The sequence below is a fragment of the Leptonotus elevatus genome, chromosome 18 (assembly GCF_054856555.1).
Source record: "Leptonotus elevatus isolate MCC_2025b chromosome 18, RoL_Lele_1.0, whole genome shotgun sequence".
In the NCBI taxonomy this organism is placed as follows: Eukaryota; Metazoa; Chordata; class Actinopteri; order Syngnathiformes; family Syngnathidae; genus Leptonotus; species Leptonotus elevatus.
In genome coordinates, this window is record NC_141256.1 from 15,874,489 (window position 1) to 16,284,554 (window position 410,066).

At 42.5% G+C, this 410,066-nt stretch overlaps 30 protein-coding genes, 1 long non-coding RNA gene and 2 other non-coding genes across 60 annotated transcripts; 13 read left to right on the plus strand and 20 right to left on the minus strand.

The window, feature by feature from the left end:
• Nucleotides 1–8,422: 8,422 nt before the first annotated feature.
• rnaseh1 (ribonuclease H1) lies at nt 8,423–12,958 on the minus strand. 2 transcript variants are annotated; one of them, XM_086061889.1, is made up of 9 exons: nt 12,873–12,958; nt 12,060–12,170; nt 11,250–11,377; nt 10,953–11,138; nt 10,674–10,773; nt 10,546–10,604; nt 9,391–9,471; nt 9,139–9,263; nt 8,423–8,660 (listed from the first exon to the last, which is right to left on the minus strand). In XM_086061889.1, the coding sequence occupies exons 2-9, from the start codon at nt 12,122–12,124 to the stop codon at nt 8,565–8,567; spliced, it is 840 nt and encodes a 279-aa protein (XP_085918015.1). In that variant the 5' UTR covers nt 12,125–12,170; nt 12,873–12,958; the 3' UTR covers nt 8,423–8,564. The 2 variants fall into 2 exon arrangements, with proteins under 2 accessions (XP_085918015.1, XP_085918014.1); XM_086061888.1 differs by lacking the exon at nt 12,873–12,958 and having other exon boundaries at nt 12,060–12,537.
• A 391-nt stretch (nt 12,959–13,349) lies between these two features.
• hivep2a (HIVEP zinc finger 2a) lies at nt 13,350–69,584 on the minus strand. 4 transcript variants are annotated; one of them, XM_086060611.1, is made up of 16 exons: nt 69,280–69,584; nt 55,969–56,023; nt 27,378–27,434; nt 25,777–27,028; nt 23,728–25,505; nt 23,385–23,651; nt 23,065–23,233; nt 22,735–22,813; nt 21,097–22,657; nt 20,862–21,019; nt 19,308–19,483; nt 19,096–19,197; nt 17,554–18,232; nt 16,449–16,560; nt 16,173–16,286; nt 13,350–15,461 (listed from the first exon to the last, which is right to left on the minus strand). In XM_086060611.1, exons 4-16 carry the CDS (start codon nt 26,783–26,785, stop codon nt 14,934–14,936), a joined length of 6,732 nt encoding a protein of 2,243 aa, XP_085916737.1. In that variant the 5' UTR covers nt 26,786–27,028; nt 27,378–27,434; nt 55,969–56,023; nt 69,280–69,584; the 3' UTR covers nt 13,350–14,933. The 4 variants fall into 4 exon arrangements, with proteins under 4 accessions (XP_085916737.1, XP_085916739.1, XP_085916736.1 ...); XM_086060613.1 differs by lacking the exon at nt 69,280–69,584 and adding an exon at nt 62,743–63,084 and having other exon boundaries at nt 21,097–22,654; XM_086060610.1 differs by lacking the exon at nt 69,280–69,584 and adding an exon at nt 62,743–63,083.
• On the plus strand, nt 68,767–78,635 carry aig1 (androgen-induced 1 (H. sapiens)). Its single transcript, XM_086060614.1, has 6 exons — nt 68,767–69,115; nt 72,043–72,198; nt 72,428–72,529; nt 75,643–75,758; nt 75,837–76,003; nt 77,258–78,635. The coding sequence occupies exons 1-6, from the start codon at nt 68,975–68,977 to the stop codon at nt 77,275–77,277; spliced, it is 702 nt and encodes a 233-aa protein (XP_085916740.1). The 5' UTR covers nt 68,767–68,974; the 3' UTR covers nt 77,278–78,635.
• A 454-nt stretch (nt 78,636–79,089) lies between these two features.
• Nucleotides 79,090–81,011, minus strand: adat2 (adenosine deaminase tRNA specific 2). The gene is made up of 6 exons (XM_086060615.1): nt 80,799–81,011; nt 80,565–80,669; nt 80,162–80,312; nt 79,967–80,073; nt 79,826–79,898; nt 79,090–79,748 (listed from the first exon to the last, which is right to left on the minus strand). The coding sequence occupies exons 1-6, from the start codon at nt 80,877–80,879 to the stop codon at nt 79,720–79,722; spliced, it is 546 nt and encodes a 181-aa protein (XP_085916741.1). The 5' UTR covers nt 80,880–81,011; the 3' UTR covers nt 79,090–79,719.
• A 586-nt stretch (nt 81,012–81,597) lies between these two features.
• Nucleotides 81,598–86,118, plus strand: pex3 (peroxisomal biogenesis factor 3). Its single transcript, XM_086060981.1, has 12 exons — nt 81,598–81,802; nt 82,159–82,290; nt 82,375–82,456; nt 82,564–82,607; nt 82,693–82,814; nt 83,590–83,656; nt 83,748–83,802; nt 83,866–84,004; nt 84,883–84,953; nt 85,040–85,162; nt 85,276–85,372; nt 85,673–86,118. Exons 1-12 carry the CDS (start codon nt 81,730–81,732, stop codon nt 85,754–85,756), a joined length of 1,089 nt encoding a protein of 362 aa, XP_085917107.1. The 5' UTR covers nt 81,598–81,729; the 3' UTR covers nt 85,757–86,118.
• A 13,578-nt stretch (nt 86,119–99,696) lies between these two features.
• On the plus strand, nt 99,697–102,314 carry atf3 (activating transcription factor 3). The gene is made up of 4 exons (XM_086061223.1): nt 99,697–99,856; nt 100,667–100,907; nt 101,010–101,117; nt 101,202–102,314. Exons 2-4 carry the CDS (start codon nt 100,671–100,673, stop codon nt 101,520–101,522), a joined length of 666 nt encoding a protein of 221 aa, XP_085917349.1. The 5' UTR covers nt 99,697–99,856; nt 100,667–100,670; the 3' UTR covers nt 101,523–102,314.
• A 480-nt stretch (nt 102,315–102,794) lies between these two features.
• On the plus strand, nt 102,795–120,103 carry flvcr1 (FLVCR choline and heme transporter 1). Of its 3 annotated transcripts, XM_086061262.1 has the most exons (14): nt 103,290–103,406; nt 105,608–105,772; nt 110,260–110,482; nt 111,960–112,860; nt 112,972–112,996; nt 113,297–113,441; nt 114,174–114,314; nt 114,769–114,836; nt 115,588–115,691; nt 115,944–116,054; nt 117,041–117,146; nt 117,291–117,405; nt 117,486–117,544; nt 118,511–120,103. In XM_086061262.1, exons 4-14 carry the CDS (start codon nt 112,316–112,318, stop codon nt 118,586–118,588), a joined length of 1,497 nt encoding a protein of 498 aa, XP_085917388.1. In that variant the 5' UTR covers nt 103,290–103,406; nt 105,608–105,772; nt 110,260–110,482; nt 111,960–112,315; the 3' UTR covers nt 118,589–120,103. The 3 variants fall into 3 exon arrangements, with proteins under 3 accessions (XP_085917387.1, XP_085917388.1, XP_085917386.1); XM_086061261.1 differs by lacking the exon at nt 103,290–103,406 and adding an exon at nt 102,795–102,954 and having other exon boundaries at nt 111,960–112,996; XM_086061260.1 differs by having other exon boundaries at nt 111,960–112,996.
• On the minus strand, nt 105,559–107,053 carry nsl1 (NSL1 component of MIS12 kinetochore complex). Of its 2 annotated transcripts, none has more exons than XM_086061272.1 (6): nt 106,846–107,053; nt 106,392–106,474; nt 106,186–106,318; nt 106,018–106,072; nt 105,898–105,953; nt 105,559–105,809 (listed from the first exon to the last, which is right to left on the minus strand). In XM_086061272.1, exons 1-6 carry the CDS (start codon nt 107,017–107,019, stop codon nt 105,588–105,590), a joined length of 723 nt encoding a protein of 240 aa, XP_085917398.1. In that variant the 5' UTR covers nt 107,020–107,053; the 3' UTR covers nt 105,559–105,587. The 2 variants fall into 2 exon arrangements, with proteins under 2 accessions (XP_085917398.1, XP_085917397.1); XM_086061271.1 differs by having other exon boundaries at nt 106,186–106,319; nt 106,384–106,474.
• spata45 (spermatogenesis associated 45) lies at nt 107,773–111,815 on the minus strand. Its single transcript, XM_086061786.1, has 3 exons — nt 111,804–111,815; nt 110,099–110,495; nt 107,773–109,780 (listed from the first exon to the last, which is right to left on the minus strand). The coding sequence occupies exons 1-3, from the start codon at nt 111,813–111,815 to the stop codon at nt 109,722–109,724; spliced, it is 468 nt and encodes a 155-aa protein (XP_085917912.1). The 3' UTR covers nt 107,773–109,721.
• Nucleotides 120,104–120,258: 155 nt separating the features above from the next.
• Nucleotides 120,259–128,770, plus strand: LOC147158879 (uncharacterized). 2 transcript variants are annotated; one of them, XM_086061269.1, is made up of 8 exons: nt 120,259–120,497; nt 121,869–121,969; nt 123,151–123,435; nt 124,191–124,631; nt 126,709–126,722; nt 126,915–126,980; nt 127,246–127,332; nt 128,041–128,770. In XM_086061269.1, exons 2-8 carry the CDS (start codon nt 121,894–121,896, stop codon nt 128,113–128,115), a joined length of 1,044 nt encoding a protein of 347 aa, XP_085917395.1. In that variant the 5' UTR covers nt 120,259–120,497; nt 121,869–121,893; the 3' UTR covers nt 128,116–128,770. The 2 variants fall into 2 exon arrangements, with proteins under 2 accessions (XP_085917395.1, XP_085917396.1); XM_086061270.1 differs by lacking the exon at nt 120,259–120,497 and having other exon boundaries at nt 121,739–121,969.
• Nucleotides 128,610–133,780, minus strand: LOC147158880 (cytochrome P450 2K1-like). The gene is made up of 9 exons (XM_086061266.1): nt 133,437–133,780; nt 132,448–132,601; nt 132,221–132,370; nt 131,626–131,786; nt 131,367–131,549; nt 130,797–130,935; nt 130,507–130,691; nt 129,924–130,065; nt 128,610–129,082 (listed from the first exon to the last, which is right to left on the minus strand). Exons 1-9 carry the CDS (start codon nt 133,641–133,643, stop codon nt 128,892–128,894), a joined length of 1,512 nt encoding a protein of 503 aa, XP_085917392.1. The 5' UTR covers nt 133,644–133,780; the 3' UTR covers nt 128,610–128,891.
• Nucleotides 133,781–134,703: 923 nt separating this feature from the next.
• LOC147158881 (cytochrome P450 2K1-like) lies at nt 134,704–139,526 on the minus strand. Of its 3 annotated transcripts, XM_086061264.1 has the most exons (9): nt 139,217–139,515; nt 138,160–138,322; nt 137,932–138,081; nt 137,307–137,467; nt 137,046–137,228; nt 136,693–136,831; nt 136,254–136,438; nt 135,334–135,475; nt 134,704–135,103 (listed from the first exon to the last, which is right to left on the minus strand). In XM_086061264.1, the coding sequence occupies exons 1-9, from the start codon at nt 139,421–139,423 to the stop codon at nt 134,913–134,915; spliced, it is 1,521 nt and encodes a 506-aa protein (XP_085917390.1). In that variant the 5' UTR covers nt 139,424–139,515; the 3' UTR covers nt 134,704–134,912. The 3 variants fall into 3 exon arrangements, 2 of the variants coding, with proteins under 2 accessions (XP_085917390.1, XP_085917389.1); XM_086061263.1 differs by having other exon boundaries at nt 137,932–138,322; nt 139,217–139,522; XR_015090848.1 differs by having other exon boundaries at nt 134,957–135,103; nt 136,734–136,831; nt 137,932–138,322; nt 139,217–139,526.
• A 724-nt stretch (nt 139,527–140,250) lies between these two features.
• Nucleotides 140,251–144,013, minus strand: LOC147158882 (cytochrome P450 2K1-like). The gene is made up of 9 exons (XM_086061265.1): nt 143,734–144,013; nt 142,727–142,889; nt 142,511–142,660; nt 142,219–142,379; nt 141,786–141,965; nt 141,233–141,374; nt 140,966–141,150; nt 140,602–140,743; nt 140,251–140,519 (listed from the first exon to the last, which is right to left on the minus strand). The coding sequence occupies exons 1-9, from the start codon at nt 143,938–143,940 to the stop codon at nt 140,332–140,334; spliced, it is 1,518 nt and encodes a 505-aa protein (XP_085917391.1). The 5' UTR covers nt 143,941–144,013; the 3' UTR covers nt 140,251–140,331.
• Nucleotides 144,014–144,613: 600 nt separating this feature from the next.
• vash2 (vasohibin 2) lies at nt 144,614–156,709 on the plus strand. Of its 2 annotated transcripts, none has more exons than XM_086061267.1 (9): nt 144,614–144,800; nt 145,701–146,100; nt 147,902–147,990; nt 148,102–148,158; nt 148,783–148,857; nt 151,236–151,473; nt 151,600–151,743; nt 153,739–153,863; nt 155,309–156,708. In XM_086061267.1, exons 2-9 carry the CDS (start codon nt 145,795–145,797, stop codon nt 155,376–155,378), a joined length of 1,104 nt encoding a protein of 367 aa, XP_085917393.1. In that variant the 5' UTR covers nt 144,614–144,800; nt 145,701–145,794; the 3' UTR covers nt 155,379–156,708. The 2 variants fall into 2 exon arrangements, with proteins under 2 accessions (XP_085917393.1, XP_085917394.1); XM_086061268.1 differs by lacking the exon at nt 144,614–144,800 and adding an exon at nt 145,122–145,281 and having other exon boundaries at nt 155,309–156,709.
• Nucleotides 150,246–150,318, minus strand: trnat-ugu (transfer RNA threonine (anticodon UGU)). Its single transcript has one exon. It is a non-coding gene; the product is annotated as a tRNA-Thr (tRNA).
• Nucleotides 156,710–157,735: 1,026 nt separating the features above from the next.
• angel2 (angel homolog 2 (Drosophila)) lies at nt 157,736–170,109 on the minus strand. Its single transcript, XM_086060416.1, is given in 10 exon segments — nt 157,736–158,841; nt 158,843–158,922; nt 158,991–159,124; nt 160,045–160,162; nt 160,248–160,392; nt 161,844–162,271; nt 167,945–168,014; nt 168,094–168,326; nt 168,407–168,864; nt 169,903–170,109. Coding segments are annotated over 10 exon segments (1,773 nt in total). The 5' UTR covers nt 169,929–170,109; the 3' UTR covers nt 157,736–158,760.
• Nucleotides 170,110–170,474: 365 nt separating this feature from the next.
• Nucleotides 170,475–173,006, plus strand: LOC147158886 (phospholipase A and acyltransferase 2-like). The gene is made up of 4 exons (XM_086061299.1): nt 170,475–170,615; nt 171,700–171,820; nt 172,018–172,316; nt 172,569–173,006. Exons 1-4 carry the CDS (start codon nt 170,598–170,600, stop codon nt 172,662–172,664), a joined length of 534 nt encoding a protein of 177 aa, XP_085917425.1. The 5' UTR covers nt 170,475–170,597; the 3' UTR covers nt 172,665–173,006.
• Nucleotides 173,007–173,419: 413 nt separating this feature from the next.
• galnt14 (UDP-N-acetyl-alpha-D-galactosamine:polypeptide N-acetylgalactosaminyltransferase 14 (GalNAc-T14)) lies at nt 173,420–223,252 on the minus strand. Of its 2 annotated transcripts, none has more exons than XM_086061578.1 (15): nt 222,858–223,252; nt 215,841–216,010; nt 193,455–193,553; nt 187,757–187,824; nt 186,569–186,634; nt 184,039–184,160; nt 181,621–181,708; nt 180,890–180,974; nt 180,711–180,814; nt 180,498–180,624; nt 179,577–179,669; nt 179,267–179,350; nt 178,390–178,534; nt 176,778–176,900; nt 173,420–175,324 (listed from the first exon to the last, which is right to left on the minus strand). In XM_086061578.1, exons 1-15 carry the CDS (start codon nt 223,041–223,043, stop codon nt 175,166–175,168), a joined length of 1,719 nt encoding a protein of 572 aa, XP_085917704.1. In that variant the 5' UTR covers nt 223,044–223,252; the 3' UTR covers nt 173,420–175,165. The 2 variants fall into 2 exon arrangements, with proteins under 2 accessions (XP_085917704.1, XP_085917703.1); XM_086061577.1 differs by having other exon boundaries at nt 179,267–179,353.
• A 1,323-nt stretch (nt 223,253–224,575) lies between these two features.
• LOC147158888 (AN1-type zinc finger protein 3-like) lies at nt 224,576–232,256 on the minus strand. Of its 3 annotated transcripts, XR_015090801.1 has the most exons (7): nt 231,597–232,256; nt 230,215–230,255; nt 228,937–229,167; nt 228,139–228,204; nt 227,851–228,051; nt 226,160–226,712; nt 224,576–226,084 (listed from the first exon to the last, which is right to left on the minus strand). XR_015090801.1 is itself a non-coding variant. In XM_086061036.1 (6 exons), exons 1-6 carry the CDS (start codon nt 231,662–231,664, stop codon nt 226,558–226,560), a joined length of 762 nt encoding a protein of 253 aa, XP_085917162.1. In that variant the 5' UTR covers nt 231,665–232,256; the 3' UTR covers nt 224,576–226,557. The 3 variants fall into 3 exon arrangements, 2 of the variants coding, with proteins under 2 accessions (XP_085917162.1, XP_085917163.1); XM_086061036.1 differs by having other exon boundaries at nt 224,576–226,712; XM_086061037.1 differs by lacking the exon at nt 231,597–232,256 and adding an exon at nt 230,712–231,545 and having other exon boundaries at nt 224,576–226,712.
• Nucleotides 232,257–232,464: 208 nt separating this feature from the next.
• btbd9 (BTB (POZ) domain containing 9) lies at nt 232,465–239,137 on the minus strand. Of its 2 annotated transcripts, none has more exons than XM_086061035.1 (11): nt 238,995–239,137; nt 237,972–238,177; nt 237,459–237,822; nt 236,452–236,719; nt 235,979–236,198; nt 235,794–235,913; nt 235,611–235,720; nt 235,339–235,528; nt 234,952–235,059; nt 234,788–234,866; nt 232,465–233,989 (listed from the first exon to the last, which is right to left on the minus strand). In XM_086061035.1, the coding sequence occupies exons 2-11, from the start codon at nt 238,157–238,159 to the stop codon at nt 233,798–233,800; spliced, it is 1,839 nt and encodes a 612-aa protein (XP_085917161.1). In that variant the 5' UTR covers nt 238,160–238,177; nt 238,995–239,137; the 3' UTR covers nt 232,465–233,797. The 2 variants fall into 2 exon arrangements, with proteins under 2 accessions (XP_085917161.1, XP_085917160.1); XM_086061034.1 differs by having other exon boundaries at nt 234,767–234,866.
• A 1,845-nt stretch (nt 239,138–240,982) lies between these two features.
• On the plus strand, nt 240,983–246,348 carry LOC147158890 (uncharacterized). Its single transcript, XM_086061312.1, has one exon. The coding sequence runs from the start codon at nt 241,049–241,051 to the stop codon at nt 245,777–245,779; it is 4,731 nt and encodes a 1,576-aa protein (XP_085917438.1). The 5' UTR covers nt 240,983–241,048; the 3' UTR covers nt 245,780–246,348.
• Nucleotides 246,349–247,823: 1,475 nt separating this feature from the next.
• On the plus strand, nt 247,824–259,219 carry LOC147158891 (uncharacterized). The gene is made up of 5 exons (XR_015090733.1): nt 247,824–247,904; nt 248,419–248,470; nt 252,548–252,706; nt 256,157–256,255; nt 257,530–259,219. It is a non-coding gene; the product is annotated as an uncharacterized LOC147158891 (long non-coding RNA).
• A 1,293-nt stretch (nt 259,220–260,512) lies between these two features.
• Nucleotides 260,513–266,702, plus strand: LOC147158892 (visual system homeobox 2-like). The gene is made up of 5 exons (XM_086060731.1): nt 260,513–261,023; nt 261,497–261,587; nt 261,952–262,075; nt 264,222–264,402; nt 264,930–266,702. Exons 1-5 carry the CDS (start codon nt 260,567–260,569, stop codon nt 265,199–265,201), a joined length of 1,125 nt encoding a protein of 374 aa, XP_085916857.1. The 5' UTR covers nt 260,513–260,566; the 3' UTR covers nt 265,202–266,702.
• Nucleotides 266,703–266,788: 86 nt separating this feature from the next.
• On the plus strand, nt 266,789–288,035 carry acss1 (acyl-CoA synthetase short chain family member 1). The gene is made up of 14 exons (XM_086060729.1): nt 266,789–267,256; nt 267,573–267,669; nt 268,391–268,590; nt 271,228–271,403; nt 271,472–271,624; nt 273,102–273,249; nt 273,334–273,471; nt 274,571–274,663; nt 277,797–277,909; nt 278,275–278,401; nt 278,468–278,595; nt 286,402–286,465; nt 286,540–286,655; nt 287,392–288,035. Exons 1-14 carry the CDS (start codon nt 266,926–266,928, stop codon nt 287,602–287,604), a joined length of 2,097 nt encoding a protein of 698 aa, XP_085916855.1. The 5' UTR covers nt 266,789–266,925; the 3' UTR covers nt 287,605–288,035.
• On the minus strand, nt 287,620–298,321 carry abcd4 (ATP-binding cassette, sub-family D (ALD), member 4). Its single transcript, XM_086060730.1, has 19 exons — nt 298,011–298,321; nt 297,810–297,934; nt 296,448–296,575; nt 295,901–296,040; nt 295,709–295,825; nt 294,212–294,337; nt 293,545–293,595; nt 293,343–293,437; nt 293,152–293,273; nt 292,272–292,363; nt 292,110–292,199; nt 290,891–291,096; nt 290,697–290,788; nt 290,583–290,619; nt 290,465–290,514; nt 289,419–289,471; nt 289,205–289,281; nt 289,010–289,125; nt 287,620–287,974 (listed from the first exon to the last, which is right to left on the minus strand). The coding sequence occupies exons 1-19, from the start codon at nt 298,052–298,054 to the stop codon at nt 287,879–287,881; spliced, it is 1,857 nt and encodes a 618-aa protein (XP_085916856.1). The 5' UTR covers nt 298,055–298,321; the 3' UTR covers nt 287,620–287,878.
• Nucleotides 298,322–298,657: 336 nt separating this feature from the next.
• LOC147158895 (sphingosine-1-phosphate phosphatase 1-like) lies at nt 298,658–304,728 on the minus strand. The gene is made up of 3 exons (XM_086060969.1): nt 303,756–304,728; nt 302,133–302,222; nt 298,658–301,211 (listed from the first exon to the last, which is right to left on the minus strand). Exons 1-3 carry the CDS (start codon nt 304,407–304,409, stop codon nt 300,660–300,662), a joined length of 1,296 nt encoding a protein of 431 aa, XP_085917095.1. The 5' UTR covers nt 304,410–304,728; the 3' UTR covers nt 298,658–300,659.
• Nucleotides 304,729–305,504: 776 nt separating this feature from the next.
• On the plus strand, nt 305,505–325,564 carry LOC147158896 (voltage-gated delayed rectifier potassium channel KCNH5-like). The gene is made up of 12 exons (XM_086060968.1): nt 305,505–305,626; nt 306,580–306,703; nt 307,811–307,917; nt 308,019–308,147; nt 310,352–310,467; nt 311,252–311,644; nt 311,725–311,817; nt 312,446–312,875; nt 317,152–317,351; nt 317,425–317,677; nt 319,375–319,571; nt 322,337–325,564. The coding sequence occupies exons 1-12, from the start codon at nt 305,554–305,556 to the stop codon at nt 323,267–323,269; spliced, it is 3,048 nt and encodes a 1,015-aa protein (XP_085917094.1). The 5' UTR covers nt 305,505–305,553; the 3' UTR covers nt 323,270–325,564.
• trnat-ugu (transfer RNA threonine (anticodon UGU)) lies at nt 306,792–306,864 on the minus strand. Its single transcript has one exon. It is a non-coding gene; the product is annotated as a tRNA-Thr (tRNA).
• Nucleotides 325,565–325,664: 100 nt separating the features above from the next.
• On the plus strand, nt 325,665–345,474 carry l3hypdh (trans-L-3-hydroxyproline dehydratase). Of its 4 annotated transcripts, none has more exons than XM_086060970.1 (7): nt 325,665–325,713; nt 326,653–327,137; nt 327,494–327,663; nt 327,961–328,083; nt 328,173–328,310; nt 329,057–329,178; nt 345,081–345,474. In XM_086060970.1, the coding sequence occupies exons 2-7, from the start codon at nt 326,660–326,662 to the stop codon at nt 345,244–345,246; spliced, it is 1,197 nt and encodes a 398-aa protein (XP_085917096.1). In that variant the 5' UTR covers nt 325,665–325,713; nt 326,653–326,659; the 3' UTR covers nt 345,247–345,474. The 4 variants fall into 4 exon arrangements, with proteins under 4 accessions (XP_085917096.1, XP_085917099.1, XP_085917097.1 ...); XM_086060973.1 differs by lacking the exon at nt 345,081–345,474 and adding an exon at nt 344,849–344,867; XM_086060971.1 differs by lacking the exon at nt 345,081–345,474 and adding an exon at nt 342,061–343,375.
• Nucleotides 327,453–370,574, minus strand: daam1b (dishevelled associated activator of morphogenesis 1b). 6 transcript variants are annotated; one of them, XR_015090788.1, is made up of 27 exons: nt 370,445–370,574; nt 347,456–347,773; nt 345,500–345,589; nt 341,975–342,046; nt 341,023–341,117; nt 340,605–340,938; nt 340,415–340,525; nt 340,233–340,336; nt 339,814–339,880; nt 339,613–339,730; nt 338,152–338,290; nt 338,025–338,083; nt 337,758–337,945; nt 336,876–337,172; nt 336,689–336,796; nt 336,393–336,422; nt 335,164–335,261; nt 335,008–335,092; nt 334,817–334,923; nt 334,031–334,119; nt 333,760–333,928; nt 333,477–333,584; nt 333,345–333,405; nt 333,122–333,253; nt 331,388–331,558; nt 327,929–330,264; nt 327,455–327,789 (listed from the first exon to the last, which is right to left on the minus strand). XR_015090788.1 is itself a non-coding variant. In XM_086060963.1 (26 exons), exons 2-26 carry the CDS (start codon nt 347,654–347,656, stop codon nt 330,052–330,054), a joined length of 3,246 nt encoding a protein of 1,081 aa, XP_085917089.1. In that variant the 5' UTR covers nt 347,657–347,773; nt 370,445–370,574; the 3' UTR covers nt 327,454–330,051. The 6 variants fall into 6 exon arrangements, 5 of the variants coding, with proteins under 5 accessions (XP_085917093.1, XP_085917089.1, XP_085917090.1 ...); XM_086060963.1 differs by having other exon boundaries at nt 327,454–330,264; XM_086060964.1 differs by lacking the exon at nt 370,445–370,574 and adding an exon at nt 356,340–356,546 and having other exon boundaries at nt 327,454–330,264.
• Nucleotides 370,575–371,863: 1,289 nt separating this feature from the next.
• Nucleotides 371,864–397,561, minus strand: ppp1r13bb (protein phosphatase 1, regulatory subunit 13Bb). 5 transcript variants are annotated; one of them, XM_086061693.1, is made up of 19 exons: nt 396,885–397,561; nt 396,537–396,658; nt 390,508–390,655; nt 389,081–389,200; nt 388,493–388,563; nt 386,650–386,751; nt 384,727–384,895; nt 383,612–383,811; nt 383,238–383,402; nt 382,911–383,103; nt 381,583–381,717; nt 379,703–379,830; nt 379,138–379,597; nt 377,337–378,112; nt 374,650–374,781; nt 374,446–374,579; nt 374,140–374,306; nt 373,787–373,986; nt 371,864–373,398 (listed from the first exon to the last, which is right to left on the minus strand). In XM_086061693.1, exons 2-19 carry the CDS (start codon nt 396,543–396,545, stop codon nt 373,357–373,359), a joined length of 3,351 nt encoding a protein of 1,116 aa, XP_085917819.1. In that variant the 5' UTR covers nt 396,546–396,658; nt 396,885–397,561; the 3' UTR covers nt 371,864–373,356. The 5 variants fall into 5 exon arrangements, with proteins under 5 accessions (XP_085917819.1, XP_085917820.1, XP_085917818.1 ...); XM_086061694.1 differs by having other exon boundaries at nt 383,262–383,402; nt 384,727–384,901; XM_086061692.1 differs by having other exon boundaries at nt 384,727–384,901; nt 396,885–397,559.
• A 602-nt stretch (nt 397,562–398,163) lies between these two features.
• Nucleotides 398,164–401,050, minus strand: eif2b2 (eukaryotic translation initiation factor 2B, subunit 2 beta). Its single transcript, XM_086061697.1, has 8 exons — nt 400,631–401,050; nt 400,012–400,132; nt 399,338–399,489; nt 399,028–399,191; nt 398,830–398,925; nt 398,621–398,758; nt 398,482–398,548; nt 398,164–398,353 (listed from the first exon to the last, which is right to left on the minus strand). The coding sequence occupies exons 1-8, from the start codon at nt 400,800–400,802 to the stop codon at nt 398,196–398,198; spliced, it is 1,068 nt and encodes a 355-aa protein (XP_085917823.1). The 5' UTR covers nt 400,803–401,050; the 3' UTR covers nt 398,164–398,195.
• Nucleotides 401,051–401,187: 137 nt separating this feature from the next.
• On the minus strand, nt 401,188–404,990 carry tmed10 (transmembrane p24 trafficking protein 10). The gene is made up of 5 exons (XM_086061698.1): nt 404,697–404,990; nt 403,786–403,906; nt 403,634–403,707; nt 402,929–403,055; nt 401,188–402,734 (listed from the first exon to the last, which is right to left on the minus strand). The coding sequence occupies exons 1-5, from the start codon at nt 404,877–404,879 to the stop codon at nt 402,613–402,615; spliced, it is 627 nt and encodes a 208-aa protein (XP_085917824.1). The 5' UTR covers nt 404,880–404,990; the 3' UTR covers nt 401,188–402,612.
• Between the last annotated feature and the right edge of the window lie 5,076 nt (nt 404,991–410,066).

Here is a 410,066-nt window from a genome sequence, read left to right on the forward strand (position 1 = left end):
GAATAACCTATTTGTCTTAATGTATGAATATGTGAAAGAGTAAGAACATATTTTTAATATAAAATGTGTAAAAAAAAATACAAAACATTTGTTGAGTTCATAAAAATATGTAAAACTAGGAAAACTGCACAAAAATTTTTTTTTAAGCAATTATAAGTTGCAATGTATATTTAAATGGAGAAAGATGTGTGGATAAAAATTCAGAAATATTGCTTTGTGTAAAAAATATCGAGGACAAACAAATCCTTTTTTTTTTAAAGTACGCTATAAAAATGAGAAGAAAATGTTTTATTGTATTTTTTAAGTAGGCTACCCAAAAAGTGCGGTTAAACATTCTGCTGGACACCTTTTGAGGCGTATAACATAACACTTTTCATTTTTTTTTACTGCAAAACATAAAATTAAAAAGATGCAGGGATTAAAAAAAAAAAAAAAAGAGAGGCAAAACATGCATATTTGCGCTATAGAATAAACATTTGAAGAAAATTCAGTTGTGTAAAAATGTGGCCAAATTAAGATTGCGTTCTGGAATCTCGTATACAGCCGACAACCATCGAGCTCGTGTGCGTGCGCGCGCACTATATGGCGGTGCGGTGTGAAGAGGCGTCTCATACTGTTTAGTATTCAGACTGACACTCAGCCTGTCTGCTACAGTCTGATGCAGCGCTCCTATACTCTCACACTCCTCACACTCTCACATACACTCTCTCGATCACGCGCACACACACACACACACACACTTGCAGAAAGGCACACAAATGGCGCGCACACACACCGTTGTTGTGTCTTGCGACAGCAGACAGACGGAAAGCCAGCAAAACAAACACGTGCGCTCACTCGCTGGCGTGGCGTGCAGTGCCACGCCGCATCAATAATACAAAACAAACGCAGGCAAACCGATTTCATACAGCCTGTGTCACATTACAGTAGAGACACACAAGCACACGTGCGTGTTATCTTGCAAATATTCTCTCTCTACGAAGCAATAAAACATTTACAAGTCTAATCGAGCACTTGTAGACAAACAATCAAGTCGACAAATACACTCCCATTCGCATCCATGGAGGGCTACGCTAACATGCTAACAACGACGGAGTCCGTGACCAAGCTGTGCGCAGTACCACGTTGCACCACAACATGTCGGGCGGCAGCACTGAGCTCGACTGGCAAGGACGCAGCGTGATTAACAGCAAAGATGAAGAGGAGCGCCTTCAGCGTAGCAAAGTAGCACGTTTGACAGTTTTCATGGACGCAGTTCCCACAAAGCAGAGAAAATATGTTTGCTTGCAAGTACAAACGAGCGCTCACTCGTTTATCGTTGGGGTCACGTTCCAAAAAATAGCCACAATAAGTGAAATCCGTGAAGTAGTTAGCTGTATTTTTTTTTTTACATGTATTAAAAATGCTTTAAGGCTGTAAAACTTCATACACTTTTTCTCAGAGAGACATTTATATTTTCTCACAAACATCCCTCGTAACGTTTAGAAGGCGGGAGAGAAATTCCGACATTGTTTGCGATTGGCTGGCCTTAGTAGCAATTCAAGGACAAGCGTAAAAAATGAGTTGCACAACCTATAGAGTTGATTTTAATATCATATATAATGTCTTGAATGTTCATATTTAGATATAGATACTACTGGGCAAAATATATCGTTATTCTACCGATATCGAAATATGGGCAGCGTCAAGCCGTAGAAATATTTTGTATACAGCGCACATATTGTGTTTTACAACAGTACTTAACCATATTTACAATTTCATTGGATAAAATCACAAAGCTCTTGGTAAAAAATGTGTTCCTTGACTGACACTATGTTTTTGTGGATCCCAAAAAAGGCAACTGGGTGGGCAAGACGCGGACCCCTATGGCCCACATGATATGTAAATAAACCATTATTATGCCATCCACAGTCTTTTTGTTGTTGTTTTATAGTCACAAAAAGCTAATTTCCTCAACGTTTGTTTTTAGTGAAATTAAGTCATGTTCTACTGTTGATTACGAAAGAACAGAAAAAGCTACAAACAAACTTTTTTTTTTTTTTCTGGTGAAAGAAGAAAGTCGAGTCTTTACCTTTGGTAGGTTCGGTCAAAATGTTCCAAAACAGCTGGCAGTGAGTTAAAATGTCAATTAATAGAAACAAGACTCGTTAATTAGCGATTTTGGTCACGACAATCCTGCTGAGCGAGTCCGACTGCAACAATGCAAAACAATCGATAAGTCCTCTATATCAACTCTACGCAGGCACATTTTCACCATAAAAAGTCCAATGCTAAATTAATGCCAACCTCAATTTGCTAAAGTTGTAGCGACTGTCCGTCATTGTCATATTTGACAAGCCCGAAAACTAAAAATGTGACATTTTCATAATTGACTCGAACCGACTGAGCTCGTATAATGTGCACTTTGAGATTTATTTTCTAAATGTAAATCACGTAACACATCAAATCTATCATTCTTATTAAATCCTGTGATCGATCGTCTTCGACATTAATGAACAAAACACGGCAAGAATCCACACTCAACAGCCACTTCATTAGGTACGCCATCCGATGAGAATCTCGATTTTGATTGAGATTGTCACATCATACCGAGAGGCGTTCCCAATATTTTGGCCACATTGTCAGCGGCAGAAAGTACTGTAAGCGTAACAAACACAAATAAATATTTGGAATGGTCAAAAGTCAACACTGGTATCTTTTGTTTAAAAATAAATATAGATTTTGTGTGTGTCCCTAATGAAGTGTCCAGTGACTTCAGGTCAGCTGACAGGCGTCATCATGTAAACAAATTCATACTCAGAGTAATAAAAACGCTTCTAAGTAGATGATTTTGGACACTCGAAAATAATCAATAGCATAAAAAAAAGACAGGCGAGACGATGACGGAAATATTACGCAGGTGCCGCATTGCACGTGCACGTCTGATCGGCAAAAAGTGGCGCCAAAGGAGGACGCCGCGCTGCCAACATTGTCCCCCCCGTGGAGGCGCGTGCGCGCCGCCGACAACTGTCACCTCAACACGCGCGCGCGCGCGCGGAGGCAGGCAAAAAAAAAAAATGACAACGTGCGGAGGCGAGCCGAGGAGAAGGCGCGCGTGCGCGCTGGGGAATGACGACGGAAAAGCAAAACATACCGGAAAAGACGCGATGGCGACTCTTCTTCTTCTTCTTCTTCTTCCTCTCGTCGGAGTCGGAGCGTGTGCACGCTGCCTCGGCGTCTCTCCACTTGCTCTCTTTCTCTCTCTCTCTCTCTTTTGTCGCGCGCTATCTGGCCATGCCTTCACTGGAGGGAGGGGAGAGGAGGGAGGGGAGGGGAGGGGAGGGGAGGGGAGGGATGGGAGGGAAGCCAGACAGACGCGAGGAGGAGGAAGAGGAGGAGGATGAAGATGGGACGTTGAGACACTGCAGAAGAAGAAGATGAGGAGCAAGGTTTACCTCCCTGGCGCACTCTTCCGTATCCTCTTCTCGCCTCCGCTGGCGGCCGCGCGCACGCAAGCCAAATGACGCAGCGGGGGCGCGCAAGCTCGTTCGCCACGCTCACCCTGCGCGCGCGCGCGCGCATGCACGCGCCTCCCACTGGGAACAAAGAACAACTTCCTGTCCACTTTTTGTTTGGCTAAGATGACTTGGGCGAATGTTACTTTTCAATTTGATAAATGGGAATTAAGGTCACTTGCATTAGGTACACCCGCCTGCAATTAATAGCCAGTTTGTTTTGTTTTGTTGTTGTTGTGAACTTCAGGCATCCACTCTTTGGCAATGACGGAGAAGATGTGGCAAATGATGGAGCCTCTGCTGCTCGTCCCACAAATGGATGCTCCTTACAAATGTGGCAACAAAATAATTGGACTCAACTTTATTCATAAAGCAGTTTTCGACAACTGCTGCATACAAAGTGGTCTACCAGGAGTACAAATTAATTAATACCAGAGCTGGACTGGCCATCTGGTATTCAGGGCAGATGCCCGGTGGGCCGGCCTCGCAGTGCTTTTTTAATGATCATTTTACCACAAGAGACTGGCCCACAATTTAGAAGGACCTGCAGTCCGTTCCTCCATTTCCAATGTACATTAGATAGCAAACTGAACCATCATCAATAAACATCAGTGGCAGAAGTATGTTAGGTAAGAGTTGGGCCGGTGGCCCAGGTAAAAATGCCGGGGCCGATTTTATGTGTGCCAGTCCATCCCTTCGAATACAATAACTGTCACCATTAATCAGTACAAAGTACAGTAAAGATGTCATACTTGTAAAATATATTTCAAATATGATATACGACTCTCCTCTTTTGCCATCTTTTCTCCTTCCCATGTACAGTCCAACATTTTCCACATCTCAAATTCCTTCCTCACGCTTCTACTTCCTCATTATTCATTATCCTCTTCCTCCCTCCCTCCCTCCCTCGCGCTCCTCCTCCTCCTCCTTCCTCCCTCCACACATCTGCTCAGCGGCTCGCTCTCGCCATCCGAGTCGTCTTCCCCGTGACCGCAGCCTGCAGTGATCTGAGGACACGCGGGTAGAGCGAGCTTTAAGTGAACGGGCTGACCCATTTCGATTGGGTAAAAAAAAACAAAAAAAACACAAAAAAAAAACGCGAGCGTTAGCATCACCGCATCACTTTTGCATTCGTCACTAGCCGCTGGATTAGCATCACAAACACTTGTAGCATATCAACAGTGTCATTTACAGTTGGGAACTATGCTGCCCCCTAGTGGTGCCGCTAAAGGTCATCATAATGCCATAAGCTGGCAATTAATGAAGAATTATCAACTGAGCTGTTGACTGAACATATTTTATTTTCATCCATCCAATGCATCACATCCCACGACTCGTCGTTAGTCAATACGCGCTCGTCCCCGGCGTCTCCCCTCCCTGCGGCAGCTGCGTCACGCTCGCACGCTTCACGGCCGCTTATCTCATTTGTGCCGTAGTGACGTGTTTACCGCACAGGTCTCTACACTGTGTAGGTGTTTGGTTGTCCCCCCCCCCCTCCCCCCTCCCTCCCTTCCTTCCTTCCTTCCACGGCAGCAGCAGCAGCCCGGAGCACGTTGCAGGCTCAGTGGGAGAAAGTCAATTAGAGCGAGGCCGAGCCTGGCTGGCGGCGGGCGTACGGGAGCCAGATAAGAACGGCGAGATGGCGGCTGCCGAGCGAGCGTTCGCCCGGCAGGGTGCATGGGCGGGGAGCGCTGAACTTTGACCTCTGCATGCAGACAAGGAACGTCGGCACCGGCCAGCCAGCCGGCTCTTTTTTTTTTTTCTCTCTCTCCCCTCCTACCTTCCATTTACAAATGAACTTTCTCAAAATAAAAAACAAAGCATATTTTTTTTTTTTCTTGCTACAAACTTACCAGGGCAAATTTGGCAAATATCTTCTTGATAAATTGGGTCCATGCCAAATAATGAGCGTGGCGAGATGCAACCTGGCCATTGGAGTCAAAACAACCGTAATCATAAGTTGAGGAAAAAGTCAACTCACGGGAAGCAAAACATGCCTTATGGGGACATGGACACATTTGTCCTCTTTGTGGCTCTGAAGTGCTCAATTTGATTCAGATCAGGTGTTTGACCGTTTGCATAACATTCCACTTTGGCGGGCTATTGTCCATCTGCACCGGAAAGCGGCTAAATATGCCTGAAAGACTTTGAAATTCATCCTGTTGCTTTCCCGCCAGGACATGGGAACAGCTGTATGAAATTACGAATATAGTTATCGTCAAACGCATATTTTAGTTGTAAAGTTACGCGGTGGTCTGACGTGGCATTTCGGGATGAATCCTAATAGCACCGACGACCCTGACGCCACCCAACGTTTGTGGGTTACTAATGACCCAAACAGACAATCCGATTTTCATTTTTGTTAGTAAGAAAATCTAAGTTTCCGATGTCCCACGGAGAGAAAAAAAAACGTGAGTAGGCGTCCTTCCTGCTTTCCCGTTATCTTGCTGGGATTCAAACTTGCCACAAAAGTCAAGATGGCCGCGGGCCGGCTTTTGCAGAGCTCGCCAAAATGCTGATTCGCTTCGGCGGTAATGAAGCCCCGCATGGGCAGAACCTGCCAAGTTGCGAGCGTGAATTGGACCGGGCCGCGTGGAACAAGACGAGGCCCGACCGGGCGGGGTCCGTCCGACTGTGTCGAACCCCTGACGGATGCTGCGGGAGCCCGGCAGAAGCTTCGCCGCTTCCTTAAAGGTCGGATGATCTCCATCATGGCATTTGGATTCGTTCTTTGTTTTGTGAAGTTGAAATGATGCTGTTGCCGCGGTAACGCTCGTCACAATCACGATGAACGGTTTTCTGGATTTGATTGGCAGTTAGTACATAACCGTGGGACAATTGTACATTCCGCCATTTTATGCTTGTGCCTTTCAATATAGTAGTACAAAGATCATTTATTTGTTACTAGGGCTGGGTTTAAAAAAGTCGAATAATTGATAACGAATGGATTTTCCTTTTCGAGCCCAATATCGATTCATAAAACTATTGAATCCATTATTTAAATATCTTATTTTTCCCCAATAAATAAAATTACTGTTCACATGAATTTAAACGTATTTTCTTAAATTGATCTTTGACCTTTGAATGACACATTTAAGCATCAAACGTCACTTTTAGGAAAAATGAAGGCCTTCATTTTAGGAAAATCACATGGCTTGAAAGGTTCGAGAATTTGAGACACCCTGGCAGCGTACGAGTTGTGAAAGAGTACGCAAAAGCTCCAAATGTAATTAAAAAGATGCCTTACCTTGAAGCGCTTGTCACGAGAGTCAAAGGAACATTTTAAAGCCTGCGAGGAGGAGAACAAATATTGTCAAGATGGCAATTTGCTATCTATCAATTCAAGTTGAGCAGATTCCATAGGTTAAAGCAACGGTAAAAATTTGAAATCATTAAAAAAAAAAGAAAAAAAAGAATAACTCTAACCAAACCAAAATGTCAACTGGTGGCTGATAGCGAGGTTCCGCTGGATTTTGCCCAGTGCGGCTCAAGTCGTGTAATCAAACTCAAAAGTGAATTTTTTTTAAAATGTCTGCCGTCACAAGTGAAGTTTTGTGGCCGCGGGTGCTGAGGACACGGCGGCCGGCGTGCATACTCGCAGCCCCCGCGCCGTGTCGGCCGGTCGCAGGGGGGCAGCGACCTCGGCAGAACATCTCGCTCGGAAAAAGTGGGAAAAACTTCACGCGTCCGTGCTTGACTTGACTTCCTCCACTTTCCGCTTGTTCCTTCCCTCCAGCGGGGCCGCCACCGCGTTTCCACGCAAGCGCGGCGGCGCCGTTGCTAACGAGGCGGCGCCGGTGAGGAGGTGAGCGTGCACAGATGAACTCCGACCCGCGAGAGCCGCTCTTTCTCCCCCCTCCCTCAGACTGGTTTGCCTCCGGCCGGGTGGCCGAGATCTGCGCTGGCTGCCAGGAACGCGCTCGGGTCGGAACGCGCAACCCGGAGGAAGACGGGCAGAGTGGAGAGAAAACAAATTTGACATTTGTTTACATCCAACCAACAAAAGCATGAAGACAAACAAAGGAAGGAAGCAGTGCAAGGAAGGAAGGAAACAAGGAAGGCAACAATGGTGCAAAAAAAAGGAAGGCAAAATGGGAGGAAGGAAACAAGGCAACAATGAGGGAAAGCAAGATGGAAGGAAGGAAGGCACAATGGAAGGAAGGAAACAAGTGAGCAAGTTCACAATGAAGGATGGAAAGAAATGTAAGGACAGAAGAAAGGAAGGCAAAATGGGAGGAAGGGAAAAAATGACAAAAAAAGGGACAAAAAGTAAAAGGAAACCAGGAAGGCAACAATGAGGGAAGAAAGGCAGCATAGAAGGTCAAAAGTTATTTCACAAGGAATGAAGAAAAGGAAGGAAAGACAACTATCATGCAAGCAAGAAGGAAAATGGAAGGAACAAAGGTGACAAGTGATAGAAGGCAACGTGGAAAGAAGAAAAGTCACACGGAAGGAAGGCACCAATGAAGTCAAAATGGAAGCAACACAAAAGGGGGAAGGCAACAAAGACAAGAAAGGAAGGCAAAATGGAAGTTTAGGCAACAATGAAGGAAAGACGACAACACTGCAACAAGGTCACGTGGAAGGAAGGCGAAAAGGAAATAACACAAGAAAGCAGGCTGCATGGGAGGACTGAAAGAAGGTGATAAGGAAGGCAACAAGGTCCCTCCATGACTTGATGTTCATCTTTCCGAGTGTCGAAAAGTAAACAGGCATAAGGTAAACCCTGAGCGAGTTTAGGGCGCCCCCCGGTGGACAGGAGAAGTCATTACTTGCCACAAAATCCCTTCTGAGAGCTTCTCCTACACAGACGACACTCAAGAGTCGTTCCCATCTACTTTCCAGTACGTCCTCATCTTCTCCTCCCGACAGCAAAATTATCCCGATCGTCCTCACGCGACATCGCAAACAAAACAACTAAGACGGAAGAAGAGGCGGAAAACAAATTTATTGTAAAACAACTCCAAGACAAAGCAAGAACATTGAGGGAGAACGACGAACCCCACGAGAACAAGACGGCGAAGACGACGAGCACCTGCGCAAAGCAAAACGCGGTCGCGCCGGCGCCGGTCAGTCGCGCTCGCGCTTGTGCTTGGCCGCTCCTTCTCTGGACAGCCTGTCGGCCTCCTCGTTACCTTGGTAGCCCGCGTGACCCGGGATGTGCACCTGCGAGAAGAAAACACGCTTTCAAGGACAATTCCATCCAACAGAACTATTTTTGAAATGTTGGCACTTTTGTCATCTGAAGGACGGTCAGCATATTAAATGCGCAACAAAAATAAAGCTGCCTTGCATACGATCACCTACGTGAAGTCACGTGCCCCCTTTTTTAAAAAAGTGAGACAAAATGGCGGCGGCGTATCGTGGTCACCCTACAAGTGCTTTGTTGAGATCAATTCAGTGACAAAAATAAAACGGCGGCTCCACCATCCGGTTTTTGCTGCATTCAAAAATTTCACACAAAAGCAGCCAACTGTACGCGCCCCTTCGCTGCTTCCCATAGGGCGGCCATTTTGTCATTTGCTGTTGACTTGAAGTGACATCGCAATGGCAAGATGGCTTTGGACGTCAACATCTGTCCGGAACAATAAAAAGAGCCGCAAAATGGCAGCTGGTCTGTTGCTGGGTTCGAGCGGAAACATACCCAGACCACCTCCAGCCCCTCGTTGAGGAGGTCCAGCTTCTCAAAGTCGTCCCTGTTGGTGACGGCGCCGCCCGACTTGAGCCGCCAACCGTTCAGCTTCCAGCCCTTCACCCACTTGGTGATGCCTGAACGAAATATCGACACCCTCAGCGCATAACACAAAATCATCGGCAATATTTGGAACCGTTTCGAGCGTGATGAGAAATGAGAACGGTTGCGATTAAATGCTGCCGCGTGTTCTGTGGCGGTCACCGTTGATGGTGAACTTGCTGTCCGTGTAGACCACCAGCTTCTTGACGTTTTGTTCTTTGGCTTGTTGCAGCGCCATGCACGCTGCCTGGTACGCATAGAAACAAGCATTTCAAAAGGAATACCTTCGATTTTTTTTTTATTTTTTTTTTTAGGTAAAAAAATATTTGGTCATATTCATATATAGATTAATATTTTGTTTTTGTCCATGTTGATTTTTTTTATTTTTTTTTATCTGTCTTGCCAATGAACCGAATACATTTTTTCATTCGTTCATTTTGTATTTTCCCCAATGCATTTCAATAGGCGTCAATTATGCAAAGATTTTCGGGGTCCGCTGTATTATTTTTTTTCTTTCTCAGAATTTGAAAACGGGTGATTCCTCTTTGAAATCTTTTTCACTTCCTGAGCCTCAATAAATCTACAAATGCTGCAAACTGCTAAAAAAAAAAAACTTTAAAAAATAAATAAATTTTTCTGACAAGTAAACAAATTAAAATTAAGGTTGTCAAATTAATTTTGAGTTAATTTAAAGTTCCTTTAACGCCACCATTTTTTTTAAACACGCGATTAGTGACCGCCCCTTACTTGGAAAGCCTGTACTGGGGGAAGTCGCAACGCAGCAGACACGTCAACATTTAGCAGTAATAAATTGAATAATAATGCATATATTTGACTGGGGTCAAGTTGTATTTTACAATTTAAAAAAAGTGCAGAATTTCACAAGTTACTTCATGTTGAAGATTGGATAGCTCTTAATATGAAAAGAAAAACGCAAGAAGCTGTCACCAACATCTTACGAATGCAATTATGCCACCTAGTGGCAGAAAAATAACCTCAACACAAATCAATATCACAATTTTTGTTTTACAGTGCAGTACATCTTATAATTTGAACTCAATTTTATTATTAGGAAATTATTGTATCAATGACTAAAAGATGCAGCCCTATTTCTATTATTTATGTTAAGAGTATGACAACTTAGAAAAAATATTTTATTGTACATTTAGAACAGATGTAAAATTTGTGATTGAGTTAACTATTGAAGTCATGCGATTAATTACAATTTTAAAATTGTATCGCCAGACACCCCTGATTTAAATAGTAATTGAAAGTAAACTCGATTACCTGTAGTAGCCCATCCCTATATTCCATTACTTGCCTGGATTTCTGCACACTGGTTGGTTTGTCTCCCCTGCACTGGCTCGGCAACATTCCTGAAAACAACAACGTTTTATTATTATTATTATTATTATTTTAACTTGGGTGCTTGAGTGTCTCCTCACAGAGGATGCTGAGGGCCCCAGTAGACGCCGATGCCGGCCCGAGCGCCGCGCTTGCCGTTGTTGGAGCAGCATCCGTCCGTGTAAACCACCACGGCGTCGCCTGCACGCACAAACCAGACCATAATAATCGCAGTCAACGCAGCCCAGTAAAAATGGATCTGTGAAGTCGACTTATCGCCGCCAAGAACCGTGAACCAGTTCATCTGTGAGCACAAACATCAGAATGCGATAGCGTAAGACACAAGCGCAACTTAGCACAAACATACGCAAACACTTTACCCATGTAGGTGAATCCATCGTTGGTGGCTGAAGACGAGCTGTGAGTGTGTTTGGTGCGTTTGGATGGCACGACAGCCTCCTGCTGCCATACCGCCTCCTCCGCCACGTGACTTCTCTTCTTACCTAGCGGGATGTATTCCAGAGGTTCGGGCCCTTTTTTGGGAAGCAAATACACATTGGGCTCCTCTGCAAAAAAAAAAAAAAAAAAAAAAAAAAAGCCAGTGAAGGAAACAACTTTCCCTCCAAAAATGGAGTGGCGAGATGAAGCAGAAGAGTGGAAGTCCTCCATGAACGCACCCGCTTTGGGCAGCTCCAGCGCTGCAGACGACTCCCCTCCTCGAACAAAGGCCCATGCGTGCTCCTTGGCGCCAAACTTCTTAAAGGAAGCAGACGGGAATTTTTCCACTTGGGCTTTACACTCCTCCCTGCAGAGACAGCATAAATGAGAAATATTCTACAACAAACTCCACGGCTGCAGCCATAAAACGAATTTACCAGCACGTGTATTAGCACATCGAATAACCATATTATCACCTTAAATTGTCCTATCAATCTTTGTCTCAGGTGTGCGGGAGGAAATGATCTAATTTCACTTAGTTGGCTCACATAATGTAACTTTATCTATTGATGCAAGTGATGTATAATTTGATTAGCAGCGTTGTGCATCCCCCATTGCCATTCATGTCTCATGTCAGCTTTGTGACCAACTAAATACATATATATATTTTTTTGTAAATTGAGATTAACTCACATCATTTCAGCATTATGTACTTATTTTTTTTATAGTTTTTGTTTATTTGGAGGTGTGCTGTGTGATTTTTTTTTTTTACCCAATGTAAAAGTACACAAATGTCTTGTCTGTTGTTGAGGTTCATGGAAATATCAAAGAGGAGTCATCTGTGCGCCGAATTGAGGAAAGAAACTATGTGCTTTTCAAAAAGTTTCAAATAAACATTTAGCCGCTGTCTTACTTGTCCGCACTTGAAAAATGCTTAAAATGCGACAACTCTTAACGGAGTATGGCAAGTGCCAGCTCCCAGAACGAAAGCCCGATGGGTTACATTTCCTCGAAACACGAGTGACATTATTTACTAAATCGTCTCTCACCAGGTGTCGTAGACACCAGGTTGGAATCCTTTTCTCACGGCGTAGAAAAACTTTCCTTTGGCCATGTCGTCGGCGGTTGTGTCACAAACGCTTCTTGTCAACGTCACTGCCCTGAAAAGACGAGCTAGTCTCAGCATAACAGTCAGCGAGCAACCGGCCGAACCACGCAGGCGACTGCCATTACAACGTTGACGCAAAGATGCGTCGGCGTGTGTTTTGCAGCAGGTCCCACTAAAGACAGCGATTGCTATGAATGCTAGCTGCTAGCTTGCGCAGAACAACTCAAGCACGACACGCGTCAAAACATTTTATGTTGGGGGGGAAAAAAAAGTGAAGACAAAACGGCAGTTGTCGCTCTAACGCATTGTATGGCTCTCCGTAAAAGAGTTGTATTTTAGACAAACAAAGTAAAAGTCGAATAGATGACAAGAAAAATTTAAACTTCTTCGTGCTCATAGGTTTAGCAATAGGACGGGATTATTATGGCGCCACCTCGTGGACGGGAGGCATCCCCATATTTAGCTCACAAGGGACACAGACAAAACTGCATTAACAGGTATTTCACCAACAAAGGAATATTGAAATCTCAATTACTCTTGAGATTGGTCTGTCCAGCATCATCCATGTCAATATTGTGTAGCTCACTATTCATTAGATACAATCATTCCACACACCCTTGTTCAAAGAGCAGGTTTTTGTAACGTTAAACGAGACCAATATATATAATTTCAAAACCTTTTCCGCCATTAATGTGACCTTTAACTCATACAATCAACTTAAAAAGAGATCTTATCGAGAGGGGAAGACAATTACTTAATTTGTCGGTGTTGTGCTGCTAGGTTAGAGTCGCTGGGTTAGGGTTAAGGGTTCGTCGCTCAGATGATTTCGTAAAATAGCAGTCAGTTAGTTACGCAGATGCTGGTACTTCCGGTCCCAGATCACAGGAAATTCGTTTATTTCTTAGGTTCTCTCTTTAAATTTAAATATATATATGTATATATACAAATATATAATACTGTGTGTGTGTTTTTAAATGTAGTGGCTTAACCTGGTGGAATTAATTTCATAGACAAAATTTATCCCAAGGCTAAAATGGGTAAACATTGCCATCTGCTGTCGTTTAGTTGTAACTGCACATCCATGGGAAAAAAAAATTGAATAAAAAAATAATAATTTCTGTGTGTAGTCACGGTTGAAAGTTCTTAATTGTGTTTTAAACCCTGTTTTTTTTAATGAAGATGCAAGATACTAAAAGTAAAAAAGAAATGAAATGATATTGAGCACCACACACACATTTGCGCCATTTGCATTTATTTGAAAACAACAGTTCATGTTCGTTTGCATGTCATCGTACACACACCCACGCACGCGTTTCTGAGTATTGTGATTTATATGACACCAGCACAACACCGATCCTTCTTTTCATAAGCGCGTCACGTCTAGACACTCACCTGGCTTTCACCAGGTAGAAAGAGATTAGAAAAAAACACACACACACACACACTTTCTCTTACAACTGAATATTGACGCCATTCAGATAATTTGATTGACGGCAATAATAAATAATAAAAAAATTATTTTTTTTTTATACAAAAACAAACTACTCACGCTTCGTGTACACTACATGTATGTATAAGTATGTACGTATATGTACATATGTACATTTACACGCTCATTTTCAAGCTGATTTTGGAAAGTTTGAATGAGGAAGGGAATTTTTATTTTGTTTAAAAAAAGTCAGGCTTGACAGCCAACCTGTTTACCCGGGCTGGCGTGGTAGCTTTAAAGTGCCTCGTTGTTGGCTGTGAGTGCATGTCGATCATGGAGAGAAGGCAGAAGAAGGAGGTGATTTTTTTGTTTTTAAAGTCATACGTAAGAAGGCGCAAGATATTTTGCCAGGTCGGTATAGATGTATTTGATTGAGGCGATCTATTTTCCACTTGACAGCGACTTTGAAACATGCAGAGGGGGGCGGGGCTTCAAGGATGTCGTCGTAGCTTATATGATGTAGAATATGGGCGGGAGTTGGATTATTGTCCCTCCCGACCGCCAGGCGGCGCTGTCGAATTCAGTTCATGCTGAAACATTGCTTGGAAAATATTCGTGAAACTTTCACCACGAGAAGAAGAGCAGAGGAAAAAAAGGTCTGAATGCAAATGTGTTGATTATATATCGTGAACGGATGAATTCATACGCAGGCTAAATATTTTTGACATGTCCTCGTGTTGTGAATATGTATCGCTGAGGTCAGCAAGAAAAGCATGCGGGACATAGAAAAAGGTGGCCACCACAGAAATAAGAAAGAAAAATGTACAATTTATCAAACATGGTAACAATATTCATCATCATCATCATCATCATCATCATCATAATAAATAGCATGATTCAATTGCTGCTATGGCTGCTGTACACAAAAAAAGCATTTTCACTCCTATAAAAATATGTTTTAGTGCAACCATACATCAGGATCAGAAGAATTTGTCACTTCACATCGCTTGTCCACACTGGAAGGTGCCAATCAAAACAAAAAGAGGGGGAGGGGCGGGGCTTGAAGTTGATCAGGTGACTGCTGAAATGAACACAAGCACCCAGCAAAGGCACACGGGGCGGATTATTATTATTTTTATTTTCAGTATTATTGTTGTTATTAAAGTACCACTTGACTGCCTTGAAGTTGGCCCCCGCGCTCGCACACGCGCGCACACGCACGCACACACACACATCGTTTTGATAGTCTTTAAATAAAAACATCTCCCAACATGAATTTTGCGAATGTGTGTCTGCGAGTGTGTTCATGTTTGTGTAACTCCAGAATGACAGCGACGCGAGTAAATTGTGCAAAAAAAGTCGCGTCGTCGTCATTTTGTCGCACGTCTACGAAACGTCTTTGCTCGTCTTTGTGCTTTGCGGGGGGGCGTCCGCGGGCGCCGGCGCCGGCGAGGGGCAACGTGGGGAGGCGCTAAAGTGCTGAGACGCCGGCGGTACGGGCGAGGGCGGTGACGGCGAGCGCCAAGGTTGTCCTTCCTCTAGTGAGGAAGCGGAGTGCGGCGGCCCCCCAAGGCGGTGGTCCCGCCCCCCTCGCCTCCCGTTGGCGTGTTCGTGGTCGATGCGCAGCGAGGCGATGGCTTTGGTGCACGTTCGGATGCTTTCCTCTTGTTCTCGTACGACGACCTCCCCCGCAACAGGAGGCGGAGACCCCGACGACGGCCCGCCTACTTGTCCTCTGGCGAAATTTGCAGACGTCTCCAGGTTGTCGGGGTCCTCTGACGAAGCTTGGCGCGACGGGAGGTGGGGCGAGGCCTGCTGCGCCCCCTGCTGGCCAAGAGGAGCACCGAGCGACGTGGGCACGGCGTGGACCATCTGGATGCCGCCGATGGGGACCATCGGGAACGGAGAACGCACCTGAACAAAAAAAAAAAAAACACAATTCACTCTCATTACAATGTAACAGGAATATGGTGAAAAATATGGTAAATAAGATATGATTATAATAATTATGTATTTCTTGTAAAAATAAAATCAACTATATTCAATAAAATATCAAATAAAATAAAACGTAAAATATAAGAATATAATTAATAAATATTATAAATCATAAAATGTCCATTTGTTGAAATTAAATAACATGCAATATGTCATAAAATGTGGTCTAATAAGACAAATGAAATGAAATATGGTAATATTGAATATGAGTAATAAAATATAGTCTTAAAAAAAACATAATATGGTGTACATACAATGAGCTCTTTGCACAAATCCACGAAGGAAGAAATAGATTTGTGCAAAGAGCTCATTAAAATGTAAGCTGAAACGTGTGATAAATAAATATTTTAATATATAAATGATAAGGAAAATAGATGGATGGATCTTTTAAGACCAAATTTCATAATTACATTAAATGTGTGATAGAATAGGATAAAAGTTATGAGATAAAGTTATTTGAAATATGGTAACATTAAATTAAATATATGATGGCATATAAATAATAGGCCGATATAATACAGATAATAAAAATGTAATACAATAAAATAAATTAAATCTGGTAGATAAAAAAAAAAAAGAAGATATGATCAATTTAAATATAATATGTAGTGTAGCACATGAATGACGTACCTGCAATTGTGAATGGAGAGGGAGGTGACTGAACAAAACTTGATGGGGTGGACTGGACTGGTTGCCACGGTTACCGCCCTGTTCTCGCCCCCCTGGGGAACCTGGAACACATTCCTGGGAAAAAATAAAATAAAAATCAATTCCCAACCAAAGAGAAAACGTTGGACAGTGTTTTTACGTGGAATGGCCAGAAGAGGGCGCCAGAGTACACGTCAATTCCCACAAAGGAGTGACTAGAAATTGAAAGGGTCAAAAGGTCAATTTATTTGGGATTACCGTGTCCATTTCTGCGCTGGCGGTTCTGCGACGTCCCCGAGGGCCTAAATCCGCCTGACTCAGCAACCCGGCGAGATGAGCCGACCGCAGGCCTCGCGAGCCGCCCTGCTGACTGCAAGAAAACAAGGGACGAGATGATGGCGCATCGTAACTTGAAAGAAGAACTTGATTCTTTTTTTTTGACTGACAAAATACATTTTTGTTCTTGTAAAGACTCCAACTTTTTTTTTTAATTAAAAAATATGATTTAATTCTCAGAACATTACAAGTTTTTGCCCTAATTTTTTTTATCATAACACTCAAAAATAGGACTTTATTTGATTAATATTCCAAATTGTCATCTCGAGGAAATTATTTTTGTTTTTGTAATAAATAAATAAAAATTCCACGCAAAAAATATATATGGCTCTTTTTCTCTCAAAACACATTGTAACACTAGAAAATAGAATTTTTTTCGTAAAATTTCCGACTTGTCATCTCATCAAAATACGATTAAAAATGTTTTTATTAATGGAAAATATGACTTTATTCTCCAAACATTACGACTTTTTGGTCTATAAAATTGATCATTAGAATCGAAAATAGGACTTTTTTTGTACGATTCCAACTTTTTATCCCGACAAAATACAGTTTTGTTCTTGCACAGATTCAGATTTTTTTTCTATAAAAAAAAGACTTTTTTGCCCTAAAAAATGATCATAACACTCCAAAATAGGACTTCATTTTGTAATATTCAGACTTTTCAAAATACGTTCTTGTTCTTGTAATAATTCAGATTTTTTCATTTAAAAAAAACTATTTTCAAAACACTAAAATTTTTTGGGCGACACTCGAAAGTCAGACTTTTCCCTCCTGTAAAATTCATACTTTTCATCCTGACAAAATGCATCTTTGTTTTTGTAAAGGTTATGACTTTATTCTTGTTTTTTGTTCTTTTACTTCAACTTATATTTTATACTTGAAATGTGTTTGATGTTTTTCTATGTTTATATGTTCAATAAACCAACCCAACTTGTTTTCTTGAAAAAATCCAACTATTCTCACAGCATTACAACCAAAATTTGGAATCCGCTTTCTGAAGTGGTTTCGAACCCGTCTGTCTCACCTCTGCAGCAGGAGGTGCTGATGAAGTCCTCGCCGAGGCGAGTTGGGACGTATCATGGCCTTGTGGCGTCCCCGCGGCGACAGGTCTCGCTTCCCGGGAGACGTGGGGCGCGGCAGCAGGGCGAGTAGCGACAGGTGCCCCCTCCGAGGCGAGATCTCGCGGCGACAACCCCCCACGTCCCGCTTGGGTGACAGGTGGCGCAGTGGCGAAACATCCCGCCGAGGCGACGGGCCGCGAGGCGAGTGATCGCCGTGCGGCGAGAGATACTGGCGGGCCGACGGCGACGAGCATGGCGAGGCGGGGGACGGGCAGCCCGAGTAGTCCGGCCCGGGGGACGAGAGGCGGGAAGACGGCGAGGGGAAATCCTGGGACAGATCTTCCTCCAGGTGGGGCGGCGCCGGCAGGTGCCCCGACGCCTCCTGCGGCGTGATGCGGATGCTGGGCACGGTGGTGAAGTAGCCGAAGAGCGGCGGCGACGGCTGCGAGGCGGCCGCCGTGACGGGGGCGCCGTACGGGCTGGCCGAGCGGGATGACGTCCTGGGGGTGGAGTCGCCGTCGTAGTCGTCGTCCTCGTCGTCTTCGTCGTCCACCTCGTCGCCGTCGTCCTCAGAGTCGTCGGCGTCGGAGAACTGATGATCCGCCAGCGCCTTGCGTCGCATGCCGGCTTCCTCGCCAACGTCTGCGAGAAGGAAATGGGATGAATAAATATCATAAACACGTCAATAACAATAAATATACAATATAAATGAATACATATCCTTACTATGGTAGTAATTATAAGTAAATAATATAAATATCAGTAAATTAATAACACAAAATACAGAAGGCCTAAGAATAAAGATGTGTTTTGAGATGAGTTTTTAAAATGGAGAGAGAGAGAGACAGACGGACGGACGGACGGACGGACGGACGGACGGACGGACGTTTCTAGCCTTTTCCATAGTTTAGTAGTAGATCAGCCCCAAGGTTAGCTTAGCACTAAGCTAGTAGGGGTGGGAATCTTTGAACGTCTCACGATTCCTTTCCGATTTTTGGGTCTGCGATTCGATTCAGAATCGATTTTCGCTAAAGAACGATTTTTGATGCAAAATGATTTGATTGATTTTTGCTTCAAACCCTCACCCTGGAGGTTAAAGTAAGTTCTTTTAAACCAAAAAGGAAAACTTTTCCGCAGGTCGACGCGGCTGCGTTAGCTTTGGTACACTGCGATATGTTTTCTAACAAGTCAATGAGGCTTCCTAAAGCGCTTTGGACAACATATGATGTCGATAAAACACCATATAAGTTTACTCCATTTACTAATATGATCAAATTAGATTTGTCATTTTTTGGACCACAACGTGTTTTTTTAATAGCGCATTCGAGTTGATTCGGGATTGCTACTCACAAACTCTGTTCATACCATAACATTTGCATCCTCTGTTAAGAGTGTCATGTACCGAAAAACACGTCCGACTTCCAGGACGTTGGCATTTCTCGCGCTCCAAAACGTTGGCAAAAAAAAAAAAAAAAAAAAAGTCAACGTGTGAACAGCGCGCTTACCCGCATCGTCGGCCTCGCCGTCGTCCACAGAAGACGTGGACACGCCCAACTCCAGACACTTCTTCAGGTGAGCTTTTGATTTCATGTGCTTGGTCAGATTCCCTGCGCGCGCACACACACACACACACACACACGTACACACAAGCCTCTTTCACAAAAACTGCCAGCGAAGCAGAAAAAAAGGAGAATATCTTGGGCGAAGCAATCCCCACCTTTGGTCTTGAAGGCAAAGTTGCAGAACTTGCAGACGTAGGGCCGCACGTCGGTGTGCGTGCGGATGTGTTTCTTCAGCATGCTGGGCTTCTTGCAGCGAATGCCGCACTCCTCGCAGATGTACTTGCCCCGCCCCCGCCCCCGCACGTACACGTAGTCCTCGTTGGACTTGTACCTGCGCGGGGAAATACGGGGCATACATGAGCACGCTGGTTCTTTTTTTTTTCCGTTCCTGGGTTATAAGTGCATTTTTGTTTCACAAAATCAGTCACATGTGTTCGATTAACCGTATCGGTATCGGTGCGTTGTCACAATCAGCAAACATGATGCGGTCGCTAAAAAAGGGGGCCTGACTGCAAAGTTTTTCAGTTCTTTCTTCGGACGTGACACTTATTTAAAGATCCAACCGGCGGCAGGACGCGTGTGTCACCAAGCAAAAAAATTCCCGTCTGTTGTTGGTCAAAATGGAACATTCTGGACAATGTCCAGAATGTTCCGACGGCGTCTGACTCACGGCGACGCGTCCCGTCCGGCAGGTTAACGCCGCATGTCAGGATCCGCTCGCCTTTGGAAAGACGAGATGTTTACGCAGCTGCGGCCGCTTAGCCAATGAAGGGAAAAAACGCCGGCGTCCAAACGGGTGAAAAGTCCACCCGAAACGTCCTTCCCAACACTCGCTTGACCCACTTTGTGATCCCGATCCACCAATCGAGAATCGCGGCTTTCACGCGCAATTACAAGTCGCCATGTTAGAACCGTGGACCCAAGTCAAGGTGACTACTACTTTCCCCAAAACACCAGCAGGCTCCTTAAAGTGCTAATCACGCGTTAGCTTGTGACTCGTTAAGGCTGAGGTCAGCTTATTTGAAATCTTCAAGCAGACTGTAGACCAGAGGTGGGCAATCTCGGTCCTCGAGGGGCCGAAGTCCTGCAGGTTTTGGAGGTGTCTCACTTCCAACACAAGCTGATTCCAATCAACAGGATCGTTATCAGGCTTATGCAGAGCAGCTGTGTTGGAGAAGGGCAACATGCAAAACCTGCAGGACTCCGGCCCTCAATGCCCACCTCTGCTGTAGACTCAAGACCAGAAGACTGGTAGATTTTCTGGCTGATGTGAGACAACGTGGTCACGCGCAAGTTTTTAAACTTTGGTGCAAATTTAGGTGACGTGGCGGCCGTGGGAACGGATCGACGTCGTAAACCGAGGACGCAGAAAGCTGCCGTTTTCCGAGTACGGAGACACTCGTGAGAAAAAAGCTGGTGAGTGAAAAGAACAATGGCGGGCCAGCTGTCGTTGTGAGCGTTTTTTGTGCTCGTGATATCTTTAGCAGACTTCTTTCTGGCCGATTCACGCAGGCACAAAGAACAAGTCTCATGTTGAGCTGGAAAAGTGGATATCTCGCTTTAAACAGATGTCGTTCAAGTTCACCCACAAGTCACTTGTGCTACTTTTTGGATTTGGGGTCGAGATCACTTTCGGGTTTTTTTTAACATCGCTTTTCATCTCAATCGATCGATCGATCGCAGGAATTCGATTGGCGTGTTGACCGCACCCGCCTTCGAAGATCCTGATGCGAGTCGGCTCGGCGGCAGTCCGTTTGATCGACACGTCCTTCTCCACGCGCTCCTCCTTTGGACGCTCCCACAAGGCCACATCCTTCATCTTCCTTCCAAAATGGCTGATATCAACCGGCATCAGTTCTGGTTTCAGCTGCAGAAGGAAAAGGTGCGTCAATATCGATTCGTCTCACTCGATAGTCGATTTTTTTGCGTGCGGGGGGGGCGTACCTGATCAAACCTGAGCTTCCACTCAATGGACGACACCAGCTTCCCCGAACTTGGCGGCGCCATGGCGGCCGTGGCGTACAGGAGGTCGGCGTTCCTCCGCTGCTTGGACCGCAGCAGGGCCAGCGTGGCCTTGGTGCTGAGGTTCAGAGGGTTGGGGTTGTAGGAGCTGACGCACCAGGAACTGTAGATGGAGCTTCCTGGGTCGGCTTGAGCGCTATTCGGTTTGGTGTAGTTGAGGAAACACCAGCTGACCCTGCTGTTGGTGCGCAAGCTCGGGAACTGTAAAAAGTGCTGGGGTTCGGACACGTCGGCGAGCAGCAGAGTTTCTCCCGGGCTTCTCAACTGAACCGGCAGGTTTGCTGGGACCTGACTGGCCATAAGCTGCTTGCCGGCATCTTCTGCATCATCATCGGAGGAGATCATGGACTCGGGGCTGGCGCGGGACTCGTCCACATCGAGCTCCTCGGGGGAATCTCGGCCACACGACACGGGCGAGGACTCCGTGACGATCTGGAGAGGAGGGGTAAAGCTTTCCGGCCGGGGGACGTCGGGCCGGTGGTGGGCCGAGGAACGGATGGGAATCGCAATCTTGTTGGGAGCAGGGAAGTCTCCCAGGGGAGGAGAAGAGGACATCCTCTCACAATCGTCGAAACCGGGTCCCTCCTCAAGCTTGCTGGTGCCGGTGCCGGTGCCGCTCAGCTCCACGGCGCTCAACTCCTTCACCATCTGCCCAAACATCCTCTCCTCCTTTACCCTCTTCTGTTGCTTGGTGTCGATGGAACGCTCCAAAGAACTGGCAGGGGAAAGCATCCTCTTGCTGCCTCCGATGGCGGATCCCGAGGCATCCGTGGTGGAGACGGTGCCCGACGTGAGCGAGAGAGGAATTCCTGTGTTGGGGCCACAAGCTGAAGACTTCCAGTGAGGGGAGCGCAACATCGTTCCGTCTGTCTGTCCCAGGAAGTGCGATAAGTTGAACCCTGCGCCACTCGGACCTCCGCCGAGACCGCCGGGTGTTTCGCTGACACTCACATCCAGCTGGCTAACGCTGGTATACATCACGGTACCGTACGATGGCACATGGGTTTGGATGCGCACGGGAACCAGCAAAGGCAGAGAGGTGTGGGAGCCCAGGTTCTGGGTGGCGAAGATGGGTTGGATCTGCTGCAGCTGCCCGGCGGTGCTGTTGGACGTCGGCTTAGATGAGAGAAAGGCCAGGTTTTGCTCTTGGAATACGGCGGGATTCATCGGAGAACTGGAAGTGTCTGATTTTCCATTGTGCGGCGCCTGATCTTGGAGCAGCTGCTTGTGGAGTGTTGCTTTCCCAGATAAACTACTCGGAGATCGGATGTGGAGCTTCTGAAGTTGCTGCTGGGCCTGGAGGGTCAGCCGCTGTCTAGAAGCCTGACTGACCTCTTGACTCCAGAACAGAGCCGACTGCTGGTAAGAGAGGAACGGAGGAGCACTCGGATGCTGTTGGACGACCTCTCTGTTGACCTCGTGACCTGAGTGTTCTCCTTCAGATGACGAGCCCTGGGTCTGGAGGCGATACTGCAGAGACCTGCTACAAAGAGAATATCTCTTTGCTCAGCAAAAATTGTAGTTCGAATAGAGCAAGCAGTCTGTCGAGGACACTCTTACCCGCCGTAGTGAGGTTCATCCTGCGGACTGTCCTCACTGATACTCTGCTGGAGGACATGCTGCTGGTGAGCTCCTACAACTGAGGGGGAATGGAACCTCGTGTTAATGGGACGGAATCACTCGAGTCACTGACTGGAGTCGGACTTAAGTCGCCAATGTGCGACGATGTTGTAATTGAGAAAGACTGTATGACTTAACCCAAGTCATGACTTAGTGAGGACTCCACCTTCATTTTTTTCCACAATAACTTGGGACTTGAGACTTATTCAGGACGTACACTTAACATTGCTATTACGAGCTCACAGTTGAACAAACATTTCTACAACTTACCGCCAACGGTATTGCCAGCTCTTTGGGTTCTGCAGGCCACGTTGCTGCTTCTCTGTGAGGGTCCGGTCAAGCCAAGCCACATTCCTTGCTCCACACTCTCCTGTTTGATTGACAGCTCAGAACCTCCTGGTTCTTGGAATACTGCCTCTGGGTAGACACTCAGGGAGGCCTAAATATGATAAGATGTGGAGTGGATGAGTAACTGAGTTCTTGGTTGATCTAAGTACAATAGCCCTTTTTGACTGAGGAGTGTCCCGAGTTTTAAAAGTTTTCAGAGAAGTTACCAATGTTAAAATCGTCAAGAAGGAAATTTCTGTTACCTGTCGGACAAGAAATCCACGGCGGCGCTCCTTCATGGCGGAGGCGCTGGTGTAGAGCTCTCCCTGTCTGGACGACGACAAGCTTCCATAGTCGAAGGACTTGCTGCGCATTTCAGGAACTTCTGAGGGAAGAGTGTACGGCGCCTGTTCCGACGACGACCTCCTCATCTCCCTCTGCTGCTGGTGGCTAGAATGACCACTGCCGGGCACCGTCAGAAACTCAGATGGTTTAGCTCCTCCGCCGGCGCCCGGATCCTCCTGTAGGTTCTTTGCAAAAACAAGTGCGTTTTATTAATGGTTTTGGTGCGGCGTCTTGAACTTACTAAACTTAAAGACGTGGTACCGGTTTAGTGGGTGACACTGTCTTGAGGCCTTCGTCTCTGTCAAAGGACATGGAGAAGGAAGAGGAGTGCGACAGATTGCTCTCCTGACTCGGGCTACGAGACAGGCTGGTGCAGGTGGACTCAAAACTGGATTCTCCAGATGAATGCTCCATGTCGGCAAGGCGCAGCCTCTTCTTCTTGGGCGGCAGCTTCTCTGAGGGCATCTGGGAGAGTGTGTCGCTCCTCTGCGGCAGTTGGAACTCCTCCGCGTGCGTCGGATGCTTCTCCGCCTCCTTGGCCACCAGAGCTTCTGCGTCTTTCTCATCCGTTACCCTGATCTCGGGAACTTGGATGTTTGGCTGGCGGACTAATTTGTGCGGGATGTGGTAAGGCTGTCCGGGCGAAGCTGCTGCCGATGAAGACGACAGGGAGGCCAAGTCGCTGTCGCTCTGCGGCTGCTGATCCATACTCTCGGTTCTCGGCAGGGCCGACTCTGGACTCAAAGCATCTTCAAAGATATCCGAGTCAGACTGTTCCGAGTACTGGCTGGACGGGGCCGAAGGATGATATCCCGGCTGCTCGAATGACTCGGACTTCTCGAAGGAATTTGGCCGGCTGAGGGAGTTGGTGTGCTGGATGACCGATATGACGTTTCCGGCTGCCTTCCTGCATTCCGAGTCGGTAAACAGAGCCACGTCCTCGGAGCACATGCTTGGGCAGGTATCAAAGCTGTCTGACTGGCTGTGAGCACTCTGAAGAGAACCCTTCCCTGTTGGAGTGCCTCGAGACCCATCCAAACTAACATAGTCTCCTGCCATCTCCACTGAACCACTGCAGCTACTGTCACCATGGTCAGGACTGTCCTCCTCATCCCCAACACTCTTCTCCTTCCGCCTTTTTCTGGTGGCTATTTCTGACATGCTAACTTTAGTACTATACGGGCTATAGACAACGGGCTCCGCAGCTCCTGAAGTCCGTTCACTACTCAGCTTCTTAGCGAGAGATGAAGTGAAAATTTTGGCCACGTGTCCAGAACCCTCAGCATCTCCCGTGTGGGCTTCATGGGCTGAAAGTTCAATAGCTGCCTGTCTTTGGAGTCGACGGAGTCCCGGCTGGTAAAAAACATCGTCCGACGTCATCATCTCGTCAAAGGAATGGCTGCCTCGGATCCCCGGGGGAACACTGAGGTTTGGGGGAGAGGATGTTGGCATGGAGTTGCTCCTGATAAGAGGCCCTGAATCTGAAGGAGGTTCCAGAAGTCCTGGACTGCTCTGACTGGGTCCAGTTGAATAAAGTTTGGGATCCCTGGACATTCCTACATCCCCACGTAAACAGATATGATCCTCAGAGATCTTTGCTACTGTGACAAATTGCCTGGATCTGGAATTGGGTCGGTAGTACCAAGTCCGACCGAACATGAGCTCCTTATATGTTTTAACATTCGCATTTGGAGGGCTGATCTGTTGTTCTGCACTCTCAGAACGTGAAAAGTAGCCTGAGTCTGTGCTGCCTTTGCTGTGAGGACTGAGGAGGTTCAGTGATTGCGTTGCAGAGCACTCAAAATCCAGGCCTTTCTTGTCATTCAGTCTCAGAGCCAAACGTGGTTTGACTGAAGGGGTGTCATCCAGTGAACGCCCTCTTCTCCCTGCCAGAGACGTCATCATGTGGTGAGAAGCTTTTATGTCCTGAAAGGGCGGACACCCCATCCCTCTGGACTTGGGAACAATCAAGATAGGCACTTTGATGGAGCCCACGGACAGCTCTTCAGCCGAGTCTGCGTACGCTGGTTCTGCACCACCTACATAGTGACAGACAGGCACAAGATCACCTATGTCATATATGAGAATGAGACTGAAGACCATCAACACTGTTAAGAGGATCTATGCCGGAATCGAATGTGGTTGAACAACTGCAGAAAGTAAAACATGTACAAATCTAGAATAAAGGTTTGTTTTATATTACAGCTTTTGTCTTTACATAAATAGCTAAAGCCTTTCCCTGGTTTGTGGACTTCAACATTGGTGGATTACCATAGCATGGATAACAAAGACATAAATATTCTAGATTACCTGGACTCTTGTCAGCTTCGAACGAGATTTGCGTAATGGATCCGTCTTTGTCGGTCAGTATGGTGGCTCCTTCCACTCCTTCCTCATCCGTGTCCGTGCTCTGCTCGCCATCCGAGTGGACCTCGGCATCGCCCCCAGCCTGATCCAAGTCGCCGCCTCGGGAACCGGCCAGTTCCGAAAATGGCACCAGTCCGGCCTTGATAGCGTGAGCATGGGACTTGCGATGCTTGTAAAGGTTGCTCTTAGTTTTGAAGGAAAAGCCGCAGGGCACACAAGGGTACGGCCTCTCGCCGGTGTGGGAGCGGATGTGCTTCTTCAGGACGCTGGGCTTGGCGCAGGCTCGGCCGCAGTAGTAACAAATGTACTTTCCAGGCTTTTTGGGTTTTTGCTCCTTTTTACCGTAGCCCTCGTCTCCTGGGTCAGGACCCGTCTGGGAATACGGTACAAAGGAGCTAGGTAAACTTGGAGATTTTTGCCGGGGGAACCTCCCGGCCCCCGCCCCGGCCCCGTGGGTGTGAGTATGTCCCGGGTGTCCCACGGAGTACAGTTCGTCTGACGGCAACTGTCCGGCAAAAGGCCAGGCGTGTGCCTCGAGTCCTGGTTGGGGTTTGGCTCCCGAGTGGAAGCGTTCAGTCTGCGGATGCTGAGGGTATGGTTGGCCCAACTGGTAGGAGTACCCCCCCGGAAAGCCCTGAGCCAAGGGCCCCTGGGGGTCTTGAGATGGCGGCGGGCCTCCTATTGCCCCGACCGACGAATGTCCAGATAGCAGCTTCCCAGAATTCCCGGTGATGGCGTAGCTATGTTGGGGTGCTGATGCCACGTTAGCGCCGCACGGCAAACCCTCACGGTGTCTCGCTGCCGGGTCATCAAAAGTGCCTCGCTTGGCGGTGGTGGAAGGCTCCGACGCCCACTTCCTTTGCAGAGGCATCTTCTCCTTGGCCGCGTCCTTATTTGGGCACTGCTGCCTGCCGCCGCCGCCGCCACTGGCAGCAGACTCGCGAGCTTCCATTTGTGAGAAGCGGGAAGGAGACAGGAGAAGGGCGATGGGCACACGACTCCTGGAGGCTTACAGAGTCCCAGCGCCGTCGGCCATCTTAACCCAACATTTGGTGGTGGCCATTGCGGAAAAAGTGGAGCAAGAAGTGTAAACAAAAAGTGGGAACTTTAGTAGAAAACATCAGACGTCTCTTCTCATTTCGTCTCGTTTATTTTGTGTCCAGTTCACTTGAAGGAAGACACTTCTGGGCCTGATCTGGATGGGGACACAAAAAGGCCAAGTGTGAAAAACTGTACATCAACCTTTATACACTAAATCCCCGCTATTCACACAAAAGTGGGTCTGAGTCGTTGTTTTTGTGCCCTTTCTGAAATGCCATATTACACCACAAGATGGCACCAAAGCTCTGGCTAATATAAAAGTAGTGTTTAGGTGTCACCTTATGGCATCTATAGGCACTACTTTCCTATTAGACCGGTTTAAGCGCCCTTCTTGTGGTGTCTTGTGGGCCTTTCAGTTTTTTCACGCCAGTTTTTCAGCAAATTCGCGAACAGCCAACCTCCAAAGAAGGCGACGGCTCCCCCCCTCAATGCCAAATACTAACTTTTCAAGTTGCTTGTCGATGACGATCCACGTCCGCGCCTGGAACGCTCGCTCGCACCTGCAACACAACAAAAAAGCCACCGGGTGAGCGTCATACGCGTTGCAGCCGTCATAACATACGACAACGCAATGCAGCGAAGACTCAAAACGTCGTCTCTGCTTTATTTTGATTATTATTATTTTTTTTTTCGCATCCAACTGTGCTTTTTTTTGCCTGTTCTGCCACTTGGCCCGCCTGAACCCACCCTCCCTCCACTCTGTGACTCACTAGAGCACAGCATACCCACGCTGTTCCTAAAAAGACACAAAGGCCGATATAAATAGCTCAGAGGAAGTGACGCGGGAGTATCATTGTGTGTGTGTGTGTGTGTGTGTGTGCGTGTGCGTGCGTGTAGGTGTCCAAAGAAGTTGAAGAGCAATGATCAGCATCTTGGTTTAGTGCCCCCCCCCCCCCCTTTTGGGGTGCAGCTCCCACGCACACACAAACAGGAGGAGAGAAAGCTGACACCGCAGTACATATTTTGATAACAAAGATAAAGGAAGTTTTACAAGATGTTCTAACAAAGCACAACTCAGCAGGTGTATAACGAAGAGCTATTTTTAGACACTTCCCTCTTTTTAGGCCGATTCAATTCCAACAAATAGCTTACGGCGCCATCATGCCGTTATGCCGGACGATAACGCAATGCCAACATATGACGATGACGCGGACCAAATGGTGGAAACTGTGCCGTGTGAATGAATGATCAACAACAAGGCTCGAAAAAAACAAATCGTTTCGAAACAGTTTTGTAAATCAAATGACTTCAATTGAGGAGCAAATTTTCGAAATTTTGTGCAGCAAATTTGTTTTTGTTTTTGCGGTTTTATACCCTAAAGCAAGGGTTTTGATGAAACAATAAAAATGACAAATTAGTGAACAATTGTTTTTGTTTTTCACACAATCGACAGTTGTTAGCTCTTCACATTTCATATAGCAGCAAATCGTATTTTCTTGTTTTGGAAGCAAAGCTAAATAAATTGATAAAAAAAAAAAAGAAAAAAGATCATGATAAGTCAAAATCAAAACTCAGGACTCTGTTGTGAAAGTAAACAAATAACTTTCCTGATATAAACATTTTTATACTTTTATTTTCTGCTGTTCAATGTTGGATGTTCTCGTGCTGTGACACGGTATGAGCCAGATGTTTGTTGAAAAGTGGCCTCCATCACCCAAACACCTAAGATGCGTCAATCTTGGGTTAGCTTAGCAATTAGCATGGCTTCTCCCTTGGTTAGAACGATACTTGCCAGAAATATAGCTTATTCGCCACCACAGAAGCGCAGTAGCTAGCCAAATCGCGTTGCTAGCTAGCTAGTGCGTGAGCAACGCAGCCTAGCAAAACATTTGAGAAGTCTTGGTGGTTAAATCTCAGTTTTGCTAATCAACGCGATTAATGAGGGGCAAAATGCTAATTTGGCCTCGCAAACTGCTCATTTCGAGCCTCGAACTCGCTAACTGACAAACAAACCAAAAGACTGTTCGTCCGAACACGGTGAGAACTTTGCATGAATGTCTGATGCGGTCTTCTTGAGGTCAATCAGGGCCGGTGTGCGCGAACGTTTAGCGTGCTTTCCACATTCGCATTGGCAGGAAGTCATCAGAATAGCCTAACACGCGAAAACGCACACGAAAACCAGCAGGTCGCTGTCAGAAAGGAGAGATAAATGATAGTCATCATTGCAAATCTGTTTCCTGTCGTATCTTTTACTGCATTGCGTGTGTTTACTCGTCGATGGCAAATCTGATACGGACAGACAACGGACGAGTTGCCAGTGAATAGCAAGCTGGGCATGCATACTAGACAAAAAATTGACTGGTCGCCAATGTCAGAGGACAAATGGGGATTGGTCGCCGGTCAATGGTGACCAATCATTCCATGTTGTTCTATGAAATTGGTGTTTCTTGGCTGAGAGCATTTTTTTTTGTCCAATCAAATTTCAGGCTATTAGTTACCATGTCAATCTTATCTCCCCGTGGCCTTAAAAATGTGCATTTCTGGTCAGTATAATGTATTTTATTGACATTTTTAAAATGTTTTTGTCATGTTATTTGAGAAATATTTATTATAAAGTGCTTCAGGTTGGATACCATTTTTTTCCCAGACCAATACCAGTTAAAGTCTTCACTCTTTGAATACCTCAAGACCTTGGGTCAAACTGCCACAGAATAGCGCCAACTACTGCCGAGGAGGACTTACTGAAAGACACTTGGACCCAAATCACACTGCCAACACAACAAGGAGGAGGGGATGTCAATCCCCAGACCATAACCCAATAAAGTATGCATTTTTACCTCCTGCCGGGAGGAACCCTAAGAAACGAGCAAGAACTGAAAGAGGCTGCAGTAAAGGCCTGGAAAAGCATTTCAAATGGAGAATGCAACAGTCCAGCGGGACACAGGTTCGATACAGTTATTGCTCGTAAAGGTTACGCCTCCAAATATTCAACGTGATTCATTTGAAGTTCGTTGAATAACGTCTGTTCCAATACTTTTGTTGCATTTTTGCATCGTTTCGATGGTTTGTCCAATTGCGTTGACGCGATCGCTTAAGTGGGCGAAGTGCCCACCGAAAGCTACAAAACGCACGGCTCGCAAGCCAGAACAAAGAAGGGAAGTTAATGGCCTCCTAAATGGACCAATCAGGATAAGCTTCATGTGACACACACACACACACACACAAAAGCAGGGTTCACATTTCCGAGTATGTTGTCGGACTTTGTGTGGTCAGGCAACGTTTAAATGATTAAAAGGCGTTACTAATGCTTTCCATTCACTGATTAACTTCTTTTAGACAGCAACGATGGGAGAAGGGGGGTGTGGGGGGGGGGGGGGTTCGATGGCACGAGTCAGCAAGGGGGCGACGGAGGGCGGCTGGCACCACGTTCTGGCTTGGCTCTCTTTGACGTATTGTTTCAGTTCATGTTCCAGTTTTGCTCCAACCGAGTGTGTGTGTGTGTGTGCGTGAATGGCTTATGAACGATCATGTGGCACGCGATCGTAATAGAAATGTGAAGTCATTTCAAACTTTGACACATTTGGACGATTCGATTCCAGAAAAGAACGGAGAAAAAAAAAAAAAGCAGAATGTTACCGGAATGAAGTGCAGTTGTTTCCAGAAAAAAAAAAAGGAGGCAAAAATATTTGTAGGAATGCTGAAAGTCCTGGAAACCAGGAGGTTGCGGGTTCAAATCCCACCTCTGACTATCATATCAAGAAATGCATTATAATTTCACTGAAATCAAGTGAGCTCAGTGGTTAGAGCAATTGTCTGTCACCACATTGAACCAGGGTTCAAATCCTGCTTGGACGAACTACATTTGAGTACAAATGCAATTTTGAAGAGTGATTATTGTCAAATTCTTTCACAGCTTTTATTTTTGATGTCATTCAAAATTCAAATTCAATGCTAGCTTTCGTTATGCTGAAGTATTTCAGTAGCACGTCACAGACTCCTCGATTGCAGCAATGGTCCAGCGGTCAACGGTGGAGGCGAGGGTTCGAATCCCACCTTACGCAGATTGCAGTTCACATTTCCTTGCTTTACTGCAATTCATCTTTCAATTGACTTCATAATGCATTCAAATCTTAGCATTCAGCATTTTCCATGCAATTTCTCCAGAAATTGCACTTTGTCGAGCATGTGATGAAGTCATATTTGCTCAGGAGAAATAGAATAATATTACCGCCACCACAAAAAAAAAAAACATCCTATTGCTATTTTAAACAGAACATGTAAAGTCAAAACCGAAATCGGATCCAAATGCAGCACATCAGACTTCACTTGCGCTCTTTTTTCTTCTTCTTTTCTTTTTAGAATTGCGCCTGTTGGCCACTTTTTTTGGCTTTGAGCGAACGTCTCCTCCTGCAGAGGAGAATAAAAACACGGAGCGGCGCGAGGGCGGGAGGAAGACGCTCATCATGACAGTTTGCCAAGCGGGTGCCAGGACGGCCTCAAATAGGCCAAACGGGCTTTTGAACGTCGTTCCGCGTCACAAAATCAACTTGCAAGTCTTGCAAGTTGCCAAGTAGCAGATTCGTCACAGTTATGTAAATACAACTAAATGATTAAATACAATTAAACATTCATTGCAAATTATTTTCTGGGGACTCCCCAACTTTAGAATCATTATCCTGAAATATTCCCCAAATGTTACATAACTCTAAAAAGAGTCATTAATAAGTCACCACCAAGTCATGTTTTGTTTCAACGCCCGGCTGTCAATCAGGAGTGCGTTACCGTGGAAACGCATGCCACGGGAGACTCAAAACAATGGAGGGAAGAAGAAGAAGAAAAACAAGTAGAAGAAAAAAGATGAATCGAATGAACTTTATCTGAACTTGGAATGAGCACGCACACACACACACACAAACACACACGCACAACTCAAGACTGTAGACGGCACAGGTAGGAAGTCAACTACACGGTTGGATATTTTTGTCCGACAAATGTATACGTGAGAGTGCGTGCGTGGGAGGTGGCAGCACCAGCAGCTGTGAGTGTGTGTGTGTGTGTGTGTGTGTACATCTGTGTGTGTGTGTGTGTGCGCGCGCGTGGGAATAGGATGTATTCGGTTTGCCAAGGTCACAGTTGCCGAGCGCTTGTTATAAAAGCTTCCGTTGCGCAATCCACGCATGTTCCGGGGCGTAAGCGTTTTAAAAAAAAAGATAGATTCGATCGCTCGCTCGCACTTGAAAAAAACCTCAAACGCAGCATCAACGTGCAAGTGGGGCGATTCATCGATCTTTAATCGGGAGCACAATCTTGGTTGCAACTCATAAATGAAGCCGATCTTCAGCGATTGTTTACATTTGCTGTGCTGCTTATCTAATCGCCACTTTCTCAACCAGTCAGCCAACCACCAGGGGGCGATCACATGGTTGAGGCTTTTACGACGCTGCTCATGCCTCCAAAGAAGATCTCCATGTTTTGTTCTTTCCCGGAACAAAAATGCTGAATATTACGAGAAGGCCCATTTTCCAGACAAAAGGCAGAAAATTACAAAATGAAGTCCAATTTTCTCCCGAGTGGTCACAATATCCATCCATCCAATTTTTCACAGCACTTAACAAGCACGGGAACACATTTTTTGGGGGGGGGGGGGGGGGGGGGGTGGGGTAGGTCAAGAAAAGGGCACTAAAGGTCAAAATTATGCATACAATTAAGAAAAAACATTCCTATGTAGTTATCTTTTTTATTTATTATTATTTTTTTTTTATGTATTTACAGTATATCAGCAGTAAATAATGATGCTACAATGGATATAAAAAGTCTACACACCCCTATTGAAATTGCAAGATTTTGTGCTATTCAAGAATGAGAGCAAACCATTTAAAACTATTTAGTTACTTGTAGTACACAAAACAGAGTGGAAGTAAAAAATAAACAACTGATGACGTGGTTGCATAAGTGCACACACCCTCCTAAATATTTAATAAATACCAATCGTATTGGTCAAATATATTAGTCAGATGAAGGGTACAAAAAATATCAGAAGTTAAATCAAAAGTAAATTGGTCAAAAATTTATTTAAAAAAAAATCTGATTATTTAATTCATCCATGGCATAATTGATAAAATAATTCATTTAATTAATAATTAAAAGCTAGTCCTGGAAATCAAATGAAATTTCAATTCCCATCCTTCGTGATCGGCCAGGTCAGTCATAAACAATTCCAATTCAAGCGCAACATTTCATGCTCCGTTCAGGGCTCAAAACACCTGCTTGGAATTCTGCCCGTCAGCTCCACCTGTGAACATTCTCAGGCATTTTAGGTTCACCCCAAAACCTCACCTTGTGAAGTCCATAGAGGGAGAAAGAGCGGCAGACATATTTGCTGCTGCAGGGCGTCGAGACGCAAGAAGGATTATGCAACAAGACACAAATGTGGCTTGTTTTCACGTAATAATGTTCCAGGCTTGGAATAACTTCCTGTTAAAACGCTGCGTGTGCGTGCGTGTGCGTGTGCGTGCGTGTACGTGTGTGTGTGTGAGAGAGAGATTGTGTTCTTGCTGTCCTGCCAGCTTGGAGTTCTCACACACACACACACACACACACACACACACACACACACACACACACACACACACACACACACACACACACACACACACACACACACACACACACACACACACACACACACACACACACACACACACACACACACACACACACACAAAAAGTGACACAGCAAGCGATTGAACCGGTTGAGAAATTCCATGCACATGCGGCGTGTATTGTGTCGTATCTGCATCTGTCAGGGGAGCTGCGGGTTTCCATTTAGGAGAGCACGGCCGTGGGGGAGGACGGGGACGAGGGGGGCGGAGGTGTGCGCTGGGTTGCGTGGGGGTGAGGTGAGGTGAGGTGAGGTGAGGAGGGAAAAAACAGCCGTCCTGTTGGTGTAAATTGCCAGTGGAAAAGAGAAGGCAGTCATATTTTCCACAGAGCTGCTGGGCCAGCCTTGAAACTATTACGCTCACTGTGTGTGTGTGTGTGTGTGTGTGTGCGTGCAGCTTCATTAGATTTTCCACAACAGTGTGCAGAATCCTCCAGGAAGCACGATGGACACAGGAAAGGGTGCGCTTGTTTTGCGGACGCCGGCCGGACGTTGGGGCTGTGTTGGGAAACACTCCCCCCGGCCGCCAAAGTGCGACTTCTCGTCACAAGGTCGTTTTGTTTCAAACGGGGGACTCAGATGAAAATAGACGTCTTGTAAATTTGACACAATGTTGTGAACAAGGCTACAGAATGTAAAGAGTTACAAAAAATTGCCAAGTGAAAATCTGTGGAATAATGTGGGCGTGTCCACTAAAAGCCCCCCCCCCCCCTCGCTCAGCTGTCAACTGGCAATCATAAACCTAGAAAATTGGACGGCAATTTGTCTAGCATCTTTCATATGACCACAACAATTAGAGCCTATTGTGACAACGAGGCACTCTAAAACAGCCATGCCAGTGCGAAGCTCCTTTCCACAGACTGACTGTTACAACAATTACCCCCCCCCCCCAATTTTTTTTCCAAATCCACCAATTTCACGCAGGCCAACAACAAGCAAGGATAGTTAACAAAAACTAACATCACAAAATAAAAAATAAAATAAAAACATTTTCGTTAAGGAAATAAAATTAAAATGCTCACTGAAACTACATCTTACATTAAAAAAACAAAATCCTTAATTTTTGTCAATTACTATCATACAATAGCTTCTTTAAAAAAATTACTATTTATTTTGGTATTTCCAAGGTCGAACAGTTTAAAAAACTAAAACTAATACTGAAACTAATAAAAACTAACCTAAAAATTACATAAATTTTTTCCATGACATGCAAGCACTCACGGTCGACAACAAGGCACTCTAAAGGACTTTAAAAAAATACCCCCCCCCCACCCCCCTTCTTGTTCATCCTCCTTTCTCTGCACGATGTGCACTCAGGGCCAATGATGAGGCGCTCTAAAGACATCATTAACAGCCCGAGTAGCTTTTTAAAATGTTTTTCATTTGACGGATGACTGAACTATATCAAAAAAAGATATTGTACAGTGAATGAGTGAATGATTCCAAAACAGACTTTGTCCTTTTGTGGTCCACGTTCGCACATCTTCTGACTCGCCTCATTAAAAAAAAACTCCAGACAGAACCCAGAGGTTCAGACTCAGAACAATTGAAGGGCATCGGAACGAGCACGTCAAAGCGCTCCTTATTGGAATCAGGAATCATCCGTTGGTGAAAAAGAAGCGCTCCTTTCGCCGATTGTCAGGCGCAAGAAACGGCGGGAGGAGCTTGATGGGAAGCAGCGAGCGTCCCAGACGTCCGATGACATCACGCTCGGGCAGCAAAGAAAAATGAGGACTGCTGTGATTTTCCACCCATAAACACCCTGAGATGTTTAGCTGGCTCCGTGGGGGCGAGACGCTCTCTTCGTGTCATTCCCACGACGTCACAATCGGGGCCTTGACACGCGCGTTGAAATCGTGATGTGACGGCTCCCGAAAAACAAAAAAAGCTCAATTTTGTTTTTTTGTTTTTTTGTTTTAGCTCAGTCACTGTCAGAAAAGGCCTCCAGACGTACCCAAATACATAAACGAGTCACAAACCGCCTCCGTTCCTCACAAATCCAGAGCCAACGAGACACGTCTACAACCGGCTACAACCGGCTACAACAAGCTCGAAACATCTCAAACCGGTCAGAACAAGCTAGCACCAAATAGCACCAACCTGCTAGTCCGATCAAAATTCTTTCTTTAAAAAAAAAATATATATATACATTTAGCAGCATTTTACAACTAGCTGGAACCAGTTAGGCAGATTCATCTAGGCCCATCCAGAACCAGGTAGAACCATCTCCCAGTTGGAAGAAATGAACCAAATAGAACCTTCTGGTCCCGTCTACAAGCAGTTACAAGCCTCTATAGACCAAACCTACCGGCCCTCATGGACCGAATTGGGACACCACTGATCTCGGCCCATGTGGTACCAAGTAGACACGCCTACCAGTTGGAAGAAGCTAGAACCAAAAAGGAACCTTGCGTTCCCATCTAGAACCTCCTACCAGATGGGAAAAGCGAGACTCAAATAGAACCTTCCTGTCCCAAGCAGGCAAAACCGTCAGCAAAACCCTCTTAAACGAACTAGACCACAATAGAGGTCTTCTGGTATCATCAACAAGAAGTGGACCACTACAGCATCAATGACTTAAACCGGTCCAGCAAGACCATCTAAACTATCCAGAACCATCCGGTGACATCCAGTGTCGACTAAACTCGTCTGGACTTATCTAGAACCAAGCAGACCCACTGACAAGCAGCACTTCTGGAGCGATCCAGAAACCAGATGGACCCATCTACAAACAGCCCGGCCTCATCTAGAACTGCGAAAGAACCATCTCCATCGGGTCACGCCTTTTCGGCATGCGATCATCTTCGTTATCGTTATCGTCATCTTTAGCCTCCTTTCAGTTTCGAGTGTGTGTGTGTGTGCGCGTTGCCACTTCCGTTCATCTGCATACCCCGCCAACCCCCCCATCCCCCCCCCCCCACGGCTTCCTCACGCACCCCCTCACTTCCTTTCCGCTCAGCTCGTTTGTTTCTCAGGCAGGCAGGAAGTTCTGCTGGAGGCCATGTTGCCCGCCGTTGCATCACACGCCAGATTGCCGGCGTCCCGCGGAACGTTCAACAGCGGAAAAAGAATAAAAACGTTACGTTGAAGAGATGTCGGTCGGGACTGGCGCTTCTCAATAAAAAGAACCAGAACCAGAATCTGGACTGGCAAACATTCTGATCCAGTGTGTGCGTAACAGGTGTTGGAGACAGTAGTCATTCACCTGCCACCTACACACACACGCAGAGACACACACAGATGAGTGCTGCCTGCTCACCCACACAACGCTAATGTTTCCCGCCCCTCACATCCGACGAGCAGCAGGTAGGTAGGAGGTGTGCGCGTGCGCGTGTGCGTGCGCGTGCGCGCGTGCGTGTGCGCGTGCAAGACTAACATCGACAAGCAAAAAAGTCTTGCGAGCACAGATGGCCCCAAGGAAATCATCCCTCTCTCGTTCACTTTGTGCCTGAAAAATCCTCCCAAATTTTCCCCGCCACATGTGACACATCGCCGCCTGATGCTGCGTTGCGCTTCCTTCCTGCTACTTCTTGTTTTTAGTTTGGCCAGAATAGGACACGAATGCTGGCAATCGGAAAATATTGTCTTGTTGTGAATGTGGCCGTCAAGGCTCGTGTATGTGCGACTGGTCAATGGATTGGCGACCGGTCAATTTAACACGACTGCATTACGACGAGGAAGTAGATGTTGGAGGCGTGAAACTCAAATTTCCCAGTTTTCATGAATGTAGCAGTATGCATTGAATTGCACTGTAGATAATGGTACAATAAAATATGAAATTTATGACATTAAAATGTGAAAATTATGACTTTAAAATGTGCAATTTATTATGTTGAAAAATTACAAATGTTACATTTATAACGTTCAAATGTGAAATTTATTATGTAAAGAGTGTTAAATTTATTAAGTTAAAATATGAAATTTATTACATTAAAATTTGAAATTCACTACTTTAAATGTGAATTTATAATGTTGAAATATGACATTTATTACATTCAAATATGAAATTGATTACGTTAAAATGTGAAATTGATTACGTTAAAATGTGAAATATGAGATTTTGTATATTAAATTGTGAGCGATTAGGTTAAAATGTGCAATTTATTTTAATGTACTATATAAAGTATCATGTTAAAAATGTGATATTGTTCACTTACTGCAAAAACAAAACAAAAGTTATGCCCTTTTGCTTGAAAGCAACCAAATAAAATACGTCAGCGACACACATTTTAATCATGCAAGTGTTGGAATGAAGTCAATGATCTTTTCTTCAGTGATTTGGCGCCTCGCCTCCATTTTGTAGCTTCCGTTTGCTCTTCTTCATTTCCACGTCACTAAATCACATCTGACTTTTCTATTCCGGCGCCTCCTAAATTTCCCTTTTTTTGGGCCCATCAATCTTTCTTTTTTGGCGTCCCTTTCCTCCACCCGGGGGTCGCGACCATTCCTCACCTTCTGGCTTGCTTGAATTAATCACACCGGTCGCTAACCAACCTCCGCGCTGTTAATTAATCAGCCTTAATGAACAGTCTCAACTTGTTGAACGTGTTTGGCTCTTAATTAGCCGGCTGGCCCGCGGGCCCGACAAGACCATTAGGTGGGACGAGGCTGGCGTGATGAGACAACCTGGCGCTCTAATGGGACTGCTCAAATATTTATCATCATATTTATAGGCCGGGAAGAACCACGGCGTTTCAAACCGTGCCCGACCGGCACCCGCGATGCCTCGTAAATTCGACTTCCCGAGAAGTAGCCCTCAGGTGAGATTCAAACTGGCAACCGGCAGCCATGAATGTTATTATCAAGATTCAATATAAATGTTCTGCTCATTTCTGTCATTCTTCGCGGCTCATCAGGAAAAAAACTGATCTTCATGAAAAATGTATGATGAAATATTATCGTGATATTACAATCATACATCAGCACCAGGAAAATTGAACGATGGACATAGATGAGCTTCATTCGAACCCCAAAGGGAAATTCTAGATTTACTACAAATATTTAACGCAATATATATTTTTTTATATTACTCGACCAATTAATCGGTAATCGGTATGTTTTTCTAAAAATCTATATCAGCATTGGCCTAAAAAAATCCACATTGGTGGGGCTCTAATGATAATAATAATAATGATAATAACAATAACAATAATAACACTAATAAAAACAATAATAATAATAATGACCCCTGTGAGGACAAGAAAATGGATGGATGGATGGATAATGATAATAATAATAATATTTGAGGCAGCAAGACTCCATTACCCAGCATGCCGTTTGCTCTTTTGGCGACAGAGGAAATATGCTGTGTGACAGATTGTGTGTGTGTGCGTGTGTGTCATCTCTCCATCTGCTGTCAAGAGGTCATCATGTGCGTGCGTGTGTGTGTGTGTGTGTGTGTGTATCTGACAGCATGTGTTTCCCATCTGGTCCCGCCCAATCCCTCAACTCTGACTTCATTCTGACCTGCTTCCTTCCTTCCCTCTTTCATTCTTTCTTTTTTCACTCCTCAATCATCTTCATCATCATCATCCTCATCAATAGTGACGTGCGCGTGCGTGCGTGCGAATGACTTCTCGAACGCGCGGCCGGCGTTGGACAACGAGTGTCGATGATGTCATGCCGTTGTCATTCCCGCGGCCGATTTGCTCGCTCGTACTGTTTGAATTTCTTTTCCCGGAATTCCTCCGCGGCCCTCCAATCTTGTCAGGATCATCTCGCTCGCTCGCCGCAGAGAATTCCGCACACATGTCCGAACTGAACAGCACAACGATGAGCTCACTTCCCATTTTTCTTGACTGAGAGGTGGATTGGTCAGCAGGTCAACGTTCATAAACAGGAAGTATTTCAAGACCAGCCAATTTTTTTGCTGAAGATTATCGACTGTTAAATCCTCTGTCATCCTGCTTTTTGCGCCTACAGAAAGCCAATAACACAATTTAACACTTGAACGTCATCTCATTATCTGAATGCGGGAAGCCGCATCAGCAGCGTGCGCTTTGCTGACTCGGTATTAATTCCACCAAACATCTGCGCCTCGCCACCGGCGACGCCCGCCCAGTGAAGAGTCAGCATCCAAAGGTCAAAAAGTCATTAAGACAGTCAAACTTTTGACTGACTCGTACGTGAGTCAGCACACACTTTCTGGTAAAAGAAAAAAAAAAAAAAGGAGGATGGCCTGATGGGAACCGCATCAACGTGCACATGCACACGTGCACACGCGTGCACACACCATACACACACGTTTTGTGAGCCGTTTTACGGTTTTGGCGGTTTTAATCTTTAAATACATGTAACGAAATGCAATGTCTCCTTTTCACAAAACATCAGCACAACTCACGGTACCTGGTGTCGAATAAAATGTAAACAAAAGTATTGGGGCATGCATGAGAATTTATTTATTTATTTATTTATCTACTTGTTTATTTAAAGTGAAAATTGGAGGGGAAATATTATGGGACAGAATTTAAATTGAATTGAAAACTGAAGAAAATTTGCACACAATTTTTGGGACATTCACTGTAAATGAAAATGGGGGAAAAAATTTGGAGATTGGACAAAAATATACGGACACGAATGAAAGTTATAAACCACTTAAAATTTTGAGGAAAAAAAATGCTTTGGAGCAGAACAGGAAGTGAAAAGTGAAGAAAATTTGGACAAAAGTTTTGGGACACACACAAGAAGGGCAAATGGGGAAGAAAGTTTGGGGACATTAAAAGGAAGTGAAAAAAAAAAGAAAGAAAACTTCTTCGGACATCCTCAGTAAATGAAAATATAAAAAGATTTCAAATTTGCGCAAAAGTATTGGGACTCACAAAGGAAGTGACATGTCAAGAAAATTTGGACAAAAAATTGGGTAAATGAACAGAAAGTAAATAAATAAATAAATAAGCTTAGCTTGAACAACAACAAAAAATTTGGACACACAAATGAAAAATGAAAAACATTTGGACAAAAATATTGGAACACCCATAGGAAGTAAAAATTGTCAACAAAAAAAGTGACATTTGGACAGAAGTTTTGGGACAGCAAATGGAAGTGAAAAAGTGGATAAAATGTGAAATTTGGACAAAATGAGTGGGAAACCGAAAAAAATGACGAGCTCAGTCACAGAACAAATTTAGCTAATGATTCAAGAATAAGAACTTTCTACACACGCTCCCCCCCCCCCCCCCACACACACACACACACAAGCTGGCCTCTGAAAACCAGATTGAGTATTTTCGTCGCCTTGCGTCAAACTAACGCAACTCGTGAGTGTTCGGGTCGTAAATTTAGACGCCTGTCGATGACAGCCGCAGTGGACACGAGCAGAAGCCGACCTCAGCTGAACATCTGGAGCCCTGCGCACACGCGCACGCACACACAATGCCAAGCATGGAAGTGAATGAGAGTGAATGAACGCAGAAAAAAAAAAAATTGTCAGGAGGTAAATCATTTCATAAGTGAAACTTGCGTGCGTGTGTGGATGAGTGTGTGTGTTTCCGTGGTAGGTGACCTCCTGCCTGGAGAAGTTTAGATTTGGGCCCGGCGGTTTGAAAGCAGCAATGATGGCGAGAGTGTAATTGAGCTGCGGCAAGAATGTTTGTTTTACGGCCGACTTGAGTTCCATTTCTGCTTGCGGTCGCGTTCAAATTCGTTCCTCCTCCACGCTGGAGCGTTTCGCTGATTTTTTTCGTTTTTCGAGTTTTGGGAATGCAGAACAACAACCGCACCTGATCGTTAATATTATATCAATGGAAAAGTATTTACAGTAATTCCCCTCTGCATTGTTGGGGTTGAAATCTGCAAAACAGGGATATGAATTACGGGCCTACAGTCTTAATTAAACACATTTAATGCATTAAGAGTGAGTGGGAGCAATTTATAATACAAAACTATTGTGCAATGTAATAACACTGTAATAACACTGTTATTACACATCCAAAAATCACGGCTGCGGACTCACTTCACTGCATGGCTCGAGTTGAACGTCGATGCATTCCCCATTCACTCCATCAACTTGATTTGTTATCTTCATCTTAACTACGGCAACATCTCATAATTGAGCCGAGATTCGCCACCTCGTCGTTATCTTGTACTCCACACCGCCATCTACTGGCACCCGCTTGTAATTGCAGTGGCTTCCCAACGATCCACTTTCATGCCGACCGTTGAAAAACGTACTTGACTAACGTATTCGCCGGTGGTAGTTAACAGATGACAACAGATGACGTATGCGCCATATTTCCTTTTTGTCCCGCATTGATGCTTCCTAAAAAAAAAACGCCGTCGAGCATGCACTGTGCATTGTTTGTGCTTGGTGGGCATCAATGTGTAAAAAAAAAAAAAAAAAAAAAGTAAAAAGAAAAGAGTGCTTTTGTGTGGAGCATTCTTGGCACAAACGCACAAGCTCGCTCTCTTTCACGCTGGCGTTTATGAGGCGCACATACTTCATCACACCCACTAAATCCACGTTGCACAACCCACGCCGATGCCGACAGCCCAGAACCGCTTTTAGTCGCCATCCTACTAGTCTGCTGCTTGGCCCATTCACTTGTGCACTAAAAGATGCGCTATACATAATTTAAATATTTTAAAAAAAATCACATGGCTTAGAAGTAAATACAAAATACAAAAATAATTTTAAAAAAAATCAAAGTAAAAATTAAATGTGATTAAAAAATGAAAAACAAAATCCATGTTAGAAAAATCTAAATCTCAGCAATCGGGTAACATAAAAGCTGCCAATAGCAGCCTTGAATACGTAAGGGGGGGGGAAATCTGACATAAAGTAAGCCCTCCACACCAGTAGTTGGCGCTGCAATGCATAAATGCAGTGTAGAAATACACTTAAAATAGAAACAAAAAAAGTTTTAAAGAATAAAAATAATTATAGAATATATATAAAAATATAAAACATATGAAAATAAATACAGAAAATATATAAATATAAATACAAATATATATAATAATAAATATAAAAAATGTATAATGGAAAAATACTAATACGATTTAAGTACAAAAATCTACTTCAAAGTAAACTTTAAACTAAAAAATAAAATTACACTTAAAATAATCACAAATGTAAAACAAAATAAAAATGAAATATGATTTAAAAAATACTAATAAAATGTTTATTAGAAATTTTTTTAATGTTTCAAAATAATATTATATTTCTTTTCATACTTGGACCCAAAAGAGTCAATCTCATTTGACTGCGCCAACCATCTCGCAGCTCATTGGCTGCCATCCATCAAAACATCAAAGACCCGCTAGCCATGCTAACAAATGTTGCTGATGACATCACTTGATGAGAAGTTGCTGCCACATCACCACGGCAACCGTCAACAGATCTCCAGAAGCACAAAACGTACGCAGCGAGAAACCAATGCTCAACACTATCGGACTCCGGAGAATGTTTGCAAGAAGTAGGTCACCGGTGGGGGAGGTTCGAGAGGTGCGGAGAGGGAGTGGGGGGCAGTGTGTGTGTGTGTGTGTGTGTGAGTTTAACTCTCACACACACACACACTAACCGCAGAGGAATTTCCTCGTTTCATATAAAACTGATAATGGGATGTGTCCCAGCGGGAGTGGAAAATCAGAGGTGACTTACGAGCTGCATTCCAACCTCACACACACAGTGGACACTCCCTGGGCTAGCGCGCGCACACACGCTCACGCACGCACGCACACTCATATAGTTTACATGAGAGAGGAGAAGGAAGGCAAAAGCGTTTGGCAAAGTGCAAGCAAGTTTCCACGCGCACTCGAACGCTACGCCATCCATCCTTCATCCCGCCATCACGCGTCCGGCTGTTTGCCAGGCGACCAGGGCCCATCGTATACCGGCACTTCCTGTAAGCGTGTGTGTGTTTGCGTGTTTGCGTGTGCGGCCCTGGCACGGATGGCAGAACAGACGGCGTGATGGCGTGATGCTTTCTACCTGCCGGGAAGAGAGAGAGAGAGAGAGAGAGATGTGTCGGAAAAGATGGACGGCAAGGTGATGCGGCCACCTGGACCTTGTGTGTGTGTGTCCCTGTCTGTGTCATCTTGCGAGGACCATATTCCGTGTTTTTACACTCATTGTGGGGACCACAGGTCCCGCCACCCCCGCCAGAGTCCCCCCACCCAAGTAGATTTCAAAAATCTGTGGGAAACACAGATGCATATACACAAAATAACACACAGCATACATGCACACAAATGTACACACAGACAGATAAACACACACGACAGACGCAAACAATATACCTCACGTGCACAAACACACACGCACGTAAACACACCTACTCACACGTGCCACACGTGTACACACAGACACACAAATACCCACAAATCACAAATGTACACACATGGACAACTGCAAAAATACACAACACATACACAAGATGTGCACAAACAGGGTCACACAAGCATGCGCACACACACGCGCACACACACACACACAGGAAGTCGCGTTGGCGCGCCAAGTGTGTTAAAGCATTTTTCCATTCACAAATTCTCAGACAGTGAAGTGTGCTCGGGCCTTGGCCCTGCTGTGCACGTGAAAGTGTGTGCGTGTGTGTGTGTGAGAGAGAGAGAGAGACCGAGCGAGAGAGACAGTATAGATGTGTGTGTGTGGACTATAATAATAGAGACTTGTCACACGCTGTCAATAATGTCTGCTGTGTCACCACGACAACACCGGTGGTCCCCCCCCCCCCCCTCCCTACTTACTTAGTAACACACACACACTATAGAATAGTCTAAGATGTCTAGACTGACTCAAAAACGAATTCCCTCCTTTTCCTCCATCGCCACGGCAACAGGCAAAGCCACCTGTCGGCTGACTTCCTGCCCCCCCCCCCCCCCCCACCCCACCCCCACCCCACACACGCACACACGTCACAAAAGTTTCAACACCTATCACGCACCTTCGACATGTTGCCATGCGCTTCATCAAGTTGTGTGTATGCGCGCGCGCGCGCGTGCGTGTGTATAATCATCTCAAACGGGTTAACAAACCTGCAAGAAAATTCCCTCCTTTACCTCCATCGCCGCGGCAACAGACACGGCGACCTGTTGTTGTCTCACTTCCTGTCTCTTTTTCATGTCACGCACACTCGCACACTTTCACTTCCTGTCCCCAAAAAGCAGCCGTCAATCAGCCACTCTTGCTGTGTGTCCACTGTCCAGACACCTTCTCTCGCCGTCTATGTTTACATGTGCTTCACCGGCCCGTGTGTGTGTGTGTTTTGTGTGTTTTGTGTGTGTGTGTGTGTGTGTGTGTGGGAGCCCTAGAGAAACACTCCTCTTGCCACAGGAGTAAAGCCCAGGCATGACGCAGAGCCAGAAATAGACAGAGGGGGCCCCGAGTGGGGGGAAGCGCCCGGACGCCGCTGCCGGCACTTTTGCAGCGACCCGATGGTACACACACACACACACACACACACACACACACACGCACACGCACGCACGCACGTCAAGTACAACAGGTTTGACAGAAATCGACATTCCCATTCTAATGATGATTTGTACTTCATTACACAAGCTTGGATCCTATTGTCACTCAGAGAGAACGAATAAAGATTGATCTTTTGAATAGCTTCATCAAGGGTAGCATTGTAGACGAGTGGGTGGGAAGCCATTTTTTCTATTATAGTTTGTTTTTATTTATTATATATTATATATTGTTATACAAAACACATCGTTATAGTTTTGTTTTGAATACTTTCAGTGTTGTTGTTTTTTTTAAATATTATTCATGGTGTATTTGTCAAGTGCAAGCTGCTTCATTGTGGTTTGGATTGTAATAGCTTTAGTATTAGTTTTAGCATTTTTTAGTGTTTGTTAAGTACAAAATGCTTTTTTTTTTTAAAGTTTACTTTTCAAAAAACGTATAAGTATTAGTTTTTCGAAAATATATGAAGTATTTGTGAAGTGCAAAATACGTTGTTATACTTTAGTTTTTAATAGTGTTAGTATTAGTTTTAGCTTTTTTTAATAAATGGATTATTTGCAGAGTGCAGAGCATAAAGTCACCTACAACCTTTGGGGATTTATCATTTTAACCTGTGCTTTATGGTCGACCCACAACTCACACCCAGCTGCTCACTAACTAGGCCACGCCCTTTAAAGTACACAGAGTACAGTATTGACACTTTTTAACGGCAGTTTATTTATTTACACTCCTTTATAATGTTTATTTTGTTTTATACAGCACAGTGCTATTTATTTAGATTTTCCCAACAATTTTATTTTTGTTTATTTTATAAAAAAATGTTTGCATTTTGGAGGTCTGGAATGAATTAACATTTCAGTTGATTCTGAAAGGGAAAAGTCATTTGAGGTAGTGTAGCTGTTGCACAATAAAGTGTGGGGTTGATGTCCCAATACTTTTGTCCAGAGTGTGTACGTCGTTACGTGTGCGTGCGTGCGTGTGTTTTGCATGAAAGCGTGCCTGTGTGTGCGTGGGTGTGAAGCACAAACACAAAAGCCGTCGCTTGTTTATTTGCTTTGGCGACGCCAGCGAGTTGCGAGTGAGCGAGAGGGACCACTGCGGCCTCCAAGCCACAGGGGGACACACACGCTACACTCTTATGCAACACACACACACACACGCGCACACATATGCAATCACACAGCTGTGCCTGATCCCAGCAATGTAAGGTGTGTGTGTGTGTGTCTTTTTAGTAATTTTATTGCAAAACTTTGTGCTGATTGTTTTTTTGCTGCCAGTTAACTGTAACTGATACATTGTCACAAAGTTGGTGGGCATGCATGCACACACACACACACACGCACGCACGCACGCACGCACGCACGCACGCACACGCACCAAGTTGCTGACGTCCGCTCTTAAAAGGTTAGTCTGAAGTTGGCATGGATCCCGACGTTCATTAACGAGTCAAACGTCTGAACACAAAAGGTTAGCTTGGGCGCTAATTAGCGAGATCAGTGGCAAATCAAAGCGGCAGTTTTAGGAATCTGGGACGCGTTCCAGCTCGGGTAAACTGTGTACTATGACATGACGATGTTCTAGTATTTTTCTACGTCATTATTTATGTGTAATATGTTCTCTGTTGCTAGAATGAGACATTGTTGTTGTGGTAACATTCCACAGTTTGCCTATGTTGCTGTTACCATATCTATGTGTTTTGGTCTATGTTGTAATAATGTTTTCTGTTATGATATCTATTTTTTTTATTCTATTTTGCTGTAATGTTCTATGTTGCATGTTTTTAGAATGTCCTGTGCTGCTACAATGTAATCTTTTAATGGCCATTGTTATTAGAACATTGCTTCCATGTTTTATGGTCTAAGTTATACTATAATGTCCAATGCTTTTAAAATGTTTCCTTTTTTTTGTTTTGGTCTAGGATGTTATAGTGTCCCACAGTATGATAATACAGAGAGGTGGCAAATCCAGGTCCAGAAAGTAAAAACCCTGCCACAGTTTGGCTTTAGCCCTAAGTGCTAGCTAGCTAGCTCCCTAGCAGGTAAATGAGCACCATGGGAGCTAGCTAGGGCGCTTGCTCGCTAGCACCTAGGGCTAAAGCCAAACTGTGGCAGGGTTTTTACTTTCTGGACCTGGATTTGCCACCCCTGATAATACTCCATTTCCATAATCCATATTGCTGTCTTATTATCGATGTATTGTTGTCTATGTTGTCGTAACGTTTTCTGTTGTTATCATAGATATTTATAAAGACTTAGATGTCTCGTCTGCGCGGCTGGCCAACGGAATTGAAAGTCCGCAAATGGCGGCCATCTTGCTGCAGTAACCTCGCTCCGCCTCTCTCATTCATTACTGTGTTTTTAATCGCACATGTTCTTTAAATGAATTTACCAAAAATCAACTGATTATCGAGCAGTTTAGTTTATAAGCGTAGCGAGTATACAACATACAGTACTTGTTAATAATTTGTAATTAATTGTGCGAAAGCAAACCGTCAAGTTTGAAGCAAGGTAACAAAGTTTACGTTTGTTCAGATCACTCACCTTCACTCGCAGTCAATACAACAGGCCAGACTGCCTGCCTGTCACAAGATGGCCGCCTGTGCGGCGGACGTTGGAAGTCTTTATAGATATCTATGGTAGTTATGATGTCTATGTTTCACATTCTATTTTGCTATAGTGTTCTATGTTGTTGTAATATCCTATACTGTTCAAATGTTCTGTTTCTGGTCTATGTTGTTTCAATGTCCTTATAATGTTTCGATCATGTTCTTTTTGACGATGCTAAAATTAGCCGTGTCCGACGTTCTATATCAACTTGCTGAAGTCAAAATGCGAGCTTGAGCGTGTGTCGGACGGACGGCCTTCCCCTGCCGCGCTCTCTTGTCTCTCCATGTGCGAAACTCGACACTGGATGCTGCGGAGTCTCTGGGGGTCTCCCGGGGAAAGGCGGGGGACACATAACATAACGGCGGCTTTTCCGAGTCATTTTAGCACCGCGGGGCAAGGCCGCGCCAGCTGACAAGTGGAGACATAAGAAGATTTTGTTTGGGATTTTTTGAGGAGCCGGAAAGCGACGGACGACGCGAGTCAGCACGTGAAAACCAGAAGCGTTCGAGTACTTGAAGGCTCGGAGTGCATTAAGAGCCGCTGCCCACAATCCTGACTGGTGACAAGACGAGCTCACGTGGTGAGTCATCGCAAAAAGCAGACAAGCGCCAACGGGAAACGCAACTTCTCAACTGCTGCGCTGGGGAAAAAATGCAGAGGAAGCGCAAGGATGCTTGTGTGGTTTGTGGATTTTTTGCCATGTGACTGTGGAAGCAGTTGATTTTGGAAGAATTTGACTTTCGAGATGTTGCTTGTTTGAAGTCTGGATTTCGAGGCATTTGACCTTTGGGGTGTTGGACTCTTGAATTTGGCGTTTGAATTATTTGATTTTTTCAGGTGTCTAACTTTTGAGTTGGTTATTTGAGTTTTAAAAATTGTGACTTTTGAATGTTTGCTCTTTTTTTTCTTTTTTTTTCTTTTTAATGTTTGCCTTTTGGACCAACGAACATTTTAGTTGTCTGACTTTTGAATTATTTGACTGCTGTTTGACTTTCAAGGTGCTTGAGTTCTGAAGCATTTGACTTTTGAGGAGTTTGACTACAGAGGCTGAACATTTGAAGTATTTGGCTTTTGAAGCATTTGACTTTTGAAGCATTTGACTTTGGGGTATTAGAACTTTGAAGTGTTTGACTTCTGAAGCATTTGACTTTTCAGGAATTTGACTTTCAGAATGCTGGAGGCTTGAAGTCTTTGGCTTTTGAGGCAATTGACTTTTGGGGAATCTGACTTTTTAGTTGTCTGACTTGAACTATTTGACTTTTGAGGCAATTGACTTTTGGGGAATCTGACTTTTTAGTTGTCTGACTTGAACTATTTGACTTTTGAGGTGTCAAACTTTTATTTTGTTTGAGTTTTGAATTATTTGACTTTTGAGGTGCTTGACTTTTCAAACATTTAACTTTGGAGGCATCTAACTATTGCGTTGTTCTACTTTTGAATTATTTGACTTTTAAGGTGCCTTAGTTTTATTTTGTTTGACTTCTGAATGATTTGACTTTTGGACCATCTGACTTTTTAGTTATCTGACATTTGGACCATTTCACTTTTTACTTGTCTGACTTGATCTATTTGACATTTGAGGTGTCTAACTTTTATTTTGTTTGACTTCTGAATTATTTGACTTTTAGGTTGTTTTACAGCTGCCAAATACCTTCACTTCCAATAGCGATCCAGACCTTTCCTTGCATCATTTTGACTGGTTTACCACTCTGCTTCGTCTGGCAAAAGTGTTGCGTGCAAATATTCCATTTGAGAATATCCACAAGAAAAAGAACATTCAAGTGAATGAGACCTTCAACCAAAAAGTTCCTCCCATTTCTCATTCCAACATCTTGAGATCTCTTTTCCACATTCCCAAAATTTGCACCTTTTTTTTTCTTCCAAATTTGGCATGACAAAATTCCCTGCATTCCTGACTGCTTCTGCTAACTTGGAGGAAACAGGAAGTGGCTGTGCCAAACATCGCTATCCATTTAGCGATTGTGCCAGTGCTCGGTTAACTCATTAGCGCGCTCATTTATCTCGTTAGGCTTCCATTGATCCGCTAGCTGACGGCCGGCCGAGCGTGATCGATGTCAGCGTGATGTTACGCAAGCGTGTTAACTGCGGACTCAAAGTCACTCCAAGGTCAGCCTCCCTGTTGTTAGCAGCATTAGCAGGGTTAGCTACAATTCAGTCTAATGGAAGCTGACAACCGGAAAGGAAAGGCAGCGTACGGATTAAGAATAATCTTCGTTGTCTGCCCGTGTTTACATCTTGACTTGATTGCGTTTATTTTGTCGGTAATCAAGCTGACTGCGGCTTCGTGAGGACCAATAAAAACGTGGTGATTTGATGAGTCACGCCGCAATTAAGCCACAAAAACAAAACAACCTTGTTTGCTTTCACCATTTTGGAAGCCGTCAGATAAAATAAGTGTGGAAGATCAGTTGAAGCAACTTCTCTTCCTTCATCCCTTCTCTTTTCCCTTCCTTCCCTATTTTCCCATCCTTCCTTTCCTTCCTTCTTTCCTCCTTCCTACTTTTCTTCCTTCCATTGCCTCCCTCCCTTCTCTTCCTTCCTTCCTTTGCGTTCTTCCTTCCATCCTTTTCACCTTCTTCCTTTCCTTCCTTCATTCTTCCCCTTTCTCCTTCCTTCTTTATTTTCTTCCTTTCCTTCCTCCCTTCTCTTCCTTCCTTTGTTCCTTTTCCCTTCCTTCCTTCTTTCCTTGATTCCCATCCTTACTCTTTCCTTCCTTCTCTTCTTTCTCTTCCTCCCTTCATCCATTCCTTCTCTATTTCCATCCTTCCCCATTTCCCATCCTTCCTTTATTCCTTCCTTCTTCCCCTTTCCTCCTTCCTTCTTTATTTTCTTCCTTTCCTTCCTCCCTTCTCTTCCTTCCTTTGTTCCTTTTCCCTTCCTTCCTTCTTTCCTTGATTCCCATCCTTACTCTTTCCTTCCTTCTCTTCTTTCTCTTCCTCCCTTCATCCATTCCTTCTCTATTTCCATCCTTCCCCATTTCCCATCCTTCCTTTATTCCTTCCTTCTTCCCCTTTCCTCCTTCCTTCTTTATTTTCTTCCTTTCCTTCCTCCCTTCTCTTCCTTCCTTTGTTCCTTTTCCCTTCCTTCCTTCTTTCCTTGATTCCCATCCTTACTCTTTCCTTCCTTCTCTTCTTTCTCTTCCTCCCTTCATCCATTCCTTCTCTATTTCCATCCTTCCCCATTTCCCATCCTTCCTTTATTCCTTCCTTCTTCCCCTTTCCTCCTTCCTTCTTTTCAACCTTCCCTCCCTGCCTCCCTCCCTTCTCTTCCTTTGCTTTCCTTCCTCCTTCCCTTTTTCTGTTCCTTGCTTCCTTTCTCCCCTCCCTCCCCCTTCCCGAGATCTCGCTCGCACACACAGACGAACAACCTCTCACACTCTCACTAACACACACTAACCCTGACACCCTTCCACTCACCGACTCAAACACACCCTCATGCACACTCACAGCACTACCCACTCACTCTCACCCACACACTCATTCGCGCACGCACGCACGCACGCACGCACGCACGCACGCACGCAGTTCCCGCTCGGCCTCCCCGCTCTGTTTCCCGGTGACGCAACGACTCCGTGAGGCTCAAGTGCACAAAAATCCCGTCCCGCTCTCGCTACATTATGGCAGCAGCGCTCGCCATCAAATATGCATCCAATTACGTAACAGCCAGCAACTGTTATGCAACTGCGCCGCCTGTCCCCGTCTACACCCCCAAGACCACCGCCGCGACCCCTTTCGTGCGGCGCCAGATGGGGAACGCCACAAAAACATCCTCAACGTGCGCGTGCAACAAAATCTGGAGCAAGACGGATGAGCGATGGAGGAGATAAACTCGAGTACAGGAGCTTGATTTGTGCTATGACCAAATCATCTTTCCCCATTGAAATGAATGGGAGTGCCAGTAATCCGTTCCAGCTCCTCCCACCCTTCCCCCCAAAAAACCCAACACATTTTGTAATGTGTTTTTGTTGTGTAATATAGTGAGAGTTCATTTCAACATCTGTCAAGGTGTCAATCTTTCAGGGTTTTTTTCCCACACTTCTTCATCCCAACAACACACACACGTGTACACACACACACACACACCAAAATAAAAGCCTTTGGCTTGCCTTTGGCCGTGGCCACAAACCAAACAGGAAACCTTCAAGTGCTGACTGCTGGTCCAGACTGAGGATGAAGATAAACCTCCTAAGTGTTGTGCTTGTTTGTGTTGCTGCTTGTGCCTCACACACACCACAAATGAAAATCACACCACACAATTTAGTCAGAAATCATAGAAAAAGTCAACACAAACGCTGATAATCAATTATTTAATAATTTCAAACTGACCAATTGTGTAAAAGGAATCAAGGAAGTGCACTACTTGGCAGCGACCTGCAGGGGCGCCATTGCTTACACTTGTATGCACAGGACCCGACTGATAGGGATTTATTGAGGCCGATTTCGATATTTGACCTAATAAATTTACGGTAATCAATTAGTTGGCTTCTAACTTCTATTTTAGTCCTTTAAGTTTATACTACTTTATCCTTTACTATTTGTTTTAACTTTACAGCAGTGTGAAAAATCGGCCAGTTATTTTTCTTCATCTCATGTTTTCATTTCAGTGTAAATATATATATATATATATATATATATATATATATATATATTTTTTTTTTTCTTTTTTTTTTTAAAGCCCATAATGAGCATTTCTTTAACATCAAATGTCCAAATGGAACATCTCCAAATGGACTTTTGATTCTTTATAAAAGGACTTATCAGAAGATATTTGCATAGATATTTTAGGATCCTCACACGCTCCGCTGGGAATAAGATTAGATGTAGGACATACACACACACACACGCAGGTATGATGACAACAAAGTGTGAATAAATTAATTTGTGCTGTCAATGACTTGAGAGGAGGAAAGACAGAGCAAGACCTCACGCTGTCAACCGGCAGAAGAAAGAAGGATTTTCAGGACTTTTTGAAGTTGTTGTGTTTTGGGATAAAACAGGACACGAGGAAGAGGAGGAGGAGGAGGAGGAGGAGGAAGGACACAAGGAAAAGAAGAAGTATTTTTGTGTTAGCTTCCAGGCTAGAACTTGCTCGTACATGCTAATGTGACAAGCGGCGGCAGCTAGCCAGCGTTGCTAGCGTCTTAGCGCTAATACCTCACATCGAGCTTATCTTGTGTCAACGGCACACATACACACAGAGTTAGCGCTGATGGCTAATCCGAGCCGCTACACCAACCAGGCCCAAGCTGCTTTTTCCCTTCTTCTTTTTTTTTTTTTTACGTCTCCAAAAATATGTCAGCGGGCGTGAGATTAAGATTAGCGGTCTGAAGATGAAAACGCTGAATGTAGCGGGAGCAAGGCTGACATCCAGAAGACGCTGGAGGACATTTTGGAGGACAAGGAAATTTTCTCACAATTCAAGGCTTGAAAAAAAGCCGTTTGCTCATTTTTCCACCAAAACGCATTCAATAGCAAAACTTCAAAAAAATCACAGTCTTCCCGGTAATTGAACGGCGTAGACTGTCTGGAAAAGCTTTGTTGGGCTACGCAACTCAAACATAAGCTAGCTAGCTAGTGTGGCTAAACAGTTAGCTAGTGGGGACTCGCTATTAAGTCAGTAATCAATTGGATGAGGAAAGACGGAGAAGTCATGCTAATTGCTAAGCTAACACGTAATGGTTAATCCACTTTTCACTGAAATCTTAAAAGGTCAACTTTGAACAGCAAACGAGCGCGGCCTGCCTTTGTTTTTGCATGGCTGCACCTGCCGGAGCTCGACTGCCATTCAGCATGTCGACTTCCTGCGTGAGAACAGGAAGTGATGTCACCCAGATGACAGCCCTTGCTTCGCTAAGTGCCTCCAAATGACGACTGCTAATAACAGCCTTCCTTCCCGGTCCTCCTCTTCCTCCCGTCAAGGCCGAAGCTCCGCGCCAACTTTCTGCTCTCTTCCTTGTCTTCCTCCGTCTGGCCCTCTCTCGTATCATTTCGGACGGGCGCAAAGCCAGCGAGCCCCGGCAGTGGCCCGCCACCTGTTCCCCACCAGCGGGGAGATGATGATGACAATGAAGATGATGATGATGATGATGATGGTGATGATGGTGAGGAGGAGGCGGACACGTGGAGGCAAGAAGGCGAAAAAAGCGGGAGAATGAAACAGGGTGAACATGAACTCACACACACAGTCCAACACACACTTACTCACTTCACACACACATACAAACGAGTGCATTCTCGCAACCACTCCCTCTCTCACACTCAGGCAATCAAATGAGGCACTGCTCTCATGCTATTACTGACGCATATACTCTCTCACATCCTTTAACTCTCATTCAACACACAGCGCTTTCACACCTGCACACTCACACTCACACTCATGCTATCAAATGCGCACACACGCTCATGCACTTGCCACATGCATACTTTATCACTCTCACTCTCATACGCACACTAATTCTCTCACACACACACTCATTGAAACAGACACACACGTACATGCACTCGCATTGACTCACTATCATGCAAACTCAGGTCGCACGCTATCCAACATACACTCTCACACATACACACACAACTACTCTCACATTCACTAACACACACACGCTCTCTCACAACCACTGACTCTCACATGCACATGCACTCACAACCACACTCACACACTCTCACATTCTCTCTCTCTTTCACTCTTGCTCGCTCACTCTCGCACAGTCTCTTTGTCTCTCCCTCTCTCTCTCATGCACTCACACACAGTCGTATAAACTCACACATACTTTTTGTGAGACTGCAAGGCTGTACAGGAAGTGTGTAGTCTAACAAAGCCTTCATTTGCATGCCAGATGACGCGGAATTGATTGTGTACACGCACACGCGCGCATGCGCGCGCTCACACTTTTCATGTGATTTGAATGTGGGAACAAAAGCCCCAGCAGTGGACACGAGTCGGCGTGGAGGAAACAGGAAGCGGACAAATTGCTGCGGTCTCAGCAACGGTCGCGCGCCACACTACACCAGTCAAATGATGCACGTCTCTTATCTCACACACACACCTCGCCGCCTTGCCTCCTCACCTCCTTCTCTGACCGCCGTTCCTCCTCGCCACCTCCCCTCCTCGCCACGTTTGCCTCATGACATCACAGGTCACCACCTCAACTCCTCATCTGATAACGCGCCTCCTCACCAGCTTGACACCTCCTGCCCTCACCTTCTTAACCTCTTGTGGCCTCCCCTCCTCATCTTATCACCTCCTCACTTAATCAGCCTGGCCCCATCTCGCCATCTCGCCATGCCACGTGGCGGAAACAGGAAGCGGACAAATTGCTGCCGTCCTTGTACCACGCTATACCAGTCAAATGATGCCCATCTGTTATCTCTCACACACACACACGCGCATGCACACACACACACACACACACACGCCCGCGCGCACTCACGCACACAAACCATGTTATTTTGTCAAGGGCACAGCTTGCATCCGTGCTATCAAGCCGGGATCACCATGGCAACTAAATATACACTTTGTCTGCAAATCCTGCCATTTTTAACGAAACACTTTCTTCATTTCAAGAGACTATTGTGCGCGCGTTTGTATCTCTGTGCATGTGTATGAGAGGGTGTTTGAGTGTATAGAGACGTGAGTGTGTGTGCTCGTGCGCGCGCGTAGCTGTGAGAGAGTGAGTGGGTGTGTGGACATGAGTGTTGTGAGAGAATATGTGTGAGAGTGTGCCGGTGAGAGAGATAGAGAGAATTGTGAGAGAGTGATTATGAGAGTTGGTGTGAGCACATGAGATTGTTGAGTTGAGTTTGAATGTGTGAGTGTGAGAGTGAGTGACTGAGTGAGAGAGAGAGATGGGAGAGAGTGTGTGTGAATGAGTGAGAGAGTGAGAGAGAAAGAGATTGAATGTGAGAGAGCGAGAGTGGCAGAGAGAGAAAGTGAGTGAGCCTGAGAGTGGGTGTGAGTACATGAGGGTGTTGTGTGAGAGTGCGCGTGTGTGTGAGAGAGAGAGAGTTGTGTAAGAGTGGCTATGAGAGATTAAATGTGTGTGAGTGTGCATGTGTGTGTGAGAGAGAGAGAAAAAAAGAGAGAGAGTGCCTGTAAGAGAGAGTGAGTGTGAGAGAGAATGTGCGCGTGTGTGTGCGTGAGTGCGTGTGTATCCCACCCCAAAACAAAACACAAAATCATCCATTCGTGTACGAGGTGACATAAGAAAATAAAGATGGAGCAGATGGAGACATGCAGTGTGGATGCCGGCGCCATGGCAACCGCATGCAGAGTCGCAACACGCAATCGTTCACATTTAGCTCTCGCTCTGATTGGCTGGCCGAGGCGCTCGAGCAGGAAGCGACTGACACGCACGCCGTTGTGTTGCGTTGCTTTGATCCTACCTGATTGTAGTCCTGTGGTCCGGGCCCAGTAAACACATAAAGCGGGTTCCAGTTGCTGGAAGACACACACAGTCAAAATATTAGGGACACAGGTCAGCCATTTTGGTTTAAGCTACCGTTTTGCCACAGAAAGTTGGGAACAAATTAATAAAAATCAGGACGCACAAAAAAGTCTCCAGGACCCAAGCCAGAGAAGGAACAGGAAGTCGGCCATTTTGGTTTTGGAGCAACCCTTTCAACCAAATTTCTGTACGAAGGAAGTCCGAATAAGGAATACGCCCAAATGAGCCCTCATCATAAGCGATGATGTCACTTTGCTAAGCTTTTCAAAAGTGGGCGGAGCTTGCTGTTGAAATTGGACCATCATTTGGAAGATCTGACATGTAAAAGAGGTCTTTAATATCGGATTCCATTGGATGGCGTGTCGAAGGAAGTGGCAAGTGAAGGACTTTGTTTAGTGGGATGAAAGAGAATTTGATGTGAAACACACACACACAGAACACAACACACAACACACACGCCCGCATTATTTTTACTTCCTCAGCTGATCCTGACCTCGCGTTTCTACAAACACTTTGTCTTCTCCCCTGATGCGTTTTTAACAAATAAAATAATAAAATAAAAAACACACAAGGGACATTCTGCTTCACGTCATCTTTTTGTCATTTTCGCCCACTGGGACACGACAGCTTTCAATCTCCTGAAAGGTTTTCAAACATCGTGCACGTGTGCACGTTATGCAAATGAGGCCAGCCAGCCTACAAGGACACATCATTAGGTACGCCTACGAGCTAAGTATTTTGTTCAGCTATTTAATAATCGAATCAAATCTTTGCTTTTTCCAACATCGTCTCGTGACTTTCGACGTTTAAAAAGTCGTAAGCAGAAAGAAGGCCAAGATCTTGATTGATGTTATCACTTCCACGAATGACTTGTGGCGGATGTCTCGTGTTTTTGTGTCAGCCGAAAAAAAAACACATTCATTCAATTTGGCATTCAAAATTATTTTTGTGCAATAAAAAAAATAAAATCAACAACATAAAAAAGGATTGTGTGTTTTTCATGTTTTTTTTTAATGTTTTTTGTTCTGTCATTTTGTCTTGCACGCGAGTTCAGCTTGCGGCAAAGATTTTTTGAGAGATTTTTTTTTTTTACTTCTCAGTATGTGCAAGTTGCAAATACATGGAAGAGATACACCCCCCCCCCCCCCGCGCCCCCCGAAATTATCAAAAGGGGTATTGTACATAATTGACAGTAATTTTTTTAAACTTTTTTATTTTTGAAAACAGAACAAAGTACAGAGATAAAATAAATAAATAAATTAATTAATTAATTAAATAACAAATATGATATCAAATAATTTAATATAATAATACAATACAATATTACCCCAAAAAAAAACACACACACACAAACTGCTTCAGAGTACATTTAAAAATAATCTTCACGATGCGCTAAATAATATGCGAGCGCTGTTTGGTGGCAGCGACCTCAACTCGCGGTGCAATAAGCTGTTTCATGCCGCTCCCAGTTCCAGTTTGCTCGAAAAACTAAACCGAAAACAAAGAGACAGCAGAAAGGCTATCTTAATGCTAACTAGCATCTATTTTGCGGTGCTTTTACACTTGAAGCATTCGATTGAAACGAAACGGTTCCGCCATGAAGACAGGCAATATAAAAGCACTCAAGTCATATATTCTTTATCCTCCGCGGAGAATGGCTCGGAGATTATTCGAGACGTTATTACGAAGTGTCCCCCTGCAATATGATTGGCTGCTGCAAAGAGGCAAAGGAATCTTCGTACAATCCGTATTCTTTCACCCCGTGAGAACAACGAGGGAAAGGAATGCAGGTGTGCCTAATATTCTGTCCGCGGAGCGTGCGTGGAAATAGATGAAGTGCTGAGAAACTAGGCCAGTTTGGGGAACGCTCCGGCTGTCCGCCCGCCTGCCATTTATCGCAACAACGCGCTCTCATGGGACGCGATATAAATAGACGGTCTGCCGCACTTTTTCAAAGATTTCACTTTCGTTTGGAGGGACGGCGAAGATTCATGTGGAAATTCCCGCCGACGTCCTCCTGAAACTGTTCGCCAACGTTTCGCCGAAGCTTCAGGAAGTGTCTCACGTCGAAGGGAAGCGAAACGAGAACAGGGACGTCTTTTTTCGACCGCACGTGCGCACGTGCCGGGGGGGGGGAAAAAGAAGCCAAAATGATTTTGTTATCGCTTGACAGCTCTTCCTGCTTTTCCTTTTCATCCTTCCTCGACTGCCTTGTCAAAAGCTTTCAAAGCAGCTTTTCAAAGTTTCTAAACTGTGACAAAAATAACACTGCCGTGTGCATGCCAGGCCACTAGTTGGCGATGAAACCCCCAACAGAGGCTAAGCATAAATCTTAACAAAACACAAAACTTCAGGACGTAACGGATCTCTCAAATGCAAACCTTGTGGTGCGTCCTTGTTTTATGGAAGGTATTTAAAAATAAACAACTGATATAGTGTGGTTGCATAAGTGTGCACCCCCTTCAAACTCTTGTTAGATGAAGTCAGCACACCTGTCTGATGAATCTCAAAGTTTCGGCTGTTTTAGTAGGCTTTTCCTGGCATTTTTGCAGTCACATCTTATATGTACATGTAACTAACTGATTTACTTAGTATCTAAAGGGAAAAGCCTACTAGAACATCTGAGCGTCATTTGGGGTTGGTTCATCAGAGGCAGGTGTGCGCTGACCTCCATTTGAAATGAGTTTGGATGCAATTGATTCATTCTGGACACAGCCAAATCCCCTGTATGTAACTAAGTAACTATAATTGAGTAACTGTAATGACAACAAAGTAACAGTCACCAGTATCTATACCTGTAACTAAAAGTAACTCAATAGCTGTAAATGTAACTAAGTAGCCGCAACTAAGGCTAACTGTAATGAGGTAATTGAGTAACGTCAAGTAAATAAATGTAACTAAGTAGCCGCAACTAAGGCTAACTGTAATGAGGTAATTGAGTAACGTCAAGTAAATAAATGTAACTAAGTAGCTTCAACTAAGACAAAGTAAAATAAGCTAACGAGATCACATTAAAAGGCGGAAAAAGTTTAGAAATGGCTTATCTTGGTCTCATGTGCTTGTCTCACAAAACGTCAGGGGTGTGTAGACTTTTATCATCACTGCATGTGTGTGTGTGTGTGTGCAACCATGTGCGTGTGTGTCAATAATTCAGCCAGTGGCTCTCGGGTTCCTCTCCAGCTCGCTTACACGGCGGCCAAAAGTTTGCCGCGCCATTGAAGGCCAGCGAGATGAGTTACAGTCGGCCTTTGTGGCGTCCGCGCCGCCGCCTGGAAACTCTTCGCTCTGCCAGCAAGTTTTTTTTTTTTTTTTGACACGCCGCTTCTCAGGCAAGACGCACGTGCGGCGTTTGTGTCGCTAATGGATCGTTTACGCATCATTAGCGACACTGATAAGACTTTGTGCTTTTACAGAAGCTTCACAAATGCGTAACTTCCTTCGTGTAGCGGTCGCACAAGTTTCCAGAGCTAATGAGTTCCTTATTCCTAGAAAGTACATTTTAAATTATTGAAAGTCACCCGAACAATACGCACAGTTTGAACATTAAGACTGCGCTTAAAAATACTGTAGGGAGGAAAAAAATTGTGCTTAAATAATTAAATTAGAAGTGCAACAATTCATTGGTTAATCGACACCTAATCGATTATGATCTTAATTGACAACTATTTTGATAATTAACAAAATGTTTAGAGACCTTGCTAAGCTTAAGTCTGCCAAATTCTTGGAGTTCCAGCTTCCCAACGGTAAATATTCTCCGATTTGCAAACACATGCTTTGACTTTGGACAACAATGTTCAACATTTTTGTGGATTTTACGATGGGTGTCATGGAGCAAACCAGGAACTGATGCATCATCAATTGCATTTTATGCACTTTCAATTTGAAAGTATGTCCTGTTTTTTTTAAAAAAAATATTTAATTTCAATTTGATTCATTGATTAATTAAAAGAAAATAATCGACCGATCAATTGATTAAAAATAATCGTTAGCTGCAGTCCAAATAATGGCATTGAATTTTTTTTTATTATGATTTGGAATTGGATTTTAGTTTAAAATAACAGCTCTAAATTGACCTTTAAAATAAATAAATATTTGTGTAAATAAATACTGCAGTATTTCAACAAAATATGGACTATTTAGTACTATTTAGTGTTTAGTATTTAAAAAAAACATTTTTATAAATTTGATTAATTGAATAAAATAATTGACCAATCAATTGATTGAAATAATCGTTAGTTGCAGTCCAAATAACGGCATTGGGAAAAAAATCAATTATGATTTGTAATCAGATTTTAGTTTAAAATTACAGCTCTAAAATTACCCTTTTTTCCCCAAATATTTGGGTAAATAAAAACATAACAAAAAAATACAATATTTAGTATAGAAGAAACATGTGCCATGTTAAGCTAATAAATATCATTCTTCTGTTTTAATTCTTCTTAGTAAGTCACAGTGTCCCATCTCTGGTGAGCTATTTTTAGAACAGACCAACGGGCAACTCATGTTGTCCCTGGGGCTAACTAGTACCTCGCTGCATCTGCGTTTGCAATATCTCACCTTGCCCCGTCTCCCACTCCTCCTTCATTATGCAAAGAGGAAGCTTGTTTAGTTAACTTTGCAAGCTGCCAATCATTTAAAAAAACGAAAAAAAGAAAAGCTCATTACTAGTGACAGCCAGTTCTAGCGGCGATTGAAACTTTGACTGTTTAAAACCACGTAAACTGTCGGTAATCAGCCATTGCCTACATTTGGCATTACAAATAAAACACGTGCCGATCAGAAAAGTTCATGTATAGGTAACGACACCCGGCAGCACGTAAGACTGTCGGATTCCCGCCGGGTCGGCCACTTTCGACTTTTAGCGCGCCGCAAAAGCCTTCATTAGTGGCTGTCGCCATCCCCGCCCATCCAACCTCGCCGCCATTTTCCCCGCTCCTTATTGTTCTGCTTTACGGCTCGTTTCACATTTGCAGCGACAGAGAGGCCACGCAGATGGGACGGGACTTTTTTTTAATTTATTTTTTTATAAACATCCCACCGAGATTTCTCATTGATGATTTTTCACTGGAACTGCTTGTGTGTGCGTTAAATTATTATTATTTTTTTTTAATAGTTATTCTCATCGTGATCAGGGCTGGGCTGTAAATCCTCCGCCCCCGTGTTTGCACAGTGAAATCATTGCGCTGTGGGTATATTTGCACTTTTTCAACATTTATTTGCACTCGTCCCAACAAGATCTTTTCTCTTTGTATGTCCTGCGCTACTGACTCTGCTCTTTAGGCTCGACATTTAAGTATTAATGGTGTAATCATTAAGGAAAATTCATATATTATGGTTTTCACATGTTAAAGCAGTTCATGGGTATTTTTTTTTTTTGTCATTTGTTAAAACTGTCAAGAGTAGACTGACAATAGTATTAATCATTTTTGAAGAAAAATAAACAAATTAGCCGTCTGTGGCGAAAACAACCAAAAAACAGCAGATAAAATGCCCAAATGTTCTTATTAATCTGTTATGTGTGATGGAGAATGATGTCATTGCGCCATTTGTGTTTCTCGGGCCAATATTTATTATGTTAATTAGGCCCACTGTGACATCACAGTAAGGCACAGAGATATTTTAAGAGAATTGATGACTATGGATTGACTTGGCTGTTAAGACATTAAAAAAAAAAAATTCTTCTGGGGTCCATGCACATTTCAAAGATCTAAGAAGGCAAAAAAACTGATTATGAATAAAAAAAATTATATCATTCAACATCCATACTGCAGTTTCTAGCAAATGTGCTCCAATTTGTACAAGTAAATCAAAAGAACTACAAAAACATCCATGAAGTATTTACATCGCTTTGCCCCCCCCCCCCCCAATCTGGAATAAAATATTTTTTCTCTCAACAATTTCTCACTCAACACGCCATACCGACAACAACCTTTGAAGAATGTAGCAAACATAATAAGCAAAAAAAAAAAAGAAAAAGAAAGAAAAAGTGGCTTGAGTGCTGCATGGCCGTGCGTCGGAGTCTCCCCGACTGGGGCCCTTCTCTCGACAGCAACACGTCATGGAACATTCCCGGAACCAGCCAGCGCACCACCCACCAGCCTGGCTCCTCATACGCTCTCTCGCGGAGGAAACAAACAGCAGCACAACACTCACAAAGTGGCCAAAATTCAACACTTTTCCAACGTGGACGCACAAACACTCACAAAAGTGCATCAAGCAGAAAAAAATGAGAGCAAAATGGAGGAAATGCCGAAACGAGGGCGTCATAAGGTCACGGGCAGCCTGGCAGCACTTGACAACAAATGATCGAGCGGCAAACGATCACCGGCGAGCGGATGTCAAGCGGCCGACGCTCGCGCCCCGAGTGCCGGCTCGGCTTTCTGCCTCAGCCCGCTCTTGCCCGCGTCTCCGCCGGCCTGCGCGGCGGCGACGGCGGCGGCGGCGGCAGCAGCAGCAGCAGCAGCCCGCCCGCCCGCGCTCCGCGCTCGGCCGTGCAAATTCCTCGGGCTGTTACGCAACGCGGCTAATCTGCATGCAAGGCAACGCGTGCCCGCCCGGGGTATTCCCCACTGCACCGCCGTGAACCCGCCAGCAGCTCGGAACGGATCGTCCGCCGTCAGCCGAGCAAGCCTCGAACGCGAGCAGGAGTTCGGAGGGCACTCCGGGTGAAAGGGGGGGGGGGGGGGGGGGGGAGAGGGAAGGCGGCTCTTACCTGCCGGGAGCGGGGATGACAACAAGCCGCCGCGGTGACAGGAGGTCCCTTCCGGGGCTTGACACCTCTCGGTTCGCTTGTCGGAGCTCCGGAGGTCGGACGAACGGGGCGGAAGGACGAAAGGCGGCGGCGGCGGTGGTGGGGGGGGGAGGTCGGAATCCGAGGAGGAAAAGTTGCGCGTCAAAACGGAAGAAATCCTTCCCGACCGGATTTCTGGTGCCGGAGCTCCGCCGCCGCAGTCAGCCACACGGCGAATGCGAGCGTGCGTCAGGGTGAAATCCGGAGACACGCACACGCACGCGAGCACGCACGAGCACGCGCACGCTCACACGGGGTTATTCCGAGCGCCACTTCCCAGAATAGAAGCAGCGGCGAGAGGGAGTGACAGATAGACACTGCGTGCGCGCGTGCGCGTATACGTCGTGCGAGTGCGTGTGTATGGTTGTGTGTGCGTGCCGTGCGTGCGCGTGCGTGTGTGACGTCATCGGATCCCCCAGCGCGCAACCAGGGCAGAGAGAGGGGAGGGGAGGGAGGAGGAGCACTGGCCGAGGACGACGCTCTGTCTGCCGGCTTAGAGAGAGCAGGATTCCCCGGTCACCTCTGGAGCGACCTGTCTGCCTGACTGACTGTCTGTCTCACTGACTGATTTGCTTCGTGTCTATCTTAATACACACTCACTGGTCGTTCCAATCCAAATGTATTTCTGAAGCAAAAACAGTTGACTAAAATGATTTTGGTAACGTTCATGGCAATATCATGACACCGATTTTGTAAACAATGTTTTTTTTTTGTGCAAACATGTCATGCTGAGAATTACCTCGATATTCTCTCTCTGATTCTTTAGATGAACATAATGGCTATCATGACCTCCAGGGGCATGACAACGTTTGCCCCATCCAAGTGGGCATAGCTTGCCAGAATTCCGCCTAGCAACAAACACAATCAAACGAATTAAACTACAGCAACATTTTCATTTTTAAAAGGGAAGTCACGTCAAAAATGTTCGCTATGATATATGCACCACTAATGCAAACATGGCATTCTGATTAATATTGCGTTTTGGGAGTTAAGCATCAAAATCCACCTTTCACAATCTGCGTCTCCGTGGGGGTCGCCATTGTGGAATGAAATCAGATCGTTCACTAAAATCAGGGTGACTTCACAACTCAGACCTCCCACTTCAAAATGGCGTCCCAGTGCACTGCTCCTGCTCGGAGGTCGTAAGAGTCCGACTTCCCTCGTTCCTCGAATGCAGCATGAGCCTGTAAGCACTGTGATGTTATTTTTAAGTTTACAGCGAGTGACAAAATGGCCGCCCCTTGAAATGGATCGTGTTTTTGGGGGGGTGCATGATATTGTTACTGTTAAGTTTGAACAGTCGGGCAGAGTCGTATGTCTTTCATGGAAAAATGTTCCACGAATGTGTCGGCTATCTGCCAGCGTGACTTCAGCGTCAACTGATCCATCCTGTCAACGAGAGTCGGAATCTCATGTTTGGACGGACAGTGGGTCAAATATTCAGGTCAGGGGATTTCCAAAGGCATCCAAAGATGAGCTACTGGGGCTTTGGGGGGGGAGAGTTCCCCGGGGTGGGGTCTTCCAAAAATATGCAGTCTGGTATGTGGGGCGAAAACCCGCCGCATGTCTCAGGATAGAGCGCAAAGACGTTTGGACGTCTTACAGGAAAAAAAACTTTAATAAAAAGGAATACAAATAACACATTACTGATAAAAAAAAAAAAAACAACAACTATGAAATATAATAACAAAGAGAAAGAAAGAAACCAGTACATACTGTAGTATTTGTGTTGGATGTGTGCCTTTTGGGGGCGTGGCCAAGTGAGTGACGCAAGAGCTGCAATCGAGTGCGAGTTGTGCCTTACAACAGCTCCTTGTGCTTGTTCTCATTTCAAATGTGTGCGTTTAACTATTCGTCCCATTCAACTAACGGCAGCTGTGGCTCTCCTTGCCCACGTGTGGGCATTACATGACCTTGGGTCACTTCATTATTTTTTTCACTTCCCTAAGCTTCACTTGTCACTCCAATTTCTCATCCTAGCGTCTTTTCCCCAAGTCAGCATATCAAAACCAAACTTTCCTCTTTTAGTCGCACCTCGTAAACGAACTGCGGGGTGTGTGTGTGCGCGCGCGTGCGTGCGCGTCACATTGTGGTCCAATGAGCTTTTGTGGCGACAACCTTGTCATTTTCCCTACAGCGCACTGCGAAAAGCTAGGTGCTGCGTACGCGTGTGCGTGTGCTGGCCAGCTCTAAGTGGATTAACGTCTGCCTCGGCCTATAAGAGGCTCATCGGTGCATGACCTCGTCAGCGGTGACGCCGTGGCAACGAGCGCCATGGCGACGGCGAGGCGGCCATTTGCATATCTGCTTTCCATATACGCAGGAAGGAAGGTGAGCGTGGTGGTTGCTCAAGATGACGGCGGCTCAAGCAGTCACTCTCTCCCGCCGCACACTTTCCTCACACACGCGCCTGTTTGGTGCGTTTTTGCGCCACCTCCCTCCTTTAGCTGAAGCGTAGCCGCGTTGCCAGATGTTGAGTCATGTGAGTCATAAGTCTCGCTGGCCTCAAACGAATGCAGCTTGAGCTGCTGTTCTCATTGTCGACTTGGACGCACAACAAGCGCCAAAGCAGGAACTTGCTGAGCTGTTAGCGAGGCTAGCGAGGCCCAAACCTATCACGTGCTTTGAACAGCCAATCAGAAGACGGGGATAGTGCCGATAAGATCAAGGGTTAGCTTGCTAGCCTTTGGAAGATGAATTTGAAATGCAATGGGTAAAAAAAGCATTCTCTTTGCTAGCATAGCTCAGTGGGCTAGGATTTAATTGTGAAGGCCCTGAGCGGGTTACATTGACATGACAACATGTAGATGCTGAAATCTAATTGGACCAAAAAAAAAAAAAAAGATAAGACAGGATATGACTTTGTGCTGGATGCTTGAGGGAGTTTGAAGACACTCAACAAACAACAACTCTGTCACCAAAGGTGGCGCTACACAATCTTTTAGCTTCAAGTCAACTCCAAAAACTTTTTTTTGACAATAATATGTTCTATGCAGTCCCACTAGTCTAAATATGGTATTCTGGTGGATATTGTGTTAATGGAATATGAGTCAAGCAGCAAAATCCAGCCGTTTTTATCCATCTCAGGGGGCGGCCATTTTGCCGCTTGCTGTCGACTGAAGATGACATCACAGTTGTTCAGAGCTCAAGCAACAACCAATCACAACTCATCTGTTTTCTGAAGCTGAGCTGTGATTGGTTGTTACCTGAGACCTGAGTAACATTGATGTCATCTTCAGTTGACAGCAAGTGGCAAAATGGCCGCCCCCTGAGATGGATAAAAATGGCTGAATTTTGCTTCATAACTCTTATTCCACAAATGTAATATTATTCAGAATGTCATGTTTAGCCTAGTGAGGTCACAAATAACATATTTAAGGCTGACTTCCACTTTAATAATACACCTATGACATCATAAAGCATATAAACAAGCTATGCTAGTTAGTGCTAGCATGAAGACAAAGGGACACCGTTACATATTACAACTTAAAATAAGTTGTGTTTTGTTACCATTATTTTTAACATGTTAGCTTTATTTTTCTATTTTGAAGTGGCTAAATATATTAATTAAATCCGTGAATAAAGTGAGTTGCAGTGTTTCGGGTACACATAAAGTTGTGTGGGGAAAAAAAGTGCACGCTTGCCTAAAGTGTCGTCACTGCAAAGACGTTGAAAGTGTGAGAGAGAGAAAAAAAAAAAAAAAAGAAGGAACAAGTGCTCACACAGCCGCAAGCCTCGGGCTCTCGTCCTTGAACGCAACACAAAAGCTCTCCTGTGACAGCTCACGGATGAATAATGCTTACTCATACACACTCGCGCGCGCGCGCGATCCCGACCACACCTTCTGCAGACTCCCACGGATTAGCGGTGGGCGGCTCGCCTTCGTTAACATACTGGGATGTTTACGCATTGCATAACATCTTTCCATGCACTAATCCATCCGTGCTGTCTCTTTAAACTTGCCTAACACGCACGCACGCTCTTCTATCGAGGTGTGGCGCGGGTATTACATAACTGCTGGAGGCTAAAGTTCAAACTACCTGTGTAAAAGGGCATCTTCAATTCGACTCAACATAAAGAGGGTTAACAGCACCCCACTGTGGCCACTGGTGGTACTGCCCCAATGTGATCTGAGGTGAGGTCACCAAAGGTTACATATTGATTGCTTTAACATTTGAATGACGTTTCTTTTAGGATTGGGCGACATGAGCTTAAATAAAATCAAGATAATATTTAAAATTTAGCTCCTCTCTATTTGCAGCCATGTTAGCAGTCGACGCACTTTCAACTACAGAAACCTCTGCAAAAAATCATTTAAAAGTCGTCGTGTGAAGTAAAATTATTTCACACAAATGCTGATATAAAAAAAAAATAGATAAGAAAATAGATTTATTTTCTGTTAAGAAAAAATCTACTCTGTATTTTTCTGTATGTGTGTTATCTACATGTGTGCGCCACACTGCCCCTAAGAGGCCAAGGTGGGCACAGCAGGAATGGCACAAACAATTTGAGCAGTAAAGGGAATTTGTGCTAAAACACTATTAGCGCATTAACTTCCTATTTAAAATCCAAGAATGTCTAAAAGTACAGAGTCAGTGTTAAGTTTGTTAGGAGTTCCAAAAAGAAATTCTTCAGTGAAAAATTGAAACTAGCAGTGTGCGTCAGCCAGGAGTGGGCGGGGCTTAAATGATGATGTCATTTCCAGACGGCGGCGGTCCAAACAGCGAGCATCCAGGGTGTGTTCCGTCTCCGAGGACGTGTCTCGTCATGGTCGTCGTTGTCTTCGGCTTGTCTGTCATCTGATGGCGCTGTCGTGTTCCGTGGCACGGAACCACAACACAAGAATTCGGAGGCACTTGGGTCACTTTCAACTTCCTTTGTCACTTGTTGACGGGAAATGACCATCTGGTTCCGCTCCGCCAAATCCACAAGAGGTTCTGGTTCAGTGCCTCGAAAGTGTGAAACTTCCATTGGACTGATCCAAGCGTTGGGACTTGACAACAAAATGGATGACTTCCTTGGACTGATAAGATGGAAAATGTACTTTTTGATGCCTTGCATACAAATATAGCGCTACCTAGACTTACACGTTTCATTGGTTCTGTGATCAAGTTCCTAACCAATTTATACGTATTACCGGTATCTTGAAATACCAATGAACAGTATTATAGTGTTTGTACTGCCCCCAGGTGGCCAAGGCGGGAACACCAGCAGCACTTACGTTAATTGATGCAGTGCGAGACAACAACGGTTTTCTTGTTTTCAACTCTTTTTTTAAATTTAATGACATGATTACAGTATGTTTTTCTAAAATACAATATATGAGGTTCTATTTTTCCTGGCTAAAATACACATTACAACAATTTAGTTGTTTTTTTGTGAGGGGCCGGAACGGATTAATGGCATTTCTATTCATTTAAATGGGAAAAGATGATTTCACACACGACCGTTACAAGTGTGGCCATGGGACAAATTAAAGTTGTATGTATGTTTTAGTTTAACAAGAAGGCAGAGGCTCTCCTTTTTTTTATTGACAAATATTCATAAATCAGTCATTCCAGGTTACATGACTTACACATTCTTTGCAACACAATATGACAGGAAAAAAAGTATCAAATGACAATTAGGAAATTTAAAAGACAATAAATGGAAAAAAGAACAACAAAATTGAGAGAATGATTATGTTATGATTTGTTTTAATTCATAAATTCTTTACGAAAATTTACAAAATAAACGAGTCACATTTTCAGGCTCAGTGGTAGATTGTGTAGTATTTTGAAGAAAACCCCCCCAAAAAAAACACGTGGCGTTATTTTTCTATTTGCCGAAAGCTCTTCGCCTTCCTCGGATTGTTAGTCCCTTTTTTTTTTCTTCCTCCAGCTCAAGCATCATCATCATCCTCGCGATCCTCATCGTCACAAGCACAACGCGGAAGCAGATTCAAAACTCGCAGGGGGTGGCGGGGGGACAGCCAGGCAGGCAGGCAGGCAGGCAGGCAGGAGAGGCACGGCGGGGGCAGCAGGCAGCAAAGACGCACCAAAATAAAGTGCATCAGGCACGATCAGGCGAAACGAGACGTGCAGAGGAGCGCAAAAGTGCAGCGAGAAAAGGGCGAAAGGGAGCCGAGAGGTTTGCGGGCGGCAGGGCGGGCATCATGGCGCTTATTCCGTCGCAGGTCCTCCGCGTCGCTATCTTGTTGTCCTACTTCTCCATCCTGTGCCACTACAAGGCTCTGGACATGCCGGCGCATCAGACGTACGGGGGAAGCTGGAAGTTCCTCACCTTCATCGATCTGGTGAGCCCGAACGCATCACCTCGGCTAAACTCGGCTCAGCTCGGCTCGGTTTCGGCTTTTGACCCGGCTAGCTTAGCCTCATGCTCAATTAAAAGCCCGCTTGTTTCGCCTTCTCAACTCAACACATTTGAGTGGAGCAAAAATTTACCATAGTTGGTTCTTACCTCGGAGGTGCTGGTTAGGTGAGCCGAATAGGAGCAGGTGTGGCGGGGAAGGATGTGGCCAACGCGCCGCCTCCTCTGATGCCATGCTGCTAGCGAGCTAACATGTTAGCCACATTTCTTCTTCTTCTTCGTCTTTTACCTCACGTGTTTACTTTTTTCTTGATCTATCACATCTTCTGATGATGATACTTTTTTTTTTTTTATTATGTAGTCTTCCAGCTCCACGTTGGGTTAAAGCTCATCGCGATTGTAGCATCGTAAACAAACGGTGAATGTCAAACAGGACCATCCAAAATGTCACGGCTAAATTAACAAGCGCACTCAATTGGCCACGTGACAAGCAGTGTTAATTTTGTTGGGAAAACATTTTCGTCATTTTTTTTTCCAAATGGAACAAAAACTAAAAAAGAAGCCATTCATTGAGACTATAACGATAACTAAAATTGACTGACAATTTCGTCAATGACTAAAACGAAAATTAAAACAACAAAGTGACGAAAATTCACACAATTCAATCAGAAGGAATAAAACTCAGAAAGTGTTCAGTGTTCACTGCACTTTATTTAATGCTCAAACTCGTTTACAGTCATTGTGCAGCTGTAAAATTAATCTCAAGCAATTGTGCGCAAGTTATGAGACGGCATATTGTCAGTTCAACATGTTTCATTGAAACAATTAATAAGGACATTATTGTATTCAATGTGTCTTGCGTGTTAAACTGCAGTTACAAATAGATGTTATAATTTTCTGGATAAAAGTTGAAATGTATGCTGAAGGAAAATAAAAAAATATTTAGTCGACTAAAATTGCTCTTCATTTTCAGTGACTAAAATTGGATTACAACTAAAATACAATCAGATGACTCAATTATGACTAAAACTTTAATACATTCTAGTCAAAAGACTATAACTAAAACTAAAAAAAAATTGGGGTCAAAATTGACACTGGTGACAAGTTTTTAGGGCAAGTGATGCTGTTTGAAACATTGGAAATTTGAAACATTGGGGGGGGGGGGGGGGGCTTGAAAGATTGAAAAGTACAAAATAAAGGTTGTCAACATAACATAGGAATAAAGAAAATGAATGAGGGTCAGTCATATTTTCCAATAAAATGACTCCTATTTCACAAATTCAGCCAGCGTCCGTAAACTTCTGAGCACAACTTTGAGTGATGTCAACTTCGATTTGGGGTTTTGACAGCATAATGATTAGTGCAAACAAACTCAGCCTATTTGCTTGTTAGCCTGTGAAAACAATGCATGCTCTCACACAGACGGCACATCGAAAAACATGCCAGCGCACGGGAACAAGACGTCGATTGTTTTTATCTCCACTGCGCCTCCGCCGTGCTAAGCTAACGTCTGGAGGACTGGATTTCATTGTCGGTGCCATTGCTCGGCGAACCTCGTAATGTTTTTTTTTCTTCTTCATATTTTGTCATATTTTTTGCATGAGGTCTTTGTGGTTCTTTGAAGTGTTGACGGTTGTTGCCAGCAGCAGCCTGCAAACACCAAAAAACAGGAATTGCAACATGACATCTGCACGGTTCTACGCCGGGGTTGCTGTGTAGCAAACGTAGCGACCTGCAATTAGCTGCAGCGCCATTTTGACCCAGCGGGTCCGATTACTCGCAAATCAGTTTCTACATTTATTGATTGGCAAGAAAGAAGAAACCACGCGGCGACTCCTTGCTGTGTCGCTAGCTCAGCACTCACTTGCTGTGCCTTGGGCTCAATTTGATGCTAAACGTGAGGCACACCTTGTGAGTACAGGATTTGATCGTTGAGTCACCTGAGTCGTCCCATAACCAAAAAGGCATTTTTCTAACGATTACTTTAATAATTGATTCATCTATTGTTTTTTTTTTTTTCCGAAGAATCGATTGATTGGATTAAAATAGTGTTTTGTTTTTAACCCTTTATTGAATAACAGGATGTTATGTCAAATTGACAGCAGAGAAAATGTACAAACAAATTGTCAAAAAATATTTGTTAATTAATTTGATCATCGATTAGGGCAGGGTTTAAGAAAATCGAATAATCGATATTGAATGGATTTTCCTTTTTGAGCCTGATATCGATTCTTAAAACTATAAATCGATTATTTTAATATCTCTTTTCCCCATAAATTCATAAGAAAAATGTAATTTTAAAGCAGGATTTTTTTTGTATCTTACTGAAAATGTTCTCATAACTTCGTGATTATAGCGCGTGATACTTTCATCAATAAACTCAATCATTTAACCAGTTACTGCCTCTGCAAAATTTCATTTGGAATTTAATGTTTGTGGAGTTATTATGTCCTTAATATTTAAGAAGGGTTGATGTTCCATAAGTAATCAATATCAGATTGAATTGAAATGAATCGAATCGGGAAAAATCTAAATAGAATTGAACTGAACTCTTGTGAATCGAAATCGAATCAATTGAGGAAATGACAATCGATACCCAGCCCTATAATCGATTAGGTGTCGATTAATCAATTATATGTTGCATCTCAAGTTTAAACCCTAAATGTAACCAAAACTTTGGTCCTTGAAAACATTGTCATCTCAAACTCAAGTGACATTAGCCTAAAAAAGTAAATGACTTCAAGATGATTTTATTTTGAGAAAAAAAAAATGTACAGGAGGTCACCACTTACTACTTTCCCTTTTCTGCCATTCATTTTGTTTTTTTCCACTCTGTAAGTTAACAATGCAGAATCCATTTTGTATCAATTACTCAAATAATCCATTCTAAAATATTGTACTATTTTGCTGCAGGTGATCCAGGCGGTGTTCTTCGCCGTGTGCGTGCTGATCGACGTCTCCAGTCTGCTGACTAAAGCCGGCGAAAACCGGGAGCAGGAGAGGCAGCTGAGGAAGCTGATTGGCCTCAGGGACTGGATGATGGCCGTCCTGGCCTTCCCTGTTGGAGCGGTGAGCGCACAAATGCTCAACGGCTGACATGTGGAAAGTTTCTTCCCCCTTTTGTGCCCCAAATCTCATTATGCTTGACTTTTTCCGATGATTTTCAGGCGTAGAAATTCTGAATTGCATTGGAATCAAAATGACTTCCCGAATTATTGAAGTCATCTAATCATCTAATCTTGTTGGTTTTAATTGTTCGTATGCATTTGTTGATGTTGTATTTATTGTGTGTTTTCAGTTTGTGGTGTTCACCTTCTGGACCTTGTACCTGTATGACAGAGAACTGGTCTACCCTAAACTGCTGGACAATTTCATCCCTCAGTGGCTCAACCATGGCATGGTGAGTCATTCTTTTTATAAATTTTTTATGGGAAATTTTATGTATCAAAAGTATCGATGACTGCCCAAGAGTTGAGTCAGCGTACTAATATTGGTCTAAAAGTGGTAATTTATTTATTCTTTTTTTTACCTAGGACTGTGCAATTAATCCAAATTCAATTACAATTTCAATTGTTACACTCCACACTTACAACATCATCTTAATTATAAAAAATATATATTAATACTAATTTTGAGTTGTTTGTTTACATTTAAACATTTGCACCTTCAAAAAAAAAAAAAAATTTTAATAAATTTTGTCTCATCCAAAAGGAACTTGCATTATTATAGGGTTTCAAAGATTTTTATTTGTTTAAACATTTTCTCGGTTTGTACCCCAAAAAATAAATGATCGTCTTAATCGTGATTTCAATTATTTTATTTTTTACTTTTTAATAATTTTAATTATTATTTTATTTAAATTTTTTATTATTATCATATAATATTTCTAGTTTTATACCAAAAAATAAATGCTTAATCGGGATTTCAATTATTTTATTTTTTACTTTTTAATAATTTTAATTATTATTTTATTTAAATTTTTTATTATTATCATATAATATTTCTAGTTTTATACCAAAAAATAAATGCTTAATCGTGATTTCAATTATTTTATTTTTTACTTTTTAATAATTTTAATTATTATTTAATTTTATTTTTTTATCATTATTATATAATATTTCTAGTTTTATACCAAAAAATAAATGCTTAATCGTGATTTCAATTATTTTTTACTTTTTAATTATTTTTATTATTATTTTATTTTTAAGGAATCTGGGTAGGGCAATCATTTTTAATGGTTAGGGGAAGGGGCTAGGAAATGCATCATGTCCCCACGATGGTACAAAGACGTGTGTGTGTGTGTGTGTGCGTGCGTGCGTGCGTGCAAGGTGTCTTCCTGCTCTCCAGAAAGTGACGCAATAGGCAAATGGTTGCTACGGTGGTCTTGCCAAGGACCAAAACAATCAGAACACCACCAACCTGCAAGTGTGTGTGCTCATTTGGTGTGTGTGTGTGTGTGTGTGTGTGTGTGTCATTTCTCTTGTAGTAAATATTTAGCCGTATTCCATGGTATCGATGTGGAGTGTTTGTACTGGCTGCCGTGGCAACTGTGTGATTATTCCCATTGCTGGAGGGAGCGGTCGGGTGATGTCAAAAAGAGAGCGAAAGGCAGGACTCGATTAATAATAATAATAATAAAGTTGTCGTTTCATAATCCTCAAATGTGCTTAAATGTCCTCACTTCCACTGTGAAAGGAGTTCCAGCAGGAAGGAAGTCGAAGGTATTGCACTTGAGCGTGGATGTCGATTGTTGAGCGTGAGCATGCCGGCCGCCGCCGAGCGCGGAATAAGCTCCTTAACGTCTGCGGCGAAATGTCAACTTGAGAACTTTCCGAAAAGCGAGTTCGTGCGGAGTTCAAAGCTGTTTTAACATTTTTCGCTTAGCAGCCGTCGATGGCGGCATTCCTACACTTAAAGGGGAAGTCTAGTCAAAAACTGCTTGTGAACGTCACATGACCAACCAAGGAAGACAGGTGAGCCATGACGGTCGCTACCTGAGCCCTTCGGCACCGCGATGTCATTTTCAGTTGACAGCAAGTGGCAAAATGGCCGCCTCCTAAAATGGATGAAAACGGGTGAATGTTGCTGCTTAATTCATATTCCACGAACGCAAATATTCATCAGAATAACGCGTTTAGAACAACTTATTTGAGTTCGTGGGCTGCATTCAATTTGATCTCATGAGTCGAACCACTATAGATAATAGGCTATTAATGATGACTATTCAAAATTCTTCCCATTGTTTAAGTTTAAATAATTACACGTACTTTATGAAAATATTTAAATGTATTGATTATTATCTTGGTGCATGTCATGCGCTGTAATCTAAAATGTCCTAATACTACTAATAATAAAAATAAAATAAATTAAAAGTGCAATTTTAAGATTAAGTAAATTTTTTCATTCACATAATTGCAAATGAGGATTATGTTGTCTGATAATATCACTTTAATAATGGGATTATTTCTTCTTCTTTTTTTTTATCAAGTCAAATGCTCTGCCTGTAATTCATATATTGATGCCTTCTTAAAATAATTGCCTTAGGCGTTTTTTGTTTTTTTTGATTTGTCAAAAAACACAAAAAAAATTAACCATTTGCATCATGAGGAGATGATTTGGGCAGAAAATTATTTTTGCACAAAAAAAAAAAAAGACTTTGATGATATTTATTGTTCTTAACAATAAGGGACACAAAAAGTTTTTTTTAAATTCATTATATATATATATACTTCTGGGCCCTACTGTATACTGTACCTTTTTATAAAACAACTTGTTAACCTCTCGAAATCCTTTTAAATTGTCATAAGTGACCTCAGCTGACTCCAGACAAACCAGAAACATATTTAAAAAGTAGAAAATCCCATTTTGACCAGACAGTGTGAAAAGCTGTCATTTGTCCCAATTTTAACTCCAGACCACAGGATTGAACCACTGCTCTCTAAAGGGGTGGGTGGGGAAGGAAGATGGCTGCCTGGGCAAAACCACTGACCGCAATGGGCTAGGTGTGTGCGTGTGTGTGTGCGTGCGTGTGCGTGTGTATCATGTTGGGAGGCAAAGGTATCATTTAATCCCCCTTGAAGGGAGACGTCGGCCTTTTCTCTGGTCGGCACTCCGGGATGTCGTCGTCGCGACCTTGTCAAATCCCTGCAGGAGGTCTTTTTCGTTTTTGTTTGTGCAAAAAAAAAAGCAAGAATGCGTTTTGGCGCTTCAAAAGTCGACACAATGACGCCTTTTTGAAGCATGAAAATGACAACATTGCGCAGGAAAAACAAACTCCACTTGCTTGCTTCAACTTTTGACTTTTCGGGGATATTCCCTCTTTCGGGCCCAACATGGACTTGATGAAACGGATCAAGTTGTTTTATTTCAGGATTGTGGGGGTTCTTGTGTTCTGTCCGTTTTCGAGCAGGAATGTCTGACGAAGCTCATGTAATGATAGCAGCCGTCAATTATAATCTTTGCTATAAAATGCGTGATCCCCCCCCCCCACCACCACCCCCCCCCCCCTCTCAGCACACCACCGTGCTGCCGTTCATCATCATCGAGATGCGCACCACCCACCACCGCTACCCCAGCAGGTCGTGCGGCCTGCCGGCCATTTGCTGCTTCGGCGTGGGCTACATCCTCTGGTACCGCCGTCCTCATCCCGCCGTGTCCTGTGCCGCCACATCTCATGCTGACCTCCTTGTTTTGGTGTGCGTGCGCAGGACTTGCTGGGTGCAGCAGGTGACGGGCATGTGGGTGTACCCCGTCCTAGAGCGCATCACGCCGCTCGCTCGTCTCGTCTTCTTCTCTACGCTGACTGCCGTCATTTGCGTCTTCTACGTGCTCGGAGAAATACTCAACAACTACATCTGGTACCAGCCAAACTCAGGTACACACACACACACACGGAAAAGTACACTCAAGCACTCACTTACAATGCACACAGGTACACACACACACAGAAAAAGTATATAAACAGGTACACCGATGGAAAAGTACACACAGGTATTTACACAAGTCAAGATAAGCACTCACACACAATGGTGAACATAAAGGCACATACACGCACGGACATGTACACACATGGACAAATGCATACAGAAAGGTACACACAGAAGAAGAACGATACTTCTGCACATAGACACGCAGAAAGGTATACACACATGTACTCACACACAAATTTGGAAAGATAAACACACACAGAGGTGTACACACACGGGTACTCATGCGCAAACAGGTACACACACAGAGAAAAGGTACTGTATATAAGCAGGTACACCGGCAGAAAAGTACACACAGGTATTTACACACCTGCAAGTAAAGCTAAGCACTCACACACTATGGTGAACACGCAGGCACATACACATTTTTGGACATGTACACACACTGACTAATGCATGCAGACGGGTACACACACACAAGAAGATACTTCTGCACACAGAAAGGTATACACAGATACTCTCACACAAATTTGGAAAGATAAACACACACAAAAAGGTGTGCACACACAAAAAGGTGTGCACACACAGGTACTCATGCGCAAACACAGGTACACACAACAGAAAAAAGTATATAAACAGGTACACTGAGGGAAAAGTACACACGGGTATTTACACACCTAGAAGTAAAGATAAGCACTCGCACACAATGGTGAGCACACAGGCCCTCGCGCAAACATGGACAAATGCATACAGTAAGGTACACACATACAGGTACTTCGCACACAGGCACATACATACACATACAGAAAGGTATACACAGAGGTACTTACGTACACAAACTTGGAAAGATAAACACACAAAGATGTACACACACCGGAACTCACAAAAACATGGGCCTTTAAATACACACATGCTCACAGGTCTCTACGTGCAGAAAGGTATACACACATGGGTGCTTACTACTCACACATACATGGAAAGGTAGACACTTACAGATATAGGTGTACATACACAGGCAATTGTCACACACATGGACAATTTCACACAGACAGACGATTACAAAAACACATGGACAGGTACACACACACACAAAAAGATACACACTCAGGTACAAACACATGCACAAATGGGACATAAATTGCTCAGGTACAAACGTAACGCAAAAGTACACACACTGACCAAAATGTTCTCTTTCCCCACAGCAAAAGTCAAAGGTGAGTGAATTTTAGTCGTGCGTGTCAGTGGAGTCGCGCATGTGAGGTCACATGTCGAGCTCCGCCCACCAGGAGAGCACAAGGACTGAAGCACTGTGACCTTTGAACTCCATCCATTAACACCAACAAGCCTGAAAATGGGAAACTAGACGCGCACCTTTTTTTTTTTTTTTTTTTTTTTTTTAATCTTGCCAAAGCAATACACACACAGCACACACAGTTACAAGCACACAAAACAAAAATAGGTCAAAATTGTTATTCATGAAAGCATGTCATGTTAAAAGTCTCTTGTGCTAACTGAAGTACACACACAGAAAGGTGCGCACACACCTTTTGGACAGGTCCAAATGAATATTGTCGAAAGCACATTGAGTCATATGTCAAATGAAAGGTCGCGATGAGGGCTACGCAGTTGCGACGTTCGTTTGTCATGATGTCCTCACATGTTGATGGGCTGACTCAAAAACATCACCGCCATTTTTGGGTGGAGCTCAGTCAGAAATCAGCATGAAACCAAACCGCATGGACTCCACCCGTCCGTCTTTTTCTTGTTTGTCCTCATGGATGCTCCCAGCTGACTTTTAGAAGAGAGACGAGGCACACCCTGAACTGGTCTCAAACGGGCATCTTGAGCACATGCAAACCGCACAGAAAAGCCTGAGAGGAGATTCAAACCCAGAACCTCTTGACTGTGAGCCAGACGTGCTACCCACTATCGCACCATGCCGATCACATTTCCTTGTGGCTCATAGTCTTGATAAGGGCTTTCCAAATCTCGTTACATTTTTTTATGTGCAGCGGTGCTTTGAGATACGAGTGACTTGACTTATGAGACGAGTTGTGCGTGTGGTCAACTTATCTCGAGGTACCACTGGACTCTTCTGACGTCGCAACAATGTTGAGCTCCGATCATGCTTACAGATTAGCATAAATTCGCTTCATATTTATCTTCCCTTTGCATTTTGTTGCGCGGTGGTGATCGTCATTGATCTGCAGGGGGCGCCATTGAGGTTTCTGGAATGCAGCGCATTGACTCATATTGCATAGGTTACATATTCGATTACAGTGGATGACATATTATAGTTTGACATTGTGGGAATGCTTTGGCAAGATGATCCAAACAGGTCAAGTTGTAAGTTTTAGATGTATTTATTTATTATTTTTTGGCGTGTGGGGGGGGGGGGGGGGGTGTACTGTTGCTTGGTGATGGCAAAAAAAAACATGCATAGGATGCTGAATTCTGCACATAAACCATATTTATATTTATCGGGTCAGGTTCTAATGTTTAACAGAATGCTGACCAAGTTACTGAACTCAAGTTATGATGGGTCACATGAAGAACTTGAACAATAAATCCATAAAGTTTTTTTTGTTTTGTTTCTTTGTCGTCTTTTCTGTCCGTTTATCCTCCCTGGATATTTGATTATGGACACCATCATCAGTGTGTGTGTTTCCAAAGGTGCTTCAAAATGTAAACATCTGACTGAAAGTCAAATAATTCAAAACTCAAACAACCTGAAAGTCAGACCATTTCAAAAGTCAAATGAATCCGAAAATTCAAATGCCCCAATAGTTGTATGCCTCTAAGGTCAAACACCTCAAAAGTCAAACAACCAAAAATGTCAGCGATATTCCAAAAGGAAAACACCTCAAAAGCCCAAAGCCCCAGAAGTGAAACATCTCAAAAGTCCAGCACCTGAAAAGTCAAAACACCTTATAAGGCAAATGATTCAAAAATTAATTAATTCCAGTCACACAATCCAAAAGTCAGACTTTAAAACAAAAACAAAAAGACATTAAAAAAAATAAGTAAAAAACTGTTAACAAACACAACAAAATGTTTTAATTCTCGTGCCAGCACCCAGCAAATTGGTGGAGCAAATAACATTTGTATTTTTTAATATTTATTTCAGGCTTAAAAGAAATGACAAGAATAAACATAAGTCAACATGCCGTGTAAAAAAAAAAAAAAAAACGTGCAAGGAGCAAAAATGTACTGTCTACATTACAATACAAAAGAAGAAAAATGTTTATTTTCGCAGATGCTGTTGTCTCACCTTTCCCAAATGTGACATCTCACATTACTTTGCTTGTTTTGAAATGTGACAAGCGCGTGCACGCGCTGTCTCTTCTGAACAAATCTTCGCTTCCTCTGTGAGGTGACATCCAAACGTTCAAATACTCTGCTATATTTGCATAAATTTGCATGCTAATGAGTCGAGGTGCGTTTGCTGCCACCATTTTGCTTTTATGTGAGTGTGCTCATTGAATCCGAACAAACGTGAAAGCTGCAGTCAAATTGCAAACAAAGGTGCAAATTAATCCGTTTGCGCCCCCTGCTGGCAGGATACATGAAGCGTGCCCTTTTCAAACATGCCATTTGACAGTTTTGATTTTATTAGAAATCCTAATAGAAGACATACAAAACATTTATGAAAATAAAATATGCTTTACTCCTTCCTCATTTTGGGTTTGGGTGCTGAAAGAGAAAAAGAAAATAGTTTTGTTTGTTTTTAAGAAAGAATTGTGTCTGGTGTCCATTTTATTTATGCTGACCGTTGGGATTTTCCTGCTTGTAGAACGTCTTGAGCATCTCAACGGCTTCGTCCGCTCTGTGGCCTGCGAGGCACTGCACACACAGACACTGCAGAGTCATGGTCACGCTCGCATACGCGCACGTGCGAGAATGGTAGTAACCTTGAAGGAGGTTCCCGTGCACGTCAACTCAGCTGAGGAGACGTCCAGGACGGAGCCGCAACCTCCGAAGCGCTCATTCCCGCAGCCGTACGCCACCACCGGAATGTCCATCACACAGTCAAGGGGGGGAAACACACGCAGACACACTCCAGCCAGCCTTTTAGTGTTTTATGACACACAACTTGTGAAGGATACTCATAAGACGGAGCGCGGCTGCGCACATGATGCACGGCTCCACCGTGACGTACAAAACCGTCTGCTGGCACACGCTCCTTGCATCCCGGTTGCCACGGTGACACCAATCCAGGAGCTGGTCCAGGGCCACCATCTCTGCATGCCGCGTGGCCTCAAACACAATCACACGCACAATAGGTCAATCAGCCAAATGTGGGGATTTTTTTTTTTTATCTCTTGTGGATTTTAAAGCGGCCTCTAGTTGAAACTGAAAGTCACATCCTTGCTGACATGCACCGTTTACACCAACAACATGTCCGCCAATAGAGGAGCTATTTTATATGTGCACAATCCCAATTTACCTTCGTGAATGTTTCCAAGCTCTCTGTGGAAATGTTTTACAAATCAGAGTAACTCTGCTTACATTTTTGCTTTCGTTGACTTCGTTCCGTCCTTTCCCGATCACTTCGTCCTTGTAGACCAGCAAACATCCCACTGGAACTTCATAATTGTCCAGAGCATCTTTTGCCTGCACGCTCGCGCAAACACAAGATTAATATATACAATGACTGTCACTTATCCCTCTCACACATTGTACACACCCAAATAAGTACTCGTTAAGTGACTTAACGTTTACAGAGCTGATTAGTCAATTCACCATGTCAAAAGCGCAGTCCATCCACTTTGCGACTTCCTCATCAGTCGGACAAAAAGTAGCATTCAAGCACTGCTCCACCATTGTCAAGTCAACCTCGCATAGTGTTTCTAAAACCAGATTGTTGCAGAATCTATATTTTAAAAAATAAAAAAAACGGTCTCACGTTTGTGTGTGCCCTTTTCACTGACTTTTCGTATCACGGAAAGAGGAAGATACAATGGGACGGACCTGTTTCCTTTTTAACTTACGACAGTTTGAAGGAGAACGGCGATCGTGTATTAAATTATTCAATTTGCTTTCACCAGTTGTTGAAATGATAAAACATACATTTTACATGTTCTTATATTTTTTTCACGTATTCCGTTAATGGGATTGTTTCATACCCGGAAGAAGCATGGAAGGGGAAGATAAAATTGGACGTACCTGTTTGACGATTACAATTCTTCACGAACTGTAAAACGATTAAGTTTTTAGTTATTTTTTTTGTTTTTATAACCAATGTATTAATAGCAACTTCTTTTTCGGTTTCTATTTGTTGTTGTTGCTTTTTCTTTATTGAATAATTAGTGGTGCCCATTTGTTATAAATATATTAGCCACAAAGTCAGCGTATTGTGTTATTAAAATCACTTTTTAATTTCTAAATACAATTTTAAAATATATATATTACCTTTTTTAATCTGTTCTCTTTTTGTTAAATTCCCCCCATTCTAATCACCCTGCTTTGCCACATCCAATATGGCGTCGATGTCCGCTTTACGTACACGACTTCCGTTTACGCTATTGACAGTTAGCATGCTGCTAACGTGGCTTCGCTAAAGACTTGAAACTCGTGAGCTAGCCGTCATGTTGCTCGAACAGTGCGTCCAAAGATAAATGTACGGACTGTTTCGGGGACTTTTACGCCGTGGGACATTCCTCAGTGTGCGAGGATGTTTTCGTCCATTTGGAATTTTGTGAAGCGTCACAAGAGGAAATTTATCTTCACCGGAACTGTAGTTGGAGGTACACTAGAAACTGTTAGCCTGTGTGCTAATGCTACACTGTGAAATTCACTTGGTAAATGAGTAGCTAGTCTTCTTGACTTTCGGATATAGTCCAATAGTACAATATTTTTTATTGTTAATATGTGCTTAATGTTGTTAATTTTCCTACCTAAATCAACATACTTTCCTGTGACATGTTCCTCAACGTCCTTGTTGTGTTAAGATAAAGAGTTAAGCCTACATGACATTTATTACTACTTGTTTGGTCTATAACTGACATAAAATATAATATTTTTTTGCATTATAATTGGTCAATATGTCATATTTCTTTTTTGTTGTCAATTTATGATACTACCTACTTTGCCCTCCCACCAGGTGTGTACTTCTTGGGCAAATATGCCCAATCCAAGATCAGGGAGCTCCAAGAGAAGGAAGCCACTGAGTACATCGCTCAGGCCAGACGTCAGTTCCACTTTGAGAGCAACCAGAGGACGTGCAACATGACCGGTCAGGAAGTCAACACTAACAATAAGAATACGGAAGTAATAGGATCAAATAAGATGTTTTTTTGTGTGCGTGTGTATGTTTCAGTTGTGTCTATGTTGCCTCCGCTGAGAGAAGCCATCGTCAACCAGCTCAACTCAGAAAGCCTCACCGCCATCCTGAAGACCAGGTCAGTGTCACTCAACTTCTCTCTCAGTTAAAAGTCAAGTCCTGTGAAGTTTATTCATATAGCTCTAAGACGTGCTGACGTTTTCTGTCTGCTCCTTATCCTGACAGGCCGGCCAATAAAGTGGAGATCTGGGAGGATTTGAAGATCATCAGTAAGTCACACTTTGACCTCTCTGCTTGCGTTCCTTTATCGTCATGACCTCATTTGGCATCCGACGTCGGCGTGCTCTGTGGCAGGTTTCACGCGGAGCCTGGTGGCCGTGTACAGCACGTGCATGCTGGTGGTTCTTCTGAGGATCCAGCTCAACATCATCGGAGGTTACCTCTACCTGGACAACTCTGTGGGCAAGCCCCCCGCGGTGAGCAACGTTCTGAAAAGCTTCTAGAACACAAATTCTCAAACTGGGGTTGTCAAGCTGTACAGTTAGTTTAGTGGTCTGCAATGGTACCTGCCTTTGTGTTGGACTGGTGATATAATTTATTTCCTCAAAAGTAGGCAAATTTTTAATTCCCATGGCTTTTTGAAATAATTTCTAGTTTTTGAAAATTGAGCATCTGTTTGTAAAGAAGAAAAAAAACAAGTTTACAATTATTTTTTAAAAATCTGAAAAAAATATTTGTAATTTTTATTATTATTATCATCATTTTTTATTATTTCCAAAAACAAATGTTTTCGATACTTTGGAAACAATTTTTTTTTGTTTTGTTTTTTAAACACAAAAATCTTTTGATTTTAAACAAATGTTTTTATTAAGATTTTTATTAAGAATTTTTTTTAATTTTTTGACCAACATTTTTTTTTTTATATTTTTTTTTTAAAGAATGGTTTTCGGATCTTTTGAAAATGTTCTTCTTTTTTTTCCACCCTATTTTTGAAAAAACCACATTTATTTCAATTTTTTTTAAGGGTATTTAAAAATGTTTCTAACTAAATGTTTCTTTTTTTTAAATGACATGACCCATGGTTTACAACTTTCTTTCTTTAAAAATACATTTTTAAATACATGAATTTGTTTCTTAAAAGTAGGCTTATTTTTAATTCCTATGGCTTATGAGAGGAAACAAAAAAATTGTTTTGTAGTTTAAAACATCTGCCACAAGCAGGTTTGAGCGTCTGTGTGTTTGTGTTGTCAGACTCTCCAGGCGCCACCAGAGGTCCAGCAGCAGTACTTGTCCAGCATCCAACATCTCCTTGGCGACGGTAAGGACACCATTGATGAGCAAATGTTTTTAAAAGATACTTTCATATATAAATCCAGAACTAATGAAGCTGCGTCACTCTGCCTGTGCAGGATTGACACAGTTGATCACCGTCGCGAAGAAGTCGGTGCAGAGCTCTCTGGATGGGTAAGACGAAAACAACTCCACTTCAAGAAGATTTCTATTCTAATTGTGCGTTTGTGTGTGCAGCGTGTGTCTGAAGCAGAGTTTGAGTCTGCTGGAGTTGGAGCAGCACGTGAGTTGGATCCGAGCCGAGGTGGAGTCCTGTCCCTGCCGCCCGCTCTCATCTTACATGTTGGCTACCGACGACAACGCCCTCGCCGACCAGGTCCACACACATGGCGGACTTTGTTCATTCTCATCCGACATTGCAAACCCGAACCAGTTCCAAATGACTGATGAAACGCTGCATCTGGAGTCGACTAGCTTCTCTTCTCTTGTTTTTTATTTAAAAAAAAAAAGTTTTTTAAGAATGTTTTTCAATATTTTTCAATATTTTTGTAAAAATTCTTCAAAAATAGTTAATATTTCCCCCCATTTTTTTTAAAAGATATTTATATATATATATATATATATTTTTTTTTTTTTACAAATAGTTTTTTTTTGTTTTTTGCAAAAATAAATATTTTTAATAAAAAATGTTTTAAAAAATCTAATTCGAAAAAGTTTTTTTAAAACCTTTTTTAAGAATGTCTTTCAATATTTTTGTAAAAGTTGTTTAAATATAGATTTTTTTTTTATTTGGGAAAAAAAAGAAAATTATTTTTGTAAGGATATTTGGGGGGAATTCAATTTAAATAACTTATTTTTCAAAAAAAAAAATTTGCTGATACATTTTTTTCAGTTTTTTAACAAAAATACTTATTTAAAAAAAAATCTAAATAAAAAAAAAACAATAATTTAAAACTTTTTTAAGAATGTTTTTCCATATGTTATTTTAAAATAGATTTTTTAAATTTGGGGGGAAAAACTTTGAAAACTTGAAAAATCGATTTCCCCCCATTTTTGAAAAATCGTTTGAAAGGATATATGAAAAAAAACAATTTAAATATCTATCTGACCCCCCCCCCCCCCCCAAAAAAAAATTGCGATTAAATCAATTATCCCAATGTAGAAGAGGCACAAACAACAAAACCAGATATAGCAAATGTTTTATTAACTTCATATATAGGAGGGTATGTAATAATGTGACGGCGTTGCATTCAGGCTTGCGGTCTGACGGAGAGCGACGTCCTGACCATCCGACTGCTCAACGAGACCAGAGACCTGCTGGACAGGTAGCCATCTTGCCACCTTCTTCTTGACGCGCTCGTGCCGGTCAACGCGCTAACAAACACGCGCGGCGACGTTGTCGTGTGTTCAGTCCAGACTTCAGCGTCGTGTTGACTGCGTGCCTGCAACGAGGATTCTCTCGTCTCTTCGACAACCTGGCGCAGTTCTTCCACCCGCCGCCTGCTGACTCCGCCCACAACGCCGACCCTCACAGGTTTGTGTGCGTGGCGAGATAATGCCCCCGATGAGTTATCGGTAGTTTCTTTACAGGTTGTATTAACGCGTAATCCTGTGTTTCTCTGTGTGTGTGCGTGCGTATGTGTGTAGTCTGTCGTCCGTCAGTCTTCCGCTGGCCAAGATCATCCCCATCATCAACGGTCAGATCAACACCATCTGCAGCGAGACACCGGGACACTTTGTTCAGGTCATCATCATTGGTGTCGGGTAGTAACCAAAAAGGAAGGGGGGGAAAACAAAAATAGCATACATTTAAAAATAAACATTTTGGCTAACTGAAATTAAAAGGGAGAGCGGGAAAGGTGACCTTTTAATCTCACACCCGACAAAAAGTTAATGTACTACAAAAACTAAAGCAAAAAAGCATTAAAAAAAAAAAAAGGAAGCTCTCTCTTAATCACAATTGACTAAATTTAAGAAGTGAAATAAAAACTCAAACTACTGCAAAATCCTAACGTATGTTGTTTTTGTCTTGTCCTTTTTTTAGGAGCTTCTGATGAATGACGACATGAAGGAGTTTGCCACCAACGTGTACGACAGCTTCAGCACACCGCAGGAAATACACAAGTAGGATGGGAAGGACGAACTATCATGTTTTTATTTTAGTTTTTTTTTTTATAATTCCCAATGACTCACGTCAGCCGAGCTGGATTATCGCAAGCACTGTTGCACCATGGGAAATGGAGTATTCTTTTAATGAAGGGCTGCTGTGTTTTGACGCTCCGACAGAGGCGGCAGGTAAGTGGGACGCACGGCCACCATTTTGGTTCTCGTCACGCGACGCGATTTTTTCGAACAAAATGGCCGCATTGCCGTGAACTGCTCTGTGGCGTTTTAACGGTGACGATTGTTTACTTCCTGCCGTGACATTTGTCAGAGACTCCGAGCGGGAAGAATAAATTAATTTCATTAAAAGAGAAATATTATTTGTAAGAGTTTCCAGGTGTCCTAATTTATGAGAGTTGTTTGTCGGAATCCACAAACTATAACTAGAACATGGTTTTGGGGAGCTCGTCTTACATTTTTCTCCCCTGTGACGCAATCAATCAATCAATCAATCAATCCGCTTTCATATATCGTTTTCGTGGTTCTGTTCTCAAAAGAAATCCGGATGGGATTTTGGCTGTATTTTGATGTAGTTCTGATTGTTGCCCACAAGGTGTCGCTTTTTTACTTCAGACTTCTTTTGGCGAGAACGTTCCAGAAGTCCTTAGCCTTCGTCATCATGTTTGTGTTGGAGCATGTAGTAGTCGGTGAAACATTTCCGCTTCTCTTCATTATTAAGATGCTAAATTCCTTTTTAAATGGTCAATAAATAAATACGTTTCAACTAAGATTATCCAATACGTAATGGCTTTCTACAGGGGTTGCTATTTTTCATAATGATGGCACGGTTGGAAAGCCCCTTAAAAAAAATGCTGATTCAGGATGATGTCATGGCTAGATTAAAAAAACAAACAAAAAAATAACATTTTTAAATTAAACATGATGTAATTATGATACATTAGGTTTGACACCCACACATTCACAAATTCGACAACAAAATTGCAATTTTTAAAAATTAATATTGGGGTAAAAAAAACTTAAGATTATTTATTATTAATCAATATTAATATTTTTTTAATTATCTGCGGATTTTCACTATTCACAGGTCGACCCAGTTCCTATTCCTGAATGGCAGGTGGCCACTGTACCTTAAATATGCCGTAATATACTACATTTGATTTGTATAGGTATAATTAAATATGATGTAAATGTGCAAAATTAATTATTAATTACTTATAACCATGACGTAAACTTCAATTCAGCATATGAAACAATAGATATGATATGCTACATTTGGTGTATAGGCGATAAATATGCAGATGTGCCACATTCAAAGTCTATGATTAAATATGACAAAAATATGCGACAATAGCGCCGTATGGATATTAAATATGTTAACTAAGCATACAGAACATTTCAATGGAAAAAATTGCACTTTTGTATATATATTATATATATATATAATTATGACACATTTGGTGAGTCATCACAGCAAGAGTTTCCTCTCCAAAACAAATCCCGTTTCCTAATCAAAGCTTTTCAGGGCGTGGAAGACAGACAGACAAAAACACGTTTAACCTGCAGGTATTTTTCCACAAGAGAAAAAATAATCCTTTTTAATTGTTGCGATTACATTCACGTGTCATCATCATCATCCTCAGCAGCGATTCTGCTGAGATTGTTGGCCTGGCGTCCAGTCAAGTGTGTCACCTGTACAAATATTCCGCATGCGTTTTCCGACGTTAACTTTCCATGAATTGAGGTTTCGATGCAGCGTCGTGCCAGTCATAATGAGGTCGTCGCTTTTGCCATGTTAGCTCCTAATACGGACATGTTTTATTAACTATTCAATGTAATACCACCTTGTTTCCTGTCGATTGCCATTATTTTGAGACGTTATGGTTATTACTAGGGCTGCAAATATTTTATTAATTGATTATTGGTTATTTTGTTGATTAATTTACGAATCAGAGTTTAAAACCATGCTTTAATTTCCATTTATTATTAATTGACGGTGCGGAAAATGCACAAACATAAATTATGATTTATTCACCGGCTTGTTACGTAACATCCGTCAGAAAATCGACAGAAATGTTAATGATTGTTTTCCAGAGTAAAAGCAGTTTTTTTGCAAAAGTCTGATCTTGGTTCAACATCAAGCTAATCAGAAATCGGAGAAGATTTGTGTTAAGTAAAGTCTGCAAACGATTAACTCATTCATTTTAACTCAGCTGGCATTGAATGAGTTAATTGATGGCCAAAATAGTTGTGGATTGATATGATTGTCGATTAGCTATCAATTAATCGTTGCACCTCAACCATTATGATTATATATGATGCTAAACTTTTGGGTTATAGCGCTGCTCTTTTACAATCATGATGTATTTCGTCATTATGATTTTAAAGTCGTCCGAGCCTGTCAACATCAGCTAACAGGTCGACAAACACGAGACTGGTTATTTTATTGAACATTTAGAACAGATATAAAATTTGCGATTAATCGTGAGTTAACTATTGAAGTCATGCGATTAATTACGATTAAAGCATTTCATCGCCTTTAGTTTTATTTTTTTCCAAAAATGCTTCATTTCAGTTTTGTTTGTATTAGCTCATTTTTAAGTATATATAAAGTATTTGTTAAGTACAGGATGAAGCAAAAAATGTCACTGAGTATTGTGTAATAACATTTTCACTTGAGTTACTTTTATCAACATAAAATCGAGTTTCAGTCACATTTAAGGATTTTCCCTTTTTATTTTATTTTTTATTAACAAAAATGTATTTTCAATTTGAGTTTTTGTTCTTTTGTTAGTTAGGCGCATATAGACAAAATGTGGACTGGTCGCCTGCCAATGACAAACTATGGATTGGTCTCCACTCAGTGACAGGCAACATATAGACAAACACAGGATTGGTCACCAGTCAGTGACAGGTGATGCTTTTAATGTCATTAGTGCGAGCGTGTTTACTGTTGTGCTTGTAATCCCGGTGAGTCACAAGTACGGGCAGACGCGTGGCGATGACATCATCCGCCATCATCCGCCATCACCCTACTATCCCGCTATCCCAACCCGCACACCCCCGTTCACGTCGTGCACGAGTGCCAACGCTATCGGCGGCTCCCTGCATTATTGAGCATCCCCGTGCCATCGGCTGCCACGCGATTGGCCGAGAGCCGCCTCTGCTGATTGGCGGAGGGAGGGCGTGGAGTGGGGTGGGGGCAGGGTCAATCCCTCATTAGGTATTCGGGATGATGCGGGCTGAGGTCACTCGCACTGAACGCTGCGATGATGTCATCTCACCTGACGCGCGGAAGACTGCTGTGTTCTTGTCCTCGTCGGCATGTAAACAAATGCAGCAAAGGGGGTGTGGCCACATGCTCATGATTAATTGATTGATTGACCAATCACGTTCCAGGTGACGTCATGTTTTTTTTTTAAGGTGACGGCATCACTCGAGCCGGATGTTTTTTATGTCATGGTGCTGAACAGAGGGCACCGTGTGTGCGTGTATGGGATTTCATTAACAGTGTGTGTGTGTGTGTGTGTGTGTGTGTGTGTGTGTGTGTGTGTGTGTGTGTGTGTGTGTGTGTGTGTGTGTGTGTGTGTGTGTGTGTGTGTGTGTGTGTGTGTACAGTGGGTCAAGAAAGTCTTTAGTCAGCCACTGGTGATTATTTGCGTACTTCATATTCGTATAGTGATAAAAAAAATAGTAATAATAATTGGGGGGGGGGGGGTTGATGTTGTACTATGTTCCCGATATGGTCATTGTTTTCCAAAGTAAAAACAGATGTCTGCAAATTATTTTGATTAAACACAGAAGATAATCAGTCTTCTTTCACGAAGGACTACAGAAATCAGGCAACAATGACTGTTGATATGCTGAAACTAAAGGATTTGGCCCATTTTAAATTAAAAAAAAATGGCTCCAAGCTATTTACTCAATTATTGAAATAGTTGTCGATTAATTTGATAATCGATTACTCAATTAATCGGTTAATTTTGACAGCTCTAATAGCTACACTTCAACTGTGGTCACAGAAAAATCCTGGAAATCACATTGTAAAAATTTTTAAGAATTTATTGTAAATGATAAATATTTGGTCACGAACGCCCGTTTTGTGGTCGGAAAACGAATGGCGTCAAACTTAAAAAAATACAACTAAACATTGACGAAAGTGGTTTGTCATCCCTCATCGTAGTCGTCAATAACCGGGTCAGTATAGATTGACGCACTCCTTTTTTGCTCCTTGTGGCAAAATGACATCATTACAGCAACCGAGCAGCGTCCGCTTTGCCCGCATTTTCCTCGCCGCGCACCTTCGACAATTTGTAACCTATGCCGACCACGCATATAGCATATAGTTCACAAGTTTTGTAGTTTCCTATGATCTGGGAGGGTCTGTGAAGGCAACTGGGGTGATAAGATAGGAGCCAGACTTGTAAGCTACGTAGCAGTTAGCGTGGTCGCTATTTTGGCCTCCTCTCGGCCAATCAGAGGTGGCAAATCCAGGTCCAGAAAGTCAAAACCCTGCCACAGTTTGGCTTTAGCCCCAGGTGCTAGCTAGCTAGTGCTCGTTAACCTGCTAGCTAGCATCAGTGGCTAAAGCCAAACTGTGGCAGGGTTTTGACTATCTGGACCTGGATTTGCCACCCCTGCGGCCATTCGTAATCTCTTATTTGTTCTCATTAACGTGTTTGCTCACCGCGTGGCCTGATTCCTTCTGCAACGCGACATACAATAATAACTTGGACTGCCTCTCGCGGCAGGAGCCAGAGGGCGGCCATCTTGCGTTGCCGCCGTTACTGTCAACTTCCGCCAATGAAGACGCCGAATATCGTTGATGTTTCACAGTAGGGACGCGACTCGACATTTTTCTTCCTCCAAACACGAGGAGTTGTCTATTTGTTGGGTTAAAACATCTTAAATTTCCAGTATTTTATTTTCACTTTCTGTCTCTCACAATAAAGTGTACCTATGACGGCAATGACGGCCATCTGTCATCGTTTGAAGTGGGAGAACTTGCGCAATCGCTGGCTGACTAAATACTTTTATGCCACTCTCTATGGGTGCTTGTGTGTGTTTGACGTGTAGACGTGCGTGTCTAAACATGATCTAAAAATAGCCCCACACACACGGCGGTGCAGAATTTGTGACGCCACGCCGGCCCAGCCTGGGAATCCTGGGACATGTTCCATTCCCGAATGTTCTCTTTTCTGTTCTTTCTCTGAAAAAAAAAACTGAAGCTGTAAAAGTACAAATGCTTGCCCCAAAAAAAAAAAATCTAAAAAAATCTGACAATTCAATAAATCATTTTCATCAATTCCCGTCAAAGGTTTGTCAAGTGGGCTGGAGGACGGAAAGTATTTGTGTTGTAACGCGGCCCGGCGCAGAGGCTTCCCTCTGGGTGGAAGTCCACGCCACGGGGCGTGAATGGCATCGCCACGGCAACAGCCATGTCAACATAAATATGGGACAGTCGTGTGGAATGTTATCGTGTTCCGCTTATAGCGCGTTCGCGGTGCACGCAAGGAATCGTGGGAAGCATTTGCGTCACCTGACGTCCATTTTTATAGCACTTGCAACAATAAATGACTCGCTTGTTCTATGATGTGACATTGGAATGTCGCGCGTGTGTTTTTTTAAGAAGCGCCATTTTAAATAGGACTTCTTGTCAGCAACATATTGACATGAATTGTTTGTTTTGTTGTCCACAAACCTTAAATACTGTCAAACCTCAGTGTTTGTAGATTCTAGTTTTTGTGCGATTCCGTTTTAGAAATGTTTTTTCTTTTATATTTTGCAGTGGTTTTCATACATTGACTCGCTTTTTGTACCAAAAAAAAGTGTGACTTTTTTATATTCATTTCCCATAATTGGAATATCCGACCAGTCCGGTCACACAAGTCCTCTAATGCACAGTTGCATATTTAATCTTTTGTTTTTTGGCCGATGTTCGATTCTGACGGTGTGAGCAAAAATATTACGGTATTAAAATCACAGCTCGAAAATGACCCTTTTTTTTTTAAAATATATATATTTGAGTAAATAACAGCATTTTTTCCGTTCATTTTTTAAACAAAATATAGAATATTCTATAACAAAGAAAAAATACATGTTAACCTTCTCTTTTACTTAACTTAACTCATTCACTCGCAGCCATTTTCACTGAAGCAACCCCCTTCGCTCAAGGCTGTTTTACTGGATTTGGACTGATTTTGCAAGGCCAACAGAATATTGTGTTCTATTGCCCTTTAAAAAAGGAACCTACCAAAAGATAAAATAGTCTCTTTTTTTCATCAGAAAAAAAAGTACATTTGTATCTGTTTCAGTTCTGCAGAAATTAGCATTAGAATATAGCTAAGTTTAGTTTCGAACTGTGGGTAAATGAGCTTGTTTTCAACACGGCCCTGGTTGATCTCTTTTGGCTCTGCTGCCACCTCCTGGCCGTTTGTGTAATTACTACCCTTTCTTCAACCATTCTTTATATAATATAATACGCCTCTGGGACACTTAAAACATTTAAAATAGAATGTAGTTCTACATTTTTTGAGAGCAAATTAATTAATAAGTCACAGTGTCCCATTACTGGTGAGCTATTTTTAGAACAAACCTGTGGGCTACTTATGTTGTCATTGGGGCTAACTTGTACCCACTGGCACTTTTTTTTTTTCCTCAACGCAAATAATAAGGCGTCCGTGTTTGCAACATCTCTTTCGCCTCCTCATAACTGCTCGCCAGACAAAGAGAAAATAAGATAATTGGAAGCAATTACCTTCGAAGAGGCAGCTAGCTTGCTCAACTCTGCAAGCAGCCAATCCTATTGAGCCCTACTTAATGTCCCCTCAAAAAAAAGAAGAAGCCCATTACAAGTGATAGCCAGAATTAGAGGTTATTGAAACCTTGATTAAAAAAAAAAAAAAAAAAACCACAAAAAAAACACCCTAAACCAATTGGCCCATTAAGTAAGTAAGCAAGTCGTCCAGACTATAGTACAAAAAAATGGTGACTGCTGATCTTAAACATGGCTCCCTTTCTTTTGAGTGATAGACTTGATTAAGTCATTAGTGCAGTATTCTGATTAAATTCATTTTATTTTCTGTATTTCATATGGTAAAAAAATGCATAAAATAATTTTCAAATTTCAATTGTGCTTTATCTTCTTGGCGGATTCCAGTAAACATTTGACGTTGACGTTCCCATGATTATGCACAGTCACTTTGTCAGAAATCTGCCGGGGAGATTCCACGCAAGTATGAAAAAGTACGCAAGGCGCTTAAAATAATCATGTGACGTGTGTTTAATGTCAAATCAATCAACACTAAAATCACGTCAACATTTCAAAGGCCTTTTACGATATTGTGATGCACACAAGCTCCTCGTTGTGTTTGGTTCTGTGGAAGGAGGCGGGACTTAAATGCTCAAGTTTCCCAACCCGTCCGTCTTCATTCTCGACTTTAGTTATAGTGCAATATGTCAGGAATTCGAATCACATGACGCCGTCGTGCAATTTGTCTTTTCCCAGCTCGAATTTCCATTGTGACGAAATTCATGGAACAACTCGAGCATCTTGCTTGACAGAAAGTTTCATCCGCTATTTGATGCATTAGTTTAGGAGTACAATGGGTTGATTAAAATGCTTTGTCGTTATTCTTGTATCTCGTGACATAATTGGTTGATTGTAAATGGCTAGCGTCTGGTCGAAAACCTTGTACCTCCAAAATTGTTTGTTCAACTTTTAACGTGACATCATCAAAGAGAGAAATACATTTTCAACACTTTAGATAATTGGTCGATCATTTGTAACACCCACATGTGACCAACGGAATATATTTTAGAAAAAATATTGAATTTAAATCGTGACTTATGAGGTTCGGCCCGATGCTAGCAAAGTAGTCATATCCACTATTTACAGGGCTGTGCAATTAATCGAAATTCTATTACAATTTCAATTATTACACTCCACAATTACAAAATTGGCATAATCGTAAACAAAAATAAAAGATAATTAATACTAATTTTGAGTTGTTGTTAAATGTATATATTTTCTTTCTTTCTTTTTTTTTTTTTCGAAATAACTAATTTAATAATAATAAAAAAATCTTGTTGGGCTTAAAAGAAACTTGCATAATGATCATGTTTTTGTCTTCATATTTTTTTACGTTGAAACGTTTTCTTATTTTGTGCCAAAAAACGAATGATCGTCCTAATCGGGATTCATATTTTCTTCATAATCAAACACCCCTAACTATTTATATATTTATATGAACTCATTCACTGCCATTGATGCCTATAAATGTCAAAAAATCATTTAAACTATTTCTATTAGTTTAAAAAAAAAATCCCCATTTTTGTTAACAAGAGTATGAAAACCTAAACATTTCAAAAGAAAAAAGAAAAGATTATTAAAAATTAGGGCCGTCAGGCAATTACATTTTTTTATTGTAATTAATCGAATGACTTCAATAGTTAAGTCACGATTAATCACAAATTTTATATCTCTTCTAATTTTTGTTCTAGGTTTTCATACTCCTGTTAACAAAAGTGGGGGGGAAAATGTTAAACTAATAGAAATAGTTCAAATGAGTTTTTGACGTCTATAGCCGTCAATGGCAGCGAATAAGTTAATATTTATATTAAAGTATTTATATATTTATATTCAGAAATATATATTTTTTTTAAATGCAAATTAATCATTTCCCTTGTTTAAAGAAACGGTTTCAAATAATGTTTGCGTTCCATTGGCCAGCACGCTAACTGTCGAAGGTCCCGGGCAGATTACATTGACATGACAACATATAGAAAGCTGAAATCTGATTGGATAGGGGTGAAAAACAAATCATCCACATACTGGAAACGGCGCAGCCAAAATAAATGATTAGACTGTTGGGAATCATGCAAATGAACAGAACAAAAAGTCCAATGTGCGCCTTGCTGGCACTCGCTTCCCGCCACTGTTCAAAAGGACAAAGCGGCGGCGTCGAAAAAACTGGCCTCAACCAGAAAAACACGAATGCATGCTCACATGGCTCTTGCTTCTTCTCGTTGTTTTTTTTTTACGACGTATTGTTTACAGAAAACAATATTGGGAAAATTACAAAAACATTTTTGTTTTATTGGCCCTTTGCCAAAATAATCCTTCTCGTAAGCGAATGTATGATACGAATGTTTTTATCGCTATTTTTTGTGCTCTCGTCGTGGCAAATTTAAACAAAATAATAATTCTAACCACATGTAGCATTTTGAATGTTTGTATGTTAGGATTGCAACTAATGATTATTTTAGAAATTGATTCATCTGTGAATTATTTTGTTGATTATTTGATTCATCAAATTAAAAAAAATAATAATAATATATATATATATATATATATATATATATATATATATATATATATATACACACACACACACACATAATTATTTAATACATATAAACGTTTTGACGATTGTATTCCAAAGATTAAAAAAAAAAGTTTAGTTTTGATTTAACACAAAAATGATCGATCCGTCCGCTTGGATCGGTCATTCGCTCGCTCGCTCGCTCGCTCGCTCGCTCTCTTGTGCTGCACATGCATTGTGAACCTTGGGGGGTGGGGGGGGGATGTATGGAAGAGCGGAGTGAGGCGGGGGAGGATTTCCCGGATTAGCCGTGATGAGAAAGAAGAGGAAGAGGAGGGATGGGTCGGTGTGGGGGCGTTGGTGGCGGAAGCGCCGGCACTTCCCGGAAGAGCTGACGTCACCGGCACATGACTTCATCCAAAGGGTCTCTGGTGTGCCGGTGAAATAATTATACGGCACAGACATTTCACTACATCGGAGTACAATAATCAAGGAATACTGCATGATAAATAAATTATCAATTATGTAATTCTTCTGGCAGGTTGGTCACAGTAAATTCAGGGGTTATTTAATGTGGCTCGTCGTCATTTACGTTGGCATGACTCAAAATATAGATGTCTAATTTCATTAATTCATAAAAAAACAAACAAACATTAAATTATTATTTTTTAAATTAATAAAAATAAAAGCTAAAATGTGTTCATTGCATTTGTTGTGGATATCTAAAAAAATGATTTTTTTTATTTATTTTATTTTATTATATTTTTTTTAATATAATTTGTTTCTTACTCTATGAAATAGATCACCTGGCTCTATGTTGAAAATTAATACTTGTAAAATTCGTAATTTCATATTAAGAATTTTTTATTTATTTTATTAAATAATTCCTAATTGTGGCAGAAAGATAAACAGCACCTTTAAAATACTACAAAACAAATAAAAACATTTATGTTGACAGTGATGAGTACATATTTGTATGACATGTGATTCCCCTCCCCCATATTGAGCAGCTCTGTTGCCGTGGCAACACTCTCACCCACAAACTTCTTTCATCGTCCTCAAACCCAAACAAAAAAATTATGGCATCAAACTTTCACTTTTTCTTCTGCCAAATTTCTCGACAGCGTCAACAGAAAGAAAAAGTTGAAGTGAGCGCGGTGTCATAACGAAAGCGAAACCGTGTCAAAGTTCACCCAGCCGCCTTGCCGGCGCGTTTCCATGACAGTTAGTTGCCATCGATACTTCACAATACTACAGGTGAGCCGTGATTGGTCGCTACCTGAGGCCTGAGCTACTGTGATGTCATTTTAAGTCGACAGCAGGTGGCAAAATGGCCGCCCCCCCTGAGATGGATAAATATGGCTGGATTTTGCTGCTTAACTCATATTCCACAAACATTGCGCAATGTTAATTAGATTACTGTTTGTTTGCACTAGTGGTGCTGCATAGAACTTATTGTAAACAACATTTTGGGATTGACTTCCTCTTTTAGACAAACAAAAACATGAAGTAAGTCCTCCTCGGCAGTAGTTGGCGCTATACTGAGGCAGTTTGACACAAAGTTTGTCACAAACAAAGGTCTTTGCTTACAATTTGTTGTCATTGTTTAAATGAAATTTTACTTATCAAAAATACTCGATGTATCAGTACTGAGTACTCAATTAATTCATACTCGTACTGATAGCGGTCTGGAAAAAAAAAAAAGTGCTATTGAACATATCCCAGTGTGTGTGTGCGTGTGTGACACTGCAGCTAAATGAAGACGACGTACATCAGTGTGTATTAATAGCACACACACACACACAACGCGTACACGCACGCTTGTCGGGATCTAATAATAAATAATAAAATGGTCAAGCGTGTCACTTTCTTTTCCTGATGCGACCGGTTGATGCTAGTGGAATGGTGGGGGGGGGGGGGGTGACGTGGGCTGCGGGGAAACACCTGCCTGCCTCACACACACACACACACACACACACACACAAAATAAGGACGGGCTTCTCAGAGGAATTAAACAAACTTCCCAAGAAAAGAAACACGCCGACACTCATTCCAGATCATTCCGACATACTCCAATTTTGATCATATTACTTTTTCTTATAAGAGTACATGATACATATTCTAACTGTATTCATAAAAGGGTGTGACTGCATTGTCATAACTTAACAATTATATTCTTGTGATATTTTGGCCTAACGAGGATATGAATTAGAATCTTGCCTGTCTTTGCTTCTTTTGTGTCTGAATTGAATTTTTGGCCGTTTTACGACTTTTTATGGTTGTGTTTTTATCCGAGTGAGTCGGTTTCGCCTCACAATCTTCTTTCACTTTGTCGTAAAAAAAAAAAGTCGATCAGTTCTTGTCAACAAAAGTGGGTCAAGTTTATGTATATAGCCCTTAATCACAAAATAGTCACAAAGAGACATGCCCACAGGCGACAATTATTAACGACATCCCATGATCAAAAATATTCACAAAATAGTCACAAAGATATTTCACAGCAAAACAAACATTTTTTTATGCATTAATTTGTGTTCTTTAATTAATTTTATATATTTTATTGCATTTATTTAAAATATTTTTTGTACATTTGAAAATTTTATTTTTTAAATGTTGATATTAAAATTTACTACTCAGAAGTTCCCTAATGTGTGCTAAAATAAATTCACTTATGTAATAATGAAAATAATTGTTTTGAATTTTGTTATATTTTCTACTTGATGTCATGGAAAAGAACAGGTGCACAGATAGAACCCCTGTGGTGCACCTCCTTTGTAAATAGTTTCACGCGTTATGTTTATTTTGTCATTTAAAAAAAGATCTAAAGACACATTTATTTCAGAAGGCCTTCTAGAATCTTATGTTTTCTATTTTGGTGACGATGACATGGTGATTACAAACCTGCACTTTTTTTTTTACTTTTGTAACTTTTTTTTATAATAATTTCTTGTTCCTTTGTTTAATTAGTGTCCTACTAAGAAAGTAAAATGTGTAATACTGTTGTTTCTATTTTTCACCTTGACCGTTCAAAAATATCCTCACACATGCCTGAGACCAGTTGAGAAACTTCCAAATGACATCACGCCGTGACACAAGGACATTTGTCAACATTTCGTCTTACTCGAAATGCTTTCGGGGTCAAAATGCCAAACTACTTCCTGTTTGGGGTCATCACTCTTTCAGCACTTCCCAGCATGGTTTTATTTTATTTATTTATTTTTTTACCTGTACCTTAAGCATTTACTTAGGATAGTCCACTGGTGTGGCTGCTTTAGAGTGCCTCATTGTCTGCCCTGAGCGCACACACCTCATGCAGAGAATGGTCTTTTTTTCTTTTTTCTTCTTTTTTTTTTTTAAGTCTGACTAAACAATCATGACCTGGTAGGACGTAACCCAGCCACCGGAGGCTTTAAGCAGAAATATTTAGTCAGCTCAAGCATGTAGTCAATGTAAATATCATCAAGATGCTACATGAAGTAGCATTCTTTTTTTTTTTCCAGCTCAAAGTACTGATATTTGATTAACAGTTCTATCTAATTAAGCAGAAACGCCCACAGCATTTGACAGAATGTTTTTCCGCCATGTTAAAGTTTCGTGTCATGTTTTTTTTCCAAGACTTATTTTTTTCCACATGACCGCAAAAAAATAAATAAAAAAAGCAAAGGTGCTGAGTCAGCGCTCTCGCATCCTAATTGTGATTGACATCAATCAGGTGAACATCACCTGAAGCCAACGACCCAGTTTACTCCTGCCAGCAAAATGAATAATGAAACATAATGAATAAATATCATATGAGGGTGATGTCATTGACTGGATCGTGCGGAAAAGGAGCGACTTACTCGTAAAAACGTGGCTGCCAAAAAGTCACAAAATGGGCAATTAGGGCAGAATATTACAAAAAGCTGGAATAAATGTAAGGTGACAATGTTGAAATGTTACACTAGTAAAGTTGTCATTTCTTCAGCCAATGTACTTGTTGTATTACAAGAATGAAGTGATTCTTTAGTGAGTCTTAATGTTGCAATTTTAGGAAAATATAACATTTGTGAGAACATGCCTTATGAGAGTATGAAATTGTACTCAGATAAAAATAGTTTTTTTAAAAATTGTAATTTTTTAAATAATTAAATAATGAATTTAATATATGTTTAGCTAAATAAATTAAAAAAAATTACATTATGAGAATAAACTACAAATACTAAAAGAATAAATGTGTAAAACGTAAAAAAAGTAGTGCCGCAAGAGAAGTAGTTTTCAAATACTATTTGTTGTTGAAGTAAGTCCTAATTATATGACACAAATATATATTACATTGTAATGATGAAAGATTAAGAATAATGCCAGAATATTCCAGTAAGAGTAATAACCAGTTATAATATGAGGGGGGGGGGGGGGGGGCAGTTACAAGCGTTAAAATAAAAATAAGTTGTAATGCTAATATCTACTCGTAGTTTCTTCCTATAACAAATACAAACTCCAATTTATTTCTGTAATCTTCCAACTTTTTGTTGTGTCTCTTTAATTCAGCGCTGGTTCCTAAACGTGAAACCTTTGAGCGAGATCAGAGAGAAAGAAGAGCAAAAGAAATGAAAGGAGCTTCTCGCGTTTGTCTTGGATTGCATCATGACGCAGCGATTTACACGTCACTAAGCCCCGCCCCCGGGTGTGTGCGTGCGCGCGCATATAAGCGTGACGCAACCGCGAGCAGCTCAGCTCACACGCGCACCAGCCGGCTGGCGAGACCTCGCACACACTTCGGCTACTCGATCGCACTCAAGACACACGTAAGTTGACTTTTAAAACGTTTTTCTTGTTTGTGGGAGCGCTTTTGTTTGGCTTCAATGTCGTAGTGAGCCATAAAAGAACGAGTTAAATAGTAACAATAATGGCGATCACATTTGAATGTATTTATGACTTAGTTAAATCGCCTTGTTTTCAAGCTAACCCAACTTTTTTGGTGTTTTGTTTACGTTGGAGCACATTCGGTATTTATGTGTCCTTAAATACAGTGAACGTTATTCTATGTAAAAATCGGCTTCCATTATTTTCATCATTCAGACCTATTTCTTCCTGAAGGAAAATGTTTCTTTTGAACTGTCATTTTTTAAATTATATATATATGCATGTATACTGTATGAGTAATAACAATGTTCACATAAAAGTTGTTGTCCTTCTTTCTACTCCCTTTTAACATGTCAACTGTGGTGAACTGTCATCTATTAATGATCTTTTTAGATCTTATGTTTCATCATTCAGTCAAGCTATCACTTTCTCTTTTTAAATTAAAAGCAGTTTCAGTTTCAGCACTGATGAACTGTTGATTGGATCGATTTTTTATGTTGACATTAAAAGTTGAACAACAATAACTTTTTACTACCTTAAAAAAATGTCTCATCAAGTTTTATTTTGGCAAAACAGTAGGTCCTGTTTAAATATTAACGCCTTGCTTAAACAGGGGGAAATGAACGACTAACTAACCCAACGATAATAACTGTATACTATAATCTTTGTATGTGCTCAAAGTCACGCGACACACGTGATCGGTCACCATGGGCCTCGATTTCCGGCTAAATGCGACTTTTTGCCGTTTGCAGGGTCATGCTGCATAACTCTCGTCCAACGCTGGCCGACGTCAGCTGCTCGTCGCCGGTCCGGCGCCTGTCCCCGGTCCCGCATCCGTCCCCGGTCCCGCGCTTGTCCCCGCCGGGCTCGCTGTCCTTGGACGACTTGAGCCACTTGACGGGCAGCGCCGACCGCGAGCTGGACCGAGCCGGCTGCGCCGACTTCAGCTCGGACGGCGCCAGCTCCTGCTCGGATCTGGGAGGGAAGACGCGGGTGAGTTAATTTACAGACGCCAAAACATTTTGAATTTGTTCGGTGGCATATCCAAACTTTTTCAATAAAGTCATTGCGGCTATTTTGTTGTCATGGCAACAGCTGTCGCTCAGCGAGGCGGACAGGAGGAAGCGAAGGCGGGAAAACAACAAAGCCGCTGCCGCCAAATGCCGCAAGAAGAAGAAGGACAAGACGGACTATTTAATGCTGGTACGTTCAAAGTTTGTTTGTAATTCCGTTCGTAGCGGAGGGTTTCAGTCAACCTGACCGTCGGCGTCCATTTTGTTCTGGCAGGAGTCCGAGAAGCTGGAGAGCGTCAACACCAACCTGAAAGCTCAGATCAAAGCTCTGAACCAGCAGAAGCAGCACCTGTCCTACATGCTCAACCAGCACCGGCCCACTTGCATCGTCCGCACCCACATCGGACACACCCCCGACCACGAAATGGCCGACCTCTTCGTGCGCCACCTCCAAGACGGCCCGAGTTCCGGCTGCGCACAAACGTCCCTCTTCGCCATCGGCGACGCCGCCGGCTCCATCTTCGCCGCCGCCCCGGAACTGGACGCCGGCAGGCTGCTCGGCCTCGATCACGTCGAGTGTTCGGTTTCCATGTGACGAGCGGGCAAAATCTCACCTGAGAGGTACTGCGGGTCCTCAACGCTGCTAAGGGGGGGCGCACAATCCCAAGCTGCTGATTGGACGACGTCACCTGCATCACAAACTTGACTTTTAATCGTTGTTGTCCGATCCAAGGCCAAGCTGGAGCACTTTTTTTTTGTGTGCCATGTCCACTAGATGGCACTGTGACTGTTGTACAAATACTTCCTGCTCAGCGATGCACAAAGAAGCTGAGCGAGAAAATGTTGTTGTTTTTTTCATGTATTTATTTAAAGAATGACAGTAAACTGTCAATAGCGTATGCTACGCAAAATGCTGCTAAATGTTGTTTGTAACCTCTCAGGACTTTACAAGCGGCGTCCCGAGTGAGTCGTAAGGATTCCGACACCATAAAAACTCGACGTTAGCGACATCTCAAGTCTGCTAGCATACGAGCTAACGGCTACTGTTTGTGATGTGTCGACAAAATGTCTGATAAGGCTACATTTCTAAAACAATGGTTTCATGCGTGTGTGTTACTGGGTGGCACCTCACGGGTTGTGTGTGTGTGTGTGTGTGTGTGTGTGTGTGTGTGTGTGTGTGTGTGTGTGTGTGTGTGTGTGTGTGTGGTAAAGCTACACAAATATGTTTTGTTTTATACCACTTTTGTACTATATGTTCGGTCATGTGACCATTGGAGCTTTGAGCCAATATGTTCAACATGTAGCAGGTCAGAGACCAGCTTGTTTTTTTTTTGTTTTTTTTTAAACTTTGGTTAATAAAAAGTTGTATGACAAACAAGAAACAAGACAAAAAGTTTTGAGTTTTGGTCATGGTGGATTTTTATTATTAGAAACCAACTATTAAGATTGGCAGTACCTTAAAATAAATCAAATTGTTTTGCCTGAAGCGGGTGAGAATTTGAGTAGTTTGTAGCGACTCAGGCCATAGCGACGTCATTTCCTGTTTCTTAACTCAGTCCTTTTTAAAGTGGAAGTCGACTTTAAACATTCCTTGACAATAATATGTTATATGTGAACCCACTCGTCTAAACACGACATTCTATATAACATTCATAATGTTACATTTGTGGAATATGAGTTAAGCAGCAAAATCCAGCCATTTTTATCCATCTCAGGCGGCGGCCATTTTGCCACTTGCTGTCGACTGAGGTGGTCTCGGGAAACAACGAATCACAGCTCAGCTTCAGAAAACAGGTGAGCTGTGATTGGTCGTTGTCTGAGCCCTGAGCAGCTGTGATGTCATCTTCAGTCGACAGCAAGTGACAAAATGGCCGCCCGCCTGAGATGGATAAAAATGGCTGGATTTTGCTGCTTAACTCAAATTCCACAAATGTAACAGTTTTGGGGGGGTTGATTTCCCTCTAAAAGAACTCTTTCTACCTGCAAACTCTTGTTGGCACGTATGTGAGTGAAAGCAAGAGGAAAAGGTGAGTCACATCAATTGTTTGTGTTAGCATGCTAGCACTTAGCTGTAGCTTGTAGCCTCTAATCACCGACAACAGAGCCAAGGACCAATATCGCTACTCTGCATGTTCTAGTACATTCTGAAAAGTGGAAATTCGAGTCGCGTTCTCTGTCGAATTTTGGTCAAATCAAAGCTCGCATTCAACTAAACTCTCGCCCCACCCGATCCTCTGACACCTGAATTGCGGCTTGTATAACTTGTCAAACTTTTGTCTTCCTGTTGCTGGCAAACATTGACAAGGCTGAACTTGGCACGTGGCTAATATAAGGTCAAAGGACACGCACACGCACACGCACAGCGTGCTTAGTCATTCTCTCAGCGGCGACGATGATGCAAGTCAGCCACAAATGGAGGCAAGGCGCCTGAAGCAACCTCATTGTCACAAGGTTCAACCTTAGGATGGCAGCGTAGCAGGTTAGCCATCGTTTCCAAAGGCTGACACACCAAAAACTAAATACAATTTTAAAAAAAAGGAAGTTGTGCGGGATTCAACTGTAGAAATAGAAGAGGTTGTCATCAAGTCATATGAGCAAGCTAGCTCGGAGGCTAACCAGAGTTCCTGAAATGAGTTAACGAAAAAAAAAAATAGAAAAGAGATTTATTAGTGAAATTGCTTTAAACATATGCTAATATGAAATGGCTGTTTGAAGACATAGTTATGATGTTAGCATGCGCTCGATGCTAAAATATGATACTGAGATTTACGACCGAGAGGCTCAATTGCCCCTAAAATAAGACAAATGAATGACATTTAATGCGTTCGCATTTAAACCACAAACGTAACTAACATCAAACATTTGTTCGTTCTCTTTTACACTTTTATGATGTCAGCATGCGTTAGCTACGAAGCTCAAATGTGTTTCCAATAAGGTTTATTACCAACATTAACTTACTTTAAAAGACGCTTAATAAATCACATTTATTTTTACGTTTCAAGCACAAACGTTTCTACTAACTTGAAACATTTGTCACGGCTTGACGGCATTAAAAAAAAATGTTTTTAGCATGCGCTAACTATGATGCTAAAACATACTTCATGGATGCGTTATAACTGAAAGAATCAAAATAATTAATGTTGTAAATAAAGTTAAATTACATGAAGCTAAACATTTCAACTAACACGAAACACTTGTAGAAGACACACTTTACTTTCCTGAGGTTAGTGTGCGCTAGCTAGGATGCTAAATACACTTTCAAGATTTATCACTGCGCTCAAGTAAACATAATAAATGACATTGAATTTACATTTGACACACAACAACTTTAATTCAACATTTGTTTGTTGTTACTTGAGCACGCCGCACGTTTAGCACGTGCTAGCTATAATGCTAAAACATGCTCTTGGAGGCTTTTGGACAAAACTTTCAAAAATAAGTGTTGTGGTATTGTCATACTGTGTTTAATAACAGAAACTGTTGAGTTAACAATAAAAGCACCTAAAGTAACTTTCTGCCAAGGTTCTGTTGACCTTTTGGCTGCGCTAACTTCCTTATTTTTTTTGACGTCTGCAAGAAGAAGATGATGACGATGGTGCAAAGAGGAAGTGTCACTGCAACGTGACCGAGGTCAAATTAAGATACGTTCATCAAAATTATTATTATTTTTTTTAAATAATTTATCTTTACCTTAATTGTGACACAACTATCTAATGTTAATGTACTTTTATTGAAAATACGAATTTATAAATAGGTGTTACGTATCCTTCCTCGCATCAATCTAGTATTTGGAAGGTTTTATTAAAATAATCACATACATTTTATAAATGGATGTAAAGCTTGTATCCAATCTTGATGTTTTATGATTAAAAACGGTAAGGTTTTATGAATAATTTTGATTTTGTATCAGCTGGAAAATAAATGATGTCGTAATTGCCATAAAATGAAACTAATACAAGGTCTTCAAATTTTTATTTAGGCAATAAAATACAAATAAAATCCAGATATCCAATCAAAATTATTTGCAGATTTAAAAAATAAAATCAGAATTTTTCAGGGAAATTCACTCAGGAGCGCTGTTATTTTCATATTCCAGTCTTTGGCGACCTCAAGCGGTTTAAATGTAAATTAATTACATGTAAAATAGCTTTATTAACATTTCTACGATCTTATTTTGTGAAAAAGTAGAAAATGTAGATTAACTAGTTTTATTTGTTGACTCTTCATGTATCCAGGTAAAATCATTAAAAACAGAATCTTTTTGCAATGCTAACCTGGCAGCAGACAACTAATAAAAGGTCTTCGAAATTATATTTAGACAAAAATACAAATAAAGTCCAGATATCCAATCAAAATTAATTGCAGATTTTAGAAAAGAAAAATCTAATCTGAACTTTTCCCTAGGGAAATTCACCATGAGTGCTGTAATTTTCATATTTCCGTCTTTGGCGACCTCTTGCGGTTTAAATGTAAATTACATGTAAAATCACAAAAATTACGTTTGCTCAGTAGACCAGCGATTATATATTGTTTTTTTCAGTATTGTTTTATGAAAAAAGGATTTAAATATCCGTATTCGTCTGTCGGCTTTAAAATTCAAAAGCTTAACCAAAACGACTCAAAGAACATGCTGAAATACAAACTTTTATTTACATGGGTTTTATTTTTCTACATATCCAGCCGAGGCCACGGCGTCCTGCACGTCTCGTCGGACCAACAGCCGCTCCCCGCTGCACTGGGCGGAGTTTGGCGAGGGAGGCGGGGTTTCTTCCGATTGGTTGCTGCCAAACACTTCCTGGTGCACCGCCAACGACGCCTGACTGGTCTTCATGCTGATCAACTCCAGTAAGCCTTCGGCCTGATTCTGAAGCGTGCGGATGGACTGAAAGAAACAACACGCACACACACACACATTGTTTGGATGTGTGTGCGTGCATGTTGTCTGTGTGTGTGTGTGTGTGATATCATACCTTGATGGCTTGCATGGTGTGTTCTGTCAGTCCAGATGGCCGATGTGGCAGGATCTCTGATCACAGAACACAAGTAGGTTGTTTTGTTGTGTAGTGTGTGCGAGTGTGTGTGTATGTTACCTGTCAGAGTGTCTGTGAGCTTCTGCTGAGGTTTGACTGCTTTTCCTTTTAAATCCTAAAAAAAAAAAAAAAAAAAAAAAAAAAAAAGAGGCAACGCCAGTCATTTGAAGCGAAGGTATGAAGCAGGTCACATCTCCCCGGGAGGGAGGAAGTGCAGGTGACACCCACCGCAAGTTGCCTCTCCATTTTGAGGGCATGTACGGCCGAGCGCAGGATTTGCGGGGGGAGCGTGCGTCGCTTCTGCGTCATCCCCACGATGGCGCCGTCCAGCTCGTCCTCCAGCTCGGCCAGCTTGTCCACATCTGAGACAGAAAGATCGTTTAGTGCGCCCGAAAGGCAATGGTGCACATATTGGCGGTTGTTCACCGTCGTCGTCGTCGTCGTCGTCGTCGTCTGGAGCGTCGTCCCACGTCTGTCCATTCACCAACACGCTGGCTTGAACGGCATCCTCAAAATCCTGCACACAAAATGACACATTAAATGAAGCTGAAAACTTTTCATGTCGTATTCAATTGACTGCTTTGTTTTATTACATTTTATTTTAATTTGAGTATGTGGGCATTATTTGCTTTCCTCTATACCGTCTATTGTCATTCGGACTGTTGTCAATAAAGTTGCGTTGGTTTGAGTACCGTTCGTTGACGCCCGTCATTCAACAGGCTGTCTCGTCAACATCCGGGTATTTACAGTTAACTCTTTTCCTGCATCCAACGCTTCCACACGTAAGTCATTAAAAGTTTCTTTTCGTTGCCTTGCCTACTGCAAGTCACGTAGTTTGGAGCGAAAACTGACGTCGTTTTTGCGAGCCACGCGCGTCCTAAAACTCACCGCCAGCAGCTGCTCAAGTAAACGTTGCTTGGTATCTTCCGGAATTTCCGTTTGTTCGTCCAGCGCGTCGTTTAAAATAGCTTTGTACTGATTTATCTGTCCGATAACTTGTTTTTTGGACGTCACCCGCACTCGGAAGTCTTCGTTTGTCTCGGATCGATTTTGCGCGTCCATTTTTGCCGCCGTGTTTTGTTTTGAACGGCGGACTTCCGGGGTTGTGTCGCATTGAAGGTTCCGTGTAGGAACGTTGTACAGACTTGTACTTTTTCCGCGCATCAAAAAATAAAAAATAAATATATATATATATTATTATTATTATTATTATTATTATTGTGAAGTCTAACGAATACAGCAAAACACCAAGACAAAGCGCGGTCCTATTCGCATTACCAAGTCTTCTGCTCCTCACAGACTTGAGTATTCAAGTATGAACTTGATAATAAACTAGGAAACATTTCTCCAAAAAGAGGCTTCAAATACAGTACAGTAATTGTTTAATGCCGTTCCCAGTTTAACTTTACTGTCAAACAAACTACACATAAAAACAAAGAATTACATCTTGTGTTTATAAAACAACCACATAACGTTGTTTTAAGTCTGCTGGCATAATGTCAACGCATAATGAGAAAGAAACACAACTGAAGTTTATTTTTAGAGCTCTTAAAAAAATAAAAACAATGCTGCATATAAAGTAGCATACATGGTGGAGTAAAAATCATCAGACTGTCAAAAAATACCATTCTGTTAAGATGGAATCCGGGGGCAGCAAATACAATGAAAACTGCAGGGGCCCAAAATTGAACCCTGTGGAACATCACCATATGACATAGTGTTTAATTCTTTACATCCTATTTTGTTATGTAGCAATATGTTTTTGTAAACAGAGTACTATATTCTTTCTTCAATAACACATGGCAAAAAAATGTTATTATTTTTGGGTGGGTGGCTGGAACAGATTAACTGCATTCCCATTCATTTGAATGGGCAAAATTGATTTGAGATACGAGTTGTTTGTATTTGAGTGAGCATCTCAAGTGTTTGAGGAATGCTTGCTTCTTGGAATTGTTATGACAGTGACATTTCTGCTTTTGTTGCGACAGGGACAAAAGAGGAATTAAAATGTCGGAGATGAGCACCTGCATTCAGTTGAAGGGTTGAATGTTGTAATTGTATGCGTGAGGCCCTGGTAAGGTGTGTTTACTTTTCATCTAGGTTGTCTTTCATCTAACATGAAACGCCTCATCGTGAGAACTGCACTTATTTAGAATTACAGATACTCGGGTTAAAATTTGAAGTTTTGGTTTGACTGAATTTAAAAATCCCGTTTTGATAAGTGAAAAAAAAAAACATATATTTTTTAAAACAACAGCCAGCTCGTTTTTGCTCAAAACAGCTTGTTCTCAGTTTTGCTAACATGTTCTCATTACTGCAAATTAAATCAGGAGTTTTGACCGTATCCATGTTTTTGTCTGCATTATACCGCCCCCATGTGGGCACGGTGTGCACACCAGCATTCACGTCTCAAATCAACTTTGGAATTTGGAAAGATAATGAATCAGCTCCAGCGTGTGTGTTTTAATAAGCAAAATAGCACTCAATATTGTACTTTATAAAATCGTATAGCCTACCAATAGTAATAACATAATTAAATAGGTATAGGCGCCAATATCGGGCATTTTGACAAATATTGGTATTGGCCTTTTTTTCGGACGGCAGATAAAAAGTAACTCTAAAAGATTTTTATTACTATTTATTTAAATTTTCAGTTAACTTTATAAAATATTCTGCTGATCCAGGGAACATTCAGAACATTTTGTTCTGTTCGACATTAAAACAAAGAAATGTGAAAGTTTAAGATTTCAGGTATTTTTTAATTTTGGGGAAAAAATCAACGAGAAAGATATAGTATCTACTTGTTTAAGTTTCCATTTTACTTTTTAAGATTTACTGATAACCTTGGGAGCCCCCAAAACATTTCATGTATAAATTTAAAATGAATTCTATTGTCTGTTTTAAAAAAAAATCTACATTTGGAAAATTCTGAAAAATTGTTCAATAAACAGCCTTCAAGACATTACAACAAAGTCAAGATTGGCATTTGTATTTTAAAAATTTTTACGCCAATTTTATTTCCCCCTTTTTACTAAAAATGAATATCGGCTTCAAATATTGGTTGTCGGCCTTCCTGGCAATTAATAATCGGTATCGGCCCTGAAAAAATAATATCGGTCTATCGCTATAATTAAACAAGCAAAGAATTCAAACGTTTTGAGCGTCATGATGATTTCATTGCAGTTGCTTCTGGTGTGACGTGGCCACCGGGGGGCAGTATAGAATCATCATGCAGACACAAACAAAGATGACTTTTACAACTACTGCAAGTGACCCAAAGTTATCCCAGTACTTCTGACCAATGAGCATTTTTAACTAAATTACCCTCTTACTACTTTTATTATATAAATAGCATCATTATGTGTCACATTGCTTCAGTTTAACATAGGGTAGAGATGATTTGATTAATTGGAGTTTAACATGGCTGTAAAAATGTAATGTAAAAATCTAATCACATTTGTGGGAAAAACATTTTTTAAATGTTATTGTAAGGTCCAGTCCTAGATTTAAAAAAATAATAATTACACCCGCACATAGCAAACAACACCATATCAGTCATGGGGCTTGGGGCAGAGTAATCAGATTACTGTTGTAAAAGTTATGATGGTAGTCTTTCTGACGCATTATAGTGCATATAGAGCCACGGGAGGAATGCGGCTTAGTGTGATGTTGTTGTAAAGGATCAGCGTGGCGGCGGCGTGTGAACGGGGGGGGGGGGGAACGAACGCTGCCACGCTGAGGAAAGTTTGTGTGCCAGAGGTCAGTCAGCGTGCGGCGTTCCGATGCGGAGAGTCGCCGGTGCTCCACGGCGGCTGCGAATCATCTGGAGGAGAGACCAAGTGGTTAAAAATCCAGTAAGAAAAATCTGAATCTGAAGAGATTTAGTGTCGGGGGAGCAAAGTATGAATTTTGGAGAAAAAAAACTCAGCAAACAGGTGTATGGCGTTTTCACAACAACAACTGGAATAATAGCACATTTTGAATTGTATATTGCCTCAGGAACTTCTTTTGTGTTTGGACCTCGTTTAGTTACAGTTTGGCGACGTTATCGCCACAAAAATGTCATTTTTGATTGAGATTTTTTGCCTTTTGTGACCTCACTGACCTCACTTTTGTGTTTCTCAGGGAATGACAAGGTGACACTCAGAGCTCTCTTCAAAATGGCGTCTCTGAGGGGGGCGGGCGGGCGGCGGATGCCCCCTGCCTGGCATCCCCCGTTGCGGCCCGCCCGTCATGGCGGCCAAGAGCGCCGGGCTGGACCGCAGGTGCGCTCGATAATGTTTCCTCTGGACTCGTTCCCAGGCGCAGCGGGCGTCCGACTCCACCCGGCACCACGTCTCCCGCCGCCCGTCCACGTCCTGGAGCGCCTCCGCCATGTTGCGCGTGTTTATTTGGGAAAGCTGCCGGCCCAGATGGCGTGTAAGTGCAATGGGGACGCTGGGGTTGCCGTGGCGACGGGAAACTTGAGGAGCCACGCTCCAAAGATCTTGCGTTGGGAACGACTGGCCACTCTGCTCTACTTGAAGTAGGTGTTCTATCTATTTGTCTATTTTATTCATCAAATTCATTAATGAATCTAAAAAAATGATCACCGGATAAATTGATTATTAAAATAATCATTACTTGCAGCTACACTACTCTAAAATAAAACTAAAAAAAAAGGGTCATTTCACAAAACGGTTTGAAGAAGCTTCCAAAGAAAGGAAAAAAACAAAGCAAATTAATTGAATTCGATTTTGAGTGAATGGGCAAAACAAAAATCCATTGAAATCAGATTTTGCTCCTGGACACGAAACCTTCTGAATGTTGTCGTTTGTGAAGACTTGCGTGTTCCTGTCATGCGCCACGCCGCCAAGCTCCCAAGGCCTCGTCGGCGATCTCAAAGGATTCTCGTCACATGAGCCAGTCGGGAGGCTTTTCTCGGTCGAGATGCAGATTAGGATTAGTGCATTACAGCTAAATGATGTATACACTGACTGGCCACTTTATTAGGTAGACTACACAACAGGGCTGGGGGGGGGGGGGGTCGTATAGTCTGTGTGAAAAAATGATCACCTCAGAATCCTGCAGGATAATAAAAAATATCAAATTGACTGCAAAAATGACACTGACATTGCGATGGATGAATGTATTGTGATAGGCCTATATTTAAATTACACAATATATTAACAAAGGAAGAATTGAATGTCACTGAGGCGTGTGTGGCCTTTCAGAGCATTTAGTTTAAAAAACTCCACGTTCTAACTCAGCAATTTTATGTACTGAAAGCCCAAGAGCTCATTAGAGCTGCACCATAACACAAAAATATGCAGCATCCAATACTTTGAGATTTGAGATTCATTTTCTTCTACTTTTCTTCTCTGTTGTTGTATTTTTTTGTTCATACTTTGTTTTTCATAATTTTTATACTTATCTGCCTTCCTGTTAATTTTTGTGTGCAATTTTATGGACATATGGTCATTTTCTGCTTCTCTTCTTCCTTTTTTGGTCATTTTATGGGTATTTCCTTTTTCTTTTCTTTTTTACATTATTTGACTTTTTTTGCCAGCAATTTTCTGACATTTTTGGCAATTTTATGGACATTTTACTGTCCTTTGCGAGATTTCTTTTGTTTTGGGACATTTGACTTTTTTGTTGTTGTTTGCAATTCCAAAAATATTTAATGCAAATTTTCTGCCTTTTTTTTTGTTTTTGGACCTTTTAGGTGACCTTTTTGAACATTTTCTTTTCTGCTTTTTTCTTCTTCTCAATTCTCTGACATTTAAGGCAATTTCATGGTCATTTTATGGTAAGTTTCTGCTTTTTCTTTTGGGACATTTTATGGACGCTTTTTTAAATGTATTTACTTTTTCATACATATCGTCTCTTTTTGATTATTTTTTAAATAATATTTATTTATTCTTTGTATTTGCCTAAGTCATTAATTAATTTGAAGAATATTTATATTTAATATGTAAAAAAAAAAAAAAAATTATACTTTTTTTTTTTTTTGCGCTCCACAGGAAGCCACAGAGGATGGCTAAAGAGGCGCATGTGTCTCCAAAGCCGCAGGTGCAAGACCCCTCATGCTCTAAATCATGTCCACTTTATTTGATCCATCCTCCATCAAACTGTGCGCGTGCGCGCGCGTCTGCTACGCATCGTTGGGTGACTCGTAAGCCAAGCTCTCCTATTGGCTGAGGCGGCGTGGGGCCATCCTCCTCCAATAACAAAGGATAAAGGCGCACCTCCTCTACCGGGAACTTGTGTCTGCTCACTCGCGGGACCGCCGTGACGAGGAAAGCATGTCCCTTCCTCTTCGTCTCCTTCCGGCGCACTAGAACGAAAGCAAAAAAAAGAACGAAAGTGAGCTCGTGCGATGGTGGCGGCGGAACTGGTGCAGGAGCATGTTCGCGCGGATGCCGCCTCGCCACCCGACCGCATCACCGAGCTGGAGGAGGGGGCGCTCGAACCGAGCCCCGGATCCGGCGGCGCCGGGGACGCGGCGGAGGAGGCTGCGGACGAACGCGACGCGATGCTGCCCGACGGAGAAATTCAGCCGATGAAGAAGAAGGAGGAAGATGAGAATGATGACGAGGAAGCGGAAGTCGGGCGCGCCGAGACCAAACTGTACTGGCACAGGTTCGCGGTTCTGGCCGTGTTCAGCCTGTACTCGCTGGTTAACGCCTTCCAGTGGATCCAGTACGGCATCGTGGCCAACGTGTTCACGCACTTCTACCGCGTGAGCAACGAGAAGGTGGACTGGCTGTCCATCGTCTACATGCTGGCCTACGTGCCGCTCATCTTCCCGGCCACTTGGCTCCTGGACCGGCGCGGCTTGCGTCTGACGGCGCTGCTGGGCTCCGGCCTCAACTGCGCCGGCGCGTGGCTCAAGTGCGCCAGCGTGGGCCGCGACCTTTACCCCGTCACCATGGTGGCGCAGGTGGTGTGCTCCGTGGCGCAGATCTTCATCCTCGGCCTGCCCTCGCGCGTCGCCTCCGTGTGGTTCGGACCCAAGGAGGTGTCCACCGCCTGCGCCACTGCCGTGCTGGGCAACCAGGTGAGCGACGGGCGCATGCGCAGCCGCACGTGGCTGGTATCCAGAGGGACGACTCCTTTTTATATACTTTTTTTTTTCCCCCTTCCTATTTTTTATTTTATTTAAGTTTTCCATACTTTTCTGTGGTGAAGTTGCCAAACTATTTTTATTTTCACTTTACAGCAAGTTTCAGAAAAATACAAACTTGGGGTGTCTTGCTCAAAGGTTCATGTCAGGTAGTGTCTTGGCATGTTAACGGCTTATCTGTGTGACTGTCACATAAACATTGCCTGCGTGTGTGTGTGTGTGTGTGTTCCACAGTTGGGCGTGGCCATCGGTTTCCTGTTGCCTCCCGTGCTGGTTCCCAACACGCCTGACGACGTGGAGCTAACGGCGCACAACATTAGCGTCATGTTCTATGGCACTGCTGCCGTCTCCACCGCCCTTTTTGTTCTCACCGTCATTGGTACACACACACACACACACACACACACACACACACACACCTTGGTGGGAAGTAGCCAAGTCGATTTTCTTTCCTGGTGGCTCTACTCAAGTATTTATACTTTTACTTTTATCAAAGTATTTTTTTCCCTTCCAAGTATCTGCATGTGTAAGTCATGTGTCATTATTAGGTCATGTCCTACTTTCGGCTTGTGTTTATATTACATGAAAATATAAGATGGGAACTTGCTGTTCCGGTTTTCCAGCCTTAACAGTCAAAATGTGAGAACAGCTTTCAAATGCTGGTATTGTACTATGCTCCGTGTGTGACTATTACGTTGTACTAAAAACACAAAAGTGTGTATGTGAAATCCTATTATATATTTTATCTACTAACTAAGCACAATGTATGACATCAGCACATCCGGCTTGCCGTTATTTGCGCTTGGAACATTTTTTTTATTTTTATTAAACAAGTCAAAAGCTAACCAATGTCACATGTTTACAGAAGCATAGTCCGCTAGTGGTTAGCATGCCTGCCTCACAGTTCTCGGTTCTGGGTTTGAATCCGAGCTCTGACCTTCCAGCGTGTAGTTTGCTTGTCTGGGGGCGTTTTCTTCATCGAACATTACAAAAACAATAATTGAAGGCAAACTAATTACTTAATAATTATATTTAAAAAAAAATAATTAAATACATGAAAAATGAATAATTGTGTTTGTACATCCAAAATACGATTGTGTTCTTGTGGCAGTGATGAAGGACCGGCCGCCGCTCCCACCCAGCCTGGCGCAGGCCGTCCTGCCCGAAGGCCCGCCCCCGGACTACTCGTACCGCCGCTCCATCGTCAACCTGATGAAGAACAAAGCCTTCATCCTGCTGCTTATCAGCTACGGTGAGCCAAGGCCACGCGTGGGCAGGCAGATCGATTGGATTGATCGATCGATCGATGCACTTTGGTAGCTAGTGGGCAATTGTTGAATTTGTTACAATGCTTTAAGCAATTGATAATTAAATGTGGAACGGCATATATAGACAGACAATATAACAATACTCACAGGCATATATTCTTTATCTTCTGGGAATTTTTTTTCCTTTTTCAATAGCTTATTGAGTCACTTATGGTAGTGGTGAAACTCTTCTACCGGAAGGAGCCACCATGAATTAATCGTTTCATTCTCGACATTCTAAAGATGTCATTACTTTGTTTTTATAAAGAGCAATGTTACAAATAACTATTTCCCTTATTAGAAAAGATGAGTAGATTCTCCCGAGATGCTTGTACACGTGCTAATTTTGTGTTAGCATTTGGGTTGAAAGAATCTTTTTTTTTTTTCTTTTTTTTTTAGGTATAACCACGGGCTCCTTCTACTCGGTGTCGACAATCCTCAACCAGATGATCATGGCGTGCTATGAGGTAGCACATAAATATGACGTCTACCGTATCTCAATGTGTACTGTAAAAACAAGTGCCAAAATACGGAATCTTTTTTTTTGCCATTGTGACCATTCTGATTTCCTGCAAAAATGCTCTCAAAGTTAATATTTGTCGTTTAGGAGTTAGGTTCTCAGTAGTTTATAAAATGAAACAAAAAGCTTTATTTTTTAGCAAAATCAGTGTACTTTTGAATGTCAATTTTATTTGTATAGTGCATTTCATATGGCAAGCGTAAACTCATTGTACTCAAGAAGCAAGATGGCAATACATTTAGAAGCATATTAAATCAAACAATACAACAAGCAAGCAAAGAAATTTCAAGCTTGTGAGAAGAATGTTTTAATTCTCAGTGAACTTCGAAAACCAGTTTGTCTTAGTTGGGGGGGTGATTGATTATTACGGTGTCATGGAGCACTACAGAAATCAGTGAATAATCTTCAATACAATAATCCCAATTTCCCACTGACAAAGCCCCGAGCACTGATGGATTTCCTACCGAATTTTAAAAAAAATAATATGAAAATTGGCACCACTACTTGTATCCGTATTCATTGAATCCTCTGAATTTGGTTTATTAGCACCTAATCTAACAAAAGACTGCAGTTTATTACTGTTGAGAAGCTGAAATTCGCAGGGTTTGGACAGTTTTCACTTAACGATTCATTGATTCATTCATCGCGCACACATAGGAACACATTTTTGACACAATTTTATTTTCTGTGTTGGTCAGAACCAAGAGATGAACGCGGGGAGGATCGGGCTGACGTTGGTGGTGGCTGGCATGGTGGGCTCCATCGCGTGCGGTCTGTGGCTGGACCACACCAAGACCTACAAGTGGGTCTCACATGCGCACATTTCATCTGGTGTTTAAGAACCTGCAAAAAAAAAAAAACTTTTAAAATATAAAAATAAATGCCTGATATCTTATGACAATCAGCTTTCCTATTTTGATTTCATCAACAACGAAAAAAGCCAAATTCACTCATTCCCTACTCACTAGTCACTAATAAGTGTCTTTAGTGGACGTTTTTAGGAACTATCCAGGCCCACTCCCAGTGATTGCGGTTTTGTTCGTCTGCGCTGCAGGATGACGACGCTGTTGGTGAACTGCTTGACGTTTGTGAGCATGCTGATCTTCACCTTCACGCTGGACCTCAACAACATCTACGTGGTCTTCTTCACGGGCGGCCTACTCGGGTAAACACCTCCTCATCGCGCAAACTTTCTTTTTCCCACATCCTCGCGTCAACTAAACTCGCGTGCATTGCGGATGGACACAAATATCCACCCGCAATTTTGAATCTAGTTTAGTTCATCTCATATATTTTATTTCTTCACGTTCATGTTTTTATAATGTACGGAAGCGTATTGCATTCACTTGGGGGAAGAAACAACTCCTGTTTTTCTGACGAATTTTTTGGGGGAGCTTTTTTTTTAGTATTTTTTTTCTCTTCATTTTTTTTTTTTTCTGTTTTACTGGAAAAAATATTATGTAAAAAAAATATTCAGAAAAACAGGAGTAAAAATTACTCAAAAAAATGATTTTTTTAAAAATTAAAAACAAAAAACAGGAAAAATATTATTCTGAAAAATAGAGCTGGTGTTCTGTTTTTTGGAGTAATTTTTTTTACCTCTGAACTTCAAGTGACTTGTTGCAGACTCGCTAATAGCGGAAGCGGACACTTTCCCGCATACCTTCATATGCAATAAGATGGTCATGTTTACTTGCTGGCTCTCAATAAAGGAATGAATGTGTATAACTGCATTGTGGTTTGTTCTCTAATCTCTGAGGGAAAACCCTTTTTAAAAAAATATTCAGAAAAACAGAAACAAATATTAAGAAAAACAGAGGAAAAATACTAAAAAAAAAAGGGGGAAAAAATATTAAATAAAAACAAAAAATAAAATAAAAACAGAGCTCCCCCCAAAAATTAGTCAGAAAAACAGGACTTTTTTTTCCAAGTGAATGCAATACGCTTCCGTAATAATGTACAATAATATATAGTGCTGGTTTTTTTCGTACAGTACCACAACGGGGCAAAGTGACCTTAACTTTCTGGATGGAGAAACTCGATGTGAGGGTGGGATTATGCAAATGAGCCAATTTGTGATGTCACAGTAAAGTTTGCTTTTTCACATTTGATGGGCGGGCATACAAAAAAATCACGGGTTGTGTTTTGTAGCTTCTTCATGACGGGATATCTTCCTGTGGGCTTTGAGTTTGGCGTGGAGATCACCTACCCGGAGTCGGAGGGAACGTCGTCCGGACTCCTCAACACCTCGGCGCAGGTTTTTAGTCATGTTTTGTTCAAATAATAAATGCGTATCTCTGCGTGATTAAAAAAAAAAAAAAAAAAGTCTACACACTCAAAATGTCACATTTGGTGCGATTTACTCGGGCTCAATTTTCATGGTGATATGTTGTGTGTGCAGACATTCGGGATCCTTTTCACGTTGATTCAAGGGAAACTGACCACCGATTACGACGACCCGTTGCCAGGAAACATCTTCCTATGCGCGTGGATCTTCTTGGGATTAGTGATCACTGGTACGCTGTGTGTGTGTGTGTGTGTGTGCGTGTGCGTGTATCTGATAAGAATGCCAAGCATCCCTGTGTTGTCATTCCAGGCTTCATCAAGTCCGAACTAAAACGACACAACGTCAACACCGGCAAAGACCGACAAGCGGTAAGCATTCCTTCACGCCTCTTTCATGTGCCGCGCAAAAAAAAGAAAAAGAAATAAAGTCACAATGTCAACTAGAGAGCAGTTTGTGCTCCCTTGTGGAGGCATTCGAAGGGTTCCTCAAGGTTGTCGATATCAAGGACGTATGACATCTTGGTTGCCTGAAGATCTCTGTCATTTGGGGAGAACCTAAGCTAGCTGCTACCAACAAGCTAACCTTAGCCAAAGTGAGCCTGTTGGTTGAAAGTGACCGAAGAGTAATAAGGGCTGCGCAATTATTCACATTTTAATCGTGATCATGATTTTGACAGCCAATGAAATGGTTGTCTGCGATATTTCAATTTCAAATATGGGCTCTGCTACGCCGCTAATCCCGACCAGAATACAGCCAACCACCAGGGGGCGAGCGCAGGTTTGAGGCTTCATGAAGCTGCCTGAATAACAAGCAAGCGAAATGGAACCACTCGTGTTGTCGGGACCTTACTAAGTATTCTTAGAAAATGACTAAGGTACTTTCAGAAAGCTTAAGAGTAAAAAAAAAAAAAGGTGGGGGGGGTGGAGAGCACCCTGGCGCGTGTGTGCCAACATTCCAGTCAGCGCGTATCCCAGGATGCAACCTTAAGATGCCACGATGGACTTTGCGCTTTTGTTTGTCTCCCGCCTGTTGAAGGACTCGTCGACCCCGGAGCGGCCGAGCGGCTCTCGTTTTCCTCTTGAGACAAATGTGGCAACTCGATCGATTTCCGCCAACCAATCAAATGGGCCTCAGGTCACCCGCAAAACGTGTTCATCCGTTTTCCATTGCAGTTACGCTCGCTTGTCTCTCGTTGACTGGCAGGCACGTTCACAGCAAAATCCATTTGAGAGCATTTTTAACGGATCTTTTTAAGGGACGACCAGGTGGCTAATATTTTTGGAACCCTCCCGTTATGTTGCGGGTCAATGAAAGTTGCCGTTTGTTCCTTTCAGCTTCCTACAAAGTGTCCGTCAGAGAAAAATCCCAAGCTGGAAGCTTCTCTCAGCTTTGCCAGGGAAACGTCACTGTAGCCAGGACGTCCCGACGGCCCGCACGACCCCCAGGCGGCCTTGGAATTCTTTTGTGCTTTCTTTCTGGACGCCGGTCGCACCAGTGGACGGTTGGTGAGCGCTGACTTTTGCGTAGTTTACTTGAATGCATCGCTTCCCTCGGTTTTCTGGATGAAGGACGCGCGGCAAAGGTGAGGGAAGCGGACGGACGGAGTTTTGGGACTGGTCCACTTCAGTCTGGTCATTCCAAGCTTGATGCGTTAACATATGCAAAGCCTAAACTCAACTTTATTTATACAGCACATTGACAACAATCTATAACATAAAACAAGAATAAAATGATTATGGCAAGAAAGTCAGCAGAGCTGTTGAAACAGGCTGCTGATTCACAGTCTGCTTTTCTGGAACGATACTAGTACGCTTTTTGTCCTCACTCAATTAAGCGCACTAGTAGAACGAGTACATCTTACAAATTTGGGGAACAATTCAATGAGACTACCTCAATGTCCAACTGGTAGGCAAAAGTGATACTAGTAATGGAGAAAATGTTACCGCTAAGGCAGTCGTTCTACTGGTGCGCTTAATTGTTTTTCTCGTGAAGACAAAGTGGTTACTAGTACGCACAGACTTTAAGCTGGATAGCAAGGATGTTGCAGAAATGCGACGAGAGTTTTTCATACACACAAAGTCGATGTACACATCTACTACGCACAACTTTTTATACTTGACTCGGCGTATGTGTATGTGTGAGAGAGAGAGAGAGAGAAAAGTGGCGATCGCCATCTTGTGGTGACTTAAGGAAAAAATGAACCAAAAAAGTGCAGCGTGATGACGTCGTTGAGCTTGTTTCATTTTTATGGAGTTTTCTTTTTTTAACATTTTTTTTGTACGTTCACGAATAGTTTGGTGTCATTTTTTAATAGAATATGAGCTCCCTAGTATTTTTGCATGTTAATATGCAAAGTTTTATTGTTCTGAAATTTGTAGTTTTATTTATTAGTGAGTTAAACGCAATAAAACGCCACATTTTAGGATTTTTTTTTTTACTTAACATATTTAATTTTGGCATTGAGCGAGTAGGAAGTATTTCTTATTAGGTTTATTTATGATACATATTTGAATGTTTTTTTCTTTTCATGAGAATTTGAAAAGATTTTAAATTGTGTAACACTTCTGACATGTTTCAATCTGTCTGTTACTGACACTGGAATCATAACACTGATATAGTTCATTTAACATATGTGTAAAATTGATCTAAAAAAAAAATCATCGTGTGCATTCCAGCACACACGGCATCCAAGTTACTGACTTAACAAATAACTCATAAATATGTGAACATTCATTTATTAACCACAATGTGAGTGGTGGAAACGGACGGATGATGTTATTCAATTTCAATGTTTCCATGTTGTTGCCTGTCAACTGCTGTGGGGAGTCACTTACGTGCTTCCCAACATTTATTTACCTTTTATTCCAAATGACTACTATTACTATGAAGCATTTGTGTCATTAAACTACGAGCGATTTGATGGTGAATGTCTTCGTGTCACGCCTCATTTGTTGCAATCTCACAAAAACGTCAACAAAGACCGTGTATTGATTTTGAAACAGGATAAAGCCGCCATGAAGGGAGGCTGATAATTGGGAGTCAAATTTCAAAATAAGACGTTTACAAACATTTTACTTTTACTTTGGAAAACACGCCGTTTTTTCTTTTGAATATGACGGATCACGCTATAGCAACTGGATCGTTATCAATTTGTACATTTTCTGCATGTCCTTCAATTTAAAATACGTTTAAATGCGGCTTGCTCATTCTGAACACGGCTTATGAGACCAGAACGAATGTGTGTGTTGGAGGATGGATTTTTTTTCCACCATTGAGGAACTTATGACATAAAATCAGAAGCTCAACTTGCTCAATTTGAAGGTAAACCACTTCCTGATTATTTTATTTATATCAAAGTTGTGTAAACCGGAACCTCCACTTTCACATCTTTGACACTCTGCTCACGCAAATCACAGGGACAACGATGGCTAACGTTAGCGTGATTAGCAATATTAGAAGCCTCACTCACAACTCGCTCTACGTCCTTTTATGGTGTTATATGTTCGGTGAAAATTTGGCAAAATGGCGATGCTTGCGTAACACATGCGAAAAATCAAGAATAAATACACTGTATATGAATGAAACTTTTTTTGTAAGTCAGCAGCACGGTTAGCAGCCTGTGAAAGAGCAACAGATGGCGTGTGCTTATTATCTAATGGGTACATTCAATTAATACTAATCAAACCGATAAATAAAACATCTATTTTGTCCTGTTGGAAATTCTCTGCTATTCAAAACAAATAGTTTAAATATATAGTAGTAATAATAATAGTTAAAAGAGTGTGCTGTGGTCATCAGGAATCGAAATCTTTATATTTATGTTAAAACTAATTATAATAGTTTTGCTATATTGTAGCTTAATTGGTATAGCACGTCATTAGGTTTCCAAAGTGATGACAGTTCGAATTCTGTGTCGTTGGGCAAGACAGTGAACCCTAATTTGCTCATAGTGCAACTGATGTGTAAACGGTATCACCACCAGTATCCTTCCGCCAACAAAATAGGTCCACACAAATAACTACATCAATGTAAAAATAAATCCTCTTGCAGTATTAATTGGGGGTAGGTTTGCAAAGTGTGCTCTCTCTCTCTGAGGCACCGCGTACTGCACGTGCTTCAAAATGGTCGCATTATTTTTGTTCACCACTAGTTGGCACTAAATAGTAAACTCTCCCTTTCATGTATCAGTCGAAGAGGCTGTTTGTTGTGAAGTTTGCTGCTGCCATCTGGTGGCAGAGAGCATGAAGCTCACTTGTAAGTAAAACAATTTTACGGAAGAGGGTTAGGGCCAGTGAAGACAAAAAAAAGGGTTGGCAGGATTCTCACTTTATTTTCTGAATTGTGGCGGGAAAACAGAAAGTCAGGATTCTGAGAATAAAGTGAGAATCCGCCCAACCTTTTTTTTCTCTCCACTGGCCCTAATCTATTCCGTAATTTTTTGCTAGCATTGCAAAGCCCCCCCCACCCCCCCCAAAAACAAAGCAAGTAGGTTAAGGTTAGTCTTTTTTTCACTTCCGCTTTGGACGAGATTGTGCTGCGATAAACAAGATTACAGAGCCGCTTCTGCCGCTCGGCCGGACTGCTTGTGAAATAATAGTTCTATAAAAGGATAAATGCAGAACAACAGTGATGCAAATGTGTGCGTTTTGGAGGGTTGGACTTTATTCTTTTTCCTCCCTTCATTTTTAACAGGTGACCACAAAGAGGAAATAATGACATGAACCAGAAGCTCAACTTGCTCAATAAGATGAACACACAGGACATAATTCTTATTTTTCTGCTTCAATTTGAAGGTAAACAACTTTCTGATTCATGGATATTATGTTGACGCTGTGTAAAAGTTGTGTAAACGTTTTCTAACATGAAACTTTCACTTTGCTCATGTATGTCACAGGGACAACAACTACTTTTAGCATGGTTAGCATGGCTAGCAATATTAGGAGCTTTACTCATAACTCGCTGTACGTGTTTCATGACTGCGCTTGAAAATTGGGCAATAGCGTGATGTTTAGGTACATAGCACTTGCAAAATATATATATATATATTTTTTTTAAATCTAGAATTAATGCACTGCATATGAGAACCAAGCTCCTTTTGTATGTTCGTGATCGAAAGTTAGTCATTAGCGCGGTTAGCATCTTGCGAAAGAGCAACGCATGACGTGCGCTTATTGTACGAGCGACGCACGTCAGGGGTCATACACGAAAACGCTGGTGCTCTGATCCAGTAGGTAAAAACAACACTTCAAGAAATTGCATTCATTGATTTGAATCATATCATATCTGATAACTAAAACTGAAACAAAATATTAAAACTTGTGTCTTCTTCACAGTAAGTACTTTAGTGTATTTTTTTTTTTTAAGAAATACAAATTTGTGTCTTTCTTAAACACCATTGTCAAAGTGAATTGTTTCATTTTATAAACTGTGATGAATTTTTGTGTAACATTGCAAAAGTAAATCAATAAAATTACTTAAATATTAAATCCAATGAAATCAATGTTAATATTCCTCAGAAAATGTCATAAAGTATGTTTTAAAATGTTACGTATGCAAAGCGGAGTCATTTGCTGGACAGATAATAAGTGTCAAGTAAAAGTAAGCTCATGAGTCTTCTTCGCTTGAAGACTTCCATACATTTCCCCGCCGCTCTTACGAGCCGCTCCCCCTAGTGGCCTGCCAAGTAATTGCTCAGTAAGTAATGAACAAAGGGCGCCGTTTTAGTGGCTGTATATTAACTACAAATATCGCGATACTTGCGTAGGCGTATCGATAACCTATCGGGAGACAAAGTATCACGATTGATCGCGATATCGATATATCGTCACACTCCTAATCCGTATAAGCTTCTGCCAGTGAGCTGAGCCAATATTGCTGACTCGTGCTAATAACGGTAGCTAAAGTAGCAGAGCTTATTATTGTGGCGTTGGTGAGCGTGTAACTTCATTTGTCCCCCCTCTGTGGTGTCTTGCAGTCATCAGTGGCCAGGCCCAAAAGGAGTTTGTCAGGGCTGGTGACGCGCTCATTCTGCCCTGCATGCAGTCGCCCTGTTCCAGCATAAAGTGGCTGTTCAGTCGCAACGGGGAAACGCTGATGCATGTGGTGAAAAACAACAAAGTTGAGAGCAGAAGTCAGCGCCTCCGGCTGATGGACAACTGCTCGCTGCTCATTGAGCGAGTGATGGAGGAAGATGCTGGTTACTATGCATGTGAGAGAGATCAACAACGGATATATGAGGTTTATCTGACGGTGCTGACATGTGAGTTGTCTTTTAGCACATCCAGCTAGCTTTTAAGTTTTGCAAAATTGTGGCTCCGTCGGTACTGTTGGAGCGAGTAATGAAGTGACTCAAGTGTTGACAATTTGAATCCTGGTTTAGAGTGCCTGCTATCGAAGTGCCCTTGGGCAAGACACTGAAGCCTAACTCATTCACTGCCATTGACGACTATAGACGTCAAAAATTCATGTGAAGTATTTCTATTAGTTTTTTTCATTTCATTAAATTTTTTATAAAAACCTGGAATTTTTTTATTGTACATTTATAACAGATATAAAATTATCATGCGATTAATTACGATTAAATGGCCCTTTATTTTTAATAAAAATAATAATAATTAGGCCCGTCGATTAATCTGTTCTAAATTTACAATATATTTTTTTCTAGGTTTTCATACTCTTGTGTGGAAAAAAGTGGAAAAAAATGTTAAACTAATAAAAATAGTTCAAATCAATTCTTGACGTCTATAGCCGTCAATGGCAGTGAACGAGCTCATTTGCTCCCAGCGGTCCTGGCAGTGCTGTAGCCTGGAAACCAGACTCATCGCTTTAGCAGCAAAGTCAGTCGCTATGAAGCACATTTCTGGAGCGGGGAAAACCTGACCTGACAGACAGTGAAAAGATCCAATCAGCAAAGAGCGGATGTGATAAAAACGGGAAGGATGTGTTGAAGAGTATGAAATATATATTGTGTTCATATGTAAGTCTGTATTGGTCTCATATTGTATTTCCCTGCAGTGACACCTCTGCAATCGGATTCAATGAGTGACGGACGCATGTTCCTGATGTGTTCCGTGGCCTTCTACTCAATTCAATGCGATTCAAGATTCCTCCGCTGGATGGACGAAGACGGCAAGGCGCTTCCCTCAGATCGGGTTCAGCCAAGCGGTTGCTCGTCCATTCTCACGGTATCTCCTGCCAGCCGCGAAAGGAAGTACACGTGCCAATTCGTGGATGGAGGCCAAGTAAAGTTCGAGGCCCAGTACACAGTCGCGTCCACGGAAGAGAGTACGAGAGGTCCCGGGGGTCCCGTAGGTTCCGGGGGTCCCGGAGCGACGTCGCTTGGCCGCGACATGCTCGTCATCGTCATCGGGGCGGTTGTCGCAGCCTTGGTGCTGATTTTCATCATCGTGGCCGTCATCCTTGTGAAATTGAAGTCGAAAAGAAACGCAAGCCAAGGTACGATCATCATTCGATAATCGGTATTCAAAAGGTTGCATGGATTTTAAAAAAAAAAAATCTTTTTTGGGGAAAAGGTTTAATTTCACGAACAATTTCAACCCCCCCCCTTTCTTTTAAATCGAGAGCCTTTTTTTTTCCCCACACTAATGAAATTGTATTCAGTTGTTATTTTTGTACATTTATCTAATTAAATTCATGTATTTATTGTAAATAACATTACAAATAATTTAACATTTTATTTATACATTTCTTATTTTGCATTAAGTAAATGGTTAATTGTAATTAAATAACATAATTACATTTTTGTATGAATGAGTTTTTTTTGTTTTTTTTAAGTTAACTCTTTGACTGCCATAAACGTTATAAAACGTTTAGCATAAACCTAGGGAAGGGCGCCGAGGACGTTAAAAGACGTCCCCTATGTTTTTTTTTTTTTTTTTCAAAAACGGGTGCAGGAAAGCCTTGGGCAGCTGTGCTGAAAGAATCAGGCTGATCTGATTAGTCAAAGACTCGTTTTGGCCCCTAGAGGGCAGCGATGACTCTCTTTGCACAAGGTTGGATGGGCCGCCCACCGTGGGCGTCAGTAGAAGACGTGAGGCGGAGCTAGAGTGTTGAGGAGACAATGGCTGATCCAAGCCACAATGGCTTGACCAAGCAACCGGTTACAAGCAGCTCAGCTTGAGCATTTTTTTCAAAGACGGAAAGCATCAATCAATACTAAAAAGCGCATTGATGTCAACGATGATGATGACAACGAGCTCTACGCCAAAGTTGGAAGCTTTGGCGTTATGAACACGTAGTAAGCCTCACGGCTAAGCGCGGCTAGCGCGGCTAGCGCTGCTAAGGCCGGAAAACGCGCACAATAGCCGGCCGGGTACTTCTACACAATCGGACATTCGATCGGGCGATGGAGAGTTGGCATCGACCAATGCAGATTGATGATGATGAAGAAGATGACAACGAGCTCTACGCCAAAGTTGGAAGCTTTGGCGTGACTGTTATGAACAAGTAGTAAGCCTCATCGGCAAAGCGCGGCTAGCGCGGCTAGCGCTGCTAAGGCCGGAAAACGCGGAGCTGCACAAGCGGACATTCGATCGGACAATGAAGAGTACCCCGAGTCCAATGCATATTCATCGGAGGAGCGGGTACAGTCTGATCACGGAGAAGACACTGTTTCTGGACTACGATGCCACCATGAATGGAGTGGATAAAATGGATCTCCTACCACCCGGTATAGCAACTGAAGGACACGGGGAAGCGAGACGTAACACCACCGTAACGTAACCGTAGCATGATCCTGATATTAGACTTGACACACACTGCAGTATATACTTGCTATTCCCCGGAAAAAAACGGCCTGCAAGAAAGTGGCACACGCGAAGAGGCAATCTGTTGTGCAAATGCTGTTACGTCTCTTTGCACGCAGGAGAGTGTTACAAAAAGAAAAACTGTCGTTGAAACATCCACATATTTGTAAATAGCACCACAGTTGCACACATTTGTAAATAGTTTGCCAAATTGTTGTCAAATTGTTACACTGTTGAATGTAAATAAACGTATTTTGCTATCAAAAAACACTTTTTCATTCTTGGTGGTAGTGTTTTATAGAAGTAAAGCACTATTTAGGTGTTTGTGGCATCATTCATGGACAAAAAGAAGTGTCAAATTCACTAGAATGCATGAAATAATATCGTTTCACTAAAAGCTTGATTTCTCCGTATTTGAGTTCAAAACAAGCGAAATCGGATGAAACTAACCATTTTCTATTGTTGATTACTAAAGAACGGAATAAGGTAGAAACAAACTCTTTTTTTCTGATGAAAGATGAAAGTCCAATCTTTCATTTGGTAGTACGTGTGTTTCCATAGTCCAAACAGAACATTTTCTGTGGACCTTGAAAATCAGTCAAAATGCTTAAATCGGCTGGCACTGGCGGCATCCCTTTTCTGAAAACGTCTGGCAGTCAAAGAGTTAAAGTGCTTAAAATCCGCAGTTTCCTTCCGCGCCCTCGCGCGTATGAAATCATCCTTTCTGATGACTAATCATTGCACTTGTTCTCCTTTTTTTTTTTCAGATTTCCCCAAACATGTAAGTTAGTCCACCCCCCCCCCCCCCCAAATTCTTCTTGCGTGATGAAACGCAACAAAGCGCATTTCAACAACAGCAGTGTCAGCTGACAGTTGCAAAAGTTTGAGAAAATAATTTCGCTATGGCGTCCACTCTATTGTTTGTCAATGACTGGCGACCAGTTAAACTTGACATTTTCTGGCTGTTCGTCAGGACGAGAACAACGCGACCTACGCGAGCGTCAGTTATGACCGCAAGACGGAAGACGCCAAGTCCAAGGTGAGAATATTTGCGTTGCTACACTGCTGCCTTGAGATAAGAGTTAAATTCTAAAGCTCCAAACGCTCACACTTCAAATTTCCTCATTGAAATGGATGGAAATGCCATTCATCCCTTCACCTAAATTTGCCGCCATCTAGTGGTGGGGGTCTGAAGCGCACTTGTATCTCAAGGCACAGTTATTCTTCGTCATTCTTTTTCTTCCACGTCGCCTGTCAGTTGACAGTTCATGGCCGATCAAGTTTTTGTCTTCTCGTTTCAAAAGGACGAGTCACCGGAAGAACCCGAGAGCGGCCTGACGTACAGTACAGTGAGTCACCAGAAGAAGAAGGAAGCCGGCGCCAAGAAACAGGCCAGTAGTGCCGACTCGGTCTCGGCGTAATCTTTATCATCCCCGAAATCCAAAAGAGGATTTGTTGCTTTCATCAGCTTGCTTTTATTTTGCCGTTTTTAACGTGATAATCAACTTATTTTGCTTTTCATTTATCCTGATTTCATTTTGGGAGTCTGTCTTGATTTCCCTCATAAACGGGCTAAGGGAAATTTGCATAAATGTTGCCGAACCTTGAAACACGTGCTCGTCAAACACATACGAAGCAGCGACGCCTGCAAACGGAGCAGACGACAAAACTCACCGATTATATTTTCTCCCAACAAACAAAAGCAGAATTCCCTGTTTTATGTCAATTGACTTTTTCTTTTTTTGGTTTCTAGAAATATTTAGAGTGTTCATAACTAATCGTAACTCTAATGCTGCAACAATAATACCGCACAACTTTTCCCTCCAAGGGTTGCATAAAAAAATTAGTCAGCCAGTTTAAAACGTTTGTTTTTTTGTACTACATGCTAAAACTAATCGATGGTAGATCTGCAGCTGAATCCGTTTTTTTTTTCTTTTTTTAAATAGCATCGCGCACCACGTCAAAAGTATTTATTGTCAGCATATGCTGCGAAAATAATGTGGGTGGGCCGCAAACGGCCCCCGGGCCATCGTTTGAACACCACTGCTGTATCCCATAAACTTGGCTGGCCTTTAAAAGCGTTATTTGTGGCTGTGCAGGTCCGCGAAGAGGACGAGGACGCGGTGACCTACGCGGCCCTCAGGATCTCGCCTCAACAAGATGTCAGCAATTGAAAAAAAAAATAATAATAATCAACGGGAAAAGTCGTTATCAACATTCACACACACAAGTTTGTTTTACTATCTTTGTGGGGCCATCTCATTGGCATAATGCATTTCCTAGCCCCTCCCCCTAACCCCGACCCTCAAAAATGATTGGCTACCCCTATTCCTTACCCTAACCTCAACCGTAACCCATTTCAAACCGAAACCCTAAAACCAAGTCTTCACCCTCGAAAAGAGGTCTAAACTTGTGGGGTCCAGCAAAATGGCCCCACGTGGACGCACCCACAGCTCTGTGAAATACAGAAAGGTTGTCCCCGCTATGTAACAAAAACAAGACCACACACACACACACACACAATTTTTAGGGTGTCATTCAGGTGGAAAGACAAGTCATTTACTGGCTTATTTGCCAAACCGATACCTTTCTATAGATTTGGCCACAAAACAACGCACGCCATTCAAAAAGGCAGCTTGGCCGAGATCAACAATCATCAGGTAAATCATTCAGCATATATAAAAAAATCAACTTTATTCATTTTAATAATACTTGTTTGTGATTTATAAACCAACTTGACTTGACATCCTGACCTCCTCACCTGGCTGGCGGGCCACAATCATTTTTACAGCATGTTTATTACGGCGATAAAAAGGCATTTGATTTGTGCACATTTGGTCCTTCCTCAAATCTGGCAAATATTCTGTTATAGGTTTGCAGCTGAACAGTTTGAATGCAATTCATAGTCTTTCAGATTGTACTATCATTTATGAGAAATCAATTTTGAGGGCTAGCCGGCAACAGGGACGGCGCAAAGCTTGTGCGGGGCAGGGCACAATGTGCCCCCCACGCGGGGGGTCAGGTCCAGCTCGTCCTCAGTGACCCCCGGGGGTGGCCGGAAGCGGAAGTGCTGCAGCAGCGTGACGAAAAAGATGAAGAGCTCCATGCGGGCCAGGCTCTCACCCGGGCAAGCCCTGCGACCTGCAGCGCATCCAGCAGAGGGCGTTGCCATCAGCAAAAATTTTTTTAGGGCATGACTTTCCAGTTTACTTGCATTAAACTACTCTCTATACATAACATAGCGTAACAAACTATAAACATAACTAACCAACTATGTCAACCAAACAACTGGAAACAAAAACTAACCGCTAAGTGCCTACACAGTTAAGCTACTAACTGAATAACCAGCCAAACAATTGAAACACTAATTTTGTAACCAAGCAACTACATCACTGTGTAACCAAGTAAACAAACGGCAAACTAGAACAAAACCAAACAACTAGTGAACTTAATAACAAAACAACTAATGAAATGACTAACCAACCAACTAACTAAAAAAAAAATGAACCAAAAAAAAGCTACCAACAAAAGAAAAAAGCACCAAAACAAACTAACTAAATGACAAAATAACAATAATCAAGAATTAACTAAATAACAAAGAAACTAAAACTAACCAACTAAATAACTAGCCAAACAAAGAAACTAAGGAAAGAACCAACTAAATAGCCAAATAACTAACCAGCGAAATAACACACCACCAACTAAAGAACTGACCAAACAACAGACATTAGCCAAACAACCAGCCAACTAAATAACTAAATGGTAGTTAAATAGCTAAACAAACTGAAACTAACCAACAACTAACTAAATAATGAACCAAATGACTAAATCACTCATTACACAACCTAACTAAAACAACAAGCAACTCAATGATGAACCGATCACACAAGTAACCAAACGGCTCACTCGTCTCCAGCCACGCGGGCCCTCAAGTTCTGCCTAGCGACAAGTGACGGCGCAAATTTCCCGTCGTGTGACGCACCTGCCGAGAAGGGCATGAAGGCGTCGGGCTTGGCGAACTTTCCGTCCTCGTCCAGGAAATGTCGAGGATGGAAAGCGAGCGGCTTCTCCCACTCGCTCTCGTCATGCAGGACGGACGTCAGGAGAGGGCACACCGTCGTACCCTGCCGGGGTGGGAGGAGCCGTTTAGCAGTGGCGGGAAGTAACCAACGACCAATACTTTTTCTGGTATATCTACTTGAGTATGGATTTTTCTGACCAATTTGAAATACTTTTACATATTTACCTTTGAGTAATAGAGAGTTGTCTTTTATTATTGTGCCAACTTATCAAATCAGGGCTCATCATCGACAATCGACAGCAGGTTTTCAAGATTCTACTTTAGAATTTAAGAGAGAAAGAGATTTCTTTTTTTGGTGGAAAACTTTTTTTTTTTTCTAATTTTTTTTTCTAATTTTTTTTCTTTTTTTTTTCTAAGAGCTCAGTATTGTTCATTCGGAAATGTCATCATCATTGCTCTTGATGGAAAACTTTTAATGGTGGTATATCCTCGCTTCAAGAATTATTTAGGATTAAAAAAAAATAATAATAATCCATTTGCTGACCTTCTTGATGAAGTAGCCCCGAAATGTGACGTCCTGGCTGGTCCGATGAGGAATCGCCGTGGGAACAATGTCGGCCAGCCGCTGCGTCTCGTGGATGACGGCGTCGGCGAAGGGCAAGTTCTTGCGGTCCTCCGCCTGGACCCGACGATCTCCGATCACCCGCTTCAGCTCCTCTTGGACCTTCTCTGCGGGTTCACAAGACAACAAAGAATGAGGCAAAACTTCAAATAAGTCAACATTCAATTTTAGGCTTGGATAAAAAAAAAAAAAAGCACTTCTGCTCTTGTTACCTTGTATGTCGGGATACTTGGCCATGAAGAGGAGCGCCCACCTGAGCGTGGTGGAGGTGGTTTCTGTGCCCGCCGCAAACAGGTTGACAATGGTCGCCAGAAGGTTCGAATTGTGGTAGTGACCCACGTGGCCGGAGTCCTGCGCATAAAAAGGAAAGCTCAACGTAGAATTTGAGATCTTTCTGGGGTTGGTGACCCCGGGTGCGAAGTAGGTAAGGTCTGGTCGCTGCTGGATTTCACTTTCCTTTCCTTTCTTTGATCCTTCCTCGGGTCTCCTGACAACCTCACGACTCTAGCTGGATTCTGAAGTATTCGGTTTGGGCGGACGGTATGGGATTTTTAATATTTTATAATTTTAGGTGAACTAATGAGTTCACACACACCCACATACAAAATAAAAAAAATATTTAAAAAATACAAAAAGAGAGAGAGAGAGAGCAATGATAATGACATGTCAAATCGGTAAAATTACCGAATGAGCAATACTGAGCTCTCTCTCGGGGGAAAAAAAGTCATAGAACCCCGATCGAGCCAATAGGAAGTTATTCTCAATACGGAACGTCGTCGTACCTCCAGTTGCCGCTGTCGGACGAGGAAGGCGTCCACCAAGCCTCGGCTGCTCTGCGGGTTGAGAGTCTCCTTCAGGCCCCGGATCAGTTCCGTGGCCTGCTCGCGGTTGGCCGCCACGTGACCGCGCAGCTCCTCTTTCGCCGAGGAGAACCACATGCCGAGCCACGGGAACATGTTGTACAGCTGAGGGAGAGCAACTTTCTATGAAATGCATCGGGTCCGGGTCGCCAGCATGGAAATGGACGGCGTTTGGATCGACCTGCAAGGACGGACTGCCCAAGAGCTGAAAGTTTCTGCATATGCGCTGCACCATGGCCGTGAAGGCGGGGTCGTCGTACCGGAACCTGCTGCCGAACACCAGCGAGCAGATGATGTTGGACACGGCGTAGTTGAGCGGCTGCTGCGGGTCCAACGCTTCGCCTGAAACGAGAACCGGCACGATGACAGAAGGCTTTCACCGCAAGACACCAGCTCGTCGCCATTCGCACCTTGGGCTACGTTTTGTTATGCCGGCGTTTTTTGTTGTCCTTCAACTACTTCTACATTTCTCGACCGATTCAAACCATTCCAACTTCAACATGTTCCAAAAATCCCAAAAAAAAAAAAAAAAAAAAGGAGCAATGATGATGACATTTCCGAATGAACAATACTGAGCTCTTAAAAAATAAATTAAAAAAATTAAAAAAAATTAAAAAAATAATAAAAAATAAATTTAAAAAAAATATATATAAAAAAATAAAAAAGAGTGACAGATTCAACTATTATCAACATTTCTCCAACTCCCACATTTAACCGGCACCGTGACAGAAAACTTCACTACAAGAAGACGTTCCATCCATGTTGCTGCGCATCACCTCTGAAATCCTTGAAGACTTCCAAGAGGTGCTGACATTCCTCCATGATCTTTTCCTCGCACGCCTTCTTTCCCATCCCGAAGTCCCTCAGGTTGCTCAAAGCGAAGCGACGCATCTCCTTCCACGAGTCTCCGTTGGTCCAAGTGACGCCTCGGGTGCGCAACACATTTTCATTCGCTTGCTGCTGTGCTCTTATTTATCGTTGCGGCGTGCGTGTTTTTGTTTACCGTGCTCCACCTTGTGACCTTCCAGAGTTTGTCGTTCTCCAAACTCTTCGGCGCGCTGGACCAGGGCCTCCTTCACGGTCTTGAATCCGGCCAGAACCACCACCTTTTTGGGGCCCATGTGGAAGGTAAACACTGGGCCGTACTTCTTCGACATCTTGGACCAAAGAGGTGCGGTTTTTCAAATGAAAAGGACAAAAAGAGGAAAACAAACGTTGGACTGATTGAAAGTCAGTCCTGGTCAAGTCGACTCAAACGTATAAATGAAGCTCTTTAAAAAAAATAATAATAATAAATAAATAAATTAAAAAAATAATAATAATAAATAAATGAAGCTCTTAATCACAAAAGAGTCTCAAAGGGTTGACAGATATTAATGACATACGCTGATCATTCCTAACGAGTATTATAAGCGCACAAAGAATCCCAAATTGACTAACGTGTGTTTATATTATGCTTAGTGTACTTTTTTTGGGAAGTGTCGCTTGAGCTGGAAATTGCTGCGTGTGACTCGCTAACCAACCATTACTGTTGCTAACCTTTAACTAGCGGGGGTGTTGGAAAGACACCAAAAAAAATGGTGGAGCCGGAGCAGAGTCCACAATTGTTTTAGGTTTGTTTTATATTGTGTTTCTGTAAACGCGCTTTGTGACAGCTAAGGCTGTTTGAAAGCACCATATAGATTAAAAAAATGACTTCTTATTTCGAGTATCAGTACTGCACTCGCAACTGCGGCTGATAGCAGTGTTGGTCGCCCTCTTGTGGCCATTTTACGAACAGGAACTAGAAATTAGAATCGAATATTGTCATTAATTCCATGCATTTTTTGGGGGGGTGGGGGTCATGTATCAAAAGTAGTAAGTACTAGTGGTCGGTGACTAGATGGTTGAGTACTCGACTTGAACTGGTCGGAAGGGGGGGGGGGGGGTCAAGTACGTGTACGTGTACGTGCCGTGTGAATGCGTGCGTGCTCGCGCACGATCGTCTCTCACTTCCAAGAGGGTCCAGTGCGGTCCGCGCAGGTTGAGGTGGAGCAGGTTCCCGAGCAGCGGCAGCGGCCTCGGACCCGGAGGCTCCTGCCGCCGAGGCTCCGGCGAGCTGGAGGCCGACGACCAGGCCACGTAGGCGAGGAGAAACACGAGCACGGAGCCCAGCACGAAGCTGGAGCTCAGCGGAAGCAAAGCGCCCGGAACGTCCATGTTTTTTTGGGGAGGCCGATCGAGTGACGACGACGACGACGACGACGACGTCCTCTCTTGACACCTTGGAAAAGTCCAACCCACAGCAGGGCGGGACGCCGCAAGTCCAACACTTCACCCAAAGCACGAACCGTTGAAGATCGATAGTATCGTGCTTGTGACGTTCACGAACGAATTGAGTCTTTTGAACGGCTCTTGGCTATTAACGATGGGACTCGGGAGTCTTTTCTTTTGCAGGAGAACTTGCGGCTGACTCGGAGAAGTGAGCGGCTCCAGGCAGGCTCGGTTTTGACAGAAGTGATAGCTCAAAACAGCGTTGGTGCTTAAGTGCTGACCCATGTGTGGCCAATGAAGTTCGAAAGGGAAATAACAAGCTTTAAAAAAAAAAAAAAAAAAAAAATGTCCATAAGTAAAAATGAAGCAATGTTTGACCGCCTCATCCTCCAACATTGTTTGCGCGATGCGGCAACAAATTCGCTCAAGGCTCCCGCGGGACTTGGCGCTACTTGGCTCCCAGCCGGCGAGAATTTGATCCGCGCTCGTAACTCAAAACATTCATATCTCAAGTTACTCCATTCAAACAAGATGTCAGCAAATGAAAAGAACATCGACAAGAAAAGACATTATCATGTCAAAGTTAAGGAGCACACACACAAAATGTTTTAGGCTGTCGTTGAGGTGGAAAGACGACTCATTTTATAATTTTATTACTTAGGGTTGTGTTCCCGGCCGTTGTTATTCTTTAAATAAATGTGACTTTTCATACGACTAAATCCCAGGCAGATGAATCATGGTTAATGTTTAACACGGATAGAAACATACACCGCGATTGATTTTTGACCCGCGTGCGACTTTATGGACTTTTACTCCATGACAAATTTAACAAATCATCAACCTGTTAAAAAGTAGAAGAGTAAAGTACGTTTTGAGTCAAAAGACCCGGCTGGGAGACTTTGTCTTGAAATTGGCACACATTTTGTTTTAACAAATGCAAATCAACAATGACATCATTGTTATTTTTTTTTTTTGAATGCATACACAATTAAGCTGACATTACAAATGCATTGAATCAACTTTATTCGCTAACAAAATCAAACAATTTTCGGTAAACTCTAGTAACATCATACATTGCTAGCATCTGCCGTACATTTAAACATTTGTGCAAAGATTGCAGAGTCGTGGGGGGGGGGGGGGGGGATATGCAGTTATTCGTTGTGCGATCATAAATGATCCGATCAGATGATTGCAAACAAATAACAAGTTCGTTCGCTAGCCGGCAACAGAGACGGCGCAAAGCTTGTGCGGCGCGGGGCAGAGCGTGCCCCCCACGCGGGGGGTCAGGTCCAGCTCGTCCTCGGTGACCCCCGGCGGTGGCCGGAAGCGGAAGTGCTGCAGCAGCGTGACGAAGAAGATGAAGAGCTCCATGCGGGCCAGGCTCTCACCCAGGCAAATTCTGCGACCTGCAAGCGCAACCAACCGGCAAAAGATTGTTTTTTAAGGGCATTACTAAACAAACAACAAAGAAACACACCAAATCACTAACCAACAAACAAACCAAATAACTAACTAAATCACTAGCCAACCGCTTGAACTAAAACAGCTAAAAATCAGAAAACCTCCCAACTGCGCGGGCCCTTCAATTTCTGCCTAGCAACAGGTGACGGCACAAGGCTGCCATTGTTCGCCGCACCTGCCGAGAAGGGCATGAAGGCGTCGGGCTTGACGAACTTTCCGTCCTCGTCCAGGAAATGTTGAGGATGGAAGGAGAGCGGCTTCTCCCACTCGCTCTCGTCATGCAGGACGGACGTCAGGAGAGGGCACACCGCCGTGCCCTGCGGGCACAAAACAAAATTTTTTTTTTAGCAGTGGTGGGAGGTAACCGACTACAAATACTTGGTTGCTGTTTCCGTTTTGCAGCAATAAGAATTAGAACATAGCTAAGTTGCATCATTATTCACACAAACCTGTTGAAAAAAAAAAAAGAGTTTGTTGCTGCCATGTTGGCCCTGGTTGAGCTCTTATACTCTGCTGCCACCCGCTGGCCGTTTTTTGTAATGACTACCATTGCTTTTAACCCATTAAGGCCGGCAGCGCGTGATGTTGGAACATTTTGACGGCTTTGTAACGGAATGGACGACGAATAATTACCACCGAGGTTATTACAACCGGTAAATATATTTGGAGTTATGTACCCGCAGATGCGACATTTGTTTGTTGATTTTTTTTTTTTTTAATATTGAAGGCTTATAATAAATTTTGATTTGATCAATTATTTTAAATATTGTTGAATTTGCAGGAAATCTTCAGGTTTTCAAGGGGTGACTCAAAAGTCACCCTTCGCTTTTAGAGGCATGTTTTGTCAGGCGCTTTAGGCCTTAATGGGTTAAGCGACCTCTTCCTGTCAGAAGCTGTATCAAAGCTTTCTGTATGCTCTAGCTAGCATAAAAAACGTATAAATACGTTTTTGGGAGTGAAGGACAAATTATTAAAAAAAACACATTTATACGTTTTTGGGTTTAAATGAGTTAAGTACATTTCAGAATCTTTTTTTACTTTACAGAATCCTGTGAAAGACGTCACTTCATGAGGACTTTTACTTTTTTTGCCGACCTTCTTGATGAAGTAGCCCCGGAATGTGACGTCCTGGCTGGTCCGGTGAGGGAGCGACATGGGAATGATGTCGGACAGCCGCTGCGTCTCGTGGATGACGGCGTCGGCGAAGGGCAAGTTCTTGCGGTCCTCCGCCCGGACCCGACGATCTCCGATCGCCCGCCTCAGCTCCGCTCGGACCTTCTCTGCGTAAAAGTAGTGAAAGTCGGCGTAACTCGTAATCCCGTTCGTCCCTTTTTAGTCACAATTGGTCGTCGAAAATCCCCCAAAAAACTGAAAAGTGAATGATTATTCAGGTGTGTCGTGACTTTGATAAGACGCAACAAGAACTCCACAGGTGACCTGAACTGCGAACCGCGGTCCAGAAAAACGGATGGACAGACGTTTTTCGCCAAATGCGCGTTTCGAACCGGTCCCGTTTTTAATGTGAAACTTCTACCTTGTATGTCGGGGTACTTGGCCATGAGGAGCAGCGCCCACCTGAGCGTGGTGGAGGTGGTTTCCGTGCCCGCCACAAACAGGTTGGAGACGGTGATCAGAAGGTTCGAATTGTGGTAGTGACCCACGTCGCCGTTGTCCTGCGAACAAAAGGAACTAGAACACTTTTCAGGCCCGAGTCAAGGAACCGCGATCTCGCTCAGCGGCCCCCCCCCAACCTTTTTTTTCCCACCACGGTTCATACAAGTCCACAACTTTCGCGGACCGTTGGCCCAAAGTGGTCCACGGGCCTGTGGTTGGGGACCGCTGATCTGGCTAATTGTGAGCGATTCTCAATACGGAACGTCGTCGTACCTCCAGTTGCCGCTGTCGGACGAGGAAGGCGTCCACAAAGCCTCGGCTGCTCTGCGGGTTGAGAGTCTCCTTCAGGCCCCGGATCAGTTCCGTGGCCTGCTCGCGGTTGGCCGCCCCCAGAATGCGGAGCTCCTCCCTCTCCGAGGAGAACCACTTGCCGATCCACGGGAACATGTTGTACAGCTGAGGGAGAGCAACGTCATTTGTTCCGCGTCAATCAACACGACGTGGAAAAATGGGACGTATGGCGTTGGGATCGACCTGCAAGGAGGGACCGCCCACGATTTGAATGTTTCTGCTGGTGCGCTGCACCATGGCCGTGAAGGCGGGGTCGTCGTACCGGAACCTGCTGCCGAACACCAGCGAGCAGATGATGTTGGACACGGCGTAGTTGAGCGGCTGCTGCGGGTCCAACGCTTCGCCTGAAACGAGAACCGGCACGATGACAGAAGGCTTTCACCGCAAGACACCAGCTCGTCGCCATTCGCACCTTCGGCTACGTTTTGTTATGCCGGCGTTTTTGTTGTCCTTCAACTACTTCTACATTTCTCGACCGATTCAAACCATTCCAACTTCAACATGTTCCAAAAATCCAAAAAAAAATAAAAATAATAAATAATAAAAGGAGCAATGATCATGACATTTCCGAATGAACAATACTGAGCTCTTAAAAAAAAAAAATAATAATAATAATGATAAAAAAAAATAAAAAATAAAAAAAATATATTAAAAAAATATATAAAAAAAAAATAAATAAAAAATAAAAAATTAAAAAGAGTGACAGATTCAACTATTATCAACATTGCTCCAACTCCCACATTTAACCGGCGCCGTGACAGAAAACTTCACTACAAGAAGACGTTCCATCCATGTTGCTGCGCATCACCTCTGAAATCCTTGAAGACTTCCAAGAGGTGCTGACATTCCTCCATGATCTTTTCCTCGCACGCCTTTTTTCCCATCCCGAAGTCTCTCAGGTTGCTCAAAGCGAAGCGACGCATCTCCTTCCACGAGTCTCCGTTGGTCCAAATGACGCCTCGGGTGCGCCAAACGACTTCATTCATTTTGCTGCTGCCGGGGAGAAACTTTGCCGTTTTGCCGTTTGCGTTCTTACCGTGCTCCAGCTTGGTCTCCTTGATGGTGTTCAGTGGATCTCGTTCTCCAAACTCTTCGGCGCGCTGGACCAGGGCCTCCTTCACGGCCTTGTAACCGGTCAGAACCACCACTTTTTTGGGGCCCATGTGGAAGGTGAACACTGGGCCGTACTTCTTCGACATCTTGGAACCAAAGAGGTGGGGTCGATTTCAGGGCACGTAGATTATGAAGTATACAAATAATATGATAGCGATTAACAACTGGTGATGCTCTGTGATTGTGTACTTTTTTTTTTTTTTAGTGTGTTGTTGCTAACTTTTAACTGGTGATGTTGGAAAGACAAGAAGTCGGAAAGTGCACGAATTAGATGGCCCAGATTTAGACGAGTTCTGCTTTAAGGACTAGAGCAGAAACCAGATCTAAGATTTTGTTCCTAAATTAGGTTTTAGGTCTTTGACATCAGAAGTGGGGCAGGTCTGAATTTTTTTACATAAATCCGAGGTCAAGTTATATTTTTCAAGTTCAACCAGTTTTGAGATCAGGCCTAGGGCAGATTTAAGTGTCTGTGAAATTAATCCTGGGTCAGATTATATGGTTTTAAAATGAGTCCATGGTCGTATTATGTGGCTTTGGGATGGTTGCTAGGTCAGGTTCGAAACCTTCTAAAATGAGGCCTAAATTAGGTCAAAGGTTTTAAACATTAGGCTCAGGTCAAATTCTACGTCATTAAAATTAATCCTAGGCTGAGATTAGCCAAGGCCAGTTTCAAGTCCTGACTGAGCAAACAGTTTTTGAAAATTGTCACGGGTCAGATTCTAAACATTTGAGACCAAGTCCTGGTCAAGTTTTGCATCTTTGAGATTAAAAAAAAACAAAAAAAAACTCAAACCTATTTTACGTTCATAAAACTACTTAAAACTAACTTTAATTAGGCTATAGTTAAAATGACAACTTGTATTTACTGTATTTCTCTATTGCTAAAAACGACCCGAATCAAAACAAAACTAAAGTTTAAAAAAAAATAAAAGCGCGTGCGTGTGCGCGCGCGCGCACCCGCGTTTTCGCTCGACGCTCACCTCCAGCAGGGTCCGGTGCGGTCCGCGCAGGTTGAGGTGAAGCAGGTTCCCGAGCAGCGGCAGCGGCCTCGGACCCGGAGGCTCCTGCCGCCGAGGCTCCGGCGAGCTGGAGGCCGACGACCAGGCCACGTAGGCGAGGAGAAACACGAGCACGGAGCCCAGCACGAAGCTGGAGCTCAGCGGAAGCAAAGCGCCCGAAACGTCCATGTTTTTTGGGGGAGGCCGATCGAGTAACGGCTAACTTCGCGTCACGTGTTCATGTGACATCGCAGTAAGTCCAACCCACTAAGCAGGGCGGGACGCGACAAGTAAAAAAAAAAAAAAAAAAAAAAAGTTCTGTGGCGTTTATTTGGAAAACGTTATTATGCGGGTCTTTTTTACGTCACTGTCGTAATAAATTGATGTAGACTTGCAAACATCTCCACATTGATTTGGGTTATTGTATTGATTTCTTACAAGATAAATATCAATATGCAACACTTTTGTGTCAATCGTAGACTAGCATTTGTTTGCATAGTCTGTAATAATAAATAATTGTGTAATAGTAACACTATTATTTTCCACAACAAGCTATTTGAAACGCTGTGAGGCAAGAGTCCCGGTGGTGTAAATAAAATAATAAAATCATAATTTTATAATAATAAAATGATCATGACTTGTGTAAGAACGGTTTGTAGTTACTACTGGTAACACAAGCAGACTGAAATAATGTAATAAATGTATTTGTCGTGATGCAAACACAGTATAAATAATACGTTATAAAAAAAAAAAAAAACAATATTTACATATATACAGTATTGTTTTTCGTGCTGAATCTTAAACTATTTTTCCTCATTCTTGTGTTTTAGCTTTAAAATCAAGTACCAGCCTGGCTACTATAAACTAGAGAATTTAGTTAGTGTGTAACCGATTTAGAAATGGATATATACTAGAGTCTAATTTGTTGAGTGACCATGCTCATAACTCAAAACATTTGTATCTCAAATCCACTTGAATCCATTCCTGCCCCCCCCCCAGAACAGAAGCAAGTAACATTTTCTGGGTTTCACCTCGAGTTATTTAATAACTGCAGCTTGAAAATCAAATCATCATCTTCAGGTGCAACTGCGGCGCTCTCACGTGCGACCGAGCGCTCGGAGCTTGTGCGCGGCCGGGCTGAGCGTGAAGCCCACGCGGGGGGTCAGGTCCAGCTCGTCCTCGGAGACCCCCGGCGGCCCCCGGAAGCGGAAGTGTTGCAGCAGCGTGACGAAGAAGATGAAGAGCTCCATGCGGGCCAGGCTCTCACCCGGGCAAGCCCGGCGACCTGCAAGCGCAACCAATAAATGGCGCTGCCGTGAGCGAGACTTCTCCGGCGCGCGTGTGTGTGTGTGCGTGCGGTTTCCCACCTGCAGAGAAGGGCATGAAGGCGTCGTTCTTCGCAAACTTCCCGTCCTTGTCCAGGAAGTGGTCGGGATGGAAGGAATGCGGTTTTTCCCACTCGCTCTCGTCGTGGAGGACGGACGTCAGGAGGACGTAGACTGCGGTGTCCTGCTCGCAGACGCACGAGAACGCGCAAGATGTTTTAGTCCCAACAGAAAGTTCTACTAGAGAAGCTTCCCGGCCCGACGGAAAGTTTGAGCCTTGAGAGACAGTACCAGTTCCAGACACAAGTTTTCTGGTCACCCCAGAGGTGCTAACCTCGAGAGACGACGGTTCTACTCCTGAGAAAAGGTTTCAGTCAAGCGAGAGAGAAGGTTCAGAACTTCTTACCTTCTTGATGCGGAACCCTCGGAAGGTGACGTCCTGGCCGGTCCGGTGAGGGAGTGCGATTGGCGCGATGCTGGCCAGCCGCTGCGTCTCGTGGATGACGGCGTCGGCGAAGGGCAAGTTCTTGCGGTCCTCCGCCTGGACCCGACGATCCCCGATCACCCTACGCAGCTCCTCGTGGACCTTGTCTGCGTAGGGGGAACCGGGCTTTTTAGGTTCTGATGCAGAAGACTCAATCGTTTTTTTCTTTTTTCTTTCTTCTGGTCTCACCTTGGATGTCAGGATACTTGGCCATGAGGAGCAGAGACCACCTGAGCGTAGCGGCCGTGGTGTCGGTGCCGGCGGCAAAGAGGTTCTGAACTGTCCACATCAGGTTCTGGTCGTGGAAGTGACTGTTGGTGATCCCGCTCTCCTGAATGCACCACCGCACCAGCCATTAAAAGATCACGATAAGACATATGGACGGGATTGTGATGATGTTACAATAAGACTGCAAATTCTGTGGTCTGATGAGACAAGATTGAAATTGCGACTAGTCAGGGTTGAGGAAAAAAAAAAAAGAATGCTGCCATTTACTGGATGAAAACCTGCCACGATTGCATTCTTGACCTCAGACTGGGCCGAAGGTTTCATCTTTTAAACTCCGGCACGCAACCAAGATATGAAAGGCGCGGGTTCAGAACAACTCCGTATCTGATTGAACATCTTTACAGTCGATCTATCTTTTTTCGGCTCTTTGCAGTTACTGGAGTTGGAACGAACCCTTCGGGGACATGCACTATAGTCTTTCATTTGAACCTGCGGCACTTTTTTGTCTTTGCACCTCCAGGTGTTGCTTCCGGGCGAAGAAGGCGTCCACCAGACTTCTGCACAAAAGTGGATTCAGGCTTTCTCTCAGCCGGCTGAATATCTCCAGATTCTTCTTCCCGTAGTCGGCCGTCAGTTGGAAGAATTCCTTGTTGGGCGGCAACTTCCTGCCGAGCCACGGGAACATGTTGTATACCTGGCGAGGAAGCGTTAACGGCAAAAATGCGGATATAGAGGATGTAGAATACAGGAAGTGCAAATTTGCGATTATATAGAGAGACCCGTGTATTTTTATATTTTTTTATAATTATTATATATTTCCAACCAGTACAGGGTGTACCCCGCCTACTGCCCGAAGCCAGCTGGGATAGGCTCCAGCAACCCCGCGACCCTTGTGAGGACAAGCGGTACAGAAAATGGATGGATGGATGGATTATATGTTTCACTACCAGGGCAGACGGTGAACCTGCCAGCTGGATTTTCCGATTCATTCCATCGACCATGTTGGTGAACTCGGGATCGTCATAGTCGAACCTGTTCCCGTACACGATGGAGCAGATGATGTTGGAGACGGCGTAGTTGATTGGCTGCGTGGTGTCGAAGGCCTCTCCTAGAATGAATAAGAAAAAAAGACCTCTGCCAAAGTCCAGAGACTGACTCATCGAACCCATGTTAAGAACCACTGGTCTCGAGACAATGGTCGGATAATTCATAGTCGTGGCGTCCCATTGTACAAGAAACCTTCGAAGTTCCTGAAGACTTCCAAGAGGTGCTGACATTCCTCCGTGATCTTGTCCTCGCACGCCTTCTTTCCCATCCCGAAGTCTCTCAGGTTGGTCAAAGCGAAGCGTCGCATCTCCTTCCACGAGTCTCCGTTGGCCCAAATGACGCCTCGGGGTCGAGCGCAACGTCAAGGAAAGCAGTTCCCGGAGAAGGCGGTGCCGCGCGGTGGCTCACCGTGTCCGTCGTTGTACTGCTTGACGATGCGCAAGATGTCTCTGTCCCCAAACTCGTCCGCGTAGTTGACCAGAGCTTCCTTCACCGTCTCGTAGCCGGCCAGGACCACCACCTTCTTGGAACCCAGGTAGACCGTGAAAACCGACCCGTACTTCTTGGACATCTGAAGATATGGGAGAGAACTCGGAAGGTCAGTCGGTCCATTTGACGGTATTCGGCAGAGGCGGGAGTAAGAGTTTGGGGAAATTTTCTTTTAACGATTTGATCCTCGGTCCGTTGTGGTGAAGAAGGAGCTGAGCCGAAAGGTCGATCTACGTTCCTGTCCTCACTTTTGGTCACGAGCTGCGGGTCGTGACCGAAAGAACGAGATCCCGGATACAAGCGGCCGAAATGAGCCGGGCTCTCCCTTAGCGACAGGGTGAGAAGCTCGGCCATTCAAGAGGGACTCGGCGTCGAGCCGCTACTCCTCCACGTTGAGAGGAACCAGTTGAGGTGGCTGGGGCATCTGGTTCGGATGCCTCCCGGGCGCCTCCCTGGGGGAGGCGTTCCGGGCATGTCCTACCGGCGGGAGGCCCCGGGGACGACCCAGGACACGCTGGAGAGACGACGTCTCACGGCTGGCCTGGGAACGCCTTGGGATCCCGTCGGGAGGAGCTGGCTGAAGTGGCTGGGGGAGAGGGAAGTCTGGGCTTCCCTGCTAAAGCTGCTGCCCCCCGCGACCCGACCCCGGATAAGCGGAATTGAAGACGGAACGGAACGGAACGGAACGGAACGGAATGGAACGGATTTGATCCTAAATGGGTTGCCAGGTTTGTACGCAATTTAGAAAGAATCACATTTTACGAGCCGCATGAAATCCAAATCAAACTCAGGTCCAGTCTTTCGTGAAGTTGAGCTAAGCAAGTCCCAAGTCTTAAAATTTAGTTAAGTTATGCGACTACAGCCCCCCCCCCCCCCCCCACCTCTGCTCTTTTTATAAACACAAGGAGCGAAGACTTGGCACGGACCTCCACCAGGGTGTTGTAGGGTCTCTTGAGGTCCAGCTCCAGAAGATTCCCCAGCAGAGGCAGCGGTCTCGGGCCCGGAGGCTCGTTGGCGCTTTCCTGCCGTCTCAAAGCGGACGAGAGCGCGAAGACCAGCAGCAGGACGGCGGCGGCGGCCAGCGGGGTTGCCAGGCCGCCGCCAGACTGAAGAAGCTCGTTCAAGATTCCCATCTGTGCAATGATGACGCGTGACGCTGCACAGCAACACAAAAATTGTTGAGATGATGTGAAACTTGATACAGTGGGAAGGAGGAGGAGGAACGTGATGATGGTGGTGGGGGCGTTCTTGTTTATCCGGTTTTGTGGCTCACATTTGGCTCAAAATCTTGTTTAGGTCGATGTGAGCGTGTTCACGCACACGGGAGCGCGACATTCCAACTTAAGTTCTGAATTGACTTTGAAGTCAGACAAATGCTGCACTAATCTACCGCATGCCAAATCAGAAGCATTTTGGCATTTAGAAAATAAATGTAGAAATCGATTGAGAATACTGTACACAGAGAACAGTATTTAATTTGTCTTTTTAATACACTTTACATCCAGCAGGAGGTGCTATAATGCAACCGAAGAACTGTGCAATTTCTCTTCTTCCTTTTGTTATATTATTTTTAAACGTAGTTTTTCCATATTTGTGTATGTTTACAACTGCGTGTTGCAATCAGTTAAAAATTCAAAAAAATAAACAAAAATCATTAAATCAACAGTTGTGACAAAGTGCAACAGTATCCTTTCCATTGCAGATGGAACACTTGTTAACGCCGAACGCCTCCGAACTGACCAATAAGAGAGCAGCGTCGGACGGCGATGCCCCTTCGTCCCGCCCCTCATTGTTGGCTCGACCAATGGGAAGCCAGCCACACGACACTAGCTACTCGGTAACAGTGAGGAGTGAGCCGCATCGTTTCCTTTCCTCGCCGGCGGTTTAATCACTGGCGAGGGGGAACGAATCAACATGACGGCAGGATTGCGAACGAGGTAGCCGATATTGAGGCGCCGTGGAGGCCGCTGAAGGCGAGGAAGGCTCACAAGAGGTAATTTTCCCCGTTTAAGAGCCAATGGGCCCCGCAGTGTGACAAGTGAAGACGAGCAAGGTCGTCAAAGCCGAGAAAGATGTCCGGATGGGATTTTCAAAGTTAAAGCGCTCATGTGCTAGATTTTGTTCTCTTGAATTGATTGACATTCCGTTGTGACTGATTGTTTGTTATTAGATTTATTTCTGTTCCTTAATAATTTGGTTCACGTCGATAATCCCAAGTGTATATTTGTTGGCTACAAAAACTTTACTCTGAAGTCACATGTATGGCATTTTCGGTGATAGCGGTGATGTAAACACGAGTTTGACAACAGTGGGGAAGGAGGGGATGAAGTTGCAAAGGCTCGCTGCACCAAAACTAAATGAGAGTGCACTCGAATGGCTAAATAATTATTTTCTTTTTGCATCTTTTCTTTTACAACAATTAAAAACCACTACCTGTTTTTAACGTCTTTCGCGTGACGCCGGCGCACGATGTGGTGAGTTTGAATTGACGATATTTCAACGGATGTCCTAAAAATAACACCCAAAAAAAACATTTTAAAGTCATGCTGCAGAAATGTTGCACGTTTAACAAACGCGTGCTGTGTGTAAGATTACTTAAAAAGAAGGAAATAAGCAACTTTGTATCAGAGTAGAGTGGCCAGACGTTGTTTTCTGGGGGACTTGTGACGTCATCGACACAGTTGTCGTGTTGGACCACTTGTCCGTCCCCCAACTCTATTTTTAAACATTTTAGGGCTTTTCCCAGTCAGTTTCCGAGTGTTTGGACTAGTTTGTATGTTTTCTAATGTTTCGGCTCCTACTGAAGTTGACGTTTTAATGTTGTCTCGAAGTGTACTTGCATGTAGAAATGTGTTTTATTGCGTTTGTTGATGTTTACTTTTACTGTTGCTAGGTTTCTCGGCATGCGCTCATCAACGCCAAGCGCCATCAGGAGGATCCGGCCGTAGCGGGACTCGCCCGTCATCCTCCTCTTCCTCATCCTCCCCATGACCGGCCCCGACCCCCCGAGTCGGGCGGCCGCCCGCCCGACCAAGCTGAGCCGCCACGGCCGCTCGAAAAGCTCCAGCGCCCACTGCCTGCTGCGTCGGGCCGCCCACGAGGAGTCGAGCGAAGGCAGCAGCCCCAACCGCGAGGAAGAGGAGAAGGACGGGGGGCTGCTCTTCTACGTCAACCGCGCCGGCTTCCCCGTCGAGGGGGCCACCTGGGAGAGGATGTGGGCCCACGTGGCCGCCGTGCACCCCGAGGGCCACGAGATGGCGGACGCCATACGCAACGCCGCCTACCTGCCCAAGGTAAGACCAACACAAAAGACACTTTGAGGCTAACACGAGCGGGGGGGGGAGAACGAGCGCATTCTTTTTCCCGCCGGCCACAGCATCCGAATCAATCAAGAACAATCGGCCATTCATGAGAGCGCCAATGCGTCGAGGAGGCGGGCGTAGCCAACTAGACAGAAGTAGAACCGCACGCGCACGTTGACGCGCGCGCGCCAGGGTCAAAAGCTTACCGCCGCAGCAGCCTCCATCTTGTCGGCCCGAAAAGCCGCCGGCGACGTCTGTTTGAAAACCTTGAGCTTCTCGCGCGAATGTGACGTCTCCCAAGTAGCATGAAACCACTTGAAATTCTCTTCAATGTTAACAAAAACATGATTACTGATAGACTGGTGGGTTTTTTTTTCAAGGCCGTTATTGATTATTAGTAAGCAAGGAAGCCGATATTTTAAGCTGATAGTCATTTGCAGTAAAATTAGCGTTAAAAAAAAAGAAGTGTTAACGTGTTAAGATAAATTAAAAAACGAAGCAAGTAAATAGTTTCCTAAAGTTTTTGACTGTAAATAAAGTTTTCCAAAATTTCAACATAATTTCTTAATTATTATTATTTTTTTAATTATAAAAGTTCCCAATGTCAGCAAGCATAATTTTTTTTAAAGTGGAAAACTTTGCGGTTTTGGCGCTGGTTTGATCTGTAAAAAAAAAGTAAAAAAAAAGAGCCAAAATAAAAGCAGATGTTCACAAATGTCAAAAATCTTTTTTTTACAAAATTAAGAAAATATTTGTAGATGTTTTTTGCGCTAATTCCAAATCGACCCTTGTTTTTTCTTTAGCACATCAGGTTTCTGTAATAATAATATAATATTCAATATAGGAATATATTTAGTCATAGTTATGAATTAAGGGTTAGGTTCATCAGCAGATGGACTTTTTTTTCTGAAATGTCGTAGTTTAAAATCCGTAAATATGGTCAAATCGGGTATTACGCAAAGTTTTATAGGTCAAACAAAATGAAAATATCTCAAGAAGCTGATGTGCTAGTCAAAAAGTAAAGACTTTTTTTTTTTTAAATCAGCATCTAAAATATTTTTTGGCACACATAAATAAATCCACCGCCGATTACGCTTGTCAACAGCAAATTTGTACAATTTCAATGTATTTCAATTTGAGGTGTAATAAGGCCGCAATGTATCAAAATAAATAATTTGATAGTCGTTTAGTAATCAATTATTAAGTCATTTGACAATCGATGAACTATGAATTGAATCCAGCAAATATGACACAAGCCTTGACCATGTAAATACTGAGGAACGCGCGCAGTGGCGGCCATGTTTTAATGTCCCACAGCGGTGATCTCGCCTGCGTGGCCCGAATCGCACAAAGGAAATAATCCCTCCAAAACAATCTGGCCAGCGGATAATCTCCGGGTGCCAACTGGACTTTTTCATGGGCGTGGCACGCACCGGCCGTTTTATTAGGGACGGCCTTCCTTTCGTTGCACTTCCTGTTTGCCAGGCGGCCTGAGGACAGCCAGGCGGGATGAAGAGAGGAAGAAGAAGAGGAAGAGGGCGGACAAAACAGGAAGGGAGACAATTTAATCGGTGGTGGTGGGGGGGGGGGGGTGGGGGGTCTGCTGCAGCTGGACTGGCGGGAAGTGTGTGTGACTCACAGTAAACATTCCGAGTGTCATTTAGTCAAGGTTTGCACGTGCATAAAAAAAACCCCAAAAAACAATTTGGTCTATTCAGTTTTGGAGCTTCTGAATGATCTCAAGCAAAAGTCATGATAACTAACGGCTCTCGTCTCTTTTCTCCCTCGGCAGCATCACGTCCCCCCGCTGCCCACCTTCAAACCGGCAATGTCGGTGCCAGACTGGCTCGTGGTGGTCCAGAATTTCATGAAGTCTCTGCAGTATCCTTTTTTTTTTGGGGGGGGGGGCGAACGAGGGTGACAGATGGTCCAATCAGTGCCCGCACGCGAGCAGCAGGATACGAGCGGATGCTTCTTAACTGCGCGCGCCAGATACAACCACACGGGCACGCAGTTCTTCGAGATCAAGAAGAACCGGCCTCTCTGTGGGTTAGTCACGTTTCCATTCACCTGTTTTTAGCCATCTCAGGTGGCGGCCATTTTGACACTTGCTGTCCACTGACAATGGCATCACAAGGTTGCTCAGGTAACGACCAATCACGGCTCAGCTTGCAAACAGCACATGACCAAACGATGAAAACAGGTGAGCCGTGATTGGTCAAAAATTCTCAATTATCATAATATTGAGATTAGTTTTTTCTAAAAATAAGTTATACATTTTTCAATATTTCAAGTTTTTTTTTTTTTTAAATAAAATCAAATTACAAGTTATACCTCTTTTGATGTGGGGGAAAAAATCTAGTCTTATATTTTAAAAAGTAAAACATGTAATTTAACAAATGATTCATTTTCTGAGGGGAAAAATTTTGATTTTTGGAATCAAAGTTGGAATTTTACCACAAAAAAAATAATTTCTTAAATTTGAGTCTTAACAATGAACTCATTCACTGCCATTGACGGCTCTAGACGTTATAAATTCATGAATGCGGAAAATATCTCATGAGCTGCAAAATAGCTCGTATCTGTTCCCAACGTTTCTGGCCTGAACAAGATGAGAGGCTGCTCGCATTTTTCAACATCGCCCTCCTGGAGTTCAAATTTTTTTCTTGTCAGCTTGATGGAGACGGCGCGGGAGATGGTGCGAGAGTCGCTGCCAATCAAATGTCTGGAGGCCGTCATCCTGGGAATGTATCCTTTTTCACCCAAACACCTGCTGCGCCGTCGCCTCGCCCCCAAAATGCACGCGGCTTGACCCCCGACTGAACCCCGAGTCTCCACTTTCCGGCCGAACAAACGGCCCCCCCCCCCCGGTGAACTTGTCACGCACGCAAACGGGGTATGAGGTCACATGTTTTGCATGCATGTGAAATCTCGCTTGACGAGCCATCCTCGATCGTTCTTAGCCAACCCTTGTTGCTAGGCAACAAGAGCTCGCTTCAAAGTTCACCGCGCCCCTTTTACCGACACACACACACATGCGCACACGCACGTGCACAGATTGCTTCATTGTTTTCTATTTCCAAAGGTTGAGTTGTGATCACCTCCCGTTAGCAGGAAGCACAACCCACAACAACGCAAATGGCAATTTGGCCACACAAAGAGATTTGGATTGTTTAAAAAAAAATAAAACAAAAGTTTTTGATTTGCGTACGTGCGAGTCTCAGCAGGCGGCCTGACTTTTATTTGGCCCACAGAAGAAAGTTGTGGAGGATTAAAGCCTGTTCACACTGCACTTAGTTATCATGATTCCCACCATGGAGTAGGAAACAAGTATTTTATTTCTTATTTCATTTACTTATTTACCGTAACTTTTATTTATCCAGCCTCGGACAGAGAGAACAGATTTTCCTTCGTAATGTTGGCCTAAAAAAACCCCAAAACACGGCAAAATAAAAACAATGCAAATAAAAGACAACAATTTGTACAGTCAAGTACAAACATGTCACAAAACAAAATGATAATACAATCATAAATGACGTGACAAAATTCCTCCAATTAACATGCCCATGTCCATATTTGGCGCTGACTGCTAAGCAATCCAACAGGAAGTAGATTGCTGCCTTTTCCTGTTGATTAGGACGGAAGTTTAAATGCAACGGAAGGTCCATGACGAGGAGAAAATGTGATGGCGTGTGGGTTTCAGGTGGGACGGAACAGGTAATCCGCTCTGTAGTCCCTACCTTGATTTTTTTTATTGATTTTTTGCAACCCAGTTTATAAATAATAATAATAATACAATGGGCTACTATTGATGGCTTGTTTTGCTTTGTCTTGTAAGGTTAACCAACTTAACTAGGGTTAACTAGCTGGTGAGTGAAATTGGTTTAGAACGCCACAGTACATATACAATGTTACAATGAAATGCTCAATGGTGTTTGGAAGTGCAGTGTGAAAGGGCTTTTTACTCAAACATGCTCAAAAGAAACGGCAAAAATGCCAGACAAACATTTGAACAGTATTTCTTTATTTACAGTTGCTGCTTCTTGGAGCTCTTACGTTCAAAGGAAAAACATCAAATGCCTTTTGTGTTCGTTTTGAGATGTGAAGTGTGCAATTAAAAAAAAAAAAAAAATGTTAGGCCCCAGCGAGAATTGAACTCGCGACCCCTGGTTTACAAGACCAGTGCTCTAACCACTGAGCTATGAGGCCTCTCGTCCCGTAATCTCCATTCGTGTCCTTTTTGAGTATTTGCGGTGGGGTCGAGTTTTTTCCTCTTTGCTTTTGTGAGTTGCTGTGAGGGCAAAACCTGTTCGAGTGTCGTTTCTCTGCTGTGTGACTGTCCTGTGACGAGTCAGCGAACCTCCCGCGAGGCGCTTTCATGAACGAGCCATTCATTAGCCACGACACGGATATTATCGTCTTCACGTCTGCTTTAGACGTTCGTTACTGAAAGCAAGAAGGGCTGCGGCATAAAACGTTATTTCGAGCTGCGAGTGGTTTGCTTGTTTTTGGGTTTTTTTCCCCCCTCGCGAGTGGTTTGCTTTGTGTAGCCCAATTCGAGCTAACGCTACGATGACGTCACTCACACTGGAGCCAGCCGGCGTGATCCCGCGACAACTGCAAAACACGCAATAATTCAACAGTGTTTTCAGAACATGGCGTCAAAACACTGCTCTGAATAGATGACTCGCTGATATGAATATATGATTAGATAGCCGATAGGTGTTTTCACATTTCTGTAATTCGGAATTCTTTATTATTGATGCTTTTGTAATACTATTATTGATCATGTTAAATCATATTTATATTGATGGATCCATTCCGGCAATCTACCTGTGTTGTTTTGATACATGCAAAAGAAAACCTTCACTGTTGACATGTTGTGTAAATTCCAATAAAGTAAAAAAAAAAAAAAAAGGATAGATAGATGGATAGATGAGGCTTATTACGAAATAGAATAAAACAAGACGCCAGATTAGATTTGTTGTTCCCTTGTTACGTGACATTGCCAGCATTTTACAACTTTGCCGTCCTCCTGCTGCACTTTGGTCTATGATAAACTTCTCCTCGGTCGGCGGTGACGCCGCTTTGATTTTGAAGCCAAGTCCTTAACATGGGCCACGCAGCTACCTGACCAACGGCCTGACGTCGCTGGAGCGCTTCCCCATCAGCTTCAAGACGCAGTTCTCGGGCCACTGCTTCCATCACGTGGTTCTGGGCGTCTACTGCAACGGCCGCTACGGCTCGCTGGGCATGAGCCGACGCTCGGACCTCATGGACAAGCCGCTCAGCCACCGCACGCTCGGCGAGCTGGTGGCCGACTTTGAGAACTCCTACAAGCGATACCAGCACAGCCTCAAGAAGGTACCGTGGCCAAGCGCTCACTTCACGTCCGTCCCAACTTCTACTAACCGTGGCCGTAGCTATTTTTTTTTTCGTCAAATTGCCAAGATGCTAACGCGCTAACACGGTTGCGCGTTTGTTGCTCAGGTGAAGATCGGCCTGTACGTGCCTCACGACCCCCACGTGTGCCAGGCCATCGAGTGGAAGTACCTGCTACTCAACGCCGCCAAGATGGCCGCTCCGGAGATGAAGCGCGAGCTGGAGAAGCACGGGCGAGACATGAGGATGAAGGTACGAAAGGAGTGACCTACGTAACTGCTGCCGTGCAGCCAGTTTCACGCGCTGTTATTTGACACTGACATCACACGCACGCGCGCTTCGCAAGCACGGCAGCGTCAGCTGTCGCAAGCTTTGCTTTGCTCAATCCCCAAGAATGACATTTTTTTTTATAAATATACTTTAGGATTTACGTGTGCTCGTCTAGTCGTATCTTTGTAAGCTTTGCCGTGTTGGTAGTGGCTAAGGTTAGCATCGTTTCATGTTTTGAGTCATAAAGAAAACAAAGCAAAAAGAAATACATTGATGAATATGCAAGTCAAACTTAACACGTTTTGCTCTGATAACTTGCCTCGTCTCGAACAAGCTTATTTTAGCTAAAGAAGTCAACAGCAACAAAATAACAATAATATGTTTAATATTTCGCTAGTGGAATATGAGTTAAGAAGCAAAATCCAGCCGTTTATATCCATCTCAGGGGGCGGCCATTTTGCCACTTGCTGTCGACTGATGATGACATCACAGATGCTCAGGTCTCAGGCAACGAACAATCACAGCTCACCTGTTTTCTTTTGGGGGGGGGGGCTACCACGTTGGTTGAGCTCTGTTGTAGGTGATTAGAGGCTACAAGCTACAGCTAGTGCTAGCATGCTAACACAAACAATTGATGTGACTCACCTTTTCCTCTTGCTTTCACTCACATACGTGACAACGAGTTTCCAAGTAGAAAGAGTTATTTTAGAGGGGAAATCAACCCCCCAAAAATATTTGTGGAATATGAGTTAAGCAGCAAAACCCAGACATTTTTATCCATCTCAGGGGGCGGCCATTTTGTCACTTGCTGTCGACTGATGATGACATCACAGATGCTCAGGTCTCAGGCAACGACCAATCACAGCTCACCTGTTTTCTGTAGCTGAGCTGTGATTGGTTGTTACCTGAGACCTGAGCAACATTGATGTCGTAGCAAGTGGCAAAATGGCCGCCGCTGGCTGGATTTTGCTGCATAACTTCATATTCCACAAATGTAATAATATTCAACAGAATGTCATGTTTAGACACGTGAAGTCACATATAACACATTATTGTCAAGAAAAAAGAAGAAGTTTGACTTCCACTTTAATGAAAACTAACGAAATAACTAAAAATAAAAATAAAATAAAAAATAAAATAAAATTAATTTTAAAAAAATTGTTAAAATAAAAACGAAAACTACATTTTTATGTTTACAAAACTAATGAAGAATAATTATAGTCCTTGTCAATTAATTTAACATATGAGCGGCTTCATACTTTTGTCTTTCATGTTCTTGGCACTTAACTCAGCCCAAAACATGACATTAGGTAACAAGTTACGATCGTGCTCTCCATTTTGCTGCATGTGTGGAAAAAAAAAAGAACATGCAATGCATTGTTTGTACTTCAAAGTCTGTGGACTGTAAACCCATGTTGGATTTGTGGATGGTTGTTAGAAAATAGTTTTTTTTAAATTTTATTTTAGATTTATTACACAGTATTTACCGTTGCGATTTACAAAAAAAAATGTGCACAAAAAATATTTCATCAAAATAAAATAAGGTAAAGATGGTATATAAACAATAATAAATAATAAACAAAAAAAATTAAGAAAAGCTCAATTAAAACCAAGCATTAAAAAAACCTAACATTTATAAAAAGTAAGAAACCTGCTCTGAAAATTTATTAAAACTTTTTAAATATATATATTTTTTAAACCACTTAAAACAAACAAAATGAAAACTATTACAACCCGGGTGTTAAAGTAACAGTGCGCGCACACACACAGGATGACCCACTTATCGGAACCGACAACAGCTGTCTGCAGCTGTTGTCGCTGAGCCAGGAAAAGCCGTCATGCATCCCTGCTGAGTCGGCACTTTTTCTTCTGCTGCTGACACGCGCGCACACACGCACACACAAACATGTTTTTTTACGTGGCTTGGTTCATGTTTGCGGCAGCCGACCAGTGACGATTTTTCGTTGTGACTTTCAGATCTTGAAGTCGTCCAGCGCTCAGTCGCCCATCAAGGAGCGAAGCCGCGGCAAATCCGTGTCGCCGCGGCGCCACCGGCAGGGCGGCAGCCCGCAGCGACGACCGGCGCGGCGCAGAGACAAGTCGTGAGTTTGCCGCGCGGCGATGCCGGCAAAAATGAGAGCGTGTGCGCGCGAATGTGTGTGCGCGTGAATGTCAAGCCGCCCGGCAGAGGCGAAACATGAGCCCATGTGGCCGACAGCTGCGAGTTCGAGGCGACGTGGCACCGCAGCAACCGTTGCCACCTTGGATTACTGTGTGTGTGCGTGTGCAAGGTCACATGACTGCAGCAGTAATTCCACAAGTCAAGTTTGGAAAGAGTGGACACATTATTTTATGTTTTTTCGTCTTTCTTTTTTTCTTTCTTACTTGGATTACTTTCATTTTTTGTCTTTTTTTCTTTAATTATTTTTTCCCTTTTCTTTCTTTTTTTCCATTCCCTTTTTTTCTTTCTTTTTTCTTTTTTCCCCTTTTTTCTTTTTTCCCCATTTATTTTTTCCTCTTTTTTTATATTTTCTTTTCCCTTTTTTTTTTCCTTTTTCTTTTTTTCTTCTTTTCATTTTCCCCCTTTTTCTTTTTTTTCTTTTTTCATTTCATTTTCCCCCTTTTTTCTTTTTCCCCCTTTCTGTCTTTCTTTCTTTTCCCTTTTCCTTTTTTTCTTTTTTGTTTCTTTTTTGTTTCTTTTTTCCCTTTTTCTCATTTCTGTCTTTTTTCTTTTCTTTTTTACTTTTTTTCATCTTTTTCTTTTTCCCTTTTCTTCTTTTTTCTTTCATATTTTCTTTTCCCTTTTTTATTGTTTTTTCCTTTTTCTTTTTTTCTTCTTTTCATTTTCCCCCTTTTTCTTTTTTCATTTCATTTTCCCCCTTTTTTCTTTCCCCCCCTTTCTCTCTTTCTTTCTTTTCCCTTTTCATTTTTTCATTTTGTCATTTTTTTACATTTTTCATTTTTGTTTCTTTTCCTTTTCCCCCCTTTTTTCTTTTTTCCCATTTTCTCATTTCTGTCTTTCTTTTTTCTTTTCTTTTTTACTCTTTTTTTTCTTTCATCTTTTTCTTTTTTTCTCTTTTTTCTTTCATATTTTTTCCCTTTTTTTATTGTTTTTTCCTTTTTCTTTTTTTCTTCTTTTAATTTTCCCCCTTTTTCTTTCTTTTTTCATTTCATTTTCCCCCTTTTTTCTTTTTTCCCTTTCCCCCTTTCTCTCTTTTCCCTTTTCTTTTTTTACATTTTTCTTTTTTGTTTCTTTTTTCTTTTCCTTTTCCCTCCTTTTTTCTTTTTCCCTTTTTTTACTCTTTTTTTTCTTTCATCTTTTTCGTTTCCCTTTTCTTCTTTCTTTTGAATTTTTTCCTTATTCCCCCTTTTCCCTTTTTTCTTTCAATTTTTTTGTTTTCTTTTTTCTCATTTTTCTTTTTTTTTAAGAAAAAAAAGAAAAATTTAGCAAATTGTAGTACAACATCTGCGATATAAGACGGTATACATAAAAAAAAAAAAAAAACGAAAATGGAATGTGGCAAATTTTGTGTTGTGTCTTTTGTAGGCCGGCGTGCGTGGAGTCGAAATCTCCCGAACTGAGCACACTGACCGACTGCTACCAAATCCGGATCTGACTTCGGGATCCTTCCGGACTTTCCCCACCGTCTTCCCTTCCGCGACGATGTCAACCGTAGCCAATCACTCTTGACTCCGCCCACTCCCCCACGCAACTTTATGCAAAGCGTCCAATCACGGGAGACTTGGTGACGAGCTTACCCTGGCGCCGGCACAAATCAAATCTCCATGACGATCATCAGTGACAGAAGCGCCGAGGAGGACGTCGTCGACGAAATGTAAATACTGGACATGGTGCTGCTTCTTTGCTTGTTTTTTGATGGTTGAATTATTATCATCAATCAATGACATATGAAAAGGTGCGTCTCAAGAAATAAGACAGTTGTGGAAAACTGAATTCATTTCTGTAGTTCCATTGAAAAAGTGAAACTCATACAGATGAACCCATTCACTGCCAGTGACGGCTTTTGACGTCAAAGTTGAATTTTGACCGGTGAACACGTTTTTCAGGTATTTGGATCTTTCAGTAGCAAACTAATGTTTGTTTGTTTGCTTTAACAGATAAACAATTAAGAATCAGGCCATGGTCAACTGCATGGCTCACCCTGAACGTCCGACACAATTTCTTTTTAGACCTCTCTTACTCAAAAGCTGTGCTGATCTCAAATTCAAAGTTCACGGGGATCTCTTGGTCATTACAAAACTCAAGATAAACAATTGAGCTACTGAAAGAAATGACGTTTGTGGAGATAACATTTTCCATGATGTAGCATATCCAGCGTACAATGTCAACCCCGTTTTATCTGACAAATTATTTGAGATCGAATGCATGGAAACATTTTTTTTCACATTTTCAAGTTGAAGGTTTGACATTCAGTGTTGTGTGTACAGCGATTGTTGGATTTGAAAAACGTTTCTTTCATGAATGTCTTGAAGTTTCTCGGCGATCAGTGCACACACGTCCGCGTTTTCCACAACAAGCACAAATGCAGCGGCGCGGGTTTGATAGGATCTCAAACATTTTCGAGGCATCCTGAAATGTCAACGTCCTGAGCTTTTGAATACTGTAATATCAACTTTTTCATGTTTTCACTCATCGAATGTTTTTTTTTCTTTTTATTGTAATTGACATTTGAGTGTGAAGCGTTTGTATTCCGACGAAGGCCTTCTTATTTAGTTTGTTCAAAGTGGCTTGTTATCAAAAACAAGGATGTTTTCTATTTATAGTACTTGCATTTTAAAACAAAAGACGTTTAGTGTTTTAAAAGTTGAACCAAAAAAAAAAAATCTGTGAATTGTGTGACCCTCCCTCCTTGCTTTTTTTGCCACTACAGAACCCCCCCTCCCCCCCCCCCCCCAAACTGTTATGTCATCTGGCTGATACCATGACAACGCATGTCTTCTGCAATCAATAAAATGGCTGTTCTTCTTTGTGGGTCACTTCATTAGGCACACCTCGTCACATTCCACAAAGGCGTAGCTTAATACCCACCATGTATAGCTGATTTTATTTTTTTTTGTAAATAACTATTTATAGTAATAAAACACATAATAAAAACATCATGTATAGTAAAGTAAGGGTAAGGGTAAGGCGGGGGTTTTGTTTTTTAAAAAACAACCATGTATATAGTAAGGCGTTTTTTTTAAACTACCATTTAAAACTTTTTTTAGGGGGGGGGGAAGGGGGTCGAAGGACAATGTATATATAGTAAGGTGTTTTCTTTCTTTTTTTTAAACAACCAACAAGGATTATTTTTTAATTGTATTTTTTTATAAATACGTCCATGTATATATAGTAAGGCATTACTTAAAAAAAAAAAAAAAAGGCCATGTACAGAAAGGCTTCTTTTTTTTATTTAAACGACCATTTGTAGTAAGGCTTTTTTTTTCTAAAAAAAACCCGACCATGTACAGTATGTTTTTTTTTTTAACAACCATGAAAACAAAAAAAAAACAAGAAAAACCACCATGAACAGTCAGTTTTTTTTTAAACGACCATGTATATAGTAAGGGGTTTTCTAAAAAAAAATAATAATAATCGACCATGTACAGGCTTTTTTTTTAAACGACCATGTGTATAGTAAGGCGGTTTTTTTTCTAAAAAACACGGCGTTTTATTTTTTTTAAACGACCATGTATATATATATATATATATATATATATATTAAAAGAGTAAGGCTTTTTTTTCTGAAAAAAACAACCAAAAAAAACAACCATGTAAGACTTTTTTTTTTCAACAAAAAAAAAACCAACCAAGTACAGTAAGGCTTTTTTTTAAACGACCATGCATATATAGTAAGGCGGTTTAAAATAAATAAATTCATTTTTTTTACCCCCCAAAAATGCTAATTTTTAGTAACAGGCATATTTTTTAATGACCACATAAAAAAGGCATCCATTTAAAAAAACAAAAATACAATTTATAATAAGGCTTTTATTTTTTTTAAATGACCATGTATATAGCAACGCTTGTATTAGAAAAAACTGGCAAATGTAATGAGCACTTTTCATGAGTCGTTGGACAAGGCAACCAAAATATGGGAAAAAATCTCAAAAAGTGTTTTGAAGGAGGATGCGCAAGGACGTCATCACTGATAGCTGATAATCTGCTTTACCGCCGCGTGTGCGCGCACGGCAGATTTGTAGAAATAAACCCTTCATATTTCACGTGTGCAGCAGTTGACAGATCAAGAAGCAGCAGCTTATGATGATGCATGCGTCTTTAAACCCTTTCACAATTTGTGCGGCCAAATCCAAAGAAATGGGAACCAATCTGCATTTTTCTTCCCATGATGCACTGCGGCCGCTTCATCCGACGTGCACACGTCGTTCTTCTTAGCATTTTGTTTTTTTTACAAATGTAGATTCATATCTGATAAATGTACAATTTTTTTTAAACATTTTTCCCTGTCCATATTTTTTCGGTATATCAATAGTCTACTTATGATTCTACTTCTTTTTTGAATACAAATAAAACAGCTAAAAACTAAAACAGAAAACACACTTAACAAACACAAATACTTTAAAAATAAAACGAAAAACTAGAAAATATGACTAAAGGACAGCTAAAAAGTACCCCCCCAACAATGCTTAAATTTTTTTTTATGAAAATGAAAACACAGTTTAAAACGACAACCAAAAACAGCTGATGATGAAGGCACCATGTTGAATGAGTGAGCTTAACGAGAGAGAAAAACAAAACCGGAAACGACAACCGTTTGTCCAAACATTGACATTGAACTTGATCAAAACATTGCTTTAATACATGATTGTTTACCAAATCAATAAAAATGTAGAACTTTTTTTTTCTTCCAAAACATGATCCTGCTAGCAAACACTGTCCTTGGTGGAGGTAATCCCATCGCCATATTGAAAAAAGAAAAAAAAGATTTGCTTCAAGTATTCCAAACCTTCAACGAGTCCTTCGTCCGCTCGTCCGCGTCACGAACGCCCGCCGACGAGCCATCGGAAGCGAGCGAGCAGCGGGATGTGGTCTGACGAGTGCTGCGCGTTGGGCAGGCCCGTCCACTCGGTCCATCTCGGGCCGGCCCACCAATGACAGCCTGCCCAGCAGCTGGAGGCCCCGCCCACCAGGAAGGGACTCTGCGTACGCAACATGTGACGTCAACGCGGCTCAAAGCGGGCGTGGCCGCGAGGGCGGGCAGACGTACCGCGCGGCGTGTACAGGATGTAGTCCACCATCATGGCGCAGCGCGAGTGGCACGTGGTGACGGCGGCTCGCCCGTCCGGCGGCAGGCGAGGCGGGTAGCACGAGCGCAGCGGCACGCGGTGCTCCAGGCACCAACTGGACACGCAAACACACACTTAAAAGTTTCACGACTTCAAAACGAGGGATGCTCGTTGAGCAACAATATATTCATCACGATTACTTTGCGAATAATTGAAATGACCATTAGGACGATTTTTTTTGTTTTTTGGTGCAAAACAAGAAAAGGTTTTAATATAAAAAATTGGAAGACAAATACATTTATTTGAAACACTATTTCTTTTGGCCCAAACTTAAATTAGTTATTTAAAAAAAAAAGTGCAAATATGTATACATTTAAAAAACGTATTTTTTACGATAATGCCAATTTTGTAAATGTGGAGTGTAATAATTGAAATTGTAATTCAATTTCAATTAATTAACCAGCCCTATTCAAAACATTTGAGAAACTTTTTTGCAACTTTTTTTGAAAATGTACACCTTTCTTTATTTAAAAAATATGACAAAATGTAAAAACTAGGGATGTCGGGCAATTACATTTTTTTTTAAATCATAATTAATCAAGAGTTATCTCACGATTAATCACAAATTTGATCTGTTCTAAATGTACAATAAAATATTTTTTTCTAAGTTTTAAAACTATTGTTAACATAAAAGTGGAAAAAAAAATTAACTAATAGAGAGATTGCTTTTAGTAATTGATATTTCATAATAACTTATAAAAAGATGTACTGTAAAAAAACAAGTGTGATATTGATTTGTGATTTTTCTGCCACTAGATGGCATAATTGGATTTGTAAGACGTGGGTGACCGCTCAGTGCATTTTTCTTTTCATAATAAGAGCTCTCTCATCTTTAACATGAAGTAACTTGTGAAATTCTGCACATTTAAAAAATTGCATAATACAACACAGTCTCCACAAATATTTGCATTATTATTACGAACTTTAAAATGAACTCAAAATGAACGCACTCATTTTGACACTCGTACTAAAAACCTTTTCAAATCCTCCTTGGCGACCGCTCGTTCGGCGACCGCTCGTTCGGCGTCCGCTCGATCGGCGTCCGCTCGCTCTGCCGCGTCCTCCACCGTCAGATGGGAGATTTCTTGTTCAACTGCGCGCAAATGACAAGACGGCATAAGTGTTTCTTGAGAGGCGCGAGAACGTCGTTGAAGTTTTGGTGGGCGGGGCCGACCGACCGGCGGCAGCGGCGCGGGAGGACGAGGACGCGGCGGAGGTGCAGGTGCTCTCGTACTGGCACTGCTGGCTGATGCCCAAAGCGGGAGACCAGATGGGGCTCTCCAACAGACGCTGGCCCCGAGAGCCGTACTCCTGACCGGACACCTGCGCACGCACGCACGCACACACAATTGGTATTTACAAGGGATAACACAACACAAAACTATACACCATTTTCTCATCTTTCCAATGTGATGCCCGCAAGCACCAGTTAGCCCCAAGGACCACACGAGTAGCCCACGGGCCTCTTCTAAAAATAGCTAACCAGTGATCGGACATTGGGAATTCCTAGGAATGTTGAAGAAGTAATCATTTGAAAATGTAAACACTTCAAGAAAAGTTAAATCATTGTTAATTATTGCAATAATTCCTTCATGTTTTCAGTTCACGTTGATGAATTTCATTATTAATAAAATATAATTGAAGATAATTTGGTCAAATTTCAGAAGTGTGTATCAAACTGGTAGCCTGTCGCATTTACCCAAGAAGTAGCTCTAAGTATCAAAAAGTTTGGTGATCACGGCTCTAAACGACAACTTCCAAAAACACACACATTTATTATTATTATTATTAATATGTGTAGTAGTAGTAGCAGTTATTTTTAATATATATATATTTTTTAATTATTCAACTTTTTTTCAAATACTATATATATATATTCAACTTTTATTTTCATCATTACTGTTATTATTATTTATTCTATTTAAAAAAAAGAAAATATCCAAATATAATTGTGAAATATAATTATAGTCATAATATTAATTTATTTATATGAAAAATAAATTGCATTTTTGGAAGTATAATAACTTATTCCTAATATATGACTACTTTCTGAAATAAACAATATTTTTTTAATACACAGTACAACTTTTTTCTCTTACCTATACAACTTTGAAAAACATACAGCTCTGTTATTTTAACTTTTTTCAAAATATTTTTTTCAATTATTATTAACAATTAGTATTTGTATTTACTCATTTATTTTTACAGAAAATATTTTGGGACTATATGACTTTTTAAGAAATATAATAATAGCCATCATAAATAAATAAAAAATGCAATAATAAATATGTTATATATATATTATATATAACAAATAAAAATAAACTAATAAATAATTTTCTGAAAAATGAACAATGTATAAAGGTTGTACTTACTACCAGTACTGTAATAATTCAAGGTAAAAACTTTTTTAGCAAAAAAAAAAAATCATATTTACAAAAAATTTTTTAGAAAATGTTGGTATTTGTTTTGATATTTTTCTGAAAACTTGCATTAAATAACATTTTAAGAAAAAATAGTTCTAAAAATATATATATAAAAACACACATTTTGGAATCCAACCTTTTTTAGTAAAAAGTTTCGAGTAAAAAGCCAGTTTCAAAAAAAAAAAAAATTCTTTGTAAATTGCAAGTTGTGTTTTTTCTATTTTGGTGAAAAAGGTCAATATGAAAAAGCTTTTTCGTATACTTCTAAAAGTAATTAATTAATTGATTAATTTTTATTATTAATTTTTTACGAATATGTTTTTTCCAAGTAGGAGAGTTTGTTCGCACCGCGCGGATGGGAAGGTGACGATAGTCGAGCCGTCCGGCCGTGAGGAAGGCGAAGAGCGGACTCCACGGTGTGGAGTTGAAGTCCCCGCACAGAACCACCGGGCGGGCGGCGCCGTCGGGGGGGCGGGCCGAGCGTCCGATCTCGGCCAATAGGATGGCCAGCTGGGCCAGTTTGACGTCGCCCCGCCGCGGGTTGTACAGCAGGTGCGTGTTGGCCACACACACAAAGTCGTCGGCGTCGTTGCCGGCGCCGCCCGTCGGCCGCAGCAGCACCACCAATCCCACGTTGTCGCGGTCCAGGAGGGCGTCGCCCGGTCGGAAGAACTCGACGGGATTGGACGAGAGCAGGGACAGGCGAGACGACTTGAAGGCCACGGCGCAGCCGTCCGGTTTCGTCCCCGTGCGCTTCTTGTACACGCAATCGTAACCTAAAAAAAAAAACACACCGCAAAAATTTTAATTCACTCGCTCGCAACAATAAAAATCTTTTCCTACCCTTTAACTCATTTACTTTCAAACCAGTGAAAAATGATTTTTTAAAGTTCGACATTCGAAGGAAGAACATTTCCACTGCTACACGAAAAAGTTTTAACTAGGGTTAGGGTTTCAAAGTAGGGTTTTAAACTAGGGTTAGGGTTTCAAAGTAGGGGTTTTAAACTAGGGTTTGGGTTTCAAAGTAGGGTTTTAAACTAGGGTTAGGGTTTCAAAGTAGGGGTTTGAACTAGGGTTAGGGTTTCAAAGTAGGGGTTTTAAACTAGGGTTTGGGTTTCAAAGTAGGGTTTTAAACTAGGGTTAGGGTTTCAAAGTAGGGTTTTAAACCAGGGTTAGGGTTTCAAAGTAGGGGTTTTAACTAGGGTTAGGGTTTCAAAGTAGGGTTTTAAACTAGGGTTAGGGTTTCAAAGTAGGGGTTTTAAACTAGGGTTTGGGTTTCAAAGTAGGGTTTTAAACTAGGGTTAGGGTTTCAAAGTAGGGTTTTAAACCAGGGTTAGGGTTTCAAAGTAGGGGTTTTAACTAGGGTTAGGGTTTCAAAGTAGGGTTTTAAACTAGGGTTAGGGTTTCAAAGTAGGGGTTTTAAACTAGGGTTTGGGTTTCAAAGTAGGGTTTTAAACTAGGGTTAGGGTTTCAAAGTAGGGGTTTGAACTAGGGTTAGGGTTTCAAAGTAGGGGTTTTAAACTAGGGTTTGGGTTTCAAAGTAGGGTTTTAAACTAGGGTTAGGGTTTCAAAGTAGGGTTTTAAACCAGGGTTAGGGTTTCAAAGTAGGGGTTTTAACTAGGGTTAGGGTTTCAAAGTAGGGTTTTAAACTAGGGTTAGGGTTTCAAAGTAGGGGTTTTAAACTAGGGTTTGGGTTTCAAAGTAGGGTTTTAAACTAGGGTTAGGGTTTCAAAGTAGGGGTTTGAACTAGGGTTAGGGTTTCAAAGTAGGGGTTTTAAACTAGGGTTTGGGTTTCAAAGTAGGGTTTTAAACTAGGGTTAGGGTTTCAAAGTAGGGTTTTAAACCAGGGTTAGGGTTTCAAAGTAGGGGTTTTAACTAGGGTTAGGGTTTCAAAGTAGGGTTTTAAACTAGGGTTAGGGTTTCAAAGTAGGGGTTTTAAACTAGGGTTTGGGTTTCAAAGTAGGGTTTTAAACTAGGGTTAGGGTTTCAAAGTAGGGTTTTAAACTAGGGTTAGGGTTTCAAAGTAGGGTTTTAAACCAGGGTTAGGGTTACAAAGTAGGGTTTAAAACTAGGGTTAGGGTTTCAAAGTAGGGTTTTAAATTAGGGTTAGGGTTACAAAGTAGGGTTTAAAACTAGGGGTAGGGTTTCAAAGTAGGGTTTTAAACTAGGGTTAGGGTTTCAAAGTAGGGTTTTAAACTAGGGTAAGGGTTTCAAAGTAGGGTTTTAAACTAGGGTAAGGGTTTCAAAGTTGGGTTTTAAACTAGGGTAAGGGTTTCAAAGTAGGGTTTTAAACTAGGGTTAGGGTTTCAAAGTAGGGTTTTAAACTAGGGTTAGGGTTTCAAAGTAGGGTTTTAAACTAGGGTTAGGGTTTCAAAGTAGGGTTTTAAACCAGGGTTAGGGTTTCAAAGTAGGGGTTTGAACTAGGGTTAGGGTTTCAAAGTAGGGTTTTAAACTAGGGTTAGGGTTACAAAGTAGGGTTTAAAACTAGGGTTAGGGTTTCAAAGTAGGGTTTTAAACTAGGGTTAGGGTTACAAAGTAGGGTTTAAAACTAGGGTTAGGGTTTCAAAGTAGGGTTTTAAATTAGGGTTAGGGTTACAAAGTAGGGTTTAAAACTAGGGGTAGGGTTTCAAAGTAGGGTTTAGAACTAGGGTTAGGGTTTCAAAGTAGGGTTTAAAACTATGGTTAGGGTTTCAAAGTAGGGTTTTAAACTAGGGTTAGGGTTTTAAAGAAAAGTTTTAAACTAGGGTTAGGGTTTCAAAGTAGGGGTTTAAACTAGGGTTAGGGTTTCAAAGTAGGGTTATAAACTAGGGTTATGGTTTTAAAGTAGGGTTTAAAACTAGGGTTAGGGTTTCAAAGTAGGGTTTTAAACTAGGGTTAGGGTTTCAAAGTAGGGGTTTTAAACTAGGGTTAGGGTTTCAAAGTAGGGTTTAAAACTAGGGTTAGGGTTTCAAAGTAGGGGTTTTAAACTAGGGTTAGGGTTTCAAAGTAGGGTTTAAAACTAGGGTTAGGGTTTCAAAGTAGGGTTTTAAACTAGGGTTAGGGTTACAAAGTATGGTTTAAAACTAGGGTTAGGGTTTCAAAGTAGGGTTTAAAACTAGGGTTAGGGTTTCAAAGTAGGGTTTAAAACTAGGGTTAGGGTTTCAAAGTAGGGTTTTAAACAAGGGTTAGGGTTACAAAGTAGGGTTTAAAACTAGGGTTAGGGTTTAAAAGTAGGGTTTTAAACTAGGGTTAGGGTTACAAAGTAGGCTTTTAAACTAGGGTTAGGGTTTCAAAGTAGGGTTTTAAATTAGGGTTAGGGTTACAAAGTAGGGTTTAAAACTAGGGTTAGGGTTTCAAAGTAGGGTTTTAAACTAGGGTTAGGGTTACAAAGTAGGGTTTGAAACTATGGTTAGGGTTTCAAAGTAGGGTTTTAAACTAGGGTTAGGGTTTCAAAGTAGGGTTTTAAACTAGGGTTAGGGTTTTAAAGAAAAGTTTTAAACTAGTGTTAGGGTTTCAAAGAAGGGTTTTAAACTAGGGTTAGGGTTACAAAGTAGGGTTTTAAACTAGGGTTAGGGTTTCAAAGTAGGGTTTTGAACTAGGGTTAGGGTTTCAAAGTAGGGTTTAAAACTAGGGTTAGGGTTACAAAGTAGGGTTTTAAACTAGGGTTAGGGTTTCAAAGAAGGGTTTTAAACTAGGGTTAGGGTTACAAAGTAGGGTTTTAAACTAAGGTTAGGGTTTCAAAGTCGGGGTTTAAACTAGGGTTAGGGTTTCAAAGTAGGGTTTAAAACTAGGGTTAGGGTTACAAAGTAGGCTTTTAAACTAGGGTTAGGGTTTCAAAGTAGGGTTTTAAACTAGGGTTAGGGTTTCAAAGTAGTGTTTTAAACTAGGGTTAGGGTTTTAAAGAAAAGTTTTAAACTAGGGTTAGGGTTTCAAAGTAGGGTTTAAAATTAGGGGTAGGGTTTCAAAGTAGGGTTTAGAACTAGGGTTAAGGTTTCAAAGTAGGGTTTTAAACTAGGGTTAGGGTTTCAAAGTAGGGTTTAAAAATAGGGTTAGGGTTTCAAAGTAGGGTTTTAAACTAGGGTTAGGGTTTCAAAGTAGGGTTTTAAACTAGGGTTAGGGTTTCAAAGTAGGGTTTAAAACTAGGGTTAGGGTTTCAAAGTAGGGTTTAAAACTAGGGTTAGGGTTTCAAAGTAGGGTTTTAAACTAGGGTTAGGGTTTCAAAGTAGGGTTTAAAACTAGGGTTAGGGTTACAAAGTAGGGTTTAAAACTAGGGTTAGGGTTTCAAAGTAGGGTTTTAAACTCGGGTTAGGGTTTCAAAGTAGGGTTTTAAACTAGGGTTAGGGTTTCAAAGTAGGGTTTTAAACTCGGGTTATGGTTTTAAAGTAGGGTTTAAAACTAGGGTTAGGGTTTCAAAGTAGGGTTTTAAACTAGGGTTAGGGTTTCAAAGTAGGGTTTTAAACTAGGGTTAGGGTTACAAAGTATGGTTTAAAACTAGGGTTAGGGTTTCAAAGTAGGGTTTTAAACTAGGGTTAGGGTTACAAAGTAGGGTTTTAAACTAGGGTTAGGGTTTCAAAGTAGGGTTTTAAACTAGGGTTAGGGTTTCAAAGTAGGGGTTTAAAGTAGGGTTAGGGTTTTCAAAGTAGGGTTTTAAACTAGGGTTAGGGTTTCAAAGTAGGGTTTTAAACTAGGGTTAGTGTTTCAAAGAAGGGTTTTAAACTAGGGTTAGGGTTACAAAGTATGCTTTTAAACTTGGGTTAGGGTTTCAAAGTAGGGTTTAAAACTAGGGTTAGGGTTTCAAAGTAGGGTTTTAAACTAGGGTTAGGGTTTCAAAGTAGGGTTTTAAACTAGGGTTAGGGTTTCAAAGAAGGGTTTTAAACTAGGGTTAGGGTTACAAAGTAGGGTTTTAAACTAGGGTTAAGGTTTCAAAGTAGGGTTTTAAACTAGGGTTAGGGTTTCAAAGTAGGGGTTTAAAGTAGGGTTAGGGTTTTCAAAGTAGGGTTTTAAACTAGGGTTAGGGTTTCAAAGTAGGATTTTAAACTAGGGTTAGGGTTTCAAAGTAGGGTTTTAAACTAGGGTTAGGGTTTTAAAGAAAAGTTTTAAACTAGGGTTAGGGTTTCAAAGTAGGGTTTTAAACCAGGGTTAGGGTTTCAAAGTAGGGTTTTAAACTAGGGTTAGGGTTTTAAAGAAAAGTTTTAAACTAGGGTTAGGGTTTCAAAGTAGGGTTTTATACTCGGGTTAGGGTTTCAAAGTAGGGTTTTAAACTAGGGTTAGGGTTACAAAGTAGGGTTTTAAACTAGGGTTATGGTTTTAAAGTAGGGTTTAAAACTAGGGTTAGGGTTTCAAAGTAGGGTTTTAAACTAGGGTTAGGGTTTCAAAGTAGGGTTTTAAACTAGGGTTAGGGTTACAATGTATGGTTTAAAACTAGGGTTAGGGTTTCAAAGTAGGGTTTTAAACTAGGGTTAGGGTTTCAAAGTAGGGTTTTAAACTAGGGTTAGGGTTACAATGTATGGTTTAAAACTAGGGTTAGGGTTTCAAAGTAGGGTTTTAAACTAGGGTTAGGGTTTCAAAGTAGGGTTTTAAACTAGGGTTAGGGTTTCAAAGAAGGGTTTTAAACTAGGGTTAGGGTTACAAAGTAGGGTTTTAAACTAGGGTTAAGGTTTCAAAGTAGGGTTTTAAACTAGGGTTAGGGTTACAAAGTAGGGTTTTAAACTAGGGTTAGGGTTTCAAAGTAGGGGTTTAAAGTAGGGTTAGGGTTTTCAAAGTAGGGTTTTAAACTAGGGTTAGGGTTTCAAAGTAGGATTTTAAACTAGGGTTAGGGTTTCAAAGTAGGGTTTTAAACTAGGGTTAGGGTTTTAAAGAAAAGTTTTAAACTAGGGTTAGGGTTTCAAAGTAGGGTTTTAAACCAGGGTTAGGGTTTCAAAGTAGGGTTTTAAACTAGGGTTAGGGTTTTAAAGAAAAGTTTTAAACTAGGGTTAGGGTTTCAAAGTAGGGTTTTATACTCGGGTTAGGGTTTCAAAGTAGGGTTTTAAACTAGGGTTAGGGTTACAAAGTAGGGTTTTAAACTAGGGTTATGGTTTTAAAGTAGGGTTTAAAACTAGGGTTAGGGTTTCAAAGTAGGGTTTTAAACTAGGGTTAGGGTTTCAAAGTAGGGTTTTAAACTAGGGTTAGGGTTACAATGTATGGTTTAAAACTAGGGTTAGGGTTTCAAAGTAGGGTTTAAAACTAGGGTTATTTCATTTTTTTTTTTTGGTCACACATTCCCCACTTTTTTGTAGAAAAAAAACTTATATTAAATGTTTGTCAGCAATTTAAAGATTTTTTTGGGGGGGGGGGTTATGAACATCATGACTGAACAAATGTGTTTTTTGAAAATAATTTTTTGCTCAAAATATGTATTTTTCCCCTCCAAAATCAATGTAGGATTGTAATTTTCTTTCTTTTGAAATGTATTTGTGCTCGTATAAAAGTACCTCGTGCTTGGAGCGCGGGCCTGATCTGATTTTCAAAGTGGTCCTCCTGAACTTCCTGCAGACACAGCACCTGAGGGGACAAGTGCACGAAGGTCAAAGTTCAAGCTCAAGTATGGTGTAGGTTACCTGAGCCTGCGTGGCGGTCTCACGTCGGCGTCGTAGTGGCGCAACTCGGCCAGCAGGTTGCGCAGCCGCAGCGGCCAGTGCAGGGCAGCGGGCGGGCAGCTCGGGTACAGATAAGCGTTGGCCTGCAGCAGGTCCTGCGCCAGGATGTTGTACGACATCACCGAGAAGTCAAATGCTCTGCTACCGTGGCGCCGCCCTCTTGCCGCACCGCAGGCCGGCGACGCCTCCCAACGTCTGGGCAGCAGCGACTCCCAACCTTTATTGGGCCGAGACACAAATGTGACTTTCAAGAAAAATTTCACAGCTCACAAAAACTCAAAAAATGTTGAGCATCACTTTGCATTGGCGCTTCACGAAGTGGTGACTGAGTTCCCGGCGGAGGAGGCTCCCCGACAGCTTCCTCTGAGGCGCTCGGCTCGGGTTTGGACCAGCGGCATTGCCCGCCTCCGTCTTTGAACGCACTCGTATCCTTTGGAGTCCTTGCCACGTTTTTGCTCTTAAAATCTCTGCTCAAATCTCTCCCAGGTCGACTAATGTCCTTTGAGCGAGATTCCCACCCGGCGCCGACTCCTCCTCCTCTGTTTTCATCCCCATCTTTTGTGCTCCTCTTCTCCTCGGCGCTCCTCCTGCGTTTGGAAGGTGGCTCGTGGTCCATCAGGAGGCCGGCGGAGGTGGACAAGCGGCGAGGACTCGTCCTCCAGGGAAGAACGTTTGTGAAGCAGACGACGCCCAGCCGGCAGACAGCCAGATGTTGGGGAAAGACGCCACTCAACTGGCCAAGAAACATGGCGCGGCTAGACGCAAAGAGAAGACGATTACAAACACAAATTCATCTGTTTGTTTGTTTTATGGCAGATTTTTTTTCCCATTTCCCCCCACATTACAACAAATGACAGCAATAATTAATAATTACATTAACGCACATCGGCCCACCTAAAAAAAGATTTAAAAAAAACACTAAAAATTAAACAAAACACAATTTTATGACATGCCCGAGATGTGTTTAAAAGAATAAATTATCACAATTGCACAACGAAGGAAAAGTAGAAGGAAAAGGAAGAAAGTTCAACATCGATCGCTATTCGATGTGTAACATCAATCATGTTCGCATTTTTATTTTGTCTTTTGGCTACTCACATGTGGCGGTCTGTGAAGGAGACATAATCGATTACAAAAATGGATATTAAAAAAATTACGAGTAGTTAGTTCTAGTGCGGATAAGATTTTTTTAAATGACAATCCGTTCCGGTTGTGAAAGTAAACACCGACTGTCCTTGACATTAGACGTCATCGCTACGTAAGAAGAAGGCGTCAGAATACACTGATGCGTTTAATGCACCTTAGAGCTTTCTGGTAAAATGTGTGCATACAAATTAACAATTATTTTAGAAAATACATTTTAGTTATCGAGGAATAGTTACTGCAAATTCAACAAACTTCTTTGTTCTACACAAACCAATTACGTACGGGCTGAAATAAGCAAATACATACAAACCGAAAGACATTGGACCTTGCACCGAAAGTCGCCTCTTCCTTCACGTCAAGTGGAACTTGTAGTTTTGTGTTCAGTTTTCACACATTGAGAATCGTGTATAAGACCCGTAAAAGGACTACAAACATGTCAGTGAGGCGGAAATAACGTCCCGGCTGAAAACAAATGTCTGTCGCTCTCTATTTTTTTTTCCTCTAGTGTTATAATTTTGCCAGTAACATTGGCAGTATATGTTATGCTTTATTTTGCACATTTGAATCGCGATTACGCGTTGGCCTTTTTGTAACTATCGAATAAAAAAGTCGACGAAATGTCTAGAAAGAATGAGGTTGTGACTTACGTGGATGCGGATCTGCCAGCTAGCATCAAGCGCGCCGGTTACCTCCTTTCCAAACAAGCATGTCAGATTTTCTGCAACGACGTGTTCAGATGTTGCTTTTTTTTTTTTTTAATCCACATCAGCACGATGGAAGGAGGGATTGATTTTGACGAGGGGTCCGTGGCGCCCCCTTCGGTGGACCTTGGCTGGCCGGCTGTCGCTATTGCAAACCCCCTTAGTTTACTTCTCACGCGACTGTTATTTCTCCGTAATTATGACGAATGACAGCGACGTGACAAGGAAAAGTATCTAATTTGGTTATACTTTTGAGTACCCTCTCAATTGCTTAAATCTGTATATATATATATATATATATATTTTTTTTATTATTATTTTTTTTATTATTATTTTTTTTTAAATACCCTGATTAGAAATCATTATCTTGAACCTGGAAGCAGAATGGGAAACAAAAAAAAATCATACACTCAATGAAAATAAATAAATACATAAATAAATAAATAATGGAGTTGTGTGCTTTTGTGCTTAAACTTTTTTCTCTCTCCTCTACCTCTTGTCTTTCAAGTTGCGTGCATGCGTCAAAGTGTCCAAACCTGAACTGAACACTTACGCACACACTGCAAATACACACACACACACGCACCCTTTTCACACTAACATACGCACAAGTCAACCTCAAGCCATCAGAGGAGTCCAGCATGGACCGAGAGGCGCAGGTAAGAAGCGCAAACATTGAACTATATTTAAATATTATTTAAAACAGGATTAATTATAGTTTCAGTTGAACTGAGACCGTCGTCGAGTAATAATTCACTTGCTACATCGCATTAAAAAAAGAAAGGAAAAAGAAACACTACTATTTCGGAGCAAACGATCAAATACATACAATGACGCTCATTGCTTCATTTGTCGATGAATGGATGTTACACACGGCCAATAAGGCAATATAGGTAAATGCTAATGGAACCACGGCCTCCAGGGGGCGCTACAAAATGCGCTTGCAGGTAATCATAACGACGTCATCTAATAATGTAATATCACAGAATGATCCACTATTAAACACTATCAAATCTTTTTTCTTTTTTTTTTAACCTGGTCACAAGTTCATAAAGTATTTGTTGCTGTTTTTCGCCTGATTGCTACAAATGCATCTTATGGCTTTTCAAAGGAGGAAGCACCAATTGACTATAAGGAGCAAACAATATCTAAAAGCAGCATCACCACTTGAGTCATTTTTGAACTTTTTCAAAAACAAAGAAAAAAAAAACAGTTGGATCAACAAGAAGTGTCCAGTTGCTTCTATTCAACCTTTGAATTGACGTGAATACAATAATGTATACTTAAGGCGGTACAACTATGTGTTTGCTTTCCATTTGTTGAATTATTTGACTTCAAAAGTAATGATTAAGCGCACATTTGTAAAACGATTGAAGGCAAACAAGCTATGTTTCTATGACACTGGTATTATTTATTTAGCTATAAAAAAACTAAAAAACAACCCTGAATCGAACTCCAGTCCTTTTCTTTTCAGTTTTCTTGTTTGGGGGTCATGAATAATGTTTACTATTAGTTGACTTCCTCACCCGATTTAGTTTGACCAGCAGATAACAAACACGCGCATACGTTTGTCATGAGCGGACATATTTGTGACTTTCCTTCCTGTGAAGTAATGCAGTGCAACCTGCTTGAGCACCGGTTGAGGCGTGTCACATGCGTCGTTTACCGTCGTCGGTTGTTGATGAACACAATCATGTCTAATAATATCCCAATAAAAATGACAATGACGTGTCTCGAGCGCAGATCGAGGAGATCGCGTCAACGGCCAAATTTGGAGATCTGATCGAGTTCTCGTACCCCATCGGATACTCGCACTGGGGCGTGTACCAAGGGGACGGCCATGTGATCCACTTTGCTGTGGCGGGTAAGCAATTCAAGAGTTCCCGGGTGTCTTGAAAACATGTCTTACTTCTTACTTGCAAGGACAAGTGCTACCCATTGAGAAAAAAATGACGAAAATACTCGTCGCTGGCAGTAAACGTTCGGATTCCAGTTGACGACTTAACATAAAGGCACCGAGAACAATTCTCTGAAGACGTTTCCTGTGTGTTGGTTGCGCAGAGGAGGGCCACATGATGAACAACATCCGCACCTCCCTCCAATCCATGTTCCCCCTCTGCGGCGACCTGCTGCTGGGCGCCACCCGCATCCGCCGGGTGCCGCTGGGCGAGGTCACCGTCCCCAGCGGCGTCCACATCCTCCTCTGCAACAACCGCCACGCTTTCAAGCCGTCCTCGCTGGAGGAGATAAGGCGGCGGTGCGACGCTCTGGAGAACGAGGAGCTCAACTACAACCTCTTCTGGCTCAACTGTGAACACTTCGCCACATTCGTGCGATACGGGAAAGCCGTCTGCAACCAGGTACGCGCGGCAGGGCTGCCTTTTGCTAAGCCAAATAGATGCTATGTTAGCATTTCTGTTAATGAGCTAACAATAGCATATCATTACTTTATGGCAAATACAAAAGGCGACGCTAACATAATATAAACATCGCAACGCAATATTCAGATAGCAGATGTAAATAGAGCTATTTTTCAAAACTTAAAAAGGTGATTTGCAGATATTTGATATTAAAAAAAATACAGTGTACATTAACAGGTCCTCTCTCCACAGATTCCAACCAAGCCCAAAAACGTAGAGACCGAGTCAGCCACTAAAGCCTTCCAGGACATCGTTGACTCCAAAACCACCGACAAAGACACTTCCTAGTCTCTCACACGCACACAAACTCCCAACAGATATACACACAACATGTATACAATTTTATAAATAAATAAAAAATAAAGTCATAATAGTAAAACTGCTGACTTAAAAAAAACAAAAAAACAAGGATGAGTACGTTTCTAAATAGAGGTGCAGTGATCCATCAGATGGAGCTGTGTATGCCACTGGTTGCTGCTTTTTAATGACCATCAGCGCTACCTACTGGACTGGAGTGGAATAATGAGGTTTTGCCTTGTTTGGCCTTGACAGAGGTTTTAGTTGTCTTTTTTTTTCCCACTGTCACTCATGTGTGTACCAAATAAAGTGGCCACTGTGCTCACAAAAAAAACACTTTATATCCACGTTTTTGTTGTTGTTCGATGTTGTATCTTATGGCGTAATAACAAGCTTGTAAAGCAGTCCAACCTGCTTGAACACGTGTCGGACTCGCTAGTTGAGGTTGAGGCGTGTCACCCGCATCTTCTATTTGTGTTGTTGTCGTACACAATAATGTCGAGTGACACGTCGAAGAAAATCAATAGCTTCTTCTGCTTTAAAAAATGTTTAGTTGCCACAAAATGGCACCAAAGTAAAAAAAGAAAAGGAAAAAAGGTACATTACTGCCACCTACAGGACTGTAGTGGAATACTTCCGGGGAAAACGTTGCCGATTGTTTGGCCTTGATGGAATTTGAGTGTGGACCTAATAAAGTGGCCGGTGTGCAGAGCGCATATGGAAAAAAAAAATCCAACAGCGATGAGTAGGTTGTTACAAAACTTTATTGAGGAAAATAAGCCATCACCCAAGTCCTTCCTGTCGTTCACTTGTTACCACACTAAAATATCAAAACGCAGCTCATCAAAATACAAAGCGTGTGTGACACAAAACATGCAGCGCAACACACAGGAAGAGGTCATGACCTCACTTCCTGTGCAATCTTCTCTCACAGTCCGTTACAACATGCATATTTGACACAAGCTCGCTCGCGCTTACCCAATACGCACACGCAACCCAATCTGCCAACATTAGCACACGTATGCCGGCCGCCATCTTGGGAGGGTAACGATGGCAAAAACTGTATTAAAAACTGTTTTGGAACATTGCGACTGTGGCAAAAAAATAATAATACATCGTGTAGTAGAGCTGATTGATTGTATTGATTAATTCAGGACACATTTTTAAAAGTGATTTTTAACGATTTATATCGTTTACAGGGCTAGGTTACAAAAGCAGTCACTGTTGAATTAGCTTTTTTTTTGCTAAATCAATCAAAATTTTATTTCTATTACTATATTCAATTTACATTTTTGTAAAAAATAAAGTAAAAATCTAAGGATAGATAATCCAACCCTATACTGTAGTTGTGTGTGTTTTGGGTCAGCACACTACTCAGCAAGCAGGTGAGTCGCAATCAAGCTTTACTACCAAAAGATGGCGCTCTCGTCCTCCAGAAAAAAAGGAGCCAACAGAAGACGTCACACGCTCTCCATTTAAAACAAAACATACTTGAAATTTTGAGTGTCATGCTGAGATGTGCACATTCAATTAATAGACAACAACAAACTGATATGTGCTTTTTACAAACAACACATAAATAAGACACAACTTTAGGTACACTTGCCTTGTATTGCACACCTGGGTCGGGGGTAGGGTTCTAATATTTTAATCACCTCATTTAGATACACGAGTCAACATTTTTACTAAATTGTGCAGGTGTACCTAATGTTGTGTCCGCCGGGCGTAGCCACTAAACAATAAATAAGACAATAGAAGAGTTTTAAGGTGCACTTGGTGTCTCTTGCCCACAAAGCCGTCACGGCGAAGGTGGTCGTGAGGTCGTCTCCTAACCCGAGGGTTGTGGGTACGAGACCAGAGTATGCAGAAATGTCCTTGAGCAAGATACTGAACTTCGAGTTGCTCTTGATGCCGTGTCGAGTACCATGAAGGTAGAAATGCCCTCGAGCGGAGGTTCTCAAACTTTTCGGGTCCAGAGGGAAATTTATATATTTTTTGTTGTGTTGAGATAAAAAAAAAAAGTGACATCTTTGCAAGAACAAAGACGCAAGTTGCTGGGATAAAGAATGAAGAAGACGAGAAGGCCTACTTTTCCAAGATCAAGTCAGAGTATCCATGAAAGTTTAACGAGGGAAGAGAAAATAGATCTGCTGTTTAGCATGAGGTCATGACCCTTCCCATCGCCTGATCGCCATGGTAACAATCTGATTTGAATCACATTATGAGATAGACATTGTAAAAAGAAAAGAAGATCAACCTCAATTTTTAAGTTCAAATCAGAATGAATAATTCAATATTTGAATCACACAGAACTAAAAACGAAAATGTTTCCGCAGGTTGTCGCGGGAATATGCAAATCGATTTCGAAATCGTCATTTGCTGATGGACCCTCATCTTGCGAAGCGCCGCGTGCATTTCCCGTAGCAGTCTTGAGGATTTGCAGCCAAGCGGCCCCCAGACCTGGTTTGGGCGGGCTTGCGTCTGCGGTGGGGTCATGAGAAGGGGACGTCCCATCGCTGCGTGGAGGTGCCCGGCTCGCACGGGCCGATGACCAGCATGCGAGACGAGTCCAGCCCGTCCAGCGCCATGGCCGAGTCCAGGCAGAAGCGAGACGCCACGTGCTCCAGGTGGGTGCCCGACTTCTGCCAGCGCTGACACGCACACACACACACACACACACACAACAGATTCAGACACACTTCCTGGATGGGCGGAGTCACACAAGCTAAACAGGAAGTACTTACTTGCGGTCAGCCCCATAACAACGACAGAGCAAAAATGTGAAAATGCATGCGAACAAACAAAATGTGTGAGAGCATATGTGGAATTCAGCACACATCTTTAAGCGTCCAGATTTATGCACACTGTTACCTCTCTCACATTAAACTGAAATTTGTTTTAGACATGAACAAAATGCTCTCTCATCCTTGCAAGTACCACTCTCACATAGGGAACTTGAAAAGGGTCAAGCAAGCCAAATGCTCTCACACACTGCTAAAATGCTCTCACATTTGAATACAACACTCTCTCACAAAAGTGAAACATTCTCACTCATTAACAAGAGAAACACTCATACACACTACTGAAATGCTCTGGCACTCACAACAACTCTCACACGAAGAAGTGAAACATTCTCACACACAATGAACTCTTACAAACAAACAAAAAAACACTCATACACAACATACATGCTCTCACAAATTACTGAAGCACTTTCACAGGCACAATTGTAAACCACACTCACACCGAGAGGTGAAACATTCTCACAGGGGTGAAATTCAAACTAGTAAAACACTCATGGCAGAAATGCTCTCACACACAAAATGCTTTCACAGGTTATTGAAGTACTCTCACATTCACAAGTGAAATGTTGTCATGGTTTTTCTTGCACATCATGATTGACTCATATACAATGACGCCATACAAAGTTTCCTGCGATTGGCCAGCGATTGGCCAGCGATTGGTCCCTGCCTCTCACTCGAAACAAAAATAGATGGATGAACACATGAGATCTCACACTCATACACATACATGCACTAAACAGTTGCTGAGGTGTTGCTATCAAATTTCGGCGGCCTCCCTCTTGACAGGAGTGACTCCCCTGCCTGCTTGTTCCACTGTACTCCCCCTACCCAACTCTCATGCACACACCCCCCCCCCACTCTCTAACTCTCTCAGGTGATTTATGACTTGTCAGATTGCTTTCCGCTGCAGGGGCTTCTGGGACGTCGTCAAGGTGCCCACTGGTCAGGTAATGACAAGTGTGTGTGCGCGCGTGTGTGTGAGTGAGAGGCAGATGTGAGAGAGACACAGAGAGTGAGAGAGAGAGAGAGAGAGAGAGAAGGCGAGAGGGCGCTAAAAAGAGAGCAAGTGAGACAATGATGAGAATGAGAGAGGGAGAATAATGTGCAAGAGATTGAAGCAGATAGCAAAATAGAGAGAGAGGAGAAAGAGAGATACAAAACTGCAGATATTGGTTTTGACCACTTGGGGTGGCTACATTCCACACTGTTGCATCTGCAACTTTGAATGTGCGCGGCTTTTAAAGGCGGGGCCAGGCCCGGTGAGTGACGTGGGCGTCAGCCAATCAAAGTGTGCACATACTTGCTTGGCATCGTCCACATGGCATGGCAACAGCAGAATCTGCGACGCCGGGAAGGTGGCGGTGACGGACACGCATTTGTCGGCGCGCTGTCGGATCTGCTGGCCCGCAGTGTAGATCCACTCCTGCGCAAAACAGTCACAGCGTGTTTGATTTTTTCCTCCCCTATTTCACCGTTTTTTCTTTCCATTTTTGTTGATTTTCTTTAGTCTTTTACATTTTTTTCCGGTTATTTTTCTCTTCTTTTCCTTTTTGTTGTCTTTTTCTTCCTTTTCCTTTTGTCTTATGTTTCTTTTCCTATTTTTCTCCTTTGTTCTTTTAGCTTTTGTTTCTTTTTGATTTTCCACCATGTTCTCTCTTCTATTCTTGCCATTTGAAGTTTTCCTTTTTTCTTTTCTTCTAAGTTTCTTTCTTCTTTCTTTGTTATTTTCCCTTATGTTCATTCTCTCTCTTTTCCATTACAGTAGTTGTTTTTCCCTCTCCTTTTTCACATTTTTCTTTTTTTACTTTTCTATTCCGCTTTTGTTGATTTTCTTCGGTCTTTTTTCTCTCTCTCGTTTCCTTTGACTTCTTTCCGCTTTTATCTTTGTTGTCTTTTTCTTCCTTTTGTTTTTGTCTTGTTTCTCCTTTTGTTCCTTTCCAACACATTCTCTCTTCTTTTTTTCCATATTTTTCATATTTTTCTCCTTTGTTCTTTTAACTTTGATTCCGTTTAGATTTTTCTCCACGTTCTCTTTTCTATTCTTGCCATTTGAAGTTTTCCTTTTTTTAAATTTCTTCCAAGTTTCTTTGTTCTTTTCCGCTTTCCTTCTTTTCCACCCTTTTCTCTCATTTATAGATTTATTGACCCTTAATTTATTCAGGCAGGGCGAGTGAGAACAGATTCTCATTTACAAAGCTGGCCAGCTTGAAATATGGATCTTCTCATCACTTTTTCGACAATCTTTCTTTTTTGCACATTTGATTTATTTTCTCTCCACTTCCCCCCCCCCCTTTTCTTTTTCTTGTTCCTCAACTTCGTGATCCTTTTCGAATAATTGCCCAGTGAGCGTTCAAGAGAAGCCAAACATGCGCCGTAACGAGGTCACTGCCGCACCTGGCTTGTGTGCGCAAAGGCCAGTGAATCGAATGTGGTCACGCACGCACGCGCGCGCGCGCGCACAGATGAAAGTCATGGTTAAATAACGAGCATGTTGTCAGACACGCTTACGAAACGTTCCTTCATCACTTTGGCCGTAAATGTGTTTATTAGCATCGTGATTGACGCGCGACCGTTCGTCTTGGCCACTTAATGGAGACGTCGCCAAACGACGACATTGGCTACACGACCTCAATTACGCAATAATCACACGCCGACGGCCTTTCAATTTGCGCTATGAAACGTTTCATTTTGCTCGAATTGAGCGGGAAAGCATGTTTTGACAGTTGTTCGTTTATATTTGTGTTGTTTTTTTATGCAAGCAAGACAAAGCGGTGACCATTTTCACTTTGTTTGCTTTGCTATTTTTGTTATTATGCTTGTTTTTTGTTATTCTTCGTATTATATTGCGGGGCCAAACTTGACCCGTTTGAGAACCACATTAGTGACTTTTTTGTTGTGTTTGCGCTGCGGACCTGATTGCGTGCGTGGGCCCCGTCCGCGTCCACGCAGGGCGCCAACATGAGGACGGGCGTCTCCTGGCCGTCCACGCGGCGAGACTCCAAGCAGTTCTGCCGCTGCCGGATCGGGCCGGACTGCCAGTCCGAGTCGTCGGGGATCCTAACGGACCAAACACCACAAGTTTTTGGCAAACCAGCACAATTTGTTTGATATTCTTCTTCCTACCTACTGAGCGTCTAATTTAGCCGGACGATCTCACATGAAGACAAGAAAAAGGAGCAGAAGCTCATCAAGTCCCTCAAGATGGAAAACGACGCAGGTGGACTTTCAAGGCTTAATACTTTGACGGACTTTCTGCGGTGATCAATTTTAGAAAGTCGTTAATTCAATCTGCTATCTCGCCGCCACTTAATAAGACCTCAAAGGTTATTCCTCGTTTGGCGGGGGGGGGGGCCGCTCCCGCGAGAATCGCGTTCTTCATTCCATTCAGGGGATTAACACGCAAGTGTGTGTGTGTGTGTGTGTGTGTGTGTGTGTGTGTCCACCTCTAACTCATTAGTGGACGTTTCTATTCGGCAACTGGAATCAGCCAGACAAACATATTCAACACGGCTTGCCTGTGAACATTTCCCAAAACATTTGTGCTTATATTGTCACAATATTCTTGAAAATGCTTGAAAACAGCTGCTCCCTCTAGTGGCCAAATATGTGGATTGCGTGTACAACATAATCCAAAACAAAATTGAAGAAATCCAAATGGATCAAAGTAGTAGAAGTGACGAAATGAAACAATATTGGGCAAAAGTATTGGGACACATACAGGAAGTAAAAATGGAAGAAAATGCACAAAAAGTATGGTAAAGAGAACGAGACGGCGAGATGGTTACTGACTTGAGTTGCGGGTAGACGTGCTCCAGGTACCACTTGAAGGGTTTGCACTTGAGCTTGCGTCTCAGCTCCACGCGGCCGCCGATGCTGCTGACCACAAAAAGTCCCGTCAGACACAAAAGCTGCCGTCATCGCCGACCTGCCGGCAAGACGGCGGCCGGCGATGCGTCAGAATGTCATCGCGCCGTCTGCGTGCGGCTGATAAACGCTGACATTTAAATGGCGATGTCTCGCCCAAACGCAAACCAAGCAGCTTGGAGGCCTGCTGCGTGATCGGGAACGTGCGCGAGTGATTGCGCGTGTGCGTTCTTACTCTCCGTAGGATTTTCCTCGAGCCGCTGGCCGAGCAGAGTAGTAGAAAAGGCGAAAGTCGTCCATCCAAACTTCAGCTGTGCGCCGAGTGTTCCTAACACACACACGCACGCACGCACACGGTTTACTACATGCCTTTTTGTTTGTTATCACATATGATACACTGCGATACGGATGAAAGTGCTAAAAAGCTTTTCTAATAGCCTTTATGCTAACAGCCTTTGTGCTAGTAGCCTTTGTGCTAATAGCCTTAATGCTAACAGTGTTTGTGCTAATAGCCTGAATGTTAATAGCACTTAGGCTAATAGTCTTTGTGCTAATATGCTAATATGTGCTAAGAGGGTTTGTGCAAATAGCTTTTATGCTAACAGCCTTTGTGCTAGTAGCCTTTATGCTATCAACCTTTGTGCTAATAGCCTTTATGCTAACAGCCTTTTGTGCTAGTAGCCTTTATGCTATCAACCTTTGTGCTAATAGCCTTTATGCTAACAGCCTTTGTGCTAGTAGCCTTTATGCTATCAACCTTTGTGCTAACAGCCTTTACGCTAACAGCCTTTATGCTAGAAGCTTTTGTGTTGGCAGCCTTTATGCTAACAGCCTTTGTGCCGGTAGCCTTTATGCCAGAGGTGGACAATCTCGGTCCTCAAGAGCCGGAGTCCTGCAGGTTTTGGAGGTGTCTCACTTCCAACACAAGCTGATTCCAATCAACAGGATGGTTATCAGGCTTATGCAGAGCTGATCACATATCAGCTGTGTTGGGCAACATGCAAAACCTGCAGGACTCCGGCCCTCGATGCTCACCTCTGCTTTACGCAAATGTTTTTTTTTTTTTTTTTTTTGCAAATAGCCTTTACGCTAATAGCTATTTTGCTATTAGCCTTTATGCTAACAAGCCTTTATGTTGCCGTGTTTGTTTCCGTACTTGATGTACGTGTTGGCGTTGCCCTCCGGGAAGACGTAGGGATGTTTCTTCCGGAACACGTGACCCACGCGGCTGCACGGAATAATCTCCAAGCTTCCGCCGCATTGCCACACCCGGAAGGAGATCTCTACAAGCGCAAAGAATTCAGAGATTTCCTTTTTTTTTTACTTGGTTACCTGCTTAGCATGTTTGCTTGTTACCTTCCCGACTCACCAAAGTTCTCCCCCCCCCAGATGTCCATGGCCGTGTCGTACTTGCCCCAGTGCTTGAACCACGCGCTGTCGATCACGAAGAGGCCGCCTGCGATGATGGGCGTCCTGTCACATGGGACAAACGTCAGCGTCCTGCTACTTGTTTGTCTTTGTGTGTGTGTGTGTGTGTGTGTGTTGTACTTGATTGGCAGGGTGGGGTCAGTGCGGCGATCCTTCTCCTCGGGTGTTAGCCCCTCCCACTTGAAATGAAGACTCCAATCAAAACCTGATGAGGGGGGAAAAAAAAGGGAGTTAGTTTTATGTCAGGTTTTACATTTTATATCTAAAACCTAGATCAGGATCTAAATCTTTGAGATTAGTCCTTGCGTTTGAGATTTGGGTTCAGTACTTTGAGAAATGGCCTCGTTTGGGTCTGAAGTCCTTAGATCTTCAAAACTGAGCCTTAGTCAAGTTTTTTAGCGATTCTAAGATTAGTCCTATGTCAGGTCTTAAGGTTCTATCTAAAGAGGTCAGTCAGGTCTGAAATCCTTATGGTTAGGCCAAGATCTGAAAAAAACCCGAGCCTTTGTTAGGTTTGAGTGATTTTGAATCCTAGGTCAGGTTTTAGGTCTGTGATGAGGTTTTTGATTTTGAAGATGAGAACTAAATCAGGTTTTTAATATTTATATATAAGATTTAGCTTTGTTATTAAAACTGGGTCAAATGTGAGTCCATGAGCTGAAGACCAGGTCATCGCTTTCGGTCTCTGAGATTCGTTTTAAATCAGGATTTACAGATGAAGGTTTGAAGTCATTAAGATTAAGGCCTTGGTTTGAAAGGTTTAGGCCTAGATAAAGTCTGAAGTCTTTGCTCTGGGTCACATGAGGTCCACGTGAAGATGACCGGAGTAGTTTGGTGTGGTGTAGGCGCACCTCCTCGAAGGTCAGCAGAAGCGGCCACGTAGGCGAACGTGTCCATGTTGATGATGTCGATGACGGGGCTGACCACCCTGGTCGGGTCCTGAAGACGAACAAACACAAAAAAGGACTTACCGATTGTAAAATGGTATCGTCCGGGTACCGCAGTATGCAAGCAATATTCATCTGGAGCTAAAAGGCCGCTGGACTTCCCCGAGGTTAATAAAGACCTTGGCACGCGATAAAAGATCGTCTTTGGAAAAACCGTAGCGACTTCCCAGCTCGCTAGCGCCCCCCCCGTTAACCTTTAAACGAGATCCCGAGTGGCCGTTAAAAGGAGGACGTGGCCCGGCTCCAAAGTCGCCATGGCGGCGTCCCGTCGGCTCTTCGCGGGGATGAAACGCCTGCTGGAACCGGCGGCTTTAATGGCGGAGCGTGCCACCATTAGCGCGGTCAAACGGCCGCCAATAATATTAGCCGGCAGGTGGGACGGTCGCGGGCCGTTAGCCGCAGGGTGCGTGCGCAGAGGACGTCGGCTGTGTGGCTGTGCACAGTCGGCCTCGAAAACTAGTCACATGTCTGTGCTCATTTGTTATTGTTATTTTTTTTTTCATTTAATAAATGGTTGCAATGTAAACGCCTAAGATTTGTTTAACAAAAAACTCATTGTTACCTCCGCCAAGGAGCTACTTGGTTGTCTAATAAAAAAAAATAGCTTAAGTTAAGGACTAGAGCAGAAACCAGATCTAAGATTTTGTTCCTAAATTAGGTTTTAGGTCTTTGACATCAGAAGTGGGGCAGGTCTGAATTTTTTGACATAAATCCGAGGTCAAGTTCTATTTTTCAAGTTCAACCAGTTTTGAGATCAGGCCTAGGGCAGATTATTTTTATTTTTTTAAGAGCTCAGTATTGCTCATTCGGAAATGTCATCATCATTGCTCTTTTATTTTTTATTATTATTATTTTTTTATTATTATTATTTTTTTGTGTGTGTGTGTATGTGTATGTGCGTGCGTGCGTGCGTGTATTTGTTAGCTCACCAGAAAACCTATTAGAAAAAAATCTTATACCGTTCACCTAAACCGAACACCAGGAGACCCGAGGGGACCAAAGAAAACCAAGGAAGGTGAAATCCACGGGGACACGGACAGGCCTAGGGCAGATTTAAGTGTCTGTGAAATTAATCCTGGGTCAGATTATATGGCTTTAAAATGAGTCCATGGTCGTATATTATGTGGCTTTGGGATGATTGCTAGGTCAGGTTCGAAACCTTCTAAAATGAGGCCTAAATTAGGTCAAAGGTTTTAAACATTAGGCTCAGGTCAAGTTCTACGTCATTAAAATTAATCCTAGGCTGAGATTAGCCAAGGCCAGTTTCAAATCCTGACTGAGCAAACAGTTTTTGAAAATTGTCACGGGTCAGGTTCTAAACATTTGAGACCAAGTCCTGGTCAAGTTTTGCATCTTTGAGATTAAGGCCAGGTCAAATCTGAAGTCTTTGAAATGAAGCCGAGTTCAGGTGTGAAAAATCTTTGTGGTATGTTTAGGCCAGAATAAGACGAGGTCAGGTTTTCCTCGGATCATAATCCTCGAGATTAGTTTTAGATTAAATGACATGTTTTTTGAGATTAAGCCTCAATCAGGTCTGAAGATTTGAGAGGTTTTATGGTCTATAAAATCAGGCCTAGGCTGGGTTCTAAATCTTTGAGATTAAGACAAGGTCCGGTTTTAGCATTTGGAAAATGTGGTCAATGTTTTCTTGTCTCCAGGAAACCAGGAAGCAGAATTACAATTTTAAGACAAGGTCAGTTTTGGTCGTTTTAGATCTTTTAGATTGAGCCTAGGTCAGGTTTCTAAATTTCTGAGACTCGACTCGGCCTGGTCAGGTTTTAGTGTCTTTGAGAGTCCAAGTATGTTTTTTTTTGTTTTGTTTTTTTACATCCACACTGCTGAGACTTATTCCTAATACTTTGGTGAGTTTATTTATATCTCGAGCAACAAGGTCAAATCAAATATATAACATATTGATCAAACTTGATCATGCAGAGACGAGATGGACTTTCGTCGTATTTTGGGCCCGGACAACGTCTGGGTTTTTTTTGGTTCTGGCTGCAAATTCCCCTCCCCTGCTGTCCAGACGTTACAACATTCAACACGCCGGGATCAATAACGCACACATTTATGTGAATACAAATTGCAGGCCGCCACCCCCCCGTGTGATTGATGACTCTTTCATCACACGCACACGCACTGAGAATGAATATGGACGGCGCACTTTGAGATGGATGCCTCCGAGTGGAAAGGTCGTTGATATCAGCAAAAAAAAGAAAAATCGCGCTCAGGTTCGAAAGGGAAACTTAAGACGGAGACGCACGAAGAGGAATCCACCGGAGGCGCGTTTCGTGACCAGAAGAGGAGGAGGACGTCCCCCACCTGTTTGATCCTGTGAAGGAGGGGGGGCAGCCAGTCCTTGTTGACCTCGCAGTGGCTGTCCAGGAAGGCCAGGACCTTCGCGGTCGCCGCGTCGGCGCCGCCAACTCGCGACCGGATCAGACCTGACGCACGCGGAAGACAGTTTGCATTTGTTTTCAATTCAGTTCAGTTGCATTTCAGTCTGTTGGCTTTTGTTGACTTTTTATGTTTTCATCTATGGAGTACGTGACGAGTGCAACTTCAATGTTTTCATCGCTCTCAGACGCCAAAGACTTGCAGGATTCCGCTTTCCATATAGAGCCACCATGTCACATGTTGAAAAACGAAGAAGCTGATTGGCCGAAGAGGAGATGTGTGGACGTGTAAGTCTCATTCATTGAAGTCGTTTCTAAAAAAATTATTTTCCATGGCTGTTGCCATGGCGACGCACTGTTAACCATTACAAATTATGCTGATTTTGGTGGCTGAAATTTTGAACATAAACCAGGCCTGGGAAAATTACATATGTGAAGGTTATTGTGCCATTTTCTAAAAATTCAAATTGCAATTTTCCATTCGTAGTTATTTCAAGCTCTAATTTGAAAATGAATTTAGACTTTGAAAAAAAACTGAAACTGAAAATATAGAGAGTTGAATTTTCTGTGAAAATAGTTTCGGAAAAACTGATTTTTTTTTAAAATCATTTCAGATTTGGCGTTTGACATTCTGATTAATATTACATTTGTGGAATATGAGTTATGCATCAAAATCCAGCCATTTTTTTTTTATCCATCTCAGGGGGCGGCCATTTTGATGTCGACTGAAGATGACATCACAGTTGCTCAGGTGGTCTCAGGCAACAACCAATCACAGGTCACCTGTTTTCTGAAGCTGCGCTGTGATTGGTTTGTCTCCTGAGACCACCTGAGCAACTGTGATGTCATTTTGACTTCGGCAACTCGTTCTCACGACAGGCTCTTCTTGCGATGGTCCACATTCCAGTCCTCTTGAGATACGGCAGAAGATTTTTGTTTGTATGGTTTAATCTTTCCCCATCTTGGTCAACGTCCCCCAAAGCAAAAGAAGCTCAAGCCGCTCATCTCCGAGCCCGCACTCAAGACTTCCTGGGAGAGCGAGCGCCTCTCCGACTGGATGCGACCTTTTAACAAGCCCCGGCGCACTGCACGAGACAGGAAGTGAGTCAGCGCTTCCTGTCTCGGATGTGCGCGTGTCTGAGTGTGTGGGTGCGTGTGGAAATGAGCTTGTTAGGTAAGACCGTCTTCGCTTCCATTTGAACTAAATGCTCCGATCAATATTCACTGACATGTAACTCGGCGTGTGCGTGTGTGTGTGCGTGCGTGCGCGTGTGTCAGTGACATTGTCAGAAGTTTCCCTCGGTGCCGTTGGGCCGAGGCTTAGCCAATTTAAAATCCCATTTCATCCTCAATAAGGCTTTATTTTCTGGTTGGGCGCACGCACACACACACACACACCGAAACAATGAAGAATGGGCGACTTTGTACATGAAGGTGTTTTTTACAACTAATGTTTGTGTGTGTGTGTGTGTGTGTGTGCGTGCGCGCCATGCAGTATTGGCTTAGCGTGTATTTATGAGCACTGAAAGGACAATCGAGAAAGAAGACCTGAAGTCATAAAGCGCTAACGAGCCAAACTGGTAAATTGGCCGTGTGTGTGTGTGTGTGTGTGTGCGTGCGTGCGTGCGTGTGTGTGTGTGAGAGATGTAATGAAAGCGGGCAGCGACACCGCGTCGGACGCCTTCCCGTCGTCAAAGAAGGTGAACAAGGAAGGAAAAGGGCAAACGTACGATTTGAAATATGTTGCGTGGTAAATTCCAGTCTTTCCTTGGAAAAATAACAATTGTTGTAATGCGTATTTTAATGAGCACAGCGAAATATAATCGAGCAATTTTTTTCAGCAATACGAGTCCTTTTGACGATTAAACCGAATCGCACAGGATGATGTCATTGCACAGTTTGTCCACTAGAGGGAGTGCCGACTCCAGTTCATTCGGTTCCAGTTAATTTCTAAGCATAAAAACGTTTTCACGCCCTTTTTAGAATTTGTAGCGTTTCCATTCAGTTTTATTTTCGCATTTCTTTAAAATTTAAAATGAGTGGATGGAAACCCAACTATTGAGTCTTTTCTAACTTATCACTTCACTAATCATAAATGGGATACTTTTTTTTTTTTTTTTTTTTTAAGACTACCGACTAGTCTTTATTACTTGAGACACGCAACGATGACATGTTTTTGTTTTGATGTTGTGTTATTGAAGCTCGATAACTCTGTCAACAGCAAAAATATGAATTCATATTTGTGTTTCTAGCCGATCTAAACTCAAACAATTCCCTGCTTGGAAACGCAAATCTCTGTTTGGTGCGGGACGGTCACATGATGAGGCGTGTGAAAAGGTGACGCAACGCATTCGTACATTTTGGAGGAACGCGTTGGTTAACGTCATCATCAGCCATTTATTTATATTTATTTAAATCTTTTCTAAAGCAACGACATGAATGAGGAAATCGCGTACCTTCTCTCTTGCTGTTGTGCAGACATTTGACTTTGGGCAATTTGGTGAGAAGTTGACAGTCACTCCCTGAAAGAACACAAAACACAACAACATGAAACACACAAAGCGGCGCGTGTGGGAATGAATGATTAAAATGAACGACAAGACGAGGGTTCGGGTTGGTGCGCGTTTGCTCGTAAACGAGTCTTGTTTTGTTATCATGGAAATTCCTGCAGCGTGCATCATTTTCATTGTTTACACGCAGCATCTATTATTGACAATATTTTCCATTTTCTCTCATTATTGCTGCACTCAAACTTGTTCTACTTCCTTTTGCGGGCTGTCCTTTCGTTCCAGCCGGAAGGACGGCGAAAGGAGCGGACGCGTCCCCGGGGACGAGCGGTCGCAGCTGGATGGCCGCAAATTAGACGGCTGACTTTGCACCTGACACGTGCGAGCAAGCGACCGTGTGTACTTTTGTATCGAGGCGCCTCGAGATACGAGTTGGATTCATTCCTGGACAATGCTCAAGCTCAAATAATCATTCTCCATTGAAATGAATGGAAATGCCATGAATCCGTTCCAGCCTGTATTTTTAATGAGAAAATTTTCATTTTGTAATATTGTTTCTTATTAAGAAAAAAATTGTGTAATGTACTTTATATGAATATTAGAGGTGTCAGGCGATTAAATGTTTTAATTGTAATTAATCGCATGACTTCAATAGTTAACTCACAATTAATCACACATTTTAATTTTATATCTGTTCTTAATGTACACGAAAATTAACACAATATTTTTTTTTTTCATACTCTTGTTAACATAAAAGATGAAAAAAATATTAAATAAATAGAAATATAGCTGCATCTTTTAGTCACATTTCATAATAATTCATAAAATTGAGTTAAAATTAAAAAGATGCCCTGCCCTGTACTGTAAAAAACGAGTGGAATATTGATTTGTGCTGGTCATTTTTCTGCCACTAGATGGCATAATTGCATTTGTAAGATGTTGGTGACAGTTCAGTGCATTTTTTATATTTTATTTTATTTTATTTATTATATTAATCTTCACTCATTTTGACACCCCTAATAATTGTACCATAATGACATACCGGTAATGAAATCGAATTTGAAAGAATTCAACACTTTCAGTTGTGTAGCTCATTCTGCATATAATGTATGTGCGTGTGTGCGCGTGCGCGCTCACCGTCGTCGCTGAAGTCGTCCACCAGAATGATCTCATGGATGAGATGAACAGGAGTTCTGTTTAACACACTGACAGAGAAACGCATGGCGTCACACACACACACATCTTACGAATCCATTCCGCGCGTGCGCGCGCGTGGGTGCGTGTCGTTTGAGTGCAGACAAGGAAAATGTCAGGCTGAATTCCCTCCTTGGAAACGTGTTGGCTTTCTGTCGCCCGGGAAAGAGAAAATATTTCATTAAAAGCTGAAGATTGAGACATCAAAAATTCATAAGTTGCACGCCGGCAAAATGAGAAAATGTCGTTTTGTACGAGCACGGCTTTTATTTTCAATATTTACACTCGGCTCAGGCCGCCGCCGGCAGTTGAGGGGGATGACGGCCGAGATGACGGCCGAGATGACGGCCGAGATGACGGGCTGAATATAATAAGTGACGTTCACGTCACGCTTTTCATGCAGTTGAAGACAACAAATTCTAATTATAAGCATGTTAAGTCAAACTTTACTGGGTTAAACATAAACAAGCCAATAAAAGTGTCGATATTAGGGCTGGATGTCGATACTCATTTTCTGAATCAATTTGATTTATAGATTTTTTTTTTGTCGATTTGATTTGTATTATTAATTAAAATAATTGTAATTTTATACATTATAATAATTTACTAGTGTATTTTTATAGTATTATTATTATTTTTGCACCTAGCAATTTATTTATAATTTTAAATTTAATATTAATTAATTTTAATTTATTTATTTATTACTAATTAATTTAAATAATTTTAATTTTATAATTATTTATAATTGTAGTTTTATTTTAATTTTGTATTTTATTTTTGAAATTCAGTTTATTGTGTATTCTATACAAAATATGTCTTTTATGAACAAATTGAAAAAATACAATAAAAATATGCCAACAATATCATGTAATTTTAAGGAAATTTGCTATACTGGGATATATATTGTAGGTCTTTATAACGGTCGTTGTTTTTTGGGGGAAATTTGATGCATCAAAAGTACTAATGGTATCGACTATCGACCATCCCTGATCATAAGCGAGCATCAGAGCGGACTGGGAAGAATCGGAATATCAATCAGCAACCGGTGTTATTGATCAATTGCCGTACAGATTTTCAAGCCCACCGTCTGTCCTCATCAGGGATGTTTGCGAGCGACCGCTGCTAGAAATACAAACATAAGAAGCAGAGGTCAGATCTTAACAAGACAAATAACAAGACACGCGGAGTTGAAATCTTCATGCTATCAACACGAACGAACTTTCACTCATCTGAGATGAATCCAAACAATCGTCATAACGAGGCAAAAGATGGCGCCCACTGTGGCGACCCACGCTTGACTTGAGCGAGTTATTTTATGTATTTTTTATTTACCGCCTGCCTGCCTCCCTCGACCCCTCCCAACATTTAGCCGGCGTGCAAGCAAAGGCCAGACAGTCCATGGCGGCTAACAGGACGGCAAAGTGCTGATTTGGAACAAATCAGTCGGCCGCTTGCTTTCCCAACCGAGGCGCATATTTTCCAGGAGGAAAATCTGACGGCACGCTCTCGCGCTCGCTTGCACACACACACACACGCACACACACACACGAGTCGACTTGACGACTTTCAAACTCGGCGATGACATTTAGAGCTCGCCGTCGCCGATGATGTGCTTTTGGAGTAGGGCGAGGCAGAAATGAAGTGTTTTAAGTTGGGCGGAAACTAACAATTATTTTAATAATCAGATTCATCGGTTGAACATTTTGGATGAATTGATGAATTTTCCTCCTTTTATCCCAAAAACAGGACATCATTTCAAAACAATAAAATAAACATAAATTGATTAGGATTCAGTTACTGGTCTCTCAGAAAATCGGCAAAAATGCTGATCACTGTTTTTCAAAGTAAGACGTTTGCAAATGCCTTATTTTGAAAAGAGAGTCTACTTTCACGACGAACTACACAATTTTTACTCTTGAGAAACAAGTTCTGACAATGTCTACAATTTCAACAAGCTTTAAAACGATTAATTAATTAGCAAAATAGTTGTCGATTCATTTTGATAATCAATGAATCACTTTAATTGTTGCACCGCCACCAATAAGTTGCCCAATAAATAACATGTTCAAATATCCATTGCTTCTCAAATTGTAACTAGCAATGCTAAGTGTTAGCGTTGCATCGCGTGCCACGAGTCGCTTTGCGCGGACCTCATGTCCGGAGAGCGCGGCGCCGGCGCCGATCCCGCCGCGGCGCCATCACAAATCGAGCGGTGACCTTCTGATAAGAGAAAATCATCGCTTTCAAGTTGAGCTTGTTTGAGAGGACAAGCATGAAAACGCGACGCTAATCTCATCGCTCCGCTTCTCCCACCCTGCCGCCGTCGCCTCTGATGAGACGATCAATTGTCAGATTGCAGCTTGATTAAATATCGACAAGCGCGCCGCGCCCCCCCGCCTCTCCAAGAGAAAGCGCGTCTTTTATTAAAAGCAGGATGCCAACGTGCGGCGGGAATCAAAGCCAGCGCGCGTCCCCCCCCCCCCCCCCCCCGGAGCCGCAACGTGAGGTTTATCCCGTTAAATTGAAAGAGACAACGCAGGTTTTATCTTTTTCTTTCAGCACACCGTTACTAAATGACTCAATTAAAACATCAAAGGATTAGATACATGCAAAAAAAATGACTTAAAAGCACGCCAACTTCTCAAGAAAGTTATAAAAGAGGACTTTTTCTTTGCTGATTTTAACTACTTTTAAGGGATACTTTTACTCTTGAGACATTTTCAGCAGTACAATTTTTGTCTATAATTAATAATGTCATCTGCGATTGGCTGGCAACCAGTTCAGGGTGTACCCCGCCTACTGCCCGAAGCCAGCTGGGATAGGCTCCAGCAACCCCTGCGACCCTTGTGAGGACAAGCGGTACAGAAAATGGATGGATGGATGGATAATAATGTCATTATTTTTCATGTACAATTCATTACCTTTTAAAAACGAATGGTTCTACTCGCTGTCGACTGAAGATGACATCCTCAGCACAGGTGATGATGTCATCATCAATCGACAGACAGTATTATAATGTCATCTTTTTGGCTGCTGAAAACGGCTCAATGAGTCAAGTATCCGTTTAGGGGAGAAGTTGTGAGTATGTGAATTGAAATATTGAAATGTTTATGCTGGACACACTGCTCTGCATTAACTGCAGTGATGTGAAATATAATAATAATAATAATAAACATCCATCCATTCATTCACTCACTATTTGGGTCATTATCCCAGCTGGTAGAACCGGAACTGGTTGCGGATAGTAAACAGTTAAATAAATAAATATAGCAAATTCCTCGCGCTACGTCGTTTTGACTTTGCGGCACCCGTGCCTCGTCCGTAGCGCCTTCTTTATCGTTAATTTCCCGCACTAATCACGCCGTTTTAAAGTTATTTAAAGTTGCGTTGTTGTTGTTGTTGTTGTTGTTGTTACCTCCAGCAACGAACGTCCGTCAGCCGGTCGGTTCGCCATCAGGCGCGTCACATTTCCGTGTTTAAGTCCTGAATTAGCTTCCTGGTCTTCTTCTCTTAAATTACTGGTGGATCACATCTCTAGCGCCACCTACGGCGGCGGAGTCCCCTCTCAATATTCGCAAAAGAAGAACAGATGGATTTTCAGTAAATTCGCTTAAAAAAGTTAAAACAATTGGATGGAAACTCCGAGAACTGTTTCTTAGTTTTTATTTATTGTCCATCGCGTTCACAAGACCGAGAAACCCAAAAGTGAAATCAATACATTGTGGCTACATTTAAGTGAAATATTAGAAAAACATGATTTGAAAATATCAGTCAATCAGACTTACTTGAGTGAAACTTTTATAACTGTACATTAAGGGTGGGAATCTTCGACTGTTTCACGATTCATTTCCGATTTTTGGGTTTGCGATTCGATTTAGAAATTGTTTTGATTAAAAATGATTTGATTGACAATGATTTCTGCTTCAATTTACAGATGATACAAAAATAAAAAAAGAATCGTCATGATCTACTCCAGTCTGGCTCGCTAATGCTAATTAGCGCGCAACTTGCGGCACTTTCAGCCCTCAAACGAACGGCTATTCATACAAAACGCTTCAGGAATGTTTACAGAGAAGCAACTTAACATTACTTACCGGCATATGCTCTTCCTACGCTGCAAAAAAACCCAACTTTTATTGGAATAACTTGATCGGGATTTTTGTCCTTCTACTCTCTAATGTGGCTACAACTTAACGCGCGGAACCACACTGCCCCTAAGTGGCCAAATCGTGTACAACATGAAGAGCGCTCCCAATAAAGGCACACACAACCAAAAGGGCAAGACAGTTTAAAATAATTGAAATAAAATCGATTTGGGGGCATTTAAGATCGATTCTGAGTCGTACTAAACGACAATCGCGATTCTATACTGTACATATATATAATACAGTACATCCTGTACATATGTGCGTTTCTCTTCGTGACGTTCATTAGCGGAGGCGCCGAGTGTGGAAGAGAATCAAACATCTTGCTCCGCCTCAACTCATAAATTATGCAAATAGGAAATGTTCGGGCGCCGCACTGCAAAGGCAGAAAATAATAAATATCCATAAAAAGTCATGATTACAAGAATAAATGTCTTCAAGAAAACTCTCTCTCCCCCCTCTTGCTCGCCCGCTCGCTCGCATTCAATTTGTGTTTGCGCCAAACCCTGCAAACTCACCAACTAAAAATAAAAGCCGGCAAAAAAAGAGTTTCAGCTCCCGAGTCAACAAGACGCGCGCGCACACACAAACTGAGAACGTGAGGCAGAGCAAAGGGAGTTGCGTGTCCCAGGGAGACAGATTGTCTTTTAATTGGTTGAAAACTGCAGAGCTTTAAGAAGGCCTGCAGGGGAGGACGCAACACGCGCACACACACACGCGCACTGCACACACGCGCACACACAATGTCCTCTGTGATAGTCAGGAGTAGTCCGTCCCTGCACACTGGCTGCTATAATGAGCTGAACTCAGGCCAGTGCGCGTGCGTGTGCGCGTGTGCGTGAGAGAGGACCTGCTGATACCATCAAAATGAGAGAGAAAAGAAAGATGGTGCACAGATTGGGGGTCAGGCAAGTATGTGTGAATGTGTGTGCGTTAATTTGTCTTTTGCTTTGCTGACGCAGACACACACATATACACAATAGTTTACAAAATACTGTATATATATTGTATATATATATATAATACAATTGTTCGTGGATTTTCATATTCCCCACAAACGCTGCGTTCAACTAAATATATTGTTGACAGAATTTTTAATTAAATTTTTATTATTTCATTTGATACATTCCATTTTACATTCATACTTTCACGAGAGCAGACTGATTATCTTTTTGGTCAAAAGAAAACTTTTGCAAACATCTGCTTTTACTTTGGAAAACCAGAAACTGAACCCATTTCATTGTTGTTTTAAAAAAAAAAAGTTGTAAAATTTTATCCGATTATTCGATGGAATTATCGATTCTGAAAATATTCGATAGCTGACAGAACCTAAAAGGATCAAATATCCTGGCATAAATAAAAAATGGATACGAGAACATAAAGTTCCAACCATAATCCACCGATTCATCGGCGGGCGGGCCCTATTCTTTACAATAAAAGTCAGAATTGAACCCTAACATCCAAATGCGTGCGTGCGTGCGTGCGTGCGTGCGTACCTCCTGACGGTGCGCAGCAGGGTGGAGCGTGCCTCGTTGTAAAAGGTGATGACGATGGAAGCCGGCGGAAGGTTGGCGTCGTAGTGCAACTCGCTGCACCTGCGCACAAACATATGAAGTAGAGATGATGACATTTTTTAATCAGACGAATCACATGGTAACATTTTTGATTAATCACAATGAATCGCTTCATTAAAAAGCCTTTTTTAATCGACATTTTTTGCCTGCTAAATTTAAAGAGCACCTGTTATGTGTTAATTCTTTTGAATTCTTTCGGCATTTAATGTTACGAGGACGTCTTCACACACGCTCATCCTCTTTTTGTAATCAGTTAATTATTTGCATAATTCAAAATGGGGGGGGGGTGGATGACCCCGATAGTTTGACATGAACAAATATTCTGAATGTCACTTTAATACTTTTTTCAAAATTAAATCATTCACTGCCATTAACGGCTATAGACGTCCAAAAATCATTTGAACTATTTCTATTAGTTTAACATTTTTTCCACTTTTGTTAACAAGAGTATAAAAACCTAGAATTTTTTTTATTGTACATTTAGAACAGATATAAATTTTGTGATTAATTGTGAGTTAATTATAATTTAAAAATGTAATCGCCTGACGCCCCTAATTTTTGATCATCTTTTTTTTTTATGTCTAGGTTTTCATACTCTTGTTAACAAAACAAAAAAAGTTAAACTCATAGAAACAACTCAAATGAATTTTTGACGTTTATAGCCGTCAATGGCAGTGAATGAGTTAATAATGCGATGAATCTGCTTTAAAGCATGCTTTAACTTTGACAGCACCGATACAAAGCACTACTTTTTCCCAGGCAAGTCTCTCACGCCCACACACACGTGCGCACACTCGTTCTCCCGAAGTGACACACGCGTGTTCACACCGCAGAACATGAATAATAAATGAGCAGCCAGCTCATTAAAATACCGCCGACAACAATGTGGAAGTGGAGGCTGCTGCCGCTGGGTCAGCACACGTCTTCGTCTCAAAAAGACACGCACACGCCCACGCACGCACGCACGCACGCACGCAGCATAAAGTCGACCTGGCCTTTACCTTGCGCCCGATGGATGGCTGACATTTTGAAACAAACGCAGCTGTCTGCCTCGCTTGTGGCCTTTCGACTCGGCGTGCGTGCGGAAAGTCTCGGTGACCCGCCGAAGCGTCCTTCAGCCCGACAGGAAGTGCGAGCTTGCGTAGCGTGAGCGCCCAGCCGTGAAATCAAACTATCAGGAGATCATTAAGCGGCAATTAGTTTTTGGGAGAAAGGTGGAGGAGGACGGAACAACGCGGAAGGTTAACTTGGAACGAACTTGAAACTGTAGCAGGTGTGGCAAAAGTACGGTACACGGGGTCACAAAGTAAGACGCAAAGTATGCTCGAACCCTTGAAGCAACGGCTTGAATACAGCAACCATAAATGCAGTCACGTATTCTTTATCCTCTGCAAAGAGCGATGAATATTAGTGCTGTGCTGCCTCAAGTGGCCAAGGCATGTCATTACTGTATGTTTTTATGAACTACAGTATTATGATGTGCTATTTTCCTTCATTAAAATACACCTTTCAAAATGTTTGATTTTCATAACATGTCCATTCCTTTCAATGGGGAAAGATACATGACCCAAAAGCAACAGGAAGTGTCCGGAATTAAACAGGAAGTGACCCAAAAGGGACCGAAAATCAACAGTAAGTGACCTACAAGTGTCTCAAAAGCAACAGGAAGTGCTCCAAATTGAACAGGAAGTCCCCAAAAGTGCACCAAAATCAACAGAAAGTGCTCCAAATTGAACAGGAAGTACTCAGAAGTGCACCAAAATCAACAGGAAGTGACCTAGAAGTGTCACAAAAGCAACAGGAAGGGGCCCAAAATGAACTGGAAGTGACCCGGACGTGCCCTAAAATCAACAGGAAGTGCCTCAAATTAAACAGGAAGAGACCGAGAATAGACCGAAAATCAACAGGAATAACCTCAAATGGAACAGGAAGTACTCAGAAGTGCACCAAAATCAACAGGAAGTACCCAAATTGAACAGGAAGAGACCCGGAAATAACCCCAAATCAACAGGAAGTGACCTCCTTTTTTCTTCTTCCTCATATAACTTTATTAAACAATTTCAACAGAGTACACAAACAGGGAAGTGACCTACTGGTAACTCAAAAGCAACAGGAAGTGTCCGGAAATAAACAGGAAGTGACCCAAATGTGTTTCCTTGATTCCTTCTTTCCTTCCTTCCTTTTTTCCTTTTGTCCTTGTTCGCTTGCTTCCTTGTTTTTTCTGTTTCTTTGTTTCCTGCTACCTTATTTTTTATTCCACTGTTTATCCTCCATCAACGACGTCTACATTTCACGAGGGATTCAAACCATCCGACTTCAACATGTTCAGCTCGTTGTATATCATTGTAAATAATAATGATGTGGTATTTACAGCCGAAAAGCTGCCATCCTCATCTTCCTCATCCTCATCTTCCTCATCCTCCCCTTCCTCTTCTCCTTTCATGGCTTCTTATTGTCTCGCAGCCTCTCGCCAAGAAAAAGACTCGACTCGCTCTCCGCTGTGTACACGCACACACACACTCACTCACACGCACGCACACACGCATATATATTTCTCCTATCGCATCCCATCATGCACCTCTGTGCCGCCATCTCCACTTTTGCTGCGCTTGATTTATGCAGCGGCTCCAGCCCAGAGCAGCGATCGGGAGATAAAGGCCGACCTGCAACACGAGCGCGTGTGCGTGAGCGCGCGCACACACTCGCGCACACACAATGGCAAGGCGCAGATGTACAGACAACATTTGTGCTGACAGATGACTGATGTTGGAGCTGATACGAAACACGCTTCCATACTCTCCGAGTGTGCGCTCTTCATGCCCGGAATGAAGAGACCGGAAATCACTTGTGAGGGGAGGAGGGAAAAAAACAGGGACGAGGAAGGTGAGGACGGGATGAGGAAGACGAGGACCACGTGAGAAAGTTGAAATACGAGAATGAGTCAGCCAGATTGAACGTCGGTCGACACGCCGAACGGCTTTTCGACGCCAGCCTTCTGTCAGCCATCCACAAGAACGTTTATCCTTTCATGCATTTTGCCAGCTGATGCAATTTGAATGGACGCTAACGTTAACGCTGAGACGCTAAGTGCTTCGACGGAAATGGAGACTTGACAGCGATCTTGCCGCATATGAGGCCTTATCATTTATTCGCCGTCATCTATTCTTTATCCTCTGCACAGAAAAAATATCTACGTTAGTGCCATACTGATGTGCTGAGTGTAGATGAGAAGTGGCAATAAAGGTTACTGCCCCCAGAAGGAGAAGAACAATATGTACTGAATTGAAGCAGAATGTATTACAAAAAGATTGAGTTCCTTTTAGTTCTATTAAACGACACCATAAAAAAAAATAAAAAAAAGTACAATATGACGAAGTTTTGATATGACGTTTTTGTTTAAAGAATGATTTGACATACAACTGCTCTGAGTTACAAATGAAACTCGTACCTCAAGACACCAATGAACTAGCGACATTGAAATCTTGCTAGCAGTCTTCAAAGCGCAAATGCTGCCTTCAAACGTCATTATTGAAATGTAAACAAACATTCCAGGATAAAAAAAGATTATTTTTTTTTTTTAAAGAAAAAAGAAGATCCCTCCTCCCTTGGCTTCTTGTTAAGTCCGCCCGGCTTCCCTGTGGTGCAAAAAAACCCCGTTTGATTTTCTGTTTGAAGAACATGAGGCGTGCAAACGAGGTTTTGCACTCGCATGGAAATAAGGAAGGAACTCTGCTCCAATTGCATTCATTGAGAAAATACATACAATATTTTGCCATATAATGTTTATCAGTGATTCTCTACGTGTGGCACGCAGGCTCCCTCTAGTGGTACGCGCATCATTCACTGGCCAAGTAGCGTTCAATAGTATTTACATGTTTAATACATTTACATTTTATTTTAAAGATTGGTTTGAAACTTTCATTAAGAAACAGTTTTAATGAACAATTTCTGTGCACATTTTTTTAATTTAATCAAAAATGTCAAAAAAATCAAAAGTGGCCCTGACGGCGCAAAGCCAATGTCCACTAGGTGGCAATTAAGTTGGACTTACCCCCAAAAATATTATATCCGATTTATTTAAAAAAATTATAATAATAATCTGCCTGATTTATTTAACCCCCCCAAAAATCTTACCGGCTTGTAAAAAAAAAAATAAATAATAAAAAAAAATATCTGCCCAATTAATAAAAAAATTAATAAAAAATCTGCCTGATTTATATATAAAAAAAAAAACGGCTTATAAAAAACGAAAAAACAAACAAACAACGCACTCCTCTGACTTTCTCTGCGTAACATGCACGCAATCACAGCTGACAACGAGGCACTCTAAAGCAGCCACATCAGCACAAAGCCACTGTCCACAAGCTGGCAGTCAAGTTGAATCCAATCTGCTTTACCCACTCTTCTGCCTTTCTCTGCAAGACATGCACGCACTCATGGCTGACAACGAGGCACTCTAAAGTTGTTACGCCAGCACCAGTCCACATTGCTGACTGTCAAGTCGAGCTTTTAAAAAAAATCATGATAATTCCGTCCTACCTGGCCTTCTGCATTTCCCTGTGGGATGTGCCCACACTCATTGCTGACAATGAGGCGTTCTAAAGCAGCCACAGCAACCTGAAGGCTCAGTCCACATGCTGGCTGCTGCTGTCTGACTTCAAAAAATCTGTATTTGCAAGTTTTCAGCACTTTTCGCCCAAACATCGAATGTGTCTAGAAAGTAATCACTGCAAAGTCTTTTAAGGTTACAAGTGTGAAGTGTGTACAAGTGTACTTGTAGTGTGTTGTTGTGCTTCGGTTTATTTCAGCCACCACAAGACGATCGTAAAGAAAAATTTCTGTTCCTTGTGTAGTCGACTCAAGTGTTGTTAAAGGTTATGTTGTGTGTGCTGGAAAGTAGTGTAGTGTGCAGAAGTGAATTTAAAGGCCGACTCGTGCCCGAGTGCTGCGTGTTGCGTTGTGTATTTGTGTGCTCGTTTTGCGCTGAAAGAGTCGCAGTGGCCATAGATTGAATAATTGATGATGTTAGTGTTTTAACAGCACGTCTATTTTTTTCCCTGCTGCATCTTCGTCTTCATCCTCCAGCTTCTTTTCAGCTCTAAAAAATGCGCCGTAATCACTACTTTTTTTTTTTGATTGTCTGCTGTCAATCATTTGGTCGCACTGAGAGAGTACACCCCCCCCCCCCCAACAAAAATTGCAGTCTTTGCGATTTGGAAATTGCATTTTGCTACATTGCCATGTCCTTTTGAATTTGATGAATTGTTCAGCCCTACAAAAATAAAAAAAATAAAAAAACTCACACATACTATTGAAAGATTTTCTCTGATTTGAGGTCAAGACACGACTAACTGGAGTATGTCCCCAAAACGTTATGACAACAAACACACAAACACACACGGCCAAATAGCTGCCGTCAGCCGCCTTGGAGCAATTGGAGCGATTCATCCCAAATGTGTTTTTCTGCTCGCATCTTTTGTTCAACATCTGCAGACTGTTCAGACTCGGCGTGATCTCATGCACGCGCGCATGCACGGTCAGGTTTATTGTCTCCATCTATTATATGTTGCTGTATTTCACCAGCGGCTGTGAGAGCAGCATAAATGCTGGCTTTTGATTGGCCCATTGATGAAACTCAAGAATCACTTCAGGTGTGTTTTTCCGGACCTCTGATGGATTTATTTACCTGTCACAATAATGGGAAGCACTAAAACGGCGTATTAGGGTCACATATAAATATATATTTTCTTGGGGGTGGGGGGGAGGGTTAAATATGCAAGAAAAAAAAATCGTAAATTTGTGACTTTATGAAGTGGCAAATTGTGGCAAATTAGCTTTTTCTCGGAATCTTACTCCCCCTCATCTGAAATTGTTTTTGTTTTTATACGTGGCCCTAATAAACCGTCGTACTGAACAGCTTCTGTGTTGATTGAAAAAAAAGCAGCTGAGCTAATGTATTTATTTTTTTTTTTTTTTATGTAGGACTTAATTCCCACTCAAGTGATCATCATTTTAATCCCATTTGCTCGGACATACTGATTAACGAAAATGACGGCAGCCCATTTACACGCACGCACGTTTAGCGGCTGTAATACGGAGGAGAAAAATATATATTCTACTCAGTTTTTTTATCATTTTATTATATTTACATCTCGCAGCTTTGCTGGTGCCTATCGCAGCCAATTTCGGGCGAGAGGCCCTGGATTGGTCGCCATCTACTCGCGGCACTGTAGTCATGTTTTTTTTTTTTTTTTAAAGATGATTATTTATTCCGACAGAATGGAAAAGCGCAGTTTCTTAAGATAAACGTGTCTTTAGTCGCAGAGCGTGTCATGTCAGGAGGAGAAGCGATTTAGCTCCAGGTGCTAGCTAGGGAGCTAGCTAGCTCGCTAACTAGCATAAAGCTTTAGCCCCAGGTGCTAGCTAGGGAGCTAGCTAGCTCGCTAACTAGCATAAAGCTTTAGCCCCAGGTGCTAGCTAGGGAGCTAGCTAGCTCGCTAACTAGCATAAAGCTTTAGCCCCAGGTGCTAGCTAGGGAGCTAGCTAGCTAGCTAGATAAAAAAACAACAACACAAAACCATGATAAGTTAACAGTTGAGGGAGGAGTGAAGAGATTTTACATTTCTCTATTATTAGTATTTGTGCAACATGACTTCCCTGGTAAGTGAAGTCAAGCTATGACAATCTTTGATCTCGACTAGCTGAGTATTGATCCGGATTTCGCCTCGTGCTGTCTGAGGTTGCGGACCAGCTAATTCCTCTAACCAAGTCTCCGCTGTGATCAAGCGCCTCCGAAAGAAAGAGGAGGAGCCGAGTTTTATCTCTCAAGTCAAGCGAGAAGTTCATTTTTGATGTGTTTTTTTTTTGTTTGTAGCGCCGCAACAGGAAATGAAGTGCGTCAAGGCTGCCGCCACCTCACGCTCGTTAGTCTTTGTTGTCGCCCGCCCCCGCCCGTCGACGTTTCATTTGTCTGCCCGTGTGGCTGATGAGGAGATAAAGATGCGCACACTGACGACTTTGATGTGCTTGTGAGGCTTTTTTCAGACTCAAATATGCACTTTTGTTTGAGTTTGTTGTCATATTAAAGTAGCATCCATCCAGCCATTTTCTTGACCACTTGCCCTCATCAAAGTGGCTGGAGTGAGCTGGAGTTTGTCCCGGCAACAACCTGCACTGGTCACCTACCAGTCATAGGGCACATCATCATCATCATCATAATAATAATAATAATAATAATGCATCGGATTTATATAGGCAAACAGTGGACTAGCTAGCTTGCTAGCCAATGTCGGATTACTACAAGCCAAACGAGCGTCAACATTTCTGAGATAAAAGTTCATTTCAATCTGGAAGTAATTATTTTCCCCCCATTATAAATATATAATTATTACATATTAACCAATTATTCAAAAAAAAATTTTTTTAAATGCCTATTTGTATTTTTAATAACAGTAAAGAATAAAAATAAATACAAATAATACAATAAATAAATAATAATAGTAAATAATAAAAATAATAAAAATAAAAGCATTCGATCTATATGTATTTTTATATGTATATGTATTTTTTATTAGATTTTTAATAGACCAATTTTAGTGAAAAAAAAGTGTTCTTCAAACCCAGAACCTCGCATCTGTGAGTCAAATACACTAACCACTCCGCCACAGTGCTGCCCTAAAGTTTTATTTCCTCCAAAATTGGAGCTGCTGCTGCGTCTGGAATGCAAAAAAAAAAAAAAGGAGACAAAAGCCTTAAGCGAGCCCTAAAACGGTTTGAGAACGTTCGCTAATTGACGAGCGCCGCCGCTAACAAGACAAACAAAGATGCTAGCTAGTCTAAATGTAAATTTTCCGTGTGCGACTGCAGCACATGAATAAATAACGAGTCAATAAACGAACCCTCTGGGACGAAGGTGAGCGGCGCTGCTGAGGCGTGATGTCAAATCATGCTTGCGACCGCTCAGCTCGCGCACTCGCAGCTGGCTTATAGCGCACAATAAAAAGAAAAAGAAAAAAAAAGACACTTTTAACGGGCCCGCATATGTCCTTGATGAGCTCGCCTGCTACACAAGCCAAACGTTTTTAACGCCTCACTTTGCTCCTCACACTTTAAGCGTCGCCATCACTCTTTGAGTTTCCCTTGCAAGGATGCAATAACGATGAGCAATTGAAATGCCTTTGAGAAAAGATGCCAACAGGACAATGAGGAGTTAGCTTAAAAGTTAAAAACATCATTTTTTAAAACGAACGTAAATTACAGTCGATTGTCCGCACCGCATTTGGAAATACTATTTATAGGGGCATCAGGTGATTAAAATTTTTTATCGTAATTAATCACATGACTTCAATAGTTAACTCAAGATTAATCGCAAATTTAATATCTGTTTAATATGTACAATAAAATGTACAATAAAATATTTTTTCGTACTCTTAAAATAAAAGTGGAAAGAAACGTTAAACTAATAAAAATATGGCTGCATCTTTTAGCCAATGATACAGTAATTTTATAATAATTCATAAAATAAAAAGTGTAATATTAATTTGTGCTGGTCATTTTTCTGCCACTAGATGGCATAATTGCATTTGTAAGACGTTGGTGACAGCTCAGTGCATTTTTCTTTTCATACTAAGAGCAATCTAATCTTTAACACGAAGTGCACATTTTTCAAATTGTAAAATACCGCTTGACGCCAGTCTCCACAAATATATGCATTATTATTCAATTAGTTACTGCTAGATTTGGATGTGGAAGCTGCGTTGTGACTGGAATTCCCTCAGTACAGTAATTGATGCTAACAAATGCTACTGCGGCGTCTTTATAAATCGGGTATATTATCATTTTGCTCATGATAACGCTAACCATCTGTCACCTCTTGATGGCGCGAATGAAGTCGACTTGCTAATGCTATTGAATGCTAACAATTGATACTGTTGGATTTTCTTATTAAACATAAAGGTCATTATCTCGTTAGTGACGTTTGAAGGATGGCAGAATGAACTTTAGGTGAAAAGTTACCGGTTACTTTGCTCCCTTGTGCAAACAGAGAGCTTGATTGAACAGCAGGCCAGGTCGTATTTTTTGGTGACATTTTTGTTTGGTGGCGTGTCTTGAGATTTTGGCTCAGTAAAGACTGCGGTCGACCTGCGACAGTTTAAGATGAAACGCCAAGTCAGCGTGTTTTCTATCAGCCCGTCTTTGTGGACATTATATATCGGCCAAGGTGAGCGGCGGCCGGTCCAGCGAGCCCGGCGGGATCTTTTGTCAAATTGTAATACGCCGGCACGCTTTGCTTAATCCCGTCCCGCTGACGGCTAATCCAAATGAAGCGCAGAATAGCCTTGAAGCTAATAGCCTCCCCGGAGCCGCCGCCCACCCCCACTTGTCTCCGCCTGCCCTCCCACCCTGCGGCCATTAAAACCCGCTGCCACTGCCACATTTCCTGCCGCCGCCTTTGCTGCTCTTTTAATCCTCAACCTCGCACCGCGGTACCCAAGCCTTCGGGAACGCCCGCAAAAACTCTCGTCTATTCCTTATCGGCCTTTCCTGGCTCTTAGCGCGCCGCGCGATACTTTCGTTGACATCCTAATGGCAGGCTGCCGCGAGGGAAGTGTCCGCTTTTCAGCATAATCGAGGAGGTTTCCCGATTTTGCTCGGTGAGTTTGTGGTTTTGGGGAGCACCTTCCAGCCAGAAAGAAGCAAAACGTGCACATGTCTTGAATCACTCAAATGCTAGTATGGCAATCGGAACTCCAGACGAACTTTTTTTTTATAACTAGCACAGCGAAAAAAAAAAAAAAAAGATTATTAATAACAAAAGAAAATTTAGCAAATGTACTAGTCGCACATGCGTGAAATTTAGTTTTAAATTTGAGGGCTTGTCAAAACTTTGCATTTCTTGATGATATAATTATTAGAGAATTGTGAAGTATAATTACTAGCAAACAATATTTTGCAACTTTTTTTTTTAAACTAGCACAGTGAAAAAAAGAAAAAGAAAAGATTATTAATAACAAAAGAAAATTGAGCAAATTTACTAGTCGCACGTGCGTGAAATTTAGTTTTAAATTTGAGGGCTTGTCAAAACTTTGCATTTCTTGATGATATAATTATTAGAGAATTGCGAAGTATAATTACTAGCAAACAATATTTTGCAACTTTTTTTTTTAAACTAGCACAGTGAAAAAAAAAAAAAAAGATTATTAATAACAAATGAAAATTGAGCAAATGTACTAGTCGCACGTGCGTGAAATTTAGTTTTAAATTTGAGGGCTTGTCAAAACTTTGCATTTCTTGATGATATAATTATTAGAGAATTGTGAAGTATAATTACTAGCAAACAATATTTTGCAACCACATTTTTTTCACACACTTTTTGCAATAATTTTGCTCACGTCAGTATCTAATATGCGGCAGTATGTCGTGTATTATTCTTGCATTGGACATGTGCTTTCTCATAAGGGGCGTGGCATAAAAAATGTAAACAATGAGTTGGTATGTGAGCATCTGGATGTGAGTTGTGGCTTATAGCTGCTCCTTGCAAGTGTTGCCATTTTGTATTTACATCACATCAGAATGAGCAGAATTACTGCTGAATTACTTTTAATTCTTTCTTCTTTTTTTTTTTTTTTAATAAAGCAGTTTTTTTGTTCTTGTGGCTGCTAACGAGCGCCACAAAAGAGTCATCAATAACTACTGCTCCAGATGGAAAGTAGTTAGGTCGCACTTTAGCCCGAGGATGAATAACAACACAGACTTGAGCGGAGGAAATGTTTTTTTTATGATCCCGCCGTCGAGGGAATCCATTTTGGAAGGTTTGCGCGCTGCGAGCGTCTCGTTAGAGCGTGATGGAGTTTTTATTTTTTTTTGCCAGCGAGATGAAGAAGGTGACAGAAGATGCAAGATCCGTTTATAGCGCCGCCTCGTTAGCGCCCCGTCACGGCTTCTGGAAGGACGACGTATGAAGTGCAGATGACGAGACCGCGGAATTATTATTTTTTGGGATTGGTCGCGCTGGGCTAATTTGGTCTTCTACTTCCTGCCGACATCCCATAAAGGACAGCCAGTGAATTGAAACTTGTCATCTTCCGATTGGATATGGATTTTCACTCAATGGACAAAAGTATTGGGACACTGCTTTTTAAGTCATGACTGGCAGCCATTTTAAAGATCAAATAAAATCGTGCTTATAATAATAAAGTCTGGAAAGTGTTGGGATGTTCAATTTTTAAAGAAATTGAGATGAATAGTCATCTTTTTTACAATCTGGCTTCCTGCCTCATCTCCCTCCCTCATTAGCAGACCTTGAAGGAGGAAGAGTGAGGAAGAGGAAGGCTGTTCCGGGGGGGTTTATGGTGCGCTGTGAACGAGCGGGGCATCTTCTTGAACGATCCCCATTTAGGATGTCGCCGTCTAAGCGGGAAAAAATGCTGCCCATCTTTCCACTTGTTCCCTGCGCTCGGCTAATTGCCGGCGCCGATGTCAAATCAAACGGCGCGCTGTCTCGTTGAGGCTGAGCGAAGGACTGGCGTGCTGCTAACGCTCCACGGTTAAGCGCGCCGCAAAAAAAAAAAAAAAAAATGGCGGTGGCCTAATGAAGGGAAACTGCAGCAAGTGCACTGTTAGCTCGGGTAGCTTCTGTTGACACGTTTTCACACGCTGATCTTCATTTGCTTCGGTTAGCACAGTAGGCTAACAACAACAACACGCTAGCTGTTTTTGTTGATTGTTACCATTGGAGCTATATATGCTAGCAGCATTCATTTGCTTCGGTTAGCACAGTAGGCTAACAACAACAACACGCTAGCTGTTTTTGTTGATTGTTACTATCAAAGCTATATATGCTAGCAGCATTCATTTGCTTCGGTTAGCACAGTAGGCTAACAACAACAACAACATGCTAGCTGTTTTTATTGATTGTTAACATTGGAGCTATACAAGCTAGCATTTAAAATACGTTCAAATAGACATTGGGCCAAAATTATATGGATTTTTTTTTTAGACTGAGTCAGAAAAAAATCCAATAACTGATTAACCTGGAAGTTAAGGTTCCTCTTCTGTGCCATATTTTGTTAGATTTTTATTATTTGTTTAAACATCCAGACTTTGTTGACCATTAAAAAATTTTTTTAAGTTTCTCTGCCTGCTAGTTGGGTCTGCTGGTGAAAATGAAAAATAATAGAGTGAGGCGATGCTGAGCCGAGCTTTCGCAACAACATCACATTAGCATTCACACGCCAAAAACATCATCGTCATCATCCGTCGCTCGCTGCTTTCACATTTACTGGTCAACTGAGGTGTGTGTGTGTGTGTGCGTGCGTGTGTGTGCGCGCGCACGGGCACACGGCAGATGGTGCATGACGACTGCAACGCTCCCAGCGGCGCAGCTGTCCAAGCCAATACACCCCAGCCACACACCTCTTCATCACGTTAAATAAACACCACAACACACACACACACACACACAGGCAGGCAGACACACACATCCGCCGCCTGGTGTAGCAGCCGCTGTCTGCGTTGCTTACCTCACACACACGCACGCACATGCTGGTTCACGTGTAAATAAACGATTATTTTGCTATCCAAAGCCCTTCATCAGTCTTGTTTTTATTTTTATTTTAATGGTTGGAGCGGTTGCAAATTTTTTTTAATTTTTCTGCTTTAAGTTTCTGTTCACAAAAAAAACTTGTTTTCTCCACTTTTAGTAAGAGAAGTTTTTGGTGAAACTTTGAAATGTGATTTTTTTTTCTGGTTGGAGAAGAGAGAGTCTACTCAGTCTCACGTCGGGTGTGAGTGTTGTAGTCATCATGTGCGACTGTTTTAGTCTCACGTGACAACTTTTCAGTCATGTGCAACTGTTTTAGTTTCACGTGATGACTTCTCTGTTATGTGTGACTGTTTTGGTCTCGCGTGACAACTTTCCTGTTATGTGCGACCGTTTTAGTCTCGCGTGACAACTTTTCTATCATGTGGCTTATTTAGTCTCACATGACAACTTTTCAATCATGTGCGACTGTTTTAGTCTCACGTGACAACGTTTCCGTCGTGTGCGACTGTTTTAGTCTCATGTGACAACTTTTCAGTCATGTGCGACTGTTTTAGTCTCACGTGACAACTTTTCAGTTGTGTGTTACTCAGTCAAAGTGCTCGAATGAGTGAATGAGCTGCAGCTAACATACAATAAATGATAACCGCTTTTGTGAAATCTCAGCACTGGGGTGGATGTGGGAGAAAGCTACGCATTATCAAAACAAAATCTAATGAAAGCTAGCAAACTGCACAAAAACTAAAAATTATAAAATGAAACCTGAAAATAAAAACAAAACAAACGAATGAAGAATCCCCAAATATTATAAAGCAGAAGATTTGATAAGGCTGCCAACTTCAGCACCGATGATGCGAAACGTACACACGTCAGTCAGGGACAATTAATGTTTGCGCCGTGTGTGTGCGTGCCGACACCTCATTTTTTATCCTTAATTGTGGTTCTTGTTTGTGTGTGTGTGTGTGTGTGCGTGTGTGTGTGTGTGTTTTTCTGGGAAGCTCTCCAAATTAGGACGCACCCTCCAATCACCAGCTGTTTACCTCAGATAGCAACACACACACACACACACACACACACCACCATCACCAATATTTGAATGCCACTGAGGTGTGACTATTACCACGTTTGTGCAAAAATATAAACATGCATGTGTTTCTACATATTTACATTGACTTATATGAACGCATGTACGTGTGCTTCTGAATGGGAAAGTTGTACACATAACGTACTTAAACTTATCTCAGAGCAACAACCCCCGAATCCCATTTACACACACACACACACACACACACACACACACGCACTGCAGCGCTCTTGACAGGTGTGGACAGGTTGGGTGCGAACAAAGCGCTGAGGATGGGAGTAGAAGGTCACCTTCGCTCTTGCCGCAAGACGACAGGGCAGCCATGTTGAAGCTGGAGGCCCATGCCAGAATGTCAATTAATCGACGGCTATGTTGATCAGCGATTCATCGTTATGACTTTGCTGAACTCAAAACAACACAAATCTTACAATTTCAGCCTGTCAACAGGATTGATCGATTTTGCCAAAAAATTGATAGATTTTCTGACAAATGTTACATAAACCAAAAACTCAATCATAGTCCATTTTAAATAATGTCCTCTTTTTGTAGAAACGGATACAAATTATTTATTAAAAAAAAAATCAGATTCATCGATAAAATAATCGACAGATTAACCTTAATTTGAATTCTAATTATTTTGGATTGAAGCCTCATCCCAGAATTGAAACCATAATGTTATCCATTTACACTGCTGACAATGTGGACCCGATCTGGATTCTAACTGGCATCTTTAAATATTTATTAAAAAAAAAAAAAAAAAAAATCAATGTGTATATTTTGGGTGGCGTTTCCATGGTTACCACCAGGCCACGGGAAAACCGCCGTTTGTCCCGGCGAGGACGTAACGACGGCCTTCACACACCTGTCTGCCACACAATCTCCTTTTGGCCGGTTGCTATGACGACGGGCGGGCGCATCACTGAAGGTAGCTTGCATCATTCATCAGAGTTGCGCTCGCTTGCTCGCTCGCTCGCGCGCACTCGCGCTTCATCTGCGATTCAGCGCTCGTCTCGCGATGCCTTGAAGCCGAATGTCGCAGGAAGGCGAGCTGACAGACTCGCTTGTTTCCTTTCCCGTCCCCCGAGCGCTCCGCTCATCTCGCCATCAATCAACACATCTTGGAATATCTGCGCCATACGCCCTTATACGCATATATATATATATATATATATATATATATATATATATATATATATATATATATATATATATATATATATATATAAATATATATATATATATATATATAAATAAATATATATATATATATATATATATATAAATTGCAGAATTTCACGAGTTACTTCAAGTTAAAGTCTAACATTTCTTTCAGATTTTTCTTTGTGATGCATATAATGTGTTTCAAACTGCCTCAGTATAGCGCCAACTACTGCTGAGGATGAATAAATCAATGTCACATTTGTTTCGTCTCAAGTATCAGTGGCTGGTATCGGTGGCCTCCATGAGTAGCCAACACCTTAAAATATAAAAAAACAATCAGTAATGGGTTTAAGGTTTCACATTCGAAGCCTTGGCGGAGGTTTTTTTTTTTCTTCTCATCTGTCACCTCTGAGGATGTGTTTAGTGTGCCTGTGTGTGTTTTCTTTTATTGTGCCGGCGGCTCGTTCCAGTGCAAAGTGTCTCATTAATGTTAAATGTGTTGCAGTGAAAGGGAAAATAAATGATTGGAGTTAATTGTAGTTTTTGATTAAAAGTCGCTCGGCCCTCAACTCATTAAAGCTCAACGTTCATTCAAAGCTTGCTCACAATGACGGCCGCTTCTTTTTTCTTTTTTTTTGCATGCGAGAGAAGAAGAATAGCCTTTCATCTCCCGCTGCTTTCACCTCGTTTCAATCATTTAACACATCATAATAATAATAATAATTTTGTCTCTCGCTTCTGGTTTTGGCTCTCATCTCCGTCATCAAGATGCACGAGAGGGACATTTGGTGACATTTAGCGGTTGGATTTGATTCGTTTGAATGACTCCAAGTCCAGCTTGCCGGAGGAGATTCATTTTCAAAACAACATAAGGAGAAAATAAATGTAAAACACTTTTTTTTAATGTCAACATTAGCAATTTTGTCCACTGGATTGCAATGGCATAATTTCCCCACCGGGTGGCAGTACTGTTCCCATTCAAAGCACGGCACATCATTTTTTTCCGATTGTGTCGATGACTTGCTACCACGGACGTATTAATAACCTGGACTGCCAGTCGGCTCTCGTGGCTGAAGCCAGGCGGCGGCCATCTTGCGTCGCCACGGTTACAGTTAACGTTTGCTAACTTCTGAAAACACCTACTTAGTGCACTATTTATACCGGGATGTGAATCGTGATTTACAGAAATGAGGTTTACAAATTTCGCAGCAATTTTTTTTCTCGATGGACTTCACTTCATTATCGAAATTAATGACAAATCTTTGAGTAGGAAATGTATAAATTCATTTTTTATCGATGAAATGTGCATTTAGAGCTTCTGCCAGACGTTTGTGTCATTTTCGCAATAGAGACAGAAAAAAAATTAGAAAAACGCTTCGGAGATATTTGTGTATTCAAATTAGGTACGTTTAGCGAGTGGCAACGTAAAATGGCCGCCGGTGGTTTCCGGTGGTTAAGTGGTTTTAGCAGTCCAGATTCTTGCTTTTTGATGCCAAAGAAAGGAAAATGTGCAATTTATCCACCAGAGTTACTTGTCAAAAGTTACATCATAACAAGAGACCACACTATCTTGGCCCGCTGCTCACCATGCATACCACCACCCGCACTACCCATATTACACCAAAAAGGTGGCAAATCCAGATCCGGAAAGTAAAAACCCTGCCACAGTTTGGCTTTAGTCTCTAGTGCTAGCTAGCTAGCTTCCTAGCTAGCTTTCATGCTGCTCATTTACCTGCTAGGGAGCTAGCTAGCTAGCACCCGAGGTTAAAGCCAAACTGCGGCAGGGTTTTTACTTTCTGGACCTGGATTTGCAACCTCTGAATTTTAATTTAAAAAATCCTCATAAATTCATGTGAAAATTGAAATATTACTTGAGTAAAATCCAAATTTCCTTGATTTTCTAAATATTTGTTTTTTGTATCGCTAACTAGCACCTGAGGCTAAAGCCAAACAGTGGCAGGAATTTGACTTTGTGGACCTGGATTCGCCACCCCTGTATTACACTATACGGTAATTGCCTTACCTCGAAAAATAAAAGGTTAATAATAAAAAGTGTCTAACGCGCACACAATCTCACACGGATGCGTGACTCGTATCCAATTGGTCTCATAAACCCGTTAAACGCACATGCAGGCACAGCATTTGCACACCGACTGCAAGCACGCGCGCGCACGCACACACGCAAGAAGAGTGCTGACAGTGTGCGTGTGTGTGTGTGTGTGCGCGCGCGTTCCGCTGGGTGATGAATGAAGCAATATTTCAGTTTAAAGCAGCGTCTCAGCACAGATGCTGGCATGGAGAATTGCGTATGTGACACACGCACGCACACACGCACACAATCGACAATATGCGGTGAAAACATAATCTCTCCGAGAGCGACATGGTCTGCTGCATCGCGAGAATCACCTGTCTGATTATACACACTTATAGACGCGTGCACGTCCGCAAACACACACACACGCGCGCACACTTAGACAGCGCGCACACGCATGCACACAAAAACTGCAGAGGGTTGTTGTGTTGTCTCATTGTGTTGAGCCAAAGCTGCCTGCAGGGCAACAGATTCGGTGCCAGGCAAGCATTATCAACAGCTCGCGCGCGCTCGCGCACGCACGCGCGCACGCACACACACGGGCAAACGAGACGCGACACACACCTCGACATTAACACGCGCAGGCAAATCATGTCAGCTGAGGGCATTTGCGAGTTGCCAGGTTGCCCGCAGGCCTGGCAGCACAAATGCACTCACGCACACACGGCCGTTACTTGTGTATGCAAATGAGGAGAATCTTGGGATGTGGCCTTTAACCCTCCTTTATCCCTTTATAGTATTTTTTTTTTATTACATATTTATATATATTTTTTTGCTCCAGTCGTCTAAGAGTGTTTCAGTCAAGTGTGTGTTTTAGTCTCACGTAACAACTTTTCCCTTATTTGACCATTTTAGTCTCGTGTGACAACTTTTCAGTTATTTGACCATTTTAGTCTCGTGTGACAACTTTTCAGTTATTTGACCATTTTAGTCTCATGTGACAACTTTTCAGTTATTTGACCATTTTAGTCTCATGTGACAACTTTTCAGTTATTTGACCATTTTAGTCTCATGTGACAACTTTTCAGTTATTTGACCATTTTAGTCTCACGTGACAACTTTTCAGTCGTGTGTGACTGTTTTAGTCTCACGTGACAACTTTTCACTTATTTGACCATTTTAGTCTCACGTGACAACTTTTTAGTCGTGTGTGACTGTTTTAGTCTCACGTGACAACTTTTCACTTATTTGACCATTTTAGTCTCATGTGACAACTTTTCAGTCGTGTGTCTGTTTTAGTCTCACGTGACAACTTTTCACTTATTTGACCATTTTAGTCTCACGTGACAACTTTTCACTTATTTGACCATTTTAGTCTCACGTGACAACTTTTCAGTCGTGTGTGACTGTTTTAGTCTCACGTGACAACTTTTCACTTATTTGACCATTTTAGTCTCACGTGACAACTTTTTAGTCGTGTGTGACTGTTTTAGTCTCACGTGACAACTTTTCAGGCGTGTATGACCATTTTAGTCTCGCATGACTCTTCAGTTGTGTGTGAACATTTAAGCAGGACAGATCTCAGACATCGAGCACATGCACGCGCGCACACACATTCTGGTTTCCATGCAGGATGAAGCCGGCCACCGCCTGCTCTTTGCTCGTTATCAGCAGCGGCCACGTGGGGAGGCAGGCGGGTCAAAGGTGATTGGGCCCGACTCCCCGTCCACCGGGCCTTTCTCACGGGTTAGCTTCAGTTCGTCATGCTCACTCAACTTGATTTCAGTTTCACATGCCGGGATAGCCCATTTTAGAGTGCCTCGTTGTTGCTTTTAGAGTGCCTCGTTGTTGCCACCGGAGACAAAGCAAATTTGGCAGGTTTGTTCACGACACTTCTCACCTTTTTCATTTTCCCGTTCCAGGGACTTCAGTTGTTTTGGCACGATTCTCGCGCCCTTCTTTAACCACCTTCTCTTCGCCTCCGCTCGTCTTCCTCATCGTCGTCATTCTCACCATTTTCCATCTGCCTCACCTTCACATGCTCCTCACACCCCTTGGCGGTTTGAACTATATATAAATTATAACTATATATATATATATATAAATATATAGTCTAGCGCAAGTAACCAGCGAAAGGGTCTCCGTCTTTACTCGGAAGAGCTCGTTTGGGCACGTGATGAATTGCGCTAATTGGCTGATTTGACCACGTGTTGCTGACTGCCGGCAAAACACGGTGAGGATGCCGATGACGCTTATCGAGCAGTCCATCGCGTCCGCGGATCGGCGGGCGGCGAGCCGATAAGCTCGGTAGCGAGCGACTGCCCCCCCCCCCTTCCCCCCCCCCCCGGCACAGAGACGGCCATCATCAAAGAAACCGCAACTTGTGTGTGACGAGTCTATTTTCTAATCGCAAAAGCTTGCGGGCCATTTTTAAGAAAGTAATTAGGCCTCGGGAAAGCTCGTTAGCTACGCTTGTGTCATTAAAGATTTCACCGGAATGAAAAAGAAACATGTCAACTATTCACAAGAAGATTTGATTTTGATTTGCAAAACACCTGAACGCACCACAACGAACTCAGTCGTGCCCACTGGAAAGAAAATGAAGAAAAAAAAAAGTTGACATGACGATTTCATGTCAAATTTTTTTTTTAACATGTCTAGCGCGACTGGACGCACTTAAAAGTCTCAAGGACCCATGACCAGAATTGAACAGGAAGTCAGCCATTTTGGTTTAAAGTGTGTATTTTTGGCAAATTCCAAGGCTGGATGTCATGACAATTTCATGTCAAATTTTTTTTTTAACATGTCTAGCGCGACTGGACGCACATAAAAGTCTCAAAGACCCATAACCAGAATTGAACAGGAAGTCAGCCATTTTGGTTTAAAGTGTGTATTTTTGGCAAATTCCAAGGCTGGATGTCATGACAATTTCATGTCAAATTTTTTTTTTAACATGTCTAGCGCGACTGGACGCACATAAAAGTCTCAAGGACCCATAACCAGAATTGAACAGGAAGTCAGCCATTTTGGTTTAAAGTGTGTATTTTTGGCAAATTCCAAGGCTGGATGTCATGACAATTTCATGTCAAATTTTTTTTTTAACATGTCTAGCGCGACTGGACGCACATAAAAGTCTCAAAGACCCATAACCAGAATTGAACAGGAAGTCAGCCATTTTGGTTTAAAGTGTGTATTTTTGGCAAATTCCAAGGCTGGATGTCATGACAATTTCATGTCAAATTTTTTTTTTAACATGTCTAGCGCGACTGGACGCACATAAAAGTCTCAAGGACCCATAACCAGAATTGAACAGGAAGTCAGCCATTTTGGTTTAAAGTGTGTATTTTGGGCAAATTCCAAGGCTGGATGTCATGACAATTTCATGTCAATTTTTTTTTTTAACATGTCTAGCGCGACTGGACGCACATAAAAGTCTCAAGGACCCATGACCAGAATTAAACAGGAAGTCAGCCATTTTGGTTTAAAGTGTGTTTTTTTGGGCAAATTCCAAGGCTGGATGTCATTAGCGTATGTAGTTGATAAATGGCGTTTGTTTATGCTCCAGAAGCGTTCACATTCTAATTTAATAATTAACATTAGAATTTAATTCCGTTTTTTTTTTTGTTTCCATATCAACACAACAGCGGCCATGTTGGCTCCCGGCATGCCTCGGCTCATTGTCTTGCTGCTTGGATCCCTTCCCCGCTGAGGGAGGCGCTCCACTTCACTGAGATAATAGCATAGCGCTGGCTGGAGTGCGCACACGCACACACACGCGCGCGCGCACGCACACGCACACACACACAGACTTATCTGTGCTCTCAGCATCTCCTCCTCCCTCCTCCTTAATCCCCTTTGGTATCATCCCATCTGACCTGCAGCAGCTGCACTTCTTCTTTAACTTGCTCTCACTGCAGGAACATTTCGACACCCCGGCAAAATAATCATCAAATACAAAAAAAAAAAAAGCCGCCTTCTTCATCTCGCACTGCGTCTCCACCTGCGCTTCTTGCGCTCTGCTACGTCGCTAATCTGCCGCCTCGTTTTGATCTGGATGCTAAAGTTCAGTCCAGTTCAGCCGTCAGTCACTGCTTCAGAAAATAATAATAATAATAATCATGTTTTCGCAATTTCAGTGATTATGAGGGCTTGTGTGGTAGCTTGACTTATTCATCGATTACTGTAATTGACAACTAATTGATTATTTAATAAACGATCAACTATTACTACTACTAAATCTGATTTCTATTGACTTCCATGAAAGCAGACTAATTATTGTTGTTTTATATTTTTTAAAGACATTTGCAAAGATCCAATTTTACTTTTTTTTGGGGGGGGGGAACAATCATCATATTTTTTGTCATTTTTGTCAATCACGTAATAGCCAATTCATGTGTTTCTTTTTGCAACAACAAAACAGTAGGAAAAAAATGGTTGAAAAGCAAATCATTAGAAAACTGAGATTCCACTTTATATTATATTGTATGGGGGGTGCGACCGTGGCTTTAAAACTATGGTGAAGGATGTTCAATTTCAATATTTTTTTTTGGGGGGGGGGGGGTATATATCACGTACCATATGTCTCATGTGCTTACTTAGACATAGATCACATCCACACACACACACACGCCATCACCATCTTCCCCAGCAAGATAAACGAGCGCTATCAGAACCACCACCACTGCTTCCCCACTACCCCCCCCCCCCACCCCCCAACCAGCCTCCCACGCTCTTCTCACTTTCTCTCCCGCCGCCATATGTCAGAATTTCCCTCCTCGGAAACACACGCACGCACTGAAAGAGATGCACGTTCCAACAGATGTTTCTCGACATCCCACCAGGAAATAGACGCAGCCCAACAGGCAACTGCCTGGTTGGACGCTTTTTTTTTTTTGCTACAGACCTCATTACTGTATGATTTTAGTTTGCCTTCTCCACTGCACGGCTGAAGCTTTCTGCAAATCGGCTGGCTACGAATATTTTTGTGGCCAGGGAGGACCCAAACGTGTTGAAAAAATTTTTTGGGGTGATGTCGCTGTCCAAAATGTCAAGTAGTGACAAATCGAAAGCATTACTTTTTCCTGTCAAGTAATCAGACTACAGTTACTTTTATGATATCACAAAAGGATGGGTGAACGGAACGCAACAACAGCAAAAGATTCATTTTCTTCAATTCAATGGACATTGGGCTGCTCCTTCTGTTATGCGCTCCATAGCCACTTGGGGGCAGTATAAAGCAGACCGACATTTGTTTGTTCAAATAGTCGCTGTTTAAAGCTTTATAACATCACAAATATTGATGCTAATTGTTAGCTTGTGTAAGGCATTTTCCATTTTATGTGTTAGCATGAAGCTAGCCGAGGAATGTGGAAGGCAAAGTTCTTTCCGTCTCTTTGTTTCACGTTTCGTTTTTTTGCAGTTAATAATACTACAGATCAACTTTTCCAAAAGCAGCGGGCACGCACGCCAGGCATGCCGATGAGCACCCACCTGTGGTTCCGCGTGTCGGCGAGCGCACGGTTGCTGGGGACGCGTTCGCTCTCCCGCTGGTTGAAGGCGTACAGCGCGTACGGGTCGTCGCCGGGACGCCAGCGCCGGGCGCTCAGGTAGCCGCGCTCGTCGAAGCCATCCAGCATGTCGTCCCACTCGCTGTCCGACATCTGTCCGGCGAGCACACGCGCAAGTTAGCGCCGCACAATGACACAAAGACACACACACACACAAATCCATTTCTTACGACATTCGCGTCATTGACGTTCTCGGCTACGGGCGCCGAGTTGACAGGGAATGAGTTAATAATAATGAAATAAATAAATAATTAATTTGTACAAAATTACACAAGCGCGCACACGTGGACTGAATAATCATAAGGATTTGTGAAAAAAATATGAAATTGACCTAATGTTGATGTAAGAGGTTTCAGCCCAACGGCAGAGAAAATTATGCAAAGCATCAATAAGGCAACAGAACAGCACACAGCTGTGTCACATTTCAACAAAAACTAATATTTCTGAAAATATGTATATGTATATATTATTTGGGGGGGGGGGGTAGAAGAGTCATATTTTTTAGTCATATTTTTGAGGAGGTAAAACTATTCAGAGGAAAAAAGCTTGTTTTAGAATTTGTAATTTTAATTTAATTTAATTTTAATTTTGAAGTATTTTTTGGGAAACTTTTTTTTTTAAACATGTTTTAAGGGGGGGACTTTTTTTTTGATAATTTGTGGAAAAAATAGTTAGGATAATGGTCACAATCTTAAGAAAAGACAAATTTAAAAAAAATACAACATAAAAAAAAAAATATATATATATATATATTTCATTTAACAAAATGGCTACAAATTGTAAACAAAGACATTTCTTTCTAATGCAGATGTGCCAAACTGCTGCAGTGTAGCACCAACCACTGCCGAGGAGGACTTAATCGATGTCAGGTTTGTTTCCTTAGGTATTGGTGGCTGGCATCGGCGGACGCCACGAGTACCCAATACCTTAAGAATTTGGCCGATTTCAGGCCAATGCTGATACCTGGCATTGGTACTCGCCCATCACTATTCGTAACGGACACGCGCAAACAGCGAGAATGCCTAAGCAAGCGACATGAACGTTTTCTGCACGGCCCGCTCGTCTCCTCCCACATTGCTCAGTCGCACACTTGCTGATGCCACACTTTGTCTAAATGGGCCCATTAGGGGGGCTGGGCGTGCGTGTGCGTGTGCGTGCGTGCGTCTAGTCATTCCCCGGGCAGCGGTAACAACCGAGCGTGAAGAACACGAGTACAAGAGAAAAATGAGCAAAAGAGGAGAACAAGCAGAGATGGAACAAAGCGGCGGGAAATGACAGACGACAAACAGGAAGTTGAAAAGCAGTCGGCCAAAAAGGAGAGCAAGTTCTGATTGGTCGACGCTGTGACTGCTTGTCATCTGTCATGTTTGTGCTGAGGCCATCAGGTGATGAATCATCATCATCATCGTCAGCATCATCATCATCCTCATCATCATCATCATCATCATCATGTTATGATGAGTCACCCTGGTGACAAAGAATCAAACGGCCGCCACCCGACACGGCTAATTGGCTAAAAGATGGATCACATCGCTGTCGGGTGCAAAACTCACACGTCCAAATATGGTCAACTGTTGTCGCAAATCGATACGATTGGCCTGTTTGTTTTGATGCAACATTAACCAAATGAATGTTTTGTAAAACTTTATTGTTTCCATTCATCAACTGCCAGCGACAAATATATCCGTTTGTAAATCGGTGTAATGATTAACGGATACCTGTAGAGGGCGGCGTTGCATCGGATGAGGCAAAGTCAATCTCAGCTTGTCACGTCATTTAGGAGGGTGGGAAATGCCAACACGTAGGAAGTCGGACAAGTGTCGTGTCAAGAGAGTAGGGCTATGTTTTAAAAAAATATATCAATTCATCAAATCGATTTTTTTTAAAGCCTGATACGGATTGATCAAACCATAAATCCATACTTTAAACAGAGGTGGCAAATCCAAGTCCAGAAAGTAAAAACCCTGCCGCAGTTTGGCTTTAGCCTCGGGTGCTAGCTAGCTAGCTAGCTTTCATGCTGCTCATTTACCTGCTAGGGAGCTAGCTAGCTCGCTAGCACCCGAGGTTAAAGCCAAACTGCGGCAGGGTTTTTACTTTCTGGACCTGGATTTGCAACCTCTGAATTTTAATTAAAAAAATTCTCATGAATTCATGTGAAAATTGAAATATTACTTGAGTAAAATACAAATTTCCTTGATTTTCTAAATATTTGTTTTTGTATCTTGCTGTTTCTTGAAATTTACTGTTCACAGGACTTTAAATGTTTTTTTTCTTCTTAAACTTACACAACATCTGACTTATTGCACTTTCAGGCAATTCAGATTATTTTTAGTTTACATTTACAATTAAAATGCAAATTACATAAAAAATACATAAATATATGGAGTACAAATGACAATATTTTAACAGATATACAGTATAACATATATATAAAAATTGGTATTACGTAAAATCCTTGAATCAAAAATCAATCATCGTGAATGATAAATCAAGTCGACAAGATGAGCATCAAAAAGTGAGCGTCGCAATGGTGAGAAAAAATGACGCAGTTCGCGTGAATGACGAATGGCGTGCAAAACAGCCGCTGATGTTCAACTGGAGCTAAGCGGCGACTTAGCATCGCTAAGGCTGCATTTTTTTTAATTGCATATTACACAACTAAAATAAAAAATAATTATTTTGACTTTGAAAGACCTTTTGTTTTGGTTGTTGCTTTTTTGTCAGGTGTGTCACAAAAGCAAACTAATTATGAGACTAAGTGCAATTTCTGAAGAAATTGCGTGGGAACGCTGAAAGCGAACGAAAGCTGAATGCTTGTGGAAATCTTGTAAAGTAAATCGATAGATGAATTGTGCTTTCAGCATTCCCACAATTAGTTAGTTTTTTCAATTTTTGACACCCTTTGGTCAGAAAACTGCGTTTTTTGGTGAAATCTTCGACTGCCGATTAATAAAACACGCAAAATTCGATTTGGACTTTCTGGTCCTCCAGCAGAGCAGCAATGTTTTTGTGGCTCGTCCAGCCTTATTGAGCTCAGATGTGGGGAGAACAAACTGGGTCCATCCACAACACACACACACACACACACACACACACACACACACACACACACACACACACACACACACACACACACACACACACACACACACACACACACACACACACACACACACACACACACACAAACACACACATGCGCACTCATTGATTAAGGCTGTGTTTCCGCGCGTGTGTGTGCCTGCAGCAGTGATGCTCGTTTGGGTTCGATATTGCTTTCTCTTCCAGCTAATACGTCTTTGTCCGTGACCACACACACACACACACACACACAGGTACACACGCCGCACGCATTTACACACACATTTTACAACTTAAGCACCGTTGCATTACTATTTAACGAGGAACGAGCTAATGCGGCCGACGTGCAGCGTCGTTAGCGATTGATAGCTAGTAGGAGTTCAGAACATTCACCGCCATTCTCGTTCCCCCCCGAGGCGTGCGGAAATAAACAAAGCTTGCACTTTTGTATGTTTACATCGCCTATTAAATCCGTATAATCTTTATTTTTTAGCGCAGGCGTAACTCCAACGTTGTGTGTGTGATTGGAGGCCATTTTGCGCTTAGCTGGCAAACATGCAGTTTATTGCTTCCCACTTAAACAAGACGTGAATGAAAGATTTGGAGCGAGGTGGCGACGGGGGTTAAACGCGTCCAGGTGTTGGCGCAATCTCCTCCTCGACCAATCACGTCACTTCGGCAGGCTTGCCGTGGATTTGGCCGCTCGCCAGTGGTCGCGAGTTCCCAAACAAGTAGAAATAATTTGTGCGGTACGTAACGTGGAAGCCAAGCCCAAAAATGTTCGAAGCAAAATGATAAAAAAAAATAATAACTTGGTTGACATTTTATTTAGCAGCGCCCCCTGCTGTCAAGTGAAAGTGATGTTATCGGGCTCGCACTGCAAAAGTCACCGCACCCCTGTTTTCTGGGCGAGGTCACGTGATGTTCACAATGTGAGCCTGATGACGTCACTTTCACTTAATGGCGCTATAAAAAAATGCCAGCTTCTTATTTTTTCACAAAAATCAACGAGTAGGCCTAAAAATTTCCTGCAGATTTGGAAAGAATTTTGACTGATTAGGCCTACTCATGTTTTACATTGCAAATGGCAGCATAAGACCCAGTGTAAGCGCAACTAAGCCATGTCTGCCATCTAGTGGTGAATGGTGATATTACAACTTCAACCTAGTCAAGTTGCAATTCGGCACTAGCAGATTTGCAAATTTGTGCTTTTAATTTTTTTTTTTTTTTTACTGAAAACAAAAAACAAAACAATTAAAAAATGTTTGTTTGTATAACTGTGGAAGAAAAATGCATGTCGCTATTCGCACGGGAATTCCAGGACAGGAAGTTGCAGTTGCGAGCGAGGGCAGGCAGCAAACCGAAACGGCGGCGAGCGGCCTCTCGTCGCCTGCCACTTTTTCCCCCATCGCGTTCTCCATTTGCTCGCTGTCATCGTCACGGCCTTGTTCCGATTCCTACCAGCTCGCTCTCTCTCCCTCCCTCCCTCCCTCCCTTTGCACCCGTCACTCCTCCATCCCGCTTCTCTTCTTTTCCTTTCTTCATTCTTTCTTTCTCTCACTCCCTTGTAATCTTGATCCCGACTTTCTGTCGTGTCTTTTTATCCTGCGCTCGCTGCAAACGTGATGGATGGCTCAATCCGGCATCGCGCGCGACACTTGTCGTACCAGCGCACGCACGTACGCGCACGCACACACACACACTCAAGCACGCACTCTCAATTCAACTTTATTTATAAAGCACTTTAGAAACAAACTGCAGCAGTGAAAATAAATAAAGATAAAAATAGTGCTGTAAGTGTAAAATCGCTGTCACACGCGCCAAAATGATTTCCAAGATGGCTGTGTGCCATCGGTTGACAAAATATGCGCGAAAAAGAGGACAACTGTTGTCGTTCATCTTGTACAGACAACGGTGGCGTGACACGAGTGCTCGTGAAGGCATCATAACTCAACGGTGAGCTTTTTCATAGAAATAGTTTTGAACTACGCGTAAAAGGTTCCGTGGCGAGTCCAAATCTGACCGCGGCCCTCAAAGCATCATTTTCTTGCTCGTATGGATAAATTGTTTTTATCCACATCAACTCCAATTAAGATAATATGCTAATGCATATTTAGAATGTAGGAGGCCAAGATTCAAACCCCAAACATCAGACGTGTGAGGCGGATATGCGAACCAGTAGCGGTTGCGAGCTTATATTTTGCAAATTAAAATTGTTTTTAAAATAAGAAATGCTCAACAAAAGATAGTTTCGTGTCCGCTATATGAGCTGGAATTATGATTTTTTTTTTTCTTATTTCTTTTTCTTGCTTATTATTGTGATTGTGATTCCCTATTATTGTGATTGCGGCTTCCAGCTGCTCCGAAGCTCATTTCCCTCGCAGGCGCCGGCTGAATAGCTCGCATTGAGGAACAATGGCTGCAACCCGCATGGCACAAACCAACCACAACATTAATAATCTCTGACATGTGTGCGTGTGCACGCGTGTGTGTGGATGTTGTGTTACGGCAGAAGAGAAAGTCGCAGCGGGAACGCGGGAAGTGGACGGCAACGTCCTAGCCAATCAGGGGCCAACCTGGTGGCCCCGCGTGATGTCGCAGACCTCCACCAAGGCTCAAATGTCATCACGTCAAATCTAATGAATCAATGCCGAGCCTCGCGTGGATTGATTATCTGGTGACGTGCAATGAGATTTTATGTTTACATTGCCGCTTAGTGAGCAACCTGGATCAGATCTGGATCAAATCTGGATCAGTGTTGTTTTTGATGACAAACTTTTTTTGCCCAACATGACAAACTATTCATGTCGTCTGCAAATAAAACAAATTTCAATTCCCGATATCATTCTTGTGTATCGTGAACAATGTGGGATCTAACATTGACCCCTGTGGCACTCCAACAGTTCTATTGCAACATGTCTATGTGTCGTCTCCCTCACTTGAAAAAAAGCTTTTCGAAATAGACAACAATTGAAATGACGTAAGGAGACGGACTCCGCTGAATCTGTTCACAGGCCGGCCGAGCGTTTTGAGACGCAAAGTGTCAAATCTCGGCGGTGAACTCGTTATCAGGCTTGAAAGTGTCAGCGTCGGTGCCAGCAGACGCGTTTCGTCAGCACGCTTGTCGCCGAGGTTGTTTTGAAAGCACTTTGGATTGCAAGCCGGCGCCGGCGCTTGCATCACTCGCCTCGCAAACGTTAGCGCGATCAGCACGGTCAACTTCCAGCTGAGAGCAAATCTTTTTGCTGTTTACGTCACTCGTGCGTGAGTTTAGGTTTGGAGATTAACGTTATTTTGCAAACACATTTAACGTTACGTTATATCGTCTGTTTTATTTCAAGATGACAGTTTCGTGCACACGATATTTTAGTTCAAACTATTTTTTATCAGAAATAACATTTTATCTTCTAGCTAACAGGTGATTGACTTAATAAGCGTAACACACTATAATTTTTTTTTAGACATACTGCAGCTAAACAAAAATATAAAGCAAAAATGTAAAAAATATATATTGGCAGTGGTATCTTCACTTAAGATGTCAAAAGGGTTTTGTGGCATCCGTTTTTTTTTTGTCTGTTAGTTTTGTTTTTGCTACATTTAAATCCTGATTCCTTATTTTAGTTTTTTACTACTACTATTACTTCATACATCAGAGCTCGACAGACAAAAGACCGACGAGCCAAAAGTCCGAGTCGTGACAGTCAGCTGTCAAATTTTGCCACAGGTGTCCCACGCGACAGCGGCAACCAACATGCGCATGCGCAATCAGGAGCAAACAATCACATTGGCGGGAAAACTGTCACACAAGTGCGCGTGACACAGGTGCATTGCGTGCCTCGTTAGCGTCGGTGTGTCTCACCTGCTTGCTTTGCGCCCCCGCCGCCGCTCCATCCCCGACACCGGCACCGGCACCGGCACCGACACCGGCCACCGGCACGCCGAACTCGGGCAGCCTCCTGCGGCTGAGCACCAGAAGATAGACGAGCGCCCCGAGCCACACCAGCACCGCGATGGCCACCGACGCGCGCCGGCACGCCCGCTTCATTCCCGGCCGCAGAAGAAGAAGAAGTGGCGGTGGTCGCCTCCCGGAAGCCGAGCCGAGTCCGTCCGACGACGCCGCCGCCACGGCGCGCTCATCCTGCCCACGGCGCTCGCCACGCGCCGGCAGAGGAAACGGGGAAGCGAGCGCTCGCCACTTGGTGCTGCTTCCTCAACTCTGGCGAGCGAGCGACGCGAGTGATTCCATTCCACTCGCTGCCCGCGTGCGAGTGCGAGTGCGAGTGCGAGCGTGCGCGCGCGCGCGCGTTTGCGTGATTCGAGACGTGACAGCGCCGCCTGCCGGCCAAACCCAATAAAGTACAATACGAAAAGTATTTCAACTTTTCTCGTTTCTAAAAAGCGAAGTGCATTCAGATTTAATAAAGATTATATTTTGTTAATGGGCAAATATCATATTCTTTGTGCTAAGTGAACTAAAGAACTGTAAGCCCTCCTATCAAAATTGTTTAATAGTTTTTTTTGGTATGTCTGAAGAACCAAGAAAAATAAGTGACATTAATGCTCAGTATTTGTTTTAATTTTATAAATGACAAGTTTTTATGTATGAATTCCCATTTTGTTCAGTTTATATATTCATTTTACTTTACGGGTTGTTGCCATATTGTTAATATTAATGTTCAATAAAGTGTGTTTTTTTAAATAGTGCCATACGAAAACACTTTTTAGTCACTGGGATGAATGGACAATTTTAAATAATTGTAATTAATTTGCACAATAGTTCATGTCTGTCAAATAAATGGAATGAAAAGTCAGTAGCTACACTGAATGCAAACTTGATTAGGTACTAGGACAAAAAAGATTATCCATCCGTCCGTCCATAACTTAATTATGCCCCATTATTTGTGGCAACACCCGCTTATTGACAGTATTTTTTCACAACCCTCTGTTTATTCACTTATTGTTTTTTAAACCCAGGTTATTTTTATGTTTCACTGTTTTGTTTTGTGTTTTTATTGAATTGGTCAAATGATAATGCAGTATTTTACAAACACATTTGGATTTGATTACATCTACAAACGACTTGGCGGATCTGTTTTAAAGTTCCTCAGCTCTAAATTAAAGGTAAACTAAAAAAGGTAGATATAGTTTTGAGTCTCGGTTAAGTTATACTGTAACTTCATTTGTATTTTTTCTTTGATCGCGGAAGGCGTTCCTCTGCTGCCATCTAGCGTTCTCCAAAGGAATGACATAGCTCCAGTTTGTGCAGGGACGTTTGAACTTCAAAACTGTTCTTAAATGCACCACTATTGAGAATATTTAACAAGAAATGTGCCAATGAGTCCAAGCCACAAATAAACGAATGGAAACTTCCTAACATGGGATAATTTGAAAATATTGCAAAGGAGACAAATTGACTTGTGCCGCATGTCTCCAAAAATAAAACAACTAAGTCAATCTTTTGTTTTCCCGCGTCTGAATTTCGCTTACTTGCGATGTCCCAGTGGGACCAAGTGAGATTAGATCTTTGGTAACTTTTCTAAACGACTGCTTCCTTGAAAGAAAGTGCAGCAAACCACATCGTTTCATCCAGTTTATTTCCTCATCAGAAAACGCAACACAATAAAATTAAAAAGGAGAAAATAGGATCGATTATTTCTTAATACGTTGAAACTACGCCACTCTATGCTAGGGTGTAAGTAACTCAAACCGATATATAAGGTTAAATAATTATTTGCTTTAAAAAGGTACAGAAAGATATTTTCTTGTTCTTCCATTTCTCATCAGCACTCCAAAAAAAAGAAAGGAAAAAAAAAGATCCTAACAACAAAAATCGGCAACGTTTTTCTTTTCTCCCTTTAGCGCTGCGGCCAATGGCCGCGGAGGAGGAGCTTCCAAAGGACGACGAGGACCAACTGGCCAGCTCCTCCGCTTTCCCGTCAGGCTGCGGAAACGCATCCTTGTGCAAACGCGGTAGCATCCTGTCCAAAGCGCGTCGCCGATTAAGAGCGAGGACACCACAAAGTCTTTTTTTTGGGGGGGGGGGGCGCGTTTGAGTTGCGTTCAAGTCACGAGCTCGTTTGTGTGATTTGGGCCCCGTCTTCTTTGATGAGACATTTTGTCCGATTTCTACCAAATGTTAATGACGTCTACTTAATGGACAGATGACGTGAAATCTTAAATATTTCCAATGTTTGCGGTTACATTTGTGGCTCGCCGTTAAACACCAACAAGCTAGCTTCCAGTTTCAATTAGCATCATGAAGTTTGGCTCACAAAGCCAAAGGAAGTCCGCCATTTTGGTTTCAAGGGGCAATTGTGTGCTCAATTTAGCCTTCCCCGGGGATTTTTTATTTTTTTTTGTAAACGCAGCCCTGAAGTCCGTTTCAATTGGCAACATGAAATTTGGCAGACCGTCAAAGAAAAAACAAAATGCCCTAAGACACAAAAAGAGGCCATTTTAGGGCCAATAATTGTCACGTGCGTGCGTCATCCTCGTATCAGGATCACAATTTGTCATTTTTGGAAAGAAAACAAAAACGTTGGGTCACTGAAGTCGTACGCTTGCTCAGCGGAAACGACGTACAATGGCGACCTTGATGCATTTAGATGCTAGCATTAGCGTTAGCCCGTCAATTTGAGGAAAAAACACTTCGGTTTACGCTCCAAAACAAGCAAACAACCCCACAATCGGAAAAGTAGAAACGACACCCCATCCATGAACCGTAGCCACGAAATACCCACAAAAATAATAATTAAATAAGTTAACAGAAGCCCTGGAGGAGGTCACGTGATTACTCGATTACTTTTGGTGAACAATCAAAAACTTTTGTGCGAGGAAAAACTAGTGATGTAAACTTTTTTTTTTTTTTGGGACTGCTTCTTTTCTTCTTGTAAATATGTTGTTGTCCCAAATTGCTGTGGCCATTTTAAGTGTCTCCCTAATCAAGCTCAGATGTTTTAGTAGGATTTCCTGACTTTTTTTTTTCTTTCTTCTTCCTAGAAGTCGTTTTGTGGTTTTGTGCCGACAATGAGTGCTATTTTGAAGTATCCATTAAGTATTCATTCCTCGTTTAAGGCCCCACAGTTCCTGCGGTAGAAAAAAAAAACATCAAAACATGCTGCCCACCAGCACGCAACATTTCCTTTAGAAGGAGCTAAGTACCGAGCATCGTGGGGGAGGAAGAGGAGGCGTACACGCATTCACTCACGACACAGATGGGGATGTGTTCGCCTCGAGTCCATGTGAGTCCAAGTCCAGCTCAAAAATGCCGCTCACCAAAGAACAAGTGAAGAGGAGGAGGAGGAGGAGGAGGAGGAGGAAGGAGGAAGGTGGGTTCGACCTGAGAGAGAAGACGGCGAAAGTTCTGCGCAACTTCCTGTTGGTTGGGGAATCTCGTGCGAGTGGACGAGAAACCAATGGGGGAGGAGGGGTTAAGGCTGCGTGAGTGTGAGCGGCGTCCGGGTCCAAAGTGGCTCCTCCTCCTCCTCCTCCTCCTCCTCCTCTTCCTCCTCCTCTTCCTCCTCCCCACGCCTCTGCGTTCCTCGCCGTGCGTGCATCCATCAGGAGCACTCCTCGCCGATGCGCTGGCACGAGCGGCCCACCTTGCGGTCCAGCTTGACCATCTTGAGGACGGCCTCCTCGCGCCCGCGCCCAAGATGGTCGAAGAGGCAGTCGTGCTGCTCGGGGAGCCGGTGCAGCATGCAGAACACGTAGCCTGGAACGCAACAAAACGCTCAGTAACTCCGGTACCGACGTCACATCAGCGGTCAAAATAAGTAGAAGGCCGTTTTTGACTTGGTAAAGGTCGACTTTAAAAAAAATAGGTCAACTACAATTTTTTGTCTTGAAGCTCCGACGGAACCACGCTTGGGTTGTCCATGTTTTATATACGTACTTTTTTTTTTGCAGATGCACACAGTAGTGGGTTTTTATTTCTTCTGTTAGTGCACCATCTAGTGGACGAATGGCAAATGTCGTTTGTCTGCTTAAAAACAGCTTGCATAGTACTTAGTGTGTTTTTATTAAAGACAATACAGCACATTGAGCTTCCCCAAAACACAGGAAAGGAAGTTCTGAATGTCATAAAACACACTTTGGCTGTTAAAACCTAGTCTCACTAGGTTTTAGGTGTTCATCATTTAACCAGTAGAGGGCAGACATGCACTAAACATGGCCAGAAGAAGACAGGAACAGGAAGTGATTGATCTCATGTAGCTAACAGCTAGCTAGCTCCACCCTTGTTTAGTCATTGAATAATGTGGAAGTATCGTCTTTAAGTGACTTTTAAGACACTATTACATGTGTAATATAGATATAATGATGTGTGTGTGTGTACTAAATGGTAGTGTTTGATTACCTCAAGTGGTATTGACTAGCGCTCTAATGCTAATCGCAATTGCTAACCGTTTAGCACAGGCTCATTTTGTTGCTGTTAATACATATGGATAGAAGATAATAAATTATGAGTACATATATCCACTCAATCAATTAAACTTACATCCAACCTTAGTGGATTAAAAAATAACTTGTTACTAGTAGTAGTAAATACCGTATATTAATTTATTTAGTAGACCCATAAAAATAAAAAAAAGTTTCAAGAAGCCATGCCTGATAAGACACAGGAAGTCCGCCATTTTGGGTTAAAGCAGCCATTTCGGCTTGGCTATTCCCAAGTGTCCTTTGATTTTTCTGGGTTTTACAAGTCACACTTGGCAACATGAAATTTGGTAGACTTGTCTGTCAAAATAGACCCAGAAAAAGCTTCAAGGCGCCATGGCCGAAAAGGCACCCGTTGCGTACCTTTGACAAATGACAGCGACATCATTTGGGCAAAATGTGATGCGTGTACTGACCACAACGACAGGAGCCGAGTTCCTGCTGCACCAACTCCAGTTTGCTTTGGCAGCTGTAGCAGCGCCGGCGGTTCTTCTGCTTGGGCGTGCCGCCCGCTTCCCCCTCCTCGCCGCCGCCGACTTCTTCTTCTTCTTCTTCTTCTTCTTTCGCCTCGACCCGCGGCCGCTTCGCCGGCGTGACCTCGCTCTCCGGAGCGGAGGCTGTGAACGTGGCGGGAGAGAAGAAAGGAGGAGTTAAGTGCGGATTTGCCGGGTAGGGCCTGAGCAGATTGGAGGTGGAGCGCGTACCCGACTCTCGAGGACGTTTTGTGGGCGTGCGCATCGTACCCTGCGCCATCACTGTCGATGACACATCTGAAAAAAAAAAAGACACGTTTATGTATTTTATGCACATGATTCGTCGATGCGGTTTTTCTGGTGTGCTTGCTTGCCTATAGAGGACAAAAACTGCCAAAATTAAAAATAAATAAATGAATAAAAGTGAAAATAAAAACAGATGTAAAAAAAAAAATGTAATACAAAACAATAAATATAAATGGAAATAAAAACAATATATATATATATATATCCATAAATAAATAAAATAAATACAAAAATAAATGTGGAAATAAATGCAAAAATATATAAACAGAATTTAATATCAATCAATAAATAAAAACGCTCTGCTCTCACTTTTATTTACTGCAGACGCTCTGTCAGGACGACAGCGGCAGCGGAACCCAACACCAAGACAAACTTAGGACCGCCCCCTCATTTGAATAACATTTTGACATGACAGAGCGTCTGCAGCATGAAATAAATAAATGTGAGAGCAGAGCGTTATGTATTGATTCATATTTAATTCCATTTATATATATATTTTTTGGTATTTATTTCCACATTTATTTTTATTTTTTCAATCTTGTTTTTTATTTTTACTTTTATTTATTTATGTTTGTATATATATTGTTTTTATTTCCATTTATATTTATTTTTTTGTATAAAATTTTGGAATTATATTTTTTCTACCCATTTTTTATTTTCACTTTTATTCATTTATTTATTTATTTATTTGACATTTTGTCAGTTTTGCTCCTCCATACTTACCCTCCCTGGAAGCGGCGAACAGCGGCGAGGGCTCCTCGGCAGCCGGCGGCTCCGTGGTAGTGGGCGCGGACAAAGATGGCAACGTTGACGACGATATCGATGGACTCTTGTTGGCGGGGGTGGCGCTGGCGGTGCTGCTGGTGACGGCGGCAGCGGTAATCTCGCTGCTGCTGCTGCTACTAGTGAAGACGGTCGTCTGGCTGTCCTCGCCCGGCTGCTTCTTCTGGATGTCTGCAGCGTGGACGGGAGCAAGACAAAAAAATAGAAGTGTGATTTTTTTTCATTCATTTTCACTTCAGAATCTTTTTTTACGACACTTTCCAGAAACGACTGCACTAAGAGTGAGCAATATTCAAGATATTGAAAGTTTGAAACTATTATTTCTCTTCAAATATGTTCTTTAGAACAGTGCGCAAGTGGTTAGCAGAGCCGCCTCACAGTTACAGTCCTGCTCACTGCTATTGGCACCCCTTCGTTTTTTGCATTATCTCTACAATATCTTTGGAAATAAATGGAAATGTACCAAATTTATATCATCACAACCTTTTAATTGGACGTCCAAAGTAAGTAAAGTAGTAGGACGTGTCCCCCTAGAATGTCTTGATAATTCTCTGATTTCACGATTCCTGTCCAGTATCAGATGTAGCAAAGCAGCCCCACAGAATGATGGCTCCTCCACCATGCTTAACTGTAGGGAGGGTGTTCTTTTCCTTGGAACCGTCATTGCGCTGTCTGTAATAAAACTGTTGCCGTGCTTTATTTTTGTTTCATCCGTCCACAGAACATTCCCAAAAGAATTGTGGTTTGTCCAGGTACTCCTTAGCAAAAGTTAGCCATTCTTTTTTTAAATGTCGTTCTCAGGAATGGTCCTTCACCCACAAGTCATATTTTTGGTTCAGTGTGTGGCGTATGGTACATGTTGAAACCATGACTGTTCCAGGTTGGCTTTCAGGTCTTTGGATGTTTAACGTGGTGTTTTTTTTTTTCCACCATTCGCACCAACCGTTGAAGACTTCCGTCATCCGTAAAAAAAAAAAAAATGTTATTTGGTCTTAAGTTCTCTATAAAAAAATATATATATTTTAGTTGATTATTTTTTTCCAGAAGATATTCCACATTATGAATCTTCATGGGCGCCAATAACGGCGAGCAGGACTGTATGAGATTCTCGGCTCAAGTGTCACGACGAGATTGATCGAACATGAACTTTTTTTTGAAGCTCCTCAACAGGTGTTCCTAATATTATGGCAAGTGTATAAAGAGGTTGAATGAGCTTACCAGCAAAACACTTGGAACACCGATTCATGGTCTTACTGGACCTGCACACACGCACACACAAAAACAATCATTGTTAGTATCGGTATGCGTCAATATTGACAAGTTTCATTTGAGTGTGTATTTGTTTTCCCTGACACCAGTTTCAACAATTGATGTGAAAATTGACATCATTGGACGTATTAAAATGTCTTAAGGACAAATGCCTGACATGGAACAGGAAGTCGGCCATTTTGGTTTGAAGCACCCATCTAGGGTGAATTCCAGCTATTATAAAACATACTCCTACTAACATGACTAGCGATGGAATGCTGAAACTGCAGAAATTAAACTCACTAAAATTACACTTTTTTTTTTTTAAAGTCATGAAAACACGCTAAGCAGCTATTACCGGTAATTTGGTTATTTTCAAGAATTCTATAAAAGGGTCATGTGTAAATTTAGCCCATGGGCACGCTCCCTTGTGGTTGCAGTTGACACCTTGCGATCACGTGTGTCACCTGACGTTGACGACAGGTGTGCTGTCGGTTCAACTGACATACATCGCAGATCAAAGGCAGCGGGACAACTGTCTTTCTCTCCCTCTCTCTTATTCTTCAGTCCTATAAAAAGATCAAGGAACATCATATGGACTCCAAAAAGCAATGAATTCAACTGAGGGTCCTCCCAGCAGCCGCTTGGGGGCACACTTGCACAGTTTCCACCTAGATGAATTGCTATGATATGCTGCCATGTATTTACATGATTTACAGCATTTTTATTGTCATTATAAAGCTGGATGGTTGACAACATCTGGTCATGATTCCCACACATCATTTGAATAATTCATAAAACCGGAAGAAAGGCTCAAATGCTGCTTGATGACGTATGCAGGCTGTGAATCATGTCCGGTATGCAACATACTGTTACCGTACATCCACTTTGACGTGACACAAAAAACCACAAAAGCAGTCAAATGACGGGAAATGAAGATATTTAGAACCTCGACATAAAGTCAAGTGAGCAATTTCTTTCCCAAATCTAAAAGGAGAAGTTGTCGTTGTGAGAGCAGCAACAGGGCTGCCTTTAAAAGGAACCTGCTGCTGCCAATAAATCATCTTCTGCGTGGGCACGTCACCTAGCAAATGTCTTCAAACGCCACCCCCCCCAAAAAAAAAGCCGTCCGGCGGCCAACCGGGCCCAAAAGTTGCTAAACGGCTGACATTGAACCGCTTTTCAGCAAGCACGCAGGCAGACAGTCAGTCAGTCAGTCAGGTTTATTTATTAGCCAAGTTCCCAACCCCCCACCCTCGGCCTGTTCAACCGAACAACAACAATGGGCGACTTGAGTCCGTTGGAAGGATTTCATCGTCTCATTGCGAGGCGGCCGACTGGGCAGAACTTACCCCCAAAAGCCGCACGGACACCGGGGAGGGAGGCCGGGCGTCTTGCTTCTCTCGCTGGTGTCGCCCATGGCAGGAGGCTACGCGAGGCCGGGGATGAGTCTGGGGCCTGCTCGCTCGCTGGAGCCTACCCCCAAAAATTAAAAGGGGGGGAAAAAAACGAAAACGCGACGCGGACGAGAACAAAACGTCCTCGCCCGGTTGAACAATCCTTTGGGGGGGGGGGGGAAATGTGAGCCGTAAAAATGTGGGTCTCGCTTTGAATCGCCAAAATGACTCCGTTTGAAGAGCAATAATTGAAAGGCACTCAGTGCAATCAGCTGGACGTGTGGACGTTCGAAACGACCATCAAACCGAGGAAGGGGTAATCCGTGTTCAAACACAATCCGTCGAAAAACTCCACAGCCTTCCGTCGAGTGGCCCAAAAAAAAAAGAAGCGATTTAAAGAGACGTTGAAGTCGTGGGAGGGCGTTTGCCGAGAAGAGATAAATAGACTCGGCGAGGCCGGCCCAAGCCGTCGGGGACAACCCCTCCCGTTAAATGGTGTGAACCGAACTGGGCCGGAAACGCGTCCAGCAAGACCAAAAATGACAACACGAACAAGACCACCTACAAAATGAGCCAATGTCAGGAAATAATGCGACATTTGTTGCCATGATCGACTAAAAATGTCATTCAAGCTGCTCTTCTTCTACGGCTGCTAGTTTAGCTTAATCATTCAAACCGATAGGATCCTAAACTTTGTCAAAGTGACAAAAGTGCATATCCGTTTAATGTTTAATAATTCTACTAGATAATCAAATTGATACTGGGCGAAGATGGGCCTTCTTTAGCAATTGATCCCACATTAAAATCGTAAGTATGACTAACATTAGTGACAATACTTTTTATTTGACACTCAGGAGGATACAAACAAAACAAAACCATCTTTAATTTATGCTTTGGACAGCAGCCGAGCAGGAAAGCAAACATCAAACAAGCACATTTCCATCAGACCGATACAGTAGAAGAAAGACCTTCCTTCCCCCAAAAAACCCAAGAACAGTGAGATTTCGCTAAAACCCTCAGGATGGCGCTATTGATCAAAAATCTCGGGTTCCTAATAAATGGACAAGTGAGATTCAGAATAGAGATTAATCCGCAACTAATTGATTACCAAATTTTTTCGACAACTATTTTGATAATCAATTTCAGCTTCTCCACAGTAAACATTGTGCGATTTCTCCACGAAACCAGACATGCTGCATCAAAACAAGATGTGCAAACAGTCACTTTTACTTTGGAAAATATGGATTAACATTTTTGCAGATTTTCTGACTGATGTTATGGACCAAAGCAGTAACCGAATCAAACTCGGTTTGTTTGTGCATTTTCGGCATTGGCAATTTGAAATCATATCCGGAAAAACTTTGTATTTTTTTTTTTGTTTTAAATATAATTAAACCAAAAACTAATTCAACATCTTAATTGCTTATTAAAATGGTTAGTTGCGGTCCAGAACGAAAGATAGACAATATTTACATGTGCTAATAAAACAAAAATAAACAACTCCAGAGTGCAACAACAAATGGCAACTGCACGCGCACAAACACACGCACGCACACACACACACACACACACGCACGCACACACACACACACAACATACTAGTAGCTCCAGTACTTTGTCAGTCAAAAGACCCCAGATGCAAGCTTTACTTCCGCAACTTGAGTCTAGTAAAGTGCCAATAGCAGCTGCTCGTGTCATGTCAAGTTTTAGTTATTTTTGCGCAAAGGATTTGGTCTCAGCCCCTCAGCGCCAACTGCCATCAGCTTATTGCTTTCCTCGTCAGCAGGTGTGTGATTTTTGTCAATGGGAGACCTCGGTCCCTCTCGTGGTACTGGGGTGCGCACAATTAGTCACCGAACACTTAAGTGGGAGCTGGTCGAGTATGCAAATGCATCATCGTGGGATTAAGTGTCATTTGCATACAAACGCGTTGCAAAAATAGCCGCCTGTTTTCTTAAAAATAGATCACATTTGTTAGGAAGTCGGAGCCGAAGCCGGAGTCTACGAAGTCACAAAAAACGTATCAAACGAGTCAGGAAGACCGCAGGCTCGAAAAGGCGAGTGGAGGCGACGACAGAGCAGCACGGGTTATGACGGGGAGACGACGGCGGCGGCTGTGCAAAAAACATCAGTCCTCCCAATGGCCTCCTGCGGCATTAGCGGTGATTGGCCTGCGAGGACGCGGAAGACGGGTTGGAGGGCAGCAGGCTGTGCGTGCGCGACGGCCGCTGAGGTCGGGGCGGCTGCGAGGACGAAGCGGCCGAATCCGAGGTGTCCGAACCCGGGCTGCCTTCCTTCACATCCGTATCCGACTGGGCTGGACACTCAAAATGGACGCAGTGGAAGACCTGCAGGTGGGGACGATCACGTCATTCACGCCTTTTAGTATGGAGGACCAAAACTGCCAAAATTTTAAATGGCAAAAATTGTAAATAAATAGATAAATAAAACAACTATATATATATATATATATATACAAAAATAAATATATAATTAGAATTAAATCTCAATCAATAAATAAAAACATATATACAAAAATAAATATATAATTAGAATTAAATCTCAATCAATAAATAAAAACGCTTTCCTCTCACATTTATTTATTTTATGCTCTGTTAGGTTGAATTGTTATTCAAATAAAGGGGCGGTCCTAAGTGTGTCTTGGGTTGGGCTCAGCCGTTGCAAACTGCCGAGAGTGAGCGGGTCGGCGAACAAGGAAGTCTCGCCGGCTTTCAACCCAAGACACGCTTAGGACCGCCCCCTCATTTGAATAACATTTCGTCCTGACAGAGCATGTGCAGCATGAAATAAATAAACGTGAAAGCAGAGTGTTTTTAGTTATTGATTGATATTTAATTCTATTTATACATTTATTTAGTATTTATTTTGACATTTTTTTAAATCTCGTTTTTTACTTATTTTATTTATGTATATTTTATTGTTTTTATTTCCATTTATATAAATTTTTTGGGATTAGATTTTATAATTATATTTTATATCCGTTTCAATGTTTGCTTTTATTTATTCATCAATTTATTTCAAATTGTATTTACTTATTCATTTCGTTCCAATTTGGGCAGTTTTGGTCCTCCACATTTTAAAGCCGTACTCACTCAAAGTCATACCTGAGACGGAGGTTCGCTCACCTCATTGGCGGTGTTGTGCGTGCCCACGATGCGGATGAAGGAGGCCGGCTGCTTGTCGAACTTGAGGCTCTGCCAGGACCTGGCGCACAAGGAGGTCACGTCGACACCGTTAGGACACAAAAGCCACCAAAAGCGAAAGCCGTCCGAGCCTCCGATCGCCTCACCGACACGTCACTCGGGTGCGGTCCACCACTTTGGTCCACTGCTGCTGATTGGTGGACACCTCGATGTAGTAACTGTACGAGCGCTCGTCGCAGTCCCACAGCAGGAGCCTGCCACGGAAGGAGCAAGATTTTTCAGAGTTATTCTCCCCAAAAAAATGACATTACTTGTTGTTAAATGGTTTTCTTTTTCTTTTTTTGGTTGCATTTTTAGATATTCAATGCTGAATTGTCTTTTGTCTTATGTGTCAGTTTTATAGTAAACTTGAATTTATTATGAGTGAGAAGCACGTTTTGTCTGCAATTTGAAGAGATGATGGTGGATTTTCACCTATTTTTGCAGGTAGATCTGGAACCCGCGTGTTATCTGTAACCAGTAAGCTCGATCACCTTAAGGAGCCGATGCAGTAGGGCTGAGCCAGCTGGATGACGATGGCGCCCGAGCCCAGCTGGTGGCAGGTGTAGCCCGAGTCCCAGTCGTAGTTGCGCGTGTCGCCGTTGAGCAAGGCGTTCCGGCTGCGACTCACGCCCTCGATCACGCTGGCGCACGTCGCCACCGTGGCCACGTTCTCGGTGGGGACTGCGTGTGCCGCACACGTGGGACGTCAGATATACGAAGATGGCAGCGAGCGAGCGAGCGCGCGCGCGAACCCGCAACTCACCCAGCAGTCCTTGCTCCAGCGTGAAGGTGCGGTTGGTGAACATGCACTCAAAGGCCACCAGATGGAAGACCTTGTTGACCGTGTTGTGCGTTCCCACGATGCGAACGTACCTGTAAAACAAAAAAATGGCGTCGTCATGGTGGTTACAAGAGCAGAAACGAGTCCGACAGAAAACGGGCTTGCCTGCACACTCTGGGCGTGAAGAAGAGATTCTGCCAGGAACGGCACAAATACTTGGAATGGTCCACCACGCGAACCCAGTCCAGCTCATCCATGGAAACCTCGATGTAGTAAGAATACGAGCTGCCGGCAAAACGAGACAACTTGGATCAGACGGCACAAATGACGAAAACCACACTGGAACTTACCGGCTGTCTCTGTCCCACAGCAGCAGCCGCACGTGGTTGACGATGGACGGCTGGCCCAGTTTGACCTGGATGCCGGCCCGCCCGTCCTCCTCGATGGGGTGCCTGGAGAAACCGTGGTCCAAGTCGTAGTTCTGCGTGTCCCCGTCCAGCAGCGCCGACTTCAGCTCGCCTTTTGTCACCTGAGCGCCGTGCTTCATGGTGGCGATGTTCTCCTCCGGAACTGGAAGACGACAACAGAGCCAATGACTTCAGTTGCCGTCGAATGACAAACACCCGACATTGATCATCGTGGCTTTGATTCTCCTTTTTAAACATTGTGACACGACAAGAATTCGTTAAGCGCGTTAAAAGAAATGAGTTACGTTCAAGCGAATTAAGCCGTTATTAACACACTAATTTTGACAACCCTAGTCATATCTTATGCATGTCTCACCGCCTACTCTCCACACACAAACAACAGCGAGAGCACTGACTGAGCATGCCGCGGAAGTTGAGGTCCATGTTGCGGCTCTCCGAGCGCATCTTGATGGCGTCCAGCAGGTGGTCGGGGCTGAGGAGGCCCGAGGGCCGCACCACGTTCAGCATCTCCGTCAGCGTCATGAGCGGCAGCCGCACAGCCGCCATCGCCTCTCGCGTCTCGCCGCTGTCGCCGCGTTGCCGGCACCAGCGGCACAGCGCCTGGAAGATCTCGCGCTCGCCGGCGGCAAACGAGTCGCGCCGCACCACCGTCAGCAGCGCCGTCTGTCAACGCAGAAAAAGCATCAGGAGTCAACGAAAACTAAACAAAAATCCTTTTGTCAATTCACATTTTTCAGTGGACTAAAACTAGACTAAACTAAAACCTTCATTAATAAACAATAACTGGGACTAAATCAGTATGCATTTTCATCAACTAAGGAAGACGAGACGAAAATGTACTTCACTTAATAAAAACTGGACTAAAATCTATGGACATTTTAGTTCATGAACAAAAAACGAGACAAAACTTATGTGATTTTGTCAAATCTTGTCTCTGCTCATTGGTCACTGTGACACTGTCATGTGACACACAGTGACACACCCCCTTTCAAATCTGCACACACATGGAACAGACAGGAGGCGGATTCATGGCGAAAGGCAAAAAAAAAAAGAAGAAGTAAACTACAGTATAACATAACATTCCAACGGCTATAACGTTCCAACAATAATGTTAATCCGACCGATAACTAATGCTGGCTAATTTATTAGCTCACAATGGCACCATAGTAGCCACTTGTTGTTATTCATCAAAAACACGAGAGAACATTTGATGTGAATTAGTTTTAGATGCGAAATGTTTTCTTGGACTAAAATAAAGACTAAAATGCTAGATTTATAGTCGACTAAAAGTTAACTAAATAAAAACGGGATGAGGTTGACTAACAAGCATGATTGAAACTAGACTAAAACAGACTCCATTTAAAAATGGCGGATACAATTAACACTGCCGTCCCCCCCTCACCTTGGAGAGTGCGAGGAAGCCGTCCGAGTTAAGGACGTCCGGCGCGTGCTTGTCCATGTAGGAGCAGCAGGCGGTGCCCAGCGAGCTCAGCGAGTACAGGCTGGCCACGTCGAAGACCAAGCACACGTTGCCGGTGTGTAGGACCGTGCGCAGGAAGTCCGAGGTGGAGTCCTCCAGCGGCTGCAGGCCGTAGCGGTGGGCCAGGCCCAGGAAGTCAAGCAGCACCTCCTCCCGGGCAGCGCTGAGGCTGGCGCGGCCCGTGTACAAGTAGCGCAGCAGCATGGAGAAAGCCTCCGCTCGCGTCTCCTCGAGGCTCACCTCCGCCTGCGGCTGAGATTCCTTCATGCCGCCGTACAACAGCGCCCTGGTGGACGTGCAAGGACTTACATTTCACAAGGGCAACTAAGGGCTTTCGAATGAAATCCAAAGAATCTTTCAAAGATTTCCTTCCCGGCATTAAGATGCATCAACTTCCACACAAATAAGAGCCCATCAGTCAGTCACGTGCGCTACCTGAAGTAGTGGCAACGTGCGGCCAGGATGACCCGATGCGCGGGGAAGCGCTTGCCCTCCACGATGAAGGTGACGTCGCTGTACTCCTCGCCCAGCGCCAGTGCACCCAGCTGCTCCGACAGCAGGTGGATGTGATCGATCTCCGACACGGAGGCCGGCTGCCGCATGGGATGGCTGTTGTTGCTCATGCTGGTGCTGGGGGCCGCCTGTCAACGGTGAGGCAGACAACAGAAGCGAATGGAGAACAAGACAGCAACCGGGCAAGGCTAAATCGACTTTTGTTTTCTTCAAAATTATTATGTGGCCTTTGTAGTTCAAAGCGTATATCCCCTGCTGACCTGCATTGCTTAGACGAACAACATGATTGTAAACAGAGAGAAGCTTTGAGGTGCAACAAGTAAACGACTAATAGACGTTGTTCAACTTAAAATGGTTGAAATCATAAATGTTTTTGTGACCGATTCGTCAATTAAAAGAAAAAAAAAAAGATTTTTATTTGATTATCAAAATAATCATTAGATGTAGCACTGGTGTGATGTTGAATTGCTTTTTGAATTTAATTTATTTTCAGATGTTTATTAAATATCGTGATTACAATATGATAGTATGATATTTGTAAAGAAAAACAAGTACATCTGTGGAAGTTAACTCTCGCATTGAGACCAGGAGAAATCTGAAATGTGGAAGAAAGCCAAACTTGTTTTTAAAGCATTGACGTCTCTGTATTTGGCTTTTTCTAAAGCAACGTGGGGTATTCGACTAATAACGGAATTCAGATTTTGGTGGGGTGAAAAAAACATGGATTTTATTTGAAGCTCATCTTGCCACACCCACTTTTAATAATGAATCGTAACAAATTGTGGCTAAGGAATGATCTGAATCAGCAGCGGTTCGTCTTTCGGTCTTTCTCTGGTAGACTTTGACGTTGTCCCTCTTCTTGTTTGTCGGACATTTATTTGACAGCCCGACGACGCGACGTGAGCCAAAAGCCATTTTCCACCCATTCCCTCGAGTTTGACTCACCAAGCAGCTCGCAGACAAACACTTCGAGTCCTCAAAGGCGCGTCCAAAAAGAGAAAACGAACAAAAAAACGCTTGATTATCCTCCGCGTTTAAAAGAAACTCCAAATATTCAATGGGTCCAACATCACAGTTAGCCAAAAACACCTCCGGGTCATGGGCAACTACTTCCGCTTCACAAGTGAACGACCGAAATTTATATTTTACATTAAACTGCACGTTTTTGTTTTGTCCCTTAATAACAAAACAATGGAGCGTATATTTTTTTTATTTTGTTATTGTTTAGTTATTGACAATTCCGAGCATTCGGGCATTTCTGACATTTCCCCAATGCAACGCATGCTTCTTACACGGTGTAAACAAACGGCATATTGTATTGCTTTTGTCGGTCACTACTATACAAACCAAGCAGATTGTTATTGTAGTCAAACGACAATTCATCACATTTTTAAATCAAAATAATCCTCACAAATCAAATCACAATGATCTTTAGTCCAATGCTTTACTACGGAATGGAAGGAGAGGGTAATTTCAGAGTAAAACCGCCATTTTAATTTGTGATGTAAACTCGGATTTGTCAATAATATGTTTGAAATTATGCAAGTCATCCTGAATGAAGATTCTCTGCCACACTTCAAATGGTAATTGCTATTTAATTAAATAGATTGTTAAACAAACTGACACAAATAACAGTAGCTATACTAGCTAATACTATATTTTTCCTCAAATGGAATGCAAAAGGAGTTCTGGTCTGAATGGAGTCAAATGGCTTCTAGAAGACTTTTTTCTTCTTTTTTTGCGTATGTGTGTGCATGCGACGGTGTGTTTGTGTATCAGCAACTATGAGAATAAATGAAGATGAAGTGGCTCTAAATGTTTAAAAAAAAAAACATCTTAAAGAGGCCCTACAGTTACATTATTTTCTTAAAAAGAATTCACTGAAGTTGAAATGTAAGTGACAAAAATATTGTTAGGCTCCTTGATGAAGAATCTGATGATGATGATGGTGGTGGGAAAAATGCTTTTCATCCTGTTCTCCAGTAAAAAGTACCAAACTTTGCAGATTCATTCCTAAACATTAACAGTAGCGCTAGTACGCCCTTAAAAATGCTGGGTCAAATATTGGATCAAAATTTGACATTAAACCATGTGTTGGGTCAGAGATGCTCCACCCACAACATGAAACAAAATAATTGATTTCCTAAACCAAGTACTGGTATAGGCATAGAAAATATTGAGAGATGTGAAATATATATATATTTTTTAAAAACAGGCATATCTCAAGCGGCAGGCACAGTACTATGATCCCACACTGATTTTGAGTAAATAGGTCACATGACATGGAAGCTATTGAGCTAAAATGCTAGTTTTTACATATAAAAATTGACACTCCACAGGTCACATGACATTGAAACTATTGAGCTAAAATGCTAATTTCTATGGATATAAATTGTTAGAAAATATTGAGAGATGTGAAATGGAAGAACAAGAGGTGTATCTCATCCAGCATGCACAGCACTTTCATCCCATCATAATTTTGAGTTCATACGTCCCATGACCTGGAAGCTATTGCGCTAAAATGTTAATATTGATGGATACAAATTCATAGAAAATATTGAGCGATGTGAAATGGAAAAACAATAGGCGTATCTCATGTGGCAGGTCCAGCACTAGTATCCCACACTGATTTTGAGTCCACAGGATCCAAAGAATGTTTTCTCTTGACTTCGAGATACAGCACGCAATAAATGTTGCACCTTGGCGGATCACGTGCACACAAACTAACACATGAAGCCATATTATTAGTAAAACAGGTCCCGCTGTGTTACTCACCAGCACATTTTTTTACTCCGGCATGACATCATCACGACGCAAAAGAGTAAGGTGCTTTGATGTCCCTGATGACAAACACATTTCAGGGCTTTGCAAAGTATGACCGCATGTTGGTCATTTGGGCTGCGTAGATTGGTGTGAATGGGGGGGCTGGACCCAATCTACAATACACAAGCCAATAGGAGTATCTTCTTACTCAAATCAGCGGTGAGCTGACTCCCAAGATGCCTAGTAAGCAGAAGCTGAGGAAACGCCGAAACATACAGAAATACCGAACACCTTACCAGAGATCCGAGCGAGCGCCGACACCTAAGCACGATGAAAAGGAGGAGCAGGAAGCGGAACCTGGGCAGACGCCAACGGTTCAAAGGATGGGCTGTCTGACGGCATCGCTTCAGCAGGTCAAAACTAATGCAGAACACCAGAAGGATGTGGACCAGACTGAAGCTAGCATGCTGCAGAAGGACGTGTACCATACTGAAGTTCCTGTACCCCAAAAGTCTGAAATGCAAGATCTTGACACAACTGCAACTTTCTTAGTAGACAAGACCATTGCGGCGCTTCTGGAGGCTCAGACTTGCCTGACCACACCGCTGGAAGACAAACCTTCAGATATACCCCCAACTGCAGCAAGACAGGTAGGGGAAACAAGTGACACTGAAATGGATCTAAAGGAAGGAAGAGAACATGAGATGCTTGGATCAAATAAGTTAACTGAAGTGCTCCAAGAACACAAAGCTACGCCTTCTGTAAATGATTGTACAACTGGATGGTTGGATGGCACCCCCACTGCACCTCAGGAGCAGGAAACAACTCCATTACCTCAGGACCCTGGGAAAAATCTTGAATCTCCTGTGGACAACACCAGCGCTGCACCTTTACCTCATAAGCCTGAGACAAATGATGGATCTCGTATGGATGAGAACTTTGATAAAGAAACAGCTCCACTACCTCAGCAATTAGAGACACATATGGATTCGCTTGTCGATGACATCTACACTGCTTCTCAGGAGCAGGAAAGAGCTCCATCACCCAAGGAGCTGGAGACAAATGTCTTAAACCTTGCGGATGAGAGCTTATTTGCACCACAGGAGGATGAGACACTTACGTCCACTCAAGACGAGGATACAATGTTCGACCCTCTGGAGGATGACTCATCTGTACCTGACGAAAACATGTTCAATGAAGCAACCGATGACGCTGATGATGTGACACCTGCAGGAAATCTAGAGACTGCAGTACCCATACACAAGGAGGACCTGACAAACGTAGGACTGACTTCTTTCAACATGAAACAGCTCATGTTGAAAGCGTGGCTTCATCTCGGAAAGATGAGACTGCTACAGCAAGTCAGAGCAATGACACTCGAAGATACAAATGTTTCACCTTTAGAGCAGGGAACACCTGAAGAACTAATGGTGGATTGTACAACTGCAATGCTGAAGGAGAAGCTCACGAATGCTGAATCTCCAGAGGAGGAAACAACTTCGATACATTGTGATTTTGTGAGCGATGTAGCGCCTCAGGGCGATATGACTGGTGACAAGGATAAGACATCGACAGCATTTCAGGAGGACACACCGCAAGTGGCACCCCAAGAAGACGAGACAGTTGCTGCCATTCAGGAGGAGGACACAACTCTAGGATTGCGTAATATTGACATGAAGACAGAAACAATGGAGGAAGTGATGAATGCTTCTCTCGAGGATGACAACATTATAGCCCCGGCGGAGGAGGAAACAACTTCAACACCTCAGCAGGTTGAAGGAGCCGTGTGGGTGGGGAAGGATGAGGCACCCGACACGCCCCGCGTGGAGCACATGAGTGCTGCACATCCAGAAGATGAAATACATGAAATGCCTCACAGGGATGATGTCAGCACTTTTGCTACATTGCCTTTGGAGAATGACACATATGCAGAAACCCAAGACGAGGATCGAGCTGCACCTCACGGGCACTGGAAATCCAAAACTCCTCTGGAAGATGCCACAAATGCTACTCTAGAGTTTGAGATGAATGTGGCACCTCTTGGAAAGGTGGAAGACAACTACTTAGCACTTCCAATGTCAGTACAGGTTGATGCAGAATCTGGGGCGCACACAAGTCCTTCAACACAAGAGGATCACACAATTTCAGCTCCTCTAGAGAAACAGACAACTTCAGAGTCTCAGAAGGTCGAGCTAAAAGTGGTACTTCAGTGGTATGGGAGACCATTACAACCCAAAGACACAACCAGTACCAGACTTTTGGAGAACGATGCAGCATCTAAAGAGGACGAGACAACCTTAGACTTGCAGAAATTTGAAAATGTGGTTCTTCAGGAGGAGGAGACACCTCTAGAATGTCAAATGTTTGAGACAAATATGGAGCCTCAGGAAGAAGCAATATTCTCACAACCACATAAAGATGATAGAACTACTGCACTCCAGAAGGACGACAAAACCACAGATGTCCTGGATGATGACACAACTGCTCCGCCACACAGAGAAGACACAGACTCACCTCCCCGGGAAGATGATGCAACTGCTGCACCCCAAGAAGATCAAACAAAGATAGAATCAGAGGCAATTATGGCACTTCAGGAGGATGATACGATAGCAACCCACCAAGAGTACCCTGACACACCCTGGACCAATGAGACCATCATTGCAACTCTGGAGGATGAGACCACTACTTCAGCTGACGAGCTGACAACGCTTGTCCCTGAAGATAAGCTTACTGCAACGCCTCAGAAAGTTGAGGCAAATCTTGCAGCTCACGTTTCACACCAGCTACAAGAAATGTCAACAGTTGTTCAGGTGCAGGACACAACTTCAGAATCTCAGGAGGTTAAGGGACGGATGGAGGATGAGACATCTGTTGCATATCAGCTGGATGAGACATCTGCAGTTCATCAGGAGGAGCGCACAACTGTTAAACCTCTGGGAGAAAAAATGGTTCAGCAAGAAGTGGCGTATCACGGGGATGGAACAGTTGCAGCACCTGCCGAGGAGAACGTGAGCGACGCACAGCAGGAGGAAACAACTGATTCATCCGAGACTGCAGCATCAATGGAGTTGGCCACAAATGATCAAGACAAAGAGACACCAGTAACACTTCAGGAGGAGAACGCCACTGCTGCACCAAAAGAAAATGTGTTAACTCTGGAAAGCAATTCAACCTCAGAATCCCCAAAAGTTGAGACCAATGCAGAACTCCAGGTGGATGACATAAGTCCACTGCCCCAGGAGGAAGGCACTTTTACATCAGTTCAGGCGGAAGAGGCAATGACTCCTATTGATAGTGACCCAACTGTAACACCAAAGACCGATGACAAAACAGCACCACCACATGAGCATGAAAGAAGTGCAGCACCTGGGGTGGTAAAGAAAGTTAAGTTCTATTTAAGCCCAGACACAAAAGTTCCAATTTATGATACAACTCGCTTGGAAGACGGTGCAAGTACAGCCCCGCGGGAGGAGGGAACAATTGTGGCAGCTCAAATGGATGAAACCACTAATGAGCCGCAGGTAAAGGAGGCCACGACATCGGCTTTACAAGGTGGGGCACATGTTGAACCTCAGGAGGATGAAATTAGTTTTCTTCCTCAGGATGATGAGACTACTGGCTCATCTCAGGGAGATGAGACAAGTCCATTAGCCCTGCAGACTGAGACTATTGATGAACCTCAGGCAGATATGACCCTGGCTGTACCTCAGGAAGATGAGACCCCAACGCCAGCTTTACGGGACGAGACGGATGTTGAACCTCAGGAGTATGAGACCATTATTGTACCTCAGGAAAACGGGACTTCTACATCAGCTTTGCAGGATAAGATAACTGTTGAACCTCATCAGGAAGAGACCACTGCTACACATAAGACCACAATCTCGACACCAGCTTTTCAAGATGAGGCAAACTTTCAACTTCAGGAACACGAGATCAGTGCTGCACCTCAAGAAGACGAGATAGCGACATTAGCATTGCAGGATGAAACCACTGCTCCTCATAAAGATGAGGCAGTTCTATCATGTTTGAAGAATGAGACAAATGTTGATGATCAAGAGGACGAGACCACTGCCGTGTCACAGAAAAACAAGATTTCTACATTGTACATACGGGTTGAGATGAATGTTGACTGTCAGGAAGCTGAGACTGTTGTACTTACGGATGGCAAGACCTTTTCCGCGCCAGAGGAACATCGGTCTTCGACATCATCGTTGGAGTATGAGACAGATATTGAATTCCACAAGGATGCGACCACCGCAGCTCCGAAGGAAGAAGTGACTACTGCCGCGCCTCGGGAAGATAACACCACATCACTCGCTCTGCAGAATGAGATGATTGTTGATATTGCTGAACCCCACGAGGATGAGACCACTGCTTCACCTGAGGAACTTGAGGCCACTGCACCACTGGTTCAGGATGAGACAAATGTTGAACCTCGTGAAGGTGAAACTACTTTTGCGCCACAGGAACATGAGACTGCTGCCGTACATCCGAAACTTGAGACACCTAAACCAGAAGCAATTTTGATATACATAATACATATACATTTACATAATGATAAGACCGCTACTGCACCTCAGGAAGGTGGAACTTGTAGATCAACTTTACTGAATGAGACAAACGTTGAATCACAGGACGACGAAACGGCTGCTACACCCCAGAAAGATGAGACCAATGCACCGGCTTTGCAGAATGAGACAACTGAATGCCCAGAAAATGAGACCACTGCATCAGCTTTGGAGGATGAGACAATGGTTGAACCTCAGGAGGATGAGACCGCTGCTTTGGAGGATGAGACAATCGTTGAACCTCAGGAGGATGAGACCGCTGCAGCACCTGAGGAAGTTGAAACCTTTACATCAGCTCTGCAGAACGAAGCAAATGTTGAACCTCAGGAGGACGGATATGCATATGAAGAGGAAGAGACAACCTCTGCATCTGAGGAGTACCTAAGCATGTTCAATTAACTGAGGAGACTGAGGCATTGCTCACTGAAAAAAGCAGCCGAAACAACTTGAGCAAGACAACATGGAGCTCCATCGTGCCAAGAACTTTGTGGCGGCCGCGGCTCAGGGCGTAGAGACAGTCGCTCAGGAACCAGAAGGTTGGCTGTTTGATCCCCGCTCTCTCCCTGAGTCGTGTGCTGCTGTGTCCTTGGGCAAGGCACTCCACACACTGGTGTATGGAAGGTGCGATTGTTTGGTGGTGGTGGGAGGGGCCGTAGGCGCACGCTGGCAGCCACGCTTCCGTCGGCCTGCCCCAGGGCAGCTGTGGCTACTTAAGTAGCTTACCGCCACCACAGTGTGAATGTGTGAGTGCAAGAATAATTGTATCCATTCCATTGTAAAGTGTCTTTGAGTGTCTAGAAAAGCGCTATATAAATCCGATGCATTATTATTATTATTATTATTATTATTATAGAACTGGTTCCTGACGCTGGAGTTCCCGACGCTCAGCGCCACAGACAACTACAGTATACTAAATGTAGCTGGTCATTCAAAAAGACTTGAAATCTTAAGTTATTGAATTTACCATAGGTGTGGTGGAAATGCCTTTGTTACCAACTCCTTTAGTGACTAAAAAATGTAAATAAAAATGATAAAATATGAATGCTGTGTTTTTATCCATCCATGTTCTAAACCGCTTGTCCTCACAAGGGTCGCGGGGGCCGCTGGAGCCTATCCCAGCTGGTTTCGGGCAGTAGGCGGGAGTACACCCTGAACTGGTTGCCAGCCAATCGCAGGCCGGCTGTGTTTTTATTTATGTCATTTATTTCAACGATGTGCGGCAAATTTACAAATGTATATTAAAATTATAGTAAACTAGTAATCGTATTTTTCTGACCAGCTTTTTAAAATTTATTTTTAGCAAATCTTTACATGCATGTGAATATTGTCGTTCATCCAATTTATTGTTTTTTCAGGGCATTAAATCCATCACAACTGAACTGTTGTGATTGTCTTCGAAGACATTTTGCTGTGTCATTTATATCCCATTTTGGTTGGGTAGGCCTAATTTTGAGATTTTTTTTCCAAATCTATCTTGCATGTTTGGCTTTCATTTGGAGCAAAATAGAATGCACTGAAGTTTGTGTGGTCTTCCAAAAACAACAGTAGTTGCTTTTAAGCAAAGACTAGACTGATCTGTCTCCCTCTGCAGTTGAATAAATATACACCTTGTATGAGTATTTTGTGGGAAAGCTGCTGTCGTATCCAGTGTTTGGTGGGGAGCGTGTTGCAGGGGTCTCGCCGCTAACTAGCTGAGAGAGTGCATTGTTCTCTGACCCAAATTTCGTGACCTGGAACTGTAGCAAAAAAAACAATAACCAAAACATTCAACTGTCGAACTAGTTACGTACAATTAGCTAATCTGAGGATCAAAAGCAAATTGTGCTGACATTACAACAAAGATGAGAGTGGAACCTTAAAACAAATACAGAATATCCATGATTGTTTATTTCGAATTTAGTCTTAGTCATTCAATATAAAACCGTTGTATCTTTCAATACACATGTATGTTGTTGTGAATGTCTCCATTCGGGCACAGAGAGAACACCGAGATGTAATAAAGTTTAGAGAAGGTCAAACCTAAATTCACCTGGAAATGTTTTAGTGCATTTGAGGTTCATCTTGAAATTACCCAACAGCTCAATCTCTTTTTTTCTTCTTTTTTTCTCATTTTACTTATTATTATTTTAATTTTTGTGTGTGAATCCTATATTTTAATGAATTACATTATCTGTGTATCACTGAGTAAAGTAATACAATGGCTCATAATAGAAAATCAGTTTGGGTTATGTTTACATATTAAACTATGCATTTAGGAAATTCACATTTTTATAGAGTTTGTCCATTTGTCAGGGAATTTAATTTTGTTCTCTCACCTATGGTTTCAGCGAGGGCCCTCTGAGCAAAATACAAAAAATATGTAGTTTCATTTTGTCTTTTGTGTGTAGTTAACTAAAATTCCAGCTGATGCCGCTAGAGAACATAGCCACAGAAAAACAAAGAAGATGACGCTCAAGGATTTGTGGGAAAAATTTTAAAGCAACAAGTGGTCGGTTTAATGTCCTCCCAAGCATTTAAAAACACGGTATGTTGGCCTTAAAGACACGTTTGCATCTAGTTGGACTGTTACCAGGGCATGAGGTGTGCTAAATATTAAAAATATTTAATGTATGTTTGATTAATGTGTTTTAATGAAGCTCATGCTAATTGCTGGGTAGCTCGAGAGTAGCAAGGCTGACTAGCTTAGTTTAGCCTTATTCAACCAAGTTTTGTTTTTTTGTGTGTGTGCCTTATTCAAACAGGCTACTTGGTGGCTTTCAACTTCTTAAAACTTTGAAAACTTAGTTTGTTGGTAGATTCATGTAACTAAGAAGTGTATGTGGCATTCCAATAGAGGTTTATGTATGTAGTGTTGGAAAATGAATTCACTTCAGTAGATACATTTTAGCTACTTTGTTTCATGAATACTTAAGTTGTAATGGGGCAAGCAAAACATTTATTTAATTTACCTTTAAACTGTTTGCCTTCTAATGACTCCTAAGCTATATTAGTGCCTTTAGCCTCACTGCCATTGTCTGCTTTTTAATTTTCACTTTTAGGGCTTCTCATTTTTGCCTTCACTTCAGCCTGCCAAACAGCCACGTTTCGAAGGTAAGTTGTGTGTATTTATTTTTAGGATTGTCTTTTTTATGTCATTTTCACTCTGGGAACTAACTGTACCCCATCAAACATAACCTATTGTTTTTTTGTGTGTTTTATAAAAAAAATTATATTAAATTAATTTAATATAGAAAAAACAGAACATAACTTGCACAGAAATGAATTGAGGGCCGATGTATCAGTTTATCCCGATTGTTATAAATATAAGATATAGCACTATTGACAATTCCGAACATTGAGGCATTTCTGATATTCCCGCAAGACAATGCAATGCAAATGCACAAGGTGAAAACTAAGTACGTATTCTGTATTGCTTTTGCCTGTGACTAGAATACAAACCAGGCAGATGGTTAGTAGTCAAATGATCAAATCATTTATTGAGCCATTAGTTACTGTTATAATGACCCCCCCCCCCCCACACACACACACTCACACATTCACAAACATACACACACAGTCACTAGTCAATCCTCTTTTTTAATCCTTATTAAAACATGACCAAAAAAAATGGCACAACGTAATGCAGTGCAATTCTACAGCTGAATTAAAAAAAATATGCCTTTATTAGGCTGATAGAGGGGCATGCGTCCTCAATCTATGGCGGAATTGCATCATGACATTTTAAGGATACAAATGACTCGTAATGAACCAATTTTGTGCTGTGAGTGTAAAAAATATGTTTTCATATGGCACAAGAAGGCACGCTCAGCTACCACCATATTGACTGTTTGCGTTTGATTTGTTTTCATATTTATGCATGTTTATTCTGGAGAAATTCAGATGAAAGAAACACTAGTATAAGGAAATCTAATTTTCTTTTTTTTGTTTATTTTTTTAGAGCTGTCAAACGATAAAACATCTTTTTAGTCATTTTATTTTATTTATTTATTTTTAAATAAAACCCAAGACACGCTTAGGACCGCCCCCTCATTTGAATAGCATTTCGACCTGGCAGTATGAACCAAAACTGCCCAAATTAAAAAATATAAATACATTTAAAAAATGACTAAATAAATAAATAAATGACAAAAAGTGAAAATAAAAACGAATATTAAAAAATATAATTCAAAAATTTAATACAAATGTATTTATTTATTTATGCATATATATTTTGTTGTTTTTATTTCCATTTATATTAATTTTTTGGGATTTAATTTTTGAATTATATTTTTTTAATATCCGTTTTTATTTTCACTTTTAGTCATTTATTTATTTAGTCATTTTTCTTTATTTTGAATTTTGTCAGTTTTGGTCCTCCAGAAGTGTGTCACACAGTGCTACTACTGTCTTTTGCTCACCCGAGAGACACGTTAAAACCTCACCACGCCCCCACCGTGCGCCTCAAACACATCCAGTGGCTTCATCACTTTTTATGGCCGGGGTCCCGCTCAGCATCAGGCAGCTCATCCAGCTGCTTAAGAAGGCGCGGATAAATCTAATTCTGTTTTTCATCACCCTCGCTTCATTCTTCACAGCCTTTTTTTTACGAGACAGGGCTGCAAACGTGAGTGGAGGTTTTTTTTTCCCCCGGATTTACAGCTGACAAATTGTGGCGACCATTAAAGCCAAGGGCCACCGCTAATGAACAGCCGCTGCAATCACGCAAGCGGCGGGGGCTCCGTGGCACCCCATCGATCCTGTGTCATCCTTGAGGGGGAGGGGGTGGCATTTTCTGACTCTGACCCCGTCACTCCAGAGGACACTCGCCATGGGATTGTACTGTACGATCTAAAATCTGCCCAGCAGTCAACACTTAGCTCTGCAAAAAGGCAACAAAAGCTTTGCATGGTGTGAATGAATGCTTTTAACCCCCCCCCCCCCCTCCCAGCGTCCCTTTTTTTTTTCCTGGCCCCGTGGATATTGGCGTGCAGTCAGCAGGCCCCAGCTGTTGCTTGGCAGCGAGGCAGAGTGCAGCAGGTTGTCATCAGACTGCTAGCATCCTCGTGGAAGAGGGGAGATGAGCGGCGTAATTAGCGGGGAATGAGGCCAGCGGCAAGCCAAGTGGTCCCCTGGGAGGGGGAGCGCGGCCCTTCTCCCCCACCTGCGGGGCCTCAGGGGACCCTGAGACGCGTGGCTAATCTGCAGGGAGCTACCTGTTGGACTGAGTGCGAGACATTTAGAGTGCTCGCAATAGCTACGTTTTGACTGGACACATTTTTCAGAAGATTGTGTTCTGTGACAAAATAAGTACCGGTTTTATCTTTTATCGGCTGTCAGATTTTGAAAAAGGCCGACAACGATATTCGTCAAAAAAGCCCAATATCGGCGCCTATCCTTACCTACTCTTTAATAATCAAGAGTTGAACATGTGCGTGGGTTGATTTCTTCAAAACAGCGGTTTCTGACTCAAAAGGAACGAAAATTAGCATTGTGTGAAAGACATGACGATGATGCTAATATTTCTTGCTTTTGTGATATATAAAAGTATAAAACAACACCCGACCAATGCATAGCAAAAATACTAACGTAGCTAATCATAATGACTGGAAAAAAAACACAACACATTTGCCACATTTGTTTTTTTTGCCAGCAAAATCCAGCACTTCTCCATTTTTTTTTAAATCTATTGCTACAGTACCTGCTTCACATGACGCCATGTTCTTTTATGGTGTGTATAAAATCCCCAAAATAACGACCAATCAATCAAGAGCTCATCAGGAGCTGATTTCAACTCTCAAAATATTTATACTTCACTGGTTCAGAATTTTTTTTCTACTCTTTGAAAATAGTAATGCTCATTTCTTAATGGGACACGATTAGTAAACATTGTTTATTCTAATCTAGCCATAAAAGCCCAGGCATCAAGGGAAAGTCAATTGTCTAATCCATTCTTAAATCATTCCAATCAAATACCCACAACCACGCAACATAAGTGAGAAAATTACATTATATTTAGCGGGACTAAAGTAGTGTGGGTGAAATTTTTGGGGGAATCGGTAAATAAACATTCATAGCATTTCCAGCTTTCCAGGTGATGCACACGACACTCCAATTACAACATCATTTGGTTCAATGGAGGAAAGAAATTGGAGGTAAACAAGTAAATAATCCTTACAAATTTTCGCTGGTAATTCAAATCATTTATTTCCTCATAGGATTTATTTGACTGTCAAGAGCACCAAGTGTCTATTAAAAGTATGGCATTTAAGATTAAATTGAAGATTACAATATAATCTATTTTATATCCTATTTACATACTGATTCTTTCCGGGTCAGTGAAGTAAAGGTAAAAAAAAAAATGTTGTATACAAATAAGCAAGTGTCAATTTGAGATGAAGCACAATTTTTTTTTCCAAATGTCCAATACACCAAAGAACCAGCTAGTCATCTTGACATGTAAAAATAAAACTATATGTTACCTTGTAATCTGTATTTCACCTGCAACAAGCACTTTCATAGAGCGATGTCATATTTTAGAGCGTGCAGTCATTTCAGAAGTGTGCTGTCTCATCTTTTACGTTTTTTGCTCAGTTTGCTAGTGCAACTGTTTCAAATTCATTTTATTGTTTTTATTATTATTAAAAAAACAATGATCATTTTAGCTAGACCTATATATCGCAATATAGAAAATGTCCTTAAAATTGCATTAAATTAATGGCAATTTTGTATTATCTTTTTACCATTTGTTCATACAATACATATTTAGGATAGAACACACAATAAAAATAATTTTAAATGACCACAAGAGGTCGGTCGCGAGTACCGATACCTTGAATTAGGTAAGGTCGAGTATCGGCCCTATACTGATACCTGGTATCGGTACTTTCCCATCCCTAATATTAATGCAATTTTTTTTTTCAAATGTCCAATACACCAAAGAACTAGCTAGTCATCTTGACATGTAAAAATAAAACTATGTGTTACCTTGTAATCTGTATTTCACCTGCAACAAGCACTTTCATAGAGCGATGTCATATTTTAGAGTGTGCAGTCATTTCAGAAGTGTGCTGTCTCATCTTTTACGTTTTTTGCTCAGTTTGCTAGTGCAACTGTTTCAAATTCATTTTATTGTGGCTCGTGTCATTGTGTATCGTGTGTGTGTGCGCGCGTGTGTGCGTGTGTGTGCAGGTGTATGGCGGCCGCTTGTGCTTCCATCTGCGTTTTGCCACTGATGAGCAAAGCCATGAAATAGATCCAGCTGGAGATGCGCGACCCGTTGCTCAAGCCTCCTGGGAAATCATCCGCACCGTGTCCACTTCCTTTAGCACCCGGGAGAACTATCAATAAGTGGGTAATTGAATTTTAAGCACAAACACTGCTGTCAGATGAGCGTCTGTGTGGCGTGTGTGTGTGCGCGGTGGCTGTTTAGTTGTGTGAACACAGCGAGGCTGTTGTCGGCCCTCTGGGGATGAGAGCAGGAGGGATGAATGTGTAATCCATTAAATAACAATTACGCCCTGTGATGCTGCACAGTAGCTGTTGCGAGGAAAAGGAGGAGGGAGGGAGGGAGGGAGGTGAATCGCTCCTTCCAAATAACTTCTTTATAGCAAAAACACACACACACACACTCTCTCAATTTCGCAAAGGAATTTGAGCTCACTTTAGCTCAACATGCATTGCAACGTGCACAAGGCTCGTTTGGCACGTCATTTCATTTTGGGCCTTTGTGTGTGAATGTTTACTATACAGTATACATGTGTGTACGTGTTTTATATAAACATCTTATCTATATTTTGTTATGTTATTCATATAATACTAATTAGGTATGTTTTCGATACCATGGTATGTTTTTTTTTTTTTCAGACTGGTACCAGTACGAGTACTCAACTCTTGAGATTTTCACCTATACTGATACCAAATACCGATACCAGTACTGGATACATTTAAAAAACAATGATAATTTTAGCTAGACCTATATATCGCAATATAGAAAATGTCCTTAAAATTGCATTAAATTAATGGCAATTTTGTATTATCTTTTTACCATTTGTTCATACAATACATATTTAGGATAGAACACACCATAAAAATAATTTTAAATGACCACAAGAGGTCAGTCGCGAGTACCGATATCTTGAATTAGGTAAGGTTCGAGTATCGGCCCTATACTGATACCTGGTATCGGTACTTTCCCATCCCTAATATTAATGCAAATGGCAGACGATACACCAAAAGTATGCAAATAATGTTATATCAAGCATGAAATATATTAGGGCTGGGTATTGATTAAAATTTCCTCAATCGATTTGATTTCGATTCACAAGAGTACAGTTCGATTCGATTTAGATTTTTCCCCGATTCGATTCACATGAGTTCAATCCGATATTGATTAATTATGGAACATCAATTCTTCTTAAATATTAAGGACATGATAAAAAAAAACCTCCATAAACATTAAATTCCAAATTAATTGGTTAAATGATGTATTTATTAATGAAAATAACACTTGTTATAATCTTAAGCATTACACAAAGATTGACATCAGCATGGATGAGATGATGAAAATGTTTTCTAATTCAATAATTGTAAATATAAATTAAAAAGATTTTGAATAGTCATAAAGTTCAAGTCAGGTCTGTCATAAATGTGAGAAAATTTTAAATTTTCTTGTCTTACTACATAAAAAAACACTAAACGATTTTGATAATTTATTTACAACCAAAAGCTCAAATATTGTTAAAAATTTGCTTTGTTCAAATTTTTTAAAAAGTACCATTTGGAGTTGTTTTCTTCGTTTTTTTAACTTTTTAATGCTTAGTTGTTTACATAACATTCATCCTCCTGCAGTGCTAACCTCTCGCCATCCTTCACCTTCCTGACAGACTGCAATGAAAATGAGGCGTGCGACATAATGAGAAACGAACGCATGAAACGTCTCGCTTGAACGTGTCGACTCGTAAACTCATCAGTGAGCAAATAATGCGGCGATTCGACTCAAGTACAGATGATGATGATGATGATGATGATGATGATGATGATATTTCATTTAGTTCGCCTCAACGAGCAGGCAGCCAGAGAAGACGACAGATGTTTTGCTGGCGTCCGCCGACTTTTAGTGCGATTCTTGCTGTCACGTGGAAAGTGCTCAACTTGACGCTTGGAGGCCTTCGGGGTGTTGAAGAACTTGTGATTAGTTTACACAACGCTGCTAATAAAGGGAGAAGATGTGATTATTTTGACAAGCTGATTATAATATAAACAAAAATGTAAATGAGATATTTTAATATGAATCGAAACCCATGCGATAGATTGGTATAGCCTGTTACAATAACAAGCAATTGGAAGAAAAAAATGAAGTTCTTTTTGTTTGTTTGTTCACTTTTCACAAGAAAGCTGTTGTTGCGAAATAATCAAAAATGATGCACGTCGACCTCATGATGATACAAAGGAGTCTAAAGATGGTCGCATGCAAAATTTGATTTTTTTACAACAACTTTTTTCATATGAAGCCAGGATTGAATTCTTCTATCCGTTACATCATCAAATTGGGTACAAACAGCATTTACGGAATTTTATATTATAATACAATAAAACAGACGGAGGTGGGATTGTGGGGACTTTAGCTCAGTGAACGTCTGACCTGTTGCGTTTGCTTTTTATTTGTCGAGGAGGATAATTTGGTGTGATGACAAGCATGGAAATGGAAAACGAATGTGATATAAAAAAAAAATATATATATTGTGTGACTCTTGAAAAAATGAAATTCTCTGAAACAACTGGCAGTGAATAGTTAAGAATGCTTAAAATTGATCATTTATGATAAGGTAGTTTGACCCAGGAATTGCTCTATATCTCTATCTCTATATCTCTCTTTCTCTATCCATCTATTATATATATATATATACATATATATATATATATATATATATATATATATATATATATATATATATATATATATATATATATATATATATATATATATATATATAGGATTTTAGTGTTAATTTGAAAAATCTGCTTAGAAATAAAAAAAAGATTGCTTTCAACCTATTTGTCATTTCCCTTTAGGATGCTAATTTAATTTGTATTTAACACTTTTCATTTCAGCCATATTAACAACTAAACCCTCTTTTGTTGCGTAAAAATAATCAGACTACCTCTTTCCTCCCCAAACAGACACACTTCCCCCTGTCACTGTGTGTGTGCGTGCGTGTGTGTGTGTGCGTGTGACAGCGCGGTCGTTAAGTTGCACTCCTGATCCAAAACAAGTTTGCTAGCTGTGCTTTTCTCATGGCGCTCGCACAATAGGCCGTGTATGGGAGCTGCCTGGTGGCATTGCTTAATTAGGCGAAGATTTGATTCATTTGTGCCAACTGACAGCTAATTAGAGAAGTGAGGGCGCATGGGAGCAACGACACTCCCGACCGAGCGCAGGGGATGGCCGAATGTAGCCGAATGTGAGCCGCGCTTACGTTAAACCTTTGTGACGCCCACCTGCCTTTTTTTTAGCATGCGGCCTCAAACATATGCGCTGCGTCTTACTGGGAAGTGTTTAAATGCGGCCTGTTGAGATGTCTGACAGCTTGTGAAAAAAACTGAAAGTGTATTCAAGAAATTCCCCTCAAGATCAAGATAAATCCAATTCTCAGTTGGCGTGACCGTTTGTTTGCACATTTCACCAAACATGCGTGTTGACAAATTCTGCAGGAAACGTTTAGTACAGTAGGAGGTTGTATTTGTATTTGCTACAAATGTATTGATTCTGCCTTGTGTCTCCTGCTGCTTTTTCAACAGGATGGCACGAGACGTTCAAACAAGCTGCCTGGAGAACGGGCGGAGCCAAATGTTAAAGATCCCGAGCTAGTCAACTGCAATTTCTCCCCTCTAGCCGAGGTATGTCGAGAGGTAAAAGTTGAAATAAAATCAATACAGTCCCTTAACGCATTTGCTCCCAAAGACGTATAAATATGCTCTATTTTAAGTGTTTTGAGTTTCCCAAAGATTATTTCTAAATTTCTTATGTTTAATTTTTTTTATGCTCGGGCATACAGAAGGCTTTGATGCAGCATCTCAACTGCAGAGAACGGTTGAGAAAATGGTAGTTATTACAAAAACGGCCAGCAGGTGGCAGCAGAGCAAAAAAGATCAACCAGGGCCATGTTGAAAACAAGCTGATTTCCTCACAGTTCTATACAGATTTGTGAATAATGATGAAACTTAGCTAATGGCTGCAAAACGGAAACAAATAGAAACATACTTTTTTTCCTGATGAAAGAAAAGACTAATCTTTCTTTTGGTAGTTTCCATGTTTTTATAGCAATAGAACACAATATTCTGCGGGCCTTGCAAAATGAATCAAAATCCAGTAAAACAGCCGGGAGCAAAGGAGATTGCTTCAGTGAAAGTGGCTGGGAGGGAATGAGTTAATTTGGGTCCATAACATAATATGTCGATCGTGACATACACTATCGCGCCATTGCAAATAAAAGTGCATCAAATTACTTAAAAATAAAAATTACATTTTGATGAAAATAAAGCTGTAATATTCACACCCCTGTGCATAAAGTATCATTTTTACTGGCACGAAGCAACTTTGAGGAGGACGGTTCCATCAGGATGGTTTCAACAGGATGTCACGGGACGTTCAAACAACTTGCCTGGAGTTTGGGGCGGAGGCACACATTAAAGGTCCCGCCCGGGCGAGTCAACTCCAATTTCTCCCCAGCAGCAGGACAAGGGACGAGGCTCCCGGCAGGAGGCCAGTCCGGGGAGGACAATTAGGGGCTTACCAGCGTGTCCCTGGCGGGGCGTCCGCTCGCTTGCTTGGCCCCGGCCCTGAGCCGCCGCAATGGCTCAAAACAGTCAGGGGCATTGTCTCACCTAATTATGCTGAAAGCGGGGACCCTTTTTTTTTTTTGTGTGTGTGCCGCCACCGCCATGCCTGTCCGATTCCCTTCTCCTGCCGAGCTGCTTGTCCTTGTCCACTGTGGGAGTGTGCTAATTACACTGGAAATGGGTCCGAGCAATTATGTCACTTGTGATTACACACAACCACAAAGATTTTTTTTTGTGTGTGTGTGTGTGTGTGTGTGTGTGTGTGTGTGTGTGTGTGTGTGTGTGTGTGTGTGTGTGTGTGTGTGTGTGTGTGTGTGTGTGTGTGTGTGTAGAAAGTTTTTTTTTTTTTCAGGGGCCTGTCTCCCATGAAGGAATGGGCCTCATTACACCAATAACGCATCAGCACATGCAACAAGGGGCAAAGGGGCGCCCGGGCTCCCAGAAATGGAGACCCCGAGAAAGGCAATAGCATGAAGTTATTGCCCTAATTAATGTGCCCAATCACCAGTGGCACATTGTGGGAAGCTTTTTGTGTCTTCGCCTTAATGGGATGTTTTGATCAACGGCTGTTTGCTGACCCGACGCCGACGCTGGGAAACGGCAATTAGCTAGATTAGGGGAGCCATTTCTGGGCCCCGCCGACAAATGCCATCACCAGAAAGGAGCCGTGCTTCACAAACGCGACCTAAGTTTGCTTTTGAAACGCTTTTGGGTACTCACACTTCAGTTTTGTGTCTTGTTGTCATGTTTGGAAGATTTTTTTGAAAAGGTTGCTTGAAAAACATGGCTGCTATGTCCTTTTCAAAAAAAATGCTAAGATGGTTTGATCATTTTAGGGTTTTAGTCTGCCTTTGTGATTAGCATATGTCATCAATGCCTTTGATTGCCCGTCACAAAAATCGTAAGTCATTTTATAGGTTTCTCATTCGCTGTTGATTTTTCTGACTAGCTTTGTTGTTATTTGTAAACAACGTACTGAATCATAACGTATTGTGCAATGTCAATTTGAAATCATGTCCTGATTTTTGATAATCAATGATGGAATGTTTTTTTTTTTTTTAAATCTTATTCACAGATAAATTGACTATTATAATAATTGTTAGTGAGTTTAGCTCTAAATTTGAAAAAATGTGCAGCTAATCCATGTGGTTGAAATCGCTATCAGCGAATATAATTCACCCTGATTGAAACCCCTCTAATATATAAACTATACATATATAGGTTACACATTTATACATACACATATAAAATATGTATGTAGGCTATACTCAAAAAAACAGTTGGGTAAAAAAAAATAACCCAACTATGGGTCAAAAATGGACCGATCCTCTACTTGGTTCCAATTTGACCCAACATTGAGTCAAGAAATTGGTCTTTAGTGTAAAGCAACTCAAAAATATTGGTCACATCCTATACTTGGGTCAAAAAAAAATTGCTCATTTTGTATAAAACAACCCAGAAAGTTGGGCGCATGAAACATCCGTATATGGAGCGTTCAATTCTTAACTCATGAAAAAAAAAAAAAGTGCTTAACTTGAAATTGGTAAAACTGCGTCCGAATGGTGCATGAGCAGATCGAGGTTGCGCCCACGTTTTTGCATGCAGGCCCACAGATGGCCCACGCGGCGTCATCTCATCTCTCTTATCTGGAAGCATCTCCAAACGTGCAGACAGACTTGAGTCTCCGGAGGGATCGCGTTTGTTTTGATGATTGTGCGATTCATTCATCACGCGCGTGCAACACGTCCACGCGCGAGCCACAAATCGGCAAACGCGACACTAATTGAATAAATAGCTGATTAGATGAAAGGGACAAAAAATCAATTGCTGTATCCCCCGATGCACTTGCATTTTCTATTACATTACAGATGATTTTATTATTATTATTGCAAAAATATGCTTATATTTAATTATTAGGCCAATATAATTTCATCAAAACAAAAAGACAGCAGACTGTTAGCTGTTGTCCCCCCGGTGTGTCCTCAATACCCTTAAGTGGGACGGACGTGCACGTTTGATCACGTGGCCGATTATGAAGGGAGTTGGTGGTGGGCAACGGGTGGGGCGGGGGTGGAGGGGAAGGCAAAGCAGCTTAATAACAGATCAACAGATGCGCGCGCTATAAGGGGAAAAAAAAAACGTTTTTATTGCGCAAACCTAATTAGAATATGCAAATGAGCACACGTGCGAGGGGACGGCAGGGTCGCGCGTCTAACGGATCAATGGCCTGTTTGATTGGCTCGTGAAGTGACGTCATCACTTCATATTTGACCGGCAATGTGTTAGTTGACACCATTTGTAGAATTTTTATTTTTTTATGACGATCAGATCATACTTTGTTGTGGATTAATAGCATATAGCCTACATGCTATTTTAAAAATGTTCCATTTAATGTTTTGTCACAGCCTAATGATAACTGGATATTTTAGCTGTTGTTTTTTGTCAATTAAGAATGACTTATATTTTGTGGCTATCCAATAAATATATAATTCATTTGGTCGATACCTATATCCATTATTAGTTTTGATATCCTATAGCTACATGATAATTAGTAATGTTAGTGTATGTTTGTATCAGTCGTATATAGTGTGGCTATTATTTATAACTACAATTATGTTGCTCGATGTTTTTTGTAATTATAAATTTTGCAGAAAATTATTACCAGCACAATTGATCTGATAATCTTAAATAAATGCACACACACACCTGATATTGTTGTTTTAGTAGACCTAATAGCACAGTGATGTTTAATTAAAACATATTGATGTAAAAAGAAATCTCTCTATAAAATCTATATCTGTAGGCCTATTTCAAAGGCAGCTCTATATTGAGGCACCCCACTGTCAAATGAAGACAACTAAAATCAAGCGTCTCACAATAGAAAATTAAATTAAAATGAGATTTCATTTTTTTTATAATAATACATTTTGTGCAGGGGAGGCGGAAATGTTTTTCTGTGCGATTAAACGTCAAATGTGAGCCTCCTGCTTGATTTTGCAATGAATTTGAGAGCTTGTTCCGCCTCATTGGCTCCGTCAGATGAGCTCAGTGATGATGACGGCTGACAGAAGCACGAAGGGGAAAGTATAAGCTCCTCTTTGCCTAATTACTTCCCAAAATAATCTTCGATGGAGAAAAACAAATTCAAATGTTCTGCCTCGAATTGAAAAAAATGGCGTTAAGATGCGATAAAAGAATATAAAGAGTTGCTTATGGTGGAAAGTTCATTGTGGAGTCTCTCGCGATTGGCTGCCGCGCGAGGGAAGGGGGGGTTGGGGCAGCAAGTGGGGGGGGGGGGGGGGGTCGGATAAAGACGAGCATCCCGCCCGCCCGACCGCCAACTGAAAGTGAAATCTCGCCAGCATCACCATGACGGGCAAGGACGGCGCCGTGCTTTCGGATACGGAGAATAAGCAAAACCCCGCCGGACACGGGGGAGCGCAGCAGCCGCCCCCCGCCTGCAAGATGCCCCCCACGGTGCACCGCCGCACCGGCTTCGGCATCCAGGAGCTCCTCGGACTCAACAAGGAGCCACAGCCGCCGCCTCCGCTGCTGTCGCCGGCTGCAGCCGCCGCCGCCGCCGCGGGGGGGCTGAGGCGGCCCCTGGAGGCCCTCCCCCACCGGGGCCACGTCCTGGCCCACCGCTCGGCCCTCGGACACGGCGGCCTGGGCGTCGGCCTGCTGGGCCCGGACGGCATCCACTCGTTCTACAGTCAGCCCGCCTTCCTGGAGGCGCTCAACGAGGCGCACAACGTGCACCTGCAGCCGCTGCACAGGACCAACGTGCACGCGCACGTGCATGACTTGCGCAACTCCGCCAGCTCGGGTGAGTTCAGAGTGTGGGGGGTAGAAAATATTCGCGTTTTTCTGAACGTCTCCACTTATTTACACGAGTTGAATTTCTTCATCGATTTTGTTGTATTTGACTTACGGAATTTATTCCGTTGAGACTGCGTTAATATTAACACATGTTCTTGTTAAATAAATACTAACAAAATGTCAAAGTGGGAAATTAAGCTGAAATAAATTCTCAGGCCGAATTTGACTCGTTTTGAAAGCTGATTAAGTCTGTAGATTTCTTTATATTTCGTTGTTAAAAAAAATGCAATTCTGTAATTCTTTCGCTTTACAATATATATACGTTTAATATAGTGCCTTTTTTTTGCATTGCAATATTCAGGAAAGATTAGGGTAAAATATTACATCAACTGTATTATACAAATGTTTTACTAAATCAACTGAATTATACAAATGTTTTACCCTCGGAAGGAAACTGAATTTTCTTGTTATTCCTGACAGATTCTGATGACATGAGTCTTCCCTCTTGTGATAAGAAATTCTCCAAATCTTCCTTGAGCCAAAGCAAGAAAAGAAAGAAAAGACGACACCGGTAACAAGGAAATTGTACATTTTATTCAATTGATAAAATACCGTTTTGAAATGGAGGCCTCCTCATCCCTTTGTTCTGTCATCTTGATTTTAAAAAATCGTCATATTAAAATAAATGGAAGTTTATTAACCTATTTTGTAAGATGATTTATTTTATACTAGTGTATATTATGTCAATATGACTGCCGTTGCTTAAGATCAAAGATGCATGGTGGAGAATGTCTACAATGTTCCTTATTGCAGCTGCTCCTATTTTAAGATTTATATATATATATATATATATATATATTTAAAAAATATATATATTTTTTTTAATTCACACAATACACAATACATTTAATTTTGTGGTGTATGTTTTATCACAGAACCATTTTCACATCATATCAACTGGAGGAGCTTGAGAAAGCCTTCAACGAGGCACACTACCCGGACGTGTACGCCAGGGAGATGCTGTCCATGAAGACAGAGCTGCCAGAGGACAGGATACAGGTGAGGGGAGGGGGGCGGGGCAACATTCAGTTTCTGTCTCACCTGTTTAAAAAAATAAAAAATATAAAATTACTTTTTTTGCTCAATTGCAAGTTCCACAGTCTTTGGTTTAAGTGATGAGTTTTTCAAGATAGGAGTTGTCGTTGAACACATTTTTGTGAGAGAAAAATAGAAAAAAACAAAACAAAAGTTGTTTGACACGTCCCAGTTGAAGTTTACTGTCAAACTAAGCATAAATAATAAAAAATAATACACGTTGTGTATTTTAAACAAGCGCACAAGTTTGCTGCTAGCTTACTGCTAACACATAATGGTAAACGCCATAGACAGGCTAACAAATGGCATCTATGTTCTGTATCATTTGAAATAACTGACCTTTAAATTCAAATCAGATCTCAAGGCACGGCTGAATTGCTCATAAAGTTGAACAAAAGGAAGCATCGCTCGCCTCCTTCGTGGGGAGAATTTTTCTGTCCTGTCCTGATGAAAATAAAACCACACAGCAATTAATTAGCAGCCGATCGCTGCCTCCTTCCCGGCTGCCATTTTAGCTTCTTTTTTTTTTTTAATTTCCCGGGATATTTTGCCGCCTGTCTCTCATCCATCGGGCCTGGAAATTAACTTATTTTTCAATCAGCCTCTGCGCCCTTGGGGTCACCTCTCTGTAAAACACACACACACGCACATGTACACTAACACACACACTCGCGCACACACACTGCTGTCAAAAGCGTGATTGCTCATCTGAGGCCCATCTTTTTATGAGATGGAGGTTATCATCAGATCTACCTGAATAGCTTCTCCGCTTTGATCGTTTTTAATCCTGTCGCTGCACACACACACACACACACACGTATACACACGTACACACACACACACACCATCGCGACAATCTCATTCCACCTGGCGGGCCATTTTATGATGCCGGTTGGGGCTCATCCATATTCACAAGCTCGCTGAGGCTATTACGAGGCCTGGCTGGGTGAAAAATCAATCTGGGCTCATGAGGAGGCGAAAGCACACGAACGGCTGGCACACGTGCACACATGTGCTGCACATGTTGCAAAGATGCAAAATGGCGGCTGCGGCGGAACCTGGCAGGTCCTGCACAATCCCGATTTTTTCGGCAGTAATCACTGGCGATGATAACATTCCGGATGACAATTTGCGTATATACAGACGACGTTTTAAGTAGCATTATTAGCGAAATGAAACGGATTAAAACATAACATTTGGCTAGGAATAGACCGATTATCGGCCGAGCCCATTATCGGTGCTGATATTTGGCATTTTAAATAAATATCAGCATTTCAAATATCGGCATCGACCTTTTTATATGAAGGCTGATAAAGTTGGTATTTCACTGAGCGGTGAATGCTTAAGATTGTTTTGCTTTTCATCAGACCGTTTTTACTTGTCACAAAGACATTTTGAGCATATTACGAAACCTGACGAAAACCCCAAATTAATTGCATTTGCATGCATTTGTCGCTCAGTGAGATACGGAACAGTAGAGGATCGGCCCATTTTTTTACCCATACTTTTTTTTGAGTGTGGATTTATTTAAATGTACACTTTATTAAAAATGACGCTGACACTGGGAACTCCCTACACTTTTTATTTTTAAAAATGATAGTAAAAAAAAAAAAAAAGGGAACTACTTGCTTGCTTAGTTTTGAATTGAGCTTGACGCATGCTGATGACCATGGAAGCAAAAAAAAAAAAGGACACTAATATTTTCTCTTTTGCTGCAAATGAATATTGGTTGGTGGTCTCCTTGATAACTAATAATCGGTATCGGCCTTGAAAAAGCCCTTTCGGTCTATCACCGTATTTGACATGAGAGGTTTTTTTTGTGCTTCTGGAAGAATTTTGAAGTCAACTTTTTCTATTGCACTTTTTAATGTTAGCTGTTATGCACAAATACACAAACAAGTGGTGGCGGTGTTAAAAAACAACAAAACCGATTGCTTATTAAACATCTGCTAAATAGTTGGATTGCAAACCGTGAACTGCAATTTATGAGGGTTTGTACTTTTTAGTATTTAACTAGATAACAAAATTTTCTTTTAGGAGCCAAATGCACATAAATGTTTTCCATCGAATATTATAACGATCACAATTCTGCATCCGATCTTTTTGCCAGGTGTGGTTCCAGAACCGCCGGGCCAAGTGGCGGAAGCGTGAGAAGTGCTGGGGCCGCAGCAGCGTGATGGCCGAGTACGGCCTGTACGGCGCCATGGTGCGACACTCCATCCCGCTACCCGAGTCCATTCTCAAATCGGCCAAGGAGGGCGTCACCGAGTCGTACGCTCCTTGGTTACTAGGTGAGAGGTCAACACTTGCAAACAAATTTTGTTTACGTCACCGCCGTAGGCAGGAACTCGGTTGTAACCCAAGGGCATTCCACACGGCTCTATTTTGAGTCCACACGTTTTTCAACGTATGCTACATGAATTTAAAAAATGCTTGGCTTCCCCTCTGCCAGTTTCCTGTTGTGATGTTTGCCTGGCAAAATATCAGCCGCGGTTCTGTCAGTGTCGTCTTAAATTTGACTCCCGGGATGGATTCCCGCAGGAGGGACAGTAAAGGCCAGCAAGTGTCAAAGCGCTCGATAAAACGGCAGCAGTCAATGACATGATAATCCCACTTCATTACGAGAGATTAGAGCCCTATCTCCCGTTGGCCACGTGTCAATTGATTAGGTGAAATCTATCAGGCCGCTCGTAATTGATTAAGATGGAGTTAAGGCGTCCATTTGCCGCAGTTTTCTCCTTCAATCTGCATTTCCAAGTGAGAAAATGCTGCCAAGGTCTGACAAAAAAAACAACAAAAAAAACATTCTGTCCTTCAGGCATGCACAAGAAGTCGGTGGAGTCGCCGCGCTCCCCTCCGGACGAAAGGAGCGGCGGCACCGTCACGCCGCCAGCACACGAGAAGACTGACGGCGGTAAAGTCCCGCCCGAGGAAACGGGACGGACAGACGGCGAGAGAGCTGAACTGCGTGTGCACAGTATCGCCGTGCTGCGAGCCAAAGCGCAGGAGCACAGCGCCAAGATGCTCGGCACGCGTCCACGCCAGGAGGAACCCGAGCACGGGTCGACTGAGGACGAGACGGACAACTGAGAACGTTTCGGGAGAACGTTGGAAACGGTTTTGACGGGGTCAGGAGCTCACGTGAAAAACATCGAGCCGACCTTCGCTCCCCCGCAGGCTTAAAACTCAAAAGACCACATTAAATATGTACAGTGAACCCTCCCGCCGATTTGTGTTGGTTCGGGACCAGCACCAGCCACAAATAGCAAACGGCTCCCATAAATGTTCATAGTATCCGACGGGCCCTTATCACTTTCTGACACTTTAATAACCAGGAACAAAAATATTACCCTTTGACGGTATTGCAATTATAGCTCTAAAATTTATTCTTTTCAAATAAATAACGTTTTCCTTTTTAATGTGCTGGGCAGGTACATAAACCTATAGAAGGAAAATAAACAATTCATTTTTTCTGCATCAAGTCAAAATGTAGTACAACATAAAGTAATTATTACTAATGCTGTCACTATCGAATATTTTTTAGAATCAATCTATCGATTGTTCAATCGATTAATCGACTAATTGATTCTTATTAATTTTGCATTGAAGTTGTATAACAAAAGCATTTTTTTTCCCTGATTGCTGTTCATTAACTAGTGATTGGTAGTTATTTCGTACTTGGTATTCGTATAGTGATATAAAAAAAAAAAAAGGGGAGGGATTGATGTTGTACTATGTTACCAGTTCGATCATTGTTCTCCAAAGTAAAAACAGATGTTTGCAAATGTTTTATTTGGATTAAACACAGAAGATAATAAGTCTTCTTTCATGAAGGACTGCAAAAATCAGTGAACAATTACTGTCGACATGCTCAAATCAGAGGATTTGGCCAATTATAACTCCAAACGATTATTCGATTATTAAAATAGTTGACTAATTTGATCGATTCATTTTGACAGCTCTAATTATTACTCAGAAAATTAGTGCCGACTTCTTTGCATTTCTCCACTTTGTGAAGTCACATCTGATTGGATATGAAGTGATATTAGCCATGCTAGTTAGCTGTCTCATTAACGTGTCTATAGTTTAGGCCAGTGATGACTCAAAACAAACAAACAAAAAATGGCAGCTTAAACCACTGGAAATTTTCAGTGATTTTGAAACCGTGATTCTTGAAAATTGTGGTATACCTTCATACCGTTAACCAGCTCATGGCTAATAACACACACATAACAATTCATCATCATCATAGCCATTTTCTCACATATTTGACTCAGTAATACAAACTCTAATTGATATCCACATATGACAAATGACCAAATATTTGAGCATGTGAGTTTGTGGCAAGCGAGGGTTTACTGTATGTTTAATGTTTGTTCTTGTCACATAACAAAAGAATTTGTCACGCTGCGACTGCTGACCTCGTCTGCTGAAAAGCTCAGTTGGAAGAACCCCAAGCCAACCAACCTCCAATGTGGAAAAACAACCTCTGTACATACGCCATAAAAGTGTATCATACTTTCATTTTCTGTGTTTGTCTTTGTATATATGTATCTGCAGTCTGATTAAAATGGCCTATTTAACAAAAAGAGCTTTTGCTTTGTGCTTTTTTTGCTGCTTTCAAAGTTGAGAAAACTGTGCACATTGTTGCGCTTGTACCGCCCTGAAACGCAAAAACAAGTCCAGCCCTCCTCCTCCTCCTATGGAGCTTCTTATTTCCAACAAACTCAAGCCAAGATTGCCTCCGCAGTGTGAGGGAACACTTCGCTGTCACATTTCTGCGTAGAGTTGATTTGCCTTCTCCAAAAGTCCAAATGTGGTTGTGGCGCGGATGCGTCAAAGCGGCCACGTCGTCAGTCAGTCGCCGCCTGTCGCGCGCTGTGGCCGGCGGGAGGAGGAAGAGCCACGCGGCGGAGGCGGCGGAGGCGGAGGCGGTGGCGGCGTTCATGCCGGAGGCTGCGGGCTTCCAGGGCGTGCGGGACCGCGCGGGGCTTCACGAGTTCTCCGTCGCCAGCAAAGAGAACTTCTGGGCGGCCGTGGCGCGCCGCCGGCTCGACTGGATCAGCCCGTTCCGCGGCGTCCTCGACTGCGACATGGAGCGGGGCGAGGTGAGCTGGTTCCGAGGAGGGCAGCTCAACGTCTCCGGTAAGTTTCAGCTCCATTTTTTTTTTGTGATCTCGGAAGACAGACGTGACATTGAACGCACCACCGCGCATATGGAACCCGCGTTTCTAAAGTGATGCGATTAAAAAGTTAGTAAAACGAACTGAATGAACTTGATGGAAAAACAAATGTTAGTCTTTTTTGTCTTTATAAACATGTTTTCCTTTGAAGAACTGACCTATTTAGTTGTGTAAGCGCTGCTGCTTCACATCAGTGCTGCATGGTCAACTTCTGGCAGCTGCAAAACTGTTTCCAGCCCAGAATTACTGACTGACGTTTACTGTCTAAACTTCCCCAGTCAATTGTTTGGACCGCCATGCGCGCGGCAGCCCAGAGAAAGTGGCCCTCATCTGGGAGAGGGATGAGCCCGGATCCGAAGTCAAGGTCACCTACAGGTGGGTCAGATGAAATTAGCCAGCTTTGTTTTTCCACCCGGGCAACATGGTGGGATGAGTGGTTTAGCAGTGCAAGTCAGCCTTAAACATTTCTTGACAATAATATGTTATATGTGACCGCACTAGTCTAAACATGACATTCTGATTTGTGATTTCTGATGTATTTGTGGAATATGAGTTACGAAGCAAAATCCAGCCGTTTTTATCCATCTCAGGGGGGCGGCCATTTTGCCACTTGCTGTCGACTGAAGATGACATCATAGTTGCTCAGGCAACGACCAATCATAGCTCACCTGTTTTCTGAAGCTGATCTGTGATTGATTGCTACCTGAGACCCGAGCAACTGTGATGTCATCCTCAGTCAACAGCAAGTGGCAAAATGGCCGCCCCCTGAGATGAATAAAAACGGCTGGATTTTGCTTCATAACTCATATTCCACTAACGCAATATTAACCAGAATACCATATTTAGACTAGAGGGGCTGCATAGAACATATTATTGTCAATAAAAAAAAGTTTGGGGTTGACTTCCTCTTTAAAGCTTGGCTCGTTGACATGTTCATGGTTCCAATGGTTGTTTGTAAGTGTCCAGGGATTGGCTGGTGACCAATCAAGGGTGAACCCACCTCTCATCTAGGATCCAGATTCTTTAAGAAGAAAAAACACTTAATAGATCCCATATCTCTCTTTTTTTTTTTTTATTATTATTTTTGTTTTAATAGGCAACTCCTGGAGATGACCTGCCGGGCGGGGAACCTGTTAAGGCGGCATGGCGTGAAAAAGGGCGACTGCGTCACCATCTACATGCCGCCGTGCCCGCTGGCTGTGGCGTCCATGCTGGCCTGCGCTCGCGTTGGCGCCGCGCACAACGTGGTGTTTGCGGGCTTCAGCGCCGAGGCCCTCGCAGAGCGAATCAGAGACGGTGAGGCGGCCCTACAAGTGTTTGTCATACTGCAATTACGACCTATGTTAGCGATAGATTATGGTGCGTTCCGATTGGCATACAAATTTGAGTTCCGTTCCTGCTGTGGATCTCATCTCGTCTTCCTGCTGGAAGGCCAAGTCAATTTGACAATACTGGAGTCTGCAACCTGCGGCTGTAGAGCCACATGTGGCTCTTTGGTCTCTCTCCTGTGGCTCCCTGTGGATCTGTACAAATATATATATATATTTTTTTTTACATATTTATTTATATTTTTTATGGATTTATTTTTTAGCTAAAATATTCTTTAAATAAATGAATAATTTAGATTAAAAAAAATTATAATCAAATATTCAGAGTCCAAATTCTTAAGTAGTCAGAAAAAGAGAAACGTAAGGTAGATACAAAAAAGTTTGAAAAAGGACCTAAAAGTGTCCAAAAAGTGACAATAAAATGTCCAAAAAGGAAGAAGAAAAGTAGAAAATTACCATCAAATGTCCATGAAATTTCCACAAGACACAATGTCAACGAATTAAATTTAAAAAAGGCAGAAAAGAAAACGTTCATAAAGTAACCATAAAATGTCCAAAAAACAAATAAGAAATCCAGAAAATTATTATTAAATGTCCTAAAATTGCCAAAACAGTCAGAATTTTTTATTTTAAAGAAAGACAAAACAGAAAACGTTTACAAAGTAACTATAAAATGTCCCCAAATTACCATAAAATGGCCACAAAATATCCCCCCAAATCAGAAAATTGATAGCAAAAATGCAGGAATTAAAAAAAAAAAAATAGCCATAAAACTTAAAAAAAATGGAAGAAGAAAGGGAAACAAAAGACCATATGTCCATAAAATTGCCCAAAACTACAAATAACCCAAGATGATCATTTGGTACAATAAACAGACAATACAAGACGTGTGGGCCATCTTGACATCGAGGTTAAGGTGTCCTCTTGCACGCCTAGCTTAACACATTTCCTTTATTTTCAGCATTTCGACTCAACGTTTTTTCCAAAGCAGGATTTTCCCCCCCACACCTTTTCTGACCTATGGAACAAAAACAATGTTTATAATTTGAAATAGTGCCCTTTTAATGGCCCTTCAGGGACTTTATAGCTCACTATTTCCTTCCCTTCAAAGTGTGTATGCAGCGATAAGATAATCCTTTATTGTGGCCGCAGCCGAGGGAAGTCAAGTGTCCTCAAAGCGGCGCAGAGCAAAGAGCAATACTGGAACAACAAGTTACCCCAAGGCTTCCTTTTTCCAATTTTGATGTATTTCTTGCTTAATCAACGTGAAAACTAACGCGGAGGTGAGAATGTCATTCGGTGCGCTCGGCAGCCTCTTTCCAAGCAAGCATGTGGGACAATGTGTTGGAAATAAGATGCATGAGGGCTTGGCACGCACACGCACACGCACACGCACACGCACACGCACACGCACGCCTCCCGCGGGTCCAGAGGTCGATCCGGGTCGAGTTGCTTATCAGAGGGTGACGGCGTGCGTAGCGTGTCGTCTCCCTCGCCGCGCTATCAATCTCCGCAGCAAAGCTTTATTGACTCTCCCAGCATTAATCAGTTGATCTTAATTGCGACACTGTCATCATTTTTTGCACGACGCACCTCATCAGGAGCCATATAGTCGCTCGTCTGATTATTATTTAGTGCGGGACACGGGGTCTCATTATGGGCATCTTCCTATTCTGTGTCCTTACAAAAGGACTTGGCAGTTGGTCATAAAAGTGTCCGATGGATTGGGGGGGCAGCACAGTGCGCTAGTGGTTAGCAAGTCTGGCTCACAATTCAGAGTTGAAGAACTGTGAGATATGAACCAAAATGACATTTATGACATCAGTCTTAACATGTTTTTGAGCGTTTGTATTTTGAAACAGAAATTTGGGTTTTTGAAATGCAAGTATCATTATTCTTCTATTTTTGGGCCAGTTTTTTTTTTCTCGTGTGTGTGGGTTTTTATGTCTGCATAAAGAAAAACAACAAATATATTTAGGCCAAGTTTTTATTTATTTTTTTTAAAAATTTGGGGGGGTGTGTGTCAATTTGTGTGTTTTTTGTCTGCATAAAAAACAAACAAACAAACAATAAATATATTTAGGAAAAAAACATGTTTATGAGATGACGGAGCTGTTGTGTGTGGGTTGGACTTTTGTAGTGGAAAACATTTGATTTTGAAAATGTGCGTGCTTGTGTCGCTGTTTGGAGGGCGAGATGGCGTCACTTTAAAATGTGGATTTTTACACTTGAACTCATTCGCTGCTGTTGGAGGCTTTAGACGTCAAAGATCCATTTTTTTCTGGGCTGGATTCATGTAGTGACGTGCTGACCCTAGTTTTGAGGTTGGATAACCTTTTTATACATATGATTAAAAATAATGTACAATATGGCCAAAAAAACCAAACATTTGCTTTGCTCAGCTCTTTAACAACCACAAGAAAAATCGAAAGAGAAATTTCCCAAAGATGTCTGACGGGACGAGGGTTGTCGCTAGCTAATGCTCATTAAAATTGAAATTTTTTTGCTCAAACAAAAAATTCTCAAATGCAAAATAAAGCAAAACAAATTGCTCAAATTCATTCTCGCCGTTAGCTAAGTTTGACTTCATTTGCTCATCTTTTAGCCCGGTCCAGTACGGTGATCACCGTCAACGAGAGCGTGAGAGGCGGCAAGGTGACTCGCTTGAAGGCCACGGTGGACGAGGCGGTGCGCAGCTGCCCGACGGTGCGGCGGGTGTTTGTCGTCATGCGGACGGACGCGCCGGTCACCATGACGACCGTGGACGTTGCCATGGAGGAGGTGAGGGCAATCTTGGCTTCCACCTGAGATGACGCTAGGACGCAAATGAACGCCATGTTTTATTTTAGGAGATGATGTTGGAGGACGTCGTCTGCGAGCCGACCGCCATGGACAGCGAGGACGTCCTGTTCCTGCTCTACACGTCGGGCAGCACCGGGAAGCCCAAAGGTCTGGTCCACACGCAGGCCGGATACCTGCTGTATACCTCACTCACCCACAAGGTAAGACGTTAGCACAAACAGTATTTATCTGTGTTACCTAAATTATTCTGATGGGACAGTAAGCAATTTTGACATTTATGTAGAGCCAGTTGTCTACTTGAAGGGCAAGTCATGTGACGTTTATGAAGAGTAGGGATGTCAGGCATTTACAATTTTTAATTGTAATTGTTGATTTTTTAAAAAAAATATTATTATTATCGTGGGATAAGCCCCTTGAGATGCAACATCTTGATTGCGAGGTGGTCCCACACAAAAATACGAGGCAATCATAACGACACGCCAGACATAAGACAGGGGAGAAATAAATAAATAAATAAAAATACAGTAACACTTCACAAAGACAACCTCAATCTAAACACACCAATGTTCTAATTATTTCATCATAATAAAAGAACAAATAAAAATACAGTGACAATACATTATTGAAAACATTGACAATCAGTTTTTAAATAATCAAACAAGATATAATAATAATAATTAACAATAATAATAGTAATTAATCGCAAATAGTCGCACATTTTATATCTGTTCTAAATTTACAAAAAATACTTTTTATACTCTTGTCAAAATAAAACTGGGAAAAAAATGTTAAACTACTAGAAATATGGCTGCATCTTTAGCCATTGATACAGTAATTTCATAAGAAATTAAAAATTAAAATTAAAAAGATGTACTGTACTATAAAAAACAAATGTGATATTGATTTGTGTTAAGGTAATTTTTCTGCTACTAGTTGTCATAATTGCATTTGTAATGCATAATTATTAAATTTATTACTGCTAAATTCACACGTGTACGTGTCTGCTGCGTTGGGACAGGAATTCCCCCAGTACAGGCTTTTCAAGTAAGGGGCGGTCATTAATCGCACGTTAAAAAAATTAGTGGCGTACAATGAACTTTAAATTAACTCAAAATTAACGCACTCATTTTGACACCCCTAATGTAAAGTTTGATGTAACTAAGTGGATCTTGTATAGAGCCTTGTGGAACACCATGAGACACAGTAGCAAAGTGTGTGTGTTTTGTTGTTTTTGCTACATAGTCCGGCTTTTTACTATCCATCATTTGCCCTTATGGGGACATTTTGGTGGCCCCACGAGTCCAGACCTCTTTTTGAGGGTCAAGACTTGATTTTAGAGTTAAGGTTTGAATTGGATTTTGGTTGGGGTTAGAGTAAGGGTTCGGGTTAGGCAATTAGTTGTGATGGTTATGGTTAGGGTAAGGGGCTAGGAAATGCATTATGTCATGGAAGGGACATTTTGGTGGTCCCCACAAATTCAAACCTCTTTTTGAGGGTCAAGACTTGGTTTTAGAGTTTAGGTTTGAATTGGGTAATGGTTGCGGTTAGGGTAAGGAATGGGGGTAGGCAATCATTTTTGATGGTTGGGGTTTGAGGAAGAGGCTAGGAAATGCATCACGTCAATGAGAGGTCCCCACGGTGATACAAAGACAAGTGTGTGTGCGTATCCCGCTACAGTACGTCTTCGACTACCACGACGGAGACGTGTTTGGCTGCGTGGCAGACATCGGTTGGATCACAGGACACAGTTACGCCGTGTACGGACCGCTGGCCAACGGCGGCACCACCGTCCTTTTTGAGAGCACGCCCGTTTATCCCGACCCAGGTGCAACTTTCGTTTCACAGCCGGCCGATATCAAGCGAGGAGCTTCTGCGTGCAACGGTCCAACACTTGGCGTCGTTTTGGCAGGAAGGTACTGGGAGATGGTGGAGAGGCTGAAAATCAACCAGTTCTACGGCGCCCCCACGGCCATCCGCCTGTTGCTCAAGTACGGCGACCAGTGGGTGCGCAAGTACGACCGCTCCAGTCTCAGGACGCTTGGATCCGGTATGAGAAAAAACAACAACACGATGATGACGCTGTGACATTCTTTCTAATTAACACCACCTACTTCTTTAATTAAATAAACGCCCGATCACAAATAGATACGTTATGTACGCTGTCTGTTGGCTGACGTTTACAGGAACTTATACCAAGTGCTGCTGTTTTCCTCAATTTAACACTGATGTGACTTGAACAAATACATGCCTCACCTCAAATAACTTCAGAATAACATAATTGGTGGCATCTGTAGGACCGATTTAGAGCAGGCTTGGCATCTGTAAAGCTGGAGTGGCGTTAAAAGACAAAAGTGCAATTAATTGCTATGTGCCACTTGATCTAATAGACGCCACACCTCAATTAGACACCACCGGGAAAAAATAAATGGCTGACTGGTTGTGTCACTCGCTGACTGATGACTGGTGCCAGCATGCGTCAACAGCAGACATGATATCAGCGCAGCTAACGTTGAAAGCAAAAGTGCTGCGCTACGCCTCAAATTATTCGCTTTTTGAATAATTAAATGCCACACTTCAAATACGTGCTTCAAGATTAAAAAACAAAAACAAATGTTGACGTCACTAAAGGATACCGGCATGTAGACGATGCTGGAGTTGAAAGCTAAAGTGGCGTGCTATGCCTTTGTTAATTGCTTGAAAAATAAATGCCTCGCTTCAAATAAGTTCCTCAAAAAAAACAAAAAACAGGAGGTGGTACCATCTTGTAACTGTGATATAACATTTTTTTTAAAGAAATTGCTGCCTCAAAAACATTTTAAAGCTAAAAAAATAAAATAAATCTATTATTGTAGGCCATCCCCTTAATAAATGCCCCTGATAGTTTGTCTCCTGGCCACCATCTGAGTAAATAATATACTTTCAATGTCAGAGCCGTGCAGTAATCCTCCTTCAAGGCCACAGGAAAGGTGATCTGGCACGTGCGTTTACTGCGCTCACTTCCTGTGTGCCACATTGGAGCTCGGCCAGAGGAATTTCACAAGTCGCATACTCGAGCGAACGGAAACGTTTGTTAGCACTCCTCCCTCGTAAAATAATAGCAGCAGTGCTCGGAATGTCCTGACGCGCGGCGTGCGTTCTGTGCGCAGTGGGCGAGCCCATCAACACGGAAGCGTGGGAGTGGTACCACAGCGTGGTGGGAGACGGACGCTGCCCTGTGGTGGACACCTGGTGGCAAACAGGTAACGCAAAATGGATGATAGCGCGCTAACATGTTTCCAATGCAACCCCAGACATTGTTGACGTTCCAATAGAGCAACAAGGTTTATTTATTCCATGTGATTTATTTTGGAGATTGAGCATAAACTAGGGGGGATTAAAAATTGTAATCGTAAATAATCGCATGACTTCAATAATTTTATATCTGTTCTAAATGTACAATAAAAACGTACAATACATTTTTTTCCTATGTTTTCATGCTCGTTAACATAAAAGTGGATTTTTTAAAAATCTTTTAGTCATTGATACAGTAATTTTGTAATTCATAAAATTGAGTTAAAATTAAAAAGATGTACTGTACTGTAAAAAACGAGTGTGATTGATTTGTGTTGGTCATTATTCTGCCACTAGATGGCATAATTGCATTTGTAAGACGTTGCTATTAAGAGCTATCTAATCTTTTAACATGAAGTAACTTGTGAAATTCTGCACATTTTTTTTTCGAATTGTAAAATACCACTTGACCCCAGTCTCCACAAATATTTACTACAAAATTGGTTATTTGCGTGAATGAGATGCTGCTCGTCCCCAAAATGGTTGTGGAGTGTGACTTACAATGTGTGCGTTGAAGCGGTGTGACTGTGGCAGCGAGCGGGCAAACAAATTAGCATATGAGACGATATATTATGGTAATAACCTGATTTGACAATAATCGGATTTTGCTAAAAAAAATGAACATCTGATGCGTTTCATCCTGCGTCACCAAACGGAGCAGATCGCTTTTAATTACCACCCAAATGGCCAATCATGATAATGAATCAACAATCATACCCAACATGAGCCCATGAGGGGCTCGGGTGGGAATTACGGACACAGATCCGGGCAAAATGGTCACGTGGACGCCATGTTGTTGTTCTTATGTTTCCAATTTGGACAAAGTGGCTCCGTTCATGCTTGACGTTTGCTTCATGTGTGAACAATTGAGCCGGTTCGCACGCAAGCTTTCATTTTCATACGCTCATTTTCATCAAATATTTTTTGGGCAACATTTATTTATTCACGCTGTCATTTCTTTCATTTCCTATTTGGAGCTGCATTTATTTATTTTTATTTTATAGTTAGTTGTTGTTATGACGTCAGCTTGTCCCATCAGGCGTCGTCACAGCGAGTCATACATCTTTTTTTTTTATTATGATGATGAAAATATGTATTTCATTTATATACAATTTATGTGATTCATTCAACATATTTTTTCCTTTTCCAGGACTGTTGCAATCATTCAGATTCAAATCAATATTTTATCTGAATTATTTTTTTCATACACTAATAATCCATTCATTCAATCTTTTTTTTTTTACATTTGTATTTTATTGAATTATTAATGTTTACTTGTTTATATTGAGAGTTTTATTTTTTATAATTCATTCAGTAGTTTTTAATTAATTCCATTTTCAGCATATGTATGAGTAATATCAATTTATTCTAACATTATATTTTCTTCACACATTTATTAATAGCCTACAATAAATGTTAAGATGTTTCTTTATATTACTAATAAAATTGATAATATTTTTTTTTATAAATTTGTTTTATTTTGAGATTAATTCCGTAATTTTTATTTGACCATTTTTGACTATTTTCCTTATTTCTTCTTTATGAGTAATATAAATGTATTCTATCATTATATTTTCTTTACGCATTTATTAATAACCTACAATAAATGTTAAGATGTTTCTTTATATTACTATTAAAATGAATAATAATTCAAATTTGTACAAACATGTTTTATTTTTAGATTCATTCTGTAATTTTTATTCATGACCATTTTCAGCTATTTTCCTTATTTCTTGTTTCGTAGTACATCACTTTTTTTAAATTCGAATGTTGTATTTTCCCATTTATTAATAATTTGAGGTCCTTGATACTAAGATTTGGACTTCATTTTGGATGTTGTTCTGTCGTGATGATTTGGCAGCTTGAGAGTGAAGCGCTTCGCCACTTTCAGCTTTTGTGAGCCGCTCGTCTGTTGTGTCCTACTTTGCGGCAGGTCCCCTCCTCCTCTTTTGGCACCATTAACCCCCCCCCAAAAAGCAAAAAAAAACACCCACCATGTGTGCGGATTATGTTTAAGTGGGCGTGACCGAACTGCATTTGGTTGACTTTTTTGCGGCTTTTACCACTAATGCGAAATGTTTGAGCGGTGGGAATGCGGCGAGCACAAAATCAACCGAATTGGCTCTTTGTGTAAGAATCCGCTTATGAAGCCTGTGAGCTCCATTTTGGCCACTTTGATCACCTATTCCTGTTTTTAGGAACATTTTAGCTGTGTTGATGTAAATGGAATGAAACTTTCTTTTGTCGTTTCCTTTTGTTTTCAACCAGGTTGCATCATCAATTTCTGGGCAAGGCTCTGTGTGCTCTCCATCATTCACTTGCATTTACCTAAAGTATGCTAGCTTCTGGTTGGTTAGTGTTAGTCAGCTGATAGGAGGTCAGGAAGTGTTATTGCTCTAGCTGTCGTGCATGATGAGCAAAGTTTAAGATGAAATCCGTCTCCGTCCTGCCTTTTCATTTTATAAATAGTGTTCCATTAACCACCCCCGAATCCTTACGCAAGTTTCCGAGTTTTTTTTCTCATAAATTTGCCACTTTATAAAGTTGCAAAATTGCGGGGGGGTTTTCTCGGAAATTTGCCTCTTTATAAAGTCGCAAATTTACGTTTTTTTTTATTCTCGTAAATTTGCGACAAAATTGCGACAAAATTGTAAAGTTGCAATTTTACGAAAACATTTATATTTCTTGTAAATTTGCCACTTAATAAAGTTGCAAATTTGCGATTTTTATTTTCTTGTAAATTTGCCACTTTAGTCACAAATTTGCGAGTTTTTTTCTCCTAGATTTGCCACTTAATAAAGTCGAGTTTTTTTTTTATAAAGTCGAGTAGAGTTTTTTCTTATATACCCCCCCAAAAAAAATATTTATACGTGGCACTAATACACTGTGGTACGTAACCCTACCCCAAAAATCAACAAAAATGTTAAAATATTTTTTCTTAATAAGGAAAGTAACACTGTAATATTGTGCTTTATATAAATATAGTAATATGACATTACAGCAAAAAGCAAACAAAAATACTTTTTTTCCCCGTCTTGCCAGAGACGGGCGGCATCTGCATCGCCCCGAGGCCGTCGGAGCCGCATGCGGAGATTGTGCCGGGGATGGCCATGAGACCTTTCTTCGGCATTAAGCCGGCGCTCATGGACGGCCAGGTGTGTATGTGTGTGCATGTGGTGTGTGTGTGTGAGACACTGGGGGGGGGGGGGCAGGGCGAGTATCAAAAGTGACACAGCTGGTGGCTATTTTATAATCCTCATCTGACCCTCTATCCAGGCCGTTCCCAGCCACCTTACTCAACACACACACACACACACACACACTAATGCGTGTGTGTGCCTGCCAAACGACCTTCCACAAATCTGCCGCAGCAGACAGTTGGAAGCGTTTAATTTCTCTCAAATGGAGGTTGTTGTTATGTCAAAGTGCAGAATATATTTTAAGAAACGGACACTTTCAAATGAAGTCAATTTCCCGACATACTTCCCGTTTGATGTTGGTGACTTTGTTTTGTTTCCAGGGCCAAGTGGTGACGTCCAACAACGCCTCGGGGGCGCTGTGCCTCACTCAGCCGTGGCCCGGCATGGCCCGCAGCATCCACAACGACCACCAGAGATTCATCGACACCTACTTCAAGACGTACCCCGGTAAGCAAAAAAGCGCCTCTCGCATGAATTGAAGCGGAAGGTCCTTCAACGTGTCCCCCGCCGCAGGTTACTTCTTCACCGGGGATGGCGCCCATCGCTCCGAGGACGGCTACTACCAGATCACGGGGCGCCTTGATGATGTCATCAACGTCAGCGGGCACAGGATTGGGACGGCTGAGATTGAAGATGTGGTGGTAAGAGGATGGATACGCTTTCATCAGTGCCACATGGGACACTGCGCTTCTCGGCCGGATGAATGACAAAAATACGATTTTAAATAAGGTAGTGATAGACCGATATTGTTTATTAGTAGCGAAGGAGGCCGCTAACCGATATTTGGAGCCGATATTCATTTGTAGTTCAAGAGTAAATATTAATGGCAAAATTTAAAAACTCTACTTTGTTGAAATGCAATTGTTAAAATGTTAGTTTTTTTTTTTAAATGCCTTACTAAACATGGTGGTTTAAAAAAAACGCCTCACTATAAATGGTCATTTAAAAATAAATTAAAAACGCCTTACTATACATGGTCTTTTTTTTATTTTTAAACACTTTACTTTTTAAAAAAAAGCCTTACTAAATAAAAAAATAAAAAAACTTACATGGTCGTTTAAAAACAAAAAAAAACTTACATGGTCGTTTAAAAAAAAAAGCCTTACTAAATGTTCGTTTAAAAAAAAAATACTTACATGGTCGTTTAAAAAAAACAAAATACTTACATGGTCGTTTAAAAAAAAAAAGCCTTACTAAATGGTCGTTAAAAAAATAATAATACTTACATGGTCGTTTAAAAAAATTTAAAATCTTACATGGTCGTTTAAAAAAAAAAAGCCTTACTAAATGGTCGTTTAAAAAACAAAAACTTACTTGGTCGTTTAAAAAAAAATAAGCCTTACTAAATGGTCGTTTAAAAACAAAAAAAACTTACATGGTCGTTTAAAAACAAAAAAAACTTACATGGTCGTTTCAAAAAAAATAAAAAACTTACATGGTCGTTTCAAAAAAAATAAAAAACTTACATGGTCGTTTAAAAATAAAAGCCTTACTAAATGGTCGTTTAAAAAACAAAAACTTACATGGTCGTTTCAAAAAAACAAAAACTTACATGGTCGTTTAAAAAAAAAAAAAATCTTACATGGTCGTTTAAAAAAAAAAGCCTTACTAAATGGTCGTTTCAAAAAAAAAAACTTACATGGTCGTTTCAAAAAAAAACTGACATGGTCGTTTAAAAATAAAAAACTGACATGGTCGTTTAAAAAAAAAAAAAACTTACATGGTCGTTTAAAAAAAAGTCTTACTAAATGGTCGTTTAAAAAAAAACAACTTACATGGTCGTTTAAAAAAAAAAAGCCTTACAAAATGGTCGTTTTAAAAAAAAAAAACTTACATGGTCGTTTCAAAAAAAAGTCTTACTAAATGGTCGTTTAAAAAAAACAACTTACATGGTCGTTTAAAAAAACAAAAAAAAACTTACATGGTCGTTTAAAATAAAAAAAAACGTACATGGTCGTTTAAAAAAAAAAAGCCTTACTAAATGGTCGTTTAAAAAAAAAAACTTACATGGTCGTTTAAAAAAGAATAAAAAACTTACATGGTCGTTTAAAAAATAAAAAAACTTACATGGTCATTTAAAAAAAAAAGGCTTACAAAATGGTCGTTTCAAAAAAAAACTTACATGGTCGTTTAAAAAAAAAAATACTTACATGGTCGTTTAAAAATAAAAGCCTTACTAAATGGTCGTTTAAAAAACAAAAACTTACATGGTCGTTTAAAAGTAAAAAACTGACATGGTCGTTTAAAAAAAAAATAAACTTACATGGTCGTTTAAAAAAAAGCCTTACAAAATGGTCGTTTAAAAAAAAAAAACTTACATGGTCGTTTAAAAAAAAGTCTTACTAAATGGTCGTTTAAAAAAAAAAAAAACTTACACATGGTCGTTTAAAAAAAAAAAGCCTTACAAAATGGTCGTTTAAAAAAAAAAAAACTTACATGGTCGTTTAAAAAAAAAGCCTTACAAAATGGTCGTTTAAAAAAAAAACTTACATGGTCGTTTAAAAAAAAGTCTTACTAAATGGTCGTTTAAAAAAAAAATAAACTTACACATGGTCGTTTAAAAAAAAAAAGCCTTACAAAATGGTCGTTTAAAAAAAACAACTTACATGGTCGTTTAAAAAAAAAAAAAAAAAAAACTTACATGGTCGTTTCAAAAAAAAGTCTTACTAAATGGTCGTTTAAAAAAAACAACTTACATGGTCGTTTAAAAAAACAAAAAAAAACTTACATGGTTGTTTAAAATAAAAAAAAACATACATGGTCGTTTAAAAAAAAAAAGCCTTACTAAATGGTCGTTTAAAAAAAAAAACTTACATGGTCGTTTAAAAAATAAAAAAACTTACATGGTCATTTAAAAAAAAAAGGCTTACAAAATGGTCGTTTCAAAAAAAAAATTACATGGTCGTTTAAAAAAAAAAATACTTACATGGTCGTTTAAAAATAAAAGCCTTACTAAATGGTCGTTTAAAAAACAAAAACTTACATGGTCATTTCAAAAAAACAAAAACTTACATGGTCGTTTAAAAAAAAAAAAATCTTACATGGTCGTTTAAAAAAAAAAAGCCTTACTAAATGGTCGTTTCAAAAAAAAAAACTTACATGGTCGTTTAAAAAAATAACTGACATGGTCGTTTAAAAGTAAAAAACTGACATGGTCGTTTAAAAAAAAAAAAAACTTACATGGTCGTTTAAAAAAAAGCCTTACAAAATGGTCGTTTAAAAAAAAAAAACTTACATGGTCGTTTAAAAAAAAGTCTTACTAAATGGTCGTTTAAAAAAAAAATAAACTTACACATGGTCGTTTAAAAAAAAAAAGCCTTACAAAATGGTCGTTTTAAAAAAAAAAAACTTACATGGTTGTTTAAAAAAAAAGCCTTACAAAATGGTCGTTTAAAAAAAAAACTTACATGGTCGTTTAAAAAAAAGTCTTACTAAATGGTCGTTTAAAAAAAAAAAAACTTACACATGGTCGTTTAAAAAAAAAAAGCCTTACAAAATGGTCGTTTAAAAAAAAAACAACTTACATGGTCGTTAAAAAAAAAAGTCTTACTACATGGTCGTTTAAAAAAAAACAAAAAAAAAACTTACATGGTCGTTTCGAAAAAAAGTCTTACTAAATGGTCGTTTAAAAAAAACAACTTACATGGTCGTTTAAAAAAAAAAAAAAAAACTTACATGGTCGTTTAAAAAAAAAAAAAAAACTTACATGGTCGTTTAAAAAAAAAACTGACATGGTCGTTTAAAAGTAAAAAACTGACATGGTCGTTTAAAAAAAAAAAACTTACATGGTCGTTTAAAAAAAAGCCTTACAAAATGGTCGTTTAAAAAAAAAAAACTTACATGGTCGTTTAAAAAAAAGTCTTACTAAATGGTCGTTTAAAAAAAAAAAAAAACTTACACATGGTCGTTTAAAAAAAAAAAGCCTTACAAAATGGTCGTTTAAAAAAAACAACTTACATGGTCGTTTAAAAAAAAAACAAAAAAAAAACTTACATGGTCGTTTAAAATTAAAAAAAACGTACATGGTCGTTTAAAAAAAAAAGCCTTACTAAATGGTCGTTTAAAAAAAAAAACTTACATGGTCGTTTAAAAAAAAAGTCTTACTAAATAGTCGTTTAAAAAAAATAAAAACTTACATGGTCGTTTAAAAAAAAAACTGACATGGTTGTTTAAAAAAAAAAAAAAAAAACTTACATGGTCGTTTAAAAAAAACAAATGACATGATCGTTTAAAAAAAAACCTGACATGGTCGTTTAAAAAAATATAAAAAACTGACATGGTCGTTTAAAAAAAAAAAAAAACTTACATGGTCGTTTAAAAAAAAGTCTTACTAAATGGTCGTTTAAAAAAAAAAAAACTTACACATGGTCGTTTAAAAAAAAAAAAGCCTTACAAAATGGTCGTTTAAAAAAAAAAACTTACATGGTCGTTTCAAAAAAAAGTCTTACTAAATGGTCGTTTAAAAAAAACAACTTACATGGTCGTTTAAAAAAACAAAAAAAAACTTACATGGTTGTTTAAAATAAAAAAAAACATACATGGTCGTTTAAAAAAAAAAAGCCTTACTAAATGGTCGTTTAAAAAAAAAAACTTACATGGTCGTTTAAAAAAAAAGTCTTACTAAATAGTCGTTTAAAAAAAAAAAAAACTTACATGGTCGTTTAAAAAAAAAACTGACATGGTCGTTTAAAAAAAAAAAAAAAAAACTTACATGGTCGTTTAAAAAAAAAAAACTGACATGGTCGTTTAAAAAAACCCTGACATGGTCGTTTAAAAAAATATAAAAAACTTACATGGTCGTTTAAAAAAAAAGCCTTACAAAATGGTCGTTTAAAAAAAAAAAAACTTACATGGTCGTTAAAAAAAAAAGTCTTACTAAATGGTCGTTTAAAAAAAACAACTTACATGGTCGTTTAAAAAAAAACAAAAAAAAAACTTACATGGTCGTTTCAAAAAAAAGTCTTACTAAATGGTCGTTTAAAAAAAACAACTTACATGGTCGTTTAAAAAAAAAAAAAAAACTTACATGGTCGTTTAAAACAAAACTGACATGGTCGTTTAAAAGTAAAAAACTGACATGGTCGTTTAAAAAAAAAAAAAACTTACATGGTCGTTTAAAAAAAAGCCTTACAAAATGGTCGTTTAAAAAAAAAAAACTTAAATGGTCGTTTAAAAAAAAGTCTTACTAAATGGTCGTTTAAAAAAAAAATAAACTTACACATGGTCGTTTAAAAAAAAAAAGCCTTACAAAATGGTCGTTTAAAAAAAAAAAACTTACATGGTCGTTTCAAAAAAAAGTCTTACTAAATGGTCGTTTAAAAAAAACAACTTACATGGTCGTTTAAAAAAAAACAAAAAAAAAACTTACATGGTCGTTTAAAATTAAAAAAAACTTACATGGTCGTTTAAAAAAAAAAAGCCTTACTAAATGGTCGTTTCAAAAAAAAAAACTTACATGGTCGTTTAAAAAAATAACTGACATGGTCGTTTAAAAGTAAAAAACTGACATGGTCGTTTAAAAAAAAAAAAAACTTACATGGTCGTTTAAAAAAAAGCCTTACAAAATGGTCGTTTAAAAAAAACAAACTTACATGGTCGTTTAAAAAAAAGTCTTACTAAATGGTCGTTTAAAAAAAAAATAAACTTACACATGGTCGTTTAAAAAAAAAAAGCCTTACAAAATGGTCGTTTTAAAAAAAAAAAACTTACATGGTTGTTTAAAAAAAAAGCCTTACAAAATGGTCGTTTAAAAAAAAAACTTACATGGTCGTTTAAAAAAAAGTCTTACTAAATGGTCGTTTAAAAAAAAAAAAACTTACACATGGTCGTTTAAAAAAAAAAAGCCTTACAAAATGGTCGTTTAAAAAAAAAACAACTTACATGGTCGTTAAAAAAAAAAGTCTTACTACATGGTCGTTTAAAAAAAAACAAAAAAAAAACTTACATGGTCGTTTCGAAAAAAAGTCTTACTAAATGGTCGTTTAAAAAAAACAACTTACATGGTCGTTTAAAAAAAAAAAAAAAAACTTACATGGTCGTTTAAAAAAACAACAAAAAAAAAACTTACATGGTCGTTTAAAATTAAAAAAAACGTACATGGTCGTTTAAAAAAAAAAGCCTTACTAAATGGTCGTTTAAAAAAAAAAGCCTTACTAAATGGTCGTTTAAAAAAAAAAACTTACATGGTCGTTTAAAAAAAAAGTCTTACTAAATAGTCGTTTAAAAAAAATAAAAACTTACATGGTCGTTTAAAAAAAAAACTGACATGGTTGTTTAAAAAAAAAAAAAAAAACAACTTACATGGTCGTTTAAAAAAAAAAAAAAAAACTTACATGGTCGTTTAAAAAAAAAACAAAAAAAAAACTTACATGGTCGTTTAAAATTAAAAAAAACGTACATGGTCGTTTAAAAAAAAAAGCCTTACTAAATGGTCGTTTAAAAAAAAAAGCCTTACTAAATGGTCGTTTAAAAAAAAAAACTTACATGGTCGTTTAAAAAAAAAGTCTTACTAAATAGTCGTTTAAAAAAAATAAAAACTTACATGGTCGTTTAAAAAAAAAACTGACATGGTTGTTTAAAAAAAAAAAAAAAAAACTTACATGGTCGTTTAAAAAAAACAAATGACATGATCGTTTAAAAAAAAACCTGACATGGTCGTTTAAAAAAATATAAAAAACTGACATGGTCGTTTAAAAAAAAAAAAAAACTTACATGGTCGTTTAAAAAAAAGTCTTACTAAATGGTCGTTTAAAAAAAAAAAAACTTACACATGGTCGTTTAAAAAAAAAAAAGCCTTACAAAATGGTCGTTTAAAAAAAAAAACTTACATGGTCGTTTCAAAAAAAAGTCTTACTAAATGGTCGTTTAAAAAAAACAACTTACATGGTCGTTTAAAAAAAAACAAAAAAAAAACTTACATGGTCGTTTAAAATTAAAAAAAAACGTACATGGTCGTTTAAAAAAAAAAAGCCTTACTAAATGGTCGTTTAAAAAAAAAGACTTACATGGTCGTTTAAAAAAAAAGTCTTACTAAATAGTCGTTTAAAAAAAAAAAAAACTTACATGGTCGTTTAAAAAAAAAACTGACATGGTCGTTTAAAAAAAAAAAAAAAAAACTTACATGGTCGTTTAAAAAAAAAAAACTGACATGGTCGTTTAAAAAAACCCTGACATGGTCGTTTAAAAAAATATAAAAAACTTACATGGTCGTTTAAAAAAAAAGCCTTACAAAATGGTCGTTTAAAAAAAAAAAAACTTACATGGTCGTTAAAAAAAAAAGTCTTACTAAATGGTCGTTTAAAAAAAACAACTTACATGGTCGTTTAAAAAAAAACAAAAAAAAAACTTACATGGTCGTTTCAAAAAAAAGTCTTACTAAATGGTCGTTTAAAAAAAACAACTTACATGGTCGTTTAAAAAAAAAAAAAAAACTTACATGGTCGTTTAAAACAAAACTGACATGGTCGTTTAAAAGTAAAAAACTGACATGGTCGTTTAAAAAAAAAAAAAACTTACATGGTCGTTTAAAAAAAAGCCTTACAAAATGGTCGTTTAAAAAAAAAAAACTTAAATGGTCGTTTAAAAAAAAGTCTTACTAAATGGTCGTTTAAAAAAAAAATAAACTTACACATGGTCGTTTAAAAAAAAAAAGCCTTACAAAATGGTCGTTTAAAAAAAAAAAACTTACATGGTCGTTTCAAAAAAAAGTCTTACTAAATGGTCGTTTAAAAAAAACAACTTACATGGTCGTTTAAAAAAAAACAAAAAAAAAACTTACATGGTCGTTTAAAATTAAAAAAAACTTACATGGTCGTTTAAAAAAAAAAAGCCTTACTAAATGGTCGTTTAAAAAAAAAAACTTACATGGTCGTTTAAAAAAAAAACTGACATGGTCGTTTAAAAAAAAAAAAAAAAAAAAACTTACATGGTCGTTTAAAAAAAACAAATGACATGGTCGTTTAAAAAAAAACCTGACATGGTCGTTTAAAAAAATATAAAAAACTTACATGGTCGTTTAAAAAAAAAGCCTTACAAAATGGTCGTTTAAAAAAAAATAACTTACATGGTCGTTTAAAAAAAAAAGTCTTACTAAATGGTCGTTTAAAAAAAATAAATACTTACATGGTCGTTTAAAAGAAAAAAGCCTTACTAAATAGTCGTTTTAAAAAAACAACTTACATGGTCGTTTCAAAAAAAAGTCTTACTAAATGGTCGTTTAAAAAAAATTTACATGGTCATTTAAAAAAACTAAAAAAATAACTTACATACATGGTCGTTTAAAAAAAAATAAAATAAAAAATGCCTTACTATAGATACATGGTCGTTTCAAAATAATAATTTAAACGCCTTACTAAGGCAAGGGTTTTAAATGAATCTTTTGGTTAGTGTTTCTGTTTTTGTAGCCTTTTAGCATATCGCTAATGCTAACACTTGATTCATTATCACAGAACCACTGTTCTGCCGTGGCGGAGTCGGCAGTCATTGGCTGCTCACATCACATCAAAGGTCAAGGTGAGACAGCACACTCGCCGCCTCCTCCAGCGATATTTGATGCCCTTCCAGTTGACCCGACGTCCTCTTTGCAGGCGTGTACGCGTTTGTGGTCCTCAAGCAAGACGCCCAAGAAACGGACCTCGCCTCACAGATCAACAGCAGCGTCTCCAACAAGATCGCCAAGTATGCCTGCCCCGACCACATCCAGGTTCGTTGCAAAGCGCAAAATTGCTTTCATTTCTACTCTCACTCATTTCAGTTCGAAGACAAACTGTTTTTTTTTTTTTCATTGAGATGACTTGAAATGCCCGCAGTCCATTCCAAGACATCATAAACGAGCGCCAACATTTTTTGATTGAACTGGAATCATAAAAAACATGTCCTAAGAGAATGCATATAGAAAAACACGGTTTGTTTTAAGAAACAAAACTGCCAAAATGAAACAAAAATGTATAAGAGTGAAATTAAAAACCGTTATAAAAAAATATTCAAAAATTTAATACAAAATAGAAATGGAAATAAAAACATCAAAATATATATCCATAAATAAATACCAAAGTAAAAAACGAGATTCAAAAAATAAAAATAAGCATTTATTTTTATATTTATTTATATTTTTTGAATCTTGTTTTTTATTTATATATATAATTTCTTTATTTATTTTCACTTGTATTCATTTATTTATGTTTAATGTAGGCTGATTACTGTATTCTCTATAGTAGACGTGCAGGTGAGGGGTGTGTGCATTTAAGGGGCGTGGCCGAGAGACGTGAAAGTGCATTTGGCAACGTTGGCCCTCCTTGCCCTACATGCCAGGACATTACAGTTCCCTAATTGCAACACGTTTTTCTTCTCTAACAGCTTAACTAAATTTGGCTCGTAAACTCACATTAACAGAAAAAAAAAAAAAGTGTGTTTTTTTTGTGTGTGTGTTCTCGTGGCAGTTTGTCCAGCGCCTCCCAAAGACGCGCTCGGGCAAGATCATGCGTCGCGTTCTGCGCAAGGTGGTGGAGCGAGACCTGGACGGCCTGGGCGACCTCAGCACGCTGGACGACCCCGCCGCCGTGCAGGAGATCATCCAAGGTCACCGCGACCTCTGCGCCAAACAAGAGCAAAGCAGCAGCAGCAGCAGCAGCGGCCATGAAGACAGAAAATGAAGATCTGGCAAGGACTTGTGTTTTTAGAAAAACGTTTTAATCACGCAGTCAAAAGGATGACAACAAACATTGCAACTGTAAACAATCCACACTGGAGGCACTTTTACGGATTGGTTTGAAAGGAGGCCAGTCGATCGTTGAATGCGAACGGAATGCACCGAGGTCAAACTTTTTGGTGTGATCCCCCGAAAACTGGCAACCCGACCGACCCTCAATGGAGACAACCTGCTTCAAATGGAGTATAAAAGACGGAAGACCGGACGGAGTGTTTTGGTCACATGACGTCCTCCCGGACATTCCCGCCGGAGCCTTTTATCCGGCTCAACTCCCAGCGGCCGCCGCCGCACAGTTTCAGCTGGACGTCGTGGTGCTGCCGACAACATGAAGACGGACGCGTCAGCACAACCGCAATAATAAACCTTTAACTCTTACAGTCTCTCTGTTGTGAGTCGCGAAGACATCTGGCACGCAATCTATTTTATTTTGAGCCTCGCACCTTTTGCGTATTTACTCAAATTATTTTGGACACTTATTTTTGAACTCATTCAATTTGATTGAATAAAAAGTAACTACAACTACAAAAATAAACTAACATTTTTGTTTTCCCACAAAACTCCAATTATGTGTCAAATATATGCGAATTTAAAATCAAATTTATTTGTAAATTTTGTTAGTTTCGTCTTGACAAATTAATGAATAAATGATCAATTATAAGTACAAAATTTACCAAAATCAATTCTGCCATTACATTTAAATTTATTTCAAATTTTATTTTCAAATTTAAATGTGTTATACTAAAAAAAATATATAAATTATTTTTGTGACGAGCTTAATTACTCTATTTTATTTTTTAACTTATTCAATTTGATTGAATAAAAATGTAATAAAATATTTTGTACTGCTCTTGTCATTTTAATTTAATAAACTACATTCGACAAAAAATATTTTTTTCCCACAAAACTCTAGTTATGTCAATTATATGCGGATTTAAAATTCAAAATCTAATTTATTTGTAAATTTTGTTAGTTTTCATTTTAAATGAACGAATAAATTATAAGAACAAAATTAATTTATCAAATCTATTCTGCCATTAAATTGAAATTTATTGCAAATTTAAATGTGTTTCACTTAAAAAATATATATAAATTCTAAAATATATATTTTTAAATAATTCGAAATTGAATTTAAATACCGCTACTTGTAAATAGTTATTTAAAATTGTCACAATATGATAACTTCATTCAAAATCTATTTAAAGATTGTTTTATGACCTTATCAATCAATTATCACTACCCTGTCTTTGAACATCCATGGACGAAGACATCCTGGTTATATATATACATAAAAAACGACGCATGAAAACCCGAGCTGTTTCCTTGGCAGAGGTAATGAAATGAAAGTGGACCTTCTCCAGGCTCCTGCGGTGTCCCACGCTGACCAGAGTCATGCCCAGCTGCTTGCACGTGCGATACAGTTGAGCCTCCGCCTCCTCCGTCAAGGCGCTGGTGGCCTCGTCCAACACTGGCGTCAAATCACAATTTTGCTTGCAACAAAATGACCTTGTTTTGTTTTTTTTTCCTTTCAGCGGACTTGAACCTACCTGCATATTTGGGCTGCAGGTAGAAGAGTCGAGCGAAACAAAGACGCTGCATCTCACCTGGAGACAGAACGTCGTACCTGCAACCAGAATGCATTAGGACGTGTGGAATGTTTTGAAGTTTATGGTCAAAAAAATAAATAAAAAATTTCAACCATTAGGAGGGCTGCAAACGGTGAACAAAAATGAAAAGCCGAAAAATGAATGGCGGACTCACCAGTTCCAGTCCACCAATTCATCCAAGCCGCCTGTCCGCTTCACCAGACTTGACTGGAATCAAATACAACACAAGCAAATGGCTGAAATATGAAATATGGATCAAAATGACTCGAAATTCAAAAAACTACTATACATACTATATATGGTCGTTTTTTTTTAAGCACCTTACTATATATACATGTTTTTTTTTAAACACCTTACGATCCATAAAAATAAGATACGATTAAAAAAAAAAAAAGCCTTACTATATGGTCATAAAAAAAAACGGTCGTTTTTAAGAAAAACAAAAAAAATGCCAATAGATGGTTGTTAAAAAAAAACACCTCACTATAAATGGTCCAAATTTTTTTTTTTTAAAGCTTTACTATATATGGTCGTTTAAAAAAATTAAAACGCCTTACATGGTTGTTAAAAAAAAAGCCTTACTAAACATGGTCGTTTTTTTTGTTTTTTAAACATCTCACTAAAAATTGTCATTTAAAAATAAATACATAAAAAAAAACATGGTTGTTTAAAAAAAAAACCTTACATGGTCGCTTTTTTTTAACGCCATACGATATTTTTTTAAGTGCCGTAAGAAAAAATGTCTTACAATACATGGTCTTTTTTTTTTTTAAGCGCCCTATGGACTATGCAAGGTCGTATTATAAATTTTTTTGCTTTAGCTTCACCAAAAGAAAAAAAAGGGTTATACTTTTATATAATTTTTAAATGTTAATTAATGAACTTTTTTTGTTTTACTACAAAATAAAACTTAAAACAGAAAATAAAATTTTAATATTTATTCAAATGTTTTTGATTTCCTAAACAACATTGCCAATAATTCAAATGACTTATTTTGAAAATGAAAATTAGTTTACAAATGAAAAAAATAGTTTTTCATTTCATCTTATTGTTAAAAATGATTTTAAAAAACTGGTTAACTTCTGTTGACTTTTTTTTTATGTCTATTATTCTCTTTTTGCATGATTTCTTAAAGAGGCAAAAAAAAAAAAAAGTTCTCAAAATCAAACAGCGCAGTTGTACTCTATGTGCAAAACTCACCACCCCCGCCAGCTCCAGAAACTTGAGGATTCTGTCATCATCCACGGACCCTGAAGAGGGAAACAAAAGCATCACATCCATTTGGATTGGCGTGCGAGCGGCGCCGCGTCCTCGCTACCTGCTTCCGGGTAGATGTCCTTGAGCGGGTAGATGACCTGCGAGGAGAGCACGTTTGTCATTCAGGTCTCCATTGTGCTCCGTTTCCTACCCGGCGCGAACGGCGGGCCGCCACCTGTTCACGCAGCGTGCCGTCGGTCAGGTAAGGTTTTTGGGGCAGGAAGAGGGTTCCCCTGGGCCCGAAGCACGTGGTCATTTGGACGTAACCTGAGCAAAAAAGGTCACGACGCGGTCCAGTGAGGAAGACCGGACGGCATTTTCAAGTTCACAATGTTTGCTTTCGAAGCGAACGAGCTGTTGACGTCTCACCGCTGTCGGCCTCCCACAGCCTGTTGAGGACCCTCAAGAGGGAGGTCTTGCCCGTGCCGGTGTTGCCCACCACCAGCAGGTGCATCCCCTCGTTCACCGTCAGGCTCAGGTCCTCCACCAGCAGCTGCTCCGAGTAGGGGGACTTGTACGACAGGCGGTCCACCACGAAGGCCGTGTCCACCGGGCCCCCGTGCACGTTCAAGTCGCTGAAGGCCAACAAAAAAAGCCATTTTTCTACTTTGTGGCGTGTGGACCTCCACCAAGGCAATTTGCTGGTTTTCCCACCGTCTATCTTACAATTTAGTGATTTTTTTTTTTTTAACAAAACTTAAAAATATTTACCATGTGCTCTTGGATAAAAAACGTACTGGACAAAACATATGATAGATATGTTATTATATTTGTGGCTATTGAATAAAAGTTATGTATTATTTATTATTATTATTTTTTATATATATATATATATATATAGGTATTTTTCTACTTTGTGGCGTGTGGACCTCCACCAAGGCAATTTGCTGGTTTTCCCACTATCTGTCTATCTTACAATTTAGTGACTTTTTTTTTTTTTAAACAAAACCTAAAAATATTTACCATGTGCTCTTGGATAAATTAAAAACTTAGTGGACAAAAATTATGATAAATATTTATTTTATTAAATATGTGTGGCTGCTGAATAAAAATACATGCATTGTTTCTGTCTTTATCACTGAAGCACAAAAAAATACCCAAATAATGATAATAATAATAATAATAATTTTGGTGGTTTTCTATCTATCTTACAATTTGGTCCGTTTTTTTTGTTTTGTGTTATTTAAAAAAAGAAAAAGAAAATATTTACCATGTGTTCTTGGATAAATAAATAAAACTTACTGGACAAAAATTATGATAAATATATATTTTTTAATATACATTTGTTGCTGCCCAATAAAAGGCATGTCATTTTTTAAAATCTTTAGCCAAAGACACTTTTTTTTTTTTAATTATCATTATCATCATCATTATTATTATTATGATAATAGATTATTTATATTCCATTTATTTTTATTGATTTATCATTTAATATATATATATTTTTTAAATATTTTGGTTGGATGCATTTAAAAGTGTTTTTCAGATATGAGATTTTAATTTTTTTTGTTGTCCAATCAGATTTGAGCTTCTATTATGTTGCCATGGAGTAATGGCGACACCCGCGTGCTTCTCGGCATCCACTCACCTGTCAAAGTCGTAGCTTTCCCCCGAGGCCGGGTCGTAGTCGCACTGCTGGCGAAGGACGTCGTCCATCACCTCCTTCAGCTCGCCGATCCTCAACAAACACGCAAGCGAAGTCCCGCAAAGTCCCGCAAAGTCCCGTTTCAAGCACGCGCGTGTTCGCTACCTGTGGGTGTAACCGGCCACATCGGACAGCGTGCTGGACAAGTCGATGAGCTGCGTGAAGCCGTTGATCAGGTAGATGCACACGAAGGCGTTCTGCAGGCAAACAGCAACAACTCCAAACACGCACGTGAAGACGAGCAGACATTTGTGTAAGACAAAAGCTTTTGCTGCCACCTGGTGGTCACTTTTGCACTTCACCCTCTTCAACAACATGAGCTCAAACCGAAATTTTTTTTTTGGGAGATGTTTTAAATCATTTTATTCAAAACGAGAGAAAACTATTTTTTGTTGGCATTTAATTACTCTGAATTTGTATTTAATTTTGTTTTTATTTAATACATAGAAAATACATTGTATTAATGTGTTTTAATTTTGAATGTTATTCAAAACAAACAAAACTACCAGGTTTACATGGGACAATATTTTTTTCAAAATAAAATAAACTGGTTTTATTTAAGTTGGGGGGGGGGGGGGGACGTTTTTCACACCCCAAAAATAACTCAATTTTTAAAACATTCATCTGAGTGTGTTTTTTTTTTGTTAAATGTTTGAAGAAAATCTATCCAAGTAAAAAGTGAATAATTGTGTGAATTTTATTTTAAATTAAAGAAAGCCAAACATCACGTTATTTTTTTAAGTACCAAAAAAAAGTAACTTATTACAAAATATTCTCTGGTCAGTACGTAGCTGAAGCCACCAAAAGTGAGTGTAGATGCAAATATTTTTGGGGTGTGCTGTAATGCAGCATTCCGTTACATTACAACATTTTGCCCAACAAGGCCTGACTCTTTTGTTTTTTTAAGAAGCTTACGTAAGTTTTGTGTCAATTGTGTAAGTTGTAAAAAAAGGAAGTAAGAGGAAGTGGTTTTTTTTTCCGTTACCCTGCTGATGAGCGCGCTGAGCTCGCCGGGCGTCAGGCCGTCGTAGAGGCCGGCAAAAATGGGAATGGCGATGATGATGTAGCTGAGGAAGCCGCCCAGGTAGTCGAAAGTGTTCACCCCGACTGCACAAACATGACATCATCGCATCCCGCCGTGCGAATGTGCAGACGTGCGCTTGTGCGTGTTCGTACTGTAAAGCCACAACTCTTTGTTGATGAGACTTTGCTGAGTTTGCAGCAAAGTCTGCAAGCGTCTGTCGGTCCTCGCGTGCTCCACTTTGCCGGCCCTGCGAACGCAAAAACACGTCACAACGTTGCGGAACATCAAGCGAAAGGCGCGACGAGGGAGTTGGCGACTCTCCGTGTCGCGCCGCCAACGCGTGGAGGGGCTCGCCTGTAAAAAGCCGCCGACTCGGCGTTGACTCGGATCTGCATGTGCTTGAATCTGCGCCCGGGAAGGAGAACGAAAAGAAATCATCGTCAAAAAAGCGTTGCTTACATATTTTCACAACACAATATTTGGAATAATGCACATTTGATTTATTTAAAACATTTATAAAAAAAAAATATTCGATTAGATTATTTTCAGATTTTATTGACTTTCCATAATCTATTATTTAAATATCTCCAATATACTTTTCATCATTTACGTGCATTTATATTTTTGCTCATTAATACATTATAAAATATTTTATTCACATTAATTTTAATATTTTCAAGTCTATTTAGTGCTTACATTGGTTATATGCACTTTTTAAAATCGATTTAAATGCTGACTTATTCAATAAAAATTCACATTTTCTCTGTCCCGGGTTTGTTTTTGTGAAATTTCCAAGGCGGAGCTGAAGCGGCCTTTCAAGAACGCGTGCTCATTTCCTGCCTCGTTCCCGAGAAGGCCGAAAAGGCCAGGACCGAGCAGATGCTTCCTGTCTGAACAAAACTCCACCGACTGTTGACGGCAATCGGCCCGCCGCTTGCTTGCGTTGAAAACGTGCCAACGTGCCGCAAAAGCGTCGCCGCTTGACGTAAGGTCGGGTATGCGAGCGAAAGCGCGCCGGCACCTGAAGTCGCCTTCCAGTTTCTCCTGCTCGAAGAGCGTGGACACGATGGGCCCCATGAGGACCTTATTGGCCAGCGTGCCCACCACAAAGTAGGCGAAGATGCTCACCGGACCCCTCCAGCCGGTGCTGAAAAGAAAATGGACACGTCGTTAAAACTTTCAAATGGAAAGAAACACTTACTGCTTTTGTGTGTTTAGGAATTTGACATTTTGGCCTTGACCAATTTTACAGATTATTTATTTATTTAACCGGGTAAAAATGATTGAGAACTAATTCTCATTTACAAACATGATCTGGACCGATACGGAGCCAGTTATTACATTTTATTTAAATTTAACTTCAACAGAATCAAGACTTAGAAAAATATAAGAAATATGATCACGTTTGAGTAGCAGTTGGTTGATGGCAAAAGGCGAGTCCCCATTTGTGCTTACAGCGTCTGCTGGTTCAAATTGTCGAATGATATCATTTATGAAAATCAAGCCTGAAATGTTACAAAATTGACCAAACTAATTCCCGCTTAAAAAAAATTTTTTTTTGGGTTAGGCTGCGATTCCTGATTTATGTGAGAGAAGTTTTTTGGTTTTGTTTTTGACCTTGACTGACAAAAATTGAGCCTCCCAAACTTGCAGGGTTGATATTTTTTTCTATAATAACTTGCAAAGGTCACAACAGGGCTGCTGTTGTTTGTGTCAAATGTTTCGTTGTACTCTTGTACCTAAAAGATTGTTTTGGGAACAACATTTTCACATTTTGTCCAATCGAATCAAATCTAACAAAATGGATAGAAATTGAGCCACCCTAAAAGTGCAGGCTTCTTTTTTTTCCCTATTTTTGACTCGGTACTAAATATGATTTTTTTTTATATATATATATAATTTAATTTATATATTTATATTTTAGGGTTAGGGTATTTTATCTGATATATTTTATAATGTATTTAATATAATTAATTTTATTTTAAATTTATGCAGAAGCATACCGAAATGGCCAAAAATGGACTCTCGTCAACATGGGAGTCTGTTTTTCTATTTTTGGGCCGGGCTGCATCAGGCGAAACGTAACTGACGCTTAAATAAAAGGATATTACACAACCCACGTGATTTTATCCCCTCCCTGCACTGGAGGAAGCATTAAAAAAATAAAAAATAAAAAAATAAAAATTACAAAAAAAATAAAAAAATAAAAAAATAAAAAATTACAAAAAATTAAAAAAATTAAAAATTAAAAAAATTAAAAAATTAAAAATTTAAAAATTTAAAAAAATTAAAAAATAAAAACTTTAAAAAATTTAAAATTTAAAAAATTTAAAATTTAAAATTTAAAAAATAAAAAAATAATAAAATAAAAAAATAAAAAAATAAAAAAATAAAAAAATAAAAAAATAAAAAAATTATAAAATAAAAAATTTAAAAAATAAAAAATTTAAAAAATTAAAAATTTAAAAAATTAAAAATTAAAAAGGAACATGGAGGACTCTTGATTCCTATACAATACCTGTAAAAGCAGTGGTAGGTGTAATAAGCCAAGGTGAAGGGCGACACGATGAGCCGACTGGCCATGGCGCTCATCTGCTTGCACAGCCGCTCCGCGTCCTGGCTGATGCGCTGGTCGCTGAGTGAGTCCAAACAAAACGTGAGACCACGCGACCACGCCGAGCATGTCCAACAAGGCGCGGGAAGCGCTTACGGGTTGTCGATGTCCTCGCGCAGCACGTTGATGGTGTAGTAGACGCGTCCCTGAAAGTAGGCCTTGTGCAGGCTCTCCGTCAACGTCGTGCGCCAGTTGACGTACATCAGGTTGGCAATGTATTGATCCAAGCTTTTCAACTGGGGATTCAAAAGCGAGCATCGCGTTCATGCGCTTGAAATCGACGACTGGCCAAAAATGTCATGTTGCTGAAAGTCCAAATATAAGGAAGTATACTTTAAACCTAATCGATTATTAAAAAAGGCAAAGAACTTTGTGATTTCTTTCAACCAAGGTCAAAATGGGTGTGAAAGAAAATACAATCAGAATTTCTACCAAGGGGTCATTTGTGGATTTTTTTTGTTGTTTTTTTAATAACAGAATTTCAGAAGCTCGATGTCAAGGAAGTCCGTTGAGGTGAGTTGAGGAGTTTCATTTAAACATAAGTAGTGCTTTGCCACCATCTTGTGGCATCTCCAGGCCATTACAAACTTTTTTTTTTTGCGCGCGTGTGATTTGTTCCGCCCGATCCGTATTTCAAACTTACGGTGGAGTTGAGCACAATGAGGAGCAAGGCAGTGAGCAGCAAGTTCTTGAAGGCCGTGTTGTCCTTGTCGGCCAGCACGTTGTAGAAGCGGCTGGGAAGGACGCCCACTTGGTAAATGATCAGCTGCTCTGGTTTGAGCAAGACGGAAAAAGAAAAAAAAAAAGAGAAAAAAAAAAGAAAGAAAAAAAAACGATGTGTTAACACCTCGTTAAATAAAAAGGGAGGTCATCAAAGTCAGGTGAAGGTTCGAAGGTAAAGGTCAGACGCAGACAAAGCATTTTGCAAACGCTATCAGCGGCGCGCTTGCACAACCGTGTGTTGATGGTGACGAGTCGGCAGGCAGCAAGAAATTCATGCATGTTGAAGCATCGCAATGATCTGATTGGACACAAAAGGACGACTCGGGAGTTTCTTTGCAAATTTGCTTGTTATCTGTTAAAATAATGATGTGAATACGTACAAAGAACTATGAAGAAATTAACAGCAAAATTACAAGAAAAATGTCAAAGATTAACCTATTTCTCAGTCATCTTTTTTTTCTTCAAAAATTGCTATTAATTGCAATAAATATTTTTTCTTATAAAACTGTTAGATTTTTTACTATAATTATTATTATTACTATTATTATCACTCTGACTTTTGATATTGGAACTTTTACAAAATATATCATTTTTATTTTAAAAATAATCTTAGTTATTTCTCATGAAAAATGCAACTTCATTCATGTAATAGGATTTTTTCCCCCCATGTAGATGGTGACTTTATTCTTGTAAAATTCAGACGTTTTCCTTTAAAAAAAATATCACATCATTTTTCTCAAAAGTTTTTTTCAAAATATGACTTCTTTATTTTTTGTATACATTTTTAGTTATACAGTTCAATAGTATAACACTTTACTCATAAGATTTCAACTTTTTCTTTCACAAATTTGCTACTTTTTTTCCTCCTAATAAAATCTTTATTCTCATATAAGTATGACTTTTTGCATAAAGTTGTGACTTGAATCTGGTAATGGCAAGACCTTTTACCTTTTTTAAATTGTGACTGTATTCTTGCAATAGAATTACTTTTTTTCCCTAACAATATAACTTTACTTTTCATTCCCTTAAATTGTGACAATATTCCCACTTTTCCTTGTTAAACTGCATCTTGTAAAAAGTTGTCTCAATGACTTGTATTTCATAACTTTTTCAATTTGATTCTCACCTATACCATGCATTGTCAAACGTTTTGAGTCCAGTCAGAAAATGATCTTTAAAAAAATGATTTCATCACAACATGATTGTCCACGTGATGTGTGACGTCACGCATTTCCTGCTTTGCAAGTTGCTGTTGCTTTAAGTGAGTTGAGCTTCATAATACCTGCTAAAGTGACTCCAAGCAGCGTGAAAAACATGAGGACACTCTGGCTGCTCCATGACGGGAACAGAACCTTCTGGATTCTGCAGAACCTCTGCACGAACCTCCAGTCCAACTTTGGTCTACTCCTGTACATTGAAAACAAAACACGTCACAACTTCGGTAAAAGTGCTGTTCTTGAATGACAAGATTAACAGCATTTACCTTTGTGTCGTTCCTCTACCATTTGACTTCTCGAAGCGAGGCATTTGTGCCAGAGGAGGAGGAGGGAAATAATCACATTTAACCAAATTAGCTAGCTAGGTGAGCTACCTGACATATGTTGTAGTCTAAAATAACCGCATTTACACTGTTTAGTGATAGGAGTGACGTAAGCATGTAACCGAGACACTCACTTAACGCTACAGTTTTCGTAATTCAAAAAAAAAGTTTGAAATGAACGCCGCCTGACATTGTCCTCCACAATGAATTGAGCGACTCCACACCGGTGACTGTTCTGTTTGCCGGTCCAAACAATTGGCCACTTCCGCCTTTAACCGGATGTTTGGAGTTTTCGAAATAAAAGCTAAATACATAATCGAGAGGTGGTTAGCGGTCCTCGTTTTACGATAGTTCACAATTTAGGCCGTTCGTAAGACTGCAGGGTTATGTCTTTTTTTCTTTTCCATTTATCTATTTTTATTATATAAATGGTTTTGAAGCAGAGCATGCGTAGGACTCCATGAGCCCACAAGCAATGTAAGATTTTGTCTTTCATTGTATAATTTCGTATCAAAATCTGAAAATTTACCAAATTAAAATAAACACCATGTACACCACCGTAATAAATTTTCATAGAAGACAGACAAAAATGAGGTAAAGATTTTAATATTTTAGTGCAAGAACTTTGAAACAACCTGGTAATCAACTCTTTTTTTTTTTTAATACACTGTCTTATTCAAGATGGTACATTACATCAAAAATACTGTACTTTATATTCTAATATTTTCATGTGCCGACTTCGGAGCGCACTCAAAAGTTACAGTAAACGTCATTCACACAAAAAGCGATACAAAAAGGAAGCAAAGAGACATAATGGGGTGTGAAATAATAATTAATAATAGTGGTTGCTGTAATACAGATTACAAATATTAGAAACATCATTTGGAATACTGATTCATGTTTCAGCAAACATGATTTACTGTTTGGTTTATTCTTGGGAGCAAAGTGATCAAAAGAACGCAAATAATCAGAAATGACGATGAAATGAAACAAAAAGTGAACATTTGACGGCGTGGGGCGTTGCCGATGGGTATTTTGTATGACGCCGGAAAGAAGCGGTCACGTTTCTGGCTTCCTTCTTTCCTTCCTTCCTTCCTTCTTTTCTTCTCAAGTGCTTGTTCTTCTTTTCAACACTCAAGCGAGTGACTAGTGCCCTTTTTCAGGACTATTTCCAGTACTGTATTTACAGCAGCGTCGGCAAGAGAGAGAACTTCAAGACCCTGTTTCAAGACAATTCAGAAATGTCTTTCTGAAGACTGTACACGGTGAAAGGTCAAAAACATTTGACATATTGTGTTAAAACTCCTTTTCATTTCAATTTCCCTGATTTGTTTGGCCTAAAAGTAGGCCCGGTGACGCACTTTGGCATCCGACGTTGGGTCGCCCCCCCCCTCTTCCACTATAAAAGAACTTGAGCGCCTTTGGTTTACATCCGCGTAATCGAGACATGCAGTTTGCTCGCGAGCGAAGCCCCCGCCTGGAAAAATACAACTTTTTTTTAAGACGGTCCACTGGCGTGGTGGGGCGTGTTTAGAGCGCCTCGTTGCGTTGTGGACAAGCCTGGTGAGATGTATTCCAGCAAGCGGGTACATTTTCACGGCTCAAACGCGTGGTTTGGAAGAAAGATGCTCGACGGAACGTAAGCGTACTGCTGCCACACCAGAAAAAAAAAAAGTTCCGTATCACATAACGGGATCAATTTCACATTTTTTTGTGATTAACTTTTTTTTTTTTTTTGTGATTGGTTAAATCATCACGTTCAAATTTTAAATTGATCACGTCAAACATAAAATTGTAGGGATAGACCGATTATCGGCGCCGATATTTTGGTATGGGTTCGACTTTTTTTTTTAATCTGATGGCCGATACGAGATCAATAGTATTGCTGACCTCAGGAAACAATTTATTTAGATTTTCAGTTCGTTTTAATAAGAGATGCTGCTAGGAAGTCTTTGCATATTTTGTTTTGTTTGAAAGTAAAACAAAGATACCTGAAAGTTTAACATTTTATTTTGAAATTTTTGAAAAATTTATTTACTGTAGATAACGATAGGGAACAACGACATTTACTTGTTTCGATTTTCATTTACTTTTTAAGACATACTTATGACCCTGGGAGCTCCCTTAAGTTTTTTGTTAGAATTTTAAAACATATATCACGATTGTCCCCCCAAAAAGTATTTATATATATTTTTTTAATTTTAAGCCAATATTTTTTCCCTTTTACTGAAATGGAATATCGGCCCTCAAATAGCAGTTATCAGTCTCCTTGACTAGTAATAATAGGTATCGGCCCTGGAAAAAAACCCATATCTGTCTATCGCTATCAAATTTAACACATCATAATATGAAAATTCATGTTAAAACATGAAGTTTATCACATTAAAACATGCCACGAATCGGATTAAAACGTCAAATTGATCGCATCGTAACATGAGATTTATCACCTTAAAATGTGAATTTGATCACGTTACAAACGGATAGATTTCCCCCCCGCTGGTGTTGTCAGCGGTGCGCTTGCGTTAGCATCCAGCCTGCAGGCCGGGGGCGACGCTTGCAGCAGCGCACGCCGCCGCCAACGGCGCCGGTGGCTCACGCCAGGTTGACGAGCCGGAAGAGGAGCGGCACCACGCACACGCACGTGAAGCCCAACACGCTGTAGACGATGTAGCGGTACGGCAGCTCCACCGCCATGCGCTGCCGGGCCCGCCGCACGTCGTCGGCGGGGAGGCCGGCCAGGCGGCACAGGAACGGGATGGTGGCCGCCTTCATCAGCGCGCGGACCAGCAGGATGACGGCCACGCCGCCGGCGCAGCGCAGCAGGGCGCGGGCCACCGCGCCGGCGCCGAGCGGCGGCAGGGCCAGCGGCAGCGAGGACGGCGGCGGGTCGGCCATCAGGCCCAGCTGGTAGTTGGCGTGGGTGGCCAGGGCGATGCCGGCGCCCGTGCCCAGCGCCTGGGCCGTGTCGCCGCGGGACGTGCTCCACGAGTCCAGCGAGAAGGCCACCAGTCCCACGCTCACGTGCGACACCACGATGACGAGCGGCGCGTACGCGTGCGTCATGTAGAAGTCGTCGATCTTGTCCAGAGTTTGCTGGAAGAAGGCCAGGATGACGAGGCTGTACAGGAAGCCCGTGATCACTTCCTGCAATGAATCGTCATTGACCCGTGGCCCATTCGGATCAGGCCCAATCCGCAGATTGGTTTGGGGGGGGGGGGCAAAACAAAATGCACATTCACATTTGATACCATTCTTACATGACATTTGACAATGACATCGCAGTTGCTCAGGGTTTAGGAAACGACCAATCACGGCTCAATTTGCGATCGTCACATGACCACAGCCAGAAAACAAGCGGGCCGTGATTGGGAGAAAATGACTGGCTTGACCATTCATTTGGACAACAATTATTTTCTTTTCGCTATTACTGCAAATGTAGACCGGCTGCAAATATTGGCTATCAGGCCGAAAAATAAATAAATAAATAAATAAATAAATAAATAAATGGTCTATCTGTGCCGCATTGTGTCCCATCTGTGTTGCTATATTTATTCACCTTTCTTTGCCAATCCGTTAGTAACGGTGATAAAACTGTTTGCCTGATGTAAACAAACGGCAGTCGCTTAGCAACCAAATCATCGTACAAACGTTATCAGTTACATGTTTTACGGCTCGTTCCCATGACCAATTACAGATTCCGTGATAAGTAGCAACTAGAGATGCTCAACCCCCCCCCCCCCCCCCCCCCCCCGCTCTCATTGACTTTTCGTGCCACTGTGGTAAACGCGGAAGCCATTTTAATGTAACGTTGTTGCTTACGATGATGATGACGAGGGAGGGAAAATAATTAATTGTCGTTATTCCAAATCCCAACTGGGGAAAAACCGGTCCAACTTCTCCGTCACTCTTTTTGTCTAAAACATGCACGGGTCACTTGCAGGACACACAAACGAGATTTTTTTTTTTTTTTTTTTTGCGCGCCGCCAACCTTCGTGCAAGTTCACCTTCTGACAAGCAACACAACGTGAGGAACAATCGTGATATTGTGTTTTGTTTGACACTCACCAGAACGGAATGCATCCCCATGTAGACTCTGCTCACGCACACCAGCAAACTCCAGCACAGCGCCGCGCACAAACCTAGCATGAGCGGGTACTGCGCGTGACAAACAAACACAAAAAGACATCATCTGAGTTGGCCGTCGTCACTTGAACCCGCATCGCGCAAACAAAACGTTGACAAAAGCGAGCTGTTATGATCCTCATCCGAATGAGCAGAATGTGCGGGGGCCCGTTTTGGGAAACAGGAAGCGGCGAGCGGCGAGCGCTGCCGACATCCTGGCCGACTTTCTTTCTTTCCGCTTGGCGAGTAGCGAGGCCAGGTAACGCGCTTAGCGAGCCTCGCAAAAAACATGTCCGCTCACGTTGGGATGGGCTGGGAAAACATCTCTTATCAAAATGCTGCTTTTGAAGTCGTAAGACTCATAAATTCCGCCTAGCAACACGTGACCATCATTTGTGTCTCGTCTCCTATTTTCTCGTTGCTCAGCCAAAATATGTTTCAGGTCGACACAATTTGATGACAAAAGGCATCTTATCTTCACTTGCTGTATTTGCAAACAAAACCGCAGCCGAATTCCTGATTTTCTTCTTCTTCTTCTTTTTTTTAAGGAACTACACTCGGGTTGACGTTCGTCGTGTCGCTGCTGTTTATTAGATATCAAAGCGGGATTTATGATTTACTCAGCAATTGTCTTGACCGCCCTCTCACCCGGTGCTCTTATCAGCTTATTAAAAATAATAATAATAAACTCATTGGGCCATTTGGATTTATTAAGATAACAATAACTTTGTTTTGATTATTATTATTAGCCTCTCTAGTTAACTGGTGTAGGTAACCTAATTATAAAACGTTACAAGCTTTTTTTCTTTAAAATAAACAAGTTATGACTTTGTTATGGAATATATATACACACAATTTTGCTTTTATAATCTTACGAGTTTATTTGAGAAATTATATCAAACTTTATCCCAATAGCAGCACTCCTTTATTTCCATAATAATTCTAATATTAATATGACTTTAGTCTTTATTCGTGAAAATATACAACTTTATCACCAGCAATATTACGACTTTATTCTTGCAATATTATGGCTTTTAATCAGAATATAATACTTTATTTGTAGAAAATATATTTGTTCTAAAAAAAATGGGAGTATTGCAAGTTTCTTCTCATATTATGACTTTTATAAAAACTATATTCTCAAACTGATTGTAGTCCAAAGACATTTCTTGAAAATCCATAAACTATCGTCTTCAAAATATTCAACTTTAGTTACATAACCGTTACTTTATTGTCAAAGGACTTTTATTTTTTTCTTTAAAATACACAACTTCATAGAGTTATAAAGACATAAAGTGGATGACTTAATTGTCATATGAGGCTTTTTTTTTTTTTTTTTTATCCTTGAACATCTGCCGCTTTTGAAAATGTGCAACTTACCAGTATTTTAACATATAAATCATGAAAATGCAAAACTCGTTTTCGTTCCACCTTTGCACAAACGCTTTCATGTTGCAAAATAAACAAGAAACGAACACAACAGAACAACAAAGCCCAAACTCTTGGACAATGACTGCCATGTACCCGACTTGGACGTGGGCTTTTTGCACTTTTGCATTTTTTTACCTGCCAGCGTCCATAGGTGAGCATGAAGAGGCAGAAGGGGACGGCGGTGCCCGTCATGGCGTGCGTGGACGGCATGCTGTACTCGGAGTTGTAGAAGACCTCCACCTTGACCACGGGGGGCGACGCCGGCCGGGACCAGCGCACCATGTCCTTGGTGGACTGGCCCACCATCAAGTTCCAGGCCCACACCACGATGAGCCGGCGGCTGACCAGCGCGTCGATGTTCCAGAAGAGGAAAGGGAAGAAGACGATGAAGAACATCTCGTTGCCCAGCTCGGTGCCGAAGGTGAAAAGGTAGAAGAGGAACTTGTTGCGGATCAGGAACTCCTGGCCCACGTCGCCGGTCAGCGAGTTCCTGCGGAGGGGCTTGGCCCGGGCGGACGCGTCGTCCTCGCCGTCGTCGGACCCGGGCTCGCTCGCTTTCCCGTTGGCGTGCACGGCCGCCCCGTTGCCGACGACGCCGTCGCCGTCCCCGGGGCTCCTCTTCCGTAGCCCGGGGCGGTCGTCGTCGTCGCCGCCGCCCAGCGGCTCATCGCTCGCCTTCTCCGGAAACGTCCCTCGGACCCCGCACAGGCGCTGGAAGCTCGCCACCAGTTGGGGGTCCTGGAGATAATTGCACGTCTCCACAAATGTCTTGACGACGTCCGTCGCCATGATGTCAAAGAACGTTTGCTCGTTTGTTCACTTGCGCGAGCTCATGGTCAGCCTTTAAAAAAATAAAAAATAAAAAAATAAAACGCCTCGGCGGTTTTCGACCTGTAATTAGTACACCCGCCGATGTGGGAGATTTGGCAGTGCAGCAATCAAAGTCCGTCCGAGTGGAGTCGATTATTACATCACGGAGCGTGGCCCGGTTCACGGAGGGTGCCGCTCGCTAACTGCGTCAAGTCGGGATTCGGCCCGTAACGAGGCAGGCAAGCCAGTCAGTCCTCCAGTCCACGACCGCTTCGTCGTTAGTTCGTTGTTTCTTCTTCTTCTTCGATCCTTCCCCGCGTGCCCGCCACGTCCAATGTTTGCTTACGAGCGCCCTCTGCTGAATCGAACGAGTATTACAGCATGTCCATTTCCAGCCAAACGCAGGACGGAGTGAAGGAAGGATGTGATGGATGATAGAAATAAATGAGAATGGTTGTTTGGGAAGATGGATGGTAAACAGAATATAAATAGCCACAGCTTTTGTGGTCAGCAATCTCAACATTCAACTTGTATTTTTGATTGCTGTTCTAAAATGGACAACACTTGTAAGTTGTTTTGTTTTCTATAATATACTAAAACAACAACAAAATATAGTTTTTTTTTAGACACGTGTCAATTATATATCGGTCTAGTAAATTTAATTACAGGTTTTTGAAAAAGTCAGATCATATAAAGATAAAGTGGAGGGTAATCACGCAAATCGTTGGGTTCCTCTTTATAAAGCCAGCGATCACAAGACCGGAAATACACTTAATCAAAAATATAACATAATTGAACAAGTAGTCGACTTCTGAGTGTTTGACGCAAACTGCAAAGCAGCATTTACGTATGATTAGCGTTGTAAAGCAAAACTCGTATACGTGTTCCAGTATATCGAGTCACAAGATTGAGTTAAGTAACAAACAAAAAAAACACGACCGTAGTGACTTTTATTCTGAAAGGCCCTTTCCGGAAGTGTATTCAAAACGTCGGTCTTACTTTGCACAGCGTGCTCAACTTGTATCCAGCGCTGCCACTTGAGTGTTGAGGCTTGTTAAGTCGATGCCAGCTTCAGCATCCACAGTGGCGAGCAGCGCCAAGTCTCCGCCCTGAAGCCTGCACCATGCACGGGGGCAAGAGAGGACTGGTGGCCCCGCAAAACACCTTCTTGGAGAATATTGTCAGACGCTCCAGTGGTGAGTTGCATTTAGTTTTTAGTTTTTTTTTACAAAGTCAAGAGGATGCAACACTTTTGTACAAGCTTTAAAGTAAATACATTATTATTGTATATTTTTTGTAAGAAAACATTTTGCTTGACAAACAGCAAATTTTTTTTTGTGGGGTAAATGACAATTGTTTTTGAGACTGGAGGGTGACCGTAATGATATTTCCATAAGGTGGGGGATAAAATGCATTCTCATTATACGCGCATGCAGCGATCATCCACTTACTTTAAGAGGCCTCCAGTATATGTTGGCTTGTGCCATCTTAAATGCACTTGCTGCTATTTGATCTCTCGGTAGTGGCCGCATTAGTGCTGAGTGATACATATCTTTACAACCATCCCGGGAAAAAAGGGTTTTACTCTATAGAATAAGCTTGAAAAACACTATGTACTGCAAAAAGTATTGGTGGTCAATATTTTTGTCTCAATACACATTTGTGGCAACATTTCTTTTAAAAAGTTCACTTCTCCACAGTCAATGACATTTATGCCGATGAGTACGGAACAAAACACGTTTGTTGAATTAGCGCCGAGTATTTTCAAGCAAGCGCACGCCAGCCTAAAGTGTTTTTTCCCCCCCCTGAAACGTCCAAAGTCATTAGGACGACTGCTTTTTCCACTCCTAAAGATTTCCTTGCTTGAGAACTTTTGCAGCTCCTCGTGCATTTTTAATCAAGGCCGAGGCTGCGGCATAAACATTTTATCAACAACTATTATTGCTGCTTGAAATTTTAATGCATTTTCATGCTTTTTTTTTTTTTTTTTGCAGTTTGTTTCAATTATACATGTTGATTATCGGAGTGTTAATAATTAGCATGTTATAGAATGAATAATTCCACGGACATGAGACCGATTTCACTACAAACTATATGTCATCAAGTAGAAAAGGCACATTTTTTTAGATTTTTTTTTCTTCTTCTTCAGAAACCAGCTTCTTGTTGGGAAATGCGCAGATTGTGGAGTGGCCGGTGGTGTACAGCAACGATGGATTCTGCAAGCTGTCCGGCTTCCACAGAGCCGAGGTCATGCACAGGAGCAGCACGTGCAAGTATATGTAGCCACATTGTGAAAGCATTTACATATTTGGTGGAGGTTTTTTTTGGGGGGGGGGGCTGCTGTTAAAGATGAAAGGATTGAGGCCCCAGTGAGAATCGAACTCACGGCCGCTGGTTTACAAGACCAGCGATCTGACCACTGAGCTACGAGGCCTTGGGTTAGAAATGGATGGATGGATGAAGGGTATGATGGAGGGAAGACTAATAGATGTATTGATGGACTGATAGTTGGAAGGAATAAAGGAAGACAGGCAGGAAGATGGTTGGCAGGGTGGATGGATGGATGCAAAGAGGGAATGAAGGATGGAGGGAGGGAAAGTTGGTTGATTTATGGAAGTATGTTTCAATGGATGGAAGAAATAATGGCTAAAGGAAGAATAGATGGATAGATGATGGATGGATGAAGGATAGGATGGAGGGATGACTGGGGCAATTAATGGACAGATGGAAGGATGGATGGAATGAAGGATAGAAAGATGGATAAAAGGAAGGTTGGTCGATGGATAATGGAAAAATGGATGAATGAATTGATGAACAGATGAAAGGATGATGGATGGAAGGATGGATGAAGGGTAGGATGGAGGGATGACTGGAAGAATAGATGGATAGATGATGGATGGATGGATGAAGGATAGGATGGAGGGATGACTGGGGCAATTAATGGACAGATGGAAGGATGGATTAATGAAGGATAGAAAGATGGATAAAAGGAAGGAAGGTTGGTCGATGGATAATGGAAAAATCGATGAATGAATTGATGAACAGATGAAAGGATGATGGATGGAAGGATGGATGGATGAAGGGTAGGATGGAGGGATGACTGGAGGAATAGATGGATGGATGATGAATGAACCGATGGATGATGAATGGATGGATGAATGGAATGAAGGATAGAAAGAAAGGTTGGTTGATGGATAATGGAAAAATGGATGGATGAATTGATGGACAGATGAAAGGCTGATGGATGGATTGATGATAGATGATTGATGGATGGGATGATGGAAAAAAAAGGAGGGAAAAAGATGACGGACGCATGTTTTCCGGATTAAAGTCAGTCAAGCGCACGACGGGAGAATAATTAGTGGCGTTTGTCTTTTAAGCTTCATGTACGGCGACCTGACGGACAAGACGACCATCGACAACATCCGGCAAACCTTCGACGGCTACGAGTCCAACTTCTACGAGGTGCTGCTCTACACCAAAAGCAGTAAGCCCCGCCTCGCGGTTCGAGCTCTCAAATCATGTCGCGCGCGCGCACACTCGGACCTCCTCCTCATTTTGTGTGTCCCGTCTTGTGTGCGTCGGAAGGAACGCCCATCTGGCTTTACATGCAGGTGGCGCCCATTCGCAACGAGAACGACAAGGTGGTGCTTTTCCTCTGCACCTTCCGGGACATCACGCTCTTCAAGCAGCCCATCGAGGACGACGCCGCGCGAGGTGGGACGCCCGCCGCGTGTCGACAAAAACCAAAGGAATGGCCTGCAGGCCCTTTTTCAGATATCAGATATGGAAAATAGCCGGACAGTTGATAGATTGCCGGACAATGAAATGATGGAAGGGAAGATGATGGATGGATGGAATGAAGGATGGATGAACAAAGAAGGAAGGATAGAGGGATGGATGGATGGATGGAATGAAGGATGGATGAACAAAGAAGGAAGGATAGAGGGATGGATGGATGGATGGAATGAAGGATGGATGAACAAAGAAGGAAGGATAGAGGGATGGATGGATGGAATGAAGGATGGATGAACAAAGAAGGAAGGATAGAGGGATGGATGGATGGATGGAATGAAGGATGGATGAACAAAGAAGGAAGGATAGAGGGATGGATGGATGGATGGAATGAAGGATGGATGAACAAAGAAGGAAGGATAGAGGGATGGATGGATGGATGGAATGAAGGATGGATGAACAAAGAAGGAAGGATAGAGGGATGGATGGATGGATGGAATGAAGGATGGATGAACAAAGAAGGAAGGATAGAGGGATGGATGGATGGAATGAAGGATGGATGAACAAAGAAGGAAGGATAGAGGGATGGATGGCTGGAATGAAGGATGGATGAACAAAGAAGGAAGGATAGAGGGATGGATGGATGGATGGAATGAAGGATGGATGAACAAAGAAGGAAGGATAGAATGAAGGATGGATGAACAAAGAAGGAAGGATAGAGGGATGGATGGATGGATGGAATGAAGGATGGATGAACAAAGAAGGAAGGATAGAGGGATGGATGGATGGATGGAATGAAGGATGGATGAACAAAGAAGGAAGGATAGAGGGATGGATGGATGGAATGAAGGATGGATGAACAAAGAAGGAAGGATAGAGGGATGGATAGCTGGAATGAAGGATGGATGAACAAAGAAGGAAGGATAGAGGGATGGATGGATGGATGGAATGAAGGATGGATGAACAAAGAAGGAAGGATAGAGGGATGGATGGATGGAATGAAGGATGGATGAACAAAGAAGGAAGGATAGAGGGATGGATGGATGGATGGAATGAAGGATGGATGAACAAAGAAGGAAGGATAGAGGGATGGATGGAATGAAGGATGGATGAACAAAGAAGGAAGGATAGAGGGATGGATGGATGGATGGAATGAAGGATGGATGAACAAAGAAGGAAGGATAGAGGGATGGATGGATGGATGGATGGAATGAAGGATGGATGAACAAAGAAGGAAGGATAGAGGGATGGATGGATGGATGGAATGAAGGATGGATGAACAAAGAAGGAAGGATAGAGGGATTAATGGATGGATGGAATGAAGGATGGATGAACAAAGAAGGAAGGATAGAGGGATGGATGGAATGAAGGATGGATGAACAAAGAAGGAAGGATAGAGGGATGGATGGATGGATGGAATGAAGGATGGATGAACAAAGAAGGAAGGATAGAGGGATGGATGGATGGAATGAAGGATGATGGCTGACGAAGGTTTTATGGAAGGAAGGTCGGATGATGAACGAATGGAAGCTTGGACGGATGAAGTGTGCCGAATCGCCGGCTCAAGCGCGTTCGGGGTTCCTTCAAGCGGTTCTGAAGAACGGGGACGAAACGCCGGACGGCTTTTCCACCCGAGAGCCGCGTCGGCTTCGCCAATGCGACAGGCGAGGCCGCGTCCAGCTGGCCAGGTGTTGCGGGTGCGGGTCAGCGAGCAGTGGCGACCGTGCGTCCGCACAGAGTGCCACGTTGTCCCGGGGGCCTTGAGCGGGCCATGAAGAACCCCAACCCCCCCCCCCCTTGCATACATGAAGCAGAAACAAGAGTCGGACCACATGAGGACACACGTGAATGACAAATAAAACGCAGAACTGAATTTATTTTGGTTTCTCTTTCATTATTAACATATTTTTAATATCACATTTTGGAAGATTTTTTTCATTACGAAATTAATGAAGTTGTTAGTATAGCATTTTTCTTAGAACAAATATATACAAACATCCTTTTAAATAGAAAAAAATATTTAAATTAACAAGATCAAATACAATAACGATAAAAAATAAAACAATATAAAATAAAAAAGACAAACTGGTAGTTTATGTAATTATTTCATGATTTTTTTTGTTGATATTTATTACATTTATTCATTCAAATTTGTCACGTTTTTTGGGGGGTTTGTTTGTGTTCAGGATGGACAAAATTCGCCAGGCTGACGCGAGCGCTAACCAACAATCGCAATCTGGTCCAGCAGATGGCGCCGCTGAGCAAGACGGAGGTCAGCCACAAGCCGTCCAGATTGGCAGAGGTGGGCAACGAAATGGCAAAATGCGTACACAATTTCGTGACTCGCTGAGGATACGTTTCAAAACGACAATCGTTACGTTCAGGGTTGTCTGGCTGTAAGTTTTTTCTTGTTTTGTCACCAACATCTTACAAATGCAATTATGCCATCTAGTGGCAAAAAAAATGACCTCAACACAAATCAATATCACACTTTTATATATCACATTTTTACAGTACAGTACATCTTTTTATTTTTATTTATTTATTTTACCTCAGTTTTATGAATTATTATGAAATTACTGTAGCAATGACAAACAGATGCTGCCATATTTCTATTAGTTTACATTTTTTCCCACTTTAACAAGAGTTAAAATTTAGATTAAAAAATATTTTATTGTACACTTAGAACAGATATAAAATGTGCGATTAATCATGAGTTAACTATTGAAGTCATGCGATCAATTACGATTACAATTTTAATTTTTTATTCTAAAAATAAAAAATGTTTTTACTTGCTAATTGAGCAAAAAAAGAAAGTGGTCGGATGAATATGTGCGAATTGAATTCATGTGTAGGTTATAACGGAAGGTATGGTGTGCCACAGGGTTCAATTGTGGGGCCTCTGCTGTTTTCTTTGTATCTGCTGCTCTAGAAAACAGTGGTGGTGTTTTTGTGCGTTTTTTTTTTTTTTTTTTTTTTTAGCAATTTTCGTCCAGCACAACTACCTAAAACTAAAGGAACACTTTCTTAAGCCGCTTCTTCTTGTCCGACTAATTCAAATGTGGATTTTGTGTCGCCGACGTCAGGCCCTCCAGCTGGGCTCGGACATCCTCCCCCAATACAAGCAGGAAGCCCCCAAAACGCCGCCGCACATCATCCTGCACTACTGCACCTTCAAGACCACCTGGGACTGGGTCATCCTCATCCTCACCTTCTACACGGCCATCATGGTGCCCTACAACGTGTCCTTCCGCACCCGGCAGAACAACCTGGCGTGGCTGGTGCTGGACAGCATCGTGGACGTCATCTTCCTGGTGGACATCGTGCTCAACTTCCACACCACCTTCGTGGGCCCCGCCGGCGAGGTCATCTCCGACGCCAGGCTCATCCGCATGAACTACGTCAAGACGTGGTTCGTCATCGACCTGCTGTCGTGTCTGCCCTACGACATCATCAACGCCTTTGAGCATTTCGAAGAGGTCGGTTTTCACGGTGTTCTCGCGCGATTCCGGGCGGCGCCCGCTGAAACGTTTTGCGCTTGATCTTTTTCCTTTGGAAGGACTTCGTCATGCCTTCGTCCCCAGCGAGTCATCCTCGCGGCGACTCAAACTTCCACAGGAACAGCACCAGGGTCGAGGACTCGGTGCTGCCGGTAAGCGACTTTCGCTATGACGTTGGGAAGCCTTATGCACTTTTAAAAGGGGAATTCAACGTTAAACATTTCTTGACAATAATGTGTGACCTCACGAGTCTAAGCATGACATTCTTTCTTTTTTTTTTTTTCTTTAAGAGCTCAGTATTGTTCATTCGGAAATGTCATCATCATTGCTCTTTTATTATTTTTATTATTATTATTATTTTTTTTTTTTTGACATTCAAAAACATGACATTCTGATTAATATGACATTTGTGGAATAGGAGTTATGACGCAAAAGCCAGATATTTGTATCCATCTCCGGGGGCGGCCATTTTGTCACCTGCTGTCGACTGAAGACAACCAACAACCAATCACCAATCACTCACAAACTGTGATGTCATCTTCAGTTGATAGCAAGTGGCAAAATGGCCGCCGCCTGAGATGGATAAAAAATATCAGGATTTTGCTTCATAACTCATATTCCACAAATGTAATATTAATCCGACTGTGAGGTCAGATACATTATTGTATAAAAAATTTTTTTTTTTAAAAAAGATACATTATTGTCAAGAAATGTTTACGGTCGCCATGCCAAAAAACGGGGCATTTGAAGAGGGGGCGTGTCGACTTTTCCTACCCGCAGGGCCTGAGCAGCCTGTTCAGCTCGCTGAAGGTGATCCGCCTGCTGCGTTTGGGCCGCGTGGCTCGCAAGCTGGACCACTACCTGGAGTACGGCGCGGCCGTGCTGGTCCTGCTGGTGTGCGTCTTCGGCCTGGTGGCCCACTGGCTGGCCTGCATCTGGTACAGCATCGGCGACCACGAGGTCATCGACGAGGCCACCAACACCATCAAGACCGACAGCTGGCTCTGCCAGCTGGCCCTGAGCATCGGCACGCCGTACCGCTACAACGCCAGCGGCACGGGCCAGTGGGAGGGCGGCCCCAACAAGGACACGCTCTACATTTCCTCCCTCTACTTCACCATGACCAGCCTCACCACCATCGGGTTCGGCAACATCGCGCCCACCACCGACGGGGAGAAGATCTTCTCCGTGGCCATGATGATGGTGGGATGTAAGTACGCTACTCACGTTGGGTGACTTCACTCGAGATACCCGCGGCTGGCGGGGCGAGCTAAATAGCCTCGTAGCCCATCCTTGCTAGTTCGAATGCATTAGCAAACAGCAACCAGATAAACACGTCACAAGCACATTTTTACACAACCGCAAATAACGCCGAGTCACTTAAGTATACAAAAGCGGCTAACGGCATCGCTAGTTGACGGCCAGTCGACTCGACGCTGTGATTCGCTGACTTTCAAGTCACTCAACAGGCCAGGCTTGGCCTTTTAAAGCCAAACACATTCAAAGTCACAGATACTGCAATGTGGAACGTACGGATGGCGACCCCATGTGGACAAAAAGAATACCTGCACCTCCCATGCATATTTTGTAATAGTATTATTGTGCATAAAGCCTCAATGTATATAAATAATAAAATAAGTATATCAATGCTACTTTCATCTATAAATGATGGACTACTGTACAGTGGACCCACCACCCAGAGATTTGCAGAAGACACAATTGCAAGTTTTCATTTAATACATGAGTAATTATTTTATTTTTTTACATTAAATTTTACAAACATTTATCATATAGATGGTTCACAATTTCATTTAATTTTAAAAAGCTATGACTCATTGGATCAGTTCAATTATATTTGATTTATTTTCTATTTTTATTATTTAGCTATTATTTTATTCTTTATATATTTTTATTTTTAATATTATTTACTTCCTATAAAAAAAAGAACAAACTGAGTATTATTATTCTTTTAAAAAAAATTCCACTGATCTAATTTATTTAATTCCTTAGCTGAGGTACAAAAACTTTCAGCAAACAAGATGAACAACTTTCAACATTGAAAAAAAAAGAAGAAGAAGAGATTTTCAGGTTGTCATTATTTTAGACAAACATTTATCATACAGATTGGTTGGCAGATTTTTTTTTTTTAAAAAGAGACAAAATTGCAAGTTTTCATTTAATACATGAGTAACTGTCATTTTATTTCATTTTTCCATTATTATGATTATTTTTTATTTTATTTTACAAACATTTATCATACAGATGGTTCACAATTTCATTTAATGTATTTCCTATTTTATTATTTATTTATTTATATTTATTTATTTATTTATATCCAGTGCAAAATATTTGCTCCATTTCCGCGGAGTACGTATATATCCATTTTTGAAGAATTTTTGGGGTAAAAAAAAAAAAAAAAAAAATCAATGCATTTTAATTGGCATGAATATGGATTGCCGCTAATTCCACCCAACTGGGAAATGATGACAGAAATGGCCAAAAAAAAGGCCAAATGAAATTGTCTCCCACACTTCTATCCGGATCCCAACTCCATGTCAGTGTTAGATAATAAATGGACAGTCGGGCAACACTGGGCTGGTGTCGCCATTGAAGCCGCAGTCACGTAGCCGAACAGGGAGCGAGCGCGCTTCCCTGATGAAAAGTGACATGTCGAGCACACGTGTGGCTTCTGCGGGAAGCTCTCAGCGGGGGGGGCTTGGGGGGCGGCGGACGTCACCGCCCACCACTATAGAGACCACCACTTTGTGTACATTGGAGAAAAAAAAACCACACGGTTGAAAATGACATGGCATGGAATTGTGTTTGAAGTGCCGATTTCAAAAAGCGTGGCACTGAGCACTGCCGAGGTTCCCTGAACTGCAAATGTCATCGAATGAAATTGATCCAGTGTAAAAGTGTGGTTTTATTATAATGAAAATGTTAGGAGACAAAATTAAGATCGATGAATGGATTAATGCAATCATATTTTTGTTTAATTAGTAGCATTCTTTTTTTTTTTACAGTGCTCAGCCAGATATGTTAAATCATTTTTGGACATACATTAAATTGAAATTGATGCCGCGTGAAAACGGTTGATCGTTGCTGCTTTCAAATAATAAGAATGCTCAAGTTTGTCAAGTAAAATTTCCGAAGGAATTAAATCAATTAGATCCAGTGCAATTTTTTAAATAATAATAATAATAATAATACTCAGTTTGTATTTTTATTGGAAGCAAATGATATTTAAAGTAAGAAATATAAAGAATAAAATAATAAATATATGTATTTTTTTTAAAGGAAAGAAATTACATGAAATTGAACTTCATGGCTTTTTAAAATGAAATTGTGAACTATTATTATTATACTATAAATATTATCATTTTTGAATTAAAATTGATGCATTGTCAGAACACTTGATCATTGCTGTTTTTTCAAACATGAATGCTCAAGTTTGTCAATGAATAAAATACATTTGATCCAAAGCAATAAAAAAAAAAAAAAATTATTCTTATTATTCTCAGTTTGTATTTTTTATAGGAAGTAAATATTAAAAATAAGAAATATAAATAATAATAAATAAATAATAAAAGATAGGAAATAAATTAAATTAAATTGAACTGATCCAGTGTATCATAGCTTTTAAAATTAAATATGTATTAAACAAAGTTACTCATGTATTAAATGAAAACTTGCAATTTTGTCCTTTTTTTTTGTTGTTGAAGTTCTGATCGATATGATCAGAATGGTATGAATGTAAATATGAGAAATGTGAAGTTTAAAATAAAATAAACACACACGTCACGTCAGGGTAAACGAAAACATCTCAATCTGAATCTCAAATAGGCGATTTTGTTATACTGATGCTACCCTGATTTTTTTTTTTTCTTCCCCCAATATTGAAAGTTGCTCATCTCGTTTGCCGGACGCCTTCGCACCTCAGCCACTGGCGTCTCTGCGGCAACCTTTGGCTGCCTCCTGCGCAGCATCATGTAAAGTGATGCACTAACAACAGTGAGGGCGACGCAAAGTGACAGTCGCGCTTGGAGCTTTTGCACCCCCCACGCCGCCGCCTCCCCTCGAGAACAACGCCACCAGTGCGCCGGCGGCGCTATCGCGAAATCACGGAAACTCTCCTGCGTGGTCCGCATTTGGCGCGGGGTACAATTACCACCAATAAATGTCCTGCTATGGATACGGTGATTATGCGAGGCCGGCCAGAAAGGGAGCGTTGCGCCCCGAGGCCGCGGCGCGCGCGGTCGGTGTACAGTAGTTGGCGAGCGAGCGAGGCGGGCGGGCGAGCGAGGCGGGCGGCCATCTCGCTGGATATGCATCCTAACCTCTTTCCCCTTGACTGCTTCCACGCGCCCCATTAGAGACGCTGACTGACTCTTTGAGGTCACCGCAGGCAGCCAGGACTGCTCGCATGGCCACCGTGCATTATGAATGATAATATACACCGCTTGTTGTGTTCTCGCTGTGATTGTGGTGTGTGCTAACTCAGTTGTTGGATCGAGGTGGGTGTGTGTGTGTGTGTGTGGGGGGGGGGGGGGGGGGGGGTTACAAACAAAGTGCTGTTTCCTACTTAAAGAAAAGTGATAGGTAACTTTACATTTCAGCAGACCAAAATATTACATGTGGAGTACCCCAAGGCTCCATCTTGGGCCCTCTTCTGATTGACATTTGCATGTACATTACAGAAAACAATAAAATAGACTAACACTGGCTCCCCTGTCTTTATTTTCCCTGTCTCTCAAAGAATACGCTTTAAAATTCCCCCGTTAGCCTTTAAAAGGGAAAATTAACTATGGAAAATTGTGCAATGAATTAGTTAAAGAGGAAGTCAACCCAATTTTGTATTTTTTGGACAATAATATGTTCTATGCAGCCCCACTCGTCTAAATATGCTATTCTGGTTAATATAGCGTTCGTGCCAGCCATATTTATCCATCTCGTGGCGGCCATTTTGCCGTCAACTGATGATAACGTTAATGTTTCTCAGGTTTCAGGTAACAACCAATCACAGCGCAGCTTCAGAAAACAGGTGAGCTTTGATTGGCTGTTGCCTAAGCAGCTGTGATGGCAAAATGGCCGCCCCCTGAGATGGACAAAAATGGCTGGATTTTGCCGCAGGACTCCGATTCCACAAATGTAATATTCATCAGAATGTCATGTTTAGACGAGTGAGGTCACATATAACACATTATTGTCAAAAAATGTTTAACGTTGACTCGCCTTGTTTACTGCCCACAATGCTTTGCGTTCCAACATAATATGGTCGCTTGAATAACAGAAAACACATTTGGGAATTTAAAGAACAATATTGAGCTATTGTGTAAATGATGGCATCCAGGGAAGATGCATTTTCAGGGTGTTAGCATAACTAGCTAGCTAGCTAACTGTAGAGGTTTGATTAAATATTTGAATTTTATACGATAGAAATTGTTTTTTTTTAAGACAGCGTGTGACGCACGCATGTACCTTTCCAGCGCTGCTGTACGCCACCATCTTCGGAAACGTGACCACCATCTTTCAGCAGATGTACACCAACACCAACCGCTACCACGAGATGCTGAACAACGTGCGCGACTTCCTCAAACTCTACCAGGTCCCCAAAGGCCTCAGCGAGCGCGTCATGGACTTCATCGTCTCCACTTGGGCCATGTCTAAAGGCATCGACACAGACAAGGTACCATTCGTTACTCTCATTGATTACGCGTTGACTTTCCAGTGGCCCAACTTGACTCCACCCCCTTTTCCAGGTGTTGTCCATCTGCCCCAAAGACATGCGAGCGGACATCTGCGTGCACCTCAACCGCCAGGTGTTCAACGACCACCCGGCCTTCCGCCTGGCCAGCGACGGCTGCCTGCGCTCGCTGGCCGTGGAGTTCCAGACCACGCACTGCGCGCCCGGCGACCTCATCTTCCACGTCGGCGAGAGCGTCGACACGCTCTGCTTCGTCGTCTCCGGCTCGCTTGAGGTCATCCAGGACGATGAGGTCATCGCCATACTTGGTGAGAACTGTGACGACGGCGACGCGAGATGGACGGCGACGAAATGTTTAGGATTGTCGAGATTTTTTAAAAACACACGGATATCATTTCAAATTCATTTTGCATAAGCCATAAAATAAAATGATATCAAATACATTTGATTACATAATTAATCAGCGACTAACCGCTAATGACCATGAAAGTCCGCTAACAACGACAAGTGACCCCAAACACGGACGAAAGGACACAAGGCAAAAAATGGTTAACGACCGCTAACAACCATTAGTAACTGTTAACCACAGACAATCACGATTGACTGCTTTTGACCTTGAGCAGCTAACGTCATCTAACGAGCGCTAATCGCTAACGACAGCTAACAACCATAAGTAACTGTTAACCACAGACAATCACGATTGACTGCTTTTGACCTTGAGCAGCTAACATCAGCTAACGACCGCTAGCATCTGCTTGTGATTTCTAATGACAGATAATGATAGCTAACAGTAATTAATGACTGCTAATGATGACTAAGGACTGCTAATGGCCGCTAACAACCACAAGTGACCACTAACAACTGCTGTCAATCGCTAATGACAGCTAACAACCATTAGTTACCGTTAACCACTGACAATCATGAATGACTGCTTTAGACAACGAGCAGCTAACGTAATCTAACGAGCGCTAATCGCTAACGACAGCTAACAACCATAAGTAACTGTTAACCACAGACAATCACGATTGACTGCTTTTGACCTTGAGCAGCTACCATCAGCTAACGACCGCTAGCATCTGCTTGTGATTTCTAATGACAGATAATGATAGCTAACAGTAATTAATGACTGCTAATGATGACTAAGGACTGCTAATGGCCGCTAACAACCACAAGTGACCACTAACAACTGCTGTCAATCGCTAATGACAGCTAACAACCATTAGTTACCGTTAACCACTGACAATCATGAATGACTGCTTTAGACAATGAGCAGCTAACGTCATCTAACGAGCGCTAATCGCTAACGACAGCTAACAACCATAAGTAACTGTTAACCACAGACAATCACGATTGACTGCTTTTGACCCTTGAGCAGCTAACGTCAGCTAACGACCGCTAGCATCTGCTTGTGATTTCTAATGACAGATAATGATAGCTAACAGTAATTAATGACTGCTAATGATGACTAAGGACTGCTAATGGCCGCGAACAACCACAAGTGACCACTAACAACTGCTGTCAATCGCTAATGACAGCTAACAACCATTAGTTACCGTTAACCACTGACAATCATGGACTGCTTTTGACCTTGGGCAGCTAACGACCGCTAGCAGCTGCTTGTAATCTCTAATGAAAGATAATGATAGCAAACGGTAATTAATGACGGCTAATGAGCACTGACAACTGTTAAATGACAGCAAACAACAGCTAGCGGTTGCTAACGACTCGTTCTATGACGTTCTGAGTGAGTGTCTGTTGCCAAGCGCATCACCTGCTTGAATGTACTCATTGAGTTCATGTGTTTTACTGCCGTTCAATAAACAGCTGATAAGCACATTGGCAATAGTGCCATTGCAGGAAGTAGTTATACTATAAAGTGGTAAAAGGAAAACATATCTGATCCAAGGCATATTTTTGGGGGGTTATTTTCGGACATGAAAGTAAGAACTTTTTTTTTGTACTCGCAAGACTTTCCATGACTAATGATTGTGCCGTTGTTGTGTAGGTAAAGGCGACGTGTTCGGCGACGTCTTCTGGAAAGAGAGCACGATGGCGCGAGCGTGCGCCAACGTGCGCGCGCTGACCTACTGCGACCTGCACGTGATCCGGCGAGACGCGCTGATGCGGGTGCTGGAGTTCTACACGGCCTTCGCCAACTCCTTCTCGCGCAACCTCATTCTCACCTGCAACCTGAGAAAACGGGTAACCCCCCCCCCCCCCCCCTATCATTTTATTGGTTTTTAATTGAGACTAAATCTTTTTTTTTTTTACATGGTTTTATTGTCCATAATAAGATTTTTGATGGTCATTAGGTGTATGAACTTATAAAATATCTTTATTATATTAAAAATGTTTTCATAATAGTTTTTTTGTCGTCAAAGAAAATAACGTCCCACCTTCAGTGGTGGCCTGGCGCCCTCGCACCTTCATCGCCACTGAACCCATTTATGGCATTACTGAAGCGGCAACGTTAACGATGCAAATAAAATGGAATACATATTTAAAAGGGCTTCTCCTGAATTTACACATTAGTCACATTAAGAGTTCTACCGGCTTGTTCGCATACATTATATCCCCATAGGAAAGAAATAACATGAATTATTTCATTCATATCGTTTATATAATAGCTGACGTCACGGTGGCGACACACTTTCCAGCTCTTTATTTGGAACAGCAGAAGCTGCTGTCAGCCACAGCTCACGTCCCCGACACTCGCGCAGACTCTCCGGCGCATTTATGGACGCAAGACACAACAATTTGTATTTTATATACATTTTATGCTTGCTATTTGTATATGTTCAAACATGTTTAAAAGTGTGTTTTAAAATGTTGTAATAACTATACTGGGGAAAAAAATGTTAAACTACTCGTTTGAATCGTCTAAAACATAGAAAATAATTGCCTCGCCTGAGTCAGAAGCGAATGGACAATATGCCACGGAGGAGGCGGGACTTGCGACGTGTGGGCGGTGTCCCAGTACTTGCGCTTCCGCCTTTGTATCCCTGGGTTGCGCGGCCCCGTCGCCGATGAGCGGGAGCGCGCGGTTGGACGTGCGAGTGTTGGAACGGAAACGGCGCTGATGTGTAAAACCCGGAAGTCGTAAGTCCGTGGCATCTACCCCGACTTAACGTACAAAGGGAGTCCTCGAGGTACGTCGCACGCAACCTTCGTCGTTTCGACTTTACGCGCCTCGTCCGTAGCGCCGTCTTTTTCATCAATTTCCCACAGTAATCACGGCATTTTAAAGTTATTTAAAGTTGTGTTGTTGTTACCTCCAGCAAAGGACGTCCATCAGTCGGTCGACTCGCCATCAGGCGCGTCACGTTTCCGTGTTTAAGCTTGAATTAGCTCTCCGCTCTGCCGTCCATCAGCAATTAATGTCCGTACGGAAACACAAATTATTGGTTCAGGCGTCTTTCGGGTCGCGCTAAGATGTTTATTTTTATTTATTTTTTGTACAAAGTATTTTAATGTAAATTTTGACTTTAACGAGGAAATCGTTGTTACATCGCCAGCGTAGGAACGGAACTCCGCCGTAACTTGAGGACTCCCCCTTTAATTGAGGATTCCGCATGACAAGTTAATTTCAAGATGATGTACCAATACGAACACTGCCAACATTTGTTCATGAAGGTCAAGTGATGTTTGACTCCCCGCCCCAATTTTTTTTTTGCATGTTTTGGCTCCGACTTCAGACAAGCGTTGCCTCCATGATTGCGTCACAGTTCCATTAAGGGCCTCCCCCAGGGCATTGCGGCTTTCAGCTGCTTTTGAATATTTCAGCCAAATGCAAATGCTTAGCTTCGCTTTAATGCTTTTGAACAACAACAACAACAAAAATTCTACATTCACGCTCAAAAGTGCTGTGCTGGTTGAAAACGCATTAGTGAAATGATATCAACTGTATGCACCGAGCACTGGCAGCCAATTCTTGCTGACTCGCGCTCCTTTCCAGTTAAGAGTGTCGTCTGTTTTTTACCCAGCGACAATGTAAACACTGTACTATATAGTTCAGAATGAGAAGTTTTATTACTATTATTTCCAATGGTGCATGGTTATGCAAATCAAAAAAAAAAAATATATATATATATATATATATATTATTTTTTTTTAAATTACAAATTGGGTTGAACAGGCACAAAAAAAAATCGGCCCTGGCATGTTGAATGGTTTAATTTACTGTCTATATTGTAGATGGATTAATGAGCTGCTCCCTTTTGTCAGTCGGTCTCTTGGTGTAAAATGGAGGAAAAAAATAATTAAATAACACCGAAACGGTCCCAAAAGTCGCCAGTAAAGATAAACCAATGTTTTTTTCAGGGCCGATACTGATGCCGATTATTAGTAGTCAACTGATATTTGAAGTTGATATTCATTTTCAGTAAAAAAATAAAAATAAAATAAATATTGGCATCAAGATTTTTTTTAAATACAAATGCCAATCTTGACTTGCAATGTCTTGAAGCATTAATGCTGATTGAACAAATTTTCAGACATTTCAAAATGTATAATTATTTTTTTATTTTAATCTTAAACAATATACGTCATACGTCAGATCCCAAGGTTATCAGCACGTCTTAAAAAGAACACGTTCTGAAGTTCCCAGGTTCACCAGCATCTCTTATAAAGTTAACTGAAAATGTAAACAAATAGTTCCCTGAGATTAAAATGGTTTTAGCTTTGCCTTTTATTGGCCGTCAGATTTAGAAAAAAAAGGTCGCTACCCATATTCGTCAAAATGCCCAATATCGGCGCTGATAAGCCGATTATCGGTCTATCCCTCGTCGCCAGCCCACCGGTCGAGATGGCCGGTCCAGCCCTGGACTGCTGACTGTTTGGCCAATCATATGCCACTCTGATGTTAAGGGACAGAGATTAGCAGCGCGGCTAAAAGAATGCGCTTGCGTTTATTGCACAATATTTTCTCACCATTTGTTTAATAAATTCGTTTTTGTTTTTTTTTGCAGGTGATCTTTCGAAAGATTGCCGACGTGAAGCGCGAGCAGGAGCGCCAGAGGAACGAGGTGGCGCTCTCCATTCCCGACGACCACCCGGTCCGCAAGCTCTTCCAGAGGTTCCGGCAGCAGAGGGACGGCCAGACGGCCGCAGAAGCGTCCCCGTACCTCGACCACAACTGCGCGCAGGAGGAGCCGCCGCGCGCCAACGCAACTCGCGGCCAACCCGACAAGTCGGAACAAAACTGCACCGCGGATGCCGCGGGGTCTCGACCGACGCCTTGCGCGGAGAAGCCACTGAGCCAGGGGCTCAGCAGAGAGGGGCCCGGGGCCCCTGCCGCTCGCAGGGGAGGGGCTAGAGGGTGGGCGAAATTTAAAAACGCCACTTCAACTGCGCCTCCCCCTTCTGTGGGAGAGCAGGAGAAGCCGCCAGAGAAGGTGCAGGGTTGGACAAAAGGATCCCAGTCGGCGGAGCAAATAGCAGCCAACAAGAACCTGACGCCGGGTGATGGCGGGGAGGCGGGGCCCGCGGGGGGCGGCGCCAACGGCGGAGAAGCCAGCGCCCTCCATAAAACGGACTCGTGCGACAGCGGCATCACCAAGAGCGACCTGCGCATCGACCGGGTCGGAGACTCCAGGAGCTCCTTCGAGCGCAGCCCCATGGAGCGCAGCCCCATGGAGCGGAACCCGTTCGGCGCCGGCGGGCCCGAGCGGGACCTCCTGCAGGCCGCGCTGTACGATGCCAAGCTGGAGCTGAAGGCCGACATCCGGGCGCTGGGCGGCCGGCTGGCCGTGCTGGAGGCTCAGGTGGGCGAGGTCCTCCGGCTGCTCTCTGCCAAAAGGAGACTCTCGCTGCCGCCCACGTCCTCACCCAGGCCCAGGTTCAAGAACCAGGACTCTGTCGCCGCCTCGCTTCGACTCGCGAAAGACCACGGGCCCTTTTGATGGGAGTCGGGTTACAAACTTGAGTCCTCGACTAGCGTACAAACATTAATCGCCGGGAAGCGTTCGCTAGCCGGCCTGCCAAAGAAACGTTCGGAAAACACTGCATGGAAAAAAAGACGCTGTGACTAAAGGATTGCAAACAGGGATTTTACCGATACAATACTGTAGTGTTCACACACTCGATGGCAACAAAAGCTCTCTCCCTAAAGTAGTCATCATCTTGCGGCATCTTGGTGCCAGAGGTGGCAAATCCGGGTCCAGAAAGTAAACAAAAACCTCTGCCAAAGTTTGGCTTTAGCCCCAGGTGCTAGCTAGCTAGCTAGCTCCCATGGTGCTCGTTTACCTGCTAGGGAGCTAGCTAGCTAGCACCTGGGGCTAAAGCCAAACTGTAGCAGGGTTTCTACTAGCTATCTCGCTCCCTAACTAGCTCCCATGGTGATCGTTTACCTGCTAGGGAGCTAGCTAGCTAGCTAGCTAGCATTAATGGCTAAAGCCAAACTGTGGCAGGGTTTTTACTTTCTGGACCTGGATTAGCCACCTCTGCTTGGTGCCCAGGAATTATGTTGAAGTGATTGGAGAAGCTTCAAACAGTGAGAAGCGGTGCCATCTTTTGGTATTACACTTCTTACATTACCTTTCAAAATAAAAGCCTCACTCACGATTAGATTTTTTTGTGGCAAAGACTGTCCACGACTTCAACAGCTCAGGCTAAACTTAGCTCCTCCCCCGACATATAAAGCGTGTCCATAAGTCGAGATGTTTCACTTCAATATACTTCCTTGACACCAATTACTGTGCTGCTTTCCTATTTTGCTTTGGCAACAAACATCTTGTTATTTTTCCAGGACTAGTCATTTGATTGAGAGTTGAGCAGAACACGGTGTGATTTTTCACAATTTTAAATACTAACCAGGAACTACGGTGGCCCTAAATAACAAACTCAGGCTCCATCTGTTGGCCGTGATTGGTCAGTGCAAGCGAAAAGAGCAAATAATGTGTCTGCAATCGGATTAAAATTGCACTGTAACAGATTTTCCACCAAGTAAGGTTAATGTGCTTGGCCGAGCGCGCAACGTGCTAACGAGGGCGTTCGTCCACATGCTCGTCTGTCGGGAATGTGGCGTGGAACTGCTGAGGTCGACGGCTCCCGTCCCGCTTCAAGGCTTCTTAATGAAAAGAAAACAGAAACTAGAAACTCCCTTTGGAGTCAGCATTGGTGCCTTACACGTGACTAAAACCTCAGTGATGCGCTGTCGATGAATCCCGCTCATAATCTGTTACCATGCGGCCAATCCAAGGCAAGAATTTATTTTTTATTTTTTTTTTGTTATGTCTCTTATGTTAAATTTTGAGAGCGTTACAATGTTATTTTTGTAATGCTCGGTTTCGTTTTTTAAACTTCGTCTTGTCCGTTTAATTCAGTCGATACAAAAGCTAACAGCTAGCTTGTTTTAATTACTTTTGTGAACAGACAATCCAGTGTCAGTTTTGATTTCAGTTAACAATTTTTTTTTTTCCAATTCTGAATGTTTTTTCTTAACTAACCTTGGCCTGACAATGATAATAACGATGCAATAAGTGCAGGATGTGTTTCCCTTACGTACCTCTAAGAACAATTATTAGTTGCCATACGCATGCAAAGCAGAGATGTGGCTGCAATAAAGTGAATGCTATTGTGTTTATTATTATTATTATTATTATTATTATTACTCATGGTTTGATGCAATGATGACTCAATTGCGTGCAATGCTCAGGTAGTTTTCAATTGTGGGTTGAATTCCAGTGTGAGAATGGAGGGCGATATGCATCCGGTTCAAAAGGGAATACTGGAATCGTAATGTGCAAATCTGAGCGTGATTTTTGTCATTTGGGTAAATCCCGCTTCTTCTTTTTGTGTGACAATCAATCTTTGTAAGCATGTGACCTCTCCACTACATTGTTGTACAAACTGTAGATTTGTAAAAAGGCCTTTGCATGCATCGAGGGAAGCTTTTGACACCGATGTGAAGAACAGGGGAAAAAACAAAACAAAGATGCCTGCCCACCACCTGCTGTTTTGTCTCTTTACTTTCAACTTTGCAGAGATATTGTCACTTGAGTTAAATAGGTCAAGAAAGTAGTATTGTTTCTTATTTATGCCAATAATAAGGTAATATGACAAGAAAAAAATACAATTCAAACACAAATTCCTATATACTTAATGCTTGCAATTAGTTTTTTTGTGCTCACATACGTTCTAAATGTGATCAATCTTTATTTACTTTTTAGATGAGCTGATTTTGGTTCTATTATCTACTGCACATTTTTTTTTATGTTGTTGACATCTTGTTGTCATATTGCCCGAAGCCGCTGGGTGGCAGAAATGCGCCTCCAAATTGACGTCCCAACCGCCACAGTGGCAGAAACCAACGAAGAAGAAAAAGCACTCAAGCGAACTCGCGTTGGTAAATGGGAACATTTTAACTTTTCATTCTTGAATTCTTGCTTAAGACTTAATTGAGCTTGTTTGTTTAGTTGCGTGCAGTCGAAAGCGTCATTCCGATGTGAAATGTCCGAAGAAAGCAGGCGTTAAAGCAAACAAAATAGCGTCAATAAAATGAGTCATAAAAGAGGTGGAGATGAACTGGGCTTGTTTTCACACGATTGAAATGTTTTCGCCATTAAAACAACCTCCGATCCTAACCTATTAAATTCATATTTCATTTATTATTTGTTATGTTATTTCACTTTTATTACTCGTAAAAACACGACTGTAAAATTCCAATGGAGCCCCGCCCCCCCTATTTATGTTTCTACGTTCATTTATTGCATTTTTTCTTAGTGTTAAAGTGTTTTGAAAATTTAAATGTAAACATGTAACTAACTATATGTCTATTTACTTTATGTAGTAGATATTAAAAACTAATTAAGTTTGACTAATATAAAATTGGATATTTTCAAGTCCTGTCCCTGAACTACAAACAATGTCAGTAAAAGTGCAATAGAATATAAATAAATAGATTAAAAAAATAAACTTACAAGTGTCTCAGTTGAGTTACAAGCCGTCACTTTGTCACATTTTTTTTTTGCTTTGTGTCCCGAGCTTTAATAGGAGTACAAACAGGATTCGATTTTGACACTGCTCGAGCGAAGTGAAAGAAGAAAAAAATCAACGAAGCCACCTTAATGTACTCACATGTGGGCAAGGCGAGCCTCAGTCCCTTATAGGGCTGAATGATGTTGAAAAGTAATGTAATTGCGATTTTCTTCTTCAATATTGCGAATTAACATGAAAATATTTTTTCCAAGGTCCTCTTCACATATATTTGATAACAAACAAACAGTAAATTAATCTCCGCTAATAAAATGGATGTCAAATGCTAAATGTCATATTTGCTCCTCAGGGCATCGATGGACGTGCAGCTCCCGCCTCATGAGGGCGCCATGGTGTCGGTGGTGGACATGCACACGGGCGGCGAGCCCCTCCGCATCATCGTGAGCGGCTACCCGGAGGTCAAAGGCCACACCTTGCTGTCCAAGCGACGTTACGTGCGCGAGCACCTGGACCGCCTGCGCCGGGCGCTGATGCTGGAGCCGCGCGGCCACTGCGACATGTACGGCGCCTTGCTGGTGGCCAGCGAGCTGCCCGACGCCCACCTGGGTGTCCTGTTCATGCATAACGAGGGCTACAGCACCATGTGCGGCCACGCCGTCATAGCCCTGGGGCGCTTCGCCGTCGACTACGGCCTGGTCACAGAGCTGCGTTCGCCCGAGACGCCCGTCAACATCCACTGCCCGTGCGGGCTGGTCCGGGCCTTCGTGGAGTACGCTGACGGCAAGACGGGCGCCGTCAGGTTCCTCAGTGTGCCGGCGTTCGTCTTCGCCACGGGTGAGTGATGATTTTTTTTTTCTTCCCTCATTTTTAATGTCATATTTACACTGAATTGAATAAGAATTATTAATACATTAATGAAATGGTTAAATGTTTATTTGACTTTTTTTTCTATTATTGTTTCATAATTCACAACCGGTAAATTCAACAATTACCATATAAGAAATAAATCTGAATTACCGAACCAAATTTTTGTGGAAAAAAATGAATCGAACATGACAGGACTTGATAATACACATTTGGCATTTTATATAAAAAAAAAATATATTATTTACAATGTATTAAAGTGCAGTTGTATTGAATTAAATGAAAGTGTTAGACCTGTAAGTGCTTTTTTTTTTTTTTGCCGGCAGACGTGAAGGTGTCGGTGGAAGGTTTTGGCGACGTGACGGTGGACATCAGCTACGGTGGAGCCTTTTACGCCTTTGTGGACGCGCAGCGCTTCGGTCTGGATGTGAGCAAGTCCCGGACCCGAGATTTGGTGGACGCCGCCGCCGCCGTCACCGACGCCGTCAAAGCGCAGGTACGCTTGATTGCACGGCCGCACCATCGGACCACGGACACAATGATCACCTCCGATATTTTCATCACGGAGTCAGTTTTGAATGGAACCTTCAAATGTGTTCGCCCCCTGGTGGTTGGCTGACCACTGTTTGAGAACACAGCCCAGCCCGCATTTAAAATGAAAATATTGATTCATTGTGCATCTTGTACGCTGGTGGAAGTTGGACACTTACAAGTCAAGCTATCGGCGTCATGAAAGTCAAACGAGCGTAAAAAGGACGTACCCCAGTTCAAAGTTGCTTGTTCCTCCTGCCAGGTGAAGCTGCACCACCCGGCGAGCGACGACCTGGCCTTCCTGTACGGCACCATCCTCACCGACGGCAAAGATCAATTCTCCCACGACGCCACCGCCAACGTTTGCGTGTTCGCCGACGCTCAGGTGGCCTAACAACACACGAGTGGTCGACGTCATCCCGCGTCGGGACCCGAACGCCGATCGAATGATACTTAACTTTGACCGGCTTGCAGGTGGACCGCAGCCCCACCGGATCCGGCGTGACGGCGCGAGTGGCCCTCCAGTACCACAAAGGTCACATCCGGTTGAAGCAGCCCAGGACGTTCCAGAGCGGGGCCACGGGGTCGCAGTTCACCGGAACAGCTGTGGAGGTATCTGCCGAACCCTCGGAGGCCGCGCCACGAGCAACTTTGGGATTTTTGTCATTTCCAGCTTCGCAGTAAAATCGAGCAGATTTTAATCAATATCAGAAGGCGGCCCTGATTATGACATCACAGTTGCTCAGGTCTTAGTTAACAGCCAATCACAGCGCAGCTTCAGAAAACAGGTGAGCTGCGATTGGTCGATTGGCCTGAGCAACCGCGATGTCATGTTCAGTCGACAGCAAGTGGCAAAATGGCCGCCCCCCCGAGATGGATAATTCATATTCCACAAATGCAATATGAATCAGAATGTCATGTTTAGACTCGTGAGGTCAAGAAATGTTTACGGTTGACTTCCACTTTAAATCGCTTGAAAAATATCCATAATGTCGTGTTTACATAAAATTCTACCTTTTGGCTCCATCGTAGCGATCTTTGGACAATTTAAAAACAACATTCATTATTTCTAAATTTGACTTTTTTTTTTACTCTTCGTTTTCTGGACATTTTAAACAGAGTGATTTCATGTCACATTTTAGTTTTCGAAAGAATGACACCAAAACGTGAAGCAGTAAAAGACTCATCTGAATACAATAATAATAATAATACTAAACATGACATTGTGACGACGACATCCTAAAATGGCTTCAAACAAGCTGAAAATGTCGTAAAATCCGGACAGTTCCGATTGTTCGGGCTGTTGCCTCGTACTTGAGCATTTCTTTCTTTCTTCCGTTGTCCTCCAACGCGCGCAGGAGAGCGCGTGCGGCGACTTCGCGGCGGTGGTGGTGGAGGTGGCGGGCAGAGCCTTTTACACGGGAACGGCGCGTTTTGTGCAGGAGGCGGACGACCGGCTGAAGGACGGCTTCCTGCTCAAGTGAGCCTCACGTGACACTTTGCATTTGATTCCGTTTCAATTCTGCTCCGGATCACAATTTGGCAACATTCGCGTTTTCATTGGCCCGACATTTCAACATTCGTATGCAAATTAGATTTGAATATTCAACAGTATAGAATTCGAGAAAAATCAGTAAGTTATCACATTCAGTCTACACTAAATATTATCTTCTGACTTTGGATTTTGAGGGTTTGGGGAGACGATTTAAAAAAAAAAAAGTCTATTCAAGGAATAAAACTACAATTATTGCTTTGGTTGGGTATGTTTTTAATAACATCTTAGCATCGTAACTACAGCTTTATATGTGCAAGGTAACAAGCACGCAACCTTTTTTTTTTCTTCTTTTTTTTATTTTTATGCACATGTACCATTATATGTCATCGACGACATAAACGTCCACGCTGAAAATTGCTCGAACGCGTCAGGCAGGCCCGGAAAGTACCGACGACTTCAAAATGAGAAGGAGTTAAGGCCCGCTCTTAACAAATTGTGATCTGATATTGCAGATAGAAACGCTGCACACGTGCCAAATTGTTTAAAAAAAAACCAAGAAGCTGCTTCTCAGCTACTTTTGCTCGCACTTAAAGCTCTGACGAGGGGAAACGTCCGGCTCGAGTTTCCACTCATCACTTTGTACAAAATGGCGCCCCCGCTTTTACCGTCTTTGAGGGGAATCTTCGTCCTGTTGGGAGGAAGGAATCAAACGTAAAAAAAACAAACAAAACCTGAACTCGGCAGATCCTGTCAAACGGCGTTTCCGTTAAATCATAAAAGGTTCACGCGCGGGAACGTCGCAAGTCCATCCAGGAAGTGAAACAAACTTGAAAGAAAAAAAGCTGCCTGGGGGCGTGGCTAAAAGTTGAGCTTGGTGACGGGCCGTTCGCGGCCGCCGTCAGAGTTCTGGCTGTTGATGCGCTTGCGGTTGCGTTTCATCTTGGACAGGTCCTTATCGAACACCTCGCCCGAGCGCAGCGCCGACACCAGGTCGTCAAACTCGCCGCCGTCGTCCTCGCCGTTGGCCTTGGCCTTGCGCGCCTTGCGCTCCTTCTCGCGCTGCTCTTTCAGCTGCAACAAAATACCAGAAAAAAATGTAAACGTACTCATCGCATTGGAAGTGTTGGTCGTTACTAGTGGTGTTCCACAAGGTTCTATACGAGGTCCAGAAATGGTTACATTATATTCGACATAGATGCCACAATTACAGTTACAGCAGAAAACTTGCAACCTTCTGACAGATTTTCATTGGCAGTAGAGCAATCAAAATTAACGGCTTAAATCGACAAGTAATCGATTATCGCATTTATTGACAACCATTTTAATAATAGAGTAACAGTTTGGAACAATGTAATCAATTAAAATGGTCCAAATCCTCTGATATTAATTATTCGTCGTCCATTCCGTTACAAAGCCGTCAACACTTTCAACATCCTCATTGTGTAAAAACATTTCTTAACAGCACGTCCCGTCGACGCGTTAAATTCAAATGATAAAAACAGAAATCTGGGAAAATGCTTTTGTAATACACTTTAATGCAAAATTTTAATGAATTAGATTTGTCAATTGAATGATTGATAGATTAATCGATTCTAAAAATATTTGTTAGTGACAGCACTGTTGATAGAGACTGGTGATGTTCCGCAAGGCTCTATACTAGGTCCAGAGAGTTTTACATTATATTCTACTTAGATGTCACAATTAGGGGCTGCTAAATTATGAAGAAAATATTAATCACGATTATTTATTTTTTGGGTACAAAAAAGACAATGTTTAAAATGATTAAGACAAATAAAATTCGTTAACACTTTTTTGTTTCTTTTATGGTATTATCATTTATTTTATTAGATTTTTATTTGCTATTATTTGCGTTTTTTCATATCTTATTTATTCAGTTTTCTTCTATTTTATGGTATTTAATTTTCTGGATATGTATTTTATATCTTTTTTTTTTAATTATGCAAGTTCCTTTTGGATGAAACAAAATGTATTAAATTATTTATTTTAAAATTCTAAAAAAGGTACAAACGTATAAATTTAAACAACTCAACTCAAAATTAGTAGTAATACTCTTTTTTTGGGGGGGGGGGTAATTATGCGGATTTTTGCATAAATTGTGAAGCGCACTAATTGCAATTGTAATTGAATTTCGCTGAATTGCACAGAGAAAACCCGAGACGGCCCGCGGCGTTACCTGAGCCTCCATTTTGGCCCTGCGCTCCTCTTCCTCCTTGCGCCGCCGCATGTTCTCGTTCTCCTGCTGCGCTTCGCCGAACGACTGCAGGAACTGGTCGAAGATGCCGAAGAACTCGTCGGGTTGCATCTTGCCGGCGTCCTCGCCAAAGTGCTTTACGGCCTTCACGAACTGCGGGAGGAAAGGCGAGGAGGGGGCGCTCACTGCTCAGCCCTGGGGGGGTGGGGGGGGATCAGCCCACCCAGCGGCGGGGCCAGCGTTTTACAGTTTAGGGGCGGAGTTCTTTGGCGCTTTGAAGCCGGCGCGCACCCGCAGCTTGACCGGCTACTGATTACAAGCCGGAGCGGCGACCGCGTGTCTGCCGGCGACTTTTCACAGCAGGCCGGCGAGAAGCGCATCCAGATGGCGCCCGGCCTCCAATAGCATCAAAGACGCGCAAGCTAACGGACGAGCGATTTACACCGTTCAACGTGCTTCAAAATTTAAACGCCTTGCGGGTAATTAATCGTCATCGCACAATTTAACGTTAAACATCAACCTTTTGCCATCCATTTTCAATGGGACTGACATTTTGAAAGTCCCACTTTTCACCAGCCGTCTTATACTGCTCAGGGCGCATTTGGTAAATTGCCTTGTCCCGTAGCCAGGAGGTCGCGGGTTCGAATCCCACCCCAGACTGTACATTGCAAATATATCCATGGCAATTATGCTAAGGGTTATAAATCGTAGTTCCACTTTTCCATGTAAATGAATGGAGGGTACTGCATGCCTAGGTGGCGCTATTGAGTGATTTTTTTGTGTGTGTGCATTTTTTCCATTGAATATCATCAGCGCCACTTTTCCGTCCGAATGAATGGAGGGCACTTTCACATCACACTTTTCCAAATAAATGTCATCTCGCTGCGGCACGTGTTGGGGCAGCATGCTGGCCTAGTGGTTCAGGCGTCTGCCTCACAGTTGCGAAAGTCGGGGTTCTCATCGTGGAGCTCGAACAACTGCCGTTTTCTTCATTTGTCATCCAGATCTGCTGTGGGTTGCGTTTCGTCGGCTTCCATTTTGGGGCAAAGATCCTCGCGCTGCTTTAGCATTTATTTATGATTACATACCCGAAAAATGTATTTCCATTTCTCTATTTCACATTCAATTGAAGTGATATTATTCTATGACTTGGCAACACTGTGGAGCACAACAACTGCTCTTAAGGCCGCTCGATGAAGAAAATATTACAATTAATAATCATTGAAATCATTTATTTTTTTGGTACAAAACAATAAAATGCTTAAGCATTTTTTTGATGAAACAATATGTTTTAAATGTGTTATTTTAAATTTAAATAATGAAAATGTTGCAAATATATAAATTAGTATTAATAATATATATTTTTTATGATTATGCTGTTTTTGTGCAATTAATTGAAATTCAATTACAATTTCCACAATTACAAAAATTGGCATAATCGTAGACAAAAATAAACGATTATTTAAAAACAAATTTTGAGTTGATTAAATGTATATATTTGCAATTTTTTTAAATAAAAAAATAATAATAATTTGATACATTTAGTTTGGTTTCCATAAATGTATTTGTCTTAATGTTTTTTATGCTTTAAACATTTTCTTGTTTTGCATCAAAAAAAAAAAACATGATTTCAACTATTACCAAACGAATTGTGATTCATATTTGTCTTCATCGAGCAACCCTATTGTGGAGTGCAATAAAGCGGGCGTGTCTCACCAAGTCTTTGGCCTCGGTCAGCGAGTCCTCCACATCGGAGAAGCTGAAGCTGGCCACGGTGACGAACTGGCTCACCACGGACACAAACTTGTCACCCAGCTCCTGCGCTCGCTTCTTCTGGTAGTCCAACTCCTGCCGTGTCCGGCCCGAACAGAACCAAAAGCAAAAGCAAAGTGTTAGTTCTGGTGCCCGAGCGGGACCGGAACGTGCGCGGCCCACGTACGCTCTCCACGCTTTTCAGGCCGCTGCGCATGTTGCCGATGTCTTTCTCCAGCTCGGTCATGCTGGGAAGAGCGAGAAAAGGTTTCAGTGGCGTCGCTCCGGCCGGCTTTTTTTCCCGAGGGGTCCGACCTACTTGACTTTGGCGGCTTCCGGGACGCTCGGCAGGTCCGCGTGAAACTTGAGCACTTTGGGGTATTTCGTCTCCAGGATGGTGATCAGGTAGTGCAGGAGGTTGATGTTCCTGTCGGGACGCGTTCACGCTTACATTCGCTTCAATTTACATTCTCGTCGTCAAAAGTATCGGCTTCAAATATCGCTTATCGGCCTCCTTGACGACTAATAATCGGTATCGGTGAAAAAAAAACAACAACAACATATCGGTCTCTCTCTCTCTCGTTGGATTGCGTCACTCTTACTTGTCGATGCTGGATTTGGTGTCTGCGATCTTGTTGAGCGAGGACACTTTAAAGCCGTAAGCGTTCCCGCGCTGGCCCTTGTTCATGTAGTTGCCGAAAGCCAGCACCACCTCCAGGAGCTGCTTCAGGTTCCGGCTGTGCAAAACCTCTTTGGAAGCCGCCGTCAGCGCTGCCGGCGGCGACACAAATCACGTCAAAGTCTCGTCCTCGTTCGCGCGCCGGACGGAAGGCGGTTGGCGGCGGTTAGCGGCGGTTAGCGGCGGCGGCTCACCTTCCACTTTGGGCTTGATCTCGGCTATCCTCTCGGCAAACTTCTTTTTGAAGTACAAAGACTGCAGTCTCTGCTGGTAGTGGTTGATTCTGGTCGGGCAGAATCCAAACGGGTCATCAAATGACAACAAAACAAAGAAGAAACTTAAAAGCACGACAGCTTGACTTTGTTTACTAGACTGGAATTATTATATTACGGCCTCCGCTTATTTGTGGGGGACGGCGGGCGGCCATCGTTTCGCTGAGAGTGCAAATCGTGATTGAGAAAAAAGGAATCAACAAAAATCTTTACCAAAATCCTTTACCCTAAAGTTTGTTCATTAAAATACATAGAATATTTTCTATTCATTTTTCTGGTGAATTTGTTAATTGATTTTTTTATTTTTATTTTTATTTTTAAATATACTCAAATAAATAATTGTAACCAAATAACTGGTTATTTATAAAAAAAAAATTTTTTAAATAATAAAAATATACTCAAACAATTGTAACTGGTTAATTCTATTTTTGTAATGATAAAAATATACAAAAATGTATAATTGTAACCAAATAACTGTTAAATAATAAAACAATTTTAATGATAAAAATATACAAAAATTTATAATTTTAACCAAATAACTGTTAAATAATAAAACAATTTTAATGATAAAAATATACTCAAATAATGGATTTTGATGAACTAAAACAATTGAAGAAATAGCAGGAACTGTTCAAATAAACGATGTCGCAAATAATGTCTTGAGCGCAACAGTTGGCCCCGCCCCCATCCCAAGCGCGCAAGTCGCACCTGCTCATCTCATAGAGGAAGCGGTCGGGTTTGGCCATGCGGTCCAACTCGTGCTTGTGCTCCTCCAGGAGGTCCACGTCGCTCTTCTCCGGCACAAATTTCAGCAGCTAGCAAAACCACGCAGTCAGTTGTTGCGTTTCACGGGCGGGCGAGCAAAACAAGCCGACGGGCGTCGAGGATATTGCCGGCACCTGCTCCAGCATGTCTTTGGGAAGGTCCTCCTGTTCGTCCATGGTGAGGATGGCCCTCTTGATCTCCTCGTTGGACAACTTCAGCCTGCGGCGGCAACGCTCATCGTGAGGCCACCACGCCGCATGTCGCATTGTGCTAACGGGGCCGGCTCGAACCTGGACAGGAGGATGTTGCAGTTCTGCGCTCGCCGGCCGTCGATCACCGACAGCTCCTTCACCTTCTTGGAGCCCAGCGTGTCGTCGTCGGACTCTTTCTGCCGGGCAAACGTGATCGGCGCTTAGCGGGCCCGCTTGGGTTACGCGCCGTCTCTCGCGCAAACGTGCGCAAGAGACGCACGGCGGGCAAAACAGCTGACGCGCACAAAAGGTCACACAGGAAAAGGTCAAGGCAAGAAAGTGGACCTCAAAGGACGAAACGCGTCAAACTAGGGCTGGGCTATAAAAAGAAAAAAGAAAAAATCGATATCAAATTGAATCCATTATTTTAATATCTCCTTAAATTCAGCATGAAATAGAATTTTAAAGGCATCTTTGTGTTTTCTTGACGTTTAACTGCTCACATGAATTTTCTTACATCTATGAAAGATCCGACTGATTGCGCTTGAAGACAATTCAGAATCGGTTTCATTTGTATTTGCAATTATTGAATTAGAATGATGAAAATAGTTTCATTTCATCCTTCTGATTATAATATATATTAACTCATTCACTCGCAGCCATTTGGACTGAAGCAATCCCCTTCACTCCCGGCCGGCCGTTATACTGGATATTCTGTTCTATTGCTATCAAAACATGGAAGCTACCAAAAGAAAGATGAGAGTCTCTTCTTTCATCAGGAAAAAAAAACGTTGCGCTTTGCAGCAATTAGCATTAAAATATAGCTAAGTTTCATCATCATTCACAAATCTGTTTAGAACTGTGGGAAAATTAGCTCTTTTTTTTCAACATGGCCCTGGTTGATCTCTTTTGGCTCTGCTGCCACCTGCTGGCCGTTTGTGTAATAACTACCATTTCTTCTCAAAACATTTAAAGTAGGACGTATTTATATGTTTTTTTGGAGCAAATGAGTTGAGAAGAATTGATGTTCCATAATTAATCGATATCGAATTGAATTCTTGTGAATGGAAATGGAATCGATGAAGGAAATGAAACTTACATAAAACTTGCCAATATATTAGGAACACCTCTGAGGGATTCACGTCCCCCCTCCGTGTGCTTTTCAATTTTGAACTGCTCATTACTGGAGGTTGCATTTTTGTACTCCGCAGACGCTCGCGACACATAAAGGCAAGCATGAGGTGTGCCTAATAAACCGGCAAGTGTGTAAAAAAAGTGCCATAAAAGAGCAACAACGTTCCGGACGGCGTTGTTGCTCGCTCACTCACCTGTTTGCTGTTATTGATCGTAAAGAAGTCCTAAAGTGCAGCCGGGAAGCAAAAGGAAGACGTAGAAGCAGTCATTAGTTACGCGGCGGCAGCCCGTTAAAAAAACAACAGCGCACGCACACACAATATGAAAAGCTGCTTTGGACGCAATGGCGTGAGTGTGCGTGACGGCCGCTGCGCAAACGTGTACAAAATGCAACGTGCGCATTCCTCGCCGACAAAATGAAAAATCATGCGTGTTTCCGTTCCACAAATACCACTGGGAGGTTTTTTTTTTGGCGCGCCGGCACGAGTACCTGCTGTCTCTGATAGGCCGAGAAGGTCTTTTCGATGTCGTCCAGATCCAGAATTTTGAAAACCCTGGCGTCGTCCACCTCCATCCAAACGGTGCCTTCCAGTTTGTTCTGAGCGGCAAAACAAAACACGTGTTGCGCGTCGCTGGCAAATGCGCGTCGACAAAAACGCCGCCGCCGCCGCGCTCACCTCGGACAACTTGCACCAGTTGAAGGATTTCAGCGGGTTGCCCGGCTGTGGGATGTTCTTCTTCTGCAGCGAGGGTCCCAGCGGGGCCCCGGGCGGCGGGGGGATGCCACCGCCCAGGGGCGGGCGTCCCGGCGGGGGCGGGGGGCCGCCCGGCGGGGGAGGCGGCGGGGGAGGCATCGCGCCGCCCGGCGGCGGGGGAGGAGGCGGGCACAGCCCGGAAAAGGCGAGGACAGGCGAGGGTGGCACGGGGCCGCCGGGGGCCACGGGGGGCCCGCCGGGAACCACGCTGGCTTGCCTCTGCAGAGGGAATATCGTTAATTGGGTTATCAGGCGATGAATTGTTTTTTATCGTAATTAATCGCATCACTTCAAGAGTTAACTCGTGATGAATCAAGACAGAATATTGTCATCACGTTCGTATGGACGCGTCGAAATAAATGAGTGTCGTAGAAAAGTTTTTTTTTTTTTTTAGTAAACTCGCGATTAATCGCAAATGTTATATCTGTTCTAAATGTACAATTAAATATTTGGTTTCTACGCTTTCGTACTCTTGTTAACATAAAAGCAGACAAAAATGTTAAACTCTCAGAAATATTGATAGCGATTTCATAATCATACCTAAAGTTTAATTTGAGATTAAAGACGAGTGCGATATTGATTTGTGTTGGTCATATTTTGCCACTAGATGGCATAACTGCATTTTTCTTTTCACCTTACGAGCTCTCTAATCTTAAGCGTGAAGACATTTTCAAAATGGTCAAATACAAGTTGACCCCGGTTTCCACAAACAACATTTTTGTCTGCTGCATCACGACTTGAATCTTTCCAAGTAAGCGGTCGGGTGCGAACGCAATCATTTTGACGCGGCTTTCGTTGACGTACGGTGCCGAGCTGATGCAGCCGCGCGGTGAGCTCGGCCACGTGCTGCTTGACGTTCTTGTGCTCGCCGCTTTCCTTCTCCAGCTTCTCCTTCATCTTGTTGAGCGTCTGCATCATGTCGTCCTTCTCCTGCGTCTTGGCGTCGCACTCGCGCTCCTTCTTCTCCAACTTCTGCTGCAGCTCGTGGTGCTCTGGGCGGGAAAGTGGGCGGGGTTGAGCGGCGTCGCCGGCCGGCGCTCTCGCGCCCGCGCTCGCGCCGGCCCCACTCACCTTTTCGCATCTTTTCCGCCTGCTCCTTCCACTGCTTCACTTCGTTCTCGTTGACCAACCTGAACGAGACCGCGTCGTTTTTTTGTGTTTTTTTTTTCAATGTGAGATTTGAGTTGAGCGCTCTCACATGCGCACGACGTTTTTCACGTTGAAGTTCTCCAGCGGCGCGACGTCGGGATCGTGGCCCTTGTCGTTCTGCAGCACCATCTGCTGGACGATGCGGTCCAGCAGCAGCCAGTACTGCACCGTGTTGCCGCTCCGCTTGTCTGCGTGCGCACAAACGCCACAAAAGGCCAGTTTGAAAAAAAACAAAACAACCGTGTCGTCATGAGGGGACGTTGCGTCATATTTGAATGTCAAGATGCGCCTCTTGCCAAAAATCGAACCGGCGAACGGAAAATGATTTTTGTGGTGTTTGGTTTAGGTGAACGGTATGAGATTTTTTCTAATAGGTTTTTTGGTGAGCTAACAAATACTCACCCACACACACACACACACAAAAAAAAAAAATAAAAAAATAAAAATAAAAATAAAAAATAAAGAGCAATGATGATGACATTTCCGAATGAACAATACTGAGCTCTTAAAAAATACTAATAATAATAATAAAAAAAATAAAATGATTTTTCTTTACGGGCGCATTGCATCATGGGATATATATTAGTGATCGACCAATATGTTTTTTTCAAGGCCAATACTGAATATTAGTCGTCAAGGAGACTGCTAACCAATATTTCAAAACCGATAAAAGAGTAATATTAGTGTGATATTAATTTGTGTTGGTCATTTTTCTGCCACTAGATGGCATAATTGCATTTGTAAGACGTGGGTGACAGCTCGGTGCATTTTCCTTTTCATATTACGAGCTATCTAATCTTTAACATGAAGTTAAAAAAAATGTATTTGTCAAATACAACTTGACCCCAGTCTCCACAAATATGCGTCATTATTACTGATCAAGTTTGACTGGAATTCCCTCAGTACAAGCTTTCCAAGGAAGGAACTTAAAATTAATTTAATCATTTTGACACCCGTCTTTTTTTTTTTTTTTTAACTGAATTTGAGATTTTTGTCAGCTGCAAGCATACAAATGATAAAATGTTAAATTATGCACCAGTTTGACTTTTTGACTCCTGCAATGCATGAAGTTGCGATGCACGTGTACACAAACTTCCAAAAAGCCAAACGTTCACGACGGGTGCAGATGTTTGATGCCAGGCGAGTGTTAAGCTTGGACGTGTGCCCACATCGTGGAAAAAGCATCCGAGCGCCGTCCGACTTTGAGGAGCGCGCACGTGCGTGGAATTCTGCAACAGACTTTATCGCAGCTCAAATCAACTCGTGCAACTTTTGCTTGGCCTGAAACCACGCGGCGGAAATCCAGCGTTTGTTTGTTTGAGTCAAGTCGTGTTCTGTTGTTTACTATCAAGTTTAGCATTTTATGTTAGCATTAAGCTAACAAAACGATGTGGTTCGTTCGAACATTTTAGTGTTTGAACGCACAATGTTTCGTTTTGATGAGTTGTTTTAAGAGTGGACGTGCATTTTGTGCTCGCTCGCCAGCTAGCATGCGCTTGCTAACACGTACGTGGCATGAGGAGGCAGTGATGGAGGACGGACATAAAGTGCGGGTATGCGTCGGTGTGGTTCATCTTCTTGCGGATGAGCTCAAACACTTGGGTGGCACTTTTGGTGTCGATGTGGACCTGCAAACACAAGACCCGAGTCAGCCCGTCCCCGCTGCGACGGCGCCGGCGCCGCCGGAGGAACGTGCCGACCCTTCGCTCACCGACTCAAAACGCTTCGACAGAGCCAGCTCGTCGTCGTTCCGCAGCATCTCAAAGTAGTCCAAATGCCTGCCGGGGAGCGGAGAAAAAAAAAGACGGTGTTGAGGAATTGTTATAGAAAATCCATTTTGGGTTTTCCTCAGTTTGTCAAATGTTTCAAGTTGTCAGAACACGAGTAAAAAAAATGGTCTGTGAGCATCTTTGCAACCTTTCACAAACCCTGAAGAAAACACAAAATTCACTAAGGTCGCAAATGTTGAACATCAGCATATCGCCATCTCGTCATTATTATTATTATTCTTATTCTTAGTACGTCGCTATTGTTGAATTTGGAACGTCTCAGCTCGGCGATGCTTTTTCTGCAGAAATGTCATTCTGGCGTCGATTGGAACGTCGCGAGTGTCGCCGTTTTTGAACTCACCTGTCCAAGGTGGCGTTCTCATGAGAACGGAGCTTATCGATGACCGGTTGGATCCCCAGCATCAGAAACTCGTAGCGCAGGTGGATGCGGAACTCCAGACTCGTCTGATGTCACAAAAAATGGTGTCAACAAAAAAAGGCATTTTGCGACGCGAGCAAAAAGGGATCGAAACGGTCCGTCACCTCTCCCGCGCCTTGACTCAGCACGGCATTGATGAAGGACATGATGGCCGTCTTCATGTTGACCTCATCCCGGTAGCGGCCCGTGCTCCGGTCCAGATCGTTGATGAGCGTCTGCGGGGACGCAAAAGTGTCAAACGCTTTCTCGGGCCCCCGAGTTTGCGCCGGTCGTCGTCGTCGCCGCCGCCGTCACCTGAAAGCGCGTCCTCTCGCAGGCGAAGCGCTGGTAGTGCAGCATGGCCTCCAGGATCTTCCTGTGGCCGCCGGGCACCAGGCAGACGGCGCCCATGATCTCCAGCACGGCCACTTTGGTCTTGACGTTGTCCGTGGCGAGACTCTGGGCGATGATGTTGATGCTCTCGCCGTGCGACAGCACGTGCGCGCGCCCCTGCGAGTTGTTCATCAGCGCCTTGATGCAGCCGATCAGCGAGGTGTGGATCGGCGACTCGGTGGTCTCGTAGTCCATGCTCCTCAGGAAGTTGAGGATGCACGTCAGGCCGTCCATGTCGATGAAGCGGGTCACGAACCTTTTTTGCGGCCATCCCCAAAACACGATTTTGCCATAAAATGAAGTTGGCGTCAATGTGAGCGAGCGGGAAACGCGTTTTCACCTCATGGGTTGAGTCCTGAGGGCCGTCTTCAAGCTCTCGATGGTTTTGTTCCGCTCCTCCTCGTCCTCCTTCTCCAGGGCCAGGAGTGTCTTTCGCTGTGCCACAAACATGGGGACGCCATTTTTTTTTACGATGACGCAATTGTAATCAAGAATCGGAAAAAATATCACATCGTCTTAAAAAAGGGAAAGTCAACCACATTTTTGCTGTCTTTATTTGTTCTATGCACCCCCGCTAGTCTAAATACGGTATTCTGTATCGCAGCCATTTTCACTGAAGCAACCCACTTCGCTCCCGGCTGTTTCACTGGATTTGGACTGATTTTGCAAGGCTCACAGAATATTGTGTTCTATTGCTATAAAAACATGGAAGCTACCAAAAGAAAGATTAGAGTCTTTTCTTTCATCAGAAAGAAAAAATATTTCTATCCGTTTCAGTTTTGCAGCAATTGGCATTAAAATTTAGCCAAGTTTCATCATTATTCACAAATCTGTATAGAACTTTGGGTAAATGAGCTTTTTTTCAACAGGGCCTTGGTTGATCTCTTATACTCTTCTGCCACCTGCAGGCTGTTTTTGTAATAACTACCATTTCCTCAACCGTTTTCTTTGTATGCCCTAGCATTAAAAAAAAACGTATAAATGCGTCTTTGGGACACTTAAAACATATTTCTATGTTTTTGGGAGCAAATGAGTCAATATAACGTTAGTGGAATATGAGTTATGAAGCAAAATGGCCGCCCGCTGAAACGGATAAAAATGGCTGGATTTTGCTTCATAACTCATATTCCACAAATGGAATATCAATGAGAATATCATGTTTAGACTTGTGATGTCACATATAAAATATGATTGTCAAGAAATATGTAAGGTTGACTTCCACTTTAACAAGAAAGCGAAGAAAAACATATTTCCCAAAATGGAATAATAAGAAATCACGATTTTTGACTTACAGCTGCCATCAAATTGAGCTGATCGATGTAATATTCCGGCCAACTGGTCGCACTCTTGTTCTCTTCTTGTTCCTGGAAAACGCAAGCAAAAGGACATTTGATTATGCGGCCGGTGCGATTCTGGACCACATGGAATCGTTTCATTGCGCATGAAGATGGAGTCGTGGCCAAGAAGGCGGCCCCAAAAGTAGGGCGACACACTTAAGCGGGCGGCCCAGTTTCTTTTGAGAAGTTCCACAGCTGGAAGCGCAGCTGCCGGAGGAAATCAGCAAAGGATTTAGCGGAGCGACGTCCAAAGCGCGGATTGAGGACGCCGCCGCTTCCTGCTGACTTTTAATCTCACCGTTGAAAAATGACATTGCTGAAACGACGGGAGTGGCGACACGAAGGAGACTTGACTCTGACCCTGAGCCGGGGTTGCTGTGTGTGAGATCCGACCTCACGCGCTATGAAACCCGCGGCCCCGCACGCTAATTGGCGGCACTTCATAAAGCGTCTCCCGCGGAAAAAAAGCCCAGCTTTTTCTTGGCCGGCCGACGAGGAAGTGACAGCGAGGGAGGCCATTACGAGCCGCTCGGCGGCGGTGCCAAGTGGCGCTGGGAGAGTCCATTAATGAGCAGATGAAGACTTGGGAACGGGTTTTTTCTTCTTTTTTTTCTCAACTCCAGGAGTTCATGTTTTATTGGCGAGGTCGGCCCTTCAACATGATGATGTCGTTCTGCACTTAGTGGAAGAAGTCGGGAGCGTTTTCCGCTAACATTGACTTTTGGAGGCGGGAATTGAATTGGGAAGAAATAACAACGACGTCACAGTACGGAGAGGAAACTGAGGACGATTAGAAACCTGAGCACTGCAGCCTTTTGGAGACTGCGGAGCATCCTGATATTAGTCAGGTTTCGATTTTTTTTTTTATAGCAAATGTACTGAAAATGCGCTAAACCGACGTGACTTCTGCCCGTTTCCATCTGTTCTTCTTCTGCCAATATTGAGAGCGGACTCCGCCGCTGTAGGTGGCGCTATGCACCATAGAGATGTGATCCACCAGTCATTTCAAAGAAGAAGACAACCAGGAAGTGTCTGTGCCATGCGATGACGTCGTACGAGTTTGCTTTTGCAATTCTTGATCAACCGTCGCGTTTCTATCCAAGATCGCATTCATATTCACTTCTTTAATTAATTCCAAAACGATTTCTGTTTCATTGTCCCCTCCAAACATGCCTTACTTTATCGTCTGACATCGCTTTGGGATTACAAACGTGCGTGTGACGTAACATCCGGTCTTTGCTAAACCTGTTTCCGTAGCCAAAATTCGCATTTTCCTTTTTTCGATACGCTTTAAAAGCGCCCAAACTTTTTTTGTGCGCAAATTTTGGGCCCTTTTTCGAAGTTCTGCTGTTTTCATTCAGTTTTATTTTCGCATTTCTTGAAAACTTGGAATAAAAATGGGTGGATGGAAAGAAAACCCAACGAGTGTTTGATTTGGTTTTGTTCCGGTAATTCAACACTAAACCAACCAACCAAAGCTTTTGTTTTTTGCGCCGCAAAGATTGTGATCTTTTCTTTTGTCCCGTCCCGGCCAAAGGCGGCCAACGCTGACGAGCTGCACCTGCGCAAGCCGAGCCGTCCTTTCCTGTTTGCCGTGGACGCCTTTTGGTCTCGCGTGACGCATTTGTCGCGTTGGCTTGAAGCCGACCCTGCTTTACGGACGCTTCCGTCACCCGGCAGCAGATCGCCAACGCCGCCGTCAAGCGCCGCCCGCCGTCTCTCGCCTTTTGATTTCCAAACGTGTCATCATGTGGAGTTATTTTTGGGCCGCGCGCGTATCGCCCGAATGAGGCCACTATCTGGGACGCGGGAGAAAACGGTGGGATTCTTTTTCCATGAGCTGATGCTGCTTGAGATGAAACCGCAGCATGAGATAACGCAGACCGCACACGAGAGGCCAACTTAACTCTGACCTACTTCAAAAGAGTGGAGAACTAAAAAAAAAAAATCCCAAAGTTAACACCCCCCCCCCTCTTCAAAAGACAGTTTCTGTGAAATCTGTGTCCAATTAAACCAAGGTGAACCTTTTGTTACACGGCCCCCCAAAAAGACACCTTGCATTTGAACAGGGGTGTGTTGACTTTTGAAATCCACCGTATGGTCTTGGCAGATTTCCAGCGTTTGCAGGAAGGATGTGGAACACGTCGCCATGCGCTAAACCCAGGTTGACTTGTATGCTCGTCTGCGGAAGGAAAGTAGGCGAGACATTCCAAAATAAAAAAATAAAAAAATGGCATTAGAGAGCAATAATTCTGACCCAATTTCCTGTGCAGACAAATGATGGGGGGAAAAAAAAAATTTTTTACGCCCCATGCTTGGTAAGATTAAATTTCATGATTCCTGAGGGGTCGTTCAGGACGTCGTGTTGACGGAAACAGAGTTGTAAATTTATCGACACATGCAGAATTTCACAAATTGAACATTTCCACGCGTCAGCGTCTGCCGGCCGCACCTTACAAGCGTACGTTGACGGGGGACGTGCATGGAAAGGCGCCCCACCCCGTCCGCCCCCCCCCCCCCCCCCGCCGCGGGGATTAGTGAAGGCTGAGAAAATGAAGAGAAAAGAACCCTGATGAGGTCGCGCTGATGTCATCTCTAATTCAAAACAGGTTGAAAGCCGACCGAGATACACGTTGGGAAAACGTTTGTTTTGACAGCTTGACCAGAGGAAAAAAAGTCCGGAGGTCTCGCCAGGCCGGGCCGGATTGAAGCTTCCGTCACCGAAGTCGTTCAGATTCGATTTCGGAATTGACAAAAACTTCTCTTATTAAAATGACTGTAAAGTGTTTTTTGTTTGTTTTTACATTACGGCCATTTTACGCCGAGCAGCTGAAAAGCGCGGCGCCCCCTGCTGAGCGAATTCGGAGTCCCGCGAGCGTCTGCTGGCGCAGACAGGATTTCCTCCACGCTCGCACCTTCAACAACATCGGGAAGCTCGCCGCGATGTCAGCGAGAACAGGCGGACGCGCTTTCCGGCTTGCGACGAGTGAAAAGGGAAAGTTGATGTTCCACATTCCGCAAACAAACACGGAGCGTATTTGACTGGATTTTTTTTTTTTAGGGCTGCGTTTTTGTGGTCGGCCAAGGAGGGAACGCGCCTGCGGGCACGCGAGTGCGGCACCGGCGGCGAGATTTGGGAACCTGATGCGGCATCCCACAAAAGCCACCATTTCCACTTCCCAAGCGTCGCCTGGGTTCGACTTTTGGGTGGTCGCGTTTCCAATTGAAAAGGAGTAAATGAGGGCAAACTGGCAAAAACGCGCCGCCTTGAACGCATCGGTAGTAATGAGACACGAACAAACCAAAGGCTCGGTCGTTTCTAGTAAAGGTTTTTTTTTTCCTCTCTCTCTCTAAACTCTCACTTTATTTTGCTGCCGCCATTTTGTAGTCTACTGGCTCATAGAATGCGTTTCAAGTGAACGACAACAAATGAGTTGTAAGATACGCACATTGAAAATGTAAACAAGCAACAAACGTTACCTTCTTTTTGCTGCAGTAGATCTGCCACTTCTTCTCGGCGGGCAGCGCAAACATGGCCTCCCTGTGCTTCTCCGTCAGGTCCAGCTCGTCCTGGACGATGGCGGGAAAAAAAAGGACAAATCATGACGACGCTTCGTCCATGAATGTGTTACAAATCAGTGCGCGTCTCTCATTGAGATGCCGTCGGGTGACATCACGCCGACCCTGGATAAGATGATCAAGTCGTCGTGTTGCGTCTGGCTTTCGACAATCAATAGATTGGCGGATTATTCAAAAGCAGGAAGAAAAGAAAAAAAAAACGAGTGTTTTTATCCTCAAACAAATGGCGGATGACAACATTGGACGTTATTTTCACTTTTGTGCGCGCGCGTGTGTGTGTGACGCGACTTTTTTTAGGGGAAGGGGGGGGGGGCGATACAAGGCGTGGCCCCGCTTGTCCGACGTGCTAACAAACATCTGGAGGCAACATGCGTCCCCGATACGGAGCGCATATTTCATGGCAGGCGCACGCCAGCAATTGCGGCCGCTTTGAAATTTCAATTCTGACCAGCGTTTCCTCGCAAACACGACCAAATGCAGAGCTTGTTTTTTTAGTTCTTTTGCACTGTACTTGGCTGAAAGCGTTTAACGGCGTCATTAAAGCCCCAAAACAAGTTTTCCTCCGACTGTGAAGTGCGTCTGAGCGGCGGCCCTCTTACGAGTCTTTTCCTTCAATTTGATCAGACGACGCGCACACAAAGCTCACATGCAGCGAAAAGGCCGAAAATCTTGTGGTCGTTTCCTTTTCGGTAAACAGCGACTGAAGCCGCCGCCCGCCGCCACGCCGCCCCCCCCGGGCTCTCGTCACACTCAATTACGCACTCATAAAGGGCGCCGGACAAAAACAAGCAATTAGCAGATGGCGGACATGAAGAGGCGCTGAATGAGGCCCATTCAAGTGCAAAAACATGTAATGCTTGCATTACTGTGGCAACTGGCTGGATTTTGAGGCCGGGGGGGGGGGGGGGGGGGGACAAATTATAGATGACAATAAGACAGAAAAAGGATGGCAGCGTGGCCCCGTTACTCACGAGATGAGCTAAACTCGGGGAAAAACAAATCTTCCGGTGTTGGAAGCGTGCCAAGTTCTTGTCGAGTTAACACGACGTCGAACGTGCAACGAAACCGGACTCGCTTGTGGAAGCCAAAAAGAGGTCAAACAAATCGGGAATGCAAACAAACGTTGGGCTACTAAATTAAGAGAGGCCGATACGGGGCGTGTTCAGGGCCGATACGGATACCAATTATTAGTAGTCAAGGACGCCGATAACCGATATTTGGAGCCGATATTCATTTTCACTAAAAAGGGAAAATATTGGCCTAAACATTTTTTGAAAATAGAAACATCTATTTATTTATTTTAAGCATATGTTTATTGAACAACATTTAGGGTTTGTAAAATATTGGAGCTGGGAAAAAAAAAAATCTTAAGACATCATAAACGTCTGTTTTACAAATCTAAGGGATCTTCCAGGGGCGGTAGCATGTCTTCAAAAGTTAAACAAAAACTTCAGTAAATAGCTCCCTATTGTTTGCTACAGTAAATAAAGTTTTGTTTTTTCCCCCAAATTTTTTACTTATCTTAGTTTTCATTTCAAACAAAAACAGAACATGCACAGGGTTAGAAGCATCTATAAAACAAAATAATAATTAGTTCCCTGTACACTTTTTTTTTTTTTTAACGGATCTATTATCGGCTGTATAAGTCTTTAAAATGTTCATCAAAATGCTGAATATCGGCGCCGATAATCGGTCTACCCGTACTACCAATTCTGGACTGCGGTGGCGCTTTCACTTCCCGCGTTGAATGCATCCCGTGATGTCCTCATGCTCCGTGACTGGCTCTCATCAGACGCCTTAAGGAGTAACGTGACGACGGTACGAGTTGCTGACTGAAGACAAAACCAACTTGCTCACCACCAACTCGGAGAAAATCCCGTCCAGCTCGTCATATCCCGGCATGGGCAGCGCCGGCTCCATGGCCTGCAGGGCGAAGTCGTCCCGCAGCCTGTAGGTGATCTCCGGGTGGTCGCTGTTGTTGAAGCAGCAGAAGAAGAGCGAGGACAGGCCGCCGCCGCCGCCGCGGCGGCCGGCGCCGCCGCGCTTGCGGGGAGCCATGACGCCCCCTGGCGGGCCGGGCAGGGCAGGGCAGGGAGGGTCGCGGAGCCTCCTTTCGGGGGGGCCTCGTCACGGCCTCCACCACCTCACAACTCGGCCTCCGTCCGTCAGAGGGTCCTGAAAGACACGGCACAAGACGTTTTGGGAATCGGTTGAACGACGCGCACGTGAGGTTACTTGGACGAGCAATTTACGTGAAATGGAAACCGGCATTTTCAGACCTCTCGACTTTCTATCCGGCTGCGACCCGCCCAGCGGTTACGCGGCTGTGTTCTTGGTGTGGGAACAAAAAGAACTTCCTGTCAAGCCTCTCACACGGGAGTCATTAAAGGATGATGAGTCAGCTCGTGCCGCGTGTACGAACGCGGCCCGCCTCAATCGGCCCGATTGTCTCAACGCGTCGGACTTTCCCTTCCCGAGGCGAGACGGAGGATTCGCTCGTTAGCGACCGTCTCGGAGATCAAACACGGCCCCCGAGATCGGCCGTCATGGATGAGCAACGCCGGCGTGGAAGTCGGTAGCAGACGCCGTCTGCGCTGCCAGGTGCCGACACGAACGCAACTTCATCATCATCACTGCATCAACAGCTGACGTCGTTGGATGATTGCCAAGAGGTTAAAAACGGAACAAAGAGCACGAAGATCACCTCGTAAACCGAGACATCAAATTGCACAGAGACGATGACATCGTCTTCCCAAAGTTCAGACTTCAAAAATACGTTCCAAGAAAAAGAAATCCGATTTCAAATTGGACAGTTTCAGCAGTCCACAAACGAGACCTTATCGAGAGCAGAGAATATCCAGACCGAGACGAGACCGAGACTTTTGGAGGTTGAGACCAAGACTTTGTTTTTGACTGGTCGCAGTGGTACTCGACCGGAGTCCACCCCGTCTGATGCCTTCGATTCCGAGACGAGAGCCTTCAAAAGTGGTCTTGAAACCGATCTGGAGAACGACAGCACAATCTCAGGCGCCGACGCCGCTCGGCCTCCGAGGACACGCGTGCGCATGAGCCGGCGAAGACGTCAAGACTGCCAAAAGGTACTAAAGGTCTTGCTTTTCATTTCGCAGAACGTTCAGCTGCTTTTCCGATCTTTTGTTTTATGCCAGTCTTTCGAAAATACTGCTTAAATGTGAAAGCGGTCTGCGGCGTGAAAAATGTTGGGGACCAATTGAAGTATTCACGCGAGCACGAGTCAACCGAACCACGCGAAGCAGCAAAATTCCAAGTTTGATTGAACTGAAGCAAACATGACGTCATGAGTGGGATGGAGGACAGGAACAAAAAAATAAAAATAAAAATAAAAAACTTGCTTCCAATTGCAAGGCGGCCATGTTGAAGACATGTTCTGAAAGAGTACTATGAAGTTCTGACAAGACCGAGCCTGCTTTGGTTGACAAACGTCGCCACTCGTGGAGCCAGATTACTTTTCAGATTGTCACGTTTGAAACATTTAACGAGTAAATGCAACCTTGAACAATGACATCTTTTACACAACGCGAAACGCTGCCACAATTAATTGCAACAATCGGTCTTTTGTCTCCAACAAGACGTTCGTTTGTCAGCAAAAACTGTCAAAGCAAAAACAAGGACGGCCGAATCGGTCGCGCGGCTCCAAACGAGGGCTTAATTGCATTCCTAAAAAAGGGGAAAAAGATGGCCGCCCGAGCGACCCGGGTGATCCGGGCCAAGAGGCCACACATGGAAGCGCGCTGAAGCGTGCGTTTATTTTGACACATCCTTGACTTTTCTAAATAGACGAGCAGCAGCTGCGCCGCGTCGCGTCGCGCACGCCAGCCGGCGGCCGAGCATCAAAGCGTCTCTTTGACCATATTAGTCCACAAAACGGCCCGTCGTTTCCATTAGCTAAAGCCCGCTGTAAACTTTGGATTAGCTCTTGAGATGGTGAGGAGGGGGATGGCGGGCAAGATGGCGGGCGGCGTCTGCGACAGGCGGCTCCGCAAACGTCAAGAAGATTGTGTTGCGTTTGCGTGCACCGTAATTGTCAACCTTCGCTCGCTCGCTCGCTCGCTCGCTCGCTCGCTCGCTCGGACTTTTGCCGCCGGAGGTTGTGTGTCAGACGGTGAAAGTTTCTCGAATCTTGACATGACGCGGGCCTGCCGGAACATGAGGACATTCCTCGCGCAGCCGGGTGAACCCCGGACGACGAAGTTGTTCCAGATGAAGGCCGCCGCATTCCGACGAGACACAATTGAGCCTTTTCCCTCCTTTGCGATCAAAGTCGCATATTGTCCGACGTCTGAAAGATTCTCCCGAGCGTTCGTCTTGTGAGATTGAAACGGAAGCGGCCCTAAGACAGCGCCACTGGTGAAAACAGAAGCGCAAGTGGTTGAGGGTTTGCCTGCGACGCGTCTTACAAGTCATTCCGCAACACAATTAGCAGATAAGCTAACAGTGAGCCTCTCGCGTCTTCTCTTTCTTCTTCTACTACTATTTCTTCGCATCATCCAGTCTGAACGCCCTTCGGCAGGCCAGTTTTGGTACTACGCCATGACGCGCCCGTTGTCCTGTTGCGCGCCACACGTTCACGCAGTTTCACCGTCTTGCAATTAAAGCTCCAAAATGAATCATTTTGAAATCTTAGCCATAAAAAGTTGCCTCGGCAACACGTCTCGAGGGTTTGTCACCAGTTGCGAACATGCTAACCTCATAGCAGGTTGCAAACGTTGAGTTCAAGACGGCGTTACGGTAACGTATTTCTTGGGGTGACCAGACATCGCAAATTCATCGGGACAGTCCCGGGTTTGAGGCTTATGTATATTACGCAGGTGCTGTCCCAGTGTCCCGTTTTTAAAAAAAAATGTTTTTGCCTTGTGTGGATTTGTTGTATGTCAATCACACCGTTTTGTTATACCAGAACTAGAACCACTTCCTGTTTCCGTGTCAAAGAATCATGGGAAATGTAGTCCTACTAACTAGCCTAGAAACAAACAAGATTCCTGGTGAAAGAGAGAGTTTACGCTTTCGTTTGGTTCTTATATTGTCACAAGAGCAAATATTTTGGAGGTTCTGAAAGATCAGCCGAAAAGCTCGACAGAACCGCTTTGAAAAAGTTCCCAACTCGTTCATCAAGAAAAGAGGTTTGAACGTTTGATCCCAACTCCGGTCTCGAATAACGCGACCGTGGTCCCTCGCATGATTGAAGTCCTCCCGCCTCGGGTTCGGGTTCGGGGTCGTTTGCTTCACCTTTGAACGTAAAGACGCGGGTCACGAGGGCTAAAACGGCGCCAGGCCCGCCGGAAACGCCGCAAGCGCTCGACACGCGTTCCTATTTGCCCCCCAAAACGTCTTGCGTTGCGGGAAAGCGATTTCCGAACCGCCATTCGCGAAGGCCGGCGGTGACGCGATGCTAATGAGCTAACGTTTAAGAGCTGAACAAAGTGGACGCTCGTGTATTGAAAACATGTGCGTCATCAAGTCTTTGACGGCAGCTGGCATACCTCAGCGCTTTTTTTTTTTACAAGACGTCGTATCGGGTTGCCGCGCGTGTCGCGTTAAAAGCAGAAATCCACAACATGACACGCGGTTGTCGAGAAATACGACGACATTTCATTCTTGGGTGATTTTGAAAGAAAAAACAACATCATAATGCGGACATCAATTTGCTACGCAAGTTCACATCAAGGTCAGGGGCGAGCGGTCCTTCAGCCGATTTTTGCCTATATATGTTTTTTTATTTTTTTTTAATGCAGTACAATATTATAGCGTTCCATTTTCATGCAACAAATTAAATTCATACTCATGTCAAAGCGACACTTGTTGCAAAAACAGCCCACGTTTTCATTCCAATGCTTTTACTCAACAACAGTCGACCTTTTCTGACGGTCGACCTGCTTCAGGGGTCCCGACCGAGAGCCATCATCATCATCATCATCATCATCATCATCATCGTGATGCTCGTTTGAATTTACCTGAGAGGACGAAAAGTGGGGGCGGGCCTGGCGGTTCTAATCTTCTTTTCTGGTTTGGGATTTGCGATGGCTCAGACTCACGATTTCATGATCATCTCGCCGCGTTAACGCTAATGCTAATGCTAATGCCAGTCCAACCTACATATTCACATGGCGTCCATTTGCTTTGAAAAAAATAATAATAATAAAAAACTGTCTTGCGAGAACCCCGTCACTAAGCACACACACAGGATTGAACTTTTCAACCCTCCACAAACCATATTTGGCGAGCTCCGAGGTTGAGGGATTGTCGTACTTAACAGCAAGCCGCAATTTTCAACACGAGCCGCTCGCGGCTTTGTGGAAGCCCCCTTTGGCGTTGTCGCCAACCGCAGGCGTTTAAAAAAAAGAAAGAAAGTGTCTCCAACACGAAGGGGCGGCGGCTTCCCTTTCATCCAACCACAGACTTGCGACACAAGCGCCATTTTACGGTGGGAGCCAAATTCAACTTGGCCACTCACAGTTGCTAAAGCTAACTAGCATCTATATCGTCAACACGTCTCAATGGGGAAATTTAGGATACGAGTTTTTGTTTTGTTTTCTTGGGCATGATACATTTTAAGAAAAAACATTTGTATACGGTAGTTAACAAAGAGTGGAGTTGCTCTTATCTCAAGGCACCGCTACCGCATTTGGATGGGTCCAAGAAGTGGACGAAACAAGTTGCGTTTGGCGGTACCAGCTGTACCAAACCTTGCGTGCCAATCAAACGTTGCGGGGTGCGCGCGGGGCACATCTGGACAGCACATTCAACACGCCGACACCAATTACGCAACACGCACACACATAATCGCCAACCGCCACAGATAAACACGCAGACTTGGAAAAGAAGTGGGCCACGGCAGAAATGCTGACTGGCAGCTTAAGCGAGGATTAATATCAGACCCGTCTCGGCGGCTGTCGCTCATAGACTGCTGGAGGGCCCAAGTCATACGTTGGGGGGTGTTCCGGTCATGTGCGAGCGAGGGAGCGCCTCCGAATGTCCCGCGGCTGGCCGAGCGCGGTTCTCACATGACACCATGAACAGAAGGCGGACAAAAAAAACGTGTCGCCGCCGCCGCCAGCTGACACATTTTACGCTCGCATCCTTTTTGTGCGGGCGGGGGGGGGCTTTCCTCAACGGTGCGAGTAACCCAAGATGCCGATACTTTCCCGCATGACATCAATCTTGACTTTTGTGTGTTATTTGGGAACAAGAAGCAACACAAACATGACCTTTCGCTTCAGTTGAGAACAAAAACAAAACAAAAAGTAACCTCCCCCAAGGCCTCGCGCGCGCCTGCTTTCCGTCCTGGCGTTCTCACTCAACTCGTCGTGGAAAAACAAGTGGAAACGTGTCGCAATGCTGAGGTCGCGCCGAAAACGCGACGAGCTTTTCCTCGGCCAAAATGTCATCCAATTTGGTCAGACTGAGAACAAAGTGCGCTTTGAGCTCCTTGGCGGAGGTTACAAAAAGTCGGGCGCAAAAAGTCTTGCACTCGTCGCTACGGGCGACGACCTCAGCCAAGGCCAAATGAGGGAACACTCAAGCATTTTGACAGTAGCTAAATTCATTTGCATCCAAAAACTTTTTATTTTAAAGGTTTTAAGTGTCCCAAAGACGTATTTATACGTTTTTTATGCTAGGGCATACAAAGAAGGCTTTGATGCAGTCTCTCAACTGCAAAAAAATGGTTGAAGAAATTGTAGTTATTACATGAGCGGCCAGCAGGTGGTAGCAGAGCAAAGGAGATCAACCAGGGCCATGTTGGGAAAAAAAACGCAATTACTCACAATTCTAAATAGATTTATGAATAATGATGAAAACGCGACGAGCTTTTCCTCGGCCAAAATGTCATCCAATTTGGTCAGACTGAGAACAAAGTGCGCTTTGAGCTCCTTGGCGGAGGTTACAAAAAGTCGGGCGCAAAAAGTCTTGCACTCGTCGCTACGGGCGACGACCTCAGCCAAGGCCAAATGAGGGAACAGACAAATGGAGTTCCATTGATGCCATTCATGAAAACATTTTATGAATCAAAATCATGACGAGAAAGCTAGCAGGAGGAAAGAGATGATCTGATCGTTCCAAACGGGCCGCGGACGTCCAGACGACAGCAGCGGCACACTCGATTAGCGGCGCAGATAATCGAGTCATTTTCCTCAACACCGGCTCCTATTTTTCATCATGACGGTCAACCCGACTCCAGGAGGAGATAACGGCCATGATCAAGACCAGCTGACCGGATTTTCTCGCCGTAGCCGCCCTGAAAGGTTGCGGCTGTGTTATGTGTGTGGGGGGGGGGGGGGGGGGCACAAAAAGACAAGATGCAGATGTTGGAAGAAACGCAACAATGACCTGAAAAGCCCGAGAGGATCAAATCGACTGCTACAATGGAACCTCCAAAATGGAGGCCCAACTGAAGTTTTCCGCCTAAAACCAAATAGGGTCTCTTGGGCTCCAATCAGCTTTTCCCATTGGAATAAATGGAAAAGCCATTAATCCGTTCCAATATCGTACTTAAATTCTTTTTAATTTCATTCGATGATGTCATTACTGTATGTTTTGGAATTGTTCCTGTCACCGTTTGCAGCTCAACGGCCATTGTGCTGCTCCTTCTAACGTGCCCGCTTTGGCCACCTGGGGGCAGTATACGACAGAACAGGACATCAAGAACAGATTTCTGAGTAATGTACATACTTCAAACATTACATCAACCAAAAAAAAAAAAAACACTTTTCAGGAATTGCAAGGCCGTGTCATGTCTGCTCGTCTTTGGGGAGCGTGGGAACGCGAACGCAGGGAGGACTGAGACAAAAGAGGACGGCGAAGGGTCGGCAAATCTGGTCAAACTCGTTGAGCAGCGCAAGCGGTCCCTCCCGTCCGCCGCATCAAACAAGTTCAAATTCTTCCCGGGGTCACGCCGGCAATACGAAGGAATGGTGGCGCGGCATCTCGGCCCAAAGACGCACGCGTGAAACGAACGCTTTCGCCATTCGTGCTGAATGCGTTTCCTGCTCAAGCACGAGCGGGCGTCGCCTCAAGACGAGCTTCGTGTCGTCATAGTTACGCTAAGCCGTCTGACTATGTCATAACCACGCCGTTTGGTTTGCTGTCATGTCAGGCCGCTCCGACTGTCGCAGTGACAACAAAATACGCCCAAAGCCTCGAAAGGTTCTTGGAGGCAAACCAACATTTGAAAGACGACGACGCCTCAAAAAGTCCAGATGAACTTTCCGTTTCAAACGTCTTTACATTTTCTTCTTACTTTAAAGCTTCAAAATATTTACTACAACACACTCAAGCATTTTGACAGTAGTTTAAGTCATTTGCATCCAAAAACGTATAAATATGTTCTATTTTAAAGTTTTTAAGGGTCCCAAAGACGTATTTATACGTTTTTTTAAAATGCTAGGGCATACAAAGAAGGCTTTGACGCAGTCTCTCAACTGCAAAAAATGGTTGAAGAAGTGGTAGTTATTACATAAGCGGCCAGCAGGTGGTAGCAGAGCAAAGGAGATCAACCAGGGCCGTGTTGGAAAAAAAAACGCAATTACTCACAATTCTAAATAGATTTATGAATAATGATGAAATGATGCTGCAAAATGGAAACCGATGCACTTTTTTTTTTCCTGATGAAAGAAGAGCCTTTCATCTTTCTTTTGGTAAGTTCCATGTTTTTATAGCAATAGAACAGAACGCCTTGCAAAAACAGTCAAAATCCAGTCAAACAGCCGGGAGTGAAGGGGATTGCTTCAGTGAAAACGGCTGCGAGTGAATGAGTTAAGAACATTTTGTCTGAATTTACGATTCAGGATTAGCTACATTAGCAACAGCCGTCATTTTGATTCAACCTTTTTTAGTCAACAGATTATTTGCGTTATCGGAATCATCGTTTCGAAAATTCTAGCATCACAAACCCGATTGTGTTCCAATTGAGAGCGTCAGCTGCATCAATGTCGCCGATCAGCGAGCGGAGTTAGCACTTTTGGTTTGTTTTTGTTTCTTTGGCGTCCACTTGAGCCACAAATTTCTTCCAAATCAATCAATGACATTTTGTCGGAGTTGTAATCTCTCTCGCACAGCCTGAGCTCTGCTTCAGTTGCTATGGCAACCAGAGCGGTTGCCGACCGGCCGGCGTGTGCTTTGGTGGGCGATTATTTTTTTTTTTTGTATTTTTGGGTAAGCCACCCTTTGGCCTCACATTTTAATCTGGATGTTTGTTGAAAAGAAAAAAATCGGATCATCCCTGTGATGAAGCGTCCAAAATGGAAGGGATGCGATGAGGAAGTGCAACCTGAGAAGAATCCGAAGACCTCCGTTTGCTCAAGGTGACTTTCCTTCTCACGTGAAAACCATCATGCGACGCTCGTGTCGCCAGTCGCAGGCGGCGGACGTACATCAACTCGCGCCGAGCTCGTCATTCCCCCGCATACACAGCACAACTCTCTCTCAAGCCTCGGGGGCGGGCCGGAGGTTGGGGGGGGGGGGGGGGGCGACTGTCACCCACCCTCCCCCCCCACAGGTTTCTACGGCAACATCTTTTTCCACTCCAGCGGCCGCTAATTAGGCTGGCGCGGTCCAATCACCTGCGTCCCGACGAGTGCGGTCCAGATTGCAGACGGGACCGCGATAAAAGCCGCCCTGACCCCCCCCTTCCCCCGCCCCACACACATTCCAGCCGGCAGATAGCGGACCGCCGCACGCACCCTCCCCAGCGTTCGTGGGCTCTTACCCTCTCCGCCAGTCCTCCTCCTCCGCCTCCTCTTTTTAAAATCCTCAACTCACTGCAGCGTCCGCATTCTGCCGGCGTTTTTCATCCATGCAAGCTTGAAGCTCGGAGGTTTTTGCTGACGGGGTGAAAACCGGAATACATCAATTGCGGACCCCCCCGGCTAAAACTTGCGCCTGCCGTTGAGAGTTCTGCCCTCGCTGCGCTCGTCTCGCTCCCTCTGCAGAATGCCGAGAGCGGGTGGGGAGCGGGGGGGGGGGGGGGGGGGCAGGCACAGATGTTACCGGCTGTGGGCCACGCCCCTTTTCAACACTCCCTGGCTCTAATAGGATGCGGTCCGGCGGACTGGACACCGCCCTGCTCGGATGCCCCCCCCCACCCCCCGCCCCCCTCGGTCCTCCTCCTTCTTCTGCCCTCTGGACAAGTTGATTGGGGTTTGTTTGGAGAGCTGCGCCGCGACAAACAAAGGCCAGGTGCGAGACGCGCGCGTGTCGGAAACCAGCCGAAGTGCAGCCGAACGGTCAATATATGTTCATAAAAAACAAACCGGGCACTGAATGGCAAATGTTTGAAGAATCGGTTAAAGGAAGAAAATGGAACAAAAAAAATTCTCACCAACTGGAATAAAACGCACCAAAGCACAAATAATGAAGGATCGTCACCAATATTGTTGTTTGTCAGATAACACATCGTTTGCATTAGAAGTAGTGATTGACCGATTATCGGCGCTAATATTCGAGATCATGCCGCATATCGGCATCGGCCATCTTTAAAAACCCGACAGCCGATAAGCAATCAGTTAAACTGGTTATTTTGAGATGTCACCTCCTGACGCACTAGTTCTGTTTTATAAAAACTTAATCATGTTGCAAATCGGAAAATCGGTTAACTCGTTCACTCGCAGCCATTTTCACTGAAGCAAACCCCTTCGCTCCCGTTTTCTGGAGCCCACAGAATATTAGGTTCTATTGCTCTAAAAACATGGAACCTACCAAAAGAAAGATTAGAGTCTCTTCTTTCATCAGGAAAAAATTGATATTTCTATCTATTTTTTTGCAACATGGCCCTGGTTGATCTCTTACACTCTGCTGCCACCTGCTGGCCGTTTTTTTGTTGTCGTAATAACTACCATTGCTTTAAGGGACCTCTTCAGGTCAGAGGCTGCATCAAAGCCTTCTGTATGCTCGAGCATACAAAAGCGTAAAAAACGTATACAGTAAATATGTTTTTGGGAGCATGGCAAGATTTAAAAAAAAAATAATAATAATAATAATTTTATCCTGAAAGGAATCTCAGCATCGTGTTGAGAGTTTGTAGCCATGACTCATAATTTGGATATGATTATTTTCAGTTGTACTTTATGCCAAATGAATATCGGCTTCAAACATCGGTTATTGGCCTCCAACTACTGATAATCAGTATCGGACCCGAAAAAACAAAACAAAAAAAACATATCGATCCATCACTTATTAAAAGAGGCGACAAAAGTAGCAGCGGTAACATTTTAACGACGGTGACAATCGCAGTTAAGATGCAGCTCACGTACGGACGACTGCATCTCGAGCATCCCCCCTTTGAGGCGGTCTTCGGTTTTGGCAATCTGAAGGAGCAGACGCAAGTCGTCCAACGTGCTCGACTTTTTGGCGTTGACAAAACATGCGTCACGCTCGCTCTCGCAATCGCGGCAGCGTCTCACAATCGCGTTGGGCGCGACGCGGCGGCGGCGGCTGATGGCCGATGGCGGCCGGACCGCAACCGGGGGGGAAAAGACAAAAAAACGCTTTTCCCGGCTTCCAAAACAAGCGGCAGAGAACTTGAACATGATCCAACATCGGAGGACGAGCTCATCGGCGCCGGCTGCCAGCGAGCGACGCAAAGCGCAACGTTCTCCGGGGTTGGACCAGTCCAAGCCCTAAAACCAGATCAGAGTCATTCTGAGATCGCTGACGACGTGCCGGATTAGGTTTTTCCAAGTCGGACCCCCCACACTGCCGAGTCCAGAAAAAAAGCACGCCTTCAGTTTTTCAGTTTTGTGTTAATATTCTGCACGAACGGTGACGTCATCATCAACACCGGAGATTTTCCACCTTTGGAGGTCATTGTTGAACCGTAACGAGGCAGAAAGTTACCTGCCACTCATTTCTGCCGGCCTGTTGGATTGAAACAATTAGGGGGGGGGGGGGGGGGGTTGCATCCAATCCCATCGTGTCGCCGTGTTCTGGCACACATGAAGGATTTTTCGTAGCAATATGTTTGTTTTTTCCCAAGGCCCATACCGATACCGATTCATAAAAAGGCCGATGCCGATATTTGTTAAAATTGCCAAAAATCGGCACCAGGAATCGGCCCGGCCGATAATCAGTCTATTTTGACGGGCTTTTCTCCGGGGCAGCCATGGACGGCTAACGCCGCAAAGCCGCTCTGACAAAAGAATGTCCCGCAGCTGGAATAACACGCAGGCGGCGGCGGCGGCGGCGGCGGCGGCGGCCTGGTTCCCGTGCAGCGCTCTTTGTGCGCTTGGGATGGAGCAGCAGATAAAGAAGAAGCCGAGAATTCTGTTTTGGCGCGACGCGACGTGCGGGCACCTGTTGTTGATACGACGGCAGGAAGCGGCGGGTGCGAGCGTGATCAAAACAAGGTTTCCCCCTCCAGGAAGGTTTTTGTGAAGGTCGTGTTCACATGTTGACAAAACAAGATGGCAGGTGGCGGCGGGAAAAAAAAACGGGCAGGCATGCAAAATCAGCGTGGCGGCAGACCGGAGGCGACCCTGAAAACCTCGCCGCGCCCGTTGACCGCATTCGCGCCGCTGGCGCGTCCAATCAAAGCCAGCAAATGGATTTTTGTTGACGCGCTTGCTAGCGGTGACTCGAATCGAGCAAAAAAAACTAAACGGCGGATTACAATCCGATCGGAAACATCTCCACCCGCCGAACACAATTGGGGGCCGAACGGCGAGTTGACAGTGAAGGAATGCGTGAAGGGGGGCGCCAACGCTAGATTTGGACTGCGTTCATGTGGTGGAAGTCAGCGATGGCGAGGGGGGGGGGGAAGGTCCACTTGGTTCAGGGTGGGACCGCTCCTCATAAATCCCACCGACCGACGTGGCCCATCCCTGGCAAGAGCCCCCCCCCCCACCGTCGCAAATTAAACACCAAAAGGGTCCTATCGGTTTGCACCCGCCCTTCAGTCGGCTTGTAATTACACCCCCTGGAAGAGGACGTCAGCGCTTTGGACATCCCATAATATGAGCGAGCATCAAAAGGGAGCTAAGTTGGGCAAAAACCACAAGTTTGGGGAGTTTGGATTCGGGCCGTGCCGCACAAATGAACGAATGGACGCAAATCAGCACGACGAGCGTGAAAACGGGGCGCGCCACTTTTCTCTCTCTCTCTTTCTTTCTTTCAAGGTTTCTTTAGCGCGTTATTGACCACGTGAACTTTTATGAGCAATTTCAAAGCCGTTTTGTGTCAACACGGTTGGCAGATTTATGCCGCGCTCTCGCCGGAGTCGTAAATGTTGCGCTGTCGGTCAGGCGACGCAACGAGAAACTTCCCTGAACGCGTACACGGACAAGAAAAGTCTGCAGAGGAAAGCGGGGACGCGTGGGAACGCCAGACTCGCCAAGAGCTTGAAGAACGACAAGAGACATTTTGCTAAATCGGAGCGGTAACAATTATCGGTGCCGATATTTGACATTTTGACAAAATCGGAATCTTAATCTGAAGGCCCATAAAGCCTTAAAGGGTGGTGAATGCTTGCGAACGTAGCAAAATTGAGGGTTTCCATCAGGATTTGGAAGATGTCTCAAGAAAAAAACAAAAAATTTAAAAAAAGAGGAAAAAAAAGGATTTGTGATCAGTTTTTACTTTTCACAAAACCCTTTCGAACATATTCAGACTAGTTTTACTGTCGGCGAAGATCTTTTGGAACCTTTTTACGAACCCTGACGAAAACCCCAAATGAGCCACATTCGCATGCATTTGTCGCTCAGCGACACACACGGAACTTCACTTATGGATTTATTTAAATTTCCACTTTATAAAAAAAAAAAAAAAATGGTCTTGACAATGGGAACTACCAACACTTTTTATTAAATAAATAAATAAATAAAATTAAGAAACTATGTTGACATTTGAAAAGCTCGCTGCAATACACGTTAGAATTTTTAACCAAAGCCGTCAACTATTTGTATGTTTACGATAATGTTTTCTCTTTTACTGAAAACGAATATCGGCTTGAAATATCGGTTGTCGCTCTCCTTGACTACTAACGATCGGTATCTGTATTGTTTACGAGAATATTTTCTCTTTTACTGAAAACGAATATCGGCTTTCGCTCTCCTTGACTACTAACGATCGGTATCTGTATTGTTTACGAGAATATTTTCTCTTTTACTGAAAACGAATATCAGCTTTCGCTCTCCTTGACTACTAACGATCGGTATCTGTATTGTTTACGATAATATTTTCTCTTTTACTGAAAACGAATATCGGCTTTCGCTCTCCTTGACTACTAACGATCGGTATCTGTATTGTTTACGATAATATTTTCTCTTTCACTGAAAACGAATATCGGCTTGAAATATCGGTTGTCGCTCTCCTTGACTACTAACGATCGGTATCTGTATTGTTTACGATAATATTTTCTCTTTTACTGAAAACGAATATCGGCTTGAAATATCGGCTGTCGCTCTCCTTGACTACTAACGATCGGTATCTGTATTGTTTACGATATTTTCTCTTTTACTGAAAACGAATATTGGCTTGAAATATCGGTTGTCGCTCTCCTTGACTACTAACGATCGGTATCTGTATTGTTTACGATAATATTTTCTCTTTTACTGAAAACGAATATCGGCTTTCGCTCTCCTTGACTACTAACGATCGGTATCTGTATTGTTTACGATAATATTTTCTCTTTTACTGAAAACGAATATCGGCTTTCGCTCTCCTTGACTACTAACGATCGGTATCTGTATTGTTTACGATAATATTTTCTCTTTCACTGAAAACGAATATCGGCTTGAAATATCGGTTGTCGCTCTCCTTGACTACTAACGATCGGTATCTGTATTGTTTACGATAATATTTTCTCTTTCACTGAAAACGAATATCGGCTTGAAATATCGGTTGTCGCTTTCCTTGACTACTAACGATCGTTATCTGTATCGGCCCATCACTCGTAACAATCATACGTGACTGATCCAGGTGGGTCTGGAATGTGCCCCCCCCCCCCCCCACCATAGGCGGGGGTTCACTCACTATACCTGGAAAGGATGAAAAGTGCCAGCTCAAGCTCCGCCCTCCCGTGACAGAAGCGCAAACATGGAACATTTGAGAGAGGTTAGAGATTGTTGCACTCTGACCTAACAAGTGTTTGGTTTTGCTTTTTTTTTTTCCTTTCTGGATGAAAGGGCAACAAGTCCCACAGGCAAACTCCCGCGGAAGTCTTTCCAGACCCGATTTCCAGCTGGCAGACATTGCGAACGGCGACGACGGGCCGAACGGGCCCTCGTAACAGATTGACAGAGTTGGCGGCTCGAAAGGCCGAGGCTTAACTTGTTGATCCCTCCAGATGTAGGCCAAAAGCGCCGCTGAGGGAAACACGCGGGTCAAGGTTGTTGTGGGGGGGGGGGGGGGGGTTCTACCACGGTGGACACGTAAAGGAACAAAAGCGTCAGCGGGGGGGGGGACACGTTTGTTTAGCAGTGACGACGCTCAGTGCTCAAATATCACAAACGGGCTTTCAAATTGCGCGTGCGAGTCCCGTCTCGCTGAGCCGCTTATCTTGACGTGTCATAAGCCCAAAAGGTGTCGGGCATGTTTGCCGATGCTAACAAGATGCTAACTGGATGGATTTGACTGTCTGTGAAACCCTGCGGCGGCGCACGCAATCGTCGAACTGGCTGTGGAACACAATTTGAACGGAAGAAAAAAAATATATGATTTGACTTCTAAAGACAATTTTTTTTTAGATGCGCTTCAAACCGTTTAAACTCCCATTTGAAAGTTTTGTGTCGACGAAACATCGTTACGGTGACGCCCCGTGCATTTAAAACAACCACATAGGCTTGCCTTTAGGTCTGCTAGCTCCATGCTAACCCATAACAGGAAACACCATAAGACAGGCTAACAAAAAACACCCCCAAAAAATTCAAAAAAAATATGAAAGGGATACTCGGCGGTAAAAAGTCAATATTTTGTCCAGAATGAATTTGATAACTTCATTATTTTTTTAGGTAGAATTAATAGCTTTAAAAACTTTTTTTTCCACTTGCTGTCGACTGAAGATGACATCATTTGTACTGAGGAAGTAGGGAACAACCAATCATGGCTCACCTGTTTTCTGGGTTTGGTCAGCAAACAGAGCAATGATTGGTCGTTACCTACTTCCTCAGCACAAGTGATGTCGTCTTCAGTGGAGAAAAAAAAATGTTTTTAAAATATATTAATTGCATACAAAATATAACGTAGTTATCAAATTCATTCCGGACAAACGACTCACTTTTTATTTTTTTTATTTTTTATTTGCCACTGAAATGTTTACCCCGTCTGCAAAGATAATCAGGTTTCAACGTGTGAATTGACGCGCATCAACTTGGCAGAAGGTCTCGTGTTGCTCCCACTCGCACCCACGCAAGCAAACGCCTCCGGCCAAGTCAACACGCACGAACCTCGACACCGCAACGCAAAAAAAAAGCAAAAAAAGTGACGTAACGGCGCCACAAGATGGAGCGGGCCAATGTTTGCCATCTCGCTCGTGCAACAAAATGTCCCCGCCGACGCGGACGGCGTCTCCGTCCTCAACATTGTGGGAACTTGCCGGAACAAGGGTTCGAGTGAAGAAAGCAACCGTTGTCTCCGGCCAGCATTCACTTTCACGTTAAAATGGCTGACTACGTTTTGGACTTTCCCCCAAATTTAAATTGGAAAGTGCGTGACGGACATTAGCAGTTGTAATGATGACAACTTGGTTAAAATAAATGACATTATGGCGGTTTAAGGCGGCCTGTGCGGAGGACAAAAGACAGAGATGGAAGAATACGTCAAACGGAAGTCACAAGCTTTAGCGGAATTTTTTTTTTTATTTACTGCAACATCAATGCTGATTTTCGTTAGCATGTCTGTGTCATACGTTAGCATTTAAGCTAGCACACTTTTGTTACCATCTGGTTCGATTGAACATTTGGCTTTAAATAAACATTGACCGGGTTTCCGTCCATCCATTTTGAATCGAAATGTGAAAATAAAACAGAATGGAAACGCTAGAAATTCGGAAAAAGGGGTCCAAAATTCGCCCCCTAAAAAAGTTTTTACGCTTGGGAGGGGGTGGATTTTGAAGCGTATGGAAAAAAGGAAAACGCAAACAAGACGTACGTTTGTAGTCATATCATATCCCCTGCAATAATTTTTTTTGGGGGGGGGGGGGGGGTTCGACTGTACTTCCTTGTATGCGGCAGAGGATTAGCGCTAACTGAGGGGGTCCACTGCCTGAATGTTTGGCTCGTAGGCCGACGGAGCCTAAACAAAATTCCCTGCTGGCAGAAAAACTTGTCCCGACGTGAGAGGGTTTTCCAACAAGGCGGGGGGGGGGGGGGGTGCGTGTCGGCGGCATGTCGCGAGCGAGATGAAGCACGCCGCTCTTTCGCAGCTGGATCTGATATGCGCACGCTTCCGCCACGGGCCAGGACGTCCTTTTTGGCGTCCTCTCACTTCCTTGAAAGCAATCAAAAGGCAACAGGATGTCGTCGTCGTCGCCGCGCCTCAAATTGGTCCGGTTTGGTTGGTTGTAATGATGAGCTGTATAGGAGTGTCGTATTTGTGTATTTGTGTATTTGTGCATTGTACGGTTTGTCGCTTTCAATACACAGAGGAAAGCGCATCTGGACTGAGGCTGTCCTTGCCCGCATTCGGAGGCATTCTATTTTACTACTCTCTATTCGCCACTCAAGTATTCAAAAGCTTGCTCATACCTGAAATTTTGGCTTGTAACGCAAAGCAAAACAGCAACAAAAGCATGTCAAATCATTCTTCCCCATTGAAGACAATGGAAATGCAATTAATCAGTTCCTCACCCTCCCACAAACGCAAAAATGTTTTGTTTTTTTTCTGTACAGTTGATTGGCAGTTGGCAAATCAGCTTCAAGGGACCAACTGATAAGTGAAGTCAATGTGAATTGATGGGTTTCGGATGTTGTGTCATCAAGTGGTGAATGTGTTTTTATTTTACTTGTATTATTCCTGCACTTTTTTTTACAAAAATAAATCTCTCACATTTTTCATGCCTCCCTCCCTAAGAACAATTGAGTAAACAATAAACCCCTCGAACCATCAGAAGACAAAAATTGACTACAAGGTTCCCTTCACAAGAACTTTGTGGAAAAACAGGCAAAAAGTCACAGAGCTTCAGAAAAATGTACAGTTGCGACGACCAACTGTACATTTTTGTGCATCGCGCTTCTGGTTTTTTTGTTTGTCCCGAGCCACGTTGAAGACACACATCAAGCGCACGGCCCTGCCTGTTATTTGCCGTACGTGTGGCAGCCTGAAGCCGACATTTGCTTCCAGAAAGAGCGGCTGGCGCGCGACCAACGCGGAATGAAACCGCCGCGGCGCTGATGCGCAGAAAATTGTTCTCCTTTCAGGTGTGCCAGGAGTGAATAATTAGCGGCAATCACGTGAGCGAGAGAAGAGGCATGCGAGGGTTGAAACATGAATCCCACTTGGGCCGTAAAAGCCTCCTCCCATCCTCCAACGCGCGCACGCACGCGCGCACGCACGCACGCGCGCACGCACGCGGCGGCGGCGGTGGGCAGGATAGCACTCACATGCTGCCTTTGTTCAAACCTCAGCGTGATCCATCTGAGGTTTGTCTCCGGAGCAATCACATACTTTTACTCCGTGGCAACGGCACAGTCTTACCTCAGAAAGTGTTTGTAGCGCAAGAAGAAAAAAAAAACAAGAAATAATTATTATTATTATTATTATTATTTTATTTTTTATTTTTTTTATTATTAATTTTTTTTTTAATCGCCGCATGTGCGAGCGCAGCGCGTTCAGATCGGCCTGAAATGACTTTGCCGGGTCACCCAGTTCTCGTTCTGGTTATAGCGCTGCGAGGGACCGCAGATGAAAAGGTCGCCTTGACTCCGAGGAGATGAACTTGCCCAAAAAAGTTTTCCCCCATTTACGGGTCAGTCGGAAACGGATCCCTCGTTTTAAAACGGGGGCTCCCCGATAATTGACTAACAGGGTAAGAAGAGATGAAATTGGGACACAAAAACGAATATAGCCGAGTAAGTATCACAAAGTGCAAGAAGCAAAAAAAAAGGTATCGGGCGACATCTTAAGTTCAGTGACGCAAACAAACACGCAACAATTCTGAAAGTAAGAAATTCCTTTGGGGGAAAAAAGTATGCCGCAAAACCTTGCTAGGAGCTAGCATCTGACGTAGCCGTATTCTCTCAATGACACGGCAATTTGGAAACTGAGAAAGTTTAGGCAAAAACATGCTACAATAAGTAGCTAGCAGCTAGCTCGAGACGATCACAAAAGTCTATATGTTCGCTCAAAAGACTGAAATACACGACAATTGGGTCTGGAGAAAAACGTGCCAAATCTAGCGCACGAAACCAACATGGCAGTCGCAAATACGCTACAATTCTGAAACTAAGAAATTAGTTTGGGGGGAAATGTATGCCACAAAACCTAGCTAGGAGCTAGCATCTGACGTAGCCGTATTCTCTCAATGACACGGCAATTTGGAAACTGAGAAAGTTTAGGCAAAAATATGCTACAATAAGTAGCTAGCAGCTAGCTCGAGACGATCACAAAAGTCTAAATGTTCACTCAAAAGACTGAAATACACGACAATTGGGTCTGGAGAAAAACGTGCCAAATCTAGCGCACGAAACCAACAAGGCAGTCAATGACGCAAATGCGCGACAATTCTGAAACTAAGAAATTATTTTGGGGGGGAAACGTATGCCACAAAACCTAGCTAGGAGCTAGCACCAGAAACCGAAGTAGCCGTCTTCACTCAATGACTCAAATAAACCACAATTTGGAAACTGAGAACGTTTAGGCAAAAACATGCTACAAAAAGTAGCTAGCAGCTAGCTCGAGAAGATCACAAAAGTCTGTTATGGTCACTCAAAGAAATATACGACAACTAGGAAAATGGCAAAACTATGCTACAAGTGTCAAACAAACACTTGCTAGCAGTTAGCTTGAGTCAAATACACAACAATTTGGAAACTGAGAGGGGGGGGGGGGGCACAAAAACACTCCACAAAAAGTAGCTAACAGGTGGCTCAAGAAACTAACGTATCAGTCCATAATTTGTCACTTTTGTTGCCGAAAGTTTGGTCCACACCGGATTCGGCTGAAAGGAACACCAGGAAGTAGAAACTTCATAAAATAAAACCAGTAACAGCACTAAACAGCTTCACAGAACGAAAACAACACGTCAGCTAATGTTGATATATTTGAAACGACTTATGACATCATCTTGACATTTCTAATAAAATGGCTAACAAGCCTCCGCGACGGCTCCGCAAGTCAGCACGCGGTCGCTCCTTCAAGATATGCAGAGTGCGAGCGGGTCACAAGCGCCGACTGGAGTGCGTTGCCCTTTGACCTCGAGAAAATCAGGAGGGTCAAGAGGCATCTGTCTTTTGGCCTTTGGGGGTGGGATAGTCAGTGGCGGGCAGTCTGAAGGTACTCAAGAAAAAAAAACAAAATTTGCTCGCGGCTAGCGCGAGACGCTAACGCAGCTAACGTCTGCCATCTTCTCAAACGCGCGACCATTTAGAACGAGAGCAAAAGCTTTGAGGCCCCGAACAAACTTTGCGCTTCATTAACGACGGCCGTTTGCGCCGTTAACGATTGCAACGACGAGGTCTGCGGCTCGGCAGCGATGCGCAGAATGTGAACTTGGTCTCGGGCGGGGCCGACAATGGCCGCCGACGGGCCCAGCTGTTCCAACAACGGGGACAAGTGCAAAGCCGGGGGGCCGGATTGGGGGCAGGGTGTGGCATGGAGGGGGGGGGTCGTGTGCACCATGGAGACGGAGCCTGCCCGGCTGGAGGAGGGATGCTAAATGAAGCCATTGTCCGGCCCGAACGAAGCACAAAAGAGGCCAAAACGGGCCGATTGTTGCAGTTGGAAGGACGGCGGCATCCATTCGGCGGCAACAAGTCACGCGGCCAACGCGGACGTTCGCCAACGCAGGTGGGAAGTAACAAAGTGCAAATTCCTCACATTGGATGTTGGCTTTTTTTCTTTTTTTTTTGGTGTCCAATCAGATTTTGGCCTCAACGTGTTGCCGTGTCAATCTCACGCGCTCACGACCTTCACAATCAGTCGCGCTGGCCGACGGCACTTCAAAATAAATTCATCAACAATGGGACCGTTTCTTTAGCCAATCGGATTTCTAATTTCCCTCACAGGGCCAGTTCCGCCTTTTTCCGTCCTCTGGTTGGTCAGAGCAAGCCAACAAACAAACAAATAAACAAACTTTCACAATCCGCGCACATTAATGTGATGACTTTTATTTACATTTATCATAAATAAATGCAAATTCTGAAACGCTCCAGATTACACGTTGTACTTTATAAAGCATGGCTCACTCTATTGTATTTTTTTTTTTTTTTTTTTTACTTAAGAAAGGAATTGAATGAATCCTGCATTTTTTTCACACTTGCACTTAAGTGCGAGAAATTGATCCGCCACCTGACATCCCGCCGCAATGGATCAGCAGCCTCAGCTGCGCTAACGGCGCTAAATTACATCCGCCGTCGAAAGGATCAGCAGACCTCCTCGCTCGACCCCCAATTTCGTTTGCTGCCCCCCCCTACTCCCCCCTCCCCCCTCCTCCTCCCCCGTGCTGGCCAACCATGAAGGACAACCCGCACCCCCTCAACTCTTTGTAATTGGAACGCTCGCAGTCCATTAACCTGCTTGGTCCGTTTACGAGCGCTGCTGACGAGCAGGAACAGGTACGAAAACGCTTAAGTTTCCTCAAAGCCTTCCTAAGAAATTGCTGATCTTGAAAAATAATCATAATACAAATTTACAGCAGTGCCTCATCGTTGCCTTTTTAGGATCTTGCTGGGTTTTCATCAGGAGGACGCAGATGGAGATTGACGAATATTCAAGGGAAGCATTTGTAACTAGGGGTGTCAAAATTGGAGCGTTCATTTATAAGTTTCTTTAATGCCACCAATTTATTGTTGTTGTTTTTAAACACGTGATTAATACTTGGAAAGCCTGTACCGAGGGAATTCCAGTCACAACGCAGAACCTCAAAACTTAGCAGTAACAAATTGAATAATAATGCGTGTTTGTGGAGATTTCGCCATTTTAAAAATGTGCCGTAAATTTCACAATTTACTTCATGTTAAAGATTAGATAGCTCTCAATACGAAAAGAAAAATGCGCTGAGCTGTCACCAATGTCTTACAAATGCAATTATGCCATCTAGTGGCAGAAAAATGACCTCAACACAAATCAATACCACACTGTACAGTACATCCTTTTAATTTTAACTCAATTTTATGAATTATAAGGAAATCAATGACTAAAAGATGCAGCCATAGTAGTTTAACGCTTTGTTTTTTTTTTTTACACTTTATTATTATTATTGCACATTTAGAACAGATATCAAATTTGCGATTAATCTTGAGTTAACTATTGAAGTTCTGCGATTAATTCAGATTAAAAATTTGTAATCGCATATATATATGTGAAATAATCGATAAAAAAAATAGTAACAGTCCCAGTGTGGATAAAACTGGCAAAGCAAAGAGCACCTTAGCAGCAGGTGTGTACGGTCACAACAAAAGACGAATGGCCGATGCAGACAATGTTTGGCCAAAACAAAAAGCACATTGCTCATGGTGTCGGTCGCTAATTAGGTAGCTAAGCTTCCTCACAAGGCGGCGGTCGGTCCGCTTGCAAGCACGTACAGGCCCGGGCCTCCACACAGCACAAAACATTTCAATTGGGAGGAATGCCGGCAAGTCGCTGAAACGCGCCAGACTGAGAACGGGCCAACCCAAGCGATGATTACGCGTCTGCCACGTGACAAAACACACAAATAATTGTTGCTTGAAGTCACAATTGCTGTTAGGAAACTATCAGATTGGTTCTTATTTGATTTAAGATTGATTCGAGAAGAGATGGGATTGCCGTTACTTTGTTTTTATGTTTAAAAAAAAGATCCAACTTGTTACTCTGCTTGAATTAAGTTTCATTTAGTTGTTGCTTTGCTTCAATAAACGAAAATATTTTTGCTTTTTTATGCATGCAGGAAGATTAAACTCAACACACACAAAAAAAATCACAATCTGCCTTTACTTTGTTTTTATGTTTAAAAAAAAGATCCAACTTGTTACTCTGCTTTAATTAAGTTTCATTTAGTTGTTGCTTTGCTTCAATAAACGAAAATATTTTTGCTTTTTTATGCATGCAGGAAGATTAAACTCAACACACACAAAAAAAAATCACAATCTGCCTTTACTTTGTTTTAATAAACGCGAATACAATTTTCTGAGGTTTTTTTTTTTTTTTTTTTTACGTTTCTGGTGACGCCAAACTTTGTTCAACTCTAAATGTTTCCACTTTTTTGTGACACGTTGTTTGCAATAACAACAACAGGTGCATTCGCATACGCAGACACGCTTTCGATACGAAGGCGGACGATATCATGAAAAAGCGTCAGTTGGTCAGCAGCACCCTGACAAGCAGCTTTTCTTTTGTGTCCGATGAAATATGATCAAAAGTCACATCTGGTGATGCTCGCTGCCAGGAAGTAGACGGTGACACCTTGATTCGGATTCGACGCAGCGTCGAAGCTTCGTCTGGGTCGAGCAAACAAACATTTCAACACATCCACACTTCGCGTTTGGACAACCGAACAAAAAAAAGGTTCGGTGAAGTTTCATCGAGGTGATAAATGCGCCAGTTCACCAGGCAAGCCAAGCCGGGAGGGAACGCATGACCGTCGGTGTCCGGCCACAGACGTCACCGCCGACCGAGCGATTCCACGCTTACAAGAACAACCGCCGTTTACACACACACATACAAAAAGAAAATAACTTATTTTACCTTGTTCTGTTGAGCATTCTCCTCCGCGAGCTCACCGGGCCGGTAGGAAAACTTGGACGAACACACGGGAGCGAGCGAGGGAGGCTCCAGGAGAGGCGACGAGATGCTTTTAACTGACTGCCTGAGCGAGCGAGCCTGGTTGGTCGCTCTCGCGTGATGTCATCGATGCCCCCCCCCCCCGATCGGCTCTGCGCATGCGCCAAACTGGATCACAAGGAAGTCGAATGTAAACAGTTCATTCAGCGGTCACGACAGTACGTACGTACGCGTGGATTTGCAAAAAGGGCGTTTTGTTCGTTCGTCTTGCAACGATTGGTTTGTGAGTGTCGTTTTATTTAGTGCTGCATTGTTATTACCCAAAACTACAAATTCATATTTATTCAAATTTTATGTGTTTTTTTTACTCAACTCTAGTATTTATAAAGCAAAAATAGGCATCTAACAGCCAGATCGAATACAAAACAGAAAATAAGAGTTTAATTTAAATCTAATAACAATGATGGTAAAATATTATTTTGTAATTATACACCAGCTCCCTTCACATTTTTATTTTTAATTACATTTTTAACATTATATATTTTATTCGTATGTACAAGGTTAAAGGAAGATTTATTTATTTTTTTAATAGAAAAAAATGAAGTGAAGTGTATATATATATTTAAAAAATATTGGAAATGTGGCAGTCAAAACTGAAAATGAAAACTAATTATCGCACTCTTGTGCATTGTTAGTTTCTTTATAAATCAAAGACTAAGGATAAATTATTTTGTTAGAATCTCTAGAAAAGTGTATTTGTTAATAAACCTTTTATCCATGTAGTGTTTTTTTTTATTATTATCTTAATTTGGTGCTGGTAAGTAGTCTGAAAATGTAGCAGTCAAAACCTAGAAAGGGAGAACAAAAAATCATTGCACGGATGCTTTGTTTTAAGACAACACAGCTCTGGGGGGGGAATATTGACTGCAAAATGATCACCTTTTCGGAATCTACTATTTTTATTGTAGATATTTGTTCCAGTAATGATTTTTTTTTTTTTCTAATGCAGTTTGTATGGTCTAAATTGTTTTCCAGAGCTATAAAAAAATATTATTTTTATTAAAACAGATTGTAGAAAACGTATTAGTCTTTTGATATTGTAGTTATTTCCTGCATATATATATATATATATATATATATAAATTGTTTTAATATTAGAGCCAAAAATAAACATAAAAGTACACTAACAAAGCTTGTCATTTTTAAAACCTTTGAATGATCTGTATTTTTGTCAGGTAAGGATTACTTAAAATGAAAAAATAGTGAATAAGCAGTTAAATGCATAAGCATAAAACGCACAAAATGCCTTCATTGCTACTTGTGCGCCCCCTAACGGTAATTTAGCGAATTGTGTTATGTTGGCGTCACAAAGTCACAATTGAGTCATGCCAGAGCTTCACTTTTATTGTTCACATTTACAGATTTTGTATTTGTGTCGAGTACAGCATTAATAAGAGAAAGCCAACCTCGTCCGTCCGGCAAACAAACAATGGTAGGACACGCCTCCTCGCGTTATGTACACTTTGGGAATCCACTCGCACGCTCGGGGATGAAAAACACACCGTGGAGTTTTGGGACGACACGCATGTACCACAACGTACATGCACGGGAAGGTGACGCGTCAACGAAGGCGAAAGTTCTGTCGGGTGAGACTACTTACTTTTTTTTAGGAACACGTTTGGTTTTGTCGCTCCTGTGACATTTGGTGAGCATAAAAATAGGAAGGAACACGAGAGTGTCATCAGCAGCACCGTGTTGGTCCTGAGATTGAAAGGCTTGTCACGGCCACTGCGAGAACAAGCGACAAATGCGGGCTGGGATGCATTTCGATGAATAGAAAACGGATCCGCTGACGCCGGGAAAGCCAAATTTGATTTCCAATCAATTCGACTCGCGTTGGTTAGCATTTCATGCTATCAATACGCACTACGCACAAAAAGTTAGGGATGCTTTTCTGTCACACTTTCAGTCTGTGGCAAACCGTCACATGTTGTTTTATGCATTAGGAGTACATTTAAAGTGTCGGAAATGAGCTTGAGAAGAATTCAATTAACTCGCATCTTCCCCGACTCTGCGGGTGACGCGCATCCTTATGTTGACTCAAGATTGAAAGTCTGGATGTTTTTTTTAGACAAGTCAAAAGAGATCACTGTAATGAAGTGCAGAGAAAACTGGTTTGCCATGAAGTTAAGTGCAAGCAGATTCATTTTTGTTTTATTGACCGGAAAATTTGCGGCTTTTCTCAAGACCTTTGATCCGTGAGAAGGTCAAATTAAGTTCACCTGTAAAGGCAATAATTCATTTCAGGTTCATCTTGAAATGTCACCCGTAACTTTTTGCAAGTAGTGCCGACCTTGCCTTTGTTCTGATGTGCTAGGTAAAAATTACTATATATATTTTTTTTAAGTACACCCGTAACATTTGTAAACATAAACTACCTATTGCAATTTTTGGTGGTTTAAAAAAAAAAAAAACTAAAAACATTTGGGTTCCCATTCCTCTCAAAAGGAAAACAAATCTGCTTTTAAAAACAAAAAAAAAAAACGCAACTAAATGTCACATCAGCAACATGGCATCGTTATTGTCGCTCTGCAGACTCAAAGTGAGCACACGAGGGGAGAAAAAGATGGCAGAAGAGAAGAAGGAAATACTGCGGCGGGCGACAAGGGTTACCTCAAACAGCTGCACTGTGTAACGGGAGCAACGGGACAGTGATGGCTTCGAAGTGACCATTTGGGGGCGTGTGCGTGTGCGTGCGCGTGTGTGTGTGTGTGTGTGTGTAAATAAATGGCAACAGGGCCAGGGGAGGAAATGGCCACCAGGAGAAGATCGATGAGGCTCATTTGTTCTCTGCTCTTTGTTTTAGGAGTGCGACGCTACGCCAAGGTGCGCTGGCGAGGTTTGATCCGAGGGTAGAGCTGCAAAAAAATAAAAAAATAAAAAATTTGAGAATTAAAATATTCCGTTCCGTTCCGTCTTCAATTCCGCTTATCCGGGGTCGGGTCGCGGTGGGCAGCAGCTTTAGCAGGGAAGCCCAGACTTCCCTCTCCCCAGCCACTTCAGCCAGCTCCTCCCGACGGGATCCCGAGGCGTTCCCAAGCCAGCCGTGAGACGTCGTCTCTCCAGCGTGTCCTGGGTCGTCCCCAGGGCCTCCCGCCGGTAGGACATGCCCGGAACACCTCCCCCAGGGAGGCGCCCAGGAGGCATCCGAACCAGATGCCCCAGCCACCTCAACTGGTTCCTCTCAACGTGGATATATATATTAAAAAAATAAATAAATAAATATTTGTAAAAATGTATAAATACCCCGAGCAGGTTGCGCGGCACGTAGCCCTCGGTGTCCTCGAGCTGCGCCCACCACCACTCGGTCTCGCTGTCGTCCTGCCGCCGCAGGACGGTGACGGCGTCGCCCTCCCCGAAGGACAGCTCGTCCTGTTTATGAGCCTCGTAGTCCCACAGGGCGTACACCGTGCCCTTGTTCATCACGCCCATCTTTTCCTGAACGCCTGGCGCCGGGAAAAACAAAAAGAAAGAACCAACGCGAGTTTTAAAAAACGGGGATGGGGCGGGGCATGACTTGCATTTGCATATTTTCACAGTTGACTGCAGTATTGTAGAGCCGAACAGGACATCCAGAAGTGGACCGTCATTTTGTTTACCGTATAGGAACTGCGAGCACTGGATGAAGCCCTCCTCCATCTCCTCGCACTTATCTGCGGCCGTCTCCACGTCGCTGATGGTGCTGGCAAAGATGGCCGCCCCCGACTCCACCAACAACTTGCACAGGTGCACGCTGTTGCACGAGGCGGCGCAGTGGAGTGGAGTCCTGCTCGCAAAAAAAAGATACATCAACGCATGCTTATGGTGAGTGGACCAAAACGGCCCAAATTGAAAATAAATGAATAAAGAAAAAAAAAACGGAAAATATAATTCAAAAATGAAATACAAAAAAATATACTGCTGACCATCCGTCGCTGTCAGCCGCATTGACGTTGACGCCGAAATCCAGCAGGAACTTGACAATGTGGTGGTGTCCGGCGCACACGGCGTTGTGCAGCGGGGTGATGCCCTCGTCGTTGGCCGTGCTGGGATTCTCCACCTGGGACGGACGAGGAGCCGCGTCAGCGCCAGCCGTTGCTCATGACGCAATGGCGAGCTCGCCGACGTACCTCGTAGATGATCCTCTGCACCAGGTCGAACTCTCCCTCCAGCGAGGCGTCCAGTAGGAGAGCCAGAGGGTTGAACTTCACGCGGAAGCCGTGGCCGGTGCGCTCCGACGCCGGCTTCTTTAGGTTGGTGCGCTTGAGGGGACAGGAAACAAGACTTTTCAGACGATTCAAATTTGTAATCGTAAATTAATCGCATGGCTTCAGTAGTTAACTCACAATTAATCGCAAATTTTATATCTGTTCTTAATGCACAGTAAAAAAAATATTTATAAGTTTTCATACTCTTGTTAACTCTTTGACTGCCATAAACGTTATAAAACGTTTAGCATAAACCTAGGGAAGGGCGCCGAGGACGTTAAAAGACGTCCCCTATGTTTTTTTTTTTTTTTTTCAAAAACGGGTGCAGGAAAGCCTTGGGCAGCTGTGCTGAAAGAATCAGGCTGATCTGATTAGTCAAAGACTCGTTTTGGCCCCTAGAGGGCAGCGATGACTCTCTTTGCACAAGGTTGGATGGGCCGCCCACCGTGGGCGTCAGTAGAAGACGTGAGGCGGAGCTAGAGTGTTGAGGAGACAATGGCTGATCCAAGCCACAATGGCTTGACCAAGCAACCGGTTACAAGCAGCTCAGCTTGAGCATTTTTTTCAAAGACGGAAAGCATCAATCAATACTAAAAAGCGCATTGATGTCAACGATGATGATGACAACGAGCTCTACGCCAAAGTTGGAAGCTTTGGCGTGACTGTTATGAACACGTAGTAAGCCTCACGGCTAAGCGCGGCTAGCGCGGCTAGCGCTGCTAAGGCCGGAAAACGCGCACAATAGCCGGCCGGGTACTTCTACACAATCGGACATTCGATCGGGCGATGGAGAGTTGGCATCGACCAATGCAGATTGATGATGATGATGAAGATGAAGCTCTACGCCAACGTGACTGTTATGAACACGTAGTAAGCCCCACCGGCAAAGCGCGGCTAGCGCGGCTAGCGCTGCTAAGGCCGGAAAACGCGGAGCTGCACAAGCGGACATTCGATCGGACAATGAAGAGTACCCCGAGTCCAATGCATATTCATCGGAGGAGCGGGTACAGTCTGATCACGGAGAAGACACTGTTTCTGGACTACGATGCCACCATGAATGGAGTGGATAAAATGGATCAGAACATCTCCTACCAACCCGGTATAGCAACTGAAGGACACGGGGAAGCGAGACGTAACACCACCGTAACGTAACCGTAGCATGATCCTGATATTAGACTTGATGACACACTGCAGTATATACTTGCTATTCCCCGGAAAAAAACGGCCGGCAAGAAAGTGGCGCACGCGAAGAGGCAATCTTGTGCAAATGCTGTTGCGTCTCCTTGCACGCAGGAGAGTGTTACAAAAAGAAAAACTGTCGTTGAAACATCCACATATTTGTAAATAGCACCACAGTTGCACACATTTGTAAATAGTTTGCCAAATTGTTGTCAAATTGTTACACTGTTGAATGTAAATAAACGTATTTTGCTATCAAAAAACACTTTTTCATTCTTGGTGGTAGTGTTTTATAGAAGTAAAGCACTATTTAGGTGTTTGTGGCATCATTCATGGACAAAAAGAAGTGTCAAATTCACTAGAATGCATGAAATAATATCGTTTCACTAAAAGCTTGATTTCTCCGTATTTTGGTCCAACACAGGCGAAATTGGGTCAAACTAACCATTTTCTATTGTTGATTACTAAAGAACGGAATAAGGTAGAAACAAACTCTTTTTTTCTGATGAAAGATGAAAGTCCAATCTTTCATTTGGTAGTACGTGTGTTTCCATAGTCCAAACAGAACATTTTCTGTGGACCTTGAAAATCAGTCAAAATGCTTAAATCGGCTGGCACTGGCGGCATCCCTTTTCTGAAAACGTCTGGCAGTCAAAGAGTTAAGTGGAAAGAAATGTTAAACTAATAGAAATATGGCTGCATCTTTTAGTTATTCATACAGCAATGTCAAAATAATTCATAGAATTGAGTTAAAATTAATAAGACGTACTGTACAAAAAAAACGAGTGTGATATTGATTTGCGTTGGTCATTTTTCTGCCACTAGATGGCATAATTGCATTTGTAAGACGGTGACAGCACAGCATTTTATTTTCTTATTAAGAGTTATATAATCTTTAACATAAAGCACATTTTTAAAATTGTAAAATACAACTTGACCCCAGTCTCCACAAATATATGCATTATTATTAAATTTATTAGTGCAAAATTTGGACGTGGGCGTGTCTGCTGCGTTGTGACTGAAATTCCCCCAGTACAGAATTTCCAAGTAAGGGGCGTTAAAGGAACTTTAAATTAACTCAAAATTAACGCACTAATTTGGACACCCTTAAAAAAATGAAATAAACTATAATGTACTGCGTAAAGACCCTTGTGGAACACCACTTGTAAAGTTTGTTTTGTTCCTATAGTGGTGATGAACCCAAATTTTTATGTGGCGAGGTTTTCTTGCGCAACATTCGTAACCTCCAAATGTCTAAAAGGTTCAAACTATCTTCTCCCATGCATCGCTTCAGCATAGTTCTTCAACACCAATGTACTACTTTCCTATTCAACAGGGCTTTGTTGCCATCTTGCAGCTTCAAAAAGAAAAGAAAACCTATGAAGGGCGTGACGCTATTTCAAATCGAGTTCTGCATCTGCGCGACTCACCGACGGTTGCGTTAGCACGATGCCGCTCTCCTCTGGCGACGTCACCTCCGGCACGGGGCTGGGCAGCAAAACCTGGGAGGTTTCCACATTATTGTTGTTGTCGTCGTCGTCGTCGTCGTCTTCTGGTCCTTCCTCTTCAGCGGGGTCCAAAAGTCCTTCAGGAGGCGGCGGCAGCGGCTGGTTGTCGTTGGGATCGATAGACGACGCGTCCGATCCCTGCTCCTCCGACTCGGGCGGGGGCGGCGGGGGCGAGGTGTCCGGGGGCAGGTTGCCGTTGTCAGTGTCCGCGGCCGGAGGATTTGCCGGCTGGTAAAATGGCGTCCCGTTGCCGGCGCCGTTGCCGCCCCCTGATCCGGCGCCTCCTTCGATGCCCCCTGCCAGAGTGTTGAATCGCTGGTAGAGAAGCTTCTGGATGTTGGGGCCGCTCGGGCCCTCCGGTTCCGTGATGGAGCTGCGCTTCTTGAGCGGCCTGGGAGCGTTGGCCAGCTTTTTGCGCAGCACCTCCAGGTCGGCGTCGCTTTGGTAGCGCATCGGCGAGTGCACCATGGGCGTGAGCTTGGTGGGGCTGAGCGGCCGGGGGATGTTCTCCACGCTGGGGGGAGGAGCCGACGGCTCCATGAGGCGTAGGCCCTCGTGATCCTCCGCGTCGCCGTCCGGCGTATCCTCGCCGCCGCCGCCGGGTGGACCCTGGAGCAACGGGAAGGCCCCTCCGGCTGGGACGAAGGGCAGCGGTGAGGGGGGGGTCGAGTTGGGAGGGAGGACAGGCTTCCCATACACTATAGAGAAAGGAGTGGAAAGTTTCAAACGTTTTTTTACGTTTCTTTGCTAGGCACCATTTTGGTCAGGGGTGACAAACTCATCATGTTGCGGGCCACATCGGAGTTCGTGTTTATGATTGTGAACATTTGGCTCAGTGGCGCAAAGTATCATGGCCTGGAGTTCACAATGCCGAAGCGGGTGAAAAGTGTTTTTTTTCTTTTCTTTTTTAAACAGAGATGTTTGCTGGTAGTGGCCAAAACATCCCTAATTCTAATTAAAGTGCACTAATAAATTAACCACCAGAGGGTGCTAGAACTACACAAATGGAATACAAGCTTGCCTTTTTTAACAGACATGCTGGTTTTAATATCATGACGAGAGCTGTCAAAATGAATCTATTAATCGACAAGTATTCGATTATCAAATTAATCGACAACTATTTTATAATCACGAGACAAATACGAAGTACAAAATAAACACCAATCACTGGTTATTAAACAGGAATCAGGGAGGGGGGGATTCTTTTGTAATACACTAATGCAAAGTTAAAATGAATCTAATTAGTCAATGAATCCAATAATGCATAGATGAATCGGTTCTAAAAATATTCGATAGTGACAGCCCTAATGCTAATGCTAATTTACGTTAGCCAATGTAACACGTTTCGTGCTAAATGTTAGCATTAAGCTAGTGGATTTTAGACAAAATTACGTAGTTTAGTGCAAGATTCTATTTTCCTCAAAGTCAGTATCCTCTTTCTGGACAGCGGAGGAGTGAAACCAGGCACTTAAAATGCTTTCAAATAAGTAGTGTACAGTTATAAAAATAGGCCGCCATTTTTTCAGGATTCCCATTCTTTCTCCCTCTATGGGCCATCGTTTTTTATGTCTATTGGACAGGTTGTGACTGTTAAGTGAATATCGTTGCTGTGTGCTTGTGGCATCTGCAATGACAATACATTTGATTCCATTCCATTCTCATGTGGTCTCGTCGATTTTCACCCATCACGGGTGGTCCCGGGATGACAAAGATCGTCTCTTACCTGCTTTCAGTGCAGGTTTGAGTGGCTGACTCTTTGGCGCCGCCTGCTGGAGGTACATATGATAGATGGAGCTGGAGTTCATGGTGGCCGGGCCCTTACGAGGGGACTGGGGTCGCGACCCTCTGTCCGGAATGAAGGGGCGCACGGCCACGGCCGGCGGGTGGTCTAACCGCTCGCTCATGCCGGGCGGGAAGAGCGGCGCGTGGGGCTGGAAGGTGGGACTGGGCGGCACCGAGATCCGCTGCTGGATCTGCTGCGAGGACGAGCCGGTGGTGGGCGGCACGCGGGGCCAAGCGGGCGCCGGGGGGTTGGGTAGCTGGCGAGGCGGGGGCAGCGGCGGCGCATCCTTGCGGCGCTCCAACGAGCTGGCCGAGTTGGCCGAGGAGAGGTGCGAACCGTACGGCGGCGGTTGCGGTTTGGATATGGAAGGGGACGTGACGGCCATTTTGGAGTCGAGCACCTGTGAGAACACATTTAGGCTGTGACATCGCCCGACGGGAGCTGCAAAACAAGCCGGCGCTCATCCACGTACACGTTTAAGAGGATTAGAAGAAAGCACGCTGACCTTTTCTGCACTTGAAGCGGCAGGGGGCCCGGAAGGGGAGGTCTTAGCCTGCGTATCCGAGTCTCGTCTCTCGGGAGGTTTGAGGGACGCGCCCGTCTTACCCACAGGGGGCCAACCGGCGTCGCTGGCTAAAGCACAACAAGCAAGACACAATCAAGTCAATACTCGAGGGGGAACAGCAGCTGTAATGACAGTTTATGCCCGCTAGAGGTCGGTCAAAATGGCACATGCATTCTGTTGGTTAATAACTAAAGCAAAACCATTTCAATACAGTTGGTTCAATATATGAATGGTTAACATTGCTAAATGATAAAAAATAATAATAATTAGAATTTAATATGTCAGTAAGATGTGAGTATTCACATAATGTACATAAGGTAACCAATATGAATGAACTAGGATATGAAATTGGACTTAATAACAACCAATAAACTAGAAAAAAAAAGCAATAAAAACAATACAGATAATTAAAAAAAAAATCAAATAAAGAAATAAAAATTTAAAAAGGAAATAAAGCAAGAAGAAATACATAAAGCACAGAAATAAATATGAAAATACATATAATGTACAGACAATGAGGAATGCAAGAAGTATGGCTAAAACAAACAAGGAAATTATCATAATTGCGTGACAGTGATAAAAAATATATAATAATCTGACGGACCCACAAGCAAACTCTTACAAGTACAGTCTCTTAATGCTAAATTTTTGAATTAAGGCCAGATAAGATTAACATTCATTAGTCCCACAAGTGGGAAATTGTCATTTGGGAACAGCTGAACTCGGACTGCTGTGGACCCTAACAGATTATTCGGCGTGACTAATAAAGCTTCACCATGAACAAGTTTTATTCCTTGTCATGTCAAATGCTCTGCAAACCAAAAGTGTCTCCCTGCGTTTGACACTGGGACAAAATAGCGGCAAGATAAAAAATCAGGCAAGCAGGTGATGCTAAAAAATTAGGAGGGAAAAAAAAAAGCCCATGGATGTGTGGATGACCTTAAATCAAGCCAGTAAATGTTCTTGTGAGCCTCTAAAAAGCACCTCAGCGACAACATTTGCACGTCAAAGCATTTCAAGATGTTAATGACAATCAATCCCAAGAGGGAAGAAAAAAAAAAAAAAGGCTAGTTAGTGCGACCTCTTGCCGGGCCATCGGCAAGTTCTGTTCTCCCACATGCAAGCTTGAAACTCTTTACGTAGGAACATGAGGTCGTTACGGTGGTAGAATTACTGGATGATCAAAACGGAAAAATGCAGTGGAACCTCCAAAGTCGAGTTGTGTGCTTCTTTGATGGCCAACAATGTTAGAGGGTCAATGTGACTCGCTCTCCATGTGAGTACATTAGTCAAATGACTGTGAGGGGGGGGGGGGGGGGATCATCCCCCCTTGGCCCCATTTTATGCCTCTAATTGGATTTTTTTAAAAACACACATTGCCCGATGAAGACAACCAATCGGAAAGCGGAAGTTGTGACCAACGAGGAGTCAAAAGTTCAACAGAAGGAATAGGACAGATCCCGAGACAAAACAAGGGTGAATGGTGGAGCTTCATTCCGAAGAATTAGCAACATTTATGCTCGACTGTTAAGTTGATTAATTATTTTATTTTTCATTGGTTGTACATGCAAAAAAAAATCCAACTTCAAACCGGTATTATTAAATTCTCCCAGCTATTGTTGAAGTTGTTTGAACTGTAGCGGTCTCGAGATCTTAAAGTGTCATGAGATTATTTTCCATCCAATTTGTGTTGAACTCTCAATTTGCCTTTCACGGCCATTTGACTTTGGAGGTTCCACTTGTTGTTGGTTTTATTTTCAAGCAAATGGTTAAGATGTCTGCGTGGGAAGATAAAGCGAAGTGAAGAGAGGCTTTCTCACGGGACGTGCCGTCAGAGCCAGTGGAGGCTCCCGGACCCGGGCGAGACTCCGGAAGGGGCGGGGGCAGCGGGTCCACGACGATGTCTAAATCAGACACCTTCCAGGGGCCGCCGGGGGGCTTTTGCATGCCACCGTCTGCCAGCGTCCGCCCCGCGACCCCGCGAGACACAAACATCACCGACACGACACGACACCACCAGCACATTGACACACGAGAGGAGGAGAGGAAAAAAGTGGAAGGACGGGGAAAAAAGTCACAGTGGAGACGACGACAACAGCACACAGAGGAAGAGAGCCCAGTTAGACAGGAGGAAGGAAACAGGATTCAAAGTACAGGTGGGAAACATCCACCAGGAAGTCGCGTATTGCGGGGAAGCAGTTGGTCATGCAATGACACAAGGACTATTTTGTCCATGTGCGTATGACTACTCTACTATGGAGGACCAAAGCTGCCAAAATTAAAAATGAATGAATCAATAAATAGAAATTGAAAATAAAAATAGATCAAAAAAATATAATAAAAAAATGATAAACAAAAATAAATATATACATAAAATTAAATATCAATAAATAAATAAAAATATTAGTGGGTCAATGGAACTCGCTCTCCATCTGATCCAACATTTTCGTAGCATATTGGAAATACACAATTAACAATTTGAAGCAGGAGGTTGCAATTAAAATGTTTTAATTTGTTTCAAATATAATACAAATAGATTTTAAATTAATTAATTTTAAATTAAACTAATTTTATAAATAAAAAAAATTAAAAACAAGATTCAAAAAATAAAAATAAATGTGGAAATAAATACCAAAATAAATACATGAATGAAAGTAAATAAAAACGCTCTGCTCTTACATTTATTTATTTATTTCATGCTGCCTACGCTCTGGCAGGAAGAAATGTTATTCAAATGAAGGGGCGGTCCTAAGCGTGTCTTGGGTTGGGCTCCGCCGTTGCAAACTGCCTTTCAGTGGTCGAGAGCGGGTCGGCGTCGGCGAACAAGGACGTCTCGCCAGCAATGGACGACTATCTTGTCCACTGTCACCCCGATTTGTTGTCGCAAGTTGTCTCGTTTTTTTAATTTTTGTATTTAGTTTGACTTGTATTTAATTATTTATGCGTATAAATCTTGTTTGTTGTTTTTATTCCCATTAATAATTGTTGTATTTAATTTTTCAATTATAATTTTTTAGATCCATTTTTATTTTCATTTTTCTTCATTTATTTTATCCATTTACTTTACTTGAATTTTGGCAGTTGTGGTCCTCCCTACTTTACAGTCACATTTTACGAACCACTTCAAAGTTTGACTTCGTGGACCAACCTGACTTGGCTCGGCCTTGGTTGGCTTGGTTGTTGACGCCCAGAGTTTGCGGCTTGAGCGGTTCGGGCGGCAAAGCGTAACCGCCGTCCTGTCGGGTCGGCACGGGAACTTGGATGTAGGGACCCACGGCGGCCACTCGGCCCAGCGTGCCGGCGGCCGGCTGCGGGGAGGGCGGCCCGTTGGCCTTGTTGAGCTGTGAGAGGAGATAAGACCGAATATAAATCACACCCCAAAAATGTTTAATATCCATATTTGGATAAGATTTGGGTTATTCTGTGGGACATTTGCGAGAGACGTTTGAGATGTGTTGAGCGCTTCTAGCCTTACAGGGAGGTTCTCTTTTTGACGTGCCTCAGCTTTTTTCTTGTGGAGGCGCTCTCGCAGGTCGCTGATGCGCTTGTCCATGAGCGTCACCTCCATGTTGCGCTTGTTGAGGAGCTCCTTCTGCTGCTGCAGCTTGCTGTTCTGCTCCTGGTTCAGTTTGTTGCGGATCTGACAAAAAGGTGACACGTCAGCGTCAATCATATTGAACCGCCGCTATGGCCGTTTACCATTATTATGTTAGCATTATGCTAACGAAAAAAAAAGTGCGGATTCAGTTCAAGCGTTTGCACTGATTGTAGAAAGAAAAAGGAAAAGGAAAAGTATGTGGTGTGTGTATATTGGCCGACGGGCCACACGTTTGCTCGATGTTGCAGTACCTGGAGCTCCTGGTAGAGCTTGCGGAGCTCCAGAGCGGCCGTGCCGGTCAGCTGGCCGCCCAGCGTGGCCTGAATGCCGTTGAGCTTGCCCCGGCGCAGGTCCTCCAGCTGCAAGCTGAGCTGCTCCACGCGCAGCACGGCCGCCTGCAGCTCGGCCTGCTTCTCCTGGAAAAGGCCGCTCACCTGCTCGATCTCTGCCGCTGGGTGGGAAATCGTGTTTGTTTCGTCCGTGAAAAGCAAACAAAAAATAATTTCGGCAACACAACCTTTTTCACCGGACTAAAACTAGACCAGGCGAACACCCTCGCTAAGAAACAAGAACTGGGACTAAAGACGAGATGAAAATGTACTTCATTTAATAAAAACTGGAGTAAAATCTATGGAAATTTGAGTTCATGGACAAAAACGAGATAACAATTATTTGATTTTGTTGTAAAATCTTGTCATGTGACACAACCCCTTTCAATCTGCAGCTAGCAAGTGCAACAATGCACAAACATGGGACAGACAGGAGGTGGCTTCATTATGAAAGTAAAAAAAAAATAATAATAATAATAATGCAAAATATAGTTATAATGTAACATTAATCCAACGGTTCATAACGTTCCAACAATAATGTTAATCCGACCTGCTAATTTACGAGCTCATAGCGTGGAGCAATAGTAGCTACTTGTTGATATACTGTAATTGTGTGTCAAGTTGTTTTTTTATCAAAAAGATGAGAAAGAATTTCATGCAAAATAGTTTAAGATACGAAATGTTCAACATAATCTGCTGACAAAAAAAAATACAGGGTTAAATGATTGTCCTGACTAAAACGTTGATAGTTTTTGTTGACTAAAACCAGACGAATAAAATTATGTTTTCTTGGACTAAAATGCTGGATTTATAGTCGACTAAAAATGGACTAAATAAAAACGGGATTTGGTTGACTAACTATGATAAAAACTCAAATGCTGCAATTACAACATTATTGAATTAAGTCCAGTCTGTAGTCTGAAATAAAAAATGCAAACATGCTCGCGAGCGCCATCCGAAGACTTATCAAACATGAAGACACCATTTAGGTCAGTGTGATCCCATGCGTGAAGTTGGCATTTGAAAGATGTACGTACACAGGTTGCCGTTGATGACCTTGCTGTAGTCCACCTGGCCCCGCATGGCCCGGATCTTCTTGAGTTTGGCCTCCTGGCTCTCCACGCGCTCCTTCAGCCGCTGCAGCTTCTCGCTCTCGGTGGCCGTCTGCTGCTGGCGCCGCTCCTGCTGCTTCAGGTAGCGCAAACGCTGCTCCTTCGGCGCACGGGCCGCAAAATGGCAAGAATGAATTGACAAGCTTTTCAAAAAAAAAAAAAAAAGTCGATTTTGATCCATTTGAAATGCGGTTGCGAGTGTTAAAACTACTGAAAAGAAATGATGTGGTCACAGATTTTAGCCCCTCCCTCCCTCCCCCGACGGACATTGTAGTATAAAAGAGACTCCATCTCGCAATTCAATTGTCGGTCGGCTGTGCGGAGACTGAGGCGGGTCAAATGACTTCATCTCCATCCGACTGAGAAGTGCTCCAGTTCTCAGCACTAAAATAGGAAGCGACGGGCCCAGGTTTCCAAATGACTGCAGGGCTTTGGAGGGGGGGGGGGGGGCTTTTCAGGCACTACTTGCGTGGGTTTCATCTCGCGTGACTGACCGACAGGCCACAAACGGTGACGAGGTGTCAGAATGTGCCACAAAAAAAGGTTGAATGCAATCGAGGTTACTCATATTCCATTCCTTCGGAAAAATGTTGCTCCCGCGTTGCACCTAATATGGAATTTGAGCATTCTCGAAGGTGCCTAAATAAGCACAGCGACGTGAACGTGTCGCAACGGAGTGCACGAGGGCAGACAGGACAATACCAGCGCGGTGACTCATGCTGCGTCCCACCTCGTTTGTTACGTAACGTTCGAGCGAGTACGGACGGGGGGTCACGCCACAGACGTTTCGAGCTGCAGTCGCTGAAAAACAAAACATGGTGGACAACCTTTTTTGTAGGGGTGTCGGGCAATTATAATTTTTTTATCATCGTAATTAATTGCATGACTTCAATAGTTAACTCACGATCAATCGCAAATTTTCTATCTGGTCTAAATTTACAAAAAAATAAGTTTTTTCTAAGTTTTTATACTCTTGTTAACATAAAAGTGGAAACAAAGTTAAATTATTAGAAATATGGCTGTATCTTTAAGTCATCGATACAGTAATTTGATAAATCATAAAATTGAGTTAACATTAAAAAGATGTACTGTACTATAAAAAACGAGTACAATATTTATTTGTGTTGAGGTCATTGTTCTGCCACTAGATGGCATTATTGCATGTGTAAGACATTGGTGACAGCTCAGTGCATTTTTTTCTTTTCATATTAAGAGCTATCTAATCTTTAACATGAAGTGCACATTTTTTCATTGTAAAATACAACTTGACCCCAGTCTCCACAAATATATGCATTATTATTAGTACATTTTGACATGGACTGGAATTCTTCTTCTTTCCAAGCAAGGGCCAGTCATCATCGCGCGTAAAAAAAAAAAAAAGTAACGTTAAAGGAACTTTACATTAATGCACTCGTTTTTTACACACCCCTACTTAACAAAAATAAATAAAAGTTTTCTACAAAAATGACTAGCACTACTTTACGACAACAAAACGACACCCCAGTACTCAAACATTCCTAATTTGGGCCCCTCTTAAGTTAAGCTAAGTGAATTTGGTGCATTAAACCTCCTTAAATCATCACATCACTCTCATGGTTTTCAACAGAAACAAAAACAAACAAACGACAAGCACTCACAATAATTTCACAAGCAAAACAATGAACTTAGCTGCAGTTTGTGGTGAGCAGATTTAAGAATTAAAATTTCAAGAGGAAAGCTCACGCAAAGACAGCGAGTGTACGGTTCCGTGACGGATGAGAGGCTCGCCCACGAGTGTGCGCGCGCGCGCGTGTGGGGGGGTCGAATCAAAGATTTATTGAGCGTTTATAAAGACCGTAACGACGCTACCTTGGCGACGAGCATCTGCTGCTGGGCCTCAATTTGCTGCTGCTGCCTGCTGGCCATCTCCTGCAGCTCGGAGAGCGTCAGCTCCACGCGCTGGTTCGCCACCTGCACGCAAACGCACATCGACTACCTTCAACTGAACATACGACGTTGGCGGCAGTCGCCAGTTGGGCTTCTAGTTTAACTTCCACGACAGTGAACGAGTTAACACATTTGAAGACGCTTCAACTGACTCCCAAAGCTGACTTTTTTTTTTTTTTTTTTTTTTTAATAAAAGAACATCTCCAAAAGCGATGAGGAGGCTCAAATGAGGCAGACGAGGCAAAGCGGGGGAAGACTCACGCAGCCACGCTCCAAAAGGCACCGAGGCGACACGGCATCAGTGTCGATTCCCCCGAGGGAGATGGCGACGACACCGCCCCCCTCCCCCCACCCCCCTCCCCACGTCAGACAGTGAGAACCACTCGACTGATCCCACCACAAGCCACGAGAGATCCAATTCCAACTCTGGCTCTTATTCACGGTGGCTGACAACCATTAAGACGCACTCTCGCATTCCTCAAATCAGCGACTCTTGGAGATCATGCGTGTCGTCTCGGCCGACGCAAAAAATTGTGCTGAGAAAAGAAAATCCAAATGCCCGAGTCATGTCTCTCTATGCCACTTGCGCTCGATTTAGAAGGCTTTACGAGGGCCGCTTGTGGCCGCCGCCGCCGACCCGGAAGTTGTGGCTGGATCCCAAAGCAATGATCCTCTTATATCATCGTGCAGGCTGACTGATATAATCCCTTCAAATCGAATATTTGCAAGGGAACCGAGACGCAGTTTCACCTCGCTCACTTCCGAGGGCAACAGACAGCTTGTGGACTTGTTATGACGCTTTTCTCAGCACAGTCAGGTCAAAACGCCGTCATGAGAGAAGGAAGAAAAAAAAAATGGCGTCCTTCTCCACAGTGCTTTTCTCTTTAGCCCGAAGGACAAATTAGTTTCAATTCCTTGACCGCATCACTTTTCTATTGTGAAATCTGGGACAGATGGTCCGAGCCAGGGAGCGAGAAAGGACTCCGTGCCAGAGGCTGCTTTTATCAGACGCAGCTACAAGCGCGCACACGCACACGCACGTGCACGCGCCTTAACATGCACAGAAAGCTTACACCTGACAGGGGCACTGCTAACAGGTTTAAGGGGAACACTCTTCAAAAATAACACAATTAAAGTCATGCATTACAATTTGGTGTAGAAAAACGATACCAGTAAGAAAACAGCGAGGAATGTTCCCTTTTATTGCAAATATAAAATGGAAGGTACTTCATTTTGTATATGGCGCTTTTCTATGGAGGACCAAAACTGCCTAAATTCAAAATAAATAAAAGTGAAAATAAAAACGGATCTAAAAAATTAATATAATTAGAAAATTAAATTAAAAAAATAAATATGGAAATTTGTATTCATTTTTATTTGCACTTTTAGTCATTTATTTATTTATTTAGTCATTAATTTTTTATTTTGGCACTTTTGGTCCATACTGCCAGGTCGAAATGTTATTCAAATGAGGGGGCGGTCCTAAGCATGTCCTGGGCTGGACTCCGCCGTTGCAAACTACCTTTTCATCGTTCGAGTGAGCGGCTCGGCGAACAAGGAAGTCTTGCCGGCTCGCATTGGAGAGCTCCAGCAATGGTGGGTTGCGCTGGCAGCGGACAAGATGGCCGTCCATTGCTTGGAGCTCACCACGCAGGCCGGCGAGAGACTTCCTTCTTCGCCGTAGGTGGCTTTTCTAAGAGTCAAAGAGATAAGATGGTGACGTTTCGTGTGCAGGCTTTTTTAACCTCCCTTTTGGGATTCTCACCCCGTTCTCGTTGTGCTTCTCTCCGGCGTTGCCGCTCCTCCGACTCGTTTGATCCTGGGACTGCTGACTCCCTGCCGGGGCACAGTCGCCATCGGTGGCGAGTCGGGAAGAACGTAAGCATGGTGATACTCACTCACTCACGCTCACACAAACATTCATGGTCAACGAGCACTGTCAAGTTTGAAGAGACGCTGATGAGATCGCACACGACACGGGGGGACGCGGGAACAGGGACGCGCCGTGCTGACTAACTCCAGACTTTTGACATTTTCTTCTAAAAATGGGCAAAGCCTGACGCAAATACATGAATATATTATTCAAAACTACACGGGAAAATACAGAAGGCTGACAGTAATTTGAGATTTAAAGAGGAACTTTAAAAAAAAAAAAAAAAAAAAAAAAGCTCATGAATATTAATGCAAGGTGTGATCATATGCTGACATCAGGCAAAGCGCAAGAGTGGAAGCGTGAAAGGCACAAAAATTGTGACAATGGCGAGGAGCACGAATGCAGAATTCCCTGATGACCCTCTCTCGCATCCAAAGCAGGAGAAGGAGGAGACTCCGGGAAGGAGGGTTTGACGCTTACCCTGGTCGCTGCTCTCAGTCGGGGAGTCTTCGTGCCGCAGGAAGAACTTGACCTCCTGCTTGCGAGGGCCCCATTTTTGGAGATGTTCGTACATCATGTGCTCTAATGGGATGGCTCGCTCTGCACACACAACAAACATGTCAGAGAGCTGAGACGCATATTAGACTCCACGTCACCATTTTTTTCTACTAGTGTGGCAAATTAATGGGGTTCCCATCCAAATGTTTTGACATTTTTAGCAGGGCTGTGTATAAAAAAAAAGATTTTTTTTTTAAAAAATCGATATTGAATCGATTTTCCTTTTCGAGCATGATATTGATTCACAAAACCATGAATCGATTATTTTAATATCTCTTTTTTTTTTTTCACATAAATTAACAAGAAAATAGAATTTTAAAGGCCGATTTTTTTTGTATCTTACTGTTTTCGTGACATTTACTGTTCACATGAATTTAAAAGCATTTTCTTACATTTATGAAATACCTGATTTATTGCACTTTATGACAATTCAGAATCTTATAAATTTATTATAATTATCGAATTATAATTATGAAAACATTTTCATCTCATCCATGCTTTTCAATGTTTGTGTAACACTTAAGTGATTATAACACGTATTATTTTCATTAATAAATAAATAATTTAATCAGTTAACTACCTCTGCAAAGTTTTATTTGGAATTTAATGTTTGTTTCTCTTGACAAACGTGTTCATGGAACGACACGGGGACCTCCATCTGGATATCAAGAAAATGGAACAAATGCCCAAAAGGATTTCCATACATTTGTGGCGACAAATTAACATTAACAGAGGTCAGTGTTAGCGCATATGTCAGCTTATGTGAACGAGAGAGGAGTATTTAAAAGTAAGCAAGTGCTACACGTTTGTATTTTATACACGGTGAGAGCACACGAGGCAGAGGTTTTTTTTTACTTTTTTTTTTTTTTTTTTTTTAATAGACGAGACATGCTTTGTCAGGCACCAGCTCAACCCCAACTAAAGCCCCCATTTGTCTGTGATGGTGCTTTTGCTTTCAACTGCGGAGTGGCCCCTGGGGGAGGGGAGGGGGAGTGGGGGGGGGGGTTATATGGCGACGGAAGCAAATTGTTTGCGAGGAATGCGTTGTGACAGCGCTGCGGACGGTCTGTAACGAAATGTAATCCCTTTCAGATGTTCGAGTTTGCCGATTAAGAGGATTAGCCCAACTTTCTTCTTTGCCTTGTATTTTCATTCATGGGCGAATTATAGATTTTTCTTTACGGGACGTCGAGAGATGAAGAGAGTCAAGTATCCACATGGGTGAGCGTGGGATGCCAAAAAGTGTTTGGAATCACTTCATATCCAAACTATATATTGAGTTCACTGCCACAATGTAGCACCCAAAAAAAATAATAATAATAATTCATCCAAATGACTGCTGGTCTTACCGTTGCCTCTCCAGACCTCGGCCAGGTGGCAGCCGCTCTCGCCCGGCTCTTTGCAGAACTCGACGACGTCGCGGCATGTGGTCTCGGGGGTGATGGGCACCTCCGTCATGGCCTGCTCGCCGTCGCTGAGGTACACCGTTAAGATCATCTGAGGAGGACCAGGATGGAACGTCAGTAAAGTGCCGTGACTCACCCACACACACACACAAAAAAAAAAAAAAAAATTATATATATATATATATATATTAAAAAAATAAATAAATAAATAAATTAAAAAAAAGAGCAATGATGATGACATTTCCGAATGAACAATACTGAGCTCTTAAAATAATAAAAAATAATAATAATAATAAAAAATAAATAAAAGAAAAAGTGCCGTGCCTTTTTTTGGACCCACCGAAGTCGGAACTTTCACAAGTGCAGTCAACTGATCCCAAAAAAAGCGGTTCAAATTGCCGTTAACTCACAATTTTTTCGGCAAAAATATTCATCAAAAGTCAAACCCAAACGTGTGACAATTATCTTAAGAGCAGAAATTGAGAATTACTTGCATCCATTTAAGCGCACATCTTAATCACATCTTAATCACAGGATATGCAGACATGACCCGCATTGCCTCCTTATCAAGACAAAAACCCCGATTAGAGACTCGCCAACATCACAAACTAAACATCAATCAACAAATCCCCGACTCAACTCGTTTGTACAACGCCAAATGAAGAGTGGACTTCGTATTGATGCTTGTGACTTTTAATAAGAGCATCATGTAAAAACCTGTGGGCCTGGCTCCGTTCTATGCTGGATCCCGTCCACCACAACTGAAATACCTCCACACACACACACACACACGCACACACACACGCACACACACACGTGTGGCATGTTAGCGACTCGTGTCTGTGCACGCCACAGCTGTTGACTATGATTACGGCTTCAACATGCACGGTTTGAAGTGCGCCGTAAAGTGTTACAACACGTCTCCACATGCTTGTTTGTGTTCCTCGCGTATCAGAATTTGGACAGCCTACGCCCGTTTTGTGAAAACCTTCCAACGGCGTTAACCATAGTTGCGATATCTTCCATCTCGCACCGTGAGGCGATTCGACGCCCTTTGAACGTGCGGTTTATCAGGCAGGCCAGCACAAGGTGAAGAGGCAAAGTGCACTGAACGCCGCCCTGGTCAAATAGCAGGTTTTTTAAAGTATGTTAAAGGCCTTAGCTTGCATCTGATGAAGAATTGCTTTACCAGGTTTGTTTCACGCCAAATCAACCAGTGGGATTAAGTTACCAAGCAGATTTTGATTTGAACGAAACTTGGCATATTTGTTGATAGTGACGGCACACCACCAAATCTCAAATTTGAGGTAGATCGGAGCAGGGGCTTGGGAGCTACGGTCCACCGAATTTTGACATTTTCAGCAAAAAGGGGCGTGGCTGCTAGCTCAATATTTACAAAACAGTTATTGTTGGAAATTGAATTCAAACAGGATTCCATATCTGCATAATCATTTAGAAGATTGGTACATATTTTACTAACTTGACCTTTTGACCTAGAATTAGATCTCAAAATTGACTTTGTGGATCATGTGACCTTAAAATCGGTTTGTGAAATGTAATCTGTCACATGTTCTCTGAAACTGGTTGTCATTCGCCAAAATGAAAACGATACAAGATGAGTTTTCAACTGTGGGGTACGTTTAGTTACCAGATAGGCAAACAGATAACCTAGCTTATCGCTTATACTACTAAATTTAGAGAGGCTGCCTCTCACGGGCACTATCGGTACTACAGAGGTCTGATTTGGGGGAGGAGCCTCACGATCGCTGGTGGAGGTGGCAGTGTTGCTCATTTGCGAGTCCACCAAAAGAAAACATTGTGATTTTGTCATCGTGTCTCTCACATTTGAAAAACTGGTTGAAGATTTGAGAGCGGAATGCTGGAAGTTGCTGAAAATGCGACTTGAAAGTTGACCGGTGCATCGAGCGAGCGTCCTCGTCCTCACAGCGCCAGCGTGCATCGCGCTCACAGATCACAAAGAAACATTTAAGCGACCTATAAACTTGCGCTGGAGGAATTTCTCCCAGTCAAAGCTTCTGTTCCCAAACGATTGCATCCAACAAGGTCAATAAGATCAATAAGATATGAAAAACGAAAAAAGATAATAACTTAAACTTCACTTCTCTCAAAGTTTCCGACGGCACTCAAATGAATTCCTTTCAACACCGATCAGGGGAAGATGCAGATGTGGGTCAATGAGCATTCGTATTTCACGTACTTTATGATACAAATATCTCTGTCGTCATCTCTTGCTAAGCCATTTCTCCATAATTCAAGCATTTTTTCCAAATAGAAAGGAGTTACAACCAGATTTAAAAAAAAAAAAAAAAAGATGTTTTCAAGCCAGCGCCATCCAAGTCCATCAAAAGGCAAAACATGAAGAAGACATCACGATTTGCGAGGCTGAACTTATTAACGCCGAGTGGCTCAAAGTATGCAACAGAAATGTGGACACCAAATCACTCCGTAAGCCCTAAATCGAGTCCAATCCGAGCGAGCGCTGGCGAGATACCAACCGCCCTTACTAAGTTGCGTCTGCCGGCGCTCGTGGCTCTTCGGGTCGCCCTCCTTTTTCGTCTGATCTCCCTCTTTGGCGGCCGCTGGAGCTCCTTGGCCCAGACGGGATTGTCCTTGGACAGACTGAGCAGGCTGCGCAACACGATGGCCACGAAGCGCTTCATGGTCCGCGGCGGGACGGCGGGTCAGAGCGCGCTAAGCCATCGCCGGCGAGGAGCCCGCGTCGGGAAAGTGACGGCGATGCTCTCTTGTGCCGCAGAGGAGACTTGGGAGGCAAAAAAAGCATTGGCTTTGTGGGGGGGGAGGGGACGAGGGGGGGGGGGGGGGGGGCAGAGGCTAGGAAGGCAACAAACACTGAGGGAGAAGAGAGAGAGCGAGCGAGCGAGCGAGAGAGAATCGGCTCCATTAAAAGTGCTTGGTCATTTTTTTTGGTCTTGGTTTCCACGTGGCTGCTCAAAAATATTTTTCACCTTCTGGAGGTCACATCAGAGACAATATGGCACCTGTACAAAAGCGTGTTTCAGGATCAGCGGAAAACTGAAGACCAAAAGTGTTATTTATAAGGCTGTCAAAATGAGTGCATTCATTTGGAGTTCATTGAAAGTGCCTTTCACGCCACAATTTTTTTTTAACGCTGTACTGGGGGAATTCCAGTCGCAACGCAGTCCAGACACGTCCACATCAAAATTTTGCACGAATATATTAAATATTATTGCATATATTTGTGGAGACTAAGAAGAAGAAAAATGCAATGATACCATCTAGTGGCAGAAAAATGACCTCAACACAAATCAATTTCACACTTTTTAATTTTTAACTAGGGGTGCTCTGATATGATCATCTGAGAGTAAGATCGGTCAATTCCAATCACATTATCTGTATTTCCCCCCCCCCCCCCCCAATTTATTTATGGTGAGTGAGTGCCATTGGCTATATTATCTGAAAAAACAACAACATATAATCACCTTAATTTTAGACTTATTTAGAATGTTTACTTATTCAAGAGAATTACTACAAAACCCTTGCTGGCACAAAGCATCAACTATCAGTAAAAAAAATAAAAAATAAAAAACTTTTAGTTACACAATCTTTAAAAAAAAATATATTTTTAACTCAATTGTATGAACTATTATGCAATTACTGTACCAATGATTAAAAGATGCAGCCCTATTTTAGTTTAACATTTTTCCCCACTTTTACGTTAAGAGTATGAAAACGATTTTTTTTGTAATTGTACATTTTATTCATTCATGTTATTGTACATTTAGAACAGATATAGAATTTGTGATTAATTGCGAGTTAACCATTGAAGTCATGCGATTAATTACGATTGGAAATTGTAATCGGCTGACACCCCTGATTATTTAACAAGTTATATCCTTGCTGACAATTTTATGTGGTACAAATTTTCTTCTTCAGTGAAGCTTGTAGAAACGGAAACACTTCTGGGGCCGATTAGCCACCATCTTTAAAAAAGAAAAGAAAGAAAAAAAAAGAAGCAGGTGTCGCTTTGATTGAGTGATGACTAATGTGCATCCGAGGCTGCTAGAGAGGAAGTCAAATGAATAATGCAAAAAAGAAAAAAGAAAAAAAAAAAAGAGTGGGGAGGTCGGTCGGGTGGTTGAGAATCAAGCAGGCTTGATTGAACATGAAACATGTCAAACGTCTGATAACAAAAAATGTTCCACTGCAAAGTCGCACAGATGACAAATTGGACATTCCAGTGTTAGCTACAGCTGTAAATCGCGCTAAGCGCAACTCGGCCGCGTGAGATTAACACCGGATGACAATTTCGGCGCCCTTCACAACAGAGGCCTGCAACTGGATGTGCCGGCATCCCATTGGCTGGCGCCGTCACGCAACGCAGCCGGCGCAGGCTCCGCTATCTGCTCCACCGACTCTTTGACTTGATAGGCTGGCGGCGCCACGGGGTGCAAACGTCCAGCGGGGGGGGGGGGGGGGGCACGCATGCTCTGCTTCCCTCCTGGGAAATGTTCCTTCACTAATGGCAAAGTCCACACTACGCAATATTCATATTTGCTCATATCCATATAACAATTGTCTACGGTATTTGTCCATTCCAGCTGACATTGATTCCTACCTATGGACAATAAACTTCAACTTCAACTTTTTATAGTTTGAAGTGTCACAAGAGCAACTTTTTTTTTTCTGCATCACAGCCAAGGCTTGTTTTCTCCACTTTTTAGTCAGAAACCAACGTTTTGGGTCAACCTAAAAAATATTCTACTGCTTGCCAAAGAACGGAAAAAGCCACAACTAACTTTTTTCCCCTGGTGTTTAAATTGACACAAAAGTGCTAAAATATGAGAAACTCTTAACACTTGTTTGACTGTTAAGAAACATTTATGCGGGTCCTCGCTTTCAGTTCACTTCCTACGGCGGCGGCACAAAACGTGCACGTTGGTCAGAACACGCCGTAGTCCATCAGTAACCTAAGCTAACACAGTTAGTCGTCATTAATCCTGTGAATTATTGTATAAAGTTGAAAGCCACGTAACCACTTCTTTTTCATCACCGCTGCGCAAAATACTTTGGTCACCTCAAAACATTCTGTCACGACTGTCCTAAACCAAGGACGTCCTGCACAGATCAAATAAACTGGAACTGATTATTATTTCCATTATCTCCTAACAAAAATGCGTCACAGACGTGAAATCCAAATGTGGCCGTTGACCCGCCTCCCACCGACAAATCCTCGCAAAAGCGCATTGGCGTCCGTCAAATGGATCCCACCTCAGCGACATGTTCCATGTTGGCCTCCCCTTGCAGCGGGAGAGGAGCGCCATTCTCTCAAACTCTTCCCCGGTATTGTTCGGCACCAGGTTAACAATAGGACGTCCTGACAAAGCGCCACTCCCATTGGCGTATTGTGTTGCTACAGCGATACGTGGGAGTAGATTCTCATTCATTTAGGTCACGCCAATTCACAAAAAAAGTCTCGTCCAATCAACGCGACTGGACTCTCGGTTGTTACACACAACTCACCTTTTAACGCCAGAAGGTTCTCAATGGTGCAACAGCAAGCACTATGAAATTGCTCATTATCAGATAACCCTGGCTGGTAATTTTCACGAAGAAAAGTGGAAAAGGTTTAACAGAAATGGGCTGAAGAATTCAACACCGAGTAGATGAACAATTTACAGATGATGCGATAAATTTCTATCCATTTCCGTTGAACCTGTTGACTAATTTAAGACATCCCCGCATACTAGTAGGACAACTTTGGCATACTGGTTTGACCAAATGTTACAATTGAAGCACTGGGCTGACTTTACTGGTAAGTGTTAATTGTATTCTCGTCAGCAAAAAACGTTACTAGTAAGACACAGTCCTACTACTGTGTCCTTCTCATTCTTCTAGTAAGGACAAATCCCGTACTAGTACACGGACCGAGACATCGGTTTTCTAATACATATAGCCAAATTCTGACTTACCGGCATCATATTGGCAGGTCCAAATTGGCATCAGTAAAACTGGCAATAAGCAAATCCCCGACCTTCCCTGAGATCAACTGTGGTCAGTCACACAGACAGAACCAAGCGGCCCTTCGGTCCCTCTGTGAAGCACACACAAAATAGAAGATTGCATCAAACGTGACAGTGGTCGAGATGCACAATTACAGTATAGCAGCAAGCAAACAGTGATGTCAACAAAAGCCTTTAAATGGCCCAGGCGTGGCTCCTGGACAGCTGCAGCTGCTGCTCCGAGCTCAGCCATGAAACGCCTCCAAATGCACGACTGGGACTTCATTAGGAAATGAAAAGAGCCTGGAATTTACTCACCGCTGTCAAAGGCGAATCATTGTCTGTTGTGAGGCTGTTGTTAGGAGAGCCAAACGAGCCGACTGTCATCCATCCGTCCAGCTAGCTAGCTAGCTCACGCCCAGCTAGCGCCGTCTCGCGAAGATGCTAATCCGCGCTAGCCGCCTCCAGCTGCGGCTACGCGGGCGAGAAATCTCCGCCCTCGCCGCTTAGGCTCGGCGTTGGTTGTCGCCGTCGACGGAGAAGTCGTAAAAATGGGTCGAAAAAAAAGGTCGAAGGACTATCTTGGCTTATTTTCGATTGTGGCGAATAATCGCTAGCTGCTTGCTTAGCTGACGAGTGCTAGTGAGAGAAATTCCACCGCTGGGTTGTTGACAGCGACCGGGCGGGCGGTGCTTAGGCGGCGGTGCTTAGTTACGCGTGTGTGATCCAGGAGGTAAAAGTGTAGAAAACAAACATCCATCCAGCCATTATCAGAACCGCTAAAAACAATAACAAGCTTGTCGCTATGCGTGCTGTCCTTCATCAAGTTAAGAGTCCCCCAGAATTGTAATCGACAAATTAACGCTGTAAACAAAAACTAATTTGAAGACACGTGACCAGTGAAAGTGGTACTTTTGCGGAGATTCGCGCGGTCTACATCCATTATCGGACACACCATTCATACCTGCTAGCTACACGCGCCGTTACATTACTAACAAGCAGTCGTTCTAGCAAGTTTAATTATTAATGTATTACTATGTTTGTTGTCCTAACTAGTAACACACCACATCACTGTGTATTTCTCCGTTGGTGTTTAAGAATTTTTTTTAATGTCTCTATCAGATCGCCTGTCCTTTAAAAAGGCAAAAGAGCCACGCAAAATGCTGTTTTAAAAAAGTAAAATGATATTTACGGTCCCCAAAAAGATGTCTGGGTCAAAACATGGCTTAGAACATTGACTGCAGCACCTTCCCCTGGTCAACTTCACAAACCTACAAAAATACTTCCCATTGATACATCCATCATCTGAACGCATATTTAGCAAAAGAAAATAACTTTTTTTTTTAAATGCTGATCCAAATGAGGACTGTGGCTTGTATGTCCTTGAACATTTTATAAAGTTTTAATTTGTCAACCACTAATGGGAAAATCCACACTACTGTCTAATTAATTATATAATTTAAATATCTATCTTGTTTTTTAAAGATTATTTTTAAAAGTGTAGTATTCCATAAAAAAAATAAATAAATAAAAGATCGAAGAGTGTCAGTCCACATATTGAACGCGTCTCGGCAGAATTAGACACAACACAAACTGATGAGTTGTTTGATGTCTTTTTAAGTCGAGCGATTACAATTCGTGATCCTCGGGATGGTAGAGCTCGCTCATGAGCCGGTAGATGTACGAGGGCGCGTGCCCGCCAAAGTTGGAGATGAAGAGCGTGATGAGCTCGGGCGGGACGTAGTCAAACACGGGACAGTGCACGTTCACCTTGGACAGGATCTCCCCTAAGAAAACAAATTGTTCACTGTCAATGTTGCTCGTTTCCGTAAATGCGTGCAAATGTGACGGAAACACAAACTGTTCTCACAACAGCACGCCAGCGCTGATTAATAACGAGCGCGAGTTGCTTTACCTTCAGCGAATGGAAGCACTTCATGCGGTGAGACAAACTTATGGAAGGAGTTCTCCTCATTTGGGAACTGCAACAAGTTTGACGGTCAGCATCATTTTGGAGCTTAACGCTGTCTTGTCAAGTAAACGTCTTGTCACACCTGAGGCGAGAGCTTGAACATGGGCGTGCAAACGATGAGCGGCGTTGAGTGGTGCTTGGCCGCCAGGGCCAGCGTGTGCGTCCCGTTGACGGCCCTCAGGCCTCCGTTGGCGAGGACCGTCTGCGTCCCGATGATCACCTGACGGGCGGAAAACAAATGCGCCGTCCTCTTGGTTATGACGTCACAAAATCGCCCGCCGCCTTCATTACCTTATTAACGCGAGAGATGACGGCAAATATGGCGGCGTCCGCGATCACCGTCGTTTCAATGCCAGCTTCTGACAGACTGGTGGCCATTTTGTGTCCCTGATGGAAACACGAAACAGAAATCAGCAAAATATTTGACACATTTATTGCAAAATAAAATAAAAAAGGTTGTTGTTGTTTTTACAGCTCAGTGCCGCTTACCTGACAGAAAGGCGCACACTCGGCGACAATGACGTGGAACTTGCGTTTGCGCGCGGCGTCTTTGAGGAAGGCCTCCACGGTGCGAGAACGGCCGATGGTCATGATGACCTCGTTGGAGTGGATGTGCTCCAGCGCCTGCATGGAGATGTTGTCTGTCGTCCCATCTGGAACAAGCCGCCATTTAGAAAGCCAAGACGGCTAACGCAGATCAAATGCAACACTAACTCACAGGAAAAAAGTTTCAATTTGTTTTTGTTTTTTGCCCGATAGCCGGAACTTCCTGTGAGTAGCTAGCGTGTTAGCCACTGACCCAGCTCCGTCAGCAGCTCGTTGATGGCCTCGATGACATTGGCTTTGAGGGGAGCGAAATGCTGCCGGAAGTTCTCCTCGCTGAGCCCTCCCGTTGTCAGCAGCTTGTGGAGAGACTCTTGCTGGTCCAGCTCCTCGCTGCTGCCCCGGGACCTGCAAACGTGCGTATCAAATGTCAACACCAGGTGAAGGACGCCCAAAGGAGAGTCGTAATCATTTTATTAATTATAATAATACAATTATCCATCCATCCATCCATTTTCTGTACCGCTTGTCCTCACAAGGGTCGCAGGGGTTGCTGGAGCCTATCTCAGCTGGCTTCGGGCAGTAGGCGGGGTACACCCTGAACTGGTTGCCAGCCAATCGCAGAGCACACAGAGACGAACAACCATACTCACAATCACACCTATGGACATTTTAAATTTATATTATTTTTAAACCGTAGTTTTGTTGATTACATATAAAATAAATATTATTTATAAAATATAATCTATTTTCTGCTAAAAAAATTTTTTATTATAGTTTACTACAAATTTGACAGCATAAATGCTCATATTTTACTTCTTTATAAAGAACATACTACTTGGTTGTTTTATTTTACTCTCAGCCCATCTAACTGTATACAAGTCAATAAAAGTCCATAATGTATCCCCTTAAAATTTTCAGGTGACTCACCTTGCATACTCCTCTCTGATAATCTTGAGCACACGTCTGATCATGTTCCCGACGGTGGTCTCTGATGGCTGGGCAGCGACCATCCGCCTGCCCTCCTTCCGGGTGATTTCCATGAGGTCGCCTGAACAAATCAAAATACACACCAAGTTATGATCCTTTCGGTGGGAAAGCACATTACATCATCATAATAACAAGAATTCAAAGAGGTGCCTATGAGTCGGCAGCATCTTTCCTTTATTGACGTTTTCCGTTCGGAGTTTTAGCAGATTTGAAAATCATTTGTCTATGACATTTGTCTACTACGAGGAGCTTCACTCACTCCAACATGGTAATTGTTAGAAAATGACACTTGTTTGTTTACATTCAAACTTCAGCTTGCAACCAATACATGCTTGCAAGATTACAATTTTGGCATTGCAAACATGTTCCTCTCTCGTTGAAGCGGTATTAGTTATGCTAGTACTAGTGTAATGTAATGTATTGTGTTATACTGTCAGTGTGTAGTGGAGCATATTCATGGTTATAGACCGCCCACGGGGACAAAATATGCACTAGTAATCTAGATATGAAGGGTAATGGTGGGGGAGGGGGCGATCTCAAACGGTCTTCCGTGCAGCACCTGCGCTGCTCCAGCGAGCCTGCGACGTGATCCTCCGGAGCAGCGATGTCGTTTCCCGGGCTGTTTCCGCAGAACCCCGTAAAGGTCCGGTGCCGCTCCCGCCTCGCTTCAAGTCGGACAAAAAGGCCTCGATTCGCTCGCTCAGGTCCGTTTCTTTATCCCCGCCTGGCATTGTGGCAAAAAAAATACAAACTGTTGTCCCAGGGAAAGAAAAAAAAATGAAGTTATCTCGTGAGTGTGTCAAGTGTTGGTAAGGCGGCCATTTCAAACCAGGAAGTGTTTCAGGGCTACATCCGGGTCAACATTGACTACGGCGGCATCTGATTGGCTGAAATCTGGCTAATGTTTGCATTGCATCATTTTTTCATCGTGCCGCTAAACTGTTAATTTACGTGAATATCAAATCAAATTGTCTTTGTATCAATTCAAATACAATCCAGCCTTGTATTGATTCGAACATTTATTTTTCTAAATTGTTACGCCAAGTTGTGGCCCACCTCGTATTAAATGTATGATTATTTTGTAAAGCTCGTTTGGGGGGAAATTGTACACACTAAAACCATCCAATAGTTTATTGAATAAAAAGCCCATGACAAATTTACAAAATGCACCAGTCAACATAAAAATCGATTGTGCACAATGCACACGGTCTCTGAAATAAAATAAGTCAAAACAAAATCCCCATGGCAAGTGCCTTTGTAATTAAACCGTTTCAGATCAGACACAAACCTCCCGAAGACCATGTAACCGCACCTCCTAAGTATCCCCAAAGAGAGGAAGGAAAAAAAACAACTTAAGTACATTGGATGGATCTGCAAGTGCGAGAAATTGGCGTGAGCTGCTTGCTTACGTCAAACGATCAATTTAGTAGCGTAAATAAATGCTTGGAGGCTTCACATACAATTCAGGTGGTTCAACAAATTCCTTGTTCAGGCTAGAGCTGGGCAATAAATCAAATTGGGTCAATCCTTTTAAAAATCGAATCGTTGAAAATGGGCTTGTCTTCTGGGTTATCAAAAACTGTTGTGACATCCAAATGTTTTTGAGAGTTGTGGCATAATGCTGTATAGGTGCTTTATGAATTTCCAATAGCTACCAACCAATTAATGTGGCATTTAAGCACAAACTACTAATGTTAATTTTACATTAAAACTGGTTAAGGATCAGTATACATTACTGTTGTATGAACTTTTTGCATGGAAATTATCTTTGAATAAATGAAACCATTAAATGATTGTTGGATTTATTGGATGAAAATAGATTACAATTTTAATCATCCAGAATGTATGAAAAGAAAAATTGAGAGATTTTATATTTTGGCCATATTGCCCACCCCTAGTTCAGATTATTTTACAAACGCTGCTGCCGTTATGTGAGGTGTCTGCCATTTTAGATGACTGAATCATAACATGCAAGAGTTCATTTAAAGATGGTGACCTAATTCATAGATAAATGTAAAAAAAAAAAAAAAAAAAAAGGACAATATTAGTGACAAATCAATTTGCCAAAGAAAGATAAACGTGTACATGTGATTGGGGAGGGCATTTACAGTTTGAAAACAAAAAGAAAACTCAAAGACAACCACATATGCAAATGGAGAGACTTAACACAGAAGAAGAGCGACGTACAAACAAAAGCACACGTTCAAATAGCCTTCACTTGATTAAGAGGGTTTCCTCTGCAACATTCTTGTGGCATATCCGTTCCAAACAAAAACAAGCTCTTCATTCGCGGGAAGAACAGTGCAGACAGACACACGGCGTCATGTGGAGCATCTCTCCCCTTGCAGCGCTTGTCATGTTACAAACCGCCTGATCGTGTCTTGGACCATCGCGTTAGTCTGGCATCTTTGAAAAAATTGAATTTGCGGAAACCCCCTCCCCCCCCCCGCCTAAAACTTCCCTTGACGTCCAAGGAGGATGGATGTTAGGACGTGTGTCAGTCGAGCCGGATGATGATGATGACGACCGCCGGCTCCTCTTCTACTCGATCAGCTTCTTGGCCTTGAAGAAGCGGCGCAGGTAGAACACCTGCCACGTGGCCAGCCCGATCAGGCAGCACATGGAGAAGATGCTGAAGTACAGCACGCGCGTGTTGGTGGACTCTGTTCCGGGCAGGCAGGTAAACGTGTTAATTCGCAAGGACAAGTCAACATTTCCCCGTCAGTAACTCGCTGATTCTTCCCTTTTCTAAAAGCACGGAGAAGACTGAAATAAATACGGTCGAAATTTACCGTAGCGTTTTTGAGGCTTTGCCTGTCACCAAGTCAAACTGGCTAATTTCTCGCGAGGAATTTACCATTTGTGTCCCTCATCTCCTCCTCTCGCTTTTTCATGTAAGCAAAGTCGTTGACGATGGACTCGGAGAGGTCCTCCAGCCGCCGCAGCTCCACCTCCAGAGGCTTCAGCTTCTCCACCTTGGCAATCTGGATTCACAAAGCACACACAACAACATAAAATCAGCCTTGCCAGTGGTAGTCAAGCGGATACTGGTAATTACAAAGTTCATCCAGTAGGTGTCAGTGGCCACAGCTTAAAATATGGTTAGCTGGGTTTGTTTGTCACAGAGCTTTTGAGAATGCTCATTGTCTCACCGTCTGAAGCAACACAGTTCAGAAAGTAGCTAAAAATGCAACTGGACCTTGTCGCTGGCAGCCTTTTTGATCTCATGCAAACACTTGCAAGGAACCACAGCAGCACGTGCGCCATGTGTGTGCCAAGGGACCGTTCCCAGCATGGTTGCTGTTGTCTTATTATCAAGCGTAGCGTGAGAACACAACAGAAGTGGACTACTACTAGGAGATATTCATAATATTTCTGTCATACAAGATGCTATATAAAGCAATATTTTATAGCACTTAGTAAAATTATTTTCGGAGTCATAATTATCAACGTGTAGAAAAATATGGCGTACCATATTGTTGTTGTTGGGCAGAAATGCTATGGTAAAATTCGGCCAATTCCAAAAAACATTTCACCCAAAAACCAATGCAAGGACCCTTACGTCTTCATAGTTCTTGGCCTCCACGCCATGCTTCATGTCCAGTTTGACCAATTGATCCTGCACTCTTCCAGTTCCTTTAAATACAGGGCAGCAAAAATAAATATCACTTGCTTAAAAAGTAGTATTCTCTCGTGTAATCAGATGAAACGTACCCATAGGAGACTTGCTCTCAAAGCACACCTCAAACATTTCGTAGTCCTCCGTGGTGAATGCAAACTTTCCTTTGGTGGCATCGTCCTTGCTGTAAAGCAAATGGCCGGCAGAATCTGTGATCTGCAACAAGGAGACATTCATTTTGTTATTTTACAGCCTTGTTCCAAAATGGAATACAATTGGGGGAGACAAAACTGACACATTGAAGACTAACAGAATGATGACCAAATAAAAAATACAATAAAAAAATCCCCAAATTGTCGAGCAGGCCAAGAAAGTTTATATAATTATAAAGCAGGGGTCATAACCTCATTACATTTGAGAGCTGCTTCTTAGGTACTTCCAATTTGATATACACTTCTTACATAAAATGCGCTCAAAGTATTTTATTATATTCAGCTATGTGACGACAATGCCCTTGGTAATGGCTTTCCCAACAACCAAACAATATTTTCAGTATGCGTTTTGCTTTTTTTGAGCGTCGTCACATTCCCACTTAACGTGTAGCTAGGTGGCTAGCATGCTAACGTTAGCAGCTGCCATTTGTGCGTGGAGTGTAAAGAGTGACGTGTAACAGCCGGCGGATGCAAAACGCACATTATTTCCCCCCGCATGCATCATTTTTATTATTATTATCATAAAAGCACATTTCACAAAGACAGTGCGAACTTCAAGTAAAGGTTGACGTCAGTTAGCTGCTACTAATTAGCTTATTTAAACCAGGAAGTTGTTGTTTTGGGGCCCGCGCCTAAGTCACCCGCATTAGCAGTAACGAGCTACATTTAAATCATTTCAATGCGAGTCTCGATAATAAAACGTGTTTATTGTAATATGTCGAACGTAACGTAATGAGCTTCCGTCGATTCGTGGCCTTTGTCCGAGCCGGCTACTCGGTCCGGTCGGGGCTCACCTTTAGGTTGGTTTTGGTGTTGCTGTTGGGCGACTCGGTTATCACGTACTCCCCGGTGACGAGAACGTCCTTGTGGATCTCCTCCCGCAGGCACTTCCTCGAGTTGACCGGCAAGTTGAAGGAGATGGCGGACGCCGATTCGATGAGAACCGGTAAGAGCAGGAACGCCGCGAAGCGAGCCATGGCTGAAACCCTCTCAAAGCGAGCGAGCGACCAACCAGCCACTGCCAGCTAGCCCGCTTAACAGCTTCCTACTTCGGCGACACCGAATCAGTTTGCAGCCTGCTGCAGCGGCGCCGGCTGGTCGGAGGGGGGAACTACACGTACACGTCACATTTTGCTACATCAGGCCACTCGCCATATTGCGGTCTCACTTGTCTCTCGGATGTTTAAATCATAGATATCTAAGTGTATATCGCGGATTTATCAATTTATCAGTACTGTGTATTCATTTTGCCATGATTAACAAAACAGCAAAAAAAATACACAGTACTTGGGTTTATAGCGTTTGCTTGGAGTTTATTGGGTCAGTGTACGCTGCTACTTGTGTTGTAGGATATAAAAATCCTGTCAAATATTAACTCCATCTGGGTCATACACATTTTACACAAACAATAAATATCTTATCAGTTGCTTATTGCAGCACGATCCCATCCAGTGACGCTTTTTGACCTCATCATTGCTCACGTTCAAAAGCAATCGCAGGCGTCATGCTTATTTCAAGCACCCCCATCATCATCATCATTTTTTATTATTCCTCATCACGCATCTCGCAGTTGGCCGCCTACACTATAAAAAAAAAAAAAACGGCCCAGTTTCCACGGAGACATCCTCGTTCCGAGGCGGGGATACCGAGTGGCGAGTCTGGCGCGAGAACGACAATTATTGGACGGAGAAATCCCTCCCGTGTCGCAGCTCGGTGCGTCAAATGGTTTCTAAGAATAGCAACCTCCTCGCCAGTCGCCACCACCCAAGCTGGCCCTTTTTTAAACTCGTGTGAACTTCAAGTATAACACCTACAAAAAAAAAAAAGTGGAACCATTTTCCAGAAGAAATATGTGAGACGTCAGCTCAAAACAGCTTTGGGTTGTTCTGTTTCAAACACAATTAGAGTGGAAAATAAGTCAAAAATGTATTTACTATTTTATTTTCCATGTGATCAAACCAGTCTAAATGGAGTATCTGGAAGAATTAAGAATAATCCACCCGTTTTCAGTCATTCAAGGAGGCTGACATTTTAGGCAACATCGCCCCCTGCTGTAGACTGAAACTGACATTTATTTATTTGTTTTTGTTGGGGGGGGGGGGGGGGGCTTAGGACATAGTGTCTAGGATATTTTGCTCAACTTTTTTGTACCCTAAAAAGTCTGCTTGAAGGCCAAGACTTGCAACACTTGGCCAAGAGGCCATCAAGTTGATTTTTCGATTCAACGACGAATCACGCGGCAGCAACCTGACCTATTTTTCCAAAGCACAAAAGATAACAATTCCTTGAATGTGGCAGGCAAGGCAGGCTGACGCAAAGCGTCGACACGCCCCTGACGCTGAAAGGCTGTCAATCGACGACAAAAAGACAAAGGCGCCCAAATCATGTACGCCAACCGCAATCCGCGTAAAGAAGACGGGCCAGATGAATGTTGACTGTCCGGAGTGGAACAGGATATTATCGTGTGAACTGACGTTGCTTTGACATCCCAAGGTATTCTAGTAAAGTACATTTCCCTAAAAGGAAATACTATAAAGTGCATTCATTTAGAGGTCTCCGCCCTAAAACCTTCATTACTTGTACTGCCAAGTCACATTTAACAGACGTATACAAGTCATAGAAGCATTCGTGGTATGTTACTGCACTTAAGTGATTGATTCAAAAGCTATCAAAAGTCTTTTTCCGACAACTTTCTTCCTGACATTTGCTTAGCGATATCCGTACTTTCTATTTCAGGCTTGTTGTAAAATATAAATGTTTCATGGCATCCCTTTTCTTCGCAAACGGCACGTTGTCACGGCAACAACATGCGACAAAATACAAAGCTTACAATAAATAGCCTTTCATCTTAAAAGTGGAAATCAACCGTAAAACGTTTCTTGACAATAATGTGTTATATGTGACCTCACTAGTCTAAACATGGCATTTTGATTCATTCATATTACATTTGTGGAATATGAGTTAAGAAGCAAAATCCAGCCGTTTTTATTCATCTCAGGGGGCGGCCATTTTGCCACTTGCTGTCGACTGAAGATGACATCACGGTTGCCCAGGCAACGACCAATCACAGCTTAGCTGTTTTCTGAAGCCGAGCTGTGATTCGTTGTCACCTGAGACCTGAGCAACTGCGATGCCATTTTCACTCGACAGTGGCAAAATGGCCGCCTTCTGATATTGATACAAAAACTGTTGGATTTTTGCTGATGAACTCATATTCCATTAATGCAATATTAAACACTTCCCTTTTAAACATATTTAGATGAAACGCGGCAAGTTTAAAGACGATCGGATCATCGGAGAAGTTTGTTCAAATATATTCTCTATAAAAGGCTTTAAAAAAAAAAAATATGGCGACAAATTGCAACGTAAATAAAAATGGGGGACTTCCTGTTAAGTTTAGCGTGTGGCTCAAAAAAGGTTGTTCTATACGTCGTAGGTTGTTACATATACCTCCAACATTTCAAAGTCAAATGTGCCACTGAGAAAGCTATATTTGTTTATTTTTAATCATTGTATTTATTTAATTATGAAACACAAAATTTGATGCCCTGCTCCCATCAAATAGAATCTCACTGTTTTTTTTAATTTATTTTTTCCAATAGGAACCTTGTAGCGGTCACTGCTCGGGCCCTCTAGAGTGGAGGAATTGGAAAAAAAAATTGAATAAAATAAGGCTTATTGTTTGCAACTAGCATTAGCCAATTTAGCATTTATTATTATTATTATTCACAATGTTAGCAATGATAATTAACTGCCACTCATTGTCTAATTGCCCCTTTTTTTTTTTCTTCTTCTTCATGTTCAAAAGGTTCAAACGGAAACCAAACCAGTTTTTGCGCAACTTATGGATACTTGCGCTAAAGTACAGAATGTGCCCTTGCTGTACTTTTTCCCATTTCTGCCACGGATGCGTCTTCAACGTTCTATTCAGGCGGCATGTGGGTGAGCCTGCCTGTTTCATCATCATCATCATCATCATCATCATCATCCTCATCATCACAATTCAGTCTACCTCACAACAACATCATCAGCCTCCTCCTCCTCCTCTTCCTCACATCGCCTCCCACCCTCCCCTGAGCCGTGCAGGAGCCGACGCGTTTTGGCGTCATAGTGGTCTAATTTTACCGCTGTTGATGCTGATGTTATGAAGAAGGGGGGGGGGGGGGGGGAGCACCTGCTATTTCTGCCGTTATACCCCTCCATCCTCACGGGGGGGTTGTGAGGAGGTATTAATAGATACTTATTAGGCACGGAGCAGCTTTGTGGGGGGTTTGCAGACACTCACAGTGCGGCTCTTATGCAACGGCGAACACGTCGGGGCTACGCAAGTGCATCGCTGCCAAGACCGAAAGCCGGCTGAATTGGTGTCATTTGTGGAAATTTCCACACGCTTGAACAATAGCTGGGCGTGTGATGCTAATAACATTCCTTACACACACACACACAAACACGCCTTATTAGGCAAGGCGCTATTGAGTTGTCCTGATATTGCAACAAAAAAAAAAAGATGACACGAACCAGTGAACACATAATTACAATTACACAAAAAAGAAGGGTGTGGAGGGTTTAAGCCTTGCGTAATTTGCAAACGCTATTTATCGGTTACTTCAATTATTCATTTATTTTAACACATTCCTTGCCGCATGTTCCCATTTTTGCTCGCACGTCTCCAAATAAGAAGCTAACCGTGCTTGTGCGCTAACATGTAACGCAAAACGCCATAGATGGGCTAACAGGAACTAGCATGAATATTTCAAACAATCGCTACTTTAACACACAGAGCGTACAACAATCTATGAACTGATTAAAACATACTTTTTAAACATATTTAAAAACTAAAATTACTTTTTTTTTTACTGTTGGATTTTTTCAAGTATAAATGTGCTGTATGTTGAAATATTTGCCTGTTTATTAAAGAAAATCCTCAATGTTAGCACATGGCGTGAAGTTGAACCCTCCTGTTATATTGTGGGTCAACCTTTTGAAGTTTAAAGCTCAAGAAAAATAATTAAGAATGTACAAAAAATAATAATAAAATAGAATCAAAACATTTTAGTTATATTTTTGGATAAAACTACAGAAAACGTTTTTTTTTTTTTTAATGCAATTAAAAAAAGAAAAATCAAGCTATTGTCTCACTGTGGGCGTGTCCGCTGAATGCACTGAAACCACGCCCACTCAGCTGTCAACTGTCTAACAGACAAATCAAGTACAACTTGGGAAAATGCTACTTCATCCAGAATCTTTCTTATGCATAAACATAACAACGTGGTTGAGCTGTGAAAATATATATTGCTTAAAGTAGCTGGAATGTATCCAACAGGGTCGTTGCGGGGACAACGAGGCGTTCTAAAGTCAGTCAGTTCAAAACCCACCCCGGTCCACATCCTGGCTGTCATGTCAGATGAAAAAAAAAAAAGAGTTAATCTTACCTGTTTATTTTCTGCCTTATTATCTTTGTGCACTCATGGTCGACAATGAGGCACTCTAAAGCTGTCACGCCACAACCGAGGTCCTTATGTCGTGGGACAGAGGCGGCTGGTGCCAGGGCCCAAGTCCAACACGAGGCGCTGTTTTAGCCACATGCCCCAAAAATTAGGAAACCTAAAATGGAAAAAAAACAATATTAAATGCTAAACATCTCCACAACTGACTACTACATAGTTCTCCACCTTTCCAAGTTTAATTTGCATTTATCTTCAAACAATGTATTTTGAAACAAAGCCCCAAAAAATAATAATACTAATAAGCCTGCTAAGGTAATACAACTTTTTCATGGAAGAAATATTGGAATTTGGGTTGTAAATGTCGGTCAGTGCTTCTATCAATGTGCCACTAAATAACAAAAATGCCAAAAGTGACATTTGTTTTGGACATTGTGAGTTTGTTTAGCACCTGAAAGGACGCACGTGTTAGCAGTTTCTGTGCATTATGAAGCAACTTTTAGTGCCCTGCGGTGTGTTTTGCTTCATGTTTTGAAAGCGAGGAAACGCTTTCCAGTGAGTTTTTTTAAACTTTCTTTCTCCTTTTGTGGTCGACTCGAGACGCAAGCGACGCCGCTTTCGGATCCTCTTTGTCTGTTACACAACCTGCCACGAACGTGCCGTGTTTTTCCCCCTAAAAGGCGATTCATTGTTACCTTGAGTTCAATTTCCACACGAAAA

Bases quoted from the DNA above. Each gene is read 5' to 3' on its own strand.
- rnaseh1 (XM_086061888.1), bottom strand. From the start codon at position 12,196: ATGCTGAGACTAGCTCGTCTTTTCAGGGCAGTGACGTTGACAAGAAGC. The intron at 9,264-9,390 runs GTGACCGCCACA...TATTTCGTTCAG, and splicing joins CAGCAAGTTCACCATCAACG to GCATCACCAAGTGGGTGAAG. The intron at 8,661-9,138 runs GTATGTTTCCGC...TTCTTCTCGCAG, and splicing joins AGGGGCTGGAGGTGGTCTGG to GTGCACATCCCGGGTCACGC.
- hivep2a (XM_086060611.1), bottom strand. From the start codon at position 26,785: ATGGAAGCTCGCGAGTCTGCTGCCAGTGGCGGCGGCGGCGGCAGGCAG. The intron at 19,484-20,861 runs GTGCGGTCAACA...TTCCCCGCGCAG, and splicing joins ATCAGGATCTTCGAAGGCGG to GTACAAGTCCAACGAGGACT. The intron at 16,287-16,448 runs GTAATCCCAAAT...ATTTTTTCCCAG, and splicing joins CCAGCGCAGAAATGGACACG to GAATGTGTTCCAGGTTCCCC.
- aig1 (XM_086060614.1), top strand. From the start codon at position 68,975: ATGGCGCTTATTCCGTCGCAGGTCCTCCGCGTCGCTATCTTGTTGTCC. The intron at 72,530-75,642 runs GTGAGTCATTCT...CCCCCCTCTCAG, and splicing joins AGTGGCTCAACCATGGCATG to CACACCACCGTGCTGCCGTT. The intron at 76,004-77,257 runs GTACACACACAC...CTTTCCCCACAG, and splicing joins CTGGTACCAGCCAAACTCAG to CAAAAGTCAAAGGTGAGTGA.
- adat2 (XM_086060615.1), bottom strand. From the start codon at position 80,879: ATGGTGGAGCAGTGCTTGAATGCTACTTTTTGTCCGACTGATGAGGAA. The intron at 80,074-80,161 runs GTATCCTTCACA...ACTGTGTGATGG, and splicing joins AGCCGCGCTCCGTCTTATGA to ACATTCCGGTGGTGGCGTAC. The intron at 79,899-79,966 runs GTTACTACCATT...CTGTGTGTGCAG, and splicing joins GCACGGGAACCTCCTTCAAG to TGCCTCGCAGGCCACAGAGC.
- pex3 (XM_086060981.1), top strand. From the start codon at position 81,730: ATGTTTTCGTCCATTTGGAATTTTGTGAAGCGTCACAAGAGGAAATTT. The intron at 81,803-82,158 runs GTACACTAGAAA...CCCTCCCACCAG, and splicing joins CACCGGAACTGTAGTTGGAG to GTGTGTACTTCTTGGGCAAA. The intron at 82,815-83,589 runs GTGAGCAACGTT...TTGTGTTGTCAG, and splicing joins CTGTGGGCAAGCCCCCCGCG to ACTCTCCAGGCGCCACCAGA.
- atf3 (XM_086061223.1), top strand. From the start codon at position 100,671: ATGCTGCATAACTCTCGTCCAACGCTGGCCGACGTCAGCTGCTCGTCG. The intron at 100,908-101,009 runs GTGAGTTAATTT...TCATGGCAACAG, and splicing joins ATCTGGGAGGGAAGACGCGG to CTGTCGCTCAGCGAGGCGGA. The intron at 101,118-101,201 runs GTACGTTCAAAG...TTGTTCTGGCAG, and splicing joins AGACGGACTATTTAATGCTG to GAGTCCGAGAAGCTGGAGAG.
- nsl1 (XM_086061271.1), bottom strand. From the start codon at position 107,019: ATGGACGCGCAAAATCGATCCGAGACAAACGAAGACTTCCGAGTGCGG. The intron at 106,320-106,383 runs GTGAACAACCGC...TTTCTGTCTCAG, and splicing joins CGACGACGACGACGACGACG to ATGTGGACAAGCTGGCCGAG. The intron at 105,954-106,017 runs GTAACATACACA...TTCTGTGATCAG, and splicing joins GCTCACAGACACTCTGACAG to AGATCCTGCCACATCGGCCA.
- spata45 (XM_086061786.1), bottom strand. The intron at 109,781-110,098 runs GTCACCTTGTCA...TCTCTCCTCCAG, and splicing joins TTTTGAAGAGAGCTCTGAGT to ATGATTCGCAGCCGCCGTGG.
- flvcr1 (XM_086061261.1), top strand. From the start codon at position 112,316: ATGGTGGCGGCGGAACTGGTGCAGGAGCATGTTCGCGCGGATGCCGCC. The intron at 114,315-114,768 runs GTGAGCCAAGGC...TTTTTTTTTTAG, and splicing joins CCTGCTGCTTATCAGCTACG to GTATAACCACGGGCTCCTTC. The intron at 115,692-115,943 runs GTGGGTCTCACA...TCTGCGCTGCAG, and splicing joins GACCACACCAAGACCTACAA to GATGACGACGCTGTTGGTGA.
- LOC147158879 (XM_086061269.1), top strand. From the start codon at position 121,894: ATGAACCAGAAGCTCAACTTGCTCAATAAGATGAACACACAGGACATA. The intron at 121,970-123,150 runs GTAAACAACTTT...GGTGTCTTGCAG, and splicing joins TTTTCTGCTTCAATTTGAAG to TCATCAGTGGCCAGGCCCAA. The intron at 126,981-127,245 runs GTGAGAATATTT...TCGTTTCAAAAG, and splicing joins CGGAAGACGCCAAGTCCAAG to GACGAGTCACCGGAAGAACC.
- LOC147158880 (XM_086061266.1), bottom strand. From the start codon at position 133,643: ATGGACGTTCCGGGCGCTTTGCTTCCGCTGAGCTCCAGCTTCGTGCTG. The intron at 130,066-130,506 runs GTCAGCAAATGG...CCACCCCGGCAG, and splicing joins GGGGCTACTTCATCAAGAAG to GGTACGACGGTGTGCCCTCT. The intron at 129,083-129,923 runs GTGCGTCACACG...GATGCGCTGCAG, and splicing joins CTTCATGCCCTTCTCGGCAG to GTCGCAGGGCTTGCCCGGGT.
- LOC147158881 (XM_086061263.1), bottom strand. From the start codon at position 139,423: ATGGACGTTTCGGGCGCTTTGCTTCCGCTGAGCTCCAGCTTCGTGCTG. The intron at 136,832-137,045 runs GTACGACGACGT...TTTTGTTCGCAG, and splicing joins TCCGACAGCGGCAACTGGAG to GACAACGGCGACGTGGGTCA. The intron at 135,104-135,333 runs GTGCGGCGAACA...TTGCGCTTGCAG, and splicing joins CTTCATGCCCTTCTCGGCAG to GTCGCAGAATTTGCCTGGGT.
- LOC147158882 (XM_086061265.1), bottom strand. From the start codon at position 143,940: ATGGGAATCTTGAACGAGCTTCTTCAGTCTGGCGGCGGCCTGGCAACC. The intron at 142,890-143,733 runs GTCCGTGCCAAG...CCATATCTTCAG, and splicing joins CCTACAACACCCTGGTGGAG to ATGTCCAAGAAGTACGGGTC. The intron at 141,375-141,785 runs GTGCAAAGACAA...TGGTGCATTCAG, and splicing joins CCCGGAAGCAACACCTGGAG to GAGAGCGGGATCACCAACAG.
- vash2 (XM_086061267.1), top strand. From the start codon at position 145,795: ATGACCGGCCCCGACCCCCCGAGTCGGGCGGCCGCCCGCCCGACCAAG. The intron at 146,101-147,901 runs GTAAGACCAACA...CTCCCTCGGCAG, and splicing joins ACGCCGCCTACCTGCCCAAG to CATCACGTCCCCCCGCTGCC. The intron at 153,864-155,308 runs GTGAGTTTGCCG...TGTCTTTTGTAG, and splicing joins GCGCGGCGCAGAGACAAGTC to GCCGGCGTGCGTGGAGTCGA.
- LOC147158886 (XM_086061299.1), top strand. The intron at 171,821-172,017 runs GTAAGCAATTCA...TTGGTTGCGCAG, and splicing joins GATCCACTTTGCTGTGGCGG to AGGAGGGCCACATGATGAAC. The intron at 172,317-172,568 runs GTACGCGCGGCA...CTCTCTCCACAG, and splicing joins GGAAAGCCGTCTGCAACCAG to ATTCCAACCAAGCCCAAAAA.
- galnt14 (XM_086061577.1), bottom strand. From the start codon at position 223,043: ATGAAGCGGGCGTGCCGGCGCGCGTCGGTGGCCATCGCGGTGCTGGTG. The intron at 193,554-215,840 runs GTGGGTGCTCAT...GTTTGTGCGCAG, and splicing joins GCCGACACGCGGAACCACAG to GTGCAGCGAGTTGCACTACG. The intron at 186,635-187,756 runs GTGAGCGCGCAC...GTGTTCTTTCAG, and splicing joins GGACGACTTCAGCGACGACG to GGAGTGACTGTCAACTTCTC.
- LOC147158888 (XM_086061036.1), bottom strand. From the start codon at position 231,664: ATGGGCGACACCAGCGAGAGAAGCAAGACGCCCGGCCTCCCTCCCCGG. The intron at 230,256-231,596 runs GTAAGTTCTGCC...GCGTGTGTGCAG, and splicing joins TGTCCGTGCGGCTTTTGGGG to GTCCAGTAAGACCATGAATC. The intron at 226,713-227,850 runs GTCAGTACACGC...GTTGCGTTCCAG, and splicing joins ACTCGGCTCCTGTCGTTGTG to GCTACGTGTTCTGCATGCTG.
- btbd9 (XM_086061034.1), bottom strand. From the start codon at position 238,159: ATGAGCAACAACAGCCATCCCATGCGGCAGCCGGCCTCCGTGTCGGAG. The intron at 235,914-235,978 runs GTAAGTTCCAGT...TTTTGCCGGCAG, and splicing joins CTGTGGGACAGAGACAGCCG to CTCGTATTCTTACTACATCG. The intron at 235,721-235,793 runs GCAAGCCCGTTT...TTTGTTTTACAG, and splicing joins TTCACGCCCAGAGTGTGCAG to GTACGTTCGCATCGTGGGAA.
- LOC147158890 (XM_086061312.1), top strand. From the start codon at position 241,049: ATGCCTAGTAAGCAGAAGCTGAGGAAACGCCGAAACATACAGAAATAC.
- LOC147158892 (XM_086060731.1), top strand. From the start codon at position 260,567: ATGACGGGCAAGGACGGCGCCGTGCTTTCGGATACGGAGAATAAGCAA. The intron at 261,024-261,496 runs GTGAGTTCAGAG...TATTCCTGACAG, and splicing joins GCGCAACTCCGCCAGCTCGG to ATTCTGATGACATGAGTCTT. The intron at 261,588-261,951 runs GTAACAAGGAAA...GTTTTATCACAG, and splicing joins AGAAAGAAAAGACGACACCG to AACCATTTTCACATCATATC.
- acss1 (XM_086060729.1), top strand. From the start codon at position 266,926: ATGTGGTTGTGGCGCGGATGCGTCAAAGCGGCCACGTCGTCAGTCAGT. The intron at 267,670-268,390 runs GTGGGTCAGATG...TTGTTTTAATAG, and splicing joins GAAGTCAAGGTCACCTACAG to GCAACTCCTGGAGATGACCT. The intron at 271,625-273,101 runs GTAAGACGTTAG...ATCCCGCTACAG, and splicing joins ATACCTCACTCACCCACAAG to TACGTCTTCGACTACCACGA.
- abcd4 (XM_086060730.1), bottom strand. From the start codon at position 298,054: ATGCCTCGCTTCGAGAAGTCAAATGGTAGAGGAACGACACAAAG. The intron at 297,935-298,010 runs GTAAATGCTGTT...TTCAATGTACAG, and splicing joins GGTAGAGGAACGACACAAAG to GAGTAGACCAAAGTTGGACT. The intron at 289,472-290,464 runs GTGAGTTTTGCA...ATTTGATTCCAG, and splicing joins TTCTGGAGCTGGCGGGGGTG to TCAAGTCTGGTGAAGCGGAC.
- LOC147158895 (XM_086060969.1), bottom strand. From the start codon at position 304,409: ATGGCGACGGACGTCGTCAAGACATTTGTGGAGACGTGCAATTATCTC. The intron at 302,223-303,755 runs GTAAAAAAATGC...TGTCACGCGCAG, and splicing joins TCACCTATGGACGCTGGCAG to TACCCGCTCATGCTAGGTTT. The intron at 301,212-302,132 runs GTGAGTGTCAAA...GATTCATTGCAG, and splicing joins TGGGGATGCATTCCGTTCTG to GAAGTGATCACGGGCTTCCT.
- LOC147158896 (XM_086060968.1), top strand. From the start codon at position 305,554: ATGCACGGGGGCAAGAGAGGACTGGTGGCCCCGCAAAACACCTTCTTG. The intron at 306,704-307,810 runs GTATATGTAGCC...TTGTCTTTTAAG, and splicing joins CACAGGAGCAGCACGTGCAA to CTTCATGTACGGCGACCTGA. The intron at 311,645-311,724 runs GTCGGTTTTCAC...TTCCTTTGGAAG, and splicing joins CCTTTGAGCATTTCGAAGAG to GACTTCGTCATGCCTTCGTC.
- l3hypdh (XM_086060970.1), top strand. From the start codon at position 326,660: ATGGACGTGCAGCTCCCGCCTCATGAGGGCGCCATGGTGTCGGTGGTG. The intron at 327,138-327,493 runs GTGAGTGATGAT...TTTTGCCGGCAG, and splicing joins GGCGTTCGTCTTCGCCACGG to ACGTGAAGGTGTCGGTGGAA. The intron at 327,664-327,960 runs GTACGCTTGATT...TCCTCCTGCCAG, and splicing joins CCGACGCCGTCAAAGCGCAG to GTGAAGCTGCACCACCCGGC.
- daam1b (XM_086060963.1), bottom strand. From the start codon at position 347,656: ATGGCTCCCCGCAAGCGCGGCGGCGCCGGCCGCCGCGGCGGCGGCGGC. The intron at 339,881-340,232 runs GTGAGTTCAAAA...GCTCCCCGGCAG, and splicing joins GAGAACGCCACCTTGGACAG to GCATTTGGACTACTTTGAGA. The intron at 333,406-333,476 runs GTAGGTCGGACC...CGCTCTTCCCAG, and splicing joins CCGGAAGCCGCCAAAGTCAA to CATGACCGAGCTGGAGAAAG.
- ppp1r13bb (XM_086061696.1), bottom strand. From the start codon at position 393,245: ATGAAGCGCTTCGTGGCCATCGTGTTGCGCAGCCTGCTCAGTCTGTCC. The intron at 379,598-379,702 runs GTCAGCGTGCTT...GTGTTCTCACAG, and splicing joins CCGCTTCAAGTGCAGAAAAG to GTGCTCGACTCCAAAATGGC. The intron at 373,399-373,786 runs GTATTTATACAT...ATTTTTTTGCAG, and splicing joins TGCCGCGCAACCTGCTCGGG to CTCTACCCTCGGATCAAACC.
- eif2b2 (XM_086061697.1), bottom strand. From the start codon at position 400,802: ATGCCAGGCGGGGATAAAGAAACGGACCTGAGCGAGCGAATCGAGGCC. The intron at 398,926-399,027 runs GTAAGCGGCACT...TGTTTCCATCAG, and splicing joins AGTGTGCGCCTTTCTGTCAG to GGACACAAAATGGCCACCAG. The intron at 398,759-398,829 runs GTAATGAAGGCG...TCCGCCCGTCAG, and splicing joins TCATCTCTCGCGTTAATAAG to GTGATCATCGGGACGCAGAC.
- tmed10 (XM_086061698.1), bottom strand. From the start codon at position 404,879: ATGGCTCGCTTCGCGGCGTTCCTGCTCTTACCGGTTCTCATCGAATCG. The intron at 403,056-403,633 runs GTAAGGGTCCTT...TTGTGAATCCAG, and splicing joins AGGCCAAGAACTATGAAGAC to ATTGCCAAGGTGGAGAAGCT. The intron at 402,735-402,928 runs GTAAATTCCTCG...TGCCCGGAACAG, and splicing joins GGAGATGAGGGACACAAATG to AGTCCACCAACACGCGCGTG.